At 44.5% G+C, this 519,885-nt stretch overlaps 1 protein-coding gene across 2 annotated transcripts; it reads left to right on the top strand.

Annotated features, from left to right (window-relative positions):
• The first annotated feature begins 70,136 nt into the window (after positions 1-70,136).
• On the top strand, positions 70,137-454,257 carry ANKMY1 (ankyrin repeat and MYND domain containing 1). 2 transcript variants are annotated; one of them, XM_069213891.1, is made up of 19 exons: positions 70,137-70,275; positions 108,698-108,774; positions 123,792-123,968; positions 149,016-149,162; positions 154,585-155,057; positions 197,442-197,658; positions 222,487-222,651; positions 236,189-236,676; positions 245,150-245,321; positions 262,072-262,212; positions 271,168-271,320; positions 286,535-286,642; positions 290,064-290,195; positions 295,458-295,571; positions 310,056-310,221; positions 353,441-353,507; positions 355,035-355,189; positions 414,008-414,094; positions 453,775-454,257. In XM_069213891.1, the coding sequence occupies exons 3-19, from the start codon at positions 123,807-123,809 to the stop codon at positions 453,939-453,941; spliced, it is 3,114 nt and encodes a 1,037-aa protein (XP_069069992.1). In that variant the 5' UTR covers positions 70,137-70,275; positions 108,698-108,774; positions 123,792-123,806; the 3' UTR covers positions 453,942-454,257. The 2 variants fall into 2 exon arrangements, with proteins under 2 accessions (XP_069069992.1, XP_069069994.1); XM_069213893.1 differs by lacking the exon at positions 222,487-222,651 and having other exon boundaries at positions 70,141-70,275; positions 453,775-454,075.
• Positions 454,258-519,885: the final 65,628 nt, after the last annotated feature.

Here is a 519,885-nt window from a genome sequence, read left to right as displayed (position 1 = left end):
GTTCAGTCCTGGGAACAGCTTCTTCTCACGCATCAAACCTACAATGTATACATTTTTGGATCAAGACAGGCAGTTCTCATGAGAAATGTTAAGAAGTTTACAAATCACTCGGTCAGCTCCATGTGAACAATAAACAATATGAATTCTTGGCTTTCACAAAACATTTTTGAACATTTCATTAATTCTGCCATGCAACTTAACATAAGGCTCTGTTGACTAGGCCCCAAACCTTGTAATTGATCAATGCCTAATATTATTTAAGCAAATACATAGTACCAATATGTTAGTGCGACCCACTAATACATTTGTTTTCTTCATGTGCACATAATTTAGACCACATCATTTAGACTATAAACATAAGCTCCTTATTACTTTATGTATAAATGATGGCAGCCGCATCAGTTGGCACATTTTCCATGACACAAAATTCACTCTACGTTATCCTAATTCATGTCAATTCTTAACAGTTAATCAATGCAAATTTATTAGTAATTAATTCAGCTTTCACATCGCTTTGTTACACATGACACATCTCACATAATTCATAGGCTTGGTGCTTTAGAAAAGGTGGAGAGGATAATTATATTTTATCTACTATCAGCATTCGCACAGAGGGAGGGGGGTCCTGATATGGATTAGGCCTGGTATTCCGTGTTCTGGTCAATATTGACAAAGTGGGCCGATACATTGTTGTCAGGGTCTGTATTGATCGGGAAGACATTGCACTGATGAATATGCACCTAACGTGGATCAGCACATGCTTTTAGAAGGGTTGGCCCCGTAGGTGGTCTCGATCTTGCACTATCCCAGCATCATCGGGGGAGACTTTAATTGTATCACAAATGATGGAATGGACAGGTCTCACCCTCCTTTCTCTTCTTCGATGACGCACAAGACTACTAAGAAAGTCAATACTTGGATGGCACAGTGTGGAGTTGTGGGCACATTGAGGGTACTTATTCCAATCCTGAGAGAGTACTCATAGTACTCTGGTGTGCATGATTTGGATGTATGAATGGATAAATTGCTGTCTTGTCCCCATTTCCACATTAAATTACTGGCACAGAATGCCTGGCTATGACGTTATCTGACCATAACCTTCTAATGCTCACGCTCTTATGGACCAACCCATGCACAACCATTCCAACATGGAAACTCAATATTGAAGCGTTGGAGGACTCAGTGTTTAGAACAGAGCTTTGTGGAGGCAATATAAAACTATTTTGCTGAAAATTAGGGCACCACCTCAACACCCCTAGTCAAGCAGGAGGCATTTAAAACAGTAGTCAGGGTACACTTCATAACTTCTACGGTAAGATTATGGGCACAGCTGAATCGGGAAATCTACAGTTACTCAACTCCATGTAGAGGGAGTCGGTATGAGGTCCGGAGGGTGGAGATGAGCTTCGCAAAGCAAGGGCTTAACTGATGATCCTCATCGAGAGAATAAAAGGTTATGATTATAAGCAACACCTCTGCAAAATGCTTGATGACAGGGCTAAGGCTGAAAGACTTCTGGCATGGCTTGTTAATACTGATAAGAATAATTATCCCATAATAGGCATTCAGGATAGCTCTGGTCTGTTGATTCATTCACAACTGGAAATTAATAATATGTTCAAAGCACACTATGATAACCTATAACCATTAGGGACACCATTTGTTCATTGGGGGTGAGAGATTATGGCCCATTTTTATACTCCCTTTGCGCTGGATTAGCGTAATTGTTTTGTAACTCTAATTCGATGCAAATTGAACACCATATTTATACTTTGACGCTAGACCCGTCTAACGTCAAAATATCCCAGTGTGTGCCATTTTCTGGATGCGTGAAACCACCTTGCGTCAATGAGATGCAAGGTAGGCGTTCCCGTCTAAAAAATGACTTAAACACCCATGCGCCATATTTATCCAACCGTGCAAAAAAGGCACACGTCTGGTAGGCGGAGCTGGAAATTGGCGCAAATCCCAAGTTGTGCCAAAATTTAACGCCTGGGTCAAGGCAGGCGTTAAAATGGGGCAAACACACCACTACTTAAGGAAAACTCACAGAAGCAACTTCATAGCTCAAAAAGGAAGACATGGAGGTGCTATTCAACCAGCATGCACGAAGATGCAGAGCACAGGACCAACAGCAGCAGCTATCACCACACCAACAGGGACCCCAAAGGCAACGCAGAAGGCAGGAGAGGATATTCAGGACCAGGACAACCCTTCAGGGCCTCAGGGAACATGACATCATCCAGAGGTACTGACTAAATTGGAAAGCCATACTGCAGCTGCTGCGCCACATTGAGCCACAGTTGGCACCCAGTTTGCAGACACCCCACATCATTCCACGGGAGACCAAGCTGCTAGCTGTCCTGCATATGTTGGCAATTGGCTCTTTTCAAACCACTGGTGCCCTGGTTTCTGGAATCTCACAGCCCTCATTCTCTACCTTCCTTCCCAAGGTACTGGATGCCATCATCTCCCTCACATCAGCTTCCCAACACACAGCAGAAGCAGCAGGAGACCAAACAGGGATTTTATCAAATTCATGGCTTCCAGCACATGCTTGGTGCCATTGACTGCACACATGTACGGATTGTGCCACCTGCTGCAACAGAGCATCTATACCGCAACAGGAAGCACACACATTCCATCAATGTGCAGGCCATTGTGGATCACCGTGGATTGTTCACCAACATCATGGCAAAGTATCCTGGGAGTGTACATGATTCATTCATCTTCCGCCACAGCACCATCAATCAGCACTTCCAGGATGGACGATATGGCAATGGCCTACTTGTTGGTAAGTACAGAAACCTAGTTATTTACACACAGCACAGCTACCCTGTAGGACACACAACACATACACCACTGCATTGACAAGTGGCCAGGAAGACACTGAGGTGTGACACTGCTAGTCATGTTTGATATCCTGACCCAATGGGATACACACCTATGGATAAATTACAGATGCAAATAACAAGAGATGCCTCTCTAGAGCCACACAGGACCAATTTAAAGCCACACAGTGACAATGACATGGCCTTAACTGGCAGTACAACTTGGAAGATGAACCTTTCAATATCAAATCAATAACACTCAATCCCACACCCTTCCAAGCAATACGTCCTGTGTAAGGGGTGTGTAATGTGTTTTGCTGCAGGTCAAACACCATGAGACACATAGCATGATGATGCTGACTCTAATGAAGGTGACATGGAATCATTGAGGCAGTACCAACATCTCACATCACTCCTGGGGTGACATTGCCAGCTAGCAATAAGGAAGTGGTCTGTGCTATGAAAACATTTGGATGTAACACTAATGCAAAGTGCACACTGCTACACATAGGGATTGAAACAATTCAACATATACATAACAGATGTACAGGCAGATGGACCTTCTGACACTAAAACCTTCACCCCCATAGCCAAGTTAGCCAGCTTACCTGGAGCAAGTTCAGTAGTGTAGGTACAAGTTTGCACATGAGCCAACTCAGTGAGGGCACAAAAATAGGTTTGCATAGAACTTGTCACACATGGGCTAATTGTGCATTGTCAGTTGTGAACACTTCAGTGCTGCTAACATATGGAGATGTGTTGTGCATTGTCACCTAGCCAAATCAAAGGGCCTCACTGTTGCATTTCACCTGCAATCATATATGTCAAATTGGATGGGATGTCCAGGCCATATAGTGCAACCGTGTTACCACAACAGTGGAATTGATTGTGTGTGTGTGGAAGTATCATGTCACCTCCAGTGAAGGCTCACAGACACTCCTTTCACATTACATAACGCATGGGAGATACACACTGAACTGCAAGTTTCTAAATATTCCACTGATATCATGTCAATCAGCCAAACACCAGTTTTGATAGTTAGACAAGTCAATGCAGAAGGAACATCACAGAAGCCTAGGATCCCACACAACACCACAAACACAGATGAGTCACAGACGACACAACATAACAACTGCCATGCAAAGTGACAATCACGGTGCAACCAACAACAAAATACTTACCCTCAGTTTCTCTTTCAGCTGATCAGAGTTATGGGATCCAGCCATGGATCATGACCCCAATTGCCAGCCCAAGCACAGCAGCAGAGTGTGCCTATAATGAGGCACATCTAAGGACACGCACCATAGTTAAGAGGACTTTTGCCATCCTGAAGTCCAGATTCAGGTGCCTGGACATCACCAGAGGCAGCCTCCTATATTCCCCTGAAATGGTCTACAAGATCATTTTGACCTGTGCCATCCTGCACAACATTTGTGTGAGGAGGAACATTCCCCTCTATGAACCGGATCCACAAATGCCTGAAGAGGAGGAAGAGGAGGATGCTGTCCGTGAAAATGAGGGGGAACATCCAAACACAGCTGCAGGATTACGTAGGAGACAACACATCGTACAAAGTGTCTTCTAACTATAGTCACCCTCCCCACTTTGTTATCAAATGTGATTAAACACCTCACTTCATCACTCAATCATGCTCTGGGTAATTATTTATGCATCACATGATCCCTAGGAATCATAATCAGAGTTTAGCCTCACGGAGCATTGCAGAAATACAGATTAGGATACAGAAAAAGCCACATCACATTTGATGGGTATGAATGTACAGCAAACATCGCACACAGTGTAAATGACATATATCCTGTCTATTTCACATATGAAGGGCAATATCAGAGGACCACAGCTATGAGACACATCCATGTTGCCAACATGGTCCATTGCAGCAAATGACACACAACTAAGACACCATCAATCATAAGGTTAAAAGGTGTTTCATACATGAGGCAGTGGATGTGCTATTGCATTGGTAACATGAATGCATGACCAGACCCTTGACAGCAGAAAGTGTGACATCAGCTATCTCTGCAAGGAGCATGTGTGACAAGAAGTCCATCTAAGCTGAAAATGGATAGCACGAGTGCCCCAGGTATGACAAGCATTGCTCACAAGACATGCCCTGTGCAGTCCATCCCAGGTAATAAGTCCTTCCACTGCCATGATTTCAGTCTCTGCCCACCCTTCTCTAGGGGGGCCTGTAAATGGACTATCTGTACCCTGAGAATCTTCATCTGCACACACACAGATTCCCATTATGACTACTGTGTGCTTCCCTCTTCAGTATGGCATGCCATAGTCATAGTTTATCAGTCTGCATGGATTTCAGGTCCGATAATCCACTGCCTGGTAGTTGGTAGGACCTGTAATCAGCTGTCCATTGCTTCCCATGTGAAAGGTCCAGTTGGCCCTTTGAACTTGATTCTCAACTCCAGGACTTGTGAGAGAGTGAAGGTACACACACCTGTGAGCACTTCCATGCAGACCAGCCATTTGAACATGCCCTGCCCTTGCTGCTGCCTGGAACTGCTTAGAAGCTGCCACTTTCTGAATCTCCTTGTTGTGCATTGGCGTACAAATTACTTGTGTACCAGAGCCCTTGGGGGATTGTGTAATATTGCAGACCACAGCACAAACAGTTTTGTGTTCCCACAGTGTTGTTCCTGCTTTTCCCAGTCAGAGTCTGCTCACTGTGTATTTGCCTTGGTCATGTTTGTTCCTGACAGAGCCTGCATCCTGTTAGCCTGACTGGTTCCTGTCTTTGCGTTAACCATAGAGGTTCCTTGTGGCTATATTTGTCTCATAGTTGTTTTCCATGCCCTCTCTTTCTTCCTGGGGTATTGTGTCTGGTAGGTCTACGATGAATCCTCAAATATATAGTATAGTTTAATCAGTTTACTTATTGTATTGTGTTCTGGGACATGTATTCAAATGGCCTAATCCAGCCCCCACCCCTTGTCTGGTTTTGCATGTATTCATTAGTGCCAAACAGTGACAGTGTGCTATGGCTGTATGCATGGATTTGGTACTGTGCCTCTACCCCAACAAACAAGGGTTTCTAATGTGTATGTAAGGACCAAACATGTTTGTGCCCTGACGGTCCAGACACAGATTCACTTCTGCCGCCACCTTTTGATGGGGCTTGTGTGGTGACTAGCTGTGAGATTTATCAGCATAGAGGCACTGATGTTCCCTGTTGCAGTGGGGATTTTAGAGCCCACCCTGTGTACAAATGTTGTGATGGAAGCTGCCTGTTTCCTATTACTGATCCATAAAGATTTTGAGCACACCAAGTTTGCCCTGTCGTCAGCCTTGTAAAAGTTCTGCAGTGCCATAGCTGGACTGTCCCCATGTGTGTCGTTAGTTGATATTTGGCTTTAGGTCAATTCTGCTTTGAAGGATACTCTGTTAATTCAGGGATTGGCTCCACAGACTCATGACTAGACTTGCACGTAACTGTGACAACATGGAGGCCAATACTGACACAGCGTACACATGGCCACACACTTTAACTGGACACCTTTGTGCAATGAACCACTGGAAATATGTGAACACATGCAGCATGATCTGCTGGTCCTTCACAGCCGCAGGAAAAACATAGGTCATTTACATGACTCAAATTGTGGTGTACATAACAAATTTAGGATTGGATTTGAGACTCTGTGTCACAAACACTGTACCTACCTAGCATGCTCAAATGCCTGACTCATGGGTAGTATACACACAAGTGACCATGAGATGGTATTCAACATTTCATCAAATGTGATGGGTTACATATCTGACATAGCCATTATCAACCATCCTCTATCTATCCTGTGTATAGTTCGTCATGAAAAAGGTTTTGTCCCCAAGTCAAGGAAGTACAAACAGCATAAGACGCAACAGATATGACAAACACATATCATGACTGATGTACCTCAATGAATGGCATCTGATGGTTATACACAATTATAACACATTCCTACATGCACATTACGCCAAAGTCTTCTTGTGACGTTCACACAGATGCACAACAACAATTTAAAGAGCCAATTCACAGACATAAACATGCAGGCCATGAGTCTATTTGTTTAGTTCCGTAGCTTTACTATCCTCTATTGATGCAACACCTGCTCAAACTAGGAAATACCAATTTTATTCCAAACCTTTGTGTTGCTGTTGCGTGAGTTAAGAGAGCTAATCTGGCACAACAACATGAGTATTATGGCCCACAGTAGTGTGGTCTGCCACATGTGCCCAAACACTAGAACGCGCACTGCAGGTCATACCATCCTATCTTTGTACAGTTATAGGCTACATGCATGTAAAATAATGAAAAATAATACAAACACAGTTAAAGACAGATTTCTTGACCCAAAAACGTCAAAAAAGACGCATATGCGTAAAAATATAACGCATATGCATTAAAAAATGACGCTCACACCCATAATACATCCACTGGTCCCTAGCGTTAATTCCAACACCGCACCCCATGAAATCGGTCATCCATTAAAAATGTATTGATCATTGAATGCAGGAGAATTTTCATACATATGCATAAAAAAATATTGACGCAAACCCTGTAACCGTCATAAAATGTCATGCAATATAAAACAAAATGCCCGCAATTGAGAAAGAAAGTGATGTAATAGGATATCCTGTTTACAGAAATGGTACAGTGGGTGTACTTTCACTTTCACTTTGCAGTCTGTGATCATTCTAGACTGTGTGGCACTGTATTGAGTTGTCTCTGTGAATATTGTGCTTTTGTCTCCTGTGTGCTATTGCTATTGTATTCTGTTTTTTTGTAATTGTCTGTGTTAATCAGTGTAAGTGTGTTTTTGTCATTTATTGTGATTAGATTTGTCTTTGTACTGTTGGGAGTATGTTTGTGGGTATTATTAGTTGGGGTATTGTTGGGCTGTCTGTGGGTTATTTAAGTTTCCTTTCCATACCTCCTTCCCCTGTTTTTCCCTCTTTACCCTTTCCTATCCTAATTTATTTTAGATGTTGGGAAGGCCACGTCTGGGGAGAATGGGTGAGGAGGAGCTAGTGGCTTTTATGTGGGTGGTGTGCCACTTCCTCCCCCTGATGTTGGAGGCTGCGGGCCAGGTGATACAGGGGTATCACACGGAGGCAAGGGGGCTCAAGTGGGCAAAGGTGCTGTTCCGCCTAAGAAAAAATCTTCAACAGCCATCGCAATGACCACCAATTGAAACATCGCTGGGCTGGCCTGGTGGCCCGAGAGCAGGACCTGCTGGACCACCTTGGTGTGGTGATTGGTGGCCCTGTTGGTGAGTACAAATTTGACTAATATGTACAGTACAATGCTCTGGAGTGACAGCAGCAGATTCTGTGACATGCTGCATGCAATGTTTGTGGACTTGTGGAATGCAAGTTGAACAAACAGTGGCCCTGATTTATACAATTTATGCAACGCATTACTGTCATTTGTTGACGCGAAAGCTGCACAAACTTACAAAAGACAACTTTGTCTTGTAAATTGGTGCCGCTTTGGCGTCAATAGATGATGGTAATGTGGCACAAACCAAGTTATGATTCAGGGCCTGTGAGTGTACCAGGAATGGGATGTATTTGACATGCTAATGCAAGGAACCAATGTAGTCCCCATTTTTTATAAACCAGGTCTGAACAGTATTCATGGCCATACGTACAAAGATCTTCCTCACCTCTGCTAATATCATAGGCTGATATTTCTACTTTGTTTGTGCAGCATTTGCATTATTTCTGGATGCCAAAAGTATAGCACACTTGCTACAATCTTTTTTTTTTGTGCTACTTTCCATAGCTGTAGTGTAAACAAATGAAGCAGATGCTACACATAAAAAAGAAAACTTCTGGCCCTAAGTTCATTGTTTCTGTGTGTTTAAATCTGGACTGAAAATCCTTCACATGGCCAAACCTAATTGTGCCCGGATGCTACCAGATTGCAGTAGCACAAAACAGGTTCATCTCGTGGCTTTTCGTAGTAGGCGTTGAAATCCTATCATTAAGTAGCATGGCCCAACAACATTTTTGCCTTGGGCACAATTGCTGGTAGAGAGAAGTGAATGGGTCATCATGGGATCCCTGCTCTTTGAGAATGCATGGTCACAAACTATTTATTTGCATGATGTTGTGCAAGGGACCACTGACAGCTTCCATTATACATTTTAAGTGACAAAGTAGTTTGTTATTTTACATTTGGTACACCCCTGCTGATATAGTGCAGCATATGTACAATTATTAACTTCTCAGTATGAAGGCTATCACAGACATTGTGGTAACCTAAGATCAGCAGGCCAGCATTCCTGTGAGTGCCGCCATTCCCAAGGTCGTTTCAAATAGAGACCTACTTCATGAAGATTGCAGAAGTAGGACATTTGCTAACCCATGTTTTAATTAGAGGACAGTGTCAGTCCGGTTGTATTACCACAGATCACCCAGGTTGGCAATTCTAAGTTAATTAATGTGGCAAGTGTTATTTACAATACCTGATATAGGTACACAGGGCCCAGAGTAACACATTTCAGGTGCAATGAGTACACCTGTGCCCATGCATTCTGTCACGGATGATCAAATTAGACACTGTCAGCATACATCTTTTTGTTGTTTTGAATCAGATAAATGGCCAATCCATGTTTAGCGTAACATTGTCATCAAGTAACACACAGGATCCCTGCCATCATGTTGTCATAGGGGGCGTATACGGCTCTGGGTACATTGCCAATGTGGCATATGTAACCTACATACAACACTGGCCCACATATAATGGACCATTGAAAGCACAATAATTCCTGAACGAAACTCAACCCACATGAGCATCACACAGTAACTCATTGTCCCTTGATGCACAAGCCACAATACCTGAGTCACTGGTATTGCAGTGCACCAGGAATGTGGCATTGCATGTCTCTCATAATAACAAATGATGAAATGGAGTACCCTCTAGAATTAATTAAGCACAAAATATTGAGTAATCATGTTTGGCACCACATGATTGTTAGGGCCAGTGCATGTGTGCATATGTGTGTCTATCACTCACTGGAGTGACAGTGTCAATGCATGTTTGCATGACAATGGGGGTGATTCCGAGCTTGAGCGGGAACCGCCAGAATACCGCTGCGCGATCAAAAGACCGCCGCGGTTATTCTGAGTTTCCCGCTGGGCTGGCGGGCGACCGCCAGAAGGCCGCCCGCCAGCCCAGCGGGAAACCCCCTTCCATGAGGATGCCGGCTCCGAATGGAGCCGGCGGAGTGGAAGGGGTGCGACGGGTGCAGTTGCACCCGTCGCGATTTTCAGTGTCTGCTTGGCAGACACTGAAAATCTTGGTGGGGCCCTGTTAGGGGGCCCCTGCAGTGCCCATGCCATTGGCATGGGCACTGCAGGGGCCCCCAGGGGCCCCACGACACCCGTTACCGCCAGCCAGGTTCTGGCGGTCAAAACCGCCAGAACCAGGCTGGCGGTAAGGGGGTCGGAATCCCCATGGCGGCGCTGCTTGCAGCGCCGCCATGGAGGATTCCCTTGGGCAGCGGGAAACCGGCGGGACACCGCCGGTTTCCCGTTTCTGACCGCGGCTGTACCGCCGCGGTCAGAATGCCCATGGGAGCACCGCCAGCCTGTTGGCGGTGCTCCCGCGGTCATTGGCCCTGGCGGTCCATGACCGCCAGGGTCAGAATGACCCCTTATGTCTGTTGGTGTGTCTACATGCGTGATGTGCAGCTCTATCATATAAAATGTCACACACAGTAATTTCTTGATCCAGGTTTTGTACAGTGAGCAGACATTGAGCACATATCACCCTTCCATGTTTTACAGGTGAGCCTGCCCCATATACAATTGGTGAAGTGGCTCAATTTGCGGACCCAGAACTATCCAGTAAGTGTTAATATGTTTGTCCTGTGTTGTGTTTGCAGCTGTTGTGTGATTGACTCCTGTGTGTTGGACTCATTGCAAGGTATGATGTGCTGGCACATGATCGGATATGTGACTTGACTGGATATTGACATTTTGTTCCACGTTCGAGTTGGATATTCTGTGTCGGAGAGTCATATATTGGGAGTCGAGTGCTGCGCTATAGGCATGGGCAGGTGAACAGGGTGATTTGTTGCTACATGTATGCCAATAATTAATTTGGAGGTGGCCAGTGTCATGATTTAGTCAGCAAGTCATACCCTGATTCACACAGACCAGTGATGAAGAAGTTTTACCCGGAGACTTGAGCATCCCTATTAAGTAATGAACATGTAGGACAGTATGGTAGACTTTCCGGCAGCATCTAGCTCCACATGTTGTACTCCATTTATGTGGCACTTGAGTAAAATGTCATAGGCGTTCATTAAGGTTAAGGCCGGATGGGTGCTTGCATCAATGTGCTTGATTTTGGAAAGGTGTCAGTGATATGTAATGATGTTGACAATTGTCCAAATTTAGAAAAATTTGTGTCGATGTGATTGTCCAATGTTTGAGGCAATCTTAGTTGGCAGCCCTCCTTACCTGTGGTGGACAGACTAAACCCATGGACAGCTGTCCGAAGCTTCCTGGCTGTCCTTGATGTTTGAAAGTATGTATTACATGTCCATCGCCCCCCCGAGGCACAGGGTTAGGGCTAGAAAATATGTGTACCTTGGTGTGACGATCCCAGTGTAGAAGACAGACATGTAATTCAAACATTCATGTGTTCCAAACTACAATGCCCCCTCATGATTACCAACTGCATACCGTCCAGCTAGTTCCATTTACAAATCACAGGTCTTGTGTGCCTTGATTGTCATCCAGAAGATAGTTATTAGTTGGCCTGGCACATGTGGAGTACTTGCAGCATTTGTTATGTGACTAATAGCAGTACAAAGATGCACAGATCATTTAATTAAATACACACCTTGTTGTGCATTGCTGTGCTGTTCCTCAGGGACATTCTATCATCTGTACTGTGATTTGGACTCTATGTGCTATTTGTGATAAAGTGTTAGAATATCATCTGTAGATGTATCACACAATGATGTCACTAATGTTTGGCTTTCTCTATTTTTACAGCTGCCAACATGAATGCCCAGGAGATACGGGAATTCCAGAGGCGGCAGTGTGTTACCACCACATACTAGATGTGGAGGCTGTGTTCCGCAATATGGCATGTCGATATCGCCATGAGAGAGCAACAGGGTTATGGAGGGCATTTGCCCAAGGGGGGCCAGCATTGCCCACAACTGCCACCACAGTTCAGACCACAGTGGCCCCAAGGATGACAGCCAATGTAGCCGGTCCCTCGACTTCGTCTGCTCTGGCCCCACAAGCAGCACCTCCTGCACCTCCCCCTCCAACCACGGCACCGGCACCAGCAATGGCATCTATAAGTGGTACCCAGACAACCCCATCTGCTAGACAATCAGGATTTACAGACACTGAAACGTGACATGCAACGAATGTTGCACAGGATGGACAGGCTGCAGCAGGAGGTGTCCCGCAATAGCAGGAGACTGTGGGGTATCAAAGAGATCCTGCAGAGGGCCAATTTGTAAATTTTGGATCCTCACCCATGATTCCCTCCCCTCCCTCCTCTTTCCTCGTTCTTTTCTTTAGTGGGTTTAGGGGGCTTATGGTTAGGTTAGAGTAGGCTGTTTTTGTGGGTGGGTGGGGGATGATGTTGGGGTTTATATGTATAAATAAAATAATTAAAAAACATTAAAAAAAAAAATACCCAAAATATATATTTGTTTAGGATAAGTTAGTATGTGTTTAGGTTAGTATATGCTGTCCTACATGTGTCCCGTCATATAAGGGGGGTGGGGGGGTAATGTTTAGAGTTTTTAGTTAAATGTGGTAAGTAAGTTTAGCTTAGGGTAGTTAGGACCAATTGTGGGTAATGTATAGTTAGGATAGGTTAGGTTAGTTGAGTGTTTCCCCTAATTTAAGTTTCCTTTATTACTGTAAAATAAAGTTTTAGGTACTCCTTTACAGTATGTCTCATATGCTTGGGGATCAGGGCCTTGGTATGGGTGTATAGTGTCAATTTAGTATTTGCATTTGTGTTCCATCCTGCATCAGAATCCCATTATTGACATGGTTATTCCCTATTCCAAATGAGCTGTCACATTGGCAGCTACAACAAAGCTACTTCTCTATGCATCTGCCATCCATTGCACCCACCACTCAAGGTTACTATGGTTCCCAATGTGTTGTAAAGGTTGGTGTGTTTTTAACTCTGTCATCGTTTGAGTCCTGTATTGGAATCTTGGCCACTGTGGGACATCTGCCTGCAGCCTGATGTTCATGTGAACCCTGATAAGCTGAGTGATGGTATAACCTTATGAAGTTCTGTATACATAACTCACACCTATCATTTCTTACATTGTACTCCCAAGTTACATAATTGTCCATACACTTGTACACATCCATTCCTGCTGTATGGTGTGTGTGTGTGATTAAAGTTTATAGTCAGATGTCACATACCTAAAGATTGTCTTGAAGGGAATGTTGGCTACATTGAGTTTCATCTTATACATACTTTGGAGCAGACTTTTTCAGTACCACACAGCATTATACTGTTTGTTCTCATTTCACTTCAGAACAAAAGCCTAAGGAAGCACAGATGATGATAAAATCCAGACCCCAGTGCATAGTTATCATCCCACATTATTTCTACACTGTTGTATTGACATTCTATGGCCATTGACATGTTACATACATCACAAATCTCCTACACGGTTGATGTGTCACATTACACAGAGACAAAGTGGTTGTGTAAGTGCTATTTATTTTAAAGTGCTGTAGTGCAATATATACATAGTCCAGGAAGTCCATTAGTGTGATGCCTTATATTGTGATGCAACACAAGTGCAACGGTGAGGGACATGTCATTGGACATGCTGGGGTGAAGTGTCATTCAGTGCAGAGGAACATGAATTGCCAATGAGGTAGTGAGGGACAATTGCAGTGCATAGTGGTAAGGTAAACAGTGTGCTGGAGAACAGTGCATGTTACCAACTGTAGCAAGACTGGCATGTTAACAAGCACAGGACCTAGGAAATCAGTGCCCATGTGGCATGAACTTGTGCTACCGGGTACTCCTACGGGTGAAGGTGATCTGTTCCACGTCTTCTTCTTATGATGTGTGTGTCGTCTCCTCTGCCCTTGGTGGTGGTGGGTTTGAAGGGGCAACACACACTTCAGTGATGGAAGACGTGGAATCAGAATTCCCAGTAGCTGCCAACTGTGGGGTTATTAAGGGCATTACTGCAGCAAGGAGGATCTGCTGGTTCTTGAGTATAGCAACTACTGTGGTAGGCAGCCTGGTCAGCCCTGAGGGGATCATGATTGCATTTGTGCACACAGTGAAAGGTTTTGGATGCCAGGTGTTGTTGCAACTCCCTAACTGCTGCGGTGAAATCCCTCACACACTGTTGTAGTTATTGCAGGAGGGATGGTAGCGCTTGCATGGCTGCTGCCTGTTCTGCAGATGACATCATGCACATTCACATCCCCTCAAAGCTGGCTGCCATATTCTGCATCCCCACCCGCACCTCATTGGCCAGCACCCGCTGTACTCCCACTACTGTCCTCTCAAAGGTGGTACCAGTATCCTCATAGTCTTCAGCTGGGTTGGAGCTGGCAGGTCGTACTATTGGGGTGGTGGGTGGGTCTTCTGTGATGGCTGCTGCATATGTACTCCTCCTTGCGACTGAAGGTGGAGTCTGGAGAGTTCCAAGGACATCTTGGAGGGTCTGCTGGCTAATGTTTGTCAGTTTGTCATCCATGTCATCTGGGAAAACCAGGACAGGCATATCCACAGGAGAGCCATCGTCCTCTGCAATGAGATATTGTACAATTAGTGTTTCTGTGTTGTGGCAGTTGTAATGTGATGTTCCTATTAGTGAGACATTGTAATCTTGGTTCCTGTTCATTGTTCCTGTCATTAATATTAGCATGCTCACAGGCCTATGCCCCACCTGCTTGTCACATGTAGTGTGGGCAGTTTGGGGAATTGTCAGCATCACATCCTCTAGGTGTAGGTCCTGTCCAAATTGTATGTTGCCACCTTGTTGTCCTACTCAACCCTCCATCTACTTTCATTAGCATGGTGAGGCCTTGCAATGGCTGTGGGTGTTCTGATGCCACTTGCACCACACTTAACAATATGGGACTGACCCAGTCTCTGATATGTCACATACACCTATATGTTGCTGAGAGCAAGCATATGCTATGTATAGCATTGGCATGGCACGATACAGGTGTCAGCATTGGTAGTGTGTCTTGTTGATGTTGGGGAATGTGTACTACATTGGATTGCACTGATGGGCCTGGCAGTGTTCCATTTCCTTATATGACTGTGTGGGTGTGTTTAACTAGCTAGACACATATGTCCTCCCCCTCAATGCTGTTGTCTTTGCAGTATGACATTTGGGATGTTGCAAGTTGGTATTGCAGCTTTTGTAACACAGGCACGGGGTAGACCCTGGAATGTGCAGCATGGGTATGACATTAATGCTGGGTACTTCATAATGTAAGTAACAATACCTGACATTTATTGCGCCTATAGACATGAGCATTTGACAGGATTTACACTTCATTAGGAATTACAGGGGATTGATAACGTGGTGATCCTGAACCCTCTATTTTGGGTGTGTTTGATCCTTGGGCACCTAACTGCCATTTGCTACTTAACCAGCACACACAGCACAGGTGGTAGTGGCAACTGTTGTCAATGGTAAATGCCACTTGCGGATATGACCTGAGACTGGAAATTGAGCCCTTGTTCATGTTGTGACAATACCAGCTGTCGTGTGACAGCAGGCCAGTTCCACGTTGTCCCCTACCCTCCTGGACTGGCTTTGCCTTTCCAACATCCTTGGCATGGCAAAGTACCCCCATGCAAAGGATGTTGGGGTAGCGTTGTGCTGTACCCCTGGTTTCCCCTGCACAGCCCGTGCACCTGTGTCGTGCCCCTTTGCCCTTTCCACTGCCTGATCTTCAGGGCTGACATGCATCGTGTAGTAGGTACGCCCCCCCGCTTGCAGGTAACATTTAGGCATTTTTGTCCCCCATGCAACTTACCCTGCATGTGTGTTGTTTCCTGGTAGTCTGCACTGTCCTGTCCTTGAATCCCTGTGACGATCTCCTCTGGGATGAAGGCTGCCACCATCTCCTCCATCTGGTCCAGGGCCTCCTTGCGGTGTTGGACTCCCACCTCCAGTCTGCAGTGCTGCCTTCCTGTTCCTTGCCATTTTTTCCTTTGTCCTGCGCTGGCAGTCATGCCAGAATTTCTTGCACTCAGTGACTGTTCTCCATACTTCTGCCACACTGTTTATCGTGTCCACAATTTGTTGCCAAATTGCCTCTCTCCTCCCAATTGGCAATTTTGAGGTGACAAAAAGTTGATGCTGGTGTTCCATCACCTCTTTCACCAGTATTTGCAGCTCCTCTGCACTGAAACAACACTTTCTTTTTCTTCTTCTCCCTCTCCTGGGTCTTGCCTGGGTCCTCCTGGCTGGTTCCTGGTCAATTGGGGTCTTCCTGGAGTCTCTCCTGGCTTCTGGGATCCATTTTGGGTCTCCTTTGCACGTTTTGCTGTGTTTGTGCCGCTTTTTGATGCTATTGCAGGGAAAAATGGCGCGTATCCGGTTTGCGACATCATAAACCGGATGAAAGTCATTGTCTCCGCGTTAACGTTGTTTTGCTTTAAGACGTGGTGCAATGGTTAGAGAAAAAAACTACTCTAACCTATGGTTTGCGCCACGGAGCGTCAAAGTATAAATTTGACACCCGGGTGGCACAAAGAAATGGCATTAGCTAGCGTTAAACTTTTTGACGCAAAACTGCGTCTGCGCACTTTTGCATCAAAATGTTTAAATATGGCCCTATATCTCTAGCACCACATTGGTTAGGCTGCCCTGGGAAGATATAAAAGGGTTAGGTTCTGAAATGCTGGTACAGAAAGATTGTGCAGGTCTACAGGAACTGGCCTGAGGTAAAGTGCCTGGCTCGGATGGGTAGCCCATAAAGTTTTATGGGGCTTGTGTGGATCAGCTGGCCCCTAAATGGACACATTTTTAATGAAGCTAGATGGGTAAGATGCTTACATCCTTCTCTGAGGGAAATCATTATCATTTGCCTCCATAAAAAGGGGAAGGATCTCACAGCTATTGCCTCTTACTGACCACTGTTGAGGCTCAAAATTGACTACAAGATTCTGAGTAAAATCTTAGGTAAATAGGCTACTTCCCAAAATTTGCTATATGATCCACCCCAATCACACAGGATTAATTTCCAAACATAGCATGATGTCCAGTATTAGAAGACTGGTGCAGGTCCTGCATTAAGAATTATCAGATTACCCCACAACAATAGTATTCACTGTGGATATTGAAAAGGCATTGAGTCCCCCAAATGGGAATACCTATATGTGGTAATGTCAGAGGTGGGCCTTGGGTGTGGTTATATAAAATGGACAAAGCTGCTATATACCTAACCACAGGCCTGGGTATGAACAGGAGGTCTGATATAAAATGCTTGTGCCACTGAGAGGGGCACAAGGCAATATTGCTTGCTTTCCCCTGTCCTATTTGCCATTGAGATGGAACCTCTGGCTTCTACTCTTTGGCAGTTTAGTGGTTACCAGGGTATCTGGGTCAGGGCACATACTCGCTACATTTTGCCCTATCCTTTGTACATGTGGAGGGAGAACGGATATACAGGGTGATACTTGAGTCTTGATACCTTTGGAGGTGTCAGGGCTAAAAATAATTTAGAACAAGTCATGTAGGTAGCCTATCCACAAACCCCTTGATGATGAGAGACCATAGAAGCTGGAAGAAGAACTTTAATGGGAACCAGCCACCTTTAAGTATCTGGGACTCTGTTTATCTCAAACAGAATAGCACCCCCCCAGAAACTAATATAGGGGGCTCACTGATATCTCTGTCGGTGGTGGTCTCTTTACATTTTGGTAGTTCTACCTCTCTCGGTTTTAGTACTTATATAGCTCTCAAAAATGGTGGTATTACTCATACTGTTGCAATACTTTTCTACTCTGCCTACTCAAATTCCTAAGGGACTTTTTCAGGAACTGGATGGGATGCATACCGAGTTCATTTGGGAAGGCAACAGGTGCAGAATTACACTGAATAAATTGAGGCTCACTGTGGATGAAGTTGGCCTCGTGGTCCTGGACCCGAAGCTCTACCACCTGGCCATGCAACTGCAGTGGGTGGCATGCGGATGACTTGGGCACTGCTGAAGAAGGGGACCTTTGGTTGCCCCATGAGACACTGCTTAATAGACTATAATTGGATCCCTACACAAAACCTTAGACTTGTAATGAATGAATCTTAATTCGAGTGGCAAACTATGTATATGTTAGAGCTCTGTAGAGAACATGTACCTGGCTTCCCTGCGTACACATAATATCTTTATTATTACTGAATAGCTTCCCCTTCGTGGGTGATGGGCTGGTTTGAAAGAATGGGAGGAGAAGGCTGTTATTGTGGTGGGCAATCTTTGCATGGGGGAAGGAGTAGCTGAATTTTACAGTCTAAACTGCCCTAACAGACTTACATACACAATGCGGTGAGGACTGTTCCTTGATCCCTGTTGAATGACCGTGAATGGTCCACTGTATAATGCTAAATGCTTTAAGTATCCTGAATCTGTGATTTAAGCTGATTCAATACTATTACCTGAATAGGGTATACATAACTTCCAAGAGAATAAATTATATCCCCGGAGTGGATAAGGGGTGTTGGAGATGTTGCCTTAGCAAAGATTTGTAACATATGGTGTGGGGCTGCCCTACACTGACTGTATACTGGGAGACTATGCTCCAATTTATATATCAGTTTATGGACTGAGAAATCCCAGGACCCATAAAACATGCCGGATGGGACTCTTTCCAAGGACTAATGCCAGCAAGATGACTTGTCTGTTCATAGATCTGGTGCTTGTTTTAGCTTGTGCAGATCTCTGTGAGTTGACAAAATGTGGTTGGTCCAAACTGCAAGGAAAGCTTGTTTAGAAAGGAAGTCAGCATTTGAAAGCCTAATATTGGGGTGATATTGTTGCAGCAATGCCAGTAATTGTGTATTATAAGGATATTTCAAGTCACTGAGGTGTTCCATGATGGTTTAGAATCGCTAGTTAAAAATAATTAGATTATAGATATGTCTTGCAAAGAGGTATTACAATCAGTTTAATACAAGTCCGATTTAAAAAAAAAATACTGCAGCTCAGAATGTGTGGAAACATGCAGCTTGCAAAAAAAGAAATATTTTGCCATAAATATCTCCTTTTTGCTTATCACTGTTCATCTAGAAATAAACAGCAAAAGAAGGAAAAGCCTGCTTTTGTGTTTTAGTTTTTAAACAGCAGCTGTTACTATGCTCAAGGTCCTGCCTTTCACTTAGGTGCCTGGTTCTGGCAGTGGCATTATGATGTCAGAACTCAACCTATCACAGTTGAGCAGCTAAGTCATTTCTGTATTATAGATGACTAGACACATCACAAGCTGCTTGTTATAAAAAAAATTGAGTTAGCTGTTGCAGGAGTGATGGAAAGGCTATTCCCTAGTGCCCCAGTGCACTGCACAGGCTGCAGGAATGCTAGCTGTGCAAAAGCAGAATGCCCTCAATGACCCCTACCACCTCCCCTTGTGAGTGAGCATGAAAGTTTTTTCTCAGAAGCAGCATTTTTAAGAGGAGGTGCACCACATGCTGTGCATACTGGGGCTGGCCCATGGTCAGTCAGTGTGTGGCACAAGCTCAACAGACAGAATGACAATGGGTCAATCAACTGTCCGTACAGGATGGGGAGAGGCTGCTGCAGATTAGGACGGGAAAAAACAGCCCACATTTGGCCTCTGGCAGTGGGCCTCGGGCACCGACCGAATGCCCCCCTTCTGTGACGCCGCCCCTCACCGCGGCATCTCTTTCTTCAACCGCGGTCGGATCGCGCTTCAGATTTTCTGAGCGCCGTCCTCCACGTTTTTTCCCCGTGTTGGAGACGCGTTCCAGGAAGCATATTTTGCACTCCTGGTCGCGTCGCCCTTACCTATTTTAGGGGATTCTCTTTTCTTCTGTCGGTGGTGGTCTCTTTCTTGTCTCTTTTTTTCCTTTTTTCTTGGTTTTCATTTTCCTCTGTATTCCTGCTGGTCTCCATGTTGTCTTCTTCCTGTTCCATTTCCCAGCATGCCCTTTTCTTATATACTTCAACCTTTTCCCCATATTTTTCTATGGGCTTTTCCCAATTCAAGATGGTGTTGTTTCATTTCCTGTGAAATCACTTCCTCTTTACCAGTATATAAGTCGCTCAGTCTTGCTCTACCTTGCGTTGCAAACACTTCCCTTTGGTGGTGCTCTTTGCTCCTGTTCGTCGTTCCTGTTTTCACCTTGGAGTATTTTTGCCTTGTTTTTTCCTGTTTTCAAGTCTTGTTTTTTCTTCTTTTTAGGAGTTCCTGTTTGAGGTTTTTCCCCAGTTCTTGGGGTTTTTTCCTCTGGGAATCCTTCTGTAGGGTACAGTCTGCTTTGGCGTTCCCTGTCAAGCGGCACCATGGCTACTAGAAAGGGTCTCCCCTGTCTGGGATTATCCAGAACCTGCAGAAGACCGGGTGTGTTCTCCAATCCTACTCCCAGAGGTGAGAAGTTGAGTGCAGTTCGTGACAGATTGCAATGCCAAAAGATTCCGCGTTGCGAGGCAGCCATGGAAAGTCCACAGGGAGAGGCGGCAGAAAATGCTCAAGCCATGCTGCAGACAGTCCAACAACAAGCTCAAGAGTTACAACAATTACGGGCTGAAAACACTGCACTACGACAAGTCCTGTCTTCCCGGTCAATGGATATACCACCCGTAACTGCCGCTACTCCTCGATATTCAGGAGATCCTTTGAAGATAAAGGAGTTTTTGGATGCTCTAACGGTTGCCTTTGCCTTTCGTCCACTCCAATTTTCCTCCGATAAGGCTAAGGTGGGCTCTCTGATCAGAGCCTTGTCTGGTCCTGCACTTGCTTGGGCAACTCCTCTGGTCTCTGCGGAAGATCCAGTCCTGACCAATTACTCTGCTTTCCTGACTCTTTTAAAACAGATGTTTGAGAGGCTTGGGCTGGAAGCAACTGCTGAGGAGGCCTTATGTGATATTCAGCAGGGCAATCAGGATGTTCTGCAGTATATAACTCGTTTCAAACAGCTGGCAGCTGGCAGCTGAAACCTCTTGGGTGGAACGCACCTTTATAACCTTGTTCTTCCAAGGCCTGCATGAAGAAATTAAAGATGAACTTGTACATTCTCCTCCAGCCTGTTCCTTGAAGGAATTGATGGATCAAGTCATGAACATTGAATATAGACTACGAGAGCGCAAGATGGAGAGGCGTAGAACGCAAGTTCCATACCAGTCTGGTAATTTTCGTGCCAGCGAACGGACGATGTTCCATCCGAAGCTTATCCATCCCCCACTGAAGAACCAATGCAGATTGATCTTGTCCGTGGTCCATTAACTGAATCAGAAAGGTAGGATAGAAGGCGAAAGTGACTTTGTCTGTATTGTGGTAAAGCTGGCCATCAGCTTCATAGTTGCCCGGTTCGTCCCTCAAGACCTTCGGGAAATGCCAACTCCCGTCCCCTGTAAGGAGGAAGGAGGTGGGAGGAGCTGAAGTACCATCGAAATGTTCCTCCAGAGAAAGTATGTCCACCCTGATTATCCTCTCGGTCAAGTTACAAAGCTCACAGAATCAAGAAGAACATCTCCTGGCGCTCATAGATTGTAGAGCCAGTGGAATCTATTTGGATGAGACCTGGGCTACGAAGAAAGGAATTCCACGTATTCCTAAAGAGACTCCTGAGCAGGTACACACAGTTGATGCCTCTCCTTTAACCTCAGGTCCTGTGGTGGCCTCAACTTCTACATTCTGACTGACTTTTGGGGGGCACCAAGAACATGTTGCCTTTGATCTTATAGCCTCACTGAATCACACTATGATTTTAAGAATACCCTGGTTAACTCGACACAACCCCATTATCAATTGGGAAACGAGAACTATATCTCTAACGTCTTTGTTTTGTCAGCAGAACTGTTATTTCACTAACTCCTATTGGTCTCCTAAAAGTCCTGTCTGTCAACTAAGGATAATACTAACTCCATAAACATGATTCAGGCAGTCCCAGATTGTTATCAGGAATATATTGGGATTTTTCAGAAACCCAGTAATCCCATTCTACCTCCTCATCAAATCTATGACTGTGCTATTCCATTGGTTCCAGAGGAAGTAGTACCTTTTGGTCGAATGTATTCGTTGACAGACCAAGAAAAGAAGGTGCTCATACCTAGATGACAACTTACAGAACGGGTTAATTTCTCCTTCTACGTCTCCTGCTGGGGCTCCTCTTTTCTTCGTCCCCAAGAAGACAAAAGATCTGCGTCCATGTGTCGACTTTCGCAAACTCAATAGAATAACAATTAAGGATTGTTACCCGTTACCCTTAATTTGGGATATATTGGATGCCATTCAAGGAGCCAAGATGTTCACCAAATTAGATTTAAGGGGTGCCTATTATCTCTTACTGATCAAAGAAATAGATGAATGGAAGACAGCCTTCCGTACTCCTTTCGGACACTATGAGTACTGTGTCATGCCTTTCGGATTGGCCAATGCACCTTCTGTCTTCCAACGATTCATGGATTCAGTGTTTTCTGACATATTAAACCAATATGTAGTAATCTATCTGAATGATATCTTGATATATTCCCGTGATCGTGAGCAACATACGGAACATGTACTGCAGGTCTTGGAAAGACTTAAAAAGAACCAGTTATTTTGTAAACCAGAGAAGTGCGAATTCCATAAGACCTCAGTGAAGTATTTGGGATTCAGTATTAATCAACACGGAATATCCATGGACCCTGACAAGGTCAGCGCCATCTTAGATTGGCCTTCTCCATCGTCAATAAAGGAAACACAAAGTTTTCTTAAGCTATCAAACTTCTATTGCCAGTTTATTCAGATCTTTGCCTACCTACAAAGTTTCATTACCCAAGCAATTAAGAAAGAGAATCTGAAAAAGGGCTTCGTCTGGACCGAGAATGCTGAACGCGCTTTTCAAGAATTAAAGAAGGCCTTTACCCAAGCACCCATTTTGCGACACCCTGACATTACCAACAAATTTATAGTTGTGGCAGATGCCTCAGACAGAGCCATTGGGGCAGATCTGCTGCAGAAACAAGACAACGATGGATTAGAACATCCTATATTTTATCTTTCTCATATCTTATCAGAAGCAGAATGCAATTATTCAGTACTGGAACGAGAATTACTTGCTCTCAAAGTAGCATGTAAGGAATGGAGGCATTTCTTGATGGGATCCAGAGAGCCTTTTGAAGCCAGAACTGACCACCCCAATTTACAATGTTTTCAGAGTTTCCAGTGTCACAACAGTTGTTAAGCAAGATGGGCTTTCTTCTTTAGCCAGTATGATTTCGTGATCATGTACATACCTGGTTCCCAGAATTCAGTGGCAGATGCTTCATCCCGTAGATATCCTGACGTTGCTAAGAACTCTTCTCCACACATTATTGAATCTAGTAGAATCATTGTGGATACTCAATCTTTTCATGAACGTGTTAAATCTGAGTACCAGTTTCTTTCACTTCAGATTGGGATAGAGTAACACTTTTTTTGCAAAAGAAAGACGACTATTTCTATCATCAGCAGGCTCTTTTCTAACCTACCAAGAAAGTTCAGATGGAGGCATTACAAATGTGTCACGATTCCCCGATAGCCGGGCATCGAGGAATCAAGAAGACCCAGGAGCTGCTACAGCGATCATTTTGGTGGCCTTCGCTTAAGACAGATACAGAAACCCATGTTTCATCATGTCCAGTATGTGCTCAGACCAAGACACCCCGAACTAAGTCAGCAGGTTTATGAAGGCCTTTACCGGTTCCCTCAGCTCCTTGTTGTACTTTCCACGGATTTCATATGTTCCTTACCTACCTCTTCTGGTAACCACGTAATCATGGTAACAGTAGATTCTTTCACCAAGATGGCACATTTCACAGCTTTGAAAAAGTTACCAACAGCCCCTGAAATGAGTCGCATACTAATGCAGGATATTTTTCGCCTCCGTGGTCTTCCGCGAGAGGTCATTTTGGACAGAGGGCCACAATATGTGTCATGATTCTGGAGAGCCTTTTGTGCCTTATTAAACATTGAGGTCTCCTTATCCTTTGGTTTCCATCCACAAACAAATGGTCAAACTGAACGAGTAAATCAGGAACTCCAACAGTATCTGAGATGTTACTGTAATGCCACTCATAGTAATTGGTCTGAGTTTCTTGCCCTTGCAGAGTTCTCCTATAATAACACAGTGCATAGTGTGACCAAGGCCACACCTTTTTATTGCACCTATGAATTTCATCCTAGGGCCATATCTATTGTTCCCAGTACATCCTCTTTTGTTCCTGAAGTCAATTCTTTTGCACGTCGGATCCGCCAAATCAAGAGCCTACTTCATACAACTCTCTTAGGTTGGAAACAAGCAATGAAACGAAAGGTGGATCATTATCGACAAGCAGCACCTTCGTATCAAGTAGGCCACAAGGTTTGGCTTTCCTCCAGATTTCTACCCTCCCGATTTTCTGTCAATAAATTCAAACCACGTTTTTATGGACCCTTTCGGATTTTGCAAATCTTGAATCCTGTTGTTGTGCGACTGCGATTGCCTCATACTTGGAGGGTTCATCCAGTCTTTCATTTGTCCCAATTAAAGCCCTTTGTTCCTGATCCATACCACCGACAATTCTAGCATCCTACGCCTCTTTTTGTTGAGGGCCAGCCTGAATATGAAGTCCAGGAAATTTGTGACTCCCTATTTTTTCGGCGCAGACTGCAATTTTTTTTCACTGGAAAGGCTACCCTCTCAGTGACTGCTCTTGGGAGGATGCCTCCTCTGTCCATGCTCCCCGTTTGGTTCGCCTGTTTTTTGCCTGTCACCCTGACAAACCTGGGGCCTCAGGGAGGGGACCTACTGTGACGCTGCGCCTCAGCGCGGCATCTCTTTCTTCGACCGTGGTCAGATCGCGCTTCCGTTTTTCAGAGCACCGTCCTCCCGATTTTTTCCCCCGTGTTGGTGGCACGTTCCAGGAAGCATATTTTGCGTTCCTGGTCGCGTCGCCCTTACCTATTTTAGGGGATTCTCTTTTCTTCTGTCGGTGGTGGTCTCTTTCTTGTCTCTTTTTTTCCTTTTTTCTTGGTTTCTGTGTTCTTCATTTTCCTCTGTATTCCTGCTGGTCTCCATGTTGTCTTCTTCCTGTTTCCATTTCCCAGCATGCCTTTTTCTTTTATACTACATCCTTTTCCCTATATTTTTCTATGGGCTTTTCCCAATTTAAGATGGTGTTGTTTCCTTTCCTGTGAAATCACTTCCTCTTTTCCAGTATATAAGTCACTCAGTCTTGCTCTACCTTGCGTTGCAAACACTTCCCTTTGGTTGTGCTCTTCGCTCCCGTTCGTCATTCCTGTTTTCACCTTGGAGTATTTTTGCCATGTTTTTTTCTGTTTTCAAGTCCTGTTTTTCTTCGTTTTAGGAGTTCCTGTTTAAGGTTTTTCCCAAGTTCTTGTTTTTTTTTCCTCTGGGACTCCTTCTGGAGGGTACGGTCTGCTTTGGCGTCCCCTTTCAAGCTGCACCGTGGTTACTAGAAAGGGTCACCCCTATCTGGGATTATCCAGAACCTGCAGAAGACCGGGTGTGTTCCCCAATCCTGCTTCCAGAGGTGAGAAGTCGAGTGCAGTTCGTGACACCTTCCTAATCCAATCCTGGCTATATTGCAACATTAAACGAGCAATAAAGCAATCAGATATTTGCAACAAAAAGCTTTTACAATCCGTTTTAAACAAGTCAGATTGAAAAAACACTGTAGCTGAGAATGTGCAGAAATATTCTACCTTTCCTATAATTACTGAAAGCCTGGATAAAAAAAAATAAAAAAAAAAGCCTGTTGCTATAAAGATCTCCTTTCTGCTTGTAGCTGTTGATCTACAAACGGAGTAGAAGGAAAATCCAAACTTTAGCTTTAAGTGTGCTTGGATCCTGCATTTCCCCTTGGCTGCTGGCTCTGGCAGCAGGTACTGCATATCAGAACTCAACTGTAATTAGCTATAGCAGTGGAACATCTTCCTCATTTTTTTTTGTTAAAGGACACTAGAGATGGCACAATTCGCCTGTAAAAAGTAAGTTAGAGACAGGCTTTTATTCAGGGATTGCAAGCTCTCATGGTTATAGACACCCTACTAAAAAGCAACATGCATCTCTTATACTTTCATGACATACCTGCCAAGGTTTAAGATTGCTTATGTGTGATGTTTTCATAATTGAGGTGTAATTATGAGTGACATTCAACGACTATGAGTGACACTTTCTCACAAGCGAAACCAAGCAATAAAGACAAGGGAAACATAAATATGAGAAATTACACGCTCCTTTAAAAGAAAATTAAATGAGTGACAAAACTTTGTGCAGACTGCAGGGAGACTAGTTGACTGCAGTGCCAAGCTCAGTAGCTGTAACTTTACTCAGTACAGACTGAAAGATGATGCGCTCCCCTAAAAGTAAATTATTAAGATAAATTAGGGTCGATGAGTGACATTTACTCTGTGTTAGCGAGCCCCATGATGCCAGATGGTACGGGCCAGATGCAAATTCCCCCTGACACCAGGCATCAGGCAGTGCTGCAGTCCTGGAGAGGTCTTGCGGCATTCATGGCTCCAGACTGCACTGGACTGCAATGCAGGGTGGCAATGGCTGCTGAATAACCACCACTCCTGCGGAGGCCGCGGTCTGGGGGTTGGTCCCACTGGGCCTGAATCAACTATGCTGCTGGGACCCAGCTGTGCTTTGCAGTACAATGTGGCGCGAGTTGCAGCCACGGAGTTCCAGCTACACTGGCTGCCAAACTTGAACTGTGCTGCGCCTCCAGGTCCGCTGCCTATAGGTGTGTGTATCACAGATAGTGCCCTGACAGGCAACTTTCAGGTTGGATATGAGACTGAGCAATGATCAGGATTGACTCTTGTGGCATCCTGAGCAGAGTGAATCAGAATGTGTGGCACCAGGGTGTTGGGTGAATGTTCATATTGTAGCCAGCTGAGAGAGCTGAGCCAAGCCCCAAACTGCCTGCTGCAAACAGGCAGCTTAGAGCTTTCAATTACTCAGTCAGTGTGGTGCTAATTGTGGTGTTGCTGCAATGGAACGTGAAAGGTGAGTTGTGAGGTAATATAAAAATATGGGAAAGGTAAAGGTTCTCTGGGATGACAGTTGGAAGTTGAGGCTGAGGCAGAGTTGGTGCTGCATCTCTGCCTCTCCGCTGTAACAGAATTGAGAATAAAGAGGTCTTATGGATACCATAAGGAGTGTGTATCTTTACTACAATTTGGCGACAATCTCAACTCTGTGAAAACCATCACATGCAGAAGAAGTTGGCGACAACTAAGCACAAGGAGAAATGTATTCACGTTTTAGCTATAAGAGCGACCGTACTGGTAGTGCACTGGTTTGAGGCACGTCAAGGAGAACTAGTAAGTCAAGGTGGATGACTGCAAGTATTATATGGGGTGTCTAAGAGGTACAGATGAGAAGAGAGGAGTAACAGCATGCGCACATGCAGCATCACAAGAGCAGCAGCACAAGTGCATGTGAGAGTTCAAACTCACCCCATTGTGGCTTTGGAAGATAAGAAATCCAGCTGAGGAGGGTGGGCTTTCGATGACGGACTCCTGCAAAGCTGTAGAGCTGGGGAAGGTGAGGGAACCTGGCATTCAGTGAAGTGTGCAGGTCGTTGCGTGCGCCATGTGTGTGAGGACATTCATGTTAATACTTACGTCATATGGCCATATTGGACTGGTCAAGATGAATTGGTTTGATGATTTCAGCGATGGCAGACACGGAGAACGCATCAGGTATTACGCATGTCACAGTTGAAGTGACACGCACAGCATCCTGGCCAGGCTATTATAAGCTGTAGTGGTGTCGTTTTCTTGTGTGCATATTTCTTGACGTATGGTAATTGGAATTGTAAATGGTGATACGCACGCCTGTGGTGATGTGGGTTATGTTTGTTCAGATCAGTGTTGCACACGCCATATGTAGCATACAGATGTGTGGGGATGGTGATGGTAAGTACTGTTTATGTTGATCTACAGCTGTGATATGCACACCAGATTATTGTGATTAGAATAAACGTTTGACTGGAAAATTTGTTGGTGTATTTTTGATGATTGATATTCATGTCATTACATTAGTAAACAGAGAAAAATTGTATAAGAGTAGTGATAAATACAGTTGGTAATATTTTAGAGTGAATAGGAACCTCAGCAATCCGGATCGCCTTTCACAATCATTAATCAGGACCTATGGAAAAGTAAATTTGAAGATTCTAAAGGAAAAGATTTAAAATACTTTGACATACGTCCCGAGCATTTCACTGGGGAGGCTATACCTATGGGGAGATTTAGAGAGGTGTTATTCAAGTTTATGGGACATTTGCAAAGGTTAAGTTGTATGTGGCTAAATATGGCCTTTGTGTATTGGAGTGGAGGGACCAGCGGAGTTTGGACATAATTCTACATTCCAATAGCAAGGAGCAAGTGTTGTTATTGGGTGACAGCGACAATGAGGGAAAGAGGGTATGCCAAGAATTTCTGAAAAGTATTTTCTGGAAAGGTAGGTACATTAAAAGATTTTAAACACTGGATCATGCTTAAAGAAAATGCAGTTCCAGTGAATTATAGAGTGAGAAGTGTGCCATAAGAAGTCAGAAATGAAATGGAAAAGGAGTTGTTAAGATTGGAGAAACCGAGTATCATGGAATGCACTGAATCTTTGGAGTGGAGGTCTCCACTGGTGGTTGCCCGAAAATCTAATGGTAAGATCTTTTTAGGCATTGATCTAAGAGGTGAGAATAGACAAATCCAAGCTGACAAATACTCTTTGCCAAAGTCTAGTGTGTTATTGTCAAACACAAAGGGGATGAAGTGGTTTTCAACTGTAGAACTTGCATCTGCACACCACCAAGTGCCATTACATGAGAAGAGCAGGAAGATCACAGCATTTGTTACACTGTATGGATGCTTTCAGTTTATTCGGATGCCTTTTAGACTGGTGTCAGCAGAGTCAGTGTTTCAGATATTGATGAGCAAAATTTTGAAAGGAATAGACAGGTTTTGTATTTTCAAGATGATGTTTTAATAATGGGAAAGAATCAACATGAGCAGGGTGAAAGGTTGAAGATTGTCTTGAGAAAGTTGAAGTCCAAAGGATTAACAGGAGAATATTCAGAATGTAGGTCTGCAAAAGTACAGGCCAGGTATTTTTTACATGTCAGTGGAGGGAATGGTATTTCAGCTAACAATTAATTGGTGGTAGCAATAAGGAAAGCTCCTGCACCAACCAATAAAGATGAGCTACACTAGTTTTGAGACATGGGGGATACTACTCCAAGTTTGTTAAAATTTTTACAGAGAAAATGTTTGCTTTGAGACAAATGTTAAAACGAAAAATACACTTGTATGGAATGAGGAGTGGGAAAAGCAATTTGAATGTATAAAACATTAGTTATGCACAGCAACACCTATTCATGGCTTTGATCCCGCTTTGCGTAGTACAATAACGGTGGATACAAGCAAGAAAGGTTTGGGTGTGGTACTTACTCAAAGGGGTGTGCATGGCAAAGAATGGGTAATTGGTTTACCTTCACAAAGTCTAACACCTGTGGTAGAGGCATATTCAGTAATTGAGAAGAAAATGCTTTTGTATGGAGCATGGAGTATTTTGGACCATTTGTATGGGGCACAGAATTTGAAATAAGAATGGATCATAAGCCGTTGGTAAATTTGTTGACCCCTGAATAGGTTTTGAAAGCTTCAGCAAGAAGTGAGAGGTTTTCTATGAGGTTGCAGGATTTCAATTATCAAACAAAATATGTAGCAGGTGTGCAGAATAAGACGGAGGACTGTTTCTCGTCGCATACCATTACCCATAACAGAGCTTTCATGGAATAAACGGGATGACTTACAGGTTGCATATGTGAGTGATGATGGCATTTACAGAGAAGGAGGATTGGATGGAGGCATTTGGTAAAGATGGAATTTTGTGCAAGGTTAAACAGTATATATAAAATGGATGGGGAGACAAAAATAATGTGTCCTGAGGAGATAAAGGATTTCTAGGAAGTCAGAAATTAACAGGCAGTGGAATCTGATTTTTTTATGCAATGTGGTAAAAAGGTTCCGCCACATAGTTTTAAAAAAGTGTTTTGTAATTGTGTCATGAAGGGCATTTTGGTGTAGTTAGAGCTATGAGAGTGAAGTCTGTGTACTTGTGGCCAGGAATGGCTATAGAAATAGAGAGAATAGTAAGAGAGTGTTTGTAGTCTGCAAATTCGGAAAAGAGTCCTAAGGCACTGAGACCAACATTATGTACCACGGAGTGTCCCAAGATGGTTTGAGAGATGTTGGCAATAGACTTTGTAGGTTCTATTCAAAATGAGTTAGGGGATAGTAAGTGCATCATTGTTTTGATTGATTTGTTCAGTAAATGGGTGGAACTAGAAGTGGTACAGAAGGCAGATGCAGAAACTGTGATGACATTTTTAGATGCTGTATTTATGAGAGAGGGTTTACCGAGGAATTGGTTGAGTGACAATGGTCCACTGTGGTTGAGGAGTTTCTTTAAAGGAATCGTGTCTTCAGTTTATCACCTTGGTGGAAATGGTGCCTTTGGGCGCTTTAATCGGGTGATTAAAGGTACATTCCAAATTGCTATTAGTAATGGAAGAAAAGTGGAGGTCAAGAAAATGCTGTGGGCACATAGGTTAGCACCTTTGCTTATGGGTTTCAGTCCTTTTGTGTTGATGCGTGGAACAGAGCCATATACTGAGGATAATCTTGATGGGTACTGCTCCAAAAGTAGAAGGATCACCAGAGACAGCAAAGAAGGCAGAGTGTGTAGAAGAAGTATTTTGATGCTAGGAAAGGAGCTAAGGAAGAGAAGTTGGAGGACGTGAGTGGGTGAAGGGCAGGAAGGCAGAAAAAGTGCCTAAAGGTGAGTGTATATATTCAGGACCACTCAAAGTTGTTAAGTATTTATAAAATATGGCAAGACTCAGTGACAAACGTGTATGGCATATGAGCCACATAGCAAGACGTAAAGAGGAAGCTAAAGGAGAGAGGACATGTAGTGAAAGATTTAAGGGATGATGATTGCTTGTGAGGAAAAGGAGTAAGGGAAGAGCAAGAGGAAGCATGTGGTGCATATGACAGAATGGAAGAGTTGCAGCGAGAGGAGGAGGGTGTGTGTATGTAGGAAGAACTGAAAGATTGGGTAGGATTATTTGCACAGCAGGTAAATTCAAAGGCTTTTAATTAGAATGAACAATAGTTAATTTGAAGCTGATTTTTACATATTAGAGTATACTTACTTGCGCACTTTTGTACCACCGAGATTTATTATTGCTGTGTTATATATTTGAATTGATCTTTTTTGTGAATCTCTTCGTTATATGTACAAATCCTAGACCCAGAATGGTGCAACTGAGATTTTATTATTGTTGTGTTATATATTTGAATGGTTATTTTATGGTACAACTTTTTGTTCTATGTACAACTCCTCATATAAATATTTATTACATATAAAAGGAAAGGATATGTGGTGCTGATGCAATGAAATGTGGAAGGTGAGTTGTGAGGTAGAATAGAATATGGGGAAGGTAACGGTTCTGTGGATTGACGGTTAGGAATTTAAGCTAAAGCAGTGTTCAAGCTGTATCTCTGTCTCTCTGCTGTAACAGAATTAAGAATAAAGAGGTCTTATAGATACCAAAAGGAGTATATATCTTTACTACACTAATTAGCAGCGCTGTGGTTTGCTGAGGAGACACTATAAATGTGACGTACAAACATTTTAGTACTGTCCCCCATGTCACAGTGATTATCTATAAGTGACAGTTCATGCATTACGTTAATCAATTATATTAGTTTGATTGTAAAGTGATGCACTGAGAAGCCATGTAAGTGTGCATTCACTCTAGACAAGCTATCAAAACCCCTGTGGTGTAGAGATTAAATTTAAATTCACTTGCATTAGTCTACGTGAGGCATGCCAGGACCTGCATTCGTGACTGTGCAGAAAATGACTAGTCATCTTGCTGACATGAACCTTTCTTCCAGATTTCATTCTCATGAGAACTCTTTCTTAGTAATAGATATCTATTGTTTTACAAATAGTTAGCCTGGGAAGTTGTCTTTAAGTAAGGAACATTTAGGATTGTGGACTGTCAAATTATACAATTGTTGCAACCCTGCATGGAGGAGTACAGATGGGCATTATTTTCTCATGTAAAACCTGAGAATCTGTACAGATGTTTCAAGTTTGAGTCGCATGATCAAATTCTATTAGATGTCATCTCTTTACCCTTCATGTGGACTGATGGACTAGAGAATCATCTTGCCCTGTGAACTTTAATATACCGTTCCACCAGCCTTCTGTAAGTAGCTGAATCTGCATTTCCCCTGGCAGAATTGTTTCTGCCGTCCTGTGCTACTTGCTGAACCCCTTGGACTTTAAGAGGTGTAATCCTCACTGGCCTTGTCCCTTATGAAATGTCTTGCTGAGACTTAGAGATTTTCCCCTTAACCCAAAGAAGACTCTTGACTGAGCTTCTAAAATGCTGACGCCTTTCCTTTTACTTACCTTTTGCTAGCTCTAGTTTGTGACCTGTTGCCCCAAATTATCTTTTTCCAAATTCTTTTTGCCCTTTTTGTGTTTTGCTCACATGTGTTCCACCCAGCACACGCTAATCCCTGATTGGTTAATCCACAGGGTTTCCACTGCACAAACTAGCTGAACCTTTCTGATTTGATTTGCCTTAATGCTTATCAAAACTGAGCAAAGCTTGTTTTCTGTTTATCAGATAATTTGGCTGATGTTCGGTATTTTATTTCTAGAGTTTCTAGTTCTCCTAATGTAGTTTGCTTGAACTTATTTAGTCACCTTGGTCAACCCTTGGTGACTTTATCTTTATAACTTTGTTTTGAGAATTGTCTATATGACTTTCAGTTTGTTTGTAATAAGTCCCCTTGACTTTATTCCCATCTAAAGTTTCCCTTCTATGGCCACATTGGTCATGCTTTGTAAATGAATTTGTTTATATTGAAATTTGATGATTTGTCCTGCACACCCTTATCAGGGGCCCAAAGATTCATTGACCTTGTCTGGTGTTGATTCTTGAAGAAACTCACCACCAAAATTGTGACAAAGCATTTCAGTGCCATGATGCAGACTACCACACTTAAAAGTGTTGGTCTAACCCTGTGGCACTTGGGAGGGCTGCCATGAGGTCACTGTTCTATTGTAAGATCTGGCACATTCCATTTCCTGATGTAACCCAGGGGTCTTCAGGACGAAGCCCCTACCAAGTAGAAACATTTTGGTCCTGACTATGACATCAAGACCTAGTAAATAAAAAAGGCGAATTTCCAGCCTGGAAGTTAGATGCCATCGTAATAAGTGTCCAGTGCCTTTAGTGACACACTGCTGTGCTTACTACATTGCAGTGTCAACCATAGCTGAGGCCGACCCTCAGGCAAGCAACTCTCCCTGCGCAACTCCCAAAATAACAACTGGCAATGAAAGGGGCCTGCTGATACCCACTCGAACGCCTGCTCGACAGCGCCATTTGACTGGAGTACGGTGCAACCTCCTGTGGCCAGTCATCACTATGGCAAGCATCGAGTGTGTCCTGCCGGCGTCTCCACAACCGGTTTCTTCACCGGAACACTCACCGCCATCCTGCGGCCCCTGCGATGTGGTGGCCTTCGCCCCTTGACACAGCCACATTGCGTTTGCAGCACTGCTAGGCCTCACTGCTGCTGGTGTGAAGAGTCTCCCCATGTGCCTCTGAGGCAAGCGCAGGAGCAGCAAGCAGTGGGCAATTTGAGCTCACCCCTGCACTTCTACAAGCCTCCTCCTCTGTATGGCTAAGCAGTCTGGAACTCAGCGGCCTGGGGAACGATGTTGTGAGCATATGTAGGCCTCCCTGCCTGACACCACATGCTGCATGACGGTAGGCGCTGCCTGTGACTACTGTCTTAACTCATCTCCACTGACGAATCACCTACATCTTGGAAGGGGACAGTGTTATCGCTCCGGCACTGCACATATACATATTCAAACAAAAAGGGAAGGGAGAGAAAAAAAAGAGAATACACAACAAAAATAGAGGCAAGGTGCTAACTATTGTCAACAACAAGATCAAATGTGGGCTATACAAAACCAACTATGCACCTACTACCCAATAAAAGAGAGAACAGTGAACCCACTGGCTGCAGCAATCACTCAACGTACCCACAGCTAACAACGCACAAAGACGGCGTCAATTCCCATCCTTGAGCCTTTTACCTGCAATGGGCCTCCATCCTCCCTTGCAGCAAAATGGAAAGACTGGCTAGACCATCTGGAAACATATTTTGCGGCAGCCCCCAAGCTCCTACATCTAGTAAGTGCTGCCATACACAAGATTGCAAAGTCTCTTGTGGAAACAGGACTGCCGTACTCCTACAACGCACTAAAGCAAGCCCTCAAGACCCATTTTGAACCACTTGCCAATCCCAACTACAAGTGATTCCTACTGCGCCAAGCCCGGCAATAACCTGAGGAGTTGGTTGACGCATTCTGCGGTCGCCTTAAGGAGTTAGCAGGCACGTGCCACCTGCCAGATGCAGAGGATGAGATCAGGGCACAGCTTATACAGGGGTGCTCTCCACCAAACTACAAGAGAACAGTCTCCAGAGGCCTGAAATGATGATGGCCAACATACTGATGCCAGGTCATTCTAAGGAACTATCCAAAGCGTGAGCGGCACATATGGAAGCCACTCTTCAGCTACTCATCAAAATGGAGCCAGTCAATGCGGTCACCAGCACCCAACCAGAGAAACAAAAGGTTCACTCAAGTCATCCACAACACAGAAAACCTGTCACTGGTGTGGTGGCTCTTATCCACACCAAGGTGCCTGCCTGGCACATGGGAAAAGATGCTAGGTATTTAATAAACTAAACCACTTTGCCATACTCTGCAAATCCACAACCAGCAAGCCCTCGCAGAAAACCAAAGTCGTACATGTTATGGAAACATCTGACACGCAAGAGAATGAAGACGACATGGATGACGATGACTTTGAAGGCACTGTGCACATCATCCACACCATGCAGCTGGAAGAACAGACTGGACTTTGCATCCCCAAGTGCACAAGCTCGGTAAACGGACACCCAATTTCAGTGTTGATCGATACTGGTGCCTCAATCAACATTATGGCACAGCCAATCTTCCGGACTCGTCCATGCCAGCCAAGACTATGAACCACTGCCACTCAAGTATACGCATTTGGCTCATCAACGTCGCTGCCACTAGCAGGGGTTTTCACAATCACCTTCATCCATGATGACCGCATGACCAGGGCAAGGGTCTGTGTGACCCCCGGGGTTAGGAATGCTTCTAAACTATAAGACGGACGAATATCCTCACCTAGTAACTTTTGTTTTTAGTGTGCATCTGTCAGCCATTGACACCTTAGTAGAAGAATACTCACAAATCTTTGAAGGGATCAGGTGTCTAAAAGATCAAATGGTACTCTTTCGCATTGATGAATCAATACAACCTATTGTCCTACGCCTTCGCCGGGTGGCCTTCCAACTCTGCCCAAAAGTGGAGGCTGAACTAAAAAAGCTAGAAGAGGCTGACATCACCAAAAAAGGTAGAAGGCCCTACTCTGTGGGTGTCCCCAATTGTCGTGGCCCACAAGCCCAAACAGCTGCGCAAAGTCAGGATCTGTGGATTCCCATCATGGCACTTCGACGAGAAAGGCACCTGACACCACCGTGGATGACATAGTGGCCGAAGTGAGTGACTCTAAATGTTTTTTTTAAGTAGACCTCCGAGCAGGTAACCACCAGTTGATGTTGGCACCGGAATCGGGAACAATTACCACCTTCTCTACTCATGTAGGCCTCAGAAGATACAAGCATCTCAGCTTCAGGTTTTCAAGTGCCGTCAAGGTGTTTCAAGACACAATTAGAGGGGTCTTGGCAGGACTCCCCAGAGTCCTCAATGTTAATAATGACATTCTGAGACACACCCGACATTGGAGGAACACTTTGAGAGGCTTAGAGCAACTTTTCAACAACTCCTGGGCAGCGGACGCATCTTACACCAAGAACAATGTGCATTTCTCAAAATGGAAGTCAGCTTCTTTGGGTACAAATTCTCAGACCACTACCAAGGTCCAAGACATCCGTTGTGCACCTACCCCGACCAGCCTCACTGGGGTGTGGAGTTTTCTTGGGATGGTGACCTCCTTTGGACATTTCATTCCCAATCTCACTTCCCTGTCAGCCCTCTCTGTGAGATAACAAAGTCCAACACCATTTGGGAATGGGGCCCTGCACAAGATAAGGCGTTTCAAGCAACAAAAGAGGTCCTGTCAGAAAATATACTAGCATACTTTGATCCATGTTTAGAATCTGAATTATCTGTAGATTCAAGCTCCACAGGACTGAGAGCTGTGCTCTGTCAAAAACAAAGCAATGGCGAGAGGACCCTCTGGCGTACATCAGCCAAGCTCTAATTGACACAGAGCAGAGATCTCCAGCAAGGGAAGGAGGCCATTGCAATCCACTGGGGGGTGTCTGCACTTTCACCTCTACCTCTATGGGTACCCTTTTACAATTCACACTGACCACAAAACTCTCATTCCACTATTCTCTGGGTCATCCTCCAATCCACCATCAAGGATCGAGAAGTGGATTCTCCAGCTCCAAGATTACTGTTTGTTGGTGGTCTACCACCCGGAACTCAGAGCCCGGCCGATTATCTCTCCCGGCATGCCCGACCAGCAACAGCACGGGAAGAGTCTGAAGCAGAAGAGGTTGAATGTGTGAAGTTGGTGGTAGAAAGATCAAGGCCGTTACCAATTTCCTTGTCCGACATTGTGAAAGAGACCCAAAATGATGAATGCCTCCAGCTAACAACGGCCCTCATATAATTCGGAAACTGGGACAAGCAGCCAGTTCTGCTGAGCAACCGGCACCCATCCTCACAATACCCATTCCGTTGCTTCCCTGGCACCAAGCGAGAGCAGACTTTGGCAGTCTTCCAGATGGCCGCCACATGCTGGTCGAGGTCGATGACTTTTTCAAATATCCCAAAGTGGATATTGTTGATGCAGCGACAGCGAACCAGACCATTCCCCGATTTGAAAAAATCATGGCCGTGCATGAACTCATTTGAGAACTGCGCATGGACCTCCATTCTCCAGTCAGTATTCGCTAAGTACCTAAAATTCACAGACATTCGCCACCAGAAGTTTACACCCCAGTGGCCCCAAGTGAATGGAGAAGTGGAGGGCCTAAAAAGGACCCACAACAAAACACTTCGCATTTCTGTAGCAGAAGGATGGAATTTGGACTGAGCTAAATATGCTTTCCTCACTGAGTACCGGCTAACTCCACAACCGGGGTCAGCCCTGATGACTTATGACTTAATCGAGCAGTGAATGATACCATTCCTCATGTAGAACCCTCGTTTACTCTCAGAGATTAAGTGCCAAGTGTCCTACAGCAGTGAAAGATCAAGATCGACAAGGTGTCCTCCAGGAGGAAGGCATTGCACCGACACCTGCGTATGGGAGACATGGCCCTCATCAAAGACAGACACTAGAAGCAAATTCTGTCTCCCATTCGAACCCACTCCGTGGAAGGTGGTCCGAATGAAAGGCACAATTGTCACTGTCACAAAAGCCATTGAGGCAGTTATGAGAAATGTGACCATCTTCAAATGTTACAAGCCCTTGGGTGCTCTCATAGAGGAAAGCGTACAGCTGCCAGGTGTGGAAGATGATGTGGACCATGACTCAGGTTTTCCTGAAGTAATAACACAAGGTTCACCGCCTCCAGAGGAAGAGTTGACTGCAACCAAGGACAAAGGACAGACCGCGCATCTTGAGGCAACCCAGAAGATGACTCTACGGATATGGAGCCTAATCCAGGGACCAGCCAAGGGGGCCTTCTTTCCAGGAACTTGAGGTACCATCTTCCCCTCAATCCAGCGGCGTCATCCTGACTCAAAGACTTTGTTCGCAAATGAGTAGTCAAAGACCATGCAATTACTCTAGCCTCATGTATATGTACTTTGTTCATAACTTTATTTTTGTTTTTTCTGATTCACCGCTTATGTGCCAGATTGGTGTCTTCTTCCATAGTGTCTTTTGTTATTTTGGTTTAGGAGATCTGTTATGTTGTGAGATCTGGCACATTCCATTTGCCGATCTATCCCAGGGTCTTCAGGGCGAAGCCCCTACCGAGTGGGAACATTTTGGTCCTGACCATGAAGTCAGAACTCAGTAAATAAAAGAGAGGGCCTTCTTGCCAGGAAGTTAGTTCCCAGTGTAATAAGTGTCCAGTATCTTTATTGACGCTCCTCTGTGCTTACTACATTACAGTGCCAACCATAACAGTGAACGGCCCGCAGGCAAGCGGCTCGCCGTGCACAATTCCCAACATAACAGTCACGATCATTGCAAATCATTACCATCCAATTTTTTTTCTCCATTTGTTTTCCCAAGTCGAAAAGGAAGATCTTCCTAGAGTCATTCTGAAGTCATCTGATGACTTCACCAGTTAATTGCAGGAGTAGCCCAGGTAAGGTAATCCGAAACCATCCTGAAGTATGTGTACAGGGCAAAATATTTAAATGAGATGGCTCTAGAGTCATCCCAAAAACTACTCTAGGATGGTGTTCTGATAACTTCCACTGGCAGGGAGTGATGACCTTTTATATCTCCACGAATACTAATTGACAACTTCAGAATGAGTGTTAATTACTCCAGGATGGTCTCAAGACAATTTCATGATGCCTGTGGATTACTCTAGGATGATTCCACAACAGTTTCAGGATGAGTGCAGATTACTCTGCGATGATCCTATGATGCTTCAGGATGCCTGTCAATAACTCTAGAATGATCCTATGACTATTTGAGGTTGAGTGTGGATTACTCTAGATGATTTAATTACAACTCAAGAATGAGCATGGATTTCTCTAGGATGATTTTAGGGGAACTACAGAATGAGTGTGGATTTCTTAACGGTGACTACAAAAGGACTTTTAGATGATTGCGAAATACTTGTAGATGTTTTTACACCAAATGCAGGCTAAGCGTGGATTACTCCTATATGATTTCATGAATATTTTAGAATGGCTATGGATCACTGATAAAGCATTTATTAACGGCTGGGCTACACCTTGACAATTCCATGTTACAAGCACATTATGTGACTGACAGTATTCCCTTACAGGGTTCCACTAGTAGTTTATGAATATGGATTTGTAGGTAGGGAAACATTTAGGAGAAATAAAGGCATTTCCCCTTCTAACGCCTGCTTCAAAGTGACATTTTTTGGAGTGAAATTCTGCTTACTATTGTTAGTTTATAGGGTTTTGCATTAAAAAACACACATACTTCATAAACTCCAGGGGGGGATGTGGGGAATGGAGGGAAAACAAAACAACATATTAGCATCACGTTATAACCATTATTTTAGTTTTTTAATAGGGCTGGGCTACTTTTAAAATGTAGCAAGACCAATATTTCAAATATAGTTTAGATTACAATGGTTCATAAGTTTAACATTAGGGGCACTTGGTCAAAGAGGCACAGGTGAGAGCACGGCATGATGGAGAGGGGGGCAAAAGATGAAGGAAAATGTTCATTTGAAACATAAGAGTGAAGAAGCAAGCTGTTGATTTAGGAAATCAGTTCCAGGGTTTTAGGAAGAGGACAGAAAATGTCCATCTAGAACAAAAGTCTAGAACCTTATGTGCTCTGTGTGCCCCTAAGTAAAATGTTTTGGAGTTGGGCCCCTTCCAAAACTTCCATCAATACTTGGGGCAGTATAAATGTCAGTGTTAGGAGTGGGGGTACTTTTCTGTAGCTCAAAATCAGCACTAAATGTGAGGCTCATTAAAAGAGCAAATACAACTAACAAAATTAGGAGCTGATCACAAACCAACACCTCATATAACCCCGGTGTTTAGCCCCTCGTACACCTGGTCCCTAATGCAACATCACCAGCTTCATTGATGTTTCTAGACGTGAGAAGCAGGCTGCCTTCTCTGCCTCTTTCACCGTTTTCCTACCATGCCCTGCCCTTTAAAGGGAAAAAATACTGGAATACAACCATAGATCATTAGGGGCAGCACGCACCACAGTTTGAAGACCTCTGAACTACAAACTGGCTGTTTAGTTACATTTTGTATTTTTTCACAACACAAGAGCACATGGGAGGGTCAATATCTGGCCTATGTGGATTTGGCTGTTTTACAGCGATGTGGGTTTACAAAACCCCAAGCATTTGAAATTATATCCCAACAGAAGGCTTTGAGCCAGGTTAGCATGTCATTTGTAGTGCAAACCCAGGACAAACTGTTAGTGTTCTTTTGCAGACTTCTGATAGTTAATGTGATGGAGCCATTGTACAATAATTTAAGAGGGACCAAGTGCGCAAACATATTTTAACATTGTATATATATATTAATGTATTTTTAAAATTATAAATCGACTGAAAGATAATTAGGGCATTTGTAATATCTTACCAAATAATGCATCAACCATCTCCCCATCAAGGACAGCTGTTCCAGCACAAGTCTTAGTAACACCTTTTGCAGCTGCAAGCTCTTTCAATGAAAAAAGGATTTCACTGACACCATTCAGAAGAAAGCCTGCACTGTCCCGAGCTGCCTTAGCTTCCTCCAAGAGTTTGTGTAGTTCTCTCTTCGGCACAAGAATATTTCAGAACCGTGAAGGATCATTTGAATCTTTCACTAGCTGCTGCATATCAATCTGCAAAGAATGCAACGTATTAACTATTTGCCATTATGTTAGGTTAGATACTGAAAAAATATGTTTAGAAGTGATGTTTTTTGAGTGTTGATATGGAATCTGTTCATGTCTAACAATCTTTCAAGAATAGTTGGGTTACCTCTATAATTATAAAGCAGTCATATCTAAAACATAGTATACAGAAATATTTAAAAGTTTTCTCATGCAGGAAATTTACAAAGTTTGTCATGTATAAACTTTAATTGTGCAGAAAGGTTTACAAATTACAACACACAGTATGCCAAAAGAGTGGTAAAAAAATGAGTACCTTTTGTATGGTGAATAATCCACAGCATACAGGGAGTGCAGAATTATTAGGCAAATGAGTATTTTGACCACATCATCCTCTTTATGCATGTTGTCTTACTCCAAGCTGTATAGGCTCGAAAGCCTACTACCAATTAAGCATATTAGGTGATGTGCATCTCTGTAATGAGAAGGGGTGTGGTCTAATGACATCAACACCCTATATCAGGTGTGCATAATTATTAGGCAACTTCCTTTCCTTTGGCAAAATGGGTCAAAAGAAGGACTTGACAGGCTCAGAAAAGTCAAAAATAGTGAGATATCATGCAGAGGGATGCAGCACTCTTAAAATTGCAAAGCTTCTGAAGCGTGATCATCGAACAATCAAGCGTTTCATTCAAAATAGTCAACAGGGTCGCAAGAAGCGTGTGGAAAAACCAAGGCGCAAAATAACTGCCCATGAACTGAGAAAAGTCAAGCGTGCAGCTGCCACGATGCCACTTGCCACCAGTTTGGCCATATTTCAGAGCTGCAACATCACTGGAGTGCCCAAAAGCACAAGGTGTGCAATACTCAGAGACATGGCCAAGGTAAGAAAGGCTGAAAGACGACCACCACTGAACAAGACACACCAGCTGAAACGTCAAGACTGGGCCAAGAAATATCTCAAGACTGATTTTTCTAAGGTTTTATGGACTGATGAAATGAGAGTGAGTCTTGATGGGCCAGATGGATGGGCCCGTGGCTGGATTGGTAAAGGGCAGAGAGCTCCAGTCCGACTCAGACGCCAGCAAGGTGGAGGTGGAGTACTGGTTTGGGCTGGTATCATCAAAGATGAGCTTGTGGGGCCTTTTTCGGGTTGAGGATGGAGTCAAGCTCAACTCCCAGTCCTACTGCCAGTTCCTGGAAGACACCTTCTTCAAGCAGTGGTACAGGAAGAGGTCTGCATCCTTCAAGAAAAACATGATTTTCATGCAGGACAATGCTCCATCACACGCGTCCAAGTACTCCACAGCGTGGCTGGCAAGAAAGGGTACAAAAGAAGGAAATCTAATGACATGGCCTCCTTGTTCACCTGATCTGAACCCCATTGAGAACCTGTGGTCCATCATCAAATGTGAGATTTACAAGGAGGGAAAACAGTACACCTCTCTGAACAGTGTCTGGGAGGCTGTGGTTGCTGCTGCACGCAATGTTGATGGTGAACAGATCAAAACACTGACATAATCCATGGATGGCAGGCTTTTGAGTGTCCTTGCAAAGAAAGGTGGCTATATTGGTCACTGATTTGTTTTTGTTTTGTTTTTGAATGTCAGAAATGTATATTTGTGAATGTTGAGATGTTATATTGGTTTCACTGGTAATAATAAATAATTGAAATGGGTATATATTTTTTTTTGTTAAGTTGCCTAATAATTATGCACAGTAATAGTCACCTGCACACACAGATATCCCCCTAACATAGCTAAAACTAAAAACAAACTAAAAACTACTTCCAAAAATATTCAGCTTTGATATTAATGAGTTTTTTGGGTTCATTGAGAACATGGTTGTTGTTCAATAATAAAATGAATCCTCAAAAATACAACTTGCCTAATAATTCTGCACTCCCTGTATTTGTGAGGTTGCTGTTTATGTCAAGATCCTTGAACTTGTCAAAGCGGACAGCGCAGCTTGCAAAAGCTGTATAGCCAGCTCACTGTTGTCAGTGCCTCGTAACTGTGCTCTAATGAAATAAACAGAGTTATTAAAGTCAGCAGTTTTTGTAAACACAAGCATATCTTTTGGCAATGCTGGTGTTTGGGCGGAAAAAAAGAACTGGCAATGGAAATTTGTGGTAGTATACCTGGTTAGGTAGAATATCAATCACTTACCTTTTAAGTGTTCATTTTCGGCTTGTAAAGCATTCACTTCTGCTTGTAACCAACCGTACACTCCTCATTCAGGCAGGAATCACGATCAACAGAATAGCTTTCATTTAGGTTAATAATAGACAGTGAGCTGTATACCATTTCCTTAGAGAGAAAACAAATCATAACTAGGCCATACAAGTGGAAATGCATTTCCTTATGTATATTAAAAAGAAAAATTACCCCTTGGTTATCAAATGAAAGGATTCGTCATTGTCTTCAATGTCCTAAGGGGAAAAAATACATAAATATAAGCAATAATTAGACCAACATTTATACTGTACAGTTCAAGCAGTTTTCTATTTGTTTCACATTTTAAAGGTATTTATATGTCCTTTTTGTTGACAAAAGTAATGCACCATATTAATTCTGTTTATAATAAGTATTAAGGCTGTTTGCAGTGATAATAGGGAGAAGATATGTAGTTAATAAAAGTAGATTTTGGCAGCGAAAGGCATGTTATAGTCACCAAGAAAAAATGGATGGCATGCAAGCTTCACAATATGCAATTGTGTATAGTTGCAGCACTCATTTAGATCTGCTTAGGTCATGGGCACCACTCTGATTTGAAAATGGGTCAGCATGGCAATGGGTGAGATTCACATCCATATCCTTGACTCTTGCTGCAGATGGAAATTCACTGGAGACCAGGCTCTGTGATTGAGTTGTGATCCACAAAACCTTGTTGTGTTGAAACTTTCGGTGCCAAGTGTACCATCATTTTGTGATCACGTTTACAGGGTCTAGTGGGTGTTACTTCATTGCTCAAACCAGCCAGCTCTTGCATAGGAAATAGGTGTTTGGGCATAAACTGGTGACATAGTGAAGAGAAGGTATGTTTTAGTCCTTGATCCTTGAATTGAAGAGGGGACTCCAAGACAGTTTCATTTTCATGTTCTACTGCTTCGTATTCACTTGTACATTTTGGATGAAGGAAACTAGCCATCCCTGCTAAAAGGGCCAGGTTTTCACGTTTCTGTAAGCTAATCTGTGAATGTGCATCACCAGGCTGAGATACTTTCCTTTCAGCATGAGTTTGGTTAACAACTCTTACAGTATCCTGGCCACTCTGCTTAGCTTTATTTTTTTCCTTGCATCTTTTCTCTGCGATTTCTTCTTCTTGGAGTTCACGTAACACTCTCTTAAGTCTTCCTGCACTTCCCCGGCTGCCACGTTCGATTAACAACTGCTTTTCCATCTGTGCTCTTTGAAGTAACACCTGTTTTAGACTCTCCATTGTGCCAGAATAGCTTTCAATTAAGTCTTCAAAGATTTTTTGAATCATAAGACACTGCTTCTTCACTGAAAAGAAAACAAAAGATATCTTTAAAACTGAGACAACACAGTGGAGAATTTGAAATACCTAGACTTGAATGCCAGGAATGTGTAAATAAACAGGTATTGATATTAAAGGACACAAAAGCACAATCTACCCATAACAAAGTATGTTGAAAGATGCCATGATTATATCCTGTTAGATACAAAAATCAGGAGTTAGTTGCAACTGCTCTAAGCTTCAGAGTTATGATATAGAACAGGTTAGAAACGGATTCACAGATTATTTTATTGTAAAGCAGCATCACAGTTTATATCTAACATGGGAATATTCTGAAATACAAAAAAGTGTTTAGGCCTCCGCTGTAAGGCATTGGGGAAACTGCATAAACATCCAGTATGTGGTTATTAGACTAACAGTACTCCAGATTCCAAGTAATATAATTTAATAGTAGGCAGATCCATATGGAGCTCAAATAATCTGCCTCAATGCCAACATAGTACTCTGCAGAAAGCCGAGAAGTCTGCCTTGCTTGGGAGCGCAATACAGCTGGACACGCCATAAACCATGTCCCAACTCATCCATTCTATCACATGCTCTTAAGTAAGGATTGAAGTGACCACTGTGAGCCTCATACAAGTAAGAGAATAGACCTGTGAGGCTGGTTGGTGGGAAAGACAAGGCTGGAGTGGGGCTTAGTGGTATCACATACAAAGCACTATGGGCCTGATTCTAACTTTGGAGGACAGTGTTAAACCGTCCCAAAAGTGGCGGATATACCACCTACCGTATTACGAGTCCATTATATCCTATGGAACTCGTAATACGGTAGGTGGTATATCCGCCACTTTTGGGACGGTTTAACACCGTCCTCCAAAGTTAGAATCAGGCCCTATATGTCAACCACATGTAGTTTCAAGGCACCAGAAGCAAAGACAGGCATTGGGGATTATAGACAGTGTTGTAAACCAAGAGAGATGAAATAGTTGGGCATTGTGTTCTTAAAAAGGCCTGCCCATACATACAGCACTATTGGCCAACTACATTTAAGACATAGCACAGCGGCACTGTAAAAGTAGTAGAAGTATTAGTAAACTGTGGCAGTGGGTATAGCAATAGGGATTAATGAGACACTCAGGTAGGTGATTGAATAGAAGTGGATTTATTGTAGAGTACAGGTGCCCTTGTAACAGTCACTGTCTTTCTCCTTATGTGTTGGTGATTTCCTTTGTTCTCTTCTTTTGCAGGGTTCCCGGTAGCTGATGGTGTTTCTCCAGCGGTTGTGGCGTCAGGTAGACCGGAAAAAGGAACGGAAGGTTGGTAAGTCGTATGTGTGGGTGATTTGTTTGTATGAATTAGTGTGGGGAGGGGTGTAGAGAGAGAGAGAGAAAGACAGATGGAGTGAGTGGTGGTGGTCTGTGTAATAGTCCAGCCAAAAGGGAAGAAAAAGGAAAAATAAAAGATGGGTATAGTTGATAGGACCCCGTCCCGTCACCTCTGTGGTGCGCAAAACTTCTTCCTCCAATATAGAACCACCTTTGCTCTGTATTGGGTGGTTAGTGCTCCCCCCCACGTGCTGGTGCTTTTCTTTCCTTAAAATATAAAAATTAAGTCCCTTCCCAACCTCCCTCTACTCACACTCTCTACCCTCCCTACCTCCATCTACTCACTCTCTCCACCCTCCTCCCTTCCCACTATAGCCTTTATTCTGTCCTTTAGGCAGGACCGTACCTGGTGGAGCCACGCCCCTCCAGGGACGTGGCGGAGCTGTTGCCTTCTGGGACCTCCTTGTCCCTCCGTGGGGCCGTCTCTGGAAGTCGATAGTCCTCGGTTGCCTGGTGTTCCTTCCTCGACGTCCAAAGTGGTTATTTTGGCGTCCTCTTTTTCTGCGCTCTCCTCGTGTGTGTCGGTGTCTTCCTCCTCGTCGTCTTTCTCTGCTTGCACGCCGGGCACACGTTGTCCTTCTTCCTTTTTGAGGTTCAGGGAAACCCGGATATCCGAGTTTCCGACTTCCTTGTTTCCACTCCCTGCGGGACCCCCGGGGCACTTGTCGGTCCGTGAATCGTCATTGTATGTAGCCGGGATTTCCGGCACCCGGCTACATCTCCCTTCCCAAGAACGGGACTGATGGAGTTCCATGGCCCAAGGATAACGGCATAGATAGTCCGCAGTATATTGGTGATTCCCTGGGATGTGACAAACCTGAAATGAAAAGGGTTTGAGTTCCATAAACCACCGTAGGATACGTGAGTTCGTATTCTTATGGGAGGCCAACCAGGTCAGAGGAGCATGGTCAGTGTATAGAATAAAGGGATGACCCAGAAGGTAGTACTGTAAATTCTCAATGGCCCACTTAATAGCTAGACATTCCCTCCCGATTATTAGGTAATTCCGTTCTCGGGGCAACAGCTTTCTACTAATGAATACTATAGGATGATTATATCCGTTGTCATCTGCTTGGGACAAAACTGCCCCTAACCCTACGTCCGATGCATCAGTTTGTAGGTGAAAGGGTTTAGCAAAGTCGGGACATCTCAAGACCGGTTCAGTCATGAGGCGGGATTTTAAATGGTGAAAACTAGATAGTTGCTCTACAGTCAAGACTGATAGTTTGGATGGTTGGCTTTTCTGTAAAAGGTCGGTAACGGGGGCTGCCAATGTAGAATAATTGGGTATGAACTGTCTGTAATAGCCTATTAACCCCATAAAGGAACGGAGTTCTTTTTGTTGTTGTTGGAACAGGGACCCGCTGGATGGCCTCCACTTTATTTTTCTGAGGTCGCAGTTGTCCCTTCCCTATAAAATATCCGAGGTATGCGATATGGTCATGGGCTAAGTGACACTTTGCCGGGTTAGCTGTAAGGCCTGCCGCACCTAGGACATGGAAAACGCGGTGTAGATGGTTGAGATGGTCTTCCCAGGATTCGCTAAAGACCACTATATCATCTAAATAGGCGGCCGCACAATGTTGAAGGGGTCTTAGGAGGTGGTCCATTAACCTCTGAAAGGTAGCAGGAGCACCATGCAGGCCAAATGGAAGCACTGTGAATTGGTAGAGCCCTAATGGTGTCGAGAAAGCCATCTTTTCCCAGTCTGCTGGTGCTAGTGGTATTTGCCAGTATCCCCTGGTAAGATCAAGGGTTGACATATATCGGGCCTTGCCTAATTTTTCAAGTAGATCGTCGACTCGGGGAATGGGATATGTATCAAATTGGGATATGGAATTTAACCGGCGAAAGTCAATGCAGAAACGGATCGAGCCGTCCGGCTTCGGGACTAATACGATCGGTGAACACCAGGGGCTGACTGATGGTTCTATAACTTTCATTTGAAGCATGGTTTTTACTTCCTGTTCAATTGGATGTCTTCGGGCATCTGGGATACGGTAGGGCCGTAGATGCACGGTTTGACACTCTGGGGTTTTGATATGATGTTGTATTAATGTTGTCTTACCGAGCTTTTCTGAAAAGAACCTGGTATGCTGAGCCAGGAGGCAATTCAGCTGTCTTTGTTGGGTTTCTGGTATATTAGGATTGATCTGGGGACGTTCCGAGGATGTCTCTGGGTTTGTGGGACATAACTCAATATCTAAGGGTTTATCGGGGGTTACCATAAAACCTGTCGCTACAGAGGGTAAGAGAATAGTGGGTTCTTCCCACTTCTTTAGTAAGTTGATATGATAAATCTGTACCTTTTTGGGTTCTGGGATAATTCTATGAGATATGTAACAGGGGATACTGGTTTTACAACTTTATATGGGCCTTGCCATTTGGCTAATAACTTGTTGTCGGAACTTGGTCGTAATATAAGGACTTTATCGATGGGTTGGAGTTGTCTTGCTCTCATTCCCTGATTGTATTAACTATTTTGCTTACCCTGGGCTCTTTCCATGTGGTTACGAACATCTTCCCAAACCGTTTGCAGTTGGGACTTGAGTTCTTGGATGTACTCTAATAAGGGATTTTCCCCCTTTTCTTCTTCTTCCCATGTCTCAGCCGCCATATCTAATAAACTACGGGGTTGCCGCCCGCAGACCAACTCGAAAGGACTATGTCCCGTGGAGGCCTGTTCGTGGGACCTTATGGCATAGAGGGCCAGTGGGAGCTTCCTATTCCAGTCTCGTCCTGATTCCGAGACGGTTTTCTTCAACAATGATTTTATGGTACGATTATACTTTTCGACGAGGCCGTCGGTTTGTGGATGGTATACCGACGTTTTAAGTTGTTTGACTCCCAATGTTTTATAGATGTGTGCCATTAAGGCTGACATGAATGGAGTACCCTGATCAGTTAGGATTTCGCTAGGAAACCTGACTCTGGAAAAGAAGCCAATCATGGCGTGGGCTACATTTCTGGTCGTCATACTGGTGAGAGGTATGGCTTCTGGATATCTGGTGGCGTAATCGACGAGGACTAATATGTATGTATGCCCTTTTGTGGATGGGAGGAGGGGACCTATCAGGTCCATTCCAACTCGGGAGAAGGGGATGTCTATTATCGGCAAGGGTTGTAAGGGGACTTTCCTCTGGGGCCCGGGATCTACTAGTTGGCATTTGGGACATTGGGTACAAAACCTTCGGATATGAGTACAAACACCCGGCCAATAAAACCGACGTAACAAGTACTCCTCCATCTTCTCTCTACCATAATGCCCCCCCCGGGTTGATTGTGAGCAAGGTAGAGCACCTGTGTTCGCTCTGGGCTCTGGTACTACTAATTGTCTTTTTTCCTGATTGTCGTGTTTGGTGATTCTGTACAGGAGGTTTTTGCATATAAGGAAATATGGACCCACCTCGCCTGTACTTTATGTCTTGGCTCCTCTCCAGGCATGTTGAATGGATGGGTCTTCCCGTTGACTGCTACGGAAGGAGGGTAAGGGGGGTGAGGTAGTGTCCAATACCTTCCTTGAGTCCTCTTCCTTCCCCTGTGTCCAATATAGTTGTTTCTCACGCCTCTTTTCTTGTTTAGTAGGTCTATAACAGAGATGTCCGCTCTCTACTGGGATGTCTGAAAAGGGAGCTTCTGCCCACCAAGACTCTAACAGGATTCCTGCTTTTACCTTCTGTAACAGTTCAGGAAAATGTATATAATCCGTACCTAAGATACACTCTTCGACCAGGCGGTCCATAATCCCCATTGGGACCTCAGCCTGTTTCCCTTCCCACTCGAGAGAGAAGGACTGTGATTAGGGGGTATTCCCTCTTGTCTCCGTGGATACAGCATATGGAAACCCATTGTTTTGGGGGGTATTCTGGTAGTTCAACCAAACCGGTTCTAAAGACTGACTGACTTCATCCTGAGTCTACTAGGGCTTTAATGGTTCTGTCGTTGACCCTTATCTCCTGCATATATCTAGGGTTCCCCTTCCCTGTACACAGGACTCGTCCCCGTGTTATCCTGATCTCCATAGGCTCTGTCTTGTCCTCCGTGCGAGGGCATGCCCGTGCTATGTGTTCCCATTCGCCACAACTATAGCATTGGGGTTGTTGCATAGGAGGCTTTTCACCGGCTCTGGGAAATGAAGCGTCGTCAACCATCTTTCGGAAAAGGGGTCGAGCAGGTATTGTTTGAGGTCGGGTAGAAGGGTTTGTCCCTTTGGAGGGCCCACTCCTAAACTGAGTCGACCGGTGGTAGGCGCAGGCCAGGTCAATTGCCATAGCGGTGTCGACTTTAGGGTGTTGTCGGACCCAACTATGTGTGAGAGGGGGTAGGGATTCCAAATATTGTTCAAGGAGGACTGCTTTTATGACGTCTTCTATGTCCGTTCCTATGGGTCCTAACCATTTAAGTCTGAGGTCCTTTACCCTATAATATAATGTCCTGGGGTCTCCGGTAGGAGCCCACTTTCTCTTACGGAATCTTAGGCGGTAGTACTCCGTGTCGTGTCCCACACGTTCCAAAATACTCTTCTTGGTTTCGGTGTAGGGTGTGGTCCCGGCCGGATTGGCTGCCTGATAGGCAGTTTGTAATATGCCTGTTCACAAGGGGGCCACATACTGACCCCATCGCTCTTCGGGCCATTGGGAGGAGAAGGCTACTCTTTAGAAGTTTGTAAAGAACGCATTAGGGTCCTCCCCCTCTTGAAACTTTTGGAGGACCAAACTCTGTACATTGGGGTGGACCTTACTGGCGGCAATGGTGTCAGTTAACTTTTGTACGGCCGTCTTGTGCACCAACTGATTGTTTACCATAATGGTGGCCTGGCTTTTTAGTGCACTCTGGAGGGCCTCTCGATCCTCCTTGGCTTCCCTTTGTTGGGCCTCCAATACCATTTGGAGATGACGTTGGCCTTTGGCGAGTTGTTGGATCATATCCTCTATAGTGGGTTTCACTTCCATGATGCTCTGGGTGGACTGTCCTCTATCGCTACTTCCGATCCCACTTCTGACACCACTGTGGCAGTGGGTAAAGCGATAGGGATTAATGAGACACTCAGGTAGGTGATTGAATAGAAGTGGATTTATTGTAGAGTACAGGTGCCCTTGTAACAGTCACTGTCTTTCTCCTTATGTGTTGGTGATTTCCTTTGTTCTCTTCTTTTGCAGGGTTCCCGGTAGCTGATGGTGTTTCTCCAGCGGTGGTGGCGTCAGGTAAACCGGAAAAAGGAACAGAAGGTTGGTAAGTCATATGTCTGGGTGATTTGTTTGTATGATTTAGTGTGGTGAGGGGTGTAGAGAGAGAGAGAGAGAGAGAGAGAGAGATAGATGGAGTGAGTGGTGGTGGTCTGTGTAATAGTCCAGCTAAAGGGGAAGAAAAAGGAAAAATAAAAGATGGGTATAGCTGATAGGACCCGTCCCGTCACCTCTGTGGTGCCCAAAACTTCTTTCTCCAACATAGAACCACCTTTGCTCTGTACTGGGTGGTTAGTGCTCCCCCCCCTCGTACTGGTGCTTTTCTTTCCTTAAAATATAAAAATAAAGTCCCTTCCCAACCTTCCTCTACTCACACTCTCTACCCTCCCAACCTCCCTCTACTCACTCTCTCCACCCTCCTCCCTTCCCACTATAGCCTTTATTCTGTCCTTTAGGCAGGACCGTACCTGGTGGAGCCACGCCCCTCCAGGGACGTGGCAGAGCTGTTGCCTTCTGGGACCTCCTTGTCCCTCCATGGAGCCGTCTCTGGAGGTCGATAGTCCTCTGTCGCCTGGTGTTCCTTCCTCGATGTCCAAAGTGGTTCTTTTCGCGTCTTCTTCTTCTGCGCTCTCCTCGTGTGTGTCGGCGTCTTCCTCCTCCTCGTCTTTTTCTGCTTGCGCGCTGCATGCGCATTGTCCTTCTTCCTTTTTCAGGTTCAGCTAAACCCGGATATCCGGGTTTCCAACTTCCTCGTTTCCACTCCCTGCAGGACCCCCAGGGCACTTGTCTGTTCGTGAATCGTCATTGTATGTAGCCGGGATTTCCGGCACCTGGCTACATAAACGTAAGCTCTACTTCACTTAGGCTAAAATACATATGCAGCTGTAAAATGTGTGAAGAAGTATTAACTGTTTGCAGATTAACATTTATTTGCCACAGAATATAATGATATGCACAAATCAAATGCATATGCTCTTGTGCACAGTTGTAAGTTGTTTTAAATGTGCTAGCATATAGCAAGGCACTTTTTTGTCAAAACAAACAGAATATATAATGCTCTCAAATCTACACTAAGGCATATGGATGCAGAATGTCCATGCTAATCACAAATGCAGGAGGATGTACACCATTCAGACTCAAGTACCATCTCGTCACTTGGCAGCACCTCAAACTGGAACATAAGGCTTCTGTTTTCGATTGTTTGCCTTGAGACACACAAAGGAACACAGACTCGGATCACACATGGAAAAGGGAGATGTGGTACCCTACCTCTTTGCAGGCATGGAGTTCTAGGCCAATTGCCTCTTGGATAGCATCCCCTGCCCAGAGAAAGGAGGAGGAGCAAGTGAGAGCATGGTGCCCCTCTGAGAATAAACAGCAGGTCTATGGGAGGAGAGATGGAGCGCTGTCCCTATCGTAGTCTGAGAAAAGCTGATGCTGACACCTGTTTGTATGTAAATTGCCACACACAAGCAAGAGTAGAATGCAGACAATCAGTCACATAAGCCAACGGATGCAGTGGCTGGCCCTGTATTCCATGATGAAGTAGTGTACTGCCATTTGTTAAATTTTGTTTTGACCAATGACTTTGTGTTTCACCACTGCGCATATTAGTTGCTCAATGTTCACCAGTAGCACATGGTATGTTTTGTTCAGTTGAGCCGCCTATGGGCTTTGACATGGCATTAGCCATTACTTTCTGTATTCAGTTTAGCCGCCTATGGGCTTTGACATTGCATTAGTCATTACATTCTGTATTCTGCCTATTGGCTTTGACATGCTGTATCCAGTCTAGCCGCCTATTGACTTTGACATGCTATTAGATATTCTGCCTATTGGCTTTGACATGATATCATATATTACATTTTGTATTCAGCTCCGCTGCCTATTGGCTTTGACATGATATCATATATTACATTTTGTATTCAGCTCAGCTGCCTATTGGCTTTGACATGATATTATATATTGCATTTTGTATTCAGCTCAGCTGCCTATTGGCTTTGACATGACACTAGACATTGCATTTGATATTTAGGTTAGCTGCCTATTGCCTTTAACATGACATTGCATTTGATATCTAGGTTAGCTGCCTATTGCCTTTAACGTGGAGTTAGACATTGCAGTTGAGAATCCAAGCTGTATTTTTCCAAGCTGTGTTTTTGCACCAGAGAACCAAGATGTTTTTCTCACAGTAGACTAGACATGATAAGAGAGAGTACATGGGTGTTGTTCTCTCTGCTTGAGCTTGGGAACAGGAGTAGTCTTGGAGACCTGGCCAGTCTCCAAAAGGCTTGCTCAGTTTCCCAGGTCTGAGAGGAGGGGGCACACCTTTGTAACGAATGTAACAGGCTGCAGAGAGTCAGATTCGAATCTGCCGGACCTCGTGCTGGAGCTTGGCGCCAGCTGCCAGCAATCCTGTGTGGGTAGATGAATCTCTTTCCCGCGGCTGACAGGGGTCATCAGCTTGCAGACCTTAGAAAGATGAAGCTGTAGATAGTTCCCACACGGTGAAGTATTTGTTTTGCTTTGCATTCAATATCTTATAAATATAACCTGCTGTGTATATTGCAAACTGATATATTTTGTTTGATTAACGCGGACTTGAAAGCTACTAATTCGTCATTCATAAATATTGTGGTTGGGGAAGAATTAACAACAATAAAAGTCTTCTTTGACCTCAGAAGTGCATTTCTGTTGTGTTATGTTAGTGCTTAGAAACTAGATAAGAGGAAAGCACTACAATTGGTACCAGAAGTGGGGCTCGGTCATTAAGAGGTGATTAAGAGGGTGTTGACGAGTTGGTAGATTTCTAAGTGCACACTTTAAAAGTGTAATTGTTTTTGTTGTTTGGAGAATTACAGAAATTGTTTTTTTTGGAGAATCACAGTAGCACGGCAGACCATGTCTGGGAATGCATGTATTGGTAAACTGCCTGATGGTGCTACGAAAAACTGTGAATTGTTTTCTGTTTGGGGAATTACAGAAGAAAATGCATGTGTAGCTAAAAGGCCTGATAATGCTTTGAGAAATAATTTCTGTTGTACATATGTAGAAAACGTGTGTTTTGGAAGTAATGATGACAGAAAGGTCTGGATACCTTTATCTGCTTACAGAGAAATGCAGGAGAAATGTAGGAAGTTGGAACATGAAAATAGGAATTTACGTGAGCAAATTAGCCCGACTGAAAGTTCCCATTCCAGTAATGAGGGGGTTAAGACAGCTCCGAGCTGCACTGAGTTTTCGTGTGAGCCAGGGTTTTTGGCAGCCAAAGCGCATTCCTTAACTGATAACACGAAGAGAGCTCAGAATGTGATTTACGAGTTACTGTTGCAAAATGCACAAGTAAAACGAAGGATTTTAGAGCAAGACACCCCGAGTTTCATTAGCTTGTTTGATTTTTGGAAAAAGAATAGCCCTCATTTGAGAGAAATCCTAACACTTTTGTATATGGTCACTGTGAAAAATTATATGCAGCTGCGCGCTTGTGATTTGGCAAATGAAATAATGCAGACTTTATGTTTCTGCGCAGTGCAAGAAGGAAATACTTATGTACATTTAAATCATGAACAAGGAAAGAAAATAGTGCCCCTAGCTAGAATCATACAATGGATCTGGTACTTGCAAGACAGGGCTAGAGTACCACAGATAAAAGAGTTACCGGTGAAATTGTGTGAATTCGTGTCCACTGAAGATAAAAAGCATGTTTGTTTTACTAATGATTCATTGACTGAAATGTTGTTTTCTGGCACAGTAGAAGGAACAGTGTTGTATAATGTGTGTCAGATTTTAAAGCAAGAGCTACGTGAGATGTGTCATTTTTATGCTGATTTTTGGTTCTTTGATAATGTTTTAGCACCTAACTGGTTCAATTACCTTGCAGATGTTAATGAGTAAAATGCAGAGAGAGAAGTGTTCACCCAGAATTCTGCCTTAGTGGGGATGGCTAAGTGGGTGCCCCAGAAATGTGAACAGCTGAGAGAAAAAGCCCCTTACAGGTGGGCAGAGATGAGAGAGATGCACATTCCCCTAGATTTGATCAAAACTGTGCAGCACGCACAAAAGCAATCTGTCATGCAAGCAGTCACAGAGCAGTTGGGAAGAGGAACGTTACCAGGACAGGAATGGCAAATTGATCAGGTTTTAGGGAGAGTGATTGCTGCAAATTACCAAGGAAAAATCGAAATTATGCTGATACCTAGAAAAGAATCTGATTCATTCATACAAATTGGAGACAGAATGGCCCAAATTGACAAAAATGCAGTGAATGGAGGTTTGGTAAAGAAGGAGTCTGCCCCAGCCCTTCTGACAGTGCAAGAAAAGGGAAGCTGTGGCGCAGCAGATAAAAACCTCAGTGCGGATGTGTGGGCTGAAGCCCTAAGTGATCCTCCAGAACCTGCAGAAAATATAACAAAGGGCCTCAAAAACGTCCTGCTGATTATAAAACAGGGAAAGAAAGAGGAAGGGTGCAGTTTAAATGAAAAATGTTATTTGCAAGAAAAGTCATACTTGTTTCTTTTGCAGATCCTACCACGTTTCGCCACTGTCCCTGAGTGTGCTGTGTGGTCCCCCTTCCGGTGTGTGCGTGTGGGGTCGGGGAAGGGACCGAATCCCCAACCTGAACCTGGCTGAGTAAAGTGCCAGCACCATGGATCCATTTTGCGCAAACTGCACCTTCAGTTCAAGTTCAACTTGTTTGATTGCATTCTTCCACTGGAACTAAGCTGTGTTTTTTTTTTTTTTCCCTTCTCGTATGGAACTCTGACTTTTGCTTACCTTCCAGAAAACCTTTCAGGTGGACCGTACACCTTTACATGAGCAGAACTCATGCCACATCAAATTGCTAACACTGTTGAATTAGAGACTCATTCAGAGTATAAAAATTGCCCAGTCTTTTCTATGTAGATGTATCTGATGTGAAAGGTTATGAAATCAATGTGTTAATTCACTTCTATTGCTTTACAGGGATTGCTTTGATCATAATGTTTTTTTGTTTGTGCTGATGTTTTTGTTTTTGTTTGAAACAAGAGATATGTGAAACAAAAATTCATTGGTCAAAGGGCGGAATGTACTGCCATTTCTTAAATTTTGTTTTGACCAATGACTTTGTGTTTCACCACTGCGCATATTAGTTGCTCAATGTTCACCAGTAGCACATGGTATGTTTTGTTCAGTTGAGCCGCCTATGGGCTTTGACATGGCATTAGCCATTACTTTCTGTATTCAGTTTAGCCGCCTATGGGCTTTGACATTGCATTAGTCATTACATTCTGTATTCTGCCTATTGGCTTTGACATGCTGTATCCAGTCTAGCCGCCTATTGACTTTGACATGCTATTAGATATTCTGCCTATTGGCTTTGACATGATATCATATATTACATTTTGTATTCAGCTCCGCTGCCTATTGGCTTTGACATGATATCATATATTACATTTTGTATTCAGCTCAGCTGCCTATTGGCTTTGACATGATATTATATATTGCATTTTGTATTCAGCTCAGCTGCCTATTGGCTTTGACATGACACTAGACATTGCATTTGATATTTAGGTTAGCTGCCTATTGCCTTTAACATGACATTGCATTTGATATCTAGGTTAGCTGCCTATTGCCTTTAACGTGGAGTTAGACATTGCAGTTGAGAATCCAAGCTGTATTTTTCCAAGCTGTGTTTTTGCACCAGAGAACCAAGATGTTTTTCTCACAGTAGACTAGACATGATAAGAGAGAGTACATGGGTGTTGTTCTCTCTGCTTGAGCTTGGGAACAGGAGTAGTCTTGGAGACCTGGCCAGTCTCCAAAAGGCTTGCTCAGTTTCCCAGGTCTGAGAGGAGGGGGCACACCTTTGTAACGAATGTAACAGGCTGCAGAGAGTCAGATTCGAATCTGCCGGACCTCGTGCTGGAGCTTGGCGCCAGCTGCCAGCAATCCCGTGTGGGTAGATGAATCTCTTTCCCGCGGCTGACAGGGGTCATCAGCTTGCAGACCTTAGAAAGATGAAGCTGTAGATAGTTCCCACACGGTGAAGTATTTGTTTTGCTTTGCATTCAATATCTTATAAATATAACCTGCTGTGTATATTGCAAACTGATATATTTTGTTTGATTAACGCGGACTTGAAAGCTACTAATTCGTCATTCATAAATATTGTGGTTGGGGAAGAATTAACAACAATAAAAGTCTTCTTTGACCTCAGAAGTGCATTTCTGTTGTGTTATATTAGTGCTTAGAAACTAGATAAAAGGAAAGCACTACAAGTAGGAACAAGAAAAATTTGAATGACTACAGCAGACCAATGGACGAAGAGGGTTGACTGAAAGCCTTTGCAACTAAGTATGCAGAGTATTTATATTTTATTAAAAACAAAAAGGTCTTGGCTAATGCCAACCTAACAATTGGAGCTGGTGACTTTGATATTCAGAGGAGGCTGATGAGAATCTCTAAGCCGTTTTTTGCTCTCTCTCTCTCTCTCTCTCTATATATATATATATATATATATATATATATATATATATATATATATATATATATATATGTATATACATATATATATATGTATATATATATATATTATATATATATACACACACACAAACACACATACACACACATATATATACAAACACATATATATGCATACACACCTATATATATATATATATACACACACATATATATATTATATATATACTATATATATATATATATATATATAGTTATATTTTTTTTTATGCCAGTTTAACACTAAAGTTAAAGATTCTGCACTCACAGGATTCCGTCAATCTTCTTTTATTTAATAAGAGAAAACCCCACCAACTAACACCAACACGTTTCGACCTTCCCGGTCTTGATCGCGGTAGCTTTCACCTTTGTCTTAGGAAGGTGAAGAGTTGCTTCTACAGAGTTTATAAGAAACCCTAGGAACTCTATATTCTGGGAAGGGACAAGATTCGACTTCTCCCTGTTTATAAGAAAACCCAGTTCTGACAGAAGATAACAAGTGTAATGCATATGTGAGAAAAGAGATTGAAGGTTCTGACCCATCAACAGAATGTCGTCCAGATAGACAATTAATTGTATACCTTGCGCCCTGAGAAGGGCCACCACAGGTTTCATTAGTTTGGTGAAACACCACAGGGCTGAAGACAGACCAAAAGGAAGGGAGGAAAATTGATGCGTTTCTCCTTGCCATTGAAATTGGAGAAATCTCCTCTGATCACAATGAATAGGAAAAGTGAGGTAAGCGTATTGTATGTCCAAATTAATCATCCAGTCATCTTGTAAAAGAGCATCTCTGAGGTGCAAGAGGGTTTCCATTTTGAAATGTTGATATACCATGAATTGGTTAAAGTCTCTGAGATTTATGACGGGTCTCATTTTGTGGTTTTTCTTGTGTACCAAAAAGATGGAACTTAAAAAGCGTGAAGGGTGTGGGAAAGTAAGCTGGATTGCGTGCTTTTGAAGAAGAGATTGAACTTCCAGAGACACCAGAGAAGTCATCTATGAGGAACATTTTAGAGGGGGAGGAAGGCACGTTAGAAAAAGAGTTCTGTAAAGCTCTATAGAGTAACCCTGAACAGTGTTTAATACCCATGGATCCAAGCTTATGGATTCCCATCTGTGGAGGAAACATTTTAGACGACCCCCTACGAAAAGATGGCCAGAAGGTACACTTACTTGCAGGTTGAGAAGGCCTGTGGAAGCGTTGACCCCTGCCTCTGAAACCTCTTGACCTTTGGGGATAAAAATAGTGGCGAAATTCCTATAATGAAGAAGTAAACGAGCCTTTAAAATCTTGAGATCTTGAGTTGCGGCCAAAAATGCAACTCCTTCCTCTACTGGCCCTGGCAAAAACATGATTTGAGAAAACCTTTTTCAGTGATTGTTGAGATTTGTCCAAAGAGGCAAAGGTTGTGACGTATTTGCCTAGCTCTTTAATAAAGGAGTCCCCGAATAACAGGCCATTGGCCTTGATACCAGGATCCATCATTGCCGGATTTGCCAATTTAGGGTCCAGTTTCAATAGTAGACCTTTGCGCCTTTCGTGTGTCATAGCCGAATTGTCGTTGTCCTTTGAATCCACGAGGACAGCTCTGCTGGATCAATAGAAATATTATCAAGTCTGGCTATCTCCGCCAAATCAAAAATACGAGACAAAAGACCAACAATGTCCAGCATCTTGTCTTGGCACATAGACCAAGCCCTGTTGACCCCTTTGCGTGGGTCTTTTCTAAATTTTGTAAAGAAAGTCAGCATTGAAGGATCGATAGAAGGAGTGGTATTAATATGAAGGGGTAAGGAGGGTCTTGGACATTCAGCCTTTAATTAGGCTCTTGTTTGTTTATCCAAGGGCAGAATTAGTTTGGCTGAAATATAATCATCTACATGTTGTGAAGGCAACCACTCGGTAGAGTTGGGATGATGTATGAGTTTCTGGTCAAACTTAGGGTTACCCTCCGAATCCAAAATCTATTTGGAGTCCAAAGATTCAATGGAAGGGCCAATCTTTTGTTTTTTGGGTAGTGGGCCAGACCAAAAATCAGAATTGTCTATATCCTCATCATCAGCATTGTCTGAATCAGGGTCATTAACCTCGTTGTCCATATCCTGAATGGATGATATCAAAATTGTTTGTGCACAGTTTTCTATGTGCTTAGTTTTTCCTTTGCTTTTCGCTCCTGCAGCATTCCCCTCCTTGTAACGAGGCCTGTGTGGTTCTTCAACCTCAATCCCATGTGAGTTAGACTCACCTTCCATAAGGGTAGATTTTTTAATTGTTTGCTGACCATGAGAAGCCACTGTGGCTTTGCGCTTTCTGCCTTCCCCAGCAGATAGGGTCCTACTGGATTGTGACATTAGGGATAACACTGTGTTCTCAAAATTCTTACAGACCCTGTTCATAGATGCTGAGTGCTTTAGCAAATGAGGTTGAATAAATTGGTTTAAATTATTCTTAACTTTTTCCTCACTGTCATTGTTTTCGGAGGAAAAAACATTAGTAAATTCCATAATACCAGGGAAAAAATGACAAAGGAAAGCTAAATAAAGAAACTAACCCACTAACAGTTAATATGTGAAAGGAAGGAGATTTCAAGGCCTCCAAGGAGTGGCGGGCATGTCTAAACTGACAGGCGGTGCCTCCGTGTATGAAGAGATAAATACTGGGGCCGATCGATGCTCCGACCGAACATGCAACATCGTTGGCTGAGATAACAGAAAGCAAACGCGGCGGTTTGGCTGACAGAATGAGACCTTCAGATAGCCCGCGTGAAGAGAAAGCGAAGCTGCAGAGACGCCACACAGCGGGAGACACCAACGGTTTTGGGCAGGAGGGGAGAAAAGAGAGAGCGCTGTTGTGCGTCAAGAGCGATGCGATAACCAAGAGGATTAGGAAGAGAAGAAAGAAGAACTCAATGAGTATAAAATACACACACATTAACACTGAATGCCAAAATTTACTATAATAAAATTAGAGGAAGCAGAAAAATATACTTATCTTGTCTGCGAGCAGTAAGAAAAGAGGGCTACTTGCAGTCAAGTTAGGTATATCTTAACTGTGTTGTACATTGATTGGTTAATTTTTTGGGGTTCTTTTTGTTCCCATTCGCCGAGTGCTGCTCTGGCCTCATGGGAACTGTAGTTTTTTCACTTGACTGTGGCTGTTGTTTGAAATAATGCAAGAAAAGTAAGGCTAATATAAGCTTCCGGTCTTGACATAAAATGCGATCTGAAAGCTCCGGCCTCTGGTGTTTTTATGGGTGTATTGTACTGTAACTGAAATTCTCTAGTATACTTTGCATTGCACTGAAGATAACTTTTAAACAACGTTTGTTTTCAAACATGAACCACTGAAACTAAACACATAAAAACTACGATGTTGCGCTGATGATGGAATGAAGGCGACAGGCATGAGCTTTCCGTGACTCCCTGTGCCCATAGCAAGCTAAAAACATGCCCATATTGCCAGCCTGTGTCGCATTCTGCACAAAGTCACACTTCAGTACTCATTTAACAGAAACTAAACACATGAAAACTAGGATGTTACACTGATGGTGAAATGAAGGCAGCAGGCATTAGCTTTCCCTGAGTCCCAGAGCCCATAGCAAGCTAAAAACATGCCCATATTGCCAGCCTGCATCGCACTGTGCACAAAGTTACACTCCTGTATTCATTTAACAGACAGTCAACCCATTAAAACTAGGATGTTACACTGACGGTGAAATAAAGGTGGCAGGCATGAGCTTTCCGTGAGTCCCTGAGCCCATAGCAAGCTAAAAACAAGCCCATATTGCCAGCCTGCACCGCATTGTGCAGTCATACTCCTGAATTAATTTAACAGAATACAATACACATAGGCACTAGGATGTTGACTCCTACAGTTCCCAAGTCTGCAGCTGCAGGCTGTACCTCACGTACATTCCAACTGGAATGAAGGCGGCAGGCAGGAGCTTTCTGTGACTCCCTGCATGTGCCATCAAAGCTAAACACATCCCTTGCCAGCGGAAAATAACTGTTTTCTAGCTGGTTGCATACTGTGGGCGAGTTGGCATTTCCGACCCATGGCTTTTCTCCAAACCTGCCCCGCATGCCCTTACCTAATAAGCCAGAATTAAAGTACTCTTGCTTGCAGGTGTGTATGAAAATAGTGGAAAGAGAGCGAAGCATCGCTATTGTGCCTCTTTTATACAAATCCAATTGCATCCTCGCGGTATTCTGTTGGCACTGCAGTACAATCACGTCACTTCCGCTGCTACCGGATGTGCGTAGAGCCTTTCGGTCCACCTGTAGCTTCATTCAGGTATCTACATAGAGGTGAGTGAACATGTAGAAGATATATTGGGAATGAAAAATAACTGTTTAAAATGTGTATGTGATGAGGCAGTTACAAGACTGGCAAAAATCAAAGGTGCTGAATGGAGGAAAAGTGATCTGGGGTAAGATCTGCTATACATGTGAGGAAGTGCCCAGGTTCGAGTCCCAGCAGCGCTCTGATTCTAAACAACTTGTATCTCACTACATAGTTACCTCTGACTGCAATATTTTGGTGAAGTAAAGAGCTGCAATGGCCCTATGTTGTAGTAAATTTACCAGTATAGATAAATGTAATAAAGAGGGCCGGCCATAGGCGGAGCGAGTATTATGGTTTTAAAAGCACCTGCTGCCGAACTCCTTGATTCCAGCAATTTTCAGTCAACAATTAAAATGTCATGATAACTCCAGTGATAAATGGACTTGCTGGACAGAGATCGAATTTTGTGGAAGTTTTAACTCATCATATGTTAGCAGAGGGTTAACATGCCTGCTGGAAAGAACATGTACCATACAGATCACAAAGTGCATAAAATTTAAGAAGGTCAGTGAGCTACTGCTTTGATCAGAGAGAAAATGTAGTTACTTGCAGTTTACAAGTTAAAATACTAACACAGAATAGTGTGCTAGAAACTGTCATCAAAGAGCTGCATGGAAACTGCAAGGTATAAGTTAGAGTGTTATGTTTTTTTCCCCCAGTCCTTAATGGTGCAAAAAATTTTTAATTTGGGTAGAAATCAATTCTTATAAGTAAACACAACCATGGTGGTACTTTTTAGGATAAAGCTGATTTGTTTATTTCCCCGCACTTAAAAACAGATCTTAGTGAAATGTTGTTCATAAATCACAGCAAAAGTCATGAGTTTGCACTACATTAAAACTGTATAAATGTGTCTGAGACATCATGTTATTTCCAAGGGCACAAAAAGCAGGCTACAGGAGCTGCATAAATCAAATGGGAAGTGGCGTAGCGGCAAGGCCTGCTCACTTTGTAATTGAGAAACCGGGTTTGAATCCCGTGTTTGTAGGCAAATTGTTTACCCACACTTAAAAATACAGATTTGACTTTGTAACATTTCTGCAAGTAAAGCGCTGCAATGGCCCGTTATCCTGTTTGCATAGCAAAAACACTGTATAAACAAATATGACTGAGACAACATGTTATTTCCATGGGCAAAAAAGCTGATGTTGGTGACCCCCTATTAAAAGGTCTTGGGGTAGATGGTTAACTGTTGTTTTCCAACTGTAATGTTTCAGGTATTTGTAATTTTATGACTGTACACCCTACGGGGCAGATCAATGACATTTTAGGCTCATCTGCCCTGGGGCAGAAAACCACTAGATACCAGGGAAAGTTTATGTGTGTGTGAACTGCAGTTCGGCTGATGGTCTGCATGTACTGGCATTTGGCTGGCTGTGTGTGTACTGGCATTTTGCTGGGTGCGTGTGTAGTTGCGCTTGGCTGGCGGTGTGCGTGGACTGGGGCTTAGCTGGCGGTGTAGCTTGTGTGGATCCCCCAGCATTTCTTACCCAGAATCTCCTGCAAACCTTACATTTAACTAAAAAGTTACATTTTCCTCACATTTCCATGTGGGAATGTTGTTGGATCGCTGCACCATTACAAATTCCCTACCACCTAGCATTCCCCTCAGTCTCCGGATAAAAATTATACCTCACTTGTGTCAGTGCCCAAAGCAGGTTCAGCATAAAATGTATAAAAAGAAGAACTGAGGGGGAAACCGAAGTGGGTCCAAAAAGGGCAATCTACAAGTTTTTGGCCCTTCCCTGTCGTGGGTGCTTGGCCCACCCACTTGTGAGCACTTGTGTAAGTGGGCCAAGAGCATGCGACAGGGAAGGGCCTAAAACATGTAGATTGCCCTTTTGGACTCACTTTGGTTCCCCCTCAGTTTTTAGGCACCCACACAAGTATCATTTTTATCAGGAGGCCGAGGGGAATGCTGGGGGTAGGAAATTTGAGCTGATGTAGTGATTCCACACAGAAATGTGAGGGAAATGTGTGGGTTTTATTTAGCTAAATTTGAGATTTGCAGGGGATTCCATGGAAGAAAAGTTTGGAGGATGTATGCAAGCCACAACTCCCTGGACTCACCCACGTGTCTAGTTTTCAGTAATGTCTGGGTTTGGTAGGTTTCCCTAGATGGCCCCCGAGCCCAGGACCAAGAACGCAGGTTACCCCTTGCAAAACAAGGTTGTTTTGTGACACATTATGTACATATGTTGAATAGGCTAATTGTTTTTCAAGGCCATTGGAAGCAGCCAAAATGATGCCATTGAATAAAGGAGGGCAACTTGGAAAAGGAAAGAAATGGGGACCATTTAAAAAATGGGTAACAGAGGTAAGCTCACATTATGAAACATTGCACCAACTCTTTTCAAAGTACACTACAGTCTACAAAACTGATTTACTCACAAAGGCCAATAACTCAGAAGACACTAACCAAACATACAGGAGCCCATTTTATCAGCCTTAAAGAATGAAATGGTGCAGTAATTTTAATATGATAACAAGGTTAAATTGTCCAGTTTTGAGGACAAATTAACCTAGTAAGCCGCAAGACTAACTTCTTTGATTTGCATGAAGCAAAATCAATACAACCATACTCATCCTTAAGGAGGTTATTGTACCAGGACACAAATTTTTTATTCTCAAGTCTCACCCTATAGCCCTGCAAATGAGATGAATGCACATAAGACTCAAAATAATTAATGCTGGGGGTACAAGAATTTTTCTATAAGTGGAACTTTTGGAACTTGTAAAAAGTCCTGAGCTACACGTTACCAAGTGCAGAATTGTATTAGTTGTCACTTACCTGCATGATTGCAGACAGAACATTTCATTGAAGAAGCAGATGGCAACATTATACAGTATACAGCACTGAAGAAATAAAAAGAAGGATCCTTGCAGACTTCAAGCAGAGCAGATGACATTATCCTCAAAGGTGCAGTATGAAACTATAAACTCATTTTTATACTGTTTGCGTTAATTTGATGCATAATAAATATATTTTTGAAGGCTTGTCGCCTGTAAAAATAAAGGTCCTCATCAACCCACCTTCAGGTTCTGTCATCACAAATGATATTGGTTGTTGACCCAAGATAAATTTGCAATTTAAATGTATTTTACTTACTAAATGTATACTGGATACTATTAAATCTGATGTAAACAGTGCAATAGTTAATATCGAGAGTGGACTTCCTGATTACAGTGTAAGGTGGAATCAAAAGTCGCATGTGGTAAATGTTTTTGAAACATTTCTGTGTAATCAAAGGATGTGTTATTGATTACATGCATGGTGTCTGTTGTGGTATTATGAAACTGTTGCTGACCATCTGGTTCACTAAAGAATATAAGCATTGTTCCTACTCTTTTTATGACAAGGTCAAAGTAGATAATGTCTATTTGAAACAGATAAAACCGACACTGGATGTTAGTCGAGTTCCAAGGTATGTTGACGAACTATCATATTTGAAGGCCTCAGAGTTTCAAAACTTTCTTTTATTTTATGGAATACCTGCGTTAAAACATGTTTTAGATAAGTCGTGCTATTTACGCATTTATGTACTTGTAAAAGCAAAATTACATTGCCAGCACTTCAAGCAAGCCCCTATACCATGCTGCTCCCTGCTGATGACTGGCTAAACCCAGAAACACGTGTACAGGGAAATACAGCATTTGCTGCGCCTACAGAGGTGAAAGACTTTATTACTTTCTCAACGGACTGCAAATTCAACTGCATTTACCATGATGCATTGGGATTGGACTTTGTTGCTGGGGTGTAGGCAGTGTGCTCTCTTTCTTTGTAATTTTGTCTTTAAGATGGCTTCCTTGAGCCACGGCTGACGAGCCTTGGGAGGCACCTGTGCGCCACGAGTGGTACTTAACCCCGAGAAGACATTTGGTGGCATTTCAAGCAAGGCCCTATACCATGCTGCTCCCTGCATATGATGGGCTAAACCCAGAAACACGTGTACAGTGATATACAGCACTTGCTGCACCTACGGAGGTGAAAGACTTTATCACTTTTTGAATGGACTACGAATTCAATTGCATTTACTATGATGCATTGGGGTCATACTTTGTTGCTGGAGTGTAGGCAGTGTTCTCCCTTTCTTTGAAACTGTCTTTTTGATGGCTCCCTTGAGCCACGGCTGACGAGCCTTGGGAGGCACCTGTGGACCATGAGTGGTACTTAAACCTGAGAAGACATTCGGCGGCATTTCAAGCAAGCCCCTATACCATGCTGCTCCCTGCTGATGACAGGCTAAACCCAGAAACACGTGTACAGGGATATACAGCACTTGCTGCACCTACAGGGGTGAAACACTTTATCACTTCTTGAATGGACTACGAATTTGACAGCATTTACCATGATGCATTGGGGTCATACTTTGTTGCTGGAGTGTAGGCAGTGTGCTCCCTTTCTTTGAAACTACTTGTAAAAACAATTCATAAGCTGTTAACTGACAGCATTACCCAGGAAGATTTAAATTTAACAGAACAGTGTTTACTTCTGTTTGTGCATATTTCAGGCTCCGATGTAGTAGCCTATAACAAAATATTTTTTGAACAAACCAATCTTCTTGTTTACAGCTCAAATTACACTCGTATTCAGAGGAGAGACCAAAGTGTAATAAAATATGTAACAGAAGCTGGGATGTTTGCCTATGACAGGGTCACTACATTCATTCAATGTAAGGAGGCAGACTTGTCTGCTAACTTTGCACTCATGATTCCACTTAAGTGTGAATCCTATGACATCAGGGAATCGGTTCATATGGTAGTAGCAGATAACATCACAACTATCAGGATATCAATGATAAAATGTGCCTGTTTTTACATTCAGGTAGAAAATGAATCATTTGTAAGTGAAATGCCAAATCAATTTGAAATAGATTAACGCAAAGCATGAAACAAAGTTCTCCTATTTGCATGTTTCTCTATATACAGCACTTAAATTGAAATCATCTAGATCAGCATTCTTAGCCTGTGCTCCAGGGACCCTTAGGGGTCTGCAAAAAATTACTCAGGGCTCCACTACTGCTTACAAAATAATATAATGTTGACAGAATAATAAAGTGTATATCAATATAGAAGCAAAATTTCTAATTCAAAATTAATTTTTTTTCTGTAAATGTACACCACTGTGAAACTGGAAGTTAATAATTACTTTGGTATCATTAGATGAATTTGTGGGAGCAGTGCAAGTACATCAAGTAGAATACAGTATGGCCGATGGGTGGCTCCAAATGAATTTAGTTAAGTTTCAACCTTCTGATTAGAAGTAAAATATATATCTTTTTTTTTACTTTTGTTTGTGAATTAAATAAAACATTTCATCATTTCTGTATTTGTTTGATTAATGCTTGTTTTGTAATTTTGTGGGTTAATTTGTGGTTCAAACTATCAGCTATCAAGATGGCTTGATAAGTAATGTGCTGCATAATGTGGCACCAGTGATTAAAATTATGTAGTATTCCTTTTTAGATCTCGGCTAGACAGAGCATGCGCTGTCTCGAAGAGATGTGTTGTGTTTAATCTGTGGGCTTCACCCCACCCATGGGCTTACCATTTGCTTGCTCTATTGTCGGCCTCATATACTTAGTCCCCATTTGTCCATGGCATGCATACGTCATGCCTCCTCTTGTGTTTAGTCATCCCGAGCATGGACCAAGGACTTGTGTCCATCAACTGCTCTTGTGTTTGAGCACTCCACACTTAATTTACAGTATCCTTCTGAGTGCTTCTTTTCTGTAAACATGCCTGTAAATCTTATTTTTATCTTGTCACATCTACTGTGCATCCAAAGACCAAGGTCAAATGTCAGGTGCTGTCTTCCAAAAGCGCTTGTTTCCTTTGCTTTATCTGACTTCAAAGTGACAGAATTTTTGTGACAAACTTGCTGGATACTGGGGTTAAGAAAGAGTTTTTGTAGCACACGACAACATTTAAATAAACTGTGGAAGTCAGTGGTTCCCAAACCGTGTATAGTTTTGCAGTTCCAATCATCAACAATGTTCAGGGCTGGGCCCCCAGCTTCCAGTAACGACTCAGTGGGGTCCCCGGATTCCAATAATCATTCAGTCGGGGTCCCTGTGTTCCAGTAATGATAAAGTGGGGGTTCACAGAAGTCCAAAGGTTGGGAACCACTCGTGTAAGTATTTCAGAAGGTATCAGAATTCAGAACACGAATGATACACAATTTTTTATTCTTTCTGAAGTGTGTTGGAAATAAATACTTTTATATACAATTCCACTCTACGCCACTTTTCTCTATGCAACTCTGCAAAATCGTACTCTACGCCACTGCACTCTATGTTTCTACACTCTACGGCATTGCACTTTACTCTGCAACCCCCTGGAGTCTACACCAATCCACTGTATGCCACTCTATTCTACTCTGCACCCCTGCATCCTACACTACTTTACTCAATTCCATCACACTCTAAGCAAATCTACCCTGCACCACCCCATTTTACTTGTTTTACCTATTTAGTAAAAAAAAAATAGTGGCTAAAAAGTTTTCAAAAAACCTGTGACTTAGACACAGTTCTTTGAAACATGTTTTATGCCCAGTTGTGTAAAATAAAAAACTCATATGTCATTTTTTGTTTATCTGCAGATAATCGTGCAATCATCCAACAGTTTTAATTTTTCTAACAAAACTGAAAACAAAGTGGTGGGCATGCTCTTGAAACAACCAGTAAATTATGTCGAAATCACCACAAAAAAAATCCATCTTGTTGAAAACAAAATGGTACTTTTGAAGTAATCAGATGCTCATTTCCAAATCACCCTAAAGTAATCCGGGACACTCGCATCTTGAAAATTAACCAGATACTCATTTTCAAGATATCTTTAAAGCATGAGGAATAATGACACCTTCTGAAGTCTTAAGATACTCATTTTTAAGTAAACCTTAAATCATCAGGAATAATGACACCTTCTGAAGTCTCCAGATACTCATTTTCAAGTCATCCTTAAATCATCAGAAATAATTACACCTTATGAAGTCATCAAATACTAATTCTAAGATTCTCCTGAGGTCATCACGAATTCCTTGTGAAATCAGCAGAAACTCATTTTCAAGTCATCCTTGAGTCATCAGTCTCAGGTATCTAAACATTGCTGATGACTTAGGAGCTTGATGATGTCTGATGATGTGAAAATGACTTCTACAGTAGTTGGATGATCATCCAATGACTCTGGGATGGCTTCTAAAGTAATCCTGTTTGACCTGGGTTAGTGGGATAATACAGTAAACGATGTATCCTTACAGCACTCATTCAGGAGCCTGCTAGTTTACTCATTTATGGCAACTCTAGAAAACAAGCATTTGCAATGCAACGGGTCTCGAGTTTGCTCATGTTAGAGCTGATCGCGTTGTAAACTCCTAACCCGACTTTTCATCTATCGGCAAAAGCGCTTTTATGTACGTAACCTGAAAAAGTGAAATTAACTGTGTAAAGCGCTCGACTTCTGCCAAGCGAAATCGCGCTAGGAAAATAGAGAAAAAGTAGTCCACGATCCGACAGAAAACAGCGAGCCTTGCATGTTTTCTGTACTTGGTCGCTGCGCTCGAGGAGGGCTAATCACCGGAAAAGGCATGACATGTGCATGCCTTCCACTAATGAAAGCAAACAGATTTTACTAGGCAAGCCCACGAACCAAAGAAACACACTGACATGACTCGACAGGGCTCCGAGCCCTTTTCTAATAACTAAAGCGCCTCGCTGCGATACGCATGCGCGAGCGCATGCAACGCAGGATCGACCCTAAAAAGGAGAGGCTCCGTAAGGATCTCTTAATCAGTTATTTACACTAATGTAGCTCTATGCATCTACTAGCGAGGGCACCTAGCCACACCTTCCAAGTTCTTCAAGTCCATGCCAGAGTAGCTTATCCATTCCATGTTTTTCCCTATTATTCTAAGACATTTGTTTAACCTTGTGAGGTGGGATAAACTGTACTACAAGTCTTAGAATACTAGATATAAAACACGACCTGGATAAAGAAGCCATGCTTGCGGACTTGGGTTCTTTAGAAATTCCGTATCCAAATTAACGAGTAAACAAGAACCGAACACGTACTAGTGTTAGAGAGAAGACTACATTATCGGAAACAGAAACACAGTAGTGCCACAATAGCTGAAAACCCTCTCGACCTTAACGCCGTGGCGGCCATCTTGAAATGGTAGCGTCATGGTTCACTTCTTATTAAGACCATTAGCGAAAGGTTACCTTCATAAAGTAGATGAGGAAGGGGGGGCAAACAATTTTCTCAAGTTCGTTAATGATGAAAAGCATAATAAGGTTGATTGTGTGCAGTGGGACAATCGACTATTACGCATCTTGAAAAATGGGGTGATTGCACACCGTTCAATCGGACAACGCCCTGCTAGTAAAGTCGACATTCTAGTATGGCTCCGCCGTTTGTTTGGTATAACACAAGGTCCTAAATAACACCGTGTCACAGAGGTAGGCGTGACTCTTCTGTATCTATGGAAACGCAAACGCCACCAAATTTCTCTAATCAGGGGAACTCGCGCCGACTCCTGGTACATTTCAGCTTCTCGTCTTCTGTATTTGGAAAGCTTGACCTGAGTTGTGACGGTGGTACGCGCTGCTGGAGTGCAATGCAGTCCCGTTTGCGAGGGAGAGCAGGTGCAGGTCGGTGTTTTGTATTTCGTGGCCGTAATCTAGTGGTGAGGTGTGAGGTGGGTGTAATACCGAAGATTTACCTCGACCACCAGGACTTTTCTGTTCACCATAACAGTTCTTGCAAGTTTCGTGAAAATGCTTATGTCCACAGTGCCGACTGCCCAAATTTGTATTCACGAAATGGCACCTGGCGAATGTGTACATTAAAAGATTTTCCATAGATACCTGTGACCAGAAAGTAGCCATAACTAATACTAGCCTCTTTAAAAACTACTTTGGGAATTAAGCTGACACAGATTGGGGAAATGGCAACAGGACCGTAGCCGTAACAGTGATTTGTATTTAGAATAAGTGTGGCTAAATGCAACATTGATAAGTTCTTTTTTTTATTTGATCATTTTGTCTACCTAGTTATTTACCATGACAAATTAACCTGCTAGCGTGTAGGTGGGTGCTATCATCATCAGAGAGATTATAGTACCTTTTACTAAACTGCACTAATCTAGCATTTCCACAATGCTGCCTTGATGTTCACGTGTGCACAGTTTGCCTAAAGCATGAGCAATGCACACGTTTGATGATCAGTCAGTGCTGATATAGAGTGGGGTTCAGCCGGATTCGGCATCTGGCAGGTACTCCTTTGGCATATCCTGAATCCGGGCAAATTTCAGCAGTTCTTCCTGCCAGTATTCTGCTGCAGCATAAGGACATCGGGACACATTCACTGTGTATATAGCCTGCACGAAACATGTTACAAACGCTAAGTGACCATCAGTTTTCTTTTTATGAAAGATGTGCTCGGGGTTGGAGCAGTTGACACTGGGAATTCTAACAAATGGACTTTCAGGGACAGTAAAATATACTCAGCATGTCACCCCATAAGTTGCTAAGAGACAGTGATCTGAATATTTTTGTAGACGTTCCCAAGCTTAACTTGTATGTAAGGTACTTGGGCTTATTCTTGCTTTGTAAGAATGTAAGCTATAGCTAGATAAGTGTGTAACTACACTTATAACAATCATTTTTGGGCACACAATACAATTTTTTTAAAGCCAATAGGTCTCGCATTTGGGCCTATTGACTTTAACAATAGTTTTAAACCATTATGCACCGCATCCCCAATGCAGTGCAGCATGTCTAAAGAATTAAATAAAGCTCTCTGCAACTGGCAGTGTAATCCAAGGGTTTTCATTGGGTGGGTTCTGCAACTTTAGAATACAAATCTAGAAGCCACTAATACAGAAAAAAACTGAGTATGGTCTTGGCGGTGGGAAGTGGCCGATCAGAAAGATTGGAGGATAAGAAGCATCAGCAGGAGGTCCTGTATCACCTGGGGGACTGTAAAGATAGGACCAGAAGACAAGCAGGACCCAGAATAGAAGGACAAGGACTTGTAGGATAAAGATGATTAGGGGAAGGAGGACCTAAATCAAGAAGACCAAGACGACCTATGGAAGATGGCCAGGAGCACCAGGACAACAAGGCAGGGAGGACAAGAGCATGCAGTCCGTGGCTTCCAGGGCAAAGATGTCCAGGAGAATGAGAGTGACAAGGACGACCAGAATATAGATGATTGGCACCAGATTTCAGGGGTATGGTGACCTGGAAGACTAAGAGCATAGCCAGACAGACCAGGAGCAGCACCTGGAGGTGAACCAAGACCAGCAGGAGGACCTGTACTTAGAATATCTGTAGGATCAAGATCAGGAGGACTAGGAAGAGCAGGACCAAGAAAAGGATCAGGAGCATTTGAAGGAACCCTGGACAGTTGATGAATCGGAGGGGGACCAGAAGAAGGAGGACTTTGAGGTAGACCAGGAGGAATAAAATAGACAACCTGAAGTGGGAGGAGATGGACTGTGACCACGAGGAGACTGACCTGGAGAAGAGGAAAACCCAGAGGTGAAGGAATAAGAGCAGTACAGTAGGAGAAGGGGGGGACCAATAGAGTGATGAGGAGGCTGATGATGATCCAGACCTATTCAGGGCCAGGAGGAGAAGGATAGGAGGCTGAAACGTATTATTATGAGGAGAACAAGGATGCCGAACAGGGTGATTATGAGGAAGCCCAGGACTAGGAAGAGGGTGGCTAGGAAGAGGAGCTGGGTGAGGAAAAGAAGGCTTAGGAGGAAGTCTAGGAGAAGTAGGAGGTAGAGAAGGACGATAACCAGGATGCTGATGATTATGGTGAGAAGGACCAGCAGAGGAGGTGGGCTACAGCTAGTTTGGGACATTGGGGTGGGGATGGGTGGAGGGCCAGGAGAAGGACCAGGATTTTCAGGATTAGAACTAGGTCCAGAAGAAGCAAGACCATAACAAGTGCAAAAGAAGGAGACATTGAAAAATGAGAAGGAGTGATTTGGATCAGCGGCACAAGGAGGAGCAAGAAGACCAGGGTCAGGTGGACTAAGGGAAGCAAGACCTTCAGAAAGAAGAGGACCAGGAGCAGGACCAGCAACACCAGCAGGATCCAGATCAAGGGTCCTGAGACTTCGAGGAAGAGGAGGACCTGGAGCAGGACCAGAAGGCCCAGCAACACAAACAGAACCTGGAGGAGGACCAAGACCAGAAAGACCAAGTGAATGAAGTTAGAAAGACCAAGACTAAGAAGGATCCGATCCAAAAGGGACAGGAGACCCAGTTGAGGGCAAGGACCAGCAGGTGGATAACCAGAAGGCTGAGGAGTAGGACTAGGACCAAAAGGAGAACCAGAAGGAGGAGAAGGACAAACCAACAGACCAGAGGATGAGGAGAAGGACCAGGATGAAGAGGAAAATGAGGACCATGACAGGGAAGAGGACCACGGGTAATAAGAGGATTAGAAACAGGAATGGAGGACCAGAACCCCGAAGCATAGCAAGACCACAAGAACCACCAGGACGAAAAACAAGATGAGGATGAAGAGGACAAGGAAGAGGAGGAAAATGCAGAAGATGCAGCTATTGAGAGGAGGAAGATCAAGTGAAGGAGGCCCTGAAGGGTCATGTTGAAGATGATAAGAAGAAACAGAAGGGGTAGGAGTACCAGGAAGGAGTGGTGAGCAGGAACAAGTTGACAAGGAGCAGGAGAACCAGGAGAAAAAAAAGGAAGGTAGTGGGCCATTGTGATTCTAGGATACTTGACCAATGGAGAACACCTAGTTAAAGAAGCCATAATGCTTATAAATTACTATTATTAGTAGTCTTCTTAGGTATTGACTCAATTAGTCAATCACATCCATTTAAGCTCCTTAGACCAAAGAATAACCACCTTAACTATCTTAACTTGCTTGTGATCAATGTAGTAAACAGAACAGCTTTTCAATCACACTTTTCCTGTTACCTATTTACGTAGGGGTAGAATTTGTCAACAATAATGCATAAGCTGATTGTCTTTGGCTCCTCGCCTCATAACACATTTATAAAGTATACACTCTCAGAGTTTGCTGAGATTATTTGTGTGATTAATTTTGTATGTTGCAGTAATGCTGGGAACTTAAAAAATGTGTTAGTCTAACCTGAGATGAGTGACAATTTTTAGGACTGATACACTTATATACTGATACACATACAGCCTGGCTAGCTACAGGCTACATCACGCAAGCTGGTGACACGGACTTGAGGCTGGGTCGGATCAATTCACTGTGGCAGGAGAGGAGTCACACTGTAGCTGGGTGACAATCATGGCCCCTGTTACTCAGAGGGTGCTAGGGCCTCCTCGAATCTTGATGTTATTGAATTGCCCACACTATTAGCTGACAATGAGGGAGAACAGTGAAATTTTAGAGGTTAGACGTAATAGTCTCAAATAAGACACTGCAAGTTTTTTCTCAGATGGTTTGCATGACTAATCTCAGATCTTTTAGCGATACAGGACATTTTCCAAAATGCAGTGGTCTGGGACAAGATGTCTGGCACTTGACGTGGATCTTTCCAGTATCCACAAACATTTTACACATTCACGGGTATCCGCTACAGCACTCAAGCAGCCACGAGGATGCACAGGCAAATATTGAGTCAGGTATATGACATCATAGACTGCCACTTCTACACATGTGCTCCGTCAACTGGCCCAGTTTGTGTCCCCCCACATACAGTGTAATTGACAGTGTGAGCCTTGTGATATGGCTAATTGCTGTATACCAGTATGTCCTTCGCAATTGGGTGTACTGCAGTACCCGTCCAGTCAATTATACTGCGAGCTGCCTACTGCGTGTGTGTGTGTGGTGATTTCATTCATTTGTGGTTGCTTTTGCAGCTCGCCAGCGAAGCCAAAAAGCAGCAGTTCAGAATATGGCATGTGCAACTGTTAGACTTGGCATCCTTGGCATCCTTGGCGTGGTCTCCCCTAACTTTTTGCCTCTGTTTCCCAGGTTGTTGATATGTGCTGGACTCTGTTTGTGCTGTTTTGTTACTCTGGGCACTTCACCACTGCTATCCAGTGCTAAAGTGCAAGTGTTCCTATGTAAAATGTATGTGTAATTGTTTTTTCATGATTGGCATATTTGATTTATTAGTAAGTCCCTAGTACAGTGCAGTAGAGGTGCCCAGGGCCTGCAAATCAAATGCTACTAGTGGGCTTGCAGCACTGGTTGTGCCACCCACATTAGTAGCCCTGTAAACATGGCTCAGACCTGCCACTTCAGTGTCTGTGTGTGCAGTTCTAAACTGCTAATTTGACTTGGCAAGTGTACCCACTTGCCAGGCCTAAACCTTCCCTTTTCTTACATGTAAGGCACCCCTAAGGTAGACCCTAGGTAGTCTCATGGGCAGGGTGCTGTGTATGTTTAAGGTAAGACATTTACTAATTTGTTTTATATGTACTATCAATGAAATACTGCCAAATTTGGTTTTCACTGTGCAAGGCCTATCCCTCTCATAGGTTAACATGGAGGCTGCCTTTAAATATTATTAAAGTGCAGATTCCCTTTGGGAGCAGATATAAATATGGAGTTCATGGTTTCTGAACTCACAATTTAAAAATACATCTTTTTAGTAAAGTTTGTTTTTGGATTGTGTGTTTGAAAATGCCACTTTTAGAAAGTAGGCATTTTCTTGCTTAATCATCCTGTGACTCTACCTGTTTGTAGATTCCTTGTCTGGGTCAGTTTGACAGTTGGGCTGTTTGCACGTCTCCTCTAGACAGTGACACAAAGGGAGTTCGGGTGTAGCCTGCATATCCTGATGAGCCATCTGTGCTAGGAGGGAGGGGAGGAGTGGTCACTCACACCTAAAAGGGTTGTGCCTGCCCTCACACAGTGCAGTCTCTAGCCCCCTGGTGTGTGTCTGGGGCCTGGCCTGGACAAGGCAGGATCCTACAAACAAGAGAGACTTTTCCTTGAAGTTTGCGTACAACAGAGGCAGAAAGGAGTATAACTAGTGGATCCAAAACCCCTGAAAATTAGATCACTTCTGGAATCAAGAGGAATCTCTGCCAAGGAGAAGAGCTGAGGAGAAGTGCTGCCCCTGCCTGTGCTTTATTGGGCTGTCCTGCAGTTCCTGCTTCTGCCTGTAAAAGGGGACAAAGACTGGACTTAGTTGTGCGTTACTACTTGAGAAGAATCTCCAGGGGCTTGAACTGAGCTTGCCTCCTGTTGTTGAAGTCTCAGGGCCATCAAAGACTTCTCCTGCCAGCACCTGGACTCTCTGCTGAGACTGCTGCCCTGCAAGGGGTACCCTATCCATTCCCTGGGCCCTTGAGAGGTGAAGCTGGCAGCCAAGAACTGAAAATCCTTGCACAGAACCCTGTGCAGGGATATTTACGACGCACCTTCCACAACGCGGCTGATAAACGATGCGCTGCTCGCTCTGCGGCTGAAATCGATGTGCCGCCGCCTCCGCTTGCTGAAATCGTCGCTCCACCTGCATCGCAGCTGGGAGATCGATGCTCGCGGCTGGAGAAACAACATGCAGCACCTGCTTATGGAGGCTGATAATGATGCACACCCCACACAGCGTGGTTTTCTAACACCGTGCGACCGGATTTTCCACGCATCGTCCCTGGGTGTCCAAGTCAACCCGACACTGTGCGAATCTGAGGTGCCCACCCGGAAATCAACGCCTCACTCTCTTGCGAGGGAGAAAAACAAGGCATCGCCGACCCGACAGGCGAACGAAACGACGCACGGCCTCACTTGCGAGTAAAGAATTGACACATCGCTGACTTTTCCGACGCACATTCGCCCCTGAAGCTTTATTTTTGGCGCTAACGAGGTGCTTTGTGTAACAAGCGCATTCTCACTGTTTTCTAAGAATTAAGACTCTTATTCTTTTGAAAATTCATATCTTAACCTGTGTATGTTGAATTTTTATCGTGTTGGTCTTGTTTTTGTTTAGATAAATATTACATATTTTTCTAAACCTGTGTTGTCATTTTGTAATGCTTCACTGTATTACTCTGTGTGTTGGTACAAATACCTTTCACATTGCTTCTGAAACTAAGCCGGCCTGGTCATGCCAAGTTACCAAGTGGGTGAGGGGGGGTTAACTGAGTGTGATTCTCCTTTAACCTGACTAGAGTAAGGGTCCTTACTTAGACAGGTGGTAACATGACTGCCAACCAAAGACCCCATTTTTAACATTAAATCAAGCACTGTATTACTGACCCATTCTGGCACACAATGACACTAACTCATCTCACCCTGTGTGTAAGTGTAGGAAAGTACCATCTTGCCTGGCATGTTACCCCCATTTTTCACTGTATATATGTTGTTTTAGTTGTATGTGTCACTGGGACCCTGGTATCCTAGGGCCCCAGTGCTCATAAGTGTGCCTGAATGTGTTACCTGTGTAGTGACTAACTGTCTCACTGAGGCTCTGCTAATCAGAACCTCAGTGGTTATGCTCTCTCATTTCTTTCAAATTGTCACTGACAGGCTAGTGACCAATTTTACCAATTTACATTGGCTTTCTGGAACACCCTTATAATTCCCTAGTATATGGTACTGAGGTACCCAGGGTATTGGGGTTCCAGGAGATCCCTATGGGCTGCAGCATTTCTTTTGCCACCCATAGGGAGCTCTGACAAATCTTACACAGGCCTGCCACTGCAGCCTGAGTGAAATAACGTCCACGTTATTTCACAGCCATTTTTCACTGCACTTAAGTAACTTATAAGTCACCTATATGTCTAACCTTTACCTAGTAAAGGTTGGGTGCTAAGTTACTTAGTGTGTGGGCACCCTGGCACTAGCCAAGGTGCCCCCACATTGTTCAGGGCCAATTCCCCGGACTTTGTGAGTGCGGGGACACCATTACACGCATGCACTACATATAGGTCACTACCTATATGTAGCTTCACAATGGTAACTCCGAATATGGCCATGTAATATGTCTATGATCATGGAATTTCCCCCTCTATACCATCCTGGCATAGTTGGCACAATCCCATGATCCCAGTGGTCTGTAGCACAGACCCTGGTACTGCCAAACTGCCTTTCCCGGGGTTTCACTGCAGCTGCTGCTGCTGCCAACCCCTCAGACAGGCATCTGCCCTCCTGGGGTCCAGCCAGGCCTGGCCCAGGATGGCAGAACAAAGGACTTCCTCTGAGAGAGGGTGTTACACCCTCTCCCTTTGGAAAATGGTGTGAAGGCAGGGGAGGAGTAGCCTCCCCCAGCCTCTGGAAATGCTTTCTTGGGCACAGATGTGCCCAATTCTGCATAAGCCAGTCTACACCGGTTCAGGGGACCCCTTAGCCCTGCTCTGGCGCGAAACTGGACAAAGGAAAGGGGAGTGACCACTCCCCTGACCTGTACCTCCCCTGGGAGGTGCCCAGAGCTCCTCCAGTGTGCTCCAGACCTCTGCCATCTTGGAAACAGAGGTGCTGCTGGCACACTGGACTGCTCTGAGTGGCCAGTGCCACCAGGTGACGTCAGAGACTCCTTGTGATAGGCTCCTTCAGGTGTTGCTAGCCTATCCTCTCTCCTAAGTAGCCAAGCCCTCTTTTCTGGCTATTTAGGGTCTCTGTCTCTTGGGATTCTTTAGATAACGAATGCAAGAGCTCATCCGAGTTCCTTTGCATCTCTCTCTTCACCTTCTGCCAAGGAATCGACTGCTGACCGCGCTGGAAGCCTGCAAACCTGCAACATAGTAGCAAAGACGACTACTGCAACTCTGTAACGCTGATCCTGCCGCCTTCTCGACTGTTTTCCTGGTGGGGCATGCTGTGGGGGTAGTCTGCCTCCTCTCTGCACTAGAAGCTCCGAAGAAATCTCCTGTGGGTCGACGGAATCTTCCCCCTGCAACCGCAGGCACCAAAAAGCTGCATTACCGGTCCCTTGGGTCTCCTCTCAGCACGACGAGCGAGGTCCCTCGAATCCAGCAACTCTGTCCAAGTGACCCCCACAGTCCAGTGACTCTTCAGTCCAAGTTTGGTGGAGGTAAGTCCTTGCCTCACCTCGCTAGACTGCATTGCTGGGAACCGCGACTTTTGCAGCTACTCCGGCCCCTGTGCACTTCCGGCGGAAATCCTTTGTGCACAGCCAAGCCTGGGTCCACGGCACTCTAACCTGCATTGCACGACTTTCTAAGTTGGTCTCCGGCGACGTGGGACTCCTTTGTGCGACTTTGGGTGAGCACCGTTTCACGCATCCTCGTAGTGCCTGTTTCTGGCACTTCTCCGGGTGTTACCTGCTGCTAAGAGGGCTCCTTGTCTTGCTCGACGTCCCCTCTACCTCCTGGTCCAATTTGCGACCTCCTGGTCCCTCCTGGGCCACAGCAGTGTCCAAAAACGCTAACCGCACGATTTGCAGCTAGCAAGGCTTGTTGGCGTTCTTTCGGCGGGAAAAATCTTCTGCACGACTCTACAAGGCGAGAGGGATCCGTCCTCTAAAGGGGAAGTCTCTAGCCCTTTGCGTTCCTGCAGAAACCGCAGCTTCTTCAGTCCAGTAGAAGCTTCTTTGCACCCGCAGCTGGCATTTCCTGGGCATCTGCCCATCTCCGACTTGCTTGTGACTTTTGGACTTGGTCCCCTTGTTCCACAGGTACCCCAGATTGGAAATCCAGCGTTGTTGCATTGTTGGTTTGTGTCTTTCCTGCCTTATTCCCCTATCACGACTTCTTTGTCCTTTGGGGAACTTTAGTGCACTTTGCACTCACCTTTCAGGGTCTTGGGGTGGGCTATTTTTCTAACCCTCACTATTTTCTAATAGTCCCAGCGACCCTCTACGAGGTCACATAGGTTTGGGGTCCATTCGTGGTTCGCATTCCACTTTTGGAGTATATGGTTTGTGTTGCCCCTATCCCTATGTGTCCCCATTGCATCCTATTGTAACTATACATTGTTTGCACTGTTTTCTAAGACTATACTGCATATTTCTGGTATTGTGTATATATATCTTGTGTATATTTCCTATCCTCTCACTGAGGGTACACTCTAAGATACTTTGGCATATTGTCATAAAAATAAAGTACCTTTATTTTTAGTATAACTGTGTATTGTGTTTTCTTATGATATTGTGCATATGACACTAAGTGGTACTGTAGGAGCTTCACTCGTCTCCTAGTTCAGCCTAAGCTGCTCTGCTAAGCTACCATTATCTATCAGCCTATGCTGCTAGACACCCTATACACTAATAAGGGATAACTGGGCCTGGTGCAAGGTGCAAGTACCCCTAGGTACCCACTACAAGCCAGTCCAGCCTCCTACATTGGTTGTGCAGCAGTGGGATAAGTGCTTTGAGACTACTTACCACTCTTGTCATTGTACTTTTCATAAGAGAAAAATATACAAAACAAGTTCAGTGTATATACACATTGCCAAAAAGTTTTGCATTTCCTCTTTTCACTCTTTTCTAAGTGCTGAAAAGTACTTCAAACTTTCTAAAAAGTTTTAAAAGTTTTTTTTCTCTGTCTTTCAAAAAGCTCTGACAAACTTTTGTCTCTTTTTCTATCACTTTAACTCTCTCTAAAAATGTCTGGCACAGGCCAAAATGTTGATCTGTCCAAACTTGCATATGATCACCTTAGCTGGAAAGGAGCAAGGAGTCTCTGCATAGAGAGAGGTTTGAGTGTAGGGAAGAATCCTTCCTTGGAATTGTTACTTAACATGCTTAGAGAACAAGATAAGGCAAGAAGTGCCCCATCTGTTGAAAAAGTAGCTAATGGTTCCCAATCTGATCCAGGGACTCCCCCAGGAAAAGATTCAGGAAAGAAACTTCCTAGCCTGCCCATTACTAGACAGTCTAGCATAGTTGGTAATGATGAAGAGCCACACCACACAAATAGTGTTGTCTCACATCATAGCAAAAGCATTTATTCTCACCACAGTGGTACTGATGTTTCTGTTAGCCAAGCTGTTAGGGTGCCCTCTGTAAGGGACAGGTCTCCTTCTGTCCATTCTCACCATACTTCTGTTTCAAGGCATGTCCCTCCCACCCACCCTGATGACAGATTGTTAGAAAGGGAACTCAATAGATTGAGAGTGGAACAAACCAGACTGAAGCTCAAGAAGCAACAGCTGGATTTGGATAGACAGACTTTAGAAGTAGAGAAGGAGAGACAGAAACTGGGTTTAGAAACCCATGGTGGCAGCAGCAGTATTCCCCATAGTCATCCTGCAAAAGAGCATGATTCCAGGAATCTGCACAAGATAGTTCCCCCTTATAAGGAGGGGGATGACATTAACAAGTGGTTTGCTGCACTTGAGAGGGCCTGTGCTGTACAGGATGTCCCTCAAAGGCAGTGGGCTGCTATCCTATGGCTATCATTTAGTGGAAAAGGTAGGGATAGACTCCTTACTGTAAAAGAAAATGAAGCTAATGATTACAAAGTTCTTAAGAATGCACTCCTGGATGGTTATGGCTTAACCACTGAACAATACAGGATAAAGTTCAGAGAGACCAAAAAGGAGTCTTCACAAGACTGGGTTGATTTCATTGACCATTCAGTGAAGGCCTTGGAGGGGTGGTTACATGGCAGTAAAGTTACTGATTATGACAGCCTGTATAACTTGATCCTGAGAGAGCATATTCTTAATAATTGTGTGTCTGATTTGTTGCACCAGTACTTGGTGGACTCTGATCTGACCTCTCCCCAAGAATTGGGAAAGAAGGCAGACAAATGGGTCAGAACAAGGGTGAACAGAAAAGTTCATACAGGGGGTGACAAAGATGGCAACAAGAAGAAGGATGGTAAGTCTTCTGACAAGGGTGGGGACAAATCTAAAAATGAGTCTTCATCAGGCCCACAAAAACACTCTGGTGGGGGTGGTGGGCCCAAATCCTCTTCTAATCAAAACAAGGAAAAGAAACCATGGTGCTATTTATGTAAAATAAAAGGCCATTGGACAACAGATCCCAGTTGTCCAAAGAAAGGCACCAAGCCCCTTACCACTACAACCCCTACTGCTACACCTAGTGTCCCTACGAATAGCAGTAGTGGTGGGAGCAAACCTACTAATAGCCAATCCAAGGGAGTAGCTGGGCTCACTATTGGTAACTTAGTTGGGGTTGGTCTTGTTAGGGAGACCACAGAGGCTATATTAGTCTCTGAGGGGGCTATTGATTTAGCCACCTTAGTTGCTTGTCCCCTTAATATGGATAAGTACAAGCAGCTACCCCTAATAAATGGTGTTGAGGTTCAGGCCTACAGGGACACTGGTGCCAGTGTGACTATGGTCATAGAGAAACTGGTCCACCCTGAACAACACCTACTTGGTCACCAGTACCAAGTAACCGATGCTCACAACAACACACTTAGCCACCCCATGGCTGTTGTAAATCTCAACTGGGGGGGGGGGTTACTGGTCCAAAGAAAGTTGTGGTAGCTTCAGATTTACCTATAGACTGTCTATTAGGGAATGATTTGGAGACATCAGCTTGGTCAGATGTGGAGTTGGAGGCCCATGCAGCAATGCTGGGCATCCCAGGGCATATTTTTGCTTTGACAAGGGCTCAGGCCAAAAAGCAAAAAGGACAGGGAAGCTTGGATCCTGGAACAATGGACCAAGTGCTCCCTAAAGCTAGGGCTAGTAGAAGCAAACCACTTCCTACTATCCCTCCCTCTACAGTGGATTCTACTTCTGAGGAAGAAGAATTCCCTCCCTGTGCAGAACCTACACCAGAGGAGCTTCAAGCAGACACTGCTGAGCTTTTGGGTGAAGGGGGGCCTGCCAGGGAGGAGCTGAGTGTGGCACAGCAAACCTGTCCCACATTAGAGGGTCTCAGACAGCAAGCTGTCAAACAGGCTAATGGGGATGTCAGTGACTCTCACAGAGTTTACTGGGAGGACAACCTCTTGTACACTGAGTCAAGGGATCCTAAACCTGGAACTGCCAGGAGATTAGTGATTCCTCAGGAGTACAGAAAGTTCCTCCTAACTCTTGCACACGACATTCCCCTAGCTGGGCATCTGGGACAAATGAAAACTTGGGACAGACTGGTTCCCTTGTTTCATTGGCCTAGAATGTCTGAGGACACAAACAATTTTTGTAAGTCCTGTGAAACCTGTCAAGCCAGTGGCAAGACAGGTGGCACTCCAAAGGCACCCCTTATTCCACTGCCTGTGGTTGGGGTTCCCTTTGAAAGGGTAGGGGTTGACATAGTTGGCCCCCTGGACCTTCCTACTGCTTCAGGCAATAGGTTTATCTTGGTGGTAGTGGACCATGCCACAAGATATCCTGAAGCAATTCCTTTAAGGACCACTACAGCACCTGCAGTGGCAAAGGCCCTCCTGGGAATATTTTCCAGTGTGGGCTTCCCAAAGGAAGTAGTATCAGACAGAGGAAGCAATTTCATGTCTGCATACTTAAAGGCCATGTGGAAGGAGTGTGGTGTAACTTACAAGTTCACTACACCCTATCATCCACAAACAAATGGACTGGTGGAGAGATTTAATAAAACTCTCAAAGGCATGATTATGGGTCTCCCTGAAAAACTCCGCAGGAGATGGGATATCCTGTTACTATGCCTCCTTTTTGCCTACAGGGAGGTACCCCAGAAAGGAGTGGGCTTCAGCCCCTTTGAACTTCTTTTTGGACACCCTGTTAGGGGTCCACTCACACTTGTAAAGGAGGGTTGGGAACAACCTTTAAAAGCTCCTAAGCAAGATATTGTGGATTATGTACTTGGCCTCAGATCAAGGATGGCTGAGTATATGAAATAGGCCAATAAAAACCTTCAGGCCAGCCAAGAGCTCCAGAAGCAATGGCGTGATCAGAAGGCTGTTTTGGTTCAGTACAAACCAGGGCAGAAAGTGTGGGTCTTGGACCCTGTGGCCCCAAGAGCACTCCAAAAAAAATGGAGTGGACCCCACACAATTGTTGAGAAAAAGGATGAAGTCACCTATTTAGTTGACTTAGGCACTGCAAGAAGTCCCCTTAGGGTACTCCATGTAAACCGCCTAAAACCCTACTATGACAGCGCTGATCTCACCCTGCTCATGGCAACTGATGAGGGACAGGAAGAAGACAGTGATCCTCTACCTGATCTCTTCCCTTCCACAGAACAAGATGCTCTTGTGGAAGGTGTAGTTTTGGCTGATTGTCTTACTGCTGAGCAGAAAGACCATTGCATAAACCTCCTAGATCAATTCTCTGAACTCTTCTCTACTGTGCCAGGTACCACTTCTTGGTGTGAGCACACTATAGATACTGGAGACAGTTTACCTGTCAAAAGTAAGATCTATAGGCAGCCTGACCATGTCAGGGACTGCATAAAGCAAGAGGTGCAGAAAATGTTAGAACTAGGAGTGGTTGAGCACTCTGAAAGTCCATGGGCTTCTCCTGTGGTACTTGTACCAAAACCCCATTCCAAGGATGGAAAGAAGGAAATGCGGTTTTGTGTAGACTATAGAGGTCTCAACCTTGTAACCAAAACTGATGCTCACCCTATACCCAGGGCAGATGAGCTCATAGATACACTGGCATCTGCCAAGTATCTAAGCACTTTTGATTTGACTGCAGGGTATTGGCAGATCAAATTATCAGAAGATGCTAAACCTAAAACTGCATTTTCAACCATTGGAGGACATTACCAGTTCACAGTTATGCCTTTTGGATTGAAGAATGCACCTGCAACTTTTCAAAGGTTGGTGAACACAGTCCTGCAAGGGCTGGAAGCTTTCAGTGCAGCATATTTGGACGATATAGCTGTCTTTAGCTCCAGCTGGGATGATCACCTGGTCCACCTATGGAAAGTTTTGGAGTCCCTGCAGAAGGCAGGCCTCACTATCAAGGCTTCAAAGTGCCAGATAGGGCAGGGGAAGGTGGTTTATCTGGGACACCTTGTTGGTGGGGAACAGATTGCACCACTACAGGGGAAAATCCAAACTATTATAGATTGGGTGCCCCCTACCACTCAGACTCAGGTGAGAGCCTTCCTAGGCCTCACTGGGTATTACAGGAGGTTCATTAAGAACTATGGCTCCATTGCAGCCCCTCTTAATGACCTCACATCCAAAAAGATGCCTAAAAAGGTATTATGGACAGCAAACTGTCAGAAAGCTTTTGAGGAGCTGAAGCAGGCCATGTGCTCTGCACCTGTCCTGAAAAGCCCTTGTTACTCTAAAAAATTCTATGTCCAAACTGATGCATCTGAATTAGGAGTAGGGGCAGTCCTATCACAACTTAATTCTGAGGGCCAGGATCAACCTGTTGCTTTTATTAGTAGGAGGTTGACGCCTAGAGAAAAGCGTTGGTCTGCCATTGAGAGGGAGGCCTTTGCTGTGGTCTGGGCTCTGAAGAAGTTGAGGCCATACCTGTTTGGCACTCACTTCATTGTTCAGACAGACCACAAACCTCTACTTTGGCTAAAACAAATGAAAGGTGAAAATCCTAAATTGTTGAGGTGGTCCATATCCCTACAGGGAATGGACTATACAGTGGAACATAGACCTGGGAGTAGCCACTCCAATGCAGATGGACTCTCCAGATATTTCCACTTAGACAATGAAGACTCATCAGGTCATGGCTAGTCTTATTGTCCTTCGTTTGGGGGGGGGTTGTGTAGGAAAGTACCATCTTGCCTGGCATGTTACCCCCATTTTTCACTGTATATATGTTGTTTTAGTTGTATGTGTCACTGGGACCCTGGTATCCCAGGGCCCCAGTGCTCATAAGTGTGCCTGAATGTGTTACCTGTGTAGTGACTAACTGTCTCACTGAGGCTCTGCTAATCAGAACCTCAGTGGTTATGCTCTCTCATTTCTTTCAAATTGTCACTGACAGGCTAGTGACCAATTTTACCAATTTACATTGGCTTTCTGGAACACCCTTTTAATTCCCTAGTATATGGTACTGAGGTACCCAGGGTATTGGGGTTCCAGGAGATCCCTATGGGCTGCAGCATTTCTTTTGCCACCCATAGGGAGCTCTGACAAATCTTACACAGGCCTGCCACTGCAGCCTGAGTGAAATAACGTCCACGTTATTTCACAGCCATTTTTCACTGCACTTAAGTAACTTATAAGTCACCTATATGTCTAACCTTTACCTAGTAAAGGTTGGGTGCTAAGTTACTTAGTGTGTGGGCACCCTGGCACTAGCCAAGGTGCCCCCACATTGTTCAGGGCCAATTCCCCGGACTTTGTGAGTGCGGGGACACCATTACACGCGTGCACTACATATAGGTCACTACCTATATGTAGCTTCACAATGGTAACTCCGAATATGGCCATGTAATATGTCTATGATCATGGAATTGCCCCCTCTATACCATCCTGGCATAGTTGGCACAATCCCATGATCCCAGTGGTCTGTAGCACAGACCCTGATACTGCCAAACTGCCTTTCCCGGGGTTTCACTGCAGCTGCTGCTGCTGCCAACCCCTCAGACAGGCATCTGCCATCCTGGGGTCCAGCCAGGCCTGGCCCAGGATGGCAGAACAAAGGACTTCCTCTGAGAGAGGGTGTTACACCCTCTCCCTTTGGAAAATGGTGTGAAGGCAGGGGAGGAGTAGCCTCCCCCAGCCTCTGGAAATGCTTTCTTGGGCACAGATGTGCCCAATTCTGCATAAGCCAGTCTACACCGGTTCAGGGGACCCCTTAGCCCTGCTATGGCGCGAAACTGGACAAAGGAAAGGGGAGTGACCACTCCCCTGACCTGTACCTCCCCTGGGAGGTGCCCAGAGCTCCTCCAGTGTGCTCCAGACCTCTGCCATCTTGGAAACAGAGGTGCTGCTGGCACACTGGACTGCTCTGAGTGGCCAGTGCCACCAGGTGACATCAGAGACTCCTTGTGATAGGCTCCTTCAGGTGTTGCTAGCCTATCCTCTCTCCTAAGTAGCCAAACCCTCTTTTCTGGCAATTTAGGGTCTCTGTCTCTTGGGATTCTTTAGATAACGAATGCAAGAGCTCATCCGAGTTCCTCTGCATCTCTCTCTTCACCTTCTGCCAAGGAATCGACTGCTGACCGCGCTGGAAGCCTGCAAACCTGCAACATAGTAGCAAAGACGACTACTGCAACTCTGTAACGCTGATCCTGCCGCCTTCTCGACTGTTTTCCTGGTGGTGCATGCTGTGGGGGTAGTCTGCCTCCTCTCTGCACTAGAAGCTCTGAAGAAATCTCCCGTGGGTCGACGGAATCTTCCCCCTGCAACCGCAGGCACCAAAAAGCTGCATTACCGGTCCCTTGGGTCTCCTCTCAGCACGACGAGCGAGGTCCCTCGAATCCAGCAACTCTGTCCAAGTGACCCCCACAGTCCAGTGACTCTTCAGTCCAAGTTTGGTGGAGGTAAGTCCTTGCCTCACCTCGCTAGACTGCATTGCTGGGAACCGCGACTTTTGCAGCTACTCCGGCCCCTGTGCACTTCCGGCGGAAATCCTTTGTGCACAGCCAAGCCTGGGTCCACGGCACTCTAACCTGTATTGCACGACTTTCTAAGTTGGTCTCCGGCGACGTGGGACTCCTTTGTGCGACTTTGGGTGAGCACCATTTCACGCATCCTCGTAGTGCCTGTTTCTGGCACTTCTCCGGGTGTTACCTGCTGCTAAGAGGGCTCCTTGTCTTGCTCGACGTCCCCTCTACCTCCTAGTCCAATTTGCGACCTCCTGGTCCCTCCTGGGCCACAGCAGCGTCCAAAAACGCTAACCGCACGATTTGCAGCTAGCAAGGCTTGTTGGCGTTCTTTCGGCGGGAAAACACTTCTGCACGACTCTACAAGGCGAGAGGGATCCGTCCTCCAAAGGGGAAGTCTCTAGCCCTTTGCGTTCCTGCAGAAACCGCAGCTTCTTCAGTCCAGTAGAAGCTTCTTTGCACCCGCAGCTGGCATTTCCTGGGCATCTGCCCATCTCCGACTTGCTTGTGACTTTTGGACTTGGTCCCCTTGTTCCACAGGTACCCCAGATTGGAAATCCAGCGTTGTTGCATTGTTGGTTTGTGTCTTTCCTGCCTTATTCCCCTATCACGACTTCTTTGTCCTTTGGGGAACTTTAGTGCACTTTGCACTCACCTTTCAGGGTCTTGGGGTGGGCTATTTTTCTAACCCTCACTATTTTCTAATAGTCCCAGCGACCCTCTACGAGGTCACATAGGTTTGGGGTCCATTCGTGGTTCGCATTCCACTTTTGGAGTATATGGATTGTGTTGCCCCTATCCCTATGTGTCCCCATTGCATCCTATTGTAACTATACATTGTTTGCACTGTTTTCTAAGACTATACTGCATATTTCTGGTATTGTGTATATATATCTTGTGTATATTTCCTATCCTCTCACTGAGGGTACACTCTGAGATACTTTGGCATATTGTCATAAAAATAAAGTACCTTTATTTTTAGTATAACTGTGTATTGTGTTTTCTTATGATATTGTGCATATGACACTAAGTGGTACTGTAGGAGCTTCACTCGTCTCCTAGTTCAGCCTAAGCTGCTCTGCTAAGCTACCATTATCTATCAGCCTATGCTGCTAGACACCCTATACACTAATAAGGGATAACTGGGCCTGGTGCAAGGTGCAAGTACCCCTAGGTACCCACTACAAGCCAGTCCAGCCTCCTACAGTAAGGCTGCCTGTTCCGCCCCTGCTTCAACTGAGGATGTTGCCCATTTATTAATCATCCCTTTCAGTGACTTTCAGACTAGCAGTTGTGCTACTCAAACTCTATGTGCATCTTTGACCTCCTGTACCACTCGGCTTTCCTGTACAACATACTCTATCATTTACAATACCCTTTAACCTCAGTAGTCTCTAGAGCTGTGCAGCATGCCTAAAAACCATTGACAGAGGCAATAGATTTTGCATAGGAGGGAGCTGAATGAAAGGTTTGATCTTGTGTAATATGTTTTTAAGGTATTTTTTTTTTTCTTCGATCAGGAAAGTGGTTTTAAATCATTGACCTAGATGTCAGCTTGTTTTGCCCTTGCTTACTATACTTTTTTTTGTTTTCGGAGTTTCCCAATAACAGAAACTTAATTTTTCATCTTCTCAAACGTTGTTAGCATGCAAGCCAAGACCTTAATCCAAGGAAGGCCTGGATATCTTTCTGTGCTGCTTCAAATTCAGTCAGAAGCCTTGGCTTTATCTTCGCCTTTGATTTAACTCTGACCTCGAATTGTAAAGAAAGGTATCTAAGAACATGTTTGTTTTACCTCCTCCTCGGTGGGATACCTAATCTTCTAAAATCTGAAGACCTGAATTATTCTTGCCCTAAAAAAGGATGTCTCAAACTTTGATTACTGAAATGACATTTTTGCAGACCTCCCTCTAAAAACCATTAGTAAATATGAAGAGCACAGAACTCCGGCATCTGACTTATCCTCTGCTAATTCTGACCACATCACTAAAGTTTAGTCTCCCAATTGGCTTCCATTCATACAAGGGATTGGATTCAGAGACCTTTTCCTTGTACAAAAGAATTTGACAATACAACTCTAGATTACCTATTTAAAGTATGCATGTCTTAACACCAAATAGATGCTTATGTGCAGTGCCCCAGTATGATATAAATGCTTTTCTTGTCTTAACCAGTTGTTTTATGGACTGTGAGGATTGAAGGTATCTTGAGGTAGATCACTTAAAACCCGCACAGAGGCCTTCCCTTTCACTTTTGTGCTAAAGTGTTCAAGAGCGCTCGCTGTTTGTCCACATTTTGCACTCTATCATGATTGGCACCTTCTTTGCTGCAATGACAATTAGAAATAACATATTTTTAAAGTAGATGTTTTGCCTTAGTTGGGCTTCTTGAAAAATCACACCTAGACACACAATTTTGTTTTGTATCTTTGTGTATTAGAATCCAAAAAAACATAATTTGGGAGCTAGTGCTTGTTAGGTGTTTTGTTGGTAAAGAGACAAAATCCATGAAAAAAGTAACAAATATGCAGAAGTATAGCTCTAAATTATACTTCTATCAATGGTATTTTGCGCTTATGCAGTTAATGCTTGTGAAAACTGTTGCTGCTTAAAATATAGGTTGCATCATTTCTAACATAGTGCAAAAATGGGGAAGAACCCCTCTGCACTCATTAGCCATATTAAACAAGCATTGACAAAGCCAATAGGTCTCACCTATACAAGATCGCTTGGCTTTGGCTATGTGTTTTGCCATATTGTACACGAGTGTGGCTGCTGTCAGCATGGCTTAAATTTAGTGGTGTGAAGTGTCAGAGTGGAGTGGGGGAGTAGAGTGTATTAGGGGGATGTGAGTGTCGTAGAGTTTAGTAGAGAGGAGTGGAGTTCAGTGGTTAAGTGGCAGAAAGTTTCGTGGAGTGGGATGGAATAGGGTGAAATGGGCTGGGGTGGATTGAGGTAGTGGGGTGGATTTGGGTGTTGTAGAGTGGATGGATTGAGTGGAGTGGGATGTACTGGTGTGGGGTTCATTGGAGTGGGGTGGATTGACATGGAGTGACTTGGATTGGGGTGGATTAGATTGGATTGGGGTGGGTGGTTTCGATTGGAGTGATAGGCGTGGGGTGGTTTGGATTGGAGTGGAGTGGATAAGAGTGGGGTAGAATAGGGTGGATTATATTGGACTGGAGTGGGGTGGATTGGATTGGGGTAGATTGGATTCACTGGAATAGGGTGGGTTGGATTTGAGTGAGGTAGATTGGAGTGGCGTGGAGCGGAGCGGGTTGAAGTGGGGTGGGCTGGATGGATTGGAGTGGGGTGGACTGAACTGGGATGGTGTGGGGTGGATTGGATTGGGATAGAGTGAGGTGGATTGGAATAGAGTAGGGTGAATTGGAGTGAGTGGGGTGGATTGGAGTGGGGGTGAATTAAAATAGGGTGGAGTGCCCTGGATTGGATTGGGGTGTGGTGGGCCTCAGTAGGGTCGATTGGATTCCAGTGGGGTGGGGTAGATTGGACTGGATTGGGGTGGATAGGATTGGTGTGGATTGCATTGAGGTGTGGTGGATTGGAGTGGAGTGGGATGGACTAAACTGGGATGAGGTGGATTGGAGTGGGGTGGATTGGAATGAGTGGTGTGGATTGGAGTGAAGTGGATTGGATTGACATGGGTTGGGGTAAGATATGTTGGATTGGGGTGGATTGCATTGGATTGGAGTGTGGTGGACTGAACTGGGGTGGACTGGATTGGGGTAGAGCGGTGGATTGGAGTATGGTGGGGTGAATTGGAGTGGGGTGAAGTGGATTGAAATGAGGTGGAGTGGGTGGATTGGATTGGGATGGCGTGGGGTGAATTGGAGTGGGGTGGACTTGAGTGGGGTGGTCAGATTCGAGTTGGGTAGATTGGATTGAGTGGGGTGGATTAGATTGAGTGGGGTGGATTAGGGTAAATTAGGGTGGATTGGATGGAGTGCAGTGAATTGGATTGAGTGGAGGATTGGATTAGGGTGGATTGGCTATGAGTGGATTAGATTGGATAGGGGTGGATTGGATTGAAGTGGGTTGGATTGGGGCGGGTGGATTGGATTGGTGTGGAGGTGGATTGGATGGAGTGAGGTGGATTGGAGTGGGGTGGAATAGATTGGATTGGCATGGGGTGGATTGGAATGGGCGGGTTGAATTGGGGTGGATTGGATTGGAGTGCAGTGGACTGAACTGAGATGGGGTGGGGTCGATTGGATTAGAGTGGAGTGGATTGGAGTGGATTGGATTGACATGGGTCGGGGTAGGGTAGGTTGGATTGTGGTGTATTGCATTGGATTGGAGTGTGGCGGACTGAACTGGGGTGGATTGGATCGGGGTAGAGCGGGGTGGATTGGAGTAGAGTGGGGTGAATTGGAGTGGGGTGAAGTGGATTGAAATGAGGTGGATTGGAGTGGGTGGATTGGATTGGATTGGATTGGGATGGCGTGAGGTGAATTTGAGTGGGGTGGATTTGAGTGGGGTATTCCGATTCGAGTGGCGTAGATTGGATTGAGTGGGGTGGATTAGATTGAGTGGGGTGGATTAGGTTAGGGTGGATTGGATGGAGTATGGTGGATTGGATTGAGTGGAGGATTGGATTAGCGTGGATTGGCTAGGAGTGGGGTGGAGTGGGGTGGATTAGATTGGTTAGGGGTGGATTAGATTGAAGTGGGGTGGATTGGTGTGGGGGTAGATTGGATTGGTGTGCGGGTGGATTGGATTGGGGTGGATTGGATTGGGGTGAGGTGTATTGGAATGGGGTAGATTGGACTTGCTGGATTGGGGTGGATAGGTGTGGGTTAGATTGGTTTGGGGGGACTGGATTCTAGTGGGGTGGATTTTGGTGGATTCAACTGGGTGGATTGTGGTGGATTAGAGTGGGGTGAATTGGGATGGAGTGGGGTGGGGTGGATTGGAGTCTGGAAAATTGGAGTGGGATAGTTTGTTTTGGATTGGAGTGGATTATTTGGAATTGAAGTGGGGCAGGGTGGAGTGTGGCAGTTTGGAGTTGGGCAGATTGTTTTGGATGAAAGTGGGGCAGAATGGAGGGGGCAGATTGGAATAGAGTGGGGCGGTTTGGATTGGGACAGATTGTTTTTGATTGGAGTGGAGCAGACTAGAATGGGGCAGATTGTTTTGGATGCAAGTGGGGCAGATTGTATTAGGGTGGATTGGAGTGGGGTGGATTGGGTTGGTTGGAGTAGGGTGAATTGGGATGGAGTGTTGTGGGTTGAATTGTGGTGAGTTGGATTGGAGTGGGCGTATTGTTTTGGATTGGTGTGGGGCAGACTGGAGTGCAATGGATTGGAGTGGGATAGGATGTTTTGGATTGAAGTTGGGTAGATTTGAGTTGGACAGATTGTTTTGGATTTGAGTGGGGCAGATTAGAGTGCAGCAGATTGGAGTGGGATAGGTTGTTTTGGATTGGACTGGCGCAGACTGGTGTAGGGCAAATTGGAGAGGGGCAGATTGTTTTGGATTGGAGTGGGGTGGATTTGAGTGGGGCAGATTGTTTTGGATTAAAGTGGGGCAGATTGCAGTGAAGCAAATTGGAGTGGGGCAGATTGTTTTGGCTTGCAGTGGGGCAGATTGTTTAGGATTGGGTAGACTGGAGTGGGGCTGATTGTTTTGGACTGGAGTGAGGCAGATTGTTTGGATCGAAATGGGGCAGACTGGAGTGGGGCAGATTGCTTTGGATTGGAATGGGGCAGATTAGAGTGGGATGGATTTGAGTGGGGCAGATTGTTTTGGATTGGAATGGGGCAGATTGTTTTGGCTTGCAGGAGGGCAGATTGTTTTGGCTTGCAGGAGGGCAGATTGTTTAGGATTGGGTAGATTGGAGTGGGGCAGATTGTTTTGGATTGGAGTGGGGCAGATTGTTTTGGATTGGAGTGAGGAGGCTTGTTTTAGGTTGGTGTGAGGTAGATTGAAGTGAGGCAGATTGTTTTAGATTGAAGTGGGGCAGATTATTTTGCAGTGGTGTAGATTGTTTTGGATTGGAGTGGGACGAACTGGAGTGGAGCAGATTAGATTGCGATGGGTTGAGAGAATTGGAGTGGGGTGGGTTGGAGCGTGTTAGAAATTGGGTCTCTAGTTGGGAGAGGTATACACCCTGCCTAAGTAGGGACTACAGTCCTTATCAGGGTAAGTCACAACACACCCTAAATTATCCTGTGCTCACCCTCGGGTAGCTTGGTACAGAGCAGGCAGGCTTAACTCAGAAGGCAATGTGTAAAGTATTTGTGAAATTACTCATACAGTAACACAGTGAAAACACCATAAAAGTACCCCACTCTAGTTTAGGAAAATAGATATTACTTATCTGAGTAAAATAACAACAATCCAATACGCACAAGTCAAGCTACTCCTTTTTAAAGGTTTAGATGAGTCTCAATCCTTGAGAATTAGTGGTTGTATCCTTTTAAAACACAGTACCTGGGATGCATAAAAAATAATGATGCAGAGGGCCGCAGAGGAGGAGATGCATTGGAAAGTAAAGCGATGCATCATTTGTTTCAGCACGGCGAAGGTGATGCGTTGTTTCTTTCCACATGGCAAGGTGATGTATCCGTTTCTGAGAGCGCAACCTTGGTTCCTCATTGGGATGCAGGGATTTTTTGATGCCCAGGGACAATGCGTGGAAAATCCAAAAAGCATTGTGAAGAGGCAACAGACTCTGCGTCGATCTGTCAGGTGATGCAGTGATTCTTCATCTACGAGACCGGTGCTGCGTTGGTTGAATTTTGCAGGCGTTGCGTCGATTTTGCCGGCGTGCTGGATTTACTTCTTTTTGGTGAAGTCTTTGATCGCCCTGAGACTTCAGAACAGGAAGCAAGCTCAGTCCAAGCCCTTAGAGAGCACTTGTAGGGGAAGTCAGATTCCTTCCAGCAGAGTCGTAGGCCAGCAGGCGCAAGGGCAGCAAGCAGGACAGGAGTCCTGATAAGTTCTTTGGGCAGCACATCAGTCTCTCTGACACTGTCCAGTTGTAGGTCCAACATGTCTGGTTTGGTGGGGTCACAAACCCAGTATATATACCTCAAGTGCCTTTTAAGTGGGGGAAATTTCAAAGAGTGGTTTTGAAGTGCACAAATTCTCCTTTCAAATCAGCCTTGTTTGCCAGGAGACCAGTGGGAGCTTATCAGTCCTTTGTGTGAGGGCAGACCTCTGGCCTTTGGAGGGAAGTGTAAGTGGGAGCCCCTCCACCCTCCCTGCCCAGGAAGACCCATCAGTATGCAGATGAATGCAGATACAGCTGAGTGTCCTGTGTTTATGGCTGTCTGGGTGGGATGCACAAGGGGAGCTGTCAACCACAACAGACCAGACATGGATTGGAGACAGGCTCAGAGAGCAGTAAGGGCAGAGAAATGCCTACATTCTAAAAGTAACTTATCTGGGGGTTGGGCCCTTATAGTACAGTAGGGTTAGGCCTCCTTAAAATATACAAAACATATACTACCCTAAGTGGTAATTTACATGAATCACTTATTATTTATGATTCAGAAAGTTGAATTTCAAGACTTGGATATGTACAGGGAGTGCAGAATTATTAGGCAAGTTGTATTTTTGAGGATTAATTTTATTATTGAACAACAACCATGTTCTCAATGAACCCAAAAAACTCATTAATATCAAAACTGAATATTTTTGGAAGTAGTTTTTAGTTTGTTTTTAGTTTTAGCTATGTTAGGGGGATATCTGTGTGTGCAGGTGACTATCACTGTGCATAATTATTAGGCAACTTAACAAAAAAAAATATATACCCATTTCAATTATTTATCATTACCAGTGAAACCAATATAACATCTCAACATTCACAAATATACATTTCTGACATTCAAAAACAAAACAAAAACAAATCAGTGACCAATATAGCCACCTTTCTTTGCAAGGACACTCAAAAGCCTGCCATCCATGGATTCTGTCAGTGTTTTGATCTGTTCACCATCAACATTGCGTGCAGCAGCAACCACAGCCTCCCAGACACTGTTCAGAGAGGTGTACTGTTTTCCCTCCTTGTAAATCTCACATTTGATGATGGACCACAGGTTCTCAATGGGGTTCAGATCAGGTGAACAAGGAGGCCATGTCATTAGATTTCCTTCTTTTATACCCTTTCTTGCCAGCCACGCTGTGGAATACTTGGACACGTGTGATGGAGCATTGTCCTGCATGAAAATCATGTTTTTCTTGAAGGATGCAGACTTCTTCCTGTACCACTGCTTGAAGAAGGTGTCTTCCAGGAACTGGCAGTAGGACTGGGAGTTGAGCTTGACTCCATCCTCAACCCGAAAAGGCCCCACAAGCTCATCTTTGATGATACCAGCCCAAACCAGTACTCCACCTCCACCTTGCTGGCGTCTGAGTCGGACTGGAGCTCTCTGCCCTTTACCAATCCAGCCACGGGCCCATCCATCTGGCCCATCAAGACTCACTCTCATTTCATCAGTCCATAAAACCTTAGAAAAATCAGTCTTGAGATATTTATTGGCCCAGTCTTGACGTTTCAGCTTGTGTGTCTTGTTCAGTGGTGGTCGTCTTTCAGCCTTTCTTACCTTGACCATGTCTCTGAGTATTGCACACCTTGTGCTTTTGGGCACTCCAGTGATGTTGCAGCTCTGAAATATGGCCAAACTGGTGGCAAGTGGCATCGTGGCAGCTGCACGCTTGACTTTTCTCAGTTCATGGGCAGTTATTTTGCGCCTTGGTTTTTCCACACGCTTCTTGCGACCCTGTTAACTATTTTGAATGAAACGCTTGATTGTTCGATGATCACGCTTCAGAAGCTTTGCAATTTTAAGAGTGCTGCATCCCTCTGCAAGATATCTCACTATTTTTGACTTTTCTGAGCCTGTCAAGTCCTTCTTTTGACCCATTTTGCCAAAGGAAAGGAAGTTGCCTAATAATTATGCACACCTGATATAGGGTGTTGATGTCATTAGACCACACCCCTTCTCATTACAGAGATGCACATCACCTAATATGCTTAATTGGTAGTAGGCTTTCGAGCCTATACAGCTTGGAGTAAGACAACATGCATAAAGAGGATGATGTGGTCAAAATACTCATTTGCCTAATAATTCTGCACTCCCTGTATTGTCCACTCATTCAACTATAGTTTTTAAATTTTAACCCACAACCATTTCTGTAAGACCACATCCAAGTTATCACAGCAGCACATCACAAATCAGATGGCAGCAAACACAATTGAAACATAACATTTAAACAACATTTTCCAAAGTAATAGCTAATACTCAAGACGAGTCAATTAGTAAACAGAAATGCAGGGGTTGAAGTTACTGCAATTCTTGATGCAACCCTCTTGCGAATACTATCTTCTTTGGGGGTGACACATACAATTTGTCCCAGCAGACTTTTTCAGGTCATATTTATTTTAGAATAACTGCTGGACAACTGAAGTCAATTACTAAACACTCCCCAGGGAAATCGTTCACGAGTTTTTAACATCCTTTTGCTTTTGGGTTCTCCTCAGGACCCTGAGTGGAAAATTGTCATTATAATGTCATCTCGGGTAGGTGGTCGTTATGACAAAGGTGGTGACTGTTAAAGTGGCGGTAATACCGCCAACAGGCTGGCGTTCATTACCGCCAAATTTGGACCATGGCGGTGATTCTTCCCATAGACAGCCAATGTACCACACCAGCTGCCAGGGCGTTAACACCACTGACCACAGCGGCAGCCATCAACAGACAGGCGGAAGACAAGTTACCGCCCACCACATTATGTCATAGCAAAAGCCACGATTTCCGAGGTGGTACCAACGCCATTAAAAGCCTGGCAGAAACAGAACACAGAAGACAAAAGACTCACCATCAGAGACACAGAGAAGAAAAATGCCACCATGGAACTGGAACTACAAGTCTTCCTGATGCTCTTCCATGGCATACTCCACCTGGAACGCCGACGAAAACGACAGCGGTGAGTACAGCCACCTAGCATACAAGGGAGGGAGGAAAAGGAGGGTGGAACACACACCATTCACACACATACCATACACACAACCAACTGCAGTGGAAAAACAATGTGCACGATGATGCCAACAGCCACTATATTGTCCATGTGATAAAAGAAATGATTGGAGTAAATGTCCAGATAGGGCCAGATAGGGCCAATGGCCAGTACAAAGTAGAAAAGGCCCACATGGCCACAGTCCAAGCCCCAACCTATTACCTGACAATATCCACACAACACTGTGCAGGGGCATCATGTTGGAAGTGGGCAGGCACCTCAGGGGGAAGGAGGGTGGGGGGCACCTCAGCCGAAATGGGGAACTTGCCCACTGGTTCTGGAGGGGGCTCCGTGCCTATTTCTCATTGCTGGGGAGTGCAAGGTCACAGTCTTTGTGGTGGGGAACTTGCCCACAGGTTCTGGAGGGGCTCCAAGCCCATATCTCATTGCTGGGGAGTGCAAGGTCACAGTCTCTGGGGTGGGAACTTGCCCACTGGTTCTGGAGGGGGCTCCTTATACATCAGTCCCTGGAGGGTAGTCTAAATACCCTCTGCTGCAGGTGATGGTTGCTGTGTCTCAGCTGCAGGTGATGGCTGCTGTGCCTCAACTGGAGGTGAGGGCTCCTTGCCCACTGCTGGTGGAGGAGGCCTCTTGCCTCTCTTAGTTGGTGGAGTGGGAACCTTCTGTTTCTTGGGTGGTGGAGTGGGAGCCTTCACTTTCTTGGGTGGTGGAGTGGGATCCTTCCCTTTCTTGGGTGTTGGAGTTGGATCCTTCCCCTTCTTGGGTGGTGGAGTGAGATCCTTCCCTTTCTTGGGTGGTGGAGTGGTAACCTTTCCTTTATTGCCTCTACGACTAGGAGGTGCCTCCACCATCCCAGTGTAATGTCCTTTGGGTTTCACCACCCTAGTCCTCCCTTTTTGAGGCGGAGGTGTACTCACAGTAGGAGTGGCAGCAGTCACATTCTGGGGCCCCTTCGTGCCAGCAGCTGTTGACCTGATGGGAGCAGTGGCAGACTGTTTGGCTGAGGTGCTGGGTTCCTGCTCTTACGGGCAGGATGGGGGGTAGAGGGGGAGGGAAGAGGTCAAGTTGGGCAAGGAAAAGCTTCTTATGGATGTTGGTGCAGGATGCGGAAAGAGGAGGGATGAGAGTGGAGGTTGAGGGAATGGTTGTTGGAGGTGTACGTCTGCTGGATTTGGGTGTAGGTGCATGGGCAGTGTGCTGATGTGAGGTGGATGGCTGTTGGGAGTCTTAGTGCGTGCGTTTGTGTCTCTTAGGAGGAGGGCAAGGAGGGTGGGAGAGGACACGGGACGCGTGGATGGATGTTGTGGAGGTGTCTGCAAGTGAGGTGTTAGTGCTGCTTGGTGTAGTAATGGAGTGATGGTGGTGGTTGCTGTTGATGCAGTGCATGCAGGTGTGAGTGCGGCTGTGACTGTGCGGGAGGAGGGGAGACAGTGGAGGCAGTGGATGTATTTGTGTCTGCAATTGTCTGGTGTTTGCGTGAGTGCTTGTGGGATAAAGTGTGGTGGCCGTGTTTGACTGTGCCACTCTTGTGTGCTGTTTTGTGTGCATGCTTGTCTGTATGTGTGCATGCATGGGATGGGTTGGGGTTGAGGAGACTGGGACTGAGAAGTAGTAGTTGGAGGGTCGACAGTAGGAACAGGGACAATGGCTGCCATCAGAGAGGAGGCCAGAGCCTGAAAGGATCTCTGTTGGGCCGCCAATCCACTGTGGATGCCCTCCAGGAATGCATTGCATTGCTGCATCTGGGATGACAGCCCCTGCATAGCATTCGCAATGGTTGACTGCCCTACAGAGATGGATCTCAGGAGGTCAATAGCCTCCTCACTGAGGGCAGCAGGGCTCACTGGGGCAGGGGCTGTGGTGCCCGGGGCGAAGGAGATGACCACCCTCCTGGGTGAGCAGGCACACCCAACTCAGTGAGGGGCTACTGGAAGGGCAGTGCTGGTATTGGGGGATGACGGCTATACCCGTAGCTGGGGTGGTCCCAGTGGTGTCCGCCCCAACCTGAGAGCTTCCATCGGAGGAGAAATCTGAGTCAGTGTTGTCACCTCCTGTTTCTGCCGTGGTGCTCTCCTTCCCCCTCCATCCCACTGGTTCCCTCGGCGTCGGTGGACTCTGCCTCCTGGGTCCTGTGGGATGCAGCTCGCTCTGTTGCCGGTGCCCCTGCTTCTCCGTCAGATGATGCTAATGCATGGACAGGATGACCGAAGAAAAAAGGGGGGGCGAGAAAGGGAGCACTGGGTCAATCTCAGCACCAACAACACAGTTGGCATACACATAACCATCACACACAGGGATCAGGATTGTGCACTATGCACCGCACTGGCATTCAATTGGCTAGGTGCCACAGCAAGATGAGGGCCAACCACCGCCAACTGTACCCCTCCTGAGACCCACTAAGCCCTGTTTGACATGGAAGTGCAATACACCCATTACCCTTGAGCTGGATCACGCTGCAATGTCTGACCTGGCATTAAGGGGCACCCACTAACTGACACCTACCACCAGGATCCCATGCCACCTACCAATCATTGTTGGCTGCTGTGATGCCCTCAAGTGCTCATCCAGCTCTGGGTAGGCCACCGCCAGTATTCGGGCCATCAGGGGTGGTCAGGTTCCGATGGGCAACCCGGCCTTGTTGGGAGGCCATCCCCAGCTTGGCCTCTGTGGTCTTCCGGGCCCAGTATCTCAGGTCCTCCCACCTTTTCTGACAGTGTGTGCTCCGCCTGCTGTAGGCCCCCAGGGTCTGCACGTCCTTAGCGATGGCACACCACAATCCCTTCTTCTGATGGGTGCTGACCTGCAGAGGTAATACAGACAGGAGGACACCATTACAGATACAACCCAGCCTGTCACACATATGCCAACTAATCCCATTTCCATCACCAATAGCACACATCACCCGATGCCCACCATATACACTACCACCAGACATACCTCCACCCCAAATGACACGATGCTTGCACACACATCTCCATGCAACCTTGTCACATGCATCGTGCCCAAGGTTTACCAACCTGTTGGTCTGGAGGCCCATACAGCTGTCCATACTGGGGTAGGACCCCATCCATCAAGCGCTCCAACTCCTCCAAAGTGAAAGCAGGGGCCCTTTCCTCGGTCACACGGGCCATGGCAGGATCCAGACATAGGTCACAGCAGCACACACAGTGTAGGTGTTGTCCTGTGGAAAGTCAGGAATTCAGTGAGGTTATAGATAGAAAATGGCGGTCATGTCCGCGGCAGTGTACACCGTCACCGCCGCAGGTGATCCTCATTGGCCACTGTACTCCATAGAGCCCCATATTAGCCAATGAGGAATAGCACGGCGGTGCAAAACCGTCTTCCGCCATGATGCCCAACGCCAGTGGAGTTACCTCACTTCTACATGTCCCTAGATACAAGACAGAAGGTCGCCATTTTATGGTGGTGGACAACATTCAGATGATGGCGAACTGCATCATAGCTATAATTTGCACGTACACTGCCATTCCCATTGTCCCATCACATAAATGCTCTATGTACACTGAGGTGGTGGTTCCATTGTTCAAATTGTGACAGCACCTCACTCTTGTGTCCCTTAGATACCTACCACTGCGGATGATTAGGAGGAGGAGGCAAGCCCCTGTGGACAGACCCCTTGTGGACTTGGCAAAACTAGAGGACAGGCACATAATACTCACCTATAGACTGGACAGGGCCATAATCACAGAGCTGTGTGCTCAATTGGAGCCTGATCTGATATCAACTATACGTCATCCCACTGGGATCCACCCCCCCTCTTGTGCAAGTTCTGTCTGTGCTTGATTTCCTGGCCAATATCAATATATGAGGGACTGGGAGGATTAGGACAGATCCAGTGTGCAATCTCCCTAAACAAATGGTATGAAAATAAGTAGGCACACTGTTCCTAAATTACAAGTAGAGAGAAAATATAGGGTACTTCTAACTTTAGAAGCTAAAACCCTCACACATCCATTGGATGTCATGCTTTATCCTCAGGTTTGCTCCTCGTCGGGCTGGCGCTGCAATGCCCAATGAGCCCCTGTGAGGGGGCTCTATGCCGGATATCTTTTAGGAGTGCCTGCCATTAAGGAGAGTAGGAAAGGATTCAGACCTACTAAGTGAGACAGAGAGCTAGAAAAAAACTAAAATTGGCTTGGGAGCCACCCTACACCCAGTTTATTGTGAATGGTGGGTCTCGGTCAAGGTTAAAAACAAGGGTGTCTGGGAAATAATGTTCCCCTACTCCAGCAAAACACACGTAGGGCAAAGGACATTAACTTAAGCCCTACCTATTAGGTCGACATGCTTCATGCCTCAAGCGTCTCTAAGGATCAATGGCGTTTCGTCAGGACCGAAAAAAACCTTAGCTACTCTAAAAAACAAAAAAGAAACTTACGTAAACAGCCACGCAAAAACGCCACACTTGGCGAGAGACCCTCCTATATTAAGGCAGGTACATCATGGGAAAAATGCTGGCCGAAGGGCTATCGTCACTATTTGTTGACGCTGCCCCATTTGTGAGACCTACCTGCGGCCGCATACCATTAATTTCCTGGCAACTGGTTCTTTCCAAGTGACAGTGGGCTTGGCAGCAGGAATGTCACAGCCAATGTTCTCAATCGTGCTGGCAAGGGTTTTGTCTGCCTTTGTCAAACACGTGCAGCTAGATTGCTTTCCCCCAGGTGGAATATTTGTGAAGGCTGGATTCTATACAATGGGACATATACCTAATATTATTGGGAAGATTGACAGAACACATATTGTGTTAGTCCCCCCTCTGCCAGAATGAACAGGTGTTCAGGAATCTGAAGAATTTCCACTCACTCAATGTCCAAATAGTGTGCCTGGCTGACCAGTACATCTCCCACGTCACTGCCAAATATCCTGGGTCGGTGCATGACGCCTTCGTCCTGAGGAATAGCAGCATCCCAAATGTGATGGCACAACTACAGAGGCACAGGGTGTGGCTGATAGGTGAGCCTGAGTCCCAACCCAATGTTTGTTAGTGTATGCATTCAGGAGTTATCCCCATAGCATTGTGTGAGGCTAATGTTTGTCCCTCAATACTTGTAGGTGCCTCTGGCTACCGAAACCTATCTTGGCTCCTGACCCCTGTAAGGAATGCCAGGCTCAGGGGCTGAAAATCGGTATAATGATGCACATGGGCAAATTAGGCGGATGATAGAATAAATCTTCGGCCTCCTGAAGGCCAGGTTCAGATGCCTCCATCTGATGGTGGATCCCTGTGCTACTCACCCAAGAGGGTCTGCCTGATAGTAGTGCCATGCTCCCTGTTGCACAACCTCGCCCTCAGACGACATGTGCCTTATCTGCAGGAGGAGGATATTGGAGATGCCCCTGTGGCAGAAGTGGACCCTGAGGACAGTGAGCATTAGGAGGCAGAGGATGAGGATGTGGACAACAGAACAGTTATACGTCAATACTTCCAATGACACAGAGTGTCTTTGACTGTGGAACTGACCATTCCTCTTACTATTGATGTTATCTGTGTGGCTGTAGCAGGATGGCGTTAACTTCCTTTGCATCTCAACTTACTGTCACCTATGGCTTCTCATTTTGCAGATGTTGGTGTTGTAACAACTGTGTACTACAGACAGCTACAGGTCATTATTTGTATGCTGTTCAGATCATTTGCACAAGATTTGACTGTTTCCATATTTGCTCATTTTCATCACATAAAACACTATTACTGAAGTTGTGTTCAAGGATATTTATTGTAGTGCAAAATATAGACTGAAAAGTGCAATGGAATGGGGTGATGGTAGAGGTAAGTCCAGGGTATAGTTCCAGTCTGTTTGTAGCACAGGTTAGGTGTCCAAAGGACCATCGGAAGGGGAGCAAAGGCAGTTCAGACAAGGTGACAGGGTGGGACACAAGGGGGACATTCAGGAGGGTCTCCTTTCCTGGCAGTGGTCTTGGCAATCATCTATGGCTTCTGTCTGGGTCACAGGGAACATGTGCGGTGTGGTTCACCTTCTGCAGGGGGAGGGGTGCTGGTGGCCTGTGAGTCCTGTGGCAGGGCCTCCTGTCCACTAGCTGCAGCAGATGTGGAGAGCTGGTCAGTAGACTGGCTAGTGGTTGGGGCCCACTGGTGTGCTGTCCATTCCCTCATGATGTTGGCCAGCACCCCTGCTATGGAGACCATGATGGTGTTGAGGGCCTGCAAATCTTTCCTGATGGTGTACCTCCTGCAGCCACTTGTTCTCCTGCATGTTGGTAAGGATCTGGTCCATCTTGCCCTGGGATTGTTGGTAAGCCCCCAGGACATTGGTGAGTGCCTCCTGGAGAATCGGTTTCCTGGGCCTGTCCTCCCCCTGGTGCACAGCTTTCCTCCCAGTGTCCCTGTTCCCCCGTGCCTCTGTCCCCTGAACGGTGTGCCTATTGCCACTGACCCCAGGACCCTGATTGTCATGGATGTGAGGTGTGGTCTGGGGTCCCTGTACAGGTGGGCACACTGCTGATTGACATGTCCTGGGGACAGAGGTGTGGGGACATTGGGTGGGTGCTGTGGTGTTGGATACTGAGGGGAGAGACTCTGTGGTGGACTGGGAGTGGGCTGGGGTGGCCGACTGACCAGTGGTCCCTGATGGGCCAGGTAGTTCATCCAGATCCTGAAGTCCAGAGTTATTGTCATCACTGGGGGCATCTTTTGTTGGGGGACTGGATAGTTGTGGCACCTTCTCGCCGCTGGGATTGGCTGGGGCACCTGTGAGGATGTAAGTGATGTATTATGCTTCATGTCTGTGACATATGGTACATCCCTAGCTTCCTCTTTATCATTGCTGTTGCCCTGCCACCTTTGTTTGTGTATGGTGATCTATTGTGGGATTGTTAGTTCTCCATGCTGTGCATGCTTTTGTGATGGGTGTACATGCAGGGCTGGGAGGGCTGTGCATGCATTAGTATAGCATGCAGGGCTTGGCATTGGGGTTAGTCAAATGTGTAGGTGCACTGTGTGAGATGGAGTGGAGTGATGGGAGTCAGGGTGAGGGGGTGAGGTGGCATGCAGGCATGGGGGGTGATAGGTAGTAAATGTTGATTTACCATTGTCCAGTCCTCCGGCTACTCCAGTGAGTCCCTCAGGATGCAGTATTGCCAAGACTTGCTCCTCCCATGCTGTGAGCTGTGGGGGAGGAGGTGGGGGTGGATGGCGAGCTGGTGCCTTGCTGCCACAGAACGTACCTTCCCCCGTAGGTCATTCCACCTCTTCCTGATGTCGTCCCTTGTTCTTGGATGCTGTCCCATGGCGTTCACCCTGTCCACGATCCTTTGCCATAGCTCCATCTTCCTGGCAATGGATATTTGCTGTACCAGTGCTCCAAACAGCTGTGGCTCTACCCTGACCCTTTCCTCCACTATGACACGCAACTCCTCATCAGTGAAAGAGGGGTGTCTTAGTGGGGACCTGGGTGTTGTTAGGTGTGTTGTGCAGAGGGTGTTGAGCAATGTGGTGGGGTGTGGTATGTGGGGTGCGTGACAGATGAATGGGTGTTTGTGGTGTGTGTGCATAGTTAGCTCAGTGATTTTCTTGTCTATCTCGTGGCAATTTTTGGTGTTCGTAAAGGGTTGTGGGTAATGAGGGTGTGTGTTTTATAGTGCTGTGAGTGGGTGGGTGGGTGTGGTGTGTGGTTAAGTGTCAGGTGTGTGATTTTCGTTTTGGCCAGTGTTGTGTTGTTAAGTATTTTGGTGGCCATTCTGAGAGCGCCGGTGTGTACCGCCAATGGTTTACCGCCATTGAATGTCCGCTGTGGTGATTCGTGTGTCATAATGTTGTGGGTGTTGTCTTGTTGACGTAACGGTATGGGTGTTCGTACCAACAGTATAACAATGACATTTGGGGTGGTGGATATGTTTGTGGCCGTATTCTGTCGGTTTGGTGTGTGTGTGTTATAATCTGGCGAACGGATGTTTGCCACCACAATGGTATGTTGGCGGCCGTCACCGTGGTGGTAAGTGGGATTTACCACCAATGCCATGATGAGGCCATAGTCTTGATATTCACATTGTCGCTCATTCACCACTTTGTTTTGATGTTTTACCTCATTTAAAAAAGGATGAAGAATTCCCATTGTTCTTTTCAAGGATTCCCTTTTCCCAGTTATATCCATTTATCCTCTTTTTTTTATTTGGCATTCTGCAAATAGGATTTGATTATTAGGAAGACATTCTTTGAGCTTGCATCCATTTGTAGTGTAGTAAGTTGTCATACTGTTGCCAAACATTGATTTTTTTTTTTTCTAACATCCTGCACGTTGAATATTCACCACATTTGTATAGCACACGTTTGCAGGTACTGAGCATGTATGGTTTTCGCTTCACTCAATGTACTTTCTAACTCCAAGTTCATTAGCCAGTGCTTTTTTCCTTTTCTAGTGGCAAACCAAATCCTTGCCTTAGCGCGTGTCTCTCATCTGCTACAGTTAAAAAAAACAGGCTTACTCATTTAAGCTTTCAAGTACAAACGTGTAACATTGTAGACAGAACCACATCATACTTTTCAATCGTTAAACATTTTGACTCTTGCAACATAATTACCGTGCCAATTCCTCAATTTCGGAAAAGGTTAACCATGGGTTCCCATTTTACAGGAACCTGAATTGTCTAATAAACAGCGTGCCTTTCTGTTCATGTTGCTTTTAGTATGCAAGACTCGTATAACCCATACTGTTCTTCTGGACTTACTTCTCTGTGATAAACACTTGACGTCTTCCCAGCTCATGTTTGCGTCAGACACCCGCATTCTGCATTTGAGTCAGTCAGCACTCCTTACTCAGACCTTATTAATCGAATGCAAACCACGTGAAACTCAAGCATGCTGGTAGTTGTGGTAAATTAAATATGCCAAATAGGTATGAGCCAATGTTACCATGTTTTAGGGAGAGAGCACATGCACTTTAGCACTGGTTAGCAGTGGTAAAGTGCCCAGAGTCCCAAAGCCAACAAAAATGAAGAAAAAGGGGAGGAGGAAGGCAAAATGTTTGGGGTGACCATTTTCCAACAGAGTGGATTGCATTGCGTGGGATGGATTGGTGTGGGGTGGATTGTAGTGGGGCAGTTTGGAGTGGGGTTGCTTGTGGTGTAATGCACAATTATGTGGTAAAGCACCATTTCAGAAAGAATCAATGTCTCTTTGCAGTATTTAGAGCAAGATAATCATCATATAAAAAATAACACTTTGCAATTTGGTTTGTCCTTCCGGGCACGTTTTTGACAGTCACAAGTCCACTGTTTGCAGAGCACTAGAAGTTAAAAAGAACAAAATAGTACCTCAATCATGTCACGAGCAGCGGACGGGCACTGATAAGTTGAATCAATCAGTGCTTTGTCCCTGCTTCACACACAGGAACGTAAATGATGCCAGGCCTGCAGTGACGAATTACGAGTCTGTAAAGAAGAGTGCAAGGCAAGCCAAGAAATGGTAAACAACAGGCGGGCTCTAAACTTTTTACTGTACTACTAAAAAGTGCCACCCAGCACACCTTAATTCTGCTCCGTAATGTACTTAGTGGTAATGTGAGCATGTATTACACCTATCAGATATCTGTCCCTTCGACTGGAGTGATGGTCATGTTACCCTTTTGTGCAGAGCACTTATCATAGGATATCGTTTTAAGTGCAAAGCTGCATCAATGCAGTTCACGTTTTCAGACTTCAAATGTACATTTCTCACTCATTTCTCTTTTTTCAGTCTAATCACAAAATAAGCTGCTGAGGGCACCAGAAATATTATATAAAGTAAACTAGGCAGAGGCCTAGAAACAGAAGGCCCAATACACAAATAACATTTTTCTTTCCATTTCAGCATTTGTACTAGTTTTGTGAATTCCCGTACATTCCTAGAAGTTTGCTTGGAAAGCTGTGCCGGGCGTTCACAACTGCCCTCCAGGGAATGTTATACAGGAGCAGCTCGTGTGGCTGTGGCTGGGGATGGGCGGTGCGCGGGGGTGCCAGGGAAAATTTACTAAAAAATCAAATAAATAAATCACTTACCTGCTTTGCTCCCGTGCCACTCCTCTCTCATCGCTGCTGCAGGCACAGGATCCGAGCCTGCCCTTTGCCAATCCGGACTCTGCATAGAGCAGCGTCAGGATTGGCTGGAAGCGCCCAGCCAGGGTGCTCCCAGGGAGACTGGGAGGCTGTGCGTGTTGCTGGGCTGGGCACACATGCGCTCTGAGGGGAGTTCACAGTGCTCTCCCCTCAACTCGTCATCCCCAATGCCCTACCCCTTTCACATGGAAAGGATAATAAACACATTATCCTTTCCATGTAAAAGGATTTGCAGCGGTTGTTGCTGGTGGGGTGGCGACGCTCCTCCGCCCATAAGGAGGAGCCACGCCTGATGTTATGTGAGATTTTCCTCGTGGAGAAAATTATTATTCTACATCCGAGCGCAGTTTGGGGTTGTTGGATTCCACCTGCAGCACGGGAAGGAGGTTTACTCCAGCCCTTTGCTGCAGTAAATCCCTTTCCATCTCCAGGCAGAGAAAGGGAAGTAGAAGAGTTTGTGACTAGCCACAGATGTATGAGTTTGTAGATGTTCAAAAATTCACAAGGCAAGGAACTCATTGATCTGTCCACTCTCCACCGCTTGCACAGAGTTTATTACTACGTACTTGTACACATTTGGGGCAAGCAATTATGTGACTGTAAAATCATTTATTTCTGCTAGGCAACCTTTTGTGGATAAGTGATAGGCATAAATGGTGCCATTGCCTGTTCTGGGTTGAACTCCGATGCAGTATCCAAGGTATAAGCACAGATACTTTTGGGTGCAGGTGAAGTGCTTGGTGCCTGAACATCTAGATTAATGTAGCTCCAGCAGCTACTGCAGGCTGGGTAAGATCACAGTTTTGCTAAAACAAAGAGGTGGGCTATGCTAATTTTAATGACCTCTGCACTCTGCTCATTCCGAGCCCGACTCACAGAAATCAGGCATTGGCAAAACCAGAAGGCCCAGCACTCGCTACGACCTTTTGGCTTTGATACTGCTTAGTTTGAGTTTGTTTTTTTGTTTTTTACGAAGGCATGCATAGTATGAAAACAGTCATTGTCTAAAAGTCTGTAAATCGCACCCTCTATCCTTATGATGTGGTTTACAAGTTTTGGGATTTTTGAGTGTCCGATAGCATTTTTCTAGGCATTCCTATGGGTGCTTCAGTGGATTCCTAGGCACCCCCAAACATACTTCGGTGGATTAGCCTTACAGTGGGCAGTCAACTACTCTGAAAGTATCGCTGTGTCTGCACACAATAATTAAGTGGTAACACAACAGTTTTAAAACATTTTGTGGCATTTCCAAGCAAGTAGTGTTATGGCAAGTAGTGTTATGGCAGAATCAACAAAAACATTATTTATTTTTCTGCGATGTGAGGTCTTTATAAATTGCTGTAGATGAATAGCGTAATCTTCATCTGATTAATTTATTGTGGATTCTAGTTGCCTTTTGGGCTGTTACAGAAATGATTAAGGTAGAACCTTGCAGCCAGTATACTTTGTGTTTATAAATGCTTTTGCTTTCTTTGCACTGCAAGCAATTTCAATAGGATCGGAGGTAAAGTGGCAGGGAGTGAGGTCAAGTAATAAAACATTTTGGATTTTAATATTAGCAAGGAAGGTTGATGTCGGGGCCATCATTTTTCATGGTGAAGGAGTGAATTCTCAACGGAAGCAATAAAGCTTATTCTTGTTTTTCAGAAATGGAGCTGTTCAACAATTCAGCCATTTATTCATAATGTGGGCTGCCTCTGATTGGACGTGGGTCGTCTTCACTGGTAAGTAGACCATTTTCCCAGTTGCTGATTTTGGAGAAAGTCATTTCCAGCTGTCTTGAGAGTAACTGGCTGTTGAGTGGTGTAAATTGCAGTGGTGTATAGTAGAATGTGGTAGGGTGCACTGGCATAGAGTGAAGTGGTACAGAGCAGAATAGAGAGATGTAGAATAAAGTGGCATAGAGTGCAGTGGTGCACAGTAGATTAGAGTTGGCTAAAGTGTAGAGTGTAGTGGTGTAGAATGTAGTGGCGTACGGTGCATTGGCATAGAGTGCACTGGTGTAGAGTGGCAAGAGTATGGTGGGGCAGAGTAGAGTGGCGTAGATTGCAGTGTTGCAGAGTAGAGTGCAGTAGTGTAGAGTGGCATACAGTGCATTGGTATAGAGTGCAGTGGAGTAGAGTGGGGCAGAGTAAAGTGACATACATTGGAATGATGTAGAGTATAGTGTCATTGAGTGCAGTGTCATAAAGTTGAGTGTTGCAGAGTAGAGTATAGTGGAGTACTGTACAGTGGTGTAGAGCAGATTGGTGTAGAGTATATTGATATAAAGTTTATTGGTTTAGAGTAAAGGGGTGTAGAGTACATTGGTTTGGAGTGCAGTTGTGTAGAGTACAGCTGTGTAGAATAGAGTGGAGTGGCACACGTGACTTTGCAGGAGCGAAGAATGGAGTGGCATAGAGTGGAATGGCGCAGAGTGGAATATAATGGCATAGAGTTCAGTGGCATATAGTAGATTGTTTCAGAGTGGGGTGCAGTGTCATAGAGTGCATTGTCATCAAGTGCATTGTCTCAGAGTACAGTGGTGCTGATTAGAGTGGCATAGAGTGTAGTTGCGTACAGTCCATTGCAGTAGAGTGGTGTACATTGGTGCAGAGTAGAGTGCAGTGGCATAGAGTGCTGTGGTGCAGATAAGAGTGGTGGAGGGTTCAGTGGCAGAGGATGCAATGTTGCAGAGTAGAGTGGCATAGAGTGAAGTGACGTAGAGTGGAGTGTTGCAGAGTAGAGTGGAGTGGTGCAGGGTAGAGTGCAGTAGCATAGAGTGTAGAGGCATAGAGTGGATTGACATAGGGTTGTGTAGAGTGCAGTGGCAGAGTGTGTAGTGTTGCTGAGTGCACTGTATAGTACTTTTATAGTAGAGTGGCGCAGAGTGCAATGGCATGGAGTGAAGTGGCACAGAAAGGTGCAGAAGGAGGTGGTGTAGAGTACAGTGGTGTAGAATAGAGTGGCTTAGAGTACAATGGCATACAGTGCAGTGGCACAGAGTGTTGTAGAGTAAAGTGGCACCAAGTGCAGTGGTGCAGAGTAGTTGGCGTAGAGTACATTAGTTTCGAGTAAAGTGGTGTAGAGTGCAGTGGTGCAGAGTGGAGTGGCACAGAGTAGAGTGGAGTGATCCATGCTTTGTTTCAGAGTGCGTTACGTGTTGTATAGTACAGTGGGGTAGAATGCAGAGTAGATTAGAGTGGCATAGAGTTGATTGTCATAGAGTGCAGTGTCACATGCTGCAGTGTTGCAGAGTAGATTGGCACAGGATGGTGTGGTGCAGAGGAGTAGTGGCAAAGGTTCACTGGTGATTAGTAGGGAAGCTTGGACTAGTGTGCATCGCCATAGAGTAGAGTGGTATAAAGAGAGAAGCATAGAGTGAAGTGGGGTGGAGTGGAGTGGTGCAGAGTGGAGTGCATTGTGGAGTGGAGTAGTGTAGAGTAGAATGTGGATGGTGTGGTAGCACCCTTCCATTACAAACAACACACCTTCAGTTGAAATCCCCATTACATTTGCATGGACATAGTTTTACTGATAAAAGCATACAGCACACAAACAATGTGTGTACACGTCATTACTAACTGTATTGATTTGTTTTGATCATTTTAAAATATTTGTTTCCACCACACTTCTGAATTACCAAAACATGTGCTTAATTTGGGGATTTTACATTTTGAAATATTTTTTATGTGCTGGAAAACATAACATCGTACAGCCTTCCTGAAGTACTTCCCCTGAAAGGTGGGCTTGAGGACCTCCTGGAAGGTCTCTGTGATGTGTAGAGATGTTTTCTAAGCCTGACGAATCCAATTGTATTGATCCCAACAGTACAGAAGACTAGGAGCACCATGCCCCTTGTTGTTTGATGTCGAGGAGGGCTTTAATGTAATGACACTGCATCTCAGCACTGGTAGAAAACCCTTCCACACCAAAGAGAGATTGCCCTCAACGTTAACACGTTTATGTGCATTAATGCATCAGAACTGTTTCACAAAGCACTAATGGAAATTTACCTGCATGATATTTGATGATTACCATAGACTTTGGAAAGGTAAGTGTAGGAAAGTACCATCTTTCTTGGTATGTTACTCCCATTTTCTGCCTGTTTGTCAGTATATTTTGCCTGTCTCACTGGGATCCTGCTGGTCAGGACCCCAGTGCTCATAGTTTGTGGCTTAATGTGTGTGTTGTCAGTAGTGCTTAACTGTGTCACTGAAGTTCTGCTAACCAGAACTTCAGTGCTTATGCTCTCTGTTTCCAAATTAGTCACTATAGTTTAGTGACTTCATATTTTAAATTCCAGTTGGCACACTGGACCCCACTTGTAAGTCCCTAGTATATGGTACTTAGGTACCCAGGGCACTGGGGATCCAGGAAATCCTTATGGGCTGCAGTATTTTTGCCACCCATAAGGAGCTCAGACAAACCCTTCTTCAGGACTGCCACTGCAGCCTGCGTGAAATAGTGCACACACTATTTCACAGCCATTTTCACTGCACTTAAGTAACTTATATGTCTAACCTTCATTTACTGAAGGCTAGGTGCAAAGTTCCTAAGTGTGAGGGCACCCCTGCACTAGCAAAGGTGTCCCCACGCTGTCCAGGGCCAATTCCTCGGACTTCGTGAGTGCTGGGATGCCATTACATGCATGCACTACATATAGGTCAATACCTATATGTAGCTTCACAATGGTAACTCCGAATATGGCCATGAAAGGTGTCTAAGATCATGGAATTGTCCCCCCATTCCAAATCTGATATTGGGGGGCCAATCCCATGCATCCTGGGGGCTCCACCGTGGACCCCCAATACTGCCAAAGCAGCTCTCTGAGACTTGCACTGCAGCCACCTCACAGACAGGGTTCTGCCCTCCTGGGGTCTGAGCAGCTCAGTCCCAGGAAGGCAGAACAAAGCATTTCCTTTGGGAAGAGGGTGTTACACCCTCTCCCTTTGGAAATAGGTATTACAGGCTTGGGAGGGGTAGCCTCCCAGATCCTCTGGAAATGCTTTGAAGGGCACAAAACTGGACAAAGGAGGGGAGAGTGACCACTCCCCTGTCCATCACCACCCCAGGGGTGGTGCCCAGGGCTCCTCCAGTTTGTCACTAGCATTAGCCATCTTCTTTTTCAAGATGTGGAAACACTCTGGAGATATCTGAGTGGTCAGTGCCAGCAGGTGACGTCAGAGACCCCTCCTGATAGGTGCATACCTGGTTAGGTAGCTAATCCCCCTCTCAGGGCTATTTAGGGTCTCTGCTGTGGGTTCCTCTTCCGATTTAGCTTGCACGTTTCCTCTATGAATCCTCTGCTTCAGCTTCTGACCGTCGGATCGACCGCAGACTGCTCCAGGAACCTCTGTAACTGCAACAAAGTATCCAGAAAGGCTACTGTGACCCTGCAACTTCAGCTCCAGGCAGCAACTGCAACAGTTTCCAACGTGTGCACGCTCTGAGGCCTCCCTGCCTTCACCCTACACCAGAAGAACCAAAGGAATCTCCCGTGGAGTGACAGAGTCACTTCCCTGCTCCTGCAGGCACCTTCCAAGACGACAACCGGTTCTCTAGGACTCCTCTCCTGATGACGAGCATGCTCCCTGGAACACAGGTGGTGGACCCTTTCGACCAAGACTATCCAGCTGTCCAAATTTGGCAGAGGTAAGACCTTGCCTTCCTGGTTTGCGACAGTACCCCTGTGCACCCGTCATCTCTAGCTCCTTGTGATTCTGTGCACTTCTTCCAAGAATCCTTCGTGCACAGTGTAGTCTTGGTCCCCAGCACTCCATCCTGCAATGCACAACTTGCTGAGTTGTTCTCCGGCGGCGTGGGACCTTCTTTTGTTGTGCTGCACCAACCGCAATTCGCACCTTCTTTGTCCCCGTGTCCTGGGGCTCCCATTGGTGCTGCCTGGTCATCTGTGGACTCTCTCCAGTGTTGGGAGTCCACTCTGCCTCGTCAGTCCGAGTTGGGGCCCCCAGGTCCCTTCTGGGACCAGGCGGTGCCATTTTGTCACAAAGCGCAACTTTGCTTGAACCAAGGCTTGTTGGACGAATCCAGCACCGCAAACAGCCTGCACCCAACATCTCGACGTGGGACAACTCCTGCACCACACAGGAACCCGCAGAAACCTTTTTTGGTGCCCTTCTGCAGACTTCTTCTAACCGGAGAATCCTCTTTTGCACCATCTTCTAGGTTGGCAGGTGCTCCTATCCTTCCTGGAATCTTCTACGACTTCTAGACTTGGTCTCCTCGCTTCACAGGTTTTCAGGTCCAGGAATCCACCATTTGTTGCTTGCAGTCTTGCTTGGTTCTTGCAATAACTCGTATCATGACTTGTAGTGTGTCCTGAGGAAACTTGCAGTACTTTACTCCTACTTTCCTGGGCTCAGTGGTGGGGTATTTTACTTACCTTTGGTGTTTTCTTACACTCCCAGTGCCCCTCTACACACTACACTTGCCTACGGGGGGAATTTGTGATTTGCATTCCACTTTCTTAGTATATGGTTTGTGTTGCCCCTAGGCCTTTTGCATTCTATTGTATTTTCTACTGTGTGCACTATTCTATGACTATTCACTTATCTGATATTGGTCTCTAGTGTATATATTGTGTATAATGCTTAGCTCCAGAAGGGGTATTGCCACTAAGATATTTTTGGCCTTATGTCACTAAAATAAAGTACCATTATTGTTGGTAACACTGAGAATTGTCTTTTATTGTGTATAAGTTCTGTGTAAGTATAGTGGTATTGCAGAAGCTTTGCATGTCTCCTAGTTCAGCCTAAGCTGCTCTGCTACAGCTACCTCTAGAGAGCCTACGCTGCTAGAACACTGACAACATTTCACTAATAAGGGATAACTGGACCTGGTATAACGTGTAAGTACCTAGGGTACCCACTACAAACCAGGCCTGCCTCCTACAGTAAGCACAAGAAGTAACTCACTGAGAAATTGGGAGCATGTCCCCATTTGATGGCATGGAGAGGGCTTCTTGAAATGGTGTAAAGAATAGAAGCACAACCAAAGGGAAATCTCTTGGACATCTTGTTGTGGTGTCTTGCTTACCTGATTCTCGCCAGGTAGATTTCTTTTGAGACTCAAGGGTCTGCAGTTATACCAGCTTACTATGTGGGTTTGGTAAACTGGACTGTCCCAAATGTTCCTGGAATGGATCTGTGTTAGGGACAACAAACCTATCCGAGACCATGAGTATATTTGTATGTCTCCTCTCACCTCTTTTCCCTAAGGCACCACATGAACAAGAAATCTAGACCAGGATTCGTAGAGGCCTTTGCTAGAAACCAAAGCAGTACAAAACAAATGCAGAATGAGTACAGTAAAGTTCACAGCTATTGTAGCAACTCAGAAAATGGACAACACACAATAAAAGAGATAACATGGTATTCTTGAGAATTCCATTTCCTACTGAATGTTTGTGTTAAAAAAGGGGGCTGTAGTTGGCAGTGCTTTGCACCCTGTAAAAGTAGGGACCCTCACTCTAGTCAAGGAGTCACACAGCTGAGATAACCCCTGCTCACCCCCTAGGTAGCTTAGCATGAGCAGTCAGGCTTATCTCAGAGGCGATGTGTAAAGTATTTGTGTACACAGTAACACAGTGAAAACACTACAAAAGGACTCCACGCCAGTTTAGAACAATAGGCAATATTTATCTGAATAAAACAAGACCAAAACGACAAACATCCAACATACACAAGTAAGGATATCACTTGTTTAAGGTTTAATTGAGCCTTGGTCCATAGGAATCAATGGTTTATCTTTTTAGCACAAAGTACCTGGGATGCATCAAAACCAAAATGATGCGGGCTGCAGAGGAGGTGAGGTGGCGAAAACAAAATTGATGCTTTGATTGCTTACTGCGCACAGGAGGTGATGCGTTGATTATTTCCTTGTAGCAGAGGCGATGTGTTGGTTCTTTACTGGCAGGGAAGGTGATGCGTTGAGTCTTTCCTCGCAGGTTTCTTATTGTAAAGTGAGAGTGACAACGAATTGTTGCCCGGGGACAATGCGTGGAAAAACCAGATGCGCTGTGTTGATGGAGCCGGGGTAAAACAAGTTCTGCGTAGATTCTGCGGCGGCAAGACAATGTGCTGTATCGATTGTTTTGCAGCAGCACGCCGGTGCATGGATTTTCTCCTCAGCTTACACTTCCAAGGGCCCAGGGACTGGAGTTGGCCTGCTTGGCAAGTCAGGACTTTCAGCAGAGGAGCCAAGGCACTGGCAGATGAAGTCCTTGTTGTCCCTAAGACTTCATAACAGGAGGCAAGCTCAGTGCAAGCCCTTGGAGAACCTTCGAAAGCAGGATGTAGAAAACAAAGTCCAGTCCTTTCACTTCTAGGATAGAGTTAGCAAACAGCAAGCCAGCCCAACAAAGCAACAGGCAGAGTGGCAGTCCTTCCTACAGCACCCAAATCTTCTTCCTGGCAGAATGTCCTCAGTCCAGAAGTGTTCTAACTTTGTGGTGTCAAACGTCCAGTACTTATGCCCATTTCTGTCTTTGAAGGGGGCTAAACTCCAAAGAGAAGTCTTTGTAGTGCACAAGACCCTGCCTTTCCCTGCCCTGGTCCCAGGCACACTCCAGGGGGTTGGAGACTGTTTTGTGTGAGGACAGGGCCAAGCTTATTCAGGTGCAAGTGTGAGCCTCTCCTACCACTCTAGCTCAGGAAGACCCATCAAGAAATACAGGGCACACCTCAGCCCCCTTTGTGTGACTGTCTAGAGCGAATTCACAAACAGCCCAACTGTCATACTGACCCAGACGTGTATTCCACGGACAGGCAGAGCACAAAATGGTTAAGCAAGAACATTTCCCACTTTCTAAAAGTGCCATTTCTAAACTTACAGCTCAAAAAACAACTTCACCAAAAGTTGGATTTTTAAATTGTGAGTTCAGAGACCCCAAACTCTATATTTCGATCTTCTTCCAATAGGAAATTACACTTAAAAGATATTTCAAGGCAATCCCCATGTTACCACATGGGAGAGATAGTCCTTGCAAAAGTCAAAAATGAATTTAGCAGTATTTCACTATTGGAACACTTAAACCACACCAGTACATGTCCTACCTTTAAATGCACTGCACCCTGCCCCATGGAGCTACCTTGGGCCTACCTTAGGGGTGACGTACATGAAATAAAAGGGAAGGTTTGGGCCTGGCAAGTGGGTGCACTTCCCAGGTCAAAATGGCAGTTTCAAACTGCCCACACAGACGCTGCAGTGGCAGGTCTGAGACATGTTTACAGGGCTACTCATGTGGGTGGCACAATCAGTGCTACAGGCCCACTAGTAGCATTTGATTTACAGGTGCTGGGCACACATGGTGCACTATACTAGGGACTTACTAGTAAATCAGATATGCCAATCATGGAGAAACCAGTCACCAACACAATTTAGACAGAGATCATACGCACTTTAGCACTGGTTAGCAGCAGTAAAGTGCCCATTGTCCTAAAGACAACATAAACAGGGAAAGAAAAAATAGGCGGAAGAAGGCAAAAAGTTTGGGGATAACCCGGAAAAAGGGCAAGGTCCAACAGTTTGCTAATTAGAGTTTGCACAAGGGGTTGAGTACATAATTGCATTCCTGGTTGGACAAGTCTTTGATTGGAAGGCCACGCCCTGTCTTCGAGATCCTAGTTGGTTACCAACTAGTGTTCTTCACAAATCAAATTCCCTGAAATTTTTACAGTCCTAATACAGTGATACTCATGAATATGTGAAAATATGCACATAAAACACTCTAGGCCGCCTAATCATGATAATATGCTATAAGAATACTTGAACAAAAAGCACAGTACCATAATATTTTAAATATGAACAATAAATTGTAAGAAAATTGGTATTGGAACAGAAACACTAGGCCTTATTATCATCTAACAGTGTGCTTGTAGTATCATTTATAAAAAATATTGTCCCATTGGAGTTTATGATAGAAAAATCTACATCCAAAGGAGCAATACTTTTGTCAATAATATATAGAGCATGATTATTGTGTCGGAAGATATTTTTGTTATCAGCATTCTGACATAGAACCTAGAAAATGATGTGTATTCTGTGACCGAACAAGAAGTGCCTGAGTGACAGGTATCTACTAGGCAAGTTAAGTTGTTAATGCTAACATAGAGTTTCTCGTTGCTCATATCGGTATAATTTCATATTTTAAATGTTTTCCCATCTTCATTGCTTGATTTTGCTCGAGGGAAAGTGTCATTCATAGTCATTGAAATTTCACTCATAGTTACACTGGAATTATGAAAATGTCACACATAGGCAATCTAAAGCCTTGGCAACTATATATAGTCTCCGTTAAGCCTATCTCTGCAAGTGTGAGAAGAGGGACCAGGGAGGATGTGGAAAGCAAACATATTCGAGGGACATGGTGAGCTAGCCAATAAGAGAAGGTACCCTTTGTCTATCCACATTCACTGTCCTCTGACACTAAGCAAGGTAGGACCTGTCTTAACCAGGCATCTTCTCTGACCTATGAGAAGAAACGGCTAAATATATTGTATTGTATTGTATTGTAATAGTATTTAAATAGCGCTTACTACCCCTGACGAGGCGTCAAAGTGCTTTTCGGCAAGTAGCACGCTACTCCCGAGCCCAAGAGATATGGGCCATTAGAAATCCTCCACAGCCCGAATTAGAACTCCAGGCAAAAGTTGAAAGCACGAAGTTTCAATCAGGGCATTGTCGTTCCACAGGGCAAGCAGCAGGTCTTTAAAGAGAGGGCTCTGCATAGGACAGTGTCTTCAGTGGAATCAAAGTGCAGGATAAGTAGAGCTAAACCAAGTAACTGTGCAACTGTGTAACTGGGCAGCAATATCCTATTGCAAGTTTGGCAGATGTCCCTAATCGATAAGGAATTTCAGGAATTGAGAATAACATTTCAATGGGATGATTAATAAAAATCATTATTGTTCCAGAAACATAGTGAAGCAAATGAAGAGTCAGAAGAGAAATTGGAGCCAAGCTATATATGCAAAACTGGCCTTTATGAAAGACAAATTAAAAAATCACAATTACAAGAAAATTAAATCTGACAAAAAAGATTAAGATAATCAAACAGAGCGGCTTCAGGGTAAAGTGAACCTCTAATTCACGCCAGTACCATAAATCATATAAATGTAACTGTTAACATTGGTGATAATTATATTTAACAGAGAAATAGTCAGAAATTGGTACACATTGTGCACACTTCCAAACGGTGCATTATAAACATTTAGCCTGTTAGCTTTAGGGATTCTGCACTCACGCAGCACAAAATGGATGCCTTTCAGCTGCATCTTCTTGTTACACTTAGCAAGCCAGTACTTTCTATCAAAATCAAGGGCAGACAAAAGCATAAGCTCTGGGTATGGAATTTCAGTATGTAATTACACAGACACCAGGACACAACATCTTGGTTGATAATTGCTTCCTATGCTTGCCAAAAGCTAATAACGGGACATCAAAGAATCTCCAACAATTGAACTGTGCCCTACCTTGAGAGTGGCCATTGCAGAAAGCCGTTGAGTTCTGAGGCAGCAAAGGTGTTACAGATTCATGTGTTATCTGCAGATCCAGCCCAGATTTTTCTCTGAATTCTGGTACTTGTAGTCTTGTTTATCCCATTTTAAAGCAGGACTATAAGTCCCAAAATTCTAAGGAAAATCCAGGACTAGAGCAGCACGCCAAGCATGGACCTGGGAAACATGGCATCTATTGGAGTAACAAACCTTCATAGAAGTGACTCCAGGGTCTGCAGTGACCTCTACATGCATTACCCCTGACGTAGTCCGGCGTAAATATGAATTTCCTTCCTCACATATAATGACCTAATGTGAAAAGTCCACACTTCAGCTCGGCCATTATTATTGTGACTCTCAGAATTTCACTTTTCCAGACTGGCATTATATGCTCAGAACTACTTCTGGTGATTATTATTGCAGATAGTATGACCACCGAACCACTGTTCATTCGTTTGATGCCTGGCTGCAACCTTTAGAGCGTTTATGTGGAGTTTGTTATCATCCCTGACCTTTGCCATTATTGATGGGTGTAGAGGAGATTTGTTCAGCTTTCTCAACGATTTATTCAGCCCTGTGTGAACCTAGGATTGCCGTAATCCTATGAGGCTTTCTCGATCTTTGGTAACCCATCCAGGCTTCTGCGTGGTTTGGGCTTTCTCATGTGAAGTCAGCAGACAATGCCATCACTTTGGTGGGGGAACTGGGACCCTTATATCCTTGCCCCTTCCTGTGCCCCCTTACTACGTCTATTAGCTGAAGCAAATAATTCTTTAAAATAAGAATCGGGACATAAACTGTTTAACTAAGACGGCCAGAGGAGGCAGGGCAGTAGGGGAAAAAACAGGAAGAAAATGCGAGATGTATTCGGAGATGTGATAGCAGTTAAAAAAAGAAGAGCATGAGCAGAGAAAAAGAAACGAAGGGGAGGTTATAAAAATAAAAGTTGAAGAGAGAACGAAAGAAACAAGAAAGAGTGAAACAGAAAATGAATAAATAAGTGGGAAGAAAGGGGACTGTGTGTGTGATGTGTATATACATAATATACAAACACACACTCGTATGTGAAGAAACACTTCAAGTTTGGGTTCTATAGATGGCCCTAACAGTTCTGTCTGTGACCCTTTGTTTGCCCACACTAACAATCGTTCTAGAGGTGTCACAATCACTGGGAGGAAATTCCAGGATTGTATCGTCCCTGGTGACTTGGAGCCCCACTTCACACGATTCAGCTGTACAGATCCCGTGTACTCGCTTACATCCTGTAGGGGTTGCACTGTATTAAAAGTATTAAGGCAGGTTTTCTGTGGAGCCTGGTCAGTTTCCACTCTGGGTAAAATCTGCAGTAAATCTGGGGTAGGACCTTGAACACTCCGGTACAGTCTAGGGGCCCTATTACAAATAGCTCACACTTTCGCTATTTGCGCCACTGCACATCTTTAGGCAGGTTCCCCAGGTGCAAGTGTGCCTTATTATGTTGAATATGCTGCCCTCATTGCAGCTGCGAACTTCAAGAGAAATATGGAGCAGCTGTTTAAAAGCTGCTCCCTATGTCTCTGTTTAGGCGGGAACCCCCGTACATTTTTAAGCGGGATTAGAGATCCCCTTGCAGGCCGGTGCAGTGAGAGACTGTACCCACCTGCAAGGGGATGACTGGGGGGTCCATGGCACACCCTTTCCACAGGGAAGAGGCACTGAAAGTGAGCCTCGCAAAGGCATGTTTGCCTCTGCGCCTACGTCAGTAATAAAGTGCGGGCACAGAGATGCCCTCATTTACATGGGGCCATGCCCCCTTGCAAACGAGGGGAATCCCTCTAATGAAAGTACTGATGCTACCTATGCGCCAGTGCTATCTGTATTGTGAAAGGGCCCGCACAATTGTTTGCGGCCCCTTCTGAAATACCAAAGTGTCCTGAGGATGCACAAAGCGGGCACAAACACATGTTGCACCCCAGGACACTTCTGTAATACAGCCCTAGGATAGTTGTTCTTGAGAATAAATGATGGGCCTACTATACTGGGATACTAGAAGGGAGACGGTCATTTAATGCTCCATTGGTTAAACTACACAAGAAGTGCAACTGTGATTGCATTAACTGACACTTTTTGATTGAGAATGGAACTTGGGTAATGCCCGATTGGCTGTTAATCCATTCAACAAAATCATCTTTATATTGAACACTAGTCCGCTCTAAAATGAAGTCACCAGATAGCGTTACTTCTTAGTGTGTAACGTTACTTAACATTGAACCTAAAATACGATTCAGGTGGTTAAAGATAATTCTTTTACACTAGTATCCAGGGTTAGAATTATCCTATATCAAACTTTGAGTCATATCAACCCAAAACCATACATGTATCTGATTTTCATTGAAATTTGGAAGTTCAACAACTTTGTCTCAACTCTGATGTTGTGCGGAATTTCAAGGTCACTGAGGATTTCTATGATCTATAGAGGGCGAAGGAACTCTAATGTCCTTCAAATCTCTTGATTTTTCACTATATGCTCAAGTGTAAGGAAAAAGACAAATGTGTGTTATCCTGTAACCAGAAAATGCAAGTATTACCGTTAGAAATTGGGTTTCTGGTTGTCAAAGTAGGCACCCTGTTTCAAGCTGGAATTACCACTCTAGTCAGGGCAAGTCAGATACACATGTTAAATTAACCTATGCTCACCCTGTGGTAGCTTGGCACAGAGCAGACAGGCTTAAATTAAGAGGCAATGTGTAAAGTATTTCTGCAACACACTCACACACAGTAAAACAATATAAACACCACAAAAAGACTCCACACAGGTTTAGTAAAATAGAGACTATTTATCTGAGCAAAATAAGACCAAAACATCAAAAAGTCAATGTTTGGAAGTGAGATATGCATTTTTAAAGAATTTATGCCACCACAGTGCTTGAAAAGTCACGAATGATTTTGTTTAGATTATTATTGCCCCCACATGCTCACAAAGTCAGTACGGATGTTGTGTAAATTATAGTTGCCACCACAGTACTCAAAAACAAGTTACTGATAATCTCATGTGCAAGGCTGGTCGTTTAGACCAATTTGATTTGGCATTTACGACCACGTGTGAGGAAGTACAGGCTGGTAGCAGTCATTCCTTAGGCCCCACAACACTCAGTACCTCTTGTGTGAAGATGCTGGCATTGGGTGCCGAGACTTCATGGCAACAGGCTCTAGTTGCGCTGGTCTCTGAGTCTGCTTGGACGAGGGGAAAGCTGCAGCCGTACCACAGGCGTTGCACTGGTATTCTGCTCACAGGCAGCTGCTATTTCTCGCGGGCAGAACTGCTTTGCTGACACAACCCTGTAGTGTCCTGGTAACAGCATTGCTGGAGGGGAAGCACTGGGGTCGAGGGGTTCCCTTGGCACAGCGGCATTCTCAAAACAGTAAGGTGGTGCCTTCAATCAGCACACAACCTGAAAGTGCTGATTGTCGCGACTCAGGAATGCAGAGACTCGATCAGTGTGCGGTCAAGAAGTGCTGGGCTGAGCCGGCTCAGGAAGGAAAGCAATGACCTCCCCCAGCATGCGGATATGATGCACTGCTCTCAGCTACTGTGTGGTCATGAAAGGCAGAGGCTAGCGGCTGTGTGAAATAGAACAAAGCCTTTCAGATCCCTAAGATTTCCTGACAGGAAGGGCAAGCCATCAAGCCCTTGTGGTCACTCTGGGGTCCAGAGAGATAGGTTCAACTTCTGTCATCAGTGGGGCAGAGATCAGTAGGCAGCAGGACAGCTTATTAAAGTAGGGGAGCGGTTCCTCAGAACAGTTGGTTACAGCAGAGTGGCAATCCTTTCAGCACAGCAGTCTTACTCGAGGAGAGTTCTTCCTAAGTCCAATAATGTACTGATTTCCTAGGGTCAGGGCCCCAGTATTTATACCAAAAGTGCCTTTAAAGTGGTTGTGACTTGAAAGCAGCTCCTTGAAGTGCCAGGTCCTCCTTTCACACCAGCTCTGGCTCTTTCAGTAGGGGGTAATGAGCCCTTTGTGTGGGGACAGGTGCTTCCCTTTTGACGTGTAAGTGTGAGCTCCCCTCCACCCTTCTAACCCTGGAAGGCCCATCAGAATGCAGATGATTCCTTTCCACACCCACCTTTCCTGTGTTTGTTGCTGTTTAGAGGGAATGCACAAAGTGTAGCTGTCACCTAACCCAGATGTGTATTAGAGACAGGCTGCAAGGCAAACCGAGCAGGAAGAGCAGAGAAGTCCCCAATTTCTAACAGCGACATTTCTAAAATAGTAATGTTAAATCTGACTTTACCAGTATAGAGGATTTATCATTACCATTCCAATCATATGAAACATGATGCAGCTACTTCTTTATGATCAGAAGTTACAGCTTAAAAGTATATTAAGGAATTTCTAATGCTGGCCTATGAGTGGAGAAGGCCTCACAATAGCGAAAAATGACTTTGGGAGTTTTTCACTATCAGGACATGTAAAACTTAAAAGTACATGTCCTGCCTTTTACTTACATAGTACCCTGCCCTATGGGCTACTTAGGGCCTACCTTAGAGGTGACGTATATGTAATGAAAGGGGAGTTTAAGGCTTGGCAAGAGGTTTTAAATGCCAAGTCAAAGTGGCAGTGAATCTGTACAAAAAGGCAATGGCAGGCCTGGGATGTTTTCAGGGCTACTTAAGGGGTGGCTCAATTAGTGCTGCAGGCCCACTAGTAGCATTTAATGTACAGGCTCCGGGTGTATGGTATACCACTTGACAAGGGACTTATAAGTAAATCAAATATGTCAGTTGTGGATACACCAATGTTACTATGTCTAGGGGAGAAGCACTTGCAGTTTGGCACTGTTTAGCAGTGGTAATGTGCTCAGAGTCCTAAGGCCAACAAAAAGATACAGCAAAAACAGGAGGTGACAGACAAAACGTCTGGGGTAAGACCACCCTAAGGATGCCAGGTCTAACAATTACTCTAATTGGTTTAACGTCCATGTCGTAGTGTATGCATGTTCTTGTTGCAAATTGTATAGCATTTTTTTTCACATTGTATTGTCATGTTTTTTTGTTTTTTTTTGCGCTTCACAGTAATGTTTATGTTTTTGGAATGACTCAAATTTACCTTTAAGTATTTAGCAATGACTCTCGGTTATGATTTAAGACATGCACCAAGAAGAAAAGTTTCAATTAGAACATCATTTTGATATTATTATTTCCTGCATGAATTTCTATACCCTGCCTCTTATACGTGATAAGCGCTTCATTGTTATTTCAGTATGAACAAAGAAAAATGGAACAAGTAGAAGCAGCTGTGTGGTGCCCGGAAGATAAGTTAAATCAACTGCTACAGATACGCAGCTTCCAACAGTGGGCAGATGGCTCTTACTATAAAGGACATTTTGAAGTTGATGTAAAACTGGGACATGGAGAATTTATTTGGGCCAACGGTGAGGTAAGTGACTAAATACTGTACAATATGAAAGACAAATATGGAGGGAGCTTCATGATGACACACCTATTATTAAATCAAATTGATGTGTGTAGCATTAGTGTTAATACCCAATTCTAAATCTGGTTATCTGTTACTATTACATAACAACATCAGACACTGGATTGGCGGATGACAGTCTGGTGTCTTGCCCACCTTCTCCAGTCTCTCTCAGGTCTTTGCCGATCTGAGGTAGGCCAAGAAATATGGGTTGGCACCTAGTGTCTCCAACTGCTGACTCTGCTGTCTGTACCACAAAGCCTCTTTTGAGACCATGGGTGACATTGTGTGTCAGTACATTCTGGCAACGGCTGTTACAGAGCCTCAGTCATTGTGGCTCGGATTTTCCCTGCTACACTGAGAATGCAGAGAGCAGCTTTGGGTGGGAAGTGGGCAAGAAGGCCCAGATGGCGGTGAGGGTTGTTGGAGAGATTTTGAGAGAGGGGATCCGTTAAAATCCTGTTCTAGAGCCTGGGTTTTAATATGAGGAATATTTGATCATTTGTCATCGTTTTGTGTGCTTTCTGGGTTTCCATCCTTCCCAGGTGAGTTCTGTATGGCGCGGTGTTGACTGGAAATGGAAATTAATTTTCAGGGTAATCCTGCCTTTTGGTGTCGATGGGTTTCAATATGATGTCTGCTGAGTAGGTTCTTTTGGGTGTGGCCCATGTGGTTGTGGTTCAGTAACTTATCTATTAAGGAATTGTGTGCATGAAAGACACAGGTTTAGGTGGGTAAACTGATTATGAGTGCATTGTCATTCCTAATGTGTCATAGTACTTGAGCTTGGATAGTGCAATGCAGTTTGGAGGTTGATTTTAGGCAGGAGGCTCAAGTTAAACGAGGATGTCTGTGACTGTGTTTTTTGTCAATTCCCTTGAAGTAAACATTGATTCAAGGTAGAACAAGGTAACTTCAATCAAACAGTAAATGGAGGAATGAAGCATTCATGGAAATATTGAGAAGCCATGCTTGAATCTTTCATGGGACCGCCACATCTCCACACGTACCACCATGGCGGTCGGAACCTCTGGGCCAGAAATGATCATCTCCACAGAAGACCGCCGGAGGTATTAGGATCTGGCTTTCTACCCTGGTTTCCTTCTCTGTCACCGGTAGATGACTTCCCCCCCCCCCCCCCCCAGCAAGCACTAGAACCCCCTCCACCCCTCCATCCAACAGCGCACCCCAAACCCCCTCAAGACACAGCACCCCCACCCCTGCCCCCTCCAGACACAGCGCCCCTCCTCTTACATGCACACAGACACCCACACGCACCACGCATGCAAGCATTCATTCACACGCATCCATATATGCATTCACTTCAACATTCACGCACAAATTCAAGCACACATACTCACACCCATCCAAACACGCATACTCACATGCAGACAAACATGCATTCACCACAACACTCACGCTTGCATACACACACGCATACACACTTACATGCAGACATGCACTCACTTCAACATTCAGACATGCATACATACACACATTCATGCACACACGCAGACCCCACACACTCATACACGCACATACAACACCCCCCACACTCCCACATCCGTTGGACGATCACCTTACCTGGTCCGGGGAGAAGGTAGTCCAGCAGGGAACAGGATGGGGCGCTTCCACCGCTAGCAGCTCCCCACCAGCAGGACACTGCCAGGCCGTATTACTGCCCATAATACGGCTGGTGAAGTTGGAACTGCACAAGTGCCTCCGCCCACCAGCATGACTACCGCTGCCCAAAGTGTGGTGGAAATCAAGCAGTACCTGTGATATGGTGGGCGGAAGACTGCCAGCACTGGCGGTCTTCTGGCGCCCATGGCTTTGGCGGTCTTCAAAGAAGACTGCCAAAGTCTTAATGATGACCAATGTGTTAAATGCATTTATGGTGATGTGCATGAGTATGGGCTCCATTAGGGGATAGATAGATTACCTGAATGATTATCTGAATTTGTGTATGGTAAGAGAAATCTTAAGTTGTCATGGCTCTGAATGAATGTGAATCCTGAAACTGTATATGAAGAATAACCCCAGATATCGTATTGTGATGTGTTGGAAAATGGCCCTCTCGGAAGGGTCTCCCCAAATGTTTTGCCTTCTTCCTCCTCTTTTTCTGATCTCGTTTTTGTGTGCGTTGGGACTGTGGGCACTTTACCACTGCAAACCTTGCTAAAGTGCATGCGTTCTCTCCCTAAAACCTGATAACGATGGCTCATACCCAGTTGGCATATTACATTTACTTGTATGTCCCTACTAAAGTGCACTACATGTGCCCAGGTCCTGTAAATTAAATGCTAATAGTGGGACTGCAGCACTGATTGTGCCACCCACATAAGTAGCCCCTTAACCATGTCTCAGGCCTGCCATTGTAAGGTCTATGTGTGCAGTTTCACTGCCACTTCGACTTGACATTTGCAACAATTTGGCAAAACTTAAACTCCCTTTTTTTTTTTTTTTAACATATAAGTCACCCCTAAGGTAGGCTCTAGGTGGCCCATAGGACAGGGTGCTATTTAAGTAAAAGCCAGGACATGTACTTGTACGTTTTACATAAACTGGTAGTAAAAAACAGTTGTTTTTCTCTTTTGTGAAGCCTAATCTTCTCATAGGCCAGCATTGGAAATATACTTATATACTTATAAGCTGTAATTTCCGATCTGAAAGGAGTGGCAACACCATGTTTGGTATGGTTGGAATGGTAGTGAGAAATCCTGCGTAGTGGTGGTGTTAGATTTAACATTACTATTTTAGAAATGCCACTTTTTCAAAGTTGGTATTTCTATGCACTTACTGCTCTCTGTGCCTAACAGCCTGTCTCTGATCCACTTGTGGTCTGTGCTAGTTGAGAGCTCCAACTGTGCATCCCATCCAGACAGAAATAAACACAGGACACTCATGCATCTGCATTCATCTGCATACTGATGGGTCTTCCTGGGCAGGAAGGGTGGAGGGGCTCTCAATTACACTTCAAAGAGATGTGGCTTGACCCCACACAAAGGACTGATAGCCCCCCCCTCCCCTACAGATCTCTTGGCAAACACCACTGGGCTGGAAGGGGAACTGGTGTACTTCAAAATCACTCTTTGAAGTTTCCCCCCACTTCAAGGGCACATTGTGGTGTATGTACTGGGTCTGTGACTGCTTAAAATCAGACACTTCTGAACCAACAATGCAACTCTGTCAGAAGGACTGTTGTGCTGCCTAAAGGATTCATCTGGACTGCTTTTCTAAAAGGACTACTCTCTGGCTTGTTACCCTGCTGCCTGCTGCTCCCTGACTTTGCTGGAAGGACTTTGTCTTCCCCGACAAGTGATCTCCAGGGCCTGGACAGAGCTTGCCTCCTGTTAAGAAGTCTCAGGGCCATCAAACTCTTCACCAGTGAGAGAAAATCCACTATGTTGGAAAATCAATGCAAGGGCTGCAGAATCGGCATAACGCCTGCAGAATCAATGCAGCGCCTGTCTTGTGGTTGAAAAATCGCTGCAGCACCTACCGAATTGACGCAGCACCTGTTTCATCATCGCAGCGCATTTTGGATTTTCCATGATTCATCCCTGGGTGTCAAAATATCCCCACATCGCAGTAAGAACCCAAGGCTGCGCACATGGAAATCAACACATTGCCTAACCTTTGAGGAAAAAAATCGACTCATCACCTCCTCATCGAAGGAAAAAACATTGCATCACTTTACTTTCTGACGACTCACCTCCTCTGCGGCCCTCTCTGGTGTTATTTTTGATGCATCCCAGGTACTTTGTGTTAAAAAGATACATCCATGAATTCCTTTGGACTAGGACCTTAACTTCTAACAAGTGATATCTTGACTTGTGCATATTGGATTCTTGACATTTCGGTCTTATTTTATTCAGGTAAATATTATCTATTTTTTAAACTGGTGCGGAGTACTTTTTGTTGTGTTTTCACTGTGTTACTGTATGAGTTATTGTTCAAATACTTTACACATTGCCTTCTTAGTTAAGCCTGCCTGTTTTGTGCAAAGCTACTGTAGGGTAAGCACAGGATAATTTAGGTTGTGTTGTGACTTACCCTGATTAGGGTTGGGGTCTCTACTTGGACATGGTGCATATCTCTGCCAAGTAGAGACCCAATTTCTAACATAATGCTACATAGAAGTAATTTTAATATCTGTCAGCACTGAGGAAGTGGGGTTTCCCACGAAATACGTGTTGGCTGCTTGCATCGAAATTGGAAACCAAAATCGCAATTGATTGCTATCATTGGAATGGATGGCTCTCATTTAAATTAAAAGGCTGTGTCCTATGATAACTAACAAAGATGTCAAAAATTGTTTGATGATATGAAATAATTTACCTAATCTGTATGAATATGGTGTTAGGGGCGCAGGGCTTGTGTACCGTAATGGTTGATTTGCATTTGTTTGTATGATATGACTTATGGAATATTAAATTTTTGAGGTTACAGACTAATTTCATATTTAAACTGTAAATGTTTGTACCATATTCTACCAGATTGAGTTGCAATAATTAGTAGTGTTGCTTCTTTGTATGATTGAAATAAATGGTGGCAGTCTATATGGTCTTGCATCAGGATGGTAGTTGCTCTACTAAGAGCTGGGCAATAGAGCAATAGTTTGGCTAGATTCACATTTTGGCACCTAAGCAGGGGAAGAATCCGACCTTTTACTGCACAGAAGAGGGAGGTGCCTGTCCAGAGGCATGGGCTGACAATGTCAAGAATGTAAGAGAGTGCTTCTAGTGTCAATGATTTGAGAAGGGACTTTGATCCTGTTTCAAATCTTCTATATTCCGGAAAACATAATTGAAAATAGTTATAGCAGTTACTGAAGCACCCCACCTTCCTGGCAACTGTAAGGCTAGATTTTATGCAAGGCACAGTGGCTGTTTTGCTGGTTCCTTGTAAAGCAGCATGTGACAGTGTTGTTTTTATTGATGATGATGGATTGTTGTTCTGAGTGGGGTACAGAAGAATGGCTGATAGCTGACTGATGAATTCTTGATTGATTCAAGAGAGTCTTTCTCTTTATTATGGTTGAGGTTATGGAATATTTTGTAAAATGTGTGAGCAACTTTATATTTGTTGATTAATTCCGGGATCTGTGATTTGCATAATAGGGTTTTGAGTCTGCTCCTGTTGTCTAACACTTGTGTGTTTCAGGAATCAGATTGGTTCTGGTTAGGCATTTTTGGTGCTGGGGCATGGAAGCCTCTGGTGGTGCGCAGGGTTTTGTTGATGGTATTCAGATTGGTGTCATTTTCCAGGGATTGCAAGCAGTGCTTTCTTAAAGAATGATAATGGATGTGAGAGACACGTTCTAGTGAAGTGAGGAGGTCTATGAATGTTTCCATTATAGTTTTTGTGTAGCTATCCCTTGGGTAGCTGAAACCCAAAGATAGATTTTGTATGAGATGGAGATGGTGCACATGAAAGCAAAGTCAGTGAATATGACAGTAAATGTTTGTTTTATTGTGGTTGTCTGTACGTTATGTCAGATGTAATCAGTTGTGTGAGTGAAATCATGAGGTGGACTGAGATCCTTTCAAATGAGCTAATGGTAATGGATGTGAAATAGGTGGGTAGGTTGGTGGGATGAGCTCATCGTTGATGGGATGGGTTGTGTTGGGTGTGGTGTCAGCAGGTTTCTGTAATTAGTAGTGCATCGAAATGTTTGTTGTCTATGTGGTCCGGTATGTCAGTTGCATGCTCAGGGACTTGGAACTAGGCTTGATGTGACACAGGCTGGATAGGCAATTGAGTAGTAGCTGCTCCAGTACTTTCACCTGCTGCCTCAAAAGAATAGCTGTAATCTGCATAAAATACATGCGTGCTCAAATACTGTGCATTTAGGTAAAGAAAAGTGTCAGCTAAAGAAAAGGTCAGCAAACATTGATAAAGCTAATAAGTTTATAAGTTTGATTTTTTTTTTTATAGAACCTTCGTAGGTTGAATGGGTTAGTGTGAGCAGTATATATTGGGATGTATCCGTGAGTGCATAGATGGATGTTGGATGAGTGGATGGGTTACTGGGTGCGTGGATAATTAAAGTGTGAGTTCTGTGTTCTTCTAAACGATCAATGGAACATAATTGCAAAACGACATTGTTTCCAAGGTCTTTGAATAATTTCAAAGACGTTTATACTACGTCTCACACCTTCGCAAATTCTGAGTCAGCCTCCTCTATCTCATTCACAGCAGTTTCATAGGTAAAACAATAGTTTGTTGTATAGAAACCCAGAAATGATGATTCAATGCCATACCTGTAGACATTCCAATGCCATAATTATCAGAAAATGTCTATCTTATTATCATGCAAGGAAAGACAATAAGAGTGCAACTCTATGCAACTGTGTTACCTTTTATAGTGACTTACTGACTTATTAAATAGGGCAGAAATAAAAATTTAAATCCGACTACATGAAGAATATATATGTGCAGATAACACTAAGGTGCGCTATGAATTGTGTTGTTTCAACATGGTGGCCATCTTTGAAAGAAATAGAATTCCAAAATGTATGTGGCTGTAAGCTAGGAATTGTATAATATAGAAAACAACAGAAAAAGTTGAATACCGAGAGGGCCAACCAACAATATTGGCTTTGCTAATGCTTGCTCTCAGTTGTACAAGTAGGGTGACAGTAGGAAAGAATATAACAGTCAATAACAACAAAATTATCAGGGAATACATAGAACTTAATTCTGTGGCAGATACAACTGCAACAACCCAGTAGGACGCTGTAAAAGAGGTGAACCAAGGGTGTTTTATTGCTGAGGCGTCCTGACTGAAATAAATGACAGACAGTTTGCACCAAAAACTCCTAGCAAACCTGCTAATTCTAGTGGAGGAGCACAAGTACTCATGCTCCCAAAAGATATGGATGAAAATTCTCGTGACCTGGGGGCAGCTTAAGTCACTTGAGATGGATAAGGCAGCCTATTTCCTAGCGAAATTGGAAAATAAATTCTACACTTGGAGCGACAAATCCAGCAAGCTACTTGTGAACATCTTGAGGGCCAAGCAAACACGCAACTCAATTATAGAAATGTTAAAGCCAGATGGGCAACTTTGCCCACACTCGACCAGGATAAAGCGGAATGTTTTAGGGCTTACTATTTAGGATAATACACAAAACAGTCATAACTGGAGGTTGTCTCTTTCCACATGCTCATTACGATATTAACAGGTTAGATAAACCATTGACCAAAGAAGAGATCTTACAGGCAATTGTTGAACATTAGAGTGTGAATGCTCCAGGCCCGAATTTCTTCACCTTGTCCTTCTATAAATGTTTTGTGCCTGCCCTACTACCATTTCTGCATAAAGTATATTTGGAAATGATACAAGACCGATGTGTGACACCCTCTATGGCAGAATCCATGACTTTGCTTATAATTAAACTGGGGAAAACCCTAATAAGTGTAGTTCCTACCACCTGTAGATGTCAAAATCTTCACCAAAATTGCCTCCTTACACCTCCAATGGGTGATGAAGGACCTCATTCACCCAGATGAGGCAGGCTTCATCATGGGATGACAAGCCAGTGATAATACTAAGAAGGCCCTACATCTGATCGATCTAGACAAATCCAGGTCCAAACAATCAATCCTGGTTTCCCTGGATGCTAAAAAAGTTTTGGACTGGGATTTTTTTGACCAATGTCATTCACCAGATGAACGTTGGAGACTTCTGTAGTAATTTGTTGTTGATGGGATGCGGCAGAGGTGCCCTCTTGTCCTGTTCTTGTTTGTGGCAGTGTTAGATAGAACCTTTGGCCCAAAGATCAGCTATAATCCCCAAATACAGGGTACTCAGTTTGGAATGCAGAATATTGAGCCACAATGTTTGTAGATGACATCCTGGCATCACTCACTGCCCGAGCATCTCCCACCTTAAGTTCCGTGCGGGGATCACAGAACATCAAACTGTGTCAGGATTCAAAATCATCTCAAAATTTGGTGATTCTCAATGTCTCCGTCCCAGACCGCTTGGCAGACAAGTTGAAGCAGCTGACCCCAATTAGATGGGCCACCTCGCACTTTGAGTACCTGTGGGTGGCCCTTGCGCCAACTCTGCATAAAACTAAAGAAATAAACCCCCACAGACTAAAAAAGTCTGTGAAATCAGACTTTCGTGATTGGAAATATAAACTGCTCTCATTACTGGGATGAATAGCAGCATTCAAAATGTTAATCCTACCCAGGATTCTGTATCTTTTTCAAACCTTGGTCCTCTCTTTTCCCAAGGACTATATTGAAGATCTACAGGAGGCCTACCAGACTTATCTCTGGCAGGGTAAATCAGTGAGAGTGTCCTGAGGCCAGAGCTTGCTCTGGCCCAGGGATGGGAGATTAGTAGCCAAACATCTAGCATACTACTACGGTGTCTCCCATCACCACTATATATACCACTGGATGCTGTGGGAGGCAAACAGGTAGTATATCGAGACCGTACACTGACGGCGGGACCCCTCTGGGAAGTATTTTAGAACAAAAAAGTGACAGAGAATCCCCACATTATATGAATCCCCAGTGAGAAGGGTGACACTGGAGATCTGGAACAAATGAGCAGTGAAATGGGGATTGACGGACAACTGTCCCTCACCCTTAACCCCCTTAAGGGGTGTAGGAAGTTGGCTCTGTATGCACTATTTCAAAGTAAGGAATAGTATGCACAGAGTCCAAGGGTTCCCCTTAGAGGTAAGATAGTGGCAAAAAGAGATAATACTAATGCTCTATTTTGTGGTAGTGTGGTCGAGCAGTAGGCTTATCAAAGGAGTAGTGTTAAGCATTTGTTGTACACACACAGGCAATAAATGAGGAACACACACTCAACGACAATTCCAGGCCAATAGGTTTTTGTACAGAAAAATATATTTTCTTAGTTTATTTTAAGAACCACATGTTCAAATTTTACATGTAATACTTCAAATGAAAGGTATTGCAGGTAGGTACTTTAGAAACTTTGAATAATCACAATAGCATATATACTTTTTTCAAATAAATCACATATAGCTATTTTAAAACTAGACAGTGCAATTTTCACAGTTCCTAGGGGGAGTAAGTGTTTGTTAGTTTTTGCAGGTAAGTAAACCACCTACGGGGTTCAAGTTTGGGTCCAAAGTAGCCCACCGTTGGGGGTTCAGAGCAACCCCAAAGTTACCACACCAGCAGCTCAGGGCCGGTCAGTTGCAGAGTTCAAAGTGGTGCCCAAAACGCATAGGCTTCAATGGAGAAGGGGGTGCCCCGGTTTCAGACTGCCTGCAGGTAAGTACCCGTGTCTTCGGAGGGCAGACCAGGGGGGTTTTGTAGGGCACCGGGGGGGACACAAGTTAGCACAGAAAGTACACCCTCAGCAGCACGGGGGCGGCTGGGTGCAGTGTGCAAACACACGTCGGGTTTCCAATGGAAATCAATGGGAGACCAAGGGGTCTCTTCAGCGATGCAGGCAAGGGGGGGCTCCTCGGGGTAGCCACCACCTGGGCAAGGGAGAGGGCCTCCTGGGGGTCACTCCTGCACTGGAGTTCCGATCTTTCAGGTCCTGGGGGCTGCGGGTGCAGAGTCTTTACCAGGCGTCGGGATCTGGGAGTCAGGCATTCGCGGTCAGGGGGAGCCTCGGGATTCCCTCTGCAGGCGTCGCTGTGGGGGCTGAGGGGGGGGCAACTCTGGCTACTCACGGTCTCGCAGTCATCGGGGAGTCCTCCCTGAAGTGTTGTTTCTCCACAAGTCGAGCCGGGGGCGTCGGGTGCAGAGTAGCAAGTTTCACGCTTCCGGCGGGAAACGCAGTTGTTTTAAAGTTGCTCCTTTGAAACAAAGTTACAGTCTTGGGTGAACAGGGCCGCTGTCCTCGGGAGTTTCTTGGTCCTTCTAGAGCAGGGCAGTCCTCTGAGGATTCAGAGGTCGCTGGTCCTGGGGAGAGCGTCGCTGGAGCAGTGTCTTTTAGAAGAGGGGAGGCAGGCCGGTAGAGCTGGGGCCAAAGCAGTTGGTGTCTCCCTTTTCTCTGCAGGGTTTTTCAGCTTAGCAGTCCTCTTCTTCTTAGGTTGCAGGAATCTGAGTTCCTAGGTTCTGGGGAGCCCCTAAATACAGAATTTAGGGGTGTGTTTAGGTCTTGGAGGGCAGTAGCCAATGGCTACTAGCCCTGAGGGTGGCTACACCCTCTTTGTGCCTCCTCCCAAGGGGAGGGGGTCACATTCCTATCCCTATTGGGGGAATCCTCCATCTGCAAGATGGAGGATTTCTAAAAGTCAGCGTCACCTCAGCTCAGGACACCTTAGGGGCTGTCCTGACTGGCCAGTGACTCCTCCTTGTTTTTCTCATTATCTCCTCCGGCCTTGCCGCCAAAAGTGGGGCCGTGGCCGGAGGGGGCGGGCAACTCCACTAGCTGGAATGCCCTGGGGTGCTGTAACAAAGGGGGTGAGCCTTTGAGGCTCACCGCCAGGTGTTACAGTTCCTGCAAGGGGGAGGTGATAAGCATCTCCACCCAGTACAGGCTTTGTTACTAGCCACAGAGTGACAAAGGCACTCTCCCCATGTGGCCAGCAGCATGTCTCGAGTGTGGCAGGCTGCTAAAACCAGTCAGCCTATACGGGTAGTTGGTTAAGGTTTCAGGGGGCACCTCTAAGGTGCCCTCTGGGGTGTATGTTACAATAAAATGTACACTGGCATCAGTGTGCATCTATTGTGCTGAGTAGTTTGATACCAAACTTCCCAGTTCTCAGTGTAGCCATTATGGTGCTGTGGAGTTCGTGCATGACAGACTCCCGGACCATATACTCTTATGGCTATCCTGCACTTACAATGTCTAAGGTTTTGCTTAGGCACTGTAGGGGCACAGTGCTCATGCACTGGTGCCCTCACCTATGGTATAGTGCACCCTGCCTTAGAGCTGTAAGGCCTGCTAGAGGGGTGCCTTATCTATACTGCATAGGCAGTGTGAGGTTGGCATGGCACCCTGAGGGGAGTGCCATGTCGACTTACTCGTTTTGTCCTCACCAGCACACACAAGCTGGCAAGCAGTGTGTCTGTGCTGAGTGAGGGGTCCCCAGGGTGGCATAAGACATGCTGCATCCCTTAGAGACCTTCCCTGGCATCAGGGCCCTTGGTACCGGGGTACCAGTTACAAGGAACTTACCTGGATGCCAGGGTGTGCCAATTGTGGAAACAAAAGTACAGGTTAGGGAAAGAGCACTGGTGCTGGGGCCTGGTTAGCAGGCCTCAGCACACTTTCAACTCAAAACTTAGCATCAGCAAAGGCAAAAAGTCAGGGGGTAACCATGCCAAGGAGGCATTTCCTTACAAGGGGCAACTCAGATTTTTCAAGAGGGAAGAAAAGAGAACCTTGGGAGATCTGGCAGGCAAGTGGGTGTAAAACACTTTGTGACATGTTTGAAGGGGGACCGGTTATATCCTTTGATCAGCTCTTGGGTGAATATGGACTCCCAGGAGTGAAAAGAGATACCAATGCAGGCAACTCCACCACAGGGTCCTCCAACCGAGCGACCAAACCTCAACTTCCTTTGAAAAATGTCTTATAACTGCCACCAGAGATGCACATGCATTTGAAAAAATATACAGCATTCTTTTCACACGACAGAACACAGATATACTCACTTTTCAGAGAGCATGGGACAGAGAAGTACAGATAACCGTTGACACAGGTCAATGGCAAGAGATCCTTCAAAGGGCATTTACTCGGGCTACACATAAGGCTGGAAGGGAAACAACGTTTATACTATTACGTAGATGGCACTGCACATCTCAGCTTCTAGCTCAGATAAATTAAGATCATAACACGGAATGCTGGTCAAACTGTGGGGAAGAGGGGTCGCTGACTCATCCTGTGGTCATGCCCGATAATCCAAGGGCTCTGAGACAAGATCCTCTTGGCAGTACATCAGATTGCAGGTTTGGATTTAATCCACTACCCAGAGGATATACTTCTTGGTCGCCCAGACGATGACGGCACCCACTGAGCGTAGGAAAGGATGACTGATACCTCTACTACTATTGACTGCTAAACAAACACTGCTGGCATTGTAGGGACAGAATGTGACATCCTCAGGGAGTAGGGAAAAGAGGAAGGGTCTTGCAGAGGCAAAATGGATTGAACGCTTATGGTGGCTGCTGGGGATGGAAAAGCTGGCTAAAGGGACGAGAGGGGAAATGAAAGATTTTGCTTAGATTTTGCATGGGTTAAGGAAAAAGGAGTTGGAGAGCAGTTGTGGCCCATTAAGAGCAGGGGTTTGTAGGGTGGAAAGAAGAGCGGGGGACAAACTGTGAACACACTAACACCAGGTTTTTGTGGGAGGAAAAAAGAGCAGGGGGCACTCTGTGGGAGAGGGAGCGACTTGTGGAAAGCAGTCCAAAAGAATAGTGAAAGGGAGTAGGGAAAAGAGGAAGGGTCTTGCAGAGGCAAAATGGATTGAACGCCTATAGTGGCTGCTAGGGATGGAAAAGCTGGCTAAAGGGACGAGAGGGGAAATGAATGATTTTGCTAAACAATAGGGGCCTCTATTTCAGTACTTTCAAACAGACTTCAAGTACTGACATGCCCGAAAAGATTAAGGGCCCTACGTGTACTAGAACATTTGAAAATTGATTAATATTATAGCTCCACTCAAGGTAGTGTGTGACTATCTGAGTACGCTGATGCGAGGTGCAAAGTGGGCAGGCGGTGCCACAGTTATTGACAATGTTATGTGCGGTTAGTAGAGTGAGAGTGGGTAAGGGGGGGGGGCAGGGCTCCTGGAAGGCACAGTGGTGTACCAGGAGGGAGAGAGAGGGGTGGTTATGGAGGGTGGAGGTTATGTTTGCCTATTCTGCAAAACTTGTTAGAATTCTAATAAAAAATTATTCAAACCTAAAATGGGCAACAACAGGTGGTGAGTGGCAATGGCAGTAGTGGCAGACAGCATCATGTTTATTGTGTCCAGCCTCCAGTCAGGAGATTGTACATGGGTTAAGGAAAAAGGAGTGGGAGAGTAGTTGTGGCCCATTAAGAGCAGGGGTTTGTGGGTGGAAAGAAGAGCAGGGGACAAACTGTGAACACACTAACACCAGGTTTTTGTGGGAGGAAAAAAGAGCAGGGGGCACTCTGTGGGAGAGGGAGCGACTTGTGGAAAGCAGTCCAAAAGAATAGTGAAAGGGAGTAGGGAAAAGAGGAAGGGTCTTGCAGAGGCAAAATGGATTGAACGCCTATAGTGGCTGCTAGGGATGGAAAAGCTGGCTAAAGGGACGAGAGGGGAAATGAAAGATTTTGCTAAACAATAGGGGCCTCTATTTCAGTACTTTCAAACAGACTTCAAGTACTGACATGCCCGAAAAGATTAAGGGCCCTACGTGTACTAGAACATTTGAAAATTGATTAATATTATAGCTCCACTCAAGGTAGTGTGTGACTATCTGAGTACGCTGATGCGAGGTGCAAAATGGGCAGGCGGTGCCACAGTTATTGACAATGTTATGTGCGGTTAGTAGAGTGAGAGTGGGTAAGGGGGGGGGCAGGGCTCCTGGAAGGCACAGTGGTGTACCAGGAGCGAGAGAGAGGGGTGGTTATGGAGGGTGGAGGTTATGTTTGCCTATTCTGCAAAACTTGTTAGAATTCTAATAAAAAATTATTCAAACCTAAAATGGGCAACAACAGGTGGTGAGTGGCAATGGCAGTAGTGGCAGACAGCATCATGTTTATTGTGTCCAGCCTCCAGTCAGGAAATTGTACATGGGTTAAGGAAAAAGGAGTGGGAGAATAGTTGTGGCCCGTTAAGAGCAGGGGTTTGTGGGTGGAAAGAAGAGCAGGGGACAAACTGTGACCGCACTAACAGCAGAGGTTTGTGGGAGGAAAAAAGAGCAGGGGGCACTCTGTGGAAGAGGGAGCGACTTGTGGAAAGTAGTCCAAAAGAATAGTGAAAGGGAGTAGGGAAAAGAGGAAAGATCTTGCACTCACATTGAGTGCAAAAACTTGAAAAGGCTTTACAAGTGTTGGTGCTCTGGCCCACATTCTTGCCTCTCTTCCTTTGACTGACCTTTTGAGGAGTCCCGAGAGGTAAATGGGAGCTTTAGACAACAGTCCCAATCAATTATCAGTGTAATCTACTTGGACACACATTAAATCCTGGATGTGGAGTATAAAGTTCAAAGATTTATCACAAATTTAGAGCCAAACAGATACAAATGAATCTCAAGAACATGCTGTATAAGTACAGAATCAACAAAGTGAATCTTATGAGCATAAGGCATGCAAGAATTTCATTTGAAGCAATACAAAAGATGAGAAATAAGAACTGACAATCTATATACAAGTTGCAACCCTCATGCCTAATCATTAGGGAGACTAAGTTAACCTAAGTAAACTAAAGGAAATCCTAGTTGATTCTCAGGAAATATAGGAATTTATAAGAATATCGGACAGTGTCAGCGTACCAGAAACCTCAGTAGAAGTTCTGTAAGAGCTGGGATGTATAGCATGAAGCCACACAAAGGAACAAGAGTAGAGAGGGGTGTACCCCTCCAGTTTCAAAGCGATCAGCTCTTGTCTACAGTCAAAGGGAATCTGCCCTTGTCTAAATAGGTGTATACCAATTAAACCAATGAACTTTCAAGAAATCTACATCACCAAGACCAGTAGTTTTCCATCATCCTTGCAAGGTTGAATCTGGCAACTCCCATCGAGTCTCACATCCCGCGACTTGGAAATGAGGATGAACTTGAGTATCTCTTGGTGGTGGGTACACAAACAGGAGTTCTTTCTTCTTAGTTCGTTAGCACTCCTTTTGTCCTTTCCAAAGCATCCTCCCACACCCCACTATCTTTCACACACAACATGCCTTTGATTAACTGGTAACTTACACAAACGGACCTGCAAGGAAAGAATATTGCAGTGGAAGCAAAACTCTACTTTGAAGGTTAACACTAAAAATCAAACATTTCAGGCCTTCTTTTATGATAACTTAATATGGCATTAATGCACAATTTGAGTACCTGATCTAAATGCATCTTACAATTATAAATGAAAACATGACCTATATATGAAACCGGATTATATGTGGTTACATCATAATACCTTAGCCAAAACATACATAATTAGAAATGTGCTCAAGTACTTCGATTCAGCATGTTAAAGCAAACATTAGGACACGTGTATATATACTTCTAAATCTCTACAGTGAATACACCTTCTATAATACGATTTAGGTGCTCACCTTACATTAGTAACATTAAGACACACAATATATGTATTGTCAATTACATTATTATGTCACTTCTGCGTTACCACTAGTGTACCTAAGTAAAGAAAGCTCCTTATTGTCAGCAGTGGAAGGACACAACTCATCCCATCAAAAACTATGGAAAGCCAAAAATAACTATATACGTGAAACAACACAAGAATAGGAAGGCACGCCATCAACTTAGACGCCGGGAACAAAGACAGACAAGGAAGCCATTGAATCAGAACCAGGGAAAGGCATACACCAAGTATATGTTAAAGTATTGAATTGAGTGCTGTCTGCGACAGACCACTAAATCTGTGTGCAGCTAGACTGTATACATGTGTTCCCTGTAAACATGAATCCAGTGCACTACCACTGTTTCAAACTTAATTCATAATAACGGAAGAAGGACCTACATGGAATTGCAATAAAGGCAATTAGCCTCTTCCGACTGTGAGAGGCCTACACTGAATTTAAAAATAATCTTGAGGGAGTGATAGGATTGAAAAGGAAGCAAGAATTGAAATATTTTGAGGTTTGACTTTGATCTAAAAATATCTGCACTATGGTCAATCAATCCTGTTAAAACAAGAGAAAGACAAAAGGCTGGCTGTTAGGCATTGACAGATACAGACGTTTTGGAACGAGGGACCATCGAAGAATAAAAGAAATTCTAGCTTATGCGTCAAGAATTTTCAGTTCTATTAAGGACACGGAGGCAAGGATTATGCTTTTTCTTTCTTTTACTGTTCCAAACAGCAGCCAATCAGATAACAGTAAACAAAAAACTTCAATACCCATGAAACACAGAGTATAATCACATGGTCCAATCATATCTCAGGAGCTACACCCATAAAAGCCATGACCTCGACAGTCACTTCCTCTTTCCTTGAAACTGTCAGATAAGAACCAAACACAGAAGGAAACGAAACTCCTTACAGAGTAACAGTCCAGGGAAAAAACCCATCTGGAATCCAACAACACGGTCTCAGGTCCACCAGCGACCAGAAAAAACTACAACTTCATCCGGGTCCTCCAGAAACATGAAGTTCGAGAACTAATCTTCCATCAGCACATGAGATGAACAATCCAAAAATCACGGAGTCTTCTGATCCGCTCCTAAAGAAAATAAAGAATTGCAAGTAATGTCTTTGTTGGAGAAAACATCCACCAAAAACATTATATTGCCATTATACTCCAGGGCGGGAAAAAACATACATATCACAATATCCATTGAATTATATCATTTATATTAAATAAAACCCCATTGTTGCATACTAGAATAAGGGTGAGATAATACTCGCCTCCGTGTCCTTAATAGAATTGAAAATTCTTGACGCGTAAGCTAGAATATTTTTTTTTCTATGTCCGGACCGGAGGCTCCGATTATGCTTGTTTAAAGCTGATCAACCACCACAGTCGCCACGTCAACTACTGGTTTGTGATAGAATTTTCTAAATGTAGATTCTGAAGACCAATGTGCTGCTCTCATAATGTTCTCCAAACGAGAACCTAGTGCAAAGGTCTTGGAAGCCATTGCCCCTCTAGCCAAATGAGCTCCATATTTAGAGGTATCTATCCCAACTTCGTTCATCAACCACCTCATCCATCTAGCCAAAGTGGCAGCGGAAACCGGTTTAAAAGGTTTTCGTAAAGATATTAACAACTGACCTTTAACCTCTTGTCTAATGTCAACTGTAGCAATTTCATAATCTTTCAAACATTTAACTACACACAAGTGTTGATTATCAGGAAATCTGGGGTATGTTACCAACCTGCAATTGGTCTTTGTTCTTCTGTGATATTAAATGTAACTCCATCCGGTGAATAGGTTCTGCCCTCTAAGTCTAAAGCTCTAGTGTCTGAAACACGTTTACAAGAAATAAGGCAAAGCAACATAGTTCATTTTACCGAAATTTGTTTCCTAGACAGATAACGGTTAGAAGGCCATTTATCCAAAAGTTTTAAAATTACATCTACATCCCAAAGGGAAGTATATCTAGATTGAGGAGGAGACGCCATACGAACCCCTTTCATCACCTTACAAATAAGAGGATGCTCCCCTACTGGTTTACCTTCTACCTGAGAATGACCTGCGGAAATAGCTGACCTAAAATTATTCACTGTACGATAGGCAAGACTCGAACTCGAAAGTTCTGCTAGAAAATTCACAATCATGTCAACATCCAACCCCATGGGATCAATACTCCGTCTATCACACCAACTGGCCCATCTGTGCCAGGCTGAAGCATACTGCTTATGCGTGCCTGAGGACCAGGCTTCTGTAATGAAATCTGCAGCTTGTTGCGAAATGCCTGGGGAACTCCATCTCGCCCTGAAACTGTCCAAACCATCAACCAAAGCTGATTCGACAGAACCAAGGGATGTTGAAGGCCCTGCGGACTCATCAGCAGATTCCGACGAGGCGGAATGAGAAGAGGAGGAGAGCAAGATAACTGCAGAGCTACAGGGAACCAGGGTTGTGCCCTCCAAAGAGGGGTTAGATGCACAATCTCGACTTGTCTTCTCACCTGTGCTAACACCCTGGAAATCATCACAAATGGTGGAAAAGCATACCCCCGAAATGGTCTCCAATCCTGAAGGAAGGCATCTGTCGCCAGTGCCATCGGATCTGGATGCCAGCTGAAGAAAATCTGAATCTGGCAATTGAGACGTGAGTCAAAAAGATCTATGTCGTAAGGACCCTGATCCAGAATAATCTGGTGAAAGAGATCCTGATTCAATCTCTAATCGCTGGCGTCACTCAAATATCTGGAGTTCCAATCCGCACTGGTGTTTTGAGCCCCTCGAAGATACACTGCTGTGACACTCAGGCGGTGAAGAAGGCAGTAATGCCAAAATTCCTTTGCTATCTCCACCAACATTTTGGACTGAGTTCCCCCCAGCTTGTTGACATATCTCACTGCTGATATGTTGTCAATCCTCAATAAGATACAACAATCCCCCTTGAGGGGAGAGAGACTCTTTATGGCAAAAGAACCCGCTAGTAGCTCTAGGCAATTGATGTGAAGACTCATCTCCGCCAGAGACCAGCGACCCCCGTCATAATTGGTCCACAACATGCTCCTCAGCCCCACTGGCTCGCATCCGATTCTATTACTACGTCCGGGAGAGAACTGAATATGGCTCTGCCATTCCAAGCTTCCATATGGTTCAACCACCAAAGGATCTCCGACCGTACCTCCTCGGTTAAGGGGATCTGTTCCGAGTAGGAAAAGCCCTTGCGCAGATGTTGAATTTTTAACCTCTGGAGAGCCCGGTAATGAAGGGGAGACGGAAAAATGACTTGAATGCAAGAGGACAGAAGCCCCACTATCCTGGCAATGGCCTTCAATGACACTGTCTGGTTGGCCAAAGCTGACCTCAACTCCCGTTTGATATTGCGAATCTTGGGAGAGGGCAGAATGAGTTGGGCTCGCACTGAATCTGTTTAAAAACCCAGAAAATCTATCAACTGGGAAGGATTCAACAATGACTTTTGCATATTGATGATAAATCCCAGATCCTGCAACAGCTGAATAGTCTACGACAAATGACTCCAGAGAGTCTGAGGGTCCTGAGCCATCAGCAAAATGTCATCCAGATAAATTATCAATCGAACCCCTTTGGCACAAAGCGACTTTACTACTGGACTCAACAGCTTTGTGAAGCACCAAGGAGCAGACGACAGGCTGAATGGAAGAGTTTTGAACTCTAGACAATGACCCCTCCACAGAAACTGGAGGAACCGTCTGTGAGGCGCGAAAATCGGAATTGAAATGTAAGCGTCCTTCAGACCCAGACGAACCATCCAATCTCCTTCCATAGAATGTCCCTCAACATGTGAATCCCTTCCATTTTGAAGTGCCTGTATAAAATCCAGCCATTGAACTCTTTGAGATTCAAAACAAGGCGGTGACCTCCCCTCTTCTTGTCCACAAGAAAAATAGGGCTGATGAAACCCCCTGGATGAGGGGCTGAAAACTCCACAGCTCCCTTGTCCTGCAGGGATTGCACTTCTTGATCTATTAAGGACAGATCTGCTAGGGAAAAATACATTGGGGCAGGAGACTGAAATTGCTTCGGGGTACTGAAAAACTCCAGTCTGAATCCAGACACCATTTGAAGAACCAAAGGGTCCCCAGAAATCACCTTCCAATTGTGAAGGAATGAACTGACCCTGCCCCCCAAAGTCACTTGAGAAGATGGAATAACACTTACCAGAATATCCTGTGTCCTGAATTGCACCTTGTTGTCCCCGTCTGGGACCCCTGCGGAGTCTGGCACGTCCACCACGAGAACTGGTGGGGTAGAAGGTGGTCTCTGCAGGTTCTCCATACCTGCCTCCTCTACCTCTGGGATAGTAAACTTAAGGGCTTGAGAAGGCTCCTTGGCCGGGCATAGGCCCTCCGTAATGACCAGCACTGAGAAAAAGGCCGCGTTTAAATCTTGATAGTTCCTTTACGAAAGGTGCTCCAAATAACATCCCATCTGCAGCAGGACCTGCTTCAGAAGGAGACAGATCATTGAGTTTAGGGTCAATGCGCATCAAAATAGTCTGTCTGCGCTCGGTAGAAACAACACAGTTAGTATTGCACAGCTGTCAAATAGCCCTCTGTGCCCATCCATTAAGGATATCTATGTCTACCACCATACCAGATGCCGTAGAGTGGAAGGCTAACTCAAGGATTTTTGTGAGTGGGCCAGACATGTCCAAGAGTTTATCTTGGCAATTATGCCAAGTTCTGTCTAAACCCTTTTTTGGGTCCTTCAAATGTTTATTCATAAACATCACCATTGTGGGATCCTCTTCAGGCGTGTCAGCCACTTTACCATCTAAATCAGATCTGGGGCATTCGGCCCGGAGAGGAGCGCGAACCTCTTTGTCAAAATGTTTACGCAAATGGGATCGCACGTAATTGGCCATCTCAGGAGGAGAAACCCAGTTAGACGCCCTAGGGTGACCAATGTCAGTGGGGTCAAAATCCAGAACTTTGGGAGGAGACGAATGTCTTTTGGATTTTTTGCTGGGCCCTGGCACATCTGGGTCATCTGATTCAGAAGAGGCGTCATTATTGGAAGACGAAGGGGTATCAGCATCCGTTTTACTGCTATAGTTATGTTTGCCGGTTCATTTGCGGTGTAATTTCTCAAATGCATCAGCCTGATCAGAAGGGATTGTGGAATCACTCTGTTTCCCCTTGTCCTTGGGTTTAGGATGATCAGAAGGGGCTGGGAGTCCCAGCATCCAAACTTGATTACGAGCGTAATCAAGCAACTGACCCGAAAAAGGACCTAACGCCTTCACACGAGCGTCATTAACAGATTGCTGTACCCTAGTGTCAAGGGCTTCAACCAGATTCATTTCCAGGTGGTCAAAATTATCTTCAGGATAATATCCTGATTCTTCACCCTGCCATTGAGCCATTCTCCTGAAACAAGAGTATTTTTCTCTATAAATAAATATAAAATCAGGAGTTCAAAGGGGGAGTGCAAAAACCCCTGCCACGTCAAACATGTTTCTGAATAAAGTGTGGAGGGAGCAGCCTGGATAAAAAAAGGCATTCTAGGCTGAGCCTATTCGATTTTTACAACCCTAAGCACTGCCTTAGGGTGCCTGGGGAGCACAGTATGGGGCCACAACAAAGAGGCAGCAAGCACTGTTGTGTCGCAGATGCGAGTCGGCTCTTCCCTGAAAGTGAAAGGGAAAAAAGCCATTTCGCACGCGCGACAGAACACGATCACTGAAATAGAGAAAGGACTACGCGGTCAGCACATAGTCCGCTACCGCTCCACATAAAACAAACTCGGCCATACGGCACGAGTAAAATAGAAACACATGCGCGCTAAAAGTGCTAAACAAATTAAATCAATAAAACTCTTGCACAATGTTAGAAACCCAATAAAAAGTAAGGAAATATGAGATGTACTTATCGGCGGAGCAGCAAAGAAAGAGGAAGTGACTGTCGAGGTCATGGCTTTTATGGGTGTAGGTCCTGAGATATGATTGGACCATGCGATTATACTCTGTGTTTCATGGGTATTGAAAGTTTTTGTTTACTGTTATCTGATTGGCTGCTCTTTGGAACAGTAAAAGAAAGAGAAAGCATAATCGGAGCCTCCGGTCCAGACATAGAATTAAAAACGTATTCTTGAATAACAACCTTCTCACGTATAGTAATCATTTATTGAGTGTTAACTGCTTTGTGAGCACAGAAATAAGAGATTAGCTGAGTTGGGGACAAGAGTCCACAAGAATTACAGTCACTTTTGGAGCAACGTGTTATGGGATCACATGGTCTGACAGTGATTACAGTGGGGAAAAATAAGGTAATATTGAATTGACGCCTAACAATGAAGTCATCCAGATGTGAAAAGACTTGTTTGCTTTTTTAACTTCTAGATTTTATTTCGATTATTTACATTGTTGAGAAAGCGGTATTGATTCCCAAATTGCATAGAAGCTGTCCATAACAATAAATAACAGCAAACACACTAATGTCTGGGTTTGAAATATAATGTAATGTTACTTTAAAAAGCAAAAAGGTAATTAAGTTAAACCTGGAAATGCATAAGGAATCAGTTATAAATAGATTAAAGCAGAAATAAAATTCTGTAATTGTAGGTTAAAAGTGATATTGTTAATAGACATTTTTGGACCCAGAGTGGACACAGAGGCTGTATCTAGTGTATTGCTCTTCAGGAGTAGTCACAATGCCTTGAATGATAACCAGAAAACAGACAGCTCTTTTCGGTAGCCAGCATCTGCTGGAGAACTGAGGCCCCCACTTCAGAGGTCTTATATACAGATGAATAGCTGACTGTACACTCACGGATAAAAATTCTACAGAGAATACAAATAGATGAATTAGGGCAGTTAAAACAATTATACACAAAACCAGACGGGGCTAGCGCCTAGATGTGCCCACAAAAGTACATATAGCACTTGTGCTATCCCAAATGATGAATGCTAATCTATGGGGAAATGATTGGGTGCTTTCATAACTTTCAGGAATAGTGGTTTCTTACTACTTTTTTTTTTTTTAGTTTCTTTCAGTCAGTTGGGCAAATTTGCAATTAACGAAAATACCACAAGCCTAATTTTCATTTGGCTGTAAAGGAAAATCCTCCTATTTGTGATATACCCTTCACTGGCAGAATTACCGTAGCAACATGGAATACTTTGGTGGAGGACATTCTGTCTGGATTCTTCTGGGGATTACTCATACTGAAAATTTAGCACTTTTCAACTATGCAAACTGTAAATCAGGCAAAATGTACCTATTTTGAAGATTACATGCCTATCTCACTGCCCCAGTGTCTGTTGTTTCAAGCACAAGACTGGACATCTTATTGTGCTGGAGACCATGTAACTCAGTTCTCAGCATAGTTTCAACAAGCAGTTAACAAAAAGTCTGTAGTCCGGTTTAACCAATTAGTGGTTCAGTAGCTGAAATTGTACAGAGCGTAGTTTCAGTTCTGGTACCACTTAAGGACTCGTTATTCTCACAGAGCTTTTACAAGTTCCAGATGGCGGGGGCACAGATTTGGGTGGTCTAGTATCAACAAATACAGATCCAAAGAGCTGGAACAACCTCCCATGCACCTCAGACAACGTCCATCGCGCACCATCTTCAGGAAGAACCTCAAGACATGGCTCTTCGAATGAGGCTCTGTCTGCCTCCGCCCCCCCCAGCCCTTTGAGGCCCTCACGGGTGAGTAGTTGCGCTATACAAAAACTGATTGATAGATTGATCCGTGGTACCAACCAAGATGTTTTGCTGACAAAGATGCTAATGGGACAGGTGGTCTTTATTGGATCCATTATTTACTGGGAGCGTCAGCGTAGCTTTTCGGTCCAAACGTACCTTAATAGAACAATCTCTCTGAAACCACAAGGACCAAAAAGTTGGTTTAAATGGTTCTAGAATTAGACAATGGATTCTACTATCTAATAGGATGGAGGCTTGACACCTGAGTTGAAAATAAAAATCCTCTGTATCCATGTGATGCTGAATGACACTGAAACAGGTACCCCAGAGACAATGCAGACTCTACAGAGGTTGTACTGGAAGTTTCTATAGTTCTTTAACGATGTTTGGCAATTCAGTCATTTCTTTGTTGATTCTTGTCAGCTGCAGGCGACTGTTAGCACCTATGTGGCTCACTCTGCTGAGGCTGCCATCACCAAAATGTAAGGTCCGAAAAATGTGTTTTTTCCTTTTTATACTTTTTTCTGGCCTTTTCTGGATAGTCAGGTAGGGGTCAGGCCAACCAGAACTGGTCAAGCTTTTAGTTCATTCCAGCTGCATTGCTTGAGAAACAGATTTGAAGTTGCAAAGCAACCACCAGCTAAACTCAGCAAAGAGAAAATGGTAGGCCTAAATTGAGAGCATAGGTATTGACTCTTTAAAGATGGCACAAAGAGACTTGCGCAGCTCAACAGGTAGCTACAGATTAGGGAGGGGACCCAAAACAAACAACGGGTTTGATGTTATATCCACTGTAGAATAAGGAAGCCTTTATGAGGACCACACAGTTTAACAAATGGATAGAAGTTATTTGCTATCACTTGGCCCTACACTTGTGACACTTACACGTTGAGTTGAAAACTCTGGATATCTTGATATTTTAAAACTACAGGGCCATTTTCACAAGCCTCCTGTGTGAGTATCTTTTACATATAGTTTAAGGAGATTCTAAAATAGGATAGGATAGAATAGAATACCACTAGTCTGTTTCTGAAACAAAATAAGCTTTGCATACACCCATCTTCATAGGATCTAAATCGTCCCAGAAATGTGTCCATGAATATTTAACTGTTCTTTTTTCCCTGATTGGACCAATTGAAAAATCCCTCAGTCCCAAAGTTTAAGTAATATGTTAATTCTTTTTTGCAAAAATATTATATAAAGACCTCCATAACTGGACATATTGGCCATCTTTATAGCTTGCAGATCCATGCAGCTGGAGAGGTAGTAATATTACTCCCTAGTAGGATATAAACACTATGTAAATGTTCTCAAAGATCTTAGTTTGCTCAAATGTCTTACTCCTTCCAAGATTCAGGAAGATTAACTGTCCTGCATTCTTGGCATCTGCCAGCAGTTCTAGTTTGTATTACCTACTCCTAGCAGTTAGGAGTATTCCCCTGCACCTTCATGTTATGTACTGTCCTTCAACTTATGGGAGACTGCCTTGGAATTGTTATATCTTTGTGGTTACAGCTCACCTACCATATCACGTGGTGTTGTGGTTCTTTTGCATCTTTACCGTCAGTAATGGGAACAGAATTATACTTACACTTTGATGATATTCTTAAAAAGGCTGAATCTGAAGCATTCACCTTTGTAAATTGTGTTTGATGGGTTAGTAGGCTTCGAAGTCGCAAAACAGCACACGGATATTAATTACAGCAATTTAAGGTGTCCCGTACAATGAGCCTATAGATCTTTCAGAACTTTTGAGTTTACTTGTATCACAAAATATTACTCCCTTCATATATTTGCTTGGCTTTTTAGTGCCAGCAAACCTGTCTAGCATGTTGAAAAAATGATGTAGTGTGCTTATGTTGTCAGTGTATATTTCTAACTATGCTTATTTCAACGTACATATGGCATGTAAAGGTATTGTGATAACTGTGAGATTTCCTTATTCTTTTTTACATATCAATTCGACCACAGAAGGTTTCTTTAAAAATAAAATGGCGAAGAAGACACAATTGCTCAAACTTCAGCTTCTTGTATACTTTTCCGGGTGTATTACATCCTGACAGAACTATGTCTTTCTCATTGTGTTACAGAGGTACCTGGGAGAATTTTACAAGGACCACCCTCATGGCAAAGGAATTTACATTTGGCCAGATATTTCTACATTTACAGGTTCATTTTATCTGGGCCGAAAAGAGGGTTACGGAACCATGGAATTTCTAGACAACCAAAAATATCAGGTAATGAAAGTAACACAACAAATATGATATTTTTTTGTTTTCGTCCCTTTTTCTGTTCACAGCCTTACATTTCCAACCTGCTTGCATTCCACTCCTGCAGTTTTATCCTTGTGATTTTAGTCTTAGGAGTTGGATGTCTTAAAATTAACATCTTCTGAATAATGTAGGAAGCATTTGCAAACTTATAGCTGTTAAAGCCCAGAGTAACCCGGGACAGCAATTTTTGCTACAGGACCTAGGCAGAGAGAGGTGACATTAAGAAAAAAAGCAGCCAAACCACGTAACCTTTTTAGGAGCAGTTTTAAAGAAACAAAGCAGTTGTGAAATAACTACACACGACATATCACTCATCTTTTGCGTTATCAACATTTTAATTATACAGTGACATTTAGAAGTGATGAATAAGCACTCTGCAAATTAAAAAAAAATATTGTAGAGAACTGATTCCACGCTATTTATGCCGCATTCGTATTAAGAGATGGAGAGATTTGCTTTAACCTGAAACATGGATTCTCATTTGTAGATTCTCATCATGTGACCATGGCAAAAATAAAGCGAAATCAGTTTTCCTACAACATCTTAAGAGTCTCCATCTTCAAACTACTCGATGCGCTGCTGCAGAGTGATTAGTTGTTCTGTTGACTGTGGGGGGAGACCGGGGATGTTTGTTAACAAAACCAAACGCAGTTGTGTTGCAGGTTTTTCGTGACAACCTTTTTTCTCAAAGGAAGGTATTTCGAGCATATAATGAGTGGATGCACTGTGTGATACAGGGCCCACAATTTTTGTTTGAACAACATATAATGCATCACAAGGCCTACTCTGTATCCGACCCACTCATTGACCAACCATGCAATGAATATGAAAAGTCTATGTTCCCAGTAAGTATGTGCAGGCACATCCCATGGTAAGCCTGCATTTAACCCCTCATATATACCTAGGCGTCATTGTGTTGTTTTGTACTGAACTTCATACCACTGGTGTGACCCTACATCTCTCTCTTTCTAGGCACGGTAAGAGGCTACTCTACATTTTATGCATGGTTGTAGAATGTATGTTTAAAGTATCATCTTTGTATTGGGTGTCCTGCATGAGTGCCAGGATGGTGCTCCGTTTTTGTTGATGTAGAGTTGGTGGTGTTGTTATGTGGCCACTGTCAGTTAGAGCCGCACTAGAACATATGTGCATTGTAGTTGAATTATTCAACATTGGTTCCTGCGACAAGCCTGTGAAGAGGAATGGTCCTGTTCGGGCAGCAGAGTCAGGTGGTTGGGAGTAGCCAGGTCTTTACTGCTCATGGGCAGTCAGGATGCCTGGGCACATTTATTACTGCTGCATGGAAACAGTTCCAGATTGGAAGATGTGGCTTCCTAAAATATCAGATGATAATTAATCTCTTGGTCCAAGCAAGAGTGGTAGAGGAGCAACATAGTGGAAAACAGAGCTTGCAGAACCAAATAAAACCAACTGGACCTGTATAAGCCACTCACACCTTGTAGGAAGCTGTGTTCTGGTTGTAGTACCCCACCTCTTTTTGCCTGGTTCTTGATGCATCTTTGACTGAAGTGCACTGGGTTCCTGCTAACCAGGTGCCAGGTGCCAGTTTTCTTTTCCCAAAACAAGACACCTTGTCACTTGATCCCCAAGTGGCCAGGCCCTTTAGCACCTCTGTAAGCCCCTAGTAAATGGTACCGCTGGTACCTAGGGCATGGGTACTGAAGAACATCTTGGGCCACTCTTAGAGTCATTGCAGGCTGCATGACAAAGTGCTCCCAAAAGTGAAATCATGATATGGCACACAGTCTTTGTGCCATGTCCCCTAAATACTGCATGTAATAATTGTAGGTCACCCCTACAGCGTGACCTTCAAGCTCTTAGGCAGGGCACATTATATTACATGTGTGGACATATCTGCAAGAGCAGATATGCTCCTACTGTGTCTTTATTGATTCATTCTAGACATAGAAAGTGATCAGGGAAGCCATTTTAGGTACATGTGTTACACACTGATCAATAAGAGTTCCCCAGCTACATGATAGCCTCACTGACAATAAGGATCTTTGGTTTCTAACATCTGGTATTAATAAACCATCACGGATTCCAGTGATGGATTTATTATACATGCACCCAGAGGGCACCTTAGAGGTGAAAGCCCCTGTGAAACCTACCAACTGCTCATGAGCTTACTGACTAGTTCTAGCCAATCTGCCACCAACAGACAAGATTTTGACTCCCAAGGGTGAGAGCCTTTGCTCTCTGGAGGGCAGAAACAAACCCTGCTCGGGCAGGAGTGTTGCACACCCCTCCCCACCGTATGACCTGTATTCCAAGGCAGGAGGTTTCAAAGAAGCCCACCACCTTTGGTATGTAAATCTGGCCGAACAGGTGGAAAAATTACATATGCAGGAGGTGTGTTCACTTTTCAGGCTGAAACACCCCTAGGGTGACCAGCCTGCAATGCACACAGCCTTAGAAATTCAACCATCTTGTATGGGCTGTAATTAAAAATTCTGGGACAGGGTGATGCCCACTGCCCAAAGGAAGTGGTCATGTAGGGGGTGTAGTGACCGCAAGGATAGGTAGCCCATCACTCCCCTTATGACCCTCTTTTCATCCCCCCTAAATTGAGTATTTAGGGGACCTCCTGTTACCAGATCCTCAGATCTTCGCTGGACGCAAAGGAAGGAGTGGACAAGAAGCCTGCTGAACCGAGGAGCATGACGGACTTGGCCCCAATCCTGCTAGCCTGCCTGCTGCACCCAATCCTTGAGGAGAAATTGACCTCTCCTGCAGCCTCCAAGAAACTGGGAGAGCTGCCAGTGCTTCACAAATCACTACAAAGAACTCCCTTGGAGCAGAGGAGCTGCTTCCCTGCATCTGCAGGCACGCAAAGAAAGAACTGTGAGGACCGGCCCCCCCAAAAAAAACAGACGCCAGACAGCAGCACTGCACTTGAGCTACCTAGCCATAGCTAAAGTGGGCCATTGGTGCCAGTGTGGTTCCTAGACCCTCCAGAGAGGAAGCCCACTCGAGCTTGCCTTCTGTGGACTTCCCGATGGTATTTGCAGCCTGATTCTGCAGACTCCCCCTTCACCGTGACCGCCACTGGTAACGGAGACCCGGCGGTCCACTGCATCTCTGCACCGGGATGCCCTGGACTGAGGAGAAGAGGACACTGGTCTACCTACATCTCCCAGGCTTGTGAGACCCAAGCTCACTTGTTGGTTCTGCTGGACTGGACTCCCCAATCCACACCTGCAGCCCGTTTCTGTGGACCCCCTCCAATGCGACCGCCCCTAGTGACTGTAAACCAGACAGTCCAAACCACTTCTGCACCTGGACACCTCGGACCGAGGAGAATAGGACCACTGGTATCCCTATGTTCCTGAGCACTGCAAGAACTGAACCCCCTCAGCAGTTCACCCAGACTGGAGTCTCAATCCACCTCTGCCACAACTTTGTGACCAGACCGATCCCCATTGACTTACACAGGGCATCTGACGCTGAACTGCACCCAGCTGCCACAGTGCCTCCCGAGGTGACCTGGTGGTATGGCCTTGGACCTTGCCCCATACTTACCCTATGTCCGGGAGACTGGTCCCGTAAGTTGCTATACCATACCTGTATGCAGTGCTTGTTCTTCCTCCATAAGATAACCTTTCTGCATCTGAAAAATGCACTGTCATCATTTGCAAACTCTAAAAATTCATAACTCGAAAAATACTCACCTGATTCCGGTGATCTTGGTAGCAAAGTTTATATAAACTGGGTTCGAAAAATCTACTCGACCAATCACTATGGCAAGTCATTTTTTATGCGGTCAAGCTATTTTTAGAAACTACTTGACCCTTCTGGCAAGTGGACAAAGAACAGGTGTTCTTGTTCAGACAGAAACTGAATTAGCAATTGAGAGGCATTTAAATTGTATTCTTGTCACATTTGATCTGTTTAGAGACAGAGGTCAAAAGTCAGTTTGTTTTCTTGCATTGCAATTGCTTTTCCTTGTGACTGCAGAGTGCCAGGATTTTGTAAGGTGAATGGTCTGACCTGTGTGAAATGAAAGGCTGTGGGTATCAGCTCTTACCTAACACACAACATGTATATAACTAAATCAACTTAACAAACATTTCAAAATAGATTTCAGTAGCTGTGAAAGACCATTTTGTTGTACTTGTGTAATGAAAAAACTATTTCAATAGAATGAAAAAAAAAGTCAGAACACTTTACTTGGTGATGTGCAAATGATAAATATTTTTTTTTAAATCTAATTTTCACAGATTATTGTTAATACACTATATAGTTTTATCAGTAAAGCTGCAAGTTAGTGGAAAGGTTTTTGGACATTTCGGAAATTTACTAACTGTAAATGACAGGGCGCTACCACATCATGCTTTAGTACTATACTTATTAAAAGTAAGTGTTTAAACATCAACTGAGAAACACTCCTGCCCTGATGGCAAAGCTATTAGTAAACTAAGGGGCAAGTCATGTATGGATAATGTGTACCCTATATGTGGGCTAAATGTATTATACATGGAGTAAATGTTTAGTGAATTTAATCAAACAGAGGAGGACTTTTTTACAGCAGAAATGCTGACCCTGCATATTGAAGGTGAACTCCTATGTCAGAATGAAGACAAAGACTGTAAAATACAATATTTGCATAGGATCACACAATTTGCGTACCGTCTCCAGGTCAAGTACATTACAGTTAGGTTGAGTAGATTGTTCAAGCTACTCGACCTGCTGGTCTAGTTACATTTTTATGATTTTTCAAGGCCTGATAAAAGTATGTTTTAGTTTTATAAATTGGTGTTGGATTTCTTTGAGTGTGTCTCACTTCCTGTATGAGTGTTGCCTTGCATGCTGAGCAATACCCTCTGATATGCCTAACTGCTCGACCACACTACCCCAAAAGAGAGCATTTGGGATGTCATTTGTACCTCTGTGATACTTCTGGAGTTTGTTTGGACTCTTTGCACAGTTTACCTAATTTTTGTCCACTATATAAAGAGCCAGCTTCCTACACACCTGACATTTAGGAAGACGGAGAAGGGGATTTAAGTACTTCTTCCTAATGCATTGAGTGATTTGTTTAAAGGGGCAGGGAGCTAGTTTACTTCTGTACGCCATATTTATAATTCCTGTTTTGTAAAGGCTCCCCTGTACATATATAACCCACCGGGCCACATCTACAGATAGGCACACCTCCAAAAGAACTGCTCAGCGACACCAGCATAGATACCAGATGTCTTGTGCCATAAGCAGCAACATTAGTCAGTCCTTTATATCTAATTGTTTGAAATTTGTTGGTAAACAGTGTCTCCAGCTAAATGCTTCTCTCTGGGTATATATATTTTTTTGCTCTTAAAAATAATAAAAATGAACTATTAGCCTGAATACTATTTTTGTCATCCTTTAGGGACTGTACAAGGCTGATGAAAGGTTTGGACCAGGAGTTGAGACATACTTAGATGATCGTCAAGATGCTGGCTTTTGGCACAATGATCACCTGATTAGATTATCTACTAAAGTTCCTGGATCCTTTTCGCTTTCTCAATATCCTGAATTTTTACAGAATAATGGCGATGCACCACAAAACACTCTAGATGAGAAGCGATCTTCATTTTGGACTTTTGGTCTGGAAGACGAGGATCCATACCATTTTCAGTATAAGTTGATTGCTTTAAATGACAGTTACACATTACCTGAAAAAATACACACATACTCAAATGACACTGACCATCTTCCGATCACTTCTTCCTTTCGAAAAGAGCTTGATTCGAAGTTCTTTCAGGGCAATGAACAATTGGCTGATGCAGAAGATGTGCCTCCTCCTATAAGGAACCTGACCCCTTTGATGGTTAGAATGCAAAAACATATCTACAAACACAGGTAAATGTGTAGATGTTTTCATTAAGTTGGAAAGATAAATTAATCAAACACTATTGTCCACGCTTTTAGCTGCTTGGGAATCATTTTGAAAGATTGCCATCTACATTATATCTATACATCTTTTGTGTTTTTCATCAGAGAACCAGTCTGATGCGTGGAACTACTGTGCTCCACCATTATGTATGTATGGTACAGCTCTTCTGCCTAATCAGGGATAAAAAGGACAATTTCTCAAATGCTTGCACTGACTAATGGAATTAGCGTATGCAGTGGTGAAAGCACAACAAGGAAACTTGGAGTGGCAATTCAAACCTCTGCACTGTATTTCTGCTTAAGAGGTCCTCCCAACCCTAGATGAACACCTTTATAACCCTCTCCCCCAGAGGTGAGTGCAGTTTATGATGGCACTCTCCTTGTGGGGATCCTTAAGTCCCTTTTTAAAGGTTATGCTACATTGTGCCCAAGCAGAGGCAGTGACAGGATGGTGTGTGTGGCAAATGGACCCCCTCCCACAAAAAGGGATGCAGTCTTGGACTGCACTTTTCTGTAGGTAGGTCCCTGTAAGGGGTGGGGAGGTCAGCTTGGTGGCACATAGTTAGCATGGACCCTCAGTGGCTTTTTGCCTGTGCACCTGCATCAGAAGTCTTGTTTATTTAGAAAGGGCCACACCCATATTAAGTTGCTCCAATGAAATGTGTATTACAGTATAACCAGCACACACATCTTCACCCCTCTGCCATACAAAAGGGAGCGTGCAGCCCCAATACAGCCTAGAGGCCACTGTGCGGCGGCACCATTTTTTCTAAGCAGTAACTGGGGTTCATTGTCAATTCTTAATTTGTAAAATAAAGTAAGTACCAGGGTTCTTCTCAGGAGGCCATTGCAACTTGCACCACCCTTTACCCCTGCCAGTGTTGCCAGTGACAGTACCAACACAACTACCAACCATCACACTCCTACATGTGTGAGAATTCAAACTATTTCAGGCCACCTAAAGCTATATGAATGTGTGAGTGATATGTATTTTTCATTTTTAATGTAAATGTAATCATTAAACCCTCTGATACTGTGTTCATATCAAAATTAGAGAAACTGCTTCACCATGTGGTGGACTGTCATAAGTGCAAGTATTGAGAATTAAGTGCCACACCAGATACTACTGGCTCAAATTAGGCACTGCATTTTCATCATGAGAGGCAAAGACACCTGAAAATGATAGAATGGATGGGATGCATTCACAAGATTCTCTGACTACAGAATAGTTTATAGAAGCAGTGAGAAATTAGAAGGGGGACTACGAGTCCCAGTCTGCTCTAGTCCCCAGGAGGCGGCCATTTCACAGGACCAGCGATCCCTGATCACCTCGCCAGCAGCGCTATAAAGCGTCAGGGTGACAACACAACGCAGGACGTGCTGAACATTGGAAGGGGGACTACGAGTCCCAGACTGCTCTAGGCCGCAGGAGCCGGACATTTCACTGCACCAGCTGCCCCTGATCACCTCGCCAGCAGTGCTGTAAAGCACCAGAGGGACAACGCTGCAAGGGACGGGCATGGGCTGCTCCCAGGCAAAGCCTGGGCCAAGGGCAGGCCCATCCACGCCCGTCGGAGCCAGAAGGAGGCTGGGCTTGGCCACCCCTTTAACATCCATCATTAAGAACTTGGCAACTCAACAGGGGTGCTGCACTATATCCCACAGCAGTCCAGGCGGCAGGGGATGCTGCATACCGTCTCCTGCGGTGAACGGCGGTGCACTGAATGATCTCCGCTTCTGGCAGTTGAGGGTCACAGAAGTGGCTGGCCTGGGCCCACTTATTCAATCCTTATTCGCAATCCCATGAGCATTGGGACGTTTGCTAGGAGATAAATGCTTGAGCTCTGGTTGGTGCTTGCTGGGGTCCCTTACTTTAATCTCTCAGCATAGCGCTAAGACATCTTGTAAGACCACTAGCATGGCCGCCCCCGGGCCTACGAACTCTATAGGTCAAGTAGTTCCCTGCAAGTCCAGTATGGACAAATTTATAGAAAGGGCTGTGGGGATAATCAATAAGGAAATTGAGCTGGCAGAGCATCGGCTTTCTGTATCCTCCCTACGTTCCCCGCCTCTGTGGGTGCTTGGGGCCTCATTAATAGGAGCTTCTAATGATGAAGAGCTGGTTGGGAGGGGAGCTAGTAGTCAGGTGATGCCTTGTGATGACCCTGTGATGTTGGGATTCATGGGGGACGTGGATGAGCCAGATCAGGCTCAGAGGCAGGAGTATGATACCCTTGAATTTGGAGCCCTGGATTTAGTTCCTACAAATAATACAGCCAATGAGCTGGTAACAAGAGAGAAGAGGGCACGACCAGATCCTGAAAGGAATGATTATCGCTTAAGTTGTGGTAGTATCCAGTTGGCAGCCCAATGCTCTATTCCTTCCAAAAAAGAGGGGGCAGCCCAACACTCCTTCCGTTCTAAAAAAGAGGGGGCAGGTAATGGGAAGGGGCAGGGACGAGGCCATGCTCCAAGGGGAGATGTTTGTACAGATGGAAGAAAAATTATGTAGCATCCTTGACTTAAAATTGCAGCCTCTAATCAAGTGTCTCAACTTGATAGAGGCTATGATTAAACGACTTGAGTTTAGCCACGAAAATAGAGATCCTTTTACCAAGCCTAGGGAGGGAGGTTGTTGCAGGACCCATGAGCCAGGTGAAATCCCTGACACCCAGAGAGTACGCCCGAGAGGGAACGGAGAGGAATTGTTGATCCACCAAACAACAAGTAAAGGAAGAGGTCCACCTCTATTTAATGAACCCCCTAAGGGGCTTTTCCAATGCCCAAGCAGTGGACAGCGTGTGGGTGATGAGGAAGGGGTAGGAGACCGTGGCAGTGGATCTGAGGAAGCTGGGTCTGTGTGTTTGCGTACTGACACCTCTGATATACGACATAGCATTCCTCCGGTGTGTACCCCCTACATTATCATCCTAGAGAATGTTCCTCGGTTACCTAGAGGAACAAATGAGTTGCATAACTCATTATTAAATAAAGTTGCACACTGGTTACAGAAACAGTCGGGCTGGCCACAGGCTCTCTGTGAGGAAATTCTCACTACCCAAAGGGTGGCGTGGGTGGGTCCTACGCCAGAAGCTTCAAATGAGGACCGTATAATTGTGAACTTCAAGTCAACTAGCAGTGTTCAATCCCTGTTAAATATGATTGGTGCTGAAAACCAAGTTAATGGGGGTATTAGAGTTTTACCCCTGTTTTTTTTTTTACCCCCCAGTAGCAAGGGGTTTTGGGAATATACTGTCTCACCAACATGGATCACTACAAACCGGGGGTATACAACATACTACCTTTAAGGTACCTATTCGGAACCAGTATTGCCCACTATCCACACTAGACCAGTTAGACTGTCTAGGTCCTTTGGGGTTACAGAAGGACAGGGAACTCTTACACCCTAAGGACCACCTGTCACTGAATTGACCCTAGAGGCTCCCGTGGGGGGGGGGGGGGTGAGGGGGGATCTTGAATATCAATGGGCGATGGACAAAGGGGTGATCCTCCCGAAAAGGTGGCTGAATACAGGACAGACATATCACTAATCTCATGGAATGTGGCGGGGCTGAACCCAAAGGTAGCTGACAAAGCGTAGAACTCCCTTATAGGGAAATATGATGTCTGTGTGTTCCAAGAAACATGGGCTGTTAACAAGGTCTTTGTTAGAGAATTTACCACTTATAGCGTTGAGGCCCTGCCACCAAGGAAAATGGGCCGGGCAATTGGGGGGACTTATGATCTTGGTCAGAAATGACAGTCTGCAGGCATGAATTACTTAGAATAGACTCCCCCGACCTAATGGGCATTAGCTTACGATTCCCAAGGGGATTGAACTTGGTTATATTAAATGTGTATGCACGTACTTTGCCAGCAAACAGAGAGTCCTCGGTGTTGGCCATGCTTCAAACCCTAGTGGAAACTTATAAAAGTAAGTCTAGCCTAATATTGTCTGTTGACTTCAATACCTTATTTGAACTGTGTCTTGCCTTTAAAATGGTAATCAGGGAAGAGGATGAGCAATGGGGTGTCCCACAGCTGGTAGGTAGACCAATAAGTCAGCTTTCCCACATGGCCCTGCAGATAGTGGCAATGGTGGCAGCCCACGGGCTATGTGCCTGTAATGGGAGAACAAACCTGAATCAAGAGCGAGCGCCCACTTTTGGAAGGGGGGACCAGAGGAGTGTGATTGATTATATCTTGTTGGATGTGCGATTATGGCTGGATCTGGTAGATATGGAGGTACTTAGCACCACTGAGAGTGACCATTGCCCGTTAGCAGTATGGCTTAATGAAGGGAAATTTGTTCGGTCTCCCAACTGGGGATTTTTAGACCTGCCGGAACCCAGTATCTCTAATAATCAGCGACGTGTAACGTGGCCTAGAGTCCTGGCTGATAGGCAAGTGCATACTGAGATCAGTATGCGCTTCCCGATCACAGTTTTTAGACGAATTTGAAGATCTGTATGTAGACCCAAATCTTTTTTTATAAACTCGTAGTCTACTGTTTAATACATTTTAATAGATTTTCTCTAGTGAATACCGAGGCAGCCATAGGTCAGTAGCAAAACATCCACATTGGTTTAATCTGGATTGTAGGATGGCTAAGCGGGTGCTGGTAACCGCCATAAGGGAGTGTAATCGAGCAGATATTAAGTACACATGAGCAATGTATAAAAAGGCTCAAAGGGTGGCAAGGAAAGAAAGAGATGATGAAAGCTGGCAAAAGCTACTCAAGGCATTGGAGCTAAGAGATAATCATGCCTTTTGGGCCATAATATCAGATGGAACTGGTGAATTTGGTACTTTGAGGCGCTATAACATTGCACCAGATAAGTGGGAGGAACACTTTGGTGCTCTGTATTCGGTGAGTGTAAATGATAAAGGGGAGGTCTCTGGTGATACCCCACATCAATACACTGCGAACCCCTTATTAGACCTTAATATAGGTTAGAGGCGGAGAACCCAGGTATAGCTTTGGGTGAGGCAGATAGTCCTCTAATTTTTTTCTCAATGGAAGATACGCTGGCAGCTATCGATAGTCTGAAACCTCTTAAAGCTCCAGGCTTGGATGGAATTCCAAGACCTTTATAAGTCTGAACCACGAGTGTGGGCAGGGTATATAAATGTTCTTTCTAATGCAATAGTAAGCGGGGGCAGAATACCGGATACCTGGCGGTTAGTGTAGAGATATTCTCGCCCTTGCAAGCAGGATTGCAGCCCAAGACAAGTACCATCGATCAGGTATTTAGGTTTTCAGTATTGTACTGGAAACAGGTCCTCCTCCAACATCAGAGGCTATATGTAGCCTTTGTTGATCTGTGAGCTGCTTTTGACTTAATCCCATGTGATAAACTGTGGCAAGTTATAAGGAAGATGGGAGTCCCTAATAGTCTAGTGGACATCTTGATTAGACTACATTGTGGAAACTACGCCCAGGTCCGCTGGGGTGGGCAAGGAGTAGTGATATCTAGAATTCCGATAGGCCGGGGGGTTCGACAAGGTTGTGTGTTGGCCCCTACGCTTTTTTCTCTATATATGAATGACATCACCGAATATCTTGGACAGTGTATAAACGATTGTCCCACCATTTGTGATGGGAAAATCCCCATCCATCTGTTTGCAGACAACTCACTTGAAATGTCCAAGTCACCAATGGTACTGCAAAATCTGGTGTTAAAAGTTGTGTCCTTCTGTAGAGAAAGGGGGATAGAGATAAACTGCTCTAAAACCAAATTTATGGTCTTTGAAAACTCTACAGTCAGAACGAGGAGCATAAAAGTGGGTGATTCCAACCTCGAAAGGGTGTCAGAGTTGGATTATCTAGATATTACCTTGTCCCCAAAATTACAATGGGACCCCCCAAGTAGTAAAAGGTTCACAAACACGAGCACATAGATCTAATGCCATTCTTCGATTCTTCAGAGCCGTAAGCACTTGCACTATCTCACCAGCTCTTGGGGCTTATCGTGCTAAGGCCGTCAATGCAGCAACCTATGGAGCAGAAATATGGGGGTATGCTAACTCACATAGGATAGAGATAGCTGAAAACAATTTTATTAGGGTGCTGGCGGCCGTACCACCTAGTAACCCGCTTATACCCTTTAGATATGATATGGGTATTAATCGGGTGATTGATCAAATACAGCTAAAACCCCTACTCTATTGGGTACGGGTTTGATCTACCCCTGAGTTGGCCACTTATAGTGCATGTCTAAGATACTTGGTAAGGCTTGACCTAGCTTGGAAAGTCCCTTGGCTGGGAATGGTTTTAAAAGTTGAATATTGATGCACTTTGCGAACAGCTGGGCCAAATCCGCAGTGAAGACAGGTAGTTAAGGTGGCTTACTGGCAGTATATTAGGGAGCACCAACAGTATAGGGCTAACCTGGGTCATCTCACAGAAACATTTCTGGAATTCAAAGTTGTGCCCAAATTTGAAGATTTCCTGGACTATGTTACGCTGCCTAGGGCAAAAAGTTTGTATCTGCGATTTAGATATGGCTGCTTGCCCTTAAATGCTTTCTGTAGTTCGTGGCGTGGAGATGGGCCTTCAGCCTTATGCCCCCTGTGTAAATCTAAGCCTGAAACGGTCAATCATATTGTTATTGTCTGCTGGGGGCACCGAGCGTCAATGCAGTGGTGGCTTGAAGCCAGTTTGCTTATTCCTGGGGATTAGGGATTATCGAGTAGCGATGCGCCTGTTTAGTCCATCCTATGAGCCGTTTTCTCCTGGGTGTGTGGATCAGAAGAGGTGGGGCTCTGGCTCGGGAGGGGGCATGCAAGGGGGCTGGGGCAGTTATTCCACATGAAGTTTAAGGACTCAGGTAAAGTAAGGCCCTTGACAGGCTCGTTGTTGCACTGCCACTTTACGAGGATCGATAGTGGGCTAGTTTTGTAGCTAACTTAGAAGCCATGCTCTGAATGAGCATTGGTAGTAGTGTAGGTGGGGCATAAATGTTTTAAGCTGGTGTTTTTAATCGCAAAAAAGGTTTTAAGGATTTGTAAGCTGATCATGTGGAGCTAACAAAACCCTCACAGAGATGGCGGTAGTAATATATTGTGACAAGCAATATAGGGTATATAAGAAATGGAGTACCTTAGAAGACTAGAGATCAATTTGTCTTTGCTGGCTTTTCTGAGAATTTCGTTTTTACTGTTTTTATGTTAATAATATATAAATCTATATTTATTAATCCATTGTTTTGTACAATGTATTTTTTATGCATGCTTTTAGGGCAAACTGCCAAAATAAAGTATTTCAAGCAGTGAGGAAATAGTTGCTGTGCACCTTGGGCAATTTTGAACCAGTGCTTTTAGAAAACATGGATAATTCTTAACGCTTTTCATAACTGTTCTTCTCTTTCGGTTAAGCCGATAGGCAGGCTTAGCTGCCTGTCAAGCAACATTTTTTCAAACGGAAAATACATATTAAGCTACATTTATTGATACATTGAGGGACTGTTTATCCCTTGGTCTGTTCATGGATTCCTTCCCCCCTCTAAGAATTTAGCATGGGGTAATGGGCCAGCCTATGCCATCCTTTGGATGGCTTGCACTGTGAGTGACAGCATTTAGCCAGATCGCAAGTGCACAGCCCCTACAAAAGGAGTGCACTTTAACCCCTTCTGTGCCGCGGACTTAATGGTTACGTCCTGCGGCACAGTGCTTGTGTGCCGAGGACGTAACCATTACGTCCTGGGCAAAGAGCTCAGAGGGAGCGCTAGCGCTCCCTCTGTGGACTTCCTTCCCACCCCCCAAAAGCAGGGATGGAAGGGGAAGCCCTTCCCCTTCCACCCCCGACAACCCCCCTGACCCCCTCCCCACCCACGTGACGTCGGCGCGCGATCGCAAGGGTGGCTCCCCTAGGGGGCAAATTATATTTAGGCCATTTCTGCCTATTTTTATGATTTTATGTTTTTTTTTTTAACGCGAATTTCACGCAAGGGGAGCGACCCCTTAGGCAAGGGTCACTCCCGGGGGTCAAATTTATTTTAGGCCATTTCTGACCCCCCCCCGGGGGGGCAGAACCCTGTCGGCGCCAGGGATATTTTTTTTTTTTTTTTTTTAGAGATGGGGAGCGACCCGTTAGGCAATGGTCGCTCCCCTGGGGGGGGGCAAATTGTATTTAGACCATTATCGGCCGATTTTTATTACGCCAATCTGCCCCCAAGTGGGGCAGAAACCACATAGGCACCAGGGATTGGTGTGTTTGTATGTGTGTGTTTTCTTAAGGGGGGCAGCCCCTTAGGTAAGGGTCGCTCCCCATGGGGGCACATTACTGTTGGCCATATCTGCCCCCCTTGGGGGCAGATGGGCCTATTTTTGGAAGGCCCATCTGCCCCTAAGGGGGGGGGGGGCAGAAAGCCCACCAGAGACCAGGGAAGTTTTTTTTTCCAAAATAAGAGGGTGGGGGTATGGCCATACCCCCACCCCAAATAAATGGGGCCAAAGTTGTTCTGCCCACCAGTGGGCAGATGGGGGAATTACTCCTGATCCACACCCCGGGGGGGCAGAAAGTCTACTAGATGCCAGGGAATTTAAAAAAATATTGGGGTGGTGGCTACCAACCAGTATGGGCCTGGTTATGCCCCCACCCCAACTGAAGGGGGTAACAGTCTTTGAGCTCTCCCCACACTCTAAAACATCTTATCCCACTTGCTTGCTGTGATTATTTTGGGTTTTGGTTTTACATTTGGCCCATGAGAGCTTGGCTAACTCTCAAAGTAGTCCCACTTGGAATGGTGAGGGCTACACTTTATGGACTTTGGGACGCTGCCATGTAGAAAAATCAACAAGACCTATACACATCTGAAAACTAAACATCTGGGGGATTCCAGGGTGGTGTGTTTCACATGCACCCCGCAGGTGCACAGCCGCTATAAAAGGAGTGCACTTTAATCCCTTCTGTGCCGCGGACTTATTGGTTACGTCCTGCGGCACAGTGCTTGTGTGCCGAGGACGTAACCATTACGTCCTGGGCAAAGAGCTCAGAGGGAGCGCTAGCGCTCCCTCTGTGGACTTCCCTCCCACCACCCAAATGCAGGGATGGAAGGGGAACCCCTTCCCATTCCACCCCTGACAACCCCCCTGACCCCCCCCCCACCCACGTGACGTCAGCGCACGATCGCAAGGGTGGCTCCCCTAGGGGGCAAATTATATTTAGGCCATTTCTGCCTATTTTTATGAGGCCAATCTGCCCCCACTGGGGGCAGAAACCACTAAACACCAGGGAGTTTTTTTTTTAACGCAAATTTCACACAAGGGGAGCGACCCCTTAGGCAAGGGTCACTCCCGGGTGTCAAATTTATTTTAGGCCATTTCTGCCCCCCCCCCCCAGGGGGGCAGAACCCTGTCGGCGCCAGGGATATTTTTTTTTTAGAGATGGGGAGCGACCCGTTAGGCAATGGTCGCTCCCCTGGGGGGGGGGGCAAATTGTATTTAGACCATTATCGGCCGATTTTTGTTAGGCCAATCTGCCCCCAAGAGGGGCAGAAACCACATAGGCACCAGGGATTGGTGTGTTTGTATGCGTGTGTTTTCTTAAGGGGGGCAGCCCCTTAGGTAAGGGTCGCTCCCCATGGGGGCACATTACTGTTGGCCATATCTGCCCCCCTTAGGGGCAGATGGGCCTATTTTTGGAAGGCCCATCTGCCCCTAAGGGGGGCGGGGGGCAGAAAGCCCACCAGAGACCAGGGAAGTTTTTTTTCTCCAAAATAAGAGGGTGGGGGTATGGCCATACCCCCACCCCAAATAAATGGGGCCAAAGTTGTTCTGCCCACCAGTGGGCAGATGGGGGAATTACTCCTGATCCACACCCCGGGGGGGCAGAAAGTCTACTAGATGCCAGGGAATTTTTAAAAATATTGGGGTGGTGGCTACCAACCAGTATGGGCCTGGTTATGCCCCCACCCCAACTGAAGGGGGTAACAGTCTTTGAGCTCTCCCCACACTCTAAAACATCTTATCCCACTTGCTTGCTGTGATTATTTTGGGTTTTGGTTTTACATTTGGCCCATGAGAGCTTGGCTAACTCTCAAAATAGTCCCACTTGGAATGGTGGGGGCTACACTTTATGGACTTTGGGACGCTGCCATGTAGAAAAATCCACAAGACCTATACACATCTGAAAACTAAACATCTGGGTGATTCCAGGGTGGTGTGTTTCACATGCACCCCGCAGCATTTTTGTACCCACAATGCACTGCAAACCTCCAACTTGGCTGGAAATCACACATTTTTCCCACGTTTTTGTGATGGAACCTTCCGGAATCTGCAGGAATCCACAAAATTCCTACCACCCAGCATTGTCTCATCTATACCGAAAAAAAATTGCTGCACTTTTCAGCCTAAAAATGTTTTTTTGCAAACTGCCCTTTTGGACCCCCTTTGGTTCCCCCTCAATATCAACATGTTTTTGGCTCTTCCCTTTCACAAGCACTAGGCCCACCTACACAAATGAGGTATCATTTTTACCGGGAGACAGAGGGGAACGTTGAGTGGTATGAAATTTGCCCCAGTGCGATAATCCCACACAGAAATGTTGGAAAAAACGTGATTTTTTTAGCTAAATTTGAGGTTTGCTGAGGATTCTGGGTAAGAAAAAATTGGGGGATCCACGCAAGTCACACATCCCTGGACTCCCTCAGGTGTCTAGTTTTCTGAAATGTCTGGGTTTGGTAGGTTTCCCTAGATGGCTGCTGAGCCCAGGACCAAAACCGCAGGTGACCCCCGCAAAAACAGGTAGTTTTGTTTTTGATAATTTTGATGTGTCCAGATAGTGTTTTGGGGCATTTTCTTTCGCGGACAGTAGGCCAACCCACAAAAGTGAGGTACCATTTTTATCGGGAGACTTGGGGGAACGCTGGGTGGAAGGAAATTTGTGGCTCCTCTCAGATTCCAGAACTTTCTGTCACCGAAATGAGAGGAAAACATTTATTTTTGGTCACATTTTGAGGTTTGCAAAGGATTCTGGGTAACAGAACCTGGTCAGATCCACAAAAGTCACCCTATCTTGGATTCCCCTAGGTGTCTAGTTTTCAAAACTGCACAGGTTTGCTAGGTTTCCCTAGGTGCCAGCTGAGCTACAGGTTAAAATCCACAGCTAGGCACTTTGTAAAAAAACAGCTCTGTTTTCCTTGTGAAAATTTGATGTGTCCACATTGTGTTTTGGGGTATTTCCGTTCGCCGGCGCTAGGCCTACCCACACAAGTGAGGTACCATTTTTATCGGGAGACTTGAGGGAACGCTATGTGTAAGGATATTTGTGGCTCTTCTCAGATTCCAGAACTTTCTGTCACCGAAATGAGAGGAAAAAGTGGTTTTTTGGCCAAATTTTTAGGTTTGCAAAGGATTCTGAGTAACAGAACCTGGTCAGAGCCCCACAAGTCACCCCATCTTGGATTCCCCTAGGTGTCTAGTTTTCAAAAATGCGCTGGTTTGCTAGTTTTCCCCAGGTGCCGGCTGAGCTACAGGCCAAAATCTACAGCTAGGCACTTTGTAAAAAAACAGCTCTGTTTTCTTTGTGAAAATGCGATGTGTCCACGTTGTGTTTTGGGGTATTTCCTTTCGCGGGCGCTAGGCCTACCCACACAAGTGAGGTACCATTTTTATCGGGAGACGTCGGGGAATGCTGGGTGGAAGGAAATTTGTGGCTCTTCTCAGATTCCAGAACTTTGTGTCACCGAAATGAGAGGAAAAAGTGTTTTTTTGGCCAACTTTTGAGGTTTGCAAAGGATTCTGGGTAACAGAACCTGGTCAGAGCCCCACAAGTCACCCCATCTTGGATTTCCCTAGGTGTCTAGTTTTCAAAACTGCACAGGTTTGCTGGGTTTCCCTAGGTGCCGGCTGAGCTACAGGCCAAAATCCACAGCTAGGCACTTTGTAAAAAAACAGCTCTGTTTTCTTTGTGAAAATGTGATGTGTCCACGTTGTGTTCTGGGGCATTTCCTTTTGCGGGCGCTAGGCCTACCCACGCAAGTGAGGTACCATTTTTATCAGGAGACATAGGGGAACACAGAATAGCAAAACAAGTGTTATTGCCCCTTGTCTTTCTCCACATTTTTATCTTCCAAATGTAAGACAGTGCATAAAAAAGACATCTATATGAGAAATGCCCTGCAATTCACATGCTAGTATGGGCACCCTGAAATTCAGAGATGTGCAAATAACCACTGCTTCTCAACACCTTATCTTGTGGCCATTTTGGAAATACAAAGGGTTTCTTGATACCTATTTTTCACTTTTTATATTTCAGCAAATGAATTGCTGTATACCTGGTATAGAATGAAAACCCATTGCTAGGTGCAGCTCATTTATTGGCTCTGGGTACCTAGGGTTCTTGATGAACCTACAAGCCCTATATATCCCTGCAACCAGAAGAGTCCAGCAGACGTAACAGTATATTGCTTTCAAAAATCTGACATCACAGGAAAAAGTTACAGAGTAAAACATGGAGAAAAATGGCTGTTTTTTTACCTCAATTTCAATATCCTTTTATTTCAGCTGTTATTTTCTGTAGGAAACACTTGTAGGATCTACACAAATGACCCCTTGCTGAATTCAGAAGTTTTTCTACTTTTCAGAGTAGCTTTCTGGGTTCCAGCATTGGTTTCTCACCCATTTCGGCCACTAACTGGAAGGAGGCTGAAAGCACAACAAATAGTGCAAATGGGGTATGTCCCAGTATAAGGTCAAAATTATGTTGAAAAATTGGGTTTTCTAATTCAAGCCTGCCTGTTCCTGAAAGCTGGGAAGATGGTGATCTTACCACCGCAAACCCTTTGTTGATGCCATATTCAGGGAAAAAACCACGAGCCGCCTTCTGCAGCCCTTTTTTCCCATTTAAAAAGATTTTTTCGCTGTATTTTGGCTAATTTCTTGGTCTCCTTCAGGGGAACCCACAAAGTCTGGGTACCTCTAGAATCCCTAGGATGTTGGAAAAAAAGGACGCAAATTTGGCATGGGTAGCTTATGTGAACAAAAAGTTATGAGGGCCTAAGCGAGAACTGCCCCAAATAGCCAAAAAAAGGCTCAGCACAGGAGGGGAAAATGCCTGGCAGCGAAGGGGTTAATGTTATAGCTGCTGTGCCTGAACTGCCAGCCAACTGCTTCATTTTTTAAATGTATTGTATGGTCACCATTTTATTTTTGCGTATTACATATGTTTGTATAAATAAATAAATATAATTTTGCATGCATACCATGGGCATAGGCAGACCTTTGGCTTCGCAAATGCTTGTTTGTTATTGCCATTTACACCGTTGTATGAAAGTAGGGTAAAAGGAATGCAAGTTATCTGTAGCAGTAAATTGTAAGATTAACACATGCTAAAGAATTCATCATTATGTACCACAGATTGCTTTATGACTGTTTACCAGATTTCACCTCCACAGTTTGTGCTACCTTAAAATCAAAATTCACATATATTTTCAAGATGATATGATGCTGGCAAGATGCACAAAGCTCTAGTACTTCCTACTCAGTCCAGAAATAGTGTGCAGTAAAATCGACCCAAGGAAATCTGTTGCTACTTACAACGCTTTATCCTTGGCAAGTTTGTACTGCCCCATTCCACGTTTGCATAAAGAATCCTGCTGATTTGGGTATACAACACCTGAAATGCGAACATATTCATTTCTGTTTATGCTGCCCAAGTCCTGCCAGTTTGTATTTGAATGAAGTTGTGCAGGCAAAGACCTAGGACTCCAGTAATTTTGTTCTGTTCGCAATCTACTTTTGCGCTCATGTCTGGATTTACCAGCCTTATCAAAATGGGCCTACTGCAGCTTTTTTTTCTGAAGCGCCCACAGTTGCCTAAAGAAACAACCAGAAGACCTGGTCAAATGCCTTTTTTGCCTTCAAGCATTATCATTCCGACCAGGCCCCCATCTGCTGACCCTATTTCCAGAGCTGTAAAGGCTTTATTCACATGCACGGTGGTGTTTTGTCCCAGTATAAACATGTGCTCGTTCTCATCTACCACAGAGGGTAATCTGTTGGCCAGCACCCAGGTATGAATCTGGAGTCAGCATTTATCTAAGATATTGGGCTATGGGCTACTCAACAGGGGGTCTTTCCCTTTCTTGGGGAAGATAACAATGTTTGTCTCCACCCAGGGACCTGTCCCAGTGACGCGAAGGAATTAAAGAGATCACAAAGGAACGGTGCCAGAATATGCAAAAAAGGTTACATAAAATTCTAGAGGAATTTGGTCAGGGACGAAAGTGTTCCCCCTTGTCTGTTGGTTAACTGCAGCCTTGACCTCTTGCAGGGTAATTAGGTCCTGATGTATTTTAATGCAAGATGAAGATTAGAGGTTAAAGGTAATGCAGTACCAGTGAAGCAGAAACTGAGGGGTGTATCCACCAATATTAGCGAGGATGCTGGATGAGATGGTCAAATATAGTATAATTGAAGGAATTGATTCAGCTGAGTAGGGTTCTCCCATTGTTTTAGCTTGCAAAGCTGATCAATGAGGTTGTGTGTTGACTTGAGGGCACTAAATCTAGATATATTGGTGGATTGTCACCTATTGCCCAACTTTAATGAAGTAATATCAATTTTGAAGGGTGCTAAAATTGTTTCTACTCTAGATCTCAGGTCAGCATGCCACCAAATTGAGCTGTCAGAAGATTCTAAACAATTAACAGCCTTTATCACATCGCAAGGTATTAGACCTGACAGCCTTAGGGTGGTCATCCCCCAACTTTTTGCCTACCTCCCTCCACTTTTCTGACACTGTTTTTGCTGGTTTTAGGACTCTGCACACTTTACCACTGCTAACCAGTGCTAACGTGCATATGCTCTCTCTCTGAAACATGGTAACATTGGTTCATCCCCATTTGACATATTTGATTTACTTATAAGTCCTTAGTAAAGTGCACTTCATGTGCCCAGGGCCTGTAAATTAAATGCTACTAGTGGGCCTGCAGCACTCATTGTGCCACCCACATAAGTAGCACCCTAACCATGTCTCAGGCCTGCCATTGCAAGGCATGTGTGTGCAGTTTCACTGCCACTTCGACAGGGCATTTACTTTTTCTACATATGTCACCCCAAGGTGGGCCCACAGTAATGTAGGTTATAGGCAGGACATGTACAGATGTGTTTTAAATGTTAGGGTAGTGAAAAACTACCAAGTGTCAAGTTGTCCATCCTTATGGGGAGAGTCTACTCCTCCATTTCTGGTGTGCTGTCCGTGTCTCTGGCCTGGGGAAGCGGCGCACTTTCCACTGTCTCCCTGCAGATTTATTGCAGCTGCTTTGGATTGGTGAAGATTGTTGCTTTGTCTTTGATTATTTCCTGCAATCTCGTGGGGTACAGAATGCTGCAGTCAATTTGGAGCTTCTACAAATGTTTCTTGATTGGGATGAATTGTCTCGTCGCCTCTTGAACCTGTTGCGTAAATTCTGGATACAGGCGCCAAGCCCTCATGCAGGAGTTCTCTAAGTTCTCGCACCTTGTGCAGTGCAGTGTCACGATCCCTGTAATTGATCAGTCTCGCTATGATGAGACTGGGCGCGACGCAATGGAGTGGTGGGCACACTCCACAGTGAAGATCTAGGCAAATGTCTCCTGCCACAGCAGGAGAATTTCTTCCAGCAGGCCAGTCAAAAGCTGCTCTACTCTGCATTCCATATTGTCTATATTGGTGGACTCAGCAACACCTACAATTCTGAGGTTGTTCCTTCATGAGTGGACCTCGAGATCCTCTACCTTTGATTGCAATGTTTACAGTAACTTGTCTGTTCATTTTTGCGATACAGACATAGTAACCTGGAAGCTTTTCATAGATTGAACCAAAACGTGGGTTGCAATTTGTTCCGTATTGACCAGTCTGTTGTTTGGCAGTGTTAGCACACCGTGAGTGCACCACTTCCTCTAGCTGTCTCCTCCAGGACAAAGTGTGGAATTTTGTCCTCAAGGGCATGATTCCCTTGCATCGGGGTGGCCCGGAATGCCGGGTCCCTTTCGAAGGTGAAGATCGTTGCCAAACCGACCACCAGGCTGCTCTTCAGTGCTTCCTATGACTCAGGCGTCCACCACCTCAGGCAGCGGAGGACACCATCCCTTTAAGTGTCTATAGCACAACAGATAAATGGCGGCAGAGCTAGGGTCGAGGGGAGGCTGGGCAGTCCAAAAGCATTATGCGGGCCTCTGCAGAATCACAGTGAGGGACAACAAAGTCCGCAAGGGAAGATATTCTCTCCCCTACAGGTAAAAGAAGCTCACACATTTCGTGCTTCCAGCTCCTGGTGACAGAGCTGCCCACCAACTTGTAGTAGGATTCTTTCCAGCCCCCAGGGGGCTGTGAGCAGGTGCCGGCCTACTCATGTTCTGCAATCTCCCCCTCTTTTGCTGCTCCACGTCGCCCCCCTCGCAACCCAGCCTAGGTATAGGCAGCCCCCTGGGGGCAACTGTGTTCTTTGATCCAGGTCTTGATAAGGCTTTCACAACAGTCTGCTGCCTGTGTGCCTCAAAGCAGGGTGTAAGTATTATTTTTGAGAGCTCAGCAGGGGAAGCTGCATGCAAAAAAGCCCCACTGCATAACAAGTTCAGGGATCACCGCCACCTGCAGGCATTCGCTCACCTCATCCTTGGTGTTAGCATCAAGCTATTGCTAAGTCATCTAGCAGTGCGAGCCCTCAATTTTCAAGACTCCTCTGCTCTGCTAGGCCCTCTGCTCCACTTGTAGTCCGCAATTACAGCCCCAATGAGGCCTCCAGATCGGGCCCTCGGACACACAAAGCAGTCAGCCAGGTCCCAGAAGCTTGCTCACTTCCGTGTGTCAGTCTCCGGGCCTCGCCGCACAAATCATTGGTCAGTCTGCGCCCAGTGATGACAGCTGAATCACACAGGCTGTTGTCTCAGAATAGGTAGTTGCTGTCCGAAAGGACTGCTTGCATCAGGTGTCTTCACAGCTACCGTTCACCTCTTTTCCTGTGTCTAAGGCCGACTGCGAGTAGGCCCCAAATTTGTTCCGAGCTGTGAAGCGCTGCCAAAAGTTGGATTTAAAAAAAAAGACATTTTGGGCCGATTGCTAATCACACAACGCTGCTTACATTGGGTGAGCATCCATGGCTTCAGTTGTGCAGTTTAAGCACCAGGATTATGATGAATCAATAAACACATGTAGGAGCACGCCTGAGCGGCAGCCGTCTTTGAGCCTAGAAAGCTCCACCCCCTTAGATGCAAAGTTCTGTGTCATAGATGAATTGCACACCAGCAGTTCAGAAGAAGCTGCAGGGCTGCGATGCAAAGTCCTGCATCATCATCGAGAATGCAGTGTATTTGCGATGCTAGGATGAGTTGCACAGCCGCAGTTCTGAAGAGGCTGCAATGGTAGGTCCGGCATAGGGGTTACATCACATGGCACTTCCAAAGCACAGTTGCAAGGAGATGCAAATGGAAAAGGAAAATGCCAACTTTGTAAAAATGCCTATGGTGACCCGGGAGTGATCCTACTAAGGAAGTACGGAGCGGGATCCAGAAACAGTCAGTATACAAGGTAAGGCCCCTTATATAATGGATGTGTTCAAGATATCTGCAGGATTTGTTTGTGCCTGCTGTTACCAACTGGTGTTAGCTATTTTTTTAGACAATTACCTTTAAGTAACCTCACACATCTGTACCTGCAGCCTTACATTACACACATATAAATCAAGACATACTAGTAAATGTTAACCTGATTAACACGTAAAAACATTGAAAACAAGACATTTTCTTTCTTGTGGACTTGTGGTCTGTCAACAACATGTATTCACATTGATATACAATATGTAATGGCACTATTGACACCTTGACCAGACAATAAAACAAGTAACATGACTTTCCGACATATACAGTTACATATTCACATTGTGCTTTTGTATTTGTGTCATCAAAAATAAGTGCCCAACATGCCTAGTCACATAATGCTTTTTCAACAAAGTTAAGTGTCCAACATAAATATTTTTTATCACAGGGAATATATTATTGTCCTCCTAGTGTGTGGTCTTGAGTATAACATGAGGCCCTGTGTCATTTGGGCACAGTATTTCACCCTTATTTAGTTGCCTGAGAGGTATGAATCATCATAGTTCCTGTCCTTTGGCTATTATTGGCCTTGTGTAGGTGTGTGTGCCCTCAGAATCCACTTCATTATGCATTTCGATCTTCTCTGTGGGCCTGATAGTAAGTTAACAAAGGTCTTCCTCAAGGCTTTATGTATTCTTGCGTAGGACACTAGATATAAAACACAAAAAGGAGAATGTGTGTCATGTTTTAAAATGGAGGCACCTCATATGTCAGGTTAATAAATATGTTGAGTCCTAAAAAATTCACGTAACATACACTGGTGTAGATAGGGTTCAACTAGTATGTCCCCAGGGGAGATCCTAAAGGTAAGTAGTTTGTTTGCTCTGCCCGGTGAGGCAGGCTTCTAAAGGGGGAGGATACAAGAAGCATTTAGGCACATAGTTATTGAGTTTCTCTTTAAGGCAATTTTAGTGTGCAGGAGGTTACAATGTGTTTTACTTGTGTGAAGATATTTGTCCTTGTTATGGATGAGTCCTGTTTAGGAGACTTTGGCCCTCATTGCAACCCTGGCAGTAAATGCTGCTTACCGCCGTGCTGACGGGCGGCAAGATACTGTGACCGCAGCAGTAATCCGCCACAGGTATTATGACCCACACAGAGAATACCGCAACAATACAGACACCCACACAAGTCCGCCACACCAAAGGTCAGTGATAAATTGGCGATAGCAAAACACACACGTCACGCCAACAGAAATATGCCCACAGTATCACTACCCACGAATCAACGCGGCGGTCTTTCAACCGCGGTAAATCATTGGCGGTACACACCGCCGCGCTCAAAATAGACACACACTTACAAAACTACACCACATTGGACAATTCAAACTACACACACCTGACACACATACATACACCACACCCTCACACTCATACCACTATAAAACACACACCCACATTACCCACAACCCCTTACAACAACAAAAAAGACCAAGCACAGAGAGACAAGCAAAGAGCACCCACTCAATCAGAGGTCCAAAACACCATCACCCATACACCATCCACTCACATCACACCACACACCCCAACACATCACCCCACACGTCACCTCACACATCCTCACACATCCTCACACATATCACTCACACCACATCCATGGCACCCCAAAGACACCCCAGGTTTTCAGAGGAGGAGCTAAGGGTCATGGTGGAGGAAATCATCCAGGTAGAGCCACAGCTATTCGGATCACAGGTCCAGCAGACCTCCATTGCAAGGAAGATGGAGCTATGGCGGAGAATCATCTACAGGTCAACGCCGTGGGACGGCACCCAAGAACCAGGGATGACATGAGGAAGAGGTGGAACGACCTACTGGGGAAGGACTCTGGTAAGTCAAATCTTTACTACTATATCCCCCACCCTACCTGCATGACATCACAAACCCCTACCCCTACCCTCACCCCCATCACTCCAGTACCTCACATATACCCCACTATCACAACCCACCCATCCCAATACCAAGCCCTGCATGCCACAACAATGCATGGACCCCCATCACAGACCTGCATGGACACCCATCACCACAGCATGTACACTAGAGAAACTCACCCAGCCCACATAATCACCACCAACACAAGGCCAAGGCAACAGAGAAAGCACAATTATACAGGGAAACACACCCATTGCACAAGATGACACACACAGATACAATAACAATGCATTTGCATCCCAACAGGACCCCTACCCATTGTCACCGGAGAGGATGTGCCAGCTACATCCAGCCCCCCCCCCCCCCCCAAAGAAGTGATGACTGCAGCTCTGCACGCCTGGATCATTATGACCAACCTTGCCCATCAGGGACCTCTGGACAGTCACTTACCCTGCCACACTCCCAAACCACCACAGTCTCCCCCCTCAGGAAACACCACCACAGCACCCACCCAGCGGGCCCATACCTCAGTTCCCAGGACACGTCAATCAGCAGTGTGTCCACCACTACAAGGACCCCAGGCAACCCCACAATCACAGGACGATCAGGGACCTGGGGTCAGTGGGAACACGGTTCAGGGGACAGAGGCACAGGAAAACAGGGAAGCTGGGAGGACTGCTGTGCGATAGGGGGAGGAAAGGACCAGGGAACCGACCCTCCACGAGGCACTCTCAAACATCATGGGAGCATACCACCATTCCCAGGAGACCATGGGCACGGTACTGGCCAAGTTAAGGAGACCCAGCGGCTGCAGGAGGGACAGTACCTGGGGATCAGGGAGGACTTCACAAAAATATACACCATCCTGGTCACCATTGCAGGGGTGCTGGCTGACATGGGCAAGACCATGAGGGAGGCAGTGGCACAACAAAGGGCCCCTGACACTAGCCAAACCGAGGAACAGCCTTCCACCTCCGTGGGGCGCTAGTGGACAGGAGGCCCCGCCACAGGACCAACAGGCCACCAGCACCCAATCCCCTGCAGAAGAAGAACCACCCCGCAAACAGTCCCTGCGATGCAGGCAGAAGCCAGAGAACATTGCCAAGACCCCCTCCAGGAAATAGGACTCTCCTGATTGTCACCCTTCTTTCCCACTCTGTCACCCTGTCCACCTCGAACTGCCATTACTCCCCTTCCTATGCCCCATTGGACAATGCACCTGTGATACCAAGAGACTGGACTATACCCTGGACCTTCCTCCACCATCACCCTAGCCCCTTGCACTTACCCCCATATTATTTAGCACAAAAAATAAACACCCTTGAAATATAAACCATACTGGAGTCATTGTAATGATTGGAAAGATGTATTCTTACAACATTCTCAAAGCATTGCAACGTCTATGTTCAGTAAATTACACCACAGGATGACAGTTGGTGGGCAACAGTACATATAGCAGGAGCCAGAGTGGGGTACACAGATCTGAAAAAAGGGAATCCAAAGGGAACAGTCAGTGTCCATAGACAGAGGGTAAGAGGCTGCCATGTACAATGTCCAAAAGTATACTGAAATGTGAAGTTGAGTTACAGTCTCTTACCTGTGTGTCACTGGAAGTACTGCTGCATAATGTTTGTTCTATTGTCCACATCTTCTTCATCTGCCTCCTCTTCCTCACTGTCCGCAAGCTCCACCGCTGCCACAAGACCATCTCCAAGCTCATCCTCCTGCAGAAAAGGCACCTGGCATCTCAAGGCCAGGTTGTGCAACATACAGCATGCCACGATGATCTGGCACACCTTCTTGGGTGAGTAGTACAGGGATCCACCTGTCAGATGGAGGCACCGGAACCTGGCCATCAGGAGGCCGAAGGTTCTCTCAATTATCCTCCTTGTACGCCCATTTGCCTCATTATAACGTTCCTCTGCCCTTGTCCTGGGATTCGTCACTGGGGTCAGTAGCCATGAGAGGTTGGAGTAACCTGTAAATATCGAGGGACAACTGTTAGACACACACTAACCCTTAGGGACAACCCCATACTCAGACCCCAACTTATACTGTGTGGGGACCTTGGCCTCACCTAATAGCCACACCCGGTGCCTCTGGAGTTGCCCCAGCACATAAGGGATGCTGCTATTCCTCAAGACATAGGCGTCATGCACTGAGCCAGGATATTTGGCATTCACATGGGAGCTGTACTGGTCATCAAAACACACCATTTGCACATTTCTCAAATGATAGCTTTTTCTATTCCTGTAGACCTATTAATTTATGCGGGGGGACAAATGGCACATGTGTACCATCAATGGCACCAATGATGTTGGGGATATGTCCCAAGGCACAGAAGTCAGCTTTCACTGTTGCCAAATCCTCAACCTGGGGGAATACGATGTAGCTGCGCATGTGTTTCAACAGGGCAGACAACATGCTGGTCAACACGTTGGAGAACATTGGCTGATACATCCCTGATGCCATGGCCACTGTTGTTTGAAAGGAACCACTTGCCAGGAAATGGAGCACTGACGGGACCTGCACTAGAGGAGGGATTCCTGTGAGCTGACGAACAGCTGATATCAGGTCTGGCTCCAATTGGGCACAATGTTCTTGGATTGTGGCACGATCAAGTCTGTATGTGATAATAATGTTAATATAATATAATACACTGTTCCAAAACTGGTGAAAGGAAAGGGGAGAAGTCCTGATAATCAGGAGCACAAGTCCTCACACACCACATTTGGTGTCATGCTTCATCATAGGACAGCTCCTCGTCAGGCCGGCACTGCAATACCTGACGGGCACCCCCCGAAGGGGGGCTCTTTGCCGGAGATCTTTTAGTTAATGATGAAGCCGCGGAACCAAATATGGGTCCGAGAAAGAGGAAAGAAAAAAGACAAGAAAAGGATAAAATTGGCTCAAAACCCTCACTAAATAATTTATTGTTCGCTGTTGGGAATTGGTCAAGATTAAAAAAGTAGCAAGGGAGTGAAACAAGAGGTAATGCTCAGACACTCGTACAAAAATCAAGATAAAGGAAGACGGTAATTATCCGAAGTCCCTCAGTATAAGGTCAATATACGGTCGACATGTTTCGCGTCTCTCATGGTCCAATGGGATCCCTTGACGCTTCTTCAGGACCTATTTATTCATTGGACTTCTCCAATTGAAAACAAAGGAAAATTCATCAGCTCCTGCAACCTAACGCTCACAGTCAAGACGTCATTGGTCACTTACTAGAGACAAACCGGACTGGCTTCCCTTTCCTATTAGTCACCAATCTCTATTTAGAGGAAGTGTTTCATGGGATCACGCAGGCCTGTTGCCCGGTTCACAATGAATTTGTGAGGTTGCCGGCGTGCAATGAGACACCTACCCCCGTGGCTGCGTTCCCGAATGCGTTGTCTCATTGCACGCCGGCAACCACACAAATTCATTGTGAACCGGGCAACAGGCCTGCGTGATCCCATGAAACACTTCCTCTAAATAGAGATGGGTGACTAATAGGAAAGGGAAGCCAGTCCGGTTTGTCTCTAGTAAGTGACCAATGACGTCTTGACTGTGAGCGTTAGGTTGCAGGAGCTGATGAATTTTCCTTTGTTTTCAATTGGAGAAGTCCAATGAATAAATAGGTCCTGAAGAAGCGTCAAGGGATCCTGTTGGACCATGAGAGACGCGAAACATGTCGACCGTATATTGACCTTATACTGAGGGACTTCGGATAATTACCGTCTTCCTTTATCTTGATTTTTGTACGAGTGTCTGAGCATTACCTCTTGTTTCACTCCCTTGCTACTTTTTTAATCTTGACCAATTCCCAACAGCGAACAATAAATTATTTAGTGAGGGTTTTGAGCCAATTTTATCCTTTTCTTGTCTTTTTTCTTTCCTCTTTCTCGGACCCATATTTGGTTCCGCGGCTTCATCATTAACTAAAAGATCTCCGGCAAAGAGCCCCCCTTCGGGGGGTGCCCGTCAGGCATTGCAGTGCCGGCCTGACGAGGAGCTGTCCTATGATGAAGCATGACACCAAATGTGGTGTGTGAGGACTTGTGCTCCTGATTATCAGGACTTCTCCCCTTTCCTTTCACCAGTTTTGGAACAGTGTATTATATTATATTATCAGTTTGACTGGAGGGTGTACACTGGACCACAAAATCCTCCAATCCCTTCTCTTTATTTGAAATGTGATAATAATGTGTCTGTCCCCCATTGTCGACAGGTCCACCAGGGGTCTGTACACCAGAGGAGGCCGCCATCTCATCATCTGCCTCAGCGGTTGTAGCCTATGGAGGAGATCAGTGAGCAGAAGGTCATATTTCCACATTAATGGCACAACTGTTTGTGAATGTATGTCACAGAAGCAGTGTGTGAAGTTGAGTCAGTAGATGTGCCAACATGTGCTGTGACGCAGTTAGGTGCCATGCCATGTGCCCCCCTCAAATGGCGGCTGCCTGACCTATGAGGAGGGACAAGGGGAAATGAGGTAAGTGCGCTGGCGTACTGCTGCGTCACGGTAGGCGGACAATGTCCGCCACGCAACTTCGCATTGGTTATCATTGGGCCCTATGGGTCCCAGGAGCCAATGGCGATGTACCCCGGCGGTGACGGTACGCAGCGCTGCAGACGTCACCGCCATTTTCTAGCTATTCACTCACTTGCTACCTGACCTTCAACAGGAGAGGACCTACACTGCAAGTGCTGCCGTGACCTGAATCTGGAAGCGACAATGGCTTATGTGTCTGAGGAAAGGGCCCCTGCCTTCACTGCGGAGGAGTTGGAGAAACTGGTGGATGGGGTCCTACCCCAGTACACGTTGCTCTACGGTCCTCCAGACAAACAGGTGAGTTCACTGAGAGAATGATGTGTGGGCAATGCATGTTTTGAGTGGTGTGTTTGTAAGCCACATGTTGGGGGGTGCTGAGGCATCCTGGCCTGAGTGCTGCATGGGAGGTGGTCAGTGTATGTGCGTCAGAGCATGGGTGGGAACTGGGGGCAATGAGTATGGCTGTCCGGACGGGTGAGTAATTACTTTTTCCACTGTCTTTTCCCTCTAGGTCAGCGCCCACCAGAAAAAGGGTATTTGGTGTGCCATCGCCAGGGAGGTGCGGACCCTGGGGGTCTATCACAGGTGGAGCACCCACTGCTGCAAGAGATCGGAGGACCTGTGCTGCTGGACCAAGGAGACGGGGGAGGCCCAGCTGGGGCTGGCCTCCCACCGTGGAATGGGTGCCCGTAGCACCATGACCCCCCTGATGTTCTGCATACTGGCGGTGGCCTATCCGGAGTTGGGTGGGTGCTTGAGGGCATCACAGCAGCCACAAGGGGGTGGGTACGTATTCAGAAAGCTGACTTTGTGCACTTTAGGAGCTAGCTGGGTAGGGGATGTGGGCGGTGGGTGCCCCTAGGCCAGGGCGATCATGGCAGGGTAGGTCCTTTGTGGGCAGGCTCTGAATCACTCCTACCCCAATGGTTCCAGTGGCCAACTACTACTGGGCAGGGTCCTGTGTGTGTCAGGTGTGCAGATGCTGGCGTTAGGCATTGTACACCATGGGCTGGTGACTACCTTAGTGACTGGTTTGGCGTGGCCTAGTGCATAGGGCAGCTCAGTGTGTGTTGTGTTCGTCAACGGTAGTGGTGTTGCTGGCATTGACCAAGTGTATCCTGTCTCTCCCCCCCTTTTTGTTTTGTCGCCCTGTTCTTGTGTGCATTAGCATCATCTGGTGGAGGAGCAGAGGCGACGGAGGGAGCTGCATCCCACATGGCCCATGAGGGCAAATCCACTGAGGGTGAAGGCACCAGTGGGATGGAGGGCGAGGTGAGCTCCACTACGGGGGCAGAAGGGGATACCAGTGACAGCGATTCCTCCTCCGATGGAAGCTTCCTGTCGATGGCGGACACCTCTGTGCCCACCCCAACAACAGGTATAGCCGCCACCCCCCTACCAGCACCGCCCTCCCAGCAGCCCCTCAGCGTGTTTCCCGTGCCTGCTCACCCAGGAAAGTGGGCATCTCCTTCCCCCCAGGCACCTCAGGCCCTGCCCCAGTCAGCCCTGCTGCCCTCAGTGAGGAGGCTATTGACCTCCTGAGATCCCTCACTGTTGGGCAGTCAACCATTCTGAAGGCCATCCAGGTTGTCGAGAGGCATTTGCAACAAACAAATGCATACCTGGAGGGCATTCATTCTGGTGTGGCGGCCCAACAGAGAGCATTTCAGGCTCTGGCCTCAGCACTGATGGCAGCCATTGTCCCTGTGTCCAGCCTCCCCCCTCCAACTTCCACTACCCCGACCCAATCCCCTCTACCTCACCCTATCCCAAGCACACCTTCAGACCAGCATGCACACACATCAACACACAAAAGTGGCTCAGGAAAACATAAGCACGACACGTCATCACACAGACGCTCACACAAGCACCATACCCATGCAAACATACCAACATCCACTTCCTCCACTGTGTCCCCCTCCTCCTCTTCGTCCACCTCCCTCCCAGTAGCGTCTCAACTCACACCTGCATGCAGTAAATCTTCACCCACTACCTCCATCACCTGCACGCCCATCACAACACACCCCTCACGAGCAGTCACCACCCCCACAACCATGCACACGTCCCCTGTGTCCTCTCCCAGTGTGTCTATGAGCCCTCCTCCCAAAGTACACACATGCAGGCACACACCCACTCAACAGCCATCCACTTCACAACAGCCTCCAGCCCATGCACCTTCACCCAGCTTCAGTGGGCTTCAGTGGGCACAAGGCCCCCTCCATTTGTTTTTATTTTAATTTTTTACCTCATTTCCTGCTTGTGTCCAGGAATGCTGCCCTTTTCATTTGCAGAGCATGCTAGCTCTGAGTTTAGCTTAGCTGTAAACAAGGCTCGAAATCAAGCTGTTACCTTGTTCACATTTGGAATTTGTGGGCTGCCTCTGCCCTCTCCCAGCTGCCCGGTTCCCACCCTTCCTTGGGGAGCGCTGCCTGCGATCTGGTGCAGACAGCAAGGGAGGATTGCTTGTTTACTTAATTACATGATGGTGGGGTGGTGAAAATCATATTCTATGCCCTTGTTGAATGAACATTTTAATGAAATAAGTGAATGAACTGTTTCATCTGAGAGTACAGGACTCCCAGAAGGACCCTTCACCAGTCTTGCCTCTCCGGCACTCCCTGTGTTTTCAACACACCTTCCCTTATGAGTCCAGTGACCTCCCAGGCTTGTGTTAACCCCTCTCCTGGGCCACCCAAGTGCTCGATGCGCCAACTTGCCATCTTAACGTCCGGACTGCAGCACAATCAGAGCCTGCCCTGCCTGAATGTGCCCAGAAATTAGCATTTTAATTAAATGATTCCCATCACCAGCGAGGTCCAAGTTATGGGTAATATTACAATACTGATGACTGCGCCCTGCCAGTTGGAAGCAGGGGCCTTTAGTATTGATTTAAGCTTTTTTTGTGTGAGTGAATGAGGGGGGGGGGGGGAGGGTAAGAGACTGTTGCTGCTGGAGGGCGTTGTTTTTATCACGATACAGCGCCCTTGGAACAGGGTGGGAATGGGAGCTGTGGGGTGGGGTGAGCGGTGCAAACGGGGCTTTTCTTGTGCCTCGGTGTGCTGTACGGGGCGCCGCACTGCAGGCTGTTGCCTTCCAAGCCCTTTCACTGGCAAACTACAGCTTCCCTCACATTTTCTTCTCTCCTTAATTTTTTTAAAAAAAAAAATTCGGCATTGTCTCCCTGCTTTCAATCCCCTTGTGGGAGTTTTTTGTCACCCAAGTGCCGGAGCTTTGCCGGCGTGCCCGCTCTATCCACCTCTTCCTGGGTATTGTGTTTTGAATGTTGAGGGCTCATGGGTTGAAGTGTTACCGGAACGTGACTGTGGGGGTTTAGTGCGGCTGTCGCAGATCACGCTTGGGTCAGGTAGAGAGCTGGGACTTAAAATGACGGATCACGGGCTACACATGGGACCTTTCTCTGAGTCTTCCCACTTCACTAATGAAGCGCAATAAGAGTACCAAATCACATCGTGTCAGAAAAAAAAATGTTTTCCAGACCCGGAATAATGAATTCTTGGCTATGCAGTTTTTTGTGAGATCAGCTTAACCATGGGGACCAACACACCCGCGAGTAATGACAGAAAAAAAAGAAAAGCCCAGGACTTCACCACTGTGTCTCTGATGATATAATGGAGTCCACTGGTAACACTAAAGGTAAGCCACACAAAGCAGTACCATCCTGAACCCAGATAGAAATATGAGGGTCCCTTTCCCAGGCGTGCAAATTATAAACCAAGTTGTCCCATTAACAACTCAGTGCCATTAATGGCCCAACATTAATGTTCCCAATTTAAAAATGCGTTTGTCCACTTAGGTCTGTTGTGCTTGTGGTTCACAAAAAGTGACTCGTTTGTTTACATTATTGCACCATCATTTGCAATATGAGTAACCTTTATGACCCCATTGCACCAGCTGGTGCCCCGTCCACCTTTGGAAGTCTCAGGCCCTGCCACGCATCTTCTTGAAGCCTCAATAAAACGTGTGCCAAGTGCTTTACACCGCAGGTTCTCTACATGGTCTTAAGGTCAAGCATAGCAGCGCGCAAGAGCTGCTTTTCCGACATGTTAGTATCCATGTGGGCTTTTAACCACTCCCACCGCACGCCCATCACTATCACTCATTTACCGGCTTGCCTTTAAAAAATCCTTTGTTATCATTGGTAAATGCTTTACGCTTGTCTCTCCTTAGGGCAGTTTTGGTACTGCCTTTGCCATCGACCCTATTACATGGATAATTGCATGTTTGCCGATACTTGTGACTGCCAGCGAAATTATTTTTCCCTTTGTGTCTCTCCTTCATGCTCACGCTCATGGTGGTCATGGCGCTTTGAATAGGCTAGCTTATGTCAACTGTTTTATTTTTCATTTTCAATTTATGTGGCAAGAAAAGTTCACTTAGGAATTTACATTGTTATCAGCTATAACTCTAACAAACGCGAGACCCATTGCATTTCAAATGCTTGTTTAACATTGAAAACCAAATGGGTAAATAAACAAGTGAGCAAACGAGGAAAAGAAGGAATGAATGAACAGGCTTTCATTCTGCTAAACAGTCATCATGAACATGGGAAATGTTCATGAACATGGTAAATGTAGTTTTCCATGTTTCGTGCCCTGTTCTTGAGTCCCCAATTTCTAGATAAGCTTTTTGGTGCAACAGTTTTCAATTATTTTTTTAACAAAATTGAAAATTAATTGTATAATTGAAAAATGAGCAAACAAGTAGAATTAAAGAATGAATGAAAAGGCTTTCATTATCCCAGGCAGCCATAATGCTCATCCGAGTGCATGTTTGGTGATGTAGTGGGGCTACTCTTTGTATTGTGGCTCGCTCCTATGTTTAGTTCATGGGAACATAGATCACATTAAATACAGGTAAATTGTGCTGGCAAATTTCTCATCCTCAGAACATGTTTTGAACTAAGGGGATTCATGCCTCTCAGACAACTGAATAAGGGTGAAATACCGTGCCCCAATCACAGAGGCCTCATGTTATTCTCAAGACCACACACTAAGAGGAAAATAGTGTATCCCCTGTGATAAAAAATATTTATGTCGGACACTTACCTTTGTCGAAAAAACAATAGATGAATAGGTATGTTGGATACTTATTTTTGTTGACACAAATACAAAAGCACTATGTGAATATGTAACTGTATATGTTGGAAAGACATGTCACTTGTTTTATTGACTAGTAAAAAGTGTCATGTTTTGTATATCGATGTGAATATATATTGTGGACAGGCCACAGGTCCATAAGAAAGAACATTTCTTGTTTTCAATGTTTTGTGTGTTAATCAGGTTAACGTTTACTAGTATGTTTTAATTTATATGTGTGTAATATAAGGCTGCAGGTAAAGATGTGTGAGGATACATAAAAGGAATGGTCTAAACAATAACTAACACCTGTTGGTAAGACCAGCTGTGAAATAATCACACAGCCTCTAAAACTCGTTTAACAAATCCATGGTATATGGGGTCATACCTTAAATAGCAACTTTCTAAAAGTGGCATTATCAAAATTGTAACTTAAGATCCAATTTTCCATTAAAAATGATTTTAATTACAATTTCTCAGACACCAAACATGAAAGGTTCACCAGTTCCCAACCAAACATTAGTACTTATTAAATGTAATAAAGAAACCCAATGTTATCCTAAGGCAGTGTTAGGCCTCTCAGTAGTGAAAAACGAATATAAGAGTTTTTCACTACCAAGACATGTAAAACTTAAAAGTACATGTTCAAGTTAAAAAAAAAAAACACGTTGCCCTCTCAAATGGGCTATTTAGGGACTACCCTTGGATTGACTTGTATGTATTAAAAAGGAAGGGTTGGGCCTGGCAAAAGGGTTTATTTTGCTAGGTCGCAATGGCAGTTTAAAGCTGCACACACACAGGCCACAGGGGCAGGCCTGAGGCATGTTTATATGGCTACGTAAATGGGATGCACAGTTAGTGCTGCAGGTCAATTAGTAGCATTTATTTCAACAGGTTTAGGGTACATGTAGAACCAGTTTACCAGAGACTTACAATTAAATTAAATGTGACAAATGGGTGTAAACTAATTTCATCATGTTTAAAGGAGAGAGCATGAGCACCTCAGCACTAGTTAGCAGTGGCAAAGTGTCATAAAGCCAACACAAGTGGTTTCATTAAACAGGAGGGTGAAGGCAAAACGTTTGGAGATGACCATGTAGAAAGGTCCAAGTCCAACACATTTGAATTTCCAATTCCACATTGTCCACAAAATTACGTTAATATTTGCATATGTGAAGTACCCATCTTAGTCATATATCCTTCTGCAAATAATTCAACGAATAGGGAAATTCGCTGTTGCCTGTTTGGTATCCTTAACGCGGGTCTTTGAAGTGTGGCTGTCTGCTCTGTTGTAATCGTGATCCTGTGCTACCTTGAACATTCCAGCAGACTGCAATGTTTTTCATATTATGAGACTAGATTAAATATAGAACTTCGTGACGTATTGCGTTTTTAGCCACAGACAGAACAGAAAGAGGACGAAAGTCAGACAGAGAGAAATTACAGACAGGCATTGGAAACAGGTAGAATAAGCAAGTCAGTGACAGACAGGGGGTGGGTGTTGTGTGGATGAATAGTTGGGCAGTTGCCAGCAGTCAGTGTGGCTCTCAGTCATTCACCAAATCTGACTTCCTGCCTCCTTTTACCTCCTTTAGCAGGTCTTAGTGATCGCCTCAGTTACCACATTAAACACACTTTTGCACAAGGGCAAAAAAGACAGGCCCATTTTCAAACTTTTTGCCGCTTGTTTAGTTGAGAATATGCCTCAGACAGTATATGTGCCAGGATGAAACATTGGCCAAACAGATATGACAGTATTTTTGCTGTGTTTATTTCATTAAAAAAGACAGAAGCTAAATGTTTTCCAATTTTCAATTGTGAAATATGGTATTAATGAAGCGCAGACTAAGCTAGCGCCTGTTTAGTATGTAATCAATTAACTCTATTTTAAAATAGAATATGCATGCTTTAGGAATCCTTTTTTTAAATTATAGTAGACATAAAAGGATTTATAAATAAATCTAGTATCATGTATATGTTTTTTCAGTCGTTACCCAGTCCATTTTCTCCATTTTGCCTTCTTTCATAAATCTGTCTATCGTATGGAGTAGGACAAAATGGTTTCCTTATCACAGTAGCAGAAAAATACAGCAACATATAATTTGTCCTGTGTTTTGTATCGGAGCAAAAGTAGTGTAATGTGGCACGTGGTGTATATCTTGCTACAAAACGTAATTTTACTTGAAATCTAAAAGGGAAATTACAGTTCTCTGCAAACAGTGAGAAAACCGTAGCTTCTTCAAGTTCAAGTATAGAATATGGTTTATTAGTATGTATTTCGCCTGGGTTGGGTCTGCCTGTGGCCCTTTTTAGGAACACCTGGATTTCTTCTCTTAACTTGCCTATGTCAACGCCACAGCGCACGGAAGCACTGAGACAGGAAATAAACCCCGTCAGTGGTCGGGAAGTGATCCGTAAGTGTGTTTTTCAGCAGTCATACTTGTCTTTATCATGAACAATCATATTTGTCTCTTCTTATAGACACGAATGTGCTTCACAGTCTGGGTTTTATATAGCCAGCTCTGTGAATAGGCTGTCCACTATACAAGCATCCATACTAGGAACACGTCTTTAGACAGGTGCCTATGTAACTATTTGTTTATCCTGGTGAGAGTGAGGCTGAGGTGCTGCAACATTATAGGCGCAAACCACCGCTCATCTGTCAGTGATTTTAACTGTAGACATGCTAGTCAAGCATAAGTGAGCTGGCCAGCCACTGTCTTGGTGAGAAAGTGAGTGAGGTGGAAGTGGAAAGACGTCGTGCACTAATGAAATGCTAAATCACCGTAGAATCAGCCCTCGAAGCTTTGATGCATGCAAAGATTCGTCAATAAAAGTAGTGTCAGCCATTGTCCGAGTGCACACTTGGCCTTTTGTTTGACAAAGTTTCTATCTTCCCAAACACATTTTTTTTTTTTTTTTTTTGGGGGTTGGGGAATTTTCACTGGCAATCACAATGAATACAAGAAATAATAAAATAGTGAAAGTCATCTAAAAACGAAGACAATCTACACTTTCCTAATTAACCACACATAAGAAAAATTTGCCACAAACTAGAGGTAACTATAACGTCTAGGAAAGTAATATAAAGAGCATATAGTTCAAACCAAACCTATGTCCTAATACAGTTTTGGATTCATGCATGTAAATACCTCCTCTTTTAGGTCGAACCTAGGCAGCCTGCATGTGTTGTCTGCAAGACCTGATATATTTAGTGAAAGGACTTTCATCCTGCCTGCTGCTCACCGTAGGTTGATGGTGGTGTCGCTCTTCTTTGCTGTCTCCCAACTGGTTCATGGCGCCAATACCTCACTTCCGTTTTTGGCTGAGGAGCACCATCCATGTACAGTTTCCTTATGCCTTGTTTGTTTTTCTGTTGTTTGGAGGAACTCTTATTTTAATTGTTTCCTGCCTCTCATGTTTGTCAGTAAGCACTCGAGTTCACCCACGCGTGGTCGTTTTCCACGTTTGCCTTTCACTTGTACATTACTTTACATTGCATATTGTTGTGTCTTGTGTGTTTTTTGTTAATTTATTTTTTTGTGGCTTCATATAGCATGAAATTGATCATTTTCTGTGTTTTATGCAGTGCTTTAAATGGGCCGGTACTCACCGGTACTAAGTACCAGCACTTTTGAATTTCCTGCCCTTGAGTACCGGAACTTCTCCATGGCCAAAGAGAGTACCAGTACTCACGGGGCAACAAGGCAACCTCAATCAAATCGGTGTCTCAGAAAGAAGCGTAAAACAGCAGAAAAACAAGTCGGCCCGTTTTCGTGCAGCACTCTGATAATCGAGTGCTAATCTAACATTAGACTGTGCTAAGTAAGCAGCGGCCCCATGCCTTGATTCACAGCTGCCAGGGAGTTTGGGAGGGGCCCAAGTCACACTGTGACTATAAACACAGTGTCCAGTCAGGCTCAATGGAGTCAATAGCGCTGTAGGTGTGGGAGTAGAGCCATCTAACAGCCATACATCGTAACTGAGGTAAATCTAAGTGAAGGCTTCCTGCTGTACAGCAGAGTAAGCCAGCACTTGTTTGGTGCCATGGTGAGGAAGAAGGTGGTGATAGTAACTCTGTGGCAAAGTGGGTGGGAATCCAGGTTTAGTAATGTGGACAGACATCAGCTTATGTAAGCGTTTCTAAAAACTAAACAACTGAATGCCCTGTGTGCATGCATGAGTGCTTGTATGTGACTGTGCGTGTTCTTGTATGTGAGCGTTGTCTGCAGTGTCCAGCACAGTAACTCTATAGCTGCCAGCCCGACAAGCCCTGCATTCACACAGTTTGGCTGTGAAGCAAACGTAAAAATGTTCAATTGTAGCAAGTGCAACGTCTCTCTCTCAAGTGCAAATATGTTTTTTTCTGCAGTGCCGCAACACCACTGTACTTTGTTTTTAATAGTCCGTTTTCTCTTGGGTTTATGGAGTAGCTGGGAGAGGCAGAGATGGGCACCCAACAAATTAACAAGGAGAGCCCGGTCAGAGCCGAACTAAGAGTCTGGCTTGGCTTTAAGAGAAGTGCAGAAGTCGAGCCTTGAAAACATTAACATTTTAAATACAATTGTAATTTTTAACATGTGCGAGCATTTCACCTTGGTACATAGGCTTATATCCTACCATTGACAGGAGTTTATTAAAAGTGATAGTGAAGTTAGAAATGGTTGTGCTCCCATCATGATGTCAATCCCACTATTAAAATAAGAAGCACGTCAATTTTCATGTGTACATTATATATGGCCTGTTTTATTTCCATGAATGAAACAACATTATAGTGTGTTAATTCTAACACAAGATGTGATTGTATGGCATACATCATGAATTCGCGTATTTGAATATACTAGCATGTGTGATAATGAAGAAAAAGGAAATTTGGTGACATGAAATATTTGCCTAGGATCACACAAATTGGGAAAGTGGGGAAGCTGGGATTGATCCCAGAATTGCTGGTTTCACACCGTGAAACTCAGTCACCAGATGGCTATATTTTAATTTCCCTCATGTTTTACAACAAAGGTCACTGTTTTGTCTTTATAGTTTACATTAAGATTAGAGTTTGAGTGGCAGGCAGATTTTACAGTAGATAAGGAGCTTTGAAGCAAAGCAGTACCATTTAGGAGCAACTGGGTGAGGTCTGCTAGGAGGCAGTGAGACAATAGGTTTTACCATAGATAAACCTTTCCAAAAAATGTTATGGAAAATAGCTTGTGCAAGTTATATGTAATGTAAGTGTTGTACCATGGGAAGCCCACTTCTATTGTGCTATGCAGCCGTAGGAAAGAAAAATATCTGGAAAATCCAAAGAAGTTCCCATAATAAGGGCCTCTGTTGCCAGCAGAGTTGGGGATGTATTTGCTGACATGTATGCTTGGCTTTTTTAAAAAGATGATGGTGCTTCCTTTCATTGTAGCGCTCATTTTCATGCCCAGACAATATCGCTAAAGGATTTTTCCCTCAATAACAAAATGAACCTTGTCAACATTGGGTGATGCCAAGCTTTCAAAGCTAGGATGTGGTTACATTCATGTAGTGTCCTGAGTAGGCATATCTTTGAAGGCTAAAAGTTGGCTCATGGGATCTGGAACCCGCAGGAGTGAAGGTCAGGTATGAATTCAGTCACAGACATGTTTTCTTTTTCAATCTGCAATCTAGAAGTAATGTAATAGGAGTTTTCATCAGTCATCCCTTTAAATGTGTACATTTTGTTGATTAATGTCCCCTAGAAGTTCGTTCAAAACCAAGGTCTCTTTACTGGAATCTACAACTTCTATGAAAAAACATCCATTGCCATACTTTGTCAAGGGTGTGATGCTGGTGGGTGTGCAAGAATGAAATTACATTTCATCTTAATGCCAAAAGAGAGACAATGCCACTGGCTAAAGTAAGGGTCATAGAGTGGAGTAACATGCAGAAAGACAACGTGGTTGATGTGAGGTGGTTTGAAGTTTTTGAGCACTGAGTACTATAGATATATAATAATGCTATATACAGATAAGGCTGTTTTTAAATAGAATGAGATTATGGAGTCTAATTTTCAAGGTTTCTTTCTTGAAAGTGACCAGTGGCGGCTGCCATGTATTTAGTTTGGGGGTGGACGGGCAAAATACATGTAGCATTCAAACAATAATAATAAAAAAAAAGGAAATGGCACTTACCTTCCTCACTGGCAATAAAAATCCACCTCGCTCCGGTGTCTTCTCTCCTTGAAGCTCTGGACCCAGGAAAGTACACTACTCAGTCCTGGTGCTGCTTTCATGCTGTTAAGCAGCATGAGAGAAGTGTCAGGATTGGAGGGAGTGGCCTCTCTCAGCACCCTTAAGATCACTGGAGTCTTGTGCTTTCTCTAACTCAGCGTCTTAAGACAGCTTGGTTAGAGAAGTTTAAAATGCCCATGTCAAACTAGCTGTTGCAAGATTGCCGGCCAAAGAGACATACGCACTTAAAGCATAAGTGCAGAGCTCCCTGCTGCCACTCAGCAGCAATTGCCCTGCCCTGTCCTGAAACTCGGTTCAGGATGGGTTGTTGAAAAATAAAATGGTGATAAATAAACTTTATTACCATTTTATTTTTCAGCTGCTCTGGTGCATTTTTACAGTGGGGTGACGCTCCTCCGCTTTCATGGAGGTGCCGCTCCTGAAAGTGACCATACTATACATTACTCCACATAATGTAAACATTCAAAATGTCCTTCATGTGCCTAGCACAGAAGCAATCTATCCACATGTAAAATTCAAAAGATAATATTAAATGCACCCTTTTGTATAAAAAAGACAAATGAAATACTAAAAAGATACCAAAAATGCATTTGTATAATTATGCACATCTGCACACCAAGAAAATCGCAATCAAATTAAATATGTGCTTCTGGCCACGCCCCTTAGCACCACCCATAGACCCACCCCCAAGCCCCACCCCTAACCCACAACTTAATTTGGTGAGTACCTGCACTTATTTTTTTCCATTTGAAGCACTGGTTTTATGTATATATGTTAAGACGCATGGGGTTAATTGGAGGTAGTTATATCAATGTGTTTGTTGGTTACAAACAGAATATCGGCTTTAGCCCCTTTCTAAGCGTTCCCAATTTTGACAGCTACCAAATCTGGCCGACGCGGAGATAAAGCTGTGTAAAGTGGTGTGCCGAGAATCACACAGTAGGGACAGGCAGCCAAGCTGAGATTAGATTTGGACTTCACCGCCAGACTTAATTGTTTAAGGCGTATTTGTGTATCATACGTGATATTGTTTGTGGCATCGTACCTGTAACAATGATGGACATGAAATAATGACATTATAGCGTCTGCTATGGGCAGTTCTGCTTCTTCGCTTGTTGTAAATAAATGGTACTCCTTTTATCGACGTGGAATAATGAAAGGCAGCGCTCACTCTGCGTGGTTGAAACCCGTTGCCTGCATGAAGCTCATCCTAGGGACGAACTCATAAGTGTTGGGACGGACTAATAAGAGTTTTTAATTCATTGAGCGTTAGTCTGTCCTGCGGACGACTACATATACATTTATATTTGTTGATTTTTTTTTACGACAATAGAAAAGATATGCAATACTTTACAATGTGTGATCTTTGGCATGTGCCAAAGGGTTATAGGGATCTCACCCTTCCCCTTAATCGAGGGGACCTGCAGCCCTCTGTGATTCAAGGAGAGCGTGGGCATTCTGTACTGTGAAGGGTCGACAGTACTGAAGCCTGCAGTACTGTCCCTGCCCACTAATTAGCATCAAACCTCTTCTGGGTTAAAGGAACATATGGAGAAGAAGAGAGGCCACTGTGGTGGGCGAGAGCAAAGAGAGAAGAGCCGTCCCAAGGGTCACACAAAGTTTGCTGTCAACAGGGTGGAGCTGAGCTTAGAACACAGATCTTCTAAATTGTCAACTCAGGCACTTAGCCACTAGAAACGACCTCCCTTAAACTTAAGGCACCATTGCAACTGGTTCCCCCCAGAACACGTTTATTTCAGGGGAACGTTAGCCCTTTGGGTGTGAAGTTGTCTGCACTCTCAAATGACAGCATGTTCTTTATTCTTCTGTATTTGTCAGAAAGCATTCGTGTTCACCCGAGAGCGGTCGTTTCCCCGCTCGCCCCTTCACTTGTTCATTACTTTACATAATCAGAAAATGCATGTAGCTGTGTCTTGTGTGTGTGTGTTTTTTTGTTAATGTAATTTTTTTGTGGCTTTGTATAGCATGAAATCGACCAGAAGGTATTGAATCCTCACCAGGTGCTCTCCCTGCACTTGGGGAGAGCCCATGCTATAATATTCACTGTATTCGGGAAACGCGCCCTATAATGCTTTGCAGGACATTCCTTTTACAACATGTTTGCTCATAACTCAGCCTGTGGTGGTCCTAGGACAATGGGACCACCACCAAACCGTTCAGCACGACATGCTCTTCCAGGCAAGGTCACGCTAGGGATCCCAAAGTTATAACCTCTCCCACCATTCAATGCCTTTTTTAATTCTCTCACGACTGGACATTTTTGATTTACAACTGGGAGTAATTTGTGTTTTAAAGGCCTTGTTAGTAATGATATTCTAATAGGCCTGCTAGGCCTGCAAATGTGTAACACACTATGCCCTCTATGGGCTGAATATATTGTTACAATATAATGTTCTCTGTACTTTTCTTTTCAGGTAGTCATGCCCTCTAGGGGCTGACTGTATGATTACTTATCCATGTTTCTTCCAAATGCTATTCTTATTACTTTACATAATCAGAAAATGCATTTCTTTTATTTGTTATGGTTTTATATAGCGAAATCGACCGGAAGGTATAGATACTACAATATTCATTGCACTCTGGAAACCGACCTCATATTGCTTTGCGGGGCATTTCTTTAGCAACACATGTTTGCCCATAACTCACCCTGTGGTGGTCCTAGGACAATGGGACCACCACCAAAGCGTTCAGCACATGTGCTCTTTCTGTCCAGGCCATCTTCCGGGTCCCCACACTAGGTTGAGGGAAGCCCCAAATCATAACCTCTCCAACCATTCAATGTCTTTTTAAGCTCTCTCATGGCTGGAACTTTTGTTTTATAGTTAGGAGTAATATGTGTTCTAAGACCCTTGTTTGTAAAAATGTTCTAGCAGGCCGGCTAGGCTCGAACATGTGTAATGCACTATGCCTTTGAGGGGCTGAATATATGGTTACACTGCAAACCTCTCTGCTCTTCTTTTTTCATGTGGTTATGCTGTCTAGGGCCTGACTATATAGTTACATGACCACGTTTCTTCCAAATGCTATTTTAATTGTGGTGCCTTTAAGTGATGTTCTGACCATTACAGTCTAATGCCAAGTGTATGAAGGAATGCGCAAACACAGTTTATTTCTGATAAAGGTTTAAGGTGCTGCATGGCTAAATAGTTATAAGGTCCCAAAGGCGAGATTGTCATTGTCATTTACAATGCCTAGAGCTCTAACACTTGCTAATGCAAGACCTATTGTATTACAAATGCTTGTTTTAGGTTGAGCCTAGATGTTGCGTAAACACTGTCTGCAAAACCTGCTGTGTTCAGTAAAAGAACTTTGATCTTGCCTGCTGCACCCCATAGGTTGACTGCAATGTTGCTCTTCTTTGCTGCCTCCTAGCTGGTTTGCGGAGCTCATACCTCACTTCCGTTCTTGGCTGAGGAGCACCGGTCAAGAACAGTTTCCTTTCACTTTGATTTTTTTAAATCTGTTGTTTGGGGGAACTCTTTTGTTAATTGTTTCCTGCCTCGGCTCGTGTTCTGATGTACATGTTCCTGCCCCTGTTTTTGAAATGTCCCTTTTCTTCCTCTACGCCGAAGGGAGTTCGTTCGCAGGATTTGTGCATTTGTCATTTTGTTTCAGTTTCGTTAACAATTGCAATGTATTTGAAATATTTTTTCTTAGGCATGGGAGAACTGTCACCGAGACTCGAATCCGGGTCCCTAGTTCCAAAGTCGGCAGCACTGGATGTTAAGCCACATCCTCTCTCTAAATTTGCTGGTTTTATTTCTTTTGAGGTTGTGTTTTTTTTCAGCTCATCTGTCAGCATTAGGAATGTAGGTGAGCGGGGACAATGGTACTGTTATGCAAAGAGATGTTTATTATGAATATAAAATGCACTAAACTGTTCTGCAGAGCTATTTTATTGAACGCAAGGACGGCGTCATTATCGCTTATTTTGCCTTTCCTTGTTGCATAATTTAGTCAACTGTTCCACATAAGTTGATTCTCCACTTCCACATAATTCCAGTGGCCCTTCATAACGACTCACCCACATGACTTGAGAGTCTTATGTCCTCACCTGCATTTAACTAACACAGCATTACGTCACCTGTTCTTGTCAGTCCGTAAAGCCAAACAGCATGTCTTTTTTTCTTATAATGGTGAGTTTTGCTTTTTCTTTTAATAAAAGCGTCTTTTGGTATTTACATTTTGATTTGGAAGAATAATTTTAAGGAAGTCTATGAGTTGCTAAAGGCTAAAGAGGCACGGGTGTCTCTTACATAGTCGGCGCGGAATGCCTCGTGCATACTTTCCCTGACTTCTTGTTGCACTCACACAACACACGTGTGTGATGTGGGTAACAGGAAAGCGCTGATCATTTAAACCCTGGTCTGAGAAGGATGTTCTTCTCACTCCAGTTTCCTTTTGAAACCTTCCTGGAGATTTCCTTTTTCAGTGCCTTGTTTTCTTTTTGTCTACACTCCAAGAACTCCGCAACTTTCTAAACGTGGCCAGCTGTGGATGACTTGGGTAAATCTTGCCCACCACAGCTCCCAAACTTGCCCTAAATTTAAATGAAAAAAATGCCAGATAGGAATTTCATGAAACGCAATTGTACGATTTTACTATGACCGCCTTAAGGACGTGCTGGCTTCATCACATGTTCCAATGATGCAGTAATAAGGGGACTTCAAGGAAGGGAAAAGGCAATGCAGGATTTTTTCACACAAGACCATCTTCAATTATGGACAGTCTCATTTTATGTTTTTGTGGATGGAGTGCCTATGTTAAGCTGGTGATACAAATAGCGTAGTTTTTACGTTTATTCTGTTTGTGCGCATTGTTCACAGCCAGAATCTGGCTGCAATAAGCACATGGTGTAAAAGGTGCAATCGATACAGTGTGTCTGTTCTTCACACATGATATAAATCATTAAATGTCTACAGTCTGCTTGTAGCAGGTGCATGATGCATATAATTCAGTGTTTACAGCCTGTGAGCCTGGCTGACGGCTGCTAAAGATGCATTGTATACATTCTGTCTGTGAGGCTTTCTGGCTTCCCTGAGTCGGTGATACAAACTGTGCTTAATTTACTGTGTGTGTCCACAATAAGCAAGTGTTTGCAAGGGTGCCAGGGTTTATATTCTGACTTGACTGCACTACCAGCTGAGATCAAATGTGCTAATAAAAAAACTTCCTGAAGAAGACGAGGTCTATTGATTTTATCAGTGGTGTTATTTCATGTAATTGCATTGGATGTGGTGAGAGAGTGTGTTGGTTAGACCAGTCACGATGAGTCCATACAACAATTTCATTACAACCAACATAATGTCACTCCACACCACATACATCCACTACACTCCAAACCAAAACATATAGGTAAAAGACATTGGCCCTCAAACTCAAACCGCAGAGAGTCCACCTATGCAGTCCAAACACTGCCGGCCCTATTTGGAGTTCACCGCAAGGCTGCCCTTCAGTGGACAAGGCCTTAACATTCCAACCGGCTCGTATTCGAGCCGGTGGCAATGTGGCAGTGCGGCGGGTGCAGAAACACAAGTTGCACATTCCACTGCCCGTAATTCGGGCAGTGGAATGTGCAATGGGGCTGTGCATGATGGCCACTGCACTGCCCATGCCAAGTGCATGGGCCCCAGGGGGCCCCGACACCTCCATTCCACCAGCCTTTCCATGGTGGCGGAACCGGCATGAAAAGGCTGGCGGTATGGGGACTCGTAACCCGGGATTACAACCGCCGGGAACGCTGGGCTGCTGGCAACCTGGCGGTGTCAGCAGTCCAATCGAAGCTGCTCCACTACGGTCGTAATGTGGCAGTTGGACCGCCGCCACTGTGAGTCTGGCGGTCTCAAGACTGACAGACTTATAATGAGGGCCATTGTCATTTACAGCGCCAATAGTTCTAACTCTTGCAAATGCAAGACCTATTGCATTGTAAATGCTTGTTATTAACTTATGTAATTTAAGCATTTTTTATAACCAGAACTGTCGATCTTGTGGACCTGCATTCTTTCAGAGTCTAGTAATAACAGATCTTTGAGTTAAAACTGCTATGAACTATCACATAGGTGACTTGATTAGAAGAACCCTTTTAGTGCCATGAGCTACATAAAGTATAGAAGATGGGTCAGCAGCGAGATCTGTTGCCAAGCACATGTTAATATGTTGGAGCACCTGCCTCCAGAAGTATTGAAGAGCTGAATAGGCCCAAATCATTATTTCCAATCTCCTAAACCTTGGCATGTTGGACAGCGGTCGGGAATGGTGTTTTTACATTTATGTAACTATGCAGCAGCACCATATACTGATAACTGAGGCTATAATTGCATTCTACAGCAGCATTACTGTTGTCGTCCACTTGCTTTGAACTCGGACCCACTAATTGTCTGTAGACAGTTAAGCTGCCGCATTAGCATTACCAGGAACCAGTAGTTTGTGTAAAAGGACTTCAATAAACAGCATAGGACCCCATTGCGAGTAGTACGAGTGGTATCTTTGCAGGAGATTTGCGGCCCGTGCGATCCCAAGCTTTTATGGGAGGAGGTAACACTGCTCCCACTAAAACCTATTGAGGTGTATGCACATTTTCCTCCTGCCACGCGTAGAAGGAAAACGTACTCCGAGAGAGCCAGAAATTGGGGAACCACATGCGCTAATGCACTTGGTATTTCCAGGTCCCACATATTTTTTCTGATTCGAGGCCACGTGATTGCCAATAACTAGGGTGGAGATGTCATCCGGTATCATAATCTGCAGGCCTGGTATGTCTTCCTTCAGTTACCAAAGCTCTTGAAATGAGGCCCATATTGTTTATCAGTACTTATCAAATAGAAAATATTTTGTGAAAATTGAAGGTGTGCTCGGTGTGCAAGCCAATGCAGTAACTAACACGGTGTGTCCTAGTCTTCTCTACAAAGTGCATATAACCTGGCTTTAACATGATCATTCTTCATCAGCTTGTGAAATTGCTTGCTGTTTATTATTACCTTATATGGAATCTCCAATTACAGATTTGTTATTGTTTTGTTTTCCCCTCACAGGCACAATATGCCACACGACAGTTGGGATGTTGATGCCATATTAAATGGTGTTAGAGAAAACTTTGGACCTAAAGGTCCAAAAGAACTGAATTCAGAGCGATTGATTACAAAATCTGGTGAAGGAGAATACCAAATTGTGTACGAGATTCTGCGAGATAATCTTGCACATGTGGATGTGGCTGATGATACTGGCCACACTGCTCTCCATGCTGCAGCGGTAAGAGAAAAATCATACCCTAATGTAAAACTCTGGAAGTAAAAAAGTGTTGTTGGTGTTAATCTGTTGTTTGATGGCAAACAATTTTTTTCTTTTTGTTCCCTGATTGGTGTGTCTTATTTTAGAATCCAGATTGGTTTTTTTATTCCTTCTACTCGATATGTTTTGACTGGGTCAGCAACCACTGCTGTCTGGAAGCATTCTCCCTTTTTTCTAGTTTTGATCTTTTTTACTAAAACATTATTTTAAGTTTTTAAGCCAAACACACAGCTTAGTATGACATATGGTATACCTTGACATCAGTGTGAATCCAGATTTGCAGGTTATACAAACAGTACTAAACGAATACAATTACAGTCAGGGTGACCAAAATCCCATCATCTGGTATGGCTTCAAGGGGAGTCCGACCAGTCACTATTTTCATCTGTGCAGATATTTGCCTCTCTGGGCGTGGGCGTAACCCCAGTCCATACATCAGTTGGTACCAACCTCATTAGGGAGAGGTGCATAAGCTACATTCGCTTCAGGGGCGTATCAAATCCTAGGTATCCCCCACCGAAAGAAAGGGTCATGCACAGTCCACGAGACACTGGCTTTTGTTTATTCTGCAGTATCACCTTCATCATCTGCTCTAACTAGCTCTTCCGACTCCACCCTAGTCAGGTAAACCTGGCATTTCCCCCAGATGTCCCGGGGTCCACTGCAACTCGGGAGTAACTTCTGGTAGGTATCTGACTGTGTGTTACAATATGCTATATTCTTGTGCCATTCCCTCAGAGTCGGGAGCAGGCCATTGGCCCAACGCATCACTATCTTGTGCTTCTCAAGCAATAAGCCTATGGCTTCCTGTCACCTAAGAGCTCCCTGGATCTTTCTGTTGTATCCCAGCATCGCCAATAGAGGTGCCGGCTCCTCCAGGTCATCAATGATCATTCCCAGTTGCTTGAACAAGGCCAGCCAAAAGCTCTGCACTCTGGGGCAAACCTATGCTAGATGCGCAAATCTCGCTTCCGCTTCATCATAACACGGGCAGCCGGTGCTCTTGCACAGTTCATATTGGAGCAGACGAGCTGGCGAGTAGTACAGTCTGTTGACGTATTTGAAGTGCAAGAGCCAGTGTCTGCTACTTAATGAGATGGTCTTTACAACTGAGCAGCCATATTTCCATTGTTTATCACTTATTACGAACCCCAGGTCTCTCCACCATTCGAGCCTGGGCTTTGAGATTCCAGGTCTTCGCGCCTGCTGTGCAAACGCTTAGAGCCTTGCCACTACACAGCAGGGTGTTGCTGTTTGTAGAAGATAAGACAGTTCTGACATTGCTGGTGGCTCCAATGTGTTAACCACCAGTAGACCCTGTAGAAATGTGTGCATTCTGTAGTAGTGAAATTGCGTTAGGGAGGTGTGTCCATCGCTCCGCATCCAAACCACCTCCCAGTGATGCATTGCGCCATTACTAAAGTACCTTTCCTATTGTCTGCATAGTCAGTTCCCTCAGTGCGTTCACTGCTCCTCGTTCCTCACCCATAGGGAACCATAGGCACCAATCCAAAGGCACGTGGGGTGAGTATAACAAAGACCCGGCCTGTCATTCTAGAAGGCGCTGCCAGGAGCAAATTGTTGCGCTTAGTGAGTCGAATGCATTATAGTGCCAGACTGGGCGTCTAAACATCGTCTCGGGTAATGAATGAAGGGCCGCAGAATCCCTTTCTAGCCACAGATACAACAGCTCTCACGGGCAATGAATCCAATCAATGGGCGAACTGGCACTGCGCGGCTCTGTAGTATGCTATGGTAGTATGTTTCCAATTGAGGGGCATTAAGTCCTCCCATTTCATAAGGTAAGGTCAGGGTTTCCTATGCGCCCAGCAAGCTATAGGGAAACCCCACAGCCGAAATCCAAAGAATTACGTAGCTCCTCTCCTCCCAGAGGGCAGAAGTAGCCCGGCAGGTCCCTCGTCTCTGGCCCGGCCGCAGCCCCAATGCGCCGCTCCTCGCCAGTGAGCACGCCTCAATTCACGTCTTTAGCTGCACAGTATTGCAGAGGGCACAATTTTAACACAAATATCAATCCATCCTGTGTTGCTGTCTACTGCCAGGTGGCTGGTTATTGCTCCATTTAGGCACCAGGATTATATTGGATTGTTGAACTGCCAAAAGGGCACATCTAGTTGACGGCCATCTTCAAACCCAGTACGGTCAGCCCCGCCCCGCTCCAGCTTTGATCTTTAACAGATTCACATGCATTAACTATTCCTCATCGTCAGAGTGGGAATTCTATATGAGAGATTTACAGCCAGTGTTCAGAACTACTGCCCTTCCATATTATTGGGGTTCTGTTTCCATTGGGCCGATGAGTGGATCACTCTTAGAACATCTGAACTGTAATGAAAGGTGAAGTGGGTCTCTAGATTTGGGGTTCTTGTGGATGATTTGTTACATCCTTTTAGCACACATTGAGTGAAAAATTACAAGATTGGACGTTTCAAAGTTCACTTCAAAACAGAGGGAAAGGGGACGTGGCTTGGATGAGGAGGATGATGGCAGCTTAAGCCTACAGCTCTGCTTCAGGGAAACGGCTAACTACTGATTTTCCCTTAGTAGTGTGCACTCCGCAAGGTCACTACATGTGCGAATACAGACCTGCAAAGAACCTAGCTCAGGTAGCAGAGAAAGAACTCTAATGGCGTCGGGTGACCTCATGGATGACACTGGGAGCAGATAGCTCAGGTAAGAGTGTGTTACCCATGAGCAGCGGCGCAACTTGTTAGAGCCTTGTTGTCTGAGGAAACAGAGAAACAATCCACTTAACTGCAAGCGGCATATGGTAGCAATCGGTCTAACCAAGATCGCAGTCCCAACCGCACCACTCACCAGTGGCTCCATGAATGCATAGAAGTGAACATATTCAACGCAAGCACTCAAAAATCTGAAAACACTAATTCTCATCTCTGCATAGTGGATCTATCACGCTTCAGTTTGCTGAATTCTGCAACTTTAACAATATGCTTCATTGAACGAACAAAGGACATCCGAGTCCTATGAAGAAGCAGCAGTGGGAGCGCCATTGGCAGTAAAGCATGGAGCACCTCATTGAGGCTTATAGGACTCTAAGCGGAACAGAGACTCAATTGAGATGGGTTTGAGACTTGATCTGCCCGTTTGAGATGTCAGTGAAAGACACATCCCTACGAGGAGTTCTAGTAATTACAGCTGTATATCCTTATCAAGAACTTCCCAGACTCACGCTAGAACCCGAATGCAACAGTAATATATTTGACACTACAATTTGGAGGTGCAGCCAATGGAAAGCACTCTTTCAAACCAAAACGGCAGCCCATATTGATCGCAACCGTAGGTCTGAGTAATTCCAGCACTTAGAAGCTGGTGAACAGTAACCTACGCCTCCAAAACAGCCCCCTCTACTGTGTGATCAGTTTATTATGCACTGAGCTTGCAGATCATTCCGGTCTTAGCACTGATTAAAGTGACATGTCATTCACTACCAGCTGTACCTATGGAGACCTCTTTGACACTAGTGCAGATCACTATTCGGTAGTAAGAGTCTCCGGTGGTTTCTTAACTGCTAATCAGGACACAAATGTCCTTGTGCCTCCGAACCCAGTTTGTTCCTTTGTCACACAAATCTATACTATGCCTGTGCTATAACTGGAAGATATATGCACTGGAAGGGTTTAACTTTGAATATGTGAAAACCGCCAAATAATGGTCATGAAATCTCCTGAATGAGTATATTCTGTCTGACGGTCCAACTCAAACTGACCTTGGCTACTTAACTGTCACTGTTACACTCTTTGAGTAGTTATAGCTTTATCTCATTCAGCCTGAACTCAAGAGTGATGACACAACCTTTTTATAGTTTAAAAAAATGTTATTTATTAAACATTATATTTACAAAGAACAGAGTCAGGTGTAAATCCCATCTATTCCTTTACATAGAAGAATGATATCTGAGCCGACCCGTCATGTTGCATAGGGAGAACAGTTCACATTGAAATTATTTAGGCTCCAAAAATGACATTTAAAACCCCTCATGTAGCCTCCCTCCAGCTTCCACATTGGGCCCATCATCTTCTATAAGTCAGTACTAAATAAAGTTGTCCTTGCACATTTTGCAATCTATCGTTGTGCTGTGAATAATGAACAGACAAAACACCCCCCTCTAAGTTTCTCTACCTGTGTAGCTATTGAAATGCTTCCCGCTCTTGGAACATGTATGCATTAGTTTGTGCACCAGCATATGTGAGCAGTGGCCTAGTCATCTCCGTCCAGGCCATCAGTACTTCTTGTGCCTTCTCGTCCCTCCTGGTCCTTTGTAAGTGTTTCCCCTCTGCCCCTGCCCATTCTGCCATATCTGTCTCCCATTTATGTCTCGTTGGGGCCCTGGGGCTACACCAATGTATAGCAATATATTGTTTTGTGACCACAAGGCCCAACATTGTGTAGTGCCTGTAGGAAGTTGGCTCTGTATGTGCTATTTCAAAGTAAGGAATAGCATGCACAGAGTCCAAGGGTTCCCCTTAGAGGTAAAATAGTGGTAAAAATAGATAATACTAATGCTCTATTTTGTGGTAGTGTGGTCGAGCAGTAGGCTTATCCAAGGAGTAGTGTTAAGCATTTGTTGTACATACACATAGACAATAAATGAGGTACACACACTCAGAGACAAATCCAGCCAATAGGTTTTTATATAGAAAAATATCTTTTCTTAGTTTATTTTAAGAACCACAGGTTCAAATTTAACATGTAATATCTTGTTCGAAAGGTATTGCAGGTAAGTACTTTAGGAACTTCAAATCATCAAAATTGCATGTATACTTTTCAAGTTATTGTCAAATAGCTGTTTCAAAAGTGGACACAGTGCAATTTTCACAGTTCCTGGGGGAGGTAAGTTTTTGTTAGTTTTACCAGGTAAGTAGGACACTTACAGGGTTCAGTTCTTGGTCCAAGGTAGCCCACCGTTGGGGGTTCAGAGCAACCCCAAAGTCACCACACCAGCAGCTCAGGGCCGGTCAGGTGCAGAGTTCAAAGTGGTGCCCAAAACACATAGGCTAGAATGGAGAGAAGGGGGTGCCCCGGTTCCGATCTGCTTGCAGGTAAGTACCCGCGTCTTCGGAGGGCAGACCAGAGGGGTTTTGTAGGGCACCGGGGGGGGACACAAGTTGACACAGAAATTTCACCCTCAGCAGCGCGGGGGCGGCCGGGTGCAGTGTAGAAACAAGCGTCGGGTTTGTAATGGAAGTCAATGGGAGATCTAGGGATCTCTTCAGCGCTGCAGGCAGGCAAGGGGGGGATTCCTCGGGGAAACCTCCACTTGGGCGAGGGAGAGGGACTCCTGGGGGTCACTCCTCCAGTGAAAGTCCGGTCCTTCAGGTCCTGGGGGCTGCGGGTGCAGGGTCTCTCCCAGGCGTCGGGACTTTAGGTTCAAAGAGTCGCGGTCAGGGGAAGCCTCGGGATTCCCTCTGCAGGCGGCGCTGTGGGGGCTCAGGGGGGACAGGTTTTGGTACTCACAGTATCAGAGTAGTCCTGGGGTCCCTCCTGAGGTGTTGGATCGCCACCAGCCGAGTCGGGGTCGCCGGGTGCAGTGTTGCAAGTCTCACGCTTCTTGCGGGGAGCTTGCAGGGATCTTTAAAGTTGCTGGAAACAAAGTTGCAGCTTTTCTTGGAGCAGGTCCGCTGTCCTCGGGAGTTTCTTGTCTTTTCGAAGCAGGGGCAGTCCTCAGAGGATGTCGAGGTCGCTGGTCCCTTCGGAAGGCGTCGCTGGAGCAGGATCTTTGGAAGGCAGGAGACAGGCCGGTGAGTTTCTGGAGCCAAGGCAGTTGTCGTCTTCTGGTCTTCCGCTGCAGGGGTTTTCAGCTGGGCAGTCCTTCTTCTTGTTGCAGGAATCTAATTTTCTAGGGTTCAGGGTAGCCCTTAAATACTAAATTTAAGGGCGTGTTTAGGTCTGGGGGGTTAGTAGCCAATGGCTACTAGCCCTGAGGGTGGGTACACCCTCTTTGTGCCTCCTCCCAAGGGGAGGGGGTCACAATCCTAACCCTATTGGGGGAATCCTCCATCTGCAAGATGGAGGATTTCTAAAAGTTAGAGTCACCTCAGCTCAGGACACCTTAGGGGCTGTCCTGACTGGCCAGTGACTCCTCCTTGTTTTTCTCATTATCTTCTCCGGCCTTGCCGCCAAAAGTGGGGGCCTGGCCGGAGGGGGCGGGCAACTCCACTAGCTGGAGTGTCCTGCTGGGTTGGCACAAAGGAGGTGAGCCTTTGAGGCTCACCGCCAGGTGTGACAATTCCTGCCTGGGGGAGGTGTTAGCATCTCCACCCAGTGCAGGCTTTGTTACTGGCCTCAGAGTGACAAAGGCACTCTCCCCATGGGGCCAGCAACATGTCTCGGTTTGTGGCAGGCTGCTAGAACTAGTCAGCCTACACAGACAGTCGGTTAAGTTTCAGGGGGCACCTCTAAGGTGCCCTCTGTGGTGTATTTTACAATAAAATGTACACTGGCATCAGTGTGCATTTATTGTGCTGAGAAGTTTGATACCAAACTTCCCAGTTTTCAGTGTAGCCATTATGGTGCTGTGGAGTTCGTGTAAAACAGACTCCCAGACCATATACTCTTATGGCTACCCTGCACTTACAATGTCTAAGGTTTTGCTTAGACACTGTAGGGGCACAGTGCTCATGCACTGGTACCCTCACCTATGGTATAGTGCACCCTGCCTTAGGGCTGTAAGGCCTGCTAGAGGGGTGTCTTACCTATACTGCATAGGCAGTGAGAGGCTGGCATGGCACCCTGAGGGGAGTGCCATGTCGACTTACTCATTTTGTTCTCACCAGCACACACAGGCTTGTAAGCAGTGTGTCTGTGCTGAGTGAGGGGTCTCTAGGGTGGCATAATACATGCTACAGCCCTTAGAGACCTTCCCTGGCATCAGGGCCCTTGGTACCAGAGGTACCAGTTACAAGGGACTTATCTGGATGCCAGGGTGTGCCAATTGTGGAAACAATGGTACATTTTAGGTGAAAGAACACTGGTGCTGGGGCCTGGTTAGCAGGGTCCCAGCACACTTCTCAGTCAAGTCAGCATCAGTATCAGGCAAAAAGTGGGGGGTAACTGCAACAGGGAGCCATTTCTTTACACAAGCCCCCCCCAGCCCACAGGCCAGGAGACTCAGCCAACGCTGGAAGAGTCTTCCTAGTCTGTCAGGCGAGGAAGAGTAGAGGAAATGGCTGGTTTGTTGCAGGGCCTACTCTGCCTTACATCCTCCTGTTCAGGTCATTCCCTCTGGGGAACTGACCCACTTCCACAGTGATAGGACCTAGTCTGAACTGCCTCTTGTCTGTGTTTTTTATGTCTTCACCCATTCTCTCTATTTTGAGGTCAGAGGTATCCACCTCTGCTAATCTTATCTTAGCCAGGGTCACTCCTAGCTTACCCAAAGAGGTTACCCAGAGCTGGAGTAACCCCACCATGACCAACAGGGTCAGGGGGCCTAACTTGTTATTTGGCATGGGGTCAGACCACCAGGCCAAGGATAGTGCAGCCATAAAGGCTAACACCCAGCAGAGGCCACTGACAGCTGTCAGTGCCCAGAACCACACCTTTAGCTCTTCACCTACAAGGGAAGGGGCTAAGTTACAGGCTTTTTTGGGTTCAGGGTGCCTGTCTGCTGTATTAGAGTGGGGGGTCACCACATCTTGTAGTAAACACCCTTCTTCCACTCTTTCTTCTGTTAGCTGAGGAGCCACCCACTCAGGCTTAACAGTTGCCTGACTAGCCAGGACTTCTTGTGGGTCAGGTTGGACTTTATCAGAGCCATTTTTGGAGTTCTCCCCTACTGGAGCAGAATCTCCTTGGCTTGCTGGAACCTTGGCTAAAGGTTGTCCACCTTTCCTACTCTGTTTCCTTTTCTTTTTCTTCTGGGGCCTACTTGCATTTACTGCAGAGGCAGGACTTCCAGAATCCTTGGGAGAGGACTGGCACTGGACCAGTTCTTCTCTTGGGCTCTGACTAACCTCTGGGTAGTCATTTCCAAGGAGACAATCAAGGGGGAGGTCTGTACTGACTACTACCCTTCTCCAGCTAAGAGTGCCACCCACTTCTATGGGTACTAAAGCCACAGGCCTCTTAGTGACCCTGTCTAGGCTAACTCTTACCCTGGCAGTCTCACCTGGGATGTACTGGTTTGAGAGCACCAGCCTGTCATGCACAATAGTGTGACTGGCACAAGTGTCTCTCAGGGCAGTGGTTGGGATTCCATTCACCAGTAGGTGGTGGAAGTGTCTACTTCCCTCTGGAATCTCCAACTCACCTGTTGGGCCCTGTTTCCAGTTGAAGGCTATGAAGACCTCCTCATCTGAGGAGTCATCTCCCATGGCTACACTGGTTACCCCTGGAATTTTGTTCTGGGGTTTGTTTTTGGGACAAGAAGTGTCCTTGGTGTGGTGCCCAGACTGTTTACAGTTGTGGCACCATGCCTTAGTGGCATCCCAGTTCTTACCCTGGTACCCACCTTTGTTTTGGGTTGTGTCTTGGGGCCCACCCACCTGTTCTGGTTTTTGGGGGCCTACAGAGGACTCTTTTTCTTTGTTTCTAGTGTCACCCACTTTCTCCTGGGGAGTTTTTGTAACCCCTTTCTTTTGGTCACCCCCAGTGGAAGTTTTGGTTACCCTAGTCTTGACCCAGTGGTCTGCCTTCTTTCCCAATTCTTGGGGAGAAATTGGACCTAGGTCTACCAGATACTGATGCAACTTTTCATTGAAGCAGTTACTTAAAATGTGTTCTTTCATAAACAAATTATAAAGCCCAACATAGTCACACACTTCATTTCCAGTTAACCAACCATCTAGTGTTTTTACTGAGTAGTCTACAAAGTCAACCCAGGTCTGGCTCGAGGATTTTTGAGCCCCCCTGAATCTAATTCTATACTCCTCAGTGGAGAATCCAAAGCCCTCAATCAGGGTACCCTTCATGAGGTCATAAGATTCTGCATCTTTTCCAGAGAGTGTGAGGAGTCTATCCCTACACTTTCCAGTGAACATTTCCCAAAGGAGAGCACCCCAGTGAGATCTGTTTACTTTTCTGGTTACACAAGCCCTCTCAAAAGCTGTGAACCATTTGGTGATGTCATCACCATCTTCATATTTTGTTACAATCCCTTTGGGGATTTTTAGGATGTCAGGAGAATCTCTGACCCTATTTAAGTTGCTGCCACCATCGATGGGACCTAGGCCCATCTCTTTTCTTTCCCTTTCTATGGCTAGGAGCTGCTTTTCCAAAGCCAATCTTTTGACCATCCTGGCTAACAGGGGGTCATCTTCACTGGAGTTATCCTCAGTGATTTCAGAGGTGTTGGTCTCTCCTGTGAGGGAACCAGCATCTCTGACTATTATTTTTGGAGTCAGGGTTTGAGGGACCCTGTTCTCCCTAGATAGGACTGGTAGGGGGGAATTTTCCTCCAAGTCACTATCCTCTTCTTCTGAGTTGTCACCCTCAGAGGGGTTGGCCTTTTCAAACTCTGCCAAAAGCTCCTGGAGCTGTATTTTGGTAGGTTTGGGGCCCATTGTTATTTTCTTTATTTTACAGAGTGACCTTAGCTCCCTCATCTTAAGATGGAGGTAAGGTGTGGTGTCGAGTTCCACCACAGTCACATCTGTGCTAGACATTTTGCTTCTAAAAGTTGGAATACTTTTTAAGAATCTACAACTGGTTCTAGAATCTAATTCAAACTTTTACAAACTTTTAACCTCTAAAAGAAATGCTAAACAGGATCTAACACAAGGCCCTAGCAGGTCTTTTAAGAATTTAGAAAACTTTTCAAATTGCAAAAATCAATTTCTAATGACAATTTTGGAATTTGTCGTGTGATCAGGTATTGGCTGAGTAGTCCAGCAAATGCAAAGTCTTGTACCCCACCGCTGATCCACCAATGTAGGAAGTTGGCTCTGTATGTGCTATTTCAAAGTAAGGAATAGCATGCACAGAGTCCAAGGGTTCCCCTTAGAGGTAAAATAGTGGTAAAAATAGATAATACTAATGCTCTATTTTGTGGTAGTGTGGTCGAGCAGTAGGCTTATCCAAGGAGTAGTGTTAAGCATTTGTTGTACATACACATAGACAATAAATGAGGTACACACACTCAGAGACAAATCCAGCCAATAGGTTTTTATATAGAAAAATATCTTTTCTTAGTTTATTTTAAGAACCACAGGTTCAAATTTAACATGTAATATCTTGTTCGAAAGGTATTGCAGGTAAGTACTTTAGGAACTTCAAATCATCAAAATTGCATGTATACTTTTCAAGTTATTGTCAAATAGCTGTTTCAAAAGTGGACACTTAGTGCAATTTTCACAGTTCCTGGGGGAGGTAAGTTTTTGTTAGTTTTACCAGGTAAGTAGGACACTTACAGGGTTCAGTTCTTGGTCCAAGGTAGCCCACCGTTGGGGGTTCAGAGCAACCCCAAAGTCACCACACCAGCAGCTCAGGGCCGGTCAGGTGCAGAGTTCAAAGTGGTGCCCAAAACACATAGGCTAGAATGGAGAGAAGGGGGTGCCCCGGTTCCGATCTGCTTGCAGGTAAGTACCCGCGTCTTCGGAGGGCAGACCAGAGGGGTTTTGTAGGGCACCGGGGGGGGACACAAGTTGACACAGAAATTTCACCCTCAGCAGCGCGGGGGCGGCCGGGTGCAGTGTAGAAACAAGCGTCGGGTTTGTAATGGAAGTCAATGGGAGATCTAGGGATCTCTTCAGCGCTGCAGGCAGGCAAGGGGGGGATTCCTCGGGGAAACCTCCACTTGGGCGAGGGAGAGGGACTCCTGGGGGTCACTCCTCCAGTGAAAGTCCGGTCCTTCAGGTCCTGGGGGCTGCGGGTGCAGGGTCTCTCCCAGGCGTCGGGACTTTAGGTTCAAAGAGTCGCGGTCAGGGGAAGCCTCGGGATTCCCTCTGCAGGCGGCGCTGTGGGGGCTCAGGGGGGACAGGTTTTGGTACTCACAGTATCAGAGTAGTCCTGGGGTCCCTCCTGAGGTGTTGGATCGCCACCAGCCGAGTCGGGGTCGCCGGGTGCAGTGTTGCAAGTCTCACGCTTCTTGCGGGGAGCTTGCAGGGATCTTTAAAGTTGCTGGAAACAAAGTTGCAGCTTTTCTTGGAGCAGGTCCGCTGTCCTCGGGAGTTTCTTGTCTTTTCGAAGCAGGGGCAGTCCTCAGAGGATGTCGAGGTCGCTGGTCCCTTCGGAAGGCGTCGCTGGAGCAGGATCTTTGGAAGGCAGGAGACAGGCCGGTGAGTTTCTGGAGCCAAGGCAGTTGTCGTCTTCTGGTCTTCCGCTGCAGGGGTTTTCAGCTGGGCAGTCCTTCTTCTTGTTGCAGGAATCTAATTTTCTAGGGTTCAGGGTAGCCCTTAAATACTAAATTTAAGGGCGTGTTTAGGTCTGGGGGGTTAGTAGCCAATGGCTACTAGCCCTGAGGGTGGGTACACCCTCTTTGTGCCTCCTCCCAAGGGGAGGGGGTCACAATCCTAACCCTATTGGGGGAATCCTCCATCTGCAAGATGGAGGATTTCTAAAAGTTAGAGTCACCTCAGCTCAGGACACCTTAGGGGCTGTCCTGACTGGCCAGTGACTCCTCCTTGTTTTTCTCATTATCTTCTCCGGCCTTGCCGCCAAAAGTGGGGGCCTGGCCGGAGGGGGCGGGCAACTCCACTAGCTGGAGTGTCCTGCTGGGTTGGCACAAAGGAGGTGAGCCTTTGAGGCTCACCGCCAGGTGTGACAATTCCTGCCTGGGGGAGGTGTTAGCATCTCCACCCAGTGCAGGCTTTGTTACTGGCCTCAGAGTGACAAAGGCACTCTCCCCATGGGGCCAGCAACATGTCTCGGTTTGTGGCAGGCTGCTAGAACTAGTCAGCCTACACAGACAGTCGGTTAAGTTTCAGGGGGCACCTCTAAGGTGCCCTCTGTGGTGTATTTTACAATAAAATGTACACTGGCATCAGTGTGCATTTATTGTGCTGAGAAGTTTGATACCAAACTTCCCAGTTTTCAGTGTAGCCATTATGGTGCTGTGGAGTTCGTGTAAAACAGACTCCCAGACCATATACTCTTATGGCTACCCTGCACTTACAATGTCTAAGGTTTTGCTTAGACACTGTAGGGGCACAGTGCTCATGCACTGGTACCCTCACCTATGGTATAGTGCACCCTGCCTTAGGGCTGTAAGGCCTGCTAGAGGGGTGTCTTACCTATACTGCATAGGCAGTGAGAGGCTGGCATGGCACCCTGAGGGGAGTGCCATGTCGACTTACTCATTTTGTTCTCACCAGCACACACAGGCTTGTAAGCAGTGTGTCTGTGCTGAGTGAGGGGTCTCTAGGGTGGCATAATACATGCTACAGCCCTTAGAGACCTTCCCTGGCATCAGGGCCCTTGGTACCAGAGGTACCAGTTACAAGGGACTTATCTGGATGCCAGGGTGTGCCAATTGTGGAAACAATGGTACATTTTAGGTGAAAGAACACTGGTGCTGGGGCCTGGTTAGCAGGGTCCCAGCACACTTCTCAGTCAAGTCAGCATCAGTATCAGGCAAAAAGTGGGGGGTAACTGCAACAGGGAGCCATTTCTTTACACAAGCCCCCCCCAGCCCACAGGCCAGGAGACTCAGCCAACGCTGGAAGAGTCTTCCTAGTCTGTCAGGCGAGGAAGAGTAGAGGAAATGGCTGGTTTGTTGCAGGGCCTACTCTGCCTTACATCCTCCTGTTCAGGTCATTCCCTCTGGGGAACTGACCCACTTCCACAGTGATAGGACCTAGTCTGAACTGCCTCTTGTCTGTGTTTTTTATGTCTTCACCCATTCTCTCTATTTTGAGGTCAGAGGTATCCACCTCTGCTAATCTTATCTTAGCCAGGGTCACTCCTAGCTTACCCAAAGAGGTTACCCAGAGCTGGAGTAACCCCACCATGACCAACAGGGTCAGGGGGCCTAACTTGTTATTTGGCATGGGGTCAGACCACCAGGCCAAGGATAGTGCAGCCATAAAGGCTAACACCCAGCAGAGGCCACTGACAGCTGTCAGTGCCCAGAACCACACCTTTAGCTCTTCACCTACAAGGGAAGGGGCTAAGTTACAGGCTTTTTTGGGTTCAGGGTGCCTGTCTGCTGTATTAGAGTGGGGGGTCACCACATCTTGTAGTAAACACCCTTCTTCCACTCTTTCTTCTGTTAGCTGAGGAGCCACCCACTCAGGCTTAACAGTTGCCTGACTAGCCAGGACTTCTTGTGGGTCAGGTTGGACTTTATCAGAGCCATTTTTGGAGTTCTCCCCTACTGGAGCAGAATCTCCTTGGCTTGCTGGAACCTTGGCTAAAGGTTGTCCACCTTTCCTACTCTGTTTCCTTTTCTTTTTCTTCTGGGGCCTACTTGCATTTACTGCAGAGGCAGGACTTCCAGAATCCTTGGGAGAGGACTGGCACTGGACCAGTTCTTCTCTTGGGCTCTGACTAACCTCTGGGTAGTCATTTCCAAGGAGACAATCAAGGGGGAGGTCTGTACTGACTACTACCCTTCTCCAGCTAAGAGTGCCACCCACTTCTATGGGTACTAAAGCCACAGGCCTCTTAGTGACCCTGTCTAGGCTAACTCTTACCCTGGCAGTCTCACCTGGGATGTACTGGTTTGAGAGCACCAGCCTGTCATGCACAATAGTGTGACTGGCACAAGTGTCTCTCAGGGCAGTGGTTGGGATTCCATTCACCAGTAGGTGGTGGAAGTGTCTACTTCCCTCTGGAATCTCCAACTCACCTGTTGGGCCCTGTTTCCAGTTGAAGGCTATGAAGACCTCCTCATCTGAGGAGTCATCTCCCATGGCTACACTGGTTACCCCTGGAATTTTGTTCTGGGGTTTGTTTTTGGGACAAGAAGTGTCCTTGGTGTGGTGCCCAGACTGTTTACAGTTGTGGCACCATGCCTTAGTGGCATCCCAGTTCTTACCCTGGTACCCACCTTTGTTTTGGGTTGTGTCTTGGGGCCCACCCACCTGTTCTGGTTTTTGGGGGCCTACAGAGGACTCTTTTTCTTTGTTTCTAGTGTCACCCACTTTCTCCTGGGGAGTTTTTGTAACCCCTTTCTTTTGGTCACCCCCAGTGGAAGTTTTGGTTACCCTAGTCTTGACCCAGTGGTCTGCCTTCTTTCCCAATTCTTGGGGAGAAATTGGACCTAGGTCTACCAGATACTGATGCAACTTTTCATTGAAGCAGTTACTTAAAATGTGTTCTTTCATAAACAAATTATAAAGCCCAACATAGTCACACACTTCATTTCCAGTTAACCAACCATCTAGTGTTTTTACTGAGTAGTCTACAAAGTCAACCCAGGTCTGGCTCGAGGATTTTTGAGCCCCCCTGAATCTAATTCTATACTCCTCAGTGGAGAATCCAAAGCCCTCAATCAGGGTACCCTTCATGAGGTCATAAGATTCTGCATCTTTTCCAGAGAGTGTGAGGAGTCTATCCCTACACTTTCCAGTGAACATTTCCCAAAGGAGAGCACCCCAGTGAGATCTGTTTACTTTTCTGGTTACACAAGCCCTCTCAAAAGCTGTGAACCATTTGGTGATGTCATCACCATCTTCATATTTTGTTACAATCCCTTTGGGGATTTTTAGGATGTCAGGAGAATCTCTGACCCTATTTAAGTTGCTGCCACCATCGATGGGACCTAGGCCCATCTCTTTTCTTTCCCTTTCTATGGCTAGGAGCTGCTTTTCCAAAGCCAATCTTTTGACCATCCTGGCTAACAGGGGGTCATCTTCACTGGAGTTATCCTCAGTGATTTCAGAGGTGTTGGTCTCTCCTGTGAGGGAACCAGCATCTCTGACTATTATTTTTGGAGTCAGGGTTTGAGGGACCCTGTTCTCCCTAGATAGGACTGGTAGGGGGGAATTTTCCTCCAAGTCACTATCCTCTTCTTCTGAGTTGTCACCCTCAGAGGGGTTGGCCTTTTCAAACTCTGCCAAAAGCTCCTGGAGCTGTATTTTGGTAGGTTTGGGGCCCATTGTTATTTTCTTTATTTTACAGAGTGACCTTAGCTCCCTCATCTTAAGATGGAGGTAAGGTGTGGTGTCGAGTTCCACCACAGTCACATCTGTGCTAGACATTTTGCTTCTAAAAGTTGGAATACTTTTTAAGAATCTACAACTGGTTCTAGAATCTAATTCAAACTTTTACAAACTTTTAACCTCTAAAAGAAATGCTAAACAGGATCTAACACAAGGCCCTAGCAGGTCTTTTAAGAATTTAGAAAACTTTTCAAATTGCAAAAATCAATTTCTAATGACAATTTTGGAATTTGTCGTGTGATCAGGTATTGGCTGAGTAGTCCAGCAAATGCAAAGTCTTGTACCCCACCGCTGATCCACCAATGTAGGAAGTTGGCTCTGTATGTGCTATTTCAAAGTAAGGAATAGCATGCACAGAGTCCAAGGGTTCCCCTTAGAGGTAAAATAGTGGTAAAAATAGATAATACTAATGCTCTATTTTGTGGTAGTGTGGTCGAGCAGTAGGCTTATCCAAGGAGTAGTGTTAAGCATTTGTTGTACATACACATAGACAATAAATGAGGTACACACACTCAGAGACAAATCCAGCCAATAGGTTTTTATATAGAAAAATATCTTTTCTTAGTTTATTTTAAGAACCACAGGTTCAAATTTAACATGTAATATCTTGTTCGAAAGGTATTGCAGGTAAGTACTTTAGGAACTTCAAATCATCAAAATTGCATGTATACTTTTCAAGTTATTGTCAAATAGCTGTTTCAAAAGTGGACACTTAGTGCAATTTTCACAGTTCCTGGGGGAGGTAAGTTTTTGTTAGTTTTACCAGGTAAGTAGGACACTTACAGGGTTCAGTTCTTGGTCCAAGGTAGCCCACCGTTGGGGGTTCAGAGCAACCCCAAAGTCACCACACCAGCAGCTCAGGGCCGGTCAGGTGCAGAGTTCAAAGTGGTGCCCAAAACACATAGGCTAGAATGGAGAGAAGGGGGTGCCCCGGTTCCGATCTGCTTGCAGGTAAGTACCCGCGTCTTCGGAGGGCAGACCAGAGGGGTTTTGTAGGGCACCGGGGGGGGACACAAGTTGACACAGAAATTTCACCCTCAGCAGCGCGGGGGCGGCCGGGTGCAGTGTAGAAACAAGCGTCGGGTTTGTAATGGAAGTCAATGGGAGATCTAGGGATCTCTTCAGCGCTGCAGGCAGGCAAGGGGGGGATTCCTCGGGGAAACCTCCACTTGGGCGAGGGAGAGGGACTCCTGGGGGTCACTCCTCCAGTGAAAGTCCGGTCCTTCAGGTCCTGGGGGCTGCGGGTGCAGGGTCTCTCCCAGGCGTCGGGACTTTAGGTTCAAAGAGTCGCGGTCAGGGGAAGCCTCGGGATTCCCTCTGCAGGCGGCGCTGTGGGGGCTCAGGGGGGACAGGTTTTGGTACTCACAGTATCAGAGTAGTCCTGGGGTCCCTCCTGAGGTGTTGGATCGCCACCAGCCGAGTCGGGGTCGCCGGGTGCAGTGTTGCAAGTCTCACGCTTCTTGCGGGGAGCTTGCAGGGATCTTTAAAGTTGCTGGAAACAAAGTTGCAGCTTTTCTTGGAGCAGGTCCGCTGTCCTCGGGAGTTTCTTGTCTTTTCGAAGCAGGGGCAGTCCTCAGAGGATGTCGAGGTCGCTGGTCCCTTCGGAAGGCGTCGCTGGAGCAGGATCTTTGGAAGGCAGGAGACAGGCCGGTGAGTTTCTGGAGCCAAGGCAGTTGTCGTCTTCTGGTCTTCCGCTGCAGGGGTTTTCAGCTGGGCAGTCCTTCTTCTTGTTGCAGGAATCTAATTTTCTAGGGTTCAGGGTAGCCCTTAAATACTAAATTTAAGGGCGTGTTTAGGTCTGGGGGGTTAGTAGCCAATGGCTACTAGCCCTGAGGGTGGGTACACCCTCTTTGTGCCTCCTCCCAAGGGGAGGGGGTCACAATCCTAACCCTATTGGGGGAATCCTCCATCTGCAAGATGGAGGATTTCTAAAAGTTAGAGTCACCTCAGCTCAGGACACCTTAGGGGCTGTCCTGACTGGCCAGTGACTCCTCCTTGTTTTTCTCATTATCTTCTCCGGCCTTGCCGCCAAAAGTGGGGGCCTGGCCGGAGGGGGCGGGCAACTCCACTAGCTGGAGTGTCCTGCTGGGTTGGCACAAAGGAGGTGAGCCTTTGAGGCTCACCGCCAGGTGTGACAATTCCTGCCTGGGGGAGGTGTTAGCATCTCCACCCAGTGCAGGCTTTGTTACTGGCCTCAGAGTGACAAAGGCACTCTCCCCATGGGGCCAGCAACATGTCTCGGTTTGTGGCAGGCTGCTAGAACTAGTCAGCCTACACAGACAGTCGGTTAAGTTTCAGGGGGCACCTCTAAGGTGCCCTCTGTGGTGTATTTTACAATAAAATGTACACTGGCATCAGTGTGCATTTATTGTGCTGAGAAGTTTGATACCAAACTTCCCAGTTTTCAGTGTAGCCATTATGGTGCTGTGGAGTTCGTGTAAAACAGACTCCCAGACCATATACTCTTATGGCTACCCTGCACTTACAATGTCTAAGGTTTTGCTTAGACACTGTAGGGGCACAGTGCTCATGCACTGGTACCCTCACCTATGGTATAGTGCACCCTGCCTTAGGGCTGTAAGGCCTGCTAGAGGGGTGTCTTACCTATACTGCATAGGCAGTGAGAGGCTGGCATGGCACCCTGAGGGGAGTGCCATGTCGACTTACTCATTTTGTTCTCACCAGCACACACAGGCTTGTAAGCAGTGTGTCTGTGCTGAGTGAGGGGTCTCTAGGGTGGCATAATACATGCTACAGCCCTTAGAGACCTTCCCTGGCATCAGGGCCCTTGGTACCAGAGGTACCAGTTACAAGGGACTTATCTGGATGCCAGGGTGTGCCAATTGTGGAAACAATGGTACATTTTAGGTGAAAGAACACTGGTGCTGGGGCCTGGTTAGCAGGGTCCCAGCACACTTCTCAGTCAAGTCAGCATCAGTATCAGGCAAAAAGTGGGGGGTAACTGCAACAGGGAGCCATTTCTTTACAGTGCCTATTTAGCTTTCTGGCATGGTCTTGTAGAAATAGACCTAATAGGCACTTTTCAGTCTCCAATGGAACATCCCATCTCGTATTTGCTTTCAACTGAGTGATTTTATCTTGTCAGAAGCTCTGTTTTGTTGGGCTGCTCCCTGGCAAGTGGAGAAAATCGGCCTAATCTATTCTGCATTTGGGGCATTTGTGGTCTCAGGAGGGGTATATAGTATGTAAGCGTCTGGGGGTGAGATATGCCACGTGTATAAAATTATTTTGAATTACTTAAGCTGGCGCTAACAGCCACTTCTTAAACACCCATATGTATTTTGCCCCATTCCTTTTGGGTTACTTCCTTTCACAAGTATTTGTGCCACCCCTCTTCCACTGGTAGGAGTTGCAGTAGTCTATCTGTGCATAGCGCTCGGTACAAGTGAGTTATAAGCGTGCACCTCCCGGCCATTTTGAGCAGTGTGTTTAGTGTTTGTGTAGGTGTGGGCGCATCAGGGAATGTAGGCCACAGTTGTCTGGCTAGAGCCGCAAGTTTGGCAAATTGTAGAATGTTCCCTGCACCTAGACTGAACAAGTCTTGTACTTGTTGGTATGCAGTAGATCTGCTGTCAGGCTAGAGATAGGATAATGTCAGGCAACCACCTTCCTGCCATCTAGCTACTGACATTACCTGTTTCATCTGTGCAAAGGGGGATATGATCCAGATATTCATGTCTTGGGCATAAGGCACTCTCCTAATGACTCTCCGTACTGTTCTTTCCCACATTCTACTCATTAGCAGGATTAAGAGGGGGAATGTGTTAGGTGTTCTATTGTCTTTCATTAGTAGTTCCCCCAGTTCATGGGTCCCGTATGATCCCTCGGGCAGTCGCCTTTCACTGTTAGGTTCCCCATCTAGCCAGTGTACAGCATGTTGTAATCAGGCAGCCAGATAGTGCAATTCGAGGTCAGGCACTTCTAATCCACCCTTCTCCCATTCTCTTCAAAGTGTGGATATGCTGACCCTACAGTGTTTGCCCTGCCAGAGTAGGTCAATCACTAGCCTGTCTAGTTCCTGGAAAACTGACTGGGATCTCATAATAGGAACCTTGCATTGTGTAACGGCATTGTGGTAATACCACAATTTTAAGTAGTGCTATTTTGCCCATTAGTGATAAACGCAGTGTGTTCCAAAATTCTCTGGAGGGCTTTAGTTTTGCAAGTACTGACCCTAGGTTGAGGCAATAGAATTGATGTTCGTTGTGATTGATATGGAGGACCAGGAATTTAACTTCATCAGTTTTCCAAGGGGGGTCTTCTAGTGTGCAGCCCTCTAATTGTTGGCCTACCAGGTCACCTAAGGGATATAGGACCGATTTCTGTTTATTACCGCTCAGTCCTGAGAATTCCCAGTATTCTTGCATCACTTTCAGTCGTATTGGAACCAATGTATCTGGGTGCCTGAGATATATCAAGGAGTCGTCCGCATATAGGGATTTTACATGTTCTGTTGGTCCTACCTTTATGCCCCATTCTATAACGGTGTGTCTGAGTCTACAAGCTAGTGGCTTTATGGCAATAGCAAATATTAGTGGGGGTAGTGGGCATCCCTGTCAGGTACCTCGGTGAAGGACAATCCCCTCCAAAACATACTGCCCCGTTCGCACTCTCGCTCTTGGATGGGTACATAACAACTTAATCCAATTAATGTATGTGGTGCCCAGGCCTACTGTTTCCAAGACCTTCTGCACCTGATCACACAACCTTATGTCTCCAACTAACAGAGCTGATAGTGCTGACTGTGCCTAATAGCACTAAATATTTTCAATCAGTATCTACAAATTTGCACTATTGCACATAAACTGGTGCAATCACACACAGGACATTACCAATAACCTTGTATGAGTGCCTGTTAGGTCCTACAATTCTGCCAATACCTTTCGGATCAGTTTCCCTGTAGCTGAAGTCTATTTGATGTCTCTCAGCAACTACACCCTCAGTCAATATGCTGGTCACACAAAGGAGCGTAAAGTCAGACTACACAAGAAACCATACCTGACACAGCATGGGAGACAAAGAAGCCAAAACGAGCCTAAAATTAGAGAAAGCTGAAACACCTAATCCTGAGTTACACATCAAAAGCAAAAATGACTACACTACAATGAAGAGAATTCTCAAGAAATTAGCAGACATCCACGATCTGTCCAGATCCACAAAGGATAATACATACTCTGTGCTGCATGAAATCTGTGCCATATGAACCAACAACAAACAAATCAACAACAGGATATCGGAAGCAGAAAGTAGGATTGGCTATCTTGAATATTTCAAATTCAAATCTGATAAAGCTATCTCATTGCTTAGAAATACAGCAAGTTCTCTTTCCAAAGAACCAGCCACTTTGGAGGACAGAAACAGGCTAGTCAACCTTTGTATCTTTGGCATCCCAGTGGGAGCTGAAAACCCAGATGGGTCATGTATGTTGTTCTTAGAAAAATGGTTCCTGCAAAATACAGACACTACTTTTGATAAGGAATTGGCATTCGAGAGAGCACATAGAGTGCTGACAAAGAAGCTAGCTGACCTATCTCATCCCGTCCAATTGTTTGTAAATCCCATTGTTACAAACGCATTAAGAAAATACTTTAATTGATAAAGAAACACAATCACATCCTTTGGAAGGGCATCCCAGTCTTCATTTTACAAGACTATTTGAAGTCCACAGTAGAACCTCTCTTTGCCTTGCATCAAATTGCTTCAACTGATGTTCAACACCTGGCTTTCTCCTGAATGCGATTTCTATAAGCCTATGTGTAGCATCATACTTATCTGATGTCCTGCCTGCTGAAGTCTGATGTATAAAGATCTAAAATTGCAAGTACTCTACCTAACATATTCTTTCTTGTTGTAACTACTTCTAAACAACAGCCTAAAAATACTAATTTCAAATACCTGCTACTGGCTACATTATGAGATATGTTTACCTATGCTGATAATGATAGCTACTATCATGGCTATACCAATACCTGATATACTACACTGTCACTTCTTAAGGTATCCAGGTTATTCTAGATCAAATGTATTTTTTTTTCAAAATTGTCTGTCATGTAATCACTTTTGTTAAGCTAAAGAAGTCTGACCAGAGATTTCTCCCACACCAGACACTCATTTTGCTTAATGTTTACTTTGCAATATCTTCATTCATTAGAATCACGTTCTCACTAATAGTCACTTTGCCCTGAATTACAAATGATTCATGATGAGAAGTTTGTAAAATGGTTTGAGAATAGTAGTATTTACTTTTTGTTTTTCCATCTATGATTACTCATTTCCCAGGGCGAGCGTTTCTCCTCTCGCCATCCCTGCTGTTTACCTTGGGGTGTGGGACTGCAGAGCGGCTGGGTTTGTTTGATATTTGTGTTTTACTTCTGATTTATTATTATTTTCTCTTTCTGCAATTATTAATGTCTGAACTTTTATAAGAATTCTATCTTCCACAAGTGAGCACCCCACACCATAGTAACAAAACTGGTGCTCATCTACCGGATCACCCTTGCAGAACGGGATACACAATGTGGTCCTTCACTCATAACCACTACGCCACAACTTCTTGTTGCCACAAATTAATATTTCATTCACACTATTCACCTAACTGTCTCTCTTTTTCTTTCAAATATCACACTAACGCTCTACCGGAAACCATCAAGCCCCTCAAAGGAATTATGAAATTGTTAACTCATGCTTATGGTAAACTCTAATCTAAGCATACAAATAATATCACTAAATGTAAAAGGGATCAATCACCATCTTAAAGAGGGAAAATCATTGACTAACTATACAGACTTAAAGAGGACATAATTCTTCTCCGAGAAACCAAGATTAACTCCACTCACAGTTCAACTTTCAGAAATAATCACTTCAGTGACAAAGCATGCACCCCCGCAGCTCGGAAGAAAAATGGCATCATAACACTGACATCCAAGAAATCAAATATAGACTTGGGGCCTGATATAGATATTGGCGGATGAGTTACTCCGTCACAGTGGTAACGGATATTCTGTCTGCGTAAATCTAAATCCCATAGAATATAATATAGCCTTAGAACCCGCCGTAGTGGGCTCTACCGGCTATTAAAGGCCCGCTCCCGCGTTAAATGCCCGAGCCGAAGGCGAGGGTATTTAACAAGGGAAAGGGCCTTTAATAGCCGGTAGAGCCAGCTACGGCGGGTTCTAAGGCTATTAGAACATTCTGCCACTCAGGGCAGAATGTTCTATTTAAAAAAACAAAATGTTCACGGAGCCCGAGGGGATTAAAATCCCCTCGGGCTCCGTGAGGCTTTGTTCACAGCTGCTGCTGTGAACAAAGCGAACATTGGAATGTTGGCGCTGCAGCTTTTACCGGCCAGTAAAAGCCTGCAGCACTCCATTGTTTTCAATGGAGCTGCCAACTTCCAATGTTCTAATGGAAATTAGATTTTGGCTACGGGATATCCTTCACTTTTGTGACAGAGTAACTCTGCTGCCAATATCTAAATCAGGCTCTTGGTTGCCTACCTTTCTGAGAACTAAGGGGGGTGGATTATCTCAACAACAGTGTTTTATTTGTGGTCAATGTCTACTCGCCTGATGACCCAACCTTCTTGAATAATCTCTCTACCAATCTTAAAGCAATTCCATATAATGCCATGATTGTCTTTGCGGGTGATGTCAATCTCTATGGACACAGTTAATATTAGATTATATACTACTTATCAGTCGTTCTGGTTCCAGCATATATATATACGCTGTAAAAGCCCTGAAGAATTCTAGCAGACGAAACTTGTGTTGGCTGTTTTTCTAAATTGGACATGAAAAATGTTCTTGTCGTCATTGTTCGATCTCAGCATAAATTGCACACACATTGAAGACCTTTAGAAGGTCTTTGTTCTGCTTACTTTCTGGTTGTACACAATAGATTTGAACTTTGTCAAATGTCGTTTGTATTACTTCTATTGCAAATCTCTTGTTGCATTTTAAAATAAGTTTTTTTTTAATGTATATTTAACTATGACCTTTTGCAAAATATATTGGAATAAATAGTAATAATATTGGAATCCTCTTCGATATTAAATTCATATTGAGGGCTCCAGGGAATTTTGCATATTCATTATTAGGTTGACTTTATATTTATCAAAACCAGGGTGAAACAATATCACAATCCATACAAAGCTTCTTAATTTGATTCGGGATTCCTAGTTGCAGTAGTGAACATGAAATGTTACTATCCATTGTAGCTATTTTATCCCATGCATCCTAGATTAATAAAAAAAAATGGCGCCCTGTTCACGACAAGCCACAACGATTCTGAAAGCAAATAGGTTAATTTGTGTTAGAGTTTGCTTTTGTTGGGCACCGTAAACATGTGCCATACAATAAGAAGATTGATTTTCGCTTAATAAATTAGTCTCCGCACAAATTACAAAATTGACTGCGAATTTCTTCAAATTGCGTCATGGAAATATTTAGAGTTAGAGACTGAACACTGCAAATTGAGCTATATTGGCTATTTGCAAACCAATCTAAAAAGCTAAGCAGTAGAAACGTAAACGTGTTATTAGTGACACTTACTTTTTACAGTGAACAATATTTTATGCAATTTAAGCATGTGTTTGAACTATACAGGATGTGCTTATTTAAAATGTGTATATCTAAGTTGCATTTATTTAAGTCTATTGCTAAATTTGTGTGCGGTTTTCTAAATGCACTTTGATGTCAAAGTAAAAATCAAAAAAAGCGAAAATGCTTCTGCGCGCCTAGCATATGTTGCTATGCTTCGTAGCATACTTTGAAGAGCTCCTCCCTCCGCCTTCATAGGCAGAGGCTGATTGGAAACGCTGTGTGTCAGGCAAGCACCTGGAGGAAAACAAGGGTGTCCAGTTTACTGGAGCTGATCTATCACAAGGAAAGATTAAAGGCGTGCAGAGTCCACAGCTTGAAAAATATCAAATAATTTCAAGTAAAGCAGCGCGCACTAAACATTGTAACAGCAAGCAAACCCGAGCATCCACACTCTTCGAACAATAATCCCCCATTCTGCTAATGTACAACGCAAGTAAAATAAATTAATGATATAAGTTGAAGGTAAACCATTAGTTCTTCGCATTAATTCAAAGTTGGTTCAGCCCGGCACTATCTCGTGTATGACTATAACAACAACTGCCTAAATGTTTGCAAACTGATAAGACTGCAAATAAAATCATGTTGTTATTACACAAATCAAAGTTACTCATTTTGTCCACTTTGGAATGATGAAAGACTGAGTTTACCACCCGCGGATTCATACATGTGACGTGAAGGGTACACACAAATCTCAAACGCACGTGTTAAAAGATTTCTTAACACCTAACCCGTGCTCTTTATGCATGTTAAACCGTTTCACGCTGCATACCGGAGCTATAACTGGAGCTACATTGAGCCCAAGGAACCGTGTATCAAAACGGTAGGATTTCTGTGTTTGGATCTGTTATTCCTACAACCCCCCCCCCCCCCCCCACCACCCCCAAACACCCACTAGGAACAGACCTACTGCCTTTAATTAAAACCCTGGCTACATCGCTTCTAAGGTAAGAACTCATAACTGGTTCCGCCACAGTCATAGTAGCTTTTCACAAACACTGCCAGTTCAGGTATCACGTGAGCGTTGTATACATTGACATTCCTGACCTCAATTTAAAAAACCCTTTACATTTCTTAAATCCCTTTTCTTTTAGGCCGGTCGCCATGATGACATCATCAACCTCCTTCTCGACAATGGCGCCGATGTGAACAAAGTGAACGATGAAGGACTTTCACCTCTATCTTTGTGCCTTGTTGCTTACTACTCAGTATCCTCATTTAAGCCAAATATTGCAGAACGAAACCTCCCTGAAATTAAGGTTTGTACAAGGCAATGGCACACTAAACATTTTTGTTTCACGTGATAAGGGTCACATGACCATTCCCATTTCAGTGTCATATGTTGAACTGATTGCACAAGTGTATAAAGTGTCTTGACTTTAAAGTATTAATGAAAAAGGGAAAAGAGCACACCCAAAAAATGGTCGTGTGCAACCTCATGTCTGCAGTGCTAATACATCTGTCCTTAAAAGAACGCTTAATTTTTAGGTATCGGCTACTGAATGCATTAGCTTGCTGTTACAGTTTTCTATTCATTATGTGTACTTTTGTTGAGACCCTTGCTCTTGATAATATGGCTTTGTTGTCTACTCACTTCCCTACTCTTGATTTGATCGCTTTCCTTACTATTCATCTACCTTAAAATATTTTTTTTATTATTTTAAGGTGACCACCCACGTATGTGGCGGGCACCTTTAACTGTTTTTTTTTTTTTTTTCACGAATTCCCATTCAAATATAGCCACCAAAGTTCCAGGCGAATCCACAGCAGTCACTTTTGAAGGGTATTAATTAGAATGAGCCAAAAAACATCTAAAGATAGCCACAGTGGATGGGCACACATCTACAGTGCTTATCTTTGAACGGCGTTTGTTAAACCAATACAAATGCATTCAAAGATTACCAATGTTATGTATCATCGGCAGCCATATTCTAATGCATTTAGTAATATTTAAAATGTATTCCAAGATGGCCGCGCAGATACGTGCATTCACTTCAGTAATGAGAAATTTCCTAGCTATCGAGAAGCAAAGTTTCAATTCTATTAAGGACATGGAGGCGAGGATAATGCATATCTTTCCTCACTCTTTATGAAACAGCCAGTTCAAAGTTCAATCAACACAAACTGCAACTTCCATGAAGCCATCTCCATGGTAACCAACGTCCAATCAATCCTTCTCCAACAGTCCGTATATATATGTTGTGATCGCCCCGTCCTTACTCAACTTCACTGCGACTGGAAGTTAAGGCATCCTCAAGTTGTCACTGTATCCGTTCCTAAGAAAACAATGCAGTATGATCAGCAAAAGTTAGACGTGCCCCCCCAAAAGGCATGATCAGTTTACATAACTACATGTTGTACTGCAGAATTCCCATACACAAATAAATAAACTAATAAAGCCCCCATCAATTATTAGACTATCCAAGCCAAGGGCTTAATATATGACCATTGTAAACTTAGATACCACCTCCAAATGACTCTGTGTCGGAACACCTCTTGGGCGGGAGACACATCCCTTGTGCCGGGCGAGATAATCCTCACCTCTGTGTTGTTAATAGTATTGAAACTTTCCTTCTCAATAGCTAGGACATTACTCATTCTATGTCAGGACCAGAGGCGAGGATTATGTATGTTTAAAGCTTACTTTCCACCAAAGAGGCCGCTTCGTGAATAGGTTTAATTTAAAACGTTTTGAAGGTCGACTCTGACGACCAATCAGCACCATTCATAATATCTTCCAACCTACCACCTGCCTGGATGACCTTGGAAGCCATGGCACCCCGAGTGGAGTGTGCCCCAAAAATCTTCACATTGATACCCGCTTCTGTAAGAAGCCATTTGATCCACCTAGCAATCGAAGGGGATGAAACTGCTCTAAAGGGTTTCTTTATCGAGATCAACAATTGTCTCTTCCCAGGGGGTCGGAGTTCAGCCGTCATTTCCTCATATGCCTTTAGACATCTGACCACACATAACTTGGGCACATGTTCAAAAGCTGGGTAGGTTACCGACCTGGTATTACATTTAGTCCGTCTGGAAACCGTGAAGGTTATCCCCTCGGGGGGAGAAAATCCGTGCCGAAACATCAAGGGCTCTCATGTCCGAAACCCTCTTGCACAAAATGAGACATAACAACATGGCCAGTTTTGCTGACAACTCCTTCCGGGAGAGGTACTGATTGTCTTGCCAGAAGGACAAAAGATGTAGAACCTGATTGATGTCCCACATTTCCGAATACATGGGTTCCGGGTGTTTGGATAGCCTGATACCTTTAAGCTATTTGCATACTCATAGGTGTTCCCCCACTGGATTGTTGTTCAACGGAGGATGACCCGGCAAAAATGCTGATCTAAAAGAGTTGATCGGCCAATAAAACAAGCTAGCCTCCCCCCAAAATGTATGATGTCTGTAACCTGGGCCCCCATGGGATCGATGTTTCTTGCCACACACCAATGCACCCAGCGGTTCCAGGTGGAACTATATCGCTTGCATGTGCCCAGCACCCAGGCTTGTCTGATGAAGTTTTCAGCTTCCTTAGAAAGTCTGCTGTCTTCCCACCGATTCCGGAAATCCTCTAAGCCATCAGTTTGAGGTGGCCTTGCTGTGTCCGAGAGTATCTCCGGGAAGTCCTGAAGGAGTATTAGAAAGTCGCAAGAGAGCTCCAACAAGGTTGGGAACTACACCTGTGACCTCCACAGTGGGGTTATCCACACCACTGTAGCCCCCTGATGACGCACTTGGGCTGACACTCTCGGAATCAGCAAGAAGGGGGGAAAAAGCGTAACCCTGCTCTCTCCCCGAATCCTGCAAAAACGCTCCTGGATCCGGGTGCCAGCTGAAGTTCCTCGGTTAGTGGGCGTTCGACCTGGACGCAAAGAGATATACTGAACACGGGCACTAGTGTTCCATGAGTGCCGAAAATACACCCTTGTCCACCTGCCAATCGCTGGTATCCTCCAGAAACCTGGAGTTCCAGTCTGCCAGTGCATTCTGAGAGCCCGGAAGGTACGCCACCGTCACCGATATCTGGTGCTGAAGGCAAAAATGCAAAAATTCCTTCACCAAATCTGGTAGGGCTCTTGAGCGAGTGCCCACTAGGCAATTTATGTATTGTACGGCGGACACGTTGTCCATCCTCAGAAGGACACAGCAAGAAACCTTGTCTCGTGTCAGAGACCGGACCGCAAACGACCCCCCCAGGCGCTCCAGACAATTGATGTGCAGATTGAGCTATTGTAGGGTCCAACGAACAATATGTCCCCACACCGGGCTCCCCATCCCTGACGGCTGGCATCCGATTCGATTATCAGGTCCGGCGAGGAGCCAAAGATCACCCTGCCATTCCAAGCCTCAATGTGGTCCAACCACCATTAGAGCTCTGTTCTTGCCTCCTGGGGAAGAGATATCAATTCGGAGTAAGTCACTCCATGTTGGAGGTGATGAGCCTTCAGGCGTTGCAAAGCCCTGTAGTGAAGAGAGCCCAGGAAGATAGCCTGAATTGAGGATGAGAGAAGTCCCTCCACTCTGGCCAACTGTCTGTGGGAGATTCTGTTGTGCCCCATGACCTTTGTCAATTCCTTCTGGATCCTGGATATTTTCGAGATCGGAAGAATGAGAGAGGCTGACTTGGAGTCTATGAGGAAACCCATAAAGGTCATGGACTGCGAGGGATGGAGGTCCGATTTTTGTTGGTTTATTATGAGCCCCAAGCTCTGGAGGAGCGCAATAGTCATGGTCGCATTGGAGAAAAGCTGTGCCTGGGATTGATCCATCAGAAGGATATCGTTGAGATAAATGATCAGACGAATCCCCCGAAACCGGAGGTACTCCACCACTGGTTTGAGTAGTTTCGTGAAGCACCTCAGTGCGGAAGACAGGCCGAAGGGAAGGGACGTGAATTTGAACACCTCCTCCATCCAAAGAAATGGCAGAAACCTGCAATGCGGGGGGGGAATCGGGACCTTCAGGTAAGGATCCTTGAGGTCCAGACAAATCATCCAGTTCCCCTGTAAGAGGAGGTGTCTGAGCATATTGAGGCCCTCCATCTTGAAGTGTCTGTGTACAACCCATTCATTGAAAGCCTTGAGGTTGATCACTGGGCGGAAGCCTTTGTCCTTTTTCTCCACCAGGAATATATTTCTCTCAAAACCCCTGGGATGGAGGATGGACTTGTGGATGGCATCCTTTCGCAGGAGATCCTGAACCTCTGAATCTATCAGTGGCGAATCTGCATCAGAAAAAAACAAAGGTCTTGGAAGACTGTCTTGGATCGGTGTTCCCCAGAATTCTATGTGAAAACCTGTTACTGTCTGTAAAACCCAGGCATCTGAGGTTAACTGTGCCCACGCATGTGTGAACAAACGCAGTCTCCTCCGAGAATTTGAGGGGAAGAAAGGGTAATTCTTACCGTTAGGGCTTCCTGGAGCGTTCGCTCCCCCACAGGCGCCTCTGCCTGTTCTCTTTTTTCCTCTACCCCGGTTAGGGAAGAAGGCATCTTGGCGGCCATCTCACTGTCCGTTGTTCCTGTTGGCAAAGGTACTGGGACCTTGTTGATAGAGGTGGCCGGAGGAGTGACCCCTGCCTCTTCCGGCCCCAACAAAAACCTTCCCTGGAAAAATTATTTTAATGGAGGTCTGTGCCTTATCAAGCGCCGAAAAAGTGGCCACAAACTTGCCCAGTTCTTTAACGAACGGGTCGTGAAACAGGTTTCCCTGGGTGACCGCCCGTGCTTCCGAACCAGAGAGTTCCCCTAGTTTGGCATCTATCTTAATAAGAAGAGAACAGCGCCTGTCAGTCGAGATATCGCAGTTGGCGTTGCCCAGGAGGCAAACGACCTCTGGGCCCAACCCGCCACAATCTTCGTCGGCAGGGGGGTGTCTGTATGCCTTGCAGGCTCGGCCAATTGAATAATCTGAGTTAGGGGTCCTAACACATCTAAAAATTTGTTCTGGCATGCCCTCCAGGACCGGTCGATGTCCTTTTTCAGATCTTTCGTGTACTTCGCGAAGAAGGTACACATCTTGGGATCTAACTCCGGAGTTGCTGCTACTTTGCCTGGTAGTGTAGGGCGAGGTCATTCGACTTTCAGGCGGGCCCGAACCTCCTTATCAAGAGGTTGCCGTATCTTGCTGGCAACATACTCAGCAACCCTTTGTTCCGGTCGCCATTCCGAGGATCATGGATGGTAGATACCCTCTGGATCAAACATATCCGAACTGGAATGCTCCACCTCAAGCGGGTCTGGCATGGTGGGAACCGGATGCCATGGCCAATCCGACTCCTGCTCCTCGCTGGAGGAGGAATTCCCCTCTGTGTCCCCCTCAGCCCACTTAGGTGAGCCCACATCCGAGCCCCATATGTGGTGAGCCTCCTCACCGATCTCTCTGGGCACGCGCACTCTTATGGGAGGCTTCGGTAAGATGGTTGAAACCCTCCAGGTGCCCGTGTCGCGCTTGTGCAATTTCTTGGGAGCCATGACGTTCGCTGATGTCTTTGAGTCCGCTCCCTTCCCCCCAAACATACCTGTCTCCTCAGCAACTTGTTCTGATAATTTTGCCACACTTTCCTTTAGAGGAGCCAGAGCCTTGGCAATGGCCTGTGAGAGTAACACATCCACCTCAGGAGGAAGAGTGCGTTGAGAAGGGCCCTCCCCCGGGGACAGGTAGGGAAGAAATTGTGGTCCTGCATGGACTGCATCTACAGTGGACACAGTGGGCTGGCACTAGACAGGCACCCTGAAACAATATAAGGGCTACCCCCCCGCGTTCCTGTCACAAGCGAAGCCCAGCTGCCTCAGCGTGCACTTTCCCATGTCGCACTATGCTCCTGAGCCGGGAGCCTACCTTCCAGCAAACGCGGTGTCTCACGGTGGTTGGAGGGTTAGAAAATGAGCCTCAAGCTCAAACCCCCTGTTGCGCTATCCCGATAGCAAACGAGCACAAGCGCGACTCAAATCTCCGAGGAAAGGCACAGTGGATTGCCAGAGAAGTGTGGAAGAGCGCCCTCTGGTGGACCCGACGGGTCACCGCTATGCGAATCTGCGCTCGGGCTAAAGAAGCCTACCACGCGCGGTGACAGCAAGGCTAGAAATACAACCAAGTTATGCTGGCACAAGGCTACAGAAGCGTTTCACCAGTATAATAAACAGTCTAAATACAGTAAGTTTGGCAAAAGACTTAACTGACAGCGTGCAGTGAAGAGAGAGGAAGGATGGGGCGATCACAGCATATATTTACGGACTGTTGGAGAAGGATTGGTTGGACGTTGGTTACCATGGAGATGGCTTCATGGGAGTTGTAGTTTGTGTTTATTGAACTTTGAACTGGCTGTTTAATAAAGTGTGAGAAAAGATATGCATAATCCTCGCCTCCGTTCCTGACATAGAATCTAAATTTTGAAAAAAACATTTGGCAAAGTGAATAGGTTTGGTTCAGTGCTGCAACCTATTGCATTTGCCAATGCTTTTTAAAATTTGCTGCCATTCTTGGACTAAGACTGGAGTGGAGACTAAAATAAGACAAAAATGAAACCGCTATTACTGAAGTAGATCCTATGTTTGGTTTACAACTTTTCTGTTTTATGATATAGTTACATCTATATAGTTATGCATTAGGCATTACAGGAGCCCTGCTGATTTATTCCTGTGCTCTAAGTCCAAGAAGGTTCACTAACCATTTCCACTCTTGCTTGATGAAGCAGAGGTGATCTGATTCAACAGTGATTCTACACAATCCTTACCACTTTCTTCACTAGCCATTATTGGAATGGTTTCATTTGCGCTCAGCGTTAGTGATGTTGAGGTGTGTTATTTTATGCTACATTACATTTCACAAGGGTTTCCATAGGACCTTCTATACTCCTGAAAGTCATATTCGTGTGGGGTACTTCGTGCAATCAAGTTTCAATGGGCTCTTCTATCCAAAAGGCTGTTAGGAGATCTTAAAAAAAATAAGCAAACATTGATCTTGCATCAAAATAAAAGAAAGAATAATTTTCAATATGATGTAATTTGGCTTCATATTTTCAGGTGGTATAGAGTAGGGGTGGGGAATAAACTCAGTTCCACCAGTGGAGTTCACAGGGTTTTGGCCAATCTGCATTAAGCATGTAATGTGGAGTTCCGGACATATTCCGCCGACCGCCATGTGGTGGAGTTGTTTCCCAAGCACGGCTCGCCAGCAGTAACAGCTTGTGAACAAGAATTGGCATCCCCTTGTGTGATTTTCAGGTGCTAGGAGGGCACCTGTCGAGATTGTCCCAATGTGAGCTGTTGCGTGTGTGGGCAGTGGGAAAGCTGCTGCTTAAGTAGAAAATTTACTCGAGAGGCAGTAAAACCAACTCAAACAGCGTCATGCTATTTGCCCTGATTTCGCAGCCCAGCGCAAGCTCCTGGCTCTAAAATCAGCGCAACATGCCGATTTACGCCTGCTCGCAGAACTCTGGAATCTCACAAAGTTTTTATGTAACTCCACAGACTTGGCTGAGTGAAACTCCACGAGTACCACCCACCCCTAGTATAGAGCAGGGCCGAAGAGCCCCTGTATGATCTACAGCACCAATCACAACAGGGCACCCTTTCAGGCTCAGAATCCATAACTAGCATCAGGAGTGTATGTCTCAAGGGGTTGTTTCATGTGGGGGCTACAGAGAATTGCTTCCTCTCATCAGAGACAGGAAGAGGATTTTGGAAATCTGGAAAAAGCAAGAGGCAGTTGCAGTAAGATGCCCATTTCACAGGATATGAGAGAGCCCCTCTTGTGCTTCATAGTCGTCGACATATGTTATTTCTTCCTTAAAAATCATAGGGGGATCATTATGACCCCGGCGGTCGGTGTTATAGTGGCGGTAGCACCCCCAACAGGCTGGCGGTACATGCCACCATATTATGACATTGGTGGTTTGGCAAAAGCCAAACTGCCAGTGTACCACACTGACCACCACGGAGGTAACGACAGCCGACCTGGAGACTACAGTCTTCAGCCCGGCGGCCATCACTAGGCCGCCCACTGTAATATGACCCCGTCCACGGCCATGGTTTCCGTGGCTTTTTTACTGCCACGAAAATCATGGTGGTAGGCACTATCAGTGCCAGGGAATTCCCTCCCTGGCACTGATAGGGGTCTCCCCTCCCGCTCTCCCCTCCCCAGAGTCCTCTCCCCTCCCCCTTCTGACCCCCCAACATACACACACCGACACGCACAGACATACACACACGCATACCTACATTCACCCACGCATGCATACATCCATGCACACACACATCCACACACTGACATACATACAAGCACACACGCATTCAAACATCACAACATACACGGACACTCACATCCATTCATGCACACACGCATTCCAAACTCCACACACCAGCATGCATACACACAGAAACATACACACACACACCCACGCACACACAACACGCCCCCACCCCCTCCCCTGTCGGAGCATCTGACTTACCTGCTTGCAGGAGTTCATCCGGCAGGAGATGGGACGCGGCGCTGCTGCCAGCAGCAGCGTCCGCTAGCAGAACACTGCCAGGCCGTATCATGGATCATGATACGGTCGGCGGCGGTCTACTGGCGTGGCGCTGCTGCTGGCAGCAGCGCCACCTTACCGCCGTTCGCCGCAATTACCGTAGCCGCAATTCCGCCATCCTTCTCGCAGAATTCCGACTATGGTCATAATAAGGCGGTCGACTGGTAGCCACGGCGACGGGCTTTTGGCGGCCGTCTCCGTGGCGGTAGGCGGCATTTACTGCCTATGTCATAATGAGGGCTAAAAACACAGACAATATGTAAAGCCTCCAGTTGTCAGCTTTTGACCCTTGGGGCCCATACATGGCTGAGCTCTAAGGAAAGTACCCTGAAAACTCTGTTTTCCTGTAAGGAACAGGAGTCTGCCCCAAAGTGGATACCAGTTAGGCGGTCCATTTTCAAGTCAAATCCTATCCATATTCAGGACCTTGTTGCAGGTACTTATTCCATAAAGATTTTCTTGCTGGTGCAAGCTGAAGATCCAGTTTACCTCTTCAACCTAGTATAAAGGCCAGAAAAGTTACTAAGGGCCACAACTTTTGGACCATATTTGGAAGAAGGGCAAGGTGCTTTTGCAGACCACTATTGTTATTCCAGACAACGCTGCTGTGCCAGGACAAAACAAGAACACTACTTTTTGATCTCCTGTGCCTTCAAACCATAGTCAAGACCACCACAGTAGTGGTAGCTGCAGCCTATATCTGATCTTTGCACTTAATGAAGAAAGAAAGAAATCCAAAAGCTTGAGGGCTCTAGAAAAAATCTATATGGAATGGCATCCCTTGCCATCCAGCTAACCAGTGTAGCAGTTCTTCTGACATACCTAGAGAGCATAGTGTCAAGACAAGGCCAGGCTCATCTCATTTCTGTGGAATGACTAGCTAGACAAGGCAAGAGCAGTCCTGTCAGAAGGCAGACTGTTGTCCAAATATATAACTAAGACATCTTTTGATGTGGTGGATTCAGTGTTTGATCACTTGTGCTATGGCTAGATGCTCCATAAGTAGGTATGGCTGAAATGTGCAGGACTTTGCCAATCCCAGAGTCCAGTCAGTGATCATAAAAGTGCCTTCCAGCTATGACATACTCATAAGAAAAGAGGTGAAGGATGGTCTACTAAGATGGATACAGACAGCACAAACACTATGGTGACCCCTAGATAAGAAGGCCATGGACATTAAACGGACCATGGTCAAGTTCACTCAGTCTCAGGGATTTGTTCTTCTGTATTTCCAACAACTGCCTTTCCCGCAACTCCAACAAGCATCTCAGCAGCAACAACTTTACTCCCAATAGGGGCAAGCTTGATACAGGTTGCCACAGAGATCTACGAGATAAGGCTTTCAGAACCACAGGCCCAATGAGAAGCAAGCATGATGGTTTCAGAGGAGATCAACCCCTTTGCTCCCTGCTTGGCTTTGGGGGATGTAAAGGGATTCGAGGCAGGATGATATCACTTTGGATAGAAAGTTTTGAGAAATACTGACATCCAGACCTACAAGGTAGTTTGTAGATAAGTTGCCACCATATGAACTTTTGACTGGGAGGAATCTTGGACACAACTCAGAATTCTAGAAGAAATGCCAAACCTGCTTTTTCCCAATCACAACCCATCATAAACATGTGCTTTGTTCTCAAGTAGGTCTGAAATAATTTCTATGAGATGTTGACGTTGGCTGCGATCATTAGTACCAGCTGGATGACACTGATTAGCATTGAGATTTCTCCAATTCAGCGTGTCAGCAGTTCAGAGCGTTGCAGTTGGCCTGTTTTCACCACCCAAAATCTTCACAATGTTTCAGGCACTGGTCACAGCATGCCAGCTTCCACATCTTTCTCTTTCTGGGCAACTGGCTAGTAAATGTTTCTTTGAAAGTGACCACAGCTACTACATTGCAAAAGGGCATCCACGTGTACGAGGGGCTTGGTTTGACAGGAAATGTCACCTAGATATTACTGGTCTCATCCTAATTCTTGTTGTACATGGGTGCAGTACTCATCACTGGACACTGCATGATCCTACCCACAGAGGACACAGTTAAGGCCCTGATGGAGAAGGCCATGGTGAAAAGTAAATTGTTGGTTTCATGTAGGCAGTTTTTTGCACTACTGTGCCTGGTACATCACTGTGGTGCTTCTGTCCAAAATACAAACACAACCTGTGCAAGAAGCATTGTAAGTGTAGTGTCCCAAGACAGCAGTTCTGAGAAAGCTACACTGCTTTGCACTGAAATAACAACATTCTGCAATCTACTACTGTTTATGCACGAAAATGTGCTTTGAATAGCTCTCTGTACCTTAATAGAGGGTCATTCCCTGATGCAAAAGATAATTAATACAGGATGATGTTTCTCTTCATTTCTGAACCCAAGTGCTGCAGCTCATCACCTTTATACCATAAAAACACTACAAAATGATGAAAGAAGATACAAGGCCATCCACCTTTGAAAGTTTCAAAGAGGGTTCAAAAGGCGCCAAGGGCCCGGACTACATTGAAGTTTAACTAAAAGTTAAATTTTTGACTGAGAGAATAATTTATAGATACACTGCTAGAAAATGAACTCTTACCTGAAATAATAAATTGGCATGAAAAGCTGCTCCTACACGTTATTCAAGGATTTTTTAAAGAGGTATCAACATAAAACCTAACTTATCATTCCTCTTAAGAATGGGTACTGCCCAACTGTCAAATGGTCAGTCCACCCAACCTAATGAAATTCGGACGGTCCTCTTTTAGTCACCATTGCCAGAACAGTTTCCTCCAGTGGCCCGACTGGCAAGCGGCTGTTTGGAGGAACAGCATTTGAATGCCTGCCCTATTTGGAGGAGGACAGTGTGATGTCCTTTTTTCGGTCGAGCCTAGACAGGGCTTGCGCTGTCGCTCAGCGACCTGTTGTGTGTAGTTTGTGGGTTCACAGCCCACCCCCTGCTTTTCATTTGTAAATGTCAGTGTCCTTAAAAATAACTTGCTTGTAAGTGGTTAAACGAGTCTCTTTCTCCCAGCTTTTTGGCAAATTTTTAACACCCACAGAGCAGCGTCACAGAACTTGTACTCTTCCCCTCAGCTGATTGTATTGTCTGTCTGAGGAACTTTTTTAAAATTTGGGACAAGCACTTCCCTTCAGTGGTCGTATTTTGCTTTGATCCTCATAGCTGCGCATGCTTCACTATTGCCACGCTTTATCTGGTTTTAGTACACATTTTGTTAATCTCATCAGTGATTGTGCTTTGTTTTCAACCTTAACGCAACTCATGCTTCCTGATCCACGCTTTATCTGGTTTTAGTGCACATTTTTTTCATCTCAAACATATTTATCTTGTACTTTGCTATTGCTAGAAATACTTCCTTTTTGCACGTCACTAGGTGGCAGTATGTACCACACTTACCTCAGTCCCCGTGTGCATGTATTTTATTCATGTAACAAATTAATTTTCTTTCTTCCTTTGTGGGGTTTATGCCTTTTGGCTTTTCAATTTCAGAGTTACATTTAAAAAATATTGCTTGTATTTACTTTAATATTATATCTGCGATTCACGTCAGCAGTTTCTTTGCGCCTCTTTCAAAACTTCCTCTTCTGGATATTCCAATCTGAGTGCGGCCATTGCTTAGGCAGTTCCAATGTGACATCACATTCTGAGGTATGCGAGTCAAATGCTGAATCAGCTTCCGGTCAATACGTGTCTAATTACTTCATACCAGTGAAGTTTTTCAGATGAAGGGCAGCGTTGTATCGTCGGTGTGAATAAGTTTGCACACAACATGAATTTGTGAACAGGAGCTAATGCTGAGCACCCAAAAAGGCAAAGAAAAATATAAATATAATGTCTGAATTATGTTCTTTTGGTAACCATACAGTGCTTTTTGCATATATAAGGAGAGCTATAAATACATCTTTTTTAAAACTTTACAAAATGACAAGGTTCGTATGGTGTGTTAAATAGTGTTGAGGCTTTTATTTTGAAATAAATTCTATTTTTAGGTACACTATCAACTATTTAACCCTCTCTCTACTACTACTACAACTTGCAGCTAATTTATTGTTGTTCAGGGTAGAAAAAAACTTGCAGCAGATTACTCTAAAGGTCAAATGTGCTTTTTTTAATGTCTTTAGGCCATCTTTTCCAGGGAAACCAATTGCCATGCACTCACATCTGTTTCGATAGCCGATGCCTATGTCTTACTGTAAAGATCTGTATCGCTGCTCACATTTGCAAATGTGTGTTTTGTTGCTGTGTATGAATTGCCCTGAATCACTGGCTCCGACCGACTGAATCACTGGAACCGAGTTGGCAACCTCCCAATTTATTTCATGTATATATCAAGCTACGTTTGCTGTAACTTCTGTGTCTCTGCCTCTTAAGCAAAAATAAACTGTCTTGAACTAAGTAGCAACCGGTCCCATATATAGCCACAAAACATCTGCATTTGGTGTTTGTAAAATTGCTCTCTGTTAACTTTATTGGGCTTTACATTATAAAAGCAAATTTAAAGTGAGAGAACCCCTTTTGGAAGGCTGCCTTTGTCACTTTTATGACAACAAACTATTACTTATGTTGCTGAGGACAAAAACTTACATCATTACAATATTGCATCTTTCTTTTCAGACTACGTTCTAGCTCTTCTGCTTTTCTGCAACTTTGTTTGCCCACTACGTCTCCCTGTTGTCATTGTGTAACAAGCAGGCTTCAGGGCACTTGCCTTGTATATTGGTGCCTTTCCCTGCATGGGTCTGTGACACCACTGACACAGTGTCCATCACAGTGTAGGTGTTTTCTAGATCAATATGATATTTTCAGCGTAATCTGCAATTTCCTTGGCACATCAAGTTAGAAGTTGGCTATTGGATGCCTAAGGCAAAAGACACCTCCAACACACCAAACAAAAAAAAAGAAATAGCTGCTGTGTCTGGATAATATGCTGCATGTCTAAACACTTATAAGGTGCAAAAGACAAGACTTGTTGGCTATGCCGGTGCTTGTTTATATTTGGCGCCACCAGGTAAAATAAGTGATTGTATATTCCTTGTGGTTAAATGACTATTTAAGTACCAGACACCTGGTCGTTTTAAACACCAGTTGCATTTTAATCATGACTATCATTGCACTTCACATCTGGACACTTCAGAAAAATTGGTTTGCAAGCACACTGTATATTAATTGTTGTTTTTACCATGACTTGATTGATGAAAATCGCATATGTTAGCAACTGCAAATATTACATTTACTATTTTGTAGCATAATATATGTTATCTAATATTTTGTGTAGATTGAGGAATTTGAAGATCCTCCACCTAAGGCCACTAAAAGATCTTCCAAAGGTAAACATGAACAAAGTAAAGAAAAAGAACGTCAGATTCCAAGGAGCAGTTCTTGTTTCGACATCGAATCAGAAGAGGACCCCATATGTTTGACTCCTGACTCTCCTACGACTCCAGTTAACAAAACATTGCCTAGTACACCTAAATCTAAAAAGAGAGGTATCTCTGGTAGAAATGTAAAGGTAATAAATAGTAATGCAGTGAAAGCACTAGACGTGGATCACACACGTGTTAATGAGGAGGCCGCAGGCAGTCCTGAGACACCTTTATTTGAATCAAACTGTAGCATTTTTAACTTTGGCATTGAAATTTCTGAAGACATTTTACAGTGGACTGCAGACATACTGAGCCATAATTTGCCAATTGAGAATAGAGCGTTGGATGACGGAAGCATGGAGGAAGGCACAGTGAGGAAGATGGCACAATCAAAATCAGAGTAAGTGCTTTTGTACTTATTTAAATCATTTTGCATCAATCGTTGTGAACTAATGGCAGATCATGGGTTTTAGTCTCTCCGGTTTTGTTCCACTTTGCTATAACACAGTGTGTAGACTTTTGCTTTGTCACTAGCTTATTATACAAATTACAAATCTATCTGGCGTATCCAGGCATCTTTGAGTACTGTTATGAGTGTAATTGCCAGACATCTTATTGGATTGTATTAATCTCTGTGAAGACTTTCCTCCCCATGTCCATCTGATCCCTGTGGATTAGACATTTCAAGTCCAATTTGTTTTGTACAACCATATATACATAGGTGTTATTTTGTTTTCAAAGTTCTATGGAAGCTGATTACACATTATTTCTTTACTTTAAAATGTCCAATTTTGCATACAGCTGATGATATTTTTTTTATTAATGTCTATTTAAAAAAATGACAATGAAGTGTTACATACAAGTTAGATGAAGCAATTGCCTCAAGACTTGGGGCTCACAATCACCTTTGTAACCATCCCACTGAGGATATTAATAAGTACTTATGTTATGTAAAGATGCATGGGACAGGTAATGCAATATTTAATCGTGTCATGTACTCAGCACATGGGGCGCAGAAAAGCGAAACAGGTGAATTAATCTGTGATTAAAAAACATTTAATTAAATAATATTGTGTCATCCAATCACTGATTTGTTTTCCTCACAAAATTCGTAATGGCTATAAAATGCACACATACATATTCAATAAAACGTAATTGAATGTATATAAGATCTACATTTCAAGACAATACTACACACACACATACAGGATTGTATGACTTTACAACGCATGCCTAAGCCATGCATGTGTTTACCCTGCATGTGACTTTTACCACGCATAATAATTAAGGTAAGCAAACCCTGTCTCTCTCTATCCATACAAAAAGTGTTTTTTGTTTTGCTAATAACTTTTGCACTGTTTTGTCAAATCTTCACAAGTGTTTCAAAACTAGTACAACAGCAGTTTGGGTGCTATCTTGAAAGTTTTGTGGTGATTCGTCAAGCAAGAGGGCAAGAAAAAGGGGGGTCCCATAACACTTTCTCCCAATGCAATTTCCCGTAGGGATTTTGAACACAATTACAGCCCAAACCACAATAAGGAATTACACCACATTTGGCAGAAACGCAGCTCTTGGTCTAGAAAGAGCCCATTTTATTATTTGATGTAAATCCATTCAGAAGTTTTAGAGTAGTTAAAGAAAAAACTAATTTGTATATTTAGGTACGCAGAGCCTCAGCGGATCCGAGAGATCTCATACTGACATTTGAATGGCTTCCAACACTTAAACCAGGAAGCCAAGGCACAAAAATAAAGTGAAAAAAAAGAAAGAAAAGGGGGCAGGGTAGGAATGCCCTGGCCCTGGTGCTGGGGTTGCCGAGAGAGCCCGCCAGGGCTAAAAAGCAATTATAAAAGACATTTTGCCACAAAATCACAGATATTTGCAAATCCGCAACAAAATCTTTTTTTTTTTTTAAAAAAGGCCCAGCTCTCCCAGTGCTGCTGCATCACTCTTGCTCCTGTTTTCTCCTTGCTTGTTCCGCCGTTTTTTTGTGTGCCCTTTCCTTGCTTTTCCCTCGGTCTCACTGCTTTCACATTGCTTTACACCGTTTTATCAAGTGCCTTCTCTTTGCTTTTACCTTGTTCTCGCTGCTTTCACCTTTCTTTTTCACCTGTTTTTTTTGTTCGCCTGCCCCTTGCTTTTCCCTTTTTTCACTGCTTTCTCCTTACTCTTTCTTCCCTATTTTGTGTGCCCGCTCCTTGCTAGTCCCTCTGTCTCAATGCTTTCTTCTTGCTTTTTCCCCCTGTGTTTAGTGTGCCTTCTCCTCGCTTTCCCTTTTTCTCACTGCTTTTACCTTGCTTTTTCACCTGTATTTGTGTGCCCCCTCCTTGCTTTTCTCTGGTTTTCACTGCTTCTGCCTTTTTACATCCATTTTTTGTGTGCATGCTCCTTGCTTTTCCTCGTTTTCACTGCTTTCTCCTTGCTTTTTCCCCTGTATTTTGTGTGCCTTTTCCTTGCTTTCAGTGGCAGCCAGCCAAAACTGGTGGGGCAAATATTCAACCCACTGACAGGTACTGGTAAGAAAACCAGCAGGGAGATAACCCTAAAGAAGTAAACCAATTCTTTCCGTACTTGCAAATTCTGTTGGACTATATTGTCACATGTCAAATTTCACTTGATTACTTTTACATAGAAAAACTATATAACTTCTCATTGGAATTCATGCCCAGAGGTTCTTTATGATCCATCTCCAATATGAGGGTAGCCTCCTGTCTCCTTAACTGCTCTTCTAAATTTCCCCCTCTCCAATCCTTTAATATATGGATTAATCCACTATATCGTAATTCTGACACATCTTTTTAGAATTCTCTAAGAAAATGTTTGACCACTGCGCATGTCACATCCCCATTATTGATGGCTCTAAGATTTTGAAGAATCTTTTTATGCAATGGTAGTGGGGTACCGCCTATGTAAATCTTTGGACACGTACATTCCAACATGTATTCAACAAATGTTGTCTTACAATTAATAGTCTCCTTTATACCAACTCCTTTTCCGCATTTCGTATCATATTCTGTTTTATTGTGTCCATATTTACAGGCCTTACATTTAGTATACTTCCTAAAACCTAGAGCAGGTTTCAACCAATTCCCTTCCTCTTTACTTTGTTTCAATTCACTTCTAACCAAATGTCTCTCATGGATGCCGATCTCTTGTGACTAACACTAGGGGCCTGATTTTAACCTTGGGTTCCGCCGCCAAAAGACCGCCCGCCGGCCCAGAGGAAATGCCCCTGCAACGAGGACGCCGGCTCAGAATTGAGCCGGCGTAGTTGCAGGGGTGCGACGGGTGCAGTTTGCACCCGTCGCGTATTTCAGTGTCTGCATGGCAGACACTGAAATACTTTGCGGGGCCCTCTTACGGGGGCCCCTGCAGTGCCCATGCCAGGAACAGGATGGCGGTAGGGGGTGTCAGAAGCGCGCTCCGCAGCCATGGAGGATTCCCCCGAGCAGCGGAAAGTCGGCGGGAGACCGCCGACTTTCCGCTTCTGACCGCGGCTGAACCGCCGCGGTCAGAATGCTCGTGGGAGCACCGCCAGCCTGTTGGCGGTGCTCCCGTGGTCGGTGGCCCTGGCGGCCACCGGCCGCCAGAGTTAGAATGACCCCCTAGGTCTCTTATCTACCATATCCCCTATCAGTGGGTCTCTCTTTATCAAATGCCAATGTCTGTTCATAGCTTTTCTTACTAACTTGTGCTGCCTGTTATACGTCATTATGAACCTGTGCTTTTGCCTTTGTTGGGACTTTTTAGTTCCCACAAACAGGGCTTCTTCTCTCTTTATTTTTCTCACTCTTTTTTTCGATGTCATCAAACAATCTTTAGTGTATCCTCTCTGTTCAAATCTTTCGCACATTTCTTTTTATATCCTCATATACTCTCTCTTGGTACTGCACAGTTCCCCTTAGGGGATATGTTTAATCATAAATTTTGGATGGAAACTCTGGGCATGGAGGTTTGAATTCCCTGCAGTACTTTTTCTGTGCAGTGTGGTGATCAACCTCTGTTCTTCTACTCTTAGTCGTACATCTAAAAATTCCATCTCCTGGTTACTGATTTTACATGTGAAGGTTAAATTTAAACCATTGATATTTATTTCCCTCACAAACTCTTCTTCTGATTTCCCTTTATAAATTATGAAAAGGTCATCAATGAACCTTACCCATAATATAATATAATATTTTGGGCCCACCTCTCAAATTTCTGGTCGTGGAGCACCTGCTCCTCCCACCAGCCAATAAGCAAATTTGCATAACTGGGGGCAAAGCAGGTGCTTATCGCAGTCCCACTCACTCACAAACTCACTCATTCACCCACACAGATACATCCATTGAATCTGCCATACATTAACTGACCCAATCCCATACTCATCCATAGACCTGCTCAGATACCCAGTCACACATCCATAGAACTACTTACACTCGGGATGATGTCATCAGTGATGTCATTCAGGAGGTCATCAGTGAGGTCACTGACGATGTCATGAGTGATATAAAATGTGAGGTCAAAGCAGTGCATTTCAGGGGCGTAAGTTATAGTTAGCTTAGGTAACTATAACTGCTGAATTTCACTGGTTTTGTATGTCTGAAATGGGACCGAACTATAACGTTCTTGTAACCTTTGTTTCCTTCAGTGAAGAAGGAAAAAAAAAGAAATTTTATATATATATCTATATATATATATATATATATATTATTATTTTTTTGGGTGGGAAGAACCCGAATGCCTCCTTTTAAAAATTTACTCCTAATCTTCCTCTACCACTACCGACCCCAATAAACCCTAGATTAAAATTGCACTTACCACCCTTCCCACTACTCCCCTGAATCCTAAAATTACCCTTACCACTCTGTACCACTACGCACCCCTATACCTTCAAATTATCCTTACCATCCTTTAAAAATTACCTTCACCTAAAACTTAAAATTACCCTTACCACCCTTTATCACTACCCACCCCAAACCTTAAATTACCCTTACCATCATTTACCACTACCCACCCCTAAACCCTACAATTACCCTTACAACCCTTTACCACTACCCACCCATGACCGTAAAATTACACTAACATAAACACATATATATATACCAACCTACTTACGTTAAACATATTTACAATGAGTGGTGAAGGCATCTGCGTGGTATAGCATGAGTGGTAGAGACTGCGTGGTAAAGGCTTTGCATGGTAAAGGGTGTTTCCCCGCGCACACAAGCTATGTTAAGTCTGCCGGGTTTTAAATAAATTCTCACTTTGTGAGGTGAGGTGGAGGATGTGGGGTCTGGATGGGGGATCGGGTCTGATGAGGGGCAGATCTTTGAACTGTATAGTTTCTGAATAATTATGGAGGTGCTTTTATGGTGGACAGAGCATGTACACGAATAGTGGGTTTGTGCAAAGCACTATCAGAGCCATTTCGTACCCCTGTCCCAAAAAATAAAACAAAAGCTACTAAAGTTGTCGCTCTTGTCCTGGGAATATGTGTAATTCCCCCTGGAAATCACCTGTGCAGAGCCTCCTCAGAGGAACTGAAAACCCACCCTCTGCAGGGATTTCTAGCTTACCTTTTGTTCCACTGTGTGATATCTGCTCTTCACTGGGTGATCATGAGAACAGAGTCGATATCATAAGAAGGGCTGAAAAAAGCTCAAAAAAGTCTTGCACTAGCATAACATGACAGGCATTCAAAACAAAACTGCAACAGTTAAGGTATAAAACCAATTCTATTCTGCTGAAGTCTTCCCCTGGAAAAAAAGTGTTGGGCTCTACTATTGCAAAACATTAATCGTAATACATTCATTTACCCAACATTATTACCCAAACCTCATGGATTTAATGCCTGAATACCATGCAGACAATTTGAGTGGTGTAAACACAAAAGAGAGTTTGTGATAATATAGATGCTGATTAATGGGCAATCATAATTTTTGACAACTAAGAAGTTGACACTGAAGAGGGTACTATAAAATAGCGTAATCTACATACAGAGGTTCAAATCAAGATTCATTATTGAAACATAGTTGTAATTCTAAACCATAAAAATGAGGAAGATCTTACCTCATACTAGCTTTAGAATCTCAGGCAAAGTTTGCACATTTTTAATTTGTTTTAAAAACTATACATTGCTATAGATCCTTAACAGCGACCAATAAAAGGTTTCTCTAAGGTGATCTTACCCAGATCTTATAACCACTGTCTGAATATCACAGGTCATAATACTAATTTCTATGTAACTCTTCTGTGTACTTGATCGGCCATTCAGAGATTTAACCAATTAACTTTTTCAGTCTTCAGAACACTAATCACTTGCTAAATGGTCAATTGACTGTAGGGTTATCACCCCAACAAATCATAACATCCTGCAAATATGGGTAAACCACAAAGCTGCTTTATTGGTATTCACCCCCAAATAAGGCTTATTCAGCACTCATAAGTAACAGCTACTTAATATTATATCACTGAATACTTTCGCTGTTCAGAAATCATTGTAAAGAAATTGTTTTCTAAAAAGTTATAACCCCACAATAAAGCACACCACCTATAGACTCCACTGAAAATTTCGAGTACTGTTAATGGTATCATCCGAAAGCTTGAAAAACACCTAACTCATTTAGCGATAGTTAATTTAGGGGTTCAGTTGCAATAGCTTAGAATTGCACATTGTACATTACGAAGACGATTGTAAAGCGCCCTCTAATACATATCTGTGTGTGGAACAATGAGAGCCAAGGCCCTGCAAAAAAGTTATGAAATTGAAATTAGTTTGAACTGGGGAGATTTATAGCTATGCATTTGTCCTTATCATGTTTACCTATGATAGTAAACACATGCTAAACAGTTATCAAAGTAAAGCAGATGAACTGATAGCAGTTGGACATATCATGTTGTCAAAAATGCATATTGTGGTATGTTTTCAAATTCAAATATGAAAGGGAGAGACCGATTTTTCATTTAATTTGTGTTTACTGTTTTCTGGTTGAATATCCATTTTTGGTCCTTCAAGATGTGAGATTGAGTAGTATCGCCTTCCCTCTTAATTGGAATAATCAGGTCCCTAAGCACCCATTTGAAAGTGGCCACAGAGTTTCCTGATACACAGAAATGTTTAACTACGGATGGTCTACAATGTGTTCCAGATAATGATTGGTGCTCACCTAGTCGCTTTTTTATGTTTCTGCTCATGTAGCACAGGCACCTAAAACAAAACTCTAGAGTAAGAAGCAGAACGTGTTTGGTGATTCTCACTTTGTGATTGTCTTCCTATATTCGCATGTTCTAGTTTCATTTATGAAAGCACAACATTCACAGCAATCATGTTTGTGCTAGTCCACAATAGGTAGTAGTCTCACATGGTTTAAAGATGCTAATTTTCTACTGAAATAGAAAATTATTAAGCACATTGTTGTTTTGAATTTGGACTTCTTCAGAAAGTTAACAGAAGGTCCTTGTGTTAATGTTTGTTCATCTAACACCCCATGCAGCCTGTTAAATGATGAAAGCAAGGAATGTGGCAACTCAACATCTCTTTGAGCTATTTCAGTTATCAATGAGCAACTTAACAGAATAAGCATAGCTCTCTTTCATTTATTCGACAATTACAAATAATTTTGTATCAATATATAGAGATTACCCCATATTCATTAACAGCCTTTACCACTCACTGACTTTATCACGCATATGTCTTTACCATGCAGTGCCTTTGCCACACATTCCTTTCCAACAAAATTATAAGTATATAGCAGGTAAATAGATAGATAGGTAGATAAGGACATTTTAGGGTTTAAGGTTGATAAGAGTATTTGGGTAGTATGATTATGTTTAGGGTGGGAAGGGCATTTGGGTGGTATAGGTATTTTTGTGGTTTAGGGTGGATAAAGTCATTTGGGTAGTAAAGGGGTTTTGTTAGGATTTGGGGTGGGTAAGGGTATTTGGGTGGTATAGGTATTTGTAGAGTTTAGGGTGAGTAGGGCATTTGGGCGGTAACGGAGTTTTAGGGGTTAGTGATAGGTAAAGGTATTTGGATAGTAAGGGTATTATAGTGTTTAACGTGGGTAAGGGTATTCGGGTAGCATGTATAGTTTTAGGGTTAGGGTTGGCACAGGCATTTGTGTTGTAAGTGTGTTTTTAAGGTTTAGGGTGGGAGAGTAATTGGATGGTATAGGTATTTTTAAGGTTTAGGGTGGGTAAGGTTATTTGAGTGATAAGGGTGTTTTTAGGGTTTAGGGTGAGTAAGGGTGTTTGGGTGGTATAGGGCTTGGGGTGAGTAAGGGCATTTGGTGGTAAGTGTGTTTTTAGGGTTTAGGATGGGTATGCACATTTGGGTGAGATAGGTATTTTTAGGGTTTAGGGTGGGTAAGGGAATTTGGGTAGTATAGGTATTTTTAAGATTTAAGGTGGGTAAGGGAATTTGGGTGTTAAGGGTGTTTTAGGGTTTAGGGAGGGTAAAGGTATTTTGGTGGTAAGGGTGTTTTAGGGTTAGGGTGGGTAAGGGTATTTGGGTGGTAAAAGTATTTTTAAGGTTTAGAAGGTGGTTGAGCTTATGGGTCAGGAGTCAACCAGGGAATGGATATAATTTGTACTTACTTGATAAAGGCAATACATGGTAAAGGCAAGGCGTGGTAATGAACGCATCGTAAAGGCATGTGTGGTAATTGCATCTGTGGTTTCGTCATACAACCGTGTTCTGCAATCTAATAGATTCTACAAAAAAAGGATGTCATGTTCAAATGATTGATACATCATGCTATAAAAAATACGAGTTCTGTATAAGTAAAACAGGTGTTCTTATTAATGGATAGATGGCTTAAAATAGTAGATAGGAGTTTAGAATGTGTCATGTTCGTGCAGCATTTGTAATCTCATTTCATATTTGAGTTTAGATACAGGCAGAAATGGGCCACAATTGAATTGCTTCTGCGTCGAGGTGCGGACCCCAATGTTTCCAGTGTCCCTATGCATGCTTTATTCTTTGCTGTTAAATCGGCAGATGTCCACGCAGTGCAAGTGCTACTGGAAAAAGGTGCACGGACTGACATCCGTCTTCCAACAAAGGTAAGAAACATGTCAAATATAAATGTGATAGAATCAGTATTTCACAGTGGTTCATTGTATAGGAAATGTTAAAGATTCTGATTAGTGATTATACTAATGAAGAACTGAGTTCTCCTCCTTCCCCTTCTGTGTGTATGGTCAGGGAGCAGATGACGTACTAGTAATGGAAAGAGAAGTACTTAAATCTCTCCTCACATATGAGTTTTTAGGTGGGATAATGTCGTGCTTCTGTCCCGTCTCAGGTTCACTAGGTATTTTTCTTTGATGTATTGTGTATTTGTACCCACTATTCATCTGTGAGCTTTGGGCCAATTGCTCTTTTAAATTGCCTTATGCATTCAACAGTATATTAGTGTGTTTTTCTGCCTTTTTATATATTTTAATTTTTAATATTGTACTTTTTGTTTGTATATACATATATATAAAATGTGGCAGTGCTCTCACTCTCTCTATATATATATATATTTATATATATATATATATATATATATATAGTATAAAATTCACCAAAAAAACAAAGGTTACATGGACCTTATAGTGAGGATCAGAATTATCAGAATTTACATGCACAAAACCATGGAAATTCAGCTGTTACAGTCAGAGGTATTTCAAGTAACTATACCTCATGCCCTTCGGTATCTCGCCATGCACAGTTTTTAGGAACATTTGCATTTCCTGCGAACGTTGCAATGCTATTATCAATGATGTCATAGAAGATGCAATCACTGATGTGATATGTGGGGTAATTAACAGTGCAGACAAGGATTCAATTTATAGTTACCTTAGGGCACTAGTTGCCATAAGAAAAGTGTTTTTTGACTTGGCTATATCTTTGGCACCGTTTGATGACTCTTCACAACATTTTACAAAAAGAAAGTGTGCCCAAGTGTCTTGTTGTGCATGGAAAGTTTCAGGGTGATCCATCAGTCGGATTCCAAGAATAAAAGGGTTGTGGGGGGGGAGTTAAATAAAAGTGCTTTATAGGGGATTTTGAACACAATTACATCCTGAACCGATGTATGGGATTACACCAGATTTGGCAGAAGGGTAGCTTTTGGTCCAGAAAGCACACTATTTGTTATTTGGTGTAAATCAGATTAGTGGATTTACAGAAATTAAAGGAATTCCAAATTTGTATATCTAGGGTTGTGACGACTGCAAATACTGCTGATCTTCTGCTGAGATCTGATTAGTTGCCAGCACTTCAATCAGGAAGTGTTGGCCGCCATTTTGGGATTCTGCTTCAGCTGAGTCACAAAAATAAACGCAAAAAAAAGGGGACGGGCATGAATACCCTAACCCTCTCGTCTTGGGGCAGGGGTCCCACTGAGATCCCACAAAGGCAAACAAGTATTTATTTAAAATTCACTGCCAAGTTTGAGAATATTTGTGAACTTGAAATAACTCTAACAATAACAGCTGAATTTCCATGGTTTTGTACATTTCAAATGTGGGGCAAACTATAACGTCCCTGTAACCTTTGTTTTTTTTAAGTAAAAAAAAAAAAAAAAAATATATATATATATATATATATATATATATATATATACCTTCATATAATTTACAGTTTTTAGAACTACTTTGCCACTCACTTAAGCTGCTGTCTTTAAAGATTCAGGGTGATTCATTAACTGGGGGCTGAGAACAAGAAGGGATCCCGAAACACTTTTTACCTATGCAACTTCTATTGGGATTTAGACATGACTACAGCCTGAACCACTGGACAAAATTACACCAAATATGGCAGAAAGCTAGATCTTGGCCTAGAAAGCCCCTTTTTTGTTAGTTGGTGTAAATCCGTTCAGTAGTATTTAAAGTTAAAAAAAATAGAGATATCTAGGAACACAAATCCTCCATGGATACGACAGTCCCCGTGCTGATATCTGATTGGCTGCCAATACTACAACCATTTTTTTGCTGCTCCCTGCGTGCAGGAGCAAATAGACCACGGCTTCCCAAAGGACCTCACAAGTGTTTGTGGTGCAGAGGAACCTGAGCATATCTCCACCAAACAAAGAATCATTTGCTTCATATAATTACCCTTGTTTGGTGGAGATTCAGCTGTTTGCAGATTTGCTGTCTCTGTTAGCACAGAATTCAGTTGGAAGACACTTGCAGAACAATAACATTCCCAAAATTATACCACACATGGTCACTGGAGGCATTACCTCAAGCTCCTTTATGTAGTGGTAGAGTAAAATGTGCACTATACATTTAGCCAACAAGGTAGCACTTACTAATTAACCAGTAGAAAGTACTCCAGTTGGGTAGACATTTTGCACAAAACTGTGGACTCTTCTTGAAAAATAAGCAGGTGAGGATCCATTCTGGCACCAAAAGTTAATTTCACAGAAATTAAACCTCAACAGGAAGAACCTAAAAAAATAAACATAGCAGGTGCCCCAGTTGAAGCTCTACTCTGTAAAGGGCAGACGCTCCCAACTTCTTGAACTTATCCAAGGCAAAGCAAGGGTGTTTTCTCTGCAGTTCCACATTAAAAAATGCCTGCAGCCAGCCCCCACAGCGCACATCCAAAGGGCATGTGTGGCGTGGAGTTAGGTACCTACCGGGAGTTGCCCGCAGGGACCTGGCCGCAGTGTAGGCCCTACAGAAAACTCCGTATATACATGGCCTGGGGTTAAGTGGCTGGGGGTATTGGCCACAGGAATTGGCACAGACCAGGCCCTATGACCAACCCACGCCCCGCATGGCCGAAGTCCGTACGTGATGCAGGGTTGGATGCGAGGGTTTGGCACTTCTACTTACCCCACATATTACATAGGTAATGACATCTTCTATGACATCATTGATAATGTCACCACAACATTCGCAATAAACAGGGGTGTAAAGTTATAGTTACCTTAGAACACTAATTTTAGTGACGTGGGATAAGTAAAACTATAACTGTTGAACTTCTATGGTTTTGTGCATGTAAAATATGAACCTAACTATAATGTCCCCCTAACCTTTGGTTTTCTACTGAATATATATATGACAGGTAAAATTCCCATGAGATTCTTCACATGGTACACCATTATCACAAGGCCATCTCCTCACGGTCCTCCTGCAGAAACACTACAACTAGGCCACCGTGATCTTCTAAGACAGAGAAGTATTCCTTTTTCCAAGTTTCAGGTTCAAGGACACTATGGCTTATAATAGAATCAGCCTACCATAGACTGGACATGAGCTAAAGGAAGAATTGTTGAAAAAAGGCATACTGTTGCTGTATTCCATCTCTAACTATAGCGGGACCTTTTAGCTGTTAAATCTAAATAATGGAGACTTAGTAGCACAGGGAAATGCCGAACAATCCATGTTATCACTTTTATTTTTTTATATTCTCTACTGCCACAATAACTGGATCATTGCTACTATTAATAAAAGCCTCTAATCGTACTTGTCCAGACGTCTTATGTGTTTGTGCTGATCTGGAAAAAAGGTAAGGTTAACACAGAAAAAAATACCTGTTCTCTGAGGCAGTAGTGCAATAAGCATGTGGAAAAAGGGGCAAGAATCAAAATTATTTCGAGCAAGATTTGTATGTCATACTAAGGCATAGTGGAACATATCAGAGGATGGTGAATCGCTAGTGGGGTATTCTGAAGAAGGTATTGTGGAGCCATGATGGAACATAATTTGTACAGTAGAAGCATACTTGCACATGATAATATATGATAGAGTCTGGTGCACATAACTATTTATTTTGGTTTTGATGTTTTATTATAAGCTCCATCTTTTCCCAGTTAAATACGTGGAAACCACAAACACACAAAGGATAACCATGGATTACCCAATAACAAAGAAGCAAAAGTAGAGCCAAATAGATTGTTTGTGGTCAGTCCTGTGCCAGACTTATTTAGCGAAATTCAGACATTTGATGAAACCTTGTTCATGGACCCAGATATTCTGACAAACCTGGTGGATTTTCTTTAAGTGATCCAAATATAGGTGTATGCTGCTTCTCTAATTAAAGGGGGTTACAGGCAAAATGCCTGGGAAGCCCAACTGCCCTTTCTGAAGCCTGAGTGAATTCAGTAGCGACTACCTATTCTTTGAATGCCTGACTAAACAAGTTCTAACATCTGCAGCTCACTGCATTGAGCCCTTTGTTCCAGATATCAGATTGTTCCAGAAGGGTTCCCCAAACACATCTTCTTTCAGGTTTTTGTTTCATTAACTTATTTTGGCAATCAGACAGGCTTTGGTGGAAACAAGGTTCTCATCACAAATGGAGATGAGGCATTGATGGAAATAAGGGATGTCTGCTTTGATAGACAACTTGATCACATTAGGTGTGTAGATTTGTTTTTGTTCTTTATACACTTGAAGATGTGGTAATGTTGCTTTAGAAAGATTATGTAGGGTAGGATAACTTTCAGGCCAAGTAGAGGAGGGAACTTGGGCCATTCCCGATTTCAAGGCACAGTTTCTTATAAAACATAAAAAGGAATAGCTTGATGAGTGTTGCACAAGTGGTTCACCTATAGAATGTGGTTTTGTCAGTAGGTGACCAGTGCAGGGTGGGTTGATGCAACCATCCACGGTTAATATATGTGTGCATGTCCTCCTTCAGATGTAGTCCTGACAGTCATGGCTTTTAAGAGCTATGGAAAAACTACATGTCAGTGTAAAGTTAAATAGTGAAAAGGCAGAGTGAAACTAAGACAAGAGGGAAAGATAAGGACAAAGGTTCATCATTTCAGGATGTAAGATTATTTGAACAGCTGTTCAAGTAAGTAAGACAGTACTGCGTTAACATTGTAAGGCATGTTCTCCCTGCATGTCTGTGCCATTGACTGTTTTCCTTGCGTTGTTTCCCATGCCTTGCATGCCTCTTCTGGTGGCCTAGGCTAAGGCAAGGACCCCCTAAGTACTAATATATATATATATATATATATATATATATATATATATATATATATATATATATATATATATATATATATATATATATATATATATATATATATTAATGGAAAAATATACTTGTGGGAAGAGAATAGTTTTTTTTTTAACAGAAATTCACTTAGGCTGCAATCTCACGCACCAATAAACTGGATATTACATTATATTCAGCTAAACAAAATGCAAGATGAAATTTCACAACTGAAGATAGAGAAGACTGCAGGTCCCGGTGGCTGTGTACATGAATTTTAAAAACCTTTTTCAGAAGTTTTTGCTGTTCTGTTCTATTCATTATTCAATTAAATATTTTATTAAAAAATATCACTCCATGCAAAAAGGTCTAAATACATTGTTTCCCAACAAAGTGTGTCAAATATGAACCTATCACTTCCTAAGTTGGATTTAAAGAGCTTCATAAATTTTTTATTCTTTTAATTGGACAATAAGGAAAAAGTGACTATAAAAATTAGCAATAACATGTGAACAGAGACAATCTGAACAATGGCAGTGAAACAGATCTGGCCAGATGGGCAAATGGTGAATTTAAAAACATAAAATGCAAGTATATATGGGATAAAGTACCCCCAACCATACATTCTAAGGATATTGCAAGACCAAGAAGTTCTGTGACACTATAGAGGAACAAGGTCAAAGGTGGGGTTCCTTTTATAAGGTCTTGGAACATGCCAAATTATTAGGGAGACATAAAATGTAATAGAAGACAGCATTCTAACATTACTAGATTATACTGGAGTTGACATACCTCAGCGATTATGTCTAGTCCGTGCTCTACTGGTGCCTAAGTAACAGATTCTGAATGTCTTCTATTGTGCAAATGCAAATTTGTGCATTAATGCAAATTATCTCTTCTCTTATCAGAACATTCACTCATTTATAATGATATTTAATTATTTTTCCTCATTCTTCTTGAATTTATTTCCATTGTATATTAATTGTATTTAAACTGAAAGAAAAAAAATAATAATTCACCCCACATTGAAACCATGAATTAGGGCTGAAACTAATACCAAACATTTTTTCTGTATTTCTTTTTGAAAAGTGATATCATCAGGTTTGCTTCTTAAAGTCTCTCCTTTTGACAATTGAAATGGATCATAGTAGAATAGTGATACTGAGAAGTTGTTTGGCTGATCAGCTGTCCTGTGGAAAGGAGGTGCATAAGATATTATTTATTTGTAGACAATTGTTTTATTTTACCTTAAATCGCCTGAATGGTGGTTACCTGGTTATGTATCTGTGAGGTATTAAATGTTAAAATGTAATATATATTCAGGAAAAGTGAGTTACCTCAGTTTAATGTTGCTCATAGTGTTTCAGGATCACCTTAAGGCAGACATTTTGTCTGTTATTGAAGTGCTCTTATCCAGGTTTGACAGGTTAATGTATAAATCCTTTGATGCAAGTGTGCACATAAGGCAGGCACATTTGATCAATAAGTTCTAAAATACAAATAAATGCCCATAATATTGAATAAAAGACAGAATACCATTATATCTAGATATGTGTAGGATGGTAAAACTCTCATGTTGTGATTAGACTCCATAAACAGATGGGCACCCCCACATTCTGAGAAGTAGTTATCTCAGCCGGCAAGAGCTGTTAAGGTCAGCAGAAACATCACTACATTGAGTCAAGACTGAGTTGTAAGTGCATCTGTTACTTGCATGAATTTGAAACATCAAATTGTTCTTAATTATTTTTGTTTCTTTTATAAACATTTGACTTTCTAGATTTACCTTTTGCTGGCACTGCCTGGTATTGTCCAGTATGTCAGAAGAAATAGTTGTGTGGTCCTACATGAGGGCGGGTGATGTGGGAGGTCATAAACAGGGCACAGGTGGGGCATAAGCTAGAGTTAGCCCAGTAAACTGTAACTGGTGAATTTCAGAGATGTTTTTGCCTTTAAAAGCATGATGGTATGACTGACATTTCACCTTTGTTTTTTCCATTGACTATAGATATAGTAATGGATATGGATAAATATATAGATGTAGATATAGATTGGATATGCCTACTAATGCAGAGCTATAGAGCAGAGGAAAAAGGAACTAATTAAAAAATGTTTCACTCTGGAAACTTTGTACATTATTGTTATTTAACTCAAATATGTCAAATGTTTTAAGGTGATGCAACAAAAATATTTTATTGTATTGTATGAAACACATAAGTACTCAGGCACCTAAATCTGAGACATTGCTTTGGAGCTAGCATGATTGAAATGTTTTCAAGAGGTGTCCATCACAGCCAAAACAAGGGATAAGATCATTAATAATGAATGGGAGTGCTACCTTAAATAATAAATAATTAATAGCATGGAGTGAGAGGAGGAAAGGAGTCTCTCTTGAGAACTTGTGTTTTTTAGTAATGACATGTTGTACAGTGCAATGTGTTTGAGCAAAGGCTTAATGTCATTTTTAGCATTGTGGTTAGGCTTATTTTCTGTTCTGTCTTAGGGATTATACAAGTGGTGATATTGAGTATTTGTTGGAAAGATTAAGATGGTTTTTTTTTAAAACCAGGATTGCGTTTTAAAGCACTAGGCCATTTGTATGAGGCTTAATGTTGTGTGTTTTTCTGTGGAAATGGTCATAAACTGGTTGTATAGTTTTAGTCTCAAGAATGTATTGCAAAGTAGCTATTGTTCCTACTGTGAATGATAGGATTTTGTTCTGTTTATGCATGTTCATTCAACATCCAATCCATTATTTTGTGTCCCTTGAGAAACTTAAAAATGTGGCTATAACTATTTTCATCATCATCATAAACTTTATTTTGGCATCTAGTGCCATAAAAGTCAAATCGCACCACAATAAATAATAACTTAAAATTCATAAAATTAAACTTGGCAAAAAATTAATAAAACATTATAATGCACAAAATGCAGTACAATAAAAAAGGAGTGTGGCAGAATACAGTTCAGGATACAGTGATGGTGCAGAAATGAACATGTAAGACTGTTGGGACATAGGGTTAGGCAGTCTTAGTCAATTTCCTTCTGATGCGCCACATTCCTCCGAGAAATTTGGCAACTGCAATGGCAATGGACAGACTGGAGTCTGATATTAAAATTCTCATGACTGCAGCATGATCTCGGGTCCCAAGCTTTTTGCAGGTTGGCATGAGCCATTTCCTTCGTAGGGGAGTGTAGAATGGCCATGCAAAGAGAACATGGGCAGTTGACTCCTGGTGCAGACTGCAGCAGGGGCATAACTTGTTAATAGGGGCCTTATTCTGCCATCTGCTGGTAAAGTTTTTAAGAGGGAGGGAACCGAATCTGAATTGCAAATAGAGCTTCCTATCAGTTGGATCAAGAATGCTGTCCAGGTAAGTTTCTAGCAACCACGTAAACTTGAAGTTCAGAAACTCGATAGTCGCCCTCATGAGAGCAAGAGAGATATAGACTGGGTTACCCAATCCCAGTAGCAGGAGTTCACTCTTTCTTTGGTCGGTGATGGCCCTGTGTAGGAAGAGTTCCATGAGTCTCCCTTCCAAATGGCAATCAATGCTTTCTTAACTGAATGGATCTACTGGATCTTACTGGAGATGTCCAAGGAACAAACTTCCCTAAACGCAGTGGAGGAAACTTCGGGAGTTGCCATGAATTTCCTCCAAAACAACAGTGGTCTGAGACCGACTATGGCAGCTAGTGGTTTGTGGGCTAGATCCAAGTGCAAAAGAAGAAGCGGGGTGCTCGGGGGCAGGGAGGTGAGCTTTCTCATAAACATATTCTTAGTATGTGTAAGCTCCTTTGCAACCTTCAAAGCCCCGGAGTTCGGCCCAGTCAAGTGCTGCGCTAACAGACTTCATATTATAAATCTGGAGAGCAGCAGCTATTGGTCGTGTAGTTGATGCATGGTGCTCCCTTGGAAGGATGCCCACTAGCTGGCTAAATTTTAATGATGCAGAGTTGATATGGGCTTTCCAAGACATTGAGTCAGATAGTTTAATTCCCAGGTATTTAAAGGTGTTAACTTGTTCTAATTTAGACCTAGGGAAAGGTTCCACCTATATGACCTGTGAGGGTTAATGACCATGAACTTGGTTTTAGATGTGTTTATTTCTAAGCCTCTCTTGAAGCAGAAATCAGCAAATCGATTCAGCGAGGATTGGAGGCCCATCAGGGTTTTGGATACTATTACGGTGTCATCTGCGAATAAAAGTGTTGCGATCTTTTTGCTGCCTAAGGCTAGTGCGTCAGAGGGCTGCAAAGTGAGGTGTTGGATGACCTGATTCAAATAGAGGGAGAAGAGAGTTGGAGCTAGTATACAGCCCTGCCGAACGCCCCTGACTACTTTGATCCGATTGGTGAGATCACCCTGCTTCCCCCTGCATATTTTTGCATAGTTGGCCTCCTGTAGACGAATTATTGTGGTCAGGAGCCCTGGGGGCATACCCATCTCATTGAGGACCTCCCAAAGTTTACCTCTATGGACCAGATCGGATGCAGATTTAAGGTCTATGAAGGCTAGTAGAGACTTCCCTTCCCTAGCACTACAACCTTCCAATACAGAAGCAAAAACCTAAACACCTTATCTATGGTGCTTGTTTTAGACCTGAAGCCAGCCTGGAATGGTGATAGGATGTCATTCTCAGAAATCCAATCTTGGATTTTCGATTGTAGGGCACGGCAAAATACCTTTTGCGCTGTATCAATGAGGCTTATGGGCCTATAGTTGGCAGGTAGGGACCTATTGCTTTTTTTGTAAATGGGTATTACCTCAGCACCCCTCCAGAACTCGGGAATGGGGTCTCCCCTAACAATTGCGTTGGATAAGGGAAGGATGTACTCAGCCCATTTATCGATGTTGTGAAGAAAAAGGTCTCCAGGAATGCCATTGGGGCCAGCGGCTTTCAGTCGAACTGTATTGTTAACTGCATCTTGGATATCTCCCAAGCTGAACAAACCATCCCCGTGGGTGGTATTCGGCTGTGATGGAAGTGGAAGGACACAGATGGTTGCAACTTGGCTTTCAACATTTTAGAGAGAGTTGAAGTGTTGGAACCAGTCTGAGGGCAGCATATTGTTGCCAATTGCAGGTGCCCCCTTTTTTATTTCTTTTGCTTACCGTAAGCCAAAAGTATCTGGAATCCTTGCGTTCACATGCAACCTTCAAGAGTCTCCATTTTTCCTCATCCCAGTCCTTTTTGGCCTTGTTCTGCGTCTGCTTGTACAGATTCTACAAAGTCCTAACTCTGGTGACATCCTTTTGTTTGATTGCACTGATTAAATTTGTTCGTACCATCCGGCAGTCTCGGTTGTACCAGTTATCACCCACACAGTGAGGAGCACTGCTAGTGTTGTGGGCAACTGGCAAAGATAGTAGCTGTTCCAATCCTTTGAAAAACTCGGTGTGTACTTCAATTAGAGAGGAACTGTTTCTCACGTCTTCTCCCATCGTGGATATCAATGCTATGCAATGTGTCAGGTCTAAATCGAAGGAAGAGAGAATGTTGTCTCGCACGATCACCTTGCCCCATCTAAGTCGCCGTCTGCTGTTCTCAGCCTGGACCACCTTGGCTGCTTTGGCAGTGGTTGTTGCAATGGGCACCCTACCCCTATGGTGGCTCAAAAATAAGACAGAGTGGATTGTGGTCACTGTCCAATTGAGTCCCGACTACCAGCTCCAGCCTAGGTATGTGCCATATATCATCGTCTTCCCTGAAATCACCCATGAGGCCCAGACCAAGGGGTTCAAAGGTGGTATTGAAGTCCCACGCTACAATGAGGGCATGTTTGGAGGGTCTTTCACCCAATTGGGTCTCTAGAGACTGCAAGGTGACAGAGTGGTTGGGTCCCCTTGTCCCCTTGGCATAGGTGTTGAAAATGTCGGTGACAGTGGACCCTGTTTCCTTGAAACTGATACCAAGACTATCAAGGCTATCGGTGAGTATCAGTTTCACTACGCAATGTAGTGCGATTTTCACCCATATTAGAAGGTCCCCGACGGACTGCCTGCCTTGCTGGAAACAGTGGGTATGTGGTAGATTGCATAGCCAGGTTTGTGGGCAGGTTTGATTAGCCAGGTCTCCTGAAAGATACATATGTTGTGGTGGTCTATAAAGGTGTTCCAATTAGGCAAAGAGAGTTTGGATTTGATACCTGCCACATTCCAGGAAACAATCTTTACTTCCCAGCTGGTGGTCATGGGGTTGGCTGATGGGAGCGGGTTTGCCTGGAGATCTACGGTGGCTGGTGCAACGATATTGAGAGAAGCGGTGGGGGCCATCCTAATTCTCTGATCGGAGATGTCCGCTGGGTGGCTGATGGTGCGGAGGCAATCATAGGAAGCCTGCGTCTTGGGCTCTGTTGGTCAGTCTATCTTGGAACAGACTGTGGCATCATCTAAAGCCACTTAGGAGGGTGGCACACAAAATGGGGGGGGGTGACTCAAGTTTGAACTGTATAGTGGAGCCGTCCGGGGGGGTTAGTTCTTTGTTCTAGGGTTACTAAGTCATAGGCTAGCTGCCCGTTGTCTAGAAGAAGCTCGATGTAGTCAAACGGAGTGCTGAGAGACCTGTGGCATCTGGCCTTAACAATATCTTTCCTAATTACTGAGAGACATCCTCTACTGTGTCGAATCCAGTGGGTGACTTTGTTAATCAAGGAGTCTTCCCATTCCCTCCCCCTCTGAGAGTTAGATCTAGGCACATTGGTCATGAAGATTTTTCGAGGCAGAGTGGTGGTCTTGGGAACATGTGTTCTGCCAAGGTGACAACCCATCCCTAGTGTGAGAGGTGTGAAATTGAAACTTTTGTAATGGGAGTTGATGAAGGGAGATTCAATTTGCACATCTACTGGTGTACGGGGACCTGATGTACGGTCTCAGACCGATGTCCTAGAAAAGAAGTCCTTACGTGGAAGACATGGGTGGCTTTCATGGTGTTTTTTATGTTGGAGCATGGTGGAAACAGATGGTGCCAGAGTGGCGATGTTGGTTGGAACTGGGGTGGTGGCACTTTCCCTGGCTATTCTCCCTCTCTCTTCCATAAGATGCCCCACTGTAACCGCAAGGTCGCCTATCATTCACTTAAGGGCTGCTATTTCTGCCCTGAGTGTTTGTATGCAACCTACCAAGTCGTCATTTGGGAGGATGGCTGTTTTTTAGGGAAACTGCCTGCCCTAGCCTGGGCAGGGGGAGCTGCAAGATCCTGAGTTGTAGGTGGGTCTGAGGAACGTGGTAACGGAATAAAGCGATTGGTACAGGGGATAGGTGAGGGAGGAGGCACTATTGCTGAGTCATGAGGGGAGCCAGAGCTAGGAAATGGGTGTGCGGGGTTATGTGGTGCTGTGCTGATCTTGGTCCTTATCCTTACCCTAGCTTTGTTAAACATATTAGATATGCTTTTCTGCTTGTTGGTTGATGGTTGGGTTGTGGGACACGGTTTGGGAGTCAATGGTTGGTCTGCACCGGATGGTAGAACTAATATTTCCCTGCAATCAACTAGGAGGTCATCAATGCGGTCAAGTACTTCGTTGCAGCCTGACTTTTTGGAACTTTTCTTATGCTTTTTCCCCCCAACCACAGCCGGCCCTCCGTTGCTTTTCTTTTGCCCATATCTTTAGCAATGTATTGGGGTTGGGACCAGGGGCCTGGAATGGTGTTAGGGAGAGGGCCGGAGGGGGACAAAACTACTTAGGGTTGCAGAAAAAGAGCGCCAGACTCAGGGGGGTGGCCCTGCCCGGCCTCAGTCGGACGCAGACGGGCCCGCCCTTGGCCCTCAAGCGTACCGAGCTACGGTATGCCCCCTCCCACTTTATAGTGCTCGTTGGATCTGGCAAGTGGGAGCAGGTGATGCACAAGATGGCCGCCTCCTGGAGACACAAAGCGGTCTGAGATATGGAATCCCTCTGGTCCTGGTAAGCGCATCCATCGCTGCGGTATGCCCCCTCGCGCTTTATAACGATCATTGGATCTGGCAAGTGGGAGCAGGTGATGCACAAGATGGCCGCCTCCTGGGGCCACAAAGTAGTCTGGGTTATGGAGTCCCTCTGGTCCTGGTTAGCGCATCCCACATACACTGTTTGAGTGGTAGATTCCGATGTTTCATCGCCTAGGGAAAACACTCCTTGTCAGGCATCTGGCATCATCATTATGTTACTGAGATGTTGCGGAGATGTGTCTTCAGGACACCACATTTGCCCCTCTATAGAATGGTGTGGAAGAACTCACACCTGTAGCCCACCGTGAATCAAACACAACAGGTCTCCTTTCGAGTCCGAGCCGGACCGAGGCTATAGTTATTTATATTTTGAGTATTCTGTGACTCTATTAATTAAGCATGATAAAATGGCAAATGTGGTGCTAACATCTATAGCTTCCCTAAAAAAGAGTGTCAAGGAAGAGTGTAGTCTCCATCAACAGCACACATTTTAAAGAGATAGTTTCCTTAGTCAAGCACAACACAAGTTTATTTTTATCTCTTGATGTGAAATTCATTAAGATTGGCAGCTTTCTAAATAGAGATCATAGCTGCTGCATCCAAACAAACTAGTCATATATTTTCTAAATATTCATATGTATCTGCAGACATCTATCATAGCATGATTGACCATGTTATAATAACTGCAGTGCAGAAAATATTTTTTAAATCCTTCCCAGTTAAATGATTGCAAATTGGTATTCATAACCTTCACATTATTACTAATGGCAAGTATAAATAGTAGACTGTATTTCTTCCAAACATAGCCCCTTTTTCCTGGCTTGTTTGTAGACTGTAGCATTTTAGCTGAAGGAAAGGACGGTAAGATGGGGAACGTGGTCCATCTCTACCACAAATGTGTTAAATTTGTCTGTCTTCGGATTTAACACATTTGATGAAGGGGAACATAGTTGGAAGATCCTAGCACAGCATACAAAAACTAGAGCTATGACTGCTCAAATTACTAAGATCCAGGAGCCCCAGTTGCTGGGCTTCAGCTCTGATCCAAGTGAATAGAGCAGGGTTTTCTAAGCATTTTGAGGACATCTACACCGAAATGTATGAACCACCACCCCCAATCATGGGCAACTACTTAGATAAATTGTGTCTTCCTAAGTTATTGGTTGAAGGAGCAGTAGGTTTGGGTAGACAAATCAGGCAGAAAGAGATAGCTGGGGTCATCAAGATTGTATCTAGGGGAAAGGCCACCAGTGATGATGGTTCCCTTGTGAATGGTACCAGGCTTTTGTAGATTAGTTCAAAGGCCCGATGATGCGACTTTTTTTTACCATATCTTATCTAGTGGAAGCATTCCGCTATCTTTTTTTTGAGGAAATAATGCTTGTTTTGTGAACAAAGGTGAAGGATCCTGCAAACTTGAATTCCACTCGACCAATAACGCTTCTCAACACCAATTATTAAATTCTTGTTAAAATGATTGCATTAAGGCTGGCTGTGATATTGCTTCAAATTATCCATAATGATCAACACAGCTTTTTGTTGGGGCAACAGCTGTATGCTAATACAGATTTGTTGGCTGAAGCCATTGATTATGTCTCAGTTAATAAAATCTTAGCTTATTTTTATATATGCGGGAAAAGTCTTTGATGTGGTTCATTGGTTGTTCCTTTTAGTAGTACTAAGGAATGTGGGGCTCCCAATTCAGCCGATAGATATCCTAAGAAATCTGTCTAAAGGTGCCTGTGCCTCTTTGATAATTAATGGGGCTAGTGCAGGCCGATTACAAATCTTCAGGGGCATCTGGCAGGAGTGTCTTTTGTCACCCTTGTTTATTTGGACTTTACATCGAGTGCCAATGGAGGCAATTGTTCTGGGTGCTCCAAAACTAATGCTCTTTGTAGATGACCTCCCATTTTATATGTCTTCAAAAAAGCTCAATCATTTGAGGCAATGTTTGAAATAATTAGTAACTTTGCTGAACCAGGGGAACACAAAATCAATAAAACAGAATCTGAGGTCCTATTCTTGGCCAGGTATTCTTCACAGGAAGTTGGGCGCTGCTTATAACAACAGCTCCAAGAGGTATCTGGGAGTCTGGTTTCCACACAAGTTAGGTTACATTTGTTGGTTAAACATTCATCCTTTAACTTCAGAAATTCTGTTGCTTTTAAACAGTTGGAGTTGTCTGCCCATTTCTATAGTCAGTGGAGCTGAACTGATTAAATGAAGATACTGCTGCTAATTGCCTTCCAGCTTTCTGCTCTTCTAATAGGGATCTCTGTAAACATTTTCAGGAAATAGATGGGGTTTGTAGTTCCATTCTCTTGAGCAGCAGTCTTCCTGTGTAAGCATAGATACATTTGGGTTTCCTGAAGGGAAAAGGGGATTGACAGTCTCTCTTTTGCCCTATTATTATCATCCACATTTTGTAATTCTTATCCCTAGATTATTTAGGGTGGGAGCCACTGTGGTTGATAACTTTTAAAGGTAAGATTTTGAATACATTTTGTTATCTACCTGTCAAACTGCAACCAGCCCTTTACCCCAAATTAGTATGATATAGATTTTCAATCACTTATACCCAACTACTTACAAAGCTATATAGGTTTTCATTAATACCTATGTTTCATGCCCAAACAACACCCAGGAATGGCAAAACGGGAGATCTAGCGCTGAGAGGCAGCCAATATGGCTGAAGTAGGCTACTGGATTATTATTGGTAATATCACCACTGGTGAAGCCTTATAACAGAAAATAGAAAGTCAGGGAGTGTTGTATCAATCTACACTCAATCAGGTTCTAAGCTCTTTGAAGATTATAGATTCACAAGAAGTAAAAAGATATAGAATATTGGTCATGCCTTTGCAATTAAAGTTAGTTATTGTGTCCCCTTCCTCCATACTAACAAGGCTACGGAATGAATCAATAGCTAGAAAATGGCAAAAAGAAACAGCAGCTCAAATATGCTCCCAAAATTGGGAGGAGCTTAGCCAATTTAATGCCATAATGATGGGGGTGGGGCAAATTTTGAATGTATGCAATTTTTTTCACAGTGTTAGGGAGATTGTATGCCATCACTTTTAAATAAAAATGAATTCCATGATTACATCCACCTGCCCAAGATGTGGGGTGACAGGCATCAAGCTGCATATGATTTGGACATGTAGGGTACTGCAAGTCAACTGGCAGAGTGTCTGAGCAGTTATTAACAGGTGCCTACCCGAAGCCCACCAGATGTGCTAAGTGTCTTACTGGGAGGTCTATGGCATCTAGGTCCACCTTTAAAACGGGCAGAAAGGGCTTGGTTTATTGCCATTTTGATTACAAGATCTGTTATTACAACCTGTTGGCAATCAGCTTCTCCTTCATTTTTTTTTAATGCATGGAAAGATAAACTGCTAGTTGTTTACAAAAAGGAAAAAAGTGATGCCACATGTAGTGGTGCACTCTCTAAATTCAATAAGGTATGGAGATTATTTATTACACTGGATGCAATAGACTGTTCTGTACTATTTGAAAGGTTACTTATGGTTTGTTTTTTCATTGCCTTAGGAGACCTTTTGGGGGGTTTTCTTCTTTTTGTCCATCTTTACATTTGATGAAATTACCAAGGTTTAGCTTGGATCAGACATGTACCAGGTTTTGTGAAAATTGTAATGTAAGTTGGAATTGTTGATGTCAAGGTGTATCTTTTATTAATTCTGGGACGATTTTAATGAAATAGCCCAGGACAAATGCATGTATGTATTAATACCATGTACTTGCCTTGAGAAGATCATATTTAAAGAAGAGATATATTGTGATATAATTGTGAATAGGCTTGTATTTTCTATTTTGTTTTTCTGAACCTGTAAAAAATAAAAAAGTGTCTGTCCTCATTTTATTTGAGTAAAATAATAAAGGGTGAAGAGAACTCATCAAGTTTTGCTATTCTTTGCAGTCTGCAGGCTTAACTCCACTTCATATTGCAGTAGCACTTCCAGGAAAAGAAGGAGTTGACATTACAGAGTTGTTACTAAATGCAGCTGCAGATCCCAATGCAAGAGCAGAAGACCAGGATGACATATATGGACCGGATCGGGTAAAGTGTATTTATGTGTGTTTATACCTCTGGTGAAGTGATGCTTTAACCGCTGTAGTGCTTGGACTATGTAGCTGGATTCACAGACTGTCACAATTGTAACTATTAATTTGTTATTTTTGCACGTACGAATGTTGCCGGGAAAAGTTGTGTTAGAAATGAAAAACTTAAAAAACCTCAATGAAAAGAGTTAAATAAAAAGTTGAAGTGATGCTTTAATTTTTCAATTATGTGGTGAGATTTTTAATTCTTCACAGATGGTTTTAATTTGGATAGAGTGAAATCATTCACTTACTGTGGAGGGTTGTAGGTTGGAAGGTCAACATAAGTATTGATGTAATGTAGGCCAAAATATTGATTGTCCATACCTATAATTCAACGTGCAAATATATTGACAACCAAATTTCAAGATTAAACATATAGTAAATATAAACTATCTTCTATAGCATATCTACTGCTGAAATATAGAACTAGAACAGAAGCAAAATATCTATAAAATTATAGTTTACAAAAACAGAATGAAACTAAAAAAGAAAGTATGATTAATTCCATCTAAACATAAAATAAAAGTGTAATCACTTTATAAATATATCAATTTTTCAACATTTTCAATGCAAACTTAACATCAAAATACATGTTTAATATTGAAAAAGAACAATTTTAGAAATAAGTTTTTTTTTTAAAAAAAAGCTAATTTTAGCTCACATTATATCTTATTCCAAGTAGTTTTTAGAAAATATCTACAATTCTAATATTGTAAAAAGAGAATCTACATTAAATTGTAATAAGTTAGTTAAACACCAACAATAATATCACAAGTGTGTATATATATATATATATATATATATATATATATATAATTAATGCACAACAGATGGAACAATATCCACCAGATGGCTGCACTAATCCCTTGATCGCCTCCAAATCGTGAGGACAAAGCAAAGTTCAAAGTTCAAAGTTGAATTTCTACAGTTTTTATTCCATATAATAATATCACAGTTTCCTACACAGAATGTCAACGCGTTTCGGCAAACGCCTTCTACTGGACAAACTTAGCCAAAAAAAATTGCATCTTATATACATAATTAAAAAAGAAACCCATCATTTGTTTCCATTTCATACTGCAAACTAATGGTGCGGCCATCTTTTAACATGCAAATGACTCAAATACCCCTACATCTTGATGGCAAAATATTGCCTTAACAGTATTTACATATAATGTTATTGTTAGCCTGGACACTGATAAAACGTGTGGTCCTCACAAGCGCCATCAATTATCACAATAAATGCCAACAATACACTAAACTGAAGGCCATTCATTTTCAATCTAATTGATTTTACTACCCCGTATAAACCCCCTCCGCAAGAAAATATATCTTTATTGGCTCAATGCCATATCATGGTTACCACATAAAAAAAAAAAATACAAAAAAAAAATATATATATATATATATATATATATATATATATATTATTACATATTTTGAGCCAATATTCTCAATTGTTGTTGATCAACCATTTTTAAATGTTTTTAAATATTTATAAAAATTATTCTTCAATATTTCTATGTTTAAATACTTATAAATATTTTCAGATATTATTAAATACGTTTAAATAGTTTAAATTATTATTAAATACATTCATAACAACTAAATAGTCATTGTCCTGTAGTTAAGTATTCAAAATAACATTTATCATTATTCAAATCACAAAATGTATACAATCATTATTATTTTCCAAAATCGTAATTTAAAAATAATAATAAAATGTCAAATGCTATAAATATTTTTAAATGATCTGGCTATCTTGTTAAACTGAGCTAGGGATTTTTAATGTGGAGCTTTTTCATATGAGCATATCATATATTCTAACCCATGTGCGAGAGCATTTAATCCTTTGAATCCTAGATTTACCCTCACCATTCGAAGTGTTTAATATATAAAAACACATGAAAAATGATTTTGTTATGTAAGGCATGATATGCTGATTTTTAATCCTTCATTCAAAAATAATCTATGCTTGTAATAACGACAAAAGGGCCACTAAATAAAGTGCAAAGTGCTAACCATCAAAACCACTTCTATATAAATCATGTAAATATCACAATGATGGAAAATTCATCTCTTCACCTACTATTTTGTAAATATGAAAAGAAAGAGAAAATCAAAAATCAAAAATAAACACTTATTATTTTGTGTTTCTCAAGGCAACATGAAATATTTAAATCACCACTTATTGTTGGCGAATCTAGATATTATATTGTCTACAAAATCCAATAGATGCTAATTATTACCTCACTCAATGACATTTTCCACTGTATTATGATTGAAATGCATTTCCTATGACATATCATAAATGGACATGTAATTCCGCATTAAGATTATGCCCCCAAGGAGACTCGGAACTAAGTAATAAAATCATCTTAGATTCCATGTGTCTAAGTTCATATGTTCTATCACCCGCCCTAGGGTTACTTTTGATAAATTTTATTCCATAGAATGTTAATGTACTGAGATCACCATTGTGTATATCCCAAAAGTGTTTGGCCAAAGGATACGTTCTATCATGATTTTTGATAGCTCTAAAATGTTGTAAAAATCGGATCTTCAACTTGTGGATGGTACTGCCAACTTATTTTTTGCGACATCCACATTCAACAACATAGACCACATATTCAGTATCACATGTAATGCGGTCCTTGATGTTACAATGGCGTCCATCAAATGTTTGATAATCTTGCATATTCTGTGCATAATTACATGCCTTACAATGGCCACATTTCCAAAACCCCAGACTTTTTTTGCTCAGCCAAGATGCATTATCTTTTGTAGAAAAGAAACTTTTAATCAGATGGTCTCCTAATGAGCGAGCCTTACGATAGGTTATGGAAGGATGTTGGTCAATAATGTCCCTGATATTTGGATGATTCTGTAAAATATGCCAATTTTTTTGTAATATAGTTTTCAATGAACCATGTTGTTGATTAAATTCCAGAAATATTCTAGGAGGAGATTGTTTTATCTCATTACTTATGGGTGTATTCTTAAAAAGTAACTCATCCCTGCTTTTCTTTTTGACTCTGTTCTGGGCATCCACCAAGATTTTAAAGGCGTACCCTCTACTTAAAGATCTTTCTGTCATTGTCATGATTTCTATATCATATCTACTCTCATCAGAGCATATTCTGTGAGCCCGCAGAAACTGACTGTAAGGTATCCTCCACTTCAACGTCGTAGGATGTCCACTATTGGCATGCAGAATGGAATTGCACGCCTTGGGTTTGCAATAAATGGTGTTCTCTAATCGATCATTTTTCACTTCTAGTAAGACATCTAAAAATTCAATTGTCTCTCTACTAAAAGTAGTTTCGAAATGAATATTAAATTCATTGTTATTCAGTATATTTATGTAATCTAAAAGTGATTGATCAGGGCCATCCCAGATAATAAAAAGATTGTCGATATATCACACCCACAATACGACTTTGTCCATGTAGATATTGTTACCCTCAGACCATGCCACCCTCTTTCTCCCACCAACCCATATAAAGATTGGCATACGTGGGAGCAAAGGAAGCACCCATGGCCGTCCCTTGTTTTTGCAAAAAACAATCATTATCAAATTGGAACAGGTTATGGGTCAAACAAAATTGTAACAGGGTCAAGAGCATTTCTGTATGTTCAAAGAGTTCAATGGGCCGTGTTCTTAAGAAGTATCTGCATGCTTTTATCCCATATTGATGCTTGATGGAGGTGTAGAGAGAAGCCACATCCATGGTAACCATTAGATAATCTTTATGCCACGGAATATTGTGTATCTTGGCCAAGAAATCATTAGTATCACATAAATAGGAGGGTAGTTCAGTAACAAAAGTGCACAGAAACAGGTCTAGGTATCTTGAAGTGTTTTCCAACAGAGATTGGTTCATACTCACTATAGGTCTACCTGGGGGATGTGATTTATTCTTATGGATTTTGGGCAAAAATAAATACATGGAATTTTTGGATGTTCAATTTTCAAATATAGATATTCCTCATAGTCAATAAGATGTTTCGTGTGCCATTCTTTGAGCATCTCATGATAGATTTTTTTATATTGAATTATAGGATTAATCCGTAATTTATCATAATGGTCCATATTGGTCAATTGACGGTAAGCCTCTTTTATATAGTCTTGTGTGTCCATGATGACAATATTGCTGCCCTTATCCGAGGGCTTGATAATAATGGACGTATTAGATCTTAATGCATTCAGATCTTTCCAATCTTTTTGGGTAAAGTTCGATCTATTCATGTTTCAAACGGGATTTTCATACGGAATTTGTCAATATCCCCAATTACCAACTCATGAAATATATCAATCAGGTTTCCACTAGGTAATTGCGGATTGCATTTGCTCGACAGTTTGAAATGACTGGTACTGTGATAATCAGTGGTAAAACCTATCTCATTCAGCATCCTGATGTTCGTATTGGTATCATCATTGTTCGAACATCTGGGTGCACAGCTCTCTTTAGCTAAATCATTAATAGCGACCAATTCTGTGGTATCTGCAATGCTGAATCCTGAAGACGGAGCCTTACTGTTCCCACTTTGGGCAAAAGAGATTTTATCCTTATTGGAAAAAAATTTAATCAGTCGTAGTTTGCGAGCATATATATATATGTGTGTGTGTGTTTGTGTGTAATAATCTAGATTAAACATTCAGTCCTCATTTAACCATTTTAAGTAATATTTTATAAAATACATAGACATCTACAAAATAATTGTAAAATGCAAACACCAACAAAAAACCACCAAAATAAAGTAAAATTCAATTAAAAAATATATATTATTGAATTCAGTTCTGCAAATATTACAAAAACCCAATTTAATGAGTGGGTGAGATTTACAAGTCTAACTCCAGCTAAAAAACACTGGGGAAAATGCATTAATATTAAAGAGATCAAATGTACTATTCTAAACATAGTCTCAAAACATTGTGGAAAAGATATGAATTTTGTTGGGTGCAGTTAACTACGTTTACCTACGTTTCACTAACATTGGGGAAAGTACATAAATCAGAGAGGGGCTATTTTCCATTCTTACTCATCTCATCTTTGTTCTCAGATTGGATAATAAAATCCATCAACAAACACAAAAACACAAAAAAAAGTTACTATAAAACACTAAAATACTAAAATCGTAAGTGTTTAAAATTGAGCAGTTAAAACGTTGTACAAATCAGAATTATGATTCAGATGCAATGTTAATTGTACTTATAACTTTGAGTTGAAAGAGCCAAGCAGCGCAGCGCAGAGTCATTTAGAGGCATCACTACAGTCATATCTGTGGCAGTTGTACATATTATAAATGCATTTGCAAAGTTTGTTAATCCTGTAGAGTGACATTAGGGCACAATCCATCTTTATTTGGCTTTTTAGTACTCAGTTTTGCGCAGTTTTGTGCTATAACATAAGGGACACAATTTTTGACCTAGTGGTGGTAAGACACCTAGAAAATATGTAAGTGACTATTGGAAGAACTCCACACCTAAATTCCAAGTAAAGTAAGTAAACTAAAATCCAGGTGAATTTTAGGAAACTGCATAAACAAAAATGGTGGCATTTGGTATTCTAACCCTAATCTATGAAGAGTTGAAGAAAGTGAATAAGTTATGGGGGGTGAGAAGGAATATTCTCACTCTTGCATACATTTGGGGACAAGTATATTATTCAGAGGGTGTAATTTACTATTTTAACTCTAATGCAACTCAAGCTTGGGAAAGCATATAAACAATTAGGGTGTCATTTGTATTCTAGCTCCAGTCTTATAAATACTGTGAAGATGGCACAAATTATGTGGGTGAGATTTACTATTTTGAATCCAACACAACTAAAGTTGGCAAACGTGCAGAAATTAAATGGTGAGATTTACCATTCTAGCTGTGCTACTGCAAATATTGGGGAAAGTGCACCTTTTCACTGTCAATTTGTTTACATTTTCCAACTGATTTAACTTCCACTGAGAAAAGGACTTCTCAGTTTTCTGGTGCAATGTCAGTTAAAAGGACAGAGTTATATTTCTCAACAGTGACCTTTGCAAAGCCTGTTTTCATATCTAAATAAGACATTTTAATTTAAGGATTTGTTAATTCTGTTTTTGAAAAATGCATGTTTTGAAGAATTATCTGACATTCCTAAAACATCCCACAATGGAGAGCTAGTTGTCATATACCAGAGGGAATCTGGCAGACAGTGTAACATACTTTATGGTCCGTTGGATTACGGTTTTCAGTGGATAAAGGGCCAGATGTACGAAATTCAGTTTTTGCATTTCCTAAGTAGTTCATCCTAAGAGATCTCTATTTAGGAAATGCAAAATGTAACGCAACAAAATTGAGATTTCCAAATACCGATTCTTAAAAAGTAAGATTCGCTATTAGGATATTGCTGTTTAGGGGATGCTACACCATTCATTCATATGGGCCTAAAGTCCCATAAGTACAAATGGTTTTGGATTTCCAAATGTGTGCTTTTCTAATAGGAAATTGCAAGTTAGGAAATGCAATACAAAGGGTGCATATGGGCTTACGCCCACCCGACGCTCTCCAGAAAAAAGGTGTGCACATGTAAAGTGCACAAATGTCCTAGTGGCATGTGCACTCTACATGGCACTTTACAAAATGCATTTTGGGTGCATTTTTTTTTTTTTTTAAATTGCATGTGTGTAGAAAACCGCAAATAGGAAATCTCTGTTTGCGATTTCCTATTTAGAAAATCGTAAAATATGATTTCTACTAGGTTGAAATCACATTTTGCAGTTGCTGTCTTTGTACATATTGAAAGGCAATGTACATGTAGCCTTGAGAGTATACATTGACAGCACCATAGTAGATGGGGTTAGTCCTTATCGGAGGTACTGTAATGCAATTTCAAATCAGTTTTTCATTAGGGCGCTGATTCACAAAAGTACATATACGTAAGTAGAGTTACTCACATGTAGATCAACATTTACACCTATTGTAACTCTCCACCATTTTGCTATTTACCATTTCCATGTGGACATTTACACCTTTTTAAAGACTTACATGTCTCCACCCCCTCAGATGAGGGGTTTAGATTTCCAAGACTGAACTTATGAGTGTAAAGTTATGATTAATAAATTTTCACCTGTTGGTAGAGAGTTCCACCGCCACGGTGGAATAAGAAAGTAAAGGGAAATTTAACAACGTTTATTTAAATGAAATAAAAAAGGGTTTAATGTAAGCAATAAACGTAAAATAATTTACAATAGTTAATATTAACTTGGAACTAATGAAATAAACACATTGCCTTCACAAATTAAATTGTATGAAATGATAAAACATATTAATTTAAGTTATAAATAATGTTTTAAGCTATTGTTCAAAATAAAAAAAACACCCATACTATCATTTTATTTTTTCAGTTTGTAGAAATATTGTTTTAAAATCATTTATTTAATTCATTTAAATGATGGGTACTCACAAACCTTTTCCCAGGGACCACAAAGATCGGCCTGCGGCATGGCCGAAGGCTGCATTGATACCAAAAGGGTGACGCTCAGAATTGGGGAGGTGTTGGTGGTAAAGTTGTTGTAAGGTAAATTAGGTATTTACATCTAGGGCCTCATTAACCCTGGCGGTCTTTAGACTGCCAGGGTCGCAGTGGCAGTCTGATCACCACCAGAGCAGTGGTCCGACCTTTTTGGCGGCCGTCTGACAGCCACATTATGACTGTGGCGGTTGCGTCACGGTCGGACCACCAGTACTGCCAGATTACCTCCACAGGAGAGAATGGCGGTGCTGGCGGTCCTAATCCTCCAGGGCAGCACTGCAAGCAGCGCCACCCTCGGATTACGACCCCCCTCTCCACCAGCTTTTACATGGCGGTAGCACCGCCATTTAAAGGCTGTCAGAGATGGAGTTGGGGGGCCCCAGGGGGGGAGGGCCTGCATGGGCAGTGGAGGGGCCCCCATTGCCAGCCCGGTCGCGTTGTTCACTGTCTGCATAGCTAGTGCACCCTACACACTGCAACATTACCGCCGGCTCAGGCTGTTCCCAGCGGGGAACTCGTAATGAGGCCTACGGGAAGGTGGCCGCACTTGTGGTAACCTGACCACAGGAGTTTGGTGGACAGCCTTTTCTGTACGCCAGACTCATAATGACCCCCATAGTGTCTGAATTGCAAAATGGTGAAACCAAAAAACGTGGGATTAATCCCAACTTCTCCATTTATTCAAATTATGTGACCCTAGGCACTTTTTTATTTCACTTTCCCTCCTTTTTCTTTATTATCACATGAGGACATTGAAATACATGAGTTCAGGATGTGGCTTGCACAAAGCCTTCTCCTGTTTATGATTTCATAAATTATAATGTTGTTCATGTATAATAGAAACCCAGGCCACCCAAAGAGTGCACATAACAATTGACCTGCCTCTTAGTAGAGTATTGTCATTGTTTTCAGGGGGAGGAGGGGGGGACAATGTTTGCAAAATCATGTTTGAAAACTATCACTTTTGAAAAATACTTCTAAATACACTGATATAATCTGAATTACTAAGGTGAAACAAATCTGCATGTTAATGAAATACACTATTTGAATTTTGAATAGGTTTTATCATACTTCTACACTTTTTGCTGTACAGTTGAGAGGTGCAGGATACCCTAGTTACTTCCTTTCTTTAACTTCCATTAACTTTTAAATAAATGCTTGCTTGTTTATTTAACATCATTTTAATGTTTGTGCTGAATCTAGTGAATAGAGCCCAGTGCTGCTTTTGTCCAGGAGGCTGCATGTAAAGGTAAGGATGGTAGCATGCAGCCCCTGGCCCGTACCTTGAGTATCACTGATTTAACTACTTTTTTTATATTTATAAATAAAAGTTGTGAAACTTGAAGATTTTACATTTCCGTGTTAATATATTATATTTAATTTTGTGTTTCCCTTAACAGTGTGACAATGAAAATGTGGTGGCTGGTTTTCCTATGAAAGGAAACAACGCACCAGAGGTCTTCTGTAACTACTATGTAAAACCCAACATTGCTGCAGAAGAAGGTGGGCGCACTAGTTTACATGTGGTTTCGGAAAGAGAGGACTGCCCCAAGGTAAGAATACAGAGTATGATATTTTTCAGCCTGCGTCAACATTGGCAGATATATCCGCGCCATACATGCCAGGAACCTATTTGTGTGGGATTTCTACCATATGTTGGACCTCTATATGGAACTTCTCACTAATTCTATATTTTCTTGTGTAAAGGGAAGTAAGCAAACTTAGAAGAACAAAATGTGGTGTTCATGCTTTTAAGGTGTTTAGAGGATTGATTCCTCTATACTCCATTTCAGGGTGTAGGCTCCTGGTTCCTTCCAGTTGAATTCACACTCCTTATTATTGTTCACCTCAACCTTTGCTCTCTTGATGTCATGACAGACAGGTAATGGGGTGGACCGTCATAATATTAGAGACAGTGTCTCTCTCCTTTTAGCATTGTAGTCTTTCATCAAAGGACAAAGGAAGTATATATGCATAAAAGTATGAAGTATTTCTACAAGTGAAAAGGGAAAGGAACATCATCTATTGCTTCAGTGGCAGATTGGGTACTTCAGTTCTGTGTCTGTCTTCCTTTTGCTGATCTATTGATGAAGAAAGTGCTCTGGTAGCAATATAAATGGTATGTGTGGGTTTGCCACAAACAGCCTATGGTCCTCTGCATACTCATTATTATCATGTATGCTGTGCTTCACTGCTGATTTAGAATGTATACATTGCAGATTTTACAAATGGATTAACTGTGCACCTTGGATTCTTCATTTTTTGTGCCTCTGCAGGGTATATGGATTCCCATTTTCTTAACCTCTATTTGCAGACTTATTGATTCATTCTCCTTTCCCACTCATTTTGTGTCACCTGTTATTGATCACCTAGCATCTAGCAATGGCATTTCTTTTAACCTTCTGCTTTTGCATTCTGGTTGTTGCCAGAGGGCCTGTGGAGTACTTTAATGGTGATATGTTTTCTGGTCAGTCTTAGCTACCTAGATAATCACCAGCATCTTCTCATTCTCATAAACCTTTAGAGTATGTGGGATCAGTAAAGAAGACAAGTGCCAGTATTGTGCCTTTTGTTCACTTGGTGTGTCCTTCCTTGGTCTAACCAATCTGGAGATCAGATACCATAAGTATTGGCATCCCATCCAGTATAAGCATCTCATTCTGAGGTCCTGACTGCCAGCACACAGCAGACCTCCCAATTACTCTTAGGTACAAACAGACAGTTACTTATATATAATACAAAATACATATTGCAGAAAACAAAGACACATCAATAGGAATACTTCAATATGAAAAGGCAAAAGTTGTGGAATGGCTGCTCTGAAATACTCGATGGCATGAGTGGTAGCTTCACAAGTACAAGTTTGGCATCACTTTAATAAGCAAGGGCATCACATATGCAAATCAAAGTGACAGTATCCCTTAAATATATTAGAATATAATCTGTGCTAGTTATAATTAGAACATACATTCCACCCAGAAATTGTAATACATAGAGCATCATGCACAGCTTTGAACCATCAATTATGGTATTTGAAATTCCTAAGAAAATTGTATCATTGATTCCGTTCTTTATTCCATATTGCTGTCAAGAAGAATAACAGTGGTGACAAGGTTTTATAAACACAAGGCATTAGTAAGATAGTGTTTAATGAAAAGCCAAAGAGAAGTTAGGTAAATGAAGCAAAGTTGGAGTTTTATGAATTGAGTAAATATGTTAAAATGAGTCTAATGTCTAACAGCAATCAGGCATTTTTATCTTTTCACAACTGTAGAACATGGAAGTGTCCACTTTACAGAGTGGTCGTGTATTAACATGTAACTTCTTTATGCAAGACCACCAATTAAAATTCAATCCTCAATACAAACTTACATTGCTTACTCTCTAATTTTCTGCTCCAACTCTTCTAAAAAATCACTACTACCAGTTTCCTCTGCTTCCATACCTCCTTGGCAATCAAGAAAGTTAGTATGTCTTACCCTTCCTTGCCCGGATACGTTTACAATTTGTAAATAAATGTTTTGCATCCCCATTGTTCATTGTCTGATCCTCTTATAATGTTTTCCTATATTGTTTTTTTCTGAATGATGTAACTCATTAGTGAATGTTACACCTTATATAACATTTTATGTTTTTCCAAAGACTCAAATATAAGCCTCTGTGCACCTTCCTATAAAAATAAATTGGCATGGTCCAGATATACTGTTAAATTATTCACACAAACTGATCGCAATCTGCAACCAGTATTTTTGGAACTAGTGTGTAATATAATGAACCAACCGACCTATGATAGAATACAACCAAAGGAAAATTCTTTGAACAGTTGCCATGCTATGTAGATCTGTCACGCATTTCGGCAGAGGATCCTCTTAACCTAATGTATGCCTGAATACTGATGTGAACATTGAGACTTGCATACATTTTTAAATTAGCTACCTTCTCTGGATGCACCATTTGATTGCAAAATCCCACTCTCTTGTTTTAAATTGGATGACACAGTTCTTCGTTCCAATAATGTGCTTTTAGTATATTTGGGTAACCTCTAGCACACATTCCATGGTCCCATTTTAGCACGCAAGTGGTTGGCTAGACCTGATGTACTTTTGCATATAGTTATTTTACAGAATACTTAGAGTTGAGAATGCCTTGTGTCCTAAAGATGGGCTCACATACATATGGATTTAAGAGACTGAAACAACAATGATCCTTGTTATCACTATAAGCAATATAATGCTTCAATTTGTCAAATTATACTGCCTATCTAGAGTAGGAGTACATTGTTTATATAGCAGATATTTTTTTTAAACCTTCTATTTGTTTATTGTTCAGATGTTCTTCCTGTATGTTATATACAACGCTGTGAGCCTCATTACGAGTTTGGCAGTCTTCTTGCAAGACCGCCGTGCTGACGGCTGCCAAAAGACCCCCAGTGATGGTGGTACAGTGACCGCTGTATTACGAGTCACAAACTGATGACCGCCCAAATACAGCCACAAATCCGACACCGCCAGGCTGACCGAGGGCGGGAGAGAGACTGTCCCACCTCCAGCACCGCCACGCCAACAACACCGTGCTCTCCATATTATGACCCACAATTCAGCACGGCAGTCACAGCACCATTGGCAGTGCGAAATCACCGCGGTCAAAATATTACTTCTACCAGAACCTGACACCACATTGGATAGTCTGAATACCCCACACCTGACACACACCACACACCTTGCTCACTGCACTATATAAAACCCCCTCACACCCCTCCACCAAAATTCTTTGCAACCACAACTACCTACAAGTAGACTGTGGAGCACACCAATGGAGGACACTGCACGTGGAGACCATAGGCACCAACACACCACACAACTGTACCACCAACACAATACATTCATCGCCACTACACACATACACCGGATACCACCAACCACCCTACACTGCACCCTACACACAACACCCCCCACCCACAACACAACCACCATGTACCGTCAGAGGCACCCACATTTCACTGATGAGTTGAGGGTCATGGTAGATGAAACTGTCCCATAGCTCACTTGACTCCTGACACTCGTCCAAGTGAATATGCCAAGTCCTGCAGGAGATTTGACCCCAGCCTTCACCCAGGAAGAGCTGGAAAAGCTTGTGGACGGGGTCCTACCCCTGTATGGCCAGTTTTATGGGGCACCAGAGCAGCAGGTGGGTCTCATATCACTGTCATGTGTGATTGTGATGTGTGTGAGGATGAAAGGAGTTGGGACGAGGCAGTCGGAGTGGACGCATGGAGATGGGTGAGGAGTCTGAGCGTTAGTTGCGTGATAACATGTGATTGTGGCCATGAAATGTGTCTGATGTTTGATGTCCACTGCTGACTCTGTAATGCCATTCTACATGTCTTTGTCCTTCTGTCTGTGTTACCCATGCAGGCCAGCGCCCATCAAAAGAAGGGGATTTGGCGTGCCAACGCCAAGCAAGTGTGGACCCTGGGGGTCCATAGCCAGCAGAGCACCCACTGAAGAAAGCAGTGGGAGGACCTGAGACACCGGGCCCCGAAGACCGCAGAGGCCCAGCTGGGTACAGCCTCCCAACGAGGGAGGCGTGCCCGTCAGTTCCTGACCCCCCTAATGGCCCACATTTGGGCGGTGGCCTACCCTGAGGTGGATGGGCGCTTGAGGGCAGCACAGGAGCCACAAGGGGATAAGTACACACTGACACCTCAATGATGTTCTGCCTGTATGGCTTAGGGTTTCCTAGTAGTGGAACGATGTAGCGTAGGTCATTGATAGTATCATTCCGACTATGAGTATAAGCCACCCTGGCAGGATTGGTTTATAGATGTGTGCCCAGACAAAGCAGACAGTGACTTATGTGGGCATTTACGTCCAATTTGGAAATTGTATGGTCACCCTCAACAAGGTTTAAGAGCCAAGCTCCTACCATCAGCGTCAGTACGTGTGAGGTGTCAGGGCATTGCCATCAGTATCAGCCAACCACCGTGACAGAGGTAATTAGTGAGTCCTCAATCATCTGGCATGTACTCTATGTGTAGATAGGTACAGTGGGGCCAGATGTCACTGTTCTACTTGTCAATGGATTAGTGTGCATGCTACCTGCCCATGCAGGATTCTGTTGAGTAAGGTGTACAGAAAATGTCTCCACACATGACCATGAGAATGTGCCAGGTACTGGGCAAGTGTGACTCGGACGTCCCTCATCAAGTACATGAGTGCCACTGTTCCACCATTGGCAGTTTACATCAACATTGCTGTAGTTTCCCCCATGGTTTCCTACTGTTGTGGGATATATAGGTGAGGGCATGGCCTGCCATGGCATAGCAGCAGAATACGTTGTTATTACTCTGTGTGTATGTATGGTTGGTATTGACCCATTTCACCCTGTCTTTCTCTGCCACCGTCCCTCCCTCTCCACCTCTGTCTTTGTGTGCATCATCAGGTGAAGGAGAAGGGGCACCGGCGAGTGTGGAAGCTGCATCCCCGGGACCCAGGAGGCTGGTACCAGCAGAGCCGAGGGGACCAGTGGGATGGAGGGTGAGGGGAGTGCCACAGGGCAGACAGGATCAAGGACTACATCTTCGGATTCCTCCTCCGATGGATGCTCCCTGATGGTGGCGGACACATCTAGGACCATCCCAGCACCATCCTTTTCCACCACCCCCTTTACCAGCACTGCCCTCCCTGTAGCCCCCTACATAGTTGCCCGTGCCCGCTCACCCAGGAGGGTGGGTATCTTCTTCGCCACAGGCACCTCTGCCCCTAACCTAGTCAACCCTGCTACCCTGAATGAGTAGGTTATTGACCTCCTGAGGTCCATCTCTGTGGGACAGTCAACGATTGTGAATGCCATCCAAGGACTGGCATCACAGATGCAGCAGTCAAATGCCTACCTGGAAGGCATTTACAGTGCCATGTCTCCCCTACAGAGATCCTTTCAGGCTCTGCCCTCCTCATTGACAGCAGCCAGTGTTCCTTCTTCTTCTGTCCCCCTACAACTACCTGTTCCCAGTCCCTTATCCCTCTCCCCTCACCCATCCAAGGCACACCTTCATACCAACATGCATCTACACCAACATACCCAGATCGTAAGGACAAACACAAACACCACAAAAGACACACACAGCAGACATAACAACATCCACTCCATACACGGACTCCCCCACCACCTCCCCCCTCACAGACACTACACCACTCATACCTGCAATCACCACATTATCACTCCCAGATCCTGCCACAAGTGCACTCATTCCCACTGTCACCACAATAGCAGACCCCCATGCATGCATCCTATACACCACATGCGCACTCAGCACAACTGTCAACACCCCCACATGCAGCACATCCACCCTACCTGCAGACACCACCACAACATACATTCACACATCCCCCCTGCCATCTCCCTGCATCTCCTCCCCCCACCTCCAACTACACCCACACTCACACACCCAACAGTCACACAGCACAAATATTACATCCATGCTCACACCTGCACCCAAGGCACCTCACCGTACACACCTCACAACCACTCATTCTCCCTCCACTCCCAAATGTTACTCCCATTACCAACCTTGTTCCCCTAAAAAAAGGTTTTCCTGCATGAGTTTTCCCTTTTCTCTCCTACTGACCCAGTCCGTATACACCCAAGCGCCCTGCTTCACTCCCCAAACCCCTGCCTTCAACCTCCCAGTCCTCCCATCGTAAACCTGAAATAAGCCATGCCCCTCCCCACCTAAGACATCTACTCCCACAAAGGCCAAGGTTACCCCTCCCAAAGCAAAAGCCAGACTCCCTCCTCCAAAATCTAAATCCAGACCTAAGGCCCCACCCCAAAACAAACCGAAGGATCCACCCTCCAAACCCAAACATAAGGACCCCTCCTCAAAACCTAAGCCCCCACCTCAGCCTCCCCCCATCACCCCGGAGTTGCCGGCATGTTCATTGATGCCCCTGCCATGTTTGCAGTCAGGAGCCAAGTTGGGGCCATGGACATTGCCCTGGACTTGCCTTCATTTTTTTCTTGTTCTTGAGGTTGCTCTTCAATATATCTGCACCAGGGACCCCTTGGTTTCGAGAGTTACATACTTGTCCTGGCTTTCCTTCAACATGTATGTGTTGCATATGTATGATTTGTTGTGTGTGAGTGTGTTTATGTGTGTTTGTTTGCGTGTGTGCGTGGCAGCCGCTAGCCGTGCGTACGTGTGTGCACTAATGTTCTTCCTTCCAGTGTGTGCTAGGCGGGTGTATGCTGGATCTGGAGTTGTATGGCCAGCAGGAGCATTGGGAAGACTTCCAGTTCGGGTTCCATGGGGGCTGCAGATGTTCCTGTGTACCTGAAGGTGAATGTCCCCTTTTATGTTGTTCGTTTCCGTCAGGCTTTTCATGGCGGGGCAACCTTGACAGATACCCTGGTGGTGTGCAACCTCATAATATGGTCTGTGGAAACATGCTCCTTGCCGGCCTGGAGATGCCAACTGACGGCCATGGCGGGCTGCCCGCACTGGCGGGACTGGCTGTGACTTCGCTGTGTTCCGGTGGGAACACCGCCACAGTCATAATATGGCGGTCTGCTCTGCCAGGCCCGCAGCGGTGTGACCGCCACCTCCACCACAGTGGTCCCAGGACCGCCAAACTCGTAATGAGGGCATGTGTGTTGTGTGGACTTCTTGTTTTTCATGTATATGTAAACAATTATATTTTGCTGCTGAATGCAAAAAAAAACATATATTTTTGCCAACTTGAGTTGAGCTTCCAGGCATTTCTTTTTTTCGGTCTCTCTTTCTACACATCATTTTTTATAATAATTTAAGGGTTTGGTGAAAACGTGTGTTTCTATCAGTCTCACTGTTCAAATAGCTTTCCTTTGGAAGCATCCTTGTTTGATTCTAATACTATGTCATAGCTTCCCCTGGGGTATTGGCTGCCCTTTGTTTGATCATCTGGAGTCTCAATCCAACCTACCTAATAAATATTTATAACTTAAGTCTCAAATAGTGACTCAATCCAATTGACCCCAATCACAGGAATGGTTGCCTGCAAAGGACAGCAAACTATCATGTCTGTGACTTTTTAAATAAAATATATTTCTTTATTGCAGCTCGTTTTCCTTAAAGCAAACGGAGCTGCTGGTATAAAAAAGTTTTGTTTTTAAAAAGGTACCCGCAATAGTTTGCAGTGGTCTACTTCCCCAGACACATTTTAATCAATTTCCAGTATAGAAGGACTCCACAAGCGACCCCTTGCTTTTTGCAGCCGGTAGCTTTTCAATGGTTTCAAATTCCATTTGCAAACTATTAATACATATGGTACCAGTCCACAAATTAGAAATAATGCCACTATATAGTCCTTCCCATTGGAAATTGGTTGCCATTTGCAATCCCATTTCAGGAGTTGCAAAAGTTTAACAACTCCTGAAATAGATTTCACATGTAGCAAAACCCTATTTTACACTCTCAAACTCTCTTATTTTCTGATTTGGAGCATTTTTGACACAGTAGAGGTAGTACATCTGGCTCAGAGTTTATTGACGGATATCAGAATGTTATTTTGAACTTCTGAACCTCCATCATAGGGGTGGGTGGCGAGCTCGGCTCTGCTGTCAAAGCTAACATGGTTTTTGGCACTCTGCACTCCACTTGGAGCGCGGAGTCTGACCAAAAACTCTGCTAGCCCCGTCAGTACAGCTCACCGCATGCGCACTAAATCCCAGTTATGGACCACACAGCACAAGTGCAGACAGTCTGCGCTGGCGGTGCGTGTGGCCCATAACTGGCGCTGCAGTGTGCGCTCACTTAACCAACGTTGGTGGAGCTTCTCGCCGGCAGCTCTGGATTCCAGGACTCTCTCCGATGGTGAGTGCCAGCACCAGTCCAGGCGCAGGGGGCAGAGGGAGGCAGAGAGCTCGGCCTCTAGCAGCGAGGACACCCTGGGAGAATCCAGGTAAGTCCTAATTTCTTTTCTTTGTTAATGTGCACACTGGTGCACAAGAGGCCTGAAACAGCAGCTTTTGCTGCCTACGGCCCTAATCTAAATTCAGGCCAGGGCCGTACGCAGCAAAAGCTGCCATTTCAGGCCTCTTGTGCACTGGCCTGCCACATGTGCACTGCACATGGAGCAGGCTGGTGCACAAGAGGCCTGAAAGTTTCAGGCCTCTTGTGCACTGGCCTGTCCCGTGTGCACTGACTGCACACGAGGCAGGTCGGTAAACAAGAGGCCTGAAAACGGCTTTTGCTGCCGCCTGCCCTGGACTGAATGTGACCGATTTCATTAGTGTTAGGCAGGGCCAACCCGGCTTAGTGCTTTTGAGATCGGGCACATTCAGGCCAACGAAGGCGGCACTCCACCCTCACAGAACTCTACAGAATTCAACAGAGTTGTTTACTAACTCCGCTGAATCCTGCGAGCTCTTCCCACCCCTACTCCATCCACAACCTTGGTGCAATTGTATCTTTTTTAAAGTGTGTTTGCATATATGTTAAATTATCTGCCACAGAACACAGGGCTATGGTCTTCACGAAGAACACTTACATATTTCAAAATACATGAGTCATGCATCTCAATGGCATTAAACACAACAAAAAGTCTTGCTCCTATATAAAACTTGCTTGTTCTAGACATTCAGCAACAGATGAAGAAATGTGTAAACCCTGGAAACCACCAAAACATCTGACATAGGCTCAGTCACAGTGTTGGTGGCTTACTACTGTCCTTACAGGTGACAAATGAGGCAACACAAATTCTGGCTACATGCAGCACATTGGCAGTGGCTATCCGTCTCTTCAAGAAACTTTATGAATTACCTTTGTTGAATATCAGCACTCCATAACTATCAACAAAATATCCCAAAGATGGAGAAAAGTGTCCAGAGTCAGCAAAGAGCATAGGTTATTATGTACTTAGTACGAACAACCTACTGAACAACTTTGAGGATTTCTTTTCTTTTCGAATAAGTCTTCAGTCTCATAGGGCTTCAGAAATATTTACCCACTGTATCATCTCCTTATTGTTGATAATCAAAACAATATTTGCAATTGGCAGTAGATGCCAAACAAACTAGAATACTGATGATTGTTTTCAATACACAAACAATGACTGACTCTTCCCACATCTGATACACTGATCATTCAAGCAACAAATTATGAATATGCTCAAACAATCGGCATCGCAATGAATGCATGCTTGTTATAAATGGTGGCAATGAATTCTACTGATGAGTTACATTTGTCAACGTCTTGTGGGAGAGCAACAGTACTTTGTGGATTACTGGACATGAAAACAAACACCACACTCAAATTTGCCAAAAAGGATGAAATGAATCTCTGACTTGAGAGCTTTTGGCTATAGTAGCTGTGATCTAGTGTAATAAAAAAACAATATTTATGCATAAATGTTTAAGCTGGCAACAGTAAATGTAAGTCTTGTGCATAGAATAATGTGGACACAGGTATTATTGATGAGATCTCCAAGTATATGAAGACATAGCGTGCAGTTAGTCCTCAACGCAATCTTTAATATAAATCCGACTTGGTGGACCTCAACTTTAAGGGTTTTTACAGTGGGTAATAATAAATGCCACAATATCTGAATCCTCACAAGGTCCTATTTACATACCCATTCACAACAAAGTTGATCTTAACAATCTCGCAAATTACAGACTAACGTCACAGCTTTACACCATGGAAATTGTTTTTTCAAAAACAATTCTAATATATAGTGATGACTCGGCAAAGTTGGAATTAATTATCCCGTTAGAACAAGGTGAGCTTCAAGAGACCCATTTGACTATGAACCAATCCTTGGTACCTGGAACTTTAGCCGAGAGGTCCATTCAAGTAGCTGGTAAACTTTGTTGCTTCTTTGTGAACTTCCAGACCATATTTGATTTAGTCAACTAGAATTTGCTTTGGAATAATCTACTGCAATATGGAAGTTTCCTTTTTATGCTGCAGATTCTGCTCTCCAATAACAGGGTCCAGGTCAATTATAGCACTAATGGTATTAATAGATTCAGGATTCTGGTGGAGAAATTTTAGCGCCCTTGCTTTTTTATTCTGTTCTTTTCATATTTTGCTGGAGTAATGCCTACTCCCATTCATTCTCTCCTAAAGTAGGAAATACACTTATTCCTTTTCGGGTATATGCAGACAATATTGTAATGATGAATTGCACTCCTGTTGGTCTGCAATGGAAGATAAAAGCCAGAAACTAATATTCTATGACCCGTTGTGTTTTAAGAAATGTGGAAAAAACAACTATGAATTCCTGTAAAACTGCCCCAAACATTTTTGCTATATCCAAAGCACTCCCTGGAAAAGAGTAAACTCTTGTGAATACTTGTGGTTATATTTTACAGAAAGTCTTTGTTAGGATAGTCACCTAGCCCTGTAAAATCTAACCTTTTGTCTACAATCAACGCTGTGAAACTATTTGACTTGCAGTATGGTGGTCTTTTGCACCAGCCTCTGATGAAAGTGGTACTAGGAAAACTAGTCCTGCAAGCTCTAAATGTAGCTTAGTTTCTGGCAATGGACCCATTGTGATGTTTACTACTGTGTAAGGTAGCTGCTTAAAAAGCTGTTTTTAGTTCCTTCTTTCTCTAGGATACAAGCTTTAAGGCTTGGATCAAGCTTTATTGCTTGTTATCTCATGACTAAGGCACAGTGTTTTCAATTTCTACACACTTGAAGTGTGGGCATAGTGCAAAGAAAAATTCGACAATTATGTAATGCTTTATTGTTAGGAAGGAATGCAATGTCCATGCAGGTAACTACATTTATATCCCATTCTTGTCCCAGTGTAAACATACAAAAAAATTATGAAAAAGTGCCTAAAGCATTGGCTAAGCGTATAATGTGCGAAGTGGAGTGTCTAAAAAAGATGTTGAGTTGTCCAGACTTGAGCGAACTATTAACAGTTGTGGGATGCAAAGTGATGCCCATTATCCATATTGTGTAAATACCAATTGTTAGAAATTGGGTTTCTGGTTGATAGAGGTATGTGCCCTGTCCAAGCAAGACCCACAACCTAGTCAGTGTAAGTCAGAACCAACCATAATTTCACCTGTTCTCACCCTCTGGTTGCTTGGCACAGGGCGGTCAGGGTTAACATAAGAGGCAATGTATAAATGATTTATGCCACATTTCAAACTGTAAAACATTGAGACACCATATAAAAAGACATCACACCGGTTAAAACACTAGAGCTTATATTTATGAATAAAACAAGGCCAAAACAACAAAACTCCAATAAGTCGAATTTGAGATAAGAATTTTTAAAGATTAACATGGAATATGAGACTTAAAAGGATAAAGCACCGACCGGGGACATCTGGTCATGATAGACCGGGTTAAATCCAAACGTTCAGCCCAACCATGATGGGACAGGTTGGATACAGCTGCAGAAGTCCCGCTTAAGTTTGACCTTCTCAAGAGTTGAGCGAAGAGTCCGTTTCTCATGGAAGAATTCGCCAGACGCAAGGAGAACATTGCCAGTTGTGGGCCATGGGCGTGAAGAGTCAGATGGGCATCATGAATGGGCGAACTGAAGCCTTGCGATGCTTACTGTGTATAGAGACAAAGTTATGGCGACTCGCGCTGATTCTTTCAGTAAGCGCCACTGTTCCAGAGCAAATGGGCCCATTTGTGGTCATGAAGAGCCCAAGAGCCTTGATTTCAGGAGCCAAAAACCACTTCCAAAGGCCCAGGACTGGAGAGGCACCTTTGAGGTTTGGGAGCTGGTTATAAATGGACCCAGGAACTCTAGCAGGTGAATTAGAAGTCTTTTGTGTCCCTGAGACTTCAGAAGAACAGGAGGCAAGCCAGCAAGTCCTTGGAGACACTTGGTTTCTGGGTAGGAGAGATTGAAGTCCAGTTCTTCTCACTACCCGGCAAGGAGGGCAGCAGGTCAGCAGAGCAGGAGTCCAGCAGAGTGGCAGTCCTTTCAACAGCACAGCAGTCCCTTTTCTTGTCAGAGTATCCACAGGTCCAGAAGAGTACTGAGTTGATGGTGTCTGAGGTCCAGTTTGTATAGCCAGTGGTGCCTTTGAAATGATGGAAACTTCAAAGAGAGGCCTTTTAAGTGCACAGAGTCCCTGTCCTTCCTGCCCCGGCTCCAGACTTACTACAGGTGGTTATGCAGTGTTAATACCTCCTTCCCATCCTGACCAGGATGGCCCGTCAGGATGTGGATGGCCCAACAGTCACACCTAACCTCGCTTTGTGTGTGTCTGTCTGGAGGGCATGCACAAGAGCCCAGCTGTCACACACCCAGATGTGTATTCAGAGACAGGCGGAAGGCATCAGATGGTTAAAGTAAGAAAATGGCAACTTTCTAAAAGTGGCCTTTTCAGAATTGCAATTTAAAATCAGACTTCCTCCTAAGTTGTGATTTTATATTGTGATTCCAGAGACATCAAATGTTCAAAATCTGTCTCTTCCTAATTGGATGTTAGACTTATACAAGGTTGTAAGCAACTCTAATGTTATCCTATGGGAGAGATAGGCCTAGCAATAGTGAAAAACGAATGTAGGAGTTTTATCACTACAAGGAGAGGTAAAACTTAAAAGCACGTCCTACTTTTTAAATAAACTTAACCCTGCCCATTGTTTGTCCAGGGTCCACATAAGAGGTGACCTTTATGAATTTGAACTGGGTTGTTGTATGCTTTCTAAAATGCAAGGTTTTGCACTATTTGTATCAACACAAGTTGCTCCAATAAGTCTTAATGAACAGGAAGATAGGCAATAGGAGAAATATTGTTGTTGGACCTTTATCAAGATGCATTAGGTATTCTTATGTAGGGTCAACTAAGGAACACAGCGCTAAGATGGGTTATGCAGTTTGTCAGGGTATGTCATGAGCATTAACAGGAATTGTGCAGTTTTAACCTAAAGTCTGTTGGCCCACATTTTAAATTGGGGTTGGGAACCATGTTTCAGGTCTTCTAAATAGAGGTTTGGGAACTTGTTTATTATCATTTGAATTATCTGAACTGGTGTTATAAAGGAAATGTGCACTCAATTATTTAAACACTGTGCTTGAAGGGTACCGGTGTGGGGGGCGTAAAGGGTTGAAGGAGTTTGGGGTTGCATACTCTGATGCCTAAGGTTAAAAAATTTTTGAATGCTCACTTCTCAGAAAATAAGGACGAGTAATGAGAGAGAGTATCATTTCACTAAATTGTCAATTAAAGGTCTGCCTTCCTGGCTTAGTACTATTATTTACACTTTTGTGTAGCCTTCCTAACAAGCAATTGCTAGAAAATACTTTTAAGAGTAAGAATAGGCATGAACACAGTGTGGAAAATTAGTGGGTTAATGAAGAATATAAAGCTAGATGACCACCACTGTATATGTAAACTCGGATAAATATTATGTTTTGTGTATTATTTTACATTGTCTGTGCTTTTTCTGAAGGAGCAAAAAGAAATTCTTCATCCATTATTTTTCAAATACAAGGTATCAAACCATTCTGATGTGCTCTCTTTTCTTTTTAGGATGATTACTTAGGAAATTGGAATGCTCTTGCACTTTAAAGCAGATCCCAAATGGATATTTAAATGGATGTTTGTTAGATGGTTTGAAATGAAAAAATGTTTCTCTTATCAAGATATTAATATACAATTGGCTCATTAATATGTTGTGGAAAAATGCGGAGAGCCAGTGGTGTAAATATGCAGTATTAATTTGTGAAAAACAACTATTTTAAAGTTCAAATAAATAGCTATGAAATCAACATTATCTGAATCATAAAAACATTATAGCACTGTATTGTGTGCAGCTCTCAAAACATGTTGAAGATTTTTGTAACTAAGAGAGTGGGCAGCATTACATATTGTCCTGTTAATCTCCACATATAATCTGTTTTCATAATTTATAAAAATCCTGTTGTTCCATTTTTTACCACAGTTCATAGGCAAAGTAGTAATGTAGCACTCTCTTCAAAAAAGGCTCACCAAAACACATGTGCACGCCACATACAGTGCACATTAGGCTAAAAAGAAATTTATTTTGGTTTACTCTGACATTAAATCAATTTTATGTTTCACTGGCCTTCATTGTAAAGAAAAATGTTTATACAGAGATCTGGAAAACAAATGAAATATAATTATGAAAAATAAAGTCATACAGGTAAGGCTTTTCTCCTAATACTGTCCAGGGTGGAATTACCTCATAGTTCAGAATTTGATCATTGATTCTGATGTCAGAAATGAACATTGATTCAAATTTTGAAATCCTAATAGACCTGTATAGGTTTACATTCATTTCACCCTCCACATCAATCAAGAAGTAGGTCTATGTATATAATGTAACTATGCTGATCTTTGTACAATTGACCCGTTGATTTGTACTGCTCTAGATATGTGGATTATAGACAGAAACAAGAATGTGGGTCTGCATCTTTCTATTTTATTCATAAATACGCATCAAACAAAATGGCCAAACTAGAGCATACAGTTGTCTCTATCATACTTTCATACATTGCATGAAGACAGAACAGATTGTTACTTTACTGCTGTGTTTTAGATATGTGTTGTCAATTTTTCAGATATAGATTTTTGTGGCATCTATTTATTAGGTTTTTACTTAAAATGTTGTTTTTATACGTAAATTGAGAAGTTTGAACAGAGAGATGTTTTCAGAATACAATATATCTTGTAGGCATTGCAAAATCTCTGAATATGAAAAGTCTTCACATTTCATGGAAAATATAGCAAACACATGGATTTTTGTGATAACTGTTTTTCTAATTAACCTAATCCTTTTTATAGCGTGCCCGGGATATTGTTCACCTCCTTTTAAAGCATGCAGCAAACACAAACACCTTGTGGAGTGGCCATTCACCACTTTCTTTGGCAATTGCAAGTGGAAATGATCCGGTAAGGAATCACTCACTTCCTATGTTATTCGCATATAAATCACCCTGATTATTTTATTGAATACTTTGAATACTTTGTAAACGTGTTAATCTTTCAAGAATTTTCAAAAATATATAGCTTTTTGTAAGATGCTAAACATTCATGTTCTATATTTATCAATATTTGTTTTGAGCGTCTAATTGCAGCATTGAAAGCATTAATTGTGTAGTGAACAAATCTTCATAAAAGACTCTATCTACAACTCCGCACTTCGTCTTGCTGTTTCAGGGTATCTTTTATCCACTCATCAAGGGCCAGGTGCTCTAAACATCAATTTTAGGATTTTACACACAGTACTATTTTAAACCTGTGATGTTTGATGTGTTTTCTCTTAATTGATATTCAGGAACGTTCTACAGTTATTTAACCGCAATTTTTAAGTTTGTAAAGATGCAATTAGGCACAGTAATTAAAACTTTTGTAATTCTATTACTAATCACTTTACCAGCAAAATGTAGTACAACTCTTGCCATAATATTTTATCTTCATTATCCGATGCTGCTTGAGTATATCGCTTAGTTTTACTCCTTGTTTAAATGTCTATGGCTAGTTCATGATTTTTATTCATATTTTTTTAAAATCCACATTCAAATGGAAAGATAGGAAAGCACAACCCATCATGATAAGTAGGTCATCATAACATTGAACTTGCGAGTATCTTTTTATCGGAATATAAATTTTAAAGCAAAAGTAAAAGTAACTAAAAAAAGAGAGACCAACAAAAATCGCAGAAGATGGAACATAAAGTCAGAAACTCATGGGTTGCTTCACATTGGCAATATATTTTTTCCTCTGTCTTGTGAGAATTAAGGCTGAAGAAGGAATTAGCAATTTCATAATAACATAGGCGTGGCATGTTACTTTTGTATTTGATCAGGAAATTTGCAGAAATGGGATAAGTAATTTAAAAAAGAGAACCCAGCTAAAATTTCTCAATCTCAAATAAAATATTATGTATACATTTGTACTGCAGATATTTCACATTGCTGTTTCTGCCCTCTGAGAATAAAGGATGAAGAAATTAACTGGAAAACACGTATCCTTCAGTGTTACTGTAGTTTGTATTTGGTAATAAACAATTTGAGTGGCTAGAGACTAGAGGTGTAAGGAGTCAGGCTACTAGGAAAGGAGTATAAAAGTAGAATAATGCATTCGGAATTGGCACAGTAGTCCGTCTGTGGTGGCTTGTGCCCAATTGAAATAGATGCACATAATTATCTAACATGCCTGAGGGTAGTCAGTTGCAACTCACCAGATCTCTTTTGCCAGAAATATAGTATCACATGCGCAACTATAAAAGTACTAAGCCTGCACCCTCCCTTATTTGTTTTTCTGTCTTGTGTTACCAGCAGGTGCTGGAAGTCTGTCCATCATGATTGAGATTGAAATTGTCAGGGCTGAAATAAATTGTAATACAAACCATTTCAGGATTTATTTTTTGGAGAAGTCTAAATATTTTTAAATGTTAGTAATTAGGCCTAGACCTTGTCGAAAGAAGGGGAGGGTACATTTACTCCCATACATAACATGGACCGGAGTAGTCTTTACTAATGGCCCGGAGATGTATCCCTGCCAGGATGTCAGAGCCAAGATTATAGGGCCCACAAATACTAGACCCAGTAGCCATAGCTGCAAAACCACCAGACCCTGAGGCTTGTGCTGTGTTGCGGGCAGCTGCTCCACCCTTCCCACTCCCTCCTGTTGCACAAATTCTACCCCCAGCTCTCCCACAACCTACTCTGCCTCCCATGCCACTGTCCCCACGGATGTGCAGATACCCCAGCTTCCATGTGCCATCAGTTCCAGGCAGTTGGTAAATGGGTGTGACTATGGGCCCGTCATTTGCTATGGAAAGAGGAAGACATTCAGTACTTTGTAATTACCATTGCCAGACCTCTTAGTTAAAGACCTGGTGTTTGCAGACAGAGAAGGGCAAATGGCTGAGGGGCTAGAACTGCAGGTGAAGTTTGCCCCCCAGTTCTCTTTTCCCTTTTTGTTTTTCAAGGTCGGTAGGGGGATGTGAATCTCCTCAAGCAGTGCCCTGAGAGAGGGTTGTTTGTTCAAAACAGTGTTCAGGGGCGGAATGCTTCTCCCAGGCCCAATGTTTACCCTTGGAAAACAAAGCTGAGAGGCAGAGGCTTTACTCCCAGTATGTTTCACATTTTTAGGTGGATACTACTTCTAAAGGCGTGACGTCTGTGGTCTGCCAGTGAATCACTGCTGGAATTTGAGGACCCCCTACCTGAGCAATCTCTGTGGTTAGGACATCAAAGCAAAACAAAGAAATACAGAAACATGTATGCATCAAACAAATATTTAAAAGTATATACTATTTTATATAATTCACAAACAAAAAAATATACAAGAATTGACATTTTCAATTTTAATGTTGGATTTGTTTTAAAAAAAGCTTTAATTTCTAAAAGACAGAGCAATATGCTAGACTCAGACACATTACTTAGTCCCTGAAAACACATCACTTTGTAGTTTTTTTGTACACCTAATGTATGCTGTCTTTTAGGTGGCATATAACAGTACTTCAACAGACACCACAAATTGTCCATACTAAATTCTATTAGGTGTACTTGCAATGATAATATGAATCCAGCTATGGATACCAACTTAATTTTTAGCCTTAGTTCTCAAATTCCTTCACGTTTTCAGCACATTTTAAAATGTAAAATTTTCTTATAAGTATGTTTTATTATTCTGCTAATGCAATTTCATTTTCTAAACAGTCGAAGACCCACTGAGTAGGCTGTGTGAATCCCGGGGGGCAGGTGGATCACAGTTTAAGAACCAGTGTTCTAAAGGGTAACATTCTGGGTAGAAAATCTATATTGCGTGGAACCTGGAGGTATTTGACAAAATGATGCACTCCCTAAGGGAATCATCTGTAGGGCAAGTGCACAATAAATCACATCAACTTAAATTCACTCTGGGGTTTGTGTTTAGATTGCTCAATCAATAAGATACATTTGGTTTAAAAATACCTTTGGTGCATATCTTCTTTTGACCAATTAAGTAGACAACGTGCTTTAACCATTGTATTTTTTAATAATAATCTTGTGGATTAAGCCATATCTCAGGTTCAGTATTGTCCCAAAGTCTTCTTTTATCATTTACTTTCCTCATTTTTTACACAGCTTTATCCCTTCTCATTTTACAACATTTCTTAGCACTGATGCCTAATACTTGTATTTTGCTTCTGTTGTAAAGTTTAACATATTTAGCATGGATGTCCCTCTGTAGCCAAGTCAGCAGTTCCCAGTTAGCATTGTACTGCCTACTTCAACTACCCCATTATTTTTTTTTTTCTGTACTTAGTCTTGTAAAGCAGTGATGGTGTTACTGTTTAATATAATCCTTTATGTTTTAACAGGCAGTTAAAGAACTTTTAGCAAATGGAGTTGAAACAAATCTTCCCCTGGGCAGATATGTAGGAAGTGCCCTTTGCGCTGCTCTTACTCCTGCATATGAGCGGAAAAGAACCTTGCAAGCAAGAATTGCACTGGTAGGAGAAGAGCTATTTGTTTTGTTTTTGTGTGATGTTTGATTTCTCCTGAAGTTGCAATGGGTTTAAAAAATATGTTAGTCTACTGAAATTTATTATAGTTATGTAGCATCTGTAGATAGGGTTCAACAGCTCTATTGGGTGAGTACATCCAGAAACCTTGGTGCCCAGTTTCAGCTGACTTCCTATGACTGAGGCTTGATCCTTTCTGGGCCTTCTGAAATCCTGAGCAGTGCCTGTTGGGCCACGGCGCTTCTTCCCAATCTGTGTTGTCAGTAGTCTCAGTGGTAGGTTTTGGTAATGACTAGGCTGTCTTGACTGGGATGTCAAATTGTGCATTTAAGAATTTGCGTGTTCCATTGGCTACTGTGTCTTAGGGCTGAGGCTTACCTGGAGATGTGATAGGTCCTTTCCTTTCTGCTTTGGAACCTCATTCTGTGTGTTACCTGTTTTGTTCAAAGACTCTTGTCCTGGTTGCCATTTGACCGCTGCATTGGAGATGATGAGCAAGCATGTGATATCTGATAGCTGCTTTGATGATGAGGTGTACCAGTCCTCTTCTCCCCTCTCCTTCCCAACTAGTCATTCTCGTGCCACTTCAGCCAGCCAGCTCCAGCATCTGGTGGGAAAGACAGACATAGGTGGGAAACACTAAAGGGGGTCAGGAGTTGGACTACTTTTCTTTCTGTTCTGTGAGCGAAGATGAGGCTGGATCTTCCACTCTAGATTGTCTGCTGTGCGCACTTGCATGAAAAACCTTGGGTTTCCAGGGCTGGAGCCTAGTAGGATTCTTTCCAGTCACTATTTCATGAGTGTGATCATTCTTATGGTCTAGCTGGCTCTTTGTTTCCCAGTCAAGTCCCTGGCACTGATTCTGAGGATTTGAAATGATCTAGATTTGATCTGATTGTTCCTTATTTCTCATAGAGTGTGTACATTATGGAGCATGTGGGACTGTTCTCCTTCACTCCCTGTGAAGTAATTGCATGTTGGCCTCTTTTATTGTGAACACCTTAATGAGTTCTGAGGATTGTACCTGTATGATTCTATGAATCAACACATTCATAGTGCAATGGAAAAAGTCTACGCTAATGATTACCTATGGTTATGACTCCCCCCCCTATAGGGGATTAGGAGTCGGGAGTGGAGTTTTCTCCTTTCTTAAAGTCTTACTCTTAAAATTGTTTGCTGTCTTGTAAGTCCAACAAGAAGTCAAATTGAGTGCCTTCTTCTGCAGGTCATAAAAAGCAAAGGTCCTGACTGCTGGGGTGCACAGGAATAACCCGGCCCTGTCCATGACTGTTTCTGAGACTTTGTGTCCATCTGGGAGGCTTAAGTGGCAGACCAGTAGAAGTTGGACAGCATTCTTCCTGGTGATGCTATCAACCTTGTCTCCAATCCTCATCATGAGGGATTCCTCACCATTTGGGTCCCTAGAGGCAGGGTCTATGCAAAGGCTTTCTGAGAGGAGATGTATTCCTTTCTGTGATGAAATCTGTGTTTTTTTCCTCCTGGAGTAGCAGGGTTAGATGTTCTACTTTATTCTGTTCCTGTCGGACAAGGTCATTGGATGCAGTGTGTTTTTCGCCCTGTGCTGGATCCAACACAATCAACTCCTGGGTTAAAACTATGCATTTCAGGATGGACTTCCTACATTTAATTATTCCCAGTGGCACTGAATGGAGTTCCTGGTAACTTTGAATCCACTGTACACCTGTCCTTACATGCCAGTAAGGGAGTGTCATTGGGGGTTTCTAAACTTTGCAGTCAAGAATCACGATTTCCATTTAATTGTTCTACATTTCGGCCTCACGTTAGCTCACTGAGGGTTTACCAGAGTGATGGGTCCCCAGGTATGGATGTTTAACGAACTGCACATTCTCCTGGATTTTTCATCTTCCTTGCTCGCTTTGACGCCAAATATAAAAAGAACAGATGTTGGCTGTGTGTAACAAATCAGACATTCACCCCCACTCACAGATCTGAGTTTAATCAATCAGTTTTTTGCTTGCCATGCCAATCCAGTTTGGACCCAACCATCTGACAAATCAGTCTTGACCCTGTTCCCCATGGGAACAGTCCAGCCCGAACTGCCAGGCCAGGTCATCCCTGGAACAGAAACAAGCATCCTGGGACTGTTTTTCAGGGTTTCAACCTCATCAGCCAGGCTAGCTTAAATCTGGTGGCATAGCGAGCACAGGGCCCACGTCTGGAAATACCATTTCTACTTAGGGCAACAAATGCAAAAAGAACAGATGGTGGATGGAATGTGGAACAAATCAAATATTCACCCCCAGGCGCAGAACTGGGTTTAATCCATCAGTTTTTTTGTTTTCCATGCCATTCCAATTTGGACCCAGCCACATGCAAAAATCAGTCTTGACCCTCTTCTCCATGGGAACAGTCTAGCCGAGCTGCCAGGCCACAACTGTAATGGTTAAGGACATGGTCATGTCAGTATTGTAGGAGCATGGGGTCCTGACAAACAGCAAAAAGCTCTAGTTGACCCTGGTGCAGGATGTTGAATTTGTTAGGGTATTATTCTGCATAGGTTTGGATCTGGTGACTCTTCCAGTCAGATATGTGCACAAGCCCTGCTGTCATTTCTTGGTTCTTTTGAGCCTGAAAGCTCTGTCAGCTCTTTCTTGGTTCCAAGATAAGAGGAATATGGTGGCTGCTGTTGTAGCAGTGCCATGGGCAGGTTTCTGCTATGCTCATAGGTGAAGCGTGTGTTCTCAGCTTGGGATGCTGTATATGAAGACATTTAGCAGAGAATTTTCTTAACCCCAGCCATTAAAGAGAACCTACTTTGAGTGTTAGACATGCATCATGTGATGAGATGGGTATATTTTTTTGCCTCAGGGCAAGCAGTCTTAAGCAATGATGCCAATGGGCGCAGTTGAATTGCACCTTTGGAGGCTCACAAGTAGCTAGGACAGTAGTCTCTGCAGAACAGGGAAAGTTTATTGAACTAGAAGAAGCTAGAGACAATCTGGTTGACCTTGTGGTGTTTGCACATTTCATAGAGGAAATGGCTGTTTGCACAGACAGTATGGCAGCCAAGACCTGCATCAACTGGAAGTGGGAACATCCATGAGATCTTTAACAGCAATGCAATGCTTCTTCTTCAGTTAGGCAGAAAGTTTGTTCTTATAGTGTAGATTACATCAGCAGTGGGGACACTTTGATAGTGGAAATCGCAGCAGGAAATTTCCATCCTCACAGGATTATTGTCTGAAAGTGTTCTGGGGAGCCCAGTAGAAACACTGCAGCAGCACTGGCCTCCACTCATGGAGCCGATGCCAATGTCGTCACACAGAGGGTGCCCCTAGCACCTCTGTGCCATAGCAGACAGTGTGCATTCCGAGGGCAGGGGGGGACCTATCGCTGCCTTTCTGCCAGCCTTTTCATGGCAGGGTCTCCACCATGGAAAGGATTTCAGAAACTGGAATTGTGATCAGCGTTGCTGCACTGAACTCAGCCCTGTGTGGCTGAGTGCGAGTCTGACTGCTGTCAGCCCGTCGGGAACCATGTTCCCGCCGGGGGCAGCAGTCTCCTGGAGCTTCGACCGCCAGGGTCGTAATGTGCGGTTGGACCGTCTAGAGTGTGGCAGTCTGACTGCCACTGAAAGGCTGGCGGTCTCAAGACCTCCAGCCTTATAATGAGGCCCTTAGTTTTTGCTGTACAAGCTTCTAGGCCAGAGTCCACTCTGAAATCTTACAGTCATCATGGTTTAGAAGATAGTGTATTCTTCGGAGTGTGGACCATCAGCACGCAAAGGATGTGCATATCCTTTTTTACGTAGGTAGTTTTCCATTAAGATTAGACAGACTATGTTTTGCCTTCAGTTGACATCTTTTAAAGCTTTTGGGGTATCTGGGGCAATGTGAAGTATTGTGAGTCTCAAGCTTTACATCTCCTCTTTGGCCTTTTGATTTCTTGTCCTCAGTTTTAGAACGTTGGTCCCTAGATGAAATTTATTGCATCTTTTGGGTGCTCTTCAAAATGCTACTTTAGAACAGTTTGACACAGTTTGAAAACTATTAAGTATTTTTGTTGGCTGTCGCCAAGTCAGCCATAAAATTAGGGAAGGCGGGTGACTGTCTTGCATTCCTCCCAAACTGAGGATCTTTTCTGGCAGGATAGTGTTGTTGTGGGGTCCTTCTTTTGTGCTGAGTATGGATTTATTTTTTTATTTTGAACTGTAAATTGTGTTTGCTAAATTTCTTCCTCTTCCCACTCCACCAGATGGCTGTTTGCTCAGTACTTTGAATGTCCTAAATCATTATTGGAGTACCTGGAGCCAATGGATTCTTTCAGCCAAACAGATTCCCTCTTTGTAAATTTTGGCCTTGCTAAGAAGAGATTATGGACCTCCACCAAAACCTTGAATCACTGGATGAAATCCTTCATTTTTGCTGCATATGCAGTTCAACAAGGTCTGGGTCATTTCACTCAGGGTTTGTCATCTTCCTTGCTGGAGATTGAGAGTCCTTGCGTGTTTGAAATTAGTGGGACTGCTACATAAGTGATTCTTACTATTATCTCCAGTGTAAGAGTTGAAAGCTGCGGATTGTGGTACTGGATTTCTCTCTGGTGTGCTGCAATCATACCGGAGGACTCTGCAAGACTGCACAGGAGTTGCATCATTCTGACATTTTTGTGATTCCTGATTGTGGTTTTCAAGACTCCCCTACTTGGCTTTTACTTTGGAAATCTACTCTCAATCGGACAATATTTCTGTAAACAATATTTAGGATACAATATTTCTGTATATGTAGTCGAGATACAGCCTACTATCTAATCTGATTACAGCAGAGTTTATGATTGAGCTTCCTTGCTACGTTTGTCAATAAATATTAAAACAATGTACTGTAGGACTTTGAATACTGAAGATATGTCAATTTTCAGTCTCAGAGCAGCCAAGTTACCGTTAGGCTAACCTTAAAGATCCTGAAGGGAGAAAGCTGCAGGAAAAATTAAGCACTGACACCAACAGTTCATGAAGTAAGCATAAGAACCAACATTTGTAAAAGAAACATACTATAGAGAAAGAAGTCTGAGCATTCTAGGGCATAGTTCAGAGGGAGTGAGATGATCGTTGAAAACTTCAGAGACACTGTTCCCTCCACACACTTTGTAGAGATAATTTACAGAGACATAATTTGCAAATGTGCACTTTGTCATAATATTATTTTAAAAGTAAATTTTAAATTCACAGTTTTAACAAATAATTTTTGCTATATATTTTACTTGCTGCAGGTTGACAGACTGGTTAGCGCTGGTGCAAATGTCTTAATGCCAATTACAATTGGTGACAGTCCAAAAGCAGTATTAGGAACAGCAACGGATTACGGGTACTACAAATTCTTTCAGGTAAGAGGTACACCCTTACACAAAATAGTACAACAGAACCAACCATTTTATTCCATATTTAAATAATGGAAATGTGTCCTGTAAGATACCACTTTCAATAAGAAAATCAGTGGCATGGTATTAAGTTGAATAAAACTGTAATCAGTTGTGCTCTTTTTTGTTATCTTAAGACAGATGGTTGAAGGTTTTCAATGTTTTTGTTATGTCTGTAGACCTCTCGCGCAAGCTTTTCACTTGCTGCTCTTTATTAATTATTAGTAAATAAGATCTACTTTATGTTGTTGCATTTACATTACACAAATGATTGCAAATTAGCAGAATATATGGGAGGAAAAAATAGTGAGAAACAAAAAAGAAAAGGATGAATTTGAGGAGTGCCTTTAGTGTTCTGAAAAAGCTTTTGATTAAGAGCAACAGCGACTGAAATCCTCTGCCCCTCTGCCAGCTTGTCATGTCAAGGGGTCAGTCTTCCCCTCTTTACAAACCAGAATGCAATGTAATGCAATGTTTCAATGGTTTGTGACTGCAATTGTGGTCGCAAATCATTGATGTTACTAACACCCAACAAAAGGCAGTAACTGATTTTCACAGTTGAATCTGTTCCTGTGGGCTGTTTCCACCTTGTGAATCCTGCTAGGGAGTGGCAGAAAGATCAGTCAGTGCTTCATAGTACCACTAAATGGTTTCCCAAAAGGCCATTCCCTAACTACCAAAATTTGATTTAGAAAGCAGTCCCAGTCTTTTTAAGTGACAAAAGCTCATTTTTAGGTTGAAGCATACCAGGCAGCTCAACTCTCTGGTTTGTATACGACTTCTTTTAGGCATTCTGAAAGCTTCCCAAAGAATGCATTCCGGCCATTGCTGATTATTGGCTTTGTGATTTGTAACTCACATTTTCTAGCTTTCTATTTGCAGGCTTTATTTGTTTTAGGCTGTCCAGCTTCAGTTTGTCCTTCACATGGTCAAAACCTTGTACACTGCATTCTACAACAAACTTGCTGTCTGTAAACAGGCCTTTGAATCTTGTTCTTGTCACATTTGCTGTGCATTTAAAGAAAGAGGTCAAATGTCAGCAGGATGGGTCTTTCAAGGGAGCTTGGTGTTTGCTTTTCCTTCTGACTTCAAATTGAGAGAATTTATGTGACAATCCTCCTGAGTACCCATGTGAGAGGAGAGGGTGTAGGATGTTTTTTTTCTAGCACACAACATAAAAATGAACTATACTGATGTTTCAGAACATATAGAATTAGTACAAATTAAGCACTTTTTTGTAATGCTAAAGTGTGGTAGAAACAAGTATTTGAATATGATAAAAAACACATCAATACACTAGATGATGACATTTGCACACTTGATAGTTTGTGCAGAGTAAAACCATATTTCCGTGCAAATATTATGGTCATTTTGATTGAAAATGTGTTGTCTCTAATGGCAGAGCGCTATCACACCATGCATGCTCCGCACTACGCCACTCCATGCCACTCCACTTCATTCTACGCCTCTCCACTCCAATCTATCCGACTCCACTAGAGTCTACCCCAATCAACCCCACTTCATTTTTTTTTACAATTTACTTCACTGCAGTCTACCCCACTCCACTCCAGTTTGTCCCACTCCACTCCCAACCTACCACACTTTACTCCACTCCCAATCTACCCCACTCCACTCTTCCGCAATCTCTCACACCACTCCAATCTCAACTCCACTACAATCAATCCAACTCTACTCCAGTCTTCTCCGCTCCAATCCACCCAGTCTGCCCCACACCACTCTACCTAATTTACTCGACTTCACTTCAAGCTAAAACACACTTCCCTCAAATCTACCCCACTCCAGTCCAATCTAACTCACTCCAGTTCACCCCATCCAATCCACCCCACTCCAATCTATCCCACTCCACTCTAGTCTACCCCACCCCACTCCACCACAAATCAGTCTACCCCACCACAATCAAATCTACCACACCCCAATCTACCCTACTTCAATCTACCCCACTCTACCCCAGTTCACCCCACTCCAGTCTTCCCAACACCACTAATTCTACCCCAGTCTACCCCACTCCACCCCATTCTACCCCACTCCAGTCTACGCCACTCAATGTAACCCAATCAACCCTACCCCACTCCAATGTACCCCATACCATCCCAGATTACCACCCTCCCTTCAAATCTAAACCACTCTGCTCCAATCTACTACAATCTACCCCACTACAATCTACTCCAGTCCAATTTACCCCATCCAACTCCACTTCGTGCTCCACTGCAGTCTACCCAACTCCTCCCTAATCTACCCCATTCCAAGCTCCCCAACTCCACTCCAAACTACCACAGTCTACACTATTCCACTCCAATCTACCACACTGCAATCCACCCACTCTATTCCATTCCATTCTAATCTACCCCATTCCAGGGCTCGAAAAATCCACTGACCACTCCCATTGGCAGTTTTATTTGATCAGGTCGAGCTATTTTTAATACTTACTCATCCCTTCTGGCCAGTTGCCACTGAACAGGTGTTCTGTTTAGTTGAAAAGTGGAGGGGCAATAAAATATGCATTAAATCTTGTTCTTATGTCACATTTGCTCTGTGTTCACAGACAGAGGTCAAAAGTCAGTTTTTCTTACAATTAATGTTCCTTCTGACTGCAGAGTTCCAGGACTTTGTTAGGCGAACTGTGTGACCTGCTGCTTAGAATGTAAAATAAAAGGATATAGGATGTCCGGTTTTTCCTAACACACAACATTTAAATTGCTAAGTCAACTTTGCAAACATTTCAAAATATATTTCAGTAGTTGTGAAAACCCTTTTTTACATTTCTGTGTGATGAAAAAATATTTTAATAGTATGAAAACAAATCAAAATACTTTACAAGTTGATGTGCAAAGGATATGTTTTCTGAAACCCAGTTTTCACAGATTGTTAATACACTATATAGTTTTATCAGTAAAGCTGTAAGTTAGTGGAGAGGTTTTTGGATATTTCTTGGAAAGTTACTGTGTGTAGATGACAATATGTTACCACATCATGGTTTAGTAATATATTTATTAAAATTGAGTGTTTAAAAAAAATGAGAAACACTCCTGCCCTGATGGCAGTGTTAGTAAATTAAAAGAAGTTCTAAGTTATGTGGGTTAGATTGTTGTGATGCATGCAGGAAACCTTAGTCCACTTGATCAAACAAGCGGTTTTAATGTACTGCAGAAATGCAGAGCTCACATATTTGAAGGTGCAATCATATGTGAGAATTAAGAAAAAGGTAACTCTGCAAACTATTTGCCTAGGATCACACAATTTGAGACCCGTTTAAGGGTCAAGTACATTACAGTTAGGTCGAGTAGATTATTTAAATTACTCGACCTGCAGGTCTAGTAAAATTTTTATGATTTTTCGAGTCCTGCACTCTACCATACTCCACCCCTCACAGATCTGTCCCACTACACTACATTCCAGTCTACTCCATTTCAATCTACCACACTCCACTCCAGTCTAACACACTCTTCTCAGATCTACCCTTCTCCACTTCATTGTAACGCACTCGTCTACCCCAATCAACCCTTCTCCAATTTACCTCACCCTAATTTACCCCACCCCAATCTACCTCACTCCATTCCACCCTATCTACTCCACTCCTGTCTGCCCCCACTTCAACCCACCCTATCCCACCCCATTCCAGTCTACCCTACCCCACTCCAATGGACCCCATTCCACTATAATCTACTGCATTCCACTCCAACCTACCCCACTCCAATCTATCCCACTCCATAGTACCCCACTCCAATCATCCCATTCTACCCCACTTCAATCCACCCTACCGTAATCCACCTTACCTATCCCGCTCCACTCTGATCTACCACACTTCACTCCACTCCCAAGCTACCCCATTCCATGTTCCCAAATCTCTCATTCCACTCCAATCTAAACTGCCCTCCAGTCTATCCACCTCCACTCCAATCTATCCCACCCCAATCCTCCCCACTCCAATCCACCAAGCCTGCCCAATCTACTCTACCACACTACATTCCTCCCTACCCAATCTACCTCACTCCACTTCATTGCAGACTACCACACATCACTCAAATCTAGCCCATACCAGTCCAGTTTAACCCACTGTACCCCAATCCACCCCACTCCAGTCTACCCCACCCACTCCAGACTACCCTTCCCAGACCACCCCTAACTACCCTAATCCAATCTACCCCACCCCAATCTGCCCTATTCCAATCTGCCCCAAACCCACTCCGTGCAACTCCACTCTAATCTACCCCAATTTATCCCACTCCAATTTACCCCCACTCCACTCCAGTCTACTCCTCCACTCCCTCACTCCACCCTTATCTACCTCACTCCACTCCAAAATACCCCACTCCAATTTACCCCACTCCAATATACCCCACTCCACTCTACCCTGATCTATCCCTCGCCAATTTACCCAACTCCAGTTTACCTCATCTCATGGCAGTCTACCCCACTCCACCCCAATCTAGACAATTCACTCTACCCCAGTCCCCCACTCCAATCTACACTTCACTGATCTACCCCAACCTTATCCACTCCAGTCTACTCTCCCCAATATACCCCACTCTATTCCAATTTGCCCCACTCCACCCCATTCTAATCTACTGTGCACCATCCCAATCTATCCCACACCACTCAAATTTACACCACTCCCCCAATCTACTCCACCTCTCTCCAATCTGTCACCTCCAAACTACCCCAATACACCCCACTTGTCTATTCCACTCAACTCCTGTTTATCCCATTGTACTCAAATCTATCCCACTCCACTCCAGTCTACCCCGAATCCACCTCACTCCACGTCACTTCAATCCATCACAATATATCCTACTCCACACAATTCCAGTCTACCCTGATCTACCCTTCTCCCACCTGTCCCACTCAAGTCTACCCAATCCACCCCAAATACTCCAATCCACTCCAATCTACCCTAGGTCAGTCTACCCCACTCAGGTCTGCTGCATCAATCCACCCAACTTCCCCACTCTAGTCTACTCCAGTCCACACCCACACCATTCTATCCCATTCTACCCCCACTCCATTCTACCCCAATCTACCCTACCCCACTCCACCACACCAACTTTTAGTCACACTGAACAGTAGGCACACTGGTGTACAACAGGGCTAAAACACATTGCTAAAGCCAAAAAATAGCTCATGTATAGGCGAGACTTGTTGGCTTTGACAATGCTTGTTAAAAAATTGTGAATCCCGAAGACTAAATTGCGTTCAGCCCCTTGAAAGAAATAGCTGCTCCCACACCTAGTTGAGTACTATTAAACATCCGTGTTCTATGTGCAGATAAGGTTCAAGCCCACCACAATGGCAACAGGAAGGGAGTTTGACTGAAGTAGCAAGTGGCTGAATAAATGAATAAAGTGAGAATTATAAAGTGCAAATGGTTATTGTGTATGTTATCCAGGTATAACATGCTAAATTGCTAACTCAAATTGTAAAGAAACAGAAGATGCGAAAAGCCAGGTCTTCAGCTGTTTTGGAATATTAGAAGATTAGGTGCCTTGAAAGTTGTGCTAAGAAAAAAAGAAGTATGTCATTTATGACAGGAAGACATATGGTGATGTGGGTAAGGGAAGACTTGAACCATCATCTAAAGTAAACCATCAAAAACATGAACAATCATCTTCTATAACACACAAAAGCATGACAGAATTATTATCCCAGTTATTCTTCATGGGGTTCACCTTTTGGAACTTTTTCCATAGGTGGTTTGCTTTGATGTTTTTCTGGGAAATCATTTTTGACGTAAGGTTGTCACATCTGCGGAGATGACACATCCATTCTCATCATTATTTTTGATAGATGGTGACAGCATTCTCCAGCAAGGAGATCACAGCATGAGTTGGCTTGCGTATAGTTTTACAGCCATTGCTTTCTGTCTGTTACGCCATCACAGTGTCTTTCATGCAAATGAAGGCTAACTTCTCTAAGGAATGTGTGATGAAGGAGAATAAAAGCAATGTCAAACATTGACCAATTCATACGATATATAATTCACTCAAGATCAAAAATTACAGCTCAAGACAAAATTTGCCCAGTATGAACGTTGCCTGTAAATCCAACATGGAGGATTTTTTTTATACTCGTTCTGTATAAAATTCAATTTGCTCTTGTGATTGACTTTATCAGGTGGATCCCCCAGGGTCAGCTGAGTACAGCATTAATCCAATTGAGGGTCCTCAATCAAACAGTGTCAGTTATCATGCTTGTAACTACTTATGATGCCGGTTGACCTGGTTATCAACCTGGATTTTGCCCCATTTTACTGTATGTGTGTTTATGAATATTAGTTGCATCCATTATTTCTCGCACTGATCTGTTTTGAGTGCTCTAAATCATCGTTTTATAAAACCCATATATAAATAAATAAACTGATAACCCCACAAAAGCTAAGAATTAGAAAAGATGCAACATCGCGAGAAGAAATTACATTTGAGTAGATTCAGAAAATATTTTTTCAATTAAACCTAGGAATAAATTGAAGTATACTCATTTTGGCAATTCTGGAAAGCTTTAACAAGGTTCTAAGTTTCTTTCCGAGCAAGGTATTGTCACATCCATGCATCATATAGACAAATAGTATTGTGCTTCTTGTACCTGTAATTGGCCTTTTGAAGGGTAATGGTACTTGTCATAAACTCGTTTAGAGCATTACCAAATGGTAAAAAGGTGTGATATTCAAAATACCTCATAACTCTTACCTTTCTAGCTGATTTTGAATAAGGTTGTAATATCCAGTGACTTCACATAAATTAATACCGCACACAGACTGATTGTAACTGAGTGTGAAACTGTCTGTAAACCAAGCACTTTCGTTGGTGCCTCAATAGCACCAGCTGTTCAGCTGGTGTGTGATTAGCACCAACGTTTCTACATGTTATCACATCCCTGTGCAGTTTGAATCTAAACCTTAACCCCTTCGCTGCAAGGCCTTTTCCCCCTCAGGTGCCAAGCCTTTTTTTGGCTATTTGGGGCAGTTCGCGCTTAGGCCCTCATAACTTTTTGTTCACAAAAGCTACCCACACCAAATTTGCGTCCTTTTTTTCCAACATCCTAGGGATTCTAGAGGTACCCAGACTTTGTGGGTTCCCCAGAAGGAGGCCAAGAAATTAGCCAAAATACAGTGAAAATTTCGTTTTCTTAAAAATAAAAATGGGAAAAAGGGGCTGCAGAAGAAGGCTTATGGTTTTTTCCCTGAACATGGCATCAACAAAGGGTTTGCGGTGCTAAAATCACCAGCTTCCCAGCTTTCGGGAACAGGCAGACTTGAATCAGAAAACCCAATTGGTCAACACAATTTTGGCATTTTACTGGGACATACCCAATTTTTACGATGTTTTGTGCTTTCAGCCTCCTTCCAGTCAGTGACAGAAATGGGCATGAAACCAATGCTGGATCCCGGAAACCACAACATTTCTGAAAAGTAGACAAAATGCTGAATTCAGCAAGGGTAATTTGTGTAGATCCTACAAGGGTTTCCTACAGAAAATAACAACTGAAAAAACAAAATATTGAAATTGAGGTGAAAAAATCTGCACTTTTTCTCTACGTTTTACTCTGTAACTTTTTCCTGCAATGTCAGATTTTTGAAAGCAATATACCGTTACGTCTGCTGGACTGTTCTGGTTGCGGGGATATATAGGGCTTGTAGGTTCATCAAGAACTCTAGGTACCCAGAGACCATAAATGACCTGCACCCTGCGGTGGGTTTTCATTCTATACCTGGTATACAGCAATTAATTTGCTGACATATAAAGAGTACAAAATAGCTATCAAGAAAACCTTTGTATTTCCAAAATGGGCACAAGATAAGGTGTTGAGGAGCAGTGGTTATTTGCACATCTCTGAATTCCGGGGTGCCCATACTAGCATGTGAATTACAGGGCATTTCTCAAATAGACGTCTTTTTTACACACTCTCTTATATTGGGAAGGAAAAAATGTAGAGAAAGACAAAGGGCAATAACACTTGTTTTACTATTCTATGTTCCCCTAAGTCTCCCGATAAAAATGATACCTCACTTGTGTGGGTAGGCCTAGCACCCGCGACAGGAAATGCCCCAAAACACAACGTGGACACATCCCATTTTTTGACAGAAAACAGAGGTGTTTTTTGCCAAGTGCCTACCTGTAGATTTTGGCCCCTAGCTCAGCCGGCACCTAGGGAAACCTACCAAACCTGTGCATTTTTGAAAACTAGAGACCTAGGGGAATCCAAGATGGGGTGACCTGTGGGGCTCTGACCAGGTTCTGTTACCCAGAATCCTTTGCAAAACTCAAACTTTGGCTAAAAAAACACATTTTCCTCACATTCCGGTGACAGAAAGTTCTGGAATCTGAGAGGAGCCACAAATTTCCTTCCACCCAGCGTTCCCCCAAATCTCCCGATAAAAATGATACCTCACTTGTGTGGGTAGGCCAAGCACCCGCGACAGGAAATGCCCCAAAACGCAACGTGGACACATCACATTTTTTTAAAGAAAACAGAGATGTTTTTTGCAAAGTGCCTACCTGTAGATTTTGGCCTCTAGCTCAGCCGGCACCTAGGGAAACCTACCAAACCTGTGCATTTTTTAAAACTAGAGGCCTAGGGGAATCAAAGATGGGGTGACTTGTGGGGCTCTGACCAGGTTCTGTTACCCAGAATCCTTTGCAAACCTCAAAATTTGGCTAAAAAAACACATTTTCCTCACATTTCAGTGACAGAAAGTTCTGGAATCTGAGAGGAGCCACAAATTTCCTTCCACCCAGCGTTCCCCCAAGTCTCCCGATAAAAATGGTACCTCACTTGTGTGGGCGGGCCTAGCGCCCACGAAAGGAAAGGGCCCAAAACACAAAGTGGACACATCACACTTTTTCACAGAAAACAGAGGTGTTTTTTTCAAAGTGCCTACCTGTGGATTTTGCCTCTAGCTCAGCCGGCCCCAGGGGGGGCAGAAATGGCCTAAAATAAATTTGCCCCCCACCACCCCCCGGAGAGCGACCCTTGCCTACGGGGTCGCTCCCCTTGCGTGACGGCGCAAAAAAAAAGATCCCTGGTGCCTAGTGGTTTCTGCCCCCCTTGGGGCAGATTTACCTAAAATCTGCCAATCTGCCCCCAAAGCGGGCAGAAATGGCTTAAATACAATTTGCCCCTCCAGGGGAGCGACCCTTGCCTAAGGAGTCGCTCCCCATCTCTAAAAAAACAAAAAAAACAATAAAATAATAATAATTTGCCCTGGCACCTAGAGGTTTCTGCCCCCCCTGGGGGCAGATCGGCCTAATAACAATAGGCCGATCTGCCCCCGGGGGGCAGAAATGGCCTAAAATAAATTTGCCCCCCCACCCCCCCGGGGAGGGACCCTTGCCTATAAGGTAGCTCCCCTTGCATGACGGCGCAAAAAACCAATACCTGGTGCCTAGTGGTTTCTGCCGCCCTTGGGGGCAGATTGACCTAAAATCTGCCAATCTGGCCCCAAAGCGGGCAGAAATGGCCTAAATACAATTTGCCCCTCCAGGGGAGCGACCCTTGCCTAAGGGGTCGCTCCCCATCTCTAAAAAAAAAAAAAAAAAAAAAAAAAAAAATTCCCTGGCGCCTAGAGGTTTCTGCCCCCCCCTGGGGGCAGATCGGCCTAATAACAATAGGACAGAACAGAAATGGCCTAAAATAAATTTGCCCCCTAATCCCCCCCACCCCAGGGAGCGACCCTTGTCTACAAGGTCGCGCCTCTTGCGTGACAGTGCAAAAAAAAGATCCTTGGTGCCTAGTGGTTTCTGGACCACCCAGGGGGGGCAGGAAAGGCCTTAAAAAAAATGCCCCCCCTGGGAGCGACCCTTGCCCAAGGGGTCGCTCCCTTATGCCACTTACAACAACAAAAAATCCCTGGTGTCTAGTGGGCGTTTCAAAAGCCGGATTGCAAGCAATCCGGCTTTTGAAACGCTTGGAGAGACTTCAAAGGGAAGGAAATACATTTCCTTCCCTTTGAAGCCTCTCTGGGCCTCCCCCACGTGATCGAAAGAGAAATGCAAAGCATTTCTCTTTCGATCGCGGGAGGCTTCTCTGATTGTCAGAGCGCGCTCGCGCGCAGACGTCACAGGGGGTTGGGGAGGGTCGGGGTGGAAGTGGAAGGGATTCCCCTTTCAGCCCTGGCCTGGGGGGGTTGGGGGGGCGGCCCTCGGGGTGAGCGCTAGCGCTTACCCGAGGGCCGGTGGCAGGACGTAATGGTTACCTCCATGGCGCCACACGGGCGCTGCCATGGACGTAACCATTACGTCCATGGCGGGGAAGGGGTTAAAGTGATCAAAATTGAGGTATTTCCTCAGTATGTAACGGCCGTTCTCAATGAACGCTCCACACTCTATAGTGGAGATCACTTGGCAGAATAAAAACTAGGCGCTAGGGTGATGCATTTAGCGGAATCAGATAGGAGTTTTGTACCTTGCTGCACCTCAAACGGATATCACTTTGACAAACGTTGCAGCTTTCACAGCCAAGGAAAGTATTTGTGCAAGTATTATAGGTTGTGTGTACAGTGCAGTGTAAAATTTGTTTATGTATCTCAGTCTCCCAACATTGACCTAAGCTTTTAAAATTAAAAACTATTGAGATTTTGTCAAGGCAACATTGCATGTATTTTTTAATCATAGCAGTTGCCTTGGCTACCTAAATATTTTCTTTCACTGAAGATGAAACCGTTTTCCTCGTCTGTTTTTTGTTTTGAAATAGTAAGTGAAACTGAAGATTTATTGAATGGTGAAGTTTCAAGGGCCAGTTCACAAAGGTTCTCAGAAATACCCTAAAATTATATGAAGTGCACATTATACCAATGCAAAAGTTACTTAAATGTGTATCATTCATAGAAACAAACTCATATTTTTCATTGAACATCAAAGGGTGCATTTTTTAAGCGAGCAAAATAATAATCAGTTAGGGAAAAATCAATGGAAAAATGTTAGGTTTGTTGCCATTGTCCACAGATAGATTTAGGCATTAAGATGAAATGGCCCAGTGCAAGCGGCCCGTACATGACCAGTTACACAATCTGGCCTACAATTTCAAAGTACAAAATAATGTCTGTCGAGCACTAGATAACATATGTCAATAATAGTAAATTTGTGTAGTAAAAAGTCCTTTTTTATTTTCAAACTTCATACGTTTATACGTTTTACAAATGTGAACACACAAATATCTAAATGATCAATTCAGACACAATAATTCCATACAGTACATGCTTACAACCTTCATCCATAGCAAATTTCAGACAAAAACGTGTTTCGCAGGAGAATTAGCTGCCACTTATGGGCTTTTAATTTTAATTCTCTCTTCCCACACTACTGCAAAAACAGAATACTTTTTGTGCTTTCGTTTTGGGGAGCATTAAAAATGGTTCGTTATGAGTATATTTCCTACTTTTCTTTACCTGCCACTGCCCACTTCATTGAAATTCCCCATATTTGCCCATTTTTTCATACCCATTCGTAAATTTTCTTGAGGACGAATGCAGCACCAACATAGGGACTTCTGTTTTCTCGTATGAATCATACATAATTTACACAAGTTGTCATCTTACCTTTTTTTGCCATATAATCTTTACCAAATAAAAAGCTTTGTGAATTAACCCAGATAGGGGAGACAGTTTTGAAAATGTAAACTTTATTTAGTTACATTTTTTCTGAACGCTCTTTTGCCATATACTGAATTATATGGTAATGTAGGTTCTCTAATGAGGTATATTAAGTGAGTGTATGGAGAGGTTTTACGATTTAGTACAGCTATAGCATTGAGTAGAGAATGTGTTCATAACACGGGAGATGGCATAGCCATTTTCACTTTTAGTTGATCAATACCTCACTGAACTGTGAGTTCCTTTCCAAACTAGGCAAAGCTAGCATCGAAGGATAAGAACGCAGAATGCGGTATAGAATCAACTGCTGAAACTGAAAAATCAACAGCTGAAACTGATAAAAGTCCAACAGGGAGTGAAAAGGTAACCAGTTTTGATTGTTCTTATTTTACGTAGAGCACTAAGATATAGATATTTTGTTGTAGAATATAGTCTACATCTTAAGCATGGATATATATATATATATTTTCCTACCTTACCAACCAAAACTGAAAATAAATGAAGAAAATAAACTTTTTCTTAAATTAACTGCTTCCCTGGTGCCTCACCAAATAAAACATTTGTAGCAATACACGTAGTTAAAAAAAAGTACTGTTGCCCCAGTAGTCGGTCACTGGTTCATCATGAAGATCTGTTGGGATGTCTCACTGTACCAGACTTGTAGAAGAACGCATGGTGCCTGAGTTACAAAGTAAAACACACCTAGAACCTCCATACCAGTTCTGAATTGGGCCTTTGTTTTCCATTGCAGCACCTCCTCCTCCACCAAAACTAATTAGTACCGACTACATTACCCCTTCACCTTCTCTAATGTAGCCCATATTTCATGCTTCCTAGTTTTATATCCTGATATGGAGCAAGAAAAACATATTGTATGCTAATATTATTGTGCACTTCACTGGTAAAGCAGGGCTCACTGGAGCATCGCTAACCCCAATTTATAATCCTTACTTATCCTCCAGAGAATCTAATATGTCCCATGCAATGTAATTTATAACTGTTAGAGCCAGGGGAAGCAGAGCTTAATGTCAGGACTGGTCATCAGGTAACAAAAGATATTATTTCCCTATCTCGCTAGCATTGGGATACATGAAACGGACCTTTCGCTCTCAATAACCACTTTATAATTATTTATTTAATCTAATCGTACATCAGACAGTGCCCAGTTCCACAGACATTATTACACCAATATCATAGGGATAGAGCAAGGGATATCAAATACCTTTCACTCCATGACATCACTGCAAGTGACACCATAGTATCTTTATCCCAATGACATTACAATAATTGACATACAGTTGACTCTGAAAAAATCCCTCAAAGCAGACACAGCATTTCACAATAAATGTAAAACTAATGAAGAGCTTCAAAATAAGTTGATGAGGGATTTATCCAAGCCATATTTTTAGGAAAGCCACACAACATACATTTACATACAATGAACCTAAACTGAATTTACTTCACGTAGGCAGTGTTAATCTTGAAAGCATGGATTTGGCCCACTTGGATATAGGTTGGGCACGCTTCCTCTCAAGAATGGGTGTTCTGTCTACATCTAAGGGGGGTGGATCCATTCTAGATTTTCTGTATATCCATAAAGGCTGTAAATTTAAATATAACTAACTTACATAGCAATAATCCTGAAAACCGAACAGACATATGGTTCTTCTTGACCTACATATGCCACTTCTACTCTAAATTACAGATGTGTACGAGTCTAATGAACTTGCTTTAGATGCCCCAAGTTGTTTGACAGATCATCTGTAGTGGACACATATGGAGAGTGGGCTGGTTTAAAAAATTCTATATTTCTAATAAATGTGCAATTCAAAGAAGCCCAGTGAATGTATGGACATTTGAGTCCTGATAAGATTACTGGTTTCACATGACTTAGTGTACAGGTTTCAAACTATTGATGTTGAGACATTGCTTGTTCATTATATTTATTCAATTTTGGGATACGTTTGCAAAAAAACACCTAATGCATGTGTTTGATATTTTTCTTTCATTGTTACAATATTTTTCAGATTTTGCATTTTAATCGATGAGAGCACTATGTGGGTACCCTGCTGTAAACATTGATAATATTATTTCTTGTTCCCCCTAAAATCGAGTCAAAGGCAGCAAAAGTTAATTGGTTTATGTTAGATCTTTGGGGGTTACTCCTCTTAAAGAGTAAATATTATTTCCCAGATATCTTTCCTTTATAACTAAGATAGAAAAGGTATAATATGTGCACACTGCAGGTGCACACTCTCTCTCGCGCTTTCACTCCTACACTGCCTCACTCTGAGTCCAATTCACAAGGGTTAGGTTGGTACAACTATTGAGCAATTTGCTGCCATTCGGTTACCCCTACAATCAGAGAACATCTTCAGAAGATCCCTAGAGCACGTCTGGAAACATATGACAGTCATAAATTTGTAAAGGTACTCGTGTTTGTCGAATGGATGCAGATTTTTAAACTGGTGGAAATTTTGCATGGATACATTTGACACAGGAGTTTGTGGATGTCCGCCCACATTTGCAGGTAGGTCCACGCAGGAATTCTTGCATACCTACAACAGCTAATACATTTGTGAATACAGAAATTCCAATTTCCATATTAGCAAATTCAGTTAACACACCTGCAATTATGCCACTTTTGCCTCGGTGAGCCAGAATTTGGTGATTTCCATGCACAAAGTGAACATTCTGCGTGGCTAAGATTTTAAAAAATTGCTTTCGGAATCAGGCTGTATCTCACCAGCTCTCACTTTGTCAGGCTTCCAAATAAATGTAATTTCCATTTACTCAGAATATGTAAAAAAAAAAAAAAAAAACAATCTACCATTTAATTTCTTGTGCAGGATAAAAAGCTAGCACACACCCCGTACCATGCTCTGTCACACGTGGAGCGCAACACCATAAATGCACGGAAGCAGCTACTTGAGCACATGGGTGACCTTGTTCGTGAAGCGGTGACCAGTAAAGAAAAAGAGTGGGTCAGTCAAGGACTTCATAGAGACATTAATGGTGAGTAAAGCTCAATTGCCCTGTATTTATAAGTATTTTGCTATATTTCACTACTGACGTTATTTGCAATATTTACATTTAAGCTTTATGTGTTAAAGTTTGCTAAATGGAAGCTTCTCAATAAATAGAAATAAAACAAGATTTTATAATTTTTGAGAGAAGCCACCTCATGCTCTTTGCAGTGCCATGCGTGTCGACTTGTTTTTTCTTTGAGGAAATGTGAGGAAATGCCATTTTAAAAGAAACTCAGTCTAAGAGGGTAATTTAGAGTCTGGCAGATAGAGGACACCTGCTAAAAAACAGTGGATGTCCTGTCTGCAAAACATGCAATTTCCACCCTTTAACAGGTGGCCACATTTCCAGGTTCTGCCAGCGGAGCCTCGTCTTTGACCTACAGCCAGTACACCACAAGGCCATCAGCCAGAGGGTCTGCCTGCTTCCAATGTACATTCTTCCTCTTTGGGACCACCATGGAAAGTATGGTGATCTTGAAGAAGAAACAACAGAAGTGACCCCCAAGCTCTGTGAGAAAATTCCCAGTACACCAGCTATTGTTTTCCTGTTTTTCATTTACGCTTTAGGAGTTTATTATTGGAAAGCAAAAGAATTTGTCTATCAGGCACATCAAACATTTTGCCTGCTTGGCAGAGGACTAGAGATATAAATGGCGATCTGTAGCGGTGGCTGCACTAAAGGCATAGATATAGCTGTCAGGCAGACAAGAATCTCTAAATCCAGGAGGTTATTCTCTGCTATGGGAGCATAGACCTTAGCCTTTACTGACCTGGTAAGCTGTCTGCAGACTCCAAGGATCCTGTAAATGTTAAGCCTGTTCATAACTTGAGCATCTGTCTCATATAGTCCTAAATAATCAACTGCAGGCATATTTTGAAAAAATCAAACATTGAGCCTCACAAAGTCATAGAATCCATGCTGAAGGAAATCAGTGAGCTACTGTTAGATTCTGATCAGAATTGCCCATCTCACCTATTTTGACCGGGCTACATTTTCTGTGGTAGAGCATATTGTTTTGGTGAATTAGAACAACTGAATCTTCCAGCGTAGCTTTAGATATGGGCAGCTTCAAGCTAACAAACCACAACACTGTGACCTCCTAATAGATGCTATATTCACCCCAAGCCTATGATTAAGAGATTCATGGTATACTAAGGGGTTAAAACTTTGCACCTGAAACCCCAGTGCTCTGCTAGTCCATGTTATATGCTCCCTCCATTACTTGCCTGAAAGTGCACAGGGAGCGGGTCCAGGCTGTAATTCAGCCCTTTCCCAAAGCAATTGTACTAGCCAGAGTTTCCAGCTGGTGAAATCTGATCTGGTATTCCCACACCAGGAAAATCCTGAAGAGTGGAAATCAACACAGGAATTCCGCTCCACTTCACCTGTAATCAGGCCCTAAGCGGTCAAAACCTTTTCTTAAATATTGTATTATTGACAGTAATTATGCTAAAGTGCAGGCAATGTTCTTTGCGTTGCACTGGTGCTTACCGGGCTCATCCAATTTCATTCTTTGATTCATTGTTTCAGTCTATAACTGTGGTGCACCATGATTTTCCTATTGCTGTCTGGCGCTTGAAGTCTAGATGGCCCAAGTCTGAGCCATGGTGGCAACACCATCATCATCAAACAGACTTTATTCGACTTTCAACAAGCCATAAAAGTATCAAATAATAGCACATTTAGTAATAAATATGTATAAGAAAAATTATAGATAAATAGGGAAGGTAATAAAACACATCCTTAATTCATTCAAGGACAGGTATATAAAACTTGGTAAATTTACATCAGTGCAAAATCGAGTTCCATTACAGTATTTTCTAGAGAGTGAGGAGTTTACCGGAGATTCCAGATATTCAAGTAAAATTAGTTCAGTACACCCATAGACTTCCTTACAGAGAGTACTGTACATAAAAAGTTTGCTAAAATTCCACACATTTCAATAGAGGATAAAATCTGTAAGCTGAAATACGCGTCGCGGCACTGACGCAAATTAGTCGATCTTAAAAAAGCCAATAAGAAACGTTTTCTTGGTATATCATAAAATTTACAAAAGAGGACCACATGCATTGTAGATTGGGGAGCTTTCGCATCACATGGACATGCTCTTAAAACTGTACTCCAGTCACTCATAATCGGAAAGGTTACTAGCCGATGGAAGATATTTAAGCGGAATCTTGTAAGAACAAATCGATGTCGGGGATTTACCACGCTTACTAGGTAAGGCTGGACTGCATCCGTCAACAGAATTAGTTGGTTAGACATTACTGTAGATTTTTTTGATTCCACTTCCCATCTCTGTTCATCCAAGTGCTTCAATGTCAGAGCCCTCAATTCTCTCCTGGTTATTTTTTCCAGTGATTGTGGGTTTTGGTAATAGGCTTCGCAGCCCATATTTTTAAAAAAGGTCATAATATATCTCAGCCAGGGAACTCTAAACGAGTGTGTTAGGTTCATGCAGTCGGATAGTATGGCCTTGTTTAATCCGGTATGCTCAGAGGTCCACACTTTATGCCATAATAATATAGGCTGTATCTTAATTAAATCAATTACAAAGTGGACCCCTAGTTCCGAATGGCTAATATATGATGACGTGCTATTTGGTGCCATTAGCAGGTATCTAAGGAAGTAATTTTCCACCAACTGAATCGCATAGCAGTTGGTATACCCCCAGATACATGCTCCATAAGTGGTCGCCGGGATACATTTGGCTTTGTAGATTTTTACCATGTTTGACGGGGAGATCCCCCCTAGTTTTTTGGAAAAGATCTTCAAGGCCGCCGTTGTTTTAATGATCTGATCTCACGCAGTGTGCCCAAGTGGCCTGTTTATCGAACATTATGCCCAAGTATGAGAAGGTGGGAGCTATCTTCACCTTGTCCTCGTGAATAGTGATTTTATAGGACTTGCTCAGTTTCCTGCCACAGTTCATTATGAACTTTTTCGAGCGGTTGACTGTGAGGCCCTGGACTGTCATGTAATTTATACAAGTGGTTAGGAGTTTCTGGAGGGCTAGCGGTGTCCTGGCCATGAGTACTGCATTGTCTGCGTAAAGGAGTGCAGGAACGAGGCGATTGCCTATTTGTGGAAGGTCTTTACATTTGCTTATCAATTTACTTTCTAGGTTGTTTATGTATAATGAAAATAGAAGTGGTGCGAAAACGCAGCCTTGACGCACCCCTCTGTATATGCCAAAAGACTTAGTGCATTCCCCTCTCATCCCGTACCTTACTCTTGCTCTGCACCCAGTATACAAATCCCTTATAAAATGGACTATTGTTGGTTCGACCCCATACTTATTAGAATATCCCATAACTTTTCATGCAAAACACAGTCAAATGCTGAGGATAAATCTATAAAGGCCAGGTGCAAATTACCCTCTCTGGTCTTCGTATACTTCCCCACTAGGATAGTTAAATTCAGAGCCTGTTCCACTGTACCTAGTCCTGTGCGGAAGCCATACTGCACTGGGGATAGGATGTTATTTTCTTCCGCCCATGTTTGGAGTATATTTAGAATTATTCTCCCTGCTAATTTGGTTGATGTATCGAGGAGAGAAATTGGCCTATAACAGGCTGGGTTAAGGCGATCCCCCTTTTTGTATATGGGTATAATGATAGAATGACGCCATGTTGATGGTGGGCCTTGTGTGCAAATGGCCCTCAGTACCTGCGTCAATAAAGGGCCCCATAAGTCGGTGTTAGCTTTATATAGGTCGATTGGAACACCATCGGCCCTGGCGCTTTCCCAGCTTTGCTTGTGTTTATAGCTTCTACTCCCTCCTCTAAGGTAAACTGAGGTGATACTGCTAGGTGTCGATCTTCCTCAAGGTCTGGGACTTTTAAAAGGTCCAGAGGAACTCTGTCATTAGGTTGACAGTATATCTTAGAAAAGTACATGATCCAGTCCTCTTCCGAAATTGCAATTTCCATTCTAGGGGTTTTATTGTCACCTAGAACGGGAGTATTTATTATTTTCCAGAAGAGGGCAGTGTCTTTCATCAGACTAGCTCTGTGTAAGCTGTCCCATGACTTCCCTCTCAAAGCGAGTTTCCTCTTTTTTATGGCTGTCTTGTATGCCAGTCTACAGATACGTATTTCAGTCTGACATCTTATGGGGGCACTTAGGGCTTTTTTTTAATCTTGTGTGCGCTTTCGTACAATCGTGGTCAAACCAGCCGGTTTCCATTTCTGTCCTAGTCGTGAGGGCTTCTTTTACGGCATAGGTTATCTGTTGGAAAGCACTTAAACATTCTCCTGGGGCCGTATCATCACTAAGGCAATCAAGGAACACTTGGGTATGTTCACGTAATATATCTTTTAATAATACCTGTGGGTCGGTCTGAGTCCATCTCAGTATATAACCATTACCCGGGGCTAGTACAATATCGTTTGCCATCATTACCTCTCCGGCTTTAGCCTGTGTGGCAGGAGTTAGTGAAAGTTCCAGGCTTTGAGGGAAATGGTCGCTTATTGCGATGTCGTGGATTATGTAATTAGTAAAATAGTGTACAAAATGTGTTGACATTAAAATATAATCGATAACTGTATTTGCACCCCTTCCATTAAACGTTGGTTTAAACTGTAGTTCTTTGGAAAATAATTCATTTACAAGAGACAGATTATGTTTTTGGGCCACTGAACTCATTGCCTCTCCTTGAATGGTATGTGAAAAGTGCGGTCCTATGCCGATGTCTTCGGTATCCCAACCACACACCTTTCCTGTGGGTTCCTTGCAAAGATGTACATTAAAGTCGCCCCCCCATATAATAAAAGTCTCACGTCTATTGCTCGCACATATTTCCTCTAGGTCCTCACCCATCTCTGTTAAAATTTTGGGGACTTCTCTATGCGTTGCATTATTATAGAAGTTGATGAGTACTAGGTGCGTGTTCTGATCCAAATTGCACTCAATCATTTGATAATAGGTTTTTGTGATTTGCATTTTTGGGTTGTGTAGCCATGCCTTGTTTGAGATATATGTGCATAGGCCTCCCTTTGGCCTGCCGTGATTAGCCTGTACAGCTGGTGTATGAAATGTCTTGTACCCATTTATATGGACTGGATTTAATGTCCAAGTCTCCTGAAGACAGATACAAGGAAAATCCCCAATGAAATTCACCCAAAGCTTGTTATTGATCTTATTAGTTAGGCCTGCCACATTCCAGTAAAGTATGGTTGTTTCCATATATTGATAGGGTTGGGGGTGCGCCTCCTCTATAGATGGTAAGGGTGGTACATCATCTTGAGTATAAATTATTGGAGGGGGTTGGTTTCCCTGATTCAAATGGATGTCTATGATGTTCCTATCAGGTACCATCTCGCGGAATACATCTCCCCTGTTCTCGGTAGGCCTTTCTTTATTTACATCCAGGGCAAATTCATATGGAAAATCTATCTTGTTCCTGGTTAGTCAATCCAAATCTTCTAGCGTTGTAAGAGGTTGAAATCTATTACTAAGAGGATTGGAGTCCGGGGTATTTAGTACTTGTTCATTTACGGATTGTAGATTCCTAACGTTACGCCCCGAAGATCTTGGATAAAAGAAACCCAAGGGTAGCAGTGAAATTCCTTGGCAAGTGGCTTGTCTAGCACCTAATTTGTGGATGATACTATGCACCAAATCTGGGGTGGCAACACACAAATTGCGCTTTCTTTTTTGCTTCTTGTCCAAATTGAATGATAATATATTACTTACTTACTTACATTATGATAAGAATAGTAATTAAGGAATCAAGACGTGCAGCCTCTGGATGTGAAGTTATAAGAGATTTTAGTGAGGTGTATCTCTATAATTCCTTACCACCTTGTGAAAGGATGGAACTCAATTTTGGCTTTGCCTCACAAAACGTGCTACTACCATCTAATCCACGAAAACACAGACGTTTTTGTCACATATTTTGTTGAACCACTTGGAACCAAAGCGACCATTCATGCTTGATTCTGTTCATTACCTAGGAGAGGAACCAGAGCCGTAACATCTATCATCATAGCAAGCATAAACAATGATAGCAATGGGTGGGAATGACCATATCATACATTAAAAATATTGAAAACCTGTACTTATACCTTGCGTAGTAAAGTCAACATTTAGGGTGGGATAATCCTCACCTCCGTGTCCTTAATAGAATTAAAAATTCTTATTGCGTCAGCTAGAAATCTTTTTATTCTATGTCAGGACCGGCTGCTCCGATTATGCTTGTTCAAAGCTGTGCCACCACCTCCGAAGCTACATCCACAATCGGTTTGTAATAGAATGATTTGAAAGTGGATTCCGGGGACCAATCCGCTGCTTTCATGATATCTTCTAGACGAGAACGCAACGCAAAAGATTTTGACGCCATAGCGCCCCTAGCGGAATGAGCCCCAAAAACTGAGATGTCGATGCTTCCGAAAGCAACCATCTCATCCATCTAACCAGAGTGGCCGACGAAACCGGTCCAAAAGGTTTCCTGAGAGCGATGAGCATTTGTCCCTCAGGTTGTACCCTCAATTCACTGGTAGCTGCCTCATAGGCTTTGACACATTCGACCACACAAAGCTTATTGTCCAAAGGAAAAGCTGGATAAGAAACTGACCTAATGTTAGTCTTTGTTCTGCAGGATATAGAAAAATTTATCCCATCCGGAGAGAATTTTTTGCCTCCGATGTCTAATGCTTGGACATCCAAACAGCTGTTTCCGCGATAGGTACTTATTATCAGACCAGGAAACCAGGAACTGAAGCACTATGTTAACATCCCAGAGGGACAAATATCTGGCCTGGGGAGGTTTACAAAACCAAATACCTCTCATCAACTTGCACACTTCCTCACCAACAGGTTTGCCATTAACTTGTATATGGCCTGCAGAGATAGCTGACCTGTAGTTGTTTACCGACCTGTAAGCCAAACCAGAATTTGCCAATGAGGCTAGAAAATTGATTATGAGACAGACATCCGCTCTAGAGGGATCTGCATTCCTTTTGTTACACCAAGACACCCATCTCTGCTAAGCGGATGCATATCGTTTGTGGGTACTAAGAGCCCAGGTGTGGTCGATATAGGCTGAAGCCTGTGTTGAAATGCCTGGCAATTTCCATCTTTTCCGGAAACCCTCCAAGCTACTAACCGTAACTGGTCTGACGAGATCACAGGATGTGAAAGGTTCGCTGGGTCTAAAAGAAGTTTCTGCCTCGACAGGATTAGGAGAGTGACATCTCAAGTCATGTCCAGCGCCATGGGAAACCAAGGCTGAGCACTCCATAACGGCATAACCAGAATCAATTCTGCTTTCCTTGTGGCCACTTCCTGCTCCAGTCAGGAAAGCGGGCCCAAATGGGCCTTCCCAACATTTAGGAAGGCCTCATTTGAAAGGGGAGATTCTCTCCTTTCAAACAAGGCCTTCCTGAACGGGTCTCCTGGCCCGAGGGACAGAAAACCCCCACTAGACACCAGGGAATTCACTTGGGGGGGTTGGCCCCCTCAGAAAACGGGCCCCACCACCCCTTACCTCTGATGCTGGGATCCTAGAGCAAAAAAAGCATTTTTTTCAAACAATTTTCAGCAGGAGCCACGGCTGATCAGCCGGGCTTCCGTGCTTGTTTTAAATGCAGCCTCTGGGTGGGCCAAGGCCCGGGTGAGTTGCCATTTTCAATGCGGGTTGGCCGCATTAAATGTAATTTATATAACATAGGGGGTCCGTTTTGGCCTATGACCCTTAGGACCACCACCTCTCCTGGGGCAATGATAGTTGGATGGGAGCCACGTGGCCCCCCTTGAGAAGCCAGTAATAGCCCTGGAGACTGCCAGGGCCTGCTCTTTCTATGTTCCGGGGTGCCCATCCCTGGTACACAGCTGTTTGCCGCAGAGATGCAGGCAGGAAAACAGCAGAAACATTGCTCTCACAGAGAAGGAGCTGCTTTAGCAGTGCTGACTCCCACAGGAGGTGGGGAGCCAGCTGGGACCGTGGGACCTTCAGGCTTCCCCGCTGTCCCCATCATTGTGACGGTGGGCCCCAATGTCTTATGGCCGGGTCCTGGCTGATGGGTTCCCTGGGGCCTGAGATTGGCATTGAGAAGGGAACCACGCAGCCCTTCTTCCCAAAACAAGATTAAATATTTAGGCTGAGCCTCAGGAAATGGGGTCTCCAGAGATGAGATCGGCCTGGGGACGGGGCCCAAACGGACCTGCCATCAACTACCACTGCGCACTCTCAAAGTCTGTGCACTGGGCTGGGTTGGGTAGTTACAGGGGTTGGGTCATTATAGGGGTTGTCTGCAGGCCTTGTGGCCAACTGCCATCACACATGGCCAAAGGCCGTGCGCAGTGGTGGTTGAATTACCTTATAGTAATGCACTGCTATTTATCCCACAAATTACAGAACTCATGACATCTTTGATAACATCATTGATAATGTCACTGGAACATGTGCAGTAAATTTATTGATCAGATAACTGTGCATGGCAGGGGCACCAGTTATAGTTATGTTAGGGCGCGAGTTATAGTTACTTGAGGTAACTCTAACTATAAATGTTGAATTTCTATGGTTTTATACGTTTAAAATTTGAGCCTAACTAGAACGTCCCTGTAACCTTTGTTTTTTCAGTGAATATATATATATATATATATATATATATATATATATATATATATATAGAGAGAGAGAGAGTGAGACCGAAGCTCTGTAGTTATAATGAAGATTCCAAGAGATATGATTTTCTCAGATTTTTGCTTGCTAATACCTTTGCCGCCGTTTGACGAATCTCCACGAACCTTGCAGACCTATTGTTTATTCTACATTGGCAGAAGATGCAAAGTTTTGTGGTGATTCATCATAGGTGCAAAGAAAAAAGGCTGGTCCTAAAACGGGTTTTTCCAGCAATGCATTTTCCAGTGACCTTTTCCATATACTTTGTACCCAGCCGTAGCGCGAAAACGGGCAGACACAGTTCAATGTAATTTGGCAGGTATATAGTTCATGGTGTGTGGATGATCCCTATTCATGTTAATAAATTCCCCTTCCTAATAGCACTTTAATACAGTGTAAATAGCTAGGGAACAGCAATAAAGCCTGCTACTTAACCATGCCTAAGGCCCTAACGCAGAACACAGCCATAGTGTGGTAAAACTACTTGACTTTATTTTACTGTTATAAACGTGGCCATTGGCCAATCATATACTGCCTTGTGATCGGCCTGTACCGCAGCAAGTTTTGTGGTGATTCATCATAGGTGCAAAGAAAAAAGGCTGGTCCTAAAACGGGTTTTTCCAGCAATGCATTTTCCAGTGACCTTTTCCATATACTTTGTACCCAGCCGTAGCGCGAAAACGGGCAGTCACAGTTCAATGTAATTTGGCAGGTATATAGTTCATGGTGTGTGGATGATCCCTATTCATGTTAATAAATTCCCCTTCCTAATAGCACTTTAATACAGTGTAAATAGCTAGGGAACAGCAATAAAACCTGGTACTTAACCATGCCCAAGGCCCTAACGCAGAACACAGCCATAGTGTGGTAAAACTACTTGACTTTATTTTACTGTTATAAACGTGGCCATTGGCCAATCATATACTGCCTTGTGATCGGCCTGTACCGCAGCATACTGAAAACTTACCATGGTATACCGTGTCACAATATAAAACAAAGTGTTTTGTCACGTATAACTTTACCAGTACTTCACCACTTTAGACCTAATACCAAAAAGTTACCCCTTCAACCCCATAATATATATTCAAACATTTCATCTACATCTCTTCAGCCACTTTCCACACTATTGCGCTTTAAACTATACTCTACTGCACCAGTTGCCACTCCACTCTATGCTACTACTCACTATACCACTCCACTCTACACTACTCAATTCTATGCAACTCAATTCTATGAAGTGGAGTGCAGTGGACTGGAATATCATAGCATGGAGTGGAGTGGAATGGAGTGGCATAGAATGGAATGACGTAGAATGGAGTGGCATAGAATACAATGGTGTACAGTGGAGTTGCATTCAGCGGAGTGGTGTAGGGTGGAATACCGTACAGTGGACTGGTGCACAGTGGTGTAGAGTTGAGTGGCATAGAGTGGAATAGCGTACATTGGAGTTTTGTAAAATGGAGCTTGGTAGAGTAGCATAGACTTGAGTGGCGTAAACTGGAGTGGCATAGAGTACAACAGTGTAGATTGGAGTGGCATATAGTTGAGTGGGGTACAGAGGGAGAGTGGAGTAGCATATAGTGGTGTAGAGTGGAGTAGCATATAGTGGTGTGGTGTAGAGTATAGGTTAGGCTGGAGTAACAGTGGAGTGCAAAAGAGTGGAATAGTGTTAAGTGGAGTGGCATAGAGTAGAGTGGCATAGTGTGGAGTAGCGTACAGCAAAGTGGCATAAATTGGAGAGGTGTAAAGTCGAGTGGAGTGGCGTACAGTGGAGTGGTGTAGAGCAGAGTGCTGTGGAGTGACATATACAGTGCATAAAGTTGAGTGACGTAGAGTGGAGTAGCGTAGCATAGAATGGTGTAGATTTGGGTGACGTACAGTAAAATAGCATAGAGTGAAATACAGTACAGAGGCGTACAGTGACGTAGAGTTGAGTGGAGTAGAATGGAATAGTGCAGAGTGGAGTTGGGGGAAGTAGATGGGCATAGAGTTCAGTGGCATATAGTAGAGTCACGTGGTGTAGAATGAAATAGTGTGGAGCGGAGATGTGTAGAGAGGAGAGGCATACAGTTGAGTAGCATACACTGGAGTGGCATAGAACGTAGTGTTGGAGAGTGAAATAGCCTAGAACAGAGTGGCCCACAGTGGAGTGGCATAAAGTTGAGTGGCGCTGAGTGGAGTGGAATACAGTGAAGTTGGGTAGAGTTGATTGTGGTATAGTGGAATAGCATAGAGAGGAGTGACATACAGTGGTTTGGCATACAGTGTAATAGCACAGTGTGGAGTGGCATACAGTGGAATAGATTGGAGTGCAGTGGAGTAGAATAGAGCAGCATACAGTGGAATAGCATACTGCATTGTGACTTGATGTTCAATGAGCTGAGAGTCATTTCGAGACTCTTGTCTTGTGCCAACCAGCATTGGCCAGAATGCCAAGCCGACATGGATGGTAGCTCTGGATTCCAGAAAACTGATGCTTCCCAAAGTGAACTCTTTTAGGCACAGGTTGAGGGAAGTGGTGTGTGTTTGGGACACTGCAGTGTTTCATCATTCTCCTCGAGGCAGTCCTTAGACTACCTGTGTCACTGATTCTGTTACAGTTGCACTAGCACTGCACTGTACTAAATGAGGCTGGATGGCAGCATGCCATGGTACATGCACCCACAGCATGGACTGGTGTCTTGAATTGGAAAGCACAACAAAACCCAGCAATGTTCCATTTCTGAGCACCCACAGACTATCGAGCACCCACATACTGTCTCAATAAATTAGTACGCTACATAATTGTACTTGGGGTAATCCAATAGATCTAGTAAGGTACACCTTGTACAGCACTACTGGGCTTTTCTTAAGGGTGAAGACATTTACCATTGTACCCTAACACTAATAGGCCTGGTTTGGCTGCACTGGCAATCACATCCGGCCTGCATCAGCTTCATGATTTGTGGGCTCATCTACAAAGCTTTTGTATCAGCACTTGACAACTTATTTCCAAAACAACTTCAGCTTCCAATACCTACAGCTTTGGTTCCTGGTCAAAGTTTCACAATTCTAGTCTTCCAAAGGCTCCAGCACCACTACAACTACACTGTTTCTCTCTGCCTCCAACTTTGCTTCCTGTTTCTCAAAAATATCTACCTTTTGCACCACCCTCACAACTATGCTTACAGCTGCCTACCCTTCTGTTTACACCCTCTCTTATGAGGCCTGCATTACCTCTTTCATTCTCACTACTCATTTCTATAGTCTAGAACACCAAATCACCTTGAGTACCAGCTGAATTCTTGGACTCCAAATCAACAATTACCTCTTATGCCTGGAGTTAGCTCCTGCCTGATCTTTCCTGTCCTACACTTCATGTCCTCTGGCACTTACCCACATTGTTTTAAACCCGCATTTGTTCTACGATTGTTCAAAAAAACAATTTTTGATACCTCTATTCTTTGCACTGTCTGTAAATTACCCACCTAAAAACAGATGTAGAACATCCTGTTTTAAACCTAATCACACACTAATTATTCAAACAGTCACGTTAAACATCAAGAGTGTAGGTTCTGGGTGTTTTTTTGTTTTTGTTAACAGAAGATGCCGTCATCCATCTGTCACATATGTCATGGGATTTTATTTCCTCTGCAGAGCATAGCCGGCAGTTCTTTTTCTGCAATCCACTCAATTTCTTTCCAGTATTCAAAACTATCTTCACCTTTCAACACTTGCCACTTTTAGTTCTGATCACAATTAGTACCTTTCATACTCCAAAACATGCTTCTCATCTGCTTGTACTTCTCAAACTTGCCCAAAACACTCTACATATGTTTGCCCTTAAAGCCCTCCATGTCCTGGGCTGACTTCTCTCTGCACATCACCTACCTCTGCACCATTTCACGTTCACTAACACATCTATGTGAGTGACATTGTGATGTTTTTTTCATTCTTATCGTTTTCCCCTAACCTCCTGTTTCTCATCAAGGACTCTTATCTGTGACTAGATGGCTCTTCATTCACCTATGATGTGCTCCCCCAAAGCTGAACTATTGTCCTTCCCTGCCTCCTCTACACCAAGCTCTCTATTTCATCCAGTTCCCTTCCAATCAGTTGCTTCATTGCCATTCTGCTGTGCTAGAAACCTTGTAATATCAGGGAACCCTAGTATGTATCTGGCCACAGCAATTAGATGCTGTACACTAAATGTGTGTACGATCTGCCGCACCTCCTACTTCATAGAGCCAAATCCATAACAGTTGTTCTAGTGCTGAACTAAATTTACTATTGTAAACACCTTGCAGGAGACATGCCATAGCTTGCATTTTTTTCCTTGGCAGGCTACCAACTTAGACATGTTCACTCTCTTTATACTCCCAAGGAAGGCCCGAGTTGCCCTTAAAGACACCAACATCTCCAAAATACTGACCCTGATATTCAAGACAATTGCAGAATCCTCCCTAATTAATTCCCCCAAGGTATTTCCAGCCTTTCCCCTCTGACAAACATTTCTTGTGCCAGTACTAATCTTGTCTTCTCTTCAAAGTGCTCAGTGTTTAAATTCTGGTCCTTAAGTCCCAGGGGTCCCGTTGATTGGAGCAAGCTATTTGACAACCTGTGGGCAATTATTCCATTTCCACTATCCAAGATCTCTGTTAAGTCACATCCTTCCGCTGGATGTATATGGATGCTGAAAATCGCTTCTCTCAAATCCCTTGAGTCACCCTGACACATCTATGTCTAGATCCCTACTATCACATCCATGACATACAATGTGCCTATTTTTCCTGCACCTCTCTTGTGATAGGTCCTGTAACACATGCACCAATCCCAGCCATCTTCATTTGACTCAAAAGATGCCCAGTCTCTTCACATTACTCACTGTAATGTTTCCTGTGATACAGCTACTTGATTCCACTGTCTTGCTCCAAAGCATATCTTCTTAAAGGTTATCAATTACAGCATTCCCCTGCATGCTTTATCTACTCATTCGCTGATTAGTCTAGGGTTTGCTTCATCCCCAACTTCACCTGCCAGGATCTGTTGGTCCTTATACATCCTGAAAAACATTTCTCAGTAGCCATGTAAAGCTAAGACCAAATTATATTCCAGTACCTCTCAAAGTGGCCCTCACTTCCTCCTTGGCCCTGGCAGAAGAATCTAGAGTACAACCAAAGACAGCGACATAGAAATCCCATCTTGCCATCCAGGTTTCTACCACGACTCCCCTCTGGTCATCAAGACCATAAACCTTGCAAGCTGCCACTTTTATCACTGTTTATCAGTCCATTCTGCCTTCTTCAAAGTCCTTATCTTGCAAACTCTGCTTCCTCCAGGGAGACCTACCTCCAATACCCATGCCCAAGGATTGGTTAATAAAATGCATAATCTTCTGTTCTCACAAATGTTCACCATCTCGATCCACTCTGCTGGGCACAGCCTCAACCTCATCTTCTCTCAGATTGTAAACTCTTTATTTCAGACTATTTCCCACTATTTTGGTTAGACCTTACCATCTTTGTTTCTTTATCCTGACTAACTGAACACCATGAGGACACCCAGCCATCAAACCTACACTCTCCTGGTTCCAACACCTCTAATGTATTACCACTAACTCTAACTCATGTGGCCTGATTTAATACCCACTGAGAACTACACTTCTAGCAGATATCCTAGATCTAATAGAAAGGTACATGACCATGGATCAAACACAGCACCACCAAATATATGAAATCCTGTAATTAAAATTGGTACTTCCCTTGAAACATCAAGGTGGTGCACATTAAAGGTAGTGGAGGAAGGTATTTCTCTGCTGTAATCTCAAGGCATGTCTGCTGCATCACCGGGGACACACACTGACTTTCCAAACTGCATTCTATAAGCTGAAAATGTACCCTAAAACTATTTAGGAACTATAAGTGTCAAAACTTTTATTTCCACCCTTAGTCTGTAGATCAATAATAGAAGAATGTAATGTCTTCATGGGCAACTTTTACAGAAAAATAGACACTCTTTATGTTAACATATCTGCTTTGGATGCTCCACAGGCTGCTTCTCCTCTGGGAACTACTCCAGGAACCATCACATTTCAACAATGTTCATTAGGCTGAGACAGGCATGCTTATCAATGCCCTAAATGGTGCAGTCCTTCCCCATGAAACTTACAACATCAATATGAACAATTTTGGCATCCTACTGATATCAGGCAGTGTCACTGGGGCCATAAAATGCCTGCCTTGGTGCAACAACGTTGCTTCTTCTTTTTTTCAGTCGATCCAGAGCTTTGCTCTTTCTGGGGAGTTTCCTCACAGAAAATTTTAAAAAACAGCAGTACTGTTAGAAATGGGTTTTCTGGTTGGCTGGGGTATAAACCTTAGCCAGTCAGAAACCACCACTCTTGTCAGGGCACGTCAGTTACATACTAAAGATAACCTGTGCTCACCCCCAGTAGTTTGGCACAAGGCAATCAGGCTTATCCCCAGAGGTCATGTGTAAAGCGTTTGCGCAACACAATCACACCTGTGACTCAATAAATCCTCCACAAAAAGAGACTCTACACAGGGTTATATAAATATATCACTAGATATATTGTCTTTTGTTCATAAAACATGGACCAAAATTATATTATTCATAAACAGTGTGCACACTTTGCCAATCATGAGCCAGTACTCATCAGCTTGGTTAGGCAAGAATAAAAATGGCATACATCACATCATGGAGGTGGAGGATGCTGAAGCACTCACACCCGCCTCCGTGCCTCTATGGTAATTATCCTTCCTCTGTTTGCAGCAACTTCTTCAGTTAGGGGGAGCCTCCGTTAAGGACTTCCCCTGTAATGCCACCCGTGCCCCTGAGTTATTTGTGCCAACACAGGTGGGGAGATGCACTTAAGGCAGAATGTGGCAGATTTAGTGGAGAAAAGTGTTCCTGAGAAAAGATCCAGAGCGGGAGCCTCCGATGAAGACTAAGCCCTCAAAATGAACCTTCAATGTGCCCATGTCCCTCAGTTATGGCCCAACAAAAAGGGGGGTAGCACACACACTAAAGACGGTGATGGGGAGACCTCATCTGGTCCCCCTGCATGCAAAGTTGTAGGAGTGCAGATGCTGCAAGCATGCAACGCAGCTGCCAAAGAGACAGGGAAATAAGGTTGAACACCAGCTGCCTACAAGTGTGTGGTGCAGCCGCTATGAGTACTGTCAGGCCAGGTGAGCCGAGAGGTTTTCTGGGTGGTCACCTCCTGCAAGAGTGTCTGCCCCACTCCGGCTTGCCTCCTGTCCTTCAGGCTGGGGGAGGGGCGCATTTCTTGTCTTCTGATATCATGTAATGTGCCACACACACATGGGCAGCAAGACGTGGCAGGTACTCCCTCTGAGACTACTCATCTCACATTGGGGGGGGCCTGGCAGGGAGGTGGTGCATTGTCCAAATTAAAGGTGTAAAGTGCTCAAATAGGGCCACAAAATATAGTGCTCACCACGCACTGAAACTGTCCCATGTGAAGTCACCAAACAAAGCACCCTCCACGCACTGAAGGTGAAAGAGCCCTATAGTGGCAGGGCCAGGAGTAGCAATCAATGCACTCCATGTGGCAGGCCCCCAGGAGAACACTTGTTGGGGTCACAAAGCAGCAGTAGTGATTAGGCAGGCCAGCACAACAAAACTAATGCTCCCAGTGGCAAACTCTCCTGATAGCACCAAGGTGCTTTGGCAATCCAATGTCAGGGTACAACTGACAGCAGGGCAACATGCAGAAAAGCCTTCCAATGAGTCCTTAATGCCACCCAGAAGCAGCAGCAGGTAGCAGGGCAAAAACAGAAGAGAAGTCTAGATGAGTCCTGTGTGCAGTCCAACAATCCTCCTAACAGAGGTTCAGTCCCAATTCCAAAAGTGCTCTAAAAATCAAGGGGTCAAAACCCTTGGCCTTACACTCCAAAAAGGCCTTTGTTCACGGGGTAACTGCAAAGAGACCCTTTCAAGCAAAGCACAACACCCTTTCAACCCAGCGTGGTCTCCAGTCATCAGTAGGGGGTGATCAGCCCATTGTGGGAGTGCACACAATGGGCTGAACACAGCCTCTTCACATGCAAGGTGTGAACGACCCTCCCTCTCCCCAGCCCAGGATGATTATCAGTGTGCAGATGGCTCTTCTGTCACACTCAGTCCTTCTTGTATGATGGCTGTCTGGAAAGTATGCACAAAGTGGAGCTGTCATTCTGCCCCAGACATGGGTTGGAGTCAAAGCATTAGAATTAAAAGCACAGAGAAATGCCCACTTTCTAAAGGTGCAATTTCTAAAATAGAAATGTAAAATCCACCTACACCAGTAAGCATGCTTTCTCACTACTATTCCAAACAGACCAAACATGCCGACTCTACTCCTCACAGATAAGGAAATACCACTTAGACATATATAAGGGAATTCCCAATGCAAACCTATGGGAGGAGCAGCACTCACCGTAATGAAAAACAAAATAGGCTAGTAGGGCACTACTGGGACATGCAATAACATAAAGATACATGCCCTACCTTTTCCATACACAGCACCCTGCCCATAAGGCTCTCTAGGGCCTCCTTTAGGGATGACCTAGGTGTAGTAAAAAGGGAGTTTAGGCCTCAGAAGTAGTTTGACTTGCCAAGTCTATGTAGAAGTAAACTGCGCACGCAGGCATTGCAGTGGCAGGTCTGAGACAAGTTTGAAAAGCTACTTCTGTGGGTGGCGCAATCAGCACTGCAGGCCCACTAGTAGCATTTAATTTACAGACCCTGGGTATAGCGTGTACCACTCTACAAGGGGCATACAGGTAAATTAAATAAGCCAAGCAGGTGTAGGCTAATTATACCAAGTTTTAGGGGAGAGAGTACAAGCAATTTAGCACTGATTAGCAATGGTAAAGTGCCCAGAATCTTAACGCCAACAAAAAGAGGGTGAGAAAAGTAGGAGGAGAAAGGCAAAAAGTTTTGGGATAACCATGAAAAAAGGGCCATTTCCAACAAGTACCATGTCTCCTCCCAAGAAGTCAGGGTTCAAACCCTGCAGGAATTGTGAGGGACAGATGTCCTTTACAGATCCCCACTCAGTTTGCATTTGGTATATGGGGTCAAATTATGATTCCCGGACCTGCTCTTCTTGCCTCAGCATGCACCATAAGCCCAGAAAAGAGTGGGAAGGCAAGCTCTTCATTGCAAGGGCCAGAGAGGAGCATTGATGCCGCAAACGGTCAAGAGATAGCTCTAGGTTTCCATCCTCCTCATCAGCAGGCAAGAAAAAAAGCATCAGAAGATGAAGAAACACTCTAATTGGAAGTCTCCTCGTTGCTTACCGCCTCGCAAATAACTTTTCTCCTCCTAGCCTGAGCTAGTTGAGTTGATCCATGTGGTCTTCCTCTGCACAGCCATCCACCACCTCTGAACGTGGCTCCAGAGTGACCTCTGACCTCTCCAGAGCCCTCTGTTCCTTGAGATTCTGGCACTTGCACCTACCTTCCCATATTTTGCAATCCCGGGGTTGCATCCAGCGACATTCGTTAATGCCTTGTATTCCATCTTTTCGATAACCTTTATGCCAGCTGTCATCCATTTGGGGCCAACAGCCCTATACTGACTCTCAGTCATCACATCTTAGCTTCTGATGTCCTTTTGTGCCACTAGGATTTGGGGTTAACGTCACATTGTTTTGATCCTGCACTCAGGTATGCAGCACCTCAGCAGCTGGCACCACTGATGGCGCCAGTCTCACTTCGAACACCTACGCTGCTGGTGCCAGATGCGGTGCCAGTGATGCCACAGCCTGTTGTTGGTTCTCAGAACAGATCCCATAGGGATGCTCAGCATTTCTTGGAAGAGGAGGAATACAGAAACCGCCTCCATGACATCTTTGGGACGGACTTTGACCCTATTGAATTCATCTTGTATGGAGACCCTGACCTTAATCCTCTCACATTTCAAGGACTGTCCTCTGCAAGCAACATAGACACTTCCCCAGAGTTACTTATGGACTTCCCACTGGTCCATCAATGTCTGAAGTGGTCCCTTACCATAAAACGATGCTGCTGAAGGTTACAAAGGCTTAGATCTTCAACTGCTCACCACAGAAACCAACTGAGGTCCCTTTGCACTCTGCTGAAACTTTGGAGCCACTTCTTTCCTTCAATAAGGCTACTTTAGAGTCCATTCTGCCTCCTTGGGAGAAAGCCTCTTCCACTTCAGCAGTCAACTGGCTCATAGGTCGTCGCTGTGACCCAGCTTCTTTTTGGCAAACCAGTCAGCAGAATGCCTTGTCTAAGCCTCCTAGTCAGGGGGAAAATCCGGACTTGAGGCCGTCAAGTTGGCTCTCATTGTACGAATGAGGTTGCTGGATTTGGGCGGCAGCATCACCTCAATTGTGGGGAACTGAGTCCAATCCCCCACCATGTGGTAACTATTAACCTAATCTGTTCCGGCCAACTAGCAGCACCTCATCTCTACCCAAGAGCAGGGACGATTTGTGGCAATGGGCGCATGACATTATGACTTCTCAGGGAAATCATGGTGGATCTTATCTCACCCTTTTCTCCCAGTTACATTAGTCTCACACATGCAAAGACAAACAGAGGCAGAAAACGGTTCAATAAAATGTATTGAATCAGCTGCGTCTTAGATAAAATGGCATGGAATGCAATAATTAGAATGATGAAACATACTATAAGCAAAATGGTGACAAGAAAAGTGAAACGCACGAAAAGTCCCACCATACTGTCACTACGCACAATATATGCAATTCTTACCTAAGCTATGTTAGAGCACAGTGCGATAAACCCTAATCTGACCCTCAGGATTCCCCTCTGGGGAGACATCATCCCCCATACCTGAGTATAACAGTAGTGAAGATCCTGTTATCTACAGAGACACCATCCCCTTGTGGGCCAGGGAACCTGTGGTCTCAGCAAGCAGCTGTAACAAAGTCAGACAGCACCTCCCACTCTAACGTGCAGGGGACAGGGAAATGTTTTTTTAATAAAAATAACTGAAGTTCTGGGAAAATGTCCCAATGTAAAAATGCATGTGTTTCTGTGAATATTAGAGATGCAGTGTACCACTTCTGTTGACAATCCTGTCTCGCTGCAGCCTTGCGTAAAGCACAGAGTGAAATAATGTTGTGCTAAGAAATTTAATGTTTTCCTAGGCAAAAGGACAACTAGATAAAGAAAATAAGACACCACCATGAATGTAGCAGATTCTAAAATAATAAAATGAAACAAAATAAAATGTTACTAGGCTAAATGGCACAAGCAGCAGGCCTAGTTGCTAAAATAACGTGCCCAAAGACATCGCTAAAATGGCTCTACACCAAGGCCTGTGGCAAAAAGGCTTTTTCTGCTGAGTATGGTCCTGAACTCCTTTAAGACTAACTGTCTTCCAGCAAGACACACTTATACCTTGTGAGATATGGCCTAAATGGTTTTGCCACCTGTTCCTAGACGATCTGAAAGGCCATTTCCAGGAGATCATTTCAGATGGTCAGAATGCCCATCACCATATCATATAATCAGGGCTGATTCTGTGTGCCAGGCCATGGGCATATCTGCCACCATTCGTAGGCATGCTTGGCTTCGCACATCCAACTTTTCTGCGAATGGTCTGGCAACGCTTACGGATCTTCCTTTTGAATTATGATGGGATGCAACTTTTTGGTGCTAGCATTTATTCAGCTTTGGAGCGTTTTAAATCCAGCAGGCCACGTTTATGCTCCCTTGATCTGCCATTCCCTCCTCCAACTAAAGACTGCCCCCAGTTTTGTAGCTTTAGTGACTTCTCGAGAAGATCTTCCTTTCGTCCCAGACAATGTAAACTGTAACTCCAACAACAGCGTAATCCCCTCGTCAGCCTATAAAGAGGGAGAAGCTGGGGAAAGGGCTATGAATCTGCCTTGCTGCCTTCCTCCTCTCATCTCCTACACCACCAGGAAAGCAGGTCTACTTTGCTTACCCAGCTCCTTCGGAGCCTGTGTGAGGGAAGGTGTCTCATTTTCTTCCAGCCTGGTACAACATTACTTTGGATCATTGGGTCCTTCAAATCATAAAAAATGCCACAGTCTTCACTTTCTTCATACTCGTTCCCCCATACCTCCCCTCCCTCCTCTCCACCATTTAGCCATACTTCAATAGGAGGTCATAGCTCTTCTTCTAAAAGGAGCAGTGGTGTAAGTATCAGACCAGTAAAGGTGCCAGGGATGTTACGCATGTTACTTCCTTTTTGCCCAGTAATGATGGTGGCCTGCGTCCCATCCGGGACTTCACAAACTTGACCATTAACATCAAAAATCAAAAAGCTGTAGATGATAACCCGAGCTCAAGTTCCATTAGTGTTGAAGCTTGGAGACTGGATGGTGTCAATCAACCTGCATGATGCGTACTTCCACATCCCTATACAGCAGCCACAGAGTTAGTACTTGTGCTTTTTGGTGGGTTCCATCGACTACCAGTTTGTAGGACTTACCTTTGGCTTAACATCAACACCTCAAGTGTTCATGAAGGTGAGGGCAGTGGTTGTGTCTGATTTCAGAAAGGGCATCCCCATTTTCCGGTGACTGGATGGCTGGTTAATCAAAGCCAGCTCTCCAGAATTTGTGTCATGCTATCTGTAATCAACAGCATCTTTCCTGTTTTTTTCCATCAATTAACCCAAATATCATCTGTAGCATTCCCAATGACTCTAGTTCATAGGGTCAATGCTGTGCACCACCCTTCTCTGCACTTTTCCTCCACCTCAGAGGATCACTGATTTCCAGGAAATGGTTCCGTCCTTTCACTAAGGTGCAAGAATCTCAGTTCTGTGAGTCCCTAGATTCCTAGTTCAGCTGGCTTCCTGCATTCTCCTGGTCATGCATACACATTGGCTCATGAGGGCACTGCAGTGGTGCCTCTGCAGGCAGTGACTCCAGTATGTGGTAAACATTTCTGATTCCATCGCAGTCTCCTCTGGCACTGGGGTGGAGGAGGCCTTGGGCAACGAGGCGAGCAAGAAGGTAAGCAGTGGGATGGCCTTCACTCCTCCTCTGACGGTGACTTCTGTAGTGACAGTTTTTCCACCCTAGGGTGGGAATCCCATCTGGGGGATCTGTAGATCACAGGCCTCTGGACTCCAGAGGAGCAGGTTCTTCTCATACACCTGCTAGAATTGATTTGAATGGCTTTTAAGGCTTTCCTCTTTCCCATCCAAGGTTGGTCGTTCCAGATCTTGATCGACAACCAGACAGCGATTTTGTAAGCTAACAAGCAAAGTGAATAGAGGGATACCTTCTTTGCCTGGAAGCATTGAGACTGTGGTCTTGGGCACACTGCCAAGGGATCTGACTGACCAGTGACCTAGCGTGGTCTCTGAATGTCAGGTAACAGCCTGAGCTGGTTTTACCTTTCAGATCATGAGTGGTGTCTTTTAGCCACAGTAATCCAGGACATCTTCATCCAGTGGGGCACTCCTCAGATAGTCTTTTTTGCCTCCTCTAAAAATTCTCAATGTCAGCAGTTTTACACCCTCCAGGGAAGGAAAGCCTCGGGGGTTTGCTTTTTAATTGAGGTGGAACTTTCAGCTGCTTTACAAGTTTGCCCCCCTACCCTTGAATTCTAGAATTCTCAGGAAGATTCACAAAGCCCAGACCAAAGTAATTCTTACCTCTCTAAACTGATCCAGAAGGCTGTGGTACTTGGTCCCTCTGTGCCTCTCCACATATCCCCCCTCTTTGCTCAGCCCAGACCTCAGTCAGGAGGAATGGTTCTGCATCTCAAATTCCTAGACCTATATGCTTGAAGTTTGAGCTCCTTTCAGCTGCGACCAGTGGTGATCGATGTAATCTTGTCAGCACATCACCTCTCCACCAAGTTTGCATACTCTGGCAGATAGGGCAATTTTGTTGCTTGGTGTGCAAACAGTAATGCGGACCCCTTGCTGGCCAAACTCTCTCAAGTTCCGAAATGTGCTTTTTCCCTTGCTCAGAGGGGTTGCACATTTGTCACTGTGAAGGAATATTTCGCTTTGTCTGCATTCCTCTGCCAGAGCATTGTCTCTTTTTAGCTGCCCTATTGTTATGCGTTTCATCAAAGGTTTAACCAACATGTATCCTCCAACTTCTTTTGTGGTCTCCCAGTATGACTTAAATTTGGTTCTCACCTTTTTGATGCAGACTCTATTTGAGCCCCTTCATAGTTGTACTCTAAGAATGTTAACTTTCAAAAAAGTGTTTTTGGTTGCTATTACTTCAGCTAGAAGGGTTGGTGAGCTGCAAATTCTTAGCTCTCACCGTCCCTTCACTTCTGTATATCCGAATAAGTTGATGTTGCAAACCAGAGCTGCTTTCCTTCCTAAGGCGGTGACCCCTTTCCATCGTGGTCAACCATAACCTTTCCAACTTTCTGCTTCCCCACCCCTAGAAAATAGAGGAACAGTTCCATCCATTGTATCCTAGGTGGTCGGTTAATAACTACCTGGACCGCACCTAGGACTTCCAATTAGATGACCATCTCTTTTCAGGTAATCTAGTGCCAAAAACAGTAAAACAGTGCAAAAGATGACTCTCTTTTGATTGATCATCCTCTGCATAAGGACCCGCTACACCTTTGCAAAGGATAAAGCGATCAGAGCCCATTCCACCAGGAACTCAACCACCAGTCAACCACTTCTACACCTGCCAGGGGGGTACCAATTGCAGAAATCTGTAAAGCGTAAAGCAGCAACGTTGACATGCTTGCTCACCTTCTGAACGCATTACTGTCTGAATTCAAAGGTGCACATGCATGGACACTTTGCCAGGTCCGTTCTGCAATATATCCTCGTCTAACCATCCATTAACCATCCTCCCAGGTAGGGTATTGCTATGAAATCTGCTCTACAGTTGAGGAATCTGAAGTATAAAAGTCTATCAGAAGAAAACGTTACTAACCTTTGGTAACAATCTTTCTATTGTATACTCCCTCCAGATTCCTCACTGATCCACCTGTCTTCATTTGATGTATGAGTTATGTGAAAAGTAATAAGATCCCAAATCATATTTAGTACTTCATTTCTAGATCGGTTACAGTCTATCTCTTTGCCTCAAAGGCTAGGAAAAACTGATACAAAACTGACATTGTTTTCATGGCTTCGGTGACACTGCCTGACATCACTTCTTGCATTGACGAAGACTGGCGCTACCTGTCTGCAAGTTGAGAACTTTTATGTTTTCTGGACCCACTCCTTCTATCATCTGGGGATGTTCTACAGGTGAGGAATCTGCAGGTAGATAGAGTATTCCTCAGAAAGAACACAAATAAGTAACTTTTTCATCCCTTCTGACTGATGAAACTTTGCTCATCAGCCTTCACCACGGGCATGCATGCATGCTACTCCTCACCAGCAGCCTGGAAATGTCTTCCTATCAGAGTTTCTTCTCTTTCCTTTTGTACTCGAGTACATTTTCCAAGGTTAAGGTGGGCCCTGAAAACATACCTGTTCAAGCAGGTTTTTGGCCTAAAATATAAATGTAAACAGGCTCTAGAATCCTACCGACATCATGGTCATCCTTCTGTCTGCTGGTAAGCCAGCCTTCTCCCAGTCCCTTTTACGTGAGTGGAATTTTAAGTGGTCACTGAGCTACATAAACATTATTTAAAACAGTTTAATCTTCCCGCCCATTCCCTATTTTTTTGTTGTTGCAGTTGTGGTACACACAGTGCTACATACTTAATGGGTGCAGGGGCGTAGTCATGGGGTTGGGGGCAAGCGGGCCCAGCCAGCCCATATTCCTCTCTGGCCCCCCTAAATTAAATGTGTGAAAAATGTTTATTGTACAGATATTAAAATCCCTTACAGTTTAAAACCAGAGATGATCAAGTGGTACAGTACACAATTGAGAGCCCCAATCAACTGATTAACATAATGTTAAAATCCGACATAAAATACATAATGAGCACTTAATTGATTTATTTATTTTGACATCATTTGAAAGGAAACCCATAATTGCTGGGGATCCAGTTGCGGAAGTATGACATTGCCCATAATTCTAATTAAATTTACTTCCAGGCTCGCTGGCAGGCCTAACGCCCTCCTAATAAATAATAAATGTAAAACGAACATTTGTCAAGACCCTTAAAGCGCTTACGTGCGTTGATTATTCAGCCATGTGGTGACAGCCAACGAATATTAAAACCAAAGTGCAAAGTTGAAACTCAATGACTATATGCGAGTAATTCAAAACCCAACACAGCAAGAGCAGAGAGGATTTCCACACATCGTTAACCCCTGCTCGCAGTGCCGTGAAGAAATTTAGCATGAGCAGCCATAATACATTTAGTCAGCAGAACATTCAACATTGTATTCCTAGGGCCCAAAGACATAATGACAGCCTGCTGACAAGAATGGGCCCCCAGTTCGTTCCACTTATTCCGCATCAAGGATCTGCACTCGTGAAGGAAAGAAGGACACAGGCAGACCACAAGTTTGAGGGATTCTTCCGCACTGCCACAGCCCCTACACGTAACGCCCTCCCCAGGGACTAACCGCCCTGGGTAAATGCTTCGAAAAGGCCCAGTCGCCCATCCTTAAAGCCATAAATCTCTCTTTCAAATGGATGACATAAAAACAGGAGAGATATCCGGCTGGAGTACCTGACTGAAATTAATTGATGACCGCCCAGGCGTGCTTACGTTTAGCAAGAGGGGCTCAATCAGAATGGTAACACCAGAGCTGAGTACTCTTTTTAATTCCCAATTTAAAAGGGGTTGAGGAGAATTATTGGCCCAATACAAAAAAGCACTAATTTCAAGCCACAGCACTGACTCCAAACTACCCGCCATGGCCCAGCGCAACTTGTGGTAAAGTTTCAAGAAGCCACCTGCACCTACTGCCCGCTGGTCTAACAGACCAAATTCCAACCGCACCTGCGCAGGAGATGCGGATTGAGATAAATGAAAAACCCTTTTGTAAATCTTAATAACCAACCTGTTTAACAGACGTGAACCTTTGCCCAGCATGACTTCCTGACCATAAGACAATGAGGGAATGATCTTAGCTCTCATAACATCCATTAAAGGGAGCAGGTTAGGACCCCTCAAGGTTATATAACTGTAATAACTTAGAGAAGGCCAACTGCAGAGCTACAGCTTTAACTTCGATCTCCTTCCTGTGGCTGACAAAGCTACCCATTGTGTCAAGGTGCACTCCTAAATATTTATAAGACGAATCTGAAATAAGTTTGCTGCTGTTATAGATCCAGCTAATTCCCAGTTGCCTTTTCCTACCAAAGGTGACCACTGTAGTTTTGAGCAAATTTACCTCCAAATCATTCACAGCTGTATGAAGTGCAAGTTGGTTGAGCAACCCTGGTATAGCTAAACATTGCCAAATTATCAGCATAGAGCAGATGGCTGAGCCGAAGTCCACCAATCTTCGGGGAATGAGAATTGACAGCGTTGAGAGCAGGAGACAAGTCTGTAATAAACAGATTAAAAAGTAGGGAAGCAAGCACGCAGTCCTGCTTCACACCGTGAAGTCCCTTAGTTTAATACGAACCCAGGTATCTGTATGCAATTCTATAATGGTGCCCAGGAGCACGGATGAAATTCCCCAGTTACATATTTTAACCCACAGGGATCAAAGGCTGCTTTAAAATCAACAAATCAGCAATGCAACACAGAGCCTGATAAATGTGCCTTATCCGTCCGAATAGAAAGGGCTAATAAGTTTGTTGATGTACCTGATGCAGCAGAAAACCCCTTCGACTCAGCCCAAGATTGCAGATCTTCTAGCAGATGACTAGCATAAAACCTAGCCTCATTGTCAAAGAGAGCAATCAGCCTAAAGTTGGCTGGGTCAGACCTTGAGCCACTTTTATGTATTGGGTGAATTATGGCACCACGCCAGTACTCCAAAATCCTCGATGACAAGACACAATGATCAAAAATATTTGAAAGGTGGGCTGCCCAAAAAAGGCTGGTCCTGTTTAACAGCGTCTGTGGAAGACCATTGGGACCCGGTGCTCCATCTTGTTTAGCCTTTGAGATAATGCGATGGAGGCAGGCAGGTAAAAGACCATAGCTTCCAAGGGTGAAATAAAGACGCTGCCAAATAAGACTGGAAATTAGGCAAAGCTACTCTAGAAGGATAAACCCCCATACCTGGCTGATCTCCATCAGGCACATTTACTGAAAAATGTTTAGTCAAAAAAGGCAGTCCAATCTTCTTCCGACATATTGGCAGAGCCAAGCCCCCACTGGGTCTTTGTTAGATTATTAACGAGAGACCAAAACTTTCTTGAGTTCAAGTCCTTAGGTTTCACCCAAAACAAGTTAGAATGTCTCTGATTTTCTTCATAAACAGCCTTCCTAATGTATTTCTGCAAATCCTTAAACTTAGTGAGTAATACCCTAGAGTTGGGGCTCCTCCTAATTGCCCTGGCAGCTTTCTTACGAGCTTTCTTTATTTTCTGTGTTTCCCTTGAAATAGCAGGATATGAAGAAGTTAGAGTGCGTTCAGGTTGATGAAACCTTGACCATAGGAAGACATGGCTTAACTCGGGACGCACAGCCAGCCACGTCAGACTCAAAGAAGTTAGCGCAAACAGCCATTTACTATGCTGCTAGAGGAAGAGCTCCATTTTCTACGTTTTAAGGACTCAAGGCATACACCGCCTCTCACAGCCCGAACCTCAGCTTGATAATGCACACTAGATTTTAAAATTACAGTCTGGGGCCGATGATCACTCTCACACCGGAAAGAAATCTAAATTTCTCGATAATGCGAAACAGTCCCATGCCCCCTCCCCACACCTCTTCAGCACGTCCGCATTTCTACTCTCTATAGGCAGATTTCCAAACTTCTAGAATCCTCAACAGCGGGAAACTGACCTCAGCCCATGTTTCCTGCAAAGTAATTAGATCATAACAATTAAAAAAGGAGAGTAAATTAATAGTTTAATAAGTTTGACAATATTTAAATTTATTTGCAATTTATTTTCATGCGAGGAGCTAGCTGACTCTGTTTCTTTTTCTGCACAGACCCCTCTTTGAGGCTGTGATGTTTGCAGGTTCAGGGTCACCGGTCTGTCAGGACCCATGCAGGTCTGGGAGGCACCACACCCAGCCTCTCTTTCCTGCTGGTGTGAGAATTAAAAGTGAAAGATGCACTGTAAAGTGAAGGTGGGGGGCAGGTTCAGGAGAGGCAGTGCAGGCTTCATTTCTCCACTCCGTGATGACAGGAAAGTCATTGCTCACCACTGCCACTGCTGCCTTGCAACCGCATAAATCTGCACCAGTAAATGGACGACCACCAAGCAGAGGTGGTGACCCCTGTGCCTTGTGTGGTGCAGGTACATGGAGTGCATCCTGGGCAGTTGGATCACTGTAGGTGAGTTTGTCTACTGTAGGTCTTTAGCAGCTGAAGTTTCTACGTTTTGTGGCAAATTTATTTACACTGTGATTTTGGATGATGTTTGTATGCAGGGGCATAGCTTGATCAGTAAGTTTGAGAGGGGGTGAGCTTAGAGTTACCAACAATTACGTTGGCATGTAGGGCCTGATTACAGCTTTGGCAGAGGGAGTTAATCCGTCCCAAATGTGACGGATATCCCGCCCGACGTATTACGAGTCCATTATATCCTATGGAATTCGTAATACGGTAGGCGGGACATCCGTCACATTTGGGATGGATTAACCACCTCAGCTAAAGTTGTAATCAGGCCCTTAGTGTTAAAATACATTTTAGGATAAGCAGGGTGAATGAGAGGGACTTAAGAGGCAGTGGAAACAAAGAGGAATGCGGACTGGTAGGGATACTAAGTGACACACACACAATATTTTGTAAAATAAGCAACATTTTTAGGGCTTTTAAAACAGATGAGAAAGAATGTGTGTTTTGTCAGTGTGTGCATGCAAAAATTCCAGTTAAAAATCCAACAGACACCTCACCATACCCGACTGAAAACATCTTTACCTAACTATTCATCAGAAAATAATTTATTAAAAAGGTCAAACATCCCCGCCCCCAAAACTACTCCCCTGTTTGTATACCTTGGTTTAAAGCAAACACATATTCATATGTGTTTTACAAAATATAAACATGCCACATATCAAGACTTCACCTGGCTCTGTGCCAAGTTTGAGAACCTCATTCAGTCCATTGGTAAATAAAGAGAAGCTAAATGAAAGACTAAAGTCTGACAGAGCAGAATCATATTTTCATCCTTTCTTTTGAGTTCCAATCAAGAACCATTGGCCCACTCCCCTACGAAGGAAAACTGATATCATTGCCCACCCTCACCTAACCCAGGGCCTCTTCTCCCCTCCAACAGGCCCTTTCAGCCTTGTTGCATCCAACCTGTGTCTTCTCATCAAGTAGCATATCTTGGATGCCATTGGCACTGGTGCATGTAATAACAATGGCCCCTTTGACTGCTGTTCAAATGCTAATATTACAACAATTATCTGTTTGTTTGTTTTTTGCAGTTTTATGTAGCACAAAACTTGTTTTTAAGGGGGATGGGGCACGAGTTGTTGTTTGGCTGTGACAAAAATCGTTGAGATCGAAACGCGTTGCTGAAAAAAAACTATTTTCACAGAACACTGGCCCTGGAGTGCGCTTCTTTGATGTTCGTAGGGTTAGTACAGCATTGTTTGGATTCATATTAGCGGGTTTCCGGCTTCCCGCGGATGCGCACTGGCCTCACTAGGTGGACGTGATCGGCTAGCTGGACTGTGTGAGATATATATATATATATATATATATATATATATATATATACACCCTTATAAATTCTGTTGTAGGAGACTGCACGCCTTGTTTCGAGGGGGTTGAGACTTGTACGTTACCACCTAGGTATAGATCTACATTTGGAACGGCGAATCATAAAAAAAACTGTTGATTTGCACCTAGGTTTAGTAGTAAATAGGCACATGAGTAAACATACATATGTATATTTATCTTTATGAATAAGGCCCTTATTATACAAGCACACTAGGTTAAATTTTCAAGCATGAGAAACCAAGGTTGGGAACATATTCTTAGTATATGATATGTTTTACTGTGGCTAACATAACATTTCTGCTAGACTTGATATCCGTGGCTTGGTATTCCGCCAAACGTTTTGCCATCACTCCTCCTTTTGCTGAATTCATTTTGTTGGCCGTGGGACTCTGTGCACGTTAATATAGTTAACCAGTACTAAGATGCTTGTGCTCTCTCTTTCAAACATAGTAAAATTGGCTTACACCCAAATGGCACATCTAATTTACTTGTAAGCTGCTAATAAATAGTACAGCCTGTACCCAGTGCCTGTAAATTAAATGCTACCAGTAGGCCTGCAGCACTCCTTGTTTTACCCACTAAAGTAGCCTTGTAAAGCATGTCTCGGACTGCCACTGTAGCCCGTAGTGCAGTTCTAAACTGACATTTTTGACCTGGCAAAATAAACATTTTGCCAGTCCTAAAACGTCATTTTTAATTCTTACAATTCATCCCTTAGGTAGGCCCTAAAAAGCAGAATGGATGCAGAGTACCCGTCCTAATACTGAAAAGCTCCTAAATTAGATTTTCTGTTTTGTAGGCCTACCTCTCCGATAGGAAAACATTGGTTTACATGCTTACATTTGAGAAGTGATAGCAGATAGAGATATGCTGTTTACTCTCAAGTGAGTTGTAATTTAAGATCCTCTTTAATGGTAAAGTCAGCTTTTAATTTTTTTTTCTTGTTTTAATAAAAAAAACGCATAAACAATGTGATTGCAATAAACTCTATAGGATACCCATGTCCAAGACATCACAATTATGCTGTTCAGTGTAATAACACATATATGTGCTACTTGTTGCTTACTGGTGCATTATTTTTTCAACTTACTATTCACTGCCCACACTTCCATCTGTGATCTCTAGGGAGTTCACCTATCAGGTAAACCCAGATTTAAAGGCACAATTCTAAAATTGCCCTTTTTAGAAAGTTGGCATTTTCTTGTCCCACTTATTTGTGCATTCTGCCAGTGTCTGGGTCACATGAGTGTGAGTAACTCTTCTTTTGGGCTTTGTGTATTGTTTCCAGACAGTAACACAAAGGGAGCTTAGGTGTGGCTTAATGGGCCATCCTGATAATGACTGGGGAGGGGTTGTACCTTGCCCCATTTACACTTAAAAGTGTTTTTCTCCTGCAGACACAAAGGAACCTGACACCAGGCCTGCCCTGGATTTTTGTCACCCCCAGACAGTTCGGAGCCTTGACATGGGAGGGTAAGATGTTTCCTGAAACAGATGTGGCAGTAGGACAGGTAGTCCTCCCACGCAAAGGCTGACACCAGGCATACACTTTGAACCTCCAGAGCCATTCACGTGAATACTCCTGGGCATGTGGAAGTCACAATAGGACTCCCCTTCTGCCAGAGGACTGCCCTGCGGCTTGACGGACATCCTTGCTGTTTGAGAAGGAAGACTGGACCTGCTTGCTAACCAGTGTGACTCCCCGGGTCAGTTGGTGACATCCTGTGTGAGCTACAGGGACACAGCAAGTTTTACATGCCTTCTTGTGATAGCACTGCTGTAACTGGACCTGCTTGGAGCTGCAACTGGACCTACCTGAGCCCTGCTGGCTTCTGCTGGAGTGAGTCCCTGATCCCCAAGTGGTGTCTCCCGGGTCTTAGGCCCGTGGCTGGCATCAGAGTGTACTTTTCATACAGAAAAGGTGAGAATTCTGAAGTATGAGCTCGTCTTAACTGCGAACAGTCCTGTTAGTGCTGAATCTCTGCCACCTCTTATGACCGCCAAAGCAAAGCTCCAGTCAACCCTGCATTCATGTCAAGAACGACAGTCCAAGACAACCAGCAATGTGAGACCTGCTGCTTGCTCTACAGCAATGACCGCTGACATGAAGTGACAGCAACAACCGTTTGTGATGTTTGACTGGCTTTTTACACTACCACGACGACTGCCTGCAACGCCTGGCCTGCTTATTACACTACATGGTGATCATCTGCAGTGTTCTGCCTCCACTTTGTGGTCTTCTCCAACGTTAATCAAACTCTTTGTGCCGGACTTAGAAGGTAAGCTTAAAGTAGGACTAACCTGGGCCCTGCTTCCGACCTGTTCTTTATCCTGGTCGCCATTAATTTTTGACTTTCCCAAGTCTAACATAACCAGATGACTGCCAGGGATGCTTTGTGCTTGTAGGCGCTGTTTTCATTAGAAGCTTAAAGATTGTATATCTTGGTTCTACCGATTGGATTTTTGTTCTTCTTGAATCATTTTATCTATTAAAATCTACTCTCTCTTTCTTTAGGATTTTCCTTTTGTTGTGTTTTCACTTTCTTACTGTTTGTGCGCTGCATAAATACTTCACTTATTACCTTTAAAAAACCTTAAGCCTGTTTGTTTTGGCCACGCTACCAGAAGATTAAGCACAGGTTGATATAGTGCCTTTTTATGGTTCACCCTGGGGATGGACTGTGGTTGTTGCCTGAATGAGGCATCCATCCGTCTCAACCTATAGCCCAGTTTCTCACAGTTACAGTAAACTATTATTAGTAAGCCATTAAGAGAGTGCATTGGGTTGGTGGGCCTGGAGCTGATGTGTGTGACTGGCAGCCCATTCTTTTGAATCCCACCATGACTTCTTTATGCTTTCATCCTTCTGAAGTCGATTATATGGATAGCATTAAGTTGGCTGATTTCAACACTAGAAGGAGCATTAAAGAGGACTTGAAATTTAGTTTTTATCTTGTCGCATTTTCTGTTTTCAAAGGCAGGTGTCAAATGGCAGTCTAGTCTTCTAAAAATGTTGCACATTCTTTTAACATGGCGACTGGGGGCGTGGCCAAGATGGCGGCGTGAGTGGACGCGTTGGTCCGAGCTCCACCGCCTAAGCCCTTAATTTGCTACCTAGATGCTGGGCCGGCCGGCCGGCCGGAGGTGCCCCGCTGTGACGCCTGGGACAGGGGGGGCATCGGGGGCTCTGTGGGAGTGAGTGGCCGCTGCACCCGAAGTGCACGGACCCGGGAGCGCCGGTCCGGCGCCAGAGGCTGAGGAGCGCAGGGTGCCGCGGGCTCTTGTGTGTCGCGAGCCCGGGCCCGATAGACTGCTGGTTGGGTGCAGGGGGTGCGGCAACGCCCCTGGAGGGAGCTGTGCCCCCGCAGTGAGGTGAGACCTGCGCTGGAGGCCCGGTGGAGGCCTGGAGCCGTCCATATTGGGCCCTGCCGGGGGGACCCCAAAGAGGAGAGAGTGAGGGAATCGGTGGGCCCACCTGCCATTTGGAGCTGGAGCTGAGATCCCTGAGTGGCGAAGGGGACCGGTGCGGCAGTCCAGTGGTGCGGACGGCGCGTGACGGCCATACCCAGAGCGGAGGTGAGCGTGGCCGTGAGGAGGCCCATGGACTATCCTTAGATGGAAGGTTGATGTCCTTGGCGAGGGATTGAGGCCTAGAAGACATGGCCTACAGTGACACTGCGCGGTGGCCAGACTGAGACATTTGCTTGCCTGCAGTTAGTGGGCAGAGGGGATGGCGACCTCTAAGCCTAAGCGGGACCGGACGGTCCGGGATATGCTGACCGGTGGGCGCCAGCTGCCAGGAGGGGTTCTGGAGGAGCCGCCGACCACGAGGATCCCAGAGACAGTGAGGGAGGTGACAGAGGACGAGGCAGCTCCAGTTACTAAGGACTTTCTTACCTCCTTGTTCGAATCGCTCAGGAGTGACCTCCAGGCACTCCGCAAAGACATATCTCATGAGGTGAAGGAGTTGAGAGTTGAGCTTTCATCCCTGGGTGAGCGGCTGACACAGGTCGAGGATGGTGAAATTATCCGTGGCGAGGAGGTGGCGGACCTGCAGCAGGAGGTTGTACGCCTGCGGGAGCAGCAGGATCTCCTACAGATGACGGTGGAGAACCTGGAGAACTGGACGCGCAGACACAACATCCGCATCAGGGGAGTGCCGCGTGGGGCTGAGAAGGAGGACATTGGAGGCTTCGTGGTGGCGCTGTTTCGCTCAGTCTTTGAACTTGGGGAGACCCGAGAGATCACCCTCGATAGAGTCCACCGCGTGGGCCGACCTGGAGGAGTTGGGGACCGCCCGCCAGACATACTAGCATGTGTCCATAATTTTGGGCTGAAAGAAAGCATACTGCAAAAGGCGTGCAATCTCCAACAGGTCCTTTTTAGAGGACATCAGCTTCAACTATATCTGGACCTTTCGGTTCGGACTTTGCAATGACGGCGTGAGTTTAAACCCATCACAGAGCACCTGCATGAGCGGGCAGTGTCCTACTCGTGGGGCCATCCGATCCGCCTTGTTTTTCGCTGGGAGGATCAGCTTCGCCAGGTGAAGTCAATATTGGAGGCTAACCGGATCCTGGGCTTGGAGGAAGACACCCCTGCTTCGGGCTCAAAGTTGGGTTCAAACGACGGCGACCGCCCGCGCTGGCGGACGAAAGAAAGAAGAAAGAAACAGCAACGCCCAACTGCGTTGGAGCAGATCTCGAGGCGTCAGTTGGCAGTGAGCAGTGTGGCAGCTGGGACAAGTGCCTAAACGAAGAGCGATGGGGGACCTCTGGTCAGCTGGGGGCCGTTGGCCTCAGTCCTGTGGATGATTGAAGGGGGTCTGGGCGGCGGAGCCGGCGGACTTGGTGGAGGAACATGTGTGGTTCTACAGCCCAGTTGAGACTTTTACCTCTTAGGATGTGTGAGAGAGGACTTTGTTGGTATAAGCACCTGTTGTGCATTTTGGTTATTTGTTTGTATGCTTCCCTGTGAGCTCGGTCATGGATGGTCTTGGAGGTTTGGCTATGTGAGCTGGAGCGACAGGGGTCCGGCTCTGGATCCTGGCCCCTCCGTGGAACTCCTCCCCACCTGCACAACTGCTTTCCTGTGCTGTATGACGGTTAGGTGTCTTAGTTTAAATGTTCGTGGGCTGAATAATCCGACTAAGCGATTAGCGATTAGCGATTCTGTCTGGTCTGGAGAAATCTGGGTGTCACATATGTCTATTGCAGGAGACACACTTATTGCATAAGGACACATATCGCATGTGCTCAAGGTGGTTCTCTAGGCAGATTTGGTCCTCAGCAACTACAAAGCATGCAGGCATGGCAATATTGCTTTCCAGGACCTTCTCTGGGGAGATAGTGGGGAGGATACATGAAGTACAAGGCAGATTCCTGGCCATTAGACTTGGAGCCATCTCTTTTACTATCGCTTCTCTTTACGCTCCGAATGCCCAACAGGAGGCATTCCTGAGACAGGTGATCTCCCAAATTATTAGCTTTCCAGATAGTACTATTTTAGTGGGAGGAGATTTTAACTTGGTGATGGACGACGAGCTTGATCGCTCTGGCCAACCCTTTGGACAAGCTGGGGCCATATCAGAGGTGGGGCGTCAGTGGCTGGCTGATTGTGGGTTGGAGGATGTCTGGAGAAAGTTGAACCCTACGCTCCGAGATTACTCCTTTTACTCGGCGGCAACCAAGACATACGCTCGGCTTGATTTTTTCCTGGCCTCGCAGGAATTTGTCTCCCGGGTCCGGGAGGCCACGATTGAACCCAGAGCTTTGGCTGATCATGCCCTAATTACCGTGGAAGTTATAGTAGGGGTGGGCCGAGTGGGTACCCGAGTTGGCATCTTAGATATTCCCTGCTCCAGAGTGAGACAACGGTAGAGGCACTTCGATGCGTAATCGTGGACTACCTTAGTTTTAATGATGATGGTAGCACTTCAACTGAGATAGTATGGGAGGCTATGAAGGCAGTGGTGCGGGCGAGGTGATGGCACTGTCCGCAGGGAGATAACAAGGCAAGAAGAGAGATAAGGAAGGAGCTGGAGCAGAGGGTGGTTGTGCTGGAGCGCTCCCACAGGTCTACTGGCGCGCCTCGAATCTGGCGGGAATTAGAGAAGGTAAGGCAACAGCTGAAGAGGTTGGACTGGGATAGAGTGGAGTATGCGAAAACGAGACTCAAACACAAATTCTATGTTGGGAGCAATAGGTGCGGGAAGCTATTGGCACACCGGTTGCGAGCACAGAGTCTGCGATAAAACTGATCCATTCCCCTTCTGGAATGATGGCGGGTACGAGTGATCTGATTGCAGAGGCTTTTGCAGAGTTTTACCGGGGCTTATACGCGGCTGATGAGAGAGATCCCGAGTCATTGGATTCATTCTTAGAGGGCATAGCAATCACGCCTCTCGGTGAGAAGGAGGCGTTTCTGTTGGACCAGCCGATAAGATTGGAAGAGGTTATTACGGCAATCTCTCGACTAAAGGTTGGGAAGTCCCCTGGCCCTGATTGGTTTACGGCCTTATTCTATAAGACTTTTTGCTTGAAACTCGCTCTGCTTTTGGTGCGTCTTTTTAACTCCTTTCGGATGACAGGAGCTCTGACACCTAGGGCCTCATTACAACATTGGCGGGCGGCGCTTGCCGCCGGCCAAGTTGTAACCGCCATGTGCCCGCCAATGCTGCCGCACTCCCGCGGTGCCCATGATGACATCCCCCCTGGGCCGGCGGGGATGTGGGCTGCAACATGGGAGCCGGCTCCAAATGGAGCCGGCGGTGTTGCGGACGTGCGACGGGTGCAAGCCGCTTGGGGCCCTGTCAGGGGGCCCCTGCACTTCCCCGCGACTCCCCATACCGCCAGCCTTTTCCGGCAGTAGGGGGACTCGCAATCCCCTGGGCAGCGCTGCTAGCAGCGCTGCCCTGGCGGATTACTACCGCCAGGGCCATTGTGGCCGAAAACCGCCGGCCCCAGCGGTGCGACTGCGGCGCTTCCGCCGCGGTCATAATGACCCTGGAAGCACCGCTAGCCTGTTGGCGGTCCTTCCGTCATTTTAGCCCTGGCGGTCTTGTACCACCAGGGTTGCAATGACCCCCCCTAGTTTGTTGGACGCTACCATTGTAGTTATACATAAACCGGGTAAGGCTCCTGAGGAGTGTGCCTCATATAGGCCGATCTCGCTCCTGAATATAGATGCCAAGTTGTTCACGGGCATTCTTGCTTCCCGCCTTAATTTTTATATGCCGGGTCTTATTGATCCGGATCAATCAGGTTTTATACCAAGCTGACAATGCGGTGACAATACGAAACGGCTCCTGCACCTGTTGGATAAAACGGATCGCTCCCGAAGGGAGGCGCTTTTCCTCTCTATCGACGCTGAAAAAGCATTTGTTAGGGTTCATTGGCCCTATCTTTTTAAGGTGTTGTAGCGGTTCGGGTTGGGCCCCGTTTTCAGGTCTTAAAGCAGTTGCGTTTATCGGTCGCCCAGGGTGGCGGTTTGAGTTAATGGGGTGCTCTCCCTGCCCTTCCTGGTCGGACGCAGGACCAGACAGGGATGCCCGCTTTCTCCCCTTTTATTTGCGCTATATATATAGCTCCTTGCGCAGAGGTTGCGGGATAGTCCTTTGGTTTCGGGTGTGAAATTTGGCGGAGACCATCATCTCATCACCTTCTATGCAGATGATGTGATCCTTACTCTGGCAGAGCCTGCGACCTCACTGCCAGCGCTAATGGAGATAATAGCTGAGTTTGGACAGGTCACGGGATTTCGAGTTAATATGCAGAAGTCTCAGGTTCTCGGTTTGTCGGTGAGGCCGGATCATGAGGCAGACCTGAGAGCTAGCTACCCTTTTCTCTGGTCGTGCTCGAGTCTCCCGTATTTAGGAGTTGAGCTAGCGACCTCGGTCGCTAAGACAGCGAGCCTGAATTATACGACGCTAGTTCGTGAAGTTCAGCGGGATTTGGAATCGTGGGGGAGGCACAAACTGTCTTGGCTGGGTAGAATGGCGGCGGTGAAGATGACAATCTTACCGTGCATCCTTTATGTGTTTCAGGTGCTTCTGCTAAATCCGCCCCGAGAACGATAGCTACTCTCCAATCGGCAATTCTGAAGTTTATATTGGAGGGGCGACCGGCGCGGCTATCGCGACGGGTGCTGTACCGTCCTAAGAGTGGGGGAGGTTTAGCGATCCCTTGCCTCCAGCGATACTTTCTGGCGACACAGCTGCGCTTTCTTTTGGAGTGGAATCGCCCGCTCACTGAGAAACATTGGTGCTTCATGGACCAGGCTGTAGCGGGCTCGCATATATGGAAGGAGCCATGGCTTCAACGCCGACATAGGGCAGCCAGACTTTATTCTTCCCCAATCACGGGGTTACGCTTCTCATATGGGATACAGTGGCCAGTCGATCCGTTTTGACGTCCTTCCCATCCCCGATTACCCCCATAGGCGCAAACCCAGACTTTGAGTCTGGGCTTCGGCTGGAGGCTCTGAGACGCTGGTACGAGGGGGGCTGTAAAAGAGTGGGAGGTCTCTTTGATGAACAAAGGGTCTTGTCTTTTGAACAGATGAGGGAAGCGTATGGCTTGACGGAGGCAGATAGATTGATGTATTATCAGATACAGCACTGGGCTTTGCAGCCGGCAAACAGAGCGTTGATAGATAGACCTCTTACGCCATTCGAGAAATGGCTCCTGTTAAAGAAAGATGATAAAGGAGTCATCTCAGAACTTTATCGGCTCTTGCAGGGGGAACAGCGCCCGCCTAGGACTAGAGGACAGTTGCGATGGGAGAAAAAGTTGGAGAGGGAGTTCTCGGATGAGGAATGGGACAGTATTTTCTACAGAATACATCACACAGCCTATAACGCAGCGGGGACGGAGACGTCATACAAGGTGGCCTCCTACTGGTTCTACACTCAGGCGCGTATACACGCGTGGGACCCTGCTAAATCTGACCTTTGTTGGAGGAGGTGTGGAGGCACAGGCACACTTGTGCACCTGCTTTGGCACTGTCCCAAACTTCATTGCTATTGGGAGGACATTATTGATGAGATTAACATAGCGTTCCACACTAAGATCCCCAGATTTCCATCATACATCTTGCTGGGGCTGCCTAATCCCCTTAAATTTCCCTTGAGGTCGTTGAGGGGGAGACAGATGGCTCTGGCACTTAACGCAGCCCTACAACTGATCCTAACCATGTCGGGTACAGATAGGGTCCTGATGCGTAATGCGTGGCTCCAGAAACTCTGGTTTATCCTTACCATGGAGAAACTCACATTGGCCTCGCAGCAGCGGATGGGGGAACTGAGTGAACTATGGAAGCCATTTCTGCAGATTCTATCTGCAGAATTTACGGAGTTGACATGCCCAGCTTATCTGAGAGTCCTGAGGCTGACCTGAACCCTGACTAGAATGCTTGATTCAGAGTTTTCAGAGGGCTGTGATTTGGTAGGAGGAAGGATGGAGTGATGGAGAGATAGGAGGATGACATGGAAGCTGAAGGGGAGCATTGTTAATGTGTTTCATTTTATTTGTATGTTTGTTTCGTTTTCTTATAGGGGACTCGCAGTCTGGAAGATTTTTAGATGTGCTCCCCATGCTAATTCTATTACCAAGAAGAGACTAGTACCGAGGCTCCCCTGAGCCAAATCTAGAGTTAGCCTAGAAGATCTTTGTCAGTGGATTTAGAGCTTCTGCTGCGGAGATGTATACCATTTATTGCACTGTGATGTACTGTACTTGCATTTCATATTTTGTATTTATATGTTTTAGTGCCTCTAAAAATAATAAACAGATTTAATCCATAACATGGTGACTAGTGTTGTCTTTTCATTCTCTTACTGTAAAGTGTGAGGATTTTGTAAAGTGAACTAAGTGACAATCTTGCTTGTGTAAAAGGAAAGTAAATAAGCAGTTAGGAAAGCACAAATTAAGTGATTAGCTTGTAATTCTGAAGTGTGAAGGAAACCAACATTTTAATATGATCAAAACAAATCAAGACACTCCACTTGCTGATGCGCAAATGACAGATATTCACTGAAATCCAATTTCTACACGTTATTGTTTGTGTTCTGTATAATTTTATCAGGAAAACGGTATGTCTGTGCAAATTTAGTTTTCATTTCAATGAAAAATGTAGTGCCTGTAAATAACCTCACCATGCGTTTGCATTAGTAATATATTTTTGACACTGTGCTCCTAAATGCAACACTGGCTGCAAACTGCATCCTTACCACTATCCTGCTGGATGGGTGTGGTTCATTTGTGACATTTGTTCATTGTGTGATGCTTGGATGTTTCTGAACCTCTATAAGTTCAGTGATGTGACATTGCCGGCAGTACCCCTAGTCTGAAAATTATTCCAGAACCACTGTGTTAATGTGTAGCTCTGCAGAGCTATGAAATATGCCACACAAATGTCTGCAATTGAAACATAAAATACAAGTAATTGTTCACTTACAGAGACTTTTAAAAGTGTAAATGGGGTTGTAGGAAAGTGTGCAGCACAAAGTGTTTTAAATTGTATCTTTGTTTGTATTAATCACAAAGCCCTTCTCCAAAGCTGTATTTTAATGCTCCAGTTTTCATCAAATCTATAAGTCAATGGTGTTTGAAAAAGCTAAATTTCCCACTGTTTCCCACCCATAAATGTTTGGAGGAGAACCATAATCTTTTAAAAAGTCTCTTTAAATACTGTCAGTTTTACACCCATGTTACAGGGATGATGTTTTTTCAGATATTCAGTTGGGCACTAATTTACCAAAGGTCACTTGTGAGAGAAAAACCTTGAAGCATTTTCAATCCATCCTACTTGTAATCAATGTTTGGGATTCACTGGGCTTCAAAACGTATCATTTGCCACATGATGTATCTAACTTTTCGGGGTGTAAAACCCCATATAAAGATTTTTAGTTTATCTCATAACGAGTTGACAACCTATATGAGCGACAGACTCAAGGAGTCCCAGTGGAAGTAGAGGTGTGCAAAACTCATGTAATTTCCTTTCTTGTAATCACACAAAGTATGGCAAAATACGCAAAATGAAGTCATTTTGCTCTACACTTTAAGATGAAATGCATCCTTGTGTCAATTTTTGACACAATGACACATTTAAACAGTACTGTAAATAACAGATATGCCTTTTCTGTATTTCAAACTTATTTTTTTAAAAGAATTGCTCCATTCACAGTACATTTTTACTGCATATTATGCCTTTCACATTATTTTTTTTACTACAAATGGCGCATGATTACACAACGTTTTGCAATTTATGATGGCAGAATTTAACTTTTGTCCAGACATATATGGAACCAGATCTTTCTGGTTAAGAAACTTCAACAGCTTTATTGTGGCATCTTCGTCATCAGTAACTTTACTCCATCCTGGAAAGATATTACTGCCAGGACGGACTCAACCTCCTCATTGAGAGGCTCCTTTATAAAGTAATACTGGAAAGAAGTGTGATTCAGAGCTATAAAAGGGCCTTAGGGTAAACCCAATGATGTTTCTTTTATTAGTGTGGGTACGTCAGGTAAAATAAAAAAGAAAATAATAGGAATGCCTAATGAGTACTATAGCTCATACATCCTCAATGCTTGTATGTTTCAGCCTGTTGCACTGCCCACAGGGGGGGTCAGAGGCCTCCATCAGGGCTATGTTAGATCCCTACAAAGCTGCTGCATGTACTCATACACACAGGGCCGGATTAGGGAACACTTTTTGTTTTATCATACCTCAGGTGATCGTAAGACAGCAAAGGATGCAACCTAAAGAGGTATATAAATATAGTGAAATAAAAAGCTGTATACTATACACACGCCACTTAAATGCACAAGGTACTATGACAGTGGTGTTTTCAAAGTGATAAAACATGCAGACTCTACGGATCAACATGGTACACATGGAGAAAGGTGAATTAATACATGCACTCTCTGTCATACAACTTGCACTAAACTAAGGGATATCATTTTGTCAGTGGCTTAACTAGGGAGGCACCCTCTGTAGTCAATCCCTTGTATGGCTAAAAATAATGTTAGTCCATTCTCAATAATCAGGCTTTACTGAGTGGGAATAGGATACCAATAATCCTTCTAGTCATGGGTACTACCACATACTTAGCGTCATGCATAGCCTATGGTAATTAGGTAATTATCCTTATTTGTGTACTCAATCAGAATTGTATTAATTGCAAACAGCAAGGTCTCTCATTCCTTGTTCCTCTTATTTAGCATGTAGAAAGCCATATAACACCCACCCTTCACTGTGTGGTTTGTAACTTTTCTTAATTGCAGTCACAGTAACCAGGCCATTGTGGAATTCGTAACACACACGCATACAACCTTCAAACCACTTACATTATCAAGAGACTATGCCCATTGTTTTGTGCCTAATGCTTGTCAGCCATCTGCCTTAATGGTACCTAATAGTCTGACGGACTGGGCATTTTATATGGTTAGCATACTGGAGTCTTCAGTGAGTTGCATTGTTGTGCGTCACACGCATGTATTGGCTCTGAAGTCATTGTAGTGTAGCTGGTGCAGTTGAAATAGTGAAAAGTAGCTCCCCAAGTTTACATGTATCCAAGACCTCTCTGTCTGTGCCAATGGACTAAGAGGTATGAGGCAAAAAATAATATTCTGGAACCAGTAGGCAAGACAAGAAGTATTATACCATGCCTAGTGGTCTCTGCATGCATATGTTTTTGCATCCAGTCTGTCAGTCTATCTTTCCACGATGGAATAAGGTTAACTGTGATGAAGCATGCCACAATAAAGTGACTGAGGTTTGCTTATCTAGAAATATCTGATTCCAGTGGGACTCCATGAGTCTGTCGCTGATACAGGTTGTTGCACTCGTTGCATTGATAGGGAAGTCATGCAACAATTAGTGGTGGGTGTAACACATAACTTTCTGTAGTGTCAATATGCAAATTTAGAGCAACATTATGCAAGATTACGTGGAATTACGCGAGGAGTGCAATCCTGCATTTAGGTACCCTTGCATCCAAAATTAATCAGAGGATGCTTTTCACCTAAGAAAATACTGCTAAATGCAACAGAACACGAAGAGCAGCACTCACACTCTGTTCCTGTGCTTTTGTGGTGAGCATGTTTGCCCCAAATCACTCTAAATAACATGTCCAGGTATGAGCATGATTATGTAATTTTGAGTCAAGAGTAACACAAGATTATAGAAATTTCTCTGATTACTCCAGTGTAATTAAAATTTTGCCCAGGACTAGCAACAATTTCTTCTTTTCCTCTCACTCTCCTTTGGGTGGATAAAGATATTTGCACTAATATCCTCAGCAACCCTTTGGAAAACACCCCAATTCACTGGAAAAATGCCTTAAAATTCTAATCTGTTTCACAACATGATTTAAAGCTTTATTTATCACACACACATTTACCAGTATAGCACAGTGAAGAATAATACCATTCTCAAATTGTAAGGCTGCAGAACCCCTCCAATTTTCTCTCTTGCAGCTTGAATCTACCCTTTTTGTCATCACTATGGGTCTTGCCCCCCTCCCCCCCCAGTCATTGCTCCTGGTTACGGCCCTGCCTGGGAGAGGAACAACCATGGAGACCAACATAAGATAACGCACCTCTTGACGTAGATGCTTAAAATATGTAGTGACATCCCCCTTTCATGATACTAGGTTTCTTGACGTCTTGTGTTTCTACCCCCGTCTGATTGCCCTTTTTGATTTCCATATACTTCCCAGAAAGTTGTGCACCTGAAAAGCACAAGTGTTAGTTGCCCTAGGTGTTCTTTTTGTATGAATCCATTTTTACCCCAGAGTCCTAAAAACCAGAGGAATTAATGAGACCTTTGTTTACATGTTTAGGAATATTTACATCAGGGGCTGAGGAACTAAAGGAACTTGTTTCATCAGACGGCAGTCCTGTATGTCGGTAAGATAAATATTCAATTTAAAATCTTCAATTATATGTTCAAGTTCTCACACAAAATTACACCATTCATAGCTAAAGTCATAAAAGTACATTTTCTTAAATATAAAGCAATCGTTCCACTGACAATCAGTAAGTCGCATGGTGGACATTTGACTATAGCTGCCTCTTAATTTTACTCAGGTTTGTTTTTTTCTGCACACTCATCCATTCACTCATAGCTTCTCCATTTTTCTTCTCTCTACCCTTCTGGAGGTATTGCAGTAGTCATTCTATTTAATCTCATATCTAACTGAAGCTTTCTCCAAGTTTTGTGCTCTTTGTAAATGTTGATTTAGAAATTATTTCTTAGGGTGATGACCTCTATTGCTGAGTTTTGTACCAGTGCCACATGCTTATAGACATGCTTTTAGAGTGTCTCTGTTATCTATGTTGGAGTCACATTGTATGAACTAAAGGGAAATTCCTATGCAAACCTAATCTCCTCCCTGTTCCTACATTCAGCACAGCATGTTGTCAAATGGTAAAACTCTTGGGAAAAAAATAGCTTTGAAAACTGGGAGTGTAGTGGCCTTGTCCTTCCAGCCCGGAGTTCATCATATTGGGAAAAATGTCCCCAAGGCGATGTGGCAGAAGGCAGGGATGGCAAAAGATGAGCATTTTTACCAGCCCAGCTCTGCTTCAGCCTGACATCACATAGGAACATCTCTCGCCTGTGTGAAATTTGGGAAGTCTTGACGGATCAGACTCCTATCTAGCGTATATGTCCACCGCAGGGCTTTTTAGCGTTGCTTTTGAAGGTCTAGACCACAGACAATCTAAGAACAGGTGAGTTTTTGGTCAAAGGGTAGGAGAAGATGTAGCATTTTAACAGTTCTTAGCAATAGAGGGTCTTTTGGTGACCCAGAGAAAAGGATCTTGCAATGAACAAATTAAATGGCAGCATTCTTTATGCCAAAAAGATCAACTGGGATTATGTATGTCACACAGAATATTACTTTATTTCATTGTTAATACATCACAACATTGGTGCGCACTGATTTTGTTGTGTCTATTATTGACACCAGTTCCTCTAATTGAGACATACTGAGTCTTTTCTGGAAGTGTACATTAATTGCCAAGAAATAAGAAACCATACTAATAAGGCATCCCGTAACAAAATCTACTGCCCTGATAGTGTAACACCTGTTCCCTGAGTCATATGACACAACCAAAGAGAATATTCAATTTGTACAAATTACGTGATGTAAAAACAATGGAGTAGTTATGTTCTGTATTACGTAAAATGATGTAACACAAGGTTAACATCAGTGGGTCTTTTGAACATAAAGGGTGTTGCCCTTGCTTCAATTTGTTCGCTATTACATTTTTGTATTATATGTTGCATATTAGTAATCTTTTACTCAGTGATGTTTTTCCAGTTGTCTGTGCAATTTTAGATATAAAAAATATTAATTGGAAACAAATCAATATTTATCATGTAAGAAACAGAACAGGATTTAATGACATTTAAGGCTTTCTTCTTTGCAGAAAAATTGCTTTTAAATACTGCTATCAGTGTGGCAGGTCTGTTGGTGTTCGACTCTTTCCATGCCCTCGTTGCCATGCAGTGTATTTTTGCAGCAAAGCTTGCCAAAAGAAATCTTGGGAGGAGCGACACAAAAATGAGTGTGTTCGGTTACAAGGTAAGTTTATAAAGATCAGTGGCTTTAGTGTACAGAGCCTTCCCCCAATCCTGCCCACCCTTGTGAATCCTAAAAATCTGGAATTCTGAAAATGTCCAACTTTGTCTGCCGTTAACCAAGCGGTTCCAAACCTTTTGTGACCCGCGGCTTCCTTGACCTATTGGCTGTTGGCTGTGGCTCCCCACTATATTACCTTTTTTTTGGCAGGTGGAGGGGAGGTAAGCCCGGCCTCTGGAGTACTTCCATTTTTCTCCCTGGAAATAATTGGGATGAAGCCGATGAGGGTATCATAATCATAGATATAACAAAATAAAAATGTAACAATTGTTTAATTAAAAAAACTTTGATTGGTAAAGTCAGAAACAATACTCTTCAGCACTTGGGTGTACATATGGAAATGTTTAAAAAAATAGACCCAAGCTGGGCCTAAGAACAGTGTCTAACATGACAGAGGAATTTTCTGAGGTGAGAAAAGCAGAGTGTTATGCGCACCGATGTGCAGATAAAAAGGCAGCCTGCAATGTGTGCACAAGAATGGGCTTGCTCAATGAAAAACATAAAGATGCTTACACAGTACCAGTGGCAACGCTCTATATTTAATCCATGTAAGCAGGTTGCACATGTTGAGCATTGGAATAACCAAGGACACTAGTTAATAAATAACCATGTTATGTATATGGTACAGAAATAAAGTTGTCCTGCGTGAAAAGTATTCAATCCCTTTCCAGTGGGTGGCGTCAGAGCCTGTGAAATACTGTCTAAGTGACTAGCGTAGTCCTCAATGAAAATCCCAAATTAGGGCTCTGATATCTATTTGTATGTTTTAATTATGTGACTGCTGTGCAATTTAAGGAGCTCCAGTAACAGACGAATGAACAAAAAGAGCAACTATTATATCGATTTAAAACAACTTGATTTCCTATTAGGTCATTAGATTAATTGGCACCATCAGCACATAATTAATTCATAAAGTGCAACTATTCAAGGCGCCCTTGGCTAGCTTTGGCGCACCGGCGTACTGTGGGGCACAGTTTGAAAACTGCTGCCTCAACCCTGCCATGTGCATTCATCGGTTACTAAAAAGATCTTATTACTAAAACTGTCAGAATTTGACATTGGTTAATGCCTATATCATCTGCATGTAGGCTATATAACAAAGTTTAAAGTACCATAAAGTGCAGAGCTTTTTGCCAGACATAATTACAATTCGCAAAGTTTTAAATTCTTGATTAACTTTTGCTATGCTCTTTTGTTAAGGAGTGAGTCGATTGAGACATTTGGCTGACATGCAAACAGGTTAATCAGCGGCATAATTTTATTGATATAGGTGTAGGATCAAACAAGTTTCTCTCACCCAAAAGATTACAAGTACTTCTGGCGACACGTTTCACCCCACTACAGATTTCTCCTGGGGGTTTCTTAAGCCTGAAAATGTATAGTTCATTTATTGATTGTAATTTGGCAAAATTGTAAATGTACATTCCTAGGTAATGTGTGTGTATATGTAGTTTATGCATTAAAAAGGTGGATACATAAGTGTTCTAGGGGCACAGCACACTGTTACATACACACTCTTACGTTAGAATGCATATCATTGAAGTCATAGGTAGGAAAAGTACACATGAGCAAATAGTATCTCCAAGCTGTGATAAAACTTAGGGAAAGAATATCTGATAATTATTCTATACTTAAACCATCTTTTAATGCTGCAGATATTTAGTTGGTAGATACTTAGGGCGTCATTATGAGTTTTGTAGTGCCACCACAGAACCGCCAAACTCACATGGAGGACACCACCGCCATACTGGTGACGTTCCCCCCATGTGTACTACAATGTTTCCACTGGACTAACCGGCGGGAACATTGTAATGCGCATTGCTGCCGGGCTGCCCGGCAGGAACAGTGTCAGGATATTGGCCTGGCCTCCTTTAAAGGAGCCAAGGCTAATATCCTAACACACCAGCACCCTTGGAATGCGTACTGTGCGCATTCCAACGGTGCTGGGCAGGGCAGCCCCTGGCAATGGCTCTCCACCAGCCTTTTCATAGTGGGCTTCCCACCCTGAAAAGGCTGGCGTAAAGAGGGATTGTAAAATAAGCTAGGTGGTGCTGAGTTCAGCGCTGCTATGGCTGGTTACAAGCCCGACCTCTGTCACCCCATCGGGATCTTTGATCCTAGTGGGGACAGCGGTCTTTAGGCGGATTTTCGCCCGCCAAACTTGTAATGTGGCGGTCAGACTGCCACACCCGGGCCGATCCGACCACAAGGCTGGCGGTCCTATCCACATTACAGGTTTGGTGGGCGGACCAGCCTAAAGACCGCAGTCCCCGCCAGGATCAAAGATCCTGATAGGGTGATGGTGGTCGGTCTGGTAACCAGCCATGGTGGCCCTTAAATCAGTGCCGCCTGGTTGATTACACCCCCTCTTTTTGCCAGCTTTTTCATGGTAGGGAAGGCCTAATCACAAGTCTGGCGGCCCTAAGGGCACCAGCCCCGCGGTGGCGGCCGGACCACCGCAGCTGTGGTGCCTGACTGCCACATTACAAGTTTGGCAGGTGGACCCACCCAAAGACTGCCATCCGCCAGGATCATAGATCCCGACGGGGTGACAGTGGTCAGGCTTGTAACCAGCCGTGGTGGCGCTGAACTCAGTGCCGCCTTGCTGATTACAACCCCTCTTTCCCACAGCCTTTTCATGGCAAAAAGCTAGTGCTAGGGGCCACCCTGCCCAGCAACATCGGAATGCGCACTGTCTACACTGCAGACAGTGCTCATTCTAAGGGTGCCTGTGTGACAGGAAATTGACCTTGGCTCCCTTAAAGGAGCCGAGGCCAATATACTGAAACTGTTCCTGCCAGGCAGCCTGGTCCCATGGTGGGACCGCCCTTAGTGTTTTGTTCATTCATCAGAAAGGTCTGAAAGTAAAGTCCTGGGGAAGACAAACTGGTGTTGTGACTTAAGGGGAAGAAGAGGAGACCTGCATAAAAAGGAGAGTAGGATTGGCTTAATTGGTCCATGATGGACACAAAAATGGTCTTACTGAAAGCCTAGGGTGTGAAATTTCTTAAATTAATAACAAGTGCCATGCACTCTAGTCCCAGTGATGGTATTTTCTTTGTTTGGATGTGCTTGATGCCTTGTTGCTGAAGGATGTATATATAGTGGGTTAGACATTGCTTTGAGTGACTTCACTCTTTTCCTTCAGTTTCCTAGACTGCGATGATCTTAACAAAAGGCGACAGCCATAACTGAGTGGTTTCATCTGTGTAGCTAGTGGATATGAGTTTTGTAAATATCATTATGGCATTAATTGCTGTAGGGGAATTATGGGACGATAGTATGAATACAAATAATTAAAGTCTGGGTGCCTATTGGTTGTGAGTTGGTAATGGTGTGCATTAACGATTTTTGTTGGCCCTTTAGCAGTGGGCTGCCAGTAGGCATATAAGCCAATGTTCTGATCATCCATTGGGATATTTCATTATGTGGAGTGATGAGAAGGGAAGTCTGTGGCCCATATATTTGATAAGCACTTACATTGGCATTTTATGTCATGACAGGTACATATCAAAACATTGTCTCGATTAACGTGAGAAGATGTGCCCCTTGAAGCATATACGTCTCTGCATGATATATGTTAATTCTGATTAAATGTGATTAGCAGGTAGAGTTCGAGCCACTAAGTGTTGCCGTTTTGGTTTACAAAATCCCACTTGTGTCGGACCAAATCACATCCGAAGTTAAACATTTAAGTTTCAATCCAAAATTATGCTGTTGATAAGACAAAATAGCACAAAATACATGTCATATGAGAAAATGGCAACTGTTTATCACATCATAGTGGGTGCAACTGCTCAAGTTACTACTGTCACAACAAATATGGACAATAGACTTTCTTACATTATACTTTTCTATACATGGTCAATGAATAAGGTTCTTAGTCTGAAAATGATTCTGTTCTTCTAGGGCACTCAAAGCTCATTATTGCCATGATTTGCATTTTAGACATTCTGTTCAGATAATAAATATACATGCAACTGTAGTATCGTGGCTCGTTAGAAATAAAGTAGGACTTAGTATCAAGTCTCATTTAGATTTGCAGAATGTGGATTTTTGCTGTAGTAGCAGTACTGGTGGGCAGACCTGGTACAGCAGAAAGTGGATTTTTTGTTTGTTTTCGGATGAAAGGGGTGGGCTGAAGACACGTATGATACTGGCTATACATGCTAGTTGCAGGGGCAATAAATACCTTGCATACGGGCTGTTACTGATGGGCCATTCTTTGGATCTGTAAGTCTTTCCCAATATTTAAGTTCTGCTTTTTGTGTATTTGCTGGATTTGCAAACAGAACAATATTAGCAGGTATAGAAGCTCTGTATTTCAGTGACATGTGGGTTTGCCTCTTATCTTGGAACTCGGACATGCATAAGAGTGTCTATAGTTTTAAAGGTTTTGTAAAGAGATATACTCCTTTTGAAATGAGCCCTAACTGCCTAGACATACAGTTCAATTAAATGTACCTCAGGCCTTTTGCTTGTCTTTCTTTCCCACCAAAATATATTACCCAATAATCTGGAGCATTAAATAGACACGTCTTCTATACTCTCCCTACTATCTTCATGGCGTACAAAAAAACAAACTATGTAGTTCCTTTACCTATACCATAATTTCTCCTATACAATTTACTTGCAAAAGCTGAAACACCCAATGTCTGAATTATCTTGTGTCAAAACGTTTGCACACTCTACCCAACAGCCTTATAGAGATAAAAAAAGAGTTGCAGAAGACCATTACCTAATTGTGTGATCTTTTTCCTAGCTAATCGATAATGAGGAAAAAACTGCTGCTGGTTTTGTTTATGTAGCGTTGTGAATGGTCACACCATACTTGCTCTTGTGAGACCTCACCATTGATCAAAACTCTGCCCCTTTGCCTCCCCTCACATTTGCCCTTCTTTAAAGGAGGAGAGTTTTGAAATACCCTCTTAAGTGTTTCTGAGCCGTCTTGTAAGCTAATGGGCCCTTCTATACGTTTTCATTTGCTTTGTAAAGGCTTCTCCAAACATCCCATTCCTCCTCCCCCACCAAAGCCATCTCCCATCCAAATACATTCCTCAGATATGTATCAGCCGTGTTTTGTCTTTTCACACAAGGGACTTGTAAGCATTATGGAAAAAACAAGCAGTCCTGAAACATGCAGTAGGCCATGGTGGCAGGAGCTTAAAGCATTGACTAAACCCTTTTTATATCTCCCGTTTGACTGACAGATGTCAAACCTTTCCAACCACTACTGATTGCAAAAGTCAAGAAACCCTTCAACTCGTACCATAGAGTTTTAACAAGTTGCTCTATCAGCTCTCTAGCTATTTAAAGAAACTTCCTTTAGGTTTTCAGATGGCACTGTAATGTGTTTATGCCCTGCATAGGAAAGGAATGAGAGCCTACTCACAGACCAACTTATTATGATTAATCTAAATACTTACTGATGCTCATTACAATATTAGTAGTCTACTAGGGAGTGATTCAATGCATGCAGGAAGTTTATATATTTTGCGAAGCATTGTAAACGTATGAAAAAAGTGTGGTGCTTTACAATCAGGACTCGTGTGTTTGCCAGACAATGCACGTTAAACAATGACATCTTGATGGATTTATTCAATTTCCTGAACTCTTTATTTCAATCAGATCTAATTCCCTTACTTTTCCACAAGTTATGTTGTCTTTATTAACCATTAAGTTACTTTCAAAAGATCACTTCATGTTGCGGTTTTCTGATTTTATGTGTTTATACTAAACCTACCCCATCCTGATGATCACCCCTTATGATGACCCATCATTTCCGAAGGGGTCCAAACAGTGTCAGCAGCTTTAGTTAACAAGAATACAAAATGTTTCTGTTTTTTATTCAGCATATATATTAAATAAAGGGCATTGCCTCGTTTATGCTTGAAAATAAATTAGTCTGGTGATGTTTGTTTTTCTGTTACACACTGTTGTGGCAATAACCTATCCACTTCAGCACTGTTTGATCACCCATTTGCACTGAGCTCGATCTCATGTTTTATCCTTCTGTTGAAAACATTAGGAAAGAGCACACAATTCTAGGGCACTCAGAAGTCATTATAGTCATGATTTGCATTTTGAAATAAGAAGTGCCTGCAGAATGGTAAAAGGATTTTTTGTGCCTGAAACATAAGCTTGAAAAAGTAAAAGAACTCATTCTCCTCTAAATAAAACAAATGACTAAGGTAGGTAGAACAAGGGGGCGCCATCCAGGCAGGTACCACTATTACAGAGCAGGGAGTTTGAATTAGATTGAGAGCCAATAGTTTCTGTTTTTTATGGGAGGCATAGAATATCTCTGAAGCATATGTGATTTCCATTCGCTTACCTGAAATGGCTAACTTCAAATCCGTTAACGTTTGTGATTGCCACAAGAGAAGATATACTTGGCTGCAGGGAGAAGTTCATCTTTAAAGTGGGAACGGAAGAATTTGCTTGGCTATTGCTGACCTTTCCAGAAATGTAGGAAATAGGCTGGCACAGCAATATCTACTTTTCACAAGCATATCCCGTGACATTTAGCAAAAGGTTGGATCAGCAGGTTGGGCAACACGTTTTACGAACACTAGTGCACCGCACCTCTTTAACGTCGTTAATTCAGCCGTACATTTCACACTTTGACAAAGCTACTTTAAACTTTACTGGTATTATTACCGCACTAATCCCACTGTTGATATTAAAAGCCATAGTCAATTACCTGCATAGGTTCCACCTTGCTTGCTCATGCCATCTGCTCTGTTCCTGCTGCTTAGATGTTTTGAGCACGAGGCCCATTACAAGTAAACCGGTCATCTCCCCGGTGGATCCCCCCTGCTGGATTTGCCATTACCCTGACCATCAGTCATTTTGTGGCAGAGAAGACAATAGCTTCTGATTGCAAGGTAATGTGGAATGGCATACAAGAATCAGTGTTTGCGCTCTGATTGCATCTTTTTCTCCACTTTCAGCTGGCTTTTTACCAATACATTGAGCCCAGATGAAAAACGTTTAACCCCCGTTTTTTTGATTCTCGATGGAGCCGGTAAATCCTGTTATGGGTCCCAACGGGAATTACATCCCACTTGTAATTCGCCCTTTGGTTTTACAGCAAAGGTATTTTAGCATCTCAGTTTTTTTTATTCCATTCGAAGGATGCTCAGTGTTGCACTTACCGTGAAGCCAATTTCGTGTTTTTTGTTGTTTGGTGAAAATAATATCCATAGAAATATATAATCACACTTCCCTCTTTTTTCATAACAAATTTTATTGTATTTTAGCGAAAATACATGGCCGTGCAGGCCGAGAAATGCACACCAGATGATGAAACAAGCATACCCAGGAACATAAACAAGTAACTTGCACACTCGCCGCTACCCATCCCACCCAATCATAAAACGATATCCCCTCTTTGCTTACTGTAGAGCGCCTTAAGGACAGCGATGGTCTGTGTTCTAGGAGCTAACATGGTTGTTATGTTTTACTTTTTCTATTATACTAGCTGGGAAGAGTAAAAAGCATCTCCAGAGTGAGCCCAAGAAGTCTCGAGGCAAGAAAGATGAGACAAGTGCGAAACAAACACCTAGAGTAGTCAGAGAAGGTAACGTTTTAGGTGGATCAGAGCTTTTACATGTGTAATAGTAGTGTTAAAATGCCAGATTGTGAGACGATTGAAACCCAGGCAGCAGGGAGTTGGTTATTAGTCATAGTTTTATTTGAAACAAAAAATGTATTTTTTTTTTTTTTTTTTACATAACTTCAAGCAATAAAACCACACAGTGTATAAGCTTATAGCAAGACTCTTTAAGTTAATTTACGATTTACAACCCACCCAATGTTTATCTTAGCTTTTGTATTACATATTACAATGCTCAATTTATTGACATTAACAAATAATTACAAAACACAATGGCATCATAATGTTCATGGTGGGAAGTCATCTGGGCGAAATTGCAAGCATCTGCTTAATGCACAACATAGATCTAAATCTTCAGCTAATTTCTCATCAGGTCTAGGTAGCTCCATCCATATTTCTCTGGCTGTACACCATTCTCCTAAATCTCTGAGCCGGGCTGCAGCCTCTGGGACTCGGGGCATAAGCCTTGTTTTGCAAAATGCCTTTTCGCCAGTAGCAGTGTGAAGTCAATAAACTTCTTTTTTGCCTGTTTTTTTAGTGTGACCCCATTCCCAACAGACACAGCTGTAAAACAAGACACAATATTTAATATTTACAAATCACCTTTTTCAAGATCACTGGGCACTTCCAAGTCAAATGTAAATAGGTGGCTTCCACAAGCTTGCACTTGGGACACTCTTGTAGATCTACTTTATTAAGTGTGGGCATCAGCAGCGGCGGTTTCTCCTTTAGGGCAGAGGAGTGTCGCCCCTCTGCCTAAAATGCCCCCCAGGGATGAAAAATAAAATGGTAATAAAGTTAATTTATTACCATTTTATTTTCCATCCTCCCGACCTGAACTGAGTTTCAGTACCATGCGGGGCTACTTCTTCTGAAAGGCAGCAGTGAGCTGTGCACTTAAATTTAAAATGTGCATGTCTTTTTGGCCGGCTGTCTTGCGACAGCCAGCCAGCCATACATGTGCACTTTAAACTTCTCTAGACCACCTGTCTCGACACAGCTGGGTTAGAGAAAGCAGAGGCCTCCAGTGCTCTTGTGAGTGCTGAGAGAGGCCGCTCCCTCCAATTCTGATGCTTCTGTCATTCTGGTTACCAGCATGAAAGCAGCACCAGGATTGCTTCAGGGAATTTGCAGGAGCCAGAGAGAAGGCTGAAGCGAGGAGGACATTGAATGTCAGTCCCTGTGCAACAAGCAAGATAAGTGTTTTCTTTTTTCTTTTTATTTACACCACTCACCTTACATGTATGCACCCACCAACACCACATTTGCCCATCTCTCCACTCTGCCTACATGCCAGCCGCCACCGGAGGGCAGTGCTTAATACGAGATGATGGTTGCTGGTGCTGACCAACAGCACTTAGTTTTAGGGACTCATATTTATTTTTCATCATCAGACATTTACCAAGAGCAAGAGAGAAGAAAAACACACAAAGGGGAAAGAAGGTCGAAGACAAAGACTGAAAACCTGGCACAAAGGGAGTAGGCAGAGACAAACAAGAATGAGGTAAAAGAGCAGCAGTGTCTAGCAGTGGATTACAGAAGCCTGAGGTGAATTCAAGACTAAGCAGTCTTGGTATTTGGGACACCTGCATTTAATAGTGCCAGACGCAGACTTCTGAGGAGATCTTTGGACACCAGCTTGCACTCTTTTACAAATCAAGCAATGCTTATGGCAGGAAGTAACATAAGTCTTATGAACAAATAAACTTGTATAAACATAAATCTGCTGTTGCTAGTGGCTGTATGTATGAGCGTTAGTGTCTCCTCCAATTGTTTATCATTAAACGTGCATCGCAGTCGGTCTCCCATTTTTGTTTGACTTTTATGAGAGGTTTAATCTTGTCTGCCCTCAGTGCCAAATGTAATCTTGTATTTACTCTTCTGCCTTGGTCTGTCTGCAGCACCAAGTCCAATGTATGAGATCTATTCTGGTATCCCTCTACCCTCTCTAATGTTTTTTCTGCTGTTCTTGTCACTGTATGATAATGTTGGAAGTTTCTGCTTCTAGTAGAAAGACCTCTTTAGCTCTTTCCCATGGCAACAGTGCCCCATTGTGATATAGAACACCAGGCTTTTTACATACTCTCTTCTTCTATTTACCCATACCTAGTTCTCTATCTAGCCTCTGAAATGCCAGTATCTCCCATAGCGGCAATGTATGGGAATAAGAGAGGAACTTGCCCTATCTGATGCTTTACATCATCCAAGCATGTAGTCCCATTCACACTATGCATATTTTTCTAGGTCTTCTTTGCACTTCATCATTCAGTCTTCCCGTTAACTCTACTTTCTGTATTGTACCTCACAACAATCGTTGATGTGTTCCATTATGTGGTCATACCATTCTGCTGCACATTGCAGCTGCGGTGCCTGATAATTGGCTTCCAGAATAGGTACTCCTAACCCTCCTTGTTCGTGGGACATTGCAGTATGTCCATATTTACTCTGCTTCTTTTCTTCCCCCATATGATAGTCTTCACTGTCAATTTAAAATTTTGGAGTGTCCTTTGTGGGATTAGATACATAGTATATTCAATTATATGCATGCACCTAGGCAGAATCCGCATTTAGGTTGTTGCTGTACTGCCCGCCATGGTCAAGGGCAGCTCAGCCCACTAGTCTGCAATCGTTTTCATGTTTAGTAATAGTTCATCGGTTACGTTCTAGCCACCCGTTCTCTCTGGGCATCACCATAATCCCTAGATAACAGGAGTCGGTTTCTCATGGTTTACCAATAGTCGGGAGTCTAGCCACAGGTATATTTTTCAGTTACCCCAGTGGAAATAACACAAATTGTCAGCTATTCACACATAGTGCTGTTTGTTCACCAAATTGCTTCCATCTCATTTATCAGTACCTACAGAGAGAATGTCTGATCTTGCAAGTATACCAACAGGTCATCTGCATACAGTGATACCACATGATTACGTGTCCTTGTTGGTACCGCCCTGCCCTCTAGTGCCTTACACAGTCTTCAAGCAAATGGCTTTCTGGAGAGTGCAAAAAGGTGACACGAGGCACCTCTTTCTTACTCCCCGTTCCAGCACCCACTCCTGCGATAGTATGTCATTGGTCCACACTCTAGCCAACAGCTTAGTATAAAGCATGGACACCACCTTAATATAGTGAGATCCAAAGTTCGTTGTTATAAGGACTGCAAAGAAATGGACACACAACATAGTTGACTTCTTTGTTGCTCTCCTGCTCTTCATGCTTCACATTTTATGTTATCAGTTATCTGCTGCCCTCCTGCTGTAGAGTTTAAAAATTCACAAACATATTAGGACCTACAAATACAGTATCTGTTAGAAGGGACAAGTCTTTTCTCCGTTTTGAATTAGTGCCTTGAGAACAAGAAGGCAATACTTTAAAGTGGGCCTTTCACAATAATTTTTTTTACAAAAGGATCCAGTATTAAAATGTCCTATTTTCTATGAAAAGTTGGACAATAACAACCTCTTCTTTTTCCTTCCTAGCCCATGTCCTTACTTATGTGGAGGTACCTCCTCCCAGATGGCGCATTATGTGGCAGGAACACACTTTCTTTTAGATCTCACTTACGGACAGCTGTTGCTTTGGCCGGAGACCTCATGTTATCAATACTTTAAAGCTTATTCTTCACAGCATATCCATACAGAGTGGTCTTCGTCAGCCTCTTTCAGCCATTGGCTTTCATGGGGTTTTAATGATTTGCCTTTGGTTTTTATGGGCTGTCTTTGTGGAATTGTGGCATTTGTGGAAGTTTACATGGCAAAAGCAGTCCTTGTCTTCTTTCCCTCCCGATAGTTCTGCTGCCCTTGTGTGGGTTTCTCCTCCACGTCACCCCTACCCCCACTTCACTCTGTCAGTGCCACCCATGCAGGTTATGGTCACCCGCTGCAGCTCATAATATTCACTTTGCCAATGCTTGTAGAATTTAGTTTCAAGCGTTGGCAAAATAAATATCTTTCCAAGAAGGCTGTTACGCTGTGTTTAATGCAAGGTGACAGTCATCTTTGAGTGTTGCTTTGTGTGTGTCGTCTAGACCTACTGGTTTGGCCCTCTCACAGTGTTATTTTCTACACTTCCAAGGGACGCAGCTTGATGGCCATCTAGGAAGTACAGAAAAGTAACATTCCATCGTGGCCAGAGACCGATATTGCCTTTGTTAGGGATTCCTGCACGAACTTAAAAAAGCAATATCAAAGCCAGTATCGTTGGCAAAGCTAAACCTACTGCCTTTGTTAATGCCTGCTTTTCTTTTTTATCTCCTTTTATGAGCCACATAAATGAATTCAATACTGACAGTTCTCTCTTGACATAACTCCCCAGACCCATAACTGAACCAGCAGACCAAGAAAGGAGGGGGAAAGGTAATAGGTGGACGTCCCAAGACAGGGAAAGGAGAGTCAGACTAATCGCATTGCCCGCAAGTAATTTAGGAATTTTCTTTTTCAGACCAAGTGCCCCTTTCTCGTTCAGTTGTAGGGGACCTTCGGGTTTTTACATCATATTTATTGAGCATTATAAATTATCACACATGATCTAGCTTTGCCTGGCCAGAGAAAGTTTGCTTTCTAGGTCAGTGAAATAATGTTGTCTAGGATGATGACCCCTGGCTTTATTTATCAGAGGTCATGGATCTGTTCTCGTACGTCGGACAACGGTAAAAGTTTGAGAAACTGAAAGCTAGGGTTGGGCTCACCATAAAGTAACAAGGAAATTCACGAGCAAGCTGTGGGATGGGAGGCTGCCTTCAGGACTGGGATGGCAGGAGCTCCGAAAGCCCTGAAAGAGCAACACATATTTTCCTTCTGGTAAATACATGATTTTCTGTTGTGGTCAGATAATGCTTCCGAGTATTATTCTACATCATGAAGTGTTGGGATATTTCCAGTGTATATTTTGTAGAAGAATAAGTGCTGGTGCCCAAAGCTCTACTCAGAAGTCCGTGGCAGTACCAAAACCAAGGCTGCATAATCTGGAATCCACCTTGTGCCTTTTTAGTCCACTTGCAGGCACCCCCTGCACCTGTATCTTACTCCTGCACGTTCCTGTTTTCTTCCTTTGTGACTGTTTTTCCATGTTTCTCTTCCTCCGGCTTTCCACTCTGTTTGTTTTTCCCTCTCTTTCGCTCGGAAAATGCCTGAGGGGGAAAAATAAGTGCTGGTCCACAAAAATAAGTGCCCACTGGCCCCAACCCGCAACCCTGGCTCAAATGAAGCACTGGATATGTCATACCTTTTACTTCATAATTGCCAATAACTTCAAAGACTATCACGCAATACATGAATTACATTGTGCTGTAAAATGAATTCATTTGTCTCAATTTCTAAACAGATTTCTTGGCTTCAGGATGCTTTGTTTACTTGTTTAATGCAATATAAGTATGATATTAATACATTTTTATATTGCCTCTCATTTCAACTACACTGCTACACTAAACAGCCATGTGTGAAATTGAATCCACTCTATGGGTATGGGGCTAAACACAGTGGGCAAACAAGATATTGCACAGGTATAGAAATAAGAGCTTGATAAATGAGCCGTAGAATATGGGGACGTCAATAATATTGACACGGAAGCAGGGAGTGAAAAAGAAAAACGAGGCACGAAGAAATGAATAGAGAAAAATAGGAACAAAAAGGGGTTAAAAAGAAGTGCTTAGAAACAAAAATAAATGAGGTGCCAGATGAACGGGGTGAGAGAAATCAGGGTGAGATCCGAAAGAGGCATCAAATGGGGACAAAGCATGTGGAAAAGTAAGGTGTGCAAGGGTCACATGGCGGAGTAGTACTTAAACTGAGAAGACAAGCCTGCCACAATCACTTTATTGTTCCAGCAGGTGGCACCTGGGTTTTAGATTTAGGCAGGGAGAAAATACTGAGGTCGTTCCCTGAAATGTGGGTCAGTTGCTGATATGTTGTATTATGTTATATTATGTCACAAGGAGCATGTACTACTACCCAGCAGTCTCATGCTTAGATTAGGGTGGGATTTCTAAAGCATAGCAGCTACCTTGGGTGTCACGGCGCTAAATAACCTTAGTGGCCGGTTATGCTAGCAATATGTAATTGGAAGCATGATCAATTATGGAAGAGCCATGTCTGAGTTAGATATTGCCCCAGAGTATGCAAGAGATTAAGCAGAAATGAAGAGGTGGGAGGTGATCATATGGATTTGAAAAGGCAAAGCATTCCACAGTTTAGAAGCCAACACAGCAACTGTATGGCCTCCCCCTCTCCACAGTAAGAAGACAACCACCAGGGATTCGAAAGTTGTGCTGCTGGATGTTCTGGAAATATAACCTGCTCTTTTTAAGCTTAACCATGATGTGGGGATGCAAAGGTACAGGTAGCTGATATGACTCCCACCATTCAGAGCACTATGCTGAGGCAACATCCAGTCAGGTCCAGGGATGGAGATGATCTTTCTCTAATCTGGCGAGTCTTGTGTAGCTCAGTGTGCCTGCCAGCACTAGGCTTTATTCATTGTGCCAGTAGCCTTCAGATGGCAGTGGAAGAGAAGACCTGTGCAGCATTCGGCCTGCAGAATCCAATAGTGCCTTCAATCCAATCTCATGTCCAGCTGTTTGCCATACTTTTCACGCGCAGGCCAGCTCGCATGCTTTCTGTGCATTATGTGTTCTTAGTGCAGCCTCCAGATTTTCGAGTAATCAAGGAGGGCAATTCTGAAAAACATATTCTTTTATTTTATTTTTCGTCTTTGTAATGCTATGCACAAGGGACTATTTACTCTTCTTCTCACCATCTCTTTGTATCCTCCCTCCATGATTCCCCACTATCTTGATTACAAAATAAATTTGCTAGCTTTCTGTATTCTCAAGCTATAGGAGCCACAAACGCTAGGCGCTCAAGCTGTAGGGGGCGCAAATGCTAGGGTCAGTGTATTTGAATATATTTGAGCTGCAGTATTTCCCTGGAACCAGACAGGCTTCCGCCCCAACACAGAAACTTCGTTCTATCTTATTGTTCTCTCTCTGTGTATGGAAAAAACATTTACCACAAAAACGGTACTCTATACATACTTTGTCAGCTTCAAAGCAGCGTTTGACAACTTCCCTAGGGAGCTCCTATGTCAGAAGGTGGATGAGTGGAGTATCACCCAAGTTTATTAAAGGCCAAACTAATTATGTTCACTGATACTTGGGTGCAGGTTAAAATAGGTGACGAAAGCAGGCTGTCCAGGAGAATACGTACCTCGTGTGGACTGAAGCAGAGGTGTGTTCTAGCTCCATTACTCTTGAATTTGTTTATCTCTGGTTTATCGCAGAAGATTGACTTGGTGAACGTGCACCCACCTAAATTGGGGTGCAAACTTGTCTCAAACCTCCTGTACGCTGGCAATTTACTATTAATGAGTAAAATGCGTGTCTAACTTCAAAGATTACTGAACGCACTTACACGCCTATACAATCGCTAACAAACTTGAATTTAGCTTGAATAAAACTAAAGTTCTAAAGAGTAGCAGGGAAATAAAAAAAAACTCAAGTATTAATGGGAATCCAGTAGTAATTGAAAGCAATTACAAATATCTTGGGATCACTATCCATCACATGGAGTTTTCCAACCAGCATATGGCACTCAAAAAGGCCAAAGAAGGGTCTCTGAACCATGCTTTTTATTTGCTCTCAAAAGACCTGAAAGACCTGACCTATAACCCCTTGTTAAAAGTTTTAAGAACCAAACTTGCTCCCACTCTTTCCTACGGAAGTGAATCTTGAGAAGGAGGGACTCGGAGTGGCTAGATCGCATTATTGCAAAAAACATAATAATTTACTTTCAATTTCCCAAAACGTTCCCCCGAGTAGTGCCATGTCAAGAATTTGCTTGCCAAAACAGAACTTAGTGTGACAAGGTGGATTCTTAAAGGTGTGTAATCGCTTTAAAGACTCTTAGGAGTGGACGATGACCAACTGATTTGGCAGGAGCTGAGTTTCTCGCCTGGAGAATCCCCTCAGAAAGGGTTCCTAGTTTCTTGCCTACAGTCCTTACAACCTTCAGACTGGTGGGCCGCGGCTTGCCCTGGGAAGCAGTTCAAGGTTGAATAATAAAAAAAATCTTTCTAACTTCTTGCTGGAAGATAAAAAGGATCTGGCTTAGTGTGCTGATTCCTGGCAAATCTTAAACAACTACTTTTCTTCAGGGCAACAGTCCTATTTGTTGACATGCTACTCCCAATTAAAAAATGAGAGACATATTTACAAACCCCCTTGCGCCCCGTGTCGCCACAATCATTTTTTTATGCTAATGTGGCGTTAAGGAGGCATTTTTGACATGCCATATTTTCAAAGTGGGGCAATGCATGCATTACTCCACTTTGTAAACCCTAGTGCCATGTTATGCATGCGCAAGGCATAATGTATACAAGGGGAGTGCTCCGACGCAGGGATACCCGAAAAAAAAGGTGCAGTAAAATCCACAAGATTTCACTGCGCCACTTTTTAGCGTCGTTTTTAATGCCTGCCTTAGGCAGGTTTTAAAGTGATGCTCCCATTGTATTCAGTGGGCCTCCCTTGATTTTGGTGGATTAGCGCCATAATGTTTGGTGCTAATCCACCAAATCTCCACAATAGAATCAGCATTTTTGATGCTCTTGGCCTAATGTGCACTATGGTGCACCGTATTGTAAATACGGCGCACACATGGTGTTGTTAGAGGGCTGCAGTGGGGCGCAAGAAAAGTGGTGCATCATCTGTGATGCCCCACTTTCTTGTAAATAAGCCCCTAAATTTCTCCTGTATAGGTTCAGTGCCCAACAACACTGTACTGCCTGCCACCCTGACTTTGAACGACAGATTACATAATGTGTAGGTTGTGTAGGAAGACTAAGGAGGCACTGATACATATTCTATGCATTTGTCTGAGACTTCTGCTTGAATGAAGATGTTGTTTGAGGAAACCATTATTCACCTTTGGGGTTTGGACCTGTAGGCAAGCTGTTACTCTGTGTGTGAAACCCAGTAACATGGTGTTCAATATAGTTTTTGTCAATTTTTCTCTGTTTTTTGTCAAACAGAGTGAGGCCATAAGCCCAACTTGATTGTGCTATATATATATATATATATATATATATAAATTATTTAATTATAACTTACAAGTTTTACTTCTTGGTAAAATGGATTTTTGAGTGTAATAAACAGAGTGGCTTATATGTAATTCTGCAGCACAATTTACTTGCTGCTCTTTTTGCACAGCACGTCCTGCATCTTGCTGACCTTTGTGATGTTTGTCAACCATAGCAAGGGATTTAATTGTGTTCTTATCACTCATTTTACCCCATGAGGAGCTGAAAAAGACTTTGTACACTGTTAGAAATTGAGTTGTTCTTTGACTGGGATGGGAGCCCTGATCAGGCAACCACAACCCTTGTCCAGGTAAGGCACAACCTGTGCTTAACCACCTGGTAGTTAGGCAGTCAGGCTTAATTCAGAGGCAATGTGTAAAGTATTTGTGCAACACTTTAAACAGTAATAAAGTGAAACCACCACACACAAAGGATCCTACAGCACCTTAAAAATATAGAATTCTGTAATAATAAAACATGACCAAAACAGCAAGAATCCAATTAGTAGAACCAGAGAAATGCAATTTCAAAGATTTCAGTAAAAAAAGAGCATCAAAATAAGCACAAAGCGCCAACTATGGGTATCTGGTTGCGCCGGACCTGGACAAAGTCACAAGTTCAGACTGACTGCGATGGGGCGCAGGTCCACTACTGGGACCCAGTTAGGCCCGCTGAACAAAGTACTTTAAATCCTGGTGTGCTGAGCATTGCTATGACCCATGTCGAAGATGCATAACATCCAAAGCGATGCTTAAGTTCCAAGTTGTGGCTAGGCGGCATTGCAAGGTCCTGTGTCATCTTCGAAAATCCCATTGACGTGGGCTTGCAATGTTAAGTCTGTCGTTAAGGAAGTTTCGCGTAATAGAGGTGATGCATCAGTTCCGAGAAGCTATGAGCCTGCATTGTGGAGTCCAGTGTCATTGCCGAGGCTGCCGTAAATGAAGGATAGGGGGGCCTCTGCCGAGATTGTGTTGCACAACAGCAGTTCCAAAGAGGCTGCAGAGGCAATGTGGATCTTTGTGACAGGTCTAATCCACGCAGCAGCGGTGATGCGTTGGTTCTGCTCGAGGTTGCGCTGTGCAGCAGAGTAGATGCCTCAGTTCCTCTGGGTCTACAGAGGCTGGCATACAGCCTTAGGCCCACTTCCAAAGGTCCAGGCCCACTTCCAAAGGTACTTTTTGCACCACTTGGCAGGGCAGACCCCAGGTGCTACGGTCAATGTTGTTGGAGCCTTTATTCCTGAGGTTCAAGTCAGGAAGCCAGCCAACTAGCCCTTTGAGTCATTCTAGGGTCCTTGATTCAACAGTTGCAGGTACAGTCCTTCTCACCATGCAAGAGCTCAGCAGGTCTGCACAGCAGTGCAGCAGTGATTCAGAACAGCAGTCCAGCAGAGTGACAGTCATTCAGCAGTACAGCAGTCCTTCTTCCTGGCAGAGTATCCACAGGTCCAGAAGTGTACTGAAGAGTTGGCATCTGAGGTCCAATATTTATACCCAGTTATGCCTTTGAAGCAGGGAGAAGCTTAAGTGGAGGGCGCAATCAGTGCTGCAGGCCCACTAGTAGCATTTAATTTACAGGCCCTTTTTACATGTACTACCACTTTACTAGAGACTTATAATTAAATGAAATATGCCAGTTGGGTATAAGCCAATCTTAACATTTTTTAAGGAGAAAGCACAAGCACTTTAACACTGGTTAGCAGTGTTAAAGTGTGCAAAGCCTTAAGGCCAGAAAAAACAAAGTCAGCAAAACAGGAGTCTTGAAGGCAAAGGTTAGGGGGACAACCACACCAAGGATGCCAGATCTCACATATACATTGTCTTGATTTCTGCCAGTTTTGCATGGCACTATCTCCTCTTTCTAGCTAAAGAGTTAAATGCCTGCCAGTTGTGTATATGAATCCCGGAACTGTCCTAATATGGACTTTAATGTCATTGTTTATGGTATATGTCGTGTGATTTTTATGATTATAGTTTGATATACAACATCTAGAGATGGCCCTCCTTTACTCTGAAAGTTGACTGTGAGCAAAGGAGATTCCAAAGGGGCCCATGCATGATTGGTTAAATGAAACAATTATTGTCTCACCAGATAATGAGAGAAGGAAAGGGTATGTAATGGCAGGCTCGACGGGTTACTTGAGTGCATTTGACCCAGTGAAATAGTTTGAGAAGTGTGAATGAATTTCTAAATCTTCGGTTTGATTCAAAGGAATAATTACTGAAAAATCCAAGATTCATGATTCCATGTGTATATTTGTTGGCCCACCAGTCTATGGCTCGATACACACAGGGACCTACGGTTCGTAAAGTTACAAGTGCAGAATGTGCACTCGGGGCGGAATCTCCCTGCTGAGCACCGCAGTGCGGAGATTCCGCTTCAAGTGCGTAGCTTCCGCACTGACACATTTACAAGTCTAAAGTCCCTTTGTGAATCGGGCCCTATGAGTGTGACTATTATTTGCTGATGCTTCATTTTCTTCCATTTATACTTTCGATGTTATATTCTGTCCAGCTCTAACGAAAAATGTCAGTAAAAATAAGTGCAGCAGAAAAATTAATTGCATAACATTATAGAGATTGAATGAAAGGCACAGAAGTAACTGGGAGAGAGAGAAGTTATGGGTCACCATGTGCAAATGTTTCTCCTTTTCAAAGCATGCTCAGTAGTATCCTGAGCCAAACCTGTTGACTTGTCAAGGAATGCTAAAACGCCGTCAAGTCAGTCATTAATTAGTTGACGATATGTTTACTATCCACCTTTTTAACCTGTCTTTCAGCAAGAGAAAAACCCACACACTCTTCTACTTCAGAAAATAACTCGGGCTCCCTTAATTTGGGATCCTGTCAGTACAAAGTATACATTCCCTGCTTCGCAGAAAATTCTACAAAATTGCCATATGGGTCACTGGCATGGTCTTTAAAAAAAGCATTCCAATGATCTACTGTATGGGATGGCAGGTCATGAAAGCGCTGATCCATTGTGCTACCTGTTTGAACCGCATAACAAAGATATCAAATATACTGAATTAATGATGGTTATGTGGTTTTGTATGGCAAGAACGTTATCATGCACTGGGGCTAAAGTACCTTTTACAATGGAGTTGCTCATAAGGTCCCAGCTTGTCTTCCATAGTTTACTCAAGAGAATGTTTGTAAGAGCTTGTGGGGTGGTAGGTGTGAGGACATTTCGACCCATATTTATACTTTTTGATGCAAAACTGAGCAAACGCAGTTTTGCGTAAGAAATTATAGCGCCGGCTTGCGTCATTCCACACTGCCAGCCGGGTGCCAAATTTATGGAATGCCTCAAGCCGGTGCAAAGGGTGGGCTATCATCTGGGAAAATGGTGTTAGCCTGGTGGGATGGCGGTATGGGGGAAGGGGGTTTTGCACCAAAAAAATTACGTTAGGCTGGTTAGAGGCAAAAAAAATGCCTCTAACCAGCCTAGCGTCATTTCCTGATGCAAAACCATCCATACCACATGACTCCTGTCTTATAAAAGACATGAGTCATGCCCACCACCCCAGTGGCCAGCACAGGGGGCACGGGTCCCCTGGGCATGGCCATTGTGCCCAGTGCCATGTAGAGGGGACTATTTCAGGGCCCCCAATGGCACTTTAAAAATATTTTAAAATACTTACCTATACTTAACTGGTGATGGGGTCCCCTCATCCTCTGGTGTCCCTCTGGTGTGGGTGGGGGTGTTGCTGGTGTTTGGGGTGGGCACCTGTGGGCCCTTCCCATGGTGTTTGACCATGGAAATAGATCCACAGGTCCCCTAACACCGGCCCTGACCCAGGCAATAAATAATGGCGCTAGGCAGGCTTAGCAACATTATTTAGGCCTCATTGAGCTCACATTTTGCAGCGACAAATGGGGTAGTGGTATTGATGGCTAAGATGACGTGATAGTGTTGAAGGTGTTTGATGTGCTGCAATATATGCGCTTGATCTCAAACAAGCTTCAGAGAATGTTTCCAGGATCTCCTGGTACGTGTCCCAGGTGTAGGGCGTCATGAGTGGACCTTCTGTATGTACTAGTCCGGTACTAGGCTCACTTACTGGGCTGCAGTATTTGAATGCATCAAAGGTAACAGGCCTTGAGCTGGAGATGGGTCCATGAGTATCTCTTCAGAGACTTCTACCCAGACTGTGTAGATCTGTGATCTTGCTCTATTATTAACCAAGAGGCCAATAGTGATGGGTTGGGAAAGTGATGAGTCCCTCTCCCCCATTTGCCAGATGGCGCACGGAATTGCCCAAATAGGTTACTGATGAGATGTTAGTGAGAACCATGTTGGCGAAAGGCATAGGTGTATGACAGAGGTGCAGTGACTGAAACATTCATTTGAATAAACTGACTTCAGAAGGTTTCACCAGACTGCCGTGATTGATCATGTTATTAGTGTGATATTGAAAACTGGTAAAGGAGTCACATGGGCAGTGGTGGATATTGGCTGGAGGTCGGGTTATTGTTCTCGTTAGGATACTTTGAATATGTATATTGACTTATATGCCTGTTTTGCTGTAAAATAGATCAATTGTATATGCACTATAAGAATGTGTACACTACCCACGTGCTATATTGACTAAGGCCCTCATTATGACCCTGGTGGTGGGCACAAAACCAGCACTAACACCGCAGACAGGCTGGCGGTGCGGACCCCCATAATTGGATCGCGGCGGTGAACTGTGAGCTAAACATCCAGTTCACCGCCTATACCGCCAAGGTTTAGCCACCGCAGGTTGCGCCGGTAAGCGTTTCCAGACACTTTTTCAGCCAGATACCGCCACAGCCATAACGACTCAGTGCACCGCCACGCTTTCCGCGGCGGTCACAACGTGGCAAAAAGCCTGGCGTTCCCCGTTATATGTATACAGGGGATTCATGCAGCACACCAGATCCGCCTCCCATGCACACATCCTACACCACCAACACACATACATGTCCCCACACCCCTCACAGCATGCCCCCACCCACTTTTACACAGACAAACACACGTACATCAATGTGCGACATGGACCACAATCATGCACCCTGACAACACAGTCACACACACAAACACCCCAAACACACAGGGCACACACAGGGATACATGCACACACCCATTAAGTACACATACCCTACCTTCCACGGGGATCGGACGTCACACCTGCTGGGCTTCCCATTGTGTGCATAGGCCGCCCCACTCCGCTGATGTTTTTACGCCGTCGACACACCGCTGTGGTGACTGGTGGGTCATTGCTGGTGGGTCATTGCGGAGCTTTTCTGCTGTAGCGGTGCTGTTCTGCTGACCGCCGATTTCAAACCGCCGTTCGCCCTGGCAGTTGTGGAGAACTGCCGGGTTACTGGCGGAGTTTGTTGTTGGTGTCAGAATACGGCGGTATGGTTACCACCGGCACCAACGGTAATTTGGCGCCCGCCAGAACGGCGGTGCGCGGGCATTAAAGCTAGGGTTGTAATGAGGCCCTAAGTCACCTTTCTCTGTTGTTTGCAAACAGTTTCTAAATATGTTAATAAAAACATTTAAACAAGAAAACAATTTAGTTTATGTTGATAAAGATGCCAAATGTTCAATCAGTTAATGGAGATATAGTTTTTCCGTCCACATATCAGTGCATGCCTGTTTCTCAGGCGCAGCCCGTCCTTTAGGGTGGAGGGGCCACGCCCCCACCTTTTGCCCCTCATGAAGAGTGTCTGTCAGGCTGAGCGAAGGTCAGCCTGACAGACACTCTTCATGTTCAGGTCAGGCAGCCCGGAGCAGACATACACGATTTGTGCAGACTCCTGCTGCCTTAGCTGAACTTTGCTGGGCTGAAGAGGTCGCAGCTCCTATGGGTGTGACATCCTCAGCTCAGCAAAGGTGCCTCGAGGCCCTCCCCCAGGTGATGAGGAAAGCATCACCCATTGACTTCGACCTGGGCGCTTCAGGTGTAAGCCCTGAAGCGCCCAGGGTGAGTGTCAATCAGTGACACCTCGTCACAGAGTGGGGTGGGGTCAGCAGTCTCACTGACCCTATCCCACTCTGTGACGAAGCTAGGACTGCTGCCTTCCCTCACTGGCTGACCTAAGGTCAGCCAGTGAGGGAAGGCAGCAGTCCCAACCCTACTGGGACCTCGGAGGCTGAAAGTAAGTGTGTATGTGAGTGATCTTTTTAAATGAATGTTTGGTGCGTGTGTGTATGTTTGAATGTTGATGAATGTTGTTAATGGATGTGAGTGCGTGTGTATGAAAGTGTGAGTGTGCTTCCCGCCCACCCCCTCCCTCCTAATACTGCCAGCCGCCACTGCTGTTTCTGCTTCTGTATCTTCAGGGTCGGACTGGCCTATATAGGAATCTCAGTATCAGAAGTGCTAGTCTGAAAAGCCAGTGTGTGGACTGTTGGTTTGGCTGTTTGAGGGCCTTTTTATGGCCTGGTGGATTGTTGTTACTGTTATTCCCTGATATTACTAGAAACTTTGCCTGCCTGTAGCACAGACCTTCATACCTTGTAAAACACCTAAAAAACAAGTGCAAAACAATCCGGATGTGCAGATGTGGCACACCTTTTTACCTATCTGATTAACTAATTATGCACTTTTTATTTTAGTGCCCGGGAATATTTACTGTCCCAGTCTGCCACCTTGCTCTTATCTATGTTCTGCCTAACGCCCATTATTTATTAAATCACAGAACTGCCTTGTAATAAAAGTGAGTTATAGTTATTTTTACATTTAGGGCAGAAGGACTTAAAATATTCCTGAGGTCTCCTGCTATGTGAAATGGCAAAAAACGTAGGAGTCATACAGTGTCCTAGTTGACCGAGTAGCTTGCAATGTAACTATACCTTTATTTAATATTTTCAACCCTTTACATGTACCAGACATCTTTATAACTACATTTTCAATTTTTATGTTGCTTTTGCATTTGAAATTGACCTAGTGCTTAAAAGATCAAGGGCTAGATGTATCAAAAAAGCCTTTAGCGAATCGGTAATAACGACTTTTAAGAAATCGCTATTTCTGATTCGTAAAATGCTATGTATCATATTTGCAATTCGGTAATAGCGATTTCTTAAAATTTGCAAATGCTATTACCGAATCGCAAATTGCAATACAGCCCCCATTCGCACCTATTGTCCTGTAGGCCCATATTTGCTATTTTTTTTGCATTTCCCAAATAGTAAATTCCTAACTGGAACTCCAGGATGCTGCTGTTGCACCCCAAAAAGTTTTTTTGGACATGTAAGGCGCACACATGCCAAAGGGGCATGTGTGCGTTACATGTCAATTTTAGAAATGCATTTTTAATGCATTTTTGTTTAATTTGCACATGGTTACCTTAATGCGATTTCTTAATGCCAAATTTGTATTAAGGAATTGCTTGATACATGCGATTTAGAAATCACAAATAAGGATTTCTTATTTGCGATTTCTTATTTAGAGAATCGCAATTTGCAATTCTCTAAACGGGGTCGCAAATTTAAGGAATCGCTATTTTAGCGATTCCTTAAATTTGCGTTGCAAATGCCTTTCATAAATACTGAAAGGCATTTTTGCATTCGCAAACAGACATTCGCACCGTTTGCGAATGCAAAAACCTTTGATGCATCTAGCCCCAAATGTACAGGCTCTCTGCTTTCTTCTGCACTTATGGTTTGTTTACATGGTTCATTAGCCAGCGGGTCATTGTTTCTAGTCGTTAAAGCTTGTTGCCTGCAGAAAGAACAGGCATTTGCAACGCAATAGGTCTCGCATTTGCAAGAGTTAGAGCTATTGCCATTGTAAATGATATTGGACTAGATGTATCAAAAAAGCCTTTTGCGAATCGGTAATAGCGACTTTTAAGAAATCGCTATTTCTGATTTGCAAAATGCTATGTGTCATATATGCGATTCGTTAATAGCGATTTCTTAAAATTTGCAAATGCTATTACCAAATCGCAAATTGCGATACAGCACCCATTCGCACCTATGGGCCTGTATGCCCATATTTGCGATTTTTTGGCATTTTCCAAATAGCGAATTCCTAACTGGAATTCGCAATTTTGGAAATGCAAAACTCCAGGGTGCTGGGGGCCTAACGCCCACTCTGCTGCTCCCCAAAAAGTTTATTGGGACATGTAAGGCGCACACATGCCAAAGGGGCATGTGTGTGTTACATATCAATTTTAAAAATGCAGTTTTAATGTATTTTTAAAATTTGCACATGGTTACCACCAAGTTTTACTTGGTGGTAATTGTGATTCCTTAAAGCCAAATTTGCATTAAGGAATTGCTTGATACATGTGGTTTAGAAATCGCAAATAAGGATTCCTTATTTGTGATTTCTTATTTAGACAATCGCAATTTGCGATTCTCTAAACGGGGTCGCAAATTTAAGGAATCGCTATTTTAGCGATTCCTTAAATTTGCGTTGCGAATGCCTTTCACAAATACTGAAAGGTGTTTTTGCACTCGCAATCGGGCATTCGCACCATTTGCGAATGCAAAAACCTTTGATACATCTAGCCCATTGTCTTTTATCAATGTATTTTGGTTTGGAGTAGAGTGGATGTATGTGGTGTGGAGTGTAGTTATGTAGGTTGGATTGGAATTATTAGTTGTGGAATTGTGTGGAGTGGAATTGTGTGGTGTAGAGTGAATTTGTGTAGTGGAATTATGTGTCATGGTGGATAGATGGGGTGAGAGCTGCATAGAATAGACAGGAATACAGAGAGGGAGAGGTAGTTTGAACTTTTTGATGCGAGAGAAGGAACATGGAAATGTAAGAGCATGAAAACAACCTGTTGCTTTTGTTCCTGTCGCATAGAGGCATTTGCTCACTTTCTTCATTTGCCTGTCGCCTATAACTGAAAGTAAACATGTTTGTTCTGACAGAAGAAAAATAAGAAGCTCAAATCCATACACTTTCTTAACTTGCAAAACATTTGTACATAGTGTCAAGTTCAAAACTTCCCCAATTTGCAGATAAAGACCACTTTTTAAACTTTATAATGCACTAATGGGTGTCACTACTGTCCCAGTCCAACCCGAAGGGTCTCTGTCCCTGGGCAAAAAATGACAGCAAAAACAGATACAGTTAGCCTGGGCTCAGTGGAAGTAATTTGCTTCAGAAAGTTTGTGAACCACTGAATATTCAGACTGCCAGTGAGAGATACATCCAAATGACAATGCCGGCGATTTTGCAACCTGGATTACAAAGTGCAGCATCCTTATTGTTTCTTGCACAGTTGAGCGGTATGGCCTGATTCTTCCTGGGAGACGATAACAGATAATTGTTAGGAATTCATTTACAAAACTGTTACAGCCATGTTTAACCATGCGCTGCATATCACCATGTAATCGGCATGCAAGAGGCTGTGTGCTTTTGCGGGGCGCAACACTTTCAGCCTGTTTATAAATTTGAAGGATTTTATTGTAAACTCTGTGCATTGGCTCAACATCAGGTGGTTCTGGCAAATCACCTAGGCCCATATTTATACTTTTTCAGCGCGCATTTGCGTCATTTTTTGACGCAAAATCGGCGCAAACTTACAAAATACAATTGTATTTTGTAAGTTCGCCGATTTTGCGTCAAAAAATTACGCAAATACGGCGCTAAAAAAGTATAAATATGGGCCTTAATCTCCACATGCCTGTAAACAATGTGTATGACCATGTGTAATGTATCTGGTGCTTTGGTAAAGCGCTCCAAGACCTTCCGGTCGAGTTTACTCTATATTTTCTTCAGTCTTGTAGTAGTTTAAAAGGGGGAATTTCATGATGCTATTTATGTTTCTTTTGTGAAAGAAAGAGCCTTATGTGTTCCAGCAATTTCTGTGGCGCGAAAATGTGTTAGGTCACCGGGTGATAATTATTTGATGACTATCCTGTAGCAGGTGGAGGATATGTTGTGCCTAATATCTAATAACCCCCGTTAATGTAATGTTATCAACTTTCATGCGCACCTGGGCGAATGCCGAGCAATCACAGGATTACGATTAAAACAGCATCGCTTTGCTGTGAGCAATGCAACAGAACCGCTTAGCTGGCATTGTGTAATTGCGCCTGAACAATGGTTTGGCTTTGCCCGATAAGACACCTGATCACCGGGTATTCTGATACAGATTTAACCACTAATTCTGCTACATAACAGAGGGGGTCATTCTGACCTCGGCGGTAAAAGGCCTATACCGCCGGTCAGAACGCCGCCATACTACCGCCGCGGCCGCGGTAAACCGCCACGGTCATTCTGACCACCAACTGTGAATCCGCCAAAAACCCGACATCCAAGGAAGGCCGCCTCATCAGCGGGCCGCGGAAAACTGGAGATGACCAAATCTCCACCGCCACGCCAACACAAACACGCCCATGCCATTCTGACCCACGAATCCACGCGGCGGTCTTTCAACCGCGGTATTCCATTGGCGGTACACACCGCCGCGCTCAAAATACACACACAGCTCCAAAACACTGCCACATTGGACAATTTGAAATACACACACCTGACACACATACCAACAACACTCCCACACATCCAAACAACTATAAAACAAACACCCACATCACCCACAAACCCCTACGACCGAAGATCAGAGACGAAGGAGAGAGAGACACATCACAGAATAGAGAGCTACATCACACAGAGGCACACTACACCATCACACACACCACATAGAAGCACAAAGCACCACACACCAACACACTCATCACCATATACACCACCCCACACCTCATCCACACCACCCCATGGCACCCCAAAGGCACCCACGCTTTTCGGACCAAGAACTCCGGGTCATGGTGGAGGAAATCATAAGAGTTGAACCCCAGCTCTTCGGCTCACAGGTGCAGCACACCACTATAGCCAGGCAGGCGGAGCTATGGCAGCGGATCGTGGACAGGGTCAACGCGGTGGGACAGCATCCCAGAAATCGAGACGACATCCGCAAACGCTGGAACGACTTAAGGGGAAAGGTGCGCTCGATGGTCTCGCGACACAACATCGCAGTGCAGAAGACTGGCGGGGGACCCCCAGCCACTCCACCCGAATTCACAGCATGGGAGCAAGAGGTACTAAACATCCTGCATCCTGATGGCCTCGCTGGAGTACACGGAGGAATGGACTCTGGTAAGTACAATCTCAACTACTTCACCCCCCCCACAGCATGCTAACCCCCACCACCACCCTCACCCCCAACCCCCCATCACACATCCTCCCTGAGAATGTCTCTCCAGCACAACCCACCCAACACCAACCCCTGCATGCCACCACAAACTATGGACACCCATCACCTAAGCATGACCACTGCACATACCCCCCCCCCCAAAACACCCCTACAACACCTCCCCCAAGGGAATGACAGCACTGGGGGACAAGGGCACCCATAAATGGCACGCAATAGCACACACAGAAACAATAACCATACTATCTTACCCCATGCAGGACCCGAACGCCAACACACCGGCCAGGAGGGTCAAGAAATGTCCAATCCCCCCCCCCCGGAAGAGGCCCCCAGTGATGACAGCAGCTCTGTCGACCTGGAACCTGATGACCAGCCCGGACCATCGGGGACCTCTGGATAGTCGGTTCCCCACACACAGGCCACAGCAGACCCAACCCTCTCTGGGACCAACAGCACAGCTCCCACCCAGCGGGCCCATGCCTCTGTCTCTAGGACAGGTCAATCAGCGGTGTGTCTGCCACTACAGGGCACCCAGGCTAACCCACCACCCCAACAACAACAGGGACCTGGGGGCAGTGGTAGTGGGCACACCGTCCAGGGGACAGAGGCCGGGGGAAACAGGGCAACTCGGAGGGCTGCTGTGCGACAGGGGGGGGGGGGAGAGGCCCAGGGAACCCAGTCTCCAAGAGGCCCTCACCACCATCATGGCAGCCTACCACCACTCCCAAGAGACGATGGCGACGGTACTGGCCAGGTTCCAGGAGATCCAGGCACAGCAGGAGGAACGCTACATGGGGTTCACCAATCAACTCACCAACATCTCTACCGCTATGGGGAGCATAGTCCAGGCCCTCAACCGGATAGAAGACACGTTGCGGGACCATGTGGCACCACACAGGGCCCCTGTCACTAGCCAGGAACAGCCTACCACCTCCGCCGGCGCTAGTCGACAGGAGGCCCCACCACAACGACAGGCCACCAGAACCCCACCTCCTGCTGAAGAACAACCACCCCGCAAGAGGAGCCTGAGATCAAAAAAATCGACAGAGTAGGATGTCAAGACCCCCGCCAGCATGAGATACCCCCTGAAGTCATCCCACTGTCCCACATTGCCACCCTGTCCAACCTTGAACTGCCCCTGCTCCATCCTTCCACAGGCATATGGACAATGCACCTGTGAGACTGAGAACTGGACTCTGCCATGGCCATTACTCCACCCCCACCCATCACCGTGTTTATATCATGTACCATTATCTAGCACAAAAAATAAATCACTCAATGCACTGAAATCAAACAGGAGTCAGGCTGTATTATTTACAAATGTATAACACATTACCGATCAATTATGTTCTGTTAACTTTGTGCTGAACACATACCGAGATCAATAAGCATTAGTCCATGGGCTAACCAAGCAGAAGTCACGCAGTGGGTCATACAGCACTGAAAAGGGAAGGGAAAATCAAACATCAGTTTAAAAGAACTGGGGGGTCATAGACAAAGTTGAGAAGCAGGAGGCTTTCAGGAAAAGTAAAATGGCGTGGGTGATTCTTACCTGTGTGCTACTGAAAATACTGTTGGATAACTCTGTCCCTGTTGTCTGTGTCGTCCTCTGAGTCGTCCTCCTCTTCACTCTCCGCAGGCTCCACAGCTGCTTCAACACCACCATCTGGACCATCCTCCTGCAGGAAAGGCACCTGACGTCGCAATGCCAGATTGTGAAGCATACAGCAGGCCACAATGATCTGGCACACCTTCTTTGGTGAGTACATCAGGGATCCCCCTGTCATATGCAGGCACCTAAACCTGGCCTTCAGGAGGCCAAAGGTCCTTTCTATGATCCTCCTAGTTCGCCCATGGGCCTCATTGTACCGTTCCTCAGCCCTGGTCTGGGGATTCCTCACTGGGGTCAATAGCCAAGGCAGTCACCTATTAGCCACACACGTTGTCTCTGTAGCTGTTCCATCACATAAGGGATGCTGCTATTACGCATCACATACGCGTCATGCACTGAACCAGGGAACATGGCATTCACATGGGAGATGTACTGGTCAGCCAAACAGACCACCTGTACGTTCATAGAATGGTAACTTTTCCTGTTTCTGTACACCTGCTCATCGTCTTTTGGGGGGACTAAGGCTACATGGGTCCCATCAATGGCACCAATGATGTTGGGAATATGTCCAAGGGCATAAAAATCCCCCTTCACAGTGGCCAAATCAACCTCCTCAGGGAATATAATGTAACTCCGCATGTGTTTCGTCAGGGCAGACAACACTCTAGACAAAACTTTTGAAAACATAGGCTGAGACATTCCAGATGACATGGCCACTGTTGTCTGGAATGAGCCACTTGCAAGAAAATGGAGGACTGACAGAACCTGCACCAGAGGGGGAATTCCTGTGGGTTGGCGGATGGGGGACATCAGGGCTGGCTCCAGCTGGGCACAGTTCATGGATAGTGGCACGGTCAAGTCGGTATCGTAGTATGATGTGGCGTTCTTCCATTGTCGACAGGTCCACCAGCGGTCGGTACACGCGAGGATTCATCCTTCTCCTCGCAAGTCCCAGCGGACGGTGCCTAGGAATGACAACATGGAGCACAGAGTCAAGCTAATCACTGGTGCGTTCACCACAGCTTGCATAGCACACGGTTATCTATGTTTTGAAAGGCGTGTATGTGTGGCAATGCAAGGCCTAGGCCTGTGTGTCGCAGTAGAAATTATGCCATGTGGGCCCTTGAAATGGCGGCTGCCTGACCTGTGAAGTGGGACAATGGGATGTGAGGTCAATGCGCTGGCGGAGCACACCGTGGCAGTAGGCGGTCGAAGACCGCTACACGGAGCCGCATTGGTTAACATTGAAGCCTATGGGTTTCAGGAGCCAATGACGAGGTGCGCCGGCGGTAGCGGTACGCACCGCCGCGGGCGTGACCGCCATTTTCTATCTGCCTAATCACTCGAGACCTGATCATCCACAGGAGAGGACCTATACTGCAAGTGCTGCTGTGACCTCGGTCTGGAAGTGACAATGGCTGCTGCGACTGGGGAAAGGGCCCCTGCCTTCACGTCTGAAGAGTTGGAGAAGCTCGTGGATGGGGTCCTCCCCCAGTATGCGTTACTCTACGGTCCTCCAGACCAACAGGTAAGTACACCGGGTGCACATGGAATGGGCGATGCCTGTGTGGAGTGGGGTGGATGTAAGTTGGTGGGGTGGGGGGCGAATGAGGAGTGCAACGCACGACAGATGAGAGCATGTGCCATATGGCAAGGTTGGGGAGGGGGGGCCAATCACATCTAACATGCAGTAAGTTGATGAATGTTTCCTTCCCACCCTGTACATGTCACATAGGTCAGCTCCCATCAGAAAGTCGAGATTTGGCGTGCCATCGCCAAGGAAGTCCGGGCCCTGGGGGTCCACGTCAGACGGGGCACCCACTGCCGCAAGAGGTGGGAGGACATCCGCCGCAGAACCAGGAAGACCGCTGAGTCACTGCTGGGGATGGCCTCCCAACCTAGGAGGGGTGCCAGTCGTACCCTGACCCCCCTGATGTCCCGGATCCTGGCGGTGGCCTACCCTGATTTGGATGGGCGCTTGAGAGCATCACAGCAGACACAAGGGGGTGAGTATCAGCACATTCTGCTATCTTTCTGCGCAGTGGAGGCGTCTGGGTGGGGGAGGAGGGTTGTGGGTGACATTAGGCCAGGGCGCTTTCTGTAGTGTAGTCCTCTCCCTTAGGCATGGCCCTGTGCTCCCGGCCCCCACCTCTGTAGGGTGACAAGTACAGCTATTGATTGTCCAGCCTCACACATGTGCGCGTTTGTCGTCTCTTGACCTGTTGTCTTAGTCAGAAGTACTGAGTAGTGTACCCCGAATGCGCGGCTTAGTGCATGAGGCTCCTGTGTCTGTCCTCTCCGCCAACGATGTTGACATTGCATGCACTCAACCTGGTCTTCTTTTTTCTCCCCCCACCCTTCTTCTTCATCTTCTTGTGCATGTGTGCATTAGCATCATCAGGCGGAGGAGATTTGGCATCGGAGCACGAGGGAGCTGCAAGTCACAAGGCCCCGGTGGGCCCAGGAACAGACACCGAGGGCACCAGTGATCCGGAGGGCGAGGGGAGCACCACAACGGGGACCGGTGGTGAGAGCAGCGACACAGACACGTCCTCGGATGGATGCTCCCTAGCGGTGGTGGCAACATCCGGGCCCCCCGCCTCTACAGGTACAGCTGCCACCCAGCGCACCAGCCCCGCCCTCCCTGCAGCCCCTCAGCCTACGCTCCGTGCCCGCTCGCCCAGGAAGGCGGGCGTCTCCTTCGCCCCAGGCACCTCAGCCCCTGCCCCTGTCACCCCTGCTGCCCTCAGTGCGGAGCTCATTGACCTTGTGAGGACGCTCATTGTTGGGCAGACTACCCTTTTGAATGCCATCCAGGGGGTAGAAAGGGAGGTGCATCGGAGCAATGCCTACCTGGAGGGCATTCATTCGGGTCAGGCTGCCCATCAACGATCGTTCACTGCTCTGGCCTCAGCACTGGTGGCAGCCATTGTCCCTGTTTCCAGCCTCCCTCTTCTGACTGCCTCCAGCCTGTCTCTGTCTCCTGTTCCTCAGCCTATCCCATCCACACCATCTGACCAGTCTGCACACACCTCAACACCCAAGGGCAGCTCATCCAGACACAAGCACCACAGATCCCACAAACACTCACCCAAGCAACACCCAGATGCAGACATTCCAACAGTCACTACCACCCCTGTGTCCCCCTCCTCCTCGTCTCCCTTCTCCCTCCCTGTGACGTCTACACTCACACCTGCATGCACACCAACATCAGCCAGTGCTTCCATCACCACCACACCCTCCTGTACAGTCCGCACGCGTGCAGTCACCACCCCCACTGCCATTTACACGTCCCCTGTGTCCTCTCCCACTGTGTCTGTCACCCCCTCTTCCAAGACACACAAACGCAGGCAGCCACCCACCCAACAGACATCCACCTCACAACAGCCTACAGCACCAGCACCTTCACCCAATGACAGCACACCTGACTCTCCTACAACCACATCCTCTTCCTCCACTCCCATCACCACTTCTCCTACCCTTTACCTTGGCCCTAAAAAACTTTTCCTGGCTAATCTTGACCTCTTTCCCTCCGATGACCTACCCCCTCCATCTGCAAAGAGTCCCAAGAGCACCACAGCCACCACCAGCCCAGCTTCGGGTGTCACTGTTGTGCATGGGTTCTGGAGTCCACCCTTTGCCAGCAGTGACACCTCAATCAGCAGCAAGGACACATCCAGCCCCCCCCCGGCAAGAGGACCAGGAAACACAAGGGCCGCCGTGCGAGGACTGACACGGCTGCCCCCAAGGAGCAAAGTTCGCCAACTTCACCAGCCACAACATCTAGGGGAGGCAAGGGCCCGAGAGCCCCATCTAAGGAGCGTAAGGGCAGCAGGGCGGAGAAGTCAGGCAGCAGGAGCGCGGAGCAGGTGGGCCCCACATGCCACATCCCAGCTGTAAAGGAGGACACCAAAGGGCCCAGGACTCCGTCCCCGAAGGGTCCAGAAACATCACGGTCGGAGGGCGACTGAGCAGGGAGTCCAGGCCAGGTCTGGCTCCCTTGACCTACTGGATGTGCACCGCTGAACAGGGCCCGCCGTGCAGAAGAGCACCGCTGAACAGGGCCCGCCGTGCAGAAGAGCACCGCTGAACAGGGTCCGCCGTGAAGATAGGCACCGCTGAACAGGGCCCGCCGTGCAGAAGAGCACCGCTGAACAGGGCCCGCCGTGCAGAAGAGCACCGCTGAACAGGGCCCGCCGTGCAGAAGAGCACCGCTGAACAGGGCCCGCCGTGAAGATAGGCACCGCTGAACAGGGCCCGCCGTGCAGAAGAGCACCGCTGAACAGGGCCCGCCGTGCAGAAGAGCACTGCTGAACAGGGCCCACCGTGCAGAAGAGGACCGCTGAACAGGGCCCCGCCGTGAAGATAGGCACCGCTGAACAGGGCCCGCCGTGCAGAAGAGGACCGCTGAACAGGGCCCCGCCGTGAAGATAGGCACCGCTGAACAGGGCCCGCCGGGCAGAAGAGCACCGCTGAACAGGGCCCCGCCGTGCAGAAGAGCACCGCTGAACAGGGCCCCGCCGTGCAGAAGAGCACCGCTGAACAGGGCCCCGCCGTGAAGATAGGCACCGCTGAACAGGGCCCCGCCGTGCAGAACAGCACCGCTGAACAGGGCCCGCCGTGCAGAAGAGCACCGCTGAACAGGGCCCCGCCGTGAAGATAGGCACCGCTGAACAGGGCCCCGCCGTGAAGATAGGCACCGCTGAACAGGGCCCGCCGTGCAGAAGAGCACCGCTGAACAGGGCCCGCCGTGCAGAAGAGCACCGCTCCGCTGGGCCCTTCCTGTCAAGCACCGCTCCGCTGGGCCCTTCATCTCAAGCACCGCTCCGCTGGGCCCTTCATCTCAAGCACCGCTCCGCTGGGCACCGCCGTCTCAAGCACCGCTCCGCTGGGCCCTTCATCTCAAGCACCGCTCCGCTGGGCCCTTCATCTCAAGCACCGCTCCGCTGGGCACCGCCGTCTCAAGCACCGCTCCACTGGGCCCTTCCTGTCAAGCACCGCTCCGCTGGGCCCTTCATCTCAAGCACCGCTCCGCTGGGCCCTTCCTGTCAAGCACCGCTCCGCTGGGCCCTTCATCTCAAGCACCGCTCCGCTGGGCACCGCCGTCTCAAGCACCGCTCCGCTGGGCCCTTCCTGTCAAGCACCGCTCCGCTGGGCCCTTCATCTCAAGCACCGCTCCGCTGGGCCCTTCATCTCAAGCACCGCTCCGCTGGGCACCGCCGTCTCATGCACCGCTCCGCTGGGCACCGCCGTCTCAAGCACCGCTCCGCTGGGCCCTTCATCTCAAGCACCGCTCCGCTGGGCCCTTCCTGTCAAGCACCGCTCCGCTGGGCCCTTCATCTCAAGCACCGCTCCGCTGGGCCCCGCCGTCTCAAGCACCGCTCCGCTGGGCCCTTCCTGTCAAGCACCGCTCCGCTGGGCACCGCCGTCTCATGCACCGCTCCGCTGGGCACCGCCGTCTCATGCACCGCTCCGCTGGGCACCGCCGTCTCAAGCACCGCTCTGCTGGGCACCGCCGTCTCAAGCACCGCTCCGCTGGGCCCTTCCTGTCAAGCACTGTTTATGGTTCACTGTGCCCACCATGCCTCCTCCTTGAGCAGTGGAGACTGTCATCCACCAGATGGACTGTGGCTTTGCACTCCCCAGGATGGTACAGTGGGCAACCCACCCACTGTAGAGACTTGAGAGACTGTGGCTTTGCACTCCCCAGGATGGTACAGTGGGCAACCCACCCACTGTAGAGACTTGAGAGACTGTGGCTTTGCACTCCCCAGGATGGTAAAGTGGGCAACCCACCCACTGTAGAGACTTGAGAGACTGTGGCTTTGCACTCCCCAGGATGGTACAGTGGGCAACCCACCCACTGTAGAGACTTGAGAGACTGTGGCTTTGCACTCCCCAGGATGGTAAAGTGGGAAACCCACCCACTGTAGAGACTTGAGAGACTGTGGCTTTGCACTCCCCAGGATGGTAAAGTGGGCAACCCACCCACTGTAGAGACTTGAGAGACTGTGGCTTTGCACTCCCCAGGATACATCAATGGGCATGGTGGCCCCTTCGTGGATCTGGCGTCGTGGACTCATGTGGCTGTGGTGCCTCCCCCTTCCCTTCCCCCTGAGGTGCCTGTAGTTTTTTCATCAGATGCCCCTGCAGTGTTCTCTCCAAAGGACTCAGGTCTCCTCTGTGGGCTTTGCCCTTGTGTCGCTACACTGTAGCCCACGGACTGTTCTATTTAACTTTGATGTAGAGGACTAATTGCCTCGGTTCTCCATGGCAGTGTATATAGTATCATTTTGTTATGGATATTTTGCATAGTTGACCGCTCCATATCAGAGTCTATTTTTTATATAAAATTTTCGTCCCAATTTAATTATGTCTTTGCATTTTTCAGGGGGGTTTGGGTGGTGTCACTGTGCATTGTTGCTCTGCATTAGTGTGTACATAGTTTGGGGGGGTGGGGGTCGCATATGTGTGTGCTGTAAGCTTCCCTCCTCCCCCCTCCCGTGTGTCGTAGGTGCAGTACTCACCGTTGTCGTCTGCGCCGGCGTTCGTACTCGTGGTAGATGAGAAGGTAGACGAGAGCAGGTAGGATGTTTAATTCGGGTTCCATGCTGTCCTCCTTCCTCGTGGAGTGTGTTTTGGTGCGCGTTTTCCCGTTCGTAGTCTGTTTCCGCCGTGTTTTTATCGGCGGGGCTCCCGCCCCGGAAAAGGTGGCGGATTGGTGAGTTGTGATACTGTGGGCGGTACATTGTCTGCCGCCTGCCTGTTGGCGGTGACCGCCACGCTGTTTGTCTGCACCGCCGCGGCGGTCGGAGTGTTAATGTGGCGGGCTGTGTTGGCGGTTCCCGCCAGGGTCAGAATTCCATTTTTTCGACCGCCGGCCTGTTGGCGGGTTGGCCGCCGCTTTATCACCGACCGCCAGGGTTAGAATCACCCCCAAAGTCCCCTTTTCTAGCGCACATCAGACTGTTTGTCTTGTGATATAACCATTCACTACTGGGGTTCGGCTCCTTTATGTATTTGACTTTTTTTATGCCTTGACACTTGCATAACGGTCTATGCGTGGAGTTCCGGATGTACCCCCTCATAGTGCGACTCATACCGAACCTTCTCTGCTGCTCATGGTGATACTGTGTAGTGAGCTCTGGTGAGCTTATCCAGCAAGAAGGGAGGATACGATTGTGCCACCCACATTCAATGGAGGCCTACTCTTATATAGTTGCGCCACTTCATTTTAGCATGCCAAGTGACATGGAAAATGACCAATATTATGTCAACTATTTTAAAAAATAAAGGCAAATAAATACTGCTAAAGGAATAGGATCTCGTAAATTATGACTCTCTGTCTCAAAGAACTTCTCACAAGAAGACTGACATTTTGATAAAAGAGGGCATTTTTGAACAACTCAATAACACCCACTTCCTCTTCTGTGAAAAGTGAATGACTGGAAAAACCATTCTGGGTTTTAAACAGTGCCAGGAGTCTTTACATGAGTCGCTAAGCAATTGTTTGAATCCTAGTGTGTGACATGGTTTTAGGTATATTTATAATGTACAAAGACGAATAACTAGAGAGCATGGTTAGGCAAAGGCAAGTGATCATTTGTTCGAAAGCTCCTGTAATGCAGGCTATGCCTGTCGACTAACTTCACGCTGTATGAGAACTGGAAGCAAAACAACCCGCAGCATTTAGAAAGAGGATATGAAATAACATCCAGAACTGCTGACTGTCGAACTGGGGAGCCTGGTTTGAGTATCGGAGTCGGTTCTGCCGTGTGTAAAATAACAATTTAAATACATTGCAATAGTTAACAAACAGTGACGAAACAGATACAAAATGGTAAATGCAGAAGGCCTGCAAAGGAACTCCCGTAGAGTGAGCATATAAAGGAAGTAACATTTCAAAAGTAGGGGCAGAAACACATACATCAGAACAAGAGCCGAGGGAGGGAACAGTTAAAAAAAGAATTCCCCGAAACAGCAGATAAACAATTACAGGATAAGGAAACTGTATTTGGCCGGTGCTCCACAGCCAAAAATGGAAGTGATGTATCGGCTGCACAAACCAGTTGGGAGGCAGCAAAGAAGAGCAACACTGCAGTCAACCTATAGGAAGCAGCAGGCGGGATCAAAGTCCTTTTCCTGAATACAGCAGGTCTTGCAGACAGCACATGTGCACTGCCTAGACTCGCCCTAAAAAGCATGTGGTGCTTGGAAATGTGACAGTGAGGTTCTTTATGAATGGTGATGAAGGTTTTGAATTCGACTATTGACTTGAGAAAGAGATTGTTTCTTGTTTTGGGGTGGTAATATGGTGTCATGGTAGTCACATGATATTTCATTGGAGTGCTTTTTTTCTGCTAGGGCGGTAACAGTTGTTTGCAGTACTTCATTTGTAAATAAATAAGTACTTGGGCCTAAAGTGTTGCTCATAAGCCCTCGGCCAGCATTGCCAAGGGTCAAGGTGCCAAATACTAAGGCTGCCTCTTGATACCACCTCATGATTCTTTCATGTACCACCGGATGCTCCTAACCTCTTTATCTCACTCTTGTGGGATCTTTTTCATCCTAGCTCTCACTATGTTACTGTTTTTCTATCTTTCCCACTTTTGTGCTTTTCTTACTCTAGCTCTGGATCAAGGTGTGTTGAGGAAAAATAAGTGCCGGGTCCTAAAAATGAGTATTAGTGGGCTCTACCTGCATGCACCTCCTCAAATTAAGCCCTGGCATTTTCAGAAGTGTAATGCATCCGATGTCGCTGTGATCAGTTTTTTCTCCTATATTTTGGCCCCAGTAACTGTGGCTTTTTTTCTTTTGTTTAGGAAGTCTTTGGGAGTTTCATGTAGTAATGGCAGTCTTAACTGGCTTTTCTATTTGCTAATATATGCACATTTTAAAGTCACATTTTGCCGTATTGACTAGGAATGTTACTTATTAAATAGTAAAATCCAGTCAGGTTTGAGAATTTCACAATGTAAATGAATGAGGTAAACTTACATACAGTAACCTTTTGTATTTTTTGTTGCTCATGCTGAAAAACCCGATCGGATTTTATTTTTCGGTGGTCTGCAGGTCCAGATAGGTTATTGACTTTTGCTTAGATGAAGAGTAGGGTGGAATGCAATATTATTCGCAAATAGGTTTTAAAACATTTTGAGAGACAACTTTATTTTAAGTATTTGCATTACAATGCACAAACGTTCATCACTTGCACTATTGTGTTGACACTAATTAAACTAACTAAGATAATCTATGTACAAGATCTGGACTATCTGAGTCCTCTAAAGACTTGCTCCAAGGTTATTAAACCCACCATAAACAAACCTGTGTGAAACAACATTCCATGTTAAAATTTCATGGTTTTATTTAAAATTATAATCAATAAACAGGGATAATTAATTATTTAGTTGGAAATAAGCATATCACAATAATCAATGTATAATTCTGCAAAAGGATTAATATAAGATCTGCCTCTGAAGAAAGTCCAAAATAGAACTAAGTACAAATTAGTAAACAGACTTACCTAGCATTTGCTTTCTATGTAAGCCAAAAGAGTTAAGTTTAAACCAAATAACAAGACAAGTGCAGAGTCTGCCTTCAAATGAACCCTAGAACCTTAGAAAAACTGTCTGTCCTCCAAAATAGAGTAGTTTTAATAATTCTTCTGAGTACAGAAGCCACGCACATTTATTGTCTGACAAGACATAACAGGTTTGGACTAGCAATGTTACCAACATATACACCAATAATATTCAGATAAACAAGATATTTCTAAAGGCATCTGCGCCCTAATGCATTTCATTGGCCATGCTATGCATAACTAATTAAGGAAACACATTTATATTTTTTATAACACAGATGTACCATGGTAATGAACTACATCCATAGGACCTCCGCAGGCAACCTTGGAAAGTTGCAAAAATAAAGAACGTCTTGCACATTGATTCTTTAAATGATTTTCCTGAAATGGATAAACACACAAGTAGGTGGAAAGCTGGTCCACACAAAAAACATACGCTTTTGTCTGCAAAACGAGAATGATTTTCACTGCAAGCTGAATAAGGCCTTGTCAAACTAACTAAAGCACTTTTAAATGAAGTATTATCTCTAATATATACAAATTCTTCTACAGTGGCACTAGATTAGGAACAACAAAGTTATAATTGAGAAAAAATAGTTTGAAAGAAAAGTCTTTAGCGACTTCTAGAAGGCATCCTAGTCAATAATCAAGCGCACTTGCAGGGAAACTCCCAGTGACCCTCCGCCATGTGGGACTTCAGAACATACTAGCAACACTTCAGTGTTTTCACTGATGAGACTCCACCAGTTCTTATCCATCCAGTGGTTCATGGTCCCTACATGACTCTATAGTACATTAAAGCATTATGCACCCATGGATCCGAATTGGACGGAGCAAACCCGGATGTAAAAATGGAAGGTCATTGTTAATCAAGGGTATTCTTGCCATCTTAGCAGAAATGTAGGAAAAATGCGACCTCCGCAGTCGGTTGCTGACTGTAAGGTGCATGCAATACAGAAAACTATCTACCCGTTTGCGGAATGAGTGGAGGACGCAGAGGGCAGGTTGCAGTGCAACAACGTGCCGCTGGTAGAGCTCTCGAGGTGGGCACAGGGCCCAAGCATGGAGCTGCTCCTAGAAGAACGGCTGCAGTTGACCATGCTGGGGGCAAGACATCTAACCTGTTCACAGTGGAAATGTCCAGCCGGGTGCTGGGCAGGCCATTTAGTACTGGAAGCACCTCCCATCTGCTGGTGGCCAAATTTTTAAACTTTTGTGACCTGGACCATACACTACAAGTGGCCCGCACACACGGCCCCTGGGTACTAGGGGGGTGGCACTGTGAGCATATATCTATCAATACCAACTCCGTGCAGCACCAGAGAGGGAATTTCCTTGCTGTAAAATGCTATTTAAGGACACTGAATCTGAAATATGCATTGTTCTTTCCAGCAAAATTCGGACAAATTGAACAAGATGGATCTAATTTCTTTAACCGAATTGTAGGATTGGTGCGAAGGCGAAGGGGAACCTGACTCCAGAACAGTGAAATGAAGTGGAGTAATGGAGATGGCAGAAACAAAAATCAAAGCAAAGACCGTGTTAAAAGCTGCAGACAGCCCCTCGCTGGATCTCTAAAAAACGGAGCAGGCCAAGGTGGTCACAGAAACTCAACAGGGTCAGTTCCTACAACCTGGTGACCATTGTGCTGCCCTGATGAACGACTTGAGGACGACGACAGAAGTCTCTGATACATCAATGGAAGACTTGGAGGAGGAGGAGGAGGATTGTGCTGAACCACCAGTTAAACTGGGAGTGTGCACCCTGTTGATGGTCACGGGATGTCTGTACTTGCTCTGTGGGGCCACGTTTCCCCGACTTCACTACTCTGATATTTGAATATCTGTATCTGTTGCCATATGGAATATCAGTGTTCGCTGACAAACAGCATATGTTTATGGTTTTAGGGCGACACACTTCTCGGGCCTTGGGTGGTGGATAGTTCTGAATCCATGGTGCGAGGTAGTGGGGGTGGGGAATGAAAAATTTGTATGAGGCATGCTGGTTCAAGAGACACACTCACAGGAACCGAAAGACACTGCCTCATATGGATTGTAGCTGCAGAATGGCGGGACACATAGCCGGGCATGTAGCCCCAGGTTTTGACTCTGAAAGTGCTTTCTTGGAAAGTTAACATCCTGACCAATAAACTCAAGAGAGGGATAGTGTGGAAGCATCTGTCTTGGCATGACCAGGATGTAATTCTCGTACTAAAAACCCACCTGGCGGACAATTGCTGTGGGTTTATTGGCCTGAGCAGATAAAAACTACTGGCCCATGCAAGGTTCTTCAGAGGGTCTAGAGGAGTGGGAAACCTGGCTCGTAAATACCTCCCGCTTCAGGTCATCCTCGTTTTGGTGGACGATCTACATTGCCCAGCAGTGGCAGGGGAAGTTGGAATGGGGAAGATCTGTTGCTGGTATCCTGCGATCTGCCCCGGGCTGGACAGATTAGGGGTTAGGATAATGGGGCTGCCGGAGACATCCTCCTCAACGGAGAAGACCTAAACCTAACGGCAAGGAGTGAGATGGCCGAGGTGACTGCTAAGCAGGAGAGACTTAGGACTGATCTTTGCCTCGCTCAGTTTCTGAGGTGGCAGGCTGACTTATGGTGGGAGGAACACCCAGGGGAAAATCAGTACTCTTTTGGGGACAACACAATGTGCTTTTTGTGCTGGCTGGTTTACCTGAAGGTACCGTATTCCTAGCGTGGGTGTTTCATGCACATGGCCTTCTTTCACACAGTATCTTCGATCACTCTCCCATTGTTACATACGTAAATACAACCACCCTAGGACTGAAAGGGAATTGAAACTCGATCATTGGAGGCTGATGGACCAGAACACCAGGAAACTAGTAACTGAGTCCACTACAAAGTACTTCCTGAACAATAAGGGGATGGTAGACTTGGATGTGAACCTCTGGGAGGCATATAAGGCTGTTGTGATGAGCCAGCTGATCAAGCATGTGTCAGGGAAGAGGAAAGGGAGTGCCAGGAAAGCCGAGGTGATGGAATCCGTACTGACGAAGTGGGAGGAGAAATATGTGGCTGCGTCTTCCCTGAGTCTTGCACATAAAATTGATGGGTTAAGGGCCAACCTGCGGGAGCACGCCCAACAAGAGGCGAGGGCAAAGTTCCGGAAACAGCAGGGCAGACTGTACAAGATGAGTGTTAAGGCGGAGAAGCTTCTGGCCTGGTTGTTGCATAGAGAAGAGTGGCAGTGCTGGGTGTTGGCAATCAGGTCTCCTGCCGGCGATGTGGCAAAGATGCCAGTGGTGATTGTGCAGGCTTTTGCCTCCTATTTGGAGCTGGCCAGATGCAAATTGTAGGACCTGAGAGATTTTGTGGCGGACATCCCAGCCCCAACACTGGGGAGAAATGCAAGTAGAGAACTTGACTTGGAGATCATAGAGAGGGAGATCTCTGAGTCAATGTGTCTCCGACCCCAACGGTCTGCCCCCTGAGTCTTTTAAGTGTATTTGGTCTTGTGTGGTGGGACTAAGGCAGGGCATGTTCTATAGTGCGTTGGGGAATGGGGTCCTTCTGCAAGATCTGAGGAAGGCAACTATAGTACTGATCCATAAGCCAGAAAAGCAGCTCGAGGAGTGTGGCTCCTACAGACCAATTTCCTTGCTCAACTTGATGAGGGTGATAGACTCTCTTTTGGAGTCCAGTCACCCGGAATTTAGACACAATTTATGACAACTGGCAGGGTGCCTGGCCCCCAGGGACAGAATGCCCGAACAGGACATTTTGCTCTGCATAGATGCCAAAAAGGCATTTGAATACATTGAATGGCCTTACATGTGGCCATTTTTGCAGAGGATGGGCTTCAGCTCAGGATATTTTTCTAGGGTGCGGCTACTGTACATGGATTCAATTACCAGGGTAAAGGTTAATGGGTCATTCTCCTTAGAGTTTGGCTTGGGGAGGGGCACCTGCCTGGAGTATCTTTTATCCCCCCTGCTGTTTGCAGTGAGAGCTGAACTGCTGGCCCCATAGATACGCAGGGACTGCAGTGGAACGTGGGTGGAAGTATGTCATATCCCTCTATGCAGACAACATCCTGCTTTACTTGCCAGACTGGGAACAATCCATGGCCAGAATCCAACAGATTTTGGCAGTATTTGTGTCTTATTCAGGTCTGTGCATTAACTGGAGTAAATCAATAACATACCCGCTATTGCATGCTGGGCTGCATGGGGATTGGGGCTACCCACCGTAGATGGGAACCGACTGGATTTAAATATGTGAGCATTTTCGTGACCACAGATAATGTGCTCTTTATCCAGAAAAACCTCACAGTTCTGGACAATTATAGACAAGATATGGGTATATGGCAGAAACTCCCGTTGTAGCTTATGGGAAGGGCTGCCTTATACAAAATGATATACCTGCCGAAATTTCTATATACTTGACAAAAATCCCTGTTTGAGGATTCTTTAAAATGGTAGACAAAGTAACAAAGACTGTGCTATGGGACATGGGCACTCTGAGAATTGCCTTATCCACTGCCTGTAAGTGTACAAAGTGTTGCCCCCTTTGCACCCTCCCTCCCCCCACCACGGCAGTGGTGATCAAAATCTGGAAAAGGGAAACAAGTGTCCTAGGGTGGAAGGGTAGGGTGACGCTGGGAACCTCGTAATGGGACATTGATATCCTGGCAGGGGTAAGAGGAATAGAAGCGCCCTGGAAATGGACCTGCTGGGTATATCAAAGGTGGGGAATGCTTGGCGGAATGGTAAGACTATACCATTTTTTGAACTGCTAGAATAATACAAAATGACAGCAAGTCAGTACTTCCAAAACCTGCAACTGACATATATCATACAAAGTTATAAGGAGTTTTTGGATGAAATCCTGGAAGAGACCCCGCTTGAATATAGAGTGCCTGGGGACTCTTTGACCAGCCATGCCATTTCCCAAATATATTTCATGCTGCTGCCCAACAGTCTCCCCCTCTTGACTGCCTTAAGGGCCCTAGGTAAGTTGGAGGACAATGACTGGGGTGTGGCATACCACTACTCCAGCGAGGTATCAATACAGGCTAGATTTCAGCTGATGCAATCAAAGGTATTGCACCGGGCATACTTTCTCTTTGTGCAGGCGGTTATGTGGACAAAGAGTTAGACTACTACACATTATCTGGGAAGGACCGAAGATTGGGGGGCTTCTGACAGGGGGTGGGGTCAGGATCTCTGAAACTCTGGACATAACGATAGACTTCACCCCATGACTAGTGGCCTTGGAAGTTTGTGGACAGCAGACTTTGGACCATTACATGCTCCTCTTTGGTAATGTCTCCCTGACGGTGGTATAGCCTGATCTGATCAGGAAATAGGGAAGTGCTGTGGTCTCACTGGTACAAGAGTTGGCGACCGGCATGGACAGGTGCATGAGGGCCGAGACACTGATATACCAGGAATGGGGATGCCCCAAAAAATGCAATAAAAAAATCTGAGGTCCACGGCAAGTGGTGGAGGACACAGGCTTATAAGACTCTTCGGGTAGCTGTGGTGGAGGGTGTGTACTGAGGTGCGGGGAACATCGGGTCACGAAGTAGAGTCGGTCTTTCCAGTGGATTTTCCTGCTGAACTAATGCACAATTACATATTCATGTGTTCATTTATAGGTGTCTTGAGAAATGAAAATGTTCGTATAGTGACAGAACTAGCATGCTTCAAAAAGTGGTTTTGTTTTAGATGAATCTTTTGTTTGCCATTACCACAGCAGTGGTGTTTTCGATGTCAAAATCAGTAAAAAAAGAAGAAAAGAAATGTAGGAAAACAGGCAAGAGCAGTAGCCGTATCAGCCGTTCCAAATGCAAATGGTGTAGCACAAGTATGCTGCCTAAGTGGGTTGAAATTGTTGGTGGGGGTGGCGGGTCTTCAAAGGTTGTGTGGCCAAAGCTACCAAAGAATCATTTCCAAGAAGTGTGGCCTAGGTAGTAAACGGTGGTGTGTCCTAAAACATCTAAACTGAAATATTGTGCTTCACAAACAGGTTTTGACCACATCTCAGTGAGCTTTTTAGTTATTGTATCAAGACCTATCAAAAAATTAAAAAAACGTGCTTAAACCAAGATAGACCTGCTGCCTTTGCAAAAACTTGTTTGCAGCAGCAGCTTAATGAGAAAGTGTTACAATTCTGAAACTTTGATTATGGGACTGCGAATTAAGTACCACTGAGATATGTGGAAAGGGTAGTGGTCTGCAGAATGTCACAATCACTCCGTTCTCCCTTTCAGACCGCTTTCCTCTGCAGACTCTAACACACACACCATTTTTCTCTCCACATCTTTCTGAAATCCTTTGCTGCACTTTTAACTTTCTTCTTCTGCACCCTCTTTTCGCTCTCTTTCTGTATGTACTCCTTTGCATTTCTTCACCATTTCCCCACACACATTCACCTGTAACCATTTCATGTGTTTTGCATTCGTCCTGTCAGTATTTCAACAGTGGTGTGCCTCTTTCACTCTCTTTTGTATATACCTATAGTTAAGAGTGGCACACATAATGGCATATATCACAATGGCCCTGTGCGCCCTACTGATGGCCAAAGATTGGCTAAGCATGCATTCTGAACACCTTTCTAACCCACTCGTAGACACTCTGAAACCCTCCCATCTACAACCTGAGGTTGCACAGACACCCACACAAACACCAACAGATGACCCATTTCAGAGTTTGCACAATGCTGGATTACTGTGCTGTATGACAAAATACAGAAACATGGTATCCTTGTAAACGTAGCTTCTCTTATGGCAGAAAATTAAGTAAAGTATGTGAAATGTTAACAGGAGCTACCTCACTAACATGCATTACCATACTGTTTTTTGCAGTCATTGTTAAGATATGGTTGTTTCGAAAAAGATCGGTGAATTTCCTAGAAAGGATATCAACATAGAGTCGATAGGGACACATTTCAAAATCAGGTTTTTATTACTGCCGGGTTTGAGACGTAAGAGGAACCACCCTGAAACATAAATCCCTTTACACAGCCTTGACAGCGCCTGTGTACCATAGTCATGATGTGGCTAGCCATCTAGTTTCAGACTCTGACAAGATAGAAGGTGAGCAGGTTGGTATCAACAGGTTGTGCACATAATCCAATTCACTGTTTGGGTCATTTTCACATTTACACGTTAATAGTTAAGAAGGGATTGGGCTGTTCTCTTGCTTACTCCCGCATTACCTATATTCCCCGATTCATAGTTTCATCAAACACTACTGGCATTGGTACCACCGGACCTTAAGCAAGCAAGCAAGGAAAAGTAAATGGACCCACTGCCTTAAATTGGGTAGGGCAGGCATAACTTAGGCTCAGTGGCAGTGGCGGCTTTGACCCACTGACAGGCACTGATAAAAACCAGCAAAGCGATTAGGCTCAACTCCAAAGCTCTTAATCGTGGTCTGTTTTAAACAGTGTTCCAATGGGTCACGATTGAAAGGTCTGGAGTTGAGGCTGAACAGCACGCCTACATTTAGCGCCTTGAGACACTATAGGTGATTATCTGCGCTTTACAAATCTATGATTGATTGACTATTTGAAGTCACTGCGAGTTTTTCACAGTGCATGTCATTGAGTTCAATAAACGTTAAATAAAAAAATTAAAAGGTTTTCCTTACTTACTGCCTTGGTGCTCGGTGCTCCTCTCAATCTTGTCTGTGGCTCCCTCACAGGCTCCCTGAGCCTCAGCCAAATCCCCTCTACCAATACAGATGCTGATCTCATACTGCTCAAACAGCATGAAAGAAGCACCAGTATTGGCTGGAGTGGGCTACTTCAATGCTTCTTCAGGCACCAGGAGCCTGTGCCTGCTATGAACCCGCTGTCTAAGACAGCTCGGGTTGGAGTGTTTAAAGTGCGCATGTCAAGCTGGCGTTCGCAAGACAGCCAGTCAAAATGACATGCGCACTTTAAACTGAAGTGCACACTGTCACCTCTCCTCCTTGCAGCTGCCCCACCCTTAGCCTCGGCTGCCAGGGTGACAAATAAAATGGTAATAAATTTGTTTTATTGCCATTTTATTTTTCATTTTTGTTGCACTCTTGGTGGAGGGGCGACGCTCTTCTGTCCTAATAAAGGAACCGCTGCTGTCCAGTAAGCCCCTAGAGGCCGTGAGCCCAATGCACCTTTTGCACTATTGGTAGCTCTGTCCCTAACATGAATCACAGACTTGGGATGGGGACTTTTAGGATATAACAAGATTGGAAGGTTTTACTTTTTAATTATACCAGCTGGGAAGATTCAAAGGAGCATGCAGAGAGGGCTGCAGCAGAGGCCAGCAACACGTGTCGACGTAGACAAGCTCAGGCATACCCATGTTGGACAGAGAGAGCAGGAGAAGTTTCAGGTGCGTGCTGACCTCTAAATATTTAGTACTATTGTTATAAGGGTAAAGATGTAAAAAGGCATATTATACAACTTACAGTCAAATTGCTGCTGCTTTAGATTATGTGTCTGATACACATAAGAAAGTTGAACTCTTCATAGCCCATCAATGAGAAGGTGCTTTCTAGGATCGAGACTACTTTCCACATATTTTAATATTGTTGTGCTTCTTGAGCCAAATGGTAAACCTTTCTAATAGTTGTTTAAGTGTTATTAACAGGTGGCTATATAAAGGGGCAGTGTTCTAAACAAGCTGCTGCATAAAACTTTAATACCAGCCAAAAAAAAATCAGTTGTATGGTGATCGGAAACGGCATAGCTGTTATTTGCTGTGTGTAGGGAGGAGTTGCTGACCTTGAAATCCAGAGACCTGCATTCTAATCCCTGCATGGGTGATACACCAACATTGTGTGGTTCTGGTCAAATCACTTCATCTGCATGTGGGGTGATGCTCCTCAGATCTGAGAAGATTGATACCTTCCAGTTATAAAACTGATGTTTTTAGGTTCCGCCTGAGACTGCACATGAGACAGTGCATGTTCTTTGCTTGAAAGACAGTTTGTTTACTTACAGGGGGCTTAGAGCCCGACTATTGTTTGCCATTGGTTGGCTTCATCATCACTGTCATTTCCTTGCTTCTCTTTGATCAGCACATGCCCACTTCACATCCTCGTCATATGTTTGTTCCTCCTCTGGAGCCTAGCTTAAGTACTGCTTCCTTGCCTTGAGTCCTTCCACTGCTCACGGTTCAGCAGCTCTAGATTCAGCAGGCCTAGAAATGCAACTCTGCCTCTACACATCTGTCCTTTCACTTAACAGCCACTGCTATGTGGGCACTGATATACATGGACAGCACTTCTGCATGCCCAGCTCTGCCAGTGCACTTCAGTTCTGACTCACCACACCCACTGTTATTCCTTTACTGGACACGATCTCAGACACCAGCTCTTATGATACATCCTAATTATGATCTGCAGGAATCACTGCTATTTCAGGATTGACACATCTGCACCAACGTCCCTCAATCCTGAATAGAATCCACCTTCCCCAGTATATTACTGATATTCAACCACATCTCTGCCCCTGGACATCAAAGTTGATCCACAGCACTCTTTGGCTAGTAGGAATATGTAGTAAGCACACAGGATAATTTGTGTGTGTCTGTTTGTGGGGTAGTCGAGTGTGGAGGGAAAGAGACATTGTGTGAACCTGCCTTACTTCTGTTTTGTGTGTAAACAAGGTTGCTGTACTTGAACCAATGCCTTGCTTGTTGTTTATGAAGAACGCTTGTGCTTCTGCTGTCTGTGATAAGCCTGCAATGCTCGGTGCGTGAAGGAAGCTTGCTGTGCTGCTCCCAGGCTGCGCAGGCTTCTTTTATGCCTGGAGAAAGTCTCCAGTCCTGTTGCCTTAGAAGTTTCTGTTACAGAGTGGCCAAGGGGTCTCATGTCACGTTACACCTTGAGTCATTTGTGGCTTTTATCCAACTGGGCTTGGTATTCTGGTCCATGTAGTTGCACTTTCCATATTAAATGTATTAGATTAATGAAGTCCCTTTACGTGGTTGGCTACAAATTTAGCACTCGCTGAGGGTGCCACAGAAGCGAAGGATCTACATGGCATCTCTGCCATTCTGTGTGTGAAGGAAGCTTGCAACTATTTATACTATGCTGTGCCTGTTCTGTGTGTAAAGACTGCATGCACTGTTGCTGGCACCTGTGATGTACACCGATCTGGGTAGCTACACGTTTTCTGGTGTCCATGGGCCTGGACTTATTGGGTCCTCAAACTCCGGACCTGATAATTATGGGCCTGGAGACACCAGACTGGAGCCAACCGCGGAGCTTCTGGGGCTGCAGGTAGCAGTTGTGCCCGGCCCACTTGGCTGCATCTTTTAGGGTAGGTGGAGCAACATGGTCTCCCCCCAGCGGATAAAAAAAATAACACCCCGCTCTACTTCCTAGACCAGTGGTTCCCCTCCTTCTGACTTCCGTGGACCCCCACTTTATCATTATTGGAACCCGGGGACCCTCACTGAATCATTATTGGAATCCGGGGACCCCCCCACTGAGTCACTACTGAATGTTGGGGACCTAATCTGTTAATATTATTTTTCTAAGCAGTCACGGACCCTCTGAGGAGGCTTCGCGGATCCCCAGGGGTCCTAGGGCCACAGGTTGGGAACGACTGTCCTAGACCCTTCATTCACCTCGTCCAGTCCCCCTGGCAAAAGAAAAAGCCCCTCTAACCTTTACTACCTGCTCCAAGTAGATTGTAAACATTTGCATGTTACAGCCCGTTATTCCCCCCAGAATCCCCATTATCCCATCGGGTGATACCTCCTGATGTTGTTAATTCCATTCCTGGTATCTCCCCATAGAGAGAACGAGGAGCTTGTAAATGGGCTCATTGTACATGGAATCTTGTGCTTCCTCTGATTATGATGTACCTGCTGTGTTTATGTGGAGCATGTATTGCCACTGCAGGTGCTCTGCTTCAGTGTAAAGTGATTTCAAATGCAACAGTCACCAACGTTTATTTCATTTATTTTCACGAAGTGCTGTGACTTCCTAAACTTTAACACGGATCTAGCTTTCTATAGTGTTACTATTACTGACCCGCCATGCGCTAAAATACACCACTGGGTGGAAAACTCCCAGGTTTGTCTGTTAGGTTGTCTTTAAATTCTTACTAGTTTTGGTCAATGTTTAGGCAAGTCTGCTATATAAAAGATGAGAACAGCCTTCAAGGCCCCTGTAATATTTTATGAAAATCATATTCTGTTTTCAGGTATTCGATGAGTAAATATGCTACAAAATACACACTTTTCCTCAAAGTATTTGAGTACCGGAGTCGGTCTTCACATGAAGTATTTTACCTTGGTCCCACAAGCATTTCTGACAGACTTGTCTATAGATACTCAAGAACCAGAAAAATAAGCTTTGTTGGCTCTTCACCATGTTCTTGGGGGTGTTGTGAAACTGTTGAGGCACGTGAGAAATGAGACTCTGGTGTACATTCAGTTTGGAAAGTCCGCGCCTGCTCCACTATAAAGCTCCTATTCACAGGCCCACATGACAAGGAATTCCCCGCATATCAAGGTTGACTGTGCGGCAGAGGCCGAATATCTTATGAACAGTCCTGTGAAATCCCTATGTCGATTCCTCAAAAAAGCTTGTATGTCTCTACTGATGGATGGGGTGTGTCATAGCGAGTTCCATTTCAGGTGACAAGAATCTTAGAGGCTGATAGGGCATCGATAGAGTCAATCATATGTATGGCTCTACCTATTTAATGAAGTCCAAAGGTTGAGAACAGTTAGTCACACATAAGGCAGCACTCTGAGGTTTCCCAGGCAGGTGCGAGTAGCTCATCCAGTCCAGGTTTAACTACTTGAATTTTGGAACTTGAAGTCATTATTTTATAACAGGATACACAGGACTACAAATACACAATGCAAACCAAAACACCTGGACTCAATGAGCTGCTCACACATGGAGCTGAGTAACCTGAGAACTCATGATAAGGCTCGTTTATTCGGAAAGGTTGACGATGTGAGTGAGAAACAGTCACATTTCAGGCTCCACCAAACTCCAAGAAGGCTATTCGTGCTGAGGAATTTGTTGTGGTTTGTTCTTATTCCACTGCATTCCAAAAACGTAATCCATTTTGCTTACTGCAGCTAAGACATTACCTGTACAAAACAGTTTAACCATAACATAAAAAATGTGAAGAAGGACCTCATTAGGAGCTGCCGTTATTTGCCACACATATCACAATTATGGGTTTCGTGACATACATCAGCAGGTAAAACCTGAGGATATTTATTAGTGGAAAAATATCCAGTATTTAGTGCAACTTGCAAATTTTGATGCGGTAAGCATCTGTTAGACCTGACAGCTGTTGACATGGTTTCCGCTGTCTTTTTGCTTCCAACCTCCTGTTTTTTGATCCTGTGCTGAATTTAGTTTTTGCTAGCTTTAGGACTCTGGTCCCTCTATCACTGGTGACCAGTGCTAGAGTGCAAGTGCTCCCTGTCTAAATTATAGTGGTGATTAGTTTATCCATGACTGGCATATTTGATTTACTAGTAAGTCCCTGGTATAGTGCACCAGGGGTGCCAATGGCCTGTAAATCAAAGGCTACTAGAGGGCCTACAGCACTGATTGTGCCACCCACATGAGTAGCCCTGCAAACATGTCTCAGGTCTGCCATTGCAGTGAATGTGCGTGTAGTTTTAAACTGCCATGTCGACCTGACAAGTGCGGCAGGCCCAAACCTTCCAGGTTAGTACCTGTTAGTCACCCCTTAGGTAGGCCCAATAAAGCCCCATGTGAAGGGCACAGTATATTTAAAAGGTAGGACATGTATGGTGTGTTTTACATGTTCTGATAGTGAAATACTACTAATTTCGTTTTTCACTGTTGGAAGACTTATCTCCCACAGGGCAACATGGGGTTTGCCTTGAAATATCTATTAAGTATAAATTCCCTTTGGGAGCAGATAGAGATGTGGAGTTTAGGGTCTCTAAGCTCAAAATTTAAAAATGCATCTTTTAGTGAAGTTGGTTTTTGAATTGTAAGTTTGAAAATGCCACTTTTAGAAAGTGGGCATTTTGTTGTTTAACCATTCTTTGCCTCTGCCTGTCTGCTGAATACACGTCTGGGACAATATGACAGTTGGGCTGTTTGTGCATTCACTCTAGACAGTCACATAAAGGGAGCTGAGGTGTGCCCTGCATATCCTGATGGCCCATCACCAGGCTGATGGGTCTTCCTTTTCTAGAGTGGTGGGAGGAGCTGACACTTGCACCTGAATAGGGCTGTGGGTGTCTTCACACAAACCAGTCTCCTACCCCCTGGAGTGTGTCTGGGGCCAGTGCAGGAAAAGGCATGGGTCTTGTACACTATAAAGACTTCTCTTTGAAGTTTGCCTACTTCAAAGACAGAAATGGGTAAAAGTACTGGACCTCTGCCACCACATAGTTAGAACACTTCTTGACTGAGGACATTCTGCCAGGAAGAAGAGCTGGATGCTGTAGGACTGCCACTCTGGTTGTCGCTTTGTTGTGCTGGCCTGCTACTTGCTACTTCTGTCCTGGAAGTGAAATGATTGGACCATGCATTCTACATCCAAGGGCTTGAACTGAGTTTGCCTCCTATAAAGAAGTCTCAGGGCCATCAAACACTTCACCTGCCAGCGCCTGGGCTGTCCTGCTGGGAGTCCTGACTTGCCAGGTGGTGCCAAATCCAGTTCCTGGGCCCTTGGGAGTGAGTACGGATGCAGCCAGTATGAAACTGGTAGAACGACTTCCAGAGCAACTTCAGGAACCAGCGCTGCTCTGTGACCCAGCGCCACTGCCTTCACTGGAGTCGTGGTCCCTGCTGAGTGCAATGACCGTGACCTACAACGCAGGCCCCAACACTGCCAAAGTGCCTCCGAAGTCCTGTCACGTCGTGAGTCCAGGATGCTGTATCACCGACAACCGTCATACCCAACCCCAATTCCGCCACAGCACCTGTGGCCCCATGGCGTGATCGCTACACTGCGAAGTTGATGCCTTGTGTCTGGACCTGCTGGATCCATTGACCCTACCTTGTCATAGGGGGCCGCCGCCTCACCGCAGCACATCCCCTGCAACCGTAAGGAACTGACCACTCACCTCCCCTGCCTGGCAGTAAGGAACTGTTGTCTCACCTCCCTGGTGGAAAGGAACCAATGCCACACCAGCTCCAGCGACACCTCACCTCCCCAACACCGTGCAGTCTTGGTTTCCTAAGTGTTTTCCAAGGTACTGTGACTGGGGTCTCTATGACTCCATTCCCAGCCAGCGCTCACTCGCGGTTGGTGCTGGACTGTTGGAAGCGAGTCTGTCAAGATTTTGGGATAGCCCCAGTTGGAGTTATTGTGTTTCTAAGTGCTATACTACATGTAATCTTTGAAAATGTGTATCTTTACTTGTGTATATTATATTTTTGTAGTATTGGTCTGGTTTTGTTAGTAATTCTTCTAAACTGTTGTGGAGTCCTTTTGTAGTGTTGTAGTGGTGTGTGTGTGTGTGTGTCTGTACACAAATACTTTACACATTGCCTCTGAGATAAGCCAGACTGCTTGTGCCAAGCTACCCAGGGGGTGAGCAGGGGTTATCTTAGCTGTGTGACTCCCTTACCCTGAATAGAATGGGGGTCCCTACTTGAACAGGATGCAGACCTCTGCCAACTAGAGGCCCAATTTCTAACAGCACCAAAATCTGCATGTTATAATCTAAAAACTCGTAATTGGGTGGTATTTATCATAACTGATAAATTCTGAATTAGCAGAGGAAGTTTTTATTTGATGCAGCAAATACCACATCAATTACAAGGCCACCTCTAATGAGATCCCTAGGATTGTTTGAGAAGACTGCAAGTAAGCTTAGTTTTAGATGACGGTGCTAGATTGAGAAATAAAACATCTGTAAAAACTATGGCCGGGTTAGGCAAGGTAAACCCTATGGGCTTGATGTCCCCAGCATAAGAAGACCCGTATTGTGCCTTTGGCCACTCAGTTGAAAAATCTCGTAGTAAATGTATAGTCACAATGTAAAGAATTCTGTACATTTATGTACATGTGTGTATCTGCAGATTCGTTTTCTGCCCTTGGTTTCCCACTGTGCTCATCTTTTCGTCCGACGACTTAAACAATATTTGGCTTAACCTAGAATTTTCCTGGACAGTTTGTGAACCATACTTATACAATATCATAACGCACAACAAGCACAAAGGTCAGTTAAGGAACAAACAGCGGTCCTCCTTCGCCTACGAAATTAGTTAAGAATCCACAACAGAAACAAATCGCAACCAGAAAAGGGCCAGACTGAAACCTACATGTTAGACGGAACTCATATTTAGAGACAGGCAGCAGAAGGCGATTGTTTCCCACAGGAGGGAGACCAAACAGGAGGTTTCTGGGTATCGGTGGGCCCATTTTATGCACGGCTGGAAGAAGAGGAGTTGAGTGTATTTATTTTAGAAAGGGGGCCGGAGTTGACACATTTCATAATATGAGGAATTGAACTGATGAGAAGGCAATGCTTGTTTTCCAGAAACAATCAATATCTATGGTAACTTACAGTTTTTGTTAAACGAAGATCTGTGAGAGTTACTGGGCTGATCTAAGACGAGTTGGGACGTGTTGTATTGGTTTAATAACTACTATCATGCAGTGCAAATGGTGTAATACATCTGTGGCTAGTAATCTGAAACAGTACTACTACAGAAGTTCTCTATTTTCCGTATTCTTACATGCCTTTGAAAACTTGCCCCAAAATGTTAAATTCCCTCTTAGTAAAAGAGCACAGGGAGCACAGACCTTTCTATTTGTACTAATTGTACCTGTTACCATTTTACTCACGTTGTAGGTGTTTTGGGGCCAATTCACAAAGGCTTGTAACAGTACGTAAAAAACACTACATGAGTATTTTTTATATACTCTTTCATACCTTTTTGGAACGGTTGCATGGGTTTTACAGCGCTAATCTAGTCTCACGCGCATCTGACCGCTTTACAATAAAAACTAATAGATTTTACACATCAGATAGTTTTGCACAATAAATGGTGCCGCAATAAAGCAAAATTACAGTGCACTGTACTGTTTAATAATCCTGATCGCAGTTAAATAGTTAAAGCTAAATATTCTCTAAACAGAGGGTCCTGGTAATATAGCACATCAGTCATCGTTAGTACAATCACGCACACAGGAACATTTGTGCAAAGCAGACAAGGAGAGTGTGCCTTGCCTTGCATTGCCCCGATGTTGTTTCTAGCGGAATTTTGTTTGTGTATGTGCTGTTGAATATTGTTTCTTATTTGTTTTGCATTTGATGCCCAATCTCACCTTTTTTCCTGCTCCCTGCCCTCCTGCCTTCTGGCCAGACCCTCCCACCTCACAGGACTACTCTACTTATGAAGGCCACTGCGCAGCCATGTAAAGTGGGTGCGCCAAAGGCAAGCCCGTCTGTGCCCATCCGCACCCAACGCCAGGACTCCTGGCCCTTCCACCCCATGAAAATACACCGCCGCAGATCTCGGAGCCCTGGACCCTGGACCCTGGACGCACCAACAGCGACTGCTGCTGCACATCCCTGCATACCACCAGAGGACTGTGTTTCTGCTGACACTGCCACCTCACCTTCAGCACCGAAGCAACCAACAACACCAGACGCACCACAAACACAGTTGCATCTGCCCATGTCAACCAAGACCATCATGACACAACTCCAGTGCATCCTACTCAGCACACAATCACTCTATAAACACTCCAGGGAAATCTGGGACACAATCTCATCCCTCATCTCAGATGTCGTCTTCCTCACCCGAACGTGGCTAAACCCCGCAACTGCTCCGTCCCCCCCAGATCCACGGGCAGAGATTGCTAAAAGGTATCAGAAGACCAGTGGAACAACGCTGACTGCTCCCACCTCCCAAACTCTACATACGATCCTGAGCAAGCAGCAAAAAACGTCTCCCAGTGGATCACAGACTACGCCAACACCATCACCCCCACCAAGCCAGCCAAGATCAAAGGACCAATCAAAAGAATAAACTGGTTCACCAAGGAACTGCACTCCACCAAATGCAACTGCCACCAACTTGAAAGGAAGTGGAGCATCAGCAAAAAGACGGAAGACCGCACCGCTTTCAGGACTACTACTCTTCACCATCATGAAGGCGTTCACCAAACTTGCAGCCACTGAGAACAACATTACACCCTCCCATGAACTGCGTGACAACCTTGCTGACTTCCATGATAAGATCTCGGTCATCTAGAAAAACTTTAGATGCCAACCCTGTGCCGCTGACAGCGTCAACTAGCTCAAACCCACGAACACAAACCCTGAACACCTGCTCACCCACTGGAACCTCCTTACCACACAAGACACTATCTCCATCATGAACTCTGTGCACTCAGGAGCACCCACAGACCCCCTACCCCCACGTCTTCAACCTTAGAAGCAAAACAATCAGCGATTAACTCAGGAAGATCCTCAATGCATCCATCACTGCAGCCTCCTTCTCTGAGGACTGGAAACACTCTGAAATGAGGCCTTTCCTGAAAGAAACATCTGCCAACCCAGCCGAACCAAAGAACTACCAATCCATCTCCCTGCTCCCCTAATCAGCAAAAGTCCTCAAGGAAGTGATCAGCCAGCAACTCACCCAACACCTAGAAGACCACAACCTCTTGGATTCTTCCCAGTCTGGATTTTGAGCCAACCACAGCACTGAGACAGTCCCGATCGCAGCCACCGATAACATCAGAGCCCTCCTCGACCGTGGAGAAACTGCTGCCCTCATCCGCCTGGACCTGTCCTCCGCGTTTGACACAGTTTCCCATCACATCCTGATCAACAGACTCCACCACTTCGGGATCCAGGGAGAAGCCTTCAAATGGATTGCCTTGTATCTCACTGTATCTCCCACCGTTCACCCTGGAACCCAAGAAGATCATCTGCGCAGTCCACCAAGGATCATCCCTCAGCCCACCCTCTTCAACACCCACATGACCCTCCTGGCTGACAACGTCAGAACCTACAGACTCAACATTAACTCCTACCCTGACGATATCTAGCTCATCCTCTCTCTGTCCGAAGACGCCTCCACCACCAAAGCCAACTTTCACAGAAGAATGATGAATGTTGCAGACTGGATGAAGGACAACTGTCTCAAGCATATCATGGACAAGACAGAAATACATGAAGAAACAAGTCAACGCAGTCTTGTCTGCTTGCTTACACACCCTTCACATACTCCACAAGATCTTCAGGTGGCTCCTAGTCAACAGCAGAAGGACCGTAACATAGGCCCTCATCCCCAGCAGACTGGGCTATGGAAACAAACTGTACATAGGAATCAACTCTCTTCTCCATTAGAGACTCCAAACAATACAAAACTCAGCAGCAAGACTCATATTCGACCTCCTCAGAAGGATCCACATCACACCTCATCTCAGGAAAACACACTGGTGCCTGATTCAGAAGAGATGTCAGTTCAAGATGCTGACCCTTGCACAATGAAGTACCAGCATATATTAATTCCTAACCTTCCACCAGCTAACCAGGCATCGTCGATCTGCTTCCCTCTCCCTCACAGACACCTCACAGATCCGCCAAACCAACAGCTTATCACACTCCTTCTTGCACCATGCACCCAAGGCATGGAATGACCTCCCCCTTCACCTCAGGACCGCACTGTTGCTCCAGCAATTCAGGAAAGAACTAATTACCTGGATATTCGAAGTATCAAACCACCACGCAGCAGCCAACATCTCCCGTGCCTCAAGACCCTCACAGGTGATTTGCTGCACTTTATAAGTTTTGATTGATTGATAATATAACATTGAATATCTTTCTAACAAGTGTGCGTATTCACCAGCCAGTCACTCTGCCAACCATGCACACAAACTCTGACTTATAACATAATAGACAATGACTACACATCACTCCGTGTCTACTGTAGTGGTGGCAAAGCGCTATACAGATGCCACTTACAATACAATACAATACATTGCCTTTACAATTGGAGGTAGTCACTAGAGCCCGTCATGCATTTCTGATAGAGGCACAGTTATCCAAAATCGGTAAATCTGAAAAGCATCGTAGTACAGTGGAGAGGAGAGAACTGTTGTTGCACTCAGAGGAATTGAAACCTTGGTTTAGCTCTGTGAGTAACCACAAAGAAAATACAGGGTAAAGAAGTAAATGCTGTTTCTCAACCACATGTGGCAGTCTGCAGTCTTTTGCACCAGCTCTTCCTCTGGATTTTTGGGAACCTTTGTGGTGACAGGATAAAAGAGCAAAAGGCTCCTTGTTTGGAATACATAGATGGAAATTCACTCCACCTTGTCTGTGGAAAGCACAGCGATTGGGAATGACAGTGACCAACAGGAGGTGTTGCTGTTGTGTGAAATACAGATTGTGTCCTTACTTCACCTTATATACTTGCAGAACAGGTAGGATATCTGCTTCTGCAACCAATCCTGCTCCAGCATGTTAAGGTGTGGATTGTGAGAGATCTTCTCAAAATCCAAGAAGTGAGCCTTGCTTGAGTATGCCTGTAGATAAACAGAAAGCTTCACTTGACAGAGTAAAGATTCTTTGAGTCATATTAAAGTCGTGAAATTGGTCCAGGAATTCTTGAGACCATTTTTTTTTGTACCAACTCAGTGGACATGAGAACCACTTCGGCACCGGTAGATCAAAAGGATTCTCCTTCTGATCCCCTGATGGCTATGCATGAATATATTACTGTTCTTTAGAACTAGCTCATGAACGTTGAGTATTCAAATGTAATGCATTAACTAAATGTTTTAGTCCCCTCAGGTTACCGGTATTCCACAAAAGCCAGATGTGAGACCTCTCCCTCTGCTCGGCTATTTTCGGAACTTTGTCATTCACAAGGTACTTCAATCGTTTATTAAATCCAAGATATTGTTATTCTAATTTGTCTATCTGTGTGTTAAAGGAGGGTGCGTATTTTTTGCAGGTGAGTGGGTTAATGCAAGAATGAGTCAATGGGCAGATGAATGAATGAATGAGTGGAAGGTTGAGTGTCAATTTTCATAGATTCTTCGTGATTGAGTACATGCTTGAATAGAAGTATCCATTTATCCACCCATGGACTTATTCTTGCATTCACAGTCTCACCCATTCCCAGTATCACACTAACAATTTACCAGCCAATGAAGAACTTTCAGTTGTAAACCAAACCTATTAGAGTTGCCAGTACTAGTTGTTCTATTTTATTTAGACAAGTGCTTGTTTAGCTAAATGTTCGACTTGGAGATGTGTGTTCCATCCCTTTGTGAATGAACGGATGCTTCTGGCATTGCTTGAAGTTATATTCATATCTGTACAATTTTGGGCATTCGACTATCTTCTGTTGTGTCAACTACTTTGTCAAATGTTTGAAGAGCCCTTGTACAAACATTGCAGTGGCAGTGCATTTAACATGCAGTTGTACGTGATTTGTAGGCAAACTGTTGAAAGTTCAAGTTTGGTTTCTAGGGGTTTCCGCTATAGTGGAGCAACATCACCCCACCCCCGCCAGCAGCAGCAGCAGCTGCAAAACCTTTACAGTAGAAACATAATAAACTTTGTTTATTATGTTTCTACTATAAAAGGGGGGGGGGGCACGGGCATGACAGGGACAGAGTGCACTCCACCTCGGAGCGCATGTGTGTTTGGCTGGCCGTCTCGGGCCCTGAGCAGCATCAGGGAGCCTGTGCCTGCGATGGAGGAGCGGATAAAGCGGATGGAGCGATGCGGCGGTGGCGCAGCAAAAAGATACGTTTTATGTTTTTTTGATTATCAATTATTTTGGTACCCGCCCGCGCCACCTCCCCCTTTCCCCCCTGCGAGGCGCAACTGTTGGTCTCTATTTTTTACTTTCCTTAACAGAGGTCAGAATGGCACAGAAACATCTTTAAAAAGGGTCTGAAGCACTTAAGTAAATAATTTAGTTGTGAATGATGTGAAGGAGAACAAGAGTTGAGTGCTTTCCAGTCATGAAAATGTCCGTTTTCAACTACAAAGCTTTATAAGGAAATCAGGAAGAGCTTCTTTGACTCGTGTGCCACGGTGCCATTCTGAAAAGGCCTTTTTTGTGTTGAGTGCTATAGAATGTGATATGAATGTGCATAAAAAAAACTGTTTGGTGCTCTAGCCTATTCTATTTATGTATGTGTCTGTGTGTGTGTATATATATATATATATATATATATATATATATATATATATATATATATATATATATATTTATTAACTACTGCCAATCACCACTGGGTAGTTATAGTTAAGACCATATTTCCAAAGGAAAGGGATTTTTTTGGTGTGCTAATAACTTTAGTGCTGTATGTATGTTTTTGTTAGTTTGGTGTAAATACATTTAGTACTTTTTTTAATTAAAAGAAGGATTACTATTGGACAATGGATACTTTTCTTCAAATGTCCCTTTTGAATCTGCAGATCCAAAGTTGTTACTGTTGATCTGAGTGATCTGATTGGCTGCCGCAATTTATCATGCACCAACCATTTTATGATACAGGACACAGTCCCCGCATCCTGAGCATAAAAAGTAAATAGGCATATGTGTGGGCAAAGCATGCACACCATGACCATAGTGGGCAGACCAAAGGCACCCCCGAATAAAATAAATATGTAGAAAGAGTCACATGTTTCACTATTTCTTTTCAACATTTGCACCTAAAATGATGGAGCTGCAGAACCGATACAGGATTCACAAGCTTCAGACCAGAGTTTCGCAAACCAAGGACAAGCTTACCAACTCATGTGTCAGACTGGATCTAGAAGATTTTCAAGCAGTACCCTTGCACACAGGTGGGTGGCGTTGTTTGGTTCTGCATCAGTGTCATCTGCGCTGGAAGTGGCATGAGCTGTACCTGCATCGCCTCAATGCGCAGACACCAGTTCTTTCTTTTCCATGTTATATATTGCTGACCTTCCCCTCAGTCATTTTTGACTGGTCTTTCGCAACTTTTTGATGACTCTTTTCGAGATTTTTCATCTCCAGGTGTCATAATGTCACCAAAGAAACTGTTTGGTTTCAAACCATGTGGGGCCTTTCATTGGCAAATGTTGGTGACACACCCTCAATTGATATGTTTGTAGTGCCTGGAGCTGGGACACGACTCCAAGGTGTGTGAGGACTGCCGTGCTATACACCGGAAGGCTCTGAGGAAGCAATCTCTCAAGCTCGACGTCAGTGGACTCTGTGACGCTCGAGGTCCAGTACGCATGGAAGGTCCCAGGACCATTCACGGAGCCTCTCCCGACATTCATTGTTGCATTTAAAGTCATCACGAACATTAGGTGTGTCCCACAAACACAAGTAGTCGAAGTAGTCAAAACGCTCTTCAACTTCACATATCCGTTGAAGTCATCCGATGAGACAAGGGAGCGTTGGCACTCCACCCGTGAGTCAGTGGGCCTGATCATGTGTCCGCTCCAGTCTTCCCTGATTTTCCTGGAGCTCGAGTGACCCCTGCCCAACTAAAAGAATTTTATGAGGCCATGAGCCTCATTGGGCAGCCTGATCCCTCTGGAGCTCCTTCAGGACCCACAGGCACAGGAGGGGACCTTCCTAGGCCACCCCTGTGGGTTCGCCCTTGGTGTCAGTTGGGCCCGAGGTATCCCTCGCTGGATCATGAACTGCTGGCAAGACTGAGACCTTTCTCTGCACCCACTCCAGTGCTGATGCCGCTGGCACCACCAACACCCCTATGCGGCGCCATTCCCACTGTTATTTCCGCCTCCAAAATGGAACCGGATGGGTGTCGTCCAACGCCGTGTCCGACGCCGACGAGGACATTCTTCCTGGAGCAGAGCCAGTTCCTTATTTGATGGATAGGCCTGATGGGGGAGACATTTGAGAGGGGACTATGGACCCTTATGAAGATGAACCAGTTGAGGAACCGGACAACTGGTATGAGGAACTGGGTGAGGCCAGCAGGTTGGACACCTTACCTAACACTGGCCTTGGTTTCCCCTCCTACTGTGACTACGGAGGAGGGAGCCTTGTTTGCAGTGATGGTGCAAGATGGTGAAAAGGGCAGATGAGGTCCTAGACCTTAACCTTCCCTCAGTGACAGTCAAGATTAGCGTCTTGACGGAAGTGCTATGGCCGGAAGTCAACCCCTTAGAACCCTTTCTCCCATTCAATGAAGCCTTTATGGACATCATCTTTGGGCCTGGTCTAAACACCGCATAGGGGCTCCTGTGAATAGGATGATTACCTACTGCTATTGATTGCTCATGGGAATCCCATTTTCCTTACCCAGTACCCCACCCCAGAGAGCTTAGTGATCCAAGTCTCCGCATCCCGTATCTACCATGGCGTGTTCCTTACCACTCCACTGGATCGTAATCCAAGAGGCTGGACACCTTTGGTAAGAGAATGTTCTCTTCCACCAGCCTGGCACTGCGGATGGTGAACGCTGCATGCCTATTGAGCAGCTATTCCCATACTTTATTGAATTAATTTGTACAAGTGCTGCATATTGTCCCAGAGGAGGCCCGGGGGATTAGTGTCTAAGATTGTTGCTGATGGGAAGGATGCAGCTAGATTCACCTGATCTGATGTGGACTTGACACAACCAACTCGCTGGGCAGAGCATTTTCATCGTCAGTGACTTTGGGACACCATGCCTGGCTGAGAACATCTGTTGTCTTAGGGGTTGTCCAGACTCACTTCATGCAAATTCCATTTGATGTCTCTCACTATTTTGAAGACCAGGCGGATTCAGCGTTAGAGCACTTCAAAGACAGCAGGGTTCAGTCAGGCCCTTGGGCTTGTCTGTGGCCCCTTGTTAACCCCAATCTGCCTTCTGCCCTTTTCGTGGCCAAGGAAGGGGTCTCCAACTGCACGCATACTCTCCCAGCCACCACGGCCAGCAGGCCTTTTCATGGCCCAGGGTGAAGATCCCATAGATCACGTGGAATAGGCGGACAGGGGTCGAGTCAGTCCACCAAACCCTTGGCAGCTACTGCCTCCAAGTCTCTTTAGTTCACCCTCAGACCATCATGGGTATCCAGTGAGTGGCAGGATATGCCATCACCTCCCCCATTGGCAGTCTGTAACATCAGTAAGTCGGGTACTTCAGATAGTTCAAAGAAACTACTCCCTTCCCGTTGTGACAACCCCACCACCAATGCCACCCACGTATTATCGGCTAATGGAGGACCATCTCTCTTTGATCTGTCAAGAAGTGCAGGTTCTCTTGGTTAAGAGAAAGAATGCCTGCATCAGAAGTAAGTTGTGGTTGTTATTCACGCTACTTTCTGCTGCCAAAGAAAGATGTCCTATCCTGGATTTGCGCCTTCTCAACCTCTTCTTGAAAAAGGAGAAATTCAAAATGGTCACCCTAACCCAAGTTTTGTCAGCCCTACACCAGGGAGACTGGACGGACATCTAGACCTTACACAAGAATGTATGGAGGTCATCAAACAGGCTAGAAAACCTACTACAAGACATTGCTACGCAAATAAATGGATTTTTTTTTTATTACTGTCATAATAATCAAATTCAACCATTACACCCATCTGCGAAAAACATTGTAAGCTACTTACTACACTTACAAAAGTCTAAGTTAGCTTTTTCATCCATTAAAATACATCTCACAGCAATTTCGGCCTATCTGCAAATTACACATTCAACTTCACTATTCAGAATCCCAGTCATAAAAGCATTTATGGAGGGTCTAAAAAGGATTATTCCACCAAGAACACCACCAGTTCCTTCGTGGAACCTCAATATTGTATTAACACGACTCATGGGCCCACCATTTGAAACCATGCACTCTTGTGAGATACAATACTTAACCTGGAAAGTAGCCTTCCTAATAGCTATCACATCTCTCAGAAGAGTAAGTGAAATACAAGCCTTTACCATACAAGAACCCTTTATACAAATACACAAACATAAAGTGGTTCTACGCACAAATCCCAAATTTTTGCCAAAAGTCATATCACCGTTCCACTTAAATCAAACAGTGGAACTCCTGGTGTTCTTTCCAGAACCAGACTCTGTAGCTGAAAGAGCATTACATACATTAGACATAAAAAGAGCACTTATGTATTACATTGATAGAACCAAACAAATTCGCAAAACAAAACAATTGTTTGTAGCTTTCCAAAAACCTCATGCAGGGAATCCAATATCCAAACAAGACATTGCCAGATGGATAGTTAAGTGTATTCAAACCTGTTATATAAAAGCAAAGCGAGAACTGCCTATTACACCAAAGGCACACTCCACTAGAAAGAAAGGCGCCACCATGGCCGTTCTCGGAAATATACCAATGACAGAAATCTGTAAGGCAGCCACATGGTCTAGGCCTCATACACTAAACATTACTGCGTGGATGTGTTAACAACACAACAAGCCACAGTAGGACAAGCAGTATTAAGAACATTATTTCAAACAACCTCAACTCCTACAGGCTAAACCACCGCTTTTGGGGAGATAACTGCTTACTAGTCTATGCACAGCATGTGTATCTGCAGCTACACATGCCATGGAACGGAAAATGTCACTTACCCAGTGTACATCTGTTCGTGGCATGAGACGCTGCAGATTCACATGCGCCCTCCCACCTCCCCGGAAGCCTGTAGCCGTTATAAGTTGATAAAAATAAAACTTGTACATTTGTAAATTTGTAAATATAGCACTTTTAGTCACATTATGTACATACATACTTACTCCATTGCATGGGCACTATTACTATATACACAACTCCTACCTCACCCTCTGCGGGGAAAACAATCTAAGATGGAGTCGACGCCCATGCGCAATGGAGCCGAAAGGGGAGGAGTCCCTCGATCTTGTGACCCGAAAAGACTTCTTCGAAGAAAAACAACTTGTAACACTCCGAGCCCATCACTAGATGGCGGGATATGCACAGCATGTGAATCTGCAGCGTCTCATGCCACGAACAGATGTACACTGGGTAAGTGACATTTTCCATACATATATATATATATATATATATATATATATATATATATATATATATACTGAAAAATACAAGATCAAAGTGAAGTTATTGTTGAATTAGTTAATTAGTTTTAACACCTTAAAGTATGGTTTAAAAAACCTAATAAATTCACCTAAAAACACAGTTAAAGTACAATTATAGTTGCAAATTCAAACTGAAAAAACACTGAAATGTGTACATTCTGGCTAGTTACACAGTTCATAACTCACACAGTAGCCAGGCAAATATTAACTAGAACATCAAATGCTTGATGTCTGGCCCTGCATCTTCCCCACCATGTGTGGCTATCCCTCATTGTCCTGGGATTGTGGACCTCAGGAGTCCATACTGTGGGTGGCAAACTCAACCTCTGAGGCCATTAACCCAGTGACTAAATCAGCATTTCCTAATTTGAAAACTTCCTCCGTTCCCATTTATTGTTCCTTCAGTTTTATTTTTTAGAACGTGAAGACGAGTGCCTGATGGGTGCAGCTAATCAGTCCATAATTATTGGGTCCGTGGACCCAGCTACGAAGCAAAAATGTAAAAGGAGAGAAAAAGATCCATCGTCCAAACAGACTCAAATGTATTTAAAATTTGGGCCTGGAAATTGTCCGCGAACCTGGATGTGCAGGACATACATGTGCAAACAATCCCAGTAAGTAACTTCATTGACTGGTCACTTTAATTTGAAGCCTTCCCAATATACTTTTCTAGCAGTAATTTCTTGACGACTTCTGAATGGACTTACACTAAACCAAGCAAAGGTAATGAATTCAAATCTACTTTCTTGCCAAGTTTTTGTAATTAAACTTTTTTTGTCATGGAGAGCAAAGATTTTTATAGGAGTTAAAATGGGAAATGTCACTACTTTAACTCCCTTCTCCTTTTTGGCCCCCTGCTTTGTGAATATATATAAAATGCGCTATGCAAAGCCTTAATCAGGTGAACTTTTTGTATTTTTAATGCTTCACACAGGTTTGTCAAACAGCTGTAAAGTCAATATGACAAAAATGCCTTTTTAATGGAAACTCTGAGCTAACCGTGTGTGTGTGTGTGTTTGTGTGTCTGTGTATATATTCACAAAGCGGTCTTCACAACAACACGCTCAATGGCTGGTGCTTGTGCTAGGAGGGGAGACCACCTCTCAATCATGATCAGTGTTCCAAAGAAATTGGCACAGCACTCTGTGAACATCAATATCCTTTATTGCAAAACGTAGCAACTGCACCGATGCGTTTCGACCACACCGGTCTTTTTCACGGTTAAAAGAAGGTCACAGAGTGCCAATTGCTTTGGAACATTGATATAAGGCAAAACAAATCCCTTTCAGAGTTAGAGTGACGCATAAATTATGCAAAAAGAGAATAGAGAACTCTGGGTAATTCCCAAGTTTAGGTGGAGAGCAGCTCAAGAAGGGAGCACTCTGCAACACTCTAGATTTACTCACCTCAAATGTCTGTTTATCTAGCAAAGTTTTTAAGCATTGGATCAGCATAGTGCTATCCACGCCGAGCTAGATAGTGACAAAGTCTTTTGCCATTTATACAGCGAAGTCTTTAAGCGTAGGTTTGACACAGTGTCAACCTTGCCGAGCTGTAAAATGACAAAAGCCATTTACCACTCCAGGCACAGTATTACAGCTAGGGACTGGTAAAATACCATCCAAGCCAACCTGGAACTAGCAAAAGCAACCCTTGACACGTGTTTCGCTCTCATTAGAGCTCAACAGAGAGGTTTAGCTTTGTCCAGATACAAGGGAGCACCCAGTATAAGTCAAAACAAATCCCTTTCAGGGTTAGAGTGATGCATAAATTATGCAAAAAAAGAATAGAGAACTCTGGGTAGTTCCCGAGTTTAGGTGGAGAGCCGCTATAGTAAGCTTTTGGGCTTTTGGCACAGCAAACACTTACATTTTTGACAGCAGGGCCTGTAAAGCAGGTCCAGCTGTACAAAAACTGAAGCTTTCATCTCTGTCCACTGCACGCAGACAGAGATGAAATGCTTCAGCAAGCACAGAGCTACTGTAGAAGTAGCTCCGTGCTTGCTGAAGCAATGAGACCGCGAGGGAAGCCTTAAGGATTCCCCTGCGGTTTCAGGTAGCCCACAAGTGCATTTTCATAAAATATAAACAAAAAAATGAATAAATATGGAGGGACCATGGGGGAACCCTTGAGGGCTGTCTCATGGTCCCAGATAGCCCATAGAGGGATAAGAAAAAATAAAAATCAATAGCTCTTTGTGAAGGTAGCTAGACCTTCACACTGAGCAGTCAGGGTTCGAGCCAGCCGGACTAGCTTCCCTTTTTTTTTTTTTAATTACAAACTGTTTTATTGTACAGAAATATCTCCTTCTAAGTAGATCATACATCAAAACATAAAAAGATTCCATCGCTCTCCCTCTCGCTCTTTTTCTCTCTCTCTCTTTAAGTCTTTTTCTTCCACTCACACATGCACTCAGACCCTTGCGCATCTACTCACAGACCCACTCAGTCCCTCGTGCACACACACACACAGCCCCAGTCAGACCCTCATGCACTTACTCACAGACCTACTCAGACAGTTACGCACCCACTCACAGACCCACTCAGACTGTCACACACCCACTCACAGACCCACTGACGTCCTCATGCACCCACTCACAGACCCACGTACACACTGACATACCCACTAAAACACTGATGTACACCCTCTCACACCCAGACGGACACTCTCACAGCCACTCTCACCCCCAGATACACCCTCTCACACCTATTCTGATACCCAGAGAGGCCACAGCCAACTGCTGCTGCGCAAGGCCAAAGCTCTGTGCACAGCATAGGGTTGGGTGGTTAGAGGGGTTTGCCGCAGGGTCTGGCTGCAGGCCAGGTCTTGCAGGCAACCTCTGCTGTGCACAGGCAACGCCGTGAATGGTGCAAGGTTGGGTGCTTATAGGGGGTTGGTCTCGGACAGGCCTTGTGGCCAAATGCCGCTGTGCAAAGCCAAAGTCTGTGCGCGGCGGTGGTTGGATTAACATATTGTAATGAAAATTACTATAAGTTAAAAAAAAACATAGAAATTCACTGAAAAAACCAAAGGTTACTGAGTCGTTACAGTTAGGAAACAGAATTTTTAAAAAACATAGAAATTCACTTAAACAACCCAAAGGTTACAGGGCTGTATAGTTAGGCTCACATTTTAAACGTACAAAACTATAGAAATTCCCCAGATAGAGTTACCTCAAGTAACTATAACTCATGCCCTAAGTGCACAGTTTTTTCATCAAAAATGTTACTGCAAATAGTACATTGATATTATCAAAGATAGCATGAGTGCCGCAATTTGTGGGGTAATTAGCAGTGCATGGCAAGGGTGCGAGTTATAGTTACCTTAGGGCACGAGTCCCAAGACTGCTGACAACACTTCAATGGATTCTGTTGTTGAAGTGTTATCAGCCAAGGGGTTGCGAATCCTTCATGTCCCTATGTATACAAATTGGATTTTCTTTAATTTCTCTAAAACTACTGAACCGAATTGCACCAAAACAAAAATGTTGCTTACTGGACCAGGACCTACCTTTTTGCCAAATTTGGTGTAATTCTGTCCAGTAGTTTTTGCGCTATTGCTGTTCAAAATCCCAATGGAAAAATGAATGGGGAAAACGTGTTTTGGGATCCCCCCTTTTTCCCTGGGGGGGGGACGGATCACGCTGAAACTTTTCAGGCAGCAGCTAATGGGACTGGCAAATAATTTTGGAAAGTTTTGGCAAGATTCGTCAAGCGGCGCCAAAGATATAGGCAAGTAAAAAAGCACTTTTTATATGGAAACTAGGCCCTAACTATAACTACCTAGTGGTGAGTGTAGGAAGTTGGCTCTGTATGCACTATTTCAAAGTAAGGAATAGTATGCACAGAGTCCAAGGGTTCCCCTTAGAGGTAAGATAGTGGCAAAAAGAGATAATACTAATGCTCTATTTTGTGGTAGTGTGGTCGAGCAGTAGGCTTATCCAAGGAGTAGTGTTAAGCATCTGTTGTACATACACATAGACAATAAATGAGGTACACACACTCAGAGACAAATCCAGCCAATAGGTTTTTATATAGAAAAATATCTTTTCTTAGCTTATTTTAAGAACCACAGGTTCAAATTCTACATGTAATATCTCATTCGAAAGGTATTGCAGGTAAGTACTTTAGGAACTTCAAATCATCAAAATTGCTTGTATACTTTTCAAGTTATTCGCAAATAGCTGTTTTAAAAGTGGACACTTAGTGCAATTTTCACAGTTCCTAGGGGAGGTAAGTATTTGTTAGGTTAACCAGGTAAGTAAGACACTTACAGGGCTTAGTTCTTGGTCCAAGGTAGCCCACCGTTGGGGGTTCAGAGCAACCCCAAAGTCACCACACCAGCAGCTCAGGGCCGGTCAGGTGCAGAGTTCAAAGTGGTGCCCAAAACACATAGGCTAGAATGGAGAGAAGGGGGTGCCCCGGTTCCGGTCTGCTTGCAGGTAAGTACCCGCGTCTTCGGAGGGCAGACCAGGGGGGTTTTGTAGGGCACCGGGGGGGACACAAGTCCACACAGAAATTTCACCCTCAGCAGCGCGGGGGCGGCCGGGTGCAGTGTAGGAACAGGCGTCGGGTTCGCAATGTTAGTCTATGAGAGATCTCGGGATCTCTTCAGCGCTGCAGGCAGGCAAGGGGGGGATTCCTCGGGGAAACCTCCACTTGGGCAAGGGAGAGGGACTCCTGGGGGTCACTTCTCCAGTGAAAGTCCGGTCCTCCAGGTCCTGGGGGCTGCGGGTGCAGGGTCTCTCCCAGGCGTCGGGACTTTAGGTTCAAAGAGTCGCGGTCAGGGGAAGCCTCGGGATTCCCTCTGCAGGCGGCGCTGTGGGGGCTCAGGGGGGACAGGTTTTGGTACTCACAGTATCAGAGTAGTCCTGGGGTCCCTCCTGAGGTGTTGGATCGCCACCAGCCGAGTCGGGGTCGCCGGGTGCAGTGTTGCAAGTCTCACGCTTCTTGCGGGGAGCTTGCAGGGTTCTTTCAAAGCTGCTGGAAACAAAGTTGCAGCCTTTCTTGGAGCAGGTTCGCTGTCCTCGGGAGTTTCTTGTCTTTTCGAAGCAGGGGCAGTCCTCAGAGGATGTCGAGGTCGCTGGTCCCTTTGGAAGGTGTCGCTGGAGCAGGATCTTTGGAAGGCAGGAGACAGGCCGGTGAGTTTCTGGAGCCAAGGCAGTTGTCGTCTTCTGGTCTTCCTCTGCAGGGGTTTTCAGCTAGGCAGTCCTTCTTCTTGTAGTTGCAGGAATCTAATTTTCTAGGGTTCAGGGTAGCCCTTAAATACTAAATTTAAGGGCGTGTTTAGGTCTGGGGGGTTAGTAGCCAATGGCTACTAGCCCTGAGGGTGGGTACACCCTCTTTGTGCCTCCTCTCAATGGGAGGGGGTCACAATCCTAACCCTATTGGGGGAATCCTCCATCTGCAAGATGGAGGATTTCTAAAAGTTAGAGTCACTTCAGCTCAGGACACCTTAGGGGCTGTCCTGACTGGCCAGTGACTCCTCCTTGTTTTTCTCATTATTTTCTCCGGCCTTGCCGCCAAAAGTGGGGCCTGGCCGGAGGGGGCGGGCAACTCCACTAGCTGGAGTGTCCTGCTGGGTTGGCACAAAGGAGGTGAGCCTTTGAGGCTCACCGCCAGGTGTGACAATTCCTGCCTGGGGGAGGTGTTAGCATCTCCACCCAGTGCAGGCTTTGTTATTGGCCTCAGAGTGACAAAGGCACTCTCCCCATGGGGCCAGCAACATGTCTCGGTTTGTGGCAGGCTGCTAAAACTAGTCAGCCTACACAGGTAGTCGGTTAAGTTTCAGGGGGCACCTCTAAGGTGCCCTCTGGGGTGTATTTTACAATAAAATGTACACTGGCATCAGTGTGCATTTATTGTGCTGAGAAGTTTGATACCAAACTTCCCAGTTTTCAGTGTAGCCATTATGGTGCTGTGGAGTTCGTGTAAAACAGACTCCCAGACCATATACTCTTATGGCTACCCTGCACTTACAATGTCTAAGGTTTTGTTTAGACACTGTAGGGGCACAGTGCTCATGCACTGGTACCCTCACCTATGGTATAGTGCACCCTGCCTTAGGGCTGTAAGGCCTGCTAGAGGGGTGTCTTACCTATACTGCATAGGCAGTGAGAGGCTGGCATGGCACCCTGAGGGGAGTGCCATGTCGACTTACTCATTTTGTTCTCACTAGCACACACAGGCTTGTAAGCAGTGTGTCTGTGCTGAGTGAGGGGTCTCTAGGGTGGCATAAGACATGCTGCAGCCCTTAGAGACCTTCCTTGGCATCAGGGCCCTTGGTACTAGAAGTACCAATTACAAGGGACTTATCTGAATGCCAGGGTGTGCCAATTGTGGATACAATGGTACATTTTAGGTGAAGGAACACTGGTGCTGGGGCCTGGTTAGCAGGGTCCCAGCACACTTCTCAGTCAAGTCAGCATCAGTATCAGGCAAAAAGTGGGGGGTAACTGCAACAGGGAGCCATTTCTTTACCCAAGCCCCCCCCAGCCTACAGGCCAGGAGACTCAGCCCAAGCTGGGAGAGTCTTCCTAGTCTGTCAGGCGAGGAAGAGTAGGAGAAATAGGCTGGTTAGTTGCAGGGCCTACTCTGCCTTACATCCTTCTGTTCAGGTCATTCCCTTTGGGGAACTGACCCACTTCCACAGTGATAGGACCTAGTCTGAATTGCCTCTTGTCTGCCTCTTCAATGTCTCCACCCATTCTTTCTATTTTGGTCTTAGAGGTGTCCACCTCTGCTAACCTTATCTTGGCCAGGGTCACCCCTAGCTTACCCAGAGAGGTTACCCAGAGCTGGAGTAACCCCACCATGACCAATAGGGTCAGGGGGCCTAACTTGCTATTTGGCATGGGGTCAGACCACCATGCTAAGGATAGTGCAGCCATAAAGGCTAACACCCAGCAGAGGCCACTGACAGCTGTCAGTGCCCAGAACCACACCTTTAGCTCTTCACCTAAAAGGGAAGGGGCTAAGTTACAGGCCTCTTTGGGTTCAGGTTGCCTGTCTGCTGTATTAGAGTGGGGGGTTACCACATCTTGTAGTAAACACCCTTCTTCCACTCTTTCTTCTGTTAGCTGAGGAGCCACCCACTCAGGTTTAACAGTTGCCTGACTAGCCAGGACTTCTTGTGGGTCAGGTTGGACTTTATCAGGGCCATTTTTGGAGTTCTCCCCTACTGGAGCAGAATCTCCCTGGCTTGCTGTAACCTTGGCTAAAGGTTGTCCACCCTTCCTACTCTGTTTTCTTTTCTTCTTCTTCTGGGGCCTGCTTGCATTTACTGCAGAGGCAGGACTTCCAGAATCCTTGGGAGAGGACTGGCACTGGACCAGTTCCTCTCTTGGGCTCTGACTAACCTCTGGGTAGTCATTTCCAAGGAGACAATCAAGGGGGAGGTCTGTACTGACTACTACCCTTCTCCAGCTAAGAGTGCCACCCACTTCTATGGGTACTAAAGCCATAGGCCTCTTAGTGACCCTGTCTAGGCTAACTCTTACTCTGGCCATCTCACCTGGGATGTACTGGTTTGAGAGCACCAGCCTGTCATGCACAATAGTGTGACTGGCACAAGTGTCTCTCAGGGCAGTGGTTGGGATTCCATTCACCAGTAGGTGGTGGAAGTGTCTGTTTCCCTCTGGAATCTCCAACTCACCTGTTGGGCCCTGTTTCCAGTTGAAGGCTAGGAAGACCTCCTCATCTGAGGAGTCATCTCCCATGGCTACACTGGTTACCCCAGGAATTTTGTTCTGGGGTTTGTTTTTGGGACAAGAAGTGTCCTTGGTGTGGTGCCCAGACTGTTTACAGTTGTGGCACCATGCCTTAGTGGCATCCCAGTTCTTACCCTGGTACCCACCTTTGTTTTGGGTTGTGTCTTGGGGCCCACCCACCTGTTCTGGTTTTTGGGGGCCTACAGAGGACTCTTTTTCTTTGTTTCTAGTGTTACCCACTTTCTCCTGGGGAGTTTTTGTAACCCCTTTCTTTTGGTCACCCCCAGTGAAAGTTTTGGTTACCCTAGTCTTGACCCAGTGGTCTGCCTTCTTTCCCAATTCTTGGGGAGAAATTGGACCTAGGTCTACCAGATACTGATGCAACTTTTCATTGAAGCAGTTACTTAAAATGTGTTCTTTCATAAACAAATTATGAAGCCCAACATAGTCACACACTTCATTTCCAGTTAACCAACCATCTAGTGTTTTTACTGAGTAGTCTACAAAATCAACCCAGGTCTGGCTCGAGGATTTTTGAGCCCCCCTGAATCTAATTCTATACTCCTCAGTGGAGAATCCAAAGCCCTCAATCAGGGTACCCTTCATGAGGTCATAAGATTCTGCATCTTTTCCAGAGAGTGTGAGGAGTCTATCCCTACACTTTCCAGTGAACATTTCCCAAAGGAGAGCACCCCAGTGAGATCTGTTCACTTTTCTGGTTACACAAGCCCTCTCAAAAGCTGTGAACCATTTGGTGATGTCATCACCATCTTCATATTTTGTTACAATCCCTTTGGGGATTTTTAGGATGTCAGGAGAATCTCTGACCCTATTTAAGTTGCTGCCACCATTGATGGGACCTAGGCCCATCTCTTTTCTTTCCCTTTCTATGGCTAGGAGCTGCTTTTCCAAAGCCAATCTTTTGACCATCCTGGCTAACAGGGGGTCATCTTCACTGAGAGCATCCTCAGTGATTTCAGAAATGCTGGACCCTCCTGTGAGGGAAGCAACATTTCTGACTATCATTTTTGGAGACAGGGCTTGAGAGGCCCTGGTCTCCCTATTTAGGACTGGAAGGGGGGAATTGCCCTCCAAGTCACTAATTTCTTCCTCTGTGAAGTCATCCTCAGAGGGGTTGGCTTTTTCAAACTCTGCCAACAGCTCCTGGAGCTGAATTTTGGTAGGTCTGGAGCCAATGGTTATTTTCTTTATATTACAGAGAGACCTTAGCTCCCTCATCTTAAGATGGAGGTAAGGTGTGGTGTCGAGTTCCACCACCTGCATCTCTGTATCAGACATTATTCTGCTAAGAGTTGGAATACTTTTTTAGGAATCTAAAACTGTTTCTAGAATCTAATTCAAACTTTTAACAAACTTTTTAAACTCTAAAAGACAATGCTAAACAGGGACTTAACACACAAGGCCCTAGCAGGACTTTTAAGAATTTTAGAAAACTTTTCAAATTGCAAAAATCAATTTCTAATGACAATTTTGGAATTTGTCGTGTGATCAGGTATTGGCTGAGTAGTCCAGCAAATGCAAAGTCTTGTACCCCACCGCTGATCCACCAATGTAGGAAGTTGGCTCTGTATGCACTATTTCAAAGTAAGGAATAGTATGCACAGAGTCCAAGGGTTCCCCTTAGAGGTAAGATAGTGGCAAAAAGAGATAATACTAATGCTCTATTTTGTGGTAGTGTGGTCGAGCAGTAGGCTTATCCAAGGAGTAGTGTTAAGCATCTGTTGTACATACACATAGACAATAAATGAGGTACACACACTCAGAGACAAATCCAGCCAATAGGTTTTTATATAGAAAAATATCTTTTCTTAGCTTATTTTAAGAACCACAGGTTCAAATTCTACATGTAATATCTCATTCGAAAGGTATTGCAGGTAAGTACTTTAGGAACTTCAAATCATCAAAATTGCTTGTATACTTTTCAAGTTATTCGCAAATAGCTGTTTTAAAAGTGGACACAGTGCAATTTTCACAGTTCCTAGGGGAGGTAAGTATTTATTAGGTTAACCAGGTAAGTAAGACACTTACAGGGCTTAGTTCTTGGTCCAAGGTAGCCCACCGTTGGGGGTTCAGAGCAACCCCAAAGTCACCACACCAGCAGCTCAGGGCCGGTCAGGTGCAGAGTTCAAAGTGGTGCCCAAAACACATAGGCTAGAATGGAGAGAAGGGGGTGCCCCGGTTCCGGTCTGCTTGCAGGTAAGTACCCGCGTCTTCGGAGGGCAGACCAGGGGGGTTTTGTAGGGCACCGGGGGGGACACAAGTCCACACAGAAATTTCACCCTCAGCAGCGCGGGGGCGGCCGGGTGCAGTGTAGGAACAGGCGTCGGGTTCGCAATGTTAGTCTATGAGAGATCTCGGGATCTCTTCAGCGCTGCAGGCAGGCAAGGGGGGGATTCCTCGGGGAAACCTCCACTTGGGCAAGGGAAAGGGACTCCTGGGGGTCACTTCTCCAGTGAAAGTCCGGTCCTTCAGGTCCTGGGGGCTGCGGGTGCAGGGTCTCTCCCAGGCGTCGGGACTTTAGGTTCAAAGAGTCGCGGTCAGGGGAAGCCTCGGGATTCCCTCTGCAGGCGGCGCTGTGGGGGCTCAGGGGGGACAGGTTTTGGTACTCACAGTATCAGAGTAGTCCTGGGGTCCCTCCTGAGGTGTTGGATCGCCACCAGCCGAGTCGGGGTCGCCGGGTGCAGTGTTGCAAGTCTCACGCTTCTTGCGGGGAGCTTGCAGGGTTCTTTCAAAGCTGCTGGAAACAAAGTTGCAGCCTTTCTTGGAGCAGGTCCGCTGTCCTCGGGAGTTTCTTGTCTTTTCGAAGCAGGGGCAGTCCTCAGAGGATGTCGAGGTCGCTGGTCCCTTTGGAAGGCGTCGCTGGAGCAGGATCTTTGGAAGGCAGGAGACAGGCCGGTGAGTTTCTGGAGCCAAGGCAGTTGTCGTCTTCTGGTCTTCCTCTGCAGGGGTTTTCAGCTAGGCAGTCCTTCTTCTTGTAGTTGCAGGAATCTAATTTTCTAGGGTTCAGGGTAGCCCTTAAATACTAAATTTAAGGGCGTGTTTAGGTCTGGGGGGTTAGTAGCCAATGGCTACTGGCCCTGAGGGTGGGTACACCCTCTTTGTGCCTCCTCTCAAGGGGAGGGGGTCACAATCCTAACCCTATTGGGGGAATCCTCCATCTGCAAGATGGAGGATTTCTAAAAGTTAGAGTCACTTCAGCTCAGGACACCTTAGGGGCTGTCCTGACTGGCCAGTGACTCCTCCTTGTTTTTCTCATTATTTTCTCCGGCCTTGCCGCCAAAAGTGGGGCCTGGCCGGAGGGGGCGGGCAACTCCACTAGCTGGAGTGTCCTGCTGGGTTGGCACAAAGGAGGTGAGCCTTTGAGGCTCACCGCCAGGTGTGACAATTCCTGCCTGGGGGAGGTGTTAGCATCTCCACCCAGTGCAGGCTTTGTTATTGGCCTCAGAGTGACAAAGGCACTCTCCCCATGGGGCCAGCAACATGTCTCGGTTTGTGGCAGGCTGCTAAAACTAGTCAGCCTACACAGGTAGTCGGTTAAGTTTCAGGGGGCACCTCTAAGGTGCCCTCTGGGGTGTATTTTACAATAAAATGTACACTGGCATCAGTGTGCATTTATTGTGCTGAGAAGTTTGATACCAAACTTCACAGTTTTCAGTGTAGCCATTATGGTGCTGTGGAGTTCGTGTAAAACAGACTCCCAGACCATATACTCTTATGGCTACCCTGCACTTACAATGTCTAAGGTTTTGTTTAGACACTGTAGGGGCACAGTGCTCATGCACTGGTACCCTCACCTATGGTATAGTGCACCCTGCCTTAGGGCTGTAAGGCCTGCTAGAGGGGTGTCTTACCTATACTGCATAGGCAGTGAGAGGCTGGCATGGCACCCTGAGGGGAGTGCCATGTCGACTTACTCATTTTGTTCTCACTAGCACACACAGGCTTGTAAGCAGTGTGTCTGTGCTGAGTGAGGGGTCTCTAGGGTGGCATAAGACATGCTGCAGCCCTTAGAGACCTTCCTTGGCATCAGGGCCCTTGGTACTAGAAGTACCAATTACAAGGGACTTATCTGAATGCCAGGGTGTGCCAATTGTGGATACAATGGTACATTTTAGGTGAAGGAACACTGGTGCTGGGGCCTGGTTAGCAGGGTCCCAGCACACTTCTCAGTCAAGTCAGCATCAGTATCAGGCAAAAAGTGGGGGGTAACTGCAACAGGGAGCCATTTCTTTACAGTGAGTGTCACTAGGTCATATAACACCAAAGACCGCTCACTGTATCCCAGCCACTTAGACGCGGCAAACTCACAGCAGGGTAGCGAACCCTTTAAACATCCAACACTCATTCGTCACCTCCATGCAAGAGTATTTTGTATGGAAGTGATGTAAAAAGTAAAAATCGCATTAGAGTTATTCACGAGTATTAGTTTTTAACTCTGCTCTTAAACATGTTTATTTTCAATAGTGATAATATAGAATGTAGAGGACGTTGTATATGGTTTCATGATTGGGGCCAAGGTTGTAAATGCACATTCGATGTTACAAAATGGCCGACACGTTTTTGAAAAGCATGACTGTGTTTGATAGTCCGTCATTGATGTTTGTGAGCACATTAAGTTTTCATATAGGTTACTTGAGCTGAATGAAATATGAATACCCAAACCCGTGATCAAGGAGCGAGGGCTCCGAAACGCAATGGGTTGATATTGCTGCTGTAAATTGAAATAAGCTTCGTTGTGTGGATATGAGCCGCGGTTCGTCGTCTACTTCACGTTATACTCTCGCATGGCGGTGATGAATGAGTTTTGTGAGTATATATATATATATATATATATATATATATATATATATATATATATATTAAAAAAATGGTGCAATACAATCACACACCGAGGGCTGCACAATATCCAAACAAGCTCGTAAAATGTAGAGTCGAAAACCACTTGTATATAATCTCATCAGCTCCAATTTATTGAAAAAAGTGTTCAAATGCAGGTTCAATACACACCGCATGAAAAGGTATAATTGATGAGAGGCACAATAAAAGAATCTCTAATGTGCCCACCAAGAACAAACACACGCTGTCCCAACCAAATGTCGACACGTTTCGGCAATAGCCTTCAACTGGACATATATATATATACACACACATATACACACACACACGCACACATATATATATATATATATATATATTGGTGTCCCTTAATTTCATTTTGTACATTTTTGTGTTATGGTATGTTGTATGTTATTGTAACATAACGTAAATTTTAGCACTGTGTAACGCATTGCATAGTACTGATTATGTTGCATTTTTAGCAATGAAATGTGGTATCTAATTTATGTAATAGTGTATCCTTTTTGTTTCTCAAATTTGTTCTCCAAGAATATCACACCAGTATTTAACCAGTTCTTCCTAAAACGTTTTTAGGTGCAAGGAGCTCGTAGAATTGAGGTATATATCTTTGTACGTCTCAATGACTTCTTCTATCATTTGAAACGTATGATGAATACTTCTGTTTTGTTATCACAGGATTGGAGTTGTTTTCTATTGAAACAGTGTATTGTCTCTTTAAGGCTTCTTGTTATGTTAAAAATCTTTCATTAATATATAAATGGACTGATTAATGGTATCTGTATTTAAAAACTTTTCCTAATATCAACCGTCTTTGAAAGTCTCTGGCGTGTGTGGTGTGTACCAAAGTGGTCTGGCATGTACATGTTGTTCTAAACATTAAAGGCATTAGTATCTCCAAAGGTCTGTTTTCGCAGAGTTGAGATTGCCTCAGTTTGTTTAATGACGATGTTTCTTTAGTGCATTACAGGAAGGAGAGGTGTGTTGTTTCCGCTGCAGGGAAGGTGATGGGTGTTATTCCAAGTTAGAGGGGGAAACTTTATTAAAGGAATGGCCCACTAGATCTGTGGTTGGTCAGATATGTTGGAGGTATCAAGGTTGTGCATCAGCACTAGGTCCAGAATTTGTATGACTGATTGTGTTGGGATGTTCAGACCCTAGCGGAAGGCTACCTCATCCATGTTTCCAAGGAAGTCCATAGCAATGTTGAATTGTGGTCTATCGAACTGTAGACCAAAAAAGGCCAGCATGAGCAATTTGCCAGGAATGTGGGTTTTTTAAAAATATTTTTTGCTCACAAGTATCTATACATTTTTCCACCCTCCACCATTTTTAGGCATACTTTTATATCCTCTATATATTTTAGGATAATTGTTTAACAGAGACGTATCAATCATGTTAACGTTGACATCAGTTTCCTTTGTAGTTTGATTTGACACTTTCACAGCTTCTTACATATTAGAAATAGTTGATGTGATCTTGACTTTGAAGGATATTGACAATTCTCACCTCACAAAGATGTTAATTGGGATGTCCTGGTCTTGCTTTATTTTCTACTTTGTAGGAGCATTCTGGGTATGCTTGTCTTTCTTCTTTGTAGTTAGCTCCTCTTTTGGTCATTCCTGTTTTTCCTTCTTTAATTGTATTAATTCCCCTCTCTTGGATTTTTAAAAGTCTTTTTCATTTGCAGTAGCTTCCTTTTCTTTTAATGTTTGCGAAAGGATAACCTGGAGCAGCTAGATGGAGATCTTACTTAAGTTTGTGTCTGTTCTGCTTTCCTGCTCTTATCTCATAACCAAGCTTACCGAACCTCTCTGGAATGCACTTCTGAGTTTAAAGAAGACATTTATTGTTATTATTACTTCACCACGAGGATCCTGAGAGACGAAATTAGTAGACTGGAAGCACACGTTCAAAAGTAGTCGCAGCAATGAAAGCAAAATATATCAAAGTACTTCTCAGTTGCAATGTACACAGCAAATACATGTGATTATATTATAGCATAACTTCAAAGCAAAGCATAAAAGTCCAAATTGCATCACCGTAGGGCTGTAGGGCCTATAATCAGCTTCATCTTTCTGGGGCTTCAAGTTGATGACTCCGTTCAACTGCGAGAAAGAGATTTTCTACCCAAACGGGAGACAGGCAACTGACGTCTCCGTTCCTGTCTGAAGTCAAAGCAGATTCAATTTAACTCTGCTGTAGTCCAGAGCCATCCTTAAAGGCAAACTCAGTGTGAGAACCGAAGAAACTTGGAGAGTGGCCAATTCTCTGAGCCTCACTCGTTCTCAGACTGGATTGCGAGGTAAACACAACATCTACCTGCTCTTATCAGCTAGGGTCTGGTGTGAAAAACACAGCTTGGTCTACCATGTGGAAAAACACCGCTCATCTGCAATGTCTCAACTGTAATGTCTAACTCCACGTTAAAGCCAATAGGAAGCTAACCTAAATACCAGATGTAATGTCTAATGTCATGTCAAAGCCAATAGGCAGCTAAACTGAATACAGAATGTAATGGCTAATGCCATGTCAAAGCCAATAGGCAGCTAAACTAAATACAGAATGTAATGTCTAACTCCATGTTTAAGCCAATAGGCAGCTAAACTGAACACAACATGTAATGTGCTACTAGTGAACATTGAGCAACTAATATGCACAATGGTGATACACAAAGTCATTGGTCAAACACAACTAATAGCATCACAGTGTCATGGTGATGACTGTTCAATTCTAATTTATTTTACTTTATTCTCCCTCTTACTTAACTCTCTGCTGTGATTAAATTCAGTGTTCCATGTTTCCCGCTACTTACCAGTAGTCCCATATCTAAACCTTTCATACCCTCTATCTGTAAAGATACCCCTTTCCTGCCCCTTGTGGCTCTATCTTCATCTGAAGTTCTTCTGTAATCCTGCTTCAATCACAAGCATTGACTTAGAACCTGTTTATTTGCAAGGTTTTTTAATCCTCTTGGAAACCAGATCAAATCCAGATTCAGTTCCAAGGGATTGTGATGCACTGATGAGTCTTGTATTCCTTGCCTCAGGCTTAGAGGAAATATTGAGTGAATTTAATTATACCTTGAAATTGTGTTATCACTTCACACATGTTCCTGTTCTCTTTCCATGATTTCCTGCCAAGTCCTGAAACAAGATCCATTACATTCTGGAGTTTATATATGTCCTCCTGTTCCTCCCTGAAATCTCCATGCGCTCCATAAGGAAGAGAGCTGGAGTAGGGACTTTGACTCCTCTAACTTGCATAGTGATATATCTAGCATACATCTTGTCTGTGTTCCAAACAGTCCCTCACTGTGTGATTGTGAGCTGGACGAAGGGATTTAGGGCTAGTTTTGTACCTCAGAATTTGTGCTACCACCTGCTGTTCTGGGTGCTTCTGCTTTCTATTCCATCTCCCTGCACTGGTGAATCTTTGTGGAACTGAGAAATGAGAAGAATCCTGAATCCTGCAATTGCTGTGGCTGCCCTGCCTTGTGCAAAATTATGTTTTCTCAGTTTCTTCCTCTCATCATAGTCTCACTTTATTTCTGCCTTTCCTTTCTACTCCTTTATCTTGAATTCCTGTTTTGTATCTGTTGGGCTTCAGGCAATGTATTTGCAGAGTAGCAGAGGCTTTCTTTTCCCTGAGTTTGTTAGCATTGGCTAACCTTGTTGTGAACAGTTGTTTCTGATAAAGACTTCTAGCTACAGATTCTTCACCGTGTGAATAACACCTGGCGCCAGACTGGAACTGTAAACGTTTGCTAGCATTCCCTTGGGTGACAGGTGGTATCATGCAGCTTTGCATCAAGTCTGCCCACCCTGGAGTTAATTTTGGGGCCCCCATATATGCACCATCTCTATGCATTTGTGTCAGTTTCTTTCTTTGCTTTCCATAGTGGATCCAGAGCTTCGATTCCTGTCGTTCTGGCAGACTTGTTTCCTGCTAAAATCTATCAGTGTGCAGCATGTCTCCCCCTAAAACAACAGGTGTTAAACCATGTCATGGCTGGCACCCACAACGTGTGTCTCTGATGCTTCAGTTCCAAACACAACTCAGCCTTGTGCAACTGTTGGGTCAACATGATAGTGAAGAAAACCTCGCTGTTTCTGAACTTTGCAAGACAAACCAAAGAAACTATCCTGGCTGAACTCGAGGCGTGCATATGCACTCCATCCTGAGACCGCTCCTGTGACCGATTGTCATCGAGGTCATGAAATTAAGGTGATCAAAAAAGGCTAAGAAACATAAGAAGTCCAGACATGGGTCTCAAACATCCCTCCACTCACACTGCTCAGAGTTGTATTAATGCTCAGGCACCACTAGGCTACAGAGTCAGTCCTCCATGTCAGAGCCAATTCTAGCACTTACCTTAATATGCCCTAAATTCCCCAGACCATCAGCAATGCCACAATAGCTCAGAGAGCTGAAGGAGGCCTTAGGCATAATTGTTTCATGCCCCACCAGGATCCTCTGGTGCTCCTTCATTCCCCAAGGATCCGACGGGCCTCCAGTTGAGTTAATGCTGGTGGATCTGTCCAGACGTTGAATGTGCTCCTAGACCTCACTTCGAGGCCAGCCCCTTTCTTGAGCTCGGCACCACCCATGGCTCCACATATGATGCCACCATTGGTGCCACAGCCAATGGCACTGGTTTGAGCATTAACACAGGTACAGATGTCACTGTCTTCAGTAACTGAGGCGATCATTTATCGCTGAGGCGATCAGACTGGGAGACACATCCTCTTCAACCCAGACCTCAACAATATGCCCAATTAGAACCGGACTCATATTTCCCTTACCATGATGATGGGGACAGTGATGATGACCAAGACCACTTGGCCAAAGGCAATATATTTAATGACTTTCAGTATGTCAGTGGTCTGGATACATCCCTGGATATAGGCCTCTTAACCTTGACCCAGGCGACAGAAGAATCAGCCTCTTTTGCCACAGTGATCTGAAGGGCAGCAGACGTTTTGGACCTCAAGTTACCTACCACTGAGGTGAAAACAAATGTACTTACTGAGGTCCTTACCTCTGGACAGACCAGCCAAGAACCTCTGTTACCATTTAATGAGGCTCTGACAGATGTCCTGGTGGCACCTGTGCAAAACCAGAATCTTGCCCCTAGTGAATAAGCTGGTGGGCAGGCAGCACAGACACACTCATAGGGATCAGAATTTTCTCTTCCAGCATCTTACACCACAGAGCTTGGTGGTACAGGTGTCCCCCCAAATCACCTGAGCCCAATTCATTCTTCAAGACTTCCCCTGGCAGAGAGTCTGTGTAAACAGCAACATTTGTCAAACAAATATTATCCTCAGCAAGCCTTGTACTAGGCCCATAAAAATGTCTTGCCTCTTAGGCAGGTACCTGCACACGCTGTGGGACAGAGCGGCGGACATCTTGGTAGCTGTGTCAGAGGAAATCTTGGCAAATTTACTGCGTTTAATTTTGGATAGTCCGGGCACAACAAAGTACTCTAATCGCTCAAGCCTGGATACCACTAGTGTCTGGGTAAGGCAGTCGGGACCTGCGTACAGCTTCAGTACTATGCCTGGATATGCTTCATGGGCTTTTTCTCAGAGGTCCAACAGTCCTTCGACAACTCTAGGCTGTTTGGAGCGAAGACTGACTCGACCTTAGAAAGGTTTGAGAGCAATGCCGCTACTTGCTCTCTGTGCCCAGGCCAGCCTTCTCAGCAGTTCCACCAGGAACTTCACCTCATTTGAGGCTTCAGCGGGAAATACTAGCAGAGACAATGTCAATACGTACCTCAACACTAGCAGGTTTCTCAGTCCTTGTGAGAAGGAAGCTGAGGAACAGGTTCACAGTGTTCAGGCCCCTAGGGGCAATGTGCTATCTAGACCCCAGTCACCCTCCTGCAGCCACAGTAAAACCACTTTAATTTGTCCTCATTAGTACACGATCATCTGATCGAAGGTCACAACCCCCTTTATCTCCACGGATGAAGGCGAATCACGTCTGACTCATGGGTGCTCAGGATCATTCGAAACGGCTACTCACTACCTTTCGTGTCTTATCTACAGGATATACCTCCAACACCTTCTAGAGGACCACATGTCCATACTCTATTGGGAGGTTCAGCCTCTAAGCAAATGGAGCCGTAGAGAGGTTGCCGGCACCAGAGATCGGGACTGGCTGTTGCTCCTGTTAGTTCTTGGTGCCAAAGAAGTACAGAGGCCCTCACCCTATCCTAGATTATCACCCTCTCACCTTTTTACTTCGGAAGGACAAGTTCATAATGTTCACAATGGACCAAGTTCTGCCTACCCTGGATCAAGGAGCTTGTATAGTGGCGTTGGATTTGCAGGATGCCTAGTTCCACATTCCCATCATACAGTTCCACAGGTGGCGCCTGCAGTTTGAGATAGGACAAGAAATTTCAGTTCTCTGTGCTCCCCTTTGGCCTTATCAGTGCACCTCAGGTGTTCTCATGATGATGGTTGCAGCCCATTTGTGGATGTTGGGAGTACCAAGTTTGCCATAGCTCAACAACTGGTTCCTGAACACAGGCTCACTTCACACAGTCGTAAGCAACCTCCAGATGACAGCCAACCTGTAGCTATTGGTGGGATTTTCTTTCAATGTGCCAAAGTCCCTTCACAATGGCTCCCCTTCATCTGAGTCAACCTCGATATAGTGTTCTACTGAGCCTTTCCTCTGCCTCAAAGAGTCCAGGACATTTTGGCTATAGTCCTGATGCTTCAACCCTTGACCTGTGTCTCAGTGGAGCAGCTCTGAGGCTTTTTAGCCTCCTGCTTTCTGCTTCTAGAGCATGCCAAGTGACACATGGTGGCTGTGTAGTGGGATCTGGGATTCTCAGTGGTCTCAGCCCCAAGGGGGCTTGTCAGAGTCCACCTAAGAGACAGAGGAGACTGCAAAAGACCTGCATTGGTCGCTGCTTGACTGTACTTGAACCGGCTCCAAACTCCTATCCCTATCCCAATCACAGCTGACAGTCATGAGGGATGTCGTTGCTGAGTTGGGGAGGTCATCTGGAAGAGGGGGAAATCTGAGGACTATGGTCTCTGGCGGAGACTTGCCTCCACATCGGTTTGTTGGAATTGCAAACAATTTGCTTGACACTAAAGTCATTCCTCCTGACCATCAAGGGAGAACGGGTACAGGTTGTTACGGACAACACTACTGCCATGTGTTACTGCTACAAGGAGGGTAGGGTGGGGCCATGGATTCTGTGCCAAGAGGCGCTACACCTCTCAAAATGGCCCCACAGAGAGGTGCCCAGCACTTGGCAAGAGCTTTAAGCATCTGGGTGGAATAACTCAGTCCACATTGCCTAGCAGATCACGAACAGCCATTAGATTCAGAGTTGGCTCAGGGTATCTTCCAGCAGTGGGAAGAACGCTGGCTCAACCTGTTTGCCACTGCAGACCATGTAGCTCCCAAGGCAGCTTTCCCTCGGAGACCCTTCTTCCTACATTGTGGAATGGGACTCCTGCACACACTTCTGCCCTGCCTTTCCTGCCTAGAGTACTGAAAATCATCCACAAAGACCGTTCACAAGTCATTCTAGTGGCTCCTGACTGAGCAAAGAGAGTGTGGTACCCAGAACCTCTGGTCATGAACATATGTCTATGATCCATGTTGGACCTAGCCCTTTCTTTAGGGTCATCGCCAGACTTTTTGCCTTTTCCCTCCACTTTTTTCTGACTTCGTTTTTGCTGGCTTTAGGATTCTGTGCATGTTACCAGTGCTAAATTTGGTGATCTGTAATCTAAAACATGGTGGTATTGGCTTATCCACAATTGGCATATTTAATGTACTTGTACGTCCCTAGTAAAGTGGGCTCACTATCTGTGCCCAGGGCCTGTAAATTAAATGCTACTAGTAGGCCTGCAGCACTTATAGTTCTACCTACTACAATAGCCCTTCAAACAGGTCTCAGGTCTGCCTCTGCGAAGACTGTATGTGCAGTTTCACTGCCATTTCGACCTGACAAGTGTACCCACTTGCCTGGCCCAAGCCTTCCTTTTTATTATCTATCTGTCAACCCTAAGGTAGGCCCTGGTTAGCCCCAAGGGCAGGGTGCAGTATATCTAAAAAGTTGGACATGTTCTTTTAAGTTTAACATCTCCTGGTAATGAAAAACTATTAAATTGATTTTTCACTACTGCAAGTCCTATCACTCCCATAGGTTAACATTGGGTTACTTTGAAGCAACCTTTTAAGTGCAACTTCCAATTGGGAATAGATAGAAATTTGGAGTTGGGTGTCACTGGACTCACAATTTAAAATCATAACTTACGGTGAAGTCAAATTTTCAATTTTAAGTCTGAAAGTGCCACTTTTAGAAAGTTGCCATTCTCTTATTTTAACCATTCTGTGCCTCTGTCTGTTTCTGAATACACGTCTGAGGTGGGTGACAGCTAGGCTTTGTGCATTCCCTCGAGGCAGTCACACACAAAGGGAGCTGGGGTGTGTTATTTGCATCCTGATAACCCATCACCAGGATGAAGAGCTTTCCTGCAGTAGATGGGAGGGAGGAGCTGACACATACACCTGAATAGGGCTGTGCCTCCCCTCACACAAAGAGTTGCATAACCTGCTGTAGAGTGTCTAAAGCCAGGGAATGAAGGGCATGGACCTTGTGCATTTCAAAGGCCTCTCTTTGAAGTCTCCCATACTTCAAAGGCTCAACTGGGTATAAGTACTGGACCAAAACTTCTCCAAATCAGACATTTTTGGACCTATAACTAGATACTGCTGGAACTACATTGGCACATTGCCAGAAGGACTGTGGTGCTGCAGGAGGGACTGCCACATTGGTACCTGCCTTGTTGTGCTGGCCTGCTGCCTGCTTCATCTTGTGGTGCTGAACTCAAAGTGTTCTCCAAGGGCTTGTTGGCTTGCCCCATGTTCTTGAAGTCTCAGGGCCATGAGAGACTTCAGTAACTTCTACACGGCTACTGGACTCTGCCATCTTTGAGCCCAGCAGCTGATGCCTGTCATGATCAGCGTGTTATCTTCTACAGTCAGCAATTCCTGCAAACGGAGATCAGTGTTCCCTGTTCGCCATGTGAAAGGACCCATGCTTTATCTCAGAATACAGTGGAGTTCTGGTTGCCTGCAGCGTTTTCCCCGATCATCAGCTGAGCTCTACGTTCCATGTTATATTCTTCAAAGGACCCGTGCTTGACAGCAGCACATCTCCCTAGATCACTGTCTCCCTGTTCTGAGGCAATGTTGTGCCCCACCTACAATCCCGAGGTGAGACTGCTACAGTGCCAACCGGAAACCAGATCATTGCGACACTGGGAGCCCGTCTCAGTGGGCAGCAGTGCCAGCAGAGCGTTTGTTCTCAGCTGCACAAGGTACTGTTTGTGAGATCGGACCTGTGCAGTTCCTGTAGTCGTACTGTGCTCTCTCACAGACAGCTGACTCAATCTCAGAACAACGTTCATGAGGGACCCCTAAAGGATCTTCCGTTCTAGTGAGTGTCCTGCATTGACCTACCAATACTTTTTGGAGTCGCACAATTTGAATATCCACTGCTTGGATCTTGCCCAGCGTAACTCACATAATTTTAAGCCCTGTGATTTTAACTGCATTTTAAAAAGTTCATACTTTAGAAAACAAACAATGGATATTTATTGTTTTGGCCTTAATGTGCTTTTAATATACCAACCAGTTTTTTTGTGGTGCTTTGTGTTACTGTGTGTGTGTGTGTGTGTGTTGCACAAATACTGTACACATTGCCTCTTACGTTAGGCCTGACCGCTCTGTTCCAAGCTACCAGAGGGTGAGCAAGGGTTAACTTAAGGAGTGTATCTGACTTACCCTGACTAGAGTGGTGGTCCCCACTTGGACAGGGTACATATCTTTGCCAACTAGAGACCTCACTTCTAACGATCTGGCTGTTCCTTGCTTCCTACTGCCCCTGAATCTGAACCTGCACTTTTCTGGGGTGATGTTGTATCTCTTGACAAGGGTCTCCTTCATGGTGGTATACCTCAGCCTGTCCCCCTTCTCTCCATCTCTAGGGCCAGTATGGCTTCCCTACCATCTTTACGTATATGCCTCCATAGGACAACTCCTCAATCCTCAGGGATTCTGTGTGTTTCTAGAATGGCCTCATATACCTCAAACCACCTGTCAATGTCATCCCCCTCCCAGAAGTCAGGCACCAAGTCTTTGGGTGGGTGGTCCCTTTCTGGCTTTCAAGTCCAGCTCTCTGAGGCTGAGCCCATGGGCCATCCTCTTCTTCTCCATGGCCAGTTCTTTTTCCTTAAAGGCTCTCTCAGCCTCAGCTTTCCTCTCCTCTGCCAGGGATTTGTCAGCCTTAGCTGTTCTCTCCTCTGCAGCCAGTTGGGCCAGCTTCAGTCTCAGGTACCTCTCAACCTGTCTGTCCTTTAACTCCACAGGAAACAGGGCTTGGGAGGAGACACTGCTTCCTGCAGGGGGTCTAGCAGGCGACTCCCTCTCTGTGCCCCCCCCCCCTCTGGAGCCTCCACCAGGTAATGTTTCTCTCTGCCTCCTCTCCTTTACAGGGCCACTGCCCTCTTGGTTCTCTGAACCATCCAGGAGGTTCCAGATCTTTGGGTTCTTTGGAACTCCAAGTGTGTACTCCACCTCGGAGTCCTCTGTTGTTGCTCCACCGCAGTGTTGGACCTTAAATGCATGTGGGGCCAGTCTTAGGTCCTCACTAGTGGATCCTCTCTTCACAAGCAGCGCCCTCTCCTTGCAGAACCTCATCAACGCCTTACTAGTGTAAGATGCCAGGCAGTTGAGATCTGTTGACATTCTATCAAGGTATCACATGTGCAACAGCCAAATAAAAAGAGTCCCAAGTTGATGAAGGTGAAGCACGAGTCAAATTTAGAAAAATGAACAATTGAGAGAAAAAAGGACAGTTTAAAAAACAATTCTGATGCCTAATTATTTATCTGGGATTTTTGTGTAACACAAATCACTGTATGGCACTGCACAAACAAAAGTCCTGATCCACACCGCTGAACACAAGTGTGAGAAATTGGGTTGTTGGTTGACTTGGGGTATGAGCCCTGGTAAACCAACAGCCACAATCCCTTCCTTGCAGGGTGAACCACAAAAAGTCACTAATTTAACCTGTGCTTAGCCCTCGATAGATTGGCCCAAAAAGCAGTCAGGCTAAACTTTGAGGCAATGTGTTAAATATTTATGCAGTACACAAACAGCAATACAGTGACAACACAACACAATAAACATCCCAAACAAATTCAGAAACATAGAGTAACTTTAAATAAATTATTTGAAACCAAGATGACAAAAATCTAATTGGTAGAACCGGAGTTATGAATTTTTAAAGTTTAAGGTTCAAAATAGCACCTAAATGATAAAAGCGCCAACCACAGATATCTAGTCACCTTAAGCCCCACAACCAAGGGTTCAGGAGTGGATGGGGACCTTTTGGGGGTTCAGGACTCACTCAGGCAGGATACAGGTGCGGGTTCAATATGGTGGGAGCCTGTTATGTCCTTGTGGCTCTGAACAGAAGGCCAGCAAAACTGGTCCTTGGAGTCACTCTTGGAGTCCTGGGTGCAGATGAAGATGTGGGGACATTAGGGAATGTCTCTCTTGTCTCAGTTGTTCATGGTTCCACAGCTTGACATTGGCAAGGACAAGGATGATGTTGGATTCGATCCCCATGGTGATGCATTTTAATGCTTAATTATCTAGATTTGCTATGTGCATACATAAATATATATATATATATATATATACATATATATATATATCACTGCATACATATTCATTGTTGATGTATTGCACTTTTTCTGCCTATCATAATTCAACTGCTGTAATTATTTTGGTATCTGCTTGTGTTTTGCTGCATTCAAGTTAAATGCTTATGTTAATATTTTTGTATATCCTTAATTGAGATCTGGGAAGTACCTCAATAAATTCATTACTCAGACTAAGAGTGCTGCATTCTTTTCATTCTTTAGCTTCATTCCCTCTTAGTTTGAAGCTAAGCAGAACAATTTGGCGTAGTTGGCAGGATACAAAGTGAAAGATTTAAAAGTGAAATATGTTTGGCAAAAACTCAAAGGCAGTTTCTCAGTTGCCAAATGACATACCAGGGTGGGAAAAAGCACCCTATGATGTTCTTGCAAATGAATGGTCTTGTGGAGCAGGATTATGTGAAAACTGTGGCAGATATGTTATCTGCTTATAGAAAAATTAATGAAAAGTGTGCACAGTTAGAACAAGAAAATCAGCAATTGGAGAGGCAGCTAGTTGAAGCTAATAATAACCTAACCATGCTGACTGATCAGAATAAGTTATTGCAGGATAAAGTGGATACTTATCAATCTGTTGCAGAAAAGGCAGCTGTTTATGTTGCCCAATACAGATATCGTAAACGTAGGGGTAGAGTCAATCAAAAAAAGTCCATTTAGCTATTGCTAAAGCAAAGTTAAATTGGCATCCAGAAATCTGGGATGCCAATATATGGGATACCACAGATCTTTCCGATTCCAACGATGAGTCAGTTAAAAAAGGTGGGAGCCAGCTTGAGCCAGACAAACAGGAAGTGGTTCATGATCTGCCTGTATTTGGATGGAAAATACAGGGCACACCACAAAACCAGGGGAGGGGGGTGCTGAAATACACGCCTTAGAAGATTCTACACTACAGGAAGTCATGATATCATAGACAGATTTAAGCAGAAATCTAGGGAAATATTGCTTACATGGATGGTGCGATTATTTGACACAGGAGCCTCTAGAGTAATGTTCAATATAGGAGACGCTCCTAAGTTTTGTACTCTTAGCACTGACCCCATAATACAGGAGCAGTTTAGAGGTTATCAGGTTAACCAACAGATCACCCTACTGCAGCTAGCAGTTGTGGGGTGTAACCATAATTATCCTACAGAATCAGACTTGCCCCAAAATGACAAGCCCTGGTACACCTTAAGAGATGCAATGCAGAGAATTAAGGAGGAGAGAATGAAAACTGCTATTTTCCTGGGTGATGCTCACCGTCTGTTAGACTGACCGCTCTCTTTGTCGGTGCGAAATAAAATTATTCATCTTGCTCCTCCAGCTTACAAGCAGGTAATATTGACTCTCCTAATTATTCGGACAAGGCAGGCATTAAAAGATGTAGTGGAGGCAGTTTGCGAATTAGGAGAGCTTGGAGACTGGACAAAACCTGAGTGAGCCTCGAGGTCTGAGGGTCGCACAGACAATAACAAGAATATCTAGGAGAGACATGTTTATGGCATTACTGAAGGATGGTGTCAACAAGGAGCAGATTGATGGGATAGATACCAAACGTTTTTGGGAGATGTACTGTAAGCGAGGGCTGGACAGAAAGGGGGCAGTGGGAAAGTGAACACGCAGGATAATAAACAAGTGAATCGAGGCCAGCCACAGATGCAGGAGGAAGGAAAAGAGAGGGAGAAAAATGTTTCTTCATGAGAGAAAGAGGGAGAAGATTTGGACAGCGATTGGTTAACTGCTGAAAACAGCGAAGGAGAGGAATCTGCTCACAGATATGAGAGCATATATCCAGAGCTGACTTGGGCAAAAGTTGACAGGTTAAAATCAGATTAGGAGACAGGCCAAGCTCCGGTACAGGGATGGGCTTGTAAAGATAACAGACCACATGTTGATTTAGAAATTCATTGGAAACATAAAAACGTTCATATGGTCCGGGCCTTAGTTGACACCGGAGCAGAGGCCTCTTTAATTTATGGAAATCCAAAAAAGTTTACAGGTTATCACTACACCATCATAGGGTTGGGTGGAAAGCAAACTCCCTCAGTGCAGACTACTGTTCAAATGAAAATAGGGAGAATGCCAAAAAGATAATATATTGTTTTGATTGTGCACCTCCTAGAGTATATACTGGGAATTGACATTCTGAAGGAGATTTCTTTATGTTTGGATGATGGTTGTTATCAGTTTGGATCAAAGAGAAACATTTCAGTAGCAGCAGTGAGGGTGGGTCATCTGAAGATACCCCCAGTGAAGGTACCCCCAGCAACCAAGGTGGTTTGTTTGAAACAATACCAAATTCTGTGAGGGCATGAGGAAATAAGTTTGATTATACAGGAGTTGATGGAGGCAGGTGTGGTGGCTCCAGTCACCACTGAGTGGAACAATCCTCTGTGGCCTGTGCGCTGAGGGGATTGGCACCATAGAATGACAATGACAATGGATTACCGTAAATTGAACAAATATTTGCCCCCTTTGACTGCTGCAGGCCCCAACACCAGCACTTTGATTGAGAGAATACCAAACCATAAAGGGACCTGGTATGCAACCATTGATATTGCCAATGCTTTATTTTCTATACCATTGGCTCCTGAGAGTCAGGAGCAATTCAGTTTCTCGTGGAATGGCAGACAATTCAGAATGCTAAGACTCCCCCAAGGGTATGTACATAGCCCCACCATCTGTCACCGGCTGGTGGCAGAACACCTGGATGAAGTATCTGTCATTCTAGGGGTGCAATTGTCTCATTATATTGATGATGTGATGATTCACAGAGAGACACAAAAACAGGTGCAGACTCAGTTGGACATGGTTGTGGAATTCTTGCAGAGTAAAGGGTGGATTGTTAATCCAGATAAGACTCAAGGACCCTCTCAAAACATGAAGTTTCTAGGAATTCAGTGGAATCAGGGACATAGAGAGGTATTGCCACAGGCAAAACAAAAGATATTAGAATTTGCCACTCCCCATAATAAGCAGGAGACTCAGCGATTCATTGGATTGTTTGGCTTTTGGAGACAGAATATCCCTTACTTGAGTCAGATTTTGGCCCCTTTGTACAAAGTGACAAGAAAGAAACATGAGTTTGAATGGGGAAAGCAGAAGAAGTGTGCATTTGACTTGGCAAAGGCGGCGATTAAACAGGCTTTAGACGTATGGCCATTACAGGAAGGAGACATTGAGTTACATGTAACCGTTCAGGGGCAATATGCCAATTGGAGCATGTGGCAAAAACAGGGAAGAAAGAGTTTGCCCCTGGGTTACTGGACCAAAAAGCTACCAGATGTTGGAGAGCGATATACTCTCTTTGAGAAACAGTTACTTGCATGTCACTGGGCTCTAGTGGATACTGAGCAAATGACCCTAGGTCATAATGTGATTCTTAGACCTGAGATTCCAATAATGTAGTGGGTGATGAGTTCACCTACAACTCACCGAATAGGACATGCACAAGAGGCCAGTATTATGCAGAATTGTATGCTGTATATCAGGCACTGATACAAGAATTGCCTGGGACCTGTCACATTTATACTGATTCTTAGTCTACCGCCAATGGGTTAGCCACCTGGCTTCCCACATGGCGTGCACATAACTGGCAAATACATTCCATGGAGGTCTGGCGCAATGAACTGTGGCAAGACATTTGGGAAATGCTAGAGCAAAGTACTGTTACTGTGAAGCATGTAGATGCCCACTGTCCCACCGACTCAGTAAAACAATGGTTTAATTCCCATTCAGACGACAAAGCCAAAATCTCAGAGGCAGAAGTGACGACACAGGATTCTGACTTGGTGGGGATGGCTAAGTGGGCGCACAAAAAATGTGGACTTCTGGGAGAAAAGGCCACTAACAGGTGGGCAGAGATTAGAGGGATGCACATTCCCCTGGATCTGATAAAAACAGTGATTATAAAGTGTCCTATTTGTCAACACACACAACAGAGATCTGTCCCGTGAACTGTCAAAGGTCAGTTGAGGATAGGTAAGTTGCTGCGGCAGATATGGCAGACTGATTACATTGGACCACTACCAACTAATCGGGGGTGTCAATACGCCTGCCCAGTAGTGGACACTTATTCTGGTTACCTGATTGCCGTCCCTTGCAAACGTGACACTCAGTTCAACACTATAAAGACACTGGGCTTGTTAATGTTGAGTCCCACTCCAAATCCAAAGTGCCAACAGGTCACATTTCAAAGGAACAATGGTGCAAGATTATTGTTCACAACACAATATTGAGTGGATTTATCATATTCCATATTATCTACAAGCTGCACAATGATTTAGTCCAATTACAAAAATGATCAGATGGAACTTTGAGAAACTGGAGACAGCATTTAAATGAAGCCCTCCAAATTGTGAATAACAGACCTTTGATAAATGCAGAGACCCCTTTAATGCGAATGTTGGCCCCAGCATTACAGATACAACCCTATGTAGCAACCAACACCATCATGTATTGGGAAATAAAACCAGGAGCCTCAGCTCCATACCGAGCAACACCAGAATCTGCAGGTCTTGATTTACATGCTTTGAATATGTACAGACTGAAACAAAGAGGCATGGCACTTCTTGAAACAAGTGTTGGAATACAGATTCCCCCGGAGCATTTCGGATTGATTGCTCCCAGATCTGGGTTGGAACTCAAAGGTACTCAGGTCTTAGGGGGAGTGATCGATGGAGACTACCAAGGAGAACTCAAAATTATCCTTTTGAACACTGGAGACCCTAAATTGATAATACAACCTGGAGACAGAATTGCACAAATCATAATAATTCCAGTGTATGAAGGAATAGTTAGTAAGTGGGTGGCCCCAGCCCTTCTTACAGTGCATGGAGAAGGAGGATTTGACTCAAATGACAAAAACCCTGGTGCTAAGGTGTGGGTAGAATCCCCAAATCGTCCTCCTGAACAAGCAGAAGTTATAGCTAAGGGCCAGGACAACGTACTAATAATAATGAAACCAGGAAAGGACAAGTGGGAACATGTACAAGCTGATAAAAGTTATTTGCGAAAATGATCATATTTGTCTCTTTTACAGATCTGTGATTGGGGGTGAATGTTTGATTTGTTGAGCATTCCGTCCATCATCTGTTCTTTTTTTTTTGCCCTAAGTGGGAAGAGTAAGCCCCGATATGGGTCCCATGCTTGCTATGCCACTAAATTCAAGCTAACAAGGCTGATGAGGGGTGATACCCTGAAACAGATTCCAGGGAGGACCTGGCCTGGCAATTCAGGTTGGACTGCTCCAATGAGGAGCAGGATCAAGACTGATTTGCATATGGCTTTGTCAAACTGGGGTGGCAGGGTGAGCAAAAATGATGGATTAAACCAAGATCTGTGATTGGGGGTGAATGTTTGATTTGTTCAGCTTTCCGTCCATCATCTGTTCTTTTTGCATTTGTCGCCCTAAATAGAAAAGGGTATGCCCAGATGTGGGTCCCGTGCTCGGTATGCCACTAAATTCAAGCTAGCCAAGCTAATAAGGGGTGATACCCCGAAACCGGTCCCAAGATGCTTGTTACTGGTCCAAGTAGGACCTGGCCTATGAGTTCTGGCTGGACTGTCCCCATGGGGTGTAGGGTAAAGACTGATTTGCATAAGTCTGGGTCCAAACTGGTAAGTCATGACGTGCAAAAAAACAATGGAATAATTCCAGATCTATGACTGTGGGTGAATGTATAATTTGTTCAGCTTTCCATCTATCATCTATCCTTTTTGCATTTGTCGCCCTAAATAGAAAGGGTATGCCGAGACGTGGGTCCCGTGCTCGCTATGCCACTAAATTCAAGCTAGCCAGGTTGATGAGGGGTGATATCCTGAAACCGGTCCCAGGATGCTTGTTTCTGGTCCAGGGAGGACCTGGCCTAGCAGTTCTAGCTGGACTGCCCCCATGGGTGTAGGGTCAAGACTGATTTGCATATGTCTGGGTCCAAACTGGAAAGTTATGACGTGCAAAAAAACAATGGATTAAACCTAGATCTGTGACTGTGGGTGAATGTATGATTTGTTCAGTATTCCATCCATCCTCTGTCCTTTTTGCATTTGTCCCCCTAAGTGGGAAGGGTATGCCCAGACGTGGGTCCCGTGCTCACTGTGCCACTGGATTCAAGCAAGCCTGGCTGGTGAGGGGTGTTTTGCTTAGCTTCAAACTTAGAGGGAACGAGGCGAAAGAATGCGAATAATGCAGTACTCTTAGTCTGAGTAATGAATTTATTAAGGTACTTTCCAGGTCTCAAACGAAAGTATACAAAAATATTAATGTGAGCATTTAACGTGAATGCAGCAAAACACGTTCATATACTAAAATAATCACAGCAATTGAATAATAATAAGTAGAAAAAGTGCAATATATCAACAATGAATATGTATGTATATATATATATATATATATATATATATTTATGCATGCACACAGCAAAGCTGGATAATTAAGAATAAAAAATGCATCACCATGGGGATCGAATCCAACACCATCCTTGTCCTTGCCAACGTTAAACTGTGGAACCCTGGAGAGCTGAGACAGGAGAAATTTTCCCCAATGGGACTTGATTTTCCGAGCAATGCGTCCTCCCTCAGAAATGAGTTCCTTCTGCCTCAGATCCAAGTTTCCCCACCTTATATACCTTAAACAAACTCAAGAGGAAGGTTCTGGTAACCTTCCCCCTCCTTTCAAGTAAGTTGTGAAATTCAAGCGCTGGCTGTACTTGGTCAGTGTTGAAAACACACAAAAGGATTGGCCAGATCCCAATGTGCTTTTCCAAGCCAAAGCCGTACCCTTCTCTGTTATGAGCATTCTTATCCTTTTACACTGTTATCATCGTTGAATCCCCCATGTTATGTACCCTTCTCTGGTGAGAAAAGTGAAAACACGTTCAATGTAGAGAACAAGCTGTGTATGGAAAAATACCTGTGCTACCGATGTGACAGCATTTGAAGCTAAGCTAAGCACAAAATTGAGTCACTGGTCAAGATGGAATCAGTGGTTAAAAACAGATAGCATTACAAGGGGTGATAGCCCAAAAACTGACCCAGGATGCTTGTATGCAGTTGAAGGAGGACCTGGCCTGGCAATTCAGGCTGGACTGTTCCCATGGGGAGCAGGGTCAAGACTCATTTGCCTATCGCTTGTTCTAAACTGGGGTGGCGCAATGGGCAAAAAAACTATGGATTACACCCAAATCTGTGATTAGGGGTGAATGTTTGATTTGATCATCATCCTGTCCTTCATCTGTTCTTTTTGTACTGTCTGATATAGCCACATACCCATTTACATTTTAACATCTGGCTAGCTGTCCATTTTGCAAGGTAAGGGAAAGCATACAGTTGTTGCACCCAGCTCCTTTGGAGTCATACCCTTTGTCCGAGTTGTCCGTCTCGGTCCATCTTTACACTCAGTACAACAGTCTATATAACAGCAGGTTCAAACTATTACCTTGTGTATGACTGTTGAATCTGCTGAAATCAATCCAAAGAGCTTTCCCTAAACTATAATGAAACATTTATTTAATACCAGCACTTCCCTTACTTTGAACAAACCTTGTTATACTGTTCTCTTGCATGTTTCCTCTTTCTGTCCTTGCCTCTGCTTACAGCCAGCCCATGTCCTCTGCAATTCTGTGACATCATTTGCCTTTAGATACCTTGGATAAATTTGGTTCTGAGTTAATTCAGTTCCTGTTCTTCAATTCCTAGTCTCATTATTGATTTCAGTGTTCTCCTTCTCTTTAGGGGTGGGCGTGAACTCTGATTCGCTTGCAGAGTTTGCTGAGTTTTTCCCACTCCGTTCCGAATAACTCCACGTAGCCGAGTTTTTTCCTTGCTCACGCTCACCAGCATTAAGTTTGTGAGGCAGGAAAATCTAAATCCACCACCCGGCGAGATTTCTTAAAGCTGGCAGTCGTGGATGGTTGCTACCACTCGCTTTGAGAAACCTTCTGTTTGCGTTGAGGAAGCTGTCTCTCAAGTAGGAAATCTACTCGAGCGGCAGAAAAGTAGCAGCGCCTTCATTCGCTGCATGTTGTGCCATTCACACTGATTTTACAGTGCAGTACAAGCACCCGGAGCTAAAAATCAGTGTGAATGATGTGACCTAACACACTCCACCGCTTTGCGGAACTCCGCATAGCGCGGTGGAGTTTTCTGGTCACTTTGCAGAGGTCTGCATAGCAGAACTCTGCGAACTTCACCCAGGCCTACTTCTCTCCTGCCATTTTTTGTGCTGTATTGCCTTCTTCTCCCATCTCTTTCAGCTTTCTCCCCTGCAAAAGAATTTGATTTGATTTTGTGACTTATTCTCCCCCGCTGGAAGGCTTATGCAATAACAGCTTTTTTAAGCAGTTTCCACTGATTCTCCAGAAATCCTAAAATTTGTGGCACTTCCCTCATGTATCTGATTCCTGGCATGAAAAACAAAACAAATGAGGATCCATACAGGAAGGGCAGCCACGAGTTGTGCTGTAGAAGCCGCTTTCTTTTTTTTTATGTTCGATTCTAAACAAGCCATAGTCACTAAACTAAGCACGGGGTGAGGAAAACGAGAAATGTACAAAAGAGCAGATATCTTTTTCATTAGTGCAGGGAAGTTAAAACTGTTATTCATTCTGATTTCAGGAATAGTGTTTTTGCTCCTTGCTCATATTGTTCCAGTATTAATCCATTGCATGGTTAGTGGTCAATAACATCTATATTGTGAAACGTCTCCCCTGGAACTGCCACCTCCCACTTGATCTTGGCCACTCTTCTCTCAGCAGGTTATCTTCATCATCTAATTAGACTGGCATTTTTTTCAGTGACAAGCTGAAATCTTTATATCTCACAGTCCGGACTCGAGATTCAACCTCTTAGTCGAACCATAGGGATCGCATACGAGCTACCACCAGGTATTCTCATAGTTCTTGATTATGAGTTAAATTAGGATCTCAACGTGATCACCTGTTAATGCAGAGATCGCAAGTACAAGTGCTGTAAGATTTATCACACCAGGTAATATATGATTTTAACTGGTGTGATAAATAGTACCTCCAGAGCACTCATAAATCACGACATTGAGGCTCTAGTGTTGAAATTATAAGAAAAAATACATATCTAAAATGGTATTGGCATGGAGGTTCCAGTCTGATACAATCTTATAAAGTACTGAGATTTTTGATATGTGTGATATGAATACCACATTATGTTTTTAAAATGCGTTGTCATTGTTTTACAGGAAATATTTGCCCTAGGCCCAGCACACAAAGAGGGAAATGCCAGATTGATAAGTACAGCAGTATCAAAGGAAGCCAAGGAAAATATATGTCACCATGCAATTTGAAAGACCATTCAACAAAAGAAGACACCGATAAAGAATTTGTTGAGAATTACAGTTTTAATTAAGGCGTAGGCCGTACCACTGTAAATGTGTACTAAATTAGTCACTTGTAACATATACCACCTTCAACTCATACTTGCTCTTTATCATTTTTATTCAACAAAATCCTTTTTAAATCGGTCAGACACTAGATTAAGAAAGGGGTAATTACATTCTACAATCAGCTTTGATTTTTTTCAGTATGTCTTATGATTTATCAACAAAATTAATGTAATCATTCTGCCAACTGCACCTGCGTGCCTCGATTCAATCTGCACGTCATTGTGCCACAGAAAACAGAAATGTTGCTTTTAATTTCATTTAAATAAAGACTTATCTCTGGTGTATGTCCATTGTTAGATTTCGACACTCATAAACATAAGCAACAAAAAAAAGAAATATTGGTTTTAACAATTGATATGCAAATGAATGCACCCATCAACGTATTGTAATTTAAGACTGTAATCCTACTTACTTATTCGTTTTTGATTTGCAATTTTATGTAGCATCAACCAGGCCCAAATAGGGCGACAGAGTACTGGAAAACAATGAATTATTAGCAAAAACACAGCAACAATATATATAATTATCAATGGGTAATAGTGAAATATGGGGATGTTTTTCACCGGCGGGGTCTGAGCGACGTCAGATAGACAACAAGAGCGAAACTCGAGTAGTCTATGTTGTGACTGAACCCCGAAGTGAAAAACATCCAAATAATTCACTTTTTACCCATCTACACAGTGTCAAGAGGTATTGGAGGAGCCATACATAACATGGCCTCCGTATGTATCCCTGTCCTGAAGGTTTTGAACAAAAAAAAGCTTGCCTGCCTTTACCTGCCATCCTTAACGAACCCCACCACCTTTCCTGCCTTCACCCCTCCCCCACCCCCACTGCTCTGCTTTCTCCTCTCAAAGCAGACAAGCAGTGCTGCACTGAAAGGCTTCTAGGGATCCCTGTCAGCCTGGCCTGGAAGGCCCTCATGACATCAGAAAAGTGGGTAACCTGTTCTCAGGAACTGAAATAAACGACAGGGGCTCTCTATGAGAGCTATACCTAACAACAATAAAAAACAAACTACATAAATGAAATGAAAGAAATCCTGAGCTTATACATATACCCTAACACTTCAGAGCCAGTTGGAGAAGAAGAATTACTGGAAAAGAAACTTTTATTAAGGAGTACTCATGCTGGATCATACAACATTTTGACTGGGGCTCTTTGGTATTTATTAAGGTAGGGCCGGAATATATGTGATTGCATTACAGGACTCCATTGTCTCAACTGTCTAAACTTGCCAGCACGCACCATCTTCAAAAGTAGCTGCATCATTTACAAAGCCATGATGACCAACATCATCTCTGGTAGTTGTCGGCACACTCACAGCCAGGCCACCAGCAGACGAGAGACGAAGATTTTTAAAAATAGAAAAAAAGAAGGCAGCTGGCCTTTTCCATCCTTGCACCAAAGAGCTGGTAAAGCACCCCCATATCAATAAGGATTGGTCCAATGCTACTCCCATTTAGGAAAGAGTTGAAGACACACCTCTTTAAAGAACACTACATCACAGTGCATTAATAATGTGGAAACAATCCAATAACCAGCTCCCTCTCTTATTATTCATTTGACTGTAGGCTTACCTTTTGATTTTGTACAGTGCTTTGCTGCCTTTTCGGGTAAGTTTGTGCTATACCGTACTATTTACATACACACACACAGTGCTTGATGCAAACATCTTTTATTGCCATTATATGAAAGGAGATTTGTGAAGGTGACTGCAAGAAAAATATTTGTGCATGTATATTGTATTGCATTTCACTGCGTTTGTGATGTGTTGTATTGTTTAGTTTTTGTGCTGGTGTGTTTGAGTGCTGCATTACTGCATTGAATTATTGTTGTCCTGTACTGTGGTTGTCCTGTTGTATTCAGTTTGTTGCACACTGTTATGTTCTTGTGTATTGTATTTTGTTCTGTTAAGCTCTTTTTTTACTTTAGAGATGGCAACAAATGGTGCTACAGGTCCAGTTAAACACCGTATACTTCTTTAAAGTTTTAGTGGCAAACAAACATTTACTACTACCTTAGTGGTAAAATGCCATTCCTTGAGCTTTTTAGACACCCGCCAGCGTAAAACTCTGGCAGAGACAATATCTGAAATTAGCTCTTCCAGGGCCATACCTTATACAGTGAGCCCTGGTATCTCTACATTAAGACTCAGTCACTTCCACAGTTTTTGAGCTGACTCAAAGTAGCTGAAGACCTGAATCAGTGGTATTGTACCACCTTTGACCATGATAAATGGTTGCTTGTCACAGAACTTTCCAGGCATGTGCTGCTTTAAGCTTGTCTTGTAGCATGATTTGTTTACATAGCTAAATTAAGTATCAGAACACAACACATTAACCCCTTAACTGCTGAGTGTAACGCCTCTCCATCCTCCCAGTGCGAGCCCCATGTTTTGACTCTTATGGGTAGTTCTTGCTTAGGCATACATACTTTTTTCCCCACATAAGGTACACATTTGTGTCCTTTTTTCCAACATCATGTGAAAACTGATGGCAATGGCACCCATGGTTTGTTAATTCCCTTGTATGGACTGGGAAAATAGCTAAAATATAGTTAACGTTTGAGTTATTGGGGAAAACAGGAAATAACTGTGTCACAAAAAAGTGTCTGTTTGTTTCCCTAAAAGTGACATCAACAAAAGATTTGCTATGCTAATGTCACCATCTTCCCAGCTTTCGGGAACATGCAGAGCTGAACCAAAAACCTTTTTTTTGCCATTCAAGCACCGTTCCAGTCAAGAATTCACTGTGGTAATGGTCGAAAAGTATTTGACTAGAATCTTTGGTCACTATGACTTTAATGATTTTGTAACTGATCGTGACAGCCTTTGAAGGGTTACGAACTTTGGTTACACAAGGTGGAGACCCCCATTAGATTTGAAAAAGCCCCAAAATACGTGTCAGCTGCTTTGCTGCTCGCTTTGTAAAGAAACAGGCATGGAACAGAAATAAATGGAACAGAAAACTTTTCCAATGAAGAATCTCGTTTAATTATTATTCATCAGCTATAATAATACGTAACAAGGATGTCTTGGGAAATTATAACTAACAAACATTCAGTGCCTCGACTGTATGAGTAAGCCAATTCTATCGCTACAGCGTATAGTGAGTAGGTGATTAGCACTGTGTATCGTTCACCAATTTATGACTAGGAGTAGTGGGCCTCACCCTCCATCCAGAGTGCACCTCACACCACAGCAAATTCAATTTAGAGAAGCATTAATGGTATAACACGGTCTGTAGGGCCCCTAATACTTACTCAGACACAATTAGCTGCCATCCTCCAATGCAGACACCTTTGCGCTATGGTGCAAGGGTGTCTCTGTTGTAAGCATAGTTTCTGTACACGTAGGGGTCCAGTCTAGTATAAAAATTATGCTGTAAGGTGTTCCCCCATGCATGTGTGCTGTAGAATGCAGAACATATGCAAAGAGGGAAAAAGGAGAAGAAATTAAAACATTTCTACTTGTTACAACTGCCTCAGGAGGCACATGATTTTGGTTCCAATCCCTGTCTACAGTTCTTTGTAGCTAGGGATTTGCATCAAAACCCATGGATGGTTGCATTGGAACGGCAATGTACCACCCACAGAATGCCCCCTTAACACTAAGTAATGCAATGCAGCTCTCTGGACAGCTTTGGGTTATTTTTGGTTACAATCCAATGCAAATCTCAATTTGTGTTGTACTGTAAATCCCACCACTACACTTTGTGTCAGATTTGCGTTAAAAAGTAACAGACACTCGATGCACAGTGTCTGTAAATATGAAACATGGTTTCTTGGGTACCTTTAATTAGCTTTGCACCCTGAAGCTTGGGCACAATGTTGATTACTTCTTTCTTGAAAAACGGAGTGAATTGTGAGACTTCAGTCTTGGTGACTGTGGCGTGTCTGCAGGGTGGGCACCAACTGCAGTTCTCTGATGTACAGAATCATTATGTTTTCAGTGTGTCTCCCAGTGTTTTGCTCCGTGATACTTGACCCCTGCAGTAACTGCAGTCTGCCTAAAAGGCCGAGTTCCATGAGCTCTGCCTAAATGGATATTTCAAAATTGCCATAACACTCAGGTGAGTGCAAGACCCCTAACAATCTCCATGGTTTAGAGAAATGGGAGTGAACTGTATATTTGTCCTGCCTGCTTCTAAAATAAAGGATTTGATTTTAGATTGCATGAACTCTTTACAGCTGCTGCTTCTGAGGTTAGCTCTTGACCTATGAAATGTAACATAACATTATGTTTCTAACCTTTGATAAGAAAGTGCTATTAAAAATCAAATCTACAGCATGAAAGATTCTGTCTGATTTCAGTTGAAGTGCATTTCCATAGCATCAACATTTATTATCTGGGATTCCATCCCATTCACATCTAATAATGCCCCAGATTTCCAATTACCACATCAATGTACAAGCCACGCTTGCCCTGGATCACTGCATAGGAACCCCTAGATTCAGCTTTTTGGAGTTTTGGTGCCTGAACTCGGACAGTTTTGCTGCCAAACAACCATCACTTAGGAATGGAAGTCCATCAATTTGCTGCAAAACTCGCGGGTGGAATCGGGGAATTTTACAAGGATTGGTTAGGCCTCACTCCTAATAATGCACTGGTTTATCCGTTACAGCCCCTGTTCCTCCCACCCCCACAGAAGATTAGCCTGGATATGAAAGACCGAGAAAACTTTGATACCTGCTTTACTACCTGCTTGCCAGAGACCACTGAGGAGAGATGTTTTTGCTCTACCTGAACCTCTACTCAAGTATTTTATTTCCGAACTGGTGTTGTCCTTTTGTTCCTAGCTCACAGGACTGAAAGAGGTAATGGCACTGCTGGTGAAGCCTGCTTTTCTCCGTTGCATATTGTGGAAGGATTAGAGAGCGCAGAAGGTCCTGAGACAGATAACACTATTACCTGCCTGGAAACAATTTGGAGTTAGACGTTTGTTGCAGACATGGAAGCTAAGTTGTTGGGGCAAATGTGCAACTGCAACATATGGAATGGTACAGTCAAAATGAACTAAATACGTTTCTTCAAGGTAGCCCTTCTACGAAAACTTGTAGAAGAACTTTGATTAGACCTTACCAAAAAACATCCACTGGAAGACATGGGACAACTTGCAAATCCTTCTTAGGAAAGACACGCCTTTGACAGCCTCAGACTGACATTTGTTTCTGTGCTCAGTGTTATAGCACAACTCTGTGGTCAACATATCTGAGCTCCTTGAGGCTTAGGCAGCAACAGCATTTAGGTTTAATCCACTGATGATGTATGGTCTTCAGAAAAATGCGAGTGTCCACAGGTATCAGCCACCAAACACCAGATTTTCTCTGATCTCATCCATTCATGGGTCAGCTACAGAGGATACTAGGTCCCGTTAAACATCCAGGGATCTCTGATTTTTTTCAATTGTATTTGCCTTTTCCATTAAGTAACACTGAACACCTTTTCGTTATCTTTATCTATTGATGTTGATGTATAGGTGTTTTTTGAGCTCACAGCTACTCGGAGATGATGCCTGCATTTGATTGTCTTAATTTCTGGTTAATTTTTGTTATTACTTTTGTCTTCTCATTTAACTTGATTTGAACATGTTATTGTCTTTATTTTGTTGAATGTTATTGTGTACGTAGTTGATGTCTATATACTACATATATGTTCGCTGAGGGAAGCTTTTCTGCTCCCTAGACTGACACTGTGATTCCCTATATTTAGTCTGGGATGGATTGTTCTCTAGACAGCACTCCTCAAACCACCATTCCTGGCAACGTGGCCTCACAGGAATTGTGCATGCTGTTAGCATGAACGGCAGTCCAAGTGTTATTCTTCTGATCTTGGCAGTAGCAAGTCTTTCTCCACTGTCTTACAATCCTACCCTGAGTCTATGGGAGGGCAGAAAGCTTTCCTGCCCCATGTCCAGTCCTTTCTCTCAGCTAGTGGCCGGAAAGCATCTGCCTGAAGCCAACTAACCACACGGAGTGGTTCAGCTCTTGAAATCTTGGAGAATAAATGAGGTTCATCTGCAACTTTCTTCAGGTAACCTGGGGCCCTAATGTAATAAATATCCTACAATGTTTGATTGCGATGTGACAGCAGGCATTCCATAATACTATCTGTGAAGGTGTATTTCTATGAGAGTCCTGGGTTTCTGGATTTTTATATTTTCTTGTGTGCAGTGACAAAAGACAGTGGTTAGTCAGGGAGCACGGGCCATTTGTTGGATGATGTCTGTAGCCTTGCCTTTGACCAAATCCTTTGTAAAAGTGTTTCCAGGCCAGAGGAAGGCCTGTCCAAACTGTTTTGACATGAGCCAAACAGGTGAGTCCTTTTCCACTGATGATGATCCAAACCAGCCATGCGGAGCCCTGTTTACATTGTCCTCTGCTGGGAAGAAGGGGGAATTAAGCAACTCCTACAAATGCTGGGGACAACCACATAAGGATCTAGGTAGTCTAAGATGGCAGCTCTCCTTCTTGGCTCTAAAGATAAACTTCGGGACCATAACAGGATAAATACACACAGCTCATGGTCTAGGGAAGTTTGGGGCTCCAGTCACTAGAGACTATGCAGATTTATCGAGTAGGACCGGGAGGCTGCCTTCCCAACCTGGCATATAGTTACAAGACCTGGATCCAATGCCTGTCAGTCATCTGTCACCAACTATTTGTTTATGCAATCTGGCGTGAAAGCACCTAGAAATTAAACTTTGTGACAGAAGCAGGTGCACACATGCTACTGAACTGCGGCACTGCCTGGGAGCTCCAACAATTATAGTTAACAGTAAGTGTAAGTTGAAGCGAGATCAATGAAATCTCAAGAACTGTACCCTTCTCAGCTGTTGGGTTACCTGCTCCATTGTGCCACAGCACATTCCTTTCCAAAACAGCAAGCAAGAGGAAGCAGAGCTAAGGAAGTAAAAACAGGCTTAAATCAGAGAGAAGGTCCTAGGTCTTACCTCGAGGTTGGTTGATCATCATATCCACAGAGGCCCACAAATAGGGCCATCTAAAAGGAAAAGGCATATCACTGTCTCCACTGATGATATTATAGCCCATTTAAACAGTGCCAAGTGTTTTCTTCAAGCTAGGTAACAATGTGTGAGACCATTTGTTGAAGCTGCATGGTCAATCAAAGTATATTGCCACCTTCTCCACTCACTAAAAGTGGCTTTGCCCTAAGATATCATAAGCTGCAGGGTCATTTCAGAATGCCATCCATGAGGTATTCGCTGAGTACCCCAATGTCAGCTACAATGTCCTGATATTCCCAACTACCAACAGATGCATCGTGCCCAATTCCAAGTTGTTCTAGGTGGAACATCTCTCTAGATGCCATGACAGCAGACCCTCACATCCTAAATTACATCTAGTCAGTAGTCTGTTCCAATAATTTGTATAAGATGGACAGATTCCTGGTGATGATCATCTACTTAGGAAGGCTCATTTCCAGTCTGTTCATCATGACAGTGTCTCCCAATGGGCTCGTCTACAAGTATACTTAGGCAGTTAATCAAGTTTCCTCATGATCCGGATTACACTGTACATGGTAGTTTGATGTCAAATCGAGGTTATGAGTCTTGTAGGAAAACCTTGCAGTTTTTTTCCCCAGACAAAGTACTCTAGTGGAAAGAGGAAAAATATTCAGAAATCTCTGCACAAATACTGATTTCCAAAGGTATTTTTCAACATGAGACCCAAAACCTAGAATGATTGAATAACAGAGCTGGTGCTAATAACTGTTCTTCATGCTATCACTAAGAGGCCGCATGTATAAGGCCCTAAGTAAGAATGAAATTCCACTCTCGATGTATTCATGTTCTTAGACCTAGTATCCTTGGTGTGGTTTCCTCTGTTTTTTTTTTGCCCCTGCTTCCTGTATTTTTGACTGTGTGCTGGACTTCGTTTTTGCTTGTTTTGGTACTCTGGGCACTTTAGCACTGTTAAAATGCAATTGCTCTCTGTGTAAATTGTATTGGTAATTGGCTAACCCATGATTGACGTATTTGATTTACTAGTACATCCCTAATAAAGTATACAAGGGGTGCCTAGGGCCTGTAAATCAAATGCTACTAGTGGACTTGCAGCACTGATTGTGCCAACCACATAAGTAGCCCTGTAAACATTGCTCAGACCTGCCACTGTAGTGTCTGTTTGTGCAGTTTTAAAACTTCCAGTTTGACTTGGCAAGTGCACCCAATTGCCAGGCCCAAACCTTCGCGTTTTGTATATGTAAGGCACCCCTAAGGTAGGCCCTAGGTAGCCTCATGGGCTGGATGCAGTGTATTTAAAATGTAGGACATGTACTGGTGTATTTTACATGTCCTGATAGTGAAATACTGGCAAATTAATTTTTCACTATTCCGCATCCTATCTCTCTCATAGGTTAACATGGGGACTGCCTTTAACTATCTTTTAAGTGCAGTTTCCCATTGGGAGCAGATAGAAATCTGGAGTTTGGGGTCTCTGAACTCACAATTTAAAAATACATCTTTTGGTAAAGTTTGTTTTTAGATTGTCAGTTTGAAAATGCCACTTTTATAAAGTAGGCGTTTTCTTGCTTAACCATTCTGTGCCTCTGCTTGCTTGTGTAATCCACATCTGGGTCAGAATGACAGTTGGGCTATTGTGAATTCCCTCTAAACAGTGACACAAAGGGAGCTGAGGAGTGTCCTGCATATCCCGATAAGTCTCCTGGGTTATAGTGGGAAGGGAGGAGCTGACACCCACACCTGAAAGAGATGTGCCTGTCCTCAAACAATGTAGTCTCCAACCCCCTGGTGGGTGTCTGGGGACCGGCCTGGGCAAGACAGGATCTTGTTAACAACAGGGACTTTCCTTTGAAGTTTGCCTACTTCAAAGGCAGAAAGGGGTATAAGTAGTGGACCCAAAACCCCAGATTTTTAAAACACTTCTGGATCAAGAGGAACCTCTGCCATGGAGAAGAGCTGAAGAGCTGGAGGAGGAGTACTGACCCTTTGCTGTGTATGCTCCGCTGGGTTGGCCTGCAGTTGCTGCTTCTGCCTTAGAGAGGGCAAAGACTGGACTTTGCTGTGTATCCTGCTTGTGAAGTTTCTCCAGGGGCTTGGACTGAGTTTGCCTCCTGTTAAAAAGACCCAGGGACAGCAAAGACTTCACTTACCAGCCTCTGGGTTTACTTGCTGTAGACTCTAACTTGCCAGGTGGTGCCTATTCCAGTTTCTGGGCCCCTGGGAGTGAAAGATGGTGAAAAACCAAGTGCAACAACATCATCTGACATCGGACAGACGCCACTGCCTGATCCCTCAACGTCGCCTGCAACTTAAGCTGTGGTCCCCGCTGAAGTGCGAAGACCCAACTGACATCACAGGCCATATGTTGCAGCAGCCGCTGACATCCGGGATCTTGTGAGATCGGAGTGTCATATCACCGACATTCGTGACACCTGACTCCACCGCAGCGCTTGCAGCCCCATGGTGTGCCTGCGACCCTGTGAGGTCGCCCCACTTTGTTTGGACCCGCATCGACATCTACCCCACCGGAAGTGTAAGGGACTGACACTTCACACCCCTGCAGCCTCACCTCCACCGCTCTGCAGCAAGGACCCGACGCCTCACCCTGACGCCTCCGCTCCTCTGCTTCTGTTTTGCTTCACTAATGACCCAGCTGAAACACTCATGCCCTGACAAACATCTCTGGAATGCGCTTCTTAGTCTAAAGAAGACATTTATTAATTCACTTTGCAAGGTTCGAAAAGGAAGGTCAGCATGCTGAAAGCACACTTTTAAAAATGGTCACAGCAATGAAATAAAAACATGTACAAATGATTCCCCACTGCAATATACACAGCAAATATATGTATCTATATTATAATGCAAAGCAAATAATGAATTTTAAAATGTGCGTCACCATTAGGCAAGGGCACATCTGCTTCATCTCCCTCCTATCAGCATCAGATTGCCAGATCCCAGAATTAATTGTGGAGAGAGAGAGATCAATTATCCTCACAGGAAGGATGACACACCTCAGCGTCCTGAGCATGTCTGAGATATGAATCGCTCACACCCCGGTCCATCTGGTCTCAGCCTCTTATACTTTGAACAAGCAAGAGAGAAACATTCTAGAAACTCTCTCTCATAACTTTATTATTAAAAAAATGCTGATTACTTTAGGCCAGCTTTGAAAAGAACATGTCGGGACATGGCCAAAATCCCAAGGTGCCCCTTCAAAACAAAATCGTTCCCTGCCGTCCTAGTACATTCTTATCAGCCTAAGCCGTTAGTGGGAAAGAACACAAAAAAAAGCAGAATAAAAAAATGAGCACATTGTATAACGTGAGCATGGAAAATTACTTACAGCTTTTAACGTGGTGGTGGCTAATGCTAAACTAAAGTCAATAGGCAAAATGAAGTTGATGGTCACTAATGTGACGGTGTGCTGCTAGGCTAAGTGAAACATGGAGTCAGTGGTCAAAACACAAATATCTTTACACTCCACCCTTTTGACCAATTACTCATATACCCTATAGTCCTAAAATCAACTTCTCTTTGTTTTTTAAAAACATTGCAAGCAAATGAAGTATACATTGGACATAGCAACATAATGAATTGACAAGAGCAATCACTATAAAGCAATGGAAGTGGGAATAACTTATTAATCATTCATGTATTAAAAACATTTAAACCAGGCACACCTACAATAAAAAGACCTAAGCTTAGATACTCTGGGATAGTAATTGAATCACAGTCTTCACTTAATTGAACAGTGTCTCTAGGATAACAAGTTGGTATAGTGTTAGACGGAAACATAATGAGTCCAAGTATGATCTTTCTTGCAAATAACATTTGTCAGCTGAAATGTGCTCCCATTTTCCTTTCCTAGTTTCATGATCAGCAGGACATTATTAGGGCCCTTGGCTATAATTACTGCAGGTTCTGGAGGGCCATTTGGGGATTCCACTCACACCATAGCATCAGGGTTTTTGTCAGTTGAACCATAACCTCCCTTTCGTTGTACTGTCAGAAGGGCTGGGGCAGTCCCCTTCCTCACCAATCCTCCATACACTGGACTTATGACAAGTTGGCCACTTTTGTAAGCATGTATATCGAGACCTGCAGATTCTGGTGTGGCTCTGTAAGGAGCTGAAGCTCCAGGTTTTATTTCCCAGAACACAATGGTGTTGGTGACCACATATGGTTGTATCAGGAGAGTTTCAGCATTTTGTAATGGTCTGTTATTCAGAATCTGGAGGGCTTCATTCAAATGCTCCCTCCAGTTTTTCGGAGTCCCATCAGATAATTTTTAGTCCAGAACCACAGGGACACTCCTGTTCTTCTCTGCTTTTGCCACCTGCTCCAATCTACATATTGTCCCTGGATAGTTACATGCAACACAATGTCTCTCCCCTTCCTGCACTGTCCACAAGTCCAAAGCCTGTTGAATTATTTCTTTTGCCAAATCAAAAGCACACTGCTGCTCTCCACCCCATTCAAACTCATGTTTTTTCCTTGTCACTTTATACCAAAGGGTTAACATTTAACTCAGATGAGGGTCATGCTGTCTCTAAAAATCAAACAATCCCATGAATCTCTCAGTCTCTTGCTTAGTGCAGGAAGTAGCAAACTCCAAAATCTTTTGTTTTACATGTAAGCAACATCTCTCTATGTCCTTGCCACATTTTACTCTGCAAAATCTCCGTGAATATGTCGTTAACATCCTTAACTTCTTGCTGGGTGTAAACTTTTAAAGAATGCATTTCAACTCCTGCCAAAATCTGTGCGCCACTCTGAATTTTTCGTCTAAATATTGGCTGAGCACGAACTACGTTCTGCTCATGTAGCTCACAGTGGCCCCCACCGTTTTTAACCGCCTCATTATTGGAATGTGAAAAATCAGCTTTTCCTGTGACGGCTTGGTAGCTATCAGCCTTATCTTGTAATAACTTATTCTGACCAGACAGCATAGTTACAGTATTTATTGTGTCAATAAATTGTTCCTCTAATTTCTTATTTTCAGCTTTTAACTGTTTACATCTCTCATGCATTTTTCTGTAAGAAGACAAAAGTATCCAAACCCTCCTGTCAAGAATAAAAAGGGACATCATTCTGTTCAAAAAGCACCTTTTCTAAACATGTAAAAACATTCAATAATTTTGTTTTATCCAAGCACCCATCCCAAAATTTAGAAAGTCCTGATAAACAAGAAAACACATGCATTTTCAGAAAAGGTTTGTAGTGCTTCCTTTAGCTCTCTGAATAAAAACATATTTTCACTTTTAAATCATACACTTTTAACCTCCAACCTCCCTTTAAACTGTCCGACTATGGCAAAATGTTTTGCTTCACTAATGACCGAGCTGAAACACTCATGCACTGACAGAAATCTCTAAAATTAGCTTCTTAGTCTAAAGAAAACATTTATTAATTCACTTGGCAAGGTTCATAAAGGAAGGTCAGCATGCTGAAAGCAGATGTTTAAAAATGGTCACAGCAATGAAGTGAAAACATTTACAAATGATTCTCCACTGCAATATACACAGCAAATATATGTATCTATATTATAATGCATAGCAAATAATGAATTAAAAAATATGCATCACCATGAGGCAAGGGCACATCTGCTTCATCTCCCTCCTATCAGCATCAGATTGCCAGATCCCAGAATTAATTGTGGAGAGAGAGAGATCAATTATCCTCACGGGAATAATGACACACCTCAGCGTCCTGAGCATGCCTGAGATCTGAATCACTCACACCCGGGTCTATTTGGTCTCAGCCTCTTATACTTTGAACAAACAAGAGAGAAAAATTCTAGAAACTCCTTCTCATAAGTTTATTATTCAAAAAATGCTGTTTACTTTATGCCAGCTTTGAAAAGAACACGTCAGGACTTGGCAGAAATCCCAAGGTGCCCCTTCAAAACAAAACTGTTCCCTGCCGTCCTGGTACATTCTTATACGCCTATGCCCTTGTGGGAAAGAACACGAAAACAAGCAGAATAAAAACATGAGCACATTGTGTAACGTGAGCATGGAAAATTACTTACAGCTTTTAACGTGTCGGTGTCAATAGGCAAAATGAAGTTGGTGGTCACTAATGTGACGGTGTGCTGCTAGGCTAAGTGCAACGTGGAGTCAGTGGTCAAAACACAATTATCATTACAGCTTCGCAGCACCAGAACCGACACCGCACTGAATCCAGCGACGCATTGCTTCACGACTCCGTGCACCGGTTTGTTTCCTCATTATCACAAGGTACTGTACCTGGGGGTCTGTGTGACTCCGTGACCGGCGCCATTGACATCAGATTGTTGGGAACAACTCCGTCACAACACTGTGATAACACAAAATTGAAGCAATTGTGTTTCTAAGCGCTATTAAAGTTTAGCCTTTGAAAATTCATAGCTTTGCTTGTGTATGTTGGATTTTTGTCTTTATTGTCTTGTTTTAATCAGATAAATATTGGCTATATTTCTAAACTGTTGTTGAGTGCTTTTGTGGTGTTTTCGCTGTGTTCCTGTGTGTGTTTGTAGAAATACTTTACATATTGCCTCTGAGATAAGCCTGACTGCTTGTGCCAAGCTACCAGGGGGGTGAGCAGGGGTTGTCCTAGGTGTGTATCTCCATTTCCCTGACAAGTGTGAGGTTCCCTACTTGGACAGAGTGCAAACTTACTGCCAACCAGAGACGCCATTCGTAACACGTCATCAAGAATGGATTGCAAGAAGATACAGACATGTCCTTCTTTGACCTCCAAAAGCACACCAATCAACAGGGCCAGGCAAAATCTATTGCTTTTGTCAGTCAAGCACTCACCTCTGTGGTATTCTACATCAAGAAGAAAGCCATTGCCATTGTATGTGGATTCTTCTATTCTCACACACATATATATATATATATATATCTGTAGAATTTTTTTTTCACTTTAGCCACACAATGTCTAGTGCTGGTATTCAAGGGACCTGCAATGCATTAGACCTTGCATATTGGCAAAAGGCAACTAGAACTAGAACAATTTATCTTTCAGATAGCGTATGTCACAGACACAGTCCTGCAGACAACTAATCTTGATAGCCTCAATCTGTGACAAACTCTGACCAAGCACACGGTGCAAAGAGCAAACTACATGTTTGAGTACTGAGTGAAGCTGCATTCACCATGGCATAGCCCTCGAGTGGTTCATTATGGAGACTGCAAATAGCATGAGCCTATAAGTTATTAAGCAAGAGCACTACCAGTGGAAGAACCTGCTAAAAGAGGGCTGTCTCATTATCCCACTGGTCAAGAGTGAACTGAGGGCCCTAATGAGCATAGAGACACCTCCCTTTCTGAAACATCTCATTCTATAACTAGCTCCTGTAGTACTCCAGGGTATGGTGAAAACCAATGCACAGACCTCGGAAGAATTACTGGCATTATTACCAATGAGAAGCATATGATAATTTGTCACTTCATGTGGCATAAAACTGCTCCTGTCAAAATCCTAAACCCATTACCCCTGAAATGCTCAGTCACAAACCTTGGTAATAGACTAATACTAACTTTTGCAGCTCACTGGATGGCCAGCACATGGTGATTGTCACCGATGAACACTCTCCGTACCATGAAAAGAGAGAGTAAATAGCTGGAAAAGATACTGTGTACGCATAGGACGAACTAAAGGAACTAAAAATGGATAATGGAGTCTCTTAGTAGCGAAATGAATTACAGAAATTGATTGAGAACGTAGGGATTCATCATTTCCAAATAATGCCCTGGTGGCTACAATTCAATTAACAAGCAGAACACTTTATTTAGATTTAAAGAAAGTAATCTAGATTGACGCGGAAACACGGATGGAGCTGCAATTTGCTGTGTTCAGGGTATTAATGCACTCCACTCACTTCCAACAACATGAAATCCTTCCTCGTACTCGTGAGTCAATAAACTGGCATCACAAACCCACAGTGGCTCGAGTCCTTCGGTGCCAGATCTTCGTGCAACCATCCACTGGTGCCAAAGCAACAACTGAACAGTGGCCTCCCACTAATGCACTTGGGTCTCAAACGTAGAGCATAGAGACCATGTGCTTCCATAAGAGTGACATCCAGAAGGGAAATTTAGGATGCCATGTGAAATACGACACCTTATGTTAGTCTGGAAACGTTTACTGCTATTTGAGGTGATTTCACAATCACAAGAAATGTCAACATGTGCAAAAGATATTGTGAAAGGAGGGTGTCTACTAATCATGATTCTTTGCAGGAGAGACTCTGAAGGGGAAGGGGACACTGATGGAAAGCTTGCAAGAGCCCACGTGACAACACTGAAGAAAGCCACCTCTGTCACCACCTGATGAGGAGGCAGTGGCCAGCTCAAGCATGTTAGAACCTCACAAAGGGGCTCAAGGTCGACTGCTGAAGCCTCCGCTCCCAGTGGAGTGTCCAGTCTCAAAGGTACTATGAGTGCCATCACTCATGCTCTACCTATACACAGCACTTGCTATGGCACCACAGGAATCATTAATAGAAATGGTAGCTCTCATATATTGGCTTGTACGACCAGACTGTTATATGTTGAGGTTGGGTTGGATAAAAGCCTGAGGGAAACACTAAGGCCCATATTTATACTTTTTGACGCAAACCTGCGTTAGCGCAGGTTCGCGTCAAAAAGTAAAGGGCCGCCTAGCGCCATTCCAAGATGCCAGCCAGGAGCCATATTTATGGAATGGCACTAGCCGGCGCTAAGGCCCTGTTAGCATCCTTGGAAAGGACGCTAACAGGGCTGGGGAGGCATAGGGGGAACGGGGGAATGTGTGCCAAATTATGGCGCTACACTGTTTTGAGGCAAAAAGTTCCCTCTAAGCAGTGTAGCAACATTTTCTGGTGCACAACCCCCATGGACATGACTCCTGTCTTCGTAAAGACAGGAGCCATGCCCACCACCCCAATGGCCATGCCCAGGGCCGAATGTCCCCTGGTCATGGCCATTGGGGCCAGCGCTGTGCAGGGGGCCCCAAGTCAGGGCCCGAGCGGTGTTGTGTAAAAAAAATAAAAATACTCACCAGGACATACCTGGAATGGGTCCCCCATCCTTAGGTGTCCTGGTGTGGGTGGGGGTGGGTGGGGTGTCCCTGGGGCCAGGGAAGGGCACCTGTGGGCAATTTCCATGGTCTTCGACCATGAAAATATGCCTACAGGTCCCCTTACGCCTGCCCAAACCCAGGCGTTAAATATTGGCGCTAAGCAAGCTTAGTGCCATTATTTAATGTCCCCATCCCCACATGCAGGATTTTAGCATGGGGGATAAATATGGCGCAAAGGCCATATCGACCTTTTCTGGACGGGAACACCTACCTTGCATCTCATTGACACAAGGTAGGTTTTCCCCTCCAGAAAACGATGTAAACTCCATAACTTTGGCACTAGACGTGTCTAGCGCAAAAGTATAAATAGGGAGTTAGGTTTGCGCTGAATTAGCTTAAAAAAAATGATGCTAATTCAGCGCAAACCGAGTATAAATATGGGCCTAAGTGCAGGAACAATGCAACAAATAAGAACTCAGACAAACACTTGCTCGTTCTTCGAGATTGCCTGTTCTAGCATGGAAGTTTCTTTACTACAGTGAACGATTATGCCTGCCACCATGGGTGTATGCCGATAAACTCAAGGGATCCATTACTCAGCATAACAGAGGCCACCAAAATGTAGGTGTCTTGGAAGGTCCTGCACATTGGTCAGGCCCGGTTCCTAGGAAGTGATGCTCTCAAGATGCCCCCTTTCTGGCAGCACTCTGAGTTTTATATTTCACCAGAGTATTATTGTGGCCAAATGGGGGGAAGAGAAATTAGGATGGGTACTGGAGGGAAGGAGATCAAAAAGGAAAAAGGTTAGCCAACAGTTCTTAGTTCTACTTTCCCAAAGAATTGTTTTTACATTTCACACAAGGAAACACTGGTTGTCTCCACTAACAGAACACATTCCAGAATTACAGTCAGTTCCTTATGGTAAATGATACAAAGTCCTTGATATTCCTGAATCAAAAGCAGTAACAGTTCTTTTCAAGGTTCATTGCGAGTTCTGAAAATAAGCCTATATATCCAAAGACAAATTTCTATTGAGGAGGAACTAGGAATTTGTTTCCAATGTGTCTCTCGTGCTATGGCTGGCTGATCTCCCTTCACCAACCACTAGTGCAGACCTAAACGTGCTCCTCAACTCGCCACCTTATTGGAGTGCTGTTTTTTCATAATTCGCCTGAAGAATTTCTGCTCAAGGGCCAGAAGATGGTACCGCATTAGAACGTCTTGCGAAAGGTGAACGGGGACTAAAAGCATGCAGTTAGAGATCGCGGTGTAAGGAAACATGTGTAGCCTTGATCTGTAGTAAGACCAGAACAGCTCTCTGAAATCGAGAAAACCTCTTGGGGTTTCGTTCCTCGATGTAGTAGCTCCTATCAAAACCAAGCGTGAATAGCAAGTGCAGCTGAAAGGACACAGCCTTTTTAAATAGAGGTGCCATCTCAGAAGGAGCCCTCAAACATGTACCAGAACTGGCAACTGCTGCCAAAGGGAAACAACAATGAAGTCATCACAGTCACCACAAACATATGAGTCATCAGGGTCAGAGGGTCATTTGAGCATGTTCCAGCTGTTAAAGGGAAACATCAAAGTGACCGCAACCAGCACAAACAAACGAGTCATCATGGTCAGCAAGTTATATGAGCATGTTCCAGAACAGACACCTGCTGCCAGAGGGAAGCAACAAATTAGTAAGAGTCAGCACAAACAAAAGAGTCACACAGTGAAGCTCCTTATTGGCATGACTGTTAAAGCACACAAAACAATAATAATAAAAACATTTCATTAATACAACATATCTTGTTGTTTAAGCATTGGAACATTATTGGTACAAACATGCTGAGGAGATGGACTTTTAATACTCTTTTAATGCATGCAGCAAGGAGTTTGAGACACATTGGCTTCCCTGCTGGCACTTCTTATTTGGAATGCTGCTGATGTCTAACATTGGTAGACTGAGATTTTCTTGTTCTCTGTCCGGCCATGAGGATCACTCTCAGCAAACAACAGAGGTATGGAATCCTCTATTCTATAATCTTTGAAATGTATACATGGGGCCTACTACTGGGGATGTTGAGCTCCACCGATGAGCGCTGGTCTTCATTCTCTAGTTGTCTGCCCCTTCTTGCTGCCCTCCACCCACAGGAATTGGTATCCAATGTCTGGAGGCGTGACCTGGGCACAAGGTGGCTGCAGGGTCATAAAGCCTTGCTTCCTACTGGATATCTCCACCTTTCCTTGAAAAAAAAGGAAAACGAGACAGTGTGCTGTAGCAATGGGATGAGAGAGAAAAGAGATACAAGGGTGTTGTGTCATTTTGATCTTAAACCACAATGTCATTGTGGTCTTTTCAGGATTTGTTCTCTTTTTGAGACAGTCGTTCTCTTGAATATCAACTCTGAGAGTCCTTCTTGTGGAACTGTGTAGTGTATTGCAGTAATAGCAGAGGACTTAACAGAGTGCCTCCTCAACTGATATTTGATTTAGTTTTGTTCACCATAATGGCCACTTGAACATCAGCATAAACCTTTCAGCCTTGCCATTAGCTAGTGCACAAAGGGATGTGTTTTCCTGGTGAGCCGATCCTACATCTGCCATGAACTGTCGAAATTCATCCTCCTAAAATGGGGGGGTCCACCGTCTTGAGCACAGCTGTAATTCCTCATAGAGTAATTATTTTTCCTAACGCTGTAGTATGTCAGTATGCTGGTACACACAACACCTGAAGCACCAGAGGGAATGAGGAGTATTCAACAATAACTTGTAGGAGATATCCTCCACTATCTAGGATCCATAGGCGTGTGCTGCCATTGTTGATCACAATATGTCCTAGAGGTTGGACTTCTGTAGTTGTCTTCGTTATGAGGTCTTCCCTGTACTTTGATGCATGTGACATGTTTGAATGGTCTCAGGAACTGAGGCATCCAATCATAGGACCCAAACTTTCTCCTGGGCAATTTCTTAGTGGCCACTTTGGCACAATGACATTCGTGGGCTTGTCAGTGTAGCAATTTGGAAATGAATACTCTGGTTCTGCATAGAATAACCTCATTATCAGTTTCTGATGGTTTCTCTTGCACATTCTTGCATGCCAGTGATTCTTATTTGGAGATTCCTTCTGGGTACCGTCTGTTGCTGTTGACGTGTCTCGATCTTTCTCTCTTCATGATGGCTTTTACTTCACCAAGTGAGGCCTCCTTTTGTGACCCATTGTTTACTTCATCCATGGAGACATGTTAAGGGTTTGACTAGTAGTCAGAAACGAGTTTTTAATTTGAGAGGTGATACCCATGCCAACTCAATAAACCACTCTGCTTAGGTCAAAACACAGTTCTGAGAGAATCTTTGCTTAACCCATAGTAGCTACGGAACATGCAGCTGGAAATCCCCAGAGAAGTTTATGCTAAGTTCAAGCAATACCAACAATTTTAAAGTAAAGAATACAGCAAAATAGTATTCCTAAAAAAAACAGAGAAACGTTTAATGTGCTAAAAGACACCCAGATCATCAAAATAGGTTAAAGGGAACTAAGGGTATTTTTTTTTATTATTATTGAAGGCAAAAAGAGCCTAGAACAAGCCAGTCACGATGGGTTAACAGCAGTTCATGGTGATCCACGTCCCACGTACAATTTCAGGCCAAATATGATGGACTAGAGGTTGGATACATCAATTGGCTTGTCCCGGTCAAATGTTTTACCTTCAGACTTAGGGCCTCAATTAGAGTTTGGCAGAAGGAATACTGCACATTACCTCTATCACACTGATGGACTCCAACCCACCAAATTCAGACGTGACTTCCAGCCCAGCAGTCACCTATGTACTTTGAAGGAAACCTGTGTCATGCCAGTTACTTTCAATGTACCAAACATTTGGTTGAGTTTGTTTTTGAAAAATTAACGACTCACATGCCTGAACGTTTTTTCTCAGATTGTGGGGGGCATTTTAGTTTTTTTTTCTGCCCCTCTATACCAGGTTTTTCCAGGCTGTGATGGACAGGAAACAAAGACATTACACAACCCCCATAAATAGGGCCAGTAATGTATTGTCTTTCCCTCAATAGCCCAGTGCAGTAGGTGCTCCATTGATTGAATGAGGTGGGCAGACAGAGGGTTTGAGAGGCAGCATACTCTATATTGAGTTTGTGATAGAGTACCCTCTCCACCAAACTCAACATGAGAATCTTAGTCTCCAAGTGCTGGGAAAGCTTATTCTAGCCAGTCCTGCAACCCCTAGATCCTTCAGGACGGCTTCTGACCATCAAGTATATCTTCAGTAAGGTCTCCTGCATTATCTAACCCTCTTTAGAAGTTGGGCCTTCTTGGAGTAAAAGGTCCTTCTGCTTTTTGTGTCCCAGAAGCAGATAGCTAACCAAGTGACCCTTGGAGAGCAGATTTAGTCCCTGGTTGTCAGCAGGATTCATAAGTCCTTGTATGAGTCCTCTTCTTCCAGCTGAAGTCAGAAGGCAGTATTCTCCTTCCAGCAGGGCCTTATTCTGCAGATGGAATCTTCCCAGGCCTAGAAATGTTCTGAGGAGGTGGTGATTGAGGTGCCAGATTTATCTATGCATTAGTCAGTGATTGTAGAAAATCTACTACCCAATATTAGCTGTTTTCTTGCAGTTTCTCCACCTTCTTTTCCAGCACTTTCTCATAGCCTTACAGTAAAATACCCATGATCCCCTGATTCAACATAGCAGAACCTAGGAGCCACGTGGCAGGCCTGTCTTCAGCATCTTGGCTACCTGACAGGGTCAAAACTGGTTTTCCCTCCTACTGTGGCTGGAGCCTGCCTAGTAGGTTCTGAGATGAATACGAGAATCCCTCCCTGGCATCTCTAAGTCAAAAGAGGTAGTACTTAAGCCACTGTTTGTTCTGCCAAATGCTCCTATCCATGCCCAGATGGCTAATCCCTCCTACGTGATCAGCAGTTATCACCAATTAACGTTTCTGGGCTCATAGGCAGGTCAATGTTCTCTGAGCCAAGGTCATTAACTCGCCCACGCAAGGATGTGTATTCCAGCTCTGGAGCTGTAAAGTGTGGCAGAACTGGTTTTAAGTATGTTCTCGCTCAGGCAGCCTAAAGTAGATTTTTACAAACTTACTTTTCTGCTTAAGTTATCACAAATATGACTTCACCACTAGGTCAGAGTTTAAAAACTAAACAGGAAATAACTTGGAAGCATTTTCCTACCCAGAGGTGGAAAATAAAGTTGTTAATCCCAACTAGGCCTATTACAGAAATGTCTAGCCAGGTATACACAGCAAACTAGCTTCTGGATTTTAGCATGTCCTATTTTTATATACTAGTACCTTGCCCTGTGAGTTTACATTGCATGCTATAGGGGTGACTTATGAATATATAATACTAAGCTTTGTCTACATGGTTAAGGCATTTTCCCTGCCATGTGTCACTTCAGTGCATGTAAACTAGCCTAAAAACAGCACTGAGATGATTCTGTTAGAAATATGATTTTGTCATATAGGAGGGTGGTAGAAATACACACTGACCCCCACATATGACATTTAACTTTCTTTGCCATAGGTATACTTAACATCAACCATATGTGGGACTGGCCCATTAACCCTGGAAACCTAGACAATGTGACAGTGGAAAGAACAGTGGTTCCTTCAGGAAGTACCCTTAAACAAACCTAAAGAGTAAATGAGTTACCATTAAGTAAATGCTATCATAAAGTAATGTGGTATCTAACTAATGCCTGTAGTCAGTACAGAAGGCACATAAAAACATAAATATATCTGGGTTTAGATGTATTGTCATTGATTCAATCATAACTTAAATTTATTACTATTAAGACATCACTGAGAAAACAAGGTGCCATAGTGCAAGATAAAGTGAACGGCGTAGTGTGGTGAATAGTGAAAAGAACGTTTCAATATATAATATCATATAACAGTATAAAAACAGCTGTCCATCACATTGTAATGAGCACAGATCTTACAATGCTTTAATACATATGTATAGTAGTCTGGTCAGTGGTAGAAGGTACAGTCAAATTTAAGAAATTCCCATCAAACTTTTGACCCCAGTGGCAAACTAGGCCACGGTGACCCTCAGGATGGTGTCAGGGATGCTTATATGGTCTCAGCTGAGTGAAGAATGGGTAAAAGACCCACACAAAACCACAACCATGTGCAATAGCATTGTTTGAATTATGCTACTTATTCTTATGTTTTCATCGGAGGTTAATAGAGAAGTGCCTTGCCTAAACATAAATAGTTACTTCGTTTTGTATAGGTACACTTTAGGTAGCTTTTGCAATGAAACTATAGAGTTAAATTGACCAAATAGGGACTTCCAATAATAAGCACATGTTTTAGAGGGGAAGCACAGGTGCTTCATTGTTGTTTTGCAGTGGTAAGGTGTACCGAGTTCGAAAACCAGTAAAAATACGGCCAAGAAAAGGCAAAAAATCTGGGGTGACCATTCAAAACGGCAGATTTGCTAAACTGGTATAATACAAAGTTGATATGATATTCTTCAAGTAATGGTTTGTTACTTGTATGAGGTCGCCGAGATCAACCCCCTCCTCAAGAAACCTTTGGCAGACCCCACCGACCTCAAAAACTTCAGGCTTTCTGTTCTCAGTGGGATCTTTGCTATCAGGTTTCTATTGATTATTAGTAGCACCTGGTGAACGGTTACAATGGTGCATGTTTTGCCATATGGGAACGTGGTGATGTTCACATGCCACCAACACTGCCAGACTTTCCTTTACTATTTCTATTAAACTTACACTGACATATGTGATGATCAGCCTCAAGGAGTTCTGATCTGGCTTGTGTTTTGCTTAGTCCTATGGGGCTGGCATCTACAGACAGTTCATGCAAGGTGATGTGGCTTCTTTTATTCCTTAAAATCTTTGTCAAAATCTATTCACCAGATGAATGGTTGCTCTTGTTTAGTAAGTCCCCTGAGTGGCATGCTCACAGTGGTGGACCTTTATGTATCAAAAGTAGTAGCTTTGTAGGCCAAGGAAAGATGCTATGTCAGCAACACCTGTCATGGTTTGTGTTCATTTGAGCGCTTTGCCCTTGGCTGGGTTCCCTTACAGGAGCAGATGTGTCCAAAAAACGTGAGCTCATCTTTTCCAAGTTCAATATTTTCAGTATTATGATTAAGTCCAGATTCTTTCAGACAAATGCATGCATTTTTCAGTTTACTAAGATGTTCCTATTTAGTATAACCGAAAGCCAGGATATCTTCTCTGTAGCTGAAGCAGTTCTTGAAGTGTCTGAGAACCCTTTTCACTTACTCCGGTAAGATTTCCGCTTTAGATGACATTCCGATTCTGAGAAGCTTGTATCGAAATAGTAGAGAGTAGAGAAGTTGGTGCCGTAGCGGAACTGAGCTGGAACTGTGTATCAAGCACTAGCTGACGATTCCCCTTGTAGAAATGCAGTTTGGAAGACAGACACTCTCCATTTAGGCAGCTGATAATATCATTGAGATGTGGGCCTGAATGATGCTCCCTTTCGATTGCTGTGTTTTTTTAACAATCGCATGTCCATACAGATTCATATTGTTTTTGTGTTTTGTGTGAAAACTCTAGTTTGCGCAATTATGCATTGCTCTAGTAAGCATTTTAGTCCTTCCGTTACCCAGTGTTGTGGGGGGAAAGGCTGGGAAGAAGGCTTATAACTGGGGAGGAGTGTAGAGTAAATTAAAGCATCAGTAAGGAAACGAAAGCATACACTTACAAACCGCAATTAACTAGAGCCAGAAAGCAGTGTATTTGGAAAAGAAGCCTGAGTTAATTCTTGAAGGTTGCCAAAGATACAGTTGTGTGTATTGTTTGCTCTCTGAGTAGACGTGCCATACAAACAGGCCGTATATTTAAGGAAAAATGTACTCCACAAATTGCAATGAGTTTCTGTTTTGTCGAGCCATAGTAACCTTTGCAATTCCTTTATTTCCATCAATGAATCATTTGCTCAAGATTCAGGGCTTACTTGTCTGGTAATTTACAGAGATCTTTAGGGGCAGATTTAAGAAGGCCCTAGCGCTACCTTGTGCTACAGTTGCGTCATTTCTTTACGCTAATGTGGCGTTTGGTTGGCAAAAAAGCTGCGCCATATTTACAAAGTGGTGCAATGCATGCATTGGGCCACTTTGTAAACCCTTGCGCCACATTATGCCTGCGCCAAGTATAATGTATGGAACGGTGCGTTCTGGCGTTAGGAGGCCCAAAAAAATGGCGCTGTGGAATCCGAGATTCCACTGCGCCATTTCTATCATCATTTTTAATGCCTGCCTAAGGCAGGAGTTAAAATGAGGCTCCCATTGTTTTATATGGGCCTCCTTTCACTTTACAGGATTAGCATCAATATTTTTGGTGCTAATTCTGCAAAGCGCAAATCTAGCAACAACATTTTTGACTCTCGTTCCCTAACGTGTGCCATCGTGAACTGTATCATAAATACGGTGCAAACATGGTGGCGTTAGGGGGGCTGCAATGGGGCGCAAGAAAAGTGGTGCATCATGACATGATGCACCACTTTTCATAAATTTGTCCCTTAGTCTTCTTTTATAAATAATGAATGAATGAATGGTGGTTTGCAATCTGAAGCAAAAAACAGACTCTGCTGCCTGATGATATGACCTTGTCTTCCATAAATGAGAGTACTTCCCCATCCAAGGCACAATGGTCGTCAGTAACAAAAGCACCTCACCTTAGTAATGAAACGCATCCAGAGTGATCTGGCCAGATAATTCTTCAATTATTTTCTCCTGCATGATTTAGCTGATCCTAACCCCTACTACAACCCAAGGTTGTAATGTTGAGATGATCACATGATTTTACCAGGTACGCTAGAAGCCTGCTGATACAGTTGCTAAATCCTGCTGTCCTCTGTGATGATCACCAGGTTTTCTGGCCCTCGTGAAAGGCCTTGCTGTCATCAAACCTTCGAGTGCAAACATCTAGGGGCATATTTATACTCTGTTTGCAACAGATTTGTGTAATTTGTTTTTTACGCAAATCCTGCGCAAACTTAACTCCATATTTATACATTGGTGCTAGACCCGTCTAGCGCCAAATTTATGGAGTTAGAGTCATTTTTTATTGTGGAAATCTACCTTGCATCAATGAGATGCAAGGTAGGTGTTCCCGGGCAAAAAATGACTCAAAGGCATTTGCGCCTTATTTATACTCCAGTGCAAAAATGATGCACAGGAGGAGGAGGGACTTAAAAAATGGCTCTAAACCTGTTTAGAGTCATTTTTTAACACCTGGGTCAGGGCAGGCTTTAGAGGATCTGTGGGATCATTTCCATGGTCTCCGACCATCGAAGCAGTCCACAGATGCCCTTCCCTGCACCCAGGGACACCCCCTGCAACCCTCGCCCACACCTGGAGGACACCAATGGATGGGGGGACCCATCTACGGTAAGTACAGGTAAGTAGAGGTAAGTATATTTTTTTTGTTTAAGTGGCATGCGGGGCCTAACTTGGGCCCCCCTACATGCCACTGTGCCCAATGGCCATGCCCAGGGGACAGAAGTCCCCTGGGCATGGCCATTGGGCAGGGGGGCATGCATCCTGACTTTGCTAAGACAGGAGTCATTTCCATGGGGATTGTGCGTCAAAAAATGACGCTAGTAAGGTTAGAGTCAATATTTTTTACTCTAACCTGACTTGCACCATTCTTTGATGCACAACCCCCAGTCTTCCTTACGCCTCTGCTGCCCTGTTGGCATCATTTATTTTGATGCTAACCAGGCTGCAGCGCCGGCTACCATCATTCATTAAATATGACACCCGGCTGGCGCTTCGAAATGGCGGTAGCCGACGTTAAACATTTTGACGCAAACCTAAATACGCTATTCATATGTAATTCCTACAATAACGCTTCAATCAATCAATCACGGATTTATAGAGCGCACTAATCACCCGTTAGGGTGTCTAGGCGCTGGGGGGGAGCTACTGGTCGTAGAGCCATGTCTTGAGGCGTTTCCTGAATGTCAAGAGGTCTTGGGTCTGGCGAAGGTGGAGCGGTGAGGAGTTCCAGGTCTTGGCGGCTAGGTGAGAGAAGGATCTTCCTCCGGTGGTAGTGCGGTGGATGCGGGGGATGGAGGCGAGGGCGAGGCTGGCGGAGCGAAGATTGCGGGTGGGGGTGTGGAAGGTGAGTCTGTCGTTGAGGTAGGCTGGGCCTGTGTTGTGGAGGGCCTTGTGTGCGTGGATGAGGAGTTTGAAGGTGATCCTCTTTGATACTGGTAGGCAGTGAAGGTCTCTGAGGTGGGGGGAATGTGGTCATGGCGTGGGATGTTCAGAATGAGGTGGGCGGATGCGTTCTGGATTCTTTGCAGTTTTGTTAGGAGTTTGGTTGTTATTCCTGCATATAGGGCGTTTCCGTAGTCCAATCGGATGCTGACCAGGGCGTGGGTAACAGTTTTCCTGGTTTCGACAGGAATCCACTTGAAGATTTTGCAGAGCATGCAGACAGTGTTGTAGCAGGAATAGGAGATGGCATTGACCTGCTGAGTCATGCTGAGTGTGGAGTCCAAGATGAAGCCTAGGTTGCGTGTGTGGGTGGTGGGTGAGGGCGCGGTTCCTAGGGAGGTGGGCCACCAGGAGTCATTCCAAGTTGAGGGGTTTGTGCCAAAGATGAGGATTTCTGTCTTGTCTGTGTTTAACTTGAGGTGGCTTGATTCCATCCAGCTGGCGATGGCGTGAAGTCCATTGTGGAGGTTGTTATTTGCAGTTGTAGGTTCTTTTGTGAGGGAGAGGATGAGCTGAGTATCGTCTGCGTAGGAAACTATGTTGATGTGGTGGGTTTGTGCGATGTTGGCGAAGGGGGCCATGTAAACGTTGGAGAGCGTGGGGCTGAGCGAAGATCCTTGTGGAACGCCACAGATGATTCTGGAGGCTTCTGACAGGAACGGTGGGAGGCGGACTCTCTGGGTTCTGCCTGAGAGAAATGAAGAGATCCAGTTGAGTGCCTTGTCGCGGATTCCAGTGTTGTGGAGGCGTGTGCGGAGAGTGTGATGACATACCGTGTCGAAAGCTGCGGAGAGGTTCAGGAGGATGAGTGCTGCTGTTTCTCCTTCGTCGAGCATGGTCCTAATATCGTCTGTGGCAGCAATGAGTGCAGTCTCAGTGCTGTGGTTTCTGCGGAATCCGGATTGGGAGGTGTCGAGTACCTTGCTGTCTTCCAGGAACCGGGATAGTTGGCTGTTTACAATTTTTTTGATGACCTTGGCTGGAAAGGGGAGGCGGGAGATCGGCCGGTAGTTCTTGGGGTCGTCTGGGTCTGCCTTTGGTTTCTTTAGCAGGGCGTTGATTTCTGCGTGCTTCCATCTTTAAGGGAAGGTGGCTGACTCGAAGGAGCTGTTGATGGTTTTGCAGAGGTGGGGGCGATGATGATGTTTGCCTTATTGAAGATATGGTGTGAGCAGGGGTCTGATGGTGATCCGGAGTGGATGGAGGCCATAGTGGTGGCGGTGTCCTCTATGTTGACGGGGGTCCAGGTGTTGAGGAGGTGGGTGTTGCTTGGAGCGTTGGGTTCTTGGGTGTTTGTAGTCAGCTGGTGGGTCTGGGGTTTGAAGCTATTGTGGATTTCTTCTATCTTTCGACGGAAGTGGGTTGCCAGTGAGTTGCAGAACTCCTGTGATGGTGGGGGTTCGTTGGAGCAGGTCCTGGGGGTGGAGAGCTCATTGACAATGCCGAAGAGCTCTTTACTGTTGTGAGCGTTGGCGTCGATGCGGTTTTTGAAGTGGGTCCTTTTGGTGGTGCGGATCAGTTGGTGATGTTTGCGTAGGGCATCCTTGAAAGCAATGTGGTTGGAGTTGGTAGGGTCAAGGTACCAGGTTTTTTCCATTCTGCGACAAAGCCGTTTGGATTCCTGTAGTTCTGGGGTGAACCAGCTGGCCTTGATTCTGTGGGAGGTGTTTTTTTTTTTTTGGAGCGGTGCGAGGGTGTTGGCGCAATCTTCTATCCAACAATGCAGGTTGGTGGTGGCTATGTTGGGGTCTGGGATCCCAGGGGGTGGGGCCCGGACGAAAGTGGAGTTCAGTTGATCCACTGATATTTTGCTCCAGTTGCATCGGGGGGTTGTGTGCGGTGGTGGTGAGTGACTGGTTTTTGGTAGGAGAAGTGGATGCAGCGGTGGTCTGTCCAACTAAGTTCGGTGGCTGAAAGAGACGTGGTTGCTGGCTGAGAAGATGGGGTCGAGTGTGTGGCCTGCGGAGTGGGTGGGTGTAGTGACGAGTTGCTTGAGGCAGAAGTTGGCGAGGTTGCCGATTAGGTTGGTGGTATTGATATCGTTGTTATTTTCTAGGTGGAAGTTTAGGTCACCAAGGAGGATGTAGTCTGTTGAGGCAAGGGCTTGGGAGCTGATGGCGTCGGCGATGTCGTCACAGAACTGCGGTCTGGGTCCAGGGGGTCTGTAGACCAGTGTTCCTCTGAGTGTGTTGTTGGCGTTGATGTGGATTTTGAAGTGGAGGTGCTCAGCGGAGTTGATGGTGTCGTGGGAGTTGGTGGAGACTCTTATGATGTTTTTGTGGACTATGGCGATTCCTCCTCCTGGTCTGTTGATTCGGTCTCTTCTGGTGATCTTGTAGCTTTCTGGTATGGCTATGGCTATGTCTGGTTCTGAGGCCAAATTCATCCAGGTTTCGGTGAGGAATGCGACGTAGGGCTAGTATGTGGTCAGGAGGTCCCAGAGTTCAATTGCATGTTTGTGGACGGGGCGGGTGTTAAGTAGGATGCATCTTAGGCAGTTGTATGTTTTGATTTGGAGTTTGGAGGTTAGGTTGCAGGTGAAACTGCAGGCTTTGCAGGAGAAGGGTCCTTTGGTGCGCTTCGGTGTGGACTGGAAGCAGATGGAGGAGCATCCTGGATTAAGGGCGTGGAGTTTGTTGCGCCACGCTTGGCAATGTAATGTGCGCTTTGTTTATTACTCAGTCAGTCAGAAAAGCTTTATTTGGTTAACAAAAACCATAAAAGCACACATAAAACAAAGGCATGAACAATAAAAATAGGATATCAAGTAAAGATAAAAAGAGTATAAATACATTAAGCTACAAGAAAAAACGTATTTTGTGCGCAAAATCTAACATCATCATATCAGCCAAGTAGGCTCTTCCTGATCCTAAGAGCCCCTGTTAAGAAACATGCTTTATTAAAACAGATTAAAGGGCTTGTCAACCTTTGTAAATATACAAGAGCTGGTCTAGCTTGCTCAAAACATTTCTCTTTAAGTAAAGGGACTATATATCGTAGCCTTAAGGCTCTATAGAGGTCACAGAAAAAGATGAAATTCAAGGTGCTTTGTGGGGGAAAATTGGCACGAGAGCAAGGACCTCTGTCTTCCACCTTACTTCTGCCTTGCGGGATAACCAAAGACCACTGTAAAAGATTTAGGCCCTCATTATGACATTGGCGGTCACCTGACCGCCACTTCGGTGATGGTGGCAGGTCAGTCGCCAGGTTAGTGGTGAAGACCGCCAAATTATGACCATGGCGGTGATCCCTCCCATAGACAGCCAATGTACCACCCGAACCGCCAGTGCAGTCCGTACACTGACCACGGCAGTTGCCATCTTCAGACTGGCGGAAGACAACACCCCGCCCACCATATTATGACACAGCAGACTGCCAGGATTTCTGGGGCGGGACCACTGCCACGAAAAGCCTGGCGGAAACAAATCATATAAAATGAGACACTCACCCCCAGGGACACAGAGGAGTTGTTGGCCACCATGGAACCTGAACTGGAAGTTCTGCTGATGCTGTACCACGCGATAGCAGTCCAGGAGCGGCAACGCCGATGAAGACAAGGGCAGTGAGTACAGCTGCCTAGCACACAAGAGAGGGAGGGAAGAGAGAGTGACACACCCACAGGCACAACACACACCATACACACACACCACATACCAAGAACAATCTGCAGAGAAATCCTACACCAACATAAGCAAAAAGTAAAGGAAGCCAGGACACATACCTTTGGTCCAACCTCTGTATTTTGCTGGACCTGCGCCCACGACTAATGAGGCAACTATATACAAAGGGCCGTTGGCCAGTCCAATGTTAGGTAAAAGCCACAGGGCAACGTCCAAGGCCCAACTTGAATCCTGACAGCCCAAGTCAGTCCACTGGGCAGGGGCATCAAGGTGATGGTAAGCAAGCACCTCAGGGAGCAGGGTGTGGGGGGTTTCTTGGGACGGGGTCCTTGGACCTGGGTTTAAGAGGGGGCAGCTCTTTGCTCTGTTGCTTAGGGGGCAGAGGTGGTTGCTTGGGGTGGGGGCCAGAGTGCCACTCTTGTGCCCCTTAGTGGCAGGTGTAGCTGCAGGGGGAGGAACAGAAATGGACTGGGAGCTGGAGGTACTGGGCTATGGGAGAGGGGTCTTCCTCTTATGGGCAGGACGAGTGGGAGGAGGGAAGAGGTCAAGGTGGGAAAGGAAAAGTTTCTTAGGTCCAATGGGGTGGCCTGTGGGAGGAGTTTTGGGAGTGGAGGTAGAGAGAGTGGTTGTAGGAGGAGTAGGTGTGCTGGACTTGGTTGCAGGTGCATGCACAGTGTGTGTGTGTGTGTGTGTGAGGTGAATGGCTGTTGAGTGTCTGAGTGGGAGCATTTATGTGTTTTTGGACAGGGGTGGGCAAGGACAAAGAGGATGTGTGTATGTACGTTGTTGTGGTGCCTCCAAGTGAGATGGGTGTGCTGCATGAGGTTGTGATAGTGGTGGGGGTGACTGCGTATGTGGTGAATAGGGTGCTAGTCTGCGTGTCTGCTGCTGTGGTGACTGTGGGCCAGGCAGTACAGGTGGCAGGATCTGGGACTGATGATGCAGTGCTTGCAGGTTTGAGTGTTGATGTGACTGTGAGGGAGGAGGAGGGGAGACAGTTGAGGCAGTGGCTTTTGTTGTATGTGCTTCTGTGTGTTGGCTGTGTGTGTGCTTGTGGAGTGAGGTGTGGTGGCTTTGCCTGTCTGTGCGAGTCCTGTCTGTTGTCTTGGGTGCATGCTTGTCTGATTGTGTGCGTGGGATGGGTTGGGGGAGAGGGCTTTGGGACTGGGAACAGGTAGTTGTAGGGGGGACGGAAGAGCCAGGGACACTGACTGCCATCAAAGAGGAGGCCAGAGCCTTAAACGATCTCTGTAGGGCAGCCAAGCCACCATGAATGCCCTCCAGGTAGGCATTGCTGCATCTGGGATGCCAGCCCCTAGATGGCATTCACTATGGTTGACTGCCCCACAGAGATGGATCTCAGGAGGTCAATAGCCTCCTCAGTAAGGGCAGCAGGGCTGACTGGGGCAAGGCCTGAGGTGCCTGTGGTGAAGGAGACGCCCACCCTCCTGGGTGAGTAGGCACGGACAACTGGGTGGGGGGCTACTGGGAGGGCGGTGCTGGTAGGGGGGTAGCGGAAGATGTAGTAGCTGGGGTGGTCCCAAAGGGGTCTGCCACCACCAGGTATCGTCCATCGGAGAAGGAATCACCCCGTGGCGCTCCCCTCGCCCTCCAACCCACTGGTCCCCTCGGCGTTGGCGGACTCTGCCTCCCCCGGGTTCCGTGGGCTGCAACTCCCCCACTCGCCGGTGCCCGTGCTCCTTCACCAGATGATACTAATGCACACAAGGACAGGATGAGAAAAGGAGAGAGGGTGAGGGAGAAAGAAAGGGAGCACAGGGTCAATAACAGCAACAACAGCACATATGGCATACACATCACAATCACTTACTGGGACTAACACTGTGCAGTATGAACCACAATGACAAATCATTACCTGGGAACAACAGCAGAAATGAACCCAAACACTACCATCTGCACATCTACTGGGACTCACTAAGCCATGTCTGCCATGGTATGACAGCTACTTACCAATACCAAATATACATACCACCCTACATTGCTAAGCAGGACTCCACAAGATTAGCTACACTGACATATTGGGGCATCCACGGAACGCAAACCAGGTACTTTGTGCTTGCAAGAGACATTTGTTGCTTTTAAGAGACTAAAGACACTTTATATCATTTTTTACAGTGATATTTCCAAATATACTTATTGCATTTTAATCATTTTGACCTACATCTTATCAGATAAATATTATATATTTTTCTAAATACTGTGGTGTATTTTGGTGGTGTTCTACTGTGTTACTGCATGATTTATTGCAAAAATACTTTACACATTGCCTTCTAAGTTAAGCCTGACTGCTCAGTGTCAAGCTACCAGAGGGAGGGCACAGGATAATTTGGATTGTGTGTGACTTACCCTGACTAGAGTGAGGGTCCTTGCTTGGACAGAGGGTAACCTGACTGTCAACCAAATACCCCATTTCTAACATTGGTGATCAGCGGTGAGGATAGGACTTGTATTTGTGCAGTGAGATACAATAGCTAAGTGTTCACTACCTACCCAACTTGATTTTTTATCTTTTTCTGCAATTTTGTTTTTCTACCTGACATTGTTTAACTAAAATCTTCATTCAACATGTCCCTGGTTGGGTCTCAAGCAGGAGATGAAGATTTTGATCTGGCAATGCTGGAGACCTACAATGTTAAGTAGCTGAAGGGGTTCTGCTAGAATATGGGACTACCCACTCAAGGTGCCTCCAGAAAGGAGGAATTCCAAATAGCACTGGGGGCCTGGGCAGAAGCCCAATCAGAGGAGATTGAGGAGGAAGGTCCAGAGGCTGTCCCCTCACAGGTTTGTTTGACATCAGTTGAGGATGTTACCACCGTAACTGTGCCCCCTGCCAAACCAGGGGGCAGTGTCTCTCACCATGGCCTGACCTCAGAGGAAAGGAGGGAGGAGAGAGAATTTCAGTTACAATTGGCAAAGTTAAACATGGAAGCAGAGGAAAGGAAAGCAGAAAGAGCAGCCAAACAAGCTGAGGCTGAGACAGCCTTGGCTGAAAAGAAACTTTTGTTGGCTCATGAACTGAGGCTCAAGGAGCTGGATATCAAGGCAATACTGTACAGTCTGAGTCCAGCAATGATGGTGGCAGCATACATGCAAGACCTGTTGGGGAGAAAAAGGTTTGTATACCCAAAAATGTGGTGCCAAGTTATGTGGTGGGAGATGACATTGATAAGTGGTTGGCTGCCCATGAAGATGCACTAAGGGCTTATGGGACCTCGGCGGCCTTGTGGTTTTATGTACCAGTAGTGGGGAGGGGCACACTCCTTACACTAGATCCACATGATCAGAATGTCCATGTACCCATGAAAGCCGCTTTACTGGCCAAATTTGGGCTGAACCCTGAAAAATACCATCGGAGGTTTAGGAACAGCACCAAACTTTCCACACAGACTTGGGTAGACTGTGCGATTTCTCCAATAAGGCACTGAATGGATGGGTGCGGGGCAGCACAGTAAATGATATCAAAAGATTATATGATTTGATTCAGAGAAAGCAAATGCTCAGTATTTGTTTTACAGAGTTGCTCCAGCACTTAGTAGACAGTAAGATGACTGATCCTAGCAAGCTTGCTGAGGAGGTGGACCTCTGGGTTAGCACCAGAGTGTCCAAAAAGGTATCTGGGGGGACACCCACAAAGGTGGTCAGGGTTCCCAACAGAAGAAAGAGGGAGGAGAAAAACTTAAAGATAAGGAACTCTCATAAGGCTCCCAAAACAATTCCCAAGGAGGGGGGGGTGGTAACCATTCCTCAACTAAATTTGGGAAGAAGCCAGGGTACTTTGATAAGAAGATAGGGAAGTTCATCCCCAAATGCTTAGAGTGCTACTAGCTTGGACACTCTAAGGGTGACTCCCAGTGTTCAAAGAGAGCGCAGCCCACCACTGAGGGCAGACACCTGGGTTGGCTAGTGTAGCACTCGGGGGGGAGACAGTCCCAGTTAGTTTTGGTGAGCAGATAGAAGTGTCCCTAGTATCCCTGGGAAATAAGGAGATTGTGCTAAAAGCCCACATGCCTGCCAATACTTCCAAGTATAGGCAGTGGGCCACCATTGATGGGCAAAGGCTGGAGGCTCTGCGTGACACAGAAGCCAGTATGACTACTGTCAAGAGTCAGCTGGTGTGAGCAGAGCAGATAGTCCCTAGTACATTCCACCAGGTTATAGTAGCTGAAAATCACGAGTCAACTACCGGTGACTCTGGTTCCCTTTGAGTGGGAGGGTGGTCTCTGGTACTCTAAAGGTAGCTTGGGGTCCTGACATGCCTGTAGATTGTCTGTTAGGCAATGGTCTTGAGCATACTGCCTGGAAAGAGGTAGAGCTCAGATCCCACCTGGAGATGTTAGGTTTGCCTGAGTGGGTCTGAATGACCACAAGGTCCATGGCTGCCCGGGAAGGGAGTCCGGGGCGTCTGGAGCCTGGAACAATGGCCCAGACAGCTACACAGAGGAAGGGCAAGAGGCACGGGAAACCTGTCTCAGATATTCCCACAGTGGTGGACGGGGTCCCAGAGGAGTAGGCCCCTGAGCCAACTGGAGAGGATACTGCTGACCTGGGCAACCTGCCTGAACTTGCTGGCTGGCAAGTAGAGGGTGGGCAAACCAGGGAAGAATTCAGCAAGGCGCAGAAAGAATGCCCCACCCTTGAGGGTCTGTCGATCACTATATCTACTGGGAGAATGATCTCCTTTACAGTGAGCCTAAGGCTCCGGACATTGGGGCAGTACATGTGCTGGTGGTCACCCAGTGTTACAGGGCCTTCCTACTGGGCCTGGCTCACAACATCCCCCTGGCAGGACATTTGGGCCAAGACAAGACCTTTGCCAGGCTTGTCACCCACTTCCATTCGCCTAGAATGCAGGTAGCCTCAGATAGTTTCTGCAGGCCCTGCCCCACCTGCCAGGCTAGTGGGAAGACAGGGAAAAGGCTTAAGGCCCCCTAATCCTACTCCCTGTCGGTAGCACCCCCTTTGAAAGGGTGGGCATCAACGTCATTGGTCCCTTGGACCCCAAAACTGCCTTAGGCAACAGGTTTATTCTGGTTTAAACCTGCCATCCACCCGCTACCCAGAGGCAATCCCTCTGAGAACAGTGACTACACCGGTGGTGACCAGAGCCCTGATGGGAATATTTACCCATGTGGGGTTCCCCAAGGAAGTTGTGTCTGACAGAGGCACAAACTTCATGTCCATGTACATGAAGTCCATGTGGGATGAGTGTGGGGTAACCTGCCGGTTTACCACCCCTTACCATCCTCAATCCACTGGGCTTGTTGAGAGATTCAACAAGACCCTAAAAGGCAAGATCACTGGCCTACCTGAGGCCATGAGGCATAAGTGGGACGTCCTCTTGCCATACCTTCTCTTTGCTTATAGGGAGGTGCCCCAGAAAGAGGTGGGGTTCAGCTCCTTTGACCTTCTCTATGGTCATCCTGTCAGGGGACCACTAAGCATAGTGAAAGAGGGCTGGGAGAAAGCTCCCAAGCCACCTCCCCAGGATGTGGTCAGTTATATGCTGGCCCTCTGCAACTAAACACAACACTTCTGGGAGCAGTCCAAAAGTAACCTTGAGGCCAGTCAAGAGGTGTGAAGGAGTGGTATGACCGGAAGGCCACTCTGGTTGAATTCTCACCTGGAGACAAAGTTTGGGTAATGGAGCCAGTAAAGCCCAGGGCTCTCCAGGACTGCTGGACTGGCCCCTTTAAGATCAAGGAGTGGAAGGGGGAGGCCACTTACCTAGTGGACCTTAAGACCCCTAGACACCCCCTAAGGGTTCTCCACCACAACCAACTCAAGCCTCATTTTGAGAGGTCTGAGGTCAGTATGCTCCTTGTGACAGATGAGGGCATGGAAGAGGAGAGTGAGCCTTTCCCCGACCTCCTCTCTGCCAAAGAAGGTGATGGGTCAGTGGAGGGTGTCAATCTCTCTGACTCCCTGACTCTAGATCAGAGAGGAGAGTGCTACGAGTTGTTGGAGCAGTTCTCTTCCGTGTTTTCCCTTACTCCTGGACTCACCCACTTGTGTGTCCACGATATTGACACGGGAGACAGTTCCCCTGTAAAGAACAACATTTACAGGTTGTCAGATAAGGTGAAGGCCAGCATCAAGGAGGAAGTTGCCAAGATGCTGGCCCTAGGGGTTATTGAGAAGTCCAGCAGTCCCTGGGCCAGCCCTGTGGTTCTGGTACCCAAGGCTGCTGCACCCGGTGCCAACCCAGAACTCCTATTCTGTCTGGACTACCGGGGCCTCAACTCAGTCACACAGACTGACGCTCACCCCATCCCCCGAGCTGATGACCTTGTAGACAGACTAGGCGCTGCCAAATTCCTCAGTACTTTTGATCTCACATTAGGGTACTGGCAGATCGCCTTCACTGAGGAGGCTAAAGAGAGATCTGCATTTTCCACACCTGAGGGCCATTACCAATTCTGGGTGATGCCCTTTGGGTTTAAAAATGCCCCTGCTACCTTCCAACGGTTGGTCAACAGGGTCCTAGCTGGCAAGGATGCCTTCTGCGCAGCCTACCTAGACGACATAGCCATCTATAGTTCCAGCTGGGAGGAACACCTGCTCTACCTCAAGGAGGTGTTTCAGGCACTGCAACAGGCAGGTCTGACCATCAAGGCTAGTAAGTGCCAGATTGGGCAGGGTTCCGTGGTGTACTTGGGACACCTAGTAGGTAGTGGCAAGGTGCAGCCACTCCAGGCTAAGATTTAAATTATCAAGGCCTGGCAACCACCTAGAACACAGACAGAGGTGAGAGCCTTCTTAGGCCTCACCGGATACTACTGTAGGTTTGTCAAGGGCTATGGATCCATTGTGACACCCTTGACAGAACTTACTTCCAAAAAGCAACCTAGGTTGGTGAATTGGACAGAGGCTTGTCAGAAGGCCTTTGACTCCCTGAAGGAAGCCATGTGCACAGCCCACGTGCTCAAGGCCCCTGATCACTCCCAGGAAATTATTGTGCAGACAGACGCTTCAGAGCATGGCATAGGGGCTGTTCTAGCACAGCTAAATGAGGAGGGCCTAGACCAACCAGTAGTCTTTATTAGCAGAAGACTATTACCACAGGAACAGAGTGGAGTGCTATTGAGAGAGAAGCATTTGCTGTGGTCTGGGCACTGAAGAAGCTAAGACCATACCTGTTTGGGACTCACTTCCGGGTTCAGACAGACCACAGGCCCCTCAGATGGCTCATGCAGATGAGGGGTGAGAAACCTAAACTCTTGAGGTGGTCCATTTTCCTACAGGGGATGGACTTTACGGTGGAGCATCGCCTGGGGATTGACCACACCAACGCTGATGGTCTCTCCAGATACTTCTGCCTTATTGATGAGAGCTCCCAGGAGGTTGGGTAGCTCTCCCCACTTTCAGCCGGGGGGCACATGTAGGAACTGACAGCTGGTTTTAGGACTTTGCACACTTTACCACTGCTAACCAGTGCTAAAGTGCATATGCTCGCTCCTTTTAAACATGATGACATTGGATCATACCAAATTGGATTATTTAATTTACTTGTAAGTCCCTAGTAAAGTGCACTACATGTGCCCAGGGCCTGTAGATTAAATTGTACTAGTGGGCCTGCAGCACTGATTCTGCGACCCCTTAAGTAGCTCCTTAACCATGTCCCAGGCCTGCCATTGCAAGGACTCTGTGTGCAGTTTCACTGCCAATTCGACTTGGCATTTAAAAGTACTTGCCAAGCCTAAAACTCCCCTTTTTCTACATATGTCACCCCTAAGGTAGGCCCTAGGTAACTCATAGGGCAGGGTGCTGAGTAGACTAAAGGCAGGACATGTACCTGTGTAGTTTACATGTCCTGGTTGTGTTGTCGCGTGGGCTCTCATTATCCTAAATGAGACCACTGGATTTCTAGGCAGCAGGATCGATAACGGTGTGGGGGGCTGAGTCAGACCCACGTGTAAGGAACTCTATCACCCTAAATCCGGTTTTTGCTCCGGCTAACTAACAGTGCCTCATTTCTCCCATGGGGAAGAAATGATTGGGCAGCCGAGCGCATGACATCTTTGGAACTTCTCAGGGAAGTCGTGGTCACTCAGATCCAAACCAACTCTCTCATTTACAATATGATCTCATATACAAATGACTAAGACAGTATAAGTTTTATATAATGTTTTAATAAAACGACTGTATTTTAGTTAATAAGGCGTGAGCCGCAATAACCAGAACAATACAACACAGTAGGATTGAAATAGTCACCAGGAGAGTAAAACATAAGAACAAAGCTATCATAGTGCCTAACAGTTTCTACTCTCCCTCTGCTTGTTCTATTTAGAGCACAGCATGTTAAGCTTCTAGCTTGCCTTTACGAATCACCGGGGAGACGTAAGCCCTCATACCTGAGCAAAGGCCTGTGATCTGGTTCAGCATCTGCAACGAGGCAGTCGGCGTCTAGTTGTGGTTCCCTGGTCGGAATCTCCCTCTTGCATGTATTGGGACAAGGAAGTGATTTTATAACTAACATGTCATCGTGATCACAAAATGTCCCTACGCAGGAATGCCAAATCTAAACTCCTACCACGTCTATCGGCAATGTACCAGACGGTATCCTTGACTGAAGCACAGAGTGAATATGTTATGAAGAACTCCAGTGCTGAAGTAGGCAAAACAGTGTGATATGAATAAAAAACAACACCGTAGAACTGGCTATTTTGTAAAATAACAGTACGAAGCCTAATAAAAAGCATTTAGAGCAAAGTGCACAGAGGCTCTAAGCTGTCAGCAAATGAATAAAATACATTCAGGGCAAAGTGCACAAAGGCCTAAAGCCTGAAGCTAATGCGCAAAATATACGTAAAACTAACCACACTACACCCTCCCCTTGTCGGTAGCAAGTGGTTCCAATAGCATAAAAACATGCCCCAAACATAAACAATATATTTTGACAAGGTAAGAAGACAACAAAGTTTTAAATTTAGGAAACATGTGACGATAAAGCCGAATTCAATATAGTGTCAATTTTGCCGAAAAAAAAATCCAATTGTCAGACAGAAGCAATAGAACGTAGGAGCTCCTCCACTTCGATATATGTTAATATCGGAAGATCCACGCCACAAAGTACCATGGAGCAGGTGTATTCCAAAGCCCCAAAACCATTCAGGGCGGCACCCCGTGCAGGGCCAATGAAAGAGACAATACCATCTTCCTCCAGGAAGGGAATCTCATAAACCGCCTCACGAAGAAAACGCAACCGTAGTGCACAAGTCTGGGAATGAGCCCTAATCGGGAACATCAACAGATCAGGATCGACCACTGGAGGGCGCTGCAGTGAGAGACAGAAAGCCAGTGCATGTTCAAACGAGCACCAAAGGCACCGAAACACGGGTTGCACACAATCCAAAACCGGTCTGAATGACAGAGACCAGTCACACTCCAAATGGCCCGGGAGCGTAGCTCCAAAATTCTGCATCATGCGTTCACGACACAGCTGCGCTGACGGGAGCAGCAATATAGGATCTCGTCGTGGCGGGACAGCCATTGCGAAAAAATAGCAACAATAGCAAGACTCCAGCCAACAAAGCCAAAGTAATCGGGAAACCCCCAAAAATGCTTCCGAAAATAGAGTGTATAGCCGAAGGTATCAAACCGAATATGGAAGAGAAGGTGTGAGCGAAACCAACACCAACGGCTTTGAAAAAATGAGCAATACCAGCAGTGCTGGATGCATTGAATATACGTCCCACAAGTTCACCGAAGTGACTTGGAAAGTTAGTATTCAAAAGGGACTGTATCTCCGCCGATGACCTTGCCACCTGAAGTGCGTAGGTCTCGCTAGCAGATGTAAGGGCCACATGCTTTTGAAACAATAAAGCTTTCAGCTGACTCAACTCGTCGAAATCAACCTTGGAAGTAGCAATATGAGGCCAGATGTCCGCTACCTCCCTAATTTGAGTGGGGGGGAACAACACATTCCCGCAGCACGTAACGGGCTTGTTGACACCGACAACGTAAACTATTCCGGCACGCATGCCACAGCAGCGTTCGCTGTTAAGAACAATGTAACTGCCGTTAGAAAGCACCTGGAAAGTGCTTTTAATAACCGGGACTGGAACACCCTTTAAATAACAAGCTAAGTTAGCAATCGAAGCGTTACACGCTCCGTGCAAGGACAGCTGTTTACAAACCATGGAATGGCTGACGGAAGCTTTGCATTCGCTACCGCTAAGAAAAACCTCCCTCAAACCATTAACACATCTGTATTGAAAGGGAAGCTCCCACACCTCGTGTATGTAACTGTCTCCCAATAGTTCATATCTACCCACCGGAATGTGCTTCAAACAAGAAGTAAATTGTAGAGTGGAGATAGGCAAATTAATAACCCCATGAATCAACCACTCAGCTGACGGAATCTCAGCCACCGTAAAAGGCAGTTTCTCCAATTTCTCAATATTGAACATAACATATGTTGCTTCCTTTTTTGCCATCAACTGTTGTTGACGAGTTAAATTAAAGGAGATAAAGATCTCTCTGGCACGAATGTGCTGCCATGGAACGCGACCCGCCTTCAAGGTCTGAAGAGTCCAACCCAGCTGCATGATGGACCGTGTCTGACTCTGCCCATGATATAAAGAAGACATGTCTGATTTAATAATGTCAATAGCAGAGGAAACAATGCTGTCAATCGCGTAAACACGGTCAGAAAGGGTATACATGCCATTATCAACAACAGAAAAAGTCTGCAGCAGATTTTCCTGATCAATCTGCCTCAACCGGGCTGCAGCCTCCTGTTGTGAAAGTTTCCAAATCTCACTATGAACTTCATATAAAAACCTTTTCTTCCGTGGTACCTTGGGACCTGACAAAAAATCTTGTAAATCAGTACCATTAGACAGTAACTTGAGATGTGACTTAACTGCATCCAGCGTGGATGACTTCAACCATTGTTGACAAAGCTTCCCCACGCTGTACGTAGTTATAATATCAGCATGTTCTGGTGAAATGTAACGAGGGTCTGCCCTACTAGTCCTGAACCCCCCTGAAGAGGTGACAAAACGTTGATGACACTGATTAGTGTCTACAGGCCATAATAAACCACCCGCCCGGATGTAACGATGAAGTGTTAAGCGTACCATTCTGGACCCAATGCGTAAATTCACTAAAAGTAGCATTCACATAGTGCTGCCAGTTGTTTAATTTGGAAGGGACAGGTATACTAGGTAAAGTCAACTCTCTAATTGTCGCCAAGCCCAAACAGCTAGTCTTTTGTACTGTGCCATTGAGGAAAATTATCTGCACAGGGATAAGACATGCTCTAAATAATGTATCCCTGCCTTGCATCTGCCAATGTTTTGTACCCCAAACACTTTTCAAGTCAACAGTTTTAAACCAGTATTCATACCCTTCGACCGAAAGTTTAGATACAAACAAATTTGAATACAATAATTTAGCATTGGTCAATAACATTTGCTTATTAGAATACAGTGTAACTTTAAAATAGTAAGACTTAGCATCCCGTTGATTATGCCCAGAAAAATATGCAAATTTATCATAATACGTTTTCGAACTCCCTTGTGGAGGAGTCGAGCAATGTTCCCATTTCACATAATTAAATATGGACTTAGGGATACTAGCTTTATGAATAAAGTGGTGTCCATAATAGTTGTAGCAAAACATGTCACCATGATTATCTCTAAATTGGTAAGCATCTTCATCGTCATAGACAGTATAATATTGCAAATCTGTCAGCATAGAATCTACTGTCTTCACATCCCAATCATCAGAAACAATGCCTGGTATAACAATATCATTCATTGATAACTTGAGGACATACGGTATTTGAATCAATTCAGTGGGACCATATATATCAAACATTACTTTATCCCACACAATCCCATCCGGAATCGGTATTGCAGAAATGTTCACATTGGACAAGTCTCTTCGAACCATATGAGATGAAAAATGTGGTTTTAACACAGTCTCCACGTGCTCAATGTCAGATCGATCAGGAAGAAAATGACCATGTATTACTAGAAAAAAAACAACCACAAATCCCAACCATAAAAAAAGAGTCATTACAGCCATAAAAAGCCACAAATAGTTCCAAGGAAAAACAAAATATGTGCGTTTAAGCCAATCCAGCAGCTTACGTGGACCTCGGACAGAAGATATCGAGGAGCTGGACACTGCATCATCAGCGTCATTGAAGCAGCCAGAGGCAGTCCTTGCAAAAGGTGCAATTGTGAACAAAGAAGCAGATGGAGGCTCTCTCCTAGGCACGCTATAAACCACATGTTCAGAAACATCAGTAGAACGTACAGCAACTTGATCAAAAGATTCCATATTAATCGTCATCTGTGGAACAATCGCAAGATCATCATCCACCCTCCCCAAGCTCGGAGAGGAAACAGCGTCGGTGTAAACCACCTGCAGCGGGACTTCATCCCCAGTAGTGAGAGGGATTCCGGAACTACTGGGCATCCCTCTTGGTATGCTGTGCAGAATCGGCCACATGTTGTAACTTGACATTATCAATGGAAACAAAACAATTTCCTTTGGCCCCTTGCAGCGGCGGCAAAATCACTGTTCTCGTGCCGCTTACCCCTAACACAGGGACAGGTGCTCGATAAGAAGGACCAAATTCTTTCTTCACTGCGACCTTTTCACGCACTAGATCCCCAATCCTGGGTATCCAACCAGTAGAAGTTACTGGTTCATCCTTAATTCCTGTGGAAGCAGCACTTGCAGAAGAGTTATCCTCACGGAATTGTTGTAAATCCTGCAAAACAGTGACACGATCATTTATGTCAAAGGGCGTATCTGCTGCCTCCACACCAGGACCATCTAGATCAGGAACATACATTTGTGTTCCAAACAGGCACTCATATGAAGTACGACCCCCCAGTGACCGTCTAGGCAAGTTATTAAGTGCTCTCTGTACTCCATACAGGTGGGCTAGCCAACTACGACCCGTACCTATAACCCTGGCCGTTAAGGATTGCTTTAAATCACGATTTAAACGCTCCACGACAGAATTTCCCTTGGGATGAAATGGAGACGAGAATTGGAGCTGGACCCCCAACGAAGCCATGGTGTCCCTGAATGCCTTAGAGGCAAAAGCAGGGCCCTGGTCCGAATGAAAAGCCGCAACTGCAAATGTATCGACAAAGATACGCAAATCTTTAATAACAGTCCGAGCGTCAGCCGAGCGTTGTGGCCAGACCCACACAAATCTGGAGCACGAATCTACAGCAACCAAAATATGTTTGTATGCACTATCTGGTGTCAGCGGACCACAATGATCCAAGTACACACACTGTAAAGGTTTATTTGAAATCAGAAGGGGCGTCTGCTGCGGGCGTCTAGCCGACGAAGCTTTAATCTGTTGACAAATGTCACAACAAAGGACATATTGCTTTGTCTCTTTATAGAGACCAGGCCACTAGTAACGAGCCTGTAAAAGCGAAATCGTGGCAGCCACACCAGCATGTGCAGACGCCACCCTCTCATGTGCTGCAGAAATTAATCGAGGTCTCTCAATTTTATTTGGTATTTCACGTACACCAATGACTGGAATATTAACAACAACATTTAGCGCACCACTCAAGCAGTAACTATATTTAGAAGGAAATCCTTTAGGATATGGCGTGCCATCAGCCGTAGCTTTTACGGCAGCCGAAATCTCTGTGTCTGGTTTGGAACTCGAACGAGTCACTGCGGCTACAGTGGCGACAGCCACTGCCGACTTTGCAGCTTCATCAGCCAAAGTATTCCCAGCAAAGTGTATTCCAACGCGCTGGTGTCCAAGTGTATGCACAACATGGACCTTAGGAAGCGTTTCTTTCAGATCCGCAACCTTACCCCACAACAATTTATGTTTAATGGTATTGCCTTTAGAATCTCTGAACCCATTCAACTTCCAATAGTGCAGATATTCATTGAAAGACTGAACACAGTAGTAGGAGTCACAGACCAGCAAGGTCAAAGTCGCCGGATCCGCGTGCTCCAACGCTAACAATAGAGCTTTGAGCTCAGCCAGCTGTGCCGTGCAATCTCCCATAGTTTTAGTATAAGTATGTCGGGGGCAGAACACTTCCCCCTCCATAGTGCCACTCACCACCGCACATGCAGCAGAATACTGTTGTTTAGTCCCAACCGCTGGTTGCGCAGAGCCATCGGTATACATGACCACTTGATATTGGTCAATAGGCTATGTGCCAGCAGGAACTGGGTACTCTATTTCATATTGAAGAAATTCTTGAGTCTGCAGTTTAGGGTCAAATATGTAATCTACATCAGTGGCTGTCAAAGACGTAGCCCATTGTATCCATCGCGGGTATAAAGCTTTCGAATTAGGAACACTCGCTTTTGTAACAGCCTCTAAGGCCGGAATTGGGGAAACGACAATGATGCGTTGGCCCTGGGCAAGCGGTCTCTCTTTAATCACAGCCATCTGTACTGCAGTGAGTATTTTCTCAGTCTGTGCAAATCGTTGTTCTGCAGCAGAATACAAGTGGGACTTGTATGCATTCGGGACTGTCTCACCCTCATTAAAGGTAACATACGTAAACCCAACAGCCCCAGGTATCACCCTGATGACTAAATGTGTCTTATTGTCCCGTGTGTGTAAATGTTTAACTGCTAAGAGATCAGTCTGTAACTCTCGCAGTATGTGTGTATGCTCAATCGTCCAAAATCTACTCGAAAAATTCGGGCAAATCAGTTCGTATAAGGGTTTTATACGCGTAGCATAGTCAGGAATGTAAGTTCTGCCAAAATTCAGAAACCCCAACAATGACTGGAGCTTCCGAACCGTATTAGGAGGCTGCAATAAAGCACATTTCTCCAAAAAATGTGGTGTTAGGCTCTTGCCCTCACTCGATAACTCATATCCCAGGAAAATTACGCTGAGGAAGGCAATCTTTGATTTCTTAAAATTAAACTTATAGCCAATATCAGCAAATCCCACAACAATGTGCTATACGCGCCTTAGATGTTGCAGAATCTCATCGTCTGTCAAATATATGTCATCAACATATGATAACGCTTCAGGGTCCAACACGTGCAGCATTTCAGTCACACGAGCCGAAAACAGTCCTGGGCTATTCTTATACCCCTGAGGCAAACGACAAAAACATTTCTGAGAGCCAAACGCACTGAAACTGGTATAGTCCCGACTTTCGGGCGCTATATTTTGGCAGAAAAATCCATTTGAGATATCCAACGTTGTTTTGTATTTCTTACGCACTATATTGTTCATAAGCGCTGCGCTATGTGAATTCTGTATTGCATATGTGCGTGTGTGACTATTCAAATGTCTGTAATCCACCACTATCCTATATGAATGGTCCGGTTTAGCAACCGGAAATAAGGGATTATTCATCGGCGAGACACAGGGCTCAATTACACCCTGGTACTCCAATTGTGTAAGAATTTTCCGAACCGATGCCCTTGCCTCAAATTTAATAGGATACTGCGGCTGTGGCTGAGGTTCGCCCTTTATTGGAATTACATGATAAGGTGATTGTTTATCCCACCCCACGTTATTTCTATATAGGGCGGGGGCTTGTGCTAGAGCCCATGATTTACAATAGGACTCCGCTGGTTCTCTCGGAACAAATGGTGAGAATGAAGGTGTAATAACCTCCTCCCCAACCGGACAGTCGCGAACAAAGTCAGGTGGCCAATCTTGTTCGGCCAACAGAACATCATATGATTTTACCACATGGTCCCAAAAGATGGCGTGTACAATGCGGTCAATGTCCCCTTCTAATCGTAGAGTCACTTGATATACTCTATCAGGATCAGAGACTCGCATATCCGCCGTTTCGACTTGTATGAAGTCATCAGTTGCTTTCACCTCCAGATGCTCTAGAAGACTCCGGCGAACTATTGTGACCTCTGCTGCGCTGTCTAACAGTGCTAATGCCCATGTCTTGTTCGTCAAGAGAACTCTCTTCTTGAGCGGCATGTCTAACTGAGACTGCTGCCACTTTTTTCTTTTTAAATTGTTGTTTTTGTTGCAGCGGTTTCTCTTCTTGTTTAACAGAAACCTCCGCTGAGCGTTGTGAATCCTGTCTCGGTTTCAAGTACTCCGTCCTCCGCTCTGACCGCCCACCTCTCTCACTTCTCTTCTCTGAGGAGTCCTGAAAGGAACGAGATTGGCGTGTATCAGTATATTGATATCTATCAGGCGTCTTCAAATTATCCCTATTTCTGAGATTATACCTATTCTGCGGGGTCTCCGGTTGCGGAGACTGTCCCCCATCTTTTTTAGGTGTTTGCTGTTTCTTTTCCCAGCGCTTTTTTGTACCCTCAGGTTGCTGTTGCTTAGCATTATCTTTATTATTTTTACCCTGCAATTGTGGTTTCTGCGGTCTTGCCCCTAGGCTATCGCGACCAATACTTGAATATGTCTCAGCTATTATTCGTGGAAGTTCCTGCTCTTGATTAATCTGCGGAACATCCCGAAGACGCATTCGCACTGCCAGTGCTACTGCCTCTCCCTTGAGATTACTCAAAATAATAGAAGAAACTGCTGCAAAATTGCCCATTAACTGCATGCCCAAATCTAAGGCAGGGGCAGCCCCATATTCATCTTGAATTTGTTTAAGCACTTCCGGTAAATTAGCTAAAGTCGGCGTACTGTGTGCTGTATTGTAGAGCGCGGCAAACACCGTGCCCCAGGTATTACAAAGGTCCACCGGAGGAACCATCCCATACGGCAATCACATTGTCAAAATTCTATGTTTATCCTGAGGTCCCGTATGGGGAAATACTGCCTCCAGCGTATTCATTTTTTGCGCCAGCCAAAATGGAGTCTCCTCACGTTTAGCCGGTACCTTACCCAGAACTGAGTGTACAGTGGCCGGATTGATTCCCGGAACCACTGCTTGTGGGTGCGCCGGAGCAGCACGCGCTGCATTAGTATTTAGGGGCATATTTATACTCTGTTTGCGCCGAATTTGCGTCATTTTTTTCGATGCAAATTCGACGCAAAACTAACTCCATATTTATACTTTGGCGTTAGACGCGTCTAGCGCCAAAGTTCATGGAGTTAGCGTCATTTTTTGGCGTGAACACCTCCCTTGCGTTAATGATATGCAAGGGAGGCGTTCCCGTCTTAAAAAATGACTCCGAGGCATGTGCGTGGTATTTATACTCCCGGGCAAAAATGACGCCCGGGAGTGGGCGGGGCAAAAAACCCCGCATTTGCGCCTCTTTTTAACGCCTGGGTCAGGACAGGCGTTAAGGGACCTGTGGGCTCTGAAGGAGCCCAGAGGTGCCCTCCCCTGCCCCCAGGGACACCCCCTGCCACCCTTGCCCACCCCAGGAGGACACCCAAGGATGGAGGGACCCATCCCAGGGAAGAAAAGGTAAGTTGGGGTAAGTATTTTAAAAAAAAATAATTTGTGGCATAGGGGGGCCTGATTTGTGCCCCCCTACATGCCACTATGCCCAATGGCCATGCCCAGGGGACAGAAGTCCCCTGGGCATGGCCATTGGGCAAGGGGGCATGACTCCTGTCTTTGCTAAGACAGGAGTCATGTTGATGGGGGATGGGCGTCGAAAAAAAATGGCGCAAATCGGGTTAAGACGATTTTTTTGCCTCGACCTGACTTGCCCCATTTTTAGACGCCCATACGCCATTTTCCCCTACGCCGGCGCTGCCTGGTGTACGTCGTTTTTTTTCACGCACACCAGGCAGCGCCGGTCGGCTAACACCATTCAATAAATACGGCGCCCGCATGGCGCTTCAGAATGGCGTTAGACGGCGCTAAATTTGTTGACGCAAAACTGCGTTAGCGCAGTTTTGCGTCAAAAAGTATAAATATGGCCCTTAATGTCTGCATCACAAACTGAACCAGTCTTCTGTATGTTGTTGCTAAGTCTATATATAAACGACGCACATCAGCCACTGCCAAATTTGCAACCGCAGGATATGGTGTGTAAGTAGCCAATAAAGGCCAGGTCGGACCATTATTACTCAATGGACCTAACCTTACTTGTGCTACTGTGTGTGGGAGGGCGCCATCAAGCCAATTATGGTGTTCTTGATAAGATAAAGGTATCTCTAAGTATGCATAAGCCCTGTATTGTCCAGGGACATTCGCAACAGTGTATTCATGAAAAGTATTTGTACCCCCATCAGCTGCTGGAAATATGACCCAAGGATAAAAAAGTTCTGTTCTATAGGCTGCATGGGCGTCCACCACAAAAGTGACCGGACCCCCCTGGACCGTAAGTCCATGTGCTATCAGGTGACCTGTGAGCGGATGTCGAATATTGACTGCTATATTCACTACATTAGGATTCGCCATTTGTAAAAAATAGCTCTAGGTCAGAGAAGGCACACCAATATCGGGGTTTTCCCTTTCAAAGTTCAAGCTTGAACAACCAACCACTAAGCAATAGGACGTACCTATCCCGTGGTGGCGGAAACCCTCAGCCCCACGGACGTCTCCGCGTACGGAACCGAGGAGTCAAAATATATATGAGACCGAGAGTCAGTCGGACCTAAACATTAGAGCCAGACCAATCGTTGGCGGCGCCATGTCGCGTGGGCTCTCATTATCCTAAATGAGACTACTGGATTTCTAGGCAGCAGGATCGATAACGGTGTGGGGAAGTGAGTCAGACCCACGTGTAAGGAACTCTGACACCCTAAATCTGGTTTTTGCTCCGGCTAACTAGCAGTGCCTCATTTCTCCCATGGGGAAGAAATGATTGGGCAGCCGAGCGCATGACATCTTTGGAACTTCTCAGGGAAGTCGTGGTCACTCAGATCCAAACCAACTCTCTCTTTTATAATATGATCTCATATACAAATGACTAAGACAGTATAAGTTTTATATAATGTTTTAATAAAACGACTGTATTTTAGTTAATAAGGCGTGAGCCGCAATAACCAGAACAATACAACACAGTAGGATTGAAATAGTCACCAGGAGAGTAAAACATAAGAACAAAGCTATCATAGTGCCTAACAGTTTCTACTCTCCCTCTGCTTGTTCTATTTAGAGCACAGCATGTTAAGCTTCTAGCTTGCCTTTACGAATCACCGGGGAGACATAAGCCCTCATACCTGAGCAAAGGCCTGTGATCTGGTTCAGCATCTGCAACGAGGCAGTCGGCGTCTAGTTGTGGTTCCCTGGTCGGAATCTCCCTCTTGCATGTATTGGGACAAGGAAGTGATTTTATAACTAACATGTCATCGTGATCACAAAATGTCCCTACGCAGGAATGCCAAATCTAAACTCCTACCACGTCTATTGGCAATGTACCAGACTGTATCCTTGACTGAAGCACAGAGTGAATATGTTATGAAGAACTCCAGTGCTGAAGTAGGCAAAACAGTGTGATATGAATAAAAAACAACACCGTAGAACTGGCTATTTTGTAAAATAACAGTACGAAGCCTAATAAAAAGCATTTAGAGCAAAGTGCACAGAGGCTCTAAGCTGTCAGCAAATGAATAAAATACATTCAGGGCAAAGTGCACAAAGGCCTAAAGCCTGAAGCTAATGCGCAAAATATACGTAAAACTAACCACACTACAGTGTAAAACTCCTAAATTCATTTTTACACTGCTGTGAGGCCTGCTCCTTTCATAGGCTAACATTGGGGCTACCATCATATACTGTTTGAGTGGTAGCTGTTGATCTGAAAGAAGTAGGAAGGTCATACTTAGTATGGCCAGAACGGTAATACAAAATACTGCTGACTAGTGAAGTTGGATGTAATATTACTATTTTAGAAATGCCACTTTTAGAAAGTGAGCATTTCTCTGCACTTAAATTGTTCTGTGCCTTACAATCCACGTCTGGCTGGGTTCAATTGACAGCTCCCTCGTGCAATCACTCAGACAAACCCCAAACACAGGATGCTCAGCCTCAATGCATACATCGCCATTCCTGGGCTGGGATGGTGGAGGGCCTGACACTTACATGTCAAAGGACAGTAGCCTGCCCTTACACAAAGGACTGCCACACCCCCTACTGGGACCCTGGCAGACAGGATTGAACTGAAAGGGAACCTTGTGCACTTCTAAGCCACTCTTTGAAGTCTCCCCCACTTCAAAGGCACATTTGGGTATTTAAACAGGGCCTCTGCCCCTACCAACTCAGACAATTCCTGGAGAAGAGAACCTGAACCAGAACCTGCAACCTGCCAAGAAGAATTCCTGGCTGCCCAAAGGACTCACCTGACTGCTTTCTGTGAAGGACTGCTGCCTTGCTGTTGCCCTGCTGCCTTGCTGCTCTCTGGCTGTGCTGAGAAGTGCTCCCCAAGGACTTGGCTAGAGCTTGCCTCCTGTTCCCTGAAGTCTCAGGACCAAAAAAACGTAATCTCTACAAGAAGAACTCCTTGTGCGGTGAACATCGAAGCACAGCCTGCCAGAAATGATGCACAGCCTGCATTGTAGTGAAAAATTCACTGCGTGCCAAACAGGAACGACTCAGCCCGACTTCACAACGAGAAAATCGACGCAGCGCCAGCGACAGAGTGCTGGAAATCGATGCACAGCCGTCCCTGCGTGGAAAATAAACAACACATCACCGTGTGCGGCCCAAGAAAACGACGCACACCTACCTGTTTTCCACACATCTCCTCCTCTGCGGTTCTTTGCAGAGATTTTGAACGCAAACCAGATATTTTTTGCTTGAAAGAGACATTTGTTGCTTTTATGAGTGTAAAGACATTTTATATCATTTTGTATAGTGATATTTCCAAACATACTTACTGCATTTTAATCGTATTGACCTGCATCTTATCAGATAAATATTATATATTTTTCTAAACACTGTGTGGTTTATTTTTGTGGTGTTCTACTGTGTTATTGCATGATTTATTGCACAAATACTTTACACATTGCCTTCTAAGTTAAGCCTGACTACTCAGTGTCAAGGTACCAGAGGGTGGGCACAGGATAATTTGGATTGTGTGTGACTTACCCTGTCTAGAGTTAGGGTCCTTGCTTGGACATGGGATAACCTGACTGCCAACCTAAAAGCTTGAGTCTTCACCCAATGTATGTCAGTGTATGTCAACTGAAGTTTTACTCCATGCCATTGTACATGAGTAATGTGTGGCTCTCACTACTTCCAGGTGACTCCGGCAACCCAAACCTGTCCTAGCTGTTGACCCCAGTGAGGAATCCAAGGACAGCGTCAGAAAATCGGTACAATGAAGCAAATGGGCGTACCAGGAGGGTTATTGAACGCACATTTGGTCTACTAAAAGCCAGGTTCCGGTGCCTCCATTTAACTGGTGGATCCCTATTCTACACCCCTAAGAAGGTCTGCCAGATAGTGATGGCTTGCTGTGTGATGCACAAATTGGCCCTCAAACACCATGTGCCGTACCTGCAGGAGGAGGGGGGAGACAATGCACCTGTGGCAGCAGAAGACACTATGCAGACAGTGAGGAGGAGGAGGATGTGGACAACAGGACACAAATAATACAGCAGTACTTCCTCTGACACTCAGGTAAGACTGTACTTCTGGTCTCCATTACAGTTAAGTGCTGTGTGCCTGCTGTGTTGTGCCAAGCACTACCTTTACTTTTCAACTGACTGTCACTTATGCTTTCCCTTTTTGCAGATGTTAGTGGGTCACAACTGTGTACTGATGTGATGACTACAGACTGCTTAAACACATTTGTTGGATGGATTCACACATTACAGGACATTTGCACAGGATAATGCAGTTCAATACATTGCATATTGTTGTATGATAAAGCACAAATACTTCAGTTGTGTTCAAGGGTGTTTATTGAAGTGACAAAAAGGATGGGATAGTGCAATAGAGTGGGGTGAGTGTGGATGAAAGCTTCAGTGTAGTAGCCCAGTTGGTTTGTAGCACAGGTCCATTATCCATGGGGCCATAGGAAAAGGAGCAATGGTAGTCCAAAGTGAACAAGGTGACTCAGTGGCACACAAGGGAGACATTCTGGAGGGGTTCATTTCCTGGCAGTGGTTTTGGTCTTGGCATCAGTCTCTGGTGTATGTCTGGGTCGCAGGAAACATTTACGGGGTGGTTCACTTTCTGCAGGGGGAGGAATGCTGGTGGCCTGTGAGTGGTGTGGCAGGTCCTCCTGTCCACTAGCTGCAGCAGATGTTGTTGGCTGGTGAGTAGACTGGCCAGTGGAAGGGGACCGCTGGTGTGATCTGTTCTCATGCATCGTGTTGGCCATGTCACCCAGCACCCCTGCAATGAAGGCCATGTTGGCATTTAGGCACTGCAACTGCTGCATGACCTCCTGGTGGTGTAACCCCTAGAGCCGCTGGTTCTCCTGCAAGATGATAATCACCTGCCCCATCCTGACCTGGGATTGTTGGTAGGCCCCAGGACATGTGGAAGTGCCTCCTGGGCAGTCGGTTCCCTGGATCTGGCCTCCCCCTGGCACCCAGCTGACCTTCCACTGGCCCTGGCCCCCTCTGCCTCTGTCCTCTGAACGGTGTGCCCACTCCCACTTACACCAGGACCTTCATCGTCTTGCCTGTGTGGTGTCGACTCTGGTCCCTGTCCAGGTGGGCACACTATTGATCGACGTGTCCAGGGGACAGAGGTTTGTGGACGTTGGGTTGCCGCTTTGGTATTTGAGTCGGATGGGGGGGACCTGTGGTGGACTGGGTGTGGGATGTGGAAGCCGACTGACCAGTGGTCTCAGATGGGCCAGGGAGTTCATCCAGATTGGGACATCCAGAGTTACTGTCATCACTGAGGGCATCTTCTGGTGGAGAACTGGGTTGCCATGGCACATGCTCGCCGCTGACATTGGCTAGGGTACCTGTGGCCATGTAAGTGTTTTTTTACAGTCACTGTCTGTCATATGTTCCGCATTTCGGGCTTTCCCTATGGGTTGGGTGTTGACCTCCCACCTTTGGTTAGTGTATGGTGATGGATTGTGGGATTGATAGTGCTACATGCTGCCCATGCATTCCTGTTGTGTGTGCATGCAGAGCTGGGAGGGGTGTGCTTGCAGTAGGTAGGCCATGCAAGGGTACACAATTGAGGGTGGTTATGGGGTGGTGCACTGTATGGGATGGAGAGGGATGTATGGAGCCCGGGTGAGGGGGTGACATGCCATGCAGCTATCGGTGGTGGTAGGGTAGTAATGGTGACTTACCAGTGTCCAGCCCTCCTGTGACTCTAGTCAGGCCCTCAGGATGCAGGATTGCCAAGACTTGCTCCTCCCATGCTGTCAACTGTGGAGGAGGAGGTGGGGTGTCCACCGCCGGTCCTCATGAATGTAACTTGGTGCCTGGAGGCCACTGTATGCACCTTCCCCCGTAGGTCATTTCACCTCTTGCGAATGTCGTCCCTTGTGCGTGGATATGTTCCCACGAAGTTCACCCTGTCCATGATCTTCCATCATAGCTCCATCTTCCTGGCAATGGTTATCTGCTGCACCTGTGCACCGAACAGCTGTGGCTCTACCCTGACGATTTCCTCCACCATCACCCGCAACTTCTCATATGTGAAACGGGGATTCTAATGTGGGGACATGCCTATTGTGTGGTGGGTGTAGTGTGTGTGTTGTGCAGAGTCTGATGGGTGTTGGGGTATGGTGTGCGGTGTTTGATGCATGGAAGGTGAATAGGTGGCTGTGGTTTGTGTGTGCAGTTCTTGTATTGTCTTTTGCTGGCAAGGTGTGGTTTGTTTTCTCGTGTTTGCAAAGGATTGTGGGTTGTGTGGGGGGGTGTTTTATAGTGCTGTTGGTTGGTGTGTACGGTGTGTGTATATGTGTCAGGTGTGGGTTTTTTCATCTGGCCACTGTTGGCTTCTGTTGGTGTTAGGTGCCCAATTCTACCCTGGCGGTCTGCACCACAAATGGGTGACCGCCATTGAGTGTCCGCTGTGGTGATTCGTAGTCCATTATTTGGAGGGCGGTGTGTTGGTGGCATAGTGGGGAGAGTGGTGGATCCAACAGTTTTATGTCTCTGTTGGGTCAGGCAGAATTGTTGTTGTGGCTGGTTTTTGTCGGTTTTGTGTTTGTGTGTCATTATGTGGCGGGCGGATTTCCGCCTCCTCGGCGGTCTGTTGGCGGCCATCACCACGGCAGTCTTCGGAAAAGACCGCCAATGTCATAATGAGGGCCCTAGTCTAAATCTGGTCAACAAATGATGGTGATGAGTTAAAGTGAGTAAGCAGAGTCCTGCTGGAATCTTGCACATTGAATCTGAGGCCCCACCCAAGAGGAAGACCCTAAATAGCCCAGGAAGGGGATTGGTCACCTAGCAGGCTGACCTCCTATCAGGAGGGGATTGTGACGTCACCTACCTGACCTGGCCACTCAAATGATTCCAGGATCCTCTGCCCACCTTGGATTCAAGATGGCAGAATCAAGTTGCCACCTGGAGGATCTCTGGGAACCACCTCTAGGGTGATGATGGACAGGGGAGTGGTCACTCCCCTTTCTATTGTCCAGTTTCGCACCAGATCAGGGACTGGGGGTCCGTGGAGTGGTGCAAACCGGTTTATGCAAGGAGGGTGCCAAATGTGCCATTCACATCATATCAGTGGCTTGGGGAGGCTACCCATGGAAAACCTATTTCCCTCTCTTACAGGACATCCTTTGTTATGGCGTCCTCTGCCTGAGCTGGTCAAGAAGCAGGAGGGCAGAAACCTGTCTGACGGGTGGCAGCAGCGCGGGCTGCCCGGAAAACCCCAGAAGACTGTAGGAGCAATGCTGGGGGTCTTCCAAGGAGCCCTGAGTGCATGGAATAATACAACCAATAGCTGGAGTTCATAGGGGGTCCTCTGCTAATGCAGGGGTGCCCCCACACACAGGCACCTCCACCCTGCCCTCTGGGCTAGGAGGACCTACCCTAAGAGTGACTTACAGTGACCTGGTGCAGTGACCTGTAATGAAAGGGTGCATGCACCTTTTCACACAGGCTGCAATGGCAGGCCTGCAGAGACATTTTGCATGGGCTCCCATGGGTGGCACAATACATGCTGCAGCCCATGGGGAACCCCTGGTGCCTAATGCCCTGGGTACCTAAGTACCATATACTAGGGACTTATATGGGGGCACCAGTATGCCAATTGTGGGGTGTGCAAAGTCCTAAGCAACTGAATTTAGAGGGAGAGAGCACAATCATTGGAGTCCTGGTTAGCAGGATCCCAGTCAAAACAGTCAAAACACACTGACAACAGGCAAAAAGTGTGGGTAACCATGCCAAAAAGAGGGTACTTTCCTATAGAGAGATCCATAAAAGCCATAAGCAACAAGCCTTTCTTAGCAACCGTGTATTTGCTGATGATCAATTGTAGGTGCAGACATTAGTCTAGGGAACCCTTTCCCAGCCTGAGCCCATACTAATGAGCAGAAATCATGTTATTCTGCTCCGACCACTCCGTTAACCTAGGAAGAATGACTCTACCTAGGACCTTAACGGTTGTCTATGAGCGAGATCTGCTGGTAACATTTTGGATCTGATCCTAAACCCCTTTTAAACACAGGAACAATAATAGACGTAGACCAAGTCTTTGGGATACCTTTACTACATATTGCGTTACCTAGACGAGTGATACTTTTTGCCCAGACTTGCAGCTCACATTTACACAAGTACACTGGAACACCTTTTGGGCCTGGCACTTTTTCATTGGGCATGGTTACAATGGCATCATAGACCTCCTCCTCTTTTAAACACAGAGAATAATTACCACCCCATTTTGCCTGGTCTGCAGTCTGGGTCATTTCCATGACACTGTTCTTAATTCCCTGGAAATGCACAACTCAGATATCTGGAAAATGTATGCAATCCATCATGTCATTAATGTGTTCTTTAAACAAAGGCCCATTACTCACCTCAAAACTTGGCGCTATTACTCAAAACACTTTCCTGCAGAAGGTCGTCCCAAGCTCTCTCTTTAAATTATTTTTTCCGGGCTGCCAGGGCCTGTTTATAAGCTTTCCTCCTCGTAAGTATTTCATTCCTATCCCTAGGTAAATTACTTAATGCCCTCGTCTGATCCTGGTGGGCCCTGGGGCATGTGCAGTCAAACCATCTATCCCCACCCTATAGCCATTTTGCCAGCGGGCCTTTTAAGGTTCTTGGCAATCTGCCCACAGATTCTATAAAAGGCGGACAGAACCTCATCATCTTCACTGTCTGTCCTTAGACAAATGTTAAAATCATGTTCACATGCACTATGGAGATTGTTTACAAATAACTCTGCTATGCTCCTTCCTCATTTGATCCTACAATCCTGATCCTTGGTGATATCTCTCTAACTCCACCCCCTACATCAACCCACTCAACTGACTCTGTAACCCAGTCTAATTCAAGAACAAGTGGGTTATCATCACTAAAATGGCTTCTTTTTATCTCAAAATGTTTAACAAGTTAAATCATGGTGGCAGAGATTAAGGCATTGTTGATTACCAAGTTACATTCTCTTCCACTAAAAGAAGGAATAGGATCTGCTGGCCCTTCATTAGCATTTAGCAGCAGATTACCATCAGCCAGGATGGTCTCTAGTAACTCTACCTGTGGGGTATGCTCAAAATGGGTAGTTTCTAAATTCTCAGAAAATCGAGCTTCGTATCTTGCACAACACAAAGGGCACAAATGCATGTTAAAATCACCTAAAATAAGTACCGAATAGGCTGAATTCTGACTTACCTCATATAAATCAAGAACACTTTTGAGACTTTGCAATTGCTCACGGACATTAGCCCATGCAAAAGAATTATAGAAATGGATGACCACAAAGCGTGGTGCTTTCTTAAAGTCCAGCTGTACCAGCAGCAAATAATTTGAGCTTATCTCAAATAAGCGAGAGGTACACGGGCCATCCAAAGAAACTAAGGTAAGTTAACCCTGTCTAGCTCTACCATGAGACAATGGTATGGCTGCACAAAAATAAGAAGAACCCATCTAGAAAGAACAATTTGTCCATGTCCCAGATTTCCTGTAAGCCTATAATAGGATGGTCAGTTCAAAAGTTTAAAAGTTGCGCCACCCCTCATCATCTTTTTTGTTGTTAATGCCTGTGATATTCCAACTATTTTAAGAGTAACTCCTGATATGTGTCGAAGCTCAAGCGGGGGCGCTCTTCCACACACTCGCTGCTCTCCTTATCCTGGTTCATACCCACACATGAACCATTCAGTCAATCAATATACTCCAGACCACTCAAGGGTTGAAACCTACTGGCCAAACAAATCAGACTAAAGGGAGCCTTCTTCCCTCCACCAAGCCATTCTTTAGCCTTGACTTCCTATCTGGGAACAAAGGACTACTGAGTGGATAAAAAAAACAGGGGAAGAACTCTAATGTCCGTGGGGAACGTGTGAACCCTTGCTCTGTGATGCAAGAGGCTTCTTACGGCGTACTGATCCCTAAAATTTATAACAATACAGTTCCTACCCAACCCACTCGTCTGGCCACTATTAGATATGAGTATACTTGCTGATCATCACCCATATAATTATTGCACCAGTCCTTTGCCTTGTGCATTCTTCACCCCCCTTCTTTCAGTAGAGTAACGCCCCCGAAAATCACAGCAAACGGCACAGACTCAGGGGGGAGTTGTAACTTAGTGGAGTTTCCAGTAGGTACTTTGTTTTTTTGTGAAGTGAGCTCCTTTGCATCTGCCAATCCCTATCGACCTCCCCTCTATTTTGCGCACTACAAGGTGCAAGCCCCTGGTCACCCCTGGAGATTTTACACAGTTAATAGCCCCACGCCCCAGTCTATTTTCAGCGTTTTGAATCTCCTCCATTAACGCCCCCACTGTTGATGTAAGATAGGACATAATGGATGTGCGTTTGTCCGGGTTTCTTAGTTACTCTGAGTCCATGTCCTGAGAACTTGCAGTCTTTCTCTTACCCATGACCAAGTCCACAAAGCCAATATAAGGAGGGTAGCCCTGCCTCTTCCTGGCGCTGTCTGGCCTAGAACGGGCCCATCCTTGGCCCAGGCTTTGCCCAGGTGCCTCCTGCACAGCGGGATTCTGCAACACGCATTATAGCGCTGGGAAAGTCACAGGTGAGAAGAGTTGCAGGGTCCACCTCCTGGGCCCTGAGGATGCTGGTCTAGGTAGTTCCCTCACAGCGAGCCAAACGCTCCTTTCCTCACCCAGCTGGATGCTGGGATGAGCTTTATAGTGCAGAGAAAGACACAGGTGAGAACAGTGCCAGGGGCCACCTCCTCGGGCTCTGAGAATGCTGGTCTTGGTAGTCCCCGCACAATGGGACAAACACTGCTTCTCCCACCAGCGGGATGCTGTGACGCGCTTTATAGCGCTGAAAAAGACGTAGGTGAGAAAACTTGCAGGGTTCGCCTGGTCTTAGTAGTCCCCTCCCAATGGGGCAAACACTCCTTCTCCCAAATCGAAAGAATTAGCTCCAAATTACAGTGATTGATAAACCTCCAGTTACCAAAGCTGATGTTCTGCTTCTCTGTTACAAATGAACAGAGTAACCTAATATTCCCCAGAGCACTGAGCAATCTAAACTGTAGAGCACACAGTGTTCATGGAGGAATCATTTGCATACAAATATTTCAGCGATACTCAATACTATTAATATTGTAATTAACCATAAATCAAATTCCATAAATGAATAAATCTTCAAACAGCGTGTAAATCGTTTCTGGAAAAATGAAGAATTTTTATATATTCACTAATAATATATTCAGCAAAATAGCAAAGCAGCAAAGAGAATTTTTAGTGTTTTTATACAAACGCACTGGTGACCGCTCTAGTCCACAATCCCTTTACATCCAAGGGACAGATGGAGAGCACTAACCCTCCTGACTCTCCAACCACAAAAGGTTTGAGTCCTATATGCAGTCTTTCAAACAATCAGAAATCACTCCTAATGGACTCCAGCAGCTCATGTGATGAATTGCCTCATGGAGAGTATAAATTAAAACAGTGCTCACAAGGAAGATATTCATAGGATTAGGGTGCTCACAGTAAGTCCACATAGTAATAGTACAAAGTATTCATGGCACGGTGCTCCTGGCAAGAGGATCTTCCTTACTCCTCCAATGTTTCAAGGGAAACTAACAATGACAAAACAGATGTCAGGGCACTCATGAATCCATAATTAGAAGTTAGTAATGTATCCAATCTTCATTGTATAATGACAACAATCTCATGTAGATCTCAGAGTCCACTTTATTCATAAAGCATAGAGTTCAACAAAAAAAGGTCATCCTTGAAATCAAAGCATTGTGTAGTAAACACTGCCAATAATAGGCATACTTGCCATAGCAGGACTTTAATAGATTGGTCATGTCCACCAAGAAAGAAGGCATCTACTTTGGCTACCATTTGCTGATAAATTTAGTTTTAAATTGGCCTGGTGAATGTTCGGGTGCTACTATCCGTTTGGGCTGTCCTGTTTACATCAGAGAATTATGCCCTGTGTGCCTGCTACTGCCCTGTGCAGCTATAACTGTGATTTCATAGCAGTCACCAGATACAAGCTTAAATCAATGGGTGGTGGAGGCGCCTTTTTAGTGGCAGGGTCCTTTTTAAGTCAAGTCTGCTGGAATCTCTGCTGTTGCATAGCAACCTATTCTACCTAAATAAATCTTAACAGGGACTTTTAGCCAGTCCATTACTTTCCATTTGTCAGCATTATTATCACTCTTATTAACTGCCATTTAATTCGGCAGTGCTTCCCAAGCGGCCATACCGGTGTCATTTCTTTCTTTGTGTGGCGCATGGCCAAGTACAAATTGATTTTTCCTAGTATTTGTGCCCTGCTCGCACTGTGATTGAGTTACAGTGGCAGAACAAAGGCCCCCGTAGCCCTTGCGGTGCGTGGGGGCTGCAAGCTCCAGGGGGCCCCCTCAGCAGAGCACCTGGCTTGAGTGTTATTTGCAGGGGGGCCTCCAGTTTTGATACGCCACTGTTGGGTTACTGTTCTTTTTTTTGCAATTTTTTTATAGCGCAAACTCAACCCAACCCGGGGCACTATCTATGAGCACTAGTTACATTACACAAGGTCACATTTATGTTTTTTAAGAGTATGCTTTTGAGGGCAAACTTTTGGGAGCTTTGTACTTGACAGAAATTTTGCAAGAACGACTCCTGTGTACATTTGTTTTGTCATTCTTTCATGACTCTCCACTCCACTCTACTACCCTCCAATCCACTCTAATCCACCCTAATTCCATCCACTCCACTGTAATTCTCCCTACTCCAATCCACTCCACTTTAACCCACTCCAATCCACTCCACTCTAATCCCCTCCACCCTAATCCACCCCGCTTTGATCCACTCCATTCTGACCCACTCAAATATGGTCCAATCCAACCCATTACACTTAAATCCACTCCAATCCACTCCACTCCACTCTAATCCACTCCACTCCGCTCCAATCCACTCCAATCCACTCCAACCTACTCTTATCCACCCCACTGTATCCAATCCATTCCCCTCTAATCCACTCCAGTCCACTAAATTCTAATCCACTCCAATCTAATCCACTTCACTCTAATTCACTTCACTCTGCACCACTCCACTCTAGGCTGCTCCACTCTACGCCACTCTGACTCTCCACTATACGACACTCCTTTTTATCAATTTTTATAAAATATTTTTATTTCAATTTCGTAAAATAAAAGCAGCACTTTGAGAGGATACGTACAGAATGACACCCGTCACAAATACAGTACATAGATCAATAACCAGATTTATGACAGTATACCAAAGGTGCGGAAGAGACATGCAGCAATAATAATAAATCCTTGTATTTCCAAGAGTAGATAATCTTCAATTGCAAAGAGGTTTAAAGTACCGGGTATGTAAAAGGAAGACAAGGCTCTAAATTTTAAACATTGAAAAGCAACTTCATCAACCATTTTTAACTCTGTTAACAAATAATCCCCCGCCCGCCATTACCAAACCACACCATTGCAGATTTCTAACAGAAAAAGTCAGGAAGGCAGGCTCCTATGCCAATCAAAAGGAGTTGCCCAGATCGCCTTGCCCTTCTTAATAGCTTTTTTGCCTTTTCTATGATATAAAGCCCTTTCTAGATTAAAATTAGCCAGTAGCCAGGCAAGCACTGCTGGAAAGTAGGAGGATCTTTATCGAGCCAAAGTGACGCTATACACAGGTCTGCCACTGCCATAGCAATACATACAAATCATGGAGCGATACTTGGAACCATGCCCGATGTCCGAGTTCCAATTTCTGCACAGGTTTTGTTAACCTTTCTAATAACCGCCTGGACTTTTTTGGTGTCTAGACGAGCCCTGCGACTTTCATTGTGAGCTTCTTCTTAGACTAAGGGGCTGATTTAAGAGCGCCTAGGGTCTCCTTGCGCAACATTAGTGTCATTTTTTTTTTTTACGCTAATGTGGCCCAACGAGGCCAAAATCGCTGTGCCAGATTTACAAAGTGGCGCAATGCATGCATGTGCCAGGCATAATGTATGCAAAGGTGGCGTTCCCCCATTAGTGTGGCCAAAACAATGGTGCAACTCGACTCCACTCTACACCACTCCATGACGCTCTACGCCACTCGATGCTACGGCACTCAATGACACTCCACTCTACTGTATGATACTCTCTACCCCACTCCACTCTATGGCACTCTAATGCACTCCACTCCATTCTCCAACACTCAACGCCACTAATTTTTAGCCATGCTAAACACACTGCCAAAGCCAATAGCTCTTGCTTAGCCCTCCCTCAGCAACTCAGGAGGCTTTCACATGACTTAGAGTGGACTGGAGTGGATTTGAGTGGATTAGATTGGATTGGAGTGGAGTGGATTGGAGTGGAGTGGATTCGAGGGGAGTGGATTGGAGTGCATTGCATTGGCGTGGACTTGAGTAGATTAGAGTGGATTGGAGTTGTTTGGAGTGGATCAGAGCCCTTAAGAAGTGATGCATGTTGACATTATTATAATATAATAGGATCACAGCATGTAGTCCTAAATGTTTTGTCATTTCTAATTTAATGTACTGTATCCAAACTGCAGATTTACACATGTAAACTAGGGAAGAATGTAACCACAATTTAATGGACATTGTAGTGTTATCCATCAAAGATGTGTACAATATTTATGGACAAGCATACCTTCCAACTTTGCAGTATTTGGCAGGTGACACCTGCAATGTAAATAGCAGATTTTTCTACATCAGTTTACTGGGAGCAGTGAAGGTTCAATTGAACTAGCCAGTACTGAAGCTTGTGACAATCCCTAACTATTATGTTTCAGTGAGGAACATTCAGCTCAATCAGTTGGCATACCTACAGATGCATTCAGACCTGACAATAGAGGACAGCATGGCAGAGATCATATGCCAAACCGATATGACTTTACCTTTGCCGTTATACTTGAATCAATGTTTATTCAGTCAGTTAAAAATAGGGGCTGAAATACACAGCCAAAAGGTAAAAAGGTGTCATATTGATGTAACAAGAAAACACTTGTGAATCTCCTTCTGAAATCGAGGGGACCCTTTATCAAAGCTTTGAGCAGATGCAAAGTTACAAAAGTGGTCCAAATCAGCACGTAAACTCGATAAACTGTTTCCTTCCTAGTGCAAAAATTTTTTGCATTGGAAAGTTGTCTTAAAGTATCACAAATAGCGTTTTGTGCTACTTTGAGTTACTTTGCATCACGGGGTGTTCCACATGGGCCTCCCCTGTTTTTTGTTGCAGAGCCCTATATACTAACATTTTTATACAGAACTTTTCACCCTCCACCCCAAAAATATAGGCCTCCTTGAGGCAGAAGCAAAGGAGTAGAGACTTTTTTTGTCTTCCAACTTTTCAAATACACATACACAGTGGAAAAATATTAAACTATGTTTAAGCATGGTATTAGGTACTGGAAAGCAATCCTTCCAGTAGAAAACCTATGGTAGATGTCACACACTCCGTCAGGTGTGAGCGTGGCGAAAGGTAGCCAAAAGAGCACAAGTGCTGGGGAAGACAGCAGCAGAGCCATATCTTAGTAGATATGGTGCTGTCCTGTTGTCTCCCTCCAAGCAACACAGCACAGCAAGTTTAGTTTAGTATAGTTGCATGAAATATTTATAAATCTGCTCTCAGAAGTGTCACCCACCAAGCAGTTTCAGAGGGCTGAGAGGCATGTAGTATTCGATGTGGAGAGTACACTTATTATTTTACATTGGACGTATAATGTTGTGCTAGATATTGAAAAGTTGTTTGCAATCTTTAATAGTACTCAGAAAAGGCAGCAAATGAGAAACTTTAACTGATGCTTGTTTCCCACAGAGGGAATCTTGTATTGCTGCTGCACCTGTTCTCCCGGTGTAATAAAGCTCACTGAGCTGCTTCCTATCCTGATTTTAGGGGCAAGCGCAAAGCGTTCCATCCTCTGCTGTAATCTCTCTTTGGGCTTCTAACCAAGCATATATCACATCAGTCACTTTCATTGGTTTGTGGGCTTGCCTTTTAAAATCCACTTGCTTTCATTAGTGAAAGGCATGCCTATGTCATGCCTTTTCCGGTGCTTAGCCCTCCTCGAGTGCACCGACCAACTACTGAAAACATACGAGGCTCAATGTTTTCCATTTGGTTTCTGGACTACTTTTTCTCTTTATTTCGCAGTGCGATCTCGCTGGGCATTAGTCGAGCCGTTTGCATGACATCAATCCTGTTATATAGGTAATTGCACTTTTGCTGGTTACATAGATAATTGCACTTTTGCTGGTTACATGGATAATTGCACCTTTGCCGATAGGTTTCACTGCGAGCTAACTTTTATTTCCCTTTGTGTGTTTGCTAATGGCGGCCGTCAGCTCGCTTATGCGAAACTTTTACTTTTCAGTTTATATGGCAAGAAAAGTCCGGTTAGTTATGTGAAACTGTTTTACTTTTCATTTTCCATTTATGTGGCAAGAAAAGTCTGGTTAGGAGTTTACAGTGCTAACAGCTCTAACTCGAGCAACCTCAAGACCCATTGCATTGCAAATGCTTGTTTAACCTTGCAGCTCTGAATGCTGTACATCAAGGCAGGGTGAATGGCTAAGATGACTAATGCATCCGCAGTGGGGATTGGTGGTTGATCTTAAGGTAACAGGTTTGAATCCCAGCACAGCCAGTGAGTGTTTCATTCTTCCAAGGACAATATAATGATTGCTGTTTATATGTTTAGTAACAAATATATGCTAACTGTTTGCCTTGGTGTACGCCATCTGAGTACCAGTGCCTTGTTTTGCCTGTAAGTGTCCCTCATTGCCCACGCACCATGTAAAAGTAAGGCCTGATAGCTTCATCCCTGCTTGGTATTACAATGACCTCACGACAGGCGTGATCACTCTTCTGACATCTAAGGCAGTTTGATGGACATGACATACTAATTGGACTGGTTTAAAACGTGTTGTCACATTGGCATAAGAAATGTGGGGATGGGGTGATTTATTCCTCGGTTTTGAAGTGGGCAGGACTCTTAACACAATATGGCCCCCCGATTATAAAGTGGAAAGTCAACAGCGGCAGACAGAGCTTGTCCCTCTGAAGCCTTGCTACAGATCCCTCAACAGTGTCCATGAAGCGCTATAACTTGAGGAGCAAACTCTGTGCGATATCTATGACCTCTTGCTTTGTTCATTATAGCTGTCATTGAGCTGCCGAGCCTCAGCTAAAATTGTTTTGCTTGCCAAGTCAGGTGAGCCAGCAGAGTAAGGAAAGCAAGGCGATGCTATTTTATTTTGTTGCTACGAAATCGGCTGATTTGAGAAAAGGAACGGTTTTAGGAGAGGCTGAATACCTGAAGGGCTGCAATTAAATATTTGTAAAAAAATAAACAGCTGCATGCTGTTAAGTATCTTTCCTCATCCTCACTGCGTTTGATCTTCAGTATCTGTAAACATTCCAAAGAGAAATGCACACCTTTACATCTTATGACTATGCTCGTTTGTATGCATAGACTGACTCTAACTGAATAGCATGATTGAATAGAAAACACTGGCCGTTGGCGTTGAATATAAGAGAGGATCATGTAACCCTGCAGTCTCTGAACTGCGTACATTGTAATCCTGAACTCATATCCTGGGCTTCCCCTGGGGCCAGATTGTGTGATCTGCGGCCAATCGCTTTACTTCACTACCAAGCGATATCTTTAACCATCAAGTCTGAACGCACATTGAGTAAATTCAATACAGAATATGTGCTCTACAAAACCCTCACTTATATATGATTAATACAAAATAACCTTGGTTCGTATTTCATAACAATCTAGCCTATATCACAAGAGAGCATGGTTCAGGCCGAAGACCGGGGGTTGGCTTTCAAAGGCTCTGAAAGACATCAAAACCGACTGACCTCCATTTACAAATGGTACAAGTGCTACTGTAAATGCAATCCCCATCTTATCAGGGAATACAGCTGGTCTGAGTAAGTTGCATTCAGGTACAATGATGTAAACCTATGTTACCCCACACGGATTGATATATTTTAAGGGAACATGGAAAGAGAACGAATTACCGTTAAAAGGCTTCACTGACTATTATGCGCCGGCTGGTGAAGCAAAAAAGAAAGGCGATATGAAGGAGAGCATATCCATCTACGTCAAGCATGCTTTAGTAGTCACAAAATTAAGGCCCATATTTATACTTTTTGACGCACAACTGCGTTGCGTTGCCATGTAAAGATTTTACCGCCGGCTAACGCCATTCCAACGCGCCATGCGGGCGCCTTATTAATGGAATGACGTTAGCCGGCGCTGCGGACTGGTGTGCGTTAAAAAAATGACTCACACGAGGCAGCGCCCGCGTATGGGAAAATGGGGGTTGTGCGTCAAAAAATGGTGCAAGTCAGGTCTGAGGCAAAATTCAGGCCTCAAACCGGATTTGCGCCATTTCTTTTGACGCCCAACCTCCATTGACATGACTCCTGTCTTAGCAAAGACAGGAGTCATGCCCCCTTGCCCAATGGCCATGCCCAGGGGACTTATGTCCCCTGGGCATTGTCATTGGGCATAGTGGCATGTAGGGGGGCCCAAATCAGGCCCCCCTATGCCACAAAATAAATCGGAAAAAAATACTTACCCGAACTTACCTTTCCTTCCCTGGGATGGGTCCCTCCATCCTTGGGTGTCC

Source organism: Pleurodeles waltl, chromosome 11, assembly GCF_031143425.1.
Source record: "Pleurodeles waltl isolate 20211129_DDA chromosome 11, aPleWal1.hap1.20221129, whole genome shotgun sequence".
In the NCBI taxonomy this organism is placed as follows: domain Eukaryota; kingdom Metazoa; phylum Chordata; class Amphibia; order Caudata; family Salamandridae; genus Pleurodeles; species Pleurodeles waltl.
The sequence above is the reverse complement of the archived record's forward strand: the minus strand, read 5'-3'. Positions and strand labels throughout refer to the sequence as shown.

Excerpts from the sequence above, each read along its gene's own strand:
- ANKMY1 (XM_069213891.1), top strand. The coding sequence starts at position 123,807 with ATGGAACAAGTAGAAGCAGCTGTGTGGTGCCCGGAAGATAAGTTAAAT. Across the intron at positions 355,190-414,007 it reads TGAGTGTGTTCGGTTACAAG|TCCCCTCAGGTTACCGGTAT; the intron begins GTAAGTTTATAA and ends TAAATGTTTTAG. Across the intron at positions 414,095-453,774 it reads GGAACTTTGTCATTCACAAG|GAAATATTTGCCCTAGGCCC; the intron begins GTACTTCAATCG and ends ATTGTTTTACAG.